Raw genomic sequence first — 554,437 nt, forward strand, 5'->3', positions numbered from 1 at the left:
ACAAACTCTGTCAATTCTAAGGTTTTACATATCAGGACATAACAAAAACAAATCTGGTCCTCAGCAGGTCTTAAAATTAAGTTACTATAACCTCAGATGAACAACAAAATATGACACATTACACTGTTAGTATGTGTTTAGGAGGAAGTAAGAACATCAGCCATGATTTTAGATAAGCAGTTGTTGTGCTGCGCATCAACCAGGGGAGAGCTATAAGGTTATTTCTGAATATTAAAGCCTACAGTGAGAAAGATTATTCAAAAGTGGAAAATGTCCAACATAGTTGCCAGTCGTTCCCAGGATTGGAAGTCCCAGAAAATTCTCCTAAAGGTTAGGTAATATGCAATGCTCAGAGAAAATGGAAAAGCCCAAGAGCTACATCTCTATAGGCCTCACTTAGCATGTTAATAATGAAAGTCCAATGAGAAAACAACAGGACATCTATGGCTTGTTTGGAAAGGTTGCATGGTGAAAGCCGCTTCTTTCTAAAATGAGCTTGGCAGCAGATTGGCAGCAAGAGAGTAAAGTGGAGATGTTTGGCCATAATGCACAAAGCCATATTTAGATAAAGCCAACTGTCAAACATGATGGTGGAGGGCCAATGATTTTGGGTTGTTTTGCAACCACAGAACCTGGGCACCTTGCAGTCACTGAGTCAAATACGAACTTCTTTGTATACCAAAGTATTCTAAAGTCAAATATGAAGCTATTTGTACGACAGCTAAAGCTTGGCTGAAACTGGGTGATGTAACAGGGCAACAATCCCAAGCACAGAAGTAAATCTATAACAGAATGACAAAAAAAAAAGAAAATAATCATGGTGTCGTAATGGTCCGGTCCAGTTTAAGAAGCACGCGAATAAACAAGTGCCCACAAACTTCAATGATCTGAAGCAACATTGTAAAGAAGAGTGAGAAAAAATTTGTCCACAATGACATGAGAAATATTGATAAAGTTCTAAACTGGTGCTAAGGGTGGTCCTACAAGCTATTAAATCATGGAGCGTACTATATTTACACACACTGCTTCTGCATTTTGGCTCAGTATTTGTTAAGCAAATAATGACACAGTGTAATATGTCATGTGTTCCGTTCATCAACGGTTACAATTACCTAATTCTAAGCCCTGAAAAGGACAACATTTTTTAATGTCCATACATGTATGATCGTAGAACAGACAGAGGGTGTACTTTTCTTTTTTTTTTTTCACCATGACTGTACATTCAAGCAGATCATTTTCACAGAAATTCAGTACCTTAGAGCTTCAGGCAAGCTTCATTCACTGACAAAGGGTTTTCTGAAACACACAATGCAACACTTCAACCACTTCCTTTTTTGTCATTTCTCTTTATGCCCCAGTAACCTAGTTTTATCTAACTTTGCTTCAAACACAGCGCTACCCCACTCCAGTCCGTTTTGCTTGTCCAACCTGTTTTTTCAACGTAATCTGGGTGCTGTTAGTTCTAGTTAAATGAGCCGCCATAAATCTGACGTTTAAAAAAACAATAATAATAATGATTGAAGTTATGCCAAAAGCATGAGCAATTTTGTTTGCATTTATAATAACACTCTTAAAATAACACTCTCACTCATTTTTTTTAATATTAGAATGACAACACTATTTTCATAGTCACCAGGAAATGTGATTGATTAAATTCCAGTTGGCTTATTCCACCCTTTGGCTATACTGACTCCACTACAACAACATTTCATATTATCCCCAAGTTTTACTGATAAAAGTGCAACGTTTCAGTGTTATCTTTCCTTCTATATGGTCTCTTTAAAATGCATTTCATTATTTTTCATCCTTAACGGGAGGTGCGGGCCGTGCTTTTCCGCAGTATGTGCTACAGCTTCTTTTTTGCGGAGCTTCTTACACCTCATAATGATACTAAAAGAGGTTTCTATGTGTTACAGTGCACGCTGTTAAAAACCATCTTACTCTGGCCCTGAAACTCACCCACTCAGCACATGCAGAAGCAAGCAAAAGAAGAAGCTGGAGACCAAAGCTGAACCAAGAATATGTAAAGAGGAAATATGCAGAGGGCTGCTGACATGGCAGTGCAAGTACATCAGTTACTGGTGGGTGAATCTTCATGCGATTTGAATGTATCTATATGTAAAACATAGTGCACAATAAACACAGTATGGGTTCTTGTGTCACGTGTTTGGTGATGTCAGAAAAAATCTGACCTTCCAAGCAAGTTCCAGCAGGCTGGGGAATTTGTCGAAACTTGGCTCAGGTAGTCAAAATAAGCCTGTATGTGTATCTTTCACTTAAATAAACACCAGGGTACATCTTCTTGGCAACCTGTCTTTGTCACTGCTGCATCTCTTGCATGGTAGATACACCAATTTTTATATACTCTTGCATTTTATGTTCCTCTTTAACTGTTGCATCATATATTACCGTAATTTGATCAATGTGTGAGGCCTGTGACCAATCAGATGCTGGTTGGCTGCTATGATTACTAACTAATGCTTCTCTGCACTTAAAAAAGAAAAGCTAGCATTTGACTAATTTCTTGCTATTCTAACTTTGCCTTCTGTGGGTGTGGAAACACTTAGACTTATTTAAACGACTAATTTCTGCATTTTGAGTGCACTGATCAAGGACTGGAGCAGAATTAACATAGGAAGAGAATAGCATGGTTAATGCTTTTAAGGTCCTTTCTTTCTTTCTTTTTCTGTTTTGCATCGAAACATTAGCTTACCCTAAACTTATTTGAATTACAGCTTCCAACGAAAGTGTGTGGGTGCTTCTGAGTGTCAAAGGATGTGCTTTAAAAGCTCTCATTTTGCAACACTGAACCTGTCACTTCCCTTCTCAGTTATACTGCATGCAGCTCGCACTTTCTTTCTCTCTTTCTTTCTGAGTGCCTTTATGTGTGTGTGTGTGTGTAGCTTTTAAAGAAAGCCTTGCACTGAGAAGGAAAAAAAAGGCTCAATGTCTGGATCTACTGTGCAATGTAGGCTAATGTTTGAGATAATTAACTAATTTAGTGGCGTGTACTTGCAGTCAAATGGAATTGAGGACTGAATAATTGTGCAATACATTTTATTACCAGGTAGTGACACTAAAGAGTCCAGTCTGTTATTGCCAAAGTTTGATTGCACTTTCACTCCATTCCATACATCTCCACACAGACTTGTTAGAAACCCATTACTCTGCTATATATATATATATATATATATATATATATATATATATATATATATATATATATATATATATAAGAGCCTTCATCAGGAACTCAATGGGGATGTGGCGTACAACACTAGAGGCCAACTCCAAGCCCATAGCACAAGTCACCATCAAGTGCGGGATCTACCAAGGAGATGCTCTGTCCCCACTGCTGTTCTGCATAGGCCTGAACCCCCTCAGTGAGATCATTAACAAGACTGGCTACGGATACCGACTACGGAACGGAGCAGTTGTCAGCCACCTCCTGTACATGGATGACATCAAGCTGTATGCCAAGAGTGAACGAGACATCGATTCACTGATCCACACTACCAGGCTATACAGCAATGACATTGGAATGTCGTTCGGACTGGAGAAGTGTAGTCGGATGGTAACAAAGAGAGGGAAGGTAGTCAGAACTGAGGGGATTGAACTACCAGAAGGCAACATTGCAGACATAGAGGACAGTTACAAGTACTTGGGGATCCCGCAGGCAAATGGGAACCATGAAGAGGCCGCTAGAAAGGCTGCAACCACCAAGTACCTGCAGAGGGTCAGGCAAGTCCTGAGGAGTCAGCTGAATGGTAAGAACAAGATCCGGGCCATCAACACGTACGCCCTGCCCGTGATCAGGTACCCTGCTGGGGTAATAGGCTGGCCAAAGGAGGAGATAGAAGCCACTGACATAAAGACAAGAAAGCTCCTTACCATGCATGGAGGGTTTCACCCCAAGTCCAGCACCCTGAGGCTGTACGCTAAGCGGAAGGAAGGGGGCCGGGGACTGGTGAGTGTCAGCACCACAGTCCAGGATGAGACAAGGAACATCCAAGAATACATTGGGAAGATGGCCCCAACTGACCGAGTGCTCAGTGAATACCTCAGGCAGCAGAAACCCAAGAAAGAGGAGGGAGACGAGGAACCATCATGGAAGGACAGGCCCCTGCACGGTATGTACCACCGGCAGATAGAGGAGGTGGCTGATATCCAGAAATCCTACCAGTGGCTGGACAAAGCTGGACTGAAAGACAGCACAGAGGCACTAATCATGGCAGCACAAGAACAAGCTCTGAGCACAAGATCCATAGAGGCTGGGGTCTATCACACCAGGCAAGACCCCAGGTGCAGGCTGTGTAAAGATGCCCCAGAGACAATCCAGCACATAACAGCAGGGTGCAAGATGCTAGCAGGCAAGGCATACATGGAACGCCATAACCAAGTGGCCGGCATAGTGTACAGGAACATCTGTGCCGAGTATAACCTAGAAGTCCCGAGGTCAAAATGGGAGATGCCCCCAAGGGTGGTGGAGAATGACCGAGCTAAGATCCTGTGGGACTTCCAGATACAGACGGACAAAATGGTGGTGGCTAACCAACCGGACATAGTGGTGGTAGACAAACAGAAGAAGACGGCCGTAGTGATCGATGTAGCGGTTCCGAATGACAGCAATATCAGGAAGAAGGAACACGAGAAGCTGGAGAAATACCAAGGGCTCAGAGAAGAGCTCGAGAGGATGTGGAGGGTGAAGGTAATGGTGGTCCCCGTGGTAATCGGAGCACTAGGTGCGGTGACTCCCAAGCTAGGCGAGTGGCTCCAGCAGATCCCGGGAACAACATCGGAGATCTCTGTCCAGAAGAGCGCAGTCCTGGGAACAGCTAAGATACTGCGCAGGACCCTCAAGCTCCCAGGCCTCTGGTAGAGGACCCGAGCTTGAAGGATAAACCGCCCGCAGGGGCGTGCTGGGTGTTTTTTTTTATATGATTACCTCTCATTTAGCTCTCCTTTTTTCTAATTTGCAGTTAAGAAAAAAACCCTACCATGTCATATTTAACCTGCTCATGTGCCCGCAAATGAGCACCTTTAATAGATGGCTGTGTGACAAACGACATCCAGTCACAATAATCCTCTGTATCTTTTTGCTTCCTGGTACCTCTTGGGTGTTAAATCTAAGCATTTACAAATACTTCATAGCTGAAAGGTTTCAATCGTAGAATTTGCTGGGATATTATTTAATGAAATCCAACTGCAAAATGCAGCTGAGAGAAGCCAGGACTCATAGCATGTGTGTGCTTGTTCACACCACTGTGTGCTCACATGTGCTGTAGTCTGCAGTCTGCCCTAAAGCCACATTGTAAAAATAACAGTGGCCATAAATGCCAAAGTGTTTTCATGAAATAAACTGTAAAGCCAATAACACAGGCTAAACCTTTCAGCTTTTTCCACTTACTAGGTTTGCTAAAGAGACAGCTCAAGGTTCAACTGTATCCTGTCAGAATAAATATAAAACGAGAGTGCAGAAGCTGTAAATGGGAGATGAACTGTGCCAGGGGCTCAACAACTGGCTGGACCAGACATGCAAGTGTTCATCAGAAAAGCAGTGTCACTGGATTAAAAAGGAGCGCGTAGCAGGTGAAATATTTTACATATTACCATTTTTAAGATTTGTAACAACAAAGCAATGAGTGGGTGCACCATTTTTAATTATCTGCAGCTTTGTTTTAAAATTTAATTTCCTGTTTCAAAGGGAAAGTTAACTGAAGCCACATGAAAATCAGATTTCACTTTCGGAGTGTGTGTTTTTGTGCAAATAGATGTCTGCAAAATGTGTCCACTTCCACTTTACGCTTCAAGTAGGGGTAATTTTAGACACAAGAAGAGGCATTATCAGCAATTCTACAATAGGAATATCAAAGCATTTGCTTTTCTAAATTGTTGAGGACCTTTTATTCATATGAGCATGTGATTCATTTTGTATGCAGTCTGCGAGACGGTCTCCCACATTCAGTGCTTTGCCAACCTCTTTTATCAAAGCCCCCTTGCTGTGTGTGAGTCATTCAAATTTACAGCACCTTTGGAAACATCTAGTCATCATTGGAAGAAGAGTCTGCATCTTATAATAGAGTATAATAGATGCTGCGGGAAACCAGGCCAGAGACACACTTAAATGAGTAACAATCAATTGTTGACCCATTTTTCTTTATAACTTTTCTAAAGCTGTCAAGCCTTGTCAGTGCTTTAACGTTCTGCTTGAATAGCAAAATAGTTGTGAAGGTAAAAGTAATAAAGAACAGAGCCGAATTTTATAAAAGGCTGACTGCACTCATAAACTATATTTAAACAGCTGTCATTAGAAGTGGAGGGTTATACTTTTAAGTTGCTGACAAGACCACAGCCAAGATTTTCAGTTAATAGATTAATGTATGTTAAACAAACAGGATGTTGAGGTTTTGCAGAGATGTGACCACTAACCATGTGAAGTTAACTTGTTAACATTTTGGACCTGTATTGATAATGGTGACAACGTTGGATCAAGTTAATAAGGCCCAGTCACACAAGCCTAGAGACAAATATACAGGCATTTGGCAACCTCCAGTTATGAGGTTTGGCAGGATGGGCTTTAGATTCTGTTTTTCTTTTTTTTGTGTGTTAACGTATCTGCTTTTAGCCTCAGGTGGAGTTACTGGATTGGCACTGTGCCTGTGAGTGGAAGTCTTCCCCCCCGGCTGTTCTCCCCCCACTTGTCTCCTACTGTTTAATCAAGCTGGGTATTTCCAGGCAGATGGGTGCCACAGTTCTCTGCCAGATCATCCTCGCTAACACTCAGGGCTCCAAAGTTTTCAGTAGTTTCTTGTGCTTACCCCTGTTTAACCTCCTTGCGATTACTTTGGTTCCAAGCAGACAGCCACAGAAACCTGTAATTTGCATGTATGACGTCAACTAGTCTATAAACTCTCACCAGCTACTCTCCGAGCAATTGCAAGACTGTAGAAAGTGAGGGACAAAACGTAATGTCTGCAGTTCTGAGGCACAATTTTCACTTTGATGGTGAAGGTTCTCTATTTCCAATTTGCGATGCACTTTTTCAAATTCTACTGCCGTTTGGAGAGTAGTTGGCAAGTGTTTGCAGACATTACAGGCAATTTGCCAGTGACCAGAGCAATCACAAGCAGGTTTTTTGCTGCAGCGCCCTCTTTGCAACTCATTTTACCTAGTAACAGTTAGCAACCTTCAGGAACCACTCACCACTCATTGTCTAATTGTTAGGTGATATTTATAGCTCAAAAAACATCATTCAAGCTTTCCATAGGTTTTAGGCAACATGATTGATATGTTTTTTTCATTACTTATACTTTCTTTAGCAGCAGAAAAACAAAAACAAACTTTAAACAGAGCAATTAGCCAAGACTATAAGTCGAACATTAAGCTGAAGTGACTGTAAAACAACTAATCACTCCCTAATAAAGAGTCTCCTCAGCTTATCCAATTTAACACCAGTTAGTGAATGCAGAAGAGGTTTAACAGTGTAGTTCCCACTCACTCTGACCTCTTTAACCCTTTAAAGCCGGTGGTGTTGTGCGCATGCGCTGCGTCTGCGCAGAAACATTGGGTAGGATGTTTTCTCAGATAGGAGGGATTCCCAGAACACCGGAACCACGTAAGGTAGCGCAATAATATTTTTTGCATATAAAACCAGAGGAGTTGTACTTACATCTTATGCCATCAGCTTGTCCTAAGTCACAGTTTCCTTCCACATATAGCTTTGCAAAAATTGCATAAAAAGCGCTTGCAGGAACAAAAACATAATTTTCCAGAGACACGCTTTGCCGATCCGATCAGCTGTTTGTAACACTTCCTAGTTGGAATAGACGTCAGCGCGAACTATCGCATGTCTGCCAGTACCTGCCTGAAACCGGAAGTGACGTCATTTTCGCGGAAAATGTAGTTTTTTACTTGTAGGCCGCATAAGCCTTTACTGGTGTTTTTAAAAGTCATGTTTGACATTATGCTTTTCTGAATAGTTTCTGGGATGCTTAGAACTCAAATTGCACTGCTTTAAATAGTTTATTTTGATGCACATGCTGTTTTCTTTGCAAATTTGCATTCTAGGATTGTTTTTAGTTTTTTCTGCAGTATATAAAAATTGGTGTATCTCAAAAATAAAAATATGAAGACACTCAAAATAAATTTCCTGTTGTTGTTGTAAACAATTTTGTGCAACTTTTTTGTATTTAAAGTTTTGAGGGATAAAGCTCTTAAATTTCTCTAAGTAGAAATATATGTAAAAGACAAAACAAAAACAATTTTCAATTTTTTTGTAGTTTATTGCACTTTTTTGCAATTTATGTAGTTACTATGGACTTAATGCATACATATTATTAAAATTTGGGCTATAACAGATGTATTGATGTATAGCAACTTGAAATGCTCCCAAAAATGGCACTACAGCATGTAAAAATATAAAGTAAGCTCTGGCGGACTTGGTTCTATGGTAGGTCTTAAAGGGTTAACTACTATAGGTCGAAGCATTGTTTTGTTCATTAATGCCAAAAACTTGTCACAGACCAAGCTTTAAAAACTCAGATGCACTATATGTATGTATGTATACTATATGCTTGTTTCATACAGAGATTAGTGTGCTTGTATGTGTATGAAAAGACTCAAGTAAAAATGGCAAACTACAACAAATGTCCTGAGCAGGTGGAAGATGAAAGTGTGCACCTGCTCATCTGTCAGTGAAAACAAACTAGCGCTTTGATCTGTTACACCGTCATCCCACAGTTCCCCGCTGCATCGGATGTGTATGTTTGTCTGCTAATGCGGGCATTACAGTGTGAGTTTTGTTCGGCCCAGCGATGCTTATGGTATCAGATCAAGTAACATGTTTAGATGTACAAATTCGCCTTATTAACTTTGAAATTGTGAAGTGTTTTATCCTTCCAGCCAGAGAGTGTGCGTATTATGGGTATTGTGGGGAAATTGTACTATTGGGTATCTGCATAATAAATCATAAATCAATGTAAAGGTTAAGACATTTAAGTTTAAGTAAAAGCTAGTGAAGCAGTATTTATGCTTTGGAGCACGTCATGGAATGTAAGTGGCTGTAATGGCTCCCGATGTGATGGAAACATGACTGTGTGCGCGCGTGTGTGTGTGCACGCATGCGCATTACTGCAGTGAAAACCTTTGGAGCATAAAGGCCCTTTTATCAGTGCTTGGATGAGAGACTGGTACTGTCTGCTTAGTGTGCATGTGTGTGTATGACAGCAATGTACAAAGCGAGAGGTCAGTACTGCCTGGTACTCAGCTGCTGAAGCCCTATCTTTGTGTGTGTGTGTGTGTGTGTGTGTGTGTGTGTGTGTGTGTGTGTGTGTGTGTGTGTGTGTGTGTGTGTGTGTGAGAGAGAGCGCGCAAGAGAGAGAGAAAGAGACAGACAGAGAGAGAAAAAGAGATGGGATGAGAGCATGAACAAATGACTAATGGCACAAAAACAATGCATAATGACAAAGTGTCACATCACAGCTGATTTTAGGTTTTTTGGAGTTTGAATCAAGTCTTAGGTCATTTAAGACAAGCCCAAGATAAGCTTCAAATGAGGTCTCAAGCATTGTCTCAATTAACTGTTTGCTGTGAGTGGAAGCAAACAGCCTGCTTTGTTATTGTTGCATTGTCTTTCACAGTTTCCATGCCCACATGGCTCACTTGCAGGCTCCTTGATTCCAGATAAGATTAAACAAAAGCAGCTTCCTGTGTCTTGCTGAGACTTGCCAACTAAAATGTCAGCTGTTGCTGACAAATTTTATGCACTGTAGCTTGCTGGAGATGAGCTTATATTAGCAATATACATTGGTTAATAAATTGCTAAAGTGTTTATAAGTACTGAGGTTAAAACCGATGTCGTATAAGGTGGTTGCCGTTGACATTACGTTGAGCCCACTTGTCTTTGTGCTCCTTTTTTGCGCAGGAGCACTTAGATGCATGAACAGAAGGAGCATTGCAAACCCCGAGTCAAAGATACATCCCATAATGCACCGGGACACATATTCAGTGTTGAATGTTTGGGGTCTTTCAACATCATGTAACCTCACTCAGCCAAGCCAGCCAGGGTTGATCAAGTCCTGGCTTGTGTTCCAGCAGCACTGGCCCACAGACCATTCCCCCTGATTCAAAGCCATCTGGAAGCCCTCCATGGCAGACTCGATTGCTTTCCTTTTTGTAGCCCTTGAGATCCCAAGTAGCTCATAGACCTTGCACAGAGGCTTACAAGAAAAGCCTCTGCACACCACTTCGATAGGCTCACACCATGCCTTCCAGATTCTCCTTCAATACAGGGAGAAGCCTCCTGTTATTAGTGGGCTGATACCCCTTAAACCACAGCCAGTCACTGGCATCACATCATAATTGGACAATCCCTATGTGGTTGAGATTTCACAGTATCCATAGTAGTCTGCAGTGAACATTTCTTGAGAATAAACAAAATATTATTTCAATTTTGCATTAGTATTGTTAACTATTAATTATCTATTAGTAAATGTTCAGATAAGATGTCCCATGCTTTTTTAGAGGGCACAATACCACCTGGACCCAAACCCAGACTTAAACCTTTAGTTTGTGGATCCCTGCTTTGAAGACTTTAGATTACATTTTAGCCATCTTGGGTTTTTTTGGAGGAAGAGACATGCCTACTTGGAAGACAGTGAAGTGTTAAATTATCAGTTAATATCAGTAAACTTGGTGAGAAAGGGCATCAATATGGATGCATTAGTGGTGAGGAACATTCAAATAAAATAGTGGAGTTTCACTCTCAAAAGTACAAAGTACAGAAGGACTGTTAGTGCAGTTAACTACACAGCATGCCGTAATGTTTGACCGATAGTTGCATGCTTCTCGAGGCACCAGCACTATAACCACAGTCAGGAGGTACAGTTCAATGATTTGAATTACCTTAAGTCATGCTCAGATGCCAGCATGATGATGAAAACCAATTCTTTCAAACTCCTTGCACCAGAAGTAATGAGGCATTTTTCTGTTGTTTATGTATGGCCTGTAAACTCATATCTTCTTGTAATTTTGTATCACATGTGCATTGCCTTTTTTTCTAATGGTTTGAACTATTTTTCCACCTAGCTTGAGTTAGTCAAATCAATCTCTCCCTAGGGTAACTTTGGTGTAGTTCAACTTTTTCCAGCTGGGTACATAGAGGTGTATTCAAAGTAGCCTCCCCAACACTGCTAAGACTGTAGATGGCATTAGTTGCCTCCATACATGTGTGTGTCCTCGTTCACGTACACAGGACGTCCCAAACAAGGACACTTTCATAGAAAAATTGCTTCAGAATGCTAAGTTTGCACCATGCTGCCATTTTAACATATTTACTTATGTTTTTCCTGCATTGCCTTAACCAAGATCTTGCAGGATAATTTTAGAAAGTGCACACTGCTTCTTTTTGTTTACAGCTTGCATATAAAAAGAAAGTCGGTAGTGCTCTCTAAAATGCCTCCCATTGCATTCCCAGTAAAGGGCTCACAGAAACAATTCATACCTTAACTCCTCATTATGAGTGTCATGCCTGCAGCTCTAAGTAGATTTAAAACACCACATGGTCCTTCAAGGGTTTCTGAGGGCGAACACTATTCACCCTGGTCCATGTGGTGTGTGTATCACTTTTACCTTGACAAGTAACATGACTCATTTTTCATCCAATTTAAATGGTTGCGTGCAAATCACAACAGAAATCTGCTTGGATGCTATAAATAAAATACATTCCATTAAAAGTATTCCAGTTCCGGGCACTGAAGTCTTTTAGCTCCCATTCAGTGTTTTGCACGGTATTGTAAGTGATTCACAACAAGTCAAGTCGAGTCAAGTCAGTCTTATCTATCTAATCCACTATCACATATCGCATTTGCCTTAAGGTGGTTTAGAATGTGTACAAAATTCAGCCCTCTTTTGTAATTCTATTATGAATTTGGAAAGGGAAGTAAATACCTCTAAAATTGTCATGGTCCTGGGTCGTGCGACCCAGTGTTTTGTGTTTTAGCCTATTTTGATGTTTATTCTTTGTTTAGGGTCACTAAGGCAGTCCAGCCATTTGTACATATTACCCGTGTATTAAGTCTCCCTTGCCCTTCGTGTGTTTATGTCTGCGTGTCTTATATTGTCAAGTCCATGCTGTCGGTTATGTCATCTCCCCTGTACTACGTCTCCCCGGTTCATGTGTCTTGTCTAATCTCCATGTTTCCTGTTTTACTTTGAAAGTCTGTATTCACGGTGTATTCAGTTTCACTCCTTCTGTCCTGTCGTTAAGTTCATGTGTGTCAGCTGTGTTCCCATGTGTGGCCACTTCCCCTGATCATCCCTCATGTGTATTTAGTCTCTGTGTTTCATACAGTCTGTCTCGCGTCGTCTGTGTTACCACCTCCTGTGTTCTGTACCTCCAGCCATAGTCTTTCCTTAGTTTTGTCCAGTTTAGGTTTTCTGTTGAGTACTACACGTATGCTGCCCTCATTCTGTTTTTGTTCTTTTCATCAGCCATAATAAAAGGCTCGTTTTGTTGGAATCCACTCCTGCATCCTCGTTTGTGTTCGCACCTGGGTCCACCACACACCTTTCCGCACGGTCTGCCTCCGCAGACCGTGACAGTACGACGCGAGCATGCCGGACCCAGCGACACATGACATGGAGATCGTCCGGACAGTGGAGTCGCTATGCGACCGATGGCTGCACTGCCCCAGAGAGGGGGAACGGGAAGAGTTAGCCCGCCAAGTAGGGGTGTGCGTGTCCGTGTTCCCCTGGTTATGGGAGACGCTGCACCCCCTCGTCAGCGACTTTCTCGTCTCCACTCTCCGACTCCGCCCGCAGCAGCAGCGGCCCGGCGAGCGTGAGTCGTCACCAGAGCCATGCTGTTGCGGTGTTACTTCAATTGTCTCATTCAAGAACATTAACAAAAGTACATGCTACCTCATGAACCAGTGGCGGTCAGAGTCGGAACGGTGAGGCTCACCACCGACACACACACTTCATCGGCTTCCGCATCTTCGCCACCGCCTGTCTGCACGGAGATGCCCGAGGCTATTTACTTCGGTGAGGAGGAGCGGCAGCAGGTGTTGCGGGCGTATCGGGAGGACGAGCTACGCTGGAAGCCCTGGCTTATCTCCGAGGAGGAGCTTCTGCCAGCCGCCCCGCCTCGGACCGGCCGCCCGTCCTCGCCGCCTCGATCGGACTACACTTCTCCCGCTTCTTATCTGGCGCGGATGTGGTCGGAAGACGAGGAGCCGCTCGCCACAGAAATCCAAGTTCCGTCCGCGTCCACTTCAAGACGGAAGCGACGTTCACGTCGCCGTCGCTCATCGCTACGGCATGTGTCGCCCTCCACTGAGCTACACGAGGAAGCTGTGGGGGGCATGGATTCCGACCTCGAGGGGCGGCAGCGCGCCGCATGCGCGCAACTGCAGGAGGAGCTACGGGAGGAGCCATGGCTCGCTCCTCACTACGGTGAGATCTTCCGCGGGACACGCCTAGCCCTTGGGGGCCCCCGGAGTTGCCTGGAGCTCCCGCCTGCCGCCCCGCCAACACTCGCCGCCTCAGCCTCTGCGACGCCGCAAGAGGCTCCACTTTCCACGTCAACGGGACCCACGGCCAAGAAGAAACGGCGTTCGCGTCGCCACCGCATCGCCCGACGCTCGGAGGTTAGTGACGATGTTTTGTGTCCACCTAATCGCTCTGGATGTACTGAGAGCGAGGGGCTCGGAGGGACAATAAATGTCTCAGAGATGAAGACCCCGTGTACCGGTACTGTTAACTCTGTCACCCCCCCAGGCACCGTGTCACAGTCTGTTTTCTCGGAGGCCAGTGAAGAAGCTGTCTTTCCCGTGCCTCTGGCTACTGATATTGAAGGTGTTACTCTCGTGCCTACGTTTTGTATTGACAATAAAGCTAAGTTTTCTGGTGTTGGGCATGCTGTTTTTGGGGACGCCACACTGCCCTCACAGTACTGTGAACCTGACACTGCCAAACCGGCCATAGGCACTTCGGTTTTGGGGATCAACCCGTGCGATGTTCTGTTAAACCCTGTTATTATGAGTGTGCAGGCTGAGGGGGAGGTTAGGGAGATAGAGGATAGAGAAGACGCTGCACACCCAGGACATGCGTCTTTCGCTAAGGAGGCTTCTTTTAAGACTGCATCTGGAGCCTTTTCGAAGACTGTCTCAGCACCTGCTATCCATTGACTATAAATCACGTGAGAAAACGTCTGATCTGACTAGTAATAAGACTGTATTCCCTTTGACTAGCACCCACCTTTTGGGGTCTTTTTTTTTCCCTGTTCCCAAGCCGAATAATGAATGTTCTGCTTATGTAACTAGCCCAGCGCAAGAAGGAACGTCTGGTGTTGATCGGGAAATTGTATGTTATGTTCCGGCGCTAATCGGGCCCCAGGTTCCTCACTCTGCTGATGATTTGACCAGAGTGAGTGCTTTGGGGTCCGACATCAGCAACCGCTCTTCTGCACCAGTCCGCCGGGGCTGGACGAGTATTAAGGGCCTGCCGGGTTTTCCTATGTCTGTGAATGGCATTGTGATTTCTGTTAATACTAAAGTGAAGGTCTGTTTATGTTGTGCTTTCCCCTTATCTAATGACAAGGCTGTATTTTGTGTTTCCAAGACTGTCGGGGGGGGGGGGGGTGCCACGCTAATCATCACAAACCAGCTAGCCCTTTAACCGCACCCCTGGGCCAGGGCCTTTTGACTGCAGTTAATGAACTGGCCGATCTAAGGACAATTCAGCCGGATTGCTCAGAGCCAGTCCACTATGTTTTCTATGCCACGCCAAGTCCATGTGCATCCCACTCACTAGCTTTCTACAGCCGCCTAGTGTGTGGGGCTGAACCCCTCCTTAACTCAGTCTCGCCAACAGGGCTCTTAGACTCCAGTAAGTGTAGTTGTCTCCCATGTGACTGCCAAATTATTGTGTTCAAATCATCTGCACCTAGTCCTGGTTGTGTTATGTGGGTTCATGCATCGAGTCTTGGCCTTAAGAGTCATGCTTCCTGGGACAACATAACTGTCACTTGTGTCACTGAGCCACCTTGCTTCTGGTCTGAAATATTGTTTGAATCATGCTCCAAGACAGAAGGAGTGTTTAGCTCCCCAAGAAGGGCAACTAAGGACAATTCGGACTGTGTTAAGGACTTAGAGACATCAAGGTCCTTGTCTGTCGTTGCTCCTCTGCTTACATCTGCCAAGGACAGTGTCCGGAGCTTCGTGCTCACTCCCAGGGTGGCTGTGGCGTTACCTGACCTCTCACCTGCGTCTGATCTCCAGGTAGAGGCAGTGGACACCCAGCCAGCACCTGAGCTAGCTCCCACCACCAGGGTCAGGGCAGCCGGAGGTCAGCCATATCCTGCGTTTACACCCCAGGCGGGAATGGCTGCCGTCCGGTTTGTTCCTACACCCAGGTGGGTTCCCAAAGTTATGCCAGTCAGTACACAGCTGAGCTCCGCACCCAGCCTCGGCGCTCAGGTGGGAGCGGTTGTCGCTCTGCAGGCCCCTGCACCGGCTCATGTTTCCATTGGAGGCTCAAGAGAGTCATCGCCACCACGACAGCCTCCTGCTCTGCTCCCTGTCCAGGTGGCAGCCCTGCTCCCGGTCCAGCCAGGGGCCTCCTTAACTGTTCACCCTGCGCCTGCTGCTGGATGCCCGGGTGTGCCTATCCGGCATCCTGCAGCATCCACACCACTTCACGTCATGCCAGCTGGAGGGCCCGAGGGGCCCGTTCGGCCTCATGTCTCGTCAGCTGGAGGGCCCGAGGGGCCCGTCCGGCACCATGCCACGTCTGCTGGGGGGCCCGAGGAGCCCGTCCAGCACCATGCCACGTTGGCTGGGGGGCCCGAGCCGCCCATCCAGCCACCTTCTGCGTCGTCGGCTGCAGCCTCAGAGTCGGCGTCTTCGTCTGGTCCGGCCTCATCGGAGTCGTCAGCCTCGTCTGGTCCTGTGTCCACCGGGCCTCGGCCAGTGCGCCTGACACTGCTCCGTCGCCGCTGCCTTCCGCGCGGCCGGCCCCCTGAACTGCTCCGTCTCCTTCGCCGCCGCAGTGATTACTCAAAGTGCTGTGATTTTGATCAAAGAATCATCCCTGTTTTCGATGTAGTGCTACCTGAGGACTGAAGATCACGGCTATGCAATATATATTTTTGCCTTTGAGCACAGAGATTTGGCCACATTATTTTGATGATATTAGGTACTGTAGATGCTGTGTTCAAACTCTTTTCATTATTTTACACTTAAAAATGTTCATCTTGTTCCACAAATTACAGAAAGTTCACAAGACTGCAAAAACCTAACTTCTATCTTTACTTCTGAGAAACCTGGATGCGTTTTTATATCCAATCATGTTAATAACCTGTAACCAATTAATCTAATTAGTTCAAAAGGTAGGCAGCACAGTGGCACGGTGGTTAGCACTGTTGCCGCACAGCAAGAAGGTCCTGAGTTCAATTCCAACATCAGGCCGGGGTCTTTCTGTGTGGAGTTTGAATGTTCTCCCCGTGTTTGCGTGGGTTCTCTCCGGGTACTCCGGCTTCCTCCCACCGTCCAAAGACATGCAGCTTGTGGGGATAGGTTAATTGGATAATCCAAATTGTCACTAGGTATGAATGTGAGTGCGAATGGTTGTCTGTCCCTGTGTGTTGGCCCTGCGACAGACTGGCGACCTGTCCAGGGTGTACCCCGCCTCTCGCCCTATGACAGCTGGGATAGGCTCCAGCGACCCTGAAAAGGACAAGCGGAAGCGAATGGATGGATGGATGGATAGTTCAAAAGGTTCCTACAGCTCTTTCTTTTTAGTAGCACTTACTTACCAGCCTTTTATTGTCTGGTCTCAACCTTTTTTTTTTTTTTTTTTTTTTTAGATCTGTTGTTCAAAATGATTGAAAATTTTCCATGAAACAGTAAAATATCTCAGTTTTTTTTTTTTTTTTGTATTGCTACATTGTTTCTGAATTTGCTGTGTGCTATGTTCTCTCACTTCACACAATGAAACTCTTCCCTTCTGAGATTTTTGAGGATTTGTGTTTAGAGCAGTTTATTTTGTTATTTTTGACCTTGAATGTTAATGTCTTTAAAAAAAAAAAAGAGAGAGAAGAAAACACTTGCTTTGTTGAGTTAAATACGTATGAGTGAGAAAGAAAGAAGTAAAATAACAACAGATCATAAGTTTGTGCCGTTGGTGTATTTGTTTATGGAGGGTTATTTTTGGTGCCTTTTTCAGTTCCTGTATTTCTCAGTCAAGCTCTAACAGAGGCCATTAAATTATGTACTATAATAAACCTGTGTTTTGTTTTTTTTTTTGTTTTTTTTTTTAACATAAAAGTTTTGTTGTTCTAGTCCTAAATGGTCGCCAGCTAGTGTATCTTTGGATCTGAACAGATACTAATGGGTAACATATCGAGAGTAATCTGTAAGCCAGCTGGGCTAAATTTAAAGTCAGAATTTTTCAGTGTAAGTTTTTCTTGACTAGAGTTTAAAATGGGCTGGGACTGTCACATTTTGAATGATTCTTTTATTTACAGTATGTTTTAGGTACTATATAGATGGATTTAGATTTAGCACAGATTAGAAAGCTGGCCTGTTTATTTGTTATTTATCTGGCAACAATATTTTAATGTCTGGGCTATTGGATGGAGTCACACCTAAATTTACACAAGTCTTTAATATTTAAATGATCATAAAAATTGTAGCTGCCTGTAAAAAAAAAAAAAAAAAAAAAAAAACCCAACAACCCCAAAACAAATTCTAACCAATAAAAAGTGTCAGGCTGGAGAATGATTAACAGAGAGCTAAGACGTAAGTTGCACCTGATAATCTTTTTAGGGTTGTCATTAGACTTGTCATTTGTTGTAACATAAAGCTGCTTTTAAAGCTTCACAGTTAACCAACAAAAAAAAATCACTGTCAATGTCAATAAATGACTCATTTGTATTCATTTAAATGAATAAAAATGCGATTTTTAAGTCAACTACAGTCAATCACCTGTTAGCTAACATAGCAGCTAGCTGGCTAAACTTAGCTTATTTTTTGCTAACATTGTCACCAGCAAGGTATTACCTCATGTCACATAATTATTAACTATGTGGAGTTTGTAATGTAATTTTTGTTGTATTTCTTTACTGACGTCACTAATTAGTAGACTCACTTTATCATTTTGCCAAGTCATTATAAGTCGTTGTTTATGTTTCTTACTTTAAGTGTTGTAGGTGGGGAGAGGAGGTGAATTATGTAAAGGGACTCTGATGTTATGTGGTAAAATAGGCTGAATGGAAATCAATACACAGGCTGTTAGAGGCAACCAAAACAGTTGTGGAAAGCCTAATATTTCTTAAGTGGTATGAAAAATGTTACAAAGTTAACCTTGAGAGTAGCAAAGCATTTCACTCATCAATAGTAGTCTGCAGCCAAGCAGATAGTTTTGGTATAACGTGTCCAGTTTTTGAGATAGCTGCATGTTGAAATTATATGGCCTGTGTCCACATAATATACACTCAACAAAAATATAAACGCAACACCTTTGTTACTGCTCCCATTCCCCATGGGATGGACGTAGAGACCTAAAATTCATTCCAGATACACAATATAACCATCCCTCCCAAACAGTGGTCACAAATCAGTCCAAATGTGTGGTAGTGGGCACATCTGCTATATTGAGATAATCCATCCCACCTCACAGGTGTGCCACATCAGGATGCTGATCTGACATCATGAGTAGTGCACAGGTGTACCTCAGACTGCCCACAACAAAAGGCCACCCTGGAATGTGCAGTTTTATCTCACAGCAAAATGCCACAGATGCAACAAGCAATGAGGGAGCGTGCAATTGGCATGCTGACAGCAGAAATGTCAACCAGATCTGTCGCCCGTGCATTGAATGTTCATTTCTCAACCATAAGCCGTCTCCACAGGCGTTCCAGAGAATATGGCAGCACATCCAACCGGCCTCACAACCGCAGACCTCGTGTAACCACACCAGCCCAGGACCTCCACATCCAGCAGGTTCACCTCCAAGATCGTCTGAGACCAGCCACCCAGACAGCTGCTGGAACAATTGGTTTGCACAACCAAACAATTTCTGCACAAACTGTCAGAAACCGTCTCAGGGACGCTCAACTGCATGCCCGTCGTCCTCATCGGGGTCTTGACCTGACTCCAGCTCGTCGCCGTAACAGACTTGTGTGGGCAAATGCTCACATTCGATGGCGTCTGGCACGTTGGAGAGGTGTGCGCTTCACGGATGAATCATGGTTCACATTGTTCAGGGCAGATGGCAGCTGAGAATGTCCCAGTTCTTGCATGGCCAGCATACTCACCGGACATGTCACTCATTGAGCATGTTCGGGATGTGCTTGACCGGCGTATACGACAGCGTGTACCAGTTCCCACGAATATCCAACAACCTCACACAGCCATTGAAGTGGAGTGGACCAACATTCCACAGGCCACAATTGACAATCTGATAGACTCCATGCGACGATGTGTTGCACTGCATGAGGCAAATGGTGGTCACACCAGATACTGACCGGTTCTGGGTCCCCAGACCCCCAATAGCGCAAAAAACTGCACATTCCAGGGTGGCCTTTTGTTGTGGGCAGTCTGAGGTACACCTGTGCACTACTCATGATGTCAGATCAGCATCCTGATGTGGCACACCTGTGAGGTGGGATGGATTATCTCAATATAGCAGATGTGCCCACTACCACACATTTGGACTGATTTGTGACCACTGTTTGGGAGGGATGGTTATATTGTGTATCTGGAATGAATTTTAGGTCTCTACGTCCATCCCATGGGGAATGGGAGCAGTAACAAAGGTGTTGCGTTTATATTTTTGTTGAGTGTAGTATGGAGCATAGTTTCACAGAGCCTGGGCTCCTTGAATTTAAAAAGCTGCAAACTCCCAACAATGAAGCCTCAGTGCTTTACTGGGAGCACACCTGACCTCAGTTAATTTGACAGAAATACAGCAATGCGTTTGTTGTGCAAACAGGCACAAATAGACACACAAAATATGTATTTGTTTTCGAGCCTTTTAGAATTTTTTAATAGATTAAAGGAGAGAATACTGGCAAAAAAAAAAAGACAGTGGGAAACTGAAAGAGTGCAAAGCGAGAGTCAGGCACAGGGAGAGAGACCAGGGTAGGCTGAATAAGCTGTTTGTTTGTCCCTCTGTTGTCCACCCTGGGCTTGCCTTGTGCCTGGCGTCCAGGGTGATTTCCCTTCACAACGACCACTGCCGCTCTTGCATTAGTATTTTCACTGCTGTGAGAGTAGCATTCAAGGGTGTACTGTGTTTAGTTGCTTGCTCCTCAACGGGCCTCATTATGCAGGGAATGGGAAAGACCGAGAGAGGAGAGCAGGGCCGAGACATCGACCTGACATCGCTGAGATCCACCATGCCAGCCAGCGGGCCCCTTCAGGTTAGTATACTTAAAAAGGCAGAAAAACTTATAAATAACTATAGATGAATTGCTTATTTTATTAAGCAAAAGCATTGCCTTCCTATCTGCCTTCCTTTTATTTCACCCTCTTCCTTAGTTCCTATTTCCCTCACTCTTTAATCTGACTTTTTTCTTAGTCCTGAGAGTTTGTTACTCTGAATCATTGCTTCTATCTTGGCTTTACCACAAAGCTGTGGTATGTTCTGCCTGTGTGAGAGCTGAGGATCAAAAGGCTGCCCTGTGGTTCTCTTGGTTAGGTTAAGTGCCTGTACTCGATCCCAAGACTAAGACACAACTACAGCATCCATCAAATATCAATTAGGGCCTGGGTGCAAAGGTTAATAATACCTTTTAAAGTAGCTGTGGGTCAAAGAAACAGGTATGCACGAATATAGAGATAGAAAAGGGGTCGTAGTATAATTGGAGTTTTTAGAGGTTGCATTTATTTTTTGATATTCCCATACTTTACACACGAATTTAAGCTACATTTAGTTTATTCACAAATATTTTGGATTTTATTCAAAAAGATTGAAGCTTCTTTTTTCAAATAATCATCTGACTCAATTTCACAGAAGTTATAGATATTTACATAACTGTTCCTGGTGTCTTCTGCTGGTCTGTAATAGAGGTAACAGGGTTCCTCCACATCAACCAGTAGAGCTATCAGTTACTGGCACAGTATTTTTAGCTACACAGTCTCCAGTGAACAAAGTGGGATTACTTAAGACAAGCTGTGTGTGTTTGTGTGCGTGAGTGTGTGTGAGACAGTGATAGATGTGGAAGACAGGGTATTCGCTCAGTTCATCAGCATATGTAAATGTCCATATTACATATAAATTTATTGTATATACATCATTTTGGTATGTAAATGATGTGTGTAAAATTCTCAATGAGATAAGCAGAATTCTGGATCTTAAATAAAGTGCTGTTTGCTTCTTTTTGTACATACATTTTTGGAAATGCATGCTTTTTCAACGCAGACAGTAAATGTCCTTTTCGGTGACCCCCTACTGTTATCACATTAGCGACAACTTTATTCTATCTCATAGGTTATCTGCCCGCTAACCACATCCAAATGTAGCATGAATGCTTGTACTGTTTATTCATAAAACTGAGATTCATAACACACTCTTTGACTTTTCACCAGTTCTGTTTTGATAAGTCGTAATCTGATAACAGTTAAACAGAGAACAATGTTACAGTTTATTGAAATGGTATTCAGCATATCTGTAGCACGGGTATGAATATGAATGAATGTGAATATATTAGCAGCAACTAATAAGACAGGAAGGCTTGAAGAGAGAGAAGAAAAAGACTTGTTTGGATAAGCTGAGAACCTGTACAGTACCATTTGGCCACGTTCTGCCACTATAGTGACTCCAGTGATAATAACATCACTTTAATGTATATCTGCAGATGTCAAGTCCTCCCCGGAACTATTCATTTGAACCATAGTGGCATAATTATATGATGACAGACACAAGGAGGGAAATGTGGGATCTTCAGTAAAGCAGAAACAAGTTTACCAAAGCATGCGTGCACATGAATGCGTGTTTAAGGAAGCGTGTGTTTAAGAACTCACTCTTTCAGCACAATATGCATCCCGTATGTTATGCCAGCTCAAACTTGTGGTCTGTGTGTATATGACTAATGCTAATGCCTTTATTCATGTCATATGTATTTGTTGTGTTGTGCCAACAGCCAGTTTAAAATCAAAACACTTGCATCAAGGTACTTTATACTTTACAGTATTCTAGTAAATACCCCAACAATCAGATTAAATTTTCTGTGCAAGCACTTTGTGACTGTGGGAAAGAAAAGCTCTCTTTTAACAGGGGAAAATAACCAGCGAAACCAGGCTCAGCGAGTTGCAGTCATCAGCAGCGACAAGAGCAAAAAATTGCATCATTGAATTGAATAATGAAAAATGTTGGCAAATAAGGGTTGTCAGATATACACACATTGCTTTTAGTGTTTACGGAGCAAACATCTGACCATCATCTGAATTTGTCTCAAGACACACTCAGAATATCTTTGTCATGTGATTAAAAAAATAGCTATAAATTGAGCTTGATATAGGCAGTAGGTGGTCATCCATGTAGTCACCTGTCCAGGCTTTACCTCACCTCCTGCTCAGTGTCATCTAGAATAATAATAATGTATACTTTATTGATCCCCGTGGGGAAAATACTTGTTTTTCTCTGCATTTGACCCATTCACTCAGTGAAGCAGTGGGCAGCCACTAAGCAAGCGCCCGGGGAGCAGTGAGTAGGGACGGTACCTTGCTCAGGGTAGCCGTTCAGTGGATTCGAACCCCCGACCTTCCAATCATGGAGAAACTACTCTACCTACTGACCTATCCCTGCTCCTAGAATAGGCTCCAGGCCTCCATAATGTTATCCACAATAAGGTAGTAGAGCTGAGGAATTGCTGGGATCTTTTTGGTTGAGATTTAGATTCATATATGCTACTGTGGAATAAAACAGGACTGTTGATACAGAATTATTACCCAGAAGGATTTCTTGGTCTTTGAGTTCATGACATCGTCACAATATCCTGATATAATGCAGTAGCATAGCTTCAGAGTGAGAGCTTCCCCAAAGAGAAGCATATTATTTTCTGAAATTAGATCTATGAGGCTTTCATTCAGTGTCTCTGTGAGCCTGTCATGATGAATCTATTTCCATGGTGTGAAAGCTTTACACCTCTAAGTCACTCTCTATGTATAGAGCACAGCAAGAGGGTGTGGAGCGCCAATACAGAATTAGGAGGAATCACACGGCCTCTCCAAGCTTGGCACTCATGTTTCAAAGAAAGAGAATGACCACACTGTTCGAGGAGGATGGTCACAGTATGTTTAGTGATTAGAAAAAACCCTCTTATTTTTAGTGTTTGATTGTGAACAAGCTCTTAAGATTACTTGGAGAAATCAATAAAGTGAAAATAACCTTAAAGCAGACATTAAAGACTAGAATTTGGTGTAAACACTTAAAATGTTGCTGTTCTTCCAACACCATGGATCTCCTTGGTTACCAACATTGCTAAATTTTACACTTATAGATTAAACCTTCCATGCTTTTTCAAGGATTTCTAGCTTATTCAGTGGTGACATTCAGCTTTCATAGTGTTTTTACAGACATAGAAATGGCATCAATATCTTAGTGTGAGGACATAATGCAAAAAGTGAAAATTGAAACACAGGCATAAGAATTATTTCAGAGAAGTGTAAAATCATGTGAGCAAGCCTGAGCTGGCCATCAACTGACTTTGGTAGATGTCAGGAAAGAAAGGTCACTTCAGAGCAAGTCTTGCACGCCAATCACAGAAAATAGTAGTAATATACATATTAGTTTACCAAAGATTAAATATAATAAGGGAGGTCTGCATGTGTCTTATATAGTACTATGAAAAATTCTTGAGTCACCCTAGTAGGTGCGACAGTTTATTAAAACGTGCAAACGTACATAAAATACATTATCTAAGGCAAAAACAGGTTTTACAACTAGCTTGAAAGTCAATATTTGGTATGATCACCTTTATTCTTCAACTCAGCCTTGCCTCTTCTAGGCAAGCCTCCTTTGATTTCTTGAAGTAGTCTTCAGAAGTGATTCTCCAGACTTCTTGAACATCTTTCAAAGGTCTTTTTTGGACGTTGGCTTCCTTTTGTTCCATTCTCTGCCGAGATGATCTGACACTGCTTACACAATGTCGAGGTCCAGGCTCAACATTATTCACATGGCTGATAGGATTCCCTTGTGTGTTCTTCTGTCCAGGTGCGACTTTACTGCCCTGGCAGTGTGCTTGGGGTCATTATCATGCTGAAAAAGGAACATCCTGCCAATCAGACACTTTCAGATACTTTCCATGATATTGCGTGGTGAATCGAATTCTGACCATATTCTTCTGCATTCAGTCCAGGTTTTGTAACTTGGCATACCTCAGCTTTTTCTCCCTGTTTCTTTTCCTTAAGAATGGCCTCTTGGCAACCACCCTTCTACTGAGACCTTTTCTGAGGCTGTGGTGAACAGTAGATGAATCATCTGAAGGGTCAGATGCATCTCTCAAGTCCTGTGTCAGGTCTTTGCTGGATTTTCCCCCCCTATTTCTTAAGGACATGACTTTCAGATACGGTTCATCTGCTGTAGATTTTTTTTTTTAGGCCTGTCACCTCTTCTTTTGTCCTCCACTTGACTAGTTTGCTTAAGTCCTAGACAATAACTCTTTGGGAAAACTCCTTGTTGACTCATAAATACTGTTTTACACCTGTCAGACTGTGTTATCTTGAGATTTTTAGATTCAACTAAAGAAAAAAAATTGTGACAGGCTATTAACAAAGTTCCTGAAGATAAAGTTCTTTGTTAGATAAGTTGCTTCATTAGGTTGTCTGTTACACTGGTTTAGTAAACACAAAATCATTCATCTGACAATGATCAGGTCCAAGAACTGGACTGAAAACGCGTGGAAAAGCAGCAAATATATATATAAAAAAGATGAGAGCTATTGCTCAAGACCACATTAAAAATTCCAGGAAAGTCTGGCTTCTTCAAAACAAAATATGCAGAGTGTACATTACTGTAGTGTCTATATAACAAGGACTATATCACAAAACTTTGTTTTTGATGCATGTTTATGCTTTGTCTTTCTTGTTTCTTGAGCTATGCATCACATCAGTTCAATTTTATTTATATAGTGCCAAATCACAGCAATAACTTATTGGGGAGATCTACATTTATTTGCACAAGTGTCTTCCTTATGGGCTCAAAAAGCAAGAACCCATCATAGTTGGGTTAAAGCTAGGTTAAATACTACGAGTACACAGTTGATTAGAAATGTAAATCAGTATAATGGCCTCTAAAGTTATGGAAACACAAGTCTGTGTGCATGTCTGTGATTGTGCGTGTAACCACCTCTTGGCCCCTACATGGCAAATGTTACATTCTGAGTGTAGGTGTGAAGTATGAGAGTGCATGCATGTCTCTGTAATTCTAGGAACCGTCATCTGACGCCCGGCCGAGCCTCATCTTTAACTGAAATGGAATGACTGTTGTTGTTTAATGACTCGTGTTGTGTAATAGGTGTAACCAAACTGTGGGTCACATTCTTTTCCATTGTATATGTGTGCAAGTAGAAAGAGTTGTGTAATTTACCAGATATGTACAATAGAGTGTGAGTAGCTTGTAATTACATGGTACAGCACAGAATATGTGACAACTTTGTCCAAAGCGACTTGTTTTTAAAAAGCTTATTACATGGTGCATCAGCAACGATTTGTCAGTTGCAATAGGGTAGATAACAGATAGAAGATAACAGATTAGGACATTTTTTTAGCAAGATAATTTTTATAAACCACATTTTTTGAAGTTTAAATGGCATTGTCATAGATGAAGGTTAGTCTATAAATGAACTATACCACCAGTTTCAGAGATGACACGCAATCATTGTTTTTGTCGTCATAACCTTGAATATCCAGGCCTCTCTTATCTCTTGCTACTTATTATCAGAGACCTTTTCTGGGAGACATAAAAAAATCTAAATTTAGTTATAAAACTGTAGAATTAAATGTGAACGTGAAAGCGTTTGTTAATCACAGACATCTAACCAAAAACCCAATTTAAAAACTCTCTTTAAAATAAGGGAACTAGAGGTGAAAAATTCTAATGTCTGGGTTCAAACATGGCCGTTTTGGTAGTTTGCTGGTTTGGGTGTCAGACTATGCAATGCTCAGAACATTTTTAAAATAAGATCTCAGATTTTACAGATCTTACTTAGCATGATAATTGTTAAAGTTCATGACCAAACAATTAGAAAAAACTGAACAAGTATGGCTTGTTTTAAAGGGTTACCAAGGGAATGCCTCTCCTCTCTTAAAAAGACAGGACTTTGCGAAGCTGCATCTGAGCAAATCACAAGACCTCAGTTACAGTATTCTTGGCCATAATGCACAGCATTACAAACACAGCATATCAGCAGAAACAACTCTTACCACCTGTCAGCATGGTGTGATGATTTGAGGGGTGATGATAGCCACAGGACCTGGGCTCCTTGCAGTCATTGAGTCAACCATGTGAGGACATTTGTTCAGCTGCTAAAGCAGTCAAATGATATCCTACAATAACAGGGAAAAATAACTCATTGTTTATTTACTTTACCAGAACAAGATCAAACCCAGTACAAAAAGAGACTCCTGTAGAAGCCAATGGTTTATTCAGTGTTTTCATGCAGGACCATTTCCAAAATTGCTTCTGTTACAAGGATATATTCCTTCTCCAAGGTCAAGGAAAAAACGTGCGGCTAAGCAGAGCTTCCGGTGCTGTTTGTCTATCTGTCAGCACGATTGTGCAACAACTATTAAGCCAAATTTTTATTAAATTTGGCAGTAATGGAACTTGGACAAAGAGAGAACTAATTAAATTCTGATGCAGATCTAGATTGCATTTGTATGTTCTTCTGTGTGGAGTTTGTATGTTCTCCCAGTGCTTGTGTGGGTTCTCTCTGGGTACTCCTGCTTCCCACAGTCCAAAGGCATTCTTGTTAACTGGTTATTCTAAATTAGCTGCAGGTGTGAATGTGGATGTGAATTGTTGTTGACATGTCCAGGGTTATCCCTCTTCTTAAAATATGACAGCTGGGAAAGACTCCAGCCGCTCCCCCTCCTGCATGGACCAGAATTGGAGAAGTGGTTAAGAAGATGGATGGATGGATGGATGGATTGACCTTGATAGAAGATATGAAGAAATGCAACAGACCAATTTTATATTTCACTGTAGTTTAACAGTAATAATAGTACACACTGAATCCTTGGTTATGGGTTTCAAACTAGTGTCGGAAAATCATAAAATAAATTAATCTAATTGGTCTTCATTTCCTCAGATACCAGGTGTACTAGAAAATGCTGGTGTTTGCTCTTGTCACATTTGGCTGAGACTAGATTAGCAGCATGGCCTGGACACAAAACAGTGAAGCAGCTGTATTATGCAAATGTCTTACATAGTTGGTAGCCTTCAGGGGTAACTAAACATGTAATCACTCGTATTGTATAAGCCCCGATTCCAATAAGTTGAGACATTGTGAAAATATAAAGAAAAAAGAATGCAATGATTTGCAGCTCTCATAGACCAATGCTTTAGTTTACACAGCAAGCCAACCCGATTTACTTTAGTTAAGACAAAGACTGTTATTAAGACACTTAAAATACAAAAAGTATATTTTAAACTTGAGTAAATTTTAACCACTTTTTATTACAGTCCTAGTACTTCTACTTTGGAAGCCAAACCATCTTGTGTCTCACCAATTTCTCATATGCAGGAAAAAGTGATGCAAATAAGCTGTTTATAAAATGGCATTGCAAACGATTCAGCAGCCGTGTTTTTTGTTCGTGAGAGTAATACCTTTGGCGTTGACATTAGCCTTTGTGACTTTGCTATATAAAACACTATAAGAAAGAGAAACAACCTGAAAGCAGGATATGGGCCCATTATCTGCATATCTGCTTTGGTCGTCTACCACTGAAAATATTATTTGAATTAGAAAATACATCATACTTGTCCTTGTCTGTGTGATTTACCACCATCCTTTTCTGTCTTTCCCTCATCTTTTTCTTCCATTTTTCCTTGTTACCCTATTCCTCCTTTCATTTCTCTCTATTCTTGTTCTTCCTCTCTTCTCTGTCCAGGGGGGATACTGTGTTTTCTTTTCATTTTGCAGGGGAAATGACAGATAACTCAGTTTGAATCTAAAACAGTTCTAAAAGGAGCCATGCCCAATTTTTGTGTGTGAGCGTGCATGTGTGCATGAGTTCGTTTGTGTGTGTGTGTGTGAGAAAAGGTTCTCTCAAAAGCGTTAAAGAGAGTATGTGTACAAAAAAAAGGGCAAGATGAGTGATACCAGATGAAACTTTAGATCCTACTGCATATAAACAATTAAATTATCACACAAGGACCAGTTGGTCTGTCTCCTGTTTTGTTCTATTCCCTAAACCCACAATTATAGTGTCACACTGAAAAAAGGCAGATGTACGGCACAAGTGTTCTCATGACACACACAAGTCCACCGTTTTACTTCCACTTCAGTGGGATTTAAAGTCTTTGTATATTAGGACTCGTCTGTTTTGACATATTTCATGAAGACATTGTTTGTCAAAGTAACCAACAAGCATCTTTAAAAATTTGAGCAGATTTTTACATGAGAAATAAATCATTAATAGGAGCTTTAAGGCCAAGAGTTTCGTGACAGACTTTTGTTCTTTCTTTTTTTTTTTTTTTTTTTTTTTTTTTTTTTTAAATGACATCAGAAACAGCAGTATGCGACATTACGTGATGGCAGAGCTTCAGTTCATCCTTTGTCATTTTTTTTTTTTTTTAATAAATAGGACAGGGGGAATGAATGAGAGAAAGAGGGGGAGAGAAAGAAAGAAAACCAAAGGGGAGAAGAGACGGTGAGAAGGGGGGGGAAGAGAGAGAAAAAAAAAAAAAGAACTCCTGGGTCACCTGTATGGAGAAAAAAAAAAACAAACAAACAAAAAAAACAAACAGAGGAGACAGCAAACAACAAAGAGCAACATAATAATAGAGAAAACAAAGCACCATCACAATAAACTAGCTAGTCATAGATATCAATATTTACTAAGTAATAAACGATATTGTGCAGCACGCAAGATAGACAGCGCACAGTGTGCTTTGAGGCAGCAGCCAAGAAAGCTTTAGTCCGCGTCTGTGAATACCCATGTGTGCATACCTGTGTGGATCAGCATGCTTGCATTCCAAAGGTTTCTCCATGTAATGATCTGCTAGGGAGTGTGGGGGGGCCACAGCCCCGTCCTCCAGGGTGTGAAGCGGGTATGGAGGAGATCAAAACTCCAGACATCCAGAGGCCCCCAGAACACAAGAGACCATGGAAGACCAACAGAGGGGCAGCCGCGCCACTGTTCCAGTAAGAGCTGAGGAGAGTCCCAGATGAGGGCTCGCCCAGCAGCCGCGGAGCAGAAGTCAGGGGGAGTTGCAGTGACGCGCCCGTGAGCTCCGCCGGCCCCCAGCTGTGCCTGAGTGACCGAGCCCCAGGCCGAGAGGCCGGGGGCACCCCACCTCCAAAGGGGCCCGAGCGAGCCCCAGGCCCCAGGCCCCGACAAGCGGCCGCCAAGGAGTGAGCCGGTGTGTACCCGGACGCCCACCCCCAGACACAAAGAACCACCAACACACCGACACCTGAGGGAGTCCGCCACCGGCAGGGGAAGTGGTGGTGGGTGGAGATAGGCCTCCAAACCTTGGAGGGCCTGAGGTGTCCCCAGAGAGGTGGCGTCTGATACCCAACCTGACATATAGACACAGACATACAGGCACACACAGACACAAACATCCATTCCCACCCTCATGCTCTCATATGCACTCACTCCACACTCAACCAACGTGGAGACAGACATAAAGAGACGCTGTACACACAATCACACTCCCCAAGCGTACTCTACAAACCGGGTCTAGGTACCCTTGCCCCTGGAGGGGGGAATTGCACCCAGACCCAGGTGGTGTTACCCTTTTCCCTGCGGTGGGGAGAGGCAGACCACCCCGACTCCGCAGCAGCAGGGAGGCCCCACACCCCAGACCGCAGTCGGACGGCCAACTCCTCCTACTAGCCCTCCCGCTCCAGCAGGCCGCAGAGAATGGGGGTGGGAGAAGACTCCAAACCTCCCTCCACCCGCTCATTGTAGTGTTGATGCATATGTGTTCTAAGGTGCAATTAAAACCCAGGAGGGCATGGAGCTACCTGCCAGAGAGCAGCAGGTAAGCGCATAGTCCCTCCTGCTAGCCCTCAATGACTAAGTGTATTTAAAATTGAGAGGTGGGCAACGACGTCAGGGGTGAGGTATACACCCTGATGGTGATTTGGACTCCGTGATTGTGCCCACCCCCAAGATCCTATATGTATGTGTAATGAGAGTGTGAATAATGTGAATGTCTAAGTTGTGGGATAAAATTGAGGCAGAGGCAGCCAGAAGGGGACGGGGGGGGGGGGGGGTAGCCTCCTCTGCACCCTGGTGACATACCCCCACTCCAAGGCCCTGCATGTGTGGGTGGTTGTGGAGGAGCGGGAAGAGGGAGGCAGCTGGAGATGGGGAGGGAAGGAAGGGAGGGGCAGGTAACCCCTCCCTGGGGCCAGCTCCCCCGCTGACCCCAGTAGGCACTCCCACCCTCCGCGACCCGCCAGGGAAGGGGGGCCCAGGCCCATCAGACCGGGGCCCAGTGCAGTAGCGCCCCCCGGCTCCACAGAGCCCTGGACAGTCCACCCAACCCCACCACAGAGAAAACTGCACCCACCCCACCATCCACACATCTTCCAGACTACATAAGACGGTAAACGCCCAGGCTGAGATCTTCCTCCACCTCTCCTGTATCTCCCCCTCCTGCAGAGAGTTCCTGAAGAGAAGAAAGCTCCTGCAAGATGTGACCATCCCCCCCACCAGTTGAAGAGCCCACAGACTTTTGTTCTTCATCCACTTGTTCCAGCCATAGTTGCCAAGAAAAAGCAGGAACCCCCCTCCCCCAATGCCGAGGGTTCCCTGCAGGGACAGTAACTCACAACACTTAAGTCATGCATGCACACACAGAGATGAACATAAATCAGAGATGAACACCAGGCTTATAAATCCGTACGCCAGTCTTCTCACAGGCTCTGTGTACACACCCTTCTCATAAAAACATTTTCGAGGAATTATGTATTGCTTCTCTGCAGCATTTACAACTATATTCAACTATATTTGAGCTGCCTGCAGCCTGCACGATGTGTACTGTGCTCAAATTGTTGCCACATAAATATAGAGATACCCACATATGCACAGATCTGTGAAAAAGCATTAACGTAAAAATAGGCATAAAAACAACATATGCAATACTTAAGAGGCTGCATGTGGTAGGGATTGTGATGAACAAAGCCTTTGTGTTTATTGATGCACAGTGAACCAGAACCTTTCATCTAATTCTCGCAGAAGATTGCGAATAAACATATTTCCCCAAAAGGCTGAGCTATTTCTTTAAGAGAGGGAAGTGATAGAAAACACATGAGAAAGCAAGAAGTAGGACTGAAGGGCGATGCAGCTTGGCATGTAGAGAAAAAGAAAAAGTAATTCGGGCCATGCAAACACACATAGAGAATCTGATTTCATCTTTGTTGATGAAATGCATGGCTGTGTGCCGGGCTGCTGGCCAGGGCGGCGCATGTGTCTGCGTGAGCATGTGTGTGTTTATGTTAATTGGGGGTTGAAGTAGAGGTAAATACAGACCTCTCTTTATCTGTGTTTTCCTTTCCTCCAGCATGAGTAGTAGGTCACTGGACTGGACAAAGTTTGTGTGGGAAAAACACCCAGTCCTGAATGTTTCTGGTCAAGCTTGTATGGCTGCCAGTTTGTTTGTGTTCATACGTGCTACTGTCAGAGGTGTGTGCAGAGTTAAGAGTCCCAGTGAGATAGGGTTCTTTGTCTGCACTTATTTGAATCAAAACAATGGAAAAATACAACTCTAAAGTGACTCTTCATAAACATTTCAATTGAGGATAGATCAGACGTTTAATAACTCTATACTTCACCTCCTCCTCTTCAGCTATATTAGGGTTTAGTTGTCTTCTAACCCACCTTTTAGATTAAAAATCCTGCAACTTTATTGTTATTCGTTTTCTCATTACTCACCTAGCATTGGCACTACCACGTCTTCAAATATGAAACTGGCATTTTTTTTTGGGCTTGTTTGTTTTTCTTTGTTAGAATTAGCTAATTTTGCAGCGTCCTTGGAAATGCGACTTGATAAATATCTTGGATATTCAAAGCGTGACAGAAACAATGAACCCATGGAATTCTATAATTGCACAGTATAGATACGAAAGATTCTTTTGAATCTATAGTACAAAAGTTTATTTTGCCTGATCTATTATTTACAAGAGGACACCACAGTTCATACAATTGATTTAACGCCAAAGGAATTTGTGTCTCCTCCAGGGACCGAATTGGGAATCTTGTCAGTCAATTGTAAACCATACATTAAGAAAAACAAAACATCTTTTAAGAAACTCACAAAAATAGTTGAAGCTGAGTTAAAAGGCTTGAGCACTGTGTAAAATTGTTAACCAACACAGGGCAATTAAAAATATCAATGAAAAAGAAAGATGTTGTATTAACAAAATTGATGGATAAACTTACACTCAGTCAACCAAGTGATTTCTTATACATGATAATCTGAAAATGCTGGTTGAGTCTATTCAACTTGCCTGTTTTCTTCAGCTGGACACAGCAGGACAATAATGTTTGATGGGAGACAAACATGAAAATCGACCTGTGCTACAGATTTTAGTGGAATCCAAGGCAAGCAAAGTTAAGTCTGCTTCCAGAGGTCAGAGCCAATTGTTGCCACAAGGTAGCTGTAATCTAGAGGATGTAACAAACAGGCAACGAAAGAAGCTTACGGAACAGAAAACTCATTAAGAATGAGGATGAGAGATCACTTTCATTGTATTTTTAAGTCATGTCTAGATTTCAATGGACAAGCACTGCTCATCTTGCTTGCCCCAGTGGAACACTGTCAGGGCAAAGCAAGGCAAACAATAGCAGTCATGCATTAATAGGCAACACACAAACCTCCACCTCTAGTATATTGTTCATTTATTTCTCAACTGTAGAGTGCTATGTACCCAGCACCAAATGACAGACAGACAGAGCTGCCACTTATTGGTGGACATACTGTAGTAGTTAGTTTCTAAAGGGTGAGCTACTTTTGCCAAGCATAGAGGTCAAAAACAGCATACATGTAGAGTTAAGGTTATTAAATGAATCAAAGCAAATAAGTTCTTATGTTGCTCTGCATCTTTGAATAGTTACATAGTCAACAATTTACCTGGATTAGCTAGTCCAGCGGTCTCAAACCCCCGGGCCACGGACTGGTGCCGGTCCATGAGTCATTTGGTACCGGGCCGCGAGAGTTGAGGCTCGGGTGTGACATGTATAGTTTTCAGGGTTTTTATCATTAACTCGGTTTCCCTGGGTCTTTTCCCGTGTTGTAGTTGTGTGTCTTATTTTGAAAGAAATATTTACACGTTACCATAGCGACCAGAGAGCATTAAGGGGCAAAGAGGAGGATGTTACTCTCAATGCTGTTGTCGTATTTCAGGAGGACGCTGCAAATAAAGTTACACAACTACACAGTGAATTCACGTTTATTATTATATTTACAAAATACCACCGTTTTTATCTTGGTCATATCATTTTATTTTGTTGTATTTATCCGCAATCCGGTCTGTGAAAATATTGTCTGACATTAAACTTGTCCATGGTACAAAAAAGTTCGGGGACTGCTGAGCTAGTTTACATTTCGTCCAAGTGGGAAAATGGTTCTGAGGACAGGAGGTGACTTCATTTTTTTTGTTTAGATTTGTTTATGTTTGGTTGATTTTTCAATTGTACACAAATTTGGTGATTTGATAGGATATTAGGACGACTTCAAGCTCTGTTTAAACAACTCTTGTTTTAGTTTGTAATGCAGTACATTGTTGTGAGGTCATATAATTATCTGTGCTTAAAGAAAAAAACTGGGGGCAGGAAAGCAGTGATTCAGGGAAAGAACGAAAGTGCAGGCGGCAGGCAAGGGTCAGTCTTACCTCATCCAGGCTCTGTCACTGATGCCCCTTGGTGTATGTGGTGCTCATGGGACTATTGTTGAGCTCAGCCCTATGAGATCATGCTAAGTGTGAAACAAAGGCACCCACTTAATAACTGTTGTCTGTGTAAAGCCACGAGTCAATGCAACCCATTTTTGTTTACACACAAACTGTTATGATATTCTCTTACCGCTAGGAAAACTGTTTTTTATTAAGCAGTTATGTAGTTTTCCCAAAAATATTCCACATTTAAATGTTTTAAAGCTGCAGACTTTAGGTTTTACTGTTAACAAATTAGTTATACACATGTTGATTTTATGCTCCTTTAAAGCATACAATGTAGGCATTTTCTTCCACTCTAAACTGTTTTAACAAGCACATTGCTGTGCTCCTATTTGTTTTATTAAAAAAAAAATATGCTCATAACCACACACATTAGATTTCCTGGGATATTTATTGTTTTTTTTCTCCACATAAGTTTACTCTGAACAAACATATATATCACATTTATGATCCTTAGAGGACCTAAATAAATTCCCAGACTGGTGTTTGGTCACTTGTGTGTGTGTGTGTGTGTGTGTGTGTGTGTGTGTGTGTGTGTGTGTGTGTGTGTGTGTGTGTGTGTGTGTGTGTGTTGCTTGTTCAGGAATATCCTTCAAAACCAACTGAAATTTTGACCTCTTCACTGACAGCAAACATCCATAACTTCTTGAACCCAGCCATAAATCCTCTTCACACACACACACACACACACACACACACACACACACACACACACACACACACACACACACACACACACACAGAGAGAGAGAGAGAGAGAGAGTTTAAAAAAAGGGCTACAGTTTAAAAAAATGTATAAAACATTCCAAGGAATAAAACTGTGAGATTTCTTTGTTCGCTTTTGATTAGGGGCCGGGATATTCAAACTGAAGGAGACAATAGAAAGTATGTTGTCTCACTGTGCATGAAACATTTAATAGGTAAAACAGAGTCCTGTTCTTTTTGTTGTGTTACAGCAATGCCAATCAGTGAAACCCTCTATCCCATTTATAATTCAAGAAAAACTCTCCAGTATTGTAATAAGGACTGGGCGGACACTCAACATTATCAGTATTGTAGTCTTTCCAAGAGCAAAGCACTTTATATCTTGGCTTGCCAAAGACGTTATAAAATTGAATGAAAACTAGTCACTTTGTTTCACTTTGTGTATTATGCTTCAAGTCTGTTTGCAAGTCAAGTCAAGTCAAAAGTTTGGCAGTGAAAGAGCAAAATGATGTCTATACATATTCATTTCCAGGAGTGGCAGTGGGACATCACATTCTTGTGGTTATGGGAAATTATACAAGTGCTTATTGAGAAAGCTTTAGTCAGAGAGTTCTTAAATGTATGATGATCATTCCCACATTGCAACTGCGATACAAACCCTTTTTGTAATGAGATAGCTAGACTTTCTTTCAGGCTGATAATGATTGCACATAAACTCTGTAAAAGTTGTTCTCCACTGTGGCTGGACTGGTATCAAAAGTTTCTTGACTTCTTTAAGTTGCTTGAAGACGTTTCACCTCTCATCCGAAAAACCTCTTCAGTTCTAGGGTCAAATGGTGGAGAGTCCCAGATTTAATCCCTGTGGGAGTGTCCCCCCAAGAGAACATGGACCCCCTAATGATCCTCTATCTAATCACACGAGCCCAGGTGTGAAAACGGGTGTAGGTCACAATCAGCCAAGGTTTCAGGTGAGCTCATTGTGAAACCTAGCCCCACCCTATCGTGATTTCATGTGTGGGTCCATTTGGCCTCTCGGGGGGTTACTCCCACGGGGATTAAATCTGGGACTCTCCACCATTTGACCCTAGAACTGAAGAAGCTTCTGGGATGAGAGGTTCAAGCAACTTAAAGAAGTCCTGACACTTTTCTTTCCAAGCTCCTTAAACTACGATGACCTGGATGACTGAGAACCTTCACAGATGTATCAAAAGTTATTGCGCTGAAGTGCACCTTAATGACTTAGCTGCAACAGGAAATCCATTCTTTCACTTAATGTGTGTAAAATGGCTGTTGTAGAGTAAACCAATGTATCCACACAGTCCTGGGGCATTTGTAACTGCTCCTGCAAGTTTTCTTTTATATTACCTACATCGCGTAATGCATGACTTAGTCACACTGTGCCTGTTGAATCTTGGCAATGTCAAATAAGGAAGTTTTTCATCATAATCTTATACTTCCACGTAGTAATTAGCCATTGTTGCTTTTCCTTACACACATGCCTAACTTGTGTTTTTAGCTCATCAAACATCCGGATAGAAAATAAAGTCAAGTGCAGGTTCAAGTGCTATGTATATACACAGAACCAAAGAGACCGTGACCGTGCCACGTGTTAAGTCATGTTTGACTGGTTGAGCAGGTATTAGGTTGCAAGCACCAACTGTATAACGTTCAGCTTCAGTAGATTTCCACTTGTCACATCTTGAGTAAAATGTTGACAGGGTTATAATTAACTCGCTAACTTAAAAGAAACCCAGTGGTGTTTACTGCCAGTCAGGTTGGAAAACAGAGGAAAAACACTTAATGCGTCAATAGCACGACTAGGTATGGACTTTTGCATGTTAGCACTGAAAAGGTGTTAAAGCAAAAGAGGTTGAACAATGACCCTTGTTGATTACTTAAAATGTCTAAGCCCAAGTCATTTGTGTATGAATATTAGTAGAGTAGAGCAGCTGGTTGTACACAGAGTGAAAACAGGGTTAAAGGTAAATACATGAAAATTAAGAGAAAGAATCATATTAATTAGGACAGGATGTGGGACTAGCGATTAACCCAAGAAGGGATCTGCTGATGAGAGATGTTTGAAAATATAACTAAACTTAAGTATAGCATGTTCTAAAACGGTATAATGAAAAAACTGGGTGTATTTTGGTTTTGTCCATGGTGATCTTCCTGTCTAGTCAGTCCATTTTCTCTCTCTTCACACTTCACACTGTTATTCTGGTACAGTTATGATTGCTCTAGTCAACAGCTTGCTGTACTTTCATGACTACATTGATATTATTGTGTAAAAAGTGCTCATTTAGACATATGTCCAATACTTAACTCTGCTTATAGTTTCTTACAAGGTATTTATTGTCTGTTATGTTGTCCCTTTATGACTAATGAAAGACCTTTACACAGTTTTAATATTATAGTGCCACAAAGTGTAAGTAATCTCTCCATAAAATCCTTTTCAGACACAGAATAAGTTATATTACTGGGTTTATCCAGCTCGTAAAGTGATGGCATTTTTTTCATTCAGACACGGCTCATTTTTAGCTCATTTCGGCAAGGAACTCAAATACTTACATTTGATGGTTCTGGGTATGACTGTACGTGAGCCTCCTTGGCTTCTCGGTACAATTTAATTGTCATTAGTTTATGCAATACAGCCAACCAATGACAAGAAAACATATTACTTTCTCTTGTTACATCACACATTACAGTAACTTGTAGTATGTGATGGATCGTGAGCCAGATGAGCTTTAATGTTAATGACATTCTGGTTTGTAGAGACCTACTTGTGATGGGGAGAGGCGTGGTATGTGTGCAGTTCTTGCCGTAAAAACAAGACATATTTATGGCAAAGTGAAGGCTGAATGTGCTTTCTAAATATTCTTTTTTCTCATTAAGAGAATGGTCTGTATCTATGCTGTGCTGGTGCTGCAGCGAGTAATATTCAAGCCCATTCCCTCACACATGGGCTCAGGATTGAGCATGCGCTCTATTAAATTGGGAATACTGAAAATGCACGATAGGCAAATATTTACTGGATATCGTAAATAGAGCTGAAAAAGATAAACCGTTATCACTGATGTTAATTGAATTCTACCAAAACATGTTTATCAGTTAACTCAGTAATGTGTGCGTCAGTCAACACACGCGGCCACATGGTTCACCTCAAGTAAGACTTTTAAAATGACCAGACAAGAAGTAACATTTTCAAAATGCTGTGAGATTAACAGAAAGCACTCCCTGTGTTTCAGTTATGTTTTGTTTTTTATGCATATATTTAATTTTCAACACCGTCTCTATCTGACTGCCTGTCTCTTTAAATGTGTCATGTAATGGGATGCAGTTTCAGTGCATAACAGCGGCATTCGTGGAACTCAGGAAGTAGGAATACCAACATACACGCATGCACAGAGGAAGGAAGTGTGTGTTGCGGACAGCGATGAAGGCCGGGTCATTAAATCCAGGAAGTTGCGATGAGGAATGTCCTGCGATGTCACACATGGCATGAAAGCTTGCAGGCCTGAGGGGGATTTAAAGACCAAACATCTGCGGAAAAAAACATCTCTTCAGAATAAGTGAAGAGAAAAAAAATTGTCTTCAAGTGTCACCTATTCACGTTAGGAGTTTTCTTTTTATTACACCTGTTCACATCACACCTTAGGCCCCGAGCCAACATTAACAATATACAGTATTGTACGCAATCACGCAGAAATGTATTAGTGAGCCTTTCCCGCAGTCCTCTCCCCATGTTTGTTTTGGATACAAGCAGTCTGGTGTGGTTTTAAGTCAAAATCAAATTGTGGAAAATTACCTGCTTGGGTCAATGAATTATAATTGCTCAAAACCACAACCACAGTTAGGACGCACTGTGTAACCGCAATATAGTCACTCTAAGGCTTATATGACTCATAAGTCTGATGTTTGGTGCTGTTTTTGATCGTTTAATGGTTTTTGTACTCGTGCCTACAATGTGCCAAGAGCACACAAGCACAAACTGCACACATGCAAGCACAGTGTGGATTTTGGAGGAAAATATTGCATTGCTCAATAGTTGTATAATATCAGGAGCAGTACGTGATTGAAGGTTTTCACTGCTAGATGAAACACTGTTTTTGTTCTCTGTGCATGCATGTCGTTGGAATTTCAAGATGATAGTTTTTCTTTCGAGACCAGGGCCACATTTTAGATCTTCCATTCTCAGATTAAGAAAGGTCGTAAATCTCAATGAGGGGATTGTATATTCTACTGCCATTATAGTCAGTGCACACCCATGGTTAACATTATAACTGCCATTACAAATAGTTTTATATATGAAAAGTTTTTATATATGAAAAGTGCATATGCCCCACACATCTACTGTACATACTTCTACCTTGCACATTACCTTTGGGAATTGGGACTGCTTTTTTTTTAGTCTAAATCTAAATTATGTATTTTGTAAGGAGCAACAATGTAGAAATGACAATTTTGGACTACTCTTTAATTATTAAGATTTATTTTATAAACTCAAAACTTTAGTGGTATTGGTGAGTAAAAAAAGGGTGACCTGCCTCTTTAAATGCCCCAGCATTGACCTTTACTATATCAACAGGAGATGCAATTAGTCTTTTATTGTGCATAGTGTCTTCCTTACATACTCTGACACTGATGGACTGTTGACACTGTTGCAGCTGTGCAAAACTGACTCAAGAAACTTCACATATGTGTAGTAGCTCAAAATGAAGGGTGAACTGGAAGATGGGTGGAAAAAAGGGGGCTGGAAGGACCAAGTGATTCTGTATTAAGTATTGTGTTCACTTTCTTAGTTTCTATTTCTCCCTCCTTCACTGTGTGTGTGTGTGTGTGTGTGTGTGTGTGTGTGTGTGTGTGTGTGTGTGTGTGTGTGTGTGTGTGTGTGTGTAAAATGATAAAATGTAGATCTGAACACATCCACTATAGCAGAATGCACCACAAACATGATAGCACTTCAACATTACAAGATCCATACGCAAAACAAAAAAATACATCCACTTGCCACTTTAGGTATTTAGGCCTGCAGACATGGTCACGTCAACCTGCTGAAGTTCAAACAAAGCATTTGAATGAATGAAGGAAACTAATTTAAGTGACTTTGAATGTGGTCTACTGGGATTTTCTCACACAGACATCTATAGGGTTTACTGAGAACTGTCCGAAAAAGAGAAAATATAGGATAATGGCCAGACTGCTTGAAACTCATAGGAAGGCAACAGTAACTCAAATAACTCATTATAATCAAGGAATACAGAAGAGCACCTCTGAATGCATAAAATGATAAAGCTTGAAGCAGATGGTCTACAGCAGCAGAAGACCTCACCAGACTTTCAGCCCCTTAGTACCAAATGAGCATAGTTTCAAGGTCACAGCTTAACTGAGTGTTGTTGCATCCATCCATGCACCCATCCACACCCACAGTATCTTCTGGTGCAGCAGGATAACCCACCATGTCACAATGTCCAATCATCTCAAAGTGGTTTCCACAGTTTCAGTATAATAGAGCACCTGTGGGATGTGGTGGAAAAGGAGATTCACTACATGGATGTCGAGAAGACAAATCAACATTAACTGCATGATGGGTGCCCAACACAGCACTAGCAAGGCACAACAACCCCCATTCTCTTGGACTGGTTCATTTGTGGGAGGAAATCAGACAGTGTGTATGTCAGGAATCGCTGTGCGGCAGGCAGGAGTTGGACCCAAAATGCAGGACTCACAGACTCGGGGAGGTGAACTCAAAACACAGCTTTATTTGCTGGGAGAACAAACATACAAACTAGACTAAACTGGGAAACCATAAACTAAGAACTCACAGGGAGACACAGGGAGATCCACACACAGCATGAGGGACGACGTCACGCCGAACAGAGGGAGACTCAGACAGAAATACACAGAGGGTAAACGAGGAAAGTGGGAACACACGGGGAACACAGGTGACACTGATAATCATAACGAGACAGGGCGGGGTGAACTGAACATGACATGTACGGGCGTGAGAGTCACAAAGTAAACAGGAAGTGCACAGAGGTTCAGACAGGAGGAGAGAGAGCACGGGGAAAACACAGACATAACGGGCTGGGGAAACATGAAACAACCACAAAGGGAGACGAGGGCTCATAAATACACAGGGCACACAGGGGGGAGAGAGAGAGCACGGGGAGAACTTGGACATAATGGGCAGGGGAAACATGGAATAAAACATAAGGAGAGACGAGGGCTCACAGATACACAGAGGGGCACACAGGGGTAAAAGCCATGAAGGGAAAACACTTAGGGAACAACACAACAGGGCAACTCAGAAAACATGGCCTAAATAAGGAACAAAATACAAACATACAAGAAAACTAAGAACACTGGGCCAACATGGCCCAGGACCATGACAGTGTAGGGAGAGCTCCATACAGAAAGGCCCCAGGAAGATCTGAATCCAACAGCTGTGGTGCTAAATATAGCGTACTATTCAGATCTGATTGCAAGATGTCCTCCAGTTTAGTTTTTAAATTCAGATTCTTTCTAGAGATAATTGAGCAGGTGCTGAGCATTGGTAGAGTCATGTCCCTAAGAATTTATGGCTGCAGCTCAGTCTTTCACACATACGCAAGAGAAGATTTTGCATGTTTGCAGCTTAAAATAACCTCTTGGTCATGACTGCAGAATGTCCTACAGTAGCACTGGTGTGAGAACTATTTGCAAATTTCAAGTTTAAAGGAAATGGAGGTATATTTGTTTTCTGAGAAATGTTTAAGTCTGTCACACGAACATTGTTTCATGGAGCATTTCCCTTTCAAATGACTGATGTGCTGCTGCTGCAGCAGTGGCGTGGCACGATGTTTACAGACAGCATTCCTCCAACAAAGGTCTTTAGCCTGCTCCCATAAGAGCAAACAATTTCACCATAAAGAGTCTTTGTCCAACTTGCTCTTTACCCCTAACCTCTTTGAAGGTGTTGACAACTCAAAAAGCAATTTAAAATGGTATAATCTACCAAGAAAAACAAATGGTATTTGCGATTCCCTGGTTAAGCGAGTGCATATATATATAACTGCAAAGCTCTTTTTATGACAGGTTAAACACTGCAGAGATGGACAAGGAATTCCAGCTATTGCTGCCATTGCTGTGCTCACAAAGACTCGCTGACATCAGGCTGACAACTTTCCAAACATGCCTTCCTTGTAATAGCAACTTCAAGCAAACTCTTAACAATGAGTAGGATACTTTTGCAACTCAACAAATCATGGTGGACGTTACTGTTACCAAGGTTCTTTTAACACGGCATTGTGTGAGGTACATGTGTATGATTTAGTGTATATGTGCGTTTACGTGCATTTAAAGACATAAATGTGTTTCCACAGCGTGTGGACCCGCCTGGAGACAAATGAATGTCACCATCATGCAAATCATGTGTGTTTGAGTGCGTGTGTGTTAATCCTCAAACACACAACCTGGTGGCACGCTATTTTAATGTCATCTTTTTAGCCTCTATTGCCTTTCCATCCATGCTTGAAGAGGAACAGTTCCTCCTGTATGCACGGGACACGTTTCATCAGTCAAACCAAAATCGTAACACACAAAATGAAAACTTGTCTGGAATTGATGATTCCTTTCGCCCTGTTGTTGATTCTTCTTGGATCAGAGCCTAAAAATTTGGAATTGGCTTCGCTTTTTCAAATCTGCTTTGCTTGACTTAACTTGGAGAAAATCTGACTGATTTTTTTTTAAAATCCCTCCCGCTGTTTGGAAAATAATGAATAAATGAGATGCCATATGTTACCTCTAATTTATGCGTAAAGCAGTTGCTGCTTGTCTGAACTGAGCTACGGTGCAAATTCTTTCTTCTGTAACGTGGAAAGCTGCACTATATGGTTATGTGAACCTCACATAAATCTTATGTAATTTTTATGGGCCCATAGGAGATCTCCTTGGTCCTAGTCCAACAGAGTTACCTCATTTTTTCATAACAAAGGTTAACTCTGCTGCTGCATGCTTGTCATTCACACTCTCCATCTCTGAACTTCACTGCAGAGAAAACACTTTGGAGACAATGAGAACATTTCTGTTTATTTGTGTGTTTGTTATGTTGCCATGCCAGCGTGTAATTTATCAGAACGCACCGATGGTGCACATACTCCTGGCATGTGATGCACTCCCATATCCATCTGACACACACACACACACACACACACACACACACACACACACACACACACACACACACACACACACATCTGCTGCACGCTTCTTCAAAGGTATGTAGCATTCCAGATGATCCTTTAATACTAAGAAAAACACACCTACCTCTTGTGAAACAATCTTATAGTGTGACTGCCCTCAGAGGAGAAACACTTATTTTTGGATTCGCACACACACACTTAAAAACATAGGTACAGACCAGCACCTTGAGCTATGATCAGAATGTGTCTTTGCATGCTTTAACGGGTTACCCTTTCTTCTTATATTGTGACTAACTGTAAATTGGGTCTAATTTTTGTAGTTTTTGTGGATATTAAAACATCAGATCTTGTCAGTCTGTATCAACGACTCCAAATCATCTGCAATGCATCTTTCCAATAGAGGATTCGACTCAGCTCGTTGCTAAATGGTTGTATTCTGGTTATAGTCCTGCATAAAAGCAAAGGAGCCAAGTGCCTATGTCAGCTGTTGGACTCTGAATGTAAGTAGATGATGTGAATTTCTGCATAAGTCAACAGCAACAGGTTTGTGATTGTCACCTGTTTGGCAGAGTTACTCATGAGATCATCACAAACAGATTGCATGTAATTGCCAACTTGTCCCCATTCAGTTGCAAACTGATAGCAGACTGATGACCATTTTATCACCAACTTGACACACTGTAAATGACTGCAAGTGGTTATAGACTTGGTCCCTGTCTTCAAGGCAACCGTTTTAAAGGCAATAAGATTACATACGATTGCAATAACGCTGCTTGGTCTCAAACCACTGTTTGTGAGATTGTAGCATTAGACACATGAATTAAATCAGACTGTTGGTCAGAGACAAAAAACTGTCTTTTCTCACAAAAATTGTGAATTCAGTTCAGATGAGCTGATATGTGTCTAACTTATTATTATTACTGCAACAAGACGATCCAGTTTTTATAAACTTTTATTCTTTAATGTTATTTTCCTGAATTAAATGAAACCTTAAATAAACAGCAATTAAATTCCCCAGGACCCAATAGGAGGTCACACCATGCCTCTGGTTAGGTTAAGGCAGGAACAGCACTTTGGCAGACTTAAGCCTAGATTAAGACTTAAGTGTGGTCACAAGAATAACTCTCGCGCTAAGCATCTGATGCCAAAATTTGCGTCATTTTTTAGGAATAGGTCGTTTAGTTGAGTGTAAATGAGTGACTGTTCGGATGCCCCCCTGCAGAGCTGGAGGGGCCAGCTAGCTGAGTCACTGATATGAGACACTCTGTCAGACCATGTGGTTATAGTGAGGAATGCTGAGAGTCAAATGATATTATATCACTGACACGCTTGTTCTCCTCCGTCCAGATGGCAAATGGAGGCTTAAAAGGTTAAAGGACTTTGAGTCATCAACAATGTTAAAAAAAAAAGAAAGAAAAGAAAGAAGGAGTAAAGAGCTCTGTCATAGCCGTTTTCAAAATGACATTATTACATACTGGATTTCTGGATTTTCATAACAGATGCAGAAACATTAAGTATTTTAACGATGTAGTTGGATGGAGATGGAGCTCATTTTAATGGCTTAATGCAATGTGTGGTTATAAAATAATCACAGTAGTACTTTGCTATACTTGTTGTTTAATAGCCACACTTTATATGACCAGGCAACATAAATAATCCCTAATGTGTGTCTACCTTAAAACTATTGGAGAACAGCACCTAAGAGAGTCTGTTTATTTCAATCAATTACTGTATTCTCTTGGTTAAATAACCAGTTGTTTCCCTCTATTAGTGATTTTTACAGCAAACAACATGATCAAAAATTGCTTTGAAACATGATTATGCTTCTATACTTGTGAGGACCACTCTCTGATACATTTTATTTGCTTTCCCCTCACCTTTACCTTCACACCCCTACTGATCCTAGCCCTAAAGTTCAGAGCTTTTTAAAGGGTAGGTTTTTTTGCGCTCAAGTTGTAAACTCACAAAGCACCTATATTCAGATGAACATCATGTTTAATTATAGAAGCAGCTATCCTCCTACTTGTTTTGCTACTAGGAAAATTGATTTTGATCACCACAAAGAGGCGGGGGAGGAGAAGGGGATCAGACAGCATCAGCTGGTGCTGACGTGAAAGGGTTTTATTTATGATCCATGAATGTTTGTAATAAATTAAGATTTCTGCTGGTTTGATACAAATATAATACTTTTCTGTCTGACTGTCAAAGAAAGTAGAGCTGGAAAGAAAGAGGTGATTTATGTGATAGATAATGAGGGTAGAATACAAGAAGAAGGAAAAGGTCAAATGGTCATATCTGGGGTATTAAATTGACTTGTGGGACTTTCCATAGATAGCAAAGTAGGGGATATCTTAATTAGGGAACATCTTTTGTTTTTGTTTTGGTGTCTGTGGGAACATGTGGTCCACTACATGTAAAGACCAGCCTCATGCTCATATTATGTGCTGTTGCTGACTATTTACACTGTTTTTCCGTGCACTTTTTTGTTAGCTAACTGGGGGAAAGGTCAAGGGTCACACTCTCTCAAGTTGCAAACCTACAGCATGTGTTGTGACTGAGAGATAAATGTTGTGTGTCTGTGTGTGCGTGTATAGATAACAGCCTATTTCCTGTCTTTTCAATGTCAAAGTTCAGTGGGTTGTGTGCACGTGTGCGAGTTTATCTTCTTTTTGTTTGCTTCTGGACTTGAGTCGTGTTCACTGGCAATATCCCCTGTCCAATTCTCACAAACACACAAACTAAACGACCTGAAATGAAGCATTTCATGTGTTTCGTATGCTAACCCGAGCCCCCAAAGGAAACAAGCCCAGAAAATGAGAAAAGGGCTCATTAACTGGCACTTAGCAGTCAGCTGACTTCTAAGAGTTTTTATGATTCAAAATTAGTTTTCAGTGTTTGCCCTGAAAATTGGTATTTTTTAAAGTAATTCTGTATTGAAGTTAAACACATTATATAAATTATGAACTGATAAAGTTGAGAAACAGATGAGCACATATAACTACTGAGAATAACTACTGTATTTACTTCCTCTTCTGCAACTTCTTAGCTCTTTCTCTGATATTTCATATCATTGTTATGCAGATGATATTCAGCTATATATCTCTTTGAGCCCACCTGATGTTTCTAAGCTCCAAATCTTGGAGTCCTGCTTAGATTCCGTTAGAGATTGGATGGCTGGTAATTACCTTCAACTAAATGCTGATAAAACGGAAGTCATTGTCTTTGCTCCTGAGAAATTTGTTCCCCTCGTGGTTAAAAATCTAGGCCCTCTTGCTTCTTACATTAAATCCTCCATCAGGAACCTTGGTGTTACATTTGATCCAGCTCTGATGCTGGACACACGTTAAATCTTTGGTTCGCTCTTGTTTTTACCATTTAAGAAATATCGCTGAGTCCCATTGTGTCACGTTCCGAATTGGAAATGATTATTCATGTTTTTGTTTCATCTCGCTTAGAGTATTGTAATTCCTTGTTTACTTGCTTAAGTAATGCCTCCCTGGAACAACTGCAGGGTGTTCAAAATGCTGCTGCTAGGCTTCTGATAAAGCATCACAAATACTCCCATGCCACTCCCCTGCTGATTCAACTGCATTAGTTCCCTGTCAAGTTCAGGGTCCATTTTAAGATCATAATCATGACTTATAGGGCCCTACATGGTGTAGCTCCAACTTACATAAGTGATCTTCTTCTTCCTTATCACTCCAGCAGGTCCCTGAGGTCTTGTGACCAGGGGTTGCTGGTTGTCCAGCAGACAAGGTTAAAAACAAAAGGTGACAGAGCGTTTGTATCAGTGGCTCCCAGACTCTGGAACTCGCTCCCTTTGAGTTTGAGATCTGTGGACTCAGTCATGTCTTTTAAAAAGCAGTTAAAAACGTATCTGTTTAAACTTGCTTTTGGTTGACTTTGTTTTGTTTGAGATTTTAATGTCTGTTTTCTGCCTTTGTAAAGCACTTTGTGATTTTATCTTGAAAGGTGCTATATAAATAAAATTTTACTTTACTTACTTTACTACATCCCATCATTACCTGTCATCTGGAGCAGATGGCAAATGTGGCAGCCTTCAAGTTAAAATCAAAATCCATAATGGATTTGAAGGGTGACAGGTGGGTACACCCTTGGCAGGTTACCAGTATAGGATAAAACGTCACATCTTACACCCTTAATCTGGAGTCATTTGTCTCATTTTTGTTTGGTTGTTACCACGCCTCAGATAAAGAAACGTCACTTTAGCTGCTAGATGCTCCTGTTTGGTTTACCAGACCATAGACTGTATATAACAGATGGAAATAGCCACTGTGACTCACTGATTTGTTGACTTCTATTTCAAACTCTTGAGACCCTGTGTCCTCATAAGGAGACATTACATTTGGACTTTTCTGCACCTTCATACAGTGTTTGATGCTTTGTGACTCAATAGTGCTTTTAATAGTTTTAAATTTACACCAAAACTTAATAGTTTTCCCAACCACTGTGGCCTGGCACAGAGGTGTGCTGTGAGAAATGATCAGGTGTGCCGTGGAAGATTATCTGGTTCCACCTAATTAGTACTCTAAGTGACCGGCATGAGTAACGGGTAGAGCAATTACATTCTCTTGCTCTAGAGGGCAGTAAAACTACCTGCTCTAATTAAATGGGTTGCCAACTGGCAGTAAAACAGAAGAAGTGAGACAATGCTGCAAGTAATAGCGATAGATAATTACTGAAATGAAAAAGTGGTCAATCTAACCTGGGTCTTGGAGAAAATTCTGACCCAGATGAAGGCCCTAGCATGAGTAGTGGTCAGAAAAAGGAAAAAAGGTATACTGGGGACTAACCAAACCAATTCCGCTATCCTTTCTTTAAGTGATGACGTGATGAATCCTGCTTCCGGGCCCAAAGTTGTCTGAATTTAATAAGGCTGTTGTGTTTTTAACATGTTTTAATGCTTTGTATCTTGTTCTATTTAATCTCAACAAGCCCCTAAAACAGTCAGTGATCACTTTAATAATAATAATAATAATGGATACTTTATTGATCCCCATGGGGAAATTACTTGTTTTTCTCTGCATTTGACCCATTCACTCAGTGAAGCAGTGGGCAGCCCACTAAGCAGGCGCCCGGGGAGCAGTGTGTAGGGACGGTACCTTGCTCAGGGGTACCTCAGGGTAGCCGTTAAGTGGATTCGAACCGCCGACCTTCCGATCATGGGGCGACCACTTTACCTACTGAGCTATCCCTGCCCATGTTTCTTTCAGGCCTCTCTCGGTTTTTATTACTGCTAATCACTTTAAAGCTCAGTTTTTAAACCCTTACAATGTAACTACAGCCCAGCCCATGCAGCAGTATATTAATGACTAACCTCGTATTTTGGATTGATTATCTCGGTGGTTCTCCTGACTGACGTTTGGTCTGTTTACAGCATCCTGCCATGCGATTGTATTTGCCCTTAACCATTAGGAACCCTCACGTTTGAAAAAAGTACTCCGTTCGTTAGCGTTCGTCCTACAGCTTTACTGTTTATATAATGCTAACATAGCTTTGTCGCGCTATCGATCACGTAGCATATCATTATATACCAGCTAACTAAACTTCAGTAACCCTACAAACGTCACTGCTGTTTACTTTCCTGTCTTCGTTTTTGTTGGAAGTGATAGCAGAGCTGTACGTTTTACCGTAATTGTCGGACTATAAGCCGCTACTTTTTGCACAAGCTTTGAACCCTGCGGCTTTTAGTCAGGTGCGGCTTTTCTATGGATTTTCCATGATTTTTGTGATATCGTAAGACGATTTGTTTTGTTTGTTCCGCTGTTGTACGGCACTACGTTGCCTGGCGGAAGGATCGGGGTTCAAGAGTGGTATGTTAGTCACATGTCCGTCCGCCAGGCAACGTAGTGCCGTACGAAGTAGCGCGAAAAACAAACTTCAAAGTAGCGCTACGCATTCAGCGGGAGGCGTGGATGACGAGCGGCGATAAACTTGCGAAAAGCAAGTTATGCTCAACTCCACCGGTGGATTCTGACAGCGTGGAAAAGTGCGAAAACATCCACGATCACCAACGGATTTTGAAGGGCTGGACTGCTGCATGATGGAGAGGAGGACACCGCCACGGCCCTTCTGAGGGTGTTCGACTCTGACACTGACAACGAGGATTTCTTTGGTTTTGAAAGTGACAACGAAGGAGAGAAGCGGAGAGTGGATGACGAAGCCATCCTGAGCCTGTTCGTTTCCGACATTGGAGAAGAGGACTTTGGTGGTTTTAGAGCGCAGGAAGAAGAGAAAGATGGTGAATGACTGACTTTTCTTCTTGTTAAAGCCGTGTCACTGCACCTGAGCCTAAAAGGTAGTCCGAATCTATTTTTCTGGTGTGCTGTAGGTTACTGTTATGTACTACATGTGCAAATATGTACCCATAACTTATTTTTCAAAATATTAATAAAAGGGGTGTGTCTCCAAACAGCCATCTCTTTCCTGACAATTCCCTTTGTGCATATCCGGTTGTTCAGTGATGACGCGACGAATCCTACTTCCGGGTCTAAAGTAGTCTGCGTTTAATATGGCTTTTGTGTTGTTAACATGTTTAATGTTATGTATTTTCTTCTATTTGATCTCAAAAAGCTCCTAAAACAGTCAGTGATCACTGTTGACCTCCCTCGGCTTTTATTACCGCTAATCATTTATTTAAGCTCAGTTTTTAAAACCTTAGGATGTAACTACAGCCCAGCCCATGCAGCAGTATATGAATGACTAACCTCGTATTGTGGATGGATTATCTCAGTTGTTCTCCTGGCTGAAGTTTGGTCCTTTTACAGCATCCTGCCATGCGATTACATTTGTTCCTGACCACCGAGAACACTCACGGTAACTTTTATTGAGTGGAAAAAAAAGTTAGCTTGTTTATATTATGCTAACGTAGCTGTGTCGCTAGCGGTCACGCAGCACATCATTATATACCAGCTAGCCCAACTTCAGTAACCCTACAAACGTTACTGCTGTTTAGTTTTCTGTCTTCATTTATGCTGGAAGTAATAACAGAGCTGTACGTTTTAATTTGTTTCCAAAACCCCGCAGTCAGGACATGCTATATTGTATTTAGATAGAAGCTAGCGAGCTAACTCCCTGCTAACTTCTAACTCCGTTAAATGTCATAAATTCCGTTTTCATGGATGCCTGGATGTTAAACTCAATTGTTACACCTGGTAGAGCAGAACGCTGATCATTTTATTAAAGATGAAAGACTTTAGACAGTTTTTCAACTCTCAGTAATGCCACAGTGATCGTTTGATATATGGACCTGCAGCGGAGTTTAGACCCAGACACGGCTAGTGACGTCAGACTGAACAACCGGATTCTCTTACATATGATAAGTCAACATTGAAACACCTGCGGCTTTTAGTCAGGTGCGGCTAATGTATGTACAAAACAGGATTTTCCCCTGATTTTAGCTTGTGCGGCTAATATTCAGGTGCGCTTTGTAGTCCGGGAAATACGGTAATTTGTTTCATAAATCCCTCAGTCAGAACATGGTATATTATATTTAAATGGAAGCTAGCGAGCTAACTCCCTGCTAACTTCCAACTCCGTTAAATATTATAAATTCTGTTTTCATGGATGCCTGGATGTTAAACTTAATTGTTACACCTGGTAGAGCAGCCACACTGATCATTTTATTACAGATGAAAGAATTTAGACAGTTTTTCAACTCTCAGTGATGCCGCAGTGATCATTCCACTTAAGGACTTGCAGCAGAATTTGGGCCCAGACACGGCTAATGACGTCAGACTTAAAGACCAGGTATCCGGTTCTTAAAAATGATTAATATGCTTTTTGTGGCATTTTTGTTTGGTGGTGTGCTGTGTGATTTTTCTAATGTGAAATAGCATATCGACGGTGATGCAAATTTGGACTAGCAATAAAAAAAAGTATAAAATGAGTCACTTTTAGCTGGAAAAGGGGGTCCAACTTGTTACACTCATGCCCCGAATAACCTAATAATTATAGAGTCTTACAAACCTTCCATCAAATGGGTGAGCCATGCTAAAAAATTCAGTTGTCATGAAGAACTTTTGTGTGTGTGTGTGTGTGTGTGTGTGTGTGTGTGGGGGGGGGGGGGGGTGTCAGTCCTTGCCTCTTTGGGGAAAGAAGCCATGGTCTAAGACCACTTAACATTGCGGTACTTTACTTATATGCTTAACACAGAGGAAAGATGGTCAACAACATTGTCGGACATTACTCATAACAGGTAATGTACACACACAAGCTTTTTCCTTCACATCACAAAGGTGCATATTGTTTCTTCCGAATTCTTGCATGTAAGCATTTTCTTAGACTATCATAGGTCTCATGACTTTATGCAGGTAATAGGTCTGATCAGAGATCAACAACCTGTGACTGTGTTTTGGAAATTCTTTGAAGAAAACTATACGTTTGACATGACACATCTTCTTCCAATCTCATGCTTTATTTCAGGGTGGGATACAACCTAATCTAGGTAAGTCTTAACTAGAGACAATACTCTGCTGCCACTCAGCCAGTGAAAGGAAACACATCTTATCTTACTGCCTTTCTGCCTCCATTTTTGATGACTATTTCTCTTTCTGTCTGTTTCTTTTCAGGTACTTTTCTGCTTTCTTCCAACTCCCTCACCCTAAATGGCAGTTTAAATAAACAGAAAGATGTTGCCTTTAGGCATTGAGAGCCTTGGAAGAAAGAAGAACAAGAAAGTCAAGCAAGTACATTTACACTGAGTCAGATACACCGGAGGTCCACTCCTAGTTGGGTTTCCCTTTTCATTGGCCCTCACAGTGACCAATAAGAGTACAGGGGTGGAGCACTTCCTTTGAAGATGAGGGGGGCCTCCCATGTGGTTTGGTGTGTATGTGCGTGTGCATTCACAGTGTAAAGATGTACAGTTTTGTAAGCATGTTTTTGCGTGTATTATTGGAACAAATGTGCTTGCCAATACACGTGGGGCAACATATTTTTGTATGTGCCTCATAGTATATGCATAAGGCAAGTATGCATTATTTGTCTTATAAAGGGTTTGTGTGTTTGTGTGTGGATTGTGTACACTATGTGATATGGCACAGTGCCTATGGTTAAGGTTCAGTGATGGGGGGGGAATGAGTTTTACAGGGGCTCTGTGGTTCTGGGAAAAGTTTACTATATAAATCCAATTTTCAAAACCACAAGAGGAAATAGATCTTCTGTGTGCAGAAATTTAAATTTTCTTCCCACCGTAGTGTCATGATAGGGAACCATTAACTTATATAAGAATATTATTTTACTCTACACTATTTCATAGTAAACATACTAAATTATGGTTACTTTGCATCTAGTAAATTCTTTTGGACATTATGTATAAGAATTTCTGGAGTGGGATCACGCCTCTGTCTAACCACGCTCCTTCCGGTTCTTATCTGTATAGGTTCCACTATTTCTGCAAGCTGTTCATTCTCGTTTACGTACCCCACCCTCCCTCCCCTTTTCAATTCTTTAACTTCTTCACTTCTATTTAGTACACGGGGATCTGCCAGGCCGGGGAGCCGTTGCCAGTCCCCTTCGAGGCCTTTCCCAAACCGCAGCTCAATTCATGTCCAAGTATCACCTTTACCTACTAAAACGCTGTCAAACCTAAAATGAGGACGTGGGCCCAGCTAGTGAAATTGTTATTTATGGCTCACAATGAATACAAGAATATTCTTCGAGATCCACAAAACAGCCAAAATTCTGTTTTTCATTAAAATGTCATAGGAAATGTTTGATGAAATAACTTGAATATTTTTATTGTAGTAACTCTGGTAAACTTCTTCTTCTGTATCATCATGCCAAGTTTTTACTCGGCCACATTATTAGGTAGGCAAATATCTAATCAAGCAATCACATGACAGCAAATCAGTGCATTTAGGCTTGGAGACAACTTTCTGAATTAAAACTGAACATAGACCATGGAGAAGAAAGATGTTTTCACCATCCATTTTATTACACTTATCCTTATTAGGGCAATGGGAGGGGGCTGGAGCTACCTTAGGGTGAGAGGCAGGGTAAATCTAGGTACACAGACAACCATTCACATTTACACTTATGAGCAATTTGGAATTACCAATTACCCAGCCCCGCTAACAGAAAGGTGCCAGCAGTGGAGTCGAACTCAGGACCTTCTTTCAAACACTGCTGATCTGCTGGGATATTCAATAGTAATTCAAATAGCCACTCACTACAACCAAAGTATGCAGAAGAGCAGTTTTGAGCACACACCATGTTGAAACTTGAAGCAGATGGGCAGCAGCAGAAGTCCACACTGAGTAACATTCTTGTCAGCTAACAGGAACCAAGGCTACGATTCGCATAGACCAGGCTTGGCCAATTCCAGACCTCAAGGGCTGGTGTCCTGCAGGTTTTAGATATCACCCTGGGTCTACACACCTAAATCAAATGATTAGTTTAAATCAGCTGTGATGGATCAAGGACAAATGGAAAACCTGCAGGACTCTCGAGGCCTGGGTTTGGACATCACTGGTATAGACAAACCACCCAAACTGTACAACAGAAGACTGGAATAAACTGACTCGTCTGATGAGCCTCAGTTTCTGTTAGTGTAAACAAAATTCAAGCTTGATCCTGCAACAGTTCAGGCTGGTAGTGGCAGTGTAATGGTGTTTTAGTATTTTTTCAATAATTCTGCATGAAAAAAAGAAAAAAAATCTTGGTTCTTCATGATGAAGCTTGTCTCAGATCAGCTTTACAGCCTAAATGTGTGCAACTGTCCTAACCTCATCGAACTGCTTCTCCTAAACCTTGCTGCAAATAAGGACTTCTCTCCGTGTGTGAAACAACAGTTAAAAGAACTGTCTATCATTCAGTGTTAATAAATAAAGATAACTGCAGATTAAGAATGATAAAAGTGCAGTCAGTACATTTAGAGAGACATTACACTAAATGAACACACATGGTAAGTAAATCTGTATAGCCCACTCCAATGTTTTGGTTGTGGTGTGCGTCTATGTGTGTGTGTGTTTGTGTGTGTGTGTGTGTGGGTGTGTGTGTTTTGGCAGCACTCCCAAGGCTGATGTTGATAAAGTGCGACCACGAGTCCCCAAAGGAGAAAAAAATGGAAAAATGCCAGTGTACAGGCATATTTTTTCCCCATCTCGCTCTTTCCAATGCTGCATATTTTTTCTCACTTCCTCACTACCCACCCTGTGCTTCTCTCTCTTTCTGTGCTCTCTCTCCTAACTCTTACCAAGTTTCTGTCTCTCTCTCTCTCTCTCTCTTACACACACACTTAAACACAGAAAAGCTGCGGTACATGTGCTCATGGTGTTTTGACAGTCTTACAGTTCTGGGAATTGCCGAGTAGTTTCTCGGAGATCTACGCAGTCTGGATGAAAATGTACCAGAGGATGAAATCAAGCTTTGAGCACTAAAGTACACCACAGGCACTATTTTGATGAAAATCACAACATTATGACAGATAAACTGCCAACCACAGAAACATTTCAAGACTTTATATCCTGGGATTGGTAAACATCTGGATAAAGTGCAATGTAAAGTATATTCAAAAATACCGAGTAAAAACAGAGCTACTTTTTCCTCATTGGTGAAAGGACAGTTTGTTTTGGTTTGCGGCACTTGAACCGAAATGTCAGCATCAACAGCTTGCTCAAGAAACTGCAGCAGCACAGTTATGAGAAGCCACAGACCTCATATGAACAGTGTCAGTGAAAGCTATTTGCTACCAAAGCGCACCTTGCAAATTGCCGTCTCCATGCAGAAGGAACACATCCAGAACTTGTGGAGTGAAAGGAAAGGAAGAGGATGTAAACACAATGGCTACGCTAGCAGCAGTTGTGGTCAGAATGCAAGGAAGACACCTAAACATGTGACCTTTAAGAACGCTGTGTTTACATCCTTCAGAGTGCACCTACTCTACAACTTCTGGAGCGTTTCCATATGTTCACTGAGCCAGCAAACTGGCAAAACAGCGTGATAGCGACTGCTGCCAGGCTTTTACGATCATCCAAACATTTCTGTGTTCTGACCACCTCATCAAAAGCGGACAAATCTGAAACCAGCTTCACTTATTTTAAAGGTGTGTTGAAAGAGAGAGTAAGCAATGTGAGCCCTGCTTACTTTTGCACGGCAGCACATCTGGCAAAGGCCTGTGTGGTGTGGGTGTGCTGGCTCTTGGCTTTTGCAGAGCTACAAACATTTCAGTTCAGAAGATTGCTTTGTTCAGATTCATTGTCGGGTTTAAGATAATAAACAAGTGGTTACGTTTATGGAATTATGTTTTAAAAAGGACAGGCTATTAACAGCTTTCTCTTGGGTTGAAGTCCAATGCTGCAGGGCATTCACCCCCCCCCCCCATCCCCGGGCCTAAATAATGCCATTACTTATAAAAATAGGAACAGGTTTTGCTATTGTTATGATTTCCACATGATTTATTATGTATTTTGTGGCATGGCAACAAAACACACCACATTTATTCAATAACAGATAATTTCCACTAGAGGGTGTCAAAACCACAGTGTTTATTACTGCATAGCATTACAGCACTGGGTTTGTGGCTTGACCGTGGCCATGTCATGCTTTACCATGATCTATGCAATAGTTTTTGCCTGTGATAGATTATAATAGTAATATCATCCTGAGAGGAAGAGATGAGCCTGATGAAGATGGTTTATATATATAACCAACAAAAGATCATCACATTGAAGACTAACTGCTTCCTAAAAGCATTCGCTCAACACATTGCTCAGAGGTTTTGGTCCATATTGACATGATGTTATCACACAGCTGCTACTACAGGTAGCATACATGATACAAGCCAGGATCAAGCACCGCTTGCATGTTGTTTACATCAGCAGAAATATATCAGCAGAAATTGACACTCATCCAACCACTTAATATTTTTCAAATCTTCTGCTGTCCCAGTTTTGGTGGATTGTCCTTGCACACTGTAGCCTCGGCTTCCTTTTTTTTAGTTCACTCTGTGTGGTCTTCTGCTGCTGTAGCCTATCTGCTAGAGTTGGTCTCTGTCTCGAGACCACTTTTACGTGGTCTTGGTCTTGTCTTGGTCTCGGATCCCTCGGTCTTGGTCTTGGTCTCGCTGTCTCGGTCTTGCTGTCTCAGAGCGACATAGTGGTCGGGAGATTTGGAGTCAACAGTATCCATGACACACAGCATAACGTTCGATAATGTGTCATGCGCAAAAGCATCAGCTCTAAGAGCCGTGCTTAGAGAGTGCTTTGTAGTGAATCAGAAGAGTCGACTCCCATTGAGCGAGAGCCGGCTCCTCACTTCATTTCCTTTCGCTGCTCAGCTCTCACACAGTGGCTCAGCTATGCTCCAATTCCTCCATATTGTGGCCAATCACATGCGAGGATATAGGATAATATCATTATGTCAAAAACAGAGAGGGTGAGAGACGCGACAGTCAAGTGGAGCGTGCGTCTGTCCTCTCAGTAAGTGAGTGACTCAGTAGACAGCGGTGAGGAGGGCTGTGCGAGTGCATCGCAAAAACACATAAATATGCCTGACACCCGTAAACAAAGCAGCATCTGGCTGCAGTGTAAAGACTTTTAAGTCTCTGTCTCAGTCTTGGTCTCATCTCGACTTTGTCTTGGTCTTGACTCCGACTGTCTTGGTCTTGGTTTAGGCAGTCTTGACTACTGTCTGCTTCAAGGTTCAACATTGTGTGAGTGTTCAGAGATGCTCTTCCGCATACCGTGGTTGTAACGAGTGGTTATTTGAGTTACTGTTGCCTTTCTGTAAGTCACTACCATGTAACTTGCTGGTTGCATTAAAGGCCATTTAAACCTAATGAAAGGCCTTGTGAGTGTGTCTATAAAGTCAGATACTTGCTATAACCCTTCTTAATGCACATGTATATGGAATATACATGGCTTAAAAGCTGAAATTAATATCAGTCGCAATTGGTTGGTGATTATAAAAACAGACGCGGCGCAAACAGAGGAGCTGAAGTGTTAACAATTGCTGCACATGTACAATGTCAGCGCTGTTTATTTTGGAGCAGCAAAGCACATTAAAGCACAGTGAGGTCATGAGGTGCAATGTGCCCTTAGTGTGAATATGACTGACTTCATTTATGTGATCTATGTCTTCCCTAAGTGCATTTCTCTTTCTATGCAGGCTGAAGAAAAACAGATTTATGGTACACATGCATACACACAGCCATCCATTTGCGAACAGAGCACTTTAGTATATAGATAAGTCTTATGTAATCCAATATGTGCATCTGCAGTCTGTGTTCTATAGCAGGACAATTAGATCTAGAAAATTTTAGCCCTTTATATGTGCTGTGAGTCATACAGTAACGTAATGATGCCTCATGTTTTCATTTCTTCTCGTCTCACTGCACACGTTCACTATTGCTACCTTTATAAAGATGGTAATGCACATTCTAAGCTCTCCAAATAGGGTAATAGTGTAATTAACCATACATCAACACACATGCACACAATTTCAATTTATGAAACATGAGCCACAAACTGCCTAATGCACTTCTTCTCTTGCAGTTCTCAAACAGTTAATTTGTCTGTTAATAGATTGCATAGAGGAGTATCAGATGAACTCAATATACCAACTTTCCCACTCATCATATCTCTGGTTTTCCTTTGGTTGCAAATATTGAATATGATAAATAATATAATAGATTATTCTGTAACCGTATCCTTGGTCTGTACTGCCCTCTTGTGGCCAGTTACTTGTTAGAGAAAATGATGTTCAGTACAGTATTTGTCTTAGCTCTTTATATTTGTTGATTAATTGTTTGGGGGTGAGATGAGTGTTTGAACGCTACTGAGTTATATTTTTAATAATTTCTGATAACTTTAAAAAAAGATCATTTTAAGGAATCCAATTCAGTGTTAAGATAAGATAAGATAACCTTTATTAGTCCCACACTTGGGAAATTTGTTTGTTTAAATAGTGTTGTTTAAATAGCACCAATTCATGACAACAGTTATCTGAAAACGTTTTGTATTACAAGGTAAGATCCCTGCTGCATTATAATGGATGGAATGAGTTTAAATGTAGTTTGTAAAAAGCATGGCTTGGTATTTAGTAACCAAATGACTGAATATTTGGGACTGCATTTTGCCATCAGTATCTTACACTCTTATACTTCTACTTACTTGAAAAGAAGTGTGTGGATACAATTGTAAGATAACCCACTTGAAATCTGTGTCTCTCTATTGCAGGGTGGTTCAGCCTCCAACCTGAACATGAACCTGTATGCTACTAAGAAAACAGCAGCTGAAGGCATGCTGGACATCGCCTTGTTCCTGGCTAACATTACACACATGAAGACAGTCATTGAACAGGGTGCAGGCTACAGGTACAATATATGTACATATGAAGAAGGCAAAACCGTAACTGTTTACCTGTGAGCTGTTTCTCAATGATCACATTTATGTTTGCCAAAAATATTATCTATTCATTATCCTTTTGTTTGCATTGCATTTCCTTTTCGTTTCTAGGTATTACGCCGCTGTTCTGACGCTCATTTCCTTTTCCCTGGCTCTTCAGATAGTGGCTGGAATCCTGATCATCATAATCGGTAGGCATTATAGATTTAGGCTGGACATCTTCTGACTCAGAAATCCATCTTCCATGTTTTTAACCCATCATATTAACACACTAATTTACTGACACTTGTTTGTAGTCAAATACAGCTAGTGCAGGTTTAAAGGTAGTGGCTTTAGGTATAAAATCCATAAGCAATCTAATGCATTTTATATGCAAGAACTACAGAAACACGATGGTTCCCTGCACTTTATGCTCTCGTTTTGTTGCTATTTTTGGTATGTGTTTGTATATGTGCATTGCAGCCCGGCGAGACCTCAATGAAGAAGCCAACCAGAAGCGCCTGGACAGCCTGAACAACACCCTAACCATCACCATCTTCCTCGTCTTTGTCACCAACATCTTCATCACTGTCTTCGGGATGGAACGCACTGGCCTCTTTGCCAGGATGCATTTCTGACTGTGTAACGTAGGCAATGGTTCTAGTATGTACACCTGTTTAGAAAGTAAGAACAGATTCTGACCCACATAACTAGGTTGTGGTCACACAAGCACACAATCATAACACATGCCAGTGTAACCTATTGTCCAACTCACTAACTAATCAACTATATTACTATTGTATTGTTTAGTTCAGTATGGATGGATTGGGCCAGCGGACCAACTAGATGTGTGTGTCTGTCTCTGTTTTTTCTGTCTGCATGGTTGTGTTCTGGTTATGTGTGTGTGCAATGTATGTATGCATTTTCCATTTGTGTGTATGTGTGAGTGCAGCTCGACTGGAGCTGACCCGCCTCCCTTCTTGTCAGCGGTGCTTGAACTTCTTGAACAATCTAATTACCGGCATCATCTGCCTCACTTTCATTATCAACATTATTAAATCGGCCTTTGGGACACAGCGCAGCTGCTTGCTGCGATGGTTATTTCAGCGCTTTATTCTATGAGACAGATTAAGCAGACAAATGTATGTACATTGATAAACATAAACATTTGATTAATGTTGCTGATGAAATGTTGAACTTTGCACACACCAAATTTGGCCACAAAGTAGTCCCCTTTAACATTCATTCATCCACAGCCACTGAACAAACAGCTATTACTGTAGCATAATAGCTGTTTGTTCAGTAGCTGTGGATGAATGAATGTTTTTAAAAGGTATACACACTTTACAGTCAAAGATTGCTTCAACATTCAGTCTTAGAGCTAAGTGGGAGCAAGCTCTCAGTCATGCCAGTAAAGTTAAGTTGATTTTTAAATATACTCATTAGCTTACTTGCTAGCAGTGAGCAGCTTCTGTTCGAAGGAGCAGGGCTAACTTTTCCCTCCTGCGCAATCTTTGAGCTCTATCCTTTGCGGTTTACCATTATAAAACACACAGATTTATGGTATATATATTAAAATAAGCTGCTTGCACAGACTATATATAAAAGGTGGGTGTAAAAAACCTAAGTGACTTATTTGTTAGACAAAAATAAGTTGAGAAAGTGGAGCACTAAGATGCTAGCCAATGTGAGCAAGTTTGGCTAGCTAGCTGGTTCTGTAAGCCCAGTCTTTTTTTTACATTTTTCCTGTGATCGATAATTTCCTGATAGTCACGGACTGCTCTCTAAGACTATGTGACTGAGAGCTTATTCATTCGACCCTACCTTGTCACACTTTCAAAATGGAGACAAATGACATCACATGGTTTGCTGTTAAGTTCAATGCAAAACCTCAGTAGAGCCCAAACATTATTTTGTTACCAGGACGTACATTGGGCATTTTAACAAGGAAGTCTTACAGGACTGGTGTACTTTTTGAGCTAGCGTCACAGTGCCAGTTTCTGCAATGGGCACAACACAGAGCTTGCTCATCAATCCAAACTTTGGTTTAATCCTGTTCAGTTTTTATGTTTTACAGTGAAATCTGAACCAGTCAAACTCACATAGACTACAAAGAGGATGGAGGGCAGCATGAGTGATGAGCCAACAATATTGCCGTTGTTTGGATTACTGAACGTTTGTATGTATGGGTTAACTGTGAGAGTGGTGGTTGTGTTTGAAATGTTTGAAATTGTGTGTTTGTGTGTCTGTCTGTGTGCATGTGTGTGCATGTTGCAGCCCGCAGGGACCTTAACGTGGTGTCCAATCAGAAACGACTCGACTACCTGAACAACGTTGCTACAGGCATCATCTTCGCCACCACAGTGATTAACTTCTTCATCAGCTTCTTCGGCTCCAAGAGGACCGGATTCTTCCGCTGGCTGTTGGCTCGACTCCACTTTTGAGACACACAAAACTATGAAAATATATCCAAGTCATGCACAGACCCACCAACATGCTTTGCAGCAGTATTTCATCTGTGCAGTAGCATGACACATTGGCCTAAGACAAAGTTGGAAAACAATCCCATGTGTTCAAACATTGCATCTTAATTCCTATTCAGACACTTGTCAAATTTCTCACACTGTAATCGAACTAAAATATTTTTAACTTTAACCAGCTGTCATTTAAACATGCATGGTTTTATTTGCTCCAATGACATGCTTGTGCAAATATTGTACTTTTTTATTGTAGATGTCTCTACTTTTTCTGTGCATTTTACATGTATTCTTCCCTTCTTTTATGTGCCTAATCGGTAAAAGTGTAAAGCTTGTTTTGATTTTAAATATACATCTTATTTTAAAACATCTTTGACATCAGAAAAATAGAAAAAAAAAAATGAAATGGATAAATATCTTTGTGAATAAAAAGCTAAATAAAACGAGTGATTATAAAGAAAGCTATACTTGGCTTATTGTATTTTTACTGAACATTGTTATTTTGGGCCTGCATCTATACTATTCTTTTGGCAGATTAAAAATATATATAAGGCATTTTGGTCAAAAGAAATGTGTCATCATCTGGTCTCATGCCTGTTTTTCCTCTATTGTGTTTGTGTGCGTGTGTGTGCGACACAGGCCGTCGGAACCTGAACAATTCCACTCTACAAAAGCGTCTGGACTACCTGAACAACATAACCACCATTATAGTCTTCATCACCTCAGGCATCAATTTGTTCATCAGTACCTTTGCCATGAAGAGCACTGGATACTTCCCGTGGCTTATGATGCGCATTCACTGATATACACATGCACATGTGTAAACTATTGCACTTTTAGAGTTGCGCCACCATAAAAGCATGCTTGCAACAGCTTAAAATGTACGTTTGTTCATACTAGAGAGTTTTTCATGCAGGTTTTGGGCATTTCATGGGTAACTGACTGCGCACACATCCATTTTAACAGATTTGTATGCATTCCTTACATGTAACATGTATAGTCCCCAGTTTGTTGAGCTCTAACTCTAGCAGAACACACAAGACTCATTCTTCTTTGTCATGTTTCTAAACAGTGAAATCAAAATATGTGAAAACAATTTCCCTCTCAGTGACTTACACTAAAGATCACACTTTATTTGAATGCAATAAAAGCTCTAATTTACTGTTTGGGCTCTTTTTTTCCACAATGCCTTCATCTAATGGGGCCAGCTAGTGACCAGACGGGGGAAATGGACAAGGGAATATATTTCCAGATGTTATCAGATATGTAAAACAGGTTTATGGAGCTTTCTTAAGAAGATAATAAAGTCTGATTATATGTGTGCAATACTAGCACGGCAGGTGTTTCTTGGTTTTAGTAACTTTTTCCAGGAAAAGGTGACCGGAAGCTATCTTCTTCTTGCCCTTATTCTTCTTGTTTCAGTTCTTCCCTTTAGGAGCAGATCATCTGCTTCCATATTACCCTATGCCTTGCACACTCCTCTCTCTATCAGCTTTTTGCATCCCTTTCACCACATCTATGAATTTTCTCTATGGTATTCCTTTTTCTCCTGCCTGGCAGCTCCATGTTAAAGATCCTTTGCCTAATATAGCAAAGATATCTCCTCTGCACATTTCCAAACCATCTCTACCTTTTGTCCAGACCGCTCAACTTGAGCTGTCCCTCTGATATACTCATGTCTAATTTTGTCAACCCTGGTCACTCCCAAAGTGGCCATGTATCTTCTACTCTGCTACCTCCAGCCCCACCTCCTGTCTTTTTGTAAATCCCGTTGTCTCTAAACAATAGTTACCTTTCACTCTTGCTGCTATCCTTCTGTCACAAATCACCCCAACAGTCATCACCATCCACTACACCCTAGTTGCTCTCATTTCTTCACCTCTTTTGTGCATTGTCCATTGCTTTGGTAGGTTGACCACAGGGTTTTAAACTCATCTATCATTCCCCAGAAATTTAATTATTTGCAAGACTCTCCAGAAGTTGGCTGCAGCTCAGCCGAGCTGGTAATGGACAGAAGATGAGATGAGAAAGTGAGACAGGAGGTGGTGGAAATGGGAGTACAGTACACAAAAAGGAGAACAACAGTAAGATGGTTCACTCTCAGAGAAGGCTGTTTAATTTACTGGCTATCAAAAGAAAATTGAAAGGGAGAATATGGACTGATTTTGAAATGGCCCAGATTCAGGGGAAGTCACAGGTGCTATTGGATCATTGTTATCTCCCTGTAAGGACTGTCCACCCTAATGGAGTCAACTTGCATGTAAGCCTGATTAATGATGTAAAAAGGTATCATCTCAGGAAAAAGCACAATGGTGCCAGCAACTCAAATGATTGAAAATGTTGTAGGAGTAATAAGGCAAAATGCCTCAAAGTCACCCCTGATGGTGAAAAATGACAATTGCTATCTAAAACTGCTTTCTAAAGTACCTGATATCTGAATTGCAAAACTTTGGGGGCACGTTTGCACTGTGCAAAGGCATCCAATGATGTCGTGGAGAACAGAAATATGGAAAATGTGACAGAAGCAAGGCTCAAGTTGCTGGAACCACTGAGGGCAGTGCTCCTCATCGAGGTAAGAGAGCAGCCAGTAGAACTGTCAACGATACTCTTTACTTTTTTAGAATAAATAAAAAACCTGAAATTAGTTTTTGGCACCATAAGTCTGTAGCCTATAGATTAACAACCAATCTCAAAATACTTGATGATCAGTCAGGCTGACAGTTTACACAGTGTGTGCAGTGTCTGATCATTTCAGTTTGTGATTTTCTACAGGAATTTTTTGCTGTATCACTGTTTTAGTCAGTTCAAGTGTGAATCTGCAGTGACACCATCTTATAAACAATTATGTTGGTCAGTTCAACAAGAATGCCTCTTTCATTTGACTGTACCCGTGCTAGGCATCCGGCATAAAATCTTTATCTTTGCCAAATAAAGCAGATGAAGGTGGTCAACTTGGCTCTGGCAATTTTGGCAGGTGCTACCGTTATTGAAATCTTCCCCTTCTGAATATCATTTTTTAATGCTGTTAGTTACAATGTAAATGTAGTCATGCTTTAAAATGTTTGTTTTTTAAAACCAAAATCATCCTGTGATTTATCTGTCTGCATGACTTCAACGATCCTGTCTATACTCCATATGGACACAACTACAAGATTTGTATCACAGAGTTCTGACACAGCAGTGATGTGACAAGTCTTCCCTCTGCAATTATCCCACTAGACAGGAAAGCCGGGCTTGAGAATGTAACATCAGAAAGAAAAGAATTAGAATAGACTAAATCCAGGGATGTGTAGGCACAGCACTGGTTTATCCCTGGAGTTCGGTTTATTTTTTATGCTTGAGTTACTCGTATGTCAGTGTTAGCTTAACAAAGAAAAACAAAACACACAAAACACACACACACACACACACACACACATACACACACACACACACACACACACGCACACACACAAAACCCTTCAACACAAGGACTGGACTGAAAAACATTTTAAAACTATTGCTCAAGACCACTTTTAAAAAATTCCTAAGAAAGTCTGTCTCTTTAGAAGTAAAATATAAAGAAATTAGGGGTTGTTATGCAAAAATAAATAAATAAACAATTTTCTTTTTAAAAAAAAACAACCCTATTTCCTTCGGAGACTGCGCATTAACTGATGGATGATGAAATGGGAAATGAAACTGCACGCCTAATGTGAAAAAGCTGCATTTTGTTTTAAACCTCAACGCTACATTTGGGCAGGTAAGCTTTGACATTTTTTTTATCTTGTGTAATTTCTTTTAAAACACTCCGCAAAGATAGTTGAAACGCCGACGTGATACGGTCAAAACTGGGCGAGGTACGACGGCAGAAATGTGAACCCATCCCCGGACTTTGACGTTGTTTCCGCGTAGAGCTGAGCTCTTAGACGGTCTCTGATAAAGTTAGAAATATAGATTTCTTTTATGCTCTTCTTCTTCTTTTTTTTTGGCAACTAGTATAGTTAGGTCATGGTTGTGAACAAACGTCCACACAACGTCGTCTTTTCGACGTACACAGCCTCGTGTTAGCGATGTGCCAAACGCTAATCCGCAAAGTCAGTCAACTTCAACAAATCTCAGGGTTTTGTGGTTGTGCTTTATGAATGTGTGTGTGTGTGTGCAGTAAGTCACAAGCAGAACACTTTGCTAAAGCTAGTACGATAGGCAAAGAGCAGCAAACTTATTTTTTAAAAACTGTTTGTCTTTTAATAACATGTAACTTTGACTTTCCGGATCTCCACCATGGGATAAGTTCCGTATTTTGCCAGCATAGACTAGAATAGGTTGCTACTTGCCTTGATTTTGTTCTTAAAGTTTCAGTGGAGAAATAATGAATGTGCATATAAGCATATCTTACAACTTACAACATCTTTGTTTACTGGCTTTGACCCTATTTCTATTTATGTCTTACACATCAAGCTCTTTTTTCTTCCATGAATAACCTGTTTTAAGCAGAGATAATTCTCAAATGAAATATCAAAACAAAACAAACCACATTTACAATCTGATAATACCAGAAGTATCACTTATACATGCACTGGCCAATACATTAGTTACACATTACTGGGCTGGGTTAGCAGCAATGCTCAGGTAGGCTGTGGCGTTTAAATGATGCTCAGTTGGCATTAAGGTGCCCGAAGTGTGACAAGAAAATATCCCCCACACCATTATCCAGCCATCATCAGCCTGAGCTTGATGCAAGACAGCATGGATCCATGCCTTCATGTTGTATATACCAAGACACATCTTCCAATCTTCTGTTGTTCAATTTTGATGAGCATATGTGAATGGCAGCCCAGTTTCCCATTCTTTGTAAATGGGAGTAACGCCTAGTATGGTCTTCTGCTGCTGTAGCCCATCTGCTACAGGGTTCAAGATGCTCTTCCAAGTGCCTTGGCTGTGTAGCCACTGTATAGCATCAACAAGGAATTATCACCCAGAAAACTGGCTTCCTCAGGATATTTCGTCTTTTTCAGACCATTCTCTGTAAACCCTAGAGATGGTCGTGCAGGAAAATCTCAGCAAATCAGCTGTTTGTAAAATACTCAAACCAACCCTTCTGGTACAAACAACCATACCACATTCAAAGTCACTTAAATCACCTTTAATTTTCATTCTGATGCTCAGTTTGAACTTCAGCAGCTCATCTTGACCATGTTGATATGCTTAAATGCACTGAGCTTCCTCCATGTGATTGTCTGATCAGATATTTGCATTAATGAGCAGTTTGAATGGGTGTCCCTAATGAAGTGGCTGGTGAGTGTATGTAGCATATTGTAGTAATTCAGTAAATGTCTTAATTAAATTTTTTGGTTTTGGTTTTATATAAGACGGTGCTATAATGTTTAAAGTTACTACTAAAGTGTAGAAGAGCTGACCTGTTGATTTTTGTTTTTACAAATAAGGAATTTAACAAAAAAACCCAAATAATTATATGATATCCAGAATGTTGTTTTCAGTTGTGTTTTCACTAAAGTAAAATATTAGGTCAAACAGATTAATCTCAGCGTTGCTAGCCATATATATGTATAAGTTTTACCTTGAAAGACACTTTTTTATATACAATTTAATGTTTTGTCTATTTGAAATTCTAAGTCGTCTTCATTCTTTGTTCGTTTGTTTTTTAGTCATGGCCTCAGCCAGCAGCTTGCTGTGTGAGGAACAGTTCCTCTGTTCAATCTGCCTTAACACATTTACTGATCCTGTCACTACTCCATGTGGACACAACTACTGCAAGACTTGTATCACAGAGTACTGGGACAGCAGTGATGTAACGCAATGTCCCCTCTGCAAGAAGAGGTTCCGCCGCAGACCTCAGCTTCAGGTCAACACAGAGTTCAGAGATATGATGGAGTGCTTCAACAGCATGAGAGTAAAGGATGGAGAGGTTCTTGCTAAACCGGGGGAGGTGCCCTGTGATGTCTGTATCGGACCAAAGCGAAAGGCCCACAAGACGTGCCTGGTGTGTTTGACCTCATATTGCCAGGCCGACCTGGAGCCTCATCAGAGAGTTGCAAGCCTAAAGAAGCACAAGCTGATCGACCCCGTATCAAACCTGAAGGGCAGGGTGTGTCAGAAGCATGACAAGATGTTGGAGCTCTTCTGCTGCACAGATCAGGTGTGTATTTGTTTCATGTGCTTGAAAGACGACCACGTGACACACGTAACCATCCCCTCCGAACGTGCTTTCAGAGAGGGGAAAGCCCGGCTTGAGAGCTTAACATCAGAAATGAAAGCAATGGAAAAGACCAAATCCAGTCATGTGAAGGAAGCCAAACGCTCGGCTCGGCAAAACAAGGACGAATCAGAACGAGAGGTAGCAGATATTGCTGTGGTTTTAGGAGCTCTGGTGGCCTCTCTGCTAAAAAACCAGGACGAGCTAATTAAGCTAATCCAAGAGAAGCACAAAGCAGTAGAAACACAAGCTGAAACCCACATAGCTCTGCTGGAAGAAGAAGTAGATGAGTTAAGAAGGGGGATAGCTGAACTGGAAGAGTTTTTACAGACAGAAGACCATCTCCATTTCCTGCACAGCTGCTCGTCCCTCCACTACGTTGCATTCAATAAGGACGTATTTAAACCTCTGTCCCACGGTGTGCCTCCTTTTACAGACAGCCTTTCTAAAATGAGTCAACAGATATATTTGGGGATGGTGAAGAAGTACAGTGCTCAGATAGAAAAGATACTCAGTAAAGAAGTGGGCATGCTTGTTTATGAGCTCAATTCGTCTGATGGCTGTGATGCTGCTGAACAGGCTGCTACAGCAGAACCACTAATGAGAGACAATTTTATTGAAGGAGAAGGGATATCAAGAGAATATGATTTTGAAGAGGAGTGGAGACCACCTCGGGACAAGCTAATGATGATCCAGCTGTGTAATTCGATGACTCTAACTTTTGATCCCCATGTAGCCCATCCAATACTCAAGGTGTACGAGGGTGGCAAAAAACTAACACTTAATATACGTTTACGGCCTTACTCTCCTCTTTTTGAGCGACCATTTTTAAATCAACCCTATGTCCTTGCGACTGAAGGATTCTCCTCAGGCAGATTCTACTATGAGGTTTGTGTCAGCAAGAGTAAAGTCTGGACTTTAGGAGTGGTCAAAGAGTCTGTGAACAAGCACATGGGTTTTCCTCCCACCCCCAAAGATGGAGCCTGGACATTAAGCGCACGGTACACTGGATGGGATGTGCAATATTTTGCCTGTGATTCCGAGATTCTTCTTTTGCATGTGAGACAGACACCCAAAACAGTTGGTGTGTTTGTCGATTACGAGAAAGGAGAGGTCTCGTTCTATGACGTGGATACCAGAACCCTGATGTACTCCTTCACAGGATGTACCTTCACTGAGAAACCATCAACATTAAAAGCTCTTCTGTATTATCTGCTTGGCTTTCCTTTAAGTAACAGGTGCAAGCTGTATCCTATTTTTGGAATCTTTCCGATAGGTAATAATTTTGCCAACCAAATATCCATCACAACTTAACTGTGGACCTCACAACTTAAAGTGCCACGTGTCATTAAGTTGTTATCACTGAGGAAGAGGCTACGTGCTTTTGAATACATAGTGCTAAACATGTTCTGCAGCCAAGACCTCATAACAATTTAGAAGCAGCAGACGTAGTAGTATGACATAGTAACGGAGGACGGATTCATGTACAAAGTAGTTATAAACATAAATGGTTGCATTACCTGTATTTAGCCAGTAGGTAGCACCATTGTTTAGCCATTGTGCTGATGTGCTGCCTTACAAATAAAGGGCCTTGAGGGTGGCATCATGGGAAATTAACTGCATTTATAGTCAAAAATGCTTATATACATATTTTATGCACATGTTAGTTTTGGACTCATTGTCTACAATTTTGCTTTTGACATCACTGACTGTCAACATTTTTACTGTCTTGTGTAATTCAGTCAACAATTTTACTTTTCTTTCAACTTATCATCAGTGCATCCAAAAGCAGAGCTGAAGGTTCTGAGTTTTCTGTACAGAGTTTACATGTTCTTCCAGTGAGTGTGTGGGTTTCCCGATGGACTGACGACCTCTCTGAAGTATAACCTCTCCCTTTACAGCTGAGAGCATTTATGAAAATGACTAGATGGATTTACAAAATGCCAAAAACCATCATCTGACGACAAGCTGGGTTTTTGGGGGGGGGGTTTTGTATCTTGTGTTATACTGCTATTAAAAATGTATATCTTAGAAATTTCTTCTGGACCTTTGTTTTCTGTAACTTCAGATTATATTCACCTATGCCTTGTTTATGAATGCCCAACACATGGAGAATGTTAAAAAAAAAACTTTAAAAATGCTCACAGTTGAAGTTTGCAAACACAGTTTACAAAACCGTGTTGGTCCACCTCTCTCAGGGGGAACTTTAGCCAGCAGACTATTTATACCTTAGTTGTCTGACTGACTGGCGCCGAGGGAACTGGGACACTGTAAATGTGTGTCTGTGTGCATGCGTACTTACTTAGCATCTAGTTGGAAATATTTCTTTAGGATCAGGTGTTAATAGTGCATTAGAGAGACAGATAATGCAATACACTGACTGGTCACCTTTTGCCTGCAGAACTGACTTAATTCTTGGTGGCATACATTCAAAAAGGCGCTGGAAACTTTAATCGGAGGTTTTGGTCCATATTCTGACCCTAACATGTGAGTGTCAGAGCAGAAATCAAGATGCCGAGCTGACAGTAGTGGCAAACAGTGTGGCCTTCTGCTGCCTTAGCCCATCTTCTTCAAGCATTCGGAGATGCTCTTCTGCACACCTTTTTTGTAATGTTAGCCTGAAGCAATCTGGCCATTGTCATTTGACCTCCAGCATTTACAAGGCATTTTTACCTAAATGACTTCTGCTCTCTTGATATTTTCTCCTTTTTGAACCAATCTCTGAAAACCTTAAAGATTGTTGTTTAAAAATTTCTAGTAGATCAACAGTTTGTGAAATACTTCCACAACCATGCCACATTCAAAGTCGCTTAAATCACTTGTCTTCCTGATTCTTAGTTTGAACTTTGTCTAAAAGCCTCAATGATTTGCTGCCAATGTGATTGACTGATTAGATATTTGAATTAGCAAGCAGTTGAACTGGTGCATCTAACGAAGTGGCCAGTGAATGTAGAGCAAGAAGATGAGGATAACCTTATGGGAAATCTGCAAACATACTGTATGCATGCTGTATTCCAGTCATTTACTCATCAAGCAGCTACCTCCAGGAGTGCCATAAATCTGAAGTATAACTTACGAGCATCACACTAAAAAGCTGACAGGCCCATTCAGTAAAAGCACAGAAATAAATTAGTAAAATTGATCTTACTACAAATCAAATGTGCTGACTGTCATATGGTATGGAATAAAGAATAACGCAAGACCGACGTAGCTACATTTTTTTGTTGAGAATTTTTGTCACGGCGTGGTGCGCCGGTGTGTTTTTTGAAACAGGACCCAAAAGCAGATGTGGACGAGGTGTTGCAGGTTTAAACAGAAAGCGATCCTTTATTTGGATGATTGCAGGGGTTAAACAAGGAACCCTAAGCAAACTAAATAACACTAAGAAACAAATACTATGAAGTTCTATGACTATGGTGGGGATAACAGACGCCCCGACAATGACATTCAGAAAACAGAGGACTTAAATACACACATGAGGTGATCAGGGGAAGTGGAGACACATGAGGAAACAGCTGACTAGGATAAACATAATGATGCACAGGCAAGAGTAAAACTAACCACATGAACACAGAACACAAGACCCTTTTCAAAATAAAACAGGAAACATGCAGACTTAGACACGACAACACAACTTAACAGGCCTAACACACATAACAGACTAGACAAGGAACCAAACATAACCACACATGACGCATGAACCAGGGAAACTTAGTACAGGGGAGATGACATAACTAAGAAACAGGACTACACAGTAATCTAGAAATTAACTAGGTGAACTAAGCTAAGGCACAAATAAATACAAAAGATACATAAACTCAAACACTGGGTCGCTCGACCCAGGACCATGACAATTTTGTTAAAACATAAAAATACTGTAGACTTTTATGATGAATCTGGCTATTACTGATCTAAAGAAACTAAGGTTTTCATCCAAACGGCCTTCTCACATTCAAGTTAAAATAGTACTCATCCTCAAATCCATCATCTGATAAAATCAATAAAGATCCATTAGTGTGGAGGAAGAAAATCACATAGCCAAAGGTTTACTTTATAAATCCTCTGTGACTGATAGGATAAAGGTTAACTTTACTGGTATTGCCTTCCTTCAGATAAATCCTTGTGCCGTCCTTTTAATGGCCGAGCTTTTTTTCTCATCTTAATATAGATTATTTATGTTTTGGGATGTTTTTTTACCTGCAGAAAAGAACATCAATACAGGGCAGCATCTAATAACATTAGTTACATTTGTGTTTTACAAGTCAGAGGGGCTATTTGTTCTGTCAACAAAAGAACAGGTGATCACCTTGAGTCAGTGTATTAGGTAGTTAACTAATCATACCACATTTATTTTTAAGTCACATTAAACACCTGTACGGACAAATAACATATAAAATTTTGCTTTACTGTTTTTTAAGAGTAAGTAAGTTCACATGGACAGAAGATAAATTAAAGGACAAGCCTGAACCCTTGACCACTACAACAACAGGATCCGGTGGCTCTGTTGGCATGGTTTGCGGCCATCGAGAGAAGAGTGAGTGTAAATTAACACTGCTGATTTGTTGAGGATGATTATGATATGACTCATGCGCTACGGCCTTCACAGTCACCAGATCTCACTCCAGTTGAACACTTATATGAGATTCTGGACTAACGTGTTAGACCGCACTTTCCACCAGCGTCATGAAAACATGAATCGGGGGAATATTTTTGGGAGAATCACATTTCCAAAAGGTTTGGACAGGGACATGTTTACCACTATGCAGCATCCCCCCTTTATTTTACAACAGTCTTTAAACATCTGGGAAAATCTGAGAGATCAGCTGCTGGACTGTTGGGAGAGCACCGTTGTCCCATTGTTGTCTGATATATGATTCTAAATGCTCAGCAGTCCTTCTTTGTCATATTTTTTTAATGTTTTGTTTCATGATATGTCAAATGTGTCCTACAGGCAGGCCAGCTCAGCACCCAAACTCTTCTAGCGTGAACTATTCAACCATCTATCACAAAATAGATGCAGTATGTGGTTTAGGTTTCATCACTGATGGTGTCTTTCCAAAAGTGCAAGCTGACAGTTCACCCTCCTACCATCATCCTTTTAAACGAGCTTTGGCCCGGGGAGATCCACACCACCGCTGGCTGAAAAGTGTCCCAGTCCATGATAGTAGGTCGTTTACAGGTTGCTGTAGACACTCACTGTTGCACTTCTCTCGTTACCTCCTCTGTATTTGTTGATTACAATTTGAACCAAAAAATTTAAGTTTGGATTCATCATCCCGTAATTTTCAGTCCATTTCTTGTGTATTTTGGCATACCTCATCCTTTTCTCCTTGTTTTTCCCTTTTTTAATATTTCTTAAGGAGAAATCTGCTGTAGAATTTTTATTAGGCCTGAAACTTCTTTTGTCTGCCACACAGTTTGCTTGATTTTTTTAAGGATCTCAAATTTTTGGGTAATAGCTTTTTGGGACTAGCCTTGTGGGCACAAAAATAAATAAATAAATTTTATGCAAGCTAAACAAGTGGTAGACATACCACTGGTTCATCCCTTGAGTTAGGTGGCTTTTTTTTTATGTTTTTATGCTTACCACTGACCTTATTAGGTCTAAAAAAGAAAGGAAAAGAAAACAAAATTCCTGTGACTATGATTAGGTAAAGGGATTGGACTAAAAATGAGTGAAAATGGAGCCAATGTCCAAAGAAAAACTTTGACCTTCAGAAGCCTGGAGTACTATTGCTCAAGGCCACTCTTTAAGAAATAATAAAAACAATAAGTCTGGCTCCTTGGAAACAGAATATATAGAAATGAGGGGTGGCTCAAGACTTTTGCACAGCAGTGTATGGATGACAGAACTAAAGGAAACCACAATAGGTTCATAGGATCAAACCCAATTTCTATTTGTCGGCAAATTCGGGAAATATAGTATTCTCAGGTATATTTAAATGAAAAAGCAGCGATTTAAAAAAAAAAGTGACACATCACCACGTGATAAATGGATAATAATCATGAGGTGTTTTGTCATTGCGACTTTTAATGAGGATGGTTTGACGTGCACGAGGGAGAGGGAGGGAGAGCGGGATGGAGAGGTGGAAAGGGGAGGGGGCGGGGTACGTGTCGGAGGCGCGCGCTCCACCGTCGTGACGTCACGGGAGCGCCCGAGCAGAGCGGTGGGGAAGCCACCAGTGGTAGAGCTGGCAAAGACGGAAAAGAGGGAAAGATAGAGGAGATAGACAAGAGACGGAGAGGAAACGGGAACACAGCCCGAGACAGAGCGTTTCACCTCGTTTCACCGTCACCACACGCCACTTTAACCCCTGACAGCAGCAGAATAACTGAAGAGTGTATGTGACTGGCCTTTTCCCCCCCTTCTCTTTTCTTATTTCACAACCGAGGGCAGGGACGTTAACACAGCCGCAGTGAGTACTGGAAGTTCCTTGCCACTCTTGAGTGTGTGCGTATGTACACACATGCATGCTTTATAACACAGGCCTTTGTGTATCTCTGTGTTTATTTGTTGTGTGTGTGTGTGTGTTGTAGTCATATTGGCCACTTATTGGGTCAACCCCACATGTGTGGTGTCTCTCTGCGTGTGTGTGTTTGTTTGGATTTGAGAAATAACAGGAACACGGGCACTAACATAATTAAATAATTAATATTTGATGGTCTCCTTTAAGCGAAGCAGCAGCAGAGGCGGCAGCAGTTTTGGGTCAGCTGTGATGGGGCTCTCCGTGCGTGCTTGACTGTCATTGTGGTACAACGACAGTGTGAGCTCCCCCCCCCCCCGCTTTTTTATTGTTCAGTAAAGCAGTTGTAGCTGTGCAGCCTGTAGACTTACAACACTACGTCTTGTATTGTACCTCCAAATGCGATTATCAGTCTGCTCGGCGTGTTGCAGGCGGCAGATGAAGCTGACAGCCCTTCTCAAATCCACGCTATGTGGCTATAATATTTCTGTAACATCACAGCGCCCATTTACTGACATTACTGTCTCGGGTTTATCTCATGTGGTATCGCTGATACGCCCTGGGGCACTTGAAGTGTAGGAAGTCGATCGCTTGAGTTAGTGTTTCGTCTCTTCCCCATAATAATCCCGTGGAGACTTTTTTTTTTAGTTGTGTTGCAATATTTCCAACAGGATGCTTCAGCTCTTTGTCAGCTGACAGATTGCACGCACTGATTTTGCAAAACCAGTGACAACAGCGTCTTTGCAAACTTTAGCAAAAACATAGATTTGATATGATCGTGTTGATAAAGACAGGACGGTGGGTGGTGGTGGGGAGTGGGGGACGCTCACAGCTCCATTTCTTTGCACCGCCCCTCCTCCGGGAACATCCACTCAGGGAACTGAGCTGCTTCCTTCCATTGAGTTTATTGTAAACAATGGACATTTTTAAAAGCCCAGGCTCCACACACCTTAGTCTGACGAGGCCTTGATGTCATTCTAGCACTCCCTTCTTAGAGTTAGGTTTAGTAGCAATACTAATATGTTTTCTTTTAGCTTAGCATGGCCTGGCTGCAAACTTTTGACACCGACTGAACAATTTCCACACCCCTTAACAGTGTCTCGGTCTCCCTACATCAAAGGTAAAAAAAAAAAAGGGTTTGTCTTGAGGGCCTGAGGCTTTGCAGCAACACCAGCATGTGACACAGAAAGCAGCTCTTCTTATCACAGACTTTGCTTTTACCTTAAGACCGTATAATCTTTGGTGGTTTGTTTGTTTTTTTAATCACTCTGGCAGGGTGAGGCTGTTCCTAGATGGGAAGATGGGTCACCCTCTCCTCTCGCTTTTACTCTTGTTTAGCCTGGCAAGCTGATGATCACATTCTTCTTTAAAGGAGAGCCTGGGGGAGTTGCACGCTCACTTTCTCTTCCATTACACACTCCCAAATTAGTTTTGTTCTTCCCTGGCTTGCGTTAATTGTCTCAACGGTACATTTTCCATATTTGTTATGTAGGCAGAAGCCAAGATTAGATAAGCGCGGTGTGTTGCTGCGTCCGTATGACATCAGTGTATATTTTTTGTGCATGATGTGGATGTGTGTGCTTGTGTACGAGTTATAGTGCATGTATGCATGTATGTTTGCCCAGCCCGCATCTTAGATTAATTTCCTGTGGTACACAATAGCCTGGAGCTGATTGTATCTGTCCCTTATCAGTTTTGGGCTTTCCAGTGACTAAGCCATATTATATGTGTTACAAATAGGACCAGTGGCACGGACCAAAGTTGCAAATTTTATATCTGTATCATGCCAAGATATCTACTGCCTAACACTGAATTCACTGTTTACATAAAGGCCTCTTTCAAGGCATTTCAGAAAATAATCTATAGCTGATCCTAAATAGACTGTCTGAAGTGATAAAGGTGGGCTTTTTTTTTTTTTACTAAAATCACACAGAAAAGTGTTACAGGTGTTAAAAATATGTTTAAATGCATTAATCAGTATGGATGATGGTTTCTTTTTGTGGCATCAAGTCAGATATCCCTAATAATGCATTGCTTAAATACAAACAGCATCATGGGATTAGCTATGAAGTGCACAGTTGTCATAAATGAACCCCAGGAATCTTAAATACATTGTGATGTAGTGAGCAACAATACTGGGAGTGACCTTTGGCCTAAATCTATCAAGCTGCTCAAATAGAAAATGGACTTGTGTGAAAGATAAAAGCTATTATCCTTCACCTGGGTTAGGGTTAGGGTTAACCCTTACCTGCAAACCATTTAAAAAAAGCTTTTAGTCTGACTTGCGTGAGTCCTAGGTGCCTTCTTGGTAAGGTGTTTCAAGTTTGTTCAACTGTGATGCACACCAGAGGGAAGACCCTCTGGTGTGCATAGACTGGCACTGTCATAACCTGGATGGACCCAGATAAGCAGCAGAAAATGTATGTATGGATGGATAAATTAGAGCTATAGTGTCATTACAGCACTTGTAGCTTAAAAATGAGAGTAACCACTAAGCCACAAAGGTTGGATAAATGTTGGATAAATGAAAATGTGAGTCAAAATGTGCGCAAACGTAACTACTCTTGAAAAAGAGCAGTCGGCTTTTCAAAGGAGTAATCCTGTTGCAGGTTTAAAAAAACCCTAGTGAACAGCCGGCATCTCTTTAAATCTTGCGTTCGGAAACGAGTACGTCTCTCCCCTTCAGCGGGGCTGTCGAGATGACTTTCAGTGTGATGTGTAACCCCGGACAGCACCAGTGAGTCCTTTCCAGCCACATCAAATCACAACGAGCCTGACAGGAACAGAGAGTAATGGAGAAATAGTAATATTCAACATGAACATAGTGTGTTTTATGAGCCCCAGTCCTCAGGCGGGAGTTGAACTTTGTCAAAATTGTCTCCCACACTGAAATACCAGCCGGCTAAGTATAGGTTGAGTGGTGTGTGTGTTTTTGTGTCGCACTGTGCGGTGTGACGGACGGATGTGTGGTTGCCACATAAATAGAACATGCTGAACACCTTCAGGAATGCTGATGGTAAAAGAGAGAGGCAGTGAGAGGAAGCGAAAGCATCAGGGAGACAAGGGAGAGTCAGAGAGGGAAAGGAGGCATTATAGGAATGAGTGTGATGAGAGAAAACAAGACATTCAAGTCTAGGTATTCTAACCAAGCACCATCTGCCGCTCATATTAGGTAACAAAATCAAAAAAGCCTTCTTTCTCGACCAGATTTTCTGTTTGAGCCATCTAGGATGTCTGCCTGGTCCTATCACAAACTCTGCATTTGTATCTGCATCATTAGAGCTAATTAAAACTACTATAATCAATAGTCTTTTTTTATCTTGGCTGAAGATTACATGACTGCTTCTATGTGTTTAAGATAATCAGCTGAGCTGCAGAGCTTTGTATCACATTATAGGTAGTTTTGATTTTACAGCATACATTTTTATCCACTCATAGCACTGTTTTCAGCTGCAGCAGGGAGCTGTTTATTAGCATAAAATCTCTAAAAACCCAGCTCAACACTACTTACCAGTCACTAACTGCTAGACAGCAATGCTAGTAATTATATGGTAAATACCCTGGAGCCTTTAGCATCTAAAAACCCTTCTGTTTCCATCAGAAACTGGTGTAAAACAGCCAGAAATAGTGAGGATTGGATATGTATTTATTAGCTAGGGAAAAGTAAAATTTTGATATGAAGTATAACATTGTTCTGTAGGTCCTACATATCTTGTTGTCTCCTAACAAGTTAACTTTAGTGAAGTGTAGTTATACTGTTATTGTATAGAAAGCTTCTTTTTTTTTTTTTTTTACTGAAAATGCCCAAAAGTTATTTATTTGTCTGGGATTAGATTTTGACTTACACATTGATCTGTGGTTATTTTGTAATACAAAAATAACTGGGGTTTTTCCACTCTCAATGTACATAATGGATGTCTACACTCAAAATTTAAGTGCTTGCCGTTCAACCATAAATACTTCTATGATTGTTATAGTTTCAGCATCTAAGGGTGCACGAAATTGTTACCGGATTATCAGGTCAGAGCAAATCTTTGGGGAGCCTTTCCATTTTTGTTAAAGGCCTGAAAATCTCTCAGTGAGCTCCTGACAACCAAGGTCACTGGTTGGCAAGTGGTCACCGGGAGCTGCTTTGGTTGCTATCAAATTGCCATACTCATTCGTAGTATCGTGTATGGAAGACATCTTTTTTGGATGTACAATTTTGGTCCACTGAAGGGGTTGTTTTGTTTCTTTTTTTCTACGTCTAATGAACGTCTAGTGTTGATGTCCGTAGGAACTCTAAGTACGGGTTATTTATAATCCAAATGCGCTCATTGTGGACGTCTTTTCAATGTCAAACCTAGACTCATTTTAGATGTAGTTTTTATGATGCTTCTATAGGCTCTGTTGTCCAATATTTCCAGAAGGTGGAGGACACGTTTTCTTTACAGAAACAGATATCTCAGTGGCGGCGCAGGCTCTTGACGCTAAAACAAAAGTGAGCAGCTGCACGGTGGATTTCGAGCAGAAATGTCCCCAGCTTCTCGTAGGTAGTTTGCATAATGTGCGTATCAACAAAGACCGTCGAGCAGATAGTCCCGTTCATACACACACACTTGCACAAACTTCTTGTACTTTCTGTCGCAACTTCTCTACGTCCTGCTGAAACACTGTTGAACCATGTGTGAAATAAATAAAGAAATGAAATGAATCACAACCACATTTACAACCGCATTAGCTGGGGAATACACAGATTGCTAGGAAGTCGCTAACTGGTGTTTAGACCTGCGTGACTGAAGCCTTAATCCCATTGTACTCAGATTGTCTATAATTCACTTAAAGGGCACTCACATAACAGCTAAATTGTCAAAATAGTTTTTTTTTAGACCTGTTATAGACAAAATGATCAGTTTTAATAGTCACAAAAACATTACTGATGATATGTATGGAATAATAATAACCTTTTCTCACAAAGAAGCTTGCCCATAAGACATCCTGGTAATCCATGTTGATTGGACAGTTGAAAATTTATGACATGGCATGCTCCAAACAATAGATGAAAGGTGCATAGTTACATCAAACTTCTTCTATCAAAAAAAGAAAAAGAAAAAAGAAAAGTGAAACTGGAAGTTCCAAGAGTGGGAGTTCTTAGAGACTGTCTCTTCTTGCACCTTCTGATTCGTTGCTATTATGTTACCAATCCTTGGTAGTTTAGTTGGGTATTTTAGAGGTTCAAGAAAACATTAACAAAGCAAGTGTTGCAACTTGCAGCCATCTTTGATGCCCGTATCTAATGAACAGACAGAATCAGTCACCTTATTTCAGTGATCACTGGTAAAGGTATAGTATAGTCAGATCCAGTAAAAGTTTCTAAAAGGTTTATCAGTTTTTCCCAAAAAAATAATGTTCAGAAAGCTTCCCCCCCCACGAGCCTTACTTCTATTACACTTGAGCACAGTGCACAACATTAGCGATCAGTGTGTCAAAGTTCCAACTTGAACAGCAGCTCCAGTTGAAATGGCCGTGAACCTCAGTTATATGGATGTGTCAGTAGAACAGCATAATAAGCTAAAATGTTTCCCGTGTTGCGTGTCATTGTTCTAGAATTCTCTGGATTTTCAAAAGACATTGTGGCTTTAGCAGAGCACCACAGAGAGCTACATCAGCACCAATACTGAAAACTGCTCAAACAATATTTCTAATCGAATAAGGCAAAAAAATAAAAATAAATTTACTGTTTAATCGTTCACACTGATTTTCCCAGTGTCTTCAAGTGCAGCAAACTCCAGCTGCTGATGAATACTGAAAGACGGAAAAGCTCTGATCTGATTTAAGCCAGTGAATAGACCTTAGGTGTAGTTTTACTGTTTCCAAGGTCAAGAATGACCTCATTGAACTTTCAGTGTAGCATTGTTTAATAGATGTTTCTTAAGGCTGAGCAATATTGCCCTTTTTACATTTGTGAGAAATGGCGTGAGGAAGGGCAAGCCTCTTGACAGATGGGTCTTTGAGAGTCATATGCTAGTGCTCATTTGATCTCATGATACCAGCTGCATCATAGGTGGGTTTGTGTGAGTTGTTGTTGGTGTTTTTGTTGTGTATTTTTGGACCTCTGGCTCTGGCTATCAAACCAACAGAAGCCTCAACCTGTGAGATACACTGGTGGTTTATTCATGTGACCCCCAGACTTGAACATCAGAAAACACAACACAGGCAGTGCCGTGTTTTCCATGAGGTCCTCAAGGAAATAAAAGTAAAGAGAGTCTGTGTGTGTGATAGATTCTGACTGTACGTTGTGCCTCTTGTCCAATATCTTATTGCCACACCCACTCAGTGCCCAATGTAGTTTGTCAGTCATAGCAATTTGAAAATCAGCCTTGTATGTGCCCACAAATGCTTAAATAAAACCTAAAAAAGACTTTGACTCTGTAGATTTTTCTATTAAAGCAAGAATTGGGACGTGAACACTTGGATTATCTACAGGTCATCAGATCTTTAGGGAAGGAGGAAGAAAGCCCCCAATCCACCCTTTCTGTCTCCATCTCCACAGACTCATGTTCAAATCAAGCGTTAGATGTATCTGTGTTTTTAATGACACGATCACTCACTGCGGAAACTTGAAATGTTTCTATTTGGATTTTTTTCTGTATGGATGGATTCAGCTCTCCGTATATATTCATTTTACTCAGTTTTGATCTGTGTGAATGTGCATGTCCATACTGTATGCCAGTGTGTGCATGCGTGGGTGTGTGCCTGTGCTAGAGGGAGGTCTTTGGCCTGTTTCTATCCAGGTGTGTGTTTTTGGCCCGTGGGGGGATAGAGCAGATGGTCCCTGTTTTTGTTTCAGAGTGTATGAGTGTGTGTGGCTGTAACTGACTGGCTGTCAGTAACGTTTCCCTGGCCAAAGATCTGTGCCTAGCAGAGCATCACTGGGGAGTATACGCCTGTTTAAAGCCAGGCTCGGGTGAAGGGAAATTCAGATTGTTTGACTGAGGGGCTGCACAACTCACATACTCAGGGAAACTAATTAAATAATAAAACTAAGGAATGGACTTTTTTTTGTTTACATCTAACTTTTATTGCTAATATTATTCTTTTTATTTTGAATTGATGCCCCAAAGTAAATGCAACAATTTAGATATGACCTTGCAGATAAACATCAGCTTCAAGATAAAACAGCTATATGTAAGTAGAGGGTAAATATTTCTGCATTTTCTGTAAGTATTATTGTTTAATAGTGAAAAGGCAAGGCGCAAGAAAAACAAGTTTCCATTCTTGTGTGCGCTGACTGTATCTGAAGCTGCACTTCTTGTAAGAGATATGGATCGGATGACCAGTGTGGGTGTCCATTGGGTCCACTGACCTGAAGATAACATCACTGGCTTAAAGAGTAGCCAAACAATGAGAAATTCTGAAATTCTATACCGACGAGTATACAGACCAAATTGTTTTAGAGTTTGAAATATACTCTGTATACTAAAGATGGGTGTCAGCACAGGAAAATAACTAAGTCGCTCTAAATAAAAGACTAATAAGATATGGAAACATCCTCCAGACTGAAGCACTGATTTGTTGGATGGTGTGAAAGAGAAAGTTTTCACAGGTCTCTGCAGAGTCCTGTGAAAAATCCACTCCATGATTCAGTAGCTTGTGGAATAACCTTTAGGAACAGTAACTTGAAGTAATCGTTTTCTGCATGACTTCATCATTCTCTGTTGTGGAGGAATTTCGGCCCGTTCTTTACACCAGAAACAGCGTTTCAGTTGCTTTTTGGGCGATTGCAACACCTTAATTCTTTTCTTTTTTTCATCTTCGGATCTCACATTTTTTTCTCTTTTCATCAGCCACAGTGTTGTAGATTCGCAGCTGTTTCTAGGATCGTCACCAACATCGCCAAAAAACATATTCGAGGGCTCTTTTGTAGTGAAACAAACTTATAGAAGCTGTGAACATGCTGTTAAGTTGGGAATTTTAACACAAGAGTCTGCATTTACTCACTTTTACCATTTTCCACCCCTAGACATTGGTGCTCAGTCTGTAACTTAGTCCACTCGATTCATAATTAGTGGGTTTCACATACTACATACAGTTTTGAAACCCTGGAAGCTTATAGCCTTCATGAAAGGAAGTTTGAAATTTCAGAAACCTGAAAGACATTTATCACAAACATGTGAGCCCAGGCTCATAAATCATGTTCAAAATATTTGGGATTACTCCTTTAAATTGATTACACAGGCGAGCGCAGCCGGGATGGCGTGTTTCATTTTTAGCACCACAATAAAAAAATTTAAAAGAACTGTTTGATGTGACTGACTGATCAATTTTAGTAAGTTATTTTTTATCCAACACACACTCGCACGCACAATTACCACTGTAACTGATCTCTTTATTGAGGCTTTAATAGAAATACAGACTGCTGGAAATTTATTCATGATCTTTTTTAAACACGATTTTTTTCTTGGCATCTTATTGCATAATTAAATTGAATTAAATGAAACAAACAAGCAAACAAACAAAAAAAATGTAACTGACTGAAATGAACAGAGGCAAAGCAAAGCTTGTTCCAAATATGAAGTCAGCTGATTGAATGTTATCTGATGCTGCACAGCTCTAGGACACAGTGTTTGATATGGTGCACGGTGTGAATAAGAACAAGGCATAACGGGTGGTGGAGAGACAAAGCAGCCTTTGTAGAAAAAGAAATCAGCCTTAATTTTTTTTTGCTGTGAGTGTGCATATACTGTAGCTCAGTGTAATACTCTTGCCACTAAGGTCGTCCTTTAACCTGCTGTTAATTTATGCTGACATCTGTGGCAGCTTTACGCCTGGCTGCTAAGTGTGCCTTAAGTGTCTTTGTGGACACAGTTTTGTGGCCACTGCTGCAGTGCAAATGCTGCAGCAATGACTGTCTGAAATAGTCAAGCTTCCATCTAGAAACTCAAGAGGCATTTTCAGTCACATTTTGTCTTGTTAGCAGATTAACATAAAAAAAAGTCATTCAAAATAAAAACAAGTAACGAAACCGTTGCTATGACCGGCAAATGTTGTGCAATTTATTTCACATCAGACCGCTTTTGTATTTGCTAGCTACACTCAGAGATGTGATTACCCAGCTACTGTGCTGAACCAAACCACAGCCTAGTAAAAATCGTATTCCTTTGTGCCTTAAGTGCAGCTTGTCTTTGTCCAGTAATCAAGTCTCTTCATCTCTTTTCTTTTTAGGTGATCCCATCATCCAAGCCCTTGTTGACTGCCTCGCTTGCTTTATCCAGAGGGATGCCCTATTGATTCCTACTTTCTAACAAAGCCCATGGATTACAGCAAGGGTGTTGAAAAGGCCTTGATCACAGCTGCATCACCACTATGACATATTTCAAGTCAAAAAGAGCCCAAGTTGAAGACTGACTGATTTTCTTTTTGTGGGGGACATCCATCTAACTTTTTTTTTTTTAAATTTTGAGCATGTTTTTCTTTGATTAAGTTGATTTACTTGTTCGATCACACACATCTCTGTAGTGCACGCCACTCTTCCTGTCACCATGTACGGCAGTTCCCGTTCCGTCTCAAAGCTGGATGTTGTTGGATCCAATGGGAACGGGTCAGCATCTGGGAGTCCCGGTCGCTCCCCACGCCTGTCTCGCTCCCCACGTTTAGGACACCGGCGAAACAGCAGCAGCAGCTCCACTGGAGGACTTACAGGCACTGGTAAAACCTTATCCATGGAGAATATTCAGTCTATTAATGCTGCCTATGCAACTGGTGCCATGTACTTCACTGACACAGCTGAAGACCCGGTCGGCGTTGGGAGTCTGAGCAGTGGGTTGAATCCCTCGCTGCCCAAAAGCACCATGACCCTGGGGAGGGCTGGGGCCAGGGTCCCCTATGGGGTCAGAGCGGCTGTAATGGGGAGTAGTCCTAATATAAACTCTGGAGGAGGAGGAGGTGGAAGTGGAGCGCTTGTACCCAGTGATGCAATAGCGTTTGGTGGGGAAATGCAAAACCAGTCTCCACAGGCGGCTACTGTGCCTCACTCTATGAGACAGGTAAAGTGCTGAATTTTCTTATTTTCAGGACAGAATTTTGTATATAGCATATATGACATACCTAAAGTGTGGTAGAAGGGAAAACATTTTCAAAAGGTGCTGTATTATGTAAATACCCAATGGTGATTTTTCTAGTTCAGCTTTTTGGTTTTGAGATGTCAAAATTCACTTTTCTCTCAATTTAAGCAAAATACAGAAATCTGAAACAAGCATTAAAAAAGAGAGAAGTGTCGGTGATAAATCTCAAACTCATTTTACATCATGAGCCACATGGGACCACTTTGGTCTTAACTGACCAGTTAGACTCCTTTTTCTGTCAGAGTAAAGAAGTATAGAAAAATTTTAATATCAAAAAGAAATTTCAGCAATAAATGTCAGTTTTTCTGCATAGAAAAGAAACGCTGCTTTGAGCTTAAATTGTAAAATTATAGAAAAAGTTGTGCTAACTCACTGTGCTGACTGTCCTGCAATTATAAAATGGATAATTTTTGTTAATTGATAGAATGCCCTCTTTTTTTTTTGCAATCCTACTGCAGTAATCATGGATTTCATTAGTAAATAGTGAATAAACAGGACCCTCCTGTCATTTAATTGTTTATCTGTTACTTATTTACTTTGGTGTAGTATGAAGTGCCATGAGGAAGGTCCGTATCAGTAAGAAAAGCTGTAAAACTAATGAAAATACAGTTAAAAAGTCTAAAATTTATGCGCTTCTTCAAAAGCATTTTCCAAAGCAATCCAGTTGGGCACTTTGGAGTTTTAGGCTGATCAATTATGGCCCTGTGCCTCATGTTTAACACCCGTGGTCTAGATGCAGCATGTGGGATTTTTGAGTTGAATGGTTAATTTTTCCTCTTAAGTCCGCCCTACACCAAATGAAACAACAAAAGTGTGGGCATTCACACAGTGTGTTTAAATAGACTAAGGTCTGCCGTCCTACTCCCTCTGCACTATTAGTCATAACCTGCTAGCTCATCTCTGAAGAGTTAGCTCGCCTCCTCCACTTGTTTCTTATTTCTTTAAAAAAGCAGCAAAAATAAAATTGATCTCTTCAGCTGTAATTACTGTTACAGGGTTTTCTATTCTGCATTTCACACGCATGTTTTCCTTAACCTGGTCTACTTTTGCACTTGCAAAACTGGCTCTGCGCACAGCCTAGAAACCTCAAATAAGTTTTTCAAAGCCAAAGCAGAGTCTGTTTGTTAAAAATGAATCTGAGTTCTGTTTAATTCTTAATAGAGTCGTTCTGGTGGTATCATGAATGAAACATTGATATTTTAAACATTTTCTCATTCCTGGTGAAATGTTTTATGTAGTATATGAAGGGAATTTAAGCAGTTATTCATGACCTGCTAAAATACACTCAGTGGCCTCTGTATTAGGTACACCTCGCCAGCACTAGGTATTTCCTTCATAATTGCCTTAACTCTTCATGGCATAGATTCAACGAAGTGCTAAAACTATTCTTCAGAAATTTTGGTCTATACTGATGTGATGGCATCACACAGTTGCTGCAGATCGATCAGGTGTACATCCACGATGCACCTGTTCTACCAGACTGTGCTATATTGAATTGAAATCTGGTGACTGTGGAAGCCATCTGAGTGCAGTGAACTAATTGTCATGTTCAAGAATCTGTTTGAAGTGATTTTAGCTTTGTAACATGGTGTGATATCCTGCTGGAAACAGTGTCCTCATCAGGAGATGGGTACACTTTGGTCATAAAGGGATGGATATCGTCAGCAACAGTGCTCAAATCGGCTGTGACAGTTAAGCAATGCACATTGTGAACTATGGGGCCCAACCCCTGGCAAGGAAATATGTTCCATACTATTACACCATCACCATCATCCTGAACCATTGATACAAAGCATGCCCACATACCTAAATGCAAAGTCGCTGCCATATGATTGGCTGATTAGATATACAAGCAGTTAAACACATGCACCTAATGAAGGGGCTGATGGGTGTATATCTCGAATACCCTGTTCTGATCTTCTAGCGATTAATTATTTGCCTTGTTAGACTTTAAAGGCAGTAACTCTCCCAAATGGCTGCGCATGTTTGTTTTTTCAGATTTGTGTGGAATTTCAGCGTCAGCTGTTGCTTTTGCACAGAGTGCTTCATGTTCAGTGTTGTCGTCCAAGATCACTTCACAAACTGCGAGCAGTGGCAGCTTCAAACAGAAAAAATGAAAATGATACGGATGAGCAGAAACTTTTAACATTAATGGTGAAAAACATAGTGGACTAATACTGTTTGTGTGTGTGTGTGTGTGTGTGTGTTCTCAGGTGAGAGAAGGTGCAATGTCAGACCTTCAGACTCAGTTGAGAGAAGTGCTGAGGGAGAACGAACTGCTGCGCAGAGACGTAAGAACACTTGTACTCGTACACCCACGGCTATGAAGATAAATTCATTTATAATGCAACATATGATATCTTCTGTTTGTTTCATTGTGACCTCCTGTGGGAATTGCTGTTGTAAGATTATAGCTATAAGGAGAATTTACTTATGCAAACAAATAAACACATTTATTAACATGAAGTCACTGTGCTTGATTTTGTATTCCAACAGCTAGAGGCCAAAGAGTCCAAGTTGAGTTCTTCTATGAACTCCATTAAGACGTTCTGGAGTCCAGAGCTGAAGAAAGAGAGAGCGCTGAGGAAGGATGAGGCCACAAAGATGGCTGTCTGGAAGGAACAGTACAGAGTCGTACAGGAAGAGACACAGGTAGGGAAATGATGTGTGCGTCTGTGTGTGCTTGTTTATGTCTCTGTGTGTTTCTGTGTTGCAAAATCTAATACAGTGATTCATTGTTTATATCCCTGGACTGTCTTAGCTCACTGCTCAGCTGAAGAACAAATTAAGACATGGACAGAGCAGTATGCCAACTTTAATATCCTGTTTAGACTTCAGTTATTTCCCCCATCATTTCAGCTCATCCTGGATTTGTAGAAAGTCTTTATAGCTGTTGCTTTAGACAGCTTTTAGCCTCAACTAGCTCTGGCATAGCTCTTCCTCTCAATTTAGCCCCATTTTTTAAATGCAAAAATGCTAAAGAAATGATATCCTGATAATTTTTCTGGACTGTTCTGGTGGATTTGTCTTGCTGCTGCAAGGCATCAGCAAAGATGAGTAAACAGATGAAATAGGCTGCTTGGTTGGGGACTCCCAGCTGTCTGTTGTTGCTGAAGCCATCTGGATAAGAAAGCGATGCAGCAGGCTGAAATATTACACAAGTGATGACACGCAGACATGTGCACTTGCAGTCACTCACACTAAGTAACACAGCATGGAAGATGCTAGCAGCAAAGGGCCAGCAGTTTAGAGGTACTTCACAACGTGACTAACTGAGAAGATACGAAGACGCAGTTTCCCCTGTTGCCTTCTCCCTTTCTCGCTCTCTCACTTTCTTAAGCTTTGGAAGCGTTTGTTGCACTTAAGGGAACACAATGTGTTGTTGTCAACTCACTTAATATTTTTACTTTACCTATCTCTGTCGGCTTTACTCCACAGGAAGAGGAGGTGAACTCAAAGGGAAAGGAGAAACTAGCACAAGCATAAATGACAACGCTAAGCAATGACTCTAAACTGAACTGAAAACAGAGTAGTGAAAATAAATAGGACAAATAATGCAAAATTGATTTTTTTTTCTTTTGTTGTTTATTTATCTTGATACTCTTGTCCAATTCAGTGCATTTATAGACTTGCATGTCCAAGCCCAGTGTAAAAAAAAGAAAAATATGTAAATAAAAAATAAAAACAGAATGCAATGATTTTCAAATCTTATAACAGAAGCTGTCAGCTGATTTTAATTCGATGGGAGCAACATGTGTCAAAGATATGAGAGATGGAACAAAAAAAAATATGGCAAAAGAAGCAGCGGTAAGAACATTTTGAAACTAATTATGTTAAATGGCAATAGATAGAATGCAATTATCTGGAATAAAATCCATCTGTAATTTCAGAATAATGTTCCTCATCTTAGAATTGCCACGACTATGAATAATTGAAAATCTAGAGAAATCTCTGTGCGCAGGGACGGAGGACAATACTTAATTTTGTATGCCTGTGGCATTCAGGCCCTCAGATAGCACTGGATGAAATAACAGCCATGATTCTGATGGGGAGACCACTGCACAGGGTCAGGAAGACTTTTAGAAATCACCGTAAGTGAACATAGTTCACCGTGCCATCTACAAATTGCCACGACTATGAATAATTGAAAATCTAGAGAAATCTCTGTGCGCAGGGACGGAGGACAATACTTAATTTTGTATGCCTGTGGCATTCAGGCCCTCAGATAGCACTGGATGAAATAACAGCCATGATTCTGATGGGGAGACCACTGCACAGGGTCAGGAAGACTTTTAGAAATCACCGTAAGTGAACATAGTTCACCGTGCCATCTACAAATATAGGTCATGCAAACAAAGTAGCAGCCAAGTGTGGATGTGACGGAAACACTGCTCTCTGGGTCAAAGCTCATTTAAAATGGACTGAGGCAAAGTAGTCAGACAAATAAAAATGTGAAATACATTTAGGAAAAAATGGACATTGCATCCTATGAGGTAAAAAGGAGCGACACCATCTGGCTTCTTATACGATACAATTTTATTTATATATCACGTTTAAAGCCAGGGGGTACACCAAAGTGCTTCACAGTAAAAATAACAGTAAATGATTACACTAAACAGTAAGTCATTAAAACAAGGTAAAATAGAGAAAGTAGAGAACACAAACAAACAGCATTAGTAAGTAGAGATAGGGAGAGATCATGATTATCCAGAGAAATGAGTAGCGATACAGCAATTAATGAGCGGTGAGAATTAGTTGGAAAAGCCAAGTTTTCAAGCTTTTCAAGGATTGAATGGAGTCAGAGGCACAAATGGTAGCAGGAAGACTATTCCAGAGGTTTGGTGCTATAGAGGCAAAAGCACGATCACTCCTAGTCTTCAGGCAGTGCCTGGGCTGGGCCAGAAGTAACTGACCGGAAGATCGTAAAGAACGGCTGGGAGTATAGAGACTGAGGAGGTCGGTGAGATAGTCAGAGGCAAGGTTGTTTAGGCATTTGAAAGTAAGCAACAGAACTTTAAAATCAATACGAAATGTAATAGGCAGCCAATGTAAGTCAGAGAGCACTGGAGTAATAGAGACAAACTTTCTAGTTCCGGTTAGGAGACGAGCTGCAGTATTCTGAACGAGCTGTAATCTTTGGAGGTGAGCAAGTTGGAGTCCAGAGTAGAGCGAGTTACAATAATCGAATCTGGAATTCACAAAGGCCTGTATCACTTTTTCAAGATCAGATATTAAGTGTTTGACCTTTGAAATTTGGCGCAATTGGAAGAAGCCAGATTTAACCACTGAGGAAACCTGTTTATCCAGCTTAAATGAACTATCCAGACAAACACTTAGATTACTTACAGTATCTGTAAGAAAGCCAGCAAAGGGACCAAATCGGGCAGCTAGCTGGTCTCGTGGAGTGTGACTATCAAACACCATAATCTCAGTTTTCTTCTCATTTAAAATGAGAGAAAGGGCTGACAGCCGCTCTGTAACCTCTTTCAAGCAGTCAGACAAATGATTCAATGAAGCTGGCAGGTCATTAGACAATTGGAAATAGATTTGAATGTTGTCAGCGTTATAGCACTCGTTTCTCTAATGGTATGGGGGACTATGGGTGCTGAAGTGAATATACACATTTTAGAGCAACATGTGCCATCCAGATGATGTCTTTTAACTGAAATCCTTGCAAATTTCAGTAAGACAACGCTAAACTGCGTACTGTATCCAATACAACGATATGGCTTTGTAGTAGAAGAGTCCGAGTGCTGAACTGGCCTGCCTTCATCCCAGACCTTTCACCAGCTGAAAACATTTGGCCTATCATGAAACGAAACACAGGTTAAAGAAGACGAAGGACTGTTGAGCAGCTAGACTCAAGAATAGGGCAACATTCCCAAATGTCCAGCAACTCTGTCCAGCACCTGGTCTCCTCAGTTTTCAGATGTTTGCAGACTGTTACGAACTTTTTGAGATGTGCTGCTTCAATAATGTTGCTTCAAGATGATCTTATTTGTTCCTTATAATGGTACATTTTCCAGGTTATATATGTTTTTGTGTTCAATTATGAATAGATTAAGGGGTTATGAGATTTATAAATTGTTGCATTCTGTTTTTTGTTTACATTTTATGTAGAATCCAATGTTTTGGAATTGGGGTTGTATTTGTTGGAAGAAGGTGATGGTATGTCTAGGTGGAGTTAAACGGTGTCTTATGATGTTTTTAAGTGTAAATGAGTCATTCCAGGATTTGGTGGTGGCAGCAGACACCTAAAGCTTCTAAAGATCGTTGCAGCCGTACTTAATGTGAAGACAAGGCTTTATGCTTGATTGGCGAGCTAACAGATGATGTCACATTTCTGTCAGAGTGGTGTCACCAGTTCCTATAACATTTTACACATAAACCTGAACTGATCGTGTCATCCACTTTTGCTGATACAACCATGTCACTGGCCCATGTACTAGTTTGTCACATTGGCAATTTAACACCTGCTCTGATCTCTGCATGCGTGTGTGTTTGTGTGTGTGTGTGTGACAGGCTTTGATGTTTAAATGCGGAAAAAAAGTGGGAAAGGATTTCAGGTTGTGAAATTACATCACCAAATATTAAATCAGTGTAAGAGAAATTGCAGCCAGTTTCACAGGTGTTGGAACATGCGCGGTGTCTGCGTGGCTCCTGATATGCTGAGTTCAGATGTGTGTTTTGCGTGTCCGCATTAATTCAAAGTGGTTCAGTGTGTGAGAATAGATCAAACAAAGGAGCACATGATAAGTTGATTAATCTATCATGTACCTGGCCAGCTGCCAGCCATACACTAATCCTCAGCTGCCTTCACACACACACACATGCACACACTGCTTTGTGCGTGTGCATGTGTGTGACTGTGCTGTGCCATAACAGTGAGTGAATGCACATGCCAAGGCATGATCTCTCTTATTGGAAAATATGTTCTGTACGCTCACCCCCCCTCTCCTTTCACTTTCATTCCCATTCTTTCCTCCAGATAAACCACACCCATTTAACACAATCCGTTTCACTGCCTGCTCTCGCCGTCCTGCCACTTTCTCTTTTTCTGTCTAATTGTTTCAGTGTTTTCTGGCTTTTTGTTTTCCTCCCACTCCCATTTTTCTCCCCTCTTAGTCATTCTCCTTCTCTTCTATTTCTGTCATCACATGCTAAGTCAGCTTTCACATTCTCTTTCCACCCTCCCTCCTGCCGCTCTCTGTCTTCGCCATCATCTTCGCGTTAGAAATCAAATTAAGTTACCTCCCAGTAATTTTGGGATATGTGAGTTCGGAGACGCACGCACACACATGCACAGTGGCTCACGCCCCTGCTGAGGAATGCTCATCTCTTCTCCACCCTCTGTCTTTCCTTTCCCTCCTTTCCTCCTTACTTATTCACCTCCTCCTACATGCTCAGCCTACTATCTTTACCTCTGTTCCACCAGTTTCTTTCTTTATCTTTTCCTCTTTTTTTCTCTCCGGACTTCCTTGTGTCTTTCCTTTCCTCACAAGTACATTCAGTGTCTCATTGTAAAAGCCAGGAAGACAGGCAGCCTTGATCTCATATGTATAGAGGCAAGATCCAATTAATAATATAGCTTGAACATATATATTTTGAACATGTGTACTTTATTTAGTCTTAAATCATGCAAAACTTCACATCTCATTTAATTCGATGAGTGTTTTTACTGCTTTCTTAAATTAAATTGACTTATGATTGGAAAAAAATAGAGCAAAAATACAAAAAAATAAGCAAAAATCTTTTTAATAGTCTTCACTGAGGCTTTTTGTGTGATGATGGACTTAAAGGGGTTCGTTTAGTGTGGCATTCTTAAAGATTGTTGAAGTTAGGATTTTATTAGTATAATATGAATACCGATGCTCTTGGTACTAGGGCTGTCGAGATGCCAATAACAGTAGAAATACACGATTCTTGGTAGTCAGTTCAATACCAGAACAAAATGCTTATCCTGTGTTCTTAAGCATAAACCCTGCTATTATGCCTAGCACCTGTGGCTAAGCTAGCAATGGCTACTCAGCAAAAAGTGCTTAAACCAGCATGACTCTCCTGTAATGAGGTAAATCTTTCAAAGACTGTTTTCCTGTCTAGCGATTGAGAAACACACAGCAATGTTAAACAAACTCGCCTAAAACCGGAAGTCAACGATGTTATAGGAGGGATAAAACTTTGTTTGTCCTGGCTTCTATCTGTACCTTGGTTCTGGTACAGGTACCAATTTAGTATGGGTTCTCAACACCAATCCCTAGTCGCTCCAGAGCTCTGACAAACTCACAGAGGTTTTATGTGTCTTTCAGATGAAAACAAAAACAAATAATTTGGGCAAATACAGGAAATTTGCCAGGTTCTCAGTTGAATCAAATGAGAGGCTTTTGTAAATGGCCTGTATTTATATAGCGCTTTACTAGTCCCTAAGGACCCCAAAGCGCTTTACATATCCAGTCATCCACCCATTCACACACACATTCACACACTGACATGACACATTTTGTGTCATGTCCATGCTGAGGTTTAGATTATTATTATCCTGCTGTACTCTCATTTGCTTTATATTGTTTAATTTTCTTCTACTTGTTATCAAGTTATTCCTCCGCCTGCTTATTGCCGACTCCCTCTCCATCTCTTCTTCGATAGCCTCACCATTTCACTCCTAGTATGGGACTCCTCTTCTCACTCTTCACCCGTGGAAAAGAATAGACACACCATAGTCTCACAAATCTATTGATCTGCATACACACGTCCACTCTGTTCAGTGTTGTCTGTCTTACTTCTCACGTTTAGTGCACGGCCTTGCTTCACTTTCTAAAATGTGTTTGAGTGTGCGTGTTTGAGTGCGCTCACCCGATTTGTTCCACCCCTTTGATCACAGTAGGTAAGTACAATGTTTCGTGCAGGAGGAGGGGAGGGTGGGGGAAAAAAATGATGAAGGAATGTTTGGAACGCACAAGGGAAGCATCACTTTCCCTACTTTCTCCCCATCCTTTCCCTCTCTTTGTTAATTTGTTTCATAAACAAAGCAGTTTTATCTTTTTGTATCTCCTCTCTCCGTCACGCTTCCTTCAGTTTCCTTTAAAAAATATGTGACTTCACACACTCACAATAGCAGTTAGTATTTATGGCGTCCAGCAACTCAGCATCATAGTTTCCATTTGTTGGTGTTCTCTCCCAAAAATAAATCCGTGCACGACAGAAGAAGTAAAAAAAAACAGAGCATGCTGCTATTTGGTCTGCAATCCAACCTAAATAATCAGATTAAAGTGTAATGCGATATGCAGGTTGTGCTACACGTTGTAATTGTTAACAGGTTTTCCTCATTTTAAGTATAGGAGTCTTACTGCCTGTTCTACGCAGTTTGTCCCAGCGTTGAATCACCCCGTCTGAACAATGACCGCTCTGTCTGCCCATTTCTGGAGCTGCTAGATGCAATCTGTCATGTACTGTACTCGCGGCGAGTCATGTGACGTCAGAAGCAACATGTGTGAGAATGTGTGTGAAAGACACTCAGAGAGAGAGAGCGACAGTGTGTCTGTATGAAATAGGAGTTTTCGACCTGCTTGTTTTCTGATAGCAGCCTCATGCATGTGTCAGGAGTGGTTGTGATTATGTAAATGTGTGCATGCATGTATGTGCTGTGCTCTCTATATTTATGCGGGGTGTGTTTGTGTGCATTGTCATTTGAATGTATGCATCTTTTGTTATGTTTGTTTGCTGGATGTGAAAGAGAGTACCATGAGGGAATCTGTGTCCTTGTTGGCAGGCTTATGTGCACGTCAGTACAATTGGGCTTTTGTGTGCACATGTGTGTGTGTGTCTGTATTTGTGTGTCTGCGGGGGCACAAAATGTGTATTGTTGTGTATTTGTATTTGCATATGGGTTAAGCGTGTATACAAATCACGCACATAGACACAGACTTGCAGGTGCATATCTTGCAGAGAACGTCTACGTACTCTGTACTTACTATTTTTATTTTGTGCATATGTCTCTACTTGCATGCAAAAATTTGTGGATTTTAAAGAATTGGAAGGCACATGTCAGTGTTGTGATGTTTGTGGGATTGTGGGAGTGTGCATGCACGCTCACCCATGCGTGTCCTTTTGTTTTGGCTGCCAATCGCTTTTGTACTGCTGCACTGTTTTCATTCTTTTCAGTTATTTAGCTTCATAGTTAAGGTGCTGATGGGAAATAAAACTCTGTGTGTGTGTGTGTGTGTGTGTGTGTGTGTGTGTGTGTGTGTGTGTGTGTGTGTGTGTGTGTGTGTGTGAGTGTGTGTGAGTGTCACTGTAGAGAGGCAGAAAGTGTTTTTCTCCCATCATAATATATGAATTTGTTGGCATTCCTCTTCCTTCAATTCATTTAAAGTTGTCTACGCATTGCATGTACTGCATATTGGTCTAACTTGAAGCCATAGGTGCTGTTTTCTGTTTATTTTTGGAGAAATGAATCTGTGAAAGTGTGAATGAGGCTGGATAAGTAAGAGGGTAATTCAAACAGGCAGTTGTGCACAGTTCCCGACACACCTGGGTGACATTTTCCCTTCAGGTGGAGGAATAGAGGAGATAAACACAGAGGAGAAACAGAGAAGATAGTCTTTCTTTCGTGTTTCTTCTGTCATTTTTCCTTTTCTCTTTTGCCCTGAGCAGCAAAGTTGGATAGATAGAAACACAAACTGGCACTTGAGTGTATTTTCCACTTCATGAACATGGCAGTAAATCAGGCCTTCAGGTTAATGTGTAAATGGATGGTGCCACCAGAGCCGAGGTCTCTTCCCTCACTGCAGTGGAAATGTTTTTCTGAATCATCAATAAAATACATTTATGAATTGAGAGATCACTAAATAGAGAACAAGGCACAGTTTGAATTAAAGGTAAAACATCAAACTAAGAGAAATCCTTTGGACTTTAGCTTCTGTGCTGACTGATTCAAAACTTATGTTGTAATCATTCCTCAGCACTTAATGTTATTACACCTAGATTTAAGTTTTAATTTCATTACGCCGAGCTGGCACTAAGATTGTCCTCATGAGCTCAAATGAGTTCAAATCCAATAGAATCTGACGTCGTCAATTGTTTCCTGTGTTAGATTTCCATTCACTGCACAGAAAAGAAAAATGTTTCCAGTAAGAGTTTCTGTGCCAGCTGGCTGTGAAAATGCTTCGCCTGGCAATCTGTATGCTGCCGTAGATTTAAAAAAAGACGGGGGTGGATAGTGAAGAATAGATCAGGAAGAGTGGATTGAGTAAAGATGTATAAAATGTAGCGAGTCAGAGAGAGGAAATCACGAGAATGGAGGATAGATCAGCGTGGAAGCAGGGGGGTGAGTGGTGAAAGGAGAGATGGATAGCACAGACAAATTGGGCTTAAGATTGCAGATGAAATGTAGAGAAAGACTGATGGGTGTCGATGTGACAGGAGAGAAAGAAAGACCGGACTTAAAAGTAGGTGATGAAAAAGAACGTCGGGATGTGGAAAAATGAAGGGAAATACATGTGCATGAATAAAAAGTAAAATAAGATGCTATAGAAATAGTTGCACTGTACTACTTTCCTGTCATTACTGGCCCTTGATAAATATTTCTCAATAAACTAGACACCTGAGTCTTAACCACATGTAGCTCTCTGAGATGGGGGGGCAGATAAAACAGAAGAAGAGGAGAAATTACGGAATTATGGAAAGAGTCAAAGAGAAAAAGCAGAGCTTGAAGACAGATTTACTCTGTAAAGATTTTGTCCAGGAGTCCCACCTGCAGCCCTTCAGCCCTGTAATCTCCGGTGTCTCTTTTTCTGTTCGCTGATTCAGTCAGTCAGCTGAGTACAATGGGTAATTCTGTTTGGTTAGAAATAAAAACAGAATTACTTGTTGATAAACCGATGAAATTTCTTCCTCCTATAATTAGCTTATGGGGCGATTGTGGCTCAAGAGTTGGCAGTTTATCTTGTAATCGGAAGGTTGCCGGTTCGAGCCCCGGCTCCGACAATTTTTGTCGTTGTATCCTTGGGCAAGACACTTCACCCATTGTCTACTGGTGGTGGTGAGAGGGTCTGGTGGCGCCAGTGTCCGGCAGCCTCGCCTCTGTCAGTGCGTCTCAGGGCAGCTGTGGCTACAATGTAGCTTGCTATTACCAGTGTGTGAATGTGTGTGTGAACGGGTAAATGACTGAATGTAGTGTAAAACTTTGGGGTCCATAGGGACTAAGTAAAGCGCTATACAAATACAGGCCATTTATTATTTGGTTACTTTTGGTTTCAGCTCTATTTGTTATGGTAACATTGAACTATAAAGGCAATTTCTGTGATCTGGAAATATCAATACAGCAAAATCGGATGATTGAAGAGGTTATAATGAAGCCAGGGCTTTAACCAGATTAAATCGAGCGTAGCGTTTGTTCAAGCATGACATCAGGTCAAGCTCAGTTGCAATCCCAGAAGATCATCTCAACTCAGTGCTAGCTGATTTCAGCGGATGGCTCAGCTGCTACCCTTCTACACATGCTATTGGTAAACCTCACATAAATCATGGTTTTGGTCATGTTGTGCCCAAATAATAATGTCACCCACGACTCACGCGCATTTATACTCGTATTCGCCTGCATAGTAGGTTTTGCCACTCGTCCAAAATCTCTGCAGTAGTGCTGGTAACGAAATTGAACCGTGATCTGGGAATCTTTGAGCTTCTGCACTGATATGTCATTGAAAAGCCAGTAAAAGCTGCCGGAGTCATATACCCCTGTCTTCAGCCATGCCACCCACATGAGGTTATAAAAATTTATAGGGACACAATCGGCCAAAATTACACCAAAGCATGATTTGTGCCTCTTATGAGGACATAGTATAAATGTCTCTTTAGCCTGCCAACAGATGTTGTGCATCTGTGAGCTGCTTTGCAACTCACCTCTAGCCCCACTTTTCCTTCCCTGCTGTCTCACAGTCAGTGGCATATCTGATTGGATCCAAAATGCCACAGGGAGAGTGCTACCATGAACTACAAAGAGAGATTATATTTCTACAGTATTAACTACTCTTCACTGGCACTCTATTAAATCCAGAATTAAATTTATAATCCTTCTCCTCACATACAAAGACTTGAATGATCAGACCCATCGTATCTTAAAGACCTTTTAGTACAGTCTAACTTGCAGTCCCTAGAGTTTCTAAAAGCACATTGTGTGGCAGAGCCTTGAGCTGTCAGGCCCGATCAGGCAACCCTGAACCATCCCATAATTATTCTGTTATTGGCTCACGCTGCGGGGGAGACTTCATATGATGCACTAAATTTTTCTTCTCCACTCCTCACTCCCCCATGTGTTTATTTGCCACTACTGCATGTCATTAACTTTTGTGTTCTCTCATCTATAGTTTGTGTTTTGTCCTCGTCTCTCTGCAATCTCCTTTTTTTTCTCTCTTCCCCCTCACCTCCCAACCGGTCATGGCAGAGGGCTGCCCCTCCTTGAGCCTTTTTCCTGTGTTTGGAGGGCTTTTCCTGTTAAAAGGGAATTCTTCCTTTTCATAATCTCCAGGAGAATGCTCAGAGTAGATTGTTGAACTTTTTTTTCTAACATTGCAAAATAAAGCTCCATAACTGTTGTTTTGATTTGGTGCTTTATGAATAAAACTGAATTGAACTGATCATCTGTTCTGCTCCGTTCTCACTGCCTTACGCTTGCCATTTATAGACATAGAAGGGGACATGTGTTGCAGATGGAAATATCAATCTCTTTTTCACTATAGTGGTTGATATTGAAAGCTGTTCATTTGGAAATAAGCACAGCTAGTGTAAATGCAGTAGAATTTCATAATAAAAGCAGTATGTTAAATTGGGTTTCATAGCTGATCTCATAGTTTTCCTTTGGTTTATATTCCAAATAGTTTTGTGCAGTTTAAGGGACTGCATTTAACCATATGTCTGATTTTTTGGGGCGATCGTGGCTCAAGAGTTGGGTGTTCGTCTTGTAATCGGAAGGTTGCCAGTTCGAGCTCCGACACTCTCGGTCGTTGTGTCCTTGGGCAAGATACTTCACCTGTTGCCCACTGGTGGTGGTCAGAGGGCCCGGTGGCGCCAGTGTCCGGCAGCCTCGTCTCTGTCAGTGCGCCCCAGGGTGGCTGTGGCTACACTGTAGCTTGCCATCACCAGTGTGTGGATGATTGTGTATAGTGTAAAGCGCTTTGGGGTCCTTAGGACCAAGTAAAGCGCTATACAAATACAGACCATTTACTATTTTTTGTGTCTTTAATTTAACAAGTACAATATACATTTTGCAGTTTCAAGAACATTATTACAGATGGTCAAAAACTAAGACGTTGCTTCTGGAAGATTTTCTTTAAACACAGTGGGGAGATTGATGCTTGACTGAGACTGAGAGGATCTGTGATACAGGGTCCTTGTGGAGAAGACAGCAGGCAGGGCCAGTAAAGTTTTAAAAAGTCACTTCTCCACATGCAGTGATGATGATATCTTTGTTCTCTATCCTCTCTCCTTCTGTTGTTTGCAGTCTGTGCCTTTTTCCATCCTCTGCATGTGGACTCATGACTCATTATTACTGTTTTTTTTTCTATGTGTGTGTGTGTCTGTGTATGCATGCTGTCATTTTGCATGTGCAGGTTTATGTACTTGTGTCAGACGGTCGCACCTTCTACCTTTTGAAGTCAAATAAATAAAACACTATTGCTGCAGTTATCCCAGCATTTGTGTGTCCTCCAATTATTGTGGTGGGAGAATTTTGTGTGTGTGTGTTTTCACACACAAATGCTCATCAGTAACAGATGGTCCCCAAACCTGTGTGTTTATTTAGTGAGGATGGAGAGATAGGTGAGAGAGAGGGATGAAAGGAAGAGGGAATAAAGTAAATACAGAGAGTGATAGCAGGGCACCAAAAAACAGATGGACAGAGAAGAGGACGACAAAGGTGACAAAGTGTGGGCTAGAAAGCACAAGAAGGGTTTATATGCATGTAGAGAGTAAACTGTAACTGAAAAGAGAGCAAGACAAGCGAGAGAGAAAAGGGAGGAGACTTGTACACGCAGGAGTGTTATAAAACTTTAACTTCAACGCAGAGACATGGTGAAACAGCACTCTTTCCCCATGGTTTTCTTTTCAGAAAGACCCAGTGTTCGTTTTACAGTGGAAAGACAGAACGATCTGAAACTGAAAAGAAGCACAGGGTCAGTTTTCGCTGCTTTCACACAAGGCTGTTATTTTGCGAATTTTCCCTCTCACTTACTCTCTCTGCGTTTTTGTGTATGTGTGTCCCTGCGGTAGCCATGGCTTTCCTTATAAGGAGTGAGTTTGGGAGAAGTTGATGGGGGAATGGACAGAATTACAGTACAGTCACTCCCCCCCATGTTTTCTTCTGCTGCTTGTCTTTTTTCCCTTCAGTCTGCCTCTAAAGTCCTATATGATTGAGCTTCTCTTCTCTTCTCTTCTCTTCTCTTCTCTTCTCTTCTCTTCTCTTCTCTTCTCTTCTCTTCTCAGAAGCTACTGATTAGGGTCAACATATAACACATATATATACTCCTGCCTTTTCTGTCTTTTCTGTCACATACACTTATTTCCGTCCTCATTTTTTCCTTTTTCTTTTTTTAATAGATGCATGTAATAATGCTGTTTTTGCATTCTCGTGTGTCTTCCAGCCATTCTTCTTCTTTGCATTTTATTTCATCCTATTCATTATGTTCCACCACCTTTATCCTCAGAGAAAGAAGAGAGGGAGTGTGTTAATCTGCCTGTTGTCTAATGCCTGAGTGGGCGATTCTTTCAAACTGCTCACGGTCATTACACACACACACGCATGCACACAAACACACACACATACACACAGCATGACCGCTGCCGCCAACATTATGTTGTCTCCTGCATATGTGTGTATCTCTGCGTGTGGGCATTATCATGCGTCCATCCTAATGTGTGTGTGTGTGTGTGTGTGTGTCGTGTATACATGTTTCTGTCACAGTGTGTCTTTTTGTTAAGGGGGAAGCATGACTCACCCAATGAGTGCAAAATAAGCGAGGGATGAGACGGAGGAGTAATAACGAAGGGATGGTTAATATTGAACGACAGATGAGCGGTGGCCGGAGGGAGGGATGACGTTGGATGGAAAAATTGTGACTATGCGCACAAATGGATTTTCTTTTCTCCTCTAACCATGAATAGGAATTATGTAGACTGCTCATTAGATTACAAGACATCGTTAATTTATTTGTCTATGATTTTTTTTAATCGACTCATTCATGTTCTGTTTTAAGCAATAAATGATATTTCAGTATGCAAACATACAGCAGCAGTGTATCCTACTAAATTTTACTTTCTTTTGCAAAAATTTGGTTCCAGTAATTTTTCTAGTGTTTGGAAATTTGGTCTCTACCTTGCTACAAGTGCCCTCTGTCATTTGTGTCATGGGAGGGGTCACCCTCACCAGTTATGCTAGTGGTCCCATGCAATCTTGAAGACCTCATATTACCATATCCCCCTCATAGAGTATTTGAAAGTAAAATGGGAAGCAGAGTCTTCAGCTTTCAGGACCAGCTCCCAGTTTGGATTCAGGAGACAGAAATCCTCTGCTTTTAAAATTGGGTTAAAACTTCCTTTTTAGACAAATCTTATAATTTGGGCTGGATCAGGTGACCCTGAACCACTCTAGCAGGCCTAGGTTGCTGGGGGCTTTGGACGATGAACTGAGTGTTTCTTCTTCACTTACCTCTTTTCAGTTCTCTATGCCTTTACACACCACTTTGCATTTAATCATTTTTCCTGTCTCTTTCTCCTCAACCCCAACTGGTCGCAGCAGATGGGTGGCACTCACCTAGTCTGGTGCTTTCTTCCTGTTAAAATGAATTTTTCTTTCCCACTGTTACCAAGTGCTTGCTCATAGGGGGGCTTGTCTGATATATGTTATTTTATGGTCTTTACCTTACAATATAAGGCACCTTGAGGCGACTGTTGTGATTTGGTGTTATACAAATAAATTCAAATAGAATAGAATTGAACATTTTGATATTTTTGCAAAAAAAAATACATAATCTGACATCCTTGGATCTGGTAAAAGAGCAAATGAAAATCACAGGTGATAGTCTATGTTCTGCTTAGAACATACCCTGTGTGTTTAATCTATGCCGTTATATTTTTTAGAGGTTGTGATTTTATGTAAATTTGGCTTTTTGAGTAACAGGTGCTGATGTGCATGTAAATGCAGTCATGACAGCCTCTATAGATAATATTTACAGTAATCATGACATTTAAGGAGTTGACTACTCTCACACTAAACATTTCAAACCACTGTCCTCCAATGTAGGGCTGTGCGATATGACCAAAATCTCATATCCCGATATAAGAATTCTATCGTAGATAACGATATAAATCACAAAAACGTAACATTTTCTGTAAAGTCTGTGAATCTCGGGCAGCTCGTCTTGCGGGAAGTGTTTCCAGCTGCGTCATGTAGCTGGAGTCGAGTGTTTTAACCGATGCATGAAACGATACATTTTTAGACACAAGTTGTAATGGCCGCCGTTTTCTTTGTGAGTATTTATTACACGGCGTGCTGCGGGGAAAAGCCTGTTCTAACGTTTGACTCTAAGGTTTATTTTTTAGCACCTGGCGGCTCTTTTTTTACTTCTCCGTAAATAATCTGCTCTTTCACGTGATTCTGTTTATTTTGAAAAGTCTCAACAGGATCTTGAGCTTTATTGTGAAAGGTTTATGTGGAACATAAACAAGCGGACACGCGATGCTGTTACCGTCATTGTTGCTAACGACAACGCATAAAAACAGGCGCTTGTCCGTCCATAGTGTGGTTATATTAAATATAAGAGAAAGCGAAAACTTTAAGAAATGAATATAGCCACTACAGTGACCATCAAAACGATGAAAAAATATTGTCGTAAACAGTTTACTTTGCGACACCACGAAACAAACGATAGCATAAAATGAAACGATAGACGTTTTTATATCGTCATCCGAGATATATCGTTATATCGAACAGCCCTACTCCAATGTGTTCACATAAGTGGATTCTATCTGATTCATACATTTCATATGCAGCTTCAGCTCCTCTGAGGTAGAGATTTATCATCTTGATTTGTCATCTCATGTTTTTTGTCCCCGTTTAGATTTTCTTCTTTTCTTCGCTCTTAGGTGAGGTGTTTTTGCAAAGAAGAAAGAAAGAAAACTGATGCAAAGTGAAAGTAAAAAATTTCCTTATTTTCAGTAGCCATGCCGTGTTGCTTTGAGTAAAGTTTCTTTTACTTCGTGATTCTGACCATACGCTCAAACCGAGTCGGTGTACATGTATGCATGTTTGGTGCATACGCCCCCATTCCCATGAGAAATCAGGAAATATTTGACAGGGTCAAAGGTGATAGCCACAGATGACTCAGCAGAAACTGAGAAGAAAAACAGAACTTTCTCTCTCTCCTCCTTCTGTTTCTAACACAGACAGTTAACACTGTTTTCTCCCTTTTCCCTTTCTCCTTATCTCCCACTCTGCTTGCTTTATTTTCTTCTTGCTTCCTATAATATTTTCCTCCTTTCTCCCTCCTTTTTTCCTGTTCTGGCATTTCTCAGCACTACATTCCAGCTGTGTGTGCGTTAGGGGGAAGGCAGTAACACAAACTCTGCGCGCATGTGTGTGAGTGTGTGCGCGCTCTGTTTCTGAATTGTTTGTGTGTAAACTTTGTGCTTCTGTATGTTCATGCTGCATATGGTTGACTTTGATGGAGAGGCACATGGATTCGCATTTGCGTGAGGATGACTGTTTCCATGACTCTGACATGCTTCTGGGTGCTTGATGTGAGGGTGTGTATGTGTGTGTACGTGTGTGTGAATGTGATGCATGGGTTCGTTTTATTAATGCGTGAATAGCACATGAAACACAGTACATACTATTCAGTATTATAATAATGAGCATAGTTATTTGTGTTTCTCTCTTTTATTCCTTTTGGCATGCCAGCTTTCCCCTGTATTCTTAATGTTGCCCCCAAGTAGTTATCCTGTCATAAGATACACTCAAATGGATTTCTGTCACTCTCTGTCTGGCTCTAAATCTTCAGGGGAGTCCTAGAAATGTCAGCCTCAGCCGTCAGATTTGTGTGCATGTGAGGAGCTTTTGTATGAGTCAGCAAACCGACCCACACATGGCGATACGATAAAGAGAGAAAATGATCAAGACAATAAAGATGTTCACCATCTTTAATTTGGTTCAATACAAATGCATAAATTTGAAACAAACCAGAAGAGATGCTGCGCTGGCTCTCGTGTGACATAAAGCAGAGTACAGACAGTTGCTACAGTATTATCTCATTACCTTTTATCCAATTTTTTGTGTCTGTTTATACGAGCATACACTATGTTTGTGATCACTATCAGCTCCTATTTCCTTTTCCTTTCTTCTTTCTCATCTTTTATATCTAAGGATTGTTTCTTTTTGTCTCCTCACTAATCATTTTTTCCTTTTTGCTTGAATCGTTTCCCTTTTCTTCGTCAGTGTTCAGCAATCATAGCTGCAGGGGAGCGATAGCATCTCATCTTTTCTTCTTTTTTAATAACCTCTCCTGTTTACTTCTGCTCTCACTCATGTGCATCTCTCTCAGCGCTTTGGTACCTGTATTATTTTTATCTCTGGAAATACTCCATGACTAGTGTTGCGATGACCTGGCCGCTGTTCAGGTTGTTTGTGACGCATTTTAAAACAGCCTGGGGACATCAGTGTGACATCACACACACACACACACACACACACACACACACACACACACACACACACACACACACACACACACACACACACTTTTATAATGTGCTGCTTTTGTGTGACTAAGAGGTAGCCATGTCACATCATCTCCTGTCATGATGGCTGTGATACTTACCTGACGGGAAACTTTTAGAACACATTACAGAGATGACACACATATGCTACCTCAGTTGGTCTGTCAGCTACTCACATGTTGGATAAGCTCGATCTTGACCTATTTTGTGCATGATTTTGAATAAAATCTAATGATTTACTTTGGGATTTCTTCATTTGACTCTCTGCAGTTTATTAATTACAGATACATTTTTGAAGATGTTAAAGGTCCACCCACACTTTTAGTATGAAGAACTTATTATTTCATTGATGCATTTCAGCCCATGGCCTCCATTAGAGACACTAATAAAGTCGATCCTTACACTACAAGTGCTGCTGACGTTTTAAGCTCGTCAGACTTTATGCTCTTCTCTTTGAAGAAGGTGAAGTGTTGCTAGAAGCCTCTTCTCTGTTTCTAAGATACACTTTTTCAAACCTTCTATGCTCCTCCGAAAACTGTAAACACACAATTTTCAGAGTACATCTGCAAAACATTGGACTCTTTTGGTAAAACTTAACAATCAAATTATAACTTGGTTGATTTATCCTCAAAGGATCACACACAGCCTGTAAAAGCAATAAACTACTGAGCATTCATTACACAAAATACCAGAAAAATGTAAAAACAGCACCACAGAAAAAACGCTCACACACACACATATCCATCCATCCATCCACCTATCCCTCTTGTTCTCCTTATCAGTTGGGTTGCTGTGACAGCAGGCTTAGCAGGTTATTCTACCTGCCCTTCTACCCAGCCACACTTTCCAGTTTCTCCTAGGGGATCCTGAATTATTTCCAGAGATAATCAGTATAATCTGCAGGTTGTGTCTTCTCCCAGCTAAGTGCACCTGGAAGACTACCAAAGGAAGGTGACCAGTAAACGTCCTTGTCAAGAGACCTGAATCACCTCAAATGCTCATTTTGACATGTAGGAGCAGTGGGCATTCAGACATCTCTCTGGATGTCCGAGCTCCACCTCATCGCATCTCTAAGGCTGAGCACAGCCATCCTACAGAGGAAGCTCTGCTGATATTCACAACCTGATTTTTTGCAGTCATTTTTAGATTTAATAACCACAAGACAGGCTTGGGACACATATGAACTGGTAAATTGAAAGCTTTCCCTCTCAGCTCAGTGCTCCCTTAGACGCGACAATCTTGCAATCTAATCTTGCAATTCTACAAAAATAACATACACATGCACGCAGGATACACAAAATATTCAAGACTGTGGTAAATCTGCTGAGACTGGGTTTTATTATTTGTCCTGCTTTACTCATACTCATGGAAAAATATAAAATGAAATAGTCCATATTCAGGTTTCACATGCATTTTAGGGCTCATAAGACCCATCCATGTCTATTATTGTGAATGAATGAATGTGTTTGTTTTGACATTTTTCTCACACAGCATAATTTTGCATAAAGAATTCAATGAATGCTGTAAACATTACAGAATGTTGCATGAGAAAGATGTGAAAGTAGCTTCTGCTATGAGTAAGAAGAAGCTACTTTCAGCTGCTCCTTTATTCACGAGGGGTTTTCACAGCCAGTAGCTCTGCATCTTTTATTTGGCAGATTTTTAAACCAGATGCCCTTCCTGACACAACCCCAAAGGGATTCATGTCTCCTCTCAGGGCTGTAAACCACTACACTATGGAGCCACACCACAATCACAATATGTCATCCATCGCCATTCCAAGAACAGGAACACAGCCTGTCACCGCGGCTCAAATGTTAGCTCCTCTGCTTCTCAGATTATTTCCAGCCATTCTTGTTATAGATTCTTATCTCACCTTGCTGACTGTGCACAGGCACATAATTGGTAAGTGACATCACAAGTAAGAAGGAATAGTGTGAGGTAGTTGTGTTTAAGAAATGAAATCACTGTGCAAAATCTTTTTAACTGAGTTTAGAGTTTTGCAGTAAGTGTGAAAATGATGTGATTATTTAATATATTTATTAAGTTATTTAACTGCACAAGGAATGGTGCATTTCAGTTCCAGTTCAGAGAATTATATTTTTGGGTTGTTTTATTAACAGTTTAGAAAACTTGTAATATGCCTTTAAAAATGAGCAATCCCATTAGGGATTCATTAATTCAGCTTTTCTTTACCTTTTAATTCCTAATCCCTCACTGATTACATTGAGTTAAACAAAACACGAAGCAACATTTTACTATAGGACTACTGCTTGTGCATTTCTGATTGGTGTATTCCTGCTGACGATCTTGACGCAAACAACTAAAAACTTTAGCAAACAGCAAAGGTCCACAGTCTGGTTAAAACTGCCTGCTCTGTTGCATTTTTTTTATCCTTATCAGACTTGCAATGACAACAGGATGAGCACAGCAGGCCAAAGGTCTTTGCTTTGCACTGGTGAGCCCCAAGAGCTCCTGGGTCACCCTGGAGATACTGTATAATCCCTTCCAGCATGTTTAAGGCATGAGGTCAGACTTCTTAAAAAGGAGGTGGAAAAACAACACTGAGCTGCTGATAAAAAAATCAGTGTTACAGCAGCAGATGTCCCAGTAACCTCAAATTACCACACACACCATTTGGCACACAGTGAACCAAGAGCCATTGGGAGATCTGGAGGAAAAGGACCTGCGTTGTTGTGGATTGTTTTACACTGTGTGGTGTTAAAGAAATCCCTGTTCCAAAGGTTACTGTATAGATGTGCTTATTGGTATTCTGGTGTACAGTGAGATTATAGAGACAGAGTGAGTTGGTGAAGTAAGCTGACCAAGACGTGTGACACTTACATACAAAGATGCACAAAAGGAAGGGACGGTATAGAAAATTTAGCAACTTGTAGCAATGACTTATAAAATTACCATTAGTGAAGCTAAGAAAGCAGGTACCAAGTTAAACTTATCTCAACTTTGGACTGAGCAAGCGAAGTGACTAGCAATAGGTGTAAAGGATTATAGGTGACATTAGACAGTTGCTATGATGGACATTGCACGGTCTGGAATATCCATTATAGTAATCGCTCACTCTTTCATTCGTAAGCTGAACATCCCTGTTTCCCTCCCACCAGCATCTTCAATGCACCATCCAGGCTTTGCAAGATGAGCTCAGAATCCAGCGCGATCTCAACCAGCTCTTCCAATCCGATTACTCCGGCCTCGGAAGCCAGCCTATTTCCCCTCAAGAAATGACAGAGGAGAACTTCTTGCGCCTCCATGCCGAGTATGAGAGGCAAGCCAAAGAGCTCTTCCTCCTGAGGAAGACTGTTGAAGAAATGGAGTTGAGGATAGACACACAGAAACACACACTAACTGCCAGGTAAAGATTAAAAAAAGACAGTTTAAATGTAATTTGTTAAGGTATGATTTCAGTGACCTTGTCTAAAGCATGCTATTAACTTCCTTGTTTTCTTGTTTACAGGGACGAGTCAATCAAGAAGTTACTGGAAATGTTGCAGAGTAAAGGCCTGTCATCTCGGGCAACCGAGGAGGATCATGAGCGAACGAGGCGACTCGCCGATGCTGAGATGACCATCCACCAATTGGAGGGTCTGCTTGAGCAAAAAGACAAGGAGATGCTACAACTCAGAGAGGTGCGTGTGTGTGTTTGTGTATGTGTATGTGTGTCACTGGCAAAGAAGAAACAATATGCAATCAAGTATTACCATGTGTGCAGGGGAGAGTCTTTGTGCATATCCAGATGTGAATGTGTTCACATCAGAGTGTATCATATCCAGGCAAAGCCCTTGGCTTCTTCCAGTCTTAAGTGTACACTTTATCCCAGTTTCTCCACTCACGTTTCTTTTTTCTCTCCTTCTGCTGGTTTAATGTTACATTCACTTTCTTAATACAAAAGCCCCCCCTAGTGGCAAAATGCTGTCAGTGTACTACATCCATCCTTCCAGCACATACTGCCAATTTCAGTGTGGCAAATAGTCAAAATATACTCTTGTGCATCTTTTAAGCTGCATTTTCAGGAATAATTCACAAATATTTTGACTGACCTATATGTCTTCTTGAAGATTAAGAGATCTGTGATCCACAAAATTCTGCTTTTTCTGACATTACAGATTTGCACTTGTTCATATCTGACAATAGTAATAATAATAGTTATATCAACTTGATTTATGTAGCACCTTTAAAGACAGAGATTGCACATGCTTCAACGGGTGAACAAAGGCAGAATGCTCATAAGGTAAATTAAAACAAAAAAACAGGAGAAACTTGCAAAAATGCAAACCACCAATTGTCAGTATAAATGATAACAATAAATAACAATAAAATTCTGTTTAGGTGATTCTAAATTGCACATAGGTGTGTGACTGTGAATGGCTGTCTGTCTCTCTGTTAGTCCTGCAACACAGAGGACTCAGATTGGTGACCCATCCAGGGTGTAACCTCCCTCTTGCCCTATGGTAGTTGGGATAGGCCATTCTCCCATGACTCTGATAAGGATTAGCTGAAGACAATGGTTGGATGGATAGAACAATAAAAGAAAATATAAACAGTAAAACAATAAAAAAACAACATATGAAAGGCAACATATAAGCAAACAGGTGGTAAAAACATGGAAACATACAAATAATCAAAATATAGAAGTCAGCTAAAACATGAACAAAAAAATGCACAACAAAAACATATCAGTATACTAATGCATTAGCCAGGGTGACAAATGCACAAATGCAGCATAATGTTAGAGGGGTGATATAAAGTCATACTTCAGTAAATGAATCACAGCAAATGATAAGACCATAAGAAAGAACAACTGGGAGTCTCTGCATATTTTCTGGCTGATTTTTCATCTCACTGCATCAGTACACTGGACAGAGTTTTTGTTTCGAAGATGTTAAATACAAAGCTGGAACCAACCGAGAGAATGAGAAAAACATTTTGCAGTATCTGAAGTAAAGATTCATTATAGAGTTTAGTGAATGTTACAGTGCTAAATAATGCAAATTTCTATTGAGCAAGTCTTGCTAACTTCCTGATTCTGTGCTGACACTTCCTTTCGGGATATTGTTCATTTTGCTAATTAACAAACTAGACTGTAATGTCCTGCAGCACAATTTTCATACCCTTCAACAATGTCCCTCATGGGGATGCTGCTGTGCAGTTATTAAATAATCCTCTGCTTAAAGTACATGCAGCCTTTTAATCTAATCTCCTGGATTCTTGATTGTAAAATGCCACTTAATCACATAAAGTAATTAATCAGCAAAATCACCAAATATAGAACCTAAAAATATTCCTCCCTTCCTTCCTTTTGTTCAGACTTTTGAAAACATGAACTAATTTTAAAGTGCTCTTTTTAGGACACAGAAAGATCTTCCCTTCATGGTTACTGAATGTCAAAGGGTTTAGGAATTTTTCTCAAAATTTGTTTATGCCATTTGCATATATCCATATTAAATGTGACGTAGTGTGCACTAGATTTTTGTTTATTGGCTCAACAGGTGTAGTGTTGGACTAGAACTGCTGGGGTCCAAGTCTGAGACACAAAAGTTGACCATTTTGTGCAAAATTTTCAGTGACTTTTTTCAGCAAACTAATGGCCATGGCTGTTTTACCAGGCTGGTTTTTTGAGTAAAAGGAAAAGGGAAAGAGATATCCATGTCTGGTACTTGGGGGGATATAACTGTGCAAAAGATAATGTGTTGTCATTATATATGCCATTTATTTATCTGTTTTTTGTTTTTAAATTAGTTTTAGCTATTGATAAAAATTACTGCTGTAGCCAGCACACTTTAAAAAGTGTAGCTTTAATGTAACCCTGGCAATTATTTCATGGTTCAGGCTTTAAGATGAGAAAAGATGGCATATAATTCAATAATTAGCTGATTGTTTGGTGTGATAAATTTAAGTTTCAGTTCAGTTCAGTTTCAGTTTTATTTGTCATATGCAGAGATGGGCAGTAACTGTAATGTGATTACTTTTTTCAGGTAACGAGTAAAGTAAGGGATTACTGTTGCAAAAACGGTAATTAGATTACCGTTACTTTCCCGTAGGAACGCTGCGTTACTGCGTTACTAAAACCGTGATTTTTTTTGCAAGAATGTCTCATGACAGTGACGTAAGCGAGTGCGACGTTCGTGACAACAGCTGTGTGCAGATCAACAGTGCATCATATATCGAGTGCGGGAGAGAGTATGAGCGTGCAGCGTTTAAAGCGTGGAAGTACTAACCTTACTTTGAGTTTGATTCCATAAAAAGTGACAAAAACATTAGTGTCCGTTGTGCGTGGGAAGAAAACTTCTTTTTAAAGCGAAACCCCCCTAAACACACCGAGTGCGCTATGACGTAATGGGAAACTCACAGAGAAACTCGCGGATTCTTCCACTGACCGCTGCGGCACACCTGCACCAGGGTAAACCTCCGCCTATGCCACTCCTGGTTTACAGGTGAAAATAGAGCAACAGAACCGCTAGTCTTTGATTTTATTTATTTTCTTCTGTGTTTTACTTGCATCTATTTGAAAGAGTGAGTGTAAACACACACAAAAAATATATTTTATGTGCTGGAATGTGCAGAAAATAGGTTTAAATGTTAAACAAATTTCTTCCAGTCAGAGAATGTTGCATATAATAAAATTTTTGCTTGATGCATAAAGTTAAAACTAATAAAACAAGTTTTAAAAAGAGACTTTTCCATTTGATTACATTTTGTATGATGGATTATGCAGAAAAGTAGAATTGGGCTGAAAGATCTATCGCTTTATCACCTATTCAGGTTGTAAATCGTGTTTTTAAAATGTAACTAGGTAACTAAGTAACTAAGTAATTAATTACTTTTGAAAATAAGTAATTAGTAAAGTAACGGGATTACTTTTTGGGGGGAGTAATCGGTAATTAGTTACTGATTACTTTTTTCAAGTAACTTGACCAACACTGGTCATATGCAAGTTACCATAGGGTCAACATTGCAATGAAATGTGTTTGACGAGCAGCAGTCACTCAGCAGCATGGTACAGTAGAAGAAAATATAATAAAATATAATAAAATAAAATAAAATAATAAAGAAATAGAAAAATAGTAAAGAGCAAAATATTAGAGAGACGTGGTAAAAGAGAAAAGATGACTAAATATATATGTATCTATAAATATAAATATATGTACACTAGTGATTAAATAAGAAAATCTTGAAAAGAAATATGACGGGAGGGCAGATGGGATATTGCACAGGAATGAGCAGCAGAAAATTTAATTGCAATGCCGTAATATGACAGGCAGTATTTAGGCAGCATTGGCTATTAAGAAACGAGTCCTCGTGTGCCAATGTACTTTTATATAATTAAAGCAACAAAAAATACCTTCGAAATGGAAAAAATAATTATATAACACGAGTGATGTCAGGTGACTTGTGCATGCAAAGACCTCGTACACAGGTTTGACAGTCAGTTAAGCTACAACTCCTCTAAATGACCCAGAAAAGAGGTGTTAGGTTAAGATGAGGGTGCTGTAATCTCTAAAGTAAATAACGATGGAGGCAATTTTTCAGCAGTGGTTAAATTTTACAGTTATGTTTTCTGACATTTCATAATTAAAGCTGTAATTACGTTCTTGTTTTTGCAATTGCTGTATCAGTACTTTTTCAGTGAATACCACAGTGTGTGTGTGTGAGTGTGTGTGTGTGTGGGCATCTGTACCATCCTTGTCATCGCCTCTAGCAATGGCCTCCTACTATCCCTTTCACTCACATGTTTTTATGCTTTCTGGCTTATGCATTAGCTCTCTTTGTGTGTGTCCTTCAAAGAAAAGCAGTGATGCATACACAGCCGTGTCCTCCCCTTTGCTTTCACTCCCTCCTTTGCTCTTTCTTTCTCTATTTGTGCCCTTCCAACTGCACTCCCCCTACTTTCGTCTCACTTCATTTGACTAGAAGTAACAGCTGCTAGACATTTTACTGCATTTTTCTTAGTAAATTGGAGTAGCGAGATAGCATGTTTTTGAGAATTTTGATGATTTTAGAGAAAAAACACTCTGGACTTTGGGTTAATTTGGACTTTTAAACCATTTTATATTTTTCTTAATCCATGGATACTGAAGCTTGAATTAACACAATTTCAGGCTGTCAGATTTGATCATTAAAATCTAAACACAGGCTAAACACAGTTAGCGTCGTTAGTGCTGTTTCAAGTAGTTCAAATGATGTGGGATGGCCGGATTGATCCAAGGAGGCTAAAAGCCAGTGCTTCTCCTAGAGGGAAACCTCTAGCTGAATCTCTCTCCTTTCCTGTTTCTCCCTCGATCCCTATTCCCCCTCCTTTCCATGTGTCACCCCCTTTCCAGCCCTCTCCTGCTTTCTCCCCATCACGGCATCACCTTTTGCGTTCGTCTCCCTCCTTCCCTGTCCCTTCCCCTCCTTCTCACCGGCACTACAACCATCCGGTTGCCACCCCCTCCTCTTGTCCTCCCCACTTTCCCTCTTTCTTTGTTGCCTCTTCTGTCCACCCTTCCGCTCATCCGTCCCTCCAGCACTCGCCATCCTTTCCTGCACCTGCTCCTCGTCCTACACCAACGGTTCAGCCTTCACTCCATCCCTTCCCATCAGTTGCTCTCGTCTCGCCTCCTGGCCCTCGACCTTCTCCTCTCTTGCCCCATCCCTCGCTCCATCCCGCTGTGTCTCCCTCTCTGTCATCTGCTGATCGTGCTGTTTGTGCCTCTCAGGAGCTGCACAGGAGATACGAAGCAGCTCCAGAATCAACAAAGACCAAGGCCCTGCAGACAGTCATCGAAATGAAGGTAAACAAATGCTAATGTAATTTAGAAATGTGTTTGTATATATCTATATACAGGGATTTAAATTTATGTCTACATTTATAGAGGATTATTTTGACCCCAACAATACAAATTGTTAAAAAAAATGATCTGAAATGCTGCTAATTCTGTAGTGCTGTATTTAATGTGCATATTATGTGGATATTATAGCTATTAATGACATAGGATTGCTAGAGCATGAATGAATTACACAGTCCAAATACTTGGGACTATCACTGGTCTTCATCAATGTCTAAATGCACTGAGTTGCTGCTGTATTATTTGCTGATTATTAATAGTGTTAATGAAAAGTTTAATGAGTGTACATGTGGTTGCTGGGTAAATATGATGGAAAATAAGGTAAAGAATAGACACAAATACACCATGAAGTGCAGTTTCACTAAACAAGACTTTAAATATCCCATATTAATATATTTGTTGCATTGGATAACATTTTAGACTCAAAAGAAGAAAACAAATAATTTTTCAGACTCTCAGTCGGAGGTTTATCCAACACACAGCATGAACTGGACATTAGTGTTTCTGACCTCTAAATGCGTTCTACTACCTGCTGGAAAAACATACCTAAAGCATCTTTTTTGTTACGTTCTGTTGAAAGTCTTTCTGTCTTTGCAGTTAATATTGACAAGATAAAGTTGGCCAACTGCTATGTCTGTTGGGCTTCACTGATTATTATTGAGATACAGATTCAAGTATTTTAAAAACATAATGGATTATTAGATAAAGTCTTTAAGCATTCAACAATAGTTACATTTACATTATTTTCACGTAGACTTCCTTTAATTGCATTTCCACCTGTGCTCCTATTTCACCCCATTTTATTATCACCGTATATTTGTTTATGGTCTGATTAGTTAGATGTGTTTGTCTCCTGTCAGGATGCAAAAATCAGCTCGTTGGAGCGTGGCATGAGAGAGCTGGAAGAGGAGGTGATGATGCTGAAATCCAATGGCGCTCTGAGCAGTGAAGAGAGGGAGGAGGAGATCAAACAGATGGAGGTCTACAGATCCCACTCCAAGTTCATGAAGAACAAGGTGATAAATGTACAAACACATACAGTCCAGACAGTAACTGAAACATAATAATAGATACAGCATTAAACTGATTAAGAGTTGAGAATAGTTGTTAAGTTTGAGGACAAATTGCCTGTAAATAGAGTAATGAGGCCACCGTGCAAGTCTGAAAGGTAGCAGTGGGGCTCAAACAGCTGATAAAGTCTCACAACACAGGAATTCCCTGGAAGTCATAGGAACTAAAAGAGCTTCACAAAGATTTATATAGACTGATATCTCAAACTAACAGCCAAACCTCGTACAGACATTCATTCAGTTCTTTACTGCCTCAAGTGAGATTAAATTACATTTAAATTGACACACTTTTCAAACGTAAGTCAGAAATATTCAAACTTTAAAATCTTTAAAAAATGATACAAACCTTATAATAATTTAGGGAAATACGAAACCGTTTCATCTCTCAAACATGGCAGTGGTTCTGTCAGCAACAAGGTTGCAGCAGTGAAGGCAAAGCATCAAATAAACATATAAACAATAATAAGAATATATCCTTATATCTATCAAAGGACTCTAAATAGAATAGTTAGCATGTAGGATTTGTTTGACCTTGTGTATTTACTTCCTTTTAAGTCCCAGTATGATTTAAAAGGGCTACACTGCTCTATCTTGTCAAATTTTAGTCAATGTGCTGGAGACTATAAAAAAAAGTGTTTTTGCTCCATTATTGCCTGTCTGGTTGTATTTGCTTGTCTCACCATTTTTTCCCTTTGTGTTTTGAACAATATCTGGATTTTCTTGCTTAGCTGAGAATAAATTTGCTTTTTCACACTCACTACCTTGACGGATACAACTTCACTGTCAGGAATAAAAAGTGTCTGGGAGCCGTGCTCATTAAAACGGAAACTCCGTATACGTCTGTCGTGTGGGGAGGCGATCCAGTTTGGAAATTCAGCAGACTTTTTGTGTGCGCGAGCTGATATATTCTTGTTTTTCTCTGTAGTGGATTTGTGTCTCAAAACTGGAAGGAAGTAATTTACATGGTGTACCTTTTTATAGTCGGATTTCATTGCTGTTGGCATGCATATCTGTGGTAATACACTAGATGCATTCTTGTTTTGGACATTATTAGCTTTAACGTGTATTTAATCGAAGGTGTAAAGCTCTCCTCAATCAGAGCTTTTAATAATAGCAACAAAGAGCCATTTCATTTGTTAATCAAAATAAAGATAATGCACGCTTCTTCACATGTTCAGAAATGCTCCAGTAAGAAGTCTTCAAAGGACACAGTACTGTAAAACAATGTAGGGGTTATATACATTATTTAAGCATGCCAGATGCAACTGTGGCAACATACTTGTTATGGCCCGGTGTGCTCTCCATTTTGCTAATTAGATGTTTGCCCTTCTTCAAAGCTCTGCCACTCACTCCAAAATTGATTCAAGAAACACCATTATCTGGAGTTTTTAATCCTTTTAATGCATTTTTTGGAATCTAAGCTGGAAGAGCAGATGCTCCCAGCAAAAGCTTTCGGTCAACATGTGCTTATCTAGTGGTCAGCTGATCTGATGGGGCAGTAAAAGGAGCAGGCAGGCTGTTGTGGAAACAGTTCAGTATAACACGGTATTATTTATAATACTGTAGGCAAAACGCACACAACAGGAACGGAGGTACCTGCAGAGGCTGTAAAGTTACTTATGTTAATACTAGTAATGATAAGATAAACTGCAGGCTGTTGCTGCCCTCACACCTCTGACTTATTGGAAGCAGGTTAGAGGCAAGGAAGAAACACAAGTAAGGGAAGCAAGAAGCAAAGCTTGGCTAATGGGAAGCACCCATGTTGATGCCCTCCTCTCCTGCCAGGTTGAGCAGCTGAAGGAAGAGCTAACTCACAGCGAGTCAGAGAAGGAGGAACTAAGGCAACGAGCCAATGAGCTTCAGCAGGAGGTGTCGGCAGTAAGAGACACACCTCTGTGTCTGTTTGCGCATCCTTTCTTTCTTTCTTTCTTTCTTTCTTTCTTTCTTTGACTGGCTAACGTAGTTCTAGTAGATTTCCAATAGATTCCCGGTAGCATGCTGTGTGTTCAGACAGCAGTAAGCAACTATAACATTCAAATGTCAAAACTATGCACACCAGCTGCATCGTGGACCGTTCACTCAATATCCACTCATGAGGTGTACTTATTTTTCTCATGTAGTTATTGCATCAAATTGCCATTAACATGGTCCATTTTGCATATATCTGCATCCTATAACTGTTTTGAACCAGTTCAAGACATGAGGAATTACAGAGGTTAAGTTTAAAGCCAGTCTAAAATGAATTGAGCCATTCTTCAAAACCTGGGTTAGCAAATGTGTTTTCTACACTTTGCTAAATACACCAGGAGAAAGCATTTTCTATTCTTTTGGTGAGCTGACAAAGTTAGTCTCTATAAACAGCTCAGGAATTTCAGTTCTCTTTGTGTGTGAGATCAGTGGCTTTTGATAGTAATAGTCGTACGCAGCAGTCTGATCGATACGGCTACAGAATTCCAGCAGAGTCCAGTTGTGCTGTGCTGCAGTGTCTGTATCACTAACACACTTCTCTTTGTCCTTGCATGAGGTTTCAGTCCATTTGTAGTTTAGACCACTTTGCTCCTGGGTTTGCTTTGCTTTTATATGACTGATTTACTGTATGGTTTGGGTCCATTCTTGTACTGTGTCATGTTAAATTCACCCCTAATCACAACACCTGCAAACTGAATTTCATGTTAAAAGGAGTGAAATTGTAATACGCAACTTCTCCAAATGTGGCAGTTTACTGTATTTGATTCCTGAGCTTTGGCCAGGTGAAAGAATTGACCCTGACCCATTAGTTGAAGTGTATAGCTAAGAGCAAAATAGATTAATACTGCACTGACTTCCATGTATGTCTAACTTTTGTTTACTTTTCAGGAGAAGAACTAAAATAAATGGCCGTTCTTTTCTTCTAAGGTCCTCATTGTGTCAAGATATATTTGATCATAGTCACAGCTTTAGGAGATAAACTGACACACTAACCTTTGTAAGAGGGATGAGTTTAAAACCACGGTCTGTTCTTGTTTTTCACTTTTTATGTGGATGAGGTAGCAGTCTTGTACCTCTCTCCATCACCGCAACCATCATCTCTTTTTACTCGTAAAGGGTAGACGTGTCTGCAGGCCTTAATAAAATATCTGCAATCTTCCGTAACAAGTTCTTTCCCCTCTGAATAAAGCAGTAAAGTTGTGCATTTAAAAAAAGATTTGTATCTTAAAAGCATTATCAGTCAGCTGCGAGCACTTCTTATTATTGTACCTGTTTCTTCTTTAACAGTTGGTCTTCTGCAGAGTAATGGCTAAAACTAACATTAGGACTGAGTGCTTACTTTGCAAAGCTTGTAGTACATTTTAATGCTTATATATGATATTAGAAAGCATATCGTCCTCTCCAGTACACACCTTTACACGCTCTTTTTTATCTGTCTGTCCCTTTTATATTTTGTGTTATTCAGATGGAACAGGCCAAGCAAGAGCTGAGCCGTAAGGACAGCGAGCTGCTGGCTCTCAGGACCAAACTGGACACTCTGAACAATCAGTTTTCTGACAGCAAACAACATGTGGATGTACTCAAAGAGTCACTAACCGCCAAGGAACAGAGAGCTGCCATACTACAGACTGAGGTTTAGCTACACCCTCATTACAACCTTTCTGCTTCTTCACCGTTGATATTTGGTGTGTGAATGTTTATTTGCACTTTTGCGTACCCACTTGTGGGTTCACAGGTGGATGCCTTGCGTCTCCGACTGGAGGAAAAGGAGTCGCTCCTCTCTAAAAAGAGTCAGCAGATCTCAGAGCTGACGGAGGAGAAAAGCACTCAGCAAGGAGAGATCACTGACCTCAAAGACATGATGGACGTCAAGGAACGCAAAGTTAATGTTCTACAGAAGAAGGTGAGAACACACAAAATGCACTCCATTAATATAGACACATAAAGCAAAGTTGAAGTCCTTGTGATCCCTGTTTTAGGTCTGAGCTAACCAGTAATTGTAGAGTCCTGGGTTAATGCACTGCATCTGTTATGGTTTAAAATGTTACAGGGTGAGCATTTATGGAGTGTTATCCTTAATTTAGTACACATTTAAAGTACACTGCCTCAATAGGCAGTGTACTTTTTTTCTTTTAGCTGATTCTGGTCATGTTGCCCTCATAGTACTAGCTTACTTCCAAATAAACCAGCATCACCATTACCTCTAATATCGTCAGTTTCATCTCTTTGTGTCCAGAGGAAAACTGCGATATTCAGACTTTTTGGATAATGGATAACATGCATTAGAGCTGAAGCAGACACACCTTTACTCCTTTTCATGCTGATAGAAATTGATGTTCTGAGAATATGCCAACATTTAATACTATGACCACTAGATGGGGCTCTAACACAGCATGTAGCATGCAAGCAGACGTTGACAGACAGTCAGACAGACAGGTGAGCAGAAAGACACAGCTGCACACAGACAGGCCGTTTAGGCAAAACTGAAGTCTCTGGTGTTTTCTGCATACTTTTTCCTGGTCTTCACTATGTAGTTTTTGTGAGTATCTCTGCGGTAATGCTGTCAGTTAGATGGATGGGCCAGAGTGACCCCTTGTCTTGGCTGTCTACACACACACATATACAGACACACACATTCACCCTGCTATCCTAAAAACTCTTGTGCTTGTCAGATATGTTGGTGGAACTTTTGGAATAAGACAATTTAAGCAAACTACCATAACAGCTATTGTAGTGGTTTTGAATGGGGATATCTAAAGGAGGATTCTTGCAGTCATCTAGGCCACTGCATCTAACACAGTAAGTGCAAAGCTTACAGAGAAGCCAGTGTGAGGTTGCATTCCTCCATCATCAGTCTTTTGTGTCTTTTCTGCGTCTTAATTTTCTCCCTCACCCAGTCGCAGCATTTGTGTCCTGTAGAAAAAAATGCAGAAATGGAGACTGTGTGCAGATAATTGATACAGACAATCAAGCAGACAGACATAAAGCAAGACAGGGAGGGGGAGGAGAGAGACAGAGTGTGTTTAAAATCATTAGATGCATACTAATGAGTTCCTCTTGATTAATAAATGATGACCTCTGCCATCTTCAAATGGAAAACAGTTCAGAGCCTGATAGGGAGGCAGAGATGCTGCTGATTCCTTCTTGATATCATCTGAAAAAAGTATGAATTTGGTCTCCTTTTTTCATGTGAAAACACAAAAAATACCTTCTTTCCGTTTTGTGGCCCTCCGCCTCGTGTTTTAATAGTACATAGATGATTTCTGCTGCGAGGAACATTGTGACATAGCTGATCATTGTTTTTGTATTGGGTCATTATCACAGATGACTTGGGAACTAAAATAGGACAAGAGAGAAGCAGTGAGTGAGTGTGTGTGTATGTCAGGTTCAGGAAATGCAGATCAAAGGCTCTCACTGCCTCTCAATGTCAAGTGTGTGTTCACATATGTGTGTATGTGCATGTGTGAGACAGGAGACAGAGAGGAGGAGGAGGTGGAGAACGTGTCAGTCAACCTGTCAGGTCAACAGTTGATTAATGAGGTGCTGGAAATGTTTTACTGTATGAACACACAAGCACACACACACATGCTCGCAATTTTTGTAGTGCTGCGTGTGTGTGTGTGTGTGTGTGTGTGTGTGTGTGTGTGTGTGTGTGTGTGTGTGTGTGTGTGTGTGTCACCTGCAGTGATGTCAATCTGACTCCAGTCTTTTTTTGTGAGAGTTTGCCAATCATTTGATTAACTTTCTCTCTGGCAAGGGGAAGGCAAGAGAAGCATAAAGAGGGGGAGATTGAAATTGTGCAATAATCCCACCCAAGTTCACTCATATGAAGACATTACATAAGCTTTCAAGCTCTATTTTCCTCCTGATTCTGTTATTTCTGTATGGTTCAACCTTTTGTTCCATCCATTTCTTAATGAAGACCACAAAGTTGACATAACTTCTTATCTTTGTCTGTGATCACTCTCTGTCCCGCCTTCCTTTTTCTCACACAGAGAGCTTCACATGTGCTGGCACTTCTAGCTTTGCGAGGACCCTCATTTACATAATGGTTTCCCTGTGTAGTCACATCTAAACTATCCCTAACCCCAGCCTACAGTAATTCTAACCTTCACCCTGCAGTTTAACCTGAACCCTCAAAGAGCCTCAGACTTGCCTGAAGCTCAAGTTGTTGCTTATGTAGATTGATACATGTGCACACACACATACACACACTTTGTCCACATGTTTAAGATGTGCTGCTATATTTGCATTTCTTCTGCAGAAGTTCAGTTTCTTGTGGACTTAAAAGCACCTGCTACAGTACTTCACTTTGGCTGAGTCTTAGAGCCAATAGAGCTGCCAACAAAATCTCACTGAGTGGTCAATGCGCAAATTATTCTTGAAAACCCCACAGAATTATTCTCTCCTTTTCTTTCTGCAGATAGAGAACCTCCAGGATCAACTGAGGGACAAAGAAAAACAGCTGAGTGGCTTGAAAGACAGAGTCAAGTCTCTGCAGACAGACACCTCAAACACAGACACTGCACTGGGAACGCTGGAGGAGGCTCTGGCTGAGAAGGTATACACACATGCACGTACACGCTCACCCGACCGTTTAACTCTTGAGCAAGGTTGCATTAATAAAATCTTGATGAGCAAAACTGCAGACCACCCACAGGATGACCAGATGGCTCTGGATAAATGGAAATCGACCAATAATCACACTGGCTGTTTCATTATTAAATCATCCAGAGCTTGTGTTCATAAAAGATTAGGAACTGTCCAATGTGCAGCCACATGGCTCAAAGTAGTTCATTGGTCACTCTTTGGGTTTGGACATTCAGGTACTTTAGCCACAGAGCCGACTGTTTTATGACTCTGCTCTCAGTGGGGATTTAACCCTGATTCTGGGAATCTAACCAGCGACATTTAGAGCGGCAGAACACTTTAAAGTGTTTGATGAGAATATATTTTTGCGGTGTTATGCACGATTATGTTACCAACTCAATCTCCTTTGCATTTGCACGCGCACAGGAAACAGGCCTATTAATTGTCCAGTGACTAATATTGAGGGTGTCAGTTAGACGTGTGAGTGTTGGCAGGATGATGTGGCCGACGACTCCTGCTTCACTTGCACGGCTTTCACAAGCTTTTTTCCTCTCATTTTCATTCTGCTGGCGCCTTTCATTTTTAGCTTTCTTCCTTTCTGCATCCATTTTTATCTCCTTGCCCTGCTTTCGTTTCTTCTTCTGCTTCTGAGATGAATTATGTTGCATTTTAACTTTCCAGTGCTTGAGTTTTATGCACAATATTACTCATGTTTGATGGTGTTTGCAGCTATATTCTGTATTTTTGTCTCTGTAAACGGTAGAAACAACCATGACTGAAATATTTGCATCCCTCATTCTGTTATCATAATTATTTTGAAGAATGTTGATGTTACAGTGGTATTCTTCACGAAAACCAATAAACCCAGAATTAATTAATTAATTAAAGTCTTGACTAAGGAAGACCCTCATTGGTTTGTCTTTACAAACTATTGAGTTTAACCATTAAAGTGCAAGGTGCAAAATATGAAAAAATAGAGGTGGTAGAGAATTAGATGGAAGAGAAATATAAGAGTGATGATATAGTAACTATTTAATTCTTTAATTGCTTAATTCTTCATAGCATTGCTACAATATGGCGAAAATAATATTCCAGGATCACAGAGATTTGTCAGCTGGATGTCCGTGATGTGACTCTGAAGGCTATTTGAGTACAGCGAACTCATTGTCATGTTCAGGAAACCATACGAATGTCGTGGCAGAAATTGCGACTCATCAGACCAGGCACTGTTTTTCCAATCTTCTTTTTTCTATGCAAACTATAGCCTCAGTTGCCCGTTAGCTGACAGGAGAGGCACCCACTGTGGTCTGCTGGTGCTGTAGCTTATCTGCTTCAAGGGTCGACGTGTTGCACATTTAGACATGCTGTTCTGCATACCTTGGTTGTAACAAGTGGTTTTATAAGTATCTGTTCCCTTCCCATAAGCTTGGGGTATTCTGGCCATTCTCCTCTGACCTCCAGGCATCAAAACGGCATTTTTATCCAGAGAAATGTCACTCTCTGGATATTTTCTCTTTTTCATACTATTTTCTATAACGATTGTGTGGCAAAATCCCAATAGATTAACAAGTGTTGAAACACACACTAGCCTGTCTGGCACCTACAACCATGCCACATTCAAAGTCACTTAGATCACATGTCTTCCCCATTCTAATGCTTGGCTTGAATTTCAACAGGTAATTGTTACCATGTCTGTATATCTAAATATATTGTGTTGCTGCCATGTGATTATCTGATTAAGTTTTTGTGTTAATGAGCAGTTGAGCAGGTGTATCTAAGATCCAAGTGGCTGCTTAGAAACCATGATAATATTCAAGCTTTTTAGGATTTCAATGAGATGCTGTTGTTGTGAAATTATAAAAATGCAATGCTTTTATAGTGTTACAGATGCATAAATGATAAAAAGGGTCATGTTATCTCATTCAACAGGTCAATGTTAGGCAATATGGTGAGATCATAGTATCTGATGTACGTAAGAACATTCAAGATGTATCTGTGTGCCAGGTTTGATAGCTCAACTCCTGATAATATAGGATGAGAGTTAGAGATTGAATTTATTGCAGTAAGATTTAACACTACTTCTAAAGTCAACCTTAAACTAACCTTTAGCCAAAGTGCCACCGCTTTTATTTTGTACAAGTCAAATGAGGACCCATAATAATAATATTTTAATAAAACACACTGCAGACCCAGTATACACTCTTTGCACTGCTTTTGCACGTGTGAACTTTTGTACTTTGACTTGAACGGGCCGCTATGTTCTTCTCAAGCTATAGAGATCGGTTATTGTATTTTAGTGGTTGTGAATTTTACATCTTCTGCCAAAACATATTATGGGCCTAAAATCGCTGTTGGCTGTTAGATCCTGTCAAAGCTGCCATGTACATAAAGTTTAATATGACTGTTATTAGTATAGAAACTTGATATTGAGTGACTGTGAATGACTGTTGGAGGGTATCAGGTGATTTTTTTTCCTCTCTTATTTTCCATCACTTCTTCTACCTCGACTACCTTCTTTCACTCCAATCTCCTTCCTTCTCTCTCCCTTTCTCTCTTTTCACTCCAGGAGCGAATCATCGAGCGGTTGAAGGAGCAGCGGGAAAGGGAGGAGCGGGAAAAGGGGGAGGAAGTGGAGACCATCAAGAAGGAGCTGAAAGAGCTGAGGGAGAAAGTCTCCCAGCTGCAGGCTGAACTGGCTGACCGTGAGGTAGAAGACACACTCAGGAATTTAAAAACACACGTCCATATTTGTGCTAAAAGTCAAAAAAACACATTCTCTCTCCTTCCTCACTGTGTTCCTGTCAAGAAAATGTGATTGATCTATCACTGTAGAGCAGACCTTGAATCCTCCCAGAGTTCTTTCGCTGAAGGACAACGATGAAACAGTCATGTTTCTCTGACAACAAAATCCAAGGCCCACAACCAAACGAAACAATGATCAGAGCTGAATTTTTCTGCCTGTGACCTTTGTGATTTGTACAAAACACCTCAGCAGAGGCAAAGACAGAGAGATGCAGAGAATGACAAAGCATTCTCAGACTCTGTTTTCTCTTTATTCACCCTGCAGCACAACAGAATAAAAGTTACTATTAGCCAATTCATGAAGTTGAGATTAGAAGGGGACCTGTTATGCCGATTTTGAGCTCTATAAACCCACCTAGATCATTTAAGCAAAACTATTCCAAGGTGATGTCAGCTTGACATGAGTCTGAAGCATAACATTTATACATATTTTATATTAAGCTTATACATCAGACATGCAAGATCTACTTTAAGGAAAATAAATATTTTAACATAGATTTTCTGTTATGAAAGCCTATCGCAGTGTAACTGACGGTCCTGCTTTAAAGCCAAAAGGCAAGAAAGCAAATTAAGAAGTAACACAACTATCAGAAGGGACACCGTCAAAACTAAACTATTGTTTACTGCAGGATTTGCAGTAAGAGCAAATTTAACTATGTGCCTTAGTTATTTCACTAAGGCATATAAGGCTCTAATCCAGTGAGCGACTGGGGCCTTTCTGGGTAGACTTTGCATGTTCTCCCTGTAACTTTCTGGGTTTTCTCTCGGTACTTCGGCTTCCTCCCACAGTCCAGAGAAATGAATGTCAAGTTAATTGTTGATTCTGAATTGAAATTTAGAGAGCAATACATGTAGAAATGCAGTTTTCTGTTGTAAAGGATTTTCTTCAATTTCAGTTCTGTTTTATTTAATGCAGAATCACAACAGGAGTCCCCTGAAGGCACTGTGTATTGTAACATAGCTACAATAATACAGAGAAAACCCCAACAATCAAATGACCCACTTTAAGCAAGCACTTGGCGACAGTAGGAAGGAAAAAAACCTTTAAAGGGAAGAAACCAATAGCAAAACAAGACTCAGGGAGGAGCAGCCATCTGCAATGATGGGTTGATGAGATTTCCTTATGCATATATGGAAAACACAAGGTGGGAATATTCCAGTACAAAAACAGTGAAGGGATCAGACATGGCATTGATAAAGTTAGATGCAGCATGAAAATGAGGAGCTGGGGTTGAGGTGGGTTGCAAAGCTGCTTGCAGAGGGAGCAAGAATTGTAAGCAGGGTAAAGCAATCACATTTGGATGTGTAGAATGATATCGGCTGTGTCACAATTAGGCTGTGTGCAGGCAGGAATTGGACCCAAACGCAAACTCACGGGAAACAGGACTGAACTCAAAATACTTTATTGCTGACAGAAGTTAAAGGCGATACAAAATAATATAAAACTAAACTGGGAGATCCTAAAGGAACTGACTCACGAGGAAACACACGGCAGGACACACAGTCATGTGGGACAACACAACACAGAACTGAGGGAGACGCGGACATAAATACGCAGATGGTTAATGAGGGAAGTGGGAGCACACGGGGAACACAGGTGACACTGATAATCGTAACGAGACACGGCAGGAGTAAACACAACAATGGCGTCCACAGACGGGAGACTATCAAAGTAAAACAGGAAGTACACAGAGACGCAGACCAGAGAGGAAGAGAACACAGACATAGCGGACCAGGGAAAGCGTGAAATAAAACACAAGGAGGAGAAACAAGGCATGGGGACTCAGACACGTGGAGGGGGACCCTGGGGGTAAAGACACGACGGCAAATCTAGTAAACTAAACTGAACAACCTAGGAACCATGGAATGAATAAAGAACAAAATACAAAAACATAAGAAACCTAAGAACACTGGGTCAAAATGACCCAGGACCATGACAGGCTGGCTAGCATAGAGGTACTGTATTCTTGATATGAAGACTCCTATTGATCTTTTTCAACAAGAAATTGATTAGGTAAAGTTACCAAACTCGGGCTGTTCCTTTAAAAGGGCAGTTTTCTACTTGTTACTGTAAAAAGTTCTCTGTACCCTGTCTGACTGTACTGTATTCCTTAAACTAATTTTAGTGATTGTGGGGTCATAAAACCTGTCACAGTCCTATAATATAATTTCAGAAATACATGGGAAACTCTCAGAGAAAACAAGCATTCCTCTCTCTGCTGCTGAAGGCAGATGTGGGGTTTGTCTGACAACAGGAGTATATATGCGTACCTAAATATAATCAGAGTAAGGTTTCTTTGACCAAAGCCCAGTCAAACATGATGATCCGGAGTCTAGAGTTGTTATTGTCAGTCATGGGTAAAATTACATGTCTGACAGTCTCTCCTTCTGGTCTCATTGGTTTCTGTTTCACTGCGCCTACCAAAAGAGGAAATCCCAAGAAAAGAAAGAAAAAGAGAGACTTCACAGACAGACGGATTGAGCCTGAGAGTGCGAAAAGAGACAGGTCACAGGAAATGCAATGACAAACAGAGTGCATGACCGAAGGGTTTAAGAAGGGCTTGCAGATTATTATCACTTTAAATCTGTTTGTCTAATATCACATATTATGAATAAGAATTTCTTTCTGTAATATAATCAGAAGCACACAAATGTTTTTTCCCTACCTCATAATAATTATTTTTGCTAAATATAACATTATTGTTATAGGTTGGAAAAAATAAAAAAATTTAATTAATCCATTGTTGTTTTCTAATGGGTGTGAAGAATAAGCTAAATAAGTAATAACTATTAAGGAGCTGTCTCTAATGTTTTTTCCTCCACCCAGACATCAGTGTTGGATCTCAAGGAGAAGGCTTCCTCTTTGGCCTCCTCGACTCTCAAGAAGGACAACAGGCTGAAAAGTTTGGAAATAAACCTGGAGCAGAAGAAAGAGGAGTGCATCAAGCTGGAGAACCAACTAAAGAAGGTTAGCTGAAAAGGCTGTAAATATAAAGTAAATGGCAAATTATTCATAGAGCTATGAAAGCAAAAACGCTGATGCCTTCAAAGAGAGAACGAGGGATTTTATGTCACCTGTTGTAGGCCGCATTTAGACAAAAGCAGGTGGAATTTTCTTGGCTCATTCCTGACGACTACAAGATTATCTACTGCATGAAACTCAGAGGTGAAAAGCTGTTTAGAGTAGCTACAGTTAAAGCATGGAAAATAGCAGAAAACTAAACCTAACCTCTCATTTCTTTTTGCGCCTTCCTAGGAAGGCAGAGAGTGTGTACGTGCACGTGTGTGTGTGCATATCACATACGTATTCTCTCCCACACAGCAGCCCAGAAAATGTTGTGTGTGTGACAGCTTGCTGACAGCCTTACAGTCACTTTCACAGACTGGTGAAGACAGCACACCATCACATGCCGAATGTGTATCCAGAGCTGTGTGTGTTTCTGGATGCATGTGTGTTGTTATATGTGTGTGAGAGAAAAGGGGGAATGTGTGGTGTTTTACTCATCAGACTTGATTTCAGTCTCTTTCTTTTACTGTAACGCGGATGGAAAAATTGTGAATGTGACATTGTGTGCGTGATGTTTCTTTCTTCCTTTATTTGTCTTTCTCTGTCTCTGCTCCACCCAGATCTTCTCAAACATTTCCTCTCCACATAAAGACTTATGAAAACTGTTGTACACTTCCAAAACTAATAGGGTTTATGTATTGTAGGAGCAAGGCATTCGCACATACACACACACATACTAAGTCCATCCCAAGAGCAACATTTACTTCTGGGAAATATACACAGCTGTTCTAACCTCTAAGCTGGTTATAACTTGTTGTATTTGTCTTTGTTTTTTTTCTTTCTTCTTCTCACATTTTCTGTGTCTTAAGTTTAGATGAACAGAGCAGAAGAAAGAAGAGAGCCACTAAAACTTAGATGCTTTTTAAATTTATTCACCTTTTCTCATCGTTCATACTAATATTTACCAGAAACTTAGCTTGTGGTTTTGTCTTTTTTTGTTAATGTTATATGTGTGCCAATTTGCGAGTGTGTGAAACACATATGCCTAATACTTTCATTTATATTATATTCTCCTCATCATCTCTTTCTCCTTACCATGGGGAAACAGATATTTCAGAGCAGTTAGGGCAGAGGGTGGTTTAAAAGTATCGTCTGACATGGGGGTAAAAATGAAGACACAATTCACCAAATCTAAGAAAGATGTCATCTAATAAACGTCTGTTTATTAGATGACATCTTTCTTAGATTTGGTGAATTGTGTCAAACGTGGCATTCTTAAAAGTCATTACTTTAAATATTAATTTGATACAAATATAAGCTTTTAGCATCGGAACCACACCTGTCTAGTCTTGAAAATCTTACAATTGAAAATCTAAAATCTATAAAAGTTTATAAGAGGCGATCATAGATTTGTTAGAGACATGTGGACCAAAAAAAAGAAAAAATACAGTAAGCTGACTGAGAAATTAAAGTCCCCCAAACAATCAGCTAAAACTAGAATGAAGCCATTGCAATACAAATGGTTAATGAAAATTTATATTATGCCACAAAACCTGTGTTGTTTGTCCCCTGGCATCCCAGACTCCTGTTGGAAATGTTCAGAAGAAAACAGTATTGTGTTTCGCTGAGTATGAGACTGCTCAGAACTGAAGAAATACTGTTGTTCAGACTTTATCTGCTAAATTAAGGTGAAGGATGTGCACATACATTCAGCACAGGTCTTCACATTTCTCGCTAGTAATAAACAGAAATTTTTTTTTTGAGTTTTTTGGAGTGGAAAACATGGAAAAAAACACTAGGAATATTTGGAAACAATTAGAGCCCTTTAAAAAAATGTGTAACATGCTTTGTACATAATTTCTACAATACTGGGGTGTCTATTTCAACAGTTTGCTTTATATGCTACTGTAAATGCAGTATCTAAAACCTGACATATACAAATCTTGTATCTTACCGCTAAAGCCTGATGTTTAGAGCTAAATGTCATTTTATTTAAGAGGAACACTTCCACTAAAAATTTTCTAAAAGCATGCATCTTTTTGAAATCCATCCAGCTCACCCTCCACACATGTTGTTACTGGCACGTCCTTTTTTGGTTTGAGCTTATCGTTTCAATCGCGTGATGGTCACCTCATTTTGAAAGCTAACACTTGGTTTATTTTTAATAATTAAATCCTGTTCCAGGCTCAGAGTGCAGCGGCAGAGTCTCAGGCCAACGCTGAACTCTCTGAGCGGATCTCCAGCCTTGAGCAGGAAGTGACCCGGTGCAAAGAGGAGGCTGGGAAGGCCCAATCTGAGGTGGAACGACTTCTCGAGATCCTCAGGGAGATGGAGAATGAAAAGAATGACAAGGAGAAAAAGATTCATGAACTAGAGAGGTAAGAAAGGATGATAAATATGGTAGATTAAACAATTATCGACACTGAGCAGTTTTCTTTTAATACTTGTGTATCTCTTTCCTTTAACCTAAATCAATGGATAAATTGTGTTTATTGGTGAAATGATTGTTTATCTAAGGCTCAGTCACACAGGCCTAGAGATCGGTCCCGATGGAAAAATTTGTATTCCTCCACTGGCTGTAAGGGGCTACTGGAGTTTGCTGGCTGTGACTGTGAAATCAGTTGCTAAAGCCTCATTCATTCATTCAGGGTGTCACTGACCTGTCTCTAGGTTGTGTGAAAGACTGTGTCTCAGATTCCACTTTACCACCCATTATTTTTATTTTCTGACTGAATCTGAAGCCGATTAGAGTCATTGGTGATCTTTCCTGTAAGACGAACTCATTAGTTGTTGCAGGCTCATTCCTCTCCCTCTTTTTCTTCCCATTTCCTCCTACCATTTTCTCCTTTATTTCTTGCACCCTAATTCATCTCTCCATCCATTCCCCTTCTTATTCCCATGTTTATACACAAATATGTGTATATTCACATTGGTTCGCATTGGTGTGAGTGCATTTATGGTTTTTTTTGTGTGTGTTTGCGCTCATAACATCCCGTAACATCCCAGAAATCCTGCTGCCTCTCATCTGTGGCGTTCTCAGCAGTCGCGAAAACAGGCCCCTGCCCCGGCTGCCTCTCAGCAGCCAATGGGGGGGCTAGTATGGGACTACCTGGGCACGTGAGTGGCTGACAGCTCTGTCAGTCAGTTATTTGTCTGACCACTGCACGAAAGAAACTCACTTTGCTTGTCAGAAGAGCACTGTGATAATAACCCCCACCCATGTGGAAAAGGCTATGAAGCATTAGCCACAGGGTAAGAAGTTTGGATTTTAGATGAAAAACATGCAAAACAAATTCATAAATCTGGATTATTAGATAAAAAATAATGACCGACAGCATCTTACACATATACTTCATTCATCATAGGTTGTGTATAACACTGAAAAAGATCTTCTCTCGTCAGGTTTTCTTGTATTTGCCAGCCCTTTCCACATGGGACAGAGCTGAGTATGTTCACTAATAATCACCATCAAAGAGTTGCGGCATTGGATCACTACTTGCTGAGTTTCTCTGTTATGGTGTACTTGTACTGTTCTCTCTCCCACGTCCAGAAATTGGAGCTAGTTGTACTCTTACATATCTAGGCATGAGCACAAAGTCTTAGTCGCCTGTTACTGCAGTATGACAAGCCAAACAGCTCCCCAAAGTTTGTAAAATGAGGGCACAGTTTGGCACCGAAGTTGCTGTACAGCACCGAAACTCTTTGAGCCTCTGTTCCTGTCAATGATGCAACTCTTTCATTTAGTGGCTCTGTTTTCTCGCTTCACTTTTGCTTCACTTTCAGCAGAGGATGCTTGACTTGCAGAGTTTACCACAATCGTTTTCTTTTTCAGACTCTTTTTCAGATGTTTCTATCCACTTTTCCACCTTGCTGTGCAATTTTGGATTAACCTTTCTCTCAACCTTTCTTGCCTGTGTACACCATGTCTACCTCATTAGCTATTCTTATTCTGCCTTTCCTTTCTGCTTATATCTGCTTATTTCTCTGCCTGTAGCTTCTGTCTGCCTGCATGCCTCCCTAACTCTGTGTTTACCTGAATACCTGTTTGATGTTGTGCCTCTGTGTCTGTTTAGCCCCAGTACGTAAAGAAATTATATTACGGACAGCAGTTCGATATTAGTGGTTTGAGTTTTTTAAGGGTGTGTTTGGTGCATTTTTAGTTGGTGCTGTTGAATAATGGAGAATGCATTGCTCTTGTGAAATTAGAGTTCATCTTCATTGGTTAAATGGGCCAGATGGTGTCTATAGCCCGCCTGTCTTCCTCTCTCTGTATGGCTTTTTATGCCTTTGATTTCTGAACTTTCTTATGCCATCTGTCAGCGCCTACTCGCTTGCTGTCTCTTGAATCTTTTACTTCAGTTTCTTTCTTGGACAGAATCTCCACCCATCCTAACTCTAGATTCGCCTCCTTTTCTCTGTCTGTGCATTTAGCAACGTGACTGCGAGATTTATGGTTGTTAATGATTTCAGGGAGATTCACTGCATCTCTCTTTGGCCAGTAGAAACACAGGACTATTAATAATTCAGCACCGAATAACTTCAAACATGTGTGTTTTAAGTGTGTCTGTGTGATGTTTAGTCTGCCAGTAGCCACAGATGCAGATTTACAGCAGTACTAAGTTTACAGACAACATTATACAGTAACTTTATAAGCAATTAAAATTGCAGATTGGTTTTATATGGAAAGATGTTTCATTATCCCAGTAGGGTACAATAAAATAAAAGCATCTTAAAAGTGAAATTTAATATCTGGAGTTTGAAAGCTGCTCTTTGGTAAGTGGAAAAGTGTTACATTTAGACTTAGAAAAGTGTCCTTTAATACAAAATTTTAGATTAAGTATGAGTAAATTTAACTTGCTCTTAAAGTAATTGCTGTGAAGTGAAGTGTTGTACAGCAGTCATATCAGAGGATATGCAGTTCTTTGTACATCTTATCATGTAGCAGATTCATTTAGCTGTTAGGGGTGTGATGAGGGAAACTATCCATGGCTAATTTCAGTGATTAAGCCATACAATCTCTTTGATAAGATGGTGCAACAGGCTTAGAGGTACATTTTCTGTAGGTTGGAGTGCACTGCTCCTTTACTGTGGCAGTGTTGTATATACAGGTTTCCGCAAATTACTAGACATAGCTCAAAAAGGTATGTCAGGATATCCTTTTTATTACTTTTGTTTCGATTAAATATCATGTGGATTGCAGTGATAGTGGTAGCGGATTTGCCTCTTAAAACGTTAATCCTTCGATTTCATATAAAATAGTTCCACTTGTCAATTCTAAAGTTGATTTTTTTCCGTCTTGGGACAGAGCTGCTTATGCTACCCTGCTCTGACGTCATCAAGTCAGATGGTGAATGCACCAACTGACTTGTTGCAGCGGTGCCATCCTATTATTGTACCACGCTCTAATTCAGCCAGCACTTTAGAATAACCAGTTCTTTTACAAATGTTTGTAAAAAGGAGACTGCATGGCTGAAAGAATAACATTTTTGTCTTTATAGTCTACTTTTCAAAATTTGACTGGAGAAGTCTGATAACTGCCATGTTAAGGATTATTATGATGTTTCTGGTTATGGCTGCTTATATCTGATAGGACATAAATCATTGAAGTTGAAGGATAGTATTGACCATATAGGTCAAGATACCAGTGAGCTGTTTTAGCATAGCTGCTGGTCTAAACAGATAGATGGTTAAAATTAGCTTGCAGTCCCTGCTTGAGATAGCAACCTTATATTCTGTAACAAGGCTTTTGTGAAACCTTATATGTACAAATGCTGATTTTATCCTCAAGCTGCCTAAGCCTGCTGTGAATTATACGACTTTGTCTGGAGCTAACAGGTATGTCAGAGGAGAATACATTTGCCACAGGCCAACTCTTAGCTTGGCACCGGGGCTAACCTTGGGCTACAAGTGAGCAGCGGGAGCATTACTAATGAAAAGATCAGATGTGGGTTAAACAAGGGTAAGAATCAAGCCTCTCTGTTTCCCCTGTAGTGTAAATCCAGCTGCAATGGCACCAGGTTATTTATTTCAGTAACAAGGACAGTAATTGGAGCAGACTGAGTGACTTCACACTGAGGGGAAATGGGGCTGAAAATCTGCCCTGATGGCCAAAATAAAGGATTTGGATGGAAGAGTGGAAAACGTAGAGAGGACAGAAAAAGGAAAGGGAAAGAAACGTGGTGGAAGAAGAAAAACAGCGAGAAAGAACAGAATAACGAGAGGAGACGTACAGAGAAGGGAGAGAACGGGCTGCGTCGCAGGGAGAGGGAAACAGAAAACAGAACTCACGGAAAAGACAGAAATGGGAAAAGGATAAGAGAGAAATATGAGAAAACGGGAGGAGGTTTGGCGAGAAGCAGAGTGTAGACCTGAGTAGTGAGAAATTAGAGAAGTTTATTGTTATATTCCTCAGTAATGGACAATTTGTCTCTGGCATGCTCAGTCAAAGTTCAGTTATGAGGAGTTATTGCATGGAAAACGTTTTGGGTATGCCAGTTTAGGAAATGAATTTTCTTTAAGATTTCATGTCTTAATGATTGCATGCTGGTTACCCTTTGCTTGAGATTTTGCAAATCCACAACCGGTGAACTGTTTAAGTGGCCCCAGTGGGAAGCAAAAGAAGTCATCCACAAAATCTGAACCATTGAAGAAATATTTCATAGAGAGCTTGCCCTCAGCTTCTGCTTTGATTGGCTAATTGCTCACTTTCCATGGTTTGTCATTGTGCCCTTAAATGTTTGTAGGGGTCATTTGAGTTGAGCGGGCCTCTCATAGCCCTCAGTGTTGTACTGAAAGGAGAAAAGCCTGAGTCTAACCTGTTTTTATGAGACTGTCTGCCTGCCTAACTGTTTGCTTGGTCATGCCTGTCTTCTTGTCTTAGTGTCCGCCTGCTGTCTCTCTTTGGGTAATTATGTCTCTCGGTCTGTTCTTTTGTCTCTTACGTCTTTCCTGTGCTTTGAAGATTGATCAAGCTGGCTAACCTAGCTCTCAACTCCTGTTTCCCCTCTCACCTTTCCCTCTCCTTCTCTCTCTTTCCCTTTCTTTTAACTTTCCAATGGAACGTTGTCTCCCGCTCTACTCAGTCTTGCCTCAAGGTTAGTACAGCATGCCTATTTTTCTTCCTTCGTCATTCTCCCTGTATTTCTCTCATCTCTCTCCTTTATTGTCATACTGCGTGTCCTTGCATCAAGACACTTACTTCACTCTGTCATAAACTCTGATTTTAATAATTCTCATCATATCTGTCTGTCTTTGAAGGAGGCACCTTGACTTTCACTTCACTCTTGCTGTCACATTGGTGCCGCTTTGAAGAGGAAACATTGTTTCTTCCTTTCACTTTCCATTATAACATCCTGCCAGAGTCTTCACCACACTAGCAGTTAAACTTTGATACCAGAGCTTCATTTAATAACTTCAGATTTGAGGCTACCACAGCAAACGAGCAAAATGTATCTCCATAATTAACTTGGACAGCTGTGAACTTTTGCTCAGAGGTCTTTTTATCTCTGTTGGATTTCTGTCTGTGTGGCTCTTCTAAAGAAATTACTCCACTTTTCACATGTTCTTGACACCACTACTGAAAGTCTTAAAACTTGCCTCTAATAAGTATCACACATATAATGATAAAGAACTTAAACACTGAAACGTATAAATGTTTAACTGAAACTAAAGATTTTAAACCGTAAAAAGTAAATAGAAGTAAGCAAGTGAAACACCTTGACTCTTTTTTTTAATCCATTCTGCTGGCGTGCTTGGGATCATTGTGCTTTTGCATGATCGAGTTTCAGCAAAGCTTTAGATAGATGTCCTCAAATTAGCCTCAAAACACTTTGGCATACAGAGGAGTTTATGTCTGGACTGGACAATGACTGGACAGTGTCATGAAATGCTTACCCTCTTAATTCCTATGCACACACTAAGGATGTACTTAGCTATTTACAGGAGAACAGAGGCCTTTGAAAACTTTCTTTTTTACGTGACTATTCATGGGGATTGTTTATCCAGCACTGGCATTAACTGGGTCAGAGAAATAGAGATTTCCACATTGGTGCTTTTTTCTCCAGAATCAAGCATAGACCATACAATAGTAGCTCTCCTAAATGCTACATTTGCTACTAGGACTGTGCGATATGACCAAAATCTCATATCCCAATATAAGAATTCTATCGTCCGATAACGATATAAATCACAAAAATGTAACATTTTCTGTAAAGTCTGTGAATCTCGGGCAGCTCGTCTTGCGGGAAGTGTTTCCAGCTGCGCGTCATGTAGCTGGAGTCGAGTGTTTTAACCGATGCATGAAACGATACATTTTTAGACATAAGTTGTAACAGCCGCCGTTTTCTCTGTGAGTATTTATTACACGGCGTGCTGCGGGGAAAAGCCTATTCTAACGTTTGAGTCCAAGGTTGTTGTTTTTTTTAGCACCTGGCGGCTCTTTTTTACTTCTCATCCGTAAATAATCTGCTCTTTCACGTGATTCAGTTTATTTTCAAAAGTCTCAACAGGATCTTGAGCTTTATTTTGAAAGGTTTATGTGGAACATAAACAAGCGGACACGCGATGCTGTTACCGTCGTTGTTGCAAACGACAACGCATAAAAACAGGCGCTTGTCCGTCAGTAGTGTGGTTATATTTGCTACCCATACATGATAAGAATGGTAATTGGACCACTATTTATATTGTGCTTTCCTGCTGTTACTTCACCTATTCGCACTCACATGCTTGAATTCGGTGTTTTAATCTATTCACTTTTAGTACATTTTTAACTGTTAAGAAAGCACTTCAATAGGATGCATTGTGAGCAGTTTAGGGAAACGTCAGGTGAACTGGAGGAGCAGAGACTGAACGACCTTTAAATGACAGAGAACCTGCTCTACCTTCCTTCCTCAGTGTCTGTGTACAACTCTCAATTCTCGTTCAACACAACAAAAAGAAGGAAGGCACCACCTTGTGGCACTATAACCGACTGAACTTTACGGAGGAGAGTCATCAAAGAGACAGTCCTTTGAAAAAGCAAAACAATAAAAAAAAAGTAATGCAAAAATTGGCCAATTAAAATCAACTGCTGAGGGATTTGACTGGCATATGCATCCAGTCCTACAAGCAATACTGGGGTTTGGCAGGTGACTGGCTTAAACAAATACATGGAAAATGACCCGGTCTAACACGCATCTTTTTGATTTTCCAAAACATTTAACTATCCAATTTAGAGTTTCATTGTCCAAACTTTCCAAACTTGTTTAACTTTTAAATATTCCTGTCCCCACTCAAGACGTCATAATGTAATGAGATTCCAGCATGCAGAAACCAAAATCCTGAATTCGCCTTTTTTTTTTGTAAACCGACATATCAAAGTCATATTGAGATTTGTCCGACATACGCATTGTGATCAACCACATAATAACCACTTCTTCCTTCTGTTTCCTGCATAAATCTGGTGGTCTGTTTTGTGTGCTCAGCTCTGCTGTTAAGGTCTCCCCAGTACCAGCACTTTCTTTGCTCTTTCTTTCTTTTTCAACTTCTAGAGCCACTGTTCCCCCTGCCGACTTGTCAGCTTTTTCATTGCTGTTATTTTGTTTTTTTGTGATCCAACTCTTCAGGGGGAGAAAAAAAACAAAAGAAAAGACAGTACTGCCTTGGTGTCTGGTAGACGACAGAAGACATCTTTTCGTCTTCTGTCCTTTTTTGTGCTTTTTTGTTTTGTTTTTTTCCACATATTGCCTTTTTTATTTTTTTTTCACGGGTTGTTTTCATGTGGAGCTAAGGAACTCCTCATCCACTGCCAAATGTCTGACATCAAGGTTTGTGGAGCTTAAAAAGGAATTTCTTTGGTCTGTGTGTTTGTGTGTGTATCTGTTTGAGGTCCTGAGCATTGAGGTGGTGCAGGGATTTGTCAGCTAATGGCTGACAACGCGCAGACACACACACGCACACTATCACAGACCATGCACATTTTCTTCTTTTGTTGCTGTTGTTGTTTTCTCTTTCACACACTTGCACATACGCATACACACACAAGTAGGAATTTGCCTGCTAATAGGTGACAGCGATACTGTAGGGATTGCTGCTGAGAGTTATCTAATTAAAAACCCTGCAGTCACATTGAAGCCCAATCTATAACAAAATCTGTGAATTAAAAAAAAAAAAAGAATTCACAGATCTGATTTTTAACTACCACTTAAATAATCCGAACTGGTCTAAGTGGCTAAAAAATATTTATTTTAATAGAATATATGGGGAGAGTAGCACATTCAGTAGCACATTGTGTTGCAAGTTTAGCCGTTTAGGAGGCAGATCTTTAAAAAAACCCTCTTCTTCAAAAATCCCCCATCTTAAAATTGCTATTCTGATTAAAATAGTAAAGAAAAAACGAGACCAAAGAATAGCTAAAATAGCCAAAAAGACAAAAAACTGTATAATGCAATGTGTCTACATGTCTCTCCACAGAACAGAGCAAACTGTGAAATCCTAGTAGAGAAGTAGGAGAACTCAGTGTGCAACTGTAAATACATCCTAGTGTCTAGTTTTAAAAAATACAGGTACTTGATCACATTACACCTTACCAGGAGCTGCTCAGTTATGGAAGTCCATGCCATGAAGTTCCCAGGGTGCAGTTTTCGTGCAGATGTTAATCCCCGAGGTGGTTTATTGTGTCAGCAGACCACTGGCAACTTTTAGACATGGTGCGCCTCACCAACCGTGCTCTGTGACTTTACGTGGTCTGCCACTTTGTGGCTGAGTTACTAAATGCTTCCACTTTTCAATAATACCGCTTACGGTTCAAACAGTTGGAATATCTAGGAGGAAAGACATTTTCCAGTCAGAATTTCCCATCCACTCATTCCGTCAGAAATGTTTGTAAAGGCAGACTGCTGTGGCCCGATATCTTTGTCCTATAGTGTAGCTCCTCTGGTGGATGTGAGGATAGTACCTGTCATTATAAGGTACTCATAAGATAAAGATTGTCCTACGTCATTCACAAGTATGTATAGTATAGTATGAAATCTTGCATTTTGGCTTTTTCTAAATGGAGGCACCATCACTCAACCCAAACCAAATCCTTCTCTAATCAACACAAAGGCTTTCGGCTGTGTTTTTCAGCTGGATCAATGAGCTTTTTCAATCACTTAGCTTATCAACACAACATTTAACAACAGAACAAATTTAGCTAAAAATGGCCGCTTTCATTGATGTTCCGCTTGTAATCAATCAATATTTATGAATAATTACATTGTTCAATTAATTGTTTATTGTCATTTAAATTTTGTTTAAGAGCTTGTTTGTTTAAGACTCACAAGCCTATAGTACAGTTAACAGTAGATACTCAGGTAGCACTTTATAATAATGTCATACTTTTAAGCAGTAGTAATGTAAAATATTGTCAACTATTTTATTCATCATTTATATATCATTACTCCTCCTTAGTATGCCATTTATAAATACTGATGTTTATCCACCCATCCATTACACCATGTACAGCTAACACTGCTACTACATCACAACTAATAGTAATTATAATCGTAGTCATAGTAAAATATCTCTATTTATAAATGGCATACTAAGGAGGCTTAATGTGACATAAATGATGAATTTGTCACTAGTGTGACATTATCATAAAGTGCTACCGATACTCAGTGTAATGTATGTTTTTCCTCATACTGTGCTTTGTAAGGTTGTTTTAGAAAAGGAATGCAACTCTGTTTCCCTTCCCTGTATGGTTATGTTTTATGCACCGAGTTAAAAGCACCGTTAAGATACAGAGCTAAATGCGAGTCGACTCATCTATAATAAAATCTCAGTTTGGATCAGTTAAGTTCATCAAAAGATGAATATGAGACTTAGAAACAGAGCGTCAGTATTTAATTCCGGGACCTCACGGTTCACCATGTTAAACAAAGACACTGCCAAGATCAACTCTGGCTCTCTGTCACATGCTTACACTGTTACTATTACCAAAAATTTTGGTTTAGATATACCCTTTAAATATGATTTATCTTCATAAGGACAGATGCGATTTCTTTCTGTTTGTATCACAGTGTTTTTACAGTTAGTTTCCAGTAACTCACACTGTGAAGGTTTGTAGACACATGCACACGGGTCTTAGCTGCCTTTACTCCTTATTTACTTCACAAATTTACTTACCCTCTACCTGAGGGATTTTCTAGAGTTGTTTCTCAAGTCATAAAATAACTACCTCCTTCTTTATTCCTCCAAAATGTTTTTCTACCACATCGACAGCAGGAAAGACTCAACTATTATGTTTTTGCTGGTTTTTTTTCTTCTTTTCTGTATTTTATAGTTTTTATGGGCTCAGTGAAGCAGACCAATGTTTCCTGTATTTTCAAAGGAAATACTGAATTCCAAATACTTAAAAGGAAATCCTTGATGTTAATGTTGGGCGAACTATGTGCAGTAAACATACATGAGGCCCGCGAGCATTTCTGATCAAATATTTATACAGGACTCCAAATGTAATATTAATACTACCTTAATGTGGGTCCCTGAATATCAGCAACATGCTAATGAGGGAGGTTGAAAAGTTTTTCTTTTTTTTAAGGGTTTGAGGTTTACTGAAGTTTGTGAGATTGTCTGTGTGCATGTGTGTTTTCCTTTTTCCTGCTAATTATCACCAATATTCAGTATATGATTTTTGTACAACTCTAAGGTTTAATGAAGGCTTGACTGCGTTGTACATTTGTGTTTATATGATTAGATGTGTGTGCGTGTGTATGGTCAGTGCTTGGGGATATTTTGGGTGGGGGTTGGAAGAATTAGGGAAGTTCAAAATCCTGTCAACAAGTATATCAGTGTGTGTGTATGAATGTTAACACATAATATCTATTTACCTTGTGTGTCATCGTGTTTGTTTACGTGCATTTATGTGGGAATGTTGTAAAATGGGTGCTTGTTGTTGTGTTACGCGATGCTGCGCTCACAGCTCTGTATGTACACAACTGCTTGTGGGTGCTTCAAATATTTGTGTGTGGTCCGAGCCGGAGATTTGATCTAATACAAAGCAGGTTGTGTTTGGAACACGACCCCGTGTATAACTGCGTATGTGCGTATTTTGTGTGTGTGCGGACGTGGTTTCACTGCACATTTGTATGTCGTGTTTACAGCGCTGTGGGTAGTGAGCTCTCCTGTGATTCCGCCTCCTCCTCCTTCAGCGGTTTGCAGCAGTTGTTGAAAATGATTTCAGAGGGAGGGAAAAGGAAGTATTTTACATATTAAAACAACTTGGAATGGCACTGAGCCTCCGCTGAGCCGAGGCAGAAAGTTCACCGAGCAACGAGTGAAGTGTTCTGCTTTTTACTTAAACGTGTGAAATGCAAACTACAGTTTTTTTAAACAGTACATTCATATTACCCCCGGTTTGTTATTCAATACAGAGAGAGGAGAAATATAAAGAAAGAAATGAACTGACACATTTTTGTTAGATATATATACACTGGCCACTTCATTAGATACACCTTGTTTGAACTGCCTTTTGCCGTCCTTGATTTTTCATGGCATAGATTCAATAAACTGCTGACAACATTCCCCAGAGATTTTGTTTTATACTAACGTGACAGCATCACACAGTTGCTGCACATTTGTCAGCAGCACATACATGATGGTAATCTCCCAATCCACCATATCCTAAAGGTCTTCTGTTAGATTGAGATCTGATGACGGTGGAAGCCATTTGATTCTATCAACTGTATTCCCGTTTATGGTGCCTTTACCTTTAACTAACCTACCAGATAAAAGATCTACTGTACTGTGTCTGTTTTGTTTTGTTTTGTTTTGTTTTGTTTTAATGAACTGCAGATTATTCAGTCAAGATTGACAGTAACTATTAGTTCCAGGCATAACTTATTTTGTTACTTTGTCTTGTCTGATAAAGAGGTTTTCAGCTGTACTCTTATTCACAAAGGGGTCACCACAGCAGGTAGCTCCACATGGTTGATTTGGCAGATTTTTATGCTCCTGACACAACCCCAAAGACATTTGATCTTTATAAATTACATCTAAAACCATTTAGAGGGACTATAACATACAGGTGCAGCATACTTGTGAGGATGAATTTCATATTAAGTATGATTTATATTCACATGATAATCATTATAGCATAAAAGCTTGTTTTGGCTCCTTCAAGGAGTTTGGAAAGAAAGGAAAGCACTAGATATGGAAATGACAAAAGAGGGAGATTCAAGAGCTAGGGAGAGGAAGAGAATATAGAAATGGTCTATGGTCTGATGAAAGCATTTTATCCAAAGGAAAAAGTTATGTTGCATTTGGAAAGGAACCCCGAAAGGAAAGAGAAGCGGTATATTTGTTCTCCAACATTGGCTCAGTGCAAATAAATAATTGCTTTGCATGCATGTAATTATAATGCGACATGCAAAATATTGGCATGTAAGTGGGAGGAAATGGATTTTGCAAGCAAGAAAATTTCAATGAGAGAGGAGAAGAGGAGGAGGAGGATGAAGTTGGTACGGTTTGATGTGAATGTGTGATAGTTACAAATGCAAATGACCTACATGCTAAAAAGCAAGCAAAGCAAATGTTTAGCATTAGAAAAAGTGAAAAGACAGGGGGACCGAGTGTTGAGTCATTAGGAAACGCCAAAAAATAAAAGTCTATTTCCACATGCGCGTACTCTCACATATGTACAGTAAATGCAGCATGAAGGTCAGAAACCTCAGAAAGCTTCCTGGAAATCCTCCAATAGGAACATTCCTGCCTGTTTATGACCTGTTACACACACATGGGCGTATAGCACAAAAAAATCATTCCCAAACATATTCATACAACTTTATCTCCCAATCATGGTGCAAAGTTAAAGGAAAAACATAGATAATGCATGCTTACTACATCTGCCTTCTGTTTAATATTTGAACCCCTAAACGCACATGAGGCACACATGCATGCTCTTTAACATACACGCACATCTTAGCACACTAATGGTTATTCAGTGAGTGCTAAACAGCCAGGTGCAGCAGCATAATGTTGGCTCTATCATTAGATTTAGTCTTTTTTATTACAACTTTACAAATTTCTCTGGACAGTTTGGAATCAGGCCTCCTGGACCTTTTAGCAAACACATAGAGGATTTTATAATACCTTCTACTGCCAATAACATTTCTCAGCCTTTCTGGCAATGATATTTGATGGATTACTCTCATTATTTTTAGCTAGTTTAAATTAGAATAGCAGCTAGTTTGTAGCTTAAAGAGACATGAAAGATGAGAACGATGAAGGAAAGGTTGCAATTGAATGCAGACTATAATGTGTGTACTACTCTATATGTAAACAAATAAACCTGAACTCATTAATTCAGACAGATGTTTCTAACTAAAGTAAACTGTGGGATCGCAGCAGTGCAGATGTGCAGAGTTAAGCTTGGAGATTTGTGATGCACAGACTAAGGTCAAAGGTCATGTGGACCTGTTTACACCTTCGGAAACAAAGTATGCAGTTTATGGCTGGTAAAAAGGATTTACAATGAGAGCAAACGCTCTGGATTCCCCTCACTGGAGGTCTTTTTTACTGGCAGCTGCAGCCACAGATATGACGATTTATCTACAAGCCTGTAAAAACTTAGAACAGGAACACACACATATGCATAAACATTTGTACAGTGAAGGCACGCCTACTGTGCAAAATGTAAACATAAAAATGAGTCAAGGACATATATAGTATGAGAACAATGACTTTTATTGAGTTTGATCACCTTCTTTTGTGCTGGTCAGCGCTTTAGTTTTGTCTTTGTTGGACGTGTGCTGGTTTCATGGAAATGTCAGTGTGTATGCGCTGGCAAATCTATGCTTACACATTCACCCTTCTTGTTTGACTTATCTTTCATCTATGTCATGATTCAGTAGACCTTGTTAAACCTTACTGGCATTAGCTTGAGTTACTCCACATCTGTGTATGTCTGCAGCATGAAAGGTATGAAAGGTCCAGATCAAGTCAAGCTGGTGTGATAGCCGATAGTTCTGTGACACAGTCACAAAGGCTTGCAGAAAGCTTAAACAGGGATTAAACTCTTCGAACCATTCTTCTCCCAGGAGGAATTACTCTCTGCTGTTTCTCCGTCTTTCACTATCGCTCTGTCTCCTTTCATTTCCCAGATGATGATTTAGACTCTGCTTCCCGACACACGGTAATCCCTCTGTGAAAAGACCCCCGTGCTTCCCACCGTGCAGAAATCAAAAATGTCATCTTGTCATTGATTCATAGCTTTTCATTGAATTTCTTTACTGATCTGATCTGTTATAGAAGCCCAAGGGAATTTTATTACTACATTGTACTGCAAAGAATCGCACAGTCTTACTGTATCACCCAGACTTCTTGCCTTTAACTGTAAACACCGGCATATTCAGGCTGTCTGTATACATGTGGGTATGATCTGGCTGAGAGAGTTTTTAAGATCTGTTAAAGTACAAAGCTGGAATTTCGTACTTTCGCCTATTTGCACCTGTTTTGAAATTACATAATTCTAAACAGCAATTTCTCAGTGTGATGCCATGAAGCTTTTCTAATTTGGGCTTTGGGTTTGTAACGACGTATGGTCAGTAATGCTACCCTTTTCAGCAAAGTATATTTTAGGTAGTCTTTATTTTAGGGGAATTAGTGCAAAAGGATGGTCTTGAACTTGTGGATCTTCAACTTACATTATCAGGATCTTAGAGACAGGTAAAGAAGTTCTTATGATTTACTACAGCCAAGCCACATTTCTGATTTTTTGTAATATCACTTAGATTTTACATTTTATTTGGACATGCTCTGGAAACTAAAGAAGCAAGCTAGCAGAACTACAGTTACACACTTGCATAAGGTTAGCTAGCTGCTATTACTAACTTTGATATGGGTGAGCACTCACTGTAGTGATCAACTGAAGCTAAGGTGGCAATAATCCTCTCTGCCTTAAGTCTTGTGACTCCCGTGTTCAGACATGTTTTTCTTAACCATGGAAATAATTGTGTCATCTCCCTCCACGGAGGAGGTTATTTGTTTTGGCAGTGTTTGCGTGCGTGTCATTTTGTCTAAAAATACGATAGTTTGCAAAGTTTTGAATGAATTCTGAGAGGACTGCTCTCACGTTAAAATTCCATCTGCCTTTCTTTCAAATTGACCCCACAATGTCAATCTTTAAAGAAAGAGAGAGAAATGGCTGCCTACTGTAGTCAGTTAGAGAACTGTTGTTGATAATATGATATAATAAGCTCAAGTTATTAATTACAAATAGATACTTATTATTCATTATCTATTTCTACATAATATTCCTGTAATCAAAATAAACTTGTCATGCAGCCCTTTGCTGGTTGTTACTACACTGCAAACATCTTAAAGGACATTTAAAAAGAATAAAGAAAACAAAGTGATATACAAATATACAAAATACAATACTACTCACTTAAAAGTAAATATGGAGTTTTGCGCTCTTGAAGAGCTTCTTGTTGATTTGTCATGAAATACCAAGAACAGGCCTCATCTGACCATGAAAAGCTTGTCAGTCAATTGTCCAATTATTTTAGAGCCTCTGAAAATGGGGCACTATGAATAAAAATGCCTCTATCCATCCATCCATCCATTCGCTTCCGCTTATCCTTTTCAGGGTCGTGGGGGGCGCTGGAGCCTATCCCAGCTGTCATAGGGCGAGAGGCGGGGTACACCCTGGACAGGTCGCCAGTCTGTCGCAGGGCCAACACACAGGGACAGACAACCATTCACAGTCACATTCATACCTAGTGACAATTTGGATTATCCAATTAACCTATCCCCACAAGCTGCATGTCTTTGGACGGTGGGAGGAAGCCGGAGTAGCCGGAGGGAACCCACGCAAACACGGGGAGAACATGCAAACTCCACACAGAAAGACCCCGGCCTGATGTTGGAATTGAACTCAGGACCTTCTTGCTGTGCGGCAACAGTGCTAACCACCGTGCCACCGAGCTGCAATAATGCCTCTAATTTCTAAAAATTTAATGCAGAACTTTTATAAAACCCCTTGAATTAAAGCTGAAGTTCTGTGCTTTCTGCATATTGATTGGTTGATTTAAAATCAACTGAGGTATTGTACAGAGCCCAAATTACAAATCTCATTTCTATTTTTAGCCTATTTTTTTTAGAGTGGTGACTGTGGGTTTATTTTGTATTTTTCTGTGTCTATACAGACAGATGAAGGACCAATCAAAGAAGGTGGCCAACCTGAAGCACAAGGAGCAGCTGGAAAAGAGCAGGAATGCCCAGATGATGGAAGAGGCCAAGAAGAGAGAGGACAATCTGAACGAAAGCTCGCTGCAGATAAAGGTATGCAGGGGGAGGATGAGGAAGCAGGAAGGAGGAGAAAGAGAGCTGTAGAAAGTTGGAGGGGTGAAATGAGAGGGTGAAAAAGTTTTCCCCCTTCTCGGTGTCCTTTGAATATTTTGTGCTATAACAACACTGTATCATCATAATGTGACAAGGAGCAGCCTAAGGCAATGTCAAACTTTTTCTCAAACACACACACACATGATGCAGCTTTCAGTCGGGAGTGTGTGAGAGGGATAACTGAAGAGGATAATTGACAGGGAGAGCAGATAGAAGATGGAGAGAGAAGAGGTGAGGAGATAACAAATGTGGGAAGAGGGGAAAAAGTTTGATAAAATAGGTGGAGAGGTGATTAGAGGAGGAAGAAGAGAGCTGCCAAATGAGTGCTGTGGGCTTTTAAAATGGTTCCCGGGATCTGGAAGCTACCCCACCCCCCAACTGTGCTGGGCGTGTCAGATGAACATATGTGGGGTGATTACTCTAACTTTGGTTTTCTTCATATATCTGCAGAATGTAATTTTTCTTTCAATTCACTTTTCTCTCTTTATAATTTCATCCTTTCTTCCTACCATTCCCACACTCCCCCCCCCCCCCCCTCCTGTCCATCTTCCTCCTCCTCCTCCACTTCCAGTAATTGTTTACCTCAGTGGCCTCTCTGATTATAGGCAGATGAAAATACTCAATGCATATGCGTATGCACCCTCTAGCTATGATTGATCTTTGGTTAAAGGAGTTCAAAAGTTGTCATTCATGTGTATGCGTGTGGTTAGGAGATGAGCTGATGGTTATGTGAGTCATTCAGACATATGAGACCACAGTGGTTACAACCATAACTGGTGTGTGTCAGTGCTAAGTCATTATGCACAGCTCAAACAGCACTGCAGACTGTAAATGGAATCTGAGAGTAATTCAGACAATAAATTTCATTTAATACAAATAAGAAGTTTTGAATTAAAGTCCATCTCAGTCTGCATAGTTAGACACCAAGTAATGTTGGAACACTGACGACTAAGATTTTCAGCACATGTGTTGGAGATGTTCTGGAGGTTTGTTCATGGCCACTGTAATGTCCCCTCCCTCTCACCCCGTTCCCACTAGTTATTCATTCAGCTTTAATTTAACCAGCAAAGTCAGTTGGCTGGCAAGAAGAAAAATAAATCTTATTTTTGGGGAATTGGTGGGAAGTTCATGTTGTCATTTTATAAGAAACAGCTTCATGTGTGATCACAATCGTCTGAGGGAGATGGAAATCAGACTTTCTTGTTTCTGAGTCTTTTATTCTGGTTCTGCAAACGTGAATGGGAGGGGGTGTCCAGGGTGTTTTAATCTAGGGGCATGCTAAGCAGCTGCTTTTACAGAAAATTCAGAGCACGTTGTAATTATATGATGGATGTCAAACAAAACCAGATGAGTTAGCCATGTCATTTACTCACACATACAAAATTACTAAAAGACATTTGTAGGTACGTTGTGATGCGAAGAAACTTCTGAGTTAAGAAAAGTTATGATGTATATTAATCGACAACCTGCCTAAAAGTGTGGTGCCCATGCAGCTCTGATCCACTGGAGAATGGATCTTTGGGTCCTGCTTGTTGTGGGGTCAGACCTCCACGGGTTCTGCTTGTTCCAATTATCCTAGGCCACATGAGCACTTCAGAGGCTTTTTTAAACCTCGCTCAAGCAATTTCTGAGCAGTTTTTGCATCATCTTTAGCCTCAGCCTCATCCCATGGGGACATGGCATTTTGACTTTTCTTGCACATCATTTAGTACGTAACAACTGCATGTTCAAAGATGAAGCTTAGCTTTTATACTTATTAGATCCAACTACTCCAAAATAGCTTGGAGAAATTAAAAACACAATCACACAGGCATCTTTGTGAGCCACAGAGATTGCTCTAAACACTCCATTTAATTTCTTTTTAATATGATTCAGTTGTTACTCTTGGCTCTGTGTGAAAGTGAGACTTTTATATGGTCATCTCGAGGCACAGTCAGAGCACTGATGCCTCATCTGCCTGCCTCTCAAATCTTGTGTTAGTGAGAAACAGCCGGTCAGAATGAAAATTAGCTTAAGGGACAGTGAAGTAGAAACAGCTTGATTTAGGCATAGGATGGCTAAAGGGTTGCACTAATTCCCAATATAAGACAAATACGATGTATTGTGAACTAATAATAATAACAAATGCAGAACATAGGTATGTGAAAATTGTGAAAATCTTAATTTTAAAGCACATATATCTGGTTTTATATATGCCCATCACTCACACATAGAATAGATTTCTATATATATATATATTCTGCATTTAACATTAAGGGTCCCCAGATGATGAATCCCACTAAGTTTAGTGACTTTATTCTCTATTCCCATCATAGCTACATTTGCAGTTTTGACTGAAAAGTTGCTGTAACTTTTTAATGGATTTGCACAAATTTGGTTCAGACGTTCACGTCTGAGACAAGATTATTTGTTCTAACTTTTGGGATCCCTTTTTTCATCTACTAATACTCTTTTCTTCCATACGTTTGCTTTGTAGGACTCTCTCCGTCAGAAGGAGGAGCGCATTGAGGAGCTGGAGGAAGCGCTGAGAGAAAGCGTTCAGATCACAGCCGAGAGGGAGGTGGTGCTCGCCCAGGAGGAGCAGGCACGCACACAGGCCGAGAAGCAAGTACGGTCTCTCTCAGTTGCTCACGCACGCATGAAACTGCATGTATAAGGACCCAAACCTTTCCTTAAACTCAACCCCTATCAGTTATTTTCTCAAACAGACACAGATGTCCTCACTTCTGAGGATTTTCCTCATTCATTCCTTTGCTTTGCGGCACATTTGGACATATGATGAAAAAACATATGGGCAAACATATTTAAAGCTACATAAAAACTCTTTTTGACATAGATAAACATCGCAGTGCCAAAAGTAGCTAATGGCAGTAGCTGTACACTTGCCAACTGAGCTCATTCAGGTGTGGCTCTGTGTGTGTGTGTGTGTGTGTGTGTGTGTGTGTGTGTGTGTGTGTGTGTGTGTGTGTGTGTGTGTGTGTGCGCGTGTTTGTCCAGTCACTCTTCATTTGCAGGGGAGGTAAATACATCTCTATTTAAAGAACAGCTTGCATTTTGTCCACTTTAGCCTGCAACACACAAACAGCTTTTTCAAATGAAGCGCAAGCTGACCACTCCAATTTGTAATGTGTTTTATCTATATTGAGGCACTAAGGAAAGCTCGTACCGGTGTTAAGGGAGGCTCAGAACGGAAGGGTTTTTGGTGAATTCAACCTCAGACCACAGGGAGTGTGCATATGTGTTGTTCCCCTGGGTACCAGTGACTTAACGAGGCCATAGAGATGGGAAATGTTCCTCAGTGCCTGGATGCGTTTTGACAAGTGGGAGAAAAAAAACTGTGTGGGCTGTACGGATGAAAACTGCCCTGAGAAAACACGGTCGGCTGTAGCTGTTGGCAATACGGCTGGACTCCATTGTTATTACTCCTGCTAAATGTTGGCTGCCTGTTCTGGCTTTTACTTACCGGACTACTTCTGGACCGACATGTAAAGACGGGCATGCAAACAGATGTTTTACTTTTGAGGTATTTTGCTGACATCCTTGCCCACAGTCAATGTTAATGAGCACCAGAGCCAAACAAGTAGCAGGCAGAGAGATGGAACAGAGCAAAGACAGATCATGGGCAAAGTCAAGCAGATAGACGACACCGGCCTGGGGGACACACGATAGGTTATTATCCGGAATAGTAATTACAGGTGAAATAAGACTTAGCTCTTTCAGATCCATGTGCAAACAAGAAGTGTTGTTTTTATGTTTCAGATTCTAGTCAGGATCGGGAAGTTTTCAAAGGTGCTTAGTGCAACAGGAAAATATGTTTAAGATGATCTGCACGACAGGTTGAATTTGCCTTTTGATGTAATGATGCAACCAAGAAGAAATAGCATTCTGCATTTAGATATTTAACTCTCTGGGATTTTGTTGCAAGAAACGAACATGTGTGAATATCTGATATTCTAATTAGGAAATGTAGTTTATTGAGTTTTATTCTAAAACCATTAGCTGGAGCATGGCTCAGGTAGTTGACATTTATTTGCTTTCCCAGCAGTGTAGATGCCTTTTGCGGTGTTTGAACATTAATAAATCTTCATTTTGTATTTTACCATCATGTTATCATACTTGCCAGTCAAATACTGGCTCTTCTGTGTGTTATCCGTAAGGTCTTTTCCATTCTTTGACACACTGGCCATGGCAACATTGAATGGTAATCAACTCATCACACAAAGTAAAGAAATCTGTATTTTGTGGAACACCAGCGTGAAGTTGCCCTATGCCACGGCCCCATCCGGATCACCCGCTGTAGCAGGGTGCTAGCAGCTGCTGCTAATCAGGTGCCAATCAGCCACCTGATTAGCAGCACCAGGGGTACCAGAAGCTCAAAACAAGAGTCAATAGCAGAATAAGATGTTTGGTTTGTTTGATGGAGAAGTTTTGGGAAGTTTTCCATGACCACAACCCACAAATACATTTTCCCCGTAGATATGGCACCAGTTAAGGGGAAATAAACAGGCTTTCCAATGGTATAAGACTTACTGCCAAGAAAATTGTTACAACAAATAAATAATCGACCAAAAACATTTCCTTAGTTTTCGTGATAAGTTTAGATACCAGCCTGCTTTTAAGGAATGTAAATGTCCACATTCAGGGGTTGGTTGGATGAATGGCGATGGGTTGAATCATCATATGTTAAAGTTTCATTGACTGCACTGATTTATTGATGTTTCTTCATTTTGGACTTGCTTTTTAGTTTTGCTTTCATTCCTTTAATCAAGATTTAAGCACTAAAAGCTGCATGGTTAGATTTAGCAAAAGATTGTGGGTTTATTATTATTATTATTATTGTTATTATTATTTTCAGGAGAGACCTAGCCTAGAGGGCGGTAGAAGTTACAGCACAAACAAAAATTAACTCTGCATGTTTAAAAAAAACTTATATGCTGTGTTTGAGTGCATGACAGGCGGGTCTCACTGGTGAGGAAAGCTTTTTAAAATGCCAAAACAGCAATATTTAATGGCTGTTTTTAACTGTAGGAATTTTTAAAGCCCTCAGGAACCTTACATTAGTTTTAAACAAAGCTAAGAAATTTTTTAAATTTAGCTCTTTTCAGTGCAGTCTTTTCACGAACCACAAGAAAAGCCCAAAGCAAAGTTCCTTGGCTAGATTTTGCAAAGCTAATCATCACTCATTGGTCAAACACAATCCTCGCTGCTGTTATTAGTTGGCTGGACTTCGTTCACACAGTGAGGAAGCACCGAAAGCCACAAGTATTAATATTCGGTCAATGGTTTGACGTTTCATCTAAGCAGAGAGCTACAGAGAGAGATGAAGATGGTGAACAAGAAAAGCAAACACATTTTTTCTTTTTTTACAGCAGCAGCATTGCTACGTGGGAGACAGGAGTTCTTTCTTTTTAATCTTGATGTGTTTCTTTTATGATTTAATAATTCTTTTATTTAAATTTGTCTTAAAATTGAGCCCCAAAGAAAGTCCCAGAGTCCTGAGTTTAATGGTTGCCTATTTCCTGGAGCAAAAAAAAAAATTGAAAAAAAAATTGCTGCTTAATGTCTTTACTGTAATTTTGCTAAGCTATCACAGTTCATTTGGCTGGAAAAACTTCAAAATGCTACAAGTGGCAGCTTTAATTAGATAGAACAGAGGCCATTTAGGCCAGGACAGGGTCCTGGAGAGTGTCCTCGTGTTAAAATGCTTCAGTCGAGAAGGAAGGAGCAAAAAGCGTCAGCGTGTGGTGAATGAGTGGAGATGGCAGCCAAACACTCCTGGCAGCCCTCTCCCAACAGCACTAACTCAACCTTTCAGCACAGACATACATGCACATGTGGATGTGGCACTCGCAGACAGTGCAAGTAATATGCAAGACGCCGGACCACATACATGCATACTTATTTCTTTAAATGCACACGCACAAACACGGCAGAAAGAAGTGCTAACTGCTATTTAAACAGTACGCCGGCGCTGCACAACGTTGCATTCAGCAGGAGCCAGATGGACCCAAGTTTGGTTTTGGAACTGGAAACTCGCCTCTGTCCCCACAAGTAAATTGTAAATAAATATTTTGGTGTTTCTGTTTTTTACAACTGCGTCACTGCAATTAATCTTTCACATAATAAATTATAAAATGATGACAGAGGCAGACAATTTCCTCCCTTAATGAGGCCGGCCTGTTCAAAGGCACACACACATCACTTATTATGGGGTTGGCACAAATGCGTACACACGCATATGCAAATGCAGCCAAACCAGGGACATTTATACTCGCATCTTGACTCCATATTGGGAGCCATACACACAACTTTTATGTCCAGCTATAGAGACAACACGTGTTTGCATAGTTGTAGGTGTGTGTGTGTGTGTGTGTGTGTGTGTGTGTGTGTGTGTGTGTGTGTGTGTGTGATGAACAGGGTTTTTCCGGCATAAACACCACATAAAAATATTGTTAACTTTTTCTGCAAGACATTAGTCACTACTGTATTTATGATCGCTGAAGGAAGCTGCGTTTTTGTGTGTGTGTTGTGTGTGTGTGTGGGTGACAGAGAAATGAGTCAACAGAATGACACACCATGTCCGTCTCTTCCGAAACCAAAGACAGACGTCCTCTTCTCCTGCTTCCCGTCTTTTATTAACCACACAATTTCAATTCTTGAACTCAGTGCACCTTCTTCTTTCATTCATACTTTCCTATGCTTAAAATAAAGGCTGAAATCATCCTTATTCACACACGGAAACACTCTCAGAACACTGAAGGGGTTGCTGTCCATTCCCAGCCAGACCTTGTCTCTCCTCGCCCCCTCCCACCATCCCCCCATCCACTAATCGTTTTTTAATGATGATCACGCTTCTCTCTCTTCCTCTCTCTTAACTCCAGGTTGGTATCATGTCCCATCTTTTCCTTCTTACCCCCAACAAACAACCCTCTTCTATTGTCCACTATCTTTCTGTCTTGTCTGAACTAGGGCTGTGCGATATGACCAAAATCTCATATCCCGATATAAGAATTCTATCGTCCTGATAACGATATAAATCACAAAAATGTAACATTTTCTGTAAATTCTTTGAGTTTGAGTCTAAGGTTTATTTTTTAGCACCTGGCGGCTCTTTTTTACTTCTCATCCGTAAATAATCTGCTCTTTCACGTGATTCAGATTATTTTAAAAACTCTCAACAGGATCTTGAGCTTTATTGTGAAAGGTTTATGTGGAACATAAACAAGCGGACACGCGATGGCGTTACCGTCGTTGTTGCTAACCACAACGCATAAAAACAGGCGCTTGTCCGTCAGTAGTGTGGTTATATTACATATAAGAGAAAGAGAGAACTTTAAGAAATGAATATAGCCACTACAGTGACCATCAAAACGATGAAAAAATATTGCCGTAAACAGTTTATTTTGCGACACCACGAAACAAACGATAGCGTAAAATGAAACGATAGATGTTTTTATATCGTCATCCGATATATATCGTTATATCGAACAGCCCTAGTCTGAACTGTATTTCATGTTGCTGCCTGTCAGTGTCTTCCTTCTTGTGCATTTTCCTCTGTCTGGTTGCTTCTCTTTCATCAGCTTAGCATTTGCTTATTTTGCATTTTTCCTCCCTTTCTTTTGACATCTCTCACCACAAACAATCACTTTTCTTTGCTTCCTTCTTTTTCTTCCTTCGGCTTCCTTGATTTGTCTTTGCGCCTATCTTTTCATTACCCTTTGTATTCTCCGCCTTTCCTCTAGCAATTCCTTTTACATCCTTATGTCCGTCTCCACCTCCTTCACTGTTGTCATTCCCGCTTCTCACATCTCTTTCTCTGTTATTTTGTATGCAGCTCTCTCACATTCCAATGCATGAGTTCATCACAAGCGGATTTAGGTGGTCAAAGGTAACAAACAATCATCCCATACCTTGCTCGTCTGCTTTTTACATTTGTTCATCTTTTAATTTTAATTTTTTTAATTATATTTCCTTAATTTTTTACAGTAAGTTGTAAATAATTAAAAAAAAAAAAAAAAGCCATTTAACAAAAGCTTTTATTGGATCTGTTCATTTTGATCAGTCAACAGATGCAACTTTGATGGAAAGTGAAAAAAGTAGAATTGTATTGATAAGACTTTGATTTGTTAATTGGTAGAAATGTTTTGGGGCATGCATACGGTACACTATGAATTAGTTTTCTTTTTTCAGTGGCCTTATATGGGTTTGGATATAAAGAGACATATTTCAGTCAGGGCCACTTCAGTCAAAAGAAGTTTGTCATTTCCTTCTAATGTGGGGGAATTATGTTGTACTGGCATACGTGGAAAGCCATTTAGGCATAATGCAGGGAATGGATTGGGAGGGAATCTTTAAGAGTGTCAGCTGAGCCTTCAGCTGCTGAAGGTGCGTCAGCTAATGTGCTGGGACTGCAGCTGAGCTTGACTTTGTGGCCTGCCTGAACTAACACTATGCCTTTTCTTTTTTCTCTGTTTTTCTGTTTTTTTGTCTCAGTTCCCGTCTTATTTTTCCGTTCTCATTCCATCACCAGTGTGTTCTTAATTGCAAATTAAATCTTAATGTACTTATGCAAAGCTTTTCACTACAAGTCCTTCATACTACAAACCAGAAACACTATCACAAACCTGCACATCGATGACACATACAGCCTTTAAGTCTGTATCTTTCCCAAGGACAGGAATAAAACCACAGACTTTGATTACCTTTGTTTCGATCTCCTGAGCCTGACACCGGTGTACATAAATGTATCACAATATTAATGAGAAAACAACAGAGAACAACTTTTTGAACTCTGCCTTTCTGCATCACCGTCAGTGCTCTGGAGAGAGACGAAAGGAGAGAATGAGCCAGAAATTAAGATCATAGTGGTGGTGGAGAAGATGCTGAATCCCATTATAAATATCAGTCATAACACGCATTTCTTTATGGTGACTTGTTTGCAGAAATGTTTGAGACATCTTTCTTTACAAGCTAATCTGACATTCAGAATCCATGTATGCAACCTAAACCATTCATACACATCTACAAATAAACATCTGTAGCCGAAACAGGCACGTTCATTCATCTTGTGAAAGCAACACTTTGTTTGGCTGTCTGTGTGTATGCGTGGCTCCATAGATTTAGCAAAGATATCCAAACATGTAAAGATCGGATGTGTATACATAACATGGTAATCCAAATAAAACTAAGGGGAAATAAGAAGAGAAGATCTCAATGTCTTTGTGGTTCAGGTCAGAAGAACTTCTTCCACATGGCATGTAATATTGTCTGAGCTCAGCAGTGTTTAAAGTACTACCCAGGGTGCCGTATCTGACTGTAAAGCTGTAAGTTGTGTTTTGCAAAATAAATAAATATGTTATTAAATTACAATCTCAGTATAAAGCAGGGACTGCACATTAATTTGGCTGTAAGGTCTCAGCGACAATGCTTCAAGTTCACCGTTTGTCTTTAAGCATTCAGAAAAACAGCGATGCAAGACGAATTTATGCTAATTTAAAACTTTAGAGGTGTGTAGTATATAACTAGGAAAGGAAAGAAAAAGGTTTCCAAAGAGAAAATGTGTGTGTGCTTGTGTGTGTGTAGTGGTTATGTCGTTGAGAGAAATCCACACTGACCTCACTCACATTAAACTGACAAACTGATATATGCCCAGTGAGAGAGTGGGACACAGAATATGTATCAGAGAAGAGCGGGAGAAAGAGAAACAACTGAGACAGGGGAAGGAAAACAAGGAGGAGGAAAATCAACATACAGTAGGTCATATATGCACCGTAATAGACGACACGCTCGCAGACATAAAGACTAATATGTGCAAAAAAAAAAAAAAAAAAAAAGGAAAGGCGAGGAAAAAAAAATGAGCCAAAATATTTACACTGTGTTAACTTGTATGTGTCAGGTGGAGGACCTGCTGGTTGCTATGGAGAAGGTGAAACAGGAACTGGAGGTGATGAAAGCCAAGCTGTCATCAACTCAACTCTCACTGGCTGAGAAGGAAGGTCACCTGACTTCGCTGCGGGCCGAGAGGCGGAAGCACCTGGAAGAGGTCCTGGAGATGAAGTAAGAAGAAGTCTTTCTCTCCATCTAACTGAAAAAAATTTAAGCTGTTACATTTGGTTACATTTCGTGTTTCTGTCCTTTCACGCGGCGTACGTAAACGTGCACAATGCCTCATAAAATCTATGTTCATTCAGTTTCATTCATTTACGTTTTCAGCCGTCTCATGTGGCTGCGTTATAGTTTCATCAAAACAGCAAAAAATAACAATATAATGGAAAAATAGTTAATTTCCCTCTAAAACTGTAAAAATGTGACCACAACATGAATGAATGGCGAAAATGATTGTGTGGATATTTCTCAGCTTGCACCACCTTATCACATTGTTAAAAATGTCTAAATACATTGTTGTCCCATTGAGCTTTTAAGGCATATTTTACAGTGTGCTCTCCAATCATGTCCCTGATCTTGAAAAGCGATGAAAGAGTTCGAAATATTGTCCATCCATCCATCTGCTTCCGCTTATCCTTTTCAGGAGAGAACCAATCGCACTTACATTCACTCCCACATTCACACCTATGGGCAATTTAGTGTTTCCAATTAACCTATCCCCACTAACTGCATGTCTTTGGACTGTGGGAGGAAGCCGGAGTACCTGGGGAGAACCCACGCGAACATGGGGAGAACATGGGGAGACCCCGGCCTGATGGTGGAATTGAACTCAGGACCTTCTTGCCACCGTGCTGCCCCCCATTGGGTTCATTTAAATTTATATTAATTCTTTTACATGAACATACTCTGCATGGCTTTAGTTTCTGTGCGGGTTAGTGCTCCTATCTACTTGGTGGTGTGCCGACTGCCATCCACTGTTGGCAACACACTGACCAGAACCTCATACAAACTCTGAGTATAAATCATTTACCCAGTGAAATGTAAAGTCTTAGTATGCTTTGTGGGAAGCCAGACTGGGAAACCTGCTGCTTTTAGACATATCTCAACATTTTAAAATATTTTTTGGACTACATCGTTATTTAATAAAAGCGTGGGTGATGTCTCAAATGTCCTAGAAAATATTGATTGCTGTATCATACGTCAATATCTGGTCTGAAAATACAATTCCTAGAGATGTGATTTGTGGTACATTTTGCACACAGCCGTGCTATGTTATTCTCTTTAATGCAGAGGTTAACGTAAAAAGGCTGCATTCAGTTTTAGTTTAACAGTATAAAGTTTCCAAAGTTTCTCATTTATTCTCACTGCTTAGAATTTAAATACAGAACAATCAACTCTTGATATCTCCAGGGGTCTCTTCTGCTGCTTCAGTTTCTATGACTGGTCACATTGACATGATCTTCACCCGGCACCTCATTAACTCTCTCCTCTTATTCCTCCCCCTCTTTCTCCTTTTATCTTCTCTCTCTTTCTCTCCACACTTTAAAATGATATACTTAAGTACTGTGATAATGCAATAACCATGTACCGCTATAAAGCTCTCGTAATATGATTGATTACATTAACAGACACCTACACAGTCTAACTCAAGGTACGGTTTAATAGATGGGTTTGTAGCTTAAATGCAGCAAAGAGGAGTCCCTTCTGCTATTTTATATCCTCACTGAGACCTTACAACAAGGTCCAGTTTAGTGGAACAGTGCACTGGGCTGAAAGAGATGCCAAAGAGACTGTCAGCATGCCCTGTCTATTTAAACAGATTGTGGGACAGTCAACTGTTGGATCATGGGAAATGAGGGCTTCCATTGTGATTTAGTTTTCCTGAACTCCAAGTTTGCATTTTTATTTTTGTTCTTTTTTAGGGAGACAGTGTGTGTGTGTAAGTCTGTGCATGTCCATTCACAGTCCAGGTGAGCAGAGTTACGGACCGTTTTATTGGTGTAGCAATGACTCGTGTGATTATTGCAGGCGTCAGTGAATCAGAATGTGTGGTGTTGTGTTTGCATGAAATTGCGTCTGTGTGTGCGCGCACGTGTGCAAGCGCACTCTTGATTGATTTACCGATGTCAAGCCCTGTCTAGCATTTCTTTTATACATACAATGACTTCATGATGAATATTTACGTAACAGGCACAGACGTGAATAGACACACACACACATGCTTCTTATATCCTGTACACAGAGTTACAAACAGAGAACACACAAACACATATTAACGTCATATAAACACACACATACACGCTGACCACCCCATAAGTATAGAGTACCAGGAGTTTTTCACGGTTCAGAATCGTACTTCTGGGCATGACTACACACAGCAGTAACAGCATGATGACTGACTGCTGAAAGTTAAAAAAATAAGTTTCCATTTTACTTGTTCAACGGTAAAAAACAAACAAACAAAAAGAATTTCCAAAAGTTTATTCTGTTCATCTGGACGTAGCGTTTTGTGGGAGAAATGTTTCGTCACTCATCCAAGTGACTTCTTCAGTCTCAGCTGACTGCAGGTTTCCCCAATCTCATAAACAGTACATTTCCATAATGACTGAAACCAGCCCAGTGAAGGAACAATGGGCTGGGAGGTCAATTCCTTAATCTTAATTATGCAAATTCTCATGACCATTGATCAACAACCACTGATCAATGGCCTTGAGTCCCATTCACAGAGAGTTGGGGAATGGCTGCAATCACAGCATTGTAAGATGGCGAAAGATGTACCCTTAGGCCCCCTCCTCGATTCAGAGATGGTCTTTCCCTTTTCACGTAAATGGCCTCCTTGACTCTGCGCTCAAACCAGCGTTCCTCCCTGTCCAAGATGTGTACATCCTCATCCTTGAAAGAGTGTCCACTGGCCTGTAGGTGTAAATAGACTGCAGAGCCTCGGTCTTAAAGGTGCACCCTGTTTATGTATTTTCGGTAAACCATACAGACTTGGTGTAGACTCCCCTGGGTATAGCCTGCGGTATGAGGTCCGGTCAATAGGCTTGTCTTGTTCTAACTGCTTCAGACAGTCTATCGCCCTCTTCCTGTAGCCACTTCCTGGGTCTCGTTTCAGGGGCTCATAAGTATTTTCATCACTGAGTAGTGACAAAATTTTCTCATGATAGTCTTTCTGGTTTAGCAATACTGTGCACCTCCCCTTGTCTGCCGGAAGGATGATAATGTTGTTGTCATCACTAAGTGATGTGAGTGCCTTCCTCTCCTCCATGGTGATGTTGGATGCTGGGGGCTTTGCATTGCTGAGACAGGCCGAAACTTTCGTCCGTAGTTGTTCTGCTTCCACTTCTGCAATATTGTTGTTACGAATTGCTGTTTCTGTGGCTGTGATCAGCTCCACCAAACGTCCAGATGAACAGAATCAACTTTTGGAGATTTACTTACCTGAATGACTGAGCATGCATCAAGACAACAAAAAGAATTACTGTTAATCAGAGGCTTTAAAGATAAAGATTCCTTTACTTTTGCTATAATATAGGGAAAATCCTTTCTTCCAAAATCCAATGCTCACTTTTGAAATTCACCAGGTTATTGAGACCAGGGATGTCCAACTCATTATACATCGTGAACCACATGCAACCCACTTTGATCTTAAGTGAGCCGGACCAAAGAAACTCGCCTTTCCATCACTATAAGGACGTTTAACTGCGCATTAATTACCTTTTGTGAAAAAACTGAAATTTCTATTGTAGAAAAACAGGAACTTTTCTGTCATGTTTTTTTTTTATTATTCGATTTTTATTAGTAGAAAAAGTTGGCACACATGTACCAGAAAAACATCACAGCTGAGGAGGGGGAACTTCAATACAAATTGCCAGCCAGATTTTAAAAGAAAGAGCTGGCAAGATCATAAGTAATGGCACCGTCACATTTCCCCTTTAACGTAAGTCTGACATATAACCTATGGATATATTTGTATTAAATACTGTCCAGTGTATCAGTATAGGAATTTTTTGCTGCAGCAGCCACAAGAATCCATTATCGGTCAGACTCTAATTAACAATCTCAAGCAGCCAGTTTAGTCTGTGCATCATTTAACATCCCTCTCCTACCAGCTGAATGTATGTGTGAATGCGTGTATAAATATAGCATGATTCCCATGATTAAGCTCCTGTCGCCATTTTGTTCCAGCTTGCAACCTGAACTGTGAGGTGACTGCGTGTTTCCATACACAGATCAAACCTACTCTACATTAAACCAAATATTTACTCTGCTGATAACCTCTGCTGTTTCTGGAGCAGATAAATAAAGTTCAGTGTGACGAATCAGTGAATTATACATTCATTATGTGTCTGCAAATAATGACTCCCCCCCCCCCCCCCCCCTTTTTTTTTTTTTCTCTCTTGCCCTTGGCCTCAATCTTTAACACATATTCTAACTCAGCAGTGTGTTTTACTATTAATGTTTCTTTGTGTTGTTTCCACACATAAGAAACGTCAAGACAAATTTATAATTATCATCAAACTCTTCTTTTTGGTGTAGAATTTTCCTAACAATGAAACATTATGTTTGTATAACATACTGATAGATCAAGTCCTACTTTAATTAATAAAACGTCAGACAGACGTCTTTACGTTTGTCTAACTAACTGTTTATCTCCTTCAAAAATACTGATTATAGTTGGCACAGTAGTATGCACTGGGCTGTAGTTTGTTTGTCTTTTGGCTGAGTCTACTGTTTTCAGTTGGTATCTGTTTTGGAGCAACCTTATCAAATCTCTAAAAACCCTCCATGAATTGCCTTCAGGGGCTTATGTAATTTATTTGAGTATCCAACAACGCTGGATTTTAGAGCTCTTATATTTTTCATGCCGTTGCAGGTCTCTCCACACATTTGGGATAATGCATATCTGTGTCTGTTCCTCCTTAGTGAAAAATTTAGACATTTCAGGTAGCTGGTACTTGCCTCTCAGTGAGTTATGCTCTGTCTTTCCCTCATTTCTATTCATATTTTTCACAAGACATTAGAGTACGGTCAGCAAACACGTCATTTGTTTCTAGCTTTCTCCCACACGTGAAACATGAGATGTTTAAGGTGGCGGCGTCCCTTTTGTTCATATATCTCAATGTATTGCACATGAAGCTGTCTCTGCGCACACAGGCCGCTCTAACTCTTGGGGGTTTGATGTCTGATTTGCTGCCCAGTTTTACATCGGTGTAAGGTTTAATGTTGCTGTAAGACATGATATATGATACAGCATGTTTCAGTGGTTTCTTGGGCAAACACACACAAACACTCACTCCCATGCGGCAACATATACCAAATACAGCTGAGCGAATGTACATACTGACGTTCTGTCTCGCTCTCTCACCTTCTCTTGTTTCCTCCCTCCACACACACACACACCGATGTGAAGTTGTGAGGCTTTAAGTCTATCTTTGTGCTGTAGTTCTCAGCAGCTGGTACTATATGTCTTTACAGACTTTAATGCACACACACACAAGTACAAATACACAAAAAGAGCCACGCACATCTGCCCTGCAGGGTTCCAACACGTGACTTATTTTCTTCGGGGTTTATGCACATGCTCATTTTCTTCCAGTCTCCTTTGGGTTGATGTGCATGCGCGCTGTCATGTGTTTCTATAGTTTGGCATATGCAGGTGTGTTTGTGCGACTGTGTGTCGCAGCCAGCTGCAGGAATGTGCTGACAGTGTGTGCGTAACAGCAGGGTGTCAGGTCTGAAATCTCAATCTAAATGAATTAAAACCTATTTTGCTTTCTGCTGTTCAGCTTAACTGACATTTAACACACATCCCTCGCTCTGTCTTTCCCTCATTTCTATTCATCAGTTTCATACAAAGTCAAACACACACATCCGTGTCCATCTTTTATGGTTGCTGTATGTGTTGGGACAGTTTCTAGCTCCCAGTAAGCTAGAAACCCAGTACATGTGATGTGTTTGGTAATGTTTCAGTTGATGCAGCTGTTTTCGTTGTCCAAGACGAAGAGACAGTAAATCCAGCAGAACCATAACTTTAACATCTCCATCAGGACTCGATGGATGGAAGTCATCTCAAAAAGAGGTTCTTTTCCTTAAAAGGCTTTACAGTATGGACAGCAACGCCCTTTATGCCTTTATTTTTCACAGGAAAAAGTCTGCCAAGAAAACCTTTAATGCGAGGCTGTAATTTTACGATTTTTACTGTGATGACGAGTTGCTACATATTTCACCCCTTAACTCATTCAGCATGATAAGACCAGATTCTGTCAACACAGAAACACCCAGATTACAGTTAAACATGCCAAAGCAGTTGAACTTCTCATTCATCCATGCATTTTCTTGACTGCTTATCCAATGGGAGTTGCGGTGGAGATGAAGCCTCTCTTTGTTGACACTGAGCAAGAAGCAGAATACAATGTGGACAGGTCGCAAGGGCTACCACAAAAAGATAGACAACCACATACTAACAACTGTGGTCAATTTAGAAGCAACAGTTTACCCAAGGCCCAGAGGAAGCCTACGCAGGCACAAGAAAAGCATGTAAACTCGTGCAGGTTTCAGTCATCCAGGTCATGGTAGTCCTGAGTGCTGAGAAAATAAAGCAGCTCGGCTTCTTTAAGTCCCCGAAGGTGTATTAGCCACATCCAAGAGGCTTTTTTGATGATGGAGATTGGATCATCTCTGATGGAGAATCACTGGGACTTCACCTCTTGTGGTTGTCCCCCTGGAGGTGGTCCTGAGCGTCAATGACCCACTATTAATCATATAATGAACAAAAATGTGGGTCATTACCATCACTGGGGCCAAGGTGTGATACCTCTAAGCCCCACACCACCATCATGTGAGTTCTCGTCACCATCAGTTGTTTTAGAGCTCAAGAAGCCTCTTGGATGAGACGCGAAACATCTTTACAAACCTCCAGTTGCTGTCTTTTGAAGGACTCGACAAAAAAATGGAAGCTGCTACAGCAAAGACTCGGCCAACCAACAGGCTCAGCCACAGAACCTTGTTGCTGTCATGTGACAGCGATAACCACCATGTTGTGCTGGAAATCTGACACGGTTTGTGTCAAATCCACTTTTTATCAGATTAAATATTCTCAAATTTAAAGATTTGGTTGACCTCAGAACTGCACAAACAATGTACAAAGCAGCAAATAAATCTTCACATCACAACATTCAGAACTTGTTCCAAAAAAGACCAAATACTCATGACCTGAGAGGAATCCTTATGTTCAGCAAGCCTCTAGTAAGGACAAATGTAAATATGACAGCATTACAGTCAGAGGAGTTAGTGTGTGGAACACCTGTACAGATGAAATCAAGAAAAGTACATCAATACAAAAATTCACACAATTGTTCAAAAAGAATAAATTGCATGAATATAGGAAATCTTCCTCTCAGTGACTGAGTTGTCTCATTGTGTCCTCATTTTTTATAGATCAAGGGCAGAGTAACCCAAGCTTAAGTGTTCATTAAGGTGTTTGTCACACAAATATAAAATAAGCTCAGAGATTAAGCGGGTGTTAAACACAGCGTGATTAGTTTATGTAAAAATGTAGTTTGTTGTTGTTCTGGTTTACGTGCTGAAAATGGTTTTATTTGTGTATGTTCAACGTGTTAGACTTGTACATAGTTAAACATATATTGATCAAATAATGTTGAATCCTGGATATGGATTTGTAAGCAATGAAATTTGAAATAAGGGGGTAGAAACAGGAAAACTTCATCCTACTCCTTTTCGAGCACACACATTCTGTAGACATAGATATATACACGAAAACTTAATGATTTTTAAGTTGTTTTTTTCTCTTGTTATTTCAATTATATTTGCATGTTCAAAATAAAATTCTGTCTGTCTGTCTGTCTGTCTGTCTGTCTGTCTGTCGTAGTGACCACATTTTCATATGACATTTCCATTCCAACAGAACTGGGTTTGTTGAGGTGTAAACTCTGGTTTCTTAATTCTGAGATTTTGGGTTCTAATTATGTTGCTCTCATAAAGGGCTAGAACACGATACATCATGGTATAATGATTAAAGCGTACACATGTCTCCATGATTGTTTTCTCCTCCTAGACGACTGGTATCTATAAATATCATTTCTTTTCTTGAAATCAAAAGCCTTGGTTTTTTATTTAAATTATTTTATAATGTGTCAAATGTTAATTTACCTAATTAAAAAGTGATAAGAGGAGAGGAGATGTGCAGGAGAGAACGAGGGGCTCACAGAGGAAGCAGCGGAAAAGACAGTAAAGAGGTCAGGGCAGGAAGTATAAGTCGCTTTAGGGGGGAAGGAGTAAGAGGATAAATTAAATGAAAGAAAGAAAAGCAGAAAATGTCTTTTTGGCAGAGAGAAAAGGAGAAAGACAGCTGTCCTACAACAACTTACAACATATCCAACAAAACTGCATGATATCCCAAAGAAATGATATTCCCTTCATCTCTGTCTGCCTTCCATCTTCCGTTCATCCATCAATCTTTGAGATGACACTTTATGGTTAATGTCCCCTCCTTTTACTTTCATGCCCTACCTTTATGCACAACTTTATGTCAACTAATTTATTGATCATATTTTTACCAGACAAGAAAAATTCACTTAACATTTTATGAACCTCAGAAATCATCTGTTGCACCAAATGTTGTAAACAGGTCATCAGAAAAAAAAACACTGAAGAAACTCAAAGAAGAGAAGAAATCAGGGCGACGATGCACGACGTCAAGGTTTTCAGCAACAGGCAAACAAAGTCACTGGCAGCACTGGCAGTTATTTCCTTTCTGCAGAGAAAGACGCAGAACATTTTAGTTATTTAATCTGTGTGTGGGATGCTGCCTCGGGTTGAGAAAGTAGTGATAATCTCGTATTAGGAGGTGATTCACTGAGAATTTTTTTCCTTCAAATTCCCAGCAACACCAAACTCCATCTGGATATGATAGACCTGGATCTCCTGTGCGCACAACAGACTGGACAGATTTTAACCCACTAAGATGAAGCTTTTTAGTAGATTGAGAGTCCGTTTGAGGAAAAAAAATATCACATTTGTCTTTTTCACTTGTGCACACAAAGACTAGATTTTGAGCCTCGTGTACAATTAGGCCATAAAGAAAGTCTGCAGACACACGAAGCGGCTTCGCTGTCTTCAGTCTCCTGCAGTGAGAACCTTGGCCGATGCCTCAAGGTGAATGCTATAAATTCAATTTATTTCTCCTTAGCTGCTCTGTTCTCTGTTTTATCTCCCTACCAGACTCCTTCTCCTTCCCCCTGCGCCCTTTCCGCCATCCCTCCCTTCATTCCTGTCGTCCCTCCTTTACTTCATCTTTCAACCTGAAATAACTTCTCTCAGTCCATTCCATCCTCCTTTTTTGTCTCCTCCCTTGCATCCTCCCTTCCACTTTTCTTCATCTCTTTCCATTCATCTCTCCATTGCCATCCCTTCTTTTAAGCCTACACCTGTCTGGCAAAGTCATTATTGCCTGATTTCTGTTTGGCAAGCTGTATATCTCCCACCGTCCGTGTCTTCACCGTTGTCACTACATACTGAAACTAATCGATGACGTGTCGGGCTCTCTTTTTGCGCTTTTGCGTGTGTGTGTAGTCGAAGATCTCATTTTCGAAGGCTCTGTCAATGGAATGACATCTCTGCTTTTTACAGCTGTCACTAACAATATGGCTGCATGTGTAAGACACACACACACACACACACACACACACACACACACACACACACACACACACACACACACACACACACACACACACACACACACACAGTCGTTTACAAAAAAAAAGAAACAGACAGCAAGACTGCTGAGAAGCTTTCCCTCCCAGAGGAATGCTTGGAGATGTATACAAACACATACACACAGACGCATAAAAATACATCCTCCCACATGAATGCATGTACACATGATGCTCGTGGCAGCACACCAAGCACAGAGATGCGCTTTGATCCCCTCAGACAGCAATGAGATTAATCCACAGTGTGCCAAAGCAAGTCTGTGTTTGTGTGTGTGTGTGTGTGTGTAACAGACATGTTCAGAGCTTAGTATGACAAAAAGGGGCACGCAGTTTTGACACTTAGTCTTACAAGCTCAAATCAGGGCGCCACGCTTTATGTCTCGCTCTCTTCTCTCCACTTTTTTGTGCGCTCTGTATTTCCCTTTTGTCTTTCGCTCTGGCTCTCTGCCTCTGTTCTGATGCTTTTTTACTTTTTGTAGGAATCTGAAACATTTGAATCGGTAAACTAGAGACAATAAAAGACACGCTTCACTCAGAAGTTGTGTTCTTTTGTTTTTGTTTTTATTTGATTTTCTAAAAACAAAAGAATCCTTGTAAACCAGTGAATGTTTACTTTCATGTCGCTGGCATCATGTACGCTTTGTTACTACATTTTTTCGGACATGTAGCCCAATTCTTTGAATTAAACTCAGTTGGGGGGGGGGGGGGGGGGGGTTATATTTATAACAGGGAGATTACAGCTAAAAGAAACAAGTGGAGAGGAAAAACAGATAAAGGAAAAAAGGATGCGGCAAAACCTAAAGTTGCCTCTTTTCCTCAGGCTGATTACAGGTTGCGTGTGCCAGGCCATCAAACAGATCATTAAACAGCAATTAGAGGGAGGGAGTGATGAAGAGAGAAAACGTATCGAAAAACAGAAAACAAAACGTGGATTCTTTCAAAGCCTCTGATTGTATGTTGGAAGTGCCAGACGATTTCATTTCTATTCTGGGAATAATAAAAGTGCAGTATAAGACCGGCAGAGGAGAACCGAACAAACCAGTGACAAACCAGTCAGCTTCAGATGAAGCTAAAAATTGACCAAAATAGTTTGATGATTCAACTTTGTAATCAGGGTTAAACTATAGGTATAATGAATATTTGTAATGTAATGATAACATTTTCTTTTCAGACTTTTCCCTCCTTTTTGGCAAAGCTGGCTCGCAGTAAAGTGATTGTTAACTGAAATAAAATGATGGAAATGGGAACAATGGGTTATATTTCAAAGTGAAATAGCTTTAATCATTGTTTGAGTTTTGCCTTTTCTTAGTTTTGTGAGCAAGATTCACATTGAAAGATGATTAAAAAAAATTTTAAATTTGATTCTAATGTAAAGAAATAGCAGCTGTGTTTAGTGTTGCGCCGCATAAATCTAAAAATAGCGTTTTTGCTTCTGTAGAAAGTAAAGTTCAGTCACAAATATGAAGTATTAGCCTCTACATGTTATATATACTGTTGTCAAACTAAATAGACACATTAATTCACTGTAGTTCACTGTAATGAGCACAGTTTTTTGTCTACTAAACCAAAACATCAGCAATGTTGTAGCTGAGAAACAAAGTGATGCATTCTTGTCACTGGCTGGCTTTTTTTGCACAAATTAATGAGAATTGAAATCCACTGAGAAATCATGGAGGCTCTTAAACAGTCATAACCAGGAAAACAGTCAGTCTCCTTTCACTAACCAATGCTCTAAAACAGGGGTCTGAAAATCGAATGAGCTGTGGGCCACTGCTGGCGCTGTCATCTCATTGGAGGGCCACTTTAGTGTTCAAGTAGTACAAAAAACAAACAAACAAGAAAACACCCACAAATATTTCTGAAAATGTAGTAGGTAGTAGTAGTTTTTGTATAATAAGAAAAAGCTGCAAATGTATAATTATAATTTTATATAGTGCTATCATTTTTTCGTATTTAACAAATTAAAGAATGCAGACATAAGTGTGCACATTTTTCACTGCTAGTTAAAATAGTTTTCTTTACAAAGAATTCTCACTGCATTAATTATCTTATGGCCCTGAGTGAGCTGTTTAGGAAAAGGGACTTCACTAAAACAGGGATGACAGTGTAGTAACCATCATGTGATGTTGATTAGGCAGCATGGATGCTATCTTTAGAAAATGAAGATCAATATCAAAATCAATAAAATTGCCCATAATCGTGCTGATGAATGAAGATAGGCACCATGAAATGAAGGGCAAAGGTTTGATGCAAAACAAAAAAAGAACAGCCATGTGTGTGTTTTTGTGCACGGTGCGCCACAAGAGAGTTTAATGTGCCACACGGCCGGCGTTCAAGCTCTACAGCCAGTGATGGAGTTTAACTGAATGCTTGTTACGCTCTAATTACAACATGGGTTGTCTGCTGAAGGGCAGGCTCCCTCTGTGTGCAGCAGGTGTCAGCTCAGTCGTCACTTGTCTGTAAATATCTATGAATGTCGGCGTGATTTGAAGATCAGGGTATTTTGGTTTTTAAGGTGTTATTAGAAGATGAGTATTCTAAGTGTGGTCTATTGGCCAATGACCACCTCTGATAGCACATTATGTTGCCCATAAAGTACTGTAATATATTTAGCCCAAGCATAGTTGATGTAGTGAAATGGCAAAGAAAAAGTACACAGACAATTACATCAAGGGTCAGGAAATGTATCAGTCTTCTCACTAACGATTCAAAATCTTCAAACCAGTCCAAAGAGGACAATTAGCAACATTAACCACCCGCCTCTGAACAATAAAGTGTTCGACATGCACATTTTTCCTGTAAAGCCCTCCATCACAAGCTAGCTTCCAGAAGTGGTAGTCATTCATCAAACCTTCGAGAGCCATGGATTAGAAGATGTGAAAGTTGCATCCAACCTCCGTCTACTTCCCCTTAATCCACTGACACGCAGTAGCGTTGTATGACGGCGATAAAGATCAGCCGAAAGATTTCAGTTACTCTTACGTAGTCATAAGATAAATTGCACTTCAGTGATCATGTGGGACTCACAGGTGTCCATTACTTTCACTGGTTAATATGGCAGGAGTGAGTTTGTGCTGACAGATTGTAAGCAGATGTCTTGGTCTCAGTAACTAAGCATAGAAATGGATTTACTGTAAAGAACCACAGTGAGCACAAAGCTGCAGCTTTGTCACACTTCTTTGTGTGTTTCTGTGTGTGTGTGTGTGTGCGTGTGTGTGTGTGTGTGTGTGTGTGTGTGTGTGTGTGTGTGTGTGTGTGTGTGTGTGCGTGTGTGTGTGTGTGTGTGTGTGGTCTCATGGGAAGAGCAAACTCCCGCACACCATAGATAATGCATTTTTACACTTTTCTTATTAGTCACAGTGTGTGTTTTTAAGTGTGTGTGTGCGAGCGTCTGAGCGACAGACAAAGAGAAAGAGAGGTGAGGGAGCAGGAGAAGTTTTTTTAGAGGGAAAAAAGGGAGCGAGAAAAAGGGGGGAATATGTCAAGAACAGATCCTCATTCTGTCATGCAGTAGTCCCACCTGCCCTTCTCTCCGTCTTGCTCTCTCTTCCCCTCTTACTTCCTTTGTCTCTCTACCTCCCTTTCCTGTGTCTGCTTCCCTGCCTCTCCTTCTTCACGTCTCTTTGATTTGTTTTCCCTCCAAATCCTCCAGTTATTTTATTCCCTTCCCTGTCAATGCTGTGTATGTGTGTGTGTGTGTGTGTGTGAGTGTGTTTGCCATCTTGCTGTCTTTTTTTTTAAGCCTCTCTGATGTACAACAGCTCCTTGAGGGGAGCTTTTCTCTCCCTCTCAAACACTCAAGCACACACACACACAGATATCCTATGCACCAGCTTTAACCTATTTCCCTAACACTTGCCTCAGATGGTCTCTCATCCCGTCTTCTCTCTCCATGCTAAATTATTCATGTCCAGCATCTCTGACCCACTTCCATTATAGTTTAAGACACAGACTCTGCTCTCAAAAAGTTCTTGCCCAAAAAATCCTGCTGTTCTCACTGTGTTGTTATACATTGGGCTACTTTAATCTAGGCAGCGTCAGTCAAACATAAAACAAAGTCTCTACCAAATCAGGCTCTGGCTGCTGTGCTGACGGCAAGCGGATCATTTTTTCACTCATTATTATTTTTCTCAGTTTTTATAGGCTTGATAAAAACGTATGTTTTCCAGATCAGTAAACAGGATTTGGATTTTGGCATTGAATTAAAGCTTCGAGGCCATTCTCAGCTGTAATTCCCGATAATCATTTTATCATTCTTCTGCCTTTTCAGCATAGCGTTATCCCTTTGATGTGTTTATTGCAGCCCTAGAGAACTGTTTCAAAGTTTTGATCGCACATTACCACGTCGGTAGGTGTCGATAATTTTCCCTAATAACCTCAGTTGTATAATGTGGTGAAGTGAAACTTTGTGTTGGCCCTTCTGCAGGAGAGCGCTACAGTAAATAGTTTACTATAAACCAGAGATTTATTGGCTTAACTTTGATGGTCCACACATGGCAGGCCAGTAGTAACAAATGTTTCATAAAACCTGCTCCGATGTGTGCGTTCGTTGCACTGTGTTTTCTCTTGTAGGGTTATAAAGCAGAGTGTTTGTGTTTGGGAGTTTGTGTAGTGTACTGCAGTGCAGTCTAAGAGCAGAGGGCAAAGTGGAGCAAAGGCTTGCGTTACAGGAACTATTAACTCCATGTCAGATATAAATCTGGCTGTATATATTTAGTGTGTGTGTGTGTGTGTGTGTGTGTGTGTGTGTGTGTGTGTGTGTGTGTGTGTGTGTGTGTGTGTGTGTGTGTGTGTGTGTGTGTGTGTGTGTGTGTAAGAGAGAGAAGCAGAGAAAGTGAGGGAGCTGGCCTTGAAGCAGATGAGTTGTCTACTTGCTGGTTGTCCGCCGCAGGACAGAAGTTGTCAGCTGGGAGAGAAATACTACCCACTCAGGAGACCCAGAAACTGTGTGTGTGTGTGTGTGTGTGTGTGTGTGTGTGTGTGTGTGTGTGAGAGAGACAGAGAGAGAGAGAGAAAGAGGAGAAATCTATTAATTTTACATCCTCACGGACAATTAGATTATGCACAGTCATGAGCAGCAGAACCAACCAAAGAGATGTGCTTATGCATGCGAGGATTGTCGGAAACAGAGCTAAAAGCGTATCAGCAAAGGTTTAAAAAACAAAAACGAGGAAGTCTTTTTTTTCCTTTCTCTATCGCAGATTTCTCCAATCAACATCTTAGCACTACCTCTGTTTCTGTGTGTCTGTTTGCACAATATGTGTGAGTTCACGTGTTGTTAGCCACAACTGACAGACAGCTTTATTCTTCTCATTTCTACTTTGCACTCTCCTCTTTGTAAAAAATTATCTTTTAGCTGACATTAAACAAAAATATCACAGCCAATCTTTTGCCCCTTCGCTGCTTCCCTGTTTCTTCCTCATGCACAAACAGCCCATTCTCACTCCCGAGGCGTAACATGCCGACGTTTTGTCACGTCCCGCGGTGTTCCTGAGGAACGCGAAAGGAGACCTTCGGCGTTGTATTCCAGCCCTAAACCTAACCTTATCCCTAGGCCTAACCATAACCTTTTTCCTGACCTTAACCAGGACTGTAATGATGTTAAATAGCGTGTTTCTAAGCGATTTGAAGAAAAAGAGCGAACATGTGTAGATTGAGTCCATACGGTTCTCATATTTCCTCATTTTTCCGAGGTCGTCATTTAGGAACGTGGTGGGTAGCCGAAAACGTAATATGTTGACGATTTGTCACCTAGCGTAAAATTTTACGCTTTGGGAGTGAGAACGTGTTGGCACAAAAGAGAAAAAGCAGGAAACTGGATTTTTTATCATTAGTTAATGGTATGCCTGTTCACACAATTTCCAAATTTCATGTGTCAATTTTTCTCTAAAGTCACCTTCAAGCTAAGTTGGTAAGGTCTGAAATTTTTTTAACCCTGGAGAACCAATGGGGTCGGCTCTGACCCCATTGGTTCTCCATGGTTAATTTATGTTCTTCAGTGTGATGTGTCTAAGTGTGATCTAAGCCTATCCAATTAGTACCTTATACGTGTCTGTTAAAAACAAAATATCCATAGCACTTGATTGTCTTAATTCCTTATCCAATACAGGATCACAGGGAAGCTGGAGCCTACCCCAGTAGGATATAGCCTGTTCACGTCAGCAGTCTATTACAGGGCTAAAACAGAGAGACAGGCTACCATTCACATCTACAGCAAGTTTATAATCACCAGTCAACCTAACATGTGTGTTGTTGGACTGCTGGAGTACCCAGGGACAACATACAAAACTACACACAGAAAGGCGCCCTAGTCTTTTTCAGTAGCCACTGTCACCTCATAGCAAGATGGTCCTGGGTTCAAACTACCTACAAGCAGGACCTTGCTGTGAAACTACACTGTTCACCACTGCAGTGCCCTCTTTTTACAGCAGGGCTCAAAATGAGCACATTTACACATTTTATGCCCTGACACATAGACCACAATAAGGAAAATTTGAGAAAAAGAACACCTGATAAAGGTTTGATCATATATTTCTTTTTCCCCAGACAAATTTGTATCGAAGCTGAAGTAAGAAGTTGAAGTTTTATAGCAATGCTGTCGACTTTAGTTTGCCAGCTTTTGCTCTAGTTTATCTGGAGCATCTAAATTGGTTCCTTTGGCCTGATCGACTCATCTTATTGGTTGGTTAGATAAAAAACCAAAAAAAGCTCCGTTCTATGCAATGCAGTTGGATATATTTTAAGGCATCTCTTCAGCCTATAAAACAGAAACCAGCTCACAAATTTGTAATTCTCTAACTTCTTTCATCTTCTGGTGAAGCAGCTCAGAAGTGGCATGGGCAGATCTACAGGGTTAATGGAGAGCAGACACAGTCCTTTAACTGCTACATAAATTCTATAAATAATAAGAATTATCTCAGTTTGTGGAGATTGGAATGAGTTTGATTTTCTTTGTTTCGCTGTTTTCAAAACTTTCCTGTCTGCTTTTGTTTAAAGAGAACCAAAGCACTGATGGTTAACGTGATTATAGAGTGTAATTAACATATTTTTCCGAATCCCCAGTCGCCAGCTAAGTGAATTTGCTGTTTTTGCTTACCTCGAAACTCACTTATTTGTCAACACTGGTCAAGTAGGGGTCGAGCTGGTTTTGCGGGGAGTACTATGCACCATTGGGAGAAAAAACTAAAAACTATATCAAAGTTTAAGTGCGATTAAAAAGTCTTAACAATTCATGAATATTGTTGTTTTTTTTTAAAGAAAACGTCCCATCACAGTGCTTGACACGCACCGCGTAATACAGGGGTTAACTCGGGCGTCCCGCAAGCAGCCTCGAGGGTAACCAGAGCAGACAGTGTCACAGAAAACAATGGAGAGCTTTTTTGTTCAGTCGGAAACAGAGAACAGAGAACGGGGATTATTTCTAAAATAGCTCTGTGTTTGTCTTTGAAAGAGACTGGCCAGTATCACACTGCACTGAATCTACTTTACAGACACAGGGGCACACACACATACACACACTTCAGTCATATAGACACTAATGCAAGGAATAAGGCTTTGAATACACACAGAGAGCCTGTGAGCATGCACATACACCCTTACACAAAATACCAATGCAGTAGTATAGGCACAAACACACATATACACATGGCAGATTGCATTAAAGGGCAACAGCATGAAGAGATAATGCAGCGTACATGGGAAGCTGCTTTAGTGTGTGTGTAGAAAAATGCGAGCGATCTAAGACCAGGCATTAGGGTTTGTGATAAAGTGAGGGGCCTTAAGTGGTTTTAGAAAGGAGAGAGCCCCTGTGTGTGTTTGTGTGTGTGTTGGGGCTGGGGTCAGGTGCCTGGTGCATTTGTGTATATCTGCTTACTGTCTGCCTTGTCGCCACAGCGATGACATCATGGCACACGACCGCCAAATGACGGAAAGAATTCCTCCAGTCTTCTTTACAGACAGAGAGATAGCACGAGTGGTGAAGGATGAGGGAAAGGAAATGATGGAAACGAGAGCTGCAGTGTGGGTGGGGAGTACTGATAGAGAATAAGTGAGAGAAATTTTAGATGGAAACTTGTTAATAACTTGTAAAAAGCTTAAATGAAAACATATGGACTGTTTGTAGGACTGGAATCTTTAGTCAGCATTTCCTGGCCAATGAATTACACCGATAGTTGACAATTCCCAACAGTTTACATCCCTTTATGATAAGAAGGCTGTCCAATATAGCGAGGTGGTGGATAAGGGTGGTGGTCATTGTCACAAGCAACCTCAATCTGGTTGCAAAGCCTGCATGCCATCACGCAGCTGCAGTTGTTGGAGTAATAAATATATTTTCCTACTCCAGCCTGTCTTGCATATATCATGTATTTAATTTTTTCCCATTGTTATATGTCTCTAACTTTAACCATGATTTATTTTCCATGACCATAAATTTACACATAAAATTATATTGAAGTGACCACTGGCAAATGTTTTTTGAGAAGACAGTAAATCAGTTCCTGGACTAGACCGAAGCTCTTTGGCACTGAAAGCTACTGTCGGGATTTACAGAGTGAAAAGGTAGTGATGGAAAGGTGTGGACAGAAGTTATTTTTGTGGCTTGTGTTTGTGAGAGTTTCAGGCTAAATCTGGGGAGAGGGGATTTAGGTGAATTATACGTCATCATCTGCAGTAAGAAATATTGATAAAGTGTGTAAGTGTATGTGTGTGTGTATACAATTCCTGATGGTGTAAAAGAAAAAACAATAAGAAAACATAGAAGTAGAGCAAATGTAGGCTACCAGTCAGATTCAGGTTTATGGTATTCTATAAATGTGACATCTACTTTGTGCATCTCCTTACTGTTCATGCTGTCTTATAAATTTCGTCAATGGAATACACGTTCCCCTGTAGACTCCATTTACCTTGCCCTCACTGACCTCAGTGAATTTCAGATATTCCTTCTGTGAGCAGAATGGACATTGCAATTATGAGGTTTTTTTGTTTTTTTTTAGCAGCAGTTGCTATTTACTTCCTCCACTGACACCTGCAATTTCTACCACAGAAAACATCTCATTCTTCTGCCTCTCTGTGGTCTGCGCTGTCATGTTTTTTTCCCCCAAGAAAACATAAATACAGCTCCTACGTTATATTTGTCCGAGTACAAGTTCCAAGCTGTGTCATCATTTTGCACATTAGTAGATGAGCCCCAGAACTTTCCATTGAAATCTGTGCTTTTTTTGTTTCCAGTTACAGTCTCACCCTCATTTTTTTCTGCTTAGTAAATCTGATCCCTTGTCTGGCGATAGGATGTGGGGGAAAAACGGGCAGGTGGACCAGTATGTGTGAATTTACGATGACAACTCAGTAAACTTATCATTGGAATAGTTTTTAGTGTTTTTCAGTGTTTCTCATGTCATGTGGAAAAGAAAGTAATCATGGGACCAGACTAACCAGACTTTACTGGTAGGAATTTAAGAATCTAAGTAACAGCCAGGTGCTCCTAATCAAATGCACTTCATTAATCAATTAACAGCAAATGCCAGCACCTCTATACAAGCATTCGTTTTGGCAATTTGCTGATCTGGAGCATTTAGGAGTATATTAATACAATTGCAGGAGTGGACGTCCCAGCAAATTCACCCCAAGGTCAGACCGTGCAATGCTCAGACGAACTGCAGAAAAAACCCAAAAGCTACATCTCAGACTTTACTGGCCTCAGTTAGCATGTTAAATGTTGAAGTTCATAACGGTACAATTAAAGAAAAGAATGAACAAATATGCTTAGAAAGTTTCCAAGAGATCTTCACTCTAAAACCCTTCACTCTAAAAAGTTTACACCAGAGAACTTCCGGAACAATGTTCTTTGGACAGATGTGACCAAAGTGCAGATGATTGGCCATAATGCACAGCATCACATTTAGCAAATACCAAACACAGTGTAACAGCACAAACACTTGATATTAAATGGGGGTGGACGGGTGATGATTTAGGCTTGTTTGGTCACCTTGCAGTCACTGAGTCAGCTATGAACTCCTCTGTATTTCAAAGTATCCTCAGTTGTGTCAAATGAGAGGCCAGCTGTCCAAAGCTTGGCCTGTTAAGGTGCTTCAGCAAGCTAATGAATTATGGGATGGAGCTTATTCCATCCAACAATAATCTTTCAGGAATCTAGCTGTGAGAATATTATTAAGTTGTCTCATCAGCATGTTATATATGATGTTATTTCAATGGCAAATCTTTTTTGGTTCACCCACTGCACCATCACAGCAGTGATATTGAAATAAATAACAAGGAATGTGTTTTTCTGATACAGTGCTTTTGTTGGCTTAACAGACAGAGAAAAGAGCTCATCAACACAAAATCCTATGACAGATACCGTGTGTATATATACACTACTGCCAACACAACGTCAAGTAGTCACTGAGACGTTTAGTGTAAAATTACCATAGGATTTAATCCAAAAGGTGTATTCCAAAATGGAAAACTTACAGTATTAAAGAACTAACCTCTTTAACAAGATATTATTCTTTGTTAGCAGACCTTCCTCCATCCTGTTGCTTCGGAAAGACTTGAAAGGGGAGTTACAGATCTAAGGCTGCACGTCCACTGGGACCCTTTCCTCCACAATGTGCTGGCTCCGTTGTCTTTGTTATTTTTAATGATAAGGACAGATTGCCAACAGTGGCAAGAGCGTACTATGTTTTAAGTGCCCCTTCACAGTAGAATCATCCAAAGATTCGGCAAAAGAGTGCTGCACTCGAAACAGTTGTCTTTAACAATTACATAGCAATAGCAGTAGCCACAACCATCAGTTGTCATAAGCATGTGCTTAGCTGGGAATGTCAAGCATAGAGAGTGTGTTTCTGTGTGTGTGTGTGTGTGTGTGTGTGGTGTGTGTGTGTGTGTGTGTGTGTGTGTGTGTGTGTGTGTGTGTGTGTGTGTGTGTGTGTGTGTGTGTGTGTGTCAGACGGAGAAGAAGGGAGAGCCACAGAGAGGCCCAGATTGAGACAAGTGCATCTGGAATAAATATCATTTTATCACCAGGGGTTTATAAGCGCCTTGTGCTGGCAGGTAACCCTCAGATATGGTATAAAACTAGACGCACTGTTAGCTTTAACAAGAGTAATGTTCCATTAGCCTCTCTGCATACATGTGAGTCAGAATCTGTGTACCGGTGTTTGTATAAAAGGAAAGGGGAAAGACTGTGAGACTGTTCCAGTGTCTCACAGTCTGGAATGAAAAAGTCCATGTGCTAATGTTTGTATAAAAAGTATTTAATTGATTGGCTCACAGACGAAGAAAAAGACCATTCTTAGTAATAGCAAGGAAAAGTATTTCATAGAGTTAAAGACGCTTATTTTTTTGATTGCATGATGCGTAGTGTGGTATAAAAACCTTAAACTCCTAGGACCTGGCATCCACATATGTGGATATCACATTTTGGGTTGTCTAGACCAAAATACTAAATATTGCTATACTTACGAGGACGTTATACTACCACTGTTCTATCGAAATTTAAAGCGAGTGTCCTCATATGTGCATCTAATTTTTCTCAGAAACAAAAATCAGGTTAAAAAAAACCAAAAAACATAATTCTTTGTTTTTACATTCATCAGGCCCCAATCAGCCCAAATAGCAAAGAGAAATTAAAAATACATGCCATGAAAGAGTGCGGGTCTTAGGAGGATAAAGAAAAGCAATACATTAATGTTTAACTGGCATAAATGGGACTAAATATCAATCTCATATAGTTCACTGATTGCTCTTTATTTTAAATTTCATATCATAATAAGAATTTTAGTTATTTCTAATATCAGCAGGTCTTCTCATGGCTCATAAGATAAAATGAAACACTAATACATGCAAATGACATTTTTACTTACTGAGTTATCAGTAAATATGCTGCAAATAATTAAGGCATCAAACATATCCAAATGATATTTGTCCCTAGTTTGTAGTGTTTGATCTTCACCTGTAGGTCTTTGATCTCCCTCCCTCCCTCTATCACTAAAAACAAAAAAAAAACCCAAAATATTCAAATAACTCATTTTATTATTAAACACTGGGATACCTGACAGCACCTAATTTGGCCAGGAAATTAATCTACCGACCCATGTCCCAGCTTCCCCTGTCAGTTTAGATGCATGATAGGACATTTGTACACTGACAGTTTGGTCCATGAGGTTGACCAAAGAATCTGTGGGTCTTCACACAGTCTAAACATGTAATCTGTCTTCATTTAGACACCCTCATCACTGCATTCCTTGTTGCACCGCTGTATCTCTCTGTGTGTATGTGACAGGGTGAGAGGGAGGGTTTAATTGCGTGTTGAGTAAAGAGAAAAAGCGCTCAGAAATGGAATCTAAAAAATGCTAATAAATTATACCTCTGTCTGCATCAGCGTGGATTTCTGTGCTTTGGCTCAAACATTATGAACACCTCTGCCAAATATGCTGTTACTTTTTCACGTGTTGCCAAAAAAGCTCTGAACTGCTAAACGATGGACTCTATAAGACCACTAAAGGTGCCCTGTGGAATCTGGAAAAAGCTGGAGCTGCCGTTTTCTAGCACATCCCTCAGAAAACCAATTACCAATTTCACTTCAAGTCTAATACAGGGAGTGCAGAATTATTAGGCAAATGAGTATTTTGTCCACTTCATCCTCTTCATGCATGTTGTCTTACTCCAAGCTGTATAGGCTCAAAAGCCTACTACCAATTAAGCATATTAGGTGATGTGCATCGCTGTAATGAGAAGGGGTGTGGTCTAATGACATCAACAGCCTATATCAGGTGTGCATAATTATTAGGCAACGTCCTTTCCTTTGGCAAAATGGGTCAAAAGAAGGACTTGACAGGCTCAGAAAAGTCAAAAATAGTGAGATATCTTGCAGAGGGATGCAGCAGTCTCAAAATTGCAAAGCTTCTGAAGCGTGATCATCGAACAATCAAGCGTTTCATTCAAAATAGTCAACAGGGTCGCAAGAAGCGTGTGGAAAAACCAAGGCGCAAAATAACTGCCCATGAACTGAGAAAAGTCAAGCGTGCAGCTGCCAAGATGCCACTTGCCACCAGTTTGGCCATATTTCAGAGCTGCAACATCACTGGAGTGCCCAAAAGCACAAGGTGTGCAATACTCAGAGACATGGCCAAGGTAAGAAAGGCTGAAAGACGACCACCACTGAACAAGACACACAAGCTGAAACGTCAAGACTGGGCCAAGAAATATCTCAAGACTGGTTTTTCTAAGGTTTTATGGACTGATGAAATGAGAGTGAGTCTTGATGGGCCAGATGGATGGGCCCGTGGCTGGATTGGTAAAGGGCAGAGAGCTCCAGTCCGACTCAGACGCCAGCAAGGTGGAGGTGGAGTACTGGTTTGGGCTGGTATCATCAAAGATGAGCTTGTGGGGCCTTTTCGGGTTGGGGATGGAGTCAAGCTCAACTCCCAGTCCTACTGCCAGTTCCTGGAAGACACCTTCTTCAAACAGTGGTACAGGAAGAAGTCTGCATCCTTCAAGAAAAACATGATTTTCATGCAGGACAATGCTCCATCACACGCGTCCAAGTACTCCACAGCGTGGCTGGCAAGAAAGGGTATAAAAGAAGAAAAACTAATGACATGGCCACCTTGTTCACCTGATCTGAACCCCATTGAGAACCTGTGGTCCATCATCAAATGTGAGATTTACAAGGAGGGAAAACAGTACACCTCTCTGAACAGTGTCTGGGAGGCTGTGGTTGCTGCTGCACGCAATGTTGATGGTGAACAGATCAAAACACTGACAGAATCCATGGATGGCAGGCTTTTGAGTGTCCTTGCAAAGAAAGGTGGCTATATTGGTCGCTGATTTGTTTTTGTTTTGTTTTTGAATGTCAGAAATGTATATTTGTGAATGTGGAGATGTTATATTGGTTTCACTGGTAAAAATAAATAATTGAAATGGGTATATATTTGTTTTTTGTTAAGTTGCCTAATAATTATGCACAGTAATAGTCACCTGCACACACAGATATCCCCCTAAAATAGCTAAAACTAAAAACTACTTCCAAAAACATTCAGCTTTGATATTAATGAGTTTTTGGGTTCATTGAGAACATGGTTGTTGTTCAATAATAAAATTATTCCTCAAAAATACAACTTGCCTAATAATTCCGCACTCCCTGTATATCCAAACCCTTGACATTTTTTGCCTAATTCGTGAGTTGTTGATGCATTCTGGGTTCTTCTTTTTGAGTTTACTTTAACATTTAAATGTCTTAAAACTGTATTTGCAAAAAGACACTTTTACAAAAAGTAAAGTGAAAAGTGAATGTGTTCCACTTTTTACATGTTTTTTTTTTTGCAACGTTGCATTTTTTTATGTGTTCATGTGCTTGTTTGATTGTGTGTGGCAAGTCTTTATAGGAGCATTATGGGATTGTGGAAAAAACAGCAGCGATTTAGACTGAAAACAGATATAATTTTGAGAATTCTTAACGTTGGGTGTCCTTGAATGTGGTTCTGTCCAATCTGTGGCTGATGGGATGAATGGGATGTGGCTTGGTGCTTCTCGACCACATGGAATGCTATCTATCTGTCAACCAGATCATCCAGGCAGGAGGGAAAGATAGACGGAGTCAAAATGGCTGGAAATGGAGACAGGGACTAGAGAATTGTATGGAAACGGAGGGAGAGAGAGGCATATAGAGACTTGAAAATACATTTTTACATAATTGCTAATTGCAGATAATATCAAATATGTGCTCTTAGCCCTTCTTGGAATACTGGGGACTTGGGAGTTTTGTGTTTACAACCAAGTTAGAAAATATGCACTTTCACGATTGTCCCTATTTTCTCCCTAGTTTTTCATCATTGTCATGTATCTTCTTATTTTAAAACTGTTTATGCAGGAAGAGCCAATCAAAAAGTGCAAAAAGTTAGATGAGTAAAATAAAGACATATCAGATAAGAACCAATGGGAAGTAGACTCACTTGGCACTTTGTAAGGAACATATTGTTTGTTAGGCACCCTTTTACCTCCACAAGTGCCTAAAATCTTTGTGGCATAGATTCAGCAAAGTGCTGGAAACACTGATGCATCTATGAGAGTATGAATGTGTATGAATGTTAGATAGAAAGCAGTTACGTTGAAAAAGCATAGAAAAAAAGTCCTTCTATGAATTTGTAAATGAAGCTGAATGAAGTTATCGCTATACAAGAACCAGACCATTTACCATTTCCAGCATCACACAGTTCTTCCAGGATGTAAATCTCCCATTGCACCACATCTCAAAGGTGCTCTATTGGACTATGACTTGGTGGCTGTGTGGGTCATTTGAAAACTCATTGTCATTTTTAAGAAACCAGTTTGAGATTATATGAGCTTTGTAATGTAGTTCATTATCCTGATGGAAGATGGGTACACTGTGGTCATAAAGGGATAGACATGGTAGACACTCAAGTAGGCTCCAGTGCCTAAATGATGCATTCAGTGTGTGGTCCCCTGCTGCTGTAGCCCATCTGCTTTAAGCTTTGATGTGTTGATGCTCTTCAACATACCTTGATTGCAACAAGTGGTTATTTGAGTTCCTGATTGATGCCATTCTCCCCTGGCATTTTTGTACAGAGAACCACTGCTCACTGAATATTTTATCTTTTCGTGAACATTCTTAAGTAAACCCTGTGCAGGAAAATCCCAGTAGGTAAGCAGTTTCTCATGTCAGCCCGTCTAGCACAAACAACCATACAAAGTCACTTCGATCACCTTCATTCCCCATTCTGATGGTTGGTTTGCACAGCAAGTCGTGTTGACTGTGTCTACATGCCTAAATGCACAGAGTTGCTGTCATATGATTGGTTGATTAGATATTTGCATTAATGAGCGTCTGGTATTTTGGTGAGTCTAAGCAACAATACTGTAAAACTCTTGTTTGCATGCTCTGCATCATAGTCACCATCAAGAGTCTTCCTGTTTTTTCATAATATATAGAGCTTAAGTGTGGTTAAGATGAGTGCGCTCTTCTGGTTGACACATCATGGGTTCGCCATAAAATTAAAGAGTTGCTTCACCCAAATTAGTCTACAACCACGCCGTTGGTTATAGTTGTACTGGTTCAGAGTTTAAGGTGATCTATTCCTGCAATTTCTACATTCAAACAGAAACAGGTGGAAAAGACTGGGCTTTAATCTGTGTTGACACAAAGAGGCATCTTGTGTCCAACGCTAGATTAACCACAGATAGTTTCAACTTTAAGTAATGTCATTGTAACTTTTCAGTGTCATTAACACCACAACTAGACCAGGAGCTGCACTACTGCTGAAACATTCTTAGTGAAAAATTATTTCATAATATTTTTTATGGCGAGGAGCGTTATTAAATGCTTTTAAGAATGTGTGTGAAGCAACAGTTTTCCTTTCTTTTGATGTAATTTTAATAAAAATGAATGCTTTACTAATCACAATTGGTCTCTGCGCAGGCAAGAGGCACTCCTGGCAGCGATAAGTGAGAAAGACGCCAATATCGCCCTGCTGGAGCTCTCCTCGTCCAAGAAGAAGAAAACCCAGGAAGAGGTCGCAGCTCTGAAGAGGGAGAAGGATAGTCTGGTTCAACAGCTCAAACAGCAGGTAAGACTCAAACACTGACATCCAAGGAAAAACCAGGAAAGCTTTTTGAGAGGAATGCAGGTTCCAAATCTGGAAAAAAATGTGAATAAAAGCAGGGGGAACACAGGTGAGGTGACAGTGACAAGAGTAGTAAAGAAAAACAAGACTGGCAGAGAGAAACTGAGTCCAGATGTAACCGCAGCACTCCAACCACAAAGGGTAAATTTAGGATTAACCTACCACTCCTACTCTCACCACATGCACACACAGAGTTCTGAACTTCAGCAGAGTTCTGGTGACAACATTTTCTTATGAACTGGTATTTATGTAAATGTTCTGTCCGCAGACACATGCACACTAACACACACAAAACCTTGCATGTCACCTTACTGGCACGGTTAGATGTTAATAAGTTCAAGCACACAAATGCTCACACCAATGTGTACACATTCCCTCAGGCCAAAAACAAGGATATAAACATGACCAAATGCCTCTGTGGTTCCACACAGAGGTCTATTCATACACACACACACTCCCACACACACACTCCATAACGCAGTTAAGGTTCTCGTGGGTCTTTTGAAATAACCAACTCCTTAGTGAATGAGCCTACTGGGAGTTTGGTGGATTTCTTCTTTACTGTTCTCTCCTCTGTATGTCTCATCATTTCTCTGGATGTGATATTACTTTTATTAACTTGCTTAACCAACGAAGTATACGATGAGGTGCTCTATACTTTTTAGTGGAGCTTAAGTTTAATGTCACAGTAGTAAATGTAGATAACTTTCAGTATTAAATTAATATACACCTTAACTTTTGTTTATGGTAGGCCATAAACCATAAGCCATCCTTCTACCAAGGAAGGTTGTGATAGACAGTGGCTAAGAAGCATATTTCTTATTCCACAAGGTCAGAAAACATATAAAGTCTCTTCAGGAAGTTCTGGATGTCCCCTCAGTTGGGTCTGCCTGTAAATCCTCCAAAGGTCGGTGCCCAGGAGGCACCCTAACCGGATCTCTGACGAGACAGCTGTGGCTTAGGGGTGTCTACTAATCCCCTGTGTCTACAAGATTCTTCATTTTGCCCTTGATACATTAATACATTAATTAAGAGTGTCAGAATATTAGATCAAAGTTCTGTAAAAAGCAATGTATGAATGAGTATATTTGGGTCGACAGACGGATTTGTGCTGCGGCTGCAGTGATACGGACGCTGTACTGGTCTGTTGTGGTGAAGAGAAAGCTGAGTGTAAAACCGCAGCTCTCAATTTACTTGGTCGATCTACGTCTCTACCCTGACCTATGGTCATGAGCTGTGGGTGGTGACCGAAAGAACGAGATCGCGGGTACAAGCGGCAGAAATGGGCTTCCTCCGAAGGGTGGCTAGCCTCTGCCTTAGAGATAGGGTGGAAGTTCGGCCATCTGGGAGGGGCTCAGAGTAGAGCCGCTGCTCCTCCACATTGAAAGGAGCCAGTTGAGGTGGTTCAGGCATCTGACAAGGATGCTCCCTGGGCGCCTCCTGGGTGAGCTGTTTCGGGCATTTCCCACTGGGAGGAGGCCCCGGGGCAGACCCAGGACGCGCTGGAGAGATTATATCTCTCAGCTGGCCTGGAAACGCCTTGGTATTCCCCCGGACAAGCTGGAGGAGGTGGCTGGGGAGAGGGAGGTCTGCTTGGGCTGCTGCCCCCGCGACCTGGCCCCGGATAAGCGGAAGAAGATGGATGGATGGATGGATGGATGGATGGATTTTGGCTTATCTCTTTATTACCAGTCCAGTCCAACGCCTGTGCTCCTTCTAATGCCACAACAATCCACCTCATGTTCCACTTCCTGATTAAGATTCTTGATGTTTGAAAGCATTTGCTTGGGACAGTTATTCCCTCAAACCAAAGGGAGCCAGAGCACTCCACCACTTCCTGGCAAAGAACCATGGCCTCAGACTTGGAGGTGCTGTCTTTCATTCAGGCTGTTTCACACTTAGATGCAAACCACTCCATTGCATGCTGAAGATTACGCGCCAGTGAAACCAACAGAACCACATCGTCTGCAAAAAGCAAGGATACTATTCTGAGGTTTCCATAATGGACACCCGATTCACTCTGGCTAGGTCATGAGATACTGTCCATGAATATCACAAATATGAGCAGAGACCAGGGGCAACAAAGTGTGGAGTCCAAATCGATAGAAAACATGCTTCACGTTGACAAAGGAACTTGTAGCAAATAACCCCAAACAGAGAGTTATGATGCTCAAGATGAGTCTACTTCTATCATAGCCAAAGCTTGATTTTTAGCAGCTAATAAAAGCAGAGACTGTCAGGCTTAACTGTCAGGCTTGTAGCATCATTCACAAGCCCGTTCATAATTACAGCCGAACAGATGTTTTCTGTCAAGTACATTTGGGATTAGTTTTCACCAACTTTGCTGTCAGCTTTGTGGAAGAACTCAAATACTAAAGGTGTTACGTTTCATACATTATTCATAATAACAACCCCAGGACTGATCTTAACAAAATTCAGCTGTTAAATTATACACGCAAGTGTGAAAAAACAGGAAAATTACTGTACAGGGAATCCCTTTCTAACTTTTCTCCTTCCCTTTCTTTTTGCACTGTTTTTCTACATTTTACTTTTTTTTTTTATTTGACCTTTGACCTTTGTTATCTGTTGCACTATCCAACCAGGTTTTCCATTTTATGTTTTGCTCAATTACTGCCAATACATCCCAGACAAAGGAACCCTACAGAAATACCATCCAAGTTTTTTTTTTTTAAATTTGATAGTTGCACGAAATGTAACTTTCACTGGTGGAACAGTCTGTTAAACTCGCTTAGATCATATAAAAATGTATTATCTAAGCATACTCTGTGTGTAATCAGCAATCTCGTAAGCACAGTGCACACCAGGCATACAGATATGATAACGACACATGGTAAATCATAACTAAGCAAAAATCGTAGAGCTTTACACTCACTTTAAAACCCCATGGTTCAGATTAACTTGTCATAAAGACCCCTAGAATACAAATGCTATCACAAGACTTTCGTGTTCAATGTTGCCAAAAGTTGACTTAATGTATGGAAGCTCCGAGGTTTCAAAAAGACAAGCATTGGCTATGCAAAAGAAAAGCAACATTTGCACGCCACAGTGTTTGAATAGATGTTTAAGAGAGAAGTGCAAGGTGTTAGAAAGTAGTGTCAAATGAAGTCAGAGTAACAGTCCTCACCCTCTCTCTTTTTTCCTTCCTCATCCCTCCATCTCGTCTCCGTGTTCTATTTGAAGTCATTTATGACACTTCAGGGTCTCGAAGGTGGTTACTGACAACACAGAGACTCAACTGTCTGCAGCTATGAGTGTGCGCATGCATGCAAGGGTGTGTAACGTTTTGCACAGCTCCAAGTCTCTCACTCTCTCTCTCGCTCCCATTCTCTCTGTAGAGCCATAATGTTCAGTCTCCAGTGATGGATCACAGCGGAGACTTCCTCAGTATTCCTGTGTGTACACATGCATCTGTTTGCAATGTTATCAAGTAAGCTGAGGCTTATGTAGCATTTTCTTGTGTCACGGATCGACTTTTAGATGCTTATAAATTAACTGACAAGTGGACAGAGGCAGAGTGATAGCATAAAATTAAAACTGAGTTTTTTGATGAAGAGTAAACTCTGTTTGTCGTAAGGCCTCATGTGGCAGGTAGTGTTTCAGTTAGCAAGCTAACTTTGGGTTAATACTCTGGGTTTGCAGTTTTATGAATGCTGTTCACTTATGCGTGTGTTAGAAAAGTTGTTTGAAAAGTTTTTGAAGTTTGTTTTTTGACGACGACCACTCTTCAGTGAGTCACAGGTCAGAGTTGGGGTGTTTTTTGATGGAGTGCTTAAATACTGTTTCCAGTCTGGTCTGAATTTGGGTTTCACACAGCACAGTAACCTATGCCGCAGAGCTGTCAGACCCCACTACAGAGCAGGTTAAATTCAGAGAATTACATTTCTCGTGCCATGGAGCTGTTTGTGTAGTAACAGGCATGTAGAATTGATCGTACCCTATCTATTATGAGATTTATTATGAATTGAAAATATTTCAGTTAATCCATTGCAAGGTATTAATGCTGTGTACTAATGATATGGCGATTGTAAGCACATTTAGTCAGAACAGACTAATAAACCAGTGAATACAAGCAAAGAAGATTTGTATTTGTTGCGCTTATGCTGCATACGTTAAAACGCACCTGTGTCCCTGAAAGCTTTTCCTGCATGTTAACCTTTGACCCCCAGCTGCAGGAGGCTGTAGATCAAGGTAACTTCAGCTCTCTTCACTCTCCTGTGTATCCCACAGTCTCCTTCCTCTTCCCTCTAAAGCAGTTTTCACACATCTGCTGAAGCCCTAAACATTTCTCAACATACCTGCCGTAAGTGCATGTGACAACCCAAATATATGATACAACTGGATTGGTCTTGCCTGCCTAGCACAAAATCCACCTGTGACAATGTGAGAAATCCAATGCAATGGTAAATTTCTGATGAATTTACAGCAAATCACTGGTATTCATGGATCCTGGACTGTGCAGTGTATTTCAAATATTAACAACTGATTTTTCCTGACACATATTATGTGTTAAATGCATAGAGTGTATATGAAAGATGCAGTCAGCCTTTGGTTTAACATCACATCTTTGGAGGCTCTACTTTGCATTTTACGGCTGTCACCATCTTGATTTTCCAAAGCCAGTAGTGACCACATTTATACCGTAGACTGAATCTAACATGTAAAAGTAAAAAGTTACCATGCTTCTCACCTCATTTTTGACCTCCATAGGCATTTTTCTAGCATACTTTTTTTTTTTTTATCTGGGATGGCTGTGGGTCAGAAGGTAAATCATTTCATCTGGTAATTGCAAGGTTGTTGATTTGATCCATGATTGCTCCAGTCCATGTCCCAAAGTATCCTTGGGCAAGATACAGAATCCCACAGTACAGGAAAAGGAAGTACACAAGAAAAAAGTGCTTGTGTGAAAGAGACATGTAGTATAAAATGCTTTGGGTGCTGGAGTAGAAAGCTGTTGTATAAGAATCAGTCCATTTATCATTTATGGCTTTAGTTGCTAGTTTGAGGTCTTATCCAACACACCATAGTGTTCATTTTGTAAATTATGGTCCAGCTTGTAACAAATTAAGGAAAAAGCAGTTGGTGTGGCTACCTTGACAAGTCACTGTCATATTATCTTGCAGTGTACTTGGTTTCTTTGTGAACTCCATCTGTGCCACGCACTCAATTTCAAAAGCAAAGAAAAAATAATATTTGTAATATTTTATGAAATGTTACAATAGAAAGAAGAGGGTGGAGGTGAGGAATTAGCAGGATCTCTCCTTTAGCAGACACATGTTTAACAGTTACAGGTCAGGGATGTATGTGTGGCTATGGTCCTCGGTCCTCGGACTTTTGGCTCTTCGTGTGATGATATTGTATTTCCAGCAGACCTGAATGAGATCTGTCCGCATCCATAATGTGGTCCATAAAGGGTCAAAACATATTTAAATAAATCTTTAATCTTTAAATCTTTACATAAATTATTTTTTACACAACAAATATTTGCATTCTTAGAACATATGTCCTGACATTCTAGATTTCCTATTTTGGTTTTGCAAATTAAATTATCTCCATTTTATTTGTGAACTAAAAACATCTTTAATACTATAACGCCCCTGTTCTTCTTTTCTGAATCACAGTTCATAGTGTTCATGCTTTGTTTTCCCACTAAACTCTTCATCACTTCTTGTTTGTAGTTATGATGACCTCCCGTGTTACTGGCAAGTGAAAAAATGTGGATCTAATCAAATTTATAACACCGCCGAGACTTACTGCAATGAAATAATCTCCACAGCACTCAGCTCAAACACGATTCATTATCATTTGTATTTTTCCACTTATTAACAATTTTCTTTTCTTGATATAAAATGGGTTAAGAGTAATCTAATTTCTTATCATGATGAAATAGTTCTTGTCAAACCATGACTCAGCAACTTTTCATTGTTGATAATTGCACAGATATCTACAAAGGCGCTTCTATTGCCACCGGAGAGAAAGGCAAAACAATAATCTCATGTAATGTTCCCCAGAGCGTTATCGTAATGAAATAATTTTCTTCCAAGCGTGGCTCAGCAGCCCCCCCACCCCCTCACTTCACCTCGTTTTCATTTGTTTCTCATTCTTTCGATTGTTAGCGAGTTACAGCCGAGCTGTATGAAGGATGTGTGGGGGAGAAGCGGAGGGGAGGGAAGAAGACGTAGAGAAGCTTGAGGGAGGAGGAGTGAAATAATGGTGTGATGATTAGATTAAGTGAGAAAGAGAGTTGGCACAAGAACAAATGAGCTGAAGTCAGCATTCCTGACAGTTAGCGAAAGAGGAGAAATGTAAAGAAAGGCCAAAGTGGAAAATGAGGACACTTCTTCAGCCATATTTTCTTCTTTGTCTTTCCACCTCACCGATTTGCATCAACTTCATTTTTAGGATTTTTTTTTTCCTCTTGCATGTTGCTCTCTAGATTTTCCATCATTTAAAGACAGATTTTTACTAAAGACTAATAAAAATCTTCTTTTTAGAATTTTGGCCATAGTCATTTTTAAAAGCTTTTAGAAACAAAATTACCACAATTGGACGAGACGGCAGAACTGCACTTTTAGATTAATTAGAAAAGCTGCTTCACATAGACATGAAGACTTGCTTATGAGTATCGATGTAAATAAGTAAGGTACGAATGTAATAGGATGGGGCTGATTGTTCAATTAACCACACTGTAACTCATACTATTTGTCATATTATTGCATTAATAATGTGCCAAAAGGCACAAATATTCTCAGGTGATCCACTTCATGCCTTAAATTGCGATTAAAAAAGAACAAAGACTTTTGCTTATCTTAAAAGACCAAATTCATTTTGTAGCAACCTGTAAACATGTTTATTTCTGCAGCATTTAATATCAGTATTTAAGGTGCCAAAGTCAATCTATTGGGATTGACTTGGTTTTGGAGCCAGCCTCAAGTGGCTCTTCAAGAAATAAACAATAAATAAATAAACAAAATGAACTCGAAATAGTGGACTAGACATGAAAACAAGAAGAGAGAAAGAGGACATGTTGCAAGCAGAAGGAAGGAAACAAACAGAAGCTGGAATTGGCCACAGATAAAATCAAGTTATGGAGCTCAAAATGAGAGAATGAAGCAGGGAAAAATGAAATACTATGTTTATAGATGGGAAGAAGACACTTAAAAAAGTGAGCTTCGATAACTACAGAAAGGAGTGCGTTAGGTATTTGGGTAAAAAGACTTAATCTTCAAAAGTATTATGTATGACAGAGGTGAGCAATGAAGACAGGAAGAGTGGGAGGAACTGGGGATTATTTTGATACAGAAAGCTCTAGGATGAGGAGAAAGAGGACAGGACACAGATAAAGTGTTTTTACAGAAAGGTAGGACAGAAGATACTAAAGAGATCAGAAATCAGGCACCCTCTTGACACAGCTTATCCTCTTCTTAACTGTCTTTCCTCCTTTTTGTTTCTTGCTTTCCAGATCCCAGAGCCTTTTTTGCAAGTGTTGGAGCAAATGTTTTTAATGTATGTTTACTTACGATCTCTTAACCTTTATGAAATAAACTTTCCTAAGGACAGAGGCACATCTGTCTGTTCAGCTTTATGTTCGTGTTCCATATGAACCTGGGGTTTTGGGTTATTATTATCTATTTTCATCTTTGAGGCAAACTCCTGGCATAAGTCATGTAGGCATATTTCTAGAAATTAACCGTAAGACTCCACACACGAGACCTCTTCCTCCATCTTTCAGTGTGACACAGTCCACTAAAGAGATGCTTACCTAAGATGGTCATTCAGAAGAACATAGAAACAAACAAAGACACCGGCTTTATTAATCCCACACTGGGGAAATTCACACGTTACAGCAACACAAGGGTCAGCAAGAAAAAGTGAATTAGAGATAATAATTGGAATAAATAAAAGAGAAAAACAATAGTGTACAAATAAAAAAATACACAATTTTACATATGTACATAAAGTGAAGTGGCAGTGATATATGTATTTATATATTTTTGCAGGCAACTATCACGTGTGTGTGTATTGTACAGTCTGGACCAAGTCTTACTTGCTCTTTTAATTTCATTAAATTTGCGTTTCCCAAGCCAGTGTCTGGTGCATATGAACTTTCCATATGTTACAACAACAGCATAAAGAAAAAAAAATCTGTGTAAGGACGGTTGCGGGGGAGGGCAGGTGGAAGTTGCGGTCAGATACTAATAAAGGTGACTTTACAGCTCTGCGCGTGTTTATCTTCAAACTTGTGTGGTGTGCAGATAAACTGTCTGCTCTGCGAGTTTGCTTTATAGGTGTTTTTAAGTGCGGCATGGGCTCGTTTGTGCAGGTCCAGATACTCACCAAGTGTAACACACTGTCAGACGCGTGATCGTTTTGCTCACATGCACACTCCTAAAAGTGCAGTCTTTCATTTAGCTTTCAAACAAATGCATATAAAAAAATTTTTTTTTACTTTTTGTCAAACACACACACACACACACACACACATATATATATATATATATATATATATATATATATATATATATATACATACACACACACACAAAACCTCAGTCTGTCCTGCTTAAGCTCCTGTTCCTTGCAGGGCTCAGTGTGAGGCTAAGGGGATTTAGAGTATACAAGACTTACAGATTTATACTGACTCCATCTCTTGCTTTTCATCTCTCACCCCTCACACTTTGCAGGCCTACTGTAAAACCTGAAGTATAACTATAACATGTGAAACAGATGGAGCAGCAAGACGAGGAGAGAAGACGAAAAGTGGGGGGGGGGAATGTGACAGTAATCCGAGGAGCAAAAAGATGGTTGCAGAGAAAAGACAGGAGAAATGAGAATGGAGAAAAGAAAGATACGGAGGAGGAGGAGATGAAAGTGTTTTGGAGGCCTTTGTATGTGTACAGTCTAATATTTGTCTAAGTCTTTATGGATCTCCCCTCAAGTGGCAACTTAACAAGCCTGTTATTTTTCTGCGCCGGTTAACAAGCTACACAACAGGTTGCATGATGGTTGTGTGTGTTTGCAGTCTGAAATGTGCAAGATGAACCAACCCAGTTCTTGAAACTCAAATACAAATGGACAGTTGGGAAGCCCTCTGTTACTGTTTTCCTCTTGCGCACAAAAACACACACATATGCACACTTTTTCAGGCAAAGCTCATGGCACTCACTCAAAAATCTACTTCTCTCCAAATTAACTTCACGCGCACACGTACACACACTGGTTTATGCTCCGTCTAAAACACGAATGTCATAATGATGATCGTGCTAAATTCCACCTAAAAACAAAAACGTGTTTCTAATGAGATATATTATTTTTGTCTCTGCAGACGCAGAACAGGATGAAGCTGATGGCGGACAACTATGAGGATGATCATTTGAAGGTTTCATCCCCAAACTCAGAGCAGCCCAACAATCACAAACCCTCCCCAGACCAGGTAAGATAACTGCCCCGGACGGTGTGCATTGGCCAAACCAGTGAAATCTTTATTTTCTTTAATAATATTTGAATGAAAGACTTTCCAGCAAGTCATATTGCCATTTCTGGGCTATTGGATGTTAGCTTATTTCTCTTCAAATTTACTAATTAAAGTTAACCATTTTTTAGCACTATTACTTGTTCTGCACTCTCTATATCTCTGTTAAGTTTCCCTTTTTTGCTAAACTAACTTCCTGTTTCTGAACTCACGCTGCGGCTGGACTGAACTAACCGATAGGACGATGAGGAGGGCATTTGGGCCTAGCCAATCACATGCCTTCTTCCTCACCCTCAGTCCATCATTGTGTACAGAAGGGTGAGCGTCTTCTCTGTCTGGATTTGATCATGGCCATCGTTTCATTCGTCTTCCTTTTCTTTAGTTTCATCCGTGACTTTGTGATCTCATTCTGGCATCATTGTCTGTCATTTCACTTTATTTGTGGCCTCATATCGTTTTTTATTTATTCAGTTTTCCTCCATTCTTTCTAACATTGAAATCCAATCTTGAAATGCATCTTTTATTCTGTGATTCATCTTTCCTTTCCTTTTCCCTTCAGCCATCAAATCTTGAATTGTGCTTCATTTGTTCAATTTCTCATCCTTAAATATAATTTCATCCTCTCATGATAAGGATTTCTTCCAGTTGGCATTCTCTGAACTCTTTTTTATGATTTATTTTTTTCCCTGTGCATTTTTATACCCATGATTTCATTATTTCAACCTTCATTAATCTTTTGGATGATTCCCTTGTTCCCCAAGTCTACTTGGGTCTTGCCTTTGGTTTGATATTGTAAGCTTCATGTGTCAATCATATGCCAACTGAGACCATATTCTTATTCAAATCAACTGAAATGTGTGATGTAGTGTTGGAAATGTGCACCTTTGCTAAACTGCTATGTAAAAAGTATATTTCTTCTGTCAGAAATGATGAAAAGAAGGTTTTTCCTTTGACCTTGCTCCTGTGTTGTTTTTTTAATCATACAATAGGGGCTTTCCAGTATTTCAAAAGCCCAAAGGTCATTAATTGTAGATGCGTAACAAGATTCAACTCAAGAAAGAACAAAAGACACCCAACCACAATACGTCTAATGTAGAGCAGTCTTTCTTAAGAAAAAAGAAAGAAACCTGAGCATTGAGTAGTGCAAGTGTTCAGGTTTCAACGCCAAACTGGCAAAGTCACTTGTTCCCATTAAACTCTTGAAACAAGTGAATTGGAAATTTTTACACATTTTAAGCAATTAATGGTGAAAAGGCTCTTCTAAGTTTAGTGGTTATTAAAAGGCATCCAAACGGTTGGATCTACTAAGACCACAGTGCAGAGACGGCACCACATATGAGCTGCACATGCTGCTTTTAGTGCAGCTCAGCTGCTCCAGATGGATTTCCCATTGGGATGCTAAAAGCCCAAAGGGTTCACCATTGGATCTAAGTTTGACCCTGGTTATTAATTAGCGGTAGCACCTCCCTGCTGAGAGAGGCAGCACACACACAGCTTATACTCTATCTCCTTTTCTTTCTGTTTCCACCTCTCTGTATTTACATAGCCACATGAAAACACACTCTCTTGGTGTGTAAGATTGGTAATTTGCCATAGCACATTTCATCCGCACAGTGAGTGATTGTGTGTATTCTGTGAGGGGATTTTGTGCTGCAGCTGGACAATGAAATGCTTCAGAGACAACTGCTGCTGCACAGAAACACAGGGGAGCACTCTTAAGACACATCAGGCATTGTCAAGGCCACTTCATGGTATTTTGCTTTTTCAAATAGCTTTCAGATTTATTAGATGCATAACTACACAAAAAATAGTAGAAAATGTACATTTTATAAATTAGCAAGTGTCTTTTTCAGAGTTTTTTAATGTGTTTTAAAATCTGTCACCATTTCTATGGAAGTGAAAGTGATATTACATTTACATTACTTATTCCTGAGATGTTTTTTTGTAAGGTGGATTAAACAGTTTGACAATACAGTCTAAACATGTAATTGGTTCAGCTTGTTTGGCTGTTGGTTAACAATCTAGCATCCACAGTTTTAAAGACATCATGTTCAGATTTTGTGTGATGGTAGATACCAGAACAGCCCGAGATGATTTCATTTTGGTGAAATGGTCACGCTCTTCGGAGAGAGTTGTGCTCTGTGAGTGTTCTTGTTTTCCTTATCAAACAAAACAGTTTTTCACACGTCTTGCCATTTTTTTCCCCCATCTCACAAGCCCAAAACCCTCAAATTAATCCAGTTACAACAGCGGTCCCCAACCGCTGGGCCACGGACTGGGCCACGACCCAGTCCGTGAGTCGTTTGGTACTGGGCCACGAGAGTTGAGGTTCGGGTGTGAAATTTATGGTTTTCAGGGTTTTTATTGGTTTTTAGCATTAACTCGGGTTACCTGGGTCTTTTCCCGTGTGTTATGAATAAATCTTATTTTTTTCTGGTACCGGTGCTGGTTTTATTTTGTTGTATTTATCCACAACACCTTAAAGGCCGGTCCGTGAAAATATTGTTGGAAATAAACCAGTGAAATACGAATACAGAAGATCCAAGCTCCACAATGAACACCCGCGGACGACCAGCGGATTCAAACCCAGAACCTTAATGTGAGGCAAACACTAATGCTGTGCAGCCTCTTGTATAGTGTTTGCGTATTCCCCCCTGTCTGAATGGGTTCTGTCTGGGTACTCTGGCTTCCCCCTACAGTCCAAAGACATGTAGGAGTGAATGGTTGTCGGTCTCTCTGTCTTAGCTCTGCAACAAACTGACGAGCAGTTTTACAACCGGATGATACATTTGCTTGGCAGTTTAAGAGATCATCTACTAGCCAAGACTTCATCGGTTGGGTCACTGAGATAGCACTTACAGAGCAGTGAAAGCCTACACCCACTACTGATGCTGATGCTGGACAAATATGTGCATTTTTGCTGGTGTGTATTTGTCTCAGAGGGTTCTGCGGAGGAAGAAAAGTCTTGATTTCACCATATAATGTGGCCATAGAGGTTTTTTTTTAATACATCCCATCAGTGAGGCTAGCTGAATGTCTCTCTATGGAGTTCTTTCATAGAACAGTAAGAATCTGGTAGGCAGGCAGGGGAGTCTAATAAAGAAGCACAAACACACACACACTGACTCACAGTGCTGTATAAAGTTATTTCTCCTTTGGGATTGTTTCATACTACAGTAAGATACTGAGAAGCCCTGCGGACCCATTAACCACACACACACACACATTGCATATGTTGGCTATTGGAGGCTGTGTAATACAAGAAAAACATGTATACCTTAATGAAAGTCTTGCGAATACTTTCAGTGGTCTGTGTTCCTGTTCGTATTTTATCCCATAATTCCTCCTCCATTTTTCTTATAATAGAACTTAAAGAAAAGGAAACAACTCGTGTTATTTCTCTCCTAATGTCTTCCTCATATCGCCGTCATTCCTTCCATTCTTCGTGTCTGTTTCTCATTCGTCTTGTATTTGATCCGCAGAGCTCCACTGCAGGTCTGGAAAGTGTGGACAGTGATTTTTTTTTTTAAGCTTTCTGACAGAATAGTATGAATTACAAAGTGTGAGAGGACAGCTGTTACAAATATGTTAAGTATGTTTGTAGAGCAGTAAAGCCAAATTTGGAGAATTTTCTTCAGATATTGCCATATTACACATTAGTCTGGGAGAGATAACGGCCTCACTGCACATCTGCCATCAGCAAATATAACTCAGAGCCAAAGAAAGAGGGCTTGAAATGCCGAATGTGTAGAATCTCTTCAGCCTTTTAACTCCAAATGTTGTCGTTCCCTCTCTTTCCTTCTCGGTCTACCTCCCTTTCTCCTCCAGAGGGAAATGTTCAGTAATGTATTTTGTAATGGACTGTAACCTACTGGCAGGTCCTCCCTGGAAAATACTGTAACTGGAGCCATTTACAAAGCTGATAACCACCATGAATGAGTGTGAGTGTGTGTATGTATGTTTTTCTGTGTCGGAACCTATTTGTGTCTGCATGTGTATGAGTGTGTTGCGCTGACTTGTGCTACCACACATTTAAAAGTGTATATTTTATGTGTTTGTGTGTGTTAGGGTTAGGTTTAGCTGCTGGTGAGTATTGGCGATTCACTGGAAAAACACAAAATTGCTGAGACTTTTTCTGTCAGTTGTTTGTGCAGCAAATCAGGGAAGACTCAAAATCACAAGTGACAGCTCCTCTGATGTACTGTCACTTTTCATTGTTGCGTCAATGCCACTAAAGAATGGAGTACAATTTTTTTTCACAAAATCCCTCCATCCAATCTACTTTTGATGAACTTAACCTCAAAAGGATTCTCAAATGCCAGAGCAATTAAATTATGTTTTTGTCAGTGTTTAAGTGATAACCAAGTAAGTATTTTATAGTTAGAAAACATGCTAAAAGTGACTAGGACAAGTAGGCAACAGGTAAGCGACTGCTTAAAGCTGTACTCCAATGCTGACGCAAAGGTGCTCGGTAGCTCAAGCTGGAAAACATGGAGAATTTATTCCTAATAATTTTCAAAGTTTGTATTCTCTGTACATTTATTGTACTCTGCTACAACCCAGAATGTGCATTTGGCACAAACTTACAATTTAGACCCAATAGCTGGGTCAGATCAAGGGCACATTCTCACCATAAACAAACTACTCTGGAGTTCATTTGGAACCAGGCCTCCTCCAAAGGGTCTTGGTGCAGTTGATTTGGTTTTGGCCCTAGTGCGATTATCATGTTCATATCTGCACAGATGAATTGCACCAAGAGGAAAAACAAACCAGAGTTAACGGACTAAACAGGGCAGGGGTTAAAGCAACCTTGGAGGTGAACAACAAAAGGCGGGAAAGGAAACAGATTATCAATTCTACAATCAAAACCAAGATAATCTTAACTCAGACAATAATGTTGACTACTACTGGGAGATATAACCAAATGGACAATGTAGCAGATGTACTGCCTGGTACAAGATGAAGCTTTAAATGGGTGGGGGTATAGCAGTTTGAGTATACTCAATTGTACATTGCTGTAACACCAGGGTGATGGACAACTTTTCAGCAATAAAAAATGGAACAAGACACAGAGACATGGAGCACAAGTAAAGTCTAGACTTGACTAAGCCTGCATGTTGCAGAGAAAATACAGGTTTTCCTTACAGCTTGCTGCCTGGGGAATCTACAAACAGTAAAGCAACGGCAAAAGAAAATGAAGAAACCAGAACAAGATTACACTGCAATGACTCTCGCTGTACCATTACAATTAAGGCCTCAGTAAAGTTGTGCATTCCTGCTGCTGCTGCCAACGTGTTTCAAAAGGCACAACTTTTATTTTAAAGATGAATGGTCTCTGCATTCAGTTTGTGTCACACATTTTCAACTTTCATTATCGCTCAACAACTAGTTGGGGAGCGTTTGGAGATAGGTGGGCATCGTCCATGAAAACTAAGGTCGACTTCAACAATTCACAAGTGACCCAAGCAGGCACAAGGAGGTTTTTGGCGTAGCACCATGTACCTCTTTGTGACCAGTTTCACCCTAGCCAGTGATGGCTGACACCGTGTTGCCAGTTGTTTTAAGAACTTTGAGTATCTGGGATAGACACACACACACACAGACAAGCAGAGAAAAATAAAAATAAATAATATGCAAAATAAAAATTAAGTGACACAAGATCAAATTGAGAAAAATATAAAAAAAATGTAAATGAAGTGTTTGGCAACACAAAAACAATTATTATTTTTCCTGCTATATTTATCTGATGATGTCATATCATTTATTTATTGATGTTCACCGACTTCACCAAATAACATTCTGTGTAAAATGAATGTATATAATCAAACCCCAAACCTGAGGCAAATTCACATCGATATTTGTAGTTCTTGTGTGTAAGAAGTGAAGACGTGACGAGGTTAAAAAGTGGAGGAAGAGTTTAGAGAGAAAGATGTTACTGCGCTGAGGATCCTGTCAATGAAACACATGGGTTGTGTTTGTGTGAGGGTATGCTGAGTGACGATGAGCACAGCTCGCAGAGTGTGGACAGACGCTGCTGGGATTAAATATACTTTACCCACACACACACTAACAGCCCTCTTAAAATGCTTCCTCTGCACTTAAATCGTAGTATTCCCCAAGGAGAACAGTGTGTGTCAGCACGCCTTATCTCTGTGTGTGTGTGTGTGTGTGTGTGTGTGTGTGCGCGCGCGTGTGTGTGTGTGCCCTGGGAGGTCTCATGTCATGCGCCCAGAATGCATGTATCTGTTTTGCTCATCTGCACTTATATAGTCAGACGTTCAACAAGAAATGATGCTTTTTAAAGAGAATCGTCTTTCTACTTCTGAGTTCATAATAGCCATTACCTGTGGATTGGTGGGGATTAATATGTTCTTCCAGTATTCTGTTTACTCGTGAGCATGACAGTCTACCAACAAAATATGTTTTTATATATATGTTCACCTCTTTCCTCTGTCTATTTTTCCATTAATTAATTCGTCTTTCATTAATCTAAATGTCTGAATTAGCCAAAACTAATTTTACTTTACACCGAGGTAAACTTTGCCCTAAACATACAGTCTGTGGTGTCTGAAATCATATTTTCAATTATATTATATTAAATTATATTTTCTTGTTTGCAATTTATTTGAACTCCTACTACTTCCAAGCACTTTGCAACTTGTGTGCCTTTGAGTTTTGGTATATATTTCTCCTGTTTGCTATTCATTCCTCCTGTCTACTATTTATATTTTATTCCGGCACAGTTGTACATGTACAGTGACAATAAAGGGCTATTCTAGTCTATTCTATGAAATCTGTTTGTTTTTTGACCCTGTAAAAACAATTTTCCGGTGTTAAAATTTCAGTTTTGTGAAAAAAAACAGCTACAAAAAATAAAAACAACTGATTTGTAGGGAAGTGATTTGAGAAGAGGTGTGCTATAAATCAAGTTCAACATAGCCAGGCTTTTTTGTGTTTTTGTGCCAGGCTCAAAAAAACCCTTAAAACTCTTGTCAGAAAAGAGCAGCTCTCTTTTTTTACCTGGCTAAATCACCATGGTAACTATGCTGAACATGTTTTAAGCGTATTATAGGTTCTCTGCTGGGGGATTGTGTCTTATATGTGCAAATTGTTAAGCTGTACTTTACTAGAAACTGCTGAAAGAAGCACCGCATCATCAGGGGAATGTGTGTGCATTAACTTTTTGAAAGCAGTCTCAATTACACATCCATCAGTGCCTCATCAGGCAAGCTGTAAGAAGACTTTTACCAAGCTAACAAATACTTAAACTATGCATATATCACTGGTATTTTTATTTGATTTGATTACTTTTTTCAATTCATGAGATTATTTCAGTTAATTGGATTTTTTTTATGTTTAGTTTTTAGTTTTGTTTCCATAAACTACAATAACCTTGGTGCTCACAGTGGATCAGCTGCTGTAGGTGCAGTGTTTGTGGAAACTGAGCACATTGTTTTTCTTTAAATGAACTACTTTAAATGGTTTTCTCGGCTGAAAACTGCCCATGAGGGTCTTCTTTCAGTCTCAGCTACAGCTGTGACAGTATGCAATTAAAAACAGTGCACTGATCCTCATTATTAGAAGCGCTTTCTCTGGCTTTCTCTCAGTGTGCCTCTGCTTCATTTTCTTTGTCTTACTCATCTTACATTTGCCCATCACTGCATGTCCATCTGGCCTAGTATTCTTGCAAAATCGTTATTATTATCGTTCTTGTTTTTTGTTTTGCTATTTTTCATACAGTAAACACATAAAAGAATACATTTTCTGTTTTCCTCCTTCAGATTCTTTCTCCTCTCCTGGATCTTAATCAGAATCGCAGTAAGCTGAAGCTGTACATCAGTCACCTGACCTCACTGTGTCAGGAGCGAGACCCAATCATATTGCAAGATTTTGCCCCGCCCCCCGCCTATCACCGCTCTGACTCCGCCTCCTGGCATACGCAGCTGCACAGCATGACGCAGGAACAGGTGAGGACTCCTGGGTGTGTTCTGAGTGAGAGATGAGAGGAAGGAAAAAATGAAATGCAACGACATCAGTCATTCCTGCGGTTCAAAAAAAGTGTTTGTGTGTGTAAGAAAAAGGGGGGAAAAAGAGCGAGAGCGTGTTCTATTTTTGAGAAGCGTGGAGGGAAAAAAAGCGATAATATTTAGTCGCTCCTCATTTATCAATTCTTTAAAACTCTCCACTGTGTGTGTTTGTGTGCTTGCCTTTACATGCTGTATGTGTTGACATGCACGAGGTTGCATGCTTGTTCTTGCTGTGAGTGTGCAGATGTGTGTGTGTGTGTGTGTTTGCATGTAGGAGTAGGGGCACACACTTGGGCTTGCCTGGCAGGTTTTTGGCGCTGCTTTTGACATTATTGAAAAGATTTACTCCAGCAGGTCACCTGACGACAAGCGCCTGGCTGCGGAACAAAAACCGTTTCAGACATTTTATTTTACTGGGAGTAAACTCCGTTTCAAGCTTTTGGCAGCAGGGAAAGGGTTGGTTCATATACAGTGCAGAGTAAGGAGGGTAGAGAAGTATATTTATTTCACTGTCAAAAGAGTTGTCATCTTTGAGAGGGAGGAGAGCAACGGGAAGGGAATCAAGGATAATGAAAGAAAAGGTGAGGCTTCGAGAAAGTTACAGAACCACTGGCCAACCTTGCTTGCTTAGATGTTGCTGCATTATCATGGCAACCAGCTGTGTTTTCAGATATTCAATATAAACAGTATATTATTAAATTTAAAAAATTGTGGCCCTCTGCGGCTTCCCCTGTCTCCCTCTCTGTCTTTTTCTCCATATTGAAAACGTATCAGGCAATGCATGGTCGCTACATGTGGTATGCATTGAAGAACGTAACTTTAGACACACTCGCAGAGCTACGTGACAGAGTGTGTGGTTGGGGTACAGCGGGACTAGTTTTCTACAGTCTGTATGAAAGCCCTTTTTGTGTCTTAATGCAAGGAAATGTCTCCGTTAAGCACAAAGTGTTTCAAAAACGCTGCTGCGTGGTGTCGATTTAAATAAACTTTCGATATGTAAAATTAAATTCTCATTTAATCACAGGTACATTAAATGAACAAAGAAATGGTCTGGAGGCCTTTCGTGGACATTTTTCACCATCAGCCTGCTTTCATAAAAAAAAGCAGACTGTTCTGTGGTCTAGTGGCTGAAGATCTACATTTTCAAAAGAAAAACATAGTCTATTAAAACTGATTATGTGGGCAGCTGTGAAAGCTTATCTAACGAGGCTGAATGTAGCCTGCAGTATTTTATTCCTAACTTATATTTATAAAAACATTTTCAGAATATTGAAAACATTTGTACCAAACTGCGCTCACGGCCACATCCAAGTCAAATCTACAACAGAGGAAAAAAGAGCTTAATAGACCAACCTACCCAATTCACCGCAAATGACTTTTTTCCTTTTTCGCATTAACCATTTTCATGGCAGGGTGCAATGTTTTGATTTTTGTTATTTTGCTGCAGGGGCAAAATGAACTCCTAGAATAGAGTTACAAAAAAAATCGCTGTGCCTGTCTTTACTGTAGTCAAACTTATCCTTGCATTATTATAAAGTAGCTGTATATGTGGTGATTATCACATATACACGTGAGGTTACCAATCGTCATGTAACATAAAGCTGAAGAAGAAATTTAATACCTGATGTAACTGCCCTTGAAGTGGAACTTTGGTACTTATCCCTTATTTTCTGTCATACATATGTTGATGCTCAACAATGTGGCCAAAGTTTCAAATAATGGGGTCAGTATATCTTCACATAATCCACGCGAGCCACAATTTAGACTTCACTCTGCTATAAACACTCTGTTTTACACTGCTGGATGTGTAGTTGGTAAAGAGAGAGCGGATATTCTTAATATAGTCATCTCGGGCACACAGCTCTGGTTTGGCACAGAGGGCCCACACACCTGCTGCTCAAACCTTCTGTTTATGTGGATCAGCCAACCAGAACGAAGCTAAAGGAGAGGTGGAGGAGCTATATTAACTTTTTTCAGAACTAATTTAGTAACTAATAAGCTCTCCTTTAACCTGTTTGGATTTTTCCATAAAAAAACAATAAAGCCTTTACATGAATGTCTTTTAATTCCTGCACTGGGAAGTGAGGCTGGAGTTCATGAAAAGCTGAGCTAAAGGGCCCTATAGATGTTAACTCAGAGGTGGCTTAGACTAGTGACAGAGTCCTCTGTACACCACCACTGGAGATCAGTGTGTTTAGAAGTGGGTCAGCTGTTATCGCGAACATGTTTACAACTCTTTCAGAAAATACTAATGGTGACTAATGTGTGAGGTACAGATCTGTTAGAGGGATGTGGTATTTAATGCTAAAGAGTGACAGTGTTACTGTGAGCTCCTTTGAGGGTGTTTTACTCATAAAGGTGGGAAGACTGTTTTACTGTGGATGGACAATAACTGCTGTGCTTCTCCTTTGAGCCTCTTGGACACATCATTAAATTCATAGAGAAAAAGCCCTGAGTGTTTCACTCTCCTCTGTGTGTCCAGCGTGGTGAACTGTTGTGTGGTAGAGTTCATATCTGCTGTGCTTTCCATGCAGCCCCACAGATTTTTTTTATTTTATATTGGATTAAATTGCGGTTCTCTTGCTTTCCTTAGAAGTTAATTAAGTTATTTTTATGCTGTAGACAAGCCCAAAGGGTATTTATTCCTAAAAGCCTGTCTTTCTTTGACATCCTTAGTGATGTGTGGCTAACTGTTGAATAAGCAATTACACCCACTCCCAACCCTGTTTGGTCACTGGAAGCTTTAAGTTATGAATGATGCTCTGGTGTGTACTGAGGAAAGTGTTTCCACACTGAGTACAGCAGAGACCAGGGCTGGGGTTCACTGGACTTTAGTCTATATGTGAGGGTTACATGTTCTGTACAGTGGTCATCCGCTAAATGGATAGGTATAAAATTATGCACAGACTTTCGACCTTTCTCCTAGCACTGACAGCAGATTGGCAGATTTGGTTTGTGCTGTTTTAAAATAAATATGGGGTTCAAATGATTCATAAATCAGAGTCCCACTTTTTTTTTTAGAAATGCAGTTGTACTCATTAGTTATTTTTTATACTATTTTTAGTGGGATGTTTCCATTAACAACATCACAGTTTGAATCTTTCTTCTTCTTCTTCCTCTCTTTTTCTGCAAACCCACCCATATTCAGGCACCACTTGGCGCCATGTGTTTTTTTTTTTATTGTTGTTTTTTTTTTTAAGACCCCAACCCTGCCTATGTACAATCGCACACACACACTGCCAGTCTTTCATTCAGACCCGTGTTTCTCGTTTTCCTTCATCATGTGTCAGCATCACCCTGGCTGACCCTCTTAATGCGCACACAGACTCCCTCCAGACCACCATGTTCCAGTGTGCCAGCCTCTCTTCTCTGTCTTGTGGTGAGTGTGTGTGCTTTACAAGCCTCTCCCTGGCTCTGTTAAAATGCCTGGCACTCTGTAAACCCATTAGGCTCACACTAAAATAGCATGTAAAACCCATAGATGCAGACAAAATCTCACAGGCGGAAACCTACATGTCTGGCACCCACATATGGATTAACATGAATGCACAGCAATCATGAATGACCATTGGAGGCTTGTCTATCTTGCTGTGTGCTTCTGTAATGCGGCACAAACTCAAAACTTTTACTAACACTCTGCTGTGCCGCTTATCCCCAAAAAATGCACAATACAAATATGGAAAGAACACAACGATTTATAAATCTATAAACACTATATTTAATTTAAAATTGTAAAAAAACACAAAAAAAAAACAGGTAAAATGAAGGAAGTGTTTCAGCAATCATCAGCGAGGTTTAAGACAAACAATCACAGCATATAAAAGCCAGGTGAGATCCCATTACCAATCAGAACATAATGAAAAACACCGGCAGAAAAAACGTGCCAAAGGTAGCAGACGCGTGCCAACAATCGTAATCATAATACACTCCTACAGTTCTACAAAAATAGTATCAACACACAACCAGCAAACACAACAGTATTAAAACCACTGGAATAGGAAACGTAAACAGAAAAATGTGTTTCCACTAAAGTTATCAGACATCAAAAAATACATAAACAATCTGAAGAAAAGCCCGTACATGAAATATCACAAGAAAAACCAAATCACTAAAACAGCTGCACAATAGCTCTTGATTCAAGCTTTTAGGGGGTTTCTGTGTGTAGTGGTTGAATCCAGTCTGCAACCCTTTGTATTAAATGTTTGTATACTTTCTATACCTTGGAATTTATGGGAACTCCAATATGTCCAGCTGCATTAAAATGCTTTCATCAACATACATCTTATATCGCTTTTGTGCTCAGAGATTCTGACTTTTAGGTCACGAGTAAATCACAAATTAGGTTCTCTAAGAAACTAGATTTTTGAGTTTCTTTTTCCTTCCAGTGTAAGTGGTGTAGAAAAGCATCCTCTTTGAACACAGCAGTGGATACAATTTAACATGGGATTCGTGATCAAGCTTTATACAGGGAGTGCAGAATTATTAGGCAAATGAGTATTTTGTCCACATCATCCTCTTCATGCATGTTGTCTTACTCCAAGCTGTATAGGCTCAAAAGCCTACTACCAATTAAGCATATTAGGTGATGTGCATCTCTGTAATGAGAAGGGGTGTGGTCTAATGACATCAACAGCCTATATCAGGTGTGCATAATTATTAGGCAACGTCCTTTCCTTTGGCAAAATGGGTCAAAAGAAGGACTTGACAGGCTCAGAAAAGTCAAAAATAGTGAGATATCTTGCAGAGGGATGCAGCAGTCTCAAAATTGCAAAGCTTCTGAAGCGTGATCATCGAACAATCAAGTGTTTCATTCAAAATAGTCAACAGGGTCGCAAGAAGCGTGTGGACAAACCAAGGCGCAAAATAACTGCCCATGAACTGAGAAAAGTCAAGCGTGCAGCTGCCAAGATGCCACTTGCCACCAGTTTGGCCATATTTCAGAGCTGCAACATCACTGGAGTGCCCAAAAGCACAAGGTGTGCAATACTCAGAGACATGGCCAAGGTAAGAAAGGCTGAAAGACGACCACCACTGAACAAGACACACAAGCTGAAACGTCAAGACTGGGCCAAGAAATATCTCAAGACTGGTTTTTCTAAGGTTTTATGGACTGATGAAATGAGAGTGAGTCTTGATGGGCCAGATGGATGGGCCCGTGGCTGGATTGGTAAAGGGCAGAGAGCTCCAGTCCGACTCAGACGCCAGCAAGGTGGAGGTGGAGTACTGGTTTGGGCTGGTATCATCAAAGATGAGCTTGTGGGGCCTTTTCGGGTTGAGGATGGAGTCAAGCTCAACTCCCAGTCCTACTGCCAGTTTCTGGAAGACACCTTCTTCAAGCAGTGGTACAGGAAGAAGTCTGCATCCTTCAAGAAAAACATGATTTTCATGCAGGACAATGCTCCATCACACGCGTCCAAGTCCTCCACAGCGTGGCTGGCAAGAAAGGGTATAAAAGAAGAAAAACTAATGACATGGCCACCTTGTTCACCTGATCTGAACCCCATTGAGAACCTGTGGTCCATCATCAAATGTGAGATTTACAAGGAGGGAAAACAGTACACCTCTCTGAACAGTGTCTGGGAGGCTGTGGTTGCTGCTGCACGCAATGTTGATGGTGAACAGATCAAAACACTGACAGAACCCATGGATGGCAGGCTTTTGAGTGTCCTTGCAAAGAAAGGTGGCTATATTGGTCGCTGATTTGTTTTTGTTTTGTTTTTGAATGTCAGAAATGTATATTTGTGAATGTGGAGATGTTATATTGGTTTCACTGGTAAAAAATAAATAATTGAAATGGGTATATATTTGTTTTTTGTTAAGTTGCCTAATAATTATGCACAGTAATAGTCACCTACACACACAGATATCCCCCTAAAATAGCTAAAACTAAAAACAAACTAAAAACTACTTCCAAAAACATTCAGCTTTGATATTAATGAGTTTTTTGGGTTCCTTGAGAACATGGTTGTTGTTCAATAATAAAATTATTCCTCAAAAATACAACTTGCCTAATAATTCTGCACTCCCTGTAGTGACCGTTACTACAATGTAGAAAATTGTTTCGGCTAATTAATTTATGCTAAAGCTGAAATGCTGGGGGAGACAACATATTCTTTTCAGTGGGCTTAGTTTCATACTTTACCAAATCCAACCAGTGGTGACAGACTTAGACATTCATAAGTCTTTCAGGCAGGATCAGTGAGTGGTAAAGCTAAAGAGCAATAAGGTCAGCATATGAGGTAAGCAGAGATGAAAGGATGAAGTGGGTAATCAAGTGTATATATTCACGCTTGTCTGGTGGAAGGAGAGAGTTGTAGAAAGAGGCTTCTTTTATTTCAAAATATGACATTTTGTGGGTTTTTTAATGTTCTGATTTTAGATGCATCTTGTGCGTTTCAGTGTGTCATCCTCTGGCATCACTGCTTTGATCAATCGACTGCATTTTTCAGATTTGACAAGTATGAAGGCTTTGTCAAAATCACTCCCTGTTTTCTACATAGTGGACTACATTTATTGTATTTATTTCAGCGTCTGTGTGAATTTTTCATTACACGGTGGCCAAAAATAATACACAGCAAGACTGAAACTTGTGTCCATGTCATAAATACTGCAGTTGCTGCCATTTAATGGACATGTAGTCGTTGGTGATGATGCAATTTCAAGATGAGAAGTGACAAACGTGTCTGAAATCTCAATTCACCTTCGAGACACAAGTTTTTATTTTGTGTCAAATAGCTCTTGTCTGACAGAAACTTACTGGACAAAAATACTTCTCAATATGTAAATACTTGATAAAAGTATTTGTCACTTTACACCTACAGGAGCTGCTTCCCTATGGAAAGAAGCTCTCAGTGCAGGCTTTATGTGCTGATGTTAATGACGGGGGACTCTTTTACCGGCGACTTTTACCCACTTAGCACCTCAGGATTCAGAGAAAATGGTCATCCACTTTGAGGCTGAGCTGCTGTGGCTCCTAAACACTTCCACTTTGCAATGATACCACTTAAAGTTGATCATCTAGGAGGAAAGAAGTTTCAAAAACTGTCTCATTGTGACAGAAGCATTTTATTACAGTACCACACTCGAATTCAGTGAGTAAGTCTTAATCTTTCACAAATCTTTGTAAAGGCAGACAGCATGGTTAGGTGCTTGATTTTATACACTCGTGGCAATGAATGAAAACACCTGAATTCAAAGTTTAAGAGGCGTAACCCCGTACTTTTCACCATAACCTAATTTATTAAGAAGCTCAGAACAGCGGGAGATGTATAGGGCATATAAATCTCATGCATGTGTTGAAGTAGTGTGGACTGATACATGTTATAAAATGAAAGAGCATTTGTTCCCTAAGATGTGCAAGTGATGTTTAAAATGGTTAAAAAATAACACACTTTAAGTTTTGTTTGTTCATTTTTAAAGCACAGCTGCTCTTTTTTACTTCAGTTGTGTTTTTGTGAGGTGTAAAAGCAGTAGAAGTAGATCTGTCCCTTAACTTTTAATACTTTATGTTTTAAAAAAAATAAATTTTAGTGTTTTTTCTTTCTTTTAAGTGCAGGATTATGTCTTTTTGTGGCAGTTGTGCATTGTTTTTTTGTGCTTTTATATTGTTCTTTTTGTGGGCGATTTCTTCAGAACCTGTCAGTAAACCAATTTTCCCAGCAGGGACAACAAAATGACTGAACTGAACTGAACCGAAGAGCTTTTGCAAATGAGGCCATTCGTTTGAATTTGACATTTGAGTGACTGGGCCCTCTCTCGTATCCACTGTTCTGACATTTACTCAGTGAAAGTGTTAGACTAATGAAACTTAACATTATCCAGGTCAGCCTTTTACGTGTCATCTTTCAGCTAAGCTAAGCACAGTAGTGAGCTTTTAGCAAAAGGCCAGTTTCAGTAATGATGATGGATCTTCCGGAGACATTTATTTTGCTCTTCTGTTTCTATGTGTTTGTTTCCATCTCTCTCTTTAACCTCGGCTGAACTACAAAAGTAACAATGATTCCAATAGAGAGGTTTTACTAAAAGGGCTGTTTTCTGTGCCATAGTCATAATAATAACCTTTATGACTCAATGACGTCTCTAACAAGCACTGAAGAGAACTGGCGTCATATTCTTCCACACACTCGCGCGTGCACACACAGGAAGGCTTTCTCTCACGCGCTTCTCTCTGGCCTACGTCTGGCTATAAGAGTGAAGGTATAAGGATCTCTTGGCTGTGTTTGTTTATGGCTGTTTGTCTAACTGTTCGAGTATTTGAAAGAGCCGTCAAGGTCAAGTTTGTTGTATATTTGTTGAAAACTATGAGATTGTGTAAGTGTACGAGTCTTTTTAAGCCCATACTGAAGACATTTGCGCGCGTTAGGTCCTGTAAAAAAAAATGTATTAAGTGTTATTGGCCGAGTTGGACATTTTATCACTGCTCTTATGAATCCTGCTTGAATTGTCAGCCCATGACACTCTATCTGCTAAAACTCAAACGGCTCCCAGTGAGTGGCTGCGACTGTTTCTTAGCCAACTCAAACTAGAGAAACACCACGAAAACCGAGTCCTCATATTTACGACTCTACAACTCATTGTAATGAAAGAAAACACCGCACAATTACACACTTCAAATGTCTTTGTTGTTACAGTGTGATCTCCAAATAATAAGCTTGTCAGAGAGAAATGAGCTTTCTCTTTGCTTGTTTTTTAAGTTATACAACAAGTAATCTGTGAGGTTTCCACAGCCTCACAGTTGTTAAATCTACTAAAGTGACTCATGGCTTTTTAACAAACTTCCACTGCAATGGAGATGTACCATTCTGCTCCTGCAGCCCGAGACATGTCGCTTTTGTAAAGAAGAGAAAACTAAAGACTCTGTAGCTGTTATGTGGAGATAAGAGCAGTGAAATTAGTAGTTCTAAATATAACTGACAGTGTTATCTCTCAAATTAGGATTAATTGGCCCTTCTAAATGACTCTAAAGCTGTGCTAGATAACTTGGCCCTCTAGTGATTCTGAATGGTATTGCAGCAGTTTTTGTCGGTAAGACGCAAGTGCTTGACTGTCTTGTTTTCGGTTAACAGCATAGCTAACTCTCAGGATTGCTACTGTGCAAAACAATACAAAATCAAAAAAAGAAGAATCTACTTTCAGAGACTCCCCTATTCACAAGGGGTTACCACAGCGAGTAGCTTCACATGTTTGTAAGCTGGATACCAACAGGGACTGATGTCTCTTCCTGCGATCAAACCAAGGTTTGCTTGTTAGGAGGAATTAGTGGTACAGAAATGCAATACTGAATCTGTGTAGCATGTACTGACATTGCTTGGGAAGTTCACGTCAGGTTTCGCGGTAGGTTTTCAGAGGGGTTTGCGGTTATGACATAGAAGATGTTCGCTGGAGCAAACATCTGGTAAGAACTTTTACATATTGCTTATACTATTAGACTCTTGTGGAGAAAGCCGTGTTCAGCACATTGTGATTTACAAGTATTTGACTCCTCGGATAACAAGAAAAGGTTTGAAACTACAGTTTTGAGGGGTGTGCAATCTCATAAATTAAGAAAATGTGAGAAAATTACTGTGGCATTGCCTTCTGAAGATATGCTAATAGACTTACAGCTAACCTGGGTTTGTTTGTGCAGTTGCTGACATACTTCCCCTTTAGCATGGGAAAATTCCAGCACGGTGGCAGCACTAAAAGAAAGATTTATAGGCAACCAATCTAAACACTGATATTTCAGTGGAGATTTCATAATAACAAGTTAAAGAAAAAATGCTCTTTAACTAAAACTTTGAAGTCTGTTCAGAGGTACAAATTAGGTTTCAAATGCACACTATCATGTTTTTTCAGCTCTACACCCTGATGCCCTGTAGCAAATTGATGCCCTCTTCACAGACCACATGTGTCTGCTTTAGGACCCATCGTGGTTTTAAGGTCACTGATTGGAAGACTTTTGATGGACAGGACATAGAAAAACAGGACAGGGTTGAGCTGGAACTTTAACATCACAACTGATAATGCAGAGCGTGACTACAGTACAACAATGGCAGTGATAGCCCAGTTGTGAGAATGTGTATCTGTTTATGCTGAATTTGAACATCCACTGTGAGTTTTTTTTAAAAGTGTACTTTGTAGACTGTAGGTGTGGTGATAGTTTTCCAGTGTAACTACTTTTCCTGTCTGCTTGTCGTTCTGTTTTGTGGCTTTGTCTTTCATAATAGTTTAGTGTGAATGTGCAGCCCCCAGCGAACAGTCACGGCTGGAGATTTTTTAAGCTGTTGTTTTCATGAATTCTCTTAAAAGCCCAGAGGTGGATTCTTTAAATTTTGCTCACTCAGCCTAAAGAATAAACCCGTTACTGTCACTGTAAACCTGGCCATTGTTTGTTTCAATCATATAAACTTTTACATACGCTATTATTCAAGTCTGGGTGGATAGGGTGTAAACTGCAACTTGATTCTATATATGGTGGAAGGATAGAAGCTGAACTTTGAGAGTTTCACAACTCAGAATTGTTATTTAGATTGCTGCAAGATTAGATTAGATTGAAGTAGATGGTTTAAATCTCCATTTACTTGGGAAGTTGTTTTGCTTGCGCCTTCATCTGAGCTTTTTGATTAATTAGCTATAAATCAAAGTGCATGTGTCTGTGTTTAAATGAAGTTGTAAGACGGGAGTTGAGTAGTAGATGAGAGAGAGGAGGAAGGGGTGGAGAGGAGACGTTTGGGAGCTGAGCAGACATTAAGGCTCATCTATTTGTGTTGCATTGTGGTCTGGGGTCTCTCTAAGCTTTCATTAGGCAGCTCTGCTTCCTGCTCGAGGATGATTGTTTTTTCTCTAAACACGACACTGAGGTCCTCAGCAATCATTACACACACACACACACACACACACACACACACACACACGAAGCTGTGTATGCATGACTTCAGAGGACAATGCATCACATTAACTTCATGCTAAATTACCATAACCATTACTTGACTTAAACCAAGTTTTCATACCAGGGAAGTTCCACAGTGTAACAGTATACACACTTTGATGTCCTCACAGTGTAAGTAAAGTGCACAGTATATACTTAGAAATACAGCTAAAAAGAGGCGCAGTGAGACATGCACATGTCCTCTGCACCTTTTTCACAGTCACACACACACATTGGCCTTCGTCGGTCATTACAGACAAGCTGCTGGTTTTTATGCAGATTTATTGAATGCAGTCTTAATGGCTTTACCAGTCGTTCTCTTTTTACATGCATTTGTCATTTCCTGTCTTTCACTTCTTTTACCCTTGATCTCCGCCTGTCTTTGGTTATCACTTTCTCCTCCCTCTTCTGTCTTTTTACTCTCCTCTCTTGCTTTTCACTGTTCTTTGAAATATTTTTTCCCACTCCACACTCTGCTATTGTCACTCACCCTTGCTGAGTCTCCACCACCTTTGTCTTTCTCTCTCTTACACCATTTTAGCTCTGCCTTCGATCTCTACCTCTTTTCCACTTTTATCTTTTTCTTTCTTCTCCCTTTTTCTTGATAAGAAGCAGCAGGTGAAGGTCAAAGATGTCAATTCAAACACAACAAGATATGCAAAGAAAACGCTTTCTACTCTAAGATTTTTTTATTTCTATTTTAAGCATTTTGGGTTTTTTTTATTTTTTTATTTACTTTTTTTTTTACAGTGGCTGCTATTGTCGAAGTGCAGCTTAATGTATTTGTGCTGCTATTCCTTCACCAGCTTCCTTTTGATGCTCTATAGCCATGCTGCAGGAATTTATTTAAGTACAGCCATAAAAACATTTTACACAGATTTCTGTGGAACAATTAATTTTGTGCAGATGTCATACTTTCACTGCTTTATGCAAGCAGAGAAATATGTGTGTTTGTGTGTGTGTGTGTGTGTTTTTTTAAGGAAGAATTGTAAATGAAGTCTTGTACAGTGGAATATGATTGATGATTTTCCGGCATGGCATTGAGTGCCAAGATAGAATTTGTTGATAAAATTCAAAACTGATAGCTATGCAGTTTTTTTTAATCATTCAAGACACACACCTCCTCTTACTTCAGTTCTTACTTGTTCTCATTCAAAATGATATGTGGCTTTATATTTTTCCTTGTGTATTACTACAGATACATGTTGACATCATAAATAAAAAAACTTGACTTCCTAGGAGTTTTTAAGTGTTTGATGTAAGTTTGATGAGTCAGTCAGTATGCCATGCTATGAGCTGTAACACTAATTTAAAACTAAAGTAATATATTTAAAAAATTGCGCACCTATAGGTTTAAAAACAGCGAGTGTGAGTACCACACAGGTTCTTCACGTCTTTTTCTCAGCTCTGTTTTAAGATTTTTGCCTGGCCGCAGTCCTAGTGAGGGAAACTGCTCAATATAAAGCTTTTAGATATATTAATATAAATTGCCCAGCTTTTGAAAAGTGCTTTGGACCCTCCTTAGCTTGCTTGGTGTCTTTCTTCTTTAAAAGCATATTCATTTTTTTTAAAACATCTAGGCTTATTTTTGTTGCACCTTTGCATTGCATGTAAAGTAGCACTTTCATTTTAACAAGAAAACTAAATCAAACCAAAGAATAAATAAATAAATAAATTCTTGTACAACCTTAGAACTGTGGATTATTTTATATTAAACTGCCATCTTTTCAGATTGGCCTTCTGGGAGGTTACACCTACAGTATATACAGTTAATGCTGCAGTCTGTTTCTGCTGCTTTTTTCTGCAGCCATTAGTGTTGTAAGTCCAGCCACATATAGTCACTCCTCTAGGGCCGATTAAGGTTTTAGGTCTCGCTCTGCAAGTTTGGTTCCCTTTAAAAGTATCCCACTGTTACAGTTACCACACATATATTCAAAAGCACCTTTAGCGGAAGGTTTGAGGGCTCCCAGATTTGAGTGTCCCTCCCAAGAAACTCCTCCCACACTCTGGGCTTGTAAATATGAATATGTTCCTGTAGTCAGTTTGGCTGATTATATAACCTAATAAAATAAAATTACCAAGTGATGCTGAATTGCCTGAAAAACACTTCCCATGATTTTTTTTCTTAAGAAAACTGCGATGCTTGAACGGTGCAGTGTTTTAGTCCTCAAGGAACAGTTTAAGGCACAAGTCCTCAAGCTCTATTCCCACTGCAGCTTGTTAGCTCGTGTTATTAGCTGAGCTGCCTGGGCAGGAAAGCACACACACACTTTGGTGCTTTTGGGCTTGGTGCAGTAAAGGCAGCCAACTTCTAAAGCAGTCTACATACAGTATAAGCCGGTTAGAGTATAATGGTTTAAATAGAGACGGGCAGAGCAACAGGGATTATGACCGTCTGTGTAGGCCTGTTATACTTTATCCCTTTGCTGTTCTTCATAAAGGAGTTTCTGTAGCACCACTCAGAGAAGCTCCATAAACCTTCTGTGATTGCATCTTTACTTCCTGCATTTATGCTCTTGCGGGATATCATTAGGCAAAAATTTGCTCACTAGCCTTTTTCTGTATCCCGACATCACCGATCACTCTCCAGTGTTGTTTCAAGCAGATTATATCATTAATGCAAAAACAACCGTTTCACCTTTTACCCTAAACATTTCCTGCTTTTTTGCAGCTGTACTTTTTTCTGTCAGTTTTAACATGTTAATGTTCTTGCAGTTTGTGTGTTTTATTGTTACACTTTATCAGCAAACTGTTAAGAATGAACTTTCTACTTTTGTTTTATAGCTCTAAATGTCCCGCCAGTCCTAGACATCCAATATCTGTAAAAAAAAGAAAGAAATATACAACACGATATAAAAACATAAAAAATATACAGAGGTTAACACATTTGTTAGATCAGCTGTTATAAAAACAAGAAAACTCAAATATTTTAGAAATCTGTCATAAACTAATTTAAAACTATAAAAATAATATTATTATTTATTATTTTAAAAAGCTACATTTATATTTTTATACCCAGATTTGAGCTGGCACACTGGATGTCTCTGAGAAGTCAGAAATTATTTAAATTAAATTAAATTAAATTAAATTAATCAAGCATAACAATCAACAGCTAAACCACAGAAAAAAATAAAATTTACAATTTTTTTCAGCTTTTTGTGTATAAAAATTAATGAAAATTGATGGAAAACAACAATAATTATATTTTAGCATTAAAATATGATGGATTAACCATTACAAAAACATTAAAAATTGGTTTTGGTAATCACCAATGCTGTTAATTTAAGACAGCTGTGGCATATGCCTTAGACTGTGTGGAGATCTAATAAATGTGTTAAGCACGGTATTTTTCTTTTTGTTTTAACTGCTCTGTTTGTTGTTGTTTTTTACTATATTAAGCACTAATTGGATTGTACATCGGCCTTTCTCTACCCTCGATTTTTCAACTGATTTTTATGTGAAGGATCTGTGTTGAATTTACCCAGAAATTCAATGAAAAGAAATTGAATAGTTTTTGCTTTCTCCATCTTAGCCCCTCTATTATGAAATTAAGACTGTTGATCACTAATGTCAGTAAACTACCAGTTCCTGACACAATAACGTCAAAAAAAGGCAACAAATAACAAAAACTGGCTCTAGATACGATTGTACTATATGTATAGTTCTTTTGAACTCCCCGGAATGAAGTGGAGTTCTTAATTGAGACGATCTAGTTAGAAGTTATCGGGTAACACCAAGTCGAGCTTAGTTAACAAGCTGCATCCATAGACTTCTGGCCTCATAATCATCTCTAACTTAAAAACTGTAGTAACAAAGCAGAAGATGCTGGTGTGTCTGCAGCAGGCAGTTGTTCTGCTTACAGATACTAATGCATTCTAGTTATATATTTGTTCTTCTGTCTTTTTGCCTTTTGCTGTTTGATTGTTTCTCTCTCTCCGTTAATCTCAGCACGCTATCTCTACGGTTCCTTTAGAAAATATAAGCATTCCTTTGCAGTGTGTGTCAAAGGGTCAGTGTGCACACACCGTACCTCACTCTGATTCTCATGCTGATAACCAGCGTCTGCGCTTCTGTGTGTGTGCGTGTGCATGATAGATAGTAATCCATCACCATAATGGAGCTTTAATGGCTGCAGTAAAAATCATCTTCGTCAAACTCTCTCTCTATTACACAAACACACAACTTACGTGTACCTCTGTCTACCTTGTCTACCTCTCTGTTTCCCACAATCCTCTCTGCCACTCCATAAATCCGACCTCAAGCTTACAGCGTTTGCTTTAGCCTCACGCTGTGCACTCACACACACACCTGGCATGTCAAAACCCAAACCACTGGATCACACACCAATTCACCAACACCTACACTTATAAACACACATACATGCATGTGCATACACACACTCACACACAAACACGCACGCAGTTACAAGAGTCATGAATCTGGCAAATTTTTCCCACTTTCATTATTTCGTCTGCATTTCTCTCTGACCACACACTGTGATTGCATGAGACACGATCCATGGGAGCTTACAACCAAAACATCCAAGCTAGTACCTCATACCTGGAAACTGTTTATATTTAATTTCTTTGGGTCATTAACAACTTTTGGATTATGTGTAGCAAGAGAGGAAGTCTATTGCTTGGCAACAAAGAGACTTTTTCTTCCCCTACCGAGTATTAAATTTTGATCATTTTCTAAAGAAAGCTGTGTTTTGTTTTTCTAGTTCTGGCCATCATTCATCATATCAGTCATGATATCAGTTATGAGAATATTTTTCTCCCTGGGTTAATTGTAACAATTTAAGAATGTTGCAACTCAGCTTTTTAATGGAGACCATTATACTTGCAGGCATGAAAAAAGGGGGGAAGCAAGAGGGGAATCAAGGTCATCACATTGGTTTTTGTTTTCATTACTGAAAAAGGGGATCATATTAGAGATTTCCTTACAGTCGGTCACGAAATAATTTCAGTCAGGGCCACTTTGGTCTAAAAGATGATTGTTATTCCATGTGCAGCAATTTACATTTGGCAGTACAGTTGTTTTGTTCTATGCAGAGAAAAGCGGTTAGACCTTTGGTACTGAACAGAGCAGACATCACAAAAATCTGAACATGATTGAGACACAATGAAAAGAAGAAACATGCAGACGTAGGTTGCAAAGCAGCTTGCGGAGGAAGCAGCAACTCTAGACAGGCTAAAGTGACTTAAATAACCTATCCTATATGACTTTTGCCAATAGGCACCGTGGGTTATCAATGACATCAACCCTATTAGCTAGTGTACGAGGGACCTTAATTATAAATCTGTTAATATAATTAAACTTAGTAGCTATATCCTCAATCATCCATCTCACGATAGTGCTTGACTCAAAGGCAACTGGATTTCTTTTAGGTTCTTTAAGATGACCTCTTAAAGAACCTCTTTAAGACCTCTTGAAAGCCTTCTATAGTTTTAAAAGCTGGCGAGGAGTCCCAGGTATTTAACCTCTAGTGGGACATGTCAGGACATCTTTGTGAATCATTGCCCACCCTATAGCCATGTAAGTTGTTAAAGTCAAATGGCTGAGGGTGGACTGGCAGTTGGAGGCTCTCTTGGTGTCGTAGGCCATCACCTCTCTCCAGTCATCTGTTTTCTCTGCTTCACGGCACAGCATGCACAACACTGCACAACTTGCAGTGAGGTTTGCCAGGACCTATAATAAGAGGACCAAACAATCACTCCACAGGTCTTATGGTATATCATAGGAGAAACTGCTCTTACATTGTAGATCACAGGTGTCGAACTCCAGGCGTCGAGGGTCGATGTCCTCCAGGTTTTAGATGTGTCCTTGATCCAACACCGCTGACTTAAATGGCTAAATTACCTCCTCAACATATCTTGAAGTTCTCCAGAGGCCTGGTAATGAACTACTCATGTGATTCAGGTGTGTTGACTCAGGGTGAGATCTAAAACCTGCAGGACACCGGCCCTCAAGGCCTGGAGTTTGACACCCCTGTTGTAGATGTTCACATCTTGGACAGGGAAGACAGATATTTTGACAGAGCTGTGCCTAACCGGATCAACCAATGTTGCGCAGAAGAGGTAGCCTCGTAGAGGTAGGTTGATCCGGTTAGGCACAGCTCTGTCAAAATATCTGTCTTCCCTGTCCAAGATGTGAACATCTACAACAGGGGTGTCAAACTCCAGGCCTTGAGGGCCGGTGTCCTGCAGGTTTTAGATCTCACCAAAAAATGTATGCCCTTGTAAAAATTGTGCATACAATTTCAGATAGAGTGTAAGAAGACGCTGGTTATTGTAATTAGTCACAAACCCAAAAATTAAGGAACAGCCGATTTTCTAAACTTAGGGGGAACAAATGTTGCAGCATTGTAATGTTTTCTGTTAAATCACCAGTCCAATAATGACAGACTAAATTTTAAAAACAAGCTCCAGACTGCACACATCAAAATTTTCCTAAAGCTGGTTTTAAATAAAAGCTGCCAATGACCACAGAGTCGACTGTTCTGCATGATGTGATATGTTCTTATGGACACAAGAGGCATTGAATTTATAAAACTAAATGTGCAAATTATTACAGCGGTTCTGGTGTTCGTTAAGTAAGATGATTGAGGTGGTAGCCAACATGCTTTTTTTATTTCCTCAAGACATTACTGATCAATTTTATGCCTAAAAACACATGAGGATTGTGCTATAACGTAATCTCATAATAGCATGGCTCTTGTTTTTTTTTTAATCGTCATCCTGTTTTTAAGTTGTGTTTAACACATTAATTTCAGATTTTTAGGCACTTTTTGAAGTCTTTTTCCTCCGGTGTAGGTCAAGGTTGCCTGAGTCAGAAAGCAGATGCAGCAGACAGATACTAAACTATTTATCTCTTCTCAGTTGTCTTACACTCTTATCTTTACTGCTGTGTTTTTCTAGGTGATTGCAACTAAAATGCAAGGCCGTTAAGCTAAATCACCTGCAAACACCACCAGTGTAGAAAAGTGTAGCGGGGCTTTCTGATTCTTCCAACACGAGTGTGCAAGGACATTGGCCAGAGTAAGAATGAGGACAGCAAATCAGTGGAAATGATAAAAAAAATCAAGGTGCAGATAATGAGGGCAGATAGAACAGAAAGAGAGATAAGTGATAAAAGTTGGACTATGTGCTCAAAAATCATCACTCTGTTTGACAGCTCATCACTTCCACGCAACCGTGATTCATCAGAGGCCTAAACGAACGTGTCAAAATTATTCCATAGACCTCCAAAGTTGTTGTTTTGCAAAGCATCTGTTTTCTGCTTACATCACCTGGAAAGACTGAATAAGTCATTAATTTTTTTGTTGTTGTTTTTGCTGTGGGGGGTTGTTCCCTGCTGTCTGAAACTAATGGGGCTTTCCGAATATGCCAATTTGAGCCAAACTTGCTCAGTCTCTCCAGTTCGGTCCCATTCTCTTCTTGCATATTACTTTGATTATCTTCTCCTATTATATTAATTCTTTGCCTGTCAGCATTTCTTTTTGGCTCTACAAAATCGTATGTTTTAGTTTAGGTAGCTTGGTTTCCTCTCAGCTTCTGGTTTCCGACTTGGAGTTTTGCATGTTCTCCTTGTGTCTGTGTGGTTTTTTTTCCCATTCACTGCAGTTAAGTGAAAGTAGATAAGATGCAGTGATAGTAGGGAACAGGTAGAAGACAGCCTGGACAAATGAGGAATGAAATTCAGTAGAAGCGAGAGAAGAATACATGTGTGTGAATGAAAGAGAGGCAGGTGCAACAGTAAAGATGCAAGGAGTAGAGGTAGTGAAGGCAGGTGAGTGTAAATATATGAAGTCAGCCATACAAAGTGTAAGGAAGAGGACTCCCTTACTGCATTTATTTATATTGTATTGTCTGTATAGCACTTTAGAGCACACCTTTCACTTTATTAAAAGCACCTTATCAAGCACTTTATGAGCATTGCACTTTAAGCATGGATTTGCACACAAGAAGTTTAAATATTTATTGTCTATTTATTGGGAATTTTAAAATCAGTTGGTAGCCTTATTTCAGATCCTGCACAGCTGCTCCTCGTCAAGGAATGTGGTGGTTGTCTGTCAGGAGAGAAGAATGGTGATTGAGATTGTGATTAAGGTTTACCAATAAGGAAAACTAATGCAAGTGTGTGTGTGAAATCTAGGGATAAAAGTGGTGCAAATAAGTGTTTGTAAGTTAATGATTACTCACCTTTCTTGCCTGTGTCCTCTTCAAGGTGTTTGGGCAAATGTTTCCCCGGGGGTCCAGACACCATTTAAAGGTTCCGGGAGAGACCATTGGTAAAGAGAGTGTGGTGAATCTTTTTGTGCTTGGGTTTCTGGGTTTTTATAATATTGGGTTTGGTGTAACATTAAAGTGTGAAGTATTTATTAATATGTAAATGTGAAAATGTATTTATGTATTTATTTATTCTTATTGATATATTGTATACTGTGGTGGAAGGTTGGGATTTAAGAATTTACCTGAGAGTGGAATAATGGTTAAGTCTGTGACAGCTGAACATATTTAAGGCTGCCAGTTGTCATTAGAGGATGGATTTTTGTGCTGTGAAGAAGCTCGACAAGTTAATTGTTGTAAGGAGAGCCGTATAGCGAATAAATACTTTGTTCCACTACACTTGCCTTGGTCTGTCTCACTGTGTTTCCAGCCGCTAAGGGCTGCCCTGTTACACAAAGCAACAGACCGTGCACAAAAGAGCTAAAGAAGAGAGTGCAGACAGAGTGGAGTGGGTGGAGACAAGTGTCAGGGGTGATTTGTGACAGATGGATAGCAGCAGGACTGAAAGGCAAGGTTTACAAGATGGTGGTGAGACCTGCTGTGATGTATGGTTTGAAGCAAAAAGCCAGGAGGCAGAGCTGGTGGCAGAGTTGAAGATACTAGGTTTTTTTATTGAGTGACAAAGAGGGACAGGATGAGAAATAAGCATATCAAAGGGACAACTCAGGTTGAGAGGCAAGGCTGAGATGGTTTGGACAACAGCAGAGGTGGGATAGTGGCTATATCGTATAAAGGATGTTAAAGCTGGGGTTGCCAGGCAAGAGGAAAACTACAGAGAGGGTTCGTGATTATAGCAAAGAAGCACATGCAGAGGAGGGTTGGTGTGACAAACAAGGATACTGGGGAAAGGATGTGATGATGACAGATTATCTTCTGTGGTGACCCCTAAAAACAGAAGCAAAGGAGTAAGATGATGAGCTATAGTTTCATTGCTGGCATGAATGGTTTTCTGTTTCTGTGACTGAGAAGTAACCACTAATATCATAGGCTCCACCAGGGAAAATGGATGGATCTACAGCTAATAAGATTCAATACAAACTTGGATTCATATTAAAAGAGGGTTGTTTTTTTTTTAACATCCTCGATGACATTTCAGCAGTTTACATTTTAACTTCCTGAAAGTTGGGGACTTGCATGCTAAACAAAAGGAGTTTCAAAACTGTGGTAAAGCGTTCAGCTCGTTGTCTTTCTGGTCCAAGTATTTAAACAAAATTCCCTGATGCACATCTTGCATTTTCCAAAATGCAACTTGATAGTGTCTTTGATTAGCACTTTCATTGTGCCTTTATACACAACTGTGGCCTATTTCCAATAATTAATATAACAGCATGATATATGGATAATGACTTCCTTTTCCAAGTAATTTATTAGATAGATTATCATTAATCATTAATAGTGTTATTACTTGCATCAGTTTTACACATAAAGAATAAAGCCACTGTGATATAAAATACCACTGAGATTTTCTGGATAACAGATGAGAGCAGAGGGAAGAGGTTAAGACTTAACAAGGGAATATTAGCCAATATTTGACCCAGGCCTCACACACACATATACTCACACACAGACAAACATAAATGTGGGCTTGTGTTACATGGCCGTTTCAGCGGCTCTCGTATTGATACAGATGTATTGGTCATTAAGTCAGTTAGGTTTGACGTCTCAGCCCAACTGCAGCCAAAGATAATAATATCAGCGCTCTCTCAGAGAAATTTTCCACTCTGTCCGAACAGAAAGAACTACAATTTGGTGTTTAAGATTGAAGTCTGATGCGTGTGTGTGTGTGTGTGTTTGTTTGTGTGTCCTAAACCCTGCTCAGTGATCATCCATTGGACTGTTTTTTTTCTTCTCATCAGTCAAAATACTAACAGAATAGTTGGTGTTCTTCTTAGACATAACCACCTGCTAGTTAGCTTAGCAAGATATAGGTGTAAACAGCTACCCTGATTCTTGTTCAGTTTAGTAGTTTATCAGCATATCACATTTGTGTTATCTCTGGAAATGTCAAATCATTATAACCAACAAAGAAGTCAGATGTTATTGATTGTTTAGAAATAATACATCTAATGGAAAATAAATTTGTTGCTCTCATTTAAAGCTAGCTGTTTGTTTTTGGTAAAAAGTAGATATAGCAAGCATAAAAACTTCACCCAGTGCTTTGTAATTCCCATTTTTATTCTTTTTTGTTTGTTTGTTTGTTTAGGGGGGGGGGCATTTTGACTGTCTGGGAGCTAATTTATTTATTTATTTACACGAGAAGGTGAAATGCTAAGCTAGCATTTTATGCTAGCAAGTTCTGTTTATAGGTTGTATAGTTGTGCACTTTAAGATGTTTTTTAGTGCTGAATTAGAAATAAAATATCACAATTTGACTCAAAAGCTCAACAGACTGTTAGGACAACTATCTACAGAGCCAGCTGTATTATTGGTCAGATAACAAGATACTAACTTCACACCTTTTCAGTTCAGTGAATAACATTAGCTGAGGTGAAGCTCAGCTAACAGATGCTAACAGATTGTCATGGACAAACCTTTAGCTATGTTCACATGACGTCAGTGTGTTTTGGACACAACTTCTAGTGGATATTTGTGGAACTGCAGTTTTTGGCACTTAGCCTTGTTTTGATTTTTCAATCCAGGAAGTGGCACCCTGTTAGTTTTTACTCTGAGCTAAACGAACTGGCTGCATATTTATCCTACAGACCTGAACACCATCAGAGAGAAAGTTAATATGAACGTTTTTTCATGAAAGTATTTCTTTTTTTGGCTTTTAAAAAAAAGTCTAAATTTTCTCTTCTCTCTTTCCGGCCTTTTTTTCCTCAGTTGGAGGCGGAGTTAGCACTGTGCGAGAGGGAGGGGGCGGAGCTCCAGGAGTACGCCAATCAAGTCCTGCAGCAGATCGCCGACCGATGCCCTGACATTTTAGAGCAAGTTGTCAACGCCTTGGAGGACAGCTGCTGACACACTAATGCACACACTGGCAGAAAATGATTTTTTTTTTTAAAAAGCTTACATTCAAACATTTAGTCGTATTTAAAGTCAGAAGGCAAACATTTAACACAGCTTGGCCCCATAATTCCCCGATGCACAAATAAAATTAGTGCTGCACATGAATAGGAATACGTTCCCAGCCTTCAAAGAAAAGGGGAACTAAGACAAAAAATCAAATTATTACTGAAAACTGGGCTTTAGTTGCTTTAATTTTCTGTTTAGAGCACTATATCAGCATGCAAGTCAGCTAGAAATAATTGATAATCTACATTTATTTACATTACTACCCCAACACAGAAAGAGCCCTTACTGCACTGGCCATACGCGACACCTTATAGTGAGCTTCCCATGTCCTGGGATTCAACGGGAGGATTTGTATTCGTGACTTGGGGCAAAAAGTATTTTCAAACCTTAACAAAAAGTTGAACATAAGCTGAGCTTGCCAGGTTCTTACACGCTGTTGCCACATTATTGTATTAGTTCAGATTCAAAAATATGTTTATTTCAACTGCCTTTGGCTCTTTACATCATTTGCTGCTATCTTTGTAATTTTTAGGTTCCTTTTTTTTCCACTTTCTTTGTTTTTGTCTGATGAAATGTCCTAACATGCAGTTTCTTTCAGCAGTATTCTCTAGATAGTTGTGTAAATTGTAAAGGGAGCGGTTTAATTAACACATACACAACTTTCGTCAGGGGTAACATGACACTTTAATCTATTGTTTCCCATTATTGATGAAAGGTACAAACTACAGTAAATAACTCGCAAAACTCCCTTTATGAAGACACACTGGCATGGATGGTCTGACTTTCTGTTTCACCACAGAAAATCACACGTCTCCTTCATTTATGGCGCCCATGCCAAAATTAGGTTCAGATAAGAAAACCCCTTTTATGACAATCCCTTTAGCGTTAACATGAGGTGTCAAGTCTGAACTTTACTCATTTACCTTTAGTCAAACGTCTTTTTTTCTTTGTTTTGGGAGGGGAGAAAATATAAAGTAAATGTTATATATATTTTTTTGCTTTTGGTAATATATATTAAACACTAATCTTGTTTAACTGAAAGTGTCGTCATCTGTTGGTTGGTATGCTAGCATATGGTAATGCGTCAAAGTCTTTTCTTTTTTTTCCTTGGACACTGTTATTGGGAACGTGTATTGCACCTACAGAAGGCTTTGTGTCCACCGGGAATGTTTTCTCAGACTCAGTTTCTTGTTCTTGTTGTCTACAGTGGAAATGACACTGCATGTCTCCCACAGCGCTGACAGCCTTAGCATGATTTAAACTTTTACGGCAGTGAGCACTAGAGGTTCAAATTGTTTCAGCTTGAAGCAAAATTTCCTTCTTTCCCCCCCCCCCATCCCTTATACTGTATTGAGTGATGAGGCCATGACGGGAACTGTTTAGCGCTGCTTCCTGGTAAGAAACACCTGGTGGACACAAAATCTAAAGACACAGATTCACATTACGCTCTCAAATCTGACTGGGGACGCTCATGAGAAAAAAGGAAAAAACAGCTTTTGTTTGTTGGCACCTGAGCAGCGTTTTAAAAAGCTTAAAGTCACAGGGGTGCAAACGAGAAGCTTCATTTCAAAGATACCTGAAATCTCACGCTGCTTTGGGTTGAAGGTTCCTCAGATGTCTTTTTTTTTTGTGGTTGTGTTTTAAGAGGGGACCCCAGCAGATCTGAGTGTGTTGTAAGTTCAGTATTTGTTGTCTGTTTTATACTGATAATGTTTGTCACTGGGGGTGATGATGACTGGGACTCACTTTAAATTTCTTGTGGATTAAAAATCAGATTGAGAGAGAATGTAATAAAATATGGATTTATCTTTATTTCTCATGTCATGCCTGTTATTTTCTCTGGTTTGTTCGCTGTCAGATTCTCTGGGATATGTGACAAGTGAAACGAAGAAAACGCTGCTTGATTGTGCCCCCTGATCAATTTTAATCAAATGTAAAAAGTATCCTGTGTTCTAGGGCTGTTCGATATAACGATATATATCGGATGACGATATAAAAACGTCTATCGTTTCATTTTACGCTATCGTTTGTTTCGTGGTGTCGCAAAATAAACCGTTTACGGCAATATTTTTCATCGTTTTGGTGGTCACTGTAGTGGCTATATTCATTTCTTAAAGTTCTCTCTTTCTCTTATATTTAATATAACCACACTACAGACAGACAAGCGCATGTTTTTATGCGTTGTCGTTTGCAACAACGACGGTAACAGCATCGGGTGTCCGCATGTTTATGTTCCACATAAACCTTTCACAATAAAGTTCAAGATCCTGTTGAGACTTTTCAAAATAAACTGGATCACGTGAAAGAGCAGATTATTTACGGACGAGAAGTAAAAAAGAGCCGCCAGGTGCTAAAAAATAAACCTTAGACTCAAACGTTAGAACAGGCTTTTCCCCGCAGCACGCCGTGTAATAAATACTCACAACTTATGTCTAAAAATGTATAGTTTCATGCATCAGTTAAAACACTCGACTCCAGCTACATGACGCGCAGCTGGAAACACTTCCCGCAAGTCGAGCTGCCTGAGATTCACAGAATTTACAGAAAATGTTACATTTTTGTGATTTATATCGTTATCAGGACGATAGAATTCTTATATCGGGATATGAGATTTTGGTCATATCACACAGCCCTACTGTGTTCCACTACTATAAAAAACTCATAAAAGCTAACTTTCTTTCACAGCAGCTAGCGAGCATACTTAGGTAGATCTGTCCTTTTTTTCTGACTTCAGCTTTCCATTCCCTTTGCCTCCTTCATTCTGCCGTGTTTTTCATGTGTACACTGAACTATTTCTCTTATCTTGTGAAATAAACTAAATTTTGATTTGATTTGTTTGAACTACATTTTCATACTAGAAGAGAATGGTTAGTCTGCTAATAGGAAGGCAACAGTAACTCAAATAACCACTTCTTAAAACCAAGGTATGCAGAGGAGCTTCTCTGACCACACAACACATTGAACGTTGAAGCAGATGGGCTACAGCAGCAGAAGACCACACTGGGTGTCAGAACAGGAAATTGAGGCTATAAATTTATACAGACTCACCAAAAGTTGGACAGTAGAAGATTAAAAATAACATTGACTCGCTTGATGAGTCTCCATTTCTGCTGCAACGTTTGGAAGGTGGGGGTCCGAATTTGGAATTCTGCCTTGTATCAACGGCTCAGGCTCGTGTTGATGGTGTATTAATCTGTAACTTTTGGCCTCTAAATAGCAACTGAGTACAGTATAAATGTCAAAGCTTACCTGAGTATTACTGCTGACCATGTCCGTCCCTTCGTGACCACGTTACATCCATCTTCTGATGGTTAATGCTACATATCACAAAGCTCAAATCATCAACTGGTTTCTTGAACTTGACAGTTCGTTGTACTCAAATGACCTCCACAGTCACCAGATTACCAAGAATATTTCCAGCACCTTGTTGAATCTGCGCCATAAAGAAACAAAGCAGTTCTGAATTAGGACTGTGCGATATGACCAAAATCTCATATCACGATATAGGACATTTCTCATCCCGATAATGATATATATCACAAAATAGTGCTTTTTCTGTAAATTCTGTGAATCTTGGGAAACTCTACTTGTGTGAGGTGTTTTCAGCTGGGCGTCATGTACCTAGAGTCCGATGCATGAAACTATATAACTCTTTCCATACTCTTTCACGTGATTCTTGCGTAGGTGGTAGAAGAGGTTTGTCATGTTTGAGTCTGTGGTGGGGACCGGTTTGCAGCATAATTTGCATAGTACAGTTTTCTGGTTTGTGTCACACTTTTTATAACCAAACCAAGTCCATGCTACAAAGGTAGCCCCTCGTTTAGGAATAAGGCCCTTGATTTGTTTTGACTGGTCCTTCTGTTTGCAGCTACCTGATTCTTCCTCATCTTCACTGGCTATGCTGGTATTCTCTGTGCCCTGATGCAAAAATATTGCTGTAAACAGTGTATTTTGCAACACCACGAAACAAACCATAGCGTATAATTTGAAACGATGTTTTCATTTTGTCATCGGATATATTTCGTCATATCGCACAGCCCTATTCTGAATGTAAAGGGAGATCCAACCTAGTACTACTAAGGTATACCTAATAAAGTGTCCGGTAAGTGTATATGAGTAATTGTAGCTAATTTTCTGAAAATGACACAGTAGTTAAATTTAAACTAACACAAAAAGATGACTCAGATGTTTAAAGGAGTTGTTAGACTCATTCGGCTGGAAAATTTGGTTTAACAGACCTGCCCAGCTCGCCTGACCTTGAACCTCGACCCTCACCTGACATTTGCCCTCACTTGTGAAGAATTTCTATTTAGGGATCAAAGCGCCATCCTGTTATTATGGCCATTCTGGTTTTCACACAACACTCAGAGAACCAACTCCTGGCAGTCTGTAAATGTAGCATACATGCTGGTGCTTAGCTTCACATAAGGCAACGCTTTGTACGTGTGTTAGTGTGTGTCGAGGATCTGCTCTGCTTTCTCTATCTACTGTCCCAATAAAAGCCAGTGAAGGGAGACAGGAGGGATGGACAGAGCGAGAAAGAGGAGGAGAAAGAGATACGCCTTTGTGACTCCCTGATTTATGTGATGGAGAAAAAGAGGAAGGGGGAGGGAGGTAGAAATGAGTGGAAACATGGCCCATTGAACACTTCATCCCATCTCTTCTACAGCTCTAACTTTGCACAATGTACTTCTACCTGCCCTGTGCACAAAAGTGCATGTCTAAACATCAGAAATATGCACTAAAGAAGGATATATTTTTATATTAAAGTTGTCTAAATGTTCACTTTTCAAATATAGATATTAAGATTATTTTCAAAAGGCTTGCATGTGATATTCCTCACTTGAGGAAAAAGAAAAGCTGCAATCATTATGATTCCACATCATTTTACTTTTAAGGAACAATTACAGCTACATTCACCTGCAAGTTCGCATAAGTCTAAATCTGTGCTCCAGTCCAACAAATCTGTGCTCTTTAAATATGCGCATGTGTGCATTCAGGCTGGAAAACTGAGGCTGTGCGCGACAGAAAGCACAAGCATCACAGGAAACACAATGCTCCAAGTACTTCAACACTAAATGCTAAATCCCCTTGATTCTTGACTGCTGCTCATGTGCAGTATTGTCCCACATCGCCACGGACAAAGGAATCTGGAGAGCTGTTAAAGCTGGCAAAGAAAGAAAAACAAACTGTGAAACAGCTCCAGAGAAGCAGAGCACAGGGCCAATCCCACACAACCAGGGGTGAACCCTTCAGAGGCCTAAAGACAAATCATAGAAATGGAGTTGCATTCATTAACTACAGTTACTCTGGCAGCATCATTCTCTACAGACCTCACAGTGTACTTTCACATGACAGGTATGCTTATGTGTGCAAGTGATAAGACCGACTAACCATAAACAGTTGATGATTTGTCCTTCAGCAATTTAAAAATGTTAACATTTTGTTTCTGTGCCACTGCAATGATGTTAATGGTCTCAGTCTGGCCAACTCTGTAACAAAACAGGTTTTGCCAGTCCATACGTCAAGTTATATAAGGAAAAAATAATAATCACAACATTCTAGTTCAAAATCTGTATAAAGTGGCGGTAAATTGTATTTGATATACAATCCTATGAAAAACTAAGTTCACTCTTACTGCTTCCATAGGACTTAAGATAGTAAGCAGCAGCCTGGTATCGTTTGCAAGTGTGAGCACCTCTATAAAAGCAGAAGTGTTGTTCTGGATCATTCACTCAACATAATGGCTCAATATTCGCCAGGAGTGGATATTCCAGCAAATTCATCCCAATGATCAGAGAAAGTACAAAAACCCTAAGAGCTACTTCTCAGACTCTACAGGCCTCAGTTAGCATGTTAGTTAAAAGTTAGAAAAAGGCTGGACAAGTTTTGCTTGTTTGGAGGGTTGCCAGAAAAAGCATCCTCTCTCTGAAAACTACATGTGGCACAGCTTAACTTTGCAAAGCGGCATTTGAAAAAGCCACAACACTTCTGGAACAATGTGGTTCATTTGTCAGAGACCAAAGTGGAGCTGTTTGGTTATGGTACACAGCTTCACATTTGGTGGAAACCAAACACAGCATACCAACTCATCACTTCATACCAACTGTTAAGCACGGTGGTGGAGGGGTGATGATTTGGGCTTGTTCTGCAGCCTCTGAGTCAGCCATCGGTGCACCTGTGAGGACATCTCTCTGACAGCTAAAGCTTGGCTGACACTGGGTCATGAAACAGGACATTGGCCCAAACTGTGCATATGGACTATGGTCTATATAGATTTGAGCAGATGAGGCTCAATGACCAACCACAAATTTTGTCACAAGGGTAACTCTGCATGTTTTACACCCGCTGCTTTTCCTGATGCAATCCTAAAGTTCTGTCCAGCTGGAATCAAACGACCGACCTTTCACCTCACCAAGCAAATGTTGTAACCATGGAAACACCAGCAGAACAAAAGGCTGAAAAAGAAAAGAATTAAGGTACTGTAATGGGCCAAAGTCAAGACCTCTGCCCAACTTGAAGTCCTGTGGTGGGACCCTAAGAGTGCTGTGCAATCGATTGCTTGCAAACCTCAATGAACTAAAGAAAACCTTGTAAAGAAGAGTGGACCAAAATTCCTCCGTGACCATGTGAGAGACTGATAAAGTCATACAGAAAATAAATACTGGAAGTTAATGCTGCTGAATGTGTTCTACAAGCTACTGAATCGTGGGGTGTGCTTGGTTTTTCACATGACTGCACAGAGTCCTGTGAAAACCTTCTTTTTCACATGACTGTAGAGAGTCAGCGGGACACAGAAGTTGTGTTTGTTTTATCCTGCTGGGAGCACCAGAGGGGAGGAGCTTGCCACACAAGAGTCCGACAGCTCAAAATTACTGTGCTTTGGAAACTTCTTTCTTCTTCTTCTTTTTTTTTTTATTGCTCTGATGCAGTTATAAAAACGGAGTAATCGGTTTGTGTTTGGGATTTGCAGCGATCCTTTATCTCTTCTCCTGTTTGGATTTGTTTCTCTATCTTTTGTCACTCTCACGCGCCGCACCTTTCTTTACAGAGCTTATGTGTGGATAAGATGCTGCTGATACTGGTGGTTCACAGCACCCCAAAAAAAACAACCCAGATGTCCTTGAGATAACACGCGAACACGTGTAATCCACGCAGCGCTCCCGCCTTTCCACATACGAGATAGACGAGGGAGGAAGGAGGCACACGAGGAAAGTAGGAGGAGAAATAAGAAGTGAGTGACTGCAGAGGAAATGAGGAGGGCTTGCACTGGCTTCGGGACAATGTGGTTTCAATCATCACACATCATATCGCACATGACTGAGAAGAAAATGATTGAAAGGGTGACTGAGAGAAGGAGAAAGCAGAGAGGAGAGAAAGGGTTGACACCAAAACAAACAGCAGCCCAACTTCAAACACACTCAGGATATATATTTTAGGTTTTCATGCTCAATAATTAATGTTCTCACTTGTGGTTTGCTTGTTGCTTCAGTCTTTTGTTCATTTTTTTTGTGCTCCTTGCAGATGTGGCATTGTTGTCTCTAATAAATGGTTTGTAAAGTAAATAAGCAGTAGGTGAAATGAATGGAGAAAAGAAGGAAGGGAGGAGTAGATGGAGAGAGCTGGCTCGGCATAAGGGACAGGAGGAGGTAGTGAGCGGTAGGAAAAACCTTGGAAAGGAAATAAAAACAATGTGAGCGGAGTGTAGCTCCTAAAATAAGCTGTTAGCCGCTGACAGCCCAAACATACTCCAACACCGATGACATTTTCCTTCTCTCCTCTTTTCCTTCCCTGCCTGTCCACTTGTGTTTCTTTTCATTTGTCCGGGTTCTTGGTTTCACGTGATTACCTCTGCCACCTCTTTAACAGAGCTCTGTTTCACTTTGTTCACCTTTAAACCATCTGCTGTCAGGCTGGCAACCTGTTCAAGATGTACTATGCCTCTCGCCCTACGACAGCTGGTTTAGGCTTCAGACCCCCACCCACCCACGAGCCCGAATTGGATAAGTGGACGAAAATGGACGGATGGTTGGATGGATGGATTTCTCTGTATTATTGTAGGCTCTTCGCATTTCAATATAAAGTGCTTTGAGGTGACTATTGATGTGACTTGGCGCCAAATAAATAAAATTAAATGGATGGATGGATCTTTTTTTAATCACACCCACAGAAACAATGAAGGGAAAATGTGATAATCTTAGATAACTGAAGCATTATACTGATTAAAATGCCCGGTTCATGCTGCGGTTTGATATACTGCATCTGTGTTCCATGCCTTTTTTATATGCTGAAGGTAAAAACACTTCTGTAAAGGATACATACAGTGCATCTGGAAAGTATTCACAGCGCTTCAGTTGTTCCACATTTCTTCACATTACAGCCTTATTCCAAAATGGATTAAATCACTGGGTCAAAGACCCAAAATGTTGAGTTTTGTTCTGGATTTATTTATGATTTATTTGTTATTTTTTCTTTGAAAGTATAAGATAAATTATGTTCTAGTTCCTGAGTATTCTATTTTCTACTTTTAGTTCCTTGTTCCAGTCTGTCTTAGTCTTGTCTCCATGTCTTATCTTCAGTGTTTCAGTATTTGTCATCCTTTCTATCTCCCTGGTCCTGTCCCATGTGTGTGTGTGGTCTCTCTGGTTCTGTCTAGTTCCCATGTTTGTCCTGCTCCCTATATTTATCCCTTCTTGTTTTTGTTTTTCATCCTTTTGTGTCCCCCTGTGGTCTGTCATGTCTCCATATTTTTGTCTTGGTCAGATTTGCGTCGTAGTCTGGATGTCAGTGTGTGTTTTAGTTTCTGTTTTATCTTAACAGTCCCTCATTTTGTGTTCTTAATGTTCAGCTTTGCTTCCACTGTCTCTTCAGTTAGATTTGGTTCAGCTGTGTCCCCCAGTTGTGTCCACCCTTCCCTGGTCTCGTCCTGTGCATATACCGTTCGTCTGTCCTTCTTGCCAGTGTAAATAAATCTGTGATTTTAAGTTTACTCTGCCTGCCACACGCCCGAACATGAAAAAATTCATTTTACGCACAGTCTCCCAAAACGATAAACTGAAAAAAGGTAAGTTGCCAGTTCATGGTCTTCCGTTTAATGACTGTTGATATGCACATGTACACCAATCACAATGACCATGATTATCACTCACAGAGAATTAAGCAATGGCTGCAACCACAAAGCAATAAAAGATGGTAAATTCACTCCCTTTTTACATAAATGGCCAGTAAAATGACCTTACAAACACTGTCTCATAATTACCATCTAACAATAAGAACCCTGGACTACAGTCTCACACAACAACAATTTCTCTTGTGGGATCAGTAAAGTATCTGTAAACAACCACTGTTGAACAGAGGTGGTGGCTTCAACACCAGCCATCAGTCACCCTTCTCAATCTCCACTCACATCTTATAGCTGGTGAATATGATAGGCTGGGGCAGGTTCCCCAGTGGCTTTACCAGAATACCCACACGCAGTAAACTGTTGTAATGCGGAAATGCTGTTATACAGTAAGAAGAGATGAGTAACGCTCTCGGATTGGCTACTTTCAAACCTTCCCCCTCTGAGTACAGGGCTATTTCACCATCCTCAAAAAAATGCGAGGAATATTTGCAACTTTGCGCGAACAATTATTTGTTAGGATCGAAGGAAAAACACGACTAAGGCCGCGATTTCGCGTGGGTACACTTTACATTTCTTAGTGACAACAACTAATTGTACAACGAGACAAAAACCAGCCAATCCCTTAAAGATCTTCTTCTTTTACGCTTTTGTGTCGCAACAACCAAAACAGAGTCAAAAAAAAAAGACGCTACTTGTGTCTTACTTCTCACCTTTGTATTCTCCAGGCTGACTCTGTAGCCTTCCCAGGTGTCCGTTGTCAGGATGGGCGAGCGGTCTAAGTTGCGGCCACTCAAGGTCCAACTCCCGGGTGGAGGCGTGGGTTCAAATCCCGCTCCTGACTTGACACTTTACATTTATTTATACTACAGGTCATGGTGGATAATAACACGATAGCCCGGCAAATATCTTGATTATAGTTGAAGAGTTCGAATAGGTTTTCCAAAGCCATGTTTTGTATATAAATCTGAAATGAAAAATACAAAACACAGAAATCCCAACATTTTTTTCCCGTCTTTCCTCCTTTTTTAGAGCGAAGTTTTCAGCCAATTCGCATTCACGCAGCACATAGCGTCATGGCTTCCGAGCTGCTTATTACCCAGCATACAGTTGGGCAGTGTCAGTGTGTGCATGTTTCACAGATTGTGGTGCAGGGTGTTTTGGTTCCACATAAAAATTTGGGTGATGGTGTCTGTCCTGTTGAAAACAGTTAGTTGTTGTTGATTATTGTCTTGACGGTGACTAGACTTTTGATTTGAACCGTGAGTGAGAATAGCATGTGTGTTTCTTTAGTGTAGTGGTTACCGCGCCGCGACGGCCAGTGGAATTAAGCTCATTCTTATTGTTAATTACAAACGCAAGGTCACGTGAAAGTTAATCTGAGGTTAACTCATTCACTGCCATTGACGTCTATAGCCGTCAATTGCAGTGAATGAGTCAATGGGTTTAACTCATTCACTGCCAATGGCTGGCAGTGAATGAGTTAAGTCATACGCAAATCTCTACACAAGTCTTGTAAGAAGGGGTTTAGTTGTGTGAATGCTTCATGTAGACCAGGGGTGCCCAATCCCGGTCCTCGAGAGCTACCGTCCTGCAGCTTTTAGATGCATCCTTGTTCCCACACACCCGAATCAAATGAATGGCTTGTTATCAGGCCTTTGCCAAACACGATGGCATGCTGAAGAGGTAATCAAACCATTTGATTCAGCTGTGTTGGAGTAGGGATGCATCTAAAAGCTGCAGGATAGTAGCTCTCGAGGACCGGGATTGGGCAGCCCTGATGTAGACCGTGTCCTCATGAAATGACACAAAGCAATCACTGTCATCTGCATAGAATCAAATAAAACCATACGCTAGATAAAGGTTGCTTGTAGGTATGTGTAATTTGCCTAACCAAAGGTTTCATGCCCAAGAATGGATTTATTCTTTATTCTTTTATTGTGTATATTTCCAGTTTTTGTGTTTTTATCTGTTGTACAGTGTCCTTGGGTGCTTTGAAAGGCGCTATTTTTAAATAAAATGTATTATTATTATTATTATTAAGAATGGATTTACTCAGTTAAATGCAGTGCATGTCTGGATACTATAAAGATTGTTTCTATTGTGAAGATTGGAACCAAAGGTGAATCCAGTGTTTTGATGGTGATTTGCAACATGTGTAATGCCTTTAAAGAAAACTTCAGAAAAAGTAAAAAGGCATAAAAATGAATTTGTTTACCGACGTTTGACTTCAAATGCATTGCACGGCCTGACATAGCTTTACCTGCCAGGTTGAATTTGGAAGAATTTTGCTTGCATGTTTGCAGGATGGGTGAGTAGATTAAGATGTGCTGCACAAATCCCAGTGACTAGGTGTGAGGTATTAGTCCAAAGCCTTCTCCTGACAGCAACTTTTACCTACAGCCCTTTAGGTAAGCAACAGTCACACACTCTGTCGGCGACTCTTATAATGTCTCGCCACATTATGTCAATTTTATTATTAGATGGCGACCATGAGGGTCTGTTCAAGTGTCTGCCTGTGCACCTTTTTTGTGAACATGGAAACTTGTCCCTGGAGAATTTACATTACAATGCACTAGCTGTGCAGGTGCCTTAGGCGATGGACTTCAAAGACGTATAAGAGGAGTGACTACTTGGCTGTCGGGTCTCCAGCCATCCATGTCTGTGTCACCAAGGGAGCATAATCAAGACCCAACTCCCTCTGTCTATCAGGCAAGTTTCCTCATCGCTTCCAAGCCACCATTGTTCAGCATGCTGTTGGGCAGTGTCATTTTCTTAATCACAAATAAATTATGATTAGATTATTAAAAAATATATATATATATTTCAACAAATACCTGGATAATGATGGAAGAGTTTGAATCAGTGGTATAAATTCTTGTATTACCTATGATGTGTGGGGTTTTTTAAAAAAAATATGTAATAGTAAAGGTTCTTAAAATATACTCTGACGTCTTGTTTTCAGAATTTTGAGTTTAATTTTAGTGTTTTATTGGTCTACCGGGGTTGTCGGTTAAATAAAATAATTTGTGCTCTCCTTGATCTAAAAGCTGGAGCTGGTGACCTCCTCTTAGGTCTTTACTACAAAGCAATATTTAACGGGTTAGGGAGCAATCATAAGCTTAAAGTCAGATATTTCTGTGTCGTGAAAATGTTTTGAATGATGTCCAGCTATAAAGTTACAGCAAACTCTGCTCAAATTGTCACTAAATTTGTGTTTCTTCAGCTGGTGATATGGAAAATGTCTAAGCATTTTCTTGTCTTTCTATGTTTTTAGTCATCCAGGTCAAGGTACTCGTAAGCTTGATGAAAATAGGCGACTTGACTTCTTTAAGTCTTTCAAGATGTTTCATAACACTCATACTTTACAAAGCACAGTTGGCACAGTACATGAAAGGCAAAGAAAGACAACTTTGGAAATTACAAACACTGCAAATAAAAACTAAAGACAGACAGGATCGAACGGACTTCACTAAACGTGGAAAGGACGTGCTCGCCAAAGAGCTAATATCTCCACAACAGCTGCCCATAATGGATCTCATCACAGTGATAAGAAATAATAAGCTAACACAAACGGAAGCAGAGCAAATCAGAATGAAAGTCCAATAAAAGTGCAAAAGTCCAACCTCACCATTCAAGAAAAGGAGCCTATTACATCCCCAAATAAAGACCAGAGCATCACCAGACTACCAGTCAGTGGGGAGGTGCACCATAGTTACTTGTGGGGTCTTCATATGGGAAGACCCCACAAGTAACTACAACTACAGCTACAACTTAAAAGGGAACAACCTTAGTACGGCTCTTACCCTGGCAATACCACACCCTGTATATATGGACTTCCGAAGACACATCATCCGCTGACTTCACCAACAAAGTCCACAAACTTATGCTGACTCCATACAAAGCCATAGTGTCCTTTGATGTTGCCTCACTTTTCACTTGTATACCTACAACCGAAGCAGTCAGAAAAACAACTACAGTAAGGCAGGTCCTTACACAGCAGAACCAGGTTCGAGTTAATACATTGTAATGTTGCTCTTTTATTCTAACATAACTGCTGCTCTGAATCATTAAACCTACTTACTTACTGTCTCATAGCCTAGTATAGGTCAGTAATCCATGCTAAAAAAAAATAGTTGATGCATTCATTACCACTAAGCTGCATTATTATAATTCATTATTGTCAGGTTGTTTTAAAATTCCCTGAAAAGTCTTCAGTTAATCCAAAATGCTGCAGTGGGCATACTAACAGGGACAAGAAATAGCTCATATTTCTCTTATACTGACCTCTCTTTATTGGACCCCTGCTAAATCTGTAATTCAATTTAAAATCTTTCTCCTGACATACAAGGTCCTAAATAATCAGTCCCATCATATCTTAAAGACCCCATAGTACTATATTACCCTAATAGAGCACTTCACTCTCACTTTCTTGCGATTCCTAGAGTTTCTAAAAGCAGAATGGGATGCGGAGCCTTCAGATATCAGGCCCCTCTGCTGTGGAACCAGCTTCCAGTTTGGATTTGTTACACAGACACCCTCTCTACTTTAAAGATTAGACTGTTTCCTCTTTGATAAACGATATAATTAACTCTCCTTTTGCTTTTCTTCAGAGAAAGTCACAGCAGATGGCCGGCCCTCCCTGAGCCCGACACTGCTGAAAGTTTCTTCCTGTTAAAAGGGAGTTTTTCCTTCCTGCCTTCAAAGTGAAATTAATTTGATTGACTGAATAGTTATATATGTGATATACATCCTGATCCAGTTTCTAATCTGTGCTCTACTATTCCAGCAGTATAAGAGACCCTTAGCAGCAGATTAGATCCAACATTTATATATTTATATATTTTTTTTATATATTTGTATAAAATTAACATTTTGTTAATAAACATTAATAAACCTTCCCCCAGTCGACAATGCACACTTAAAACAGGCTGTAAATAAAAGAATCAGTGAAAATGTGGCGCTCTAAACTGAAACATAACCTGCTCCCGAGCAGGTTGAGTATGAGTAACCATGGTGATTTACCTCAGTAATAAGAGAACCACTTTCCTGACACAGACAACTCTGACTTTAAGTTAAAGATTGCTCACTAACCCCTCTGGTTTCACACGTTGCTTTGGGCTATGAATCTGTTTCGAATGTTGATTAGAACCATGAGTTAGAGGGACACACACATCTTCTTGTAGCATGCTTTTTAGGTGGCGTATGTTAATGCACAGCTATATAATGGACTGTTGACCTGTCGAGGGGCTATCCTAGCTTTTGCTCTGTGACATTCTGTTATCTGCTAAAATAAAAGACCTGTTTTGTCTCTGGTACATTTGACCTTGGACGTCCTGGGCTCTGTACTGGGTAGCAAGTTCTTCTGTTAACTCGTTTTACTTACCCTAATGCTGGCAGTCAGGCCGACTGGTCACATGAACGTGGTTATTACCTGAATAAGTTAACCCAGGGTTTATCAGTTTAGTTGCAAGTCCATTCAGACGAATAGGGCAGTGTTGCAGCGGCTGACTAGTCACAGACATGGATAAGTCGACTGGCAGCAGAGCGGCTGATTTTACAAAAAAAGACTGAAGTTTATACTGTTTGAAGCAGGGAGACAAGGCCGCATGAAATGCTGACCGTGTGAGTTAAGGTTATATCTGGATGTGCATGATAAAGTTTGCATTCTTATTCTTTCATCTGCAACCCCAGTGGTGTTTAATGGTCTGAGAGCAAGTAAAGAATAAGTAGAACAAAATTAAAACATGGAATTATGCGCTTGAAAAATTTGATAGAAGGTCCACCGGCATAAGCCACGTTTTAGGATTATATATTGAGGCATATAGAATAATAGAGAGTTGTAAAATTGTTTGCAGGTACCAGGAGGAAAAATCAAGAAATAAAGCTGATATTCTAAGAATTTACCCTTACCCCTACTTACCCTCTTACTAGATGTCTGACTAATCTTCCAGTAATTACGATGCAATTTTCCAGAGAACTGATTGGTCATCTCCAGACTTAACCTTCTCCAGAGCAGATTAGGTCTGCAGTATAAATGGGATAATCGTGACAATGTATCCAGAGTGCCGTGCCAAAAAGTGTTTGCCTGTATTTAAACTGTTGTAAATGACTTGTTGGCCTATAATCTGTGAAGCATGTGTCAAACATATCTTTCATGATTGATATCGGGTCATTTTGAGCCACAAATAACATTCCTGTAGGAGCTGCCATCAGTTTGTTAAAAGCGACTTTTGTATAACCTTTATTTATCTTCTTCTTGGGCTTCCTCCGAAGGGTGGCTGGCCTCTCCCTTCTTCTCACCCAATTAGAGATGGGTGAGAAGTTCGGGCATTCAGGAGGGGCTCGGAGTAGAGCCGCTGCTCCTCCACAGTGCCTCTTGGGCACCTCATGGGTGAGGTTTTCCGGGCATGTCCCACTGGGAGGAGGCCCCGGGGCAGACCCAGGACATGCTGGAGAGATTATATCTCTCGGCTGGCCTGGGAACGCCTTGGTGTTCTCCTGGACAAGCTGGAGGAGGTGGCTGGGGAGAAGGAGGTCTGGGCTTCTCTGCTTGGGCTGCTGCCCCCCGCAACCCAGCCCCGGATAAGCGGAAGAAAATGGATGGATGGATTTATTTACCCAGGTAAAGAGTGTAATTGAAAGGTTAAAAATATCAAATTTTTAAAGAAAGATCTGACCAAGAGGGCAGCAGAAACAGTTCTAGAAAAATATTTCAAGTAGCCAAAAATTGACTTTTTAATTGTATTATAAAGCAGGTATAATAACTTTTATATATAGCTGTTTGTTGATAATAATCTATTTACCGTTATAAGCAGAGACATTACACAAAGAACACACAGATAAACATCGGCACAACACCTTTTATGCTATTAAATGTATTTTCCCGTAAGATAAAGCTGGATTTGGCGTGCTGCTATGTTTTCTACTTGTAGAAGTGCTTTCTTTATTCCTGCCTCTTAATAAATAAAAATTATTTAAGATCGAAAATTACCAGAGTCCTGTGCCATCAAAAAATGACTTCATTAACAACCTGCGGTACTGCAAAAACTCTTGAGTCCGCTGCACAGATCGGGAGCTGATTTTCACTCAACTCTGTCGGGAGTTTGAAAAGCCGGGTGTTTTACATTGATTGATCAATCATTTTTTATTTGAAGTGACGTTAATGTTGTGCACACAGTCTGATAAAACACAGTCCTTTAAAATTGAAACGCAATCAGATAGCTGACCCAACAACAGTTTTCGCCCTATAAACTCACTGCAGTGAAGTTTATTTGTAAGAATATAGCGAGAGGGGCCAGACTCAGGGGTAAAAGCCCTGTTTTAAAGGCTATGAGTTTAATGGACTCCAAATGGAGACCCATTGGTTAAAAACACTCTCAAAGAGGCGAATCTTTCCTTCTCATTCTGTGTAAAACGACCTCCTTTCCCTCTTTTACGCCTCTGTCTCCTTTTCTCCTCCGGTGGCCAGGCGGGCAGTTTTCACATAAGCGCAGTTGTTGAGGAGGGAGAGAGAGAGCGCGCTCTGGGCTCTATTGTTTCATTCCACTTCTCCTTCTGTTTCTCGACGCGTAAAAACTTTGCGGAGCACCCTCCCCTCTGCTTCCCTCCTCCCCACCACCACCTTCTCCTCCTCCTCCTCCTCCTCCCCCTTTCCCTGCGTGCGTAATTAGTTGGAGAGTGTTTGGAAACTTGTGATGGCCGTGAAAAAAATCTCACTTTATTTCTGACACCTGTTGCTGAGAGCACAGCTCACAGCGCAGCGAGTGCCACTCTTTTCTGTCGGGACTTCTGGATACTGTCAGTCGCAAACCTCTGTACATTCCCACAAATCAACTTTTTTCCTTTGTTCTTTTGCTCTTTCTTTACTCAAACAACGACTTTCGTGTGACATCGAGGAGTGAAAGTCAGACTGTGAAGCGTGCTGCTGTGGGATCTTCCCGAACGGGATATCTCCTTCCATTGAAAACAGCGATCTGTCTGCACTTTCCCAACCGGACAGAGAGTAACAATTTTCGGTCGTTAGCGCTTCTGATGGTGGGTGGAGAAAGTTTTCTTGGACAACCGATCAACGACGTTAATCCAGCACAACACACCAGGTAAGAGCATTCGTTTTAAATACTTTACGAGGTGATAACACAAAGTACACAATGGGAATGTTAGCGGTGGATTTCAGGTGTGTGATTTAACTTTTCAGTGATTGTGCCATGACTTCTGATAGTTTTACAGTGTCATGTTTCTTTTCTGACTTTGATCTTTGTCCCACAAGATGAGGAAACTTTAAAACTCAAACTTTGCAAGAGTGGATGTGGTTTTCAAATCATAGATCTGAACTTGAAATTTCGCCGTTCCTGCGCTCTCTGAACAGGACATCTGAAGTCAGTGTGAAAACATTTGGGACTTTGTTCCATTTGAACTTTTTGTCCCCTCGATGTTTCCGTTGTCACAGTCTACTTGCAGAATGGGCTTATTTCATTGAATTTGGCTTGCACATGACAGTGGTGAAATGCAGAGTGTGTCTGTTTCTGCGTTTGTGCGTGTGCCAACCCCATCGGCCCAAATGAAGGCAGCCCTCTCGCTTTGCGGTGCAGACCAGAACTATTTTGGTCGAAATGTTGCACAAATGTTTCTCTCAGTTTAGAGAAATTGCTCTGCCTTCATCTGGACCAGAGGACTGGATGGCATCTAAGTCCGACTGTAACTGTGAGGGAATGTTGGTTCACCATTTAATTTTGCTGCCCAGCGCAAAACTCATTGAACCAGGAGTCTCTCCCTATTTTGCGCGAAAGTCTTGGATATAGCAGCTGGAATGTTATTTTTTCTTTTTCTTTTTTGACTGAATATCTACCTTATGATACAGTTTGTGGCCTCTGAATTTAGTGTCACAGCTGTATTTTCGAGACCAGCTGTGCAATCAGCAGGTAAAAATGCATGGAAATGGGAAACCATAGCAGACTATCCAAGTTTTGAATAAAAAATTATCTTTTTTGTGTCTATAAAGGGTGGATTGTTCATTAGTGAGATCTAAATGTTCCGTAGCACTATGAAAGTGTATTTAAATGTCTTGATAATATAGATTATTGTGTCCTTATGTAGAAGTTTCTGTGTGTGTTCATGTTAATGAGACACTCACTGACCTATGCACTTTCAAGTTTTTATGGTGACTGTTGACCACTAACAGTGGGAAAAGTAAACCATTTAACATAAAGAATAGCATCTGGGTTAACCTTATTGTCTAGTTCTTCACATACACTTTCATCCCAAATTCATGGATAACTTTAATATCCATTAAGTGTTCTCTCATAATAAACTCCTTAAACTTTAGCTGTATAGTCTAGCAGTGTTATTGAGGCTGATGTGTCTTTTTCATTCCTTACAAAACAGAAATAAATTCATACTCATATTTCAGCAGAATCAATTGTGGCACATTTCTGTTTAAAGGAAAAAGAGAGAGGATAAATCCTCAAACTCTCACATGTCCACCTTTGGGGTTGTGTCACGAAGGACATCCAGCCTAAAAAAATCTGCCAAATCAGACACATCCATCCACTGTGGCGACCCCTTGTGAATAATGGAGCAGCCAAAAGCAGTTTATTATCATTTATAAAGACAAGTTAAATTAACTGGTGACAAATGCAGCTTGGTGTTGTAACCGAGACATGTTTGCAAGAAGGTGACCTAGCAGAGGATGATGAGGTTTTTTTTAACCGTCTGCCTGGGATCTGAAAGCGGGCTCAGATCAGATTCATGTTCGACGATGTTATGGCTGCAGACGAGCTGAGAGAATGTCGAGGTCGTCTCTGGCAGTGACGTCTCCGGCTCACTTTGTGTTTCTCATGGTTTTAAAATCTGAAACCCACATGAAATGTGGCCCGAGCCGACAGCCGGGCTGATAAACCTTGCAAGAGGAGAGGGTGTGTGTGTGTGTGTGTGTGTGTGTGTTTGTTTCAGGATAGATAGTAACATTAGATGTGTAGATAGGGGTGCTGAAAAGTGTTGCTGTCAACAAGTTAGCCATTAGAGAGAGATAATCTCTCTTCCTCCGCCCTCCCGTCTCAGTCAACTTCTGTTCTTTCTCTTCCATCCCCCTCACTGTTTCACTCAGGACCTTCATTTTTCACGTGCCTCATCTATTCTTACTTTTCTTCATGTTCTCCACTTGGGTTTGGTTTGGGTTTGGTGAGCAGTGAACCAGACTTTTAGACTCACCCGATTTTATGCAACAGTAACATGTGGAAACTGTGGAGCAGTTAAAATATACTTGGGTGCCAGCAAATCTGTATTCTGAACATCTTCTCATTCATTTACCTCTCTCCGCCTGTCTGCCCTCTAACTGGTGAGAAAGACCTTTTTTTTAACTGAAGCGCCTCTTGAGTGTCTCATCCCCTGGGACTCGGTAATTAGGGAAGGGGAGTAAGTGAGTATGTGTATTTGTCTCCGCACTAGACATTTGAGAAGATGGCTTGTCTGCAAGCACAAATGGGTCCTCAAGGTCATTCAAGAAGGTCTGTGTGTGTTTGTGTGTGTCCCACGTGCTCAGAAGCAGTAGATTTGGGAATGAGTAATAGGAATTGGGAATATTTCATTAAAGTGGCTGTTCAAACATGTGATTCATGTAAAGTGAAAATAATCAAATTTAAGTTTTTGAATGGATTGTCTGCACTCAGTGTGTTATGTGACACACGTGTGTGTATTTCAGCCTTCCAGGAGCCATAATGACTAAGTTGGACTCTCTCTCACACACAGATGGTGGTCAGTTTGAAGAGGATGGCCTCTTCGGCTCTCTAGCTGAAGAGCTGCTGTTTTAAACTCTTATTTCTGATTGGCTGTATTGAATCTTTGGAATTCTTCTCAGTGTGTAACCCTCCAGTCCTCCCCTGATGTATTTTTGATTTCAGTGAAGAGGTTTGCAACTTACTCTTTTAAAATTTAAAAACGAATTGTGTCGCGAACCGAGCGACACATTTTTTTTTAACAAAGTTGCTTTGTTTTGTAAAATAAATGCCCTATAAAATATTAGCAAAAACTATTTTGTCATCCCAAAATTCCTCATTTATGAGAGGTGTGAAATGCAGATTAGCATGATTTGCCACATTAGCTGTGTGCACATGATCTCACGGAAGTACATGTTTTTCCATTGACTTGAGAAAAATCTTACGCCCAACGTGGGGCTCGAACCCACGACCCTGAGATTAAGAGTCTCATGCTCTACCGACTGAGCTAGCCGGGCTGCATGGATGATGCACAGACATGCTGTGACTGATTGTAATATGACATTACAGTGCTATTATTCACGAGCACATCGCATGATATCGGTCATGCGATGTGCTCAGGTATGGTTAAAAAAAAATCAATAAGCATAAAAGACGCGCAACTTCTAGGTCTGTTTATTGGACACCAGGGGGCGACTCTTGTGCTTGCAAAAAGACCATTGAAAAACAGCCATTTATCTGTGACCTCAGTGAGTAATTTCCTGATGTATTTGCGCCCCCAGGCACTAGTTTCAGGTCATATCGTGCAGAAAATTCAAATGGTGACGGTGAGAAAACTTTAAAAACAGGACAGGAGGACCTTACCGTGGCTACATGCATCGTTTGCACTGCGGTACAGTGTTTTAAAAATTACTTATTAATGCTGTAGTTTTTAATAAGGCTGATGCTCCAAAAAGTTCTGTACTACAAGGTGAAGGCAGTGCGTGTGTGTGTGTGTGTGTGTGTGTGTGTGTGTGTTTGGCCCTTCTGAGTCGACGGTTCAGGATATGACATGATGTCATTCGGGGCAACAGGGTGGAGTGAGATGGGGTTAGAGCTTGGCTCAGATCCCGACTCCAGCAGCCCTAAAAATGTGTCTGACCAGCAAGTATGTGACTGGCCCCGCTTGTCTGTGCGCTCGTACGTGTGTGAGCATGTCAGCCTCAGTGTGTCAGCGTATGCGGATGTGTATGGTCAGTGGTCAGCAGCTGTATGCTAGCTGTGTCCTACACTAATAGTAAAAGTGGTTTATTGGGCACTTGACAGGGCCTGAAACCATTTTATAAATCCGGCGGCTGGTACAACGGAGAGAGACGCACACCATGCCGCCACAAGACACACAACACCAGAGGAGCTGCAGCTACTGAGCACTGTTGTGTCTTAACTAACTAGGAAAAGGAGAAAATGTCTCTCCTCACCATAGATTCACATGCTTTCAACCCATGACAATAGAATTTATGATGAGCCAACTATGAGTATAGACTATAACTCTTAGTATTAATTATCAGTTTATTTCACTTTTGAAGAGACTTCAACTTGCGGTCGAAAAATGAAAGCAACTCAGATGTGGCACAAACTGCAGTTCCTCTTATAGCCACTTGAGGCAGGCTCCAAAAGTGAACCAATGCCCATAAACTCAACAGTTAACATGAACACCTTGTGAAAATAGCATGTTTACAGCCTAGTACAAAGAATTAGCTAATTCCCCCCTTCATAATAACCGTGTGATTTGTTTAAAATTCACCTATTTTGATGATGCAGCTTAAAATCAGGGCGTGGGTGCTTTGATCGATTGATGTACTGTTACAAGCAGCTGTAGCGGACGGCTGTCTGCTAACTGTCACCTTTTGCTGGGTTGTGTGTAAATGTTTGCTTCAGTTTCGGTTGGTGAAACTAGTATTTACAAAACCAACAAGGCCAAAATGTTAACATGAAACCTTCAAAATGTAGAAACCATGGAGCCTCATCTCATTTAGAAGCCTTTCATTAAAATCCTCTATCATCAAAAGTATCATTTGTCAGTGTTGTGGTGCATAGTGTGTAAAAGTTGCCAACACTGTGCTGACTCAATAACTGCAGAGCTCCAAACCTCCTCTGACATTAACATCAGCGCAAAACAGTGCGCTCGTAACTTCATGATGTGGGTTTCTGTGGCTGAACACCTCCTGCAAGTGTAATGTACACGAGCACTTCTTTCTGTACGGCATTTCATCATATCGACAATATGTAATTATCTGGTAGGTGTTCATATTGTAATATTGTTCTTTGGGACACTCAAATGTCTAAGTCCGGTTGATGATGTTTAATGCCTGTGTATGGTTGTCGTGACTGGTTGCTGTACTGGAAACAGGAAACCAGAAGTTGTCTCCTTTATCTTCACTTTAAATTGACCAATTTCACCTTCATATATTTGTAGTTTTTTCATATGCAAATTAAATGCAAAAAAGTTTAAACTGACTGTGAAACTGTGTATTTTATAGTTCTGTGTAACTGAGAATTATCAGTGTTCGTTTACTTGAAAATACATCAAGACATCAGTGTTGGAAACATTACCCTGCCCTCAGTTTGGAACATGTGACCTGCAGTCTGCACACCTGAGAAAGTTTCTTGAAATAAAACTGTGTTACCGCACATACAGTAAATCTAAACAACACATTTTTCATTTTCCCTTCTCCTCAGTTGCCCTGATCCAGCACTGATAAAACTATCAGCAACACACCTGCACTGAGGTTGAAAGCCAGTCACACACATATGCGCAGGATATAGACAATACACAAACAAAAACTCAAACAAGCATTTTATTTAGCACATGCTCACTACAGTAGGTCTGTTCTCATTTCGTTTTAACTCTGTCCCGCTTTCCTAGTTTCCTCTTTGTTTGTTCTCTTCGTCTCCGTGTGCCTCGGTACTTCTTTGACTGAATAGTGATTCAGTACTATTTTGGCTGAAACCCTAATGAAGGCGTTTTCTATTTTTGTCAAAAAATGTACAACGAAGATTAAGACTGTCACACTCATGAGGCAGAGCAGTTTCCCTATTCCCATTTTTAATTAAAAAATATGTCAATGTACTGTTAAAAAAAATGTCCGTCAGCATGTGTGGATAGTGATAGGACTGAGCATTAACCATAGGACTCTATCCAAGACCAGTTTGACATAGTAATAGTTGTTTGAACTCTTTCACCTCTTAATTGATTTATATTAACTTTTGTTTATAAAAGGGCATTGCAGTTAGTTCTGCTCTTTATTATTATGGCAGTCTTCTACTGTAATACATCATTACTGCTGGACTCGGTGTACGGAGAGGTGCTCTGCATTCTTAGAACCAAATGTCTGTTGTGCGGACGGCCCATCATTCTCACTTAATACTGTTTTTCAATTATTTGAAGTCTACTCTAAAAAGATTCTCGCCCAACATGGGGCTCGAACCCACGACCCTGAGATTAAGAGTCTCACGCTCTACCGACTGAGCTAGCCGGGCTGTAGCACCAGCTAATAGTAGGGAGTAGGGAGTTTTTCCTTGCCGCTGTCACCAAAGTGCTTGCTCTTAGGGAGTCATCTGATTGTTGTCATTTTCTCTGTATTATTGTAGGGTCTTTACCTTACATAAAATGACCTTACATTACAATATAAAGCCCCCGGGGTGTGTTGTTTTTGTGATTTGGTGCTAGATCATCAAAACTGAATTGAATAGAAGGATAGCAGCAAGAGTGATAGTGAAGAAAATGCTTTGTCAAGAGACTGCATGCCACCGATTGGTTAGTCAGTGGCGTCACTCGATGAGTCATAAGAGATGCTCCTTCACAAAAGTCAAAACCACCATTTTTGAAGCACAGCAATGGCAAAATGGCCACATAAAAACAAGCACCATGGTCCCTAAGTCTGACAAAAAGCCGCAGGAATACCATCGTTGCGACGTCTTCCATTGTTGTGTGTCTGTGGCATACATATGACATCACTTTTGGCCACGGCGCTATAACCATGCACATCAGGTGGTACCCAATTGAATGGAAAACGTTTGAAACTGAGTGAAAGCACAAGTGGAAAAGGCCTATTAGTTAGAGGGTTAGATGGCGTGGACATGTGCAGGGGGTGTTGTGTTCTAAAATCTTGCGCCCAACTTGGGGCTCGAACCCACGACCCTTGTTGTTGTTGTTTAATGATAAGTTTTGTTTGACCAGTTTCTGAAAAGGTATAAATCGCCCTGTCCTTAATCGGCTTGGAACTTTTTATTCTGATGGAAGTGTTTAATAAACTCTCTTAGAAGAAACTTGCTTAGAGGTTTGATATGCCCCTTGTTGTGTCATTAAGATGTTTAAAAAAATCAAGTTTTTCACACTGATCTATTTTTTTTGGCCATGTTACCTTAGATGACCAGACACAGTTCGTGTGTGTGTCTGGTGGGTCGCTTGTTTGTTGACCCTTTTTGGTCATCTCACTCTGGCTGCTGTCAGCCTGTCAAAACACAGCAATGAATGCATCTGTTCACATCAGCAGGGTTTTCCTTTGCACACACACAAACACGCACACCCCCCAACTTGACTCCCATTTGGAGGATGCGAGCTGGTTTACAGCAAATGCAAAACATTTTCATAAAATTGATAATGAGCACTGTTTCTGATGGATGTAAAGGGAGATGGATGAAAGAAAGGGCAGAGGAAAGCACAAGTCCAGATGAAGAGAAAGAAAGAGTGATGGTAATGAGTGAGGTTTAGTCAGTCAGATGAGAGGAAACTCTGCCTCTTACTGGTGAAGATCTGCTACTGCAGCACATCAAAGGAAACATGAAGGGAATAAAAACGAGAACACAAGAGTGTTGTATGACTTAATAATTGCAGCGCTGTGTTTTATGCATCACGGATTTGGATCACTTTGCAGTCACTGCGGTTTTCTTTGTGCTTTGCAGAATTGTAAAAAATATATAAACCGCGTGGAATAAAGAAAGTCAGCTAGAGAAATGGCAACAGATGAATTCAAATGATCCCTTCACCATCGCCGGGTTTCGCTTGTTTGTGAGTCTTACCGCATAATAAAACGCCGGCGTATGATCCACAAAGTCTCACAACAGTGAGTTTCAAGCTCTTACAACTAGAAAGGCTCCTCACTCTCCGTGTATGTAGGTGTTTTTTGAATTCTTGCTATTTTTCATCATGTCTTTTGATTTTCTGTTTTATGCAAAAAATCATCCTTTATTTTTTGGTCTCTTTTCACTCTGTTGTGTATTTTCTTCCGTGTGTGTGTGTTGGAGGAGTGGTTACAATATAATGAGATTCCCAGTGCCCAGGTGTTCTTTCTAGATAATTACTGAGTGTGTTTTTCTGTAGCCAATCTCTGAACTGAGGCAATACCAAATCTGTCAACACACCCACACACACTCATGGGACGAGGGCGAGGGGCGGGGGATTAAATCAGAAATTTATTCCCACTACCTTGTTTCTGATGGCAAAACAAAAAAGAAAAAAAGAAAAAAGAAAGAAATGTCATTTTAGTCGTGAATCTTTGTTTTGTTCCCTCTTTCTACCTTTTTCTTCAAGAATTCCTTTATTTTCTTTTTTCCCAGTCTCTCTCCTCTGAGCATCCTCCTTGTGTTTATTGTACACTCTTGCCTGCAGTGTGTGTGTGTGTGTGTGTGTGCAGAAGGATCAACAAAACATTAGTGCATTGTCTGGTGGGAGGGGGAAAAATCACAGAGCGAGCACACGACATTAATTTACACACAAATACGTGCGCAATTTTTGTTTTTCAAAAACACATCCATCACTGATTGGCTGAAGTGATTTATTAGGAAGTGATTGTTGCTGAGGTTTTGTAGACTGGACAGACAGGAGCAGAGCACTGCATTGCGTTATAAAAAAAAAAAGAAAAAAGAAAGAGGACACTGACTCTTTGCCAAATGAGCTTTCTGGATAACGAGGAGACTGTTTCACCTATGTTTGTCCACTTTCTTTGAGGTTTTATGACTCCGGGCTGCTTTATACCCCGCACTGAACATCAACAGAGGCCAGGGCCTGCAGTTAATTGAGTAAATTGTTCACCAACATCATTTCACAATGCTAAAATTAAAACACTGTCACTGTTTAATCCATTTCTTTAATGAGATTGTTAATGAAAAGAGGAAAAAAAAAGAGTTTGAATTATCCTTTAAACGAAAATCAAGACAAAGCAATCTCTGCAAACGCTTTGTTAAAAAAGACAATTTAGTGACTGTACTTTGGAGTGCATTAACAAACTGCAGTGAAACAGTAACGATATCCTAGTACTGCTTCATAAAGCTGTTGGCAGTGGCTGTTTTGGGCAGCAGCTCACAAACCTTTTAAACCCTGCTAATCTTCGGGCATAAAGGGTTAAAACACTTAGCCCCTGAATTTTTTTATCCTGCATATTTTAACACATCCGGCAGCATATATTTCACATCAGTGTCTGCCACTGCTGAGCTGCCGCATTGTCTGTCAGGCGCACATGCTGCCTGAATCGAGATCAGAATTGTGTTTGTCATCACCTTCAGTTAATGTTCAGGGGTCTGTCGTGTCGTGGTGCAGTGACAGCAGGACCTCGGCTTAAAAAATGCCTTTATATGAAGCAGCCTCTTGCTAAACGGTCATTCATCACGTTTTACACTGTCACAAGTTGCTTTCTTGTCTGTAACATCTGAAGTTTATCACAATTTTATGGCGCTGTTTCGCTTTATAATTGTTTTTTATGTGGCTTTACGAGCCACAGCTGCCATAAATCACAACGCTCTAAAGCTACAGCACTCAAATGTTCACCGTCAGAGGACTTTCTGCTGGTTTACAGAGGCTGAAGTTTTCAAACGAGCTGCTGCTGCAGTAACGGTGAACGCAGACAGAGGGCACTGCATCACTGGGGCTCCTCTGTGATATACTGGACACCTAACAGAGCAGAAGAGAGGGAGGCTCGGGCAGGGGTGAGAGGTTAAAGGGGGAGATGAAAGGATACAGCAGGAGGGAAACTGAGGGAGATAGGAATGCGAGGACAGGAGATGGAGGAGATAATCAGTGCTACGAAGAGATGGCAGTTGAAGGCGGCATTTAAGCGCTGGTGTGAATCCTCCCCCACTCGCTTGCCCATCGTCCTCTGTGGATTTCCTTTTTGTCCTGGTCACTTTGATCAAATAAAAATCGCAAATCGCAGCTATTCTTCATACAACCTTTCTTTACTACATCTTCCTCTCTTTCACTACCACTGCCTGACCAGTATCCTCCTCCCCTTCTTCATTCCCATCATGCGTGGTTGGGTCCAGGCCATTTGCTTCCACTCCAGCAGGGCCGTACCATTAGTGACCAGCAGGGGAATTGCATTTCTCTGCATGCAGCTGGTTACAGGTGTGGTGATGCTCTCTCTGTCATTCAGTCTCTCTCCATTAGCATCAATTTAAGTGCAGTCGCCCGTACAGAATGCACATCAAACAGGAAATAAGATCAGTCAAGTTTAAGGAGCCCAAAACAAAGGTAGAAGGTGTTTCTGGCCGATGTTCAGCCTGTAAGTTTGGTTACTGTTTATCAAAGCCTTTCCTTATTATGTAATGTCACTATGGACATTTAAATCTGATGTAGTGTAGTCATCAGGAGCGCTACATTTACAATCAAACATCAAAACAATTAAATTATTGGTTATATCTGTAGAAGGGAGGTTAAACACAGAGGTCCAGAGCCCTTGGATGAAACAAAAAATTTCATTCTCTCATATGATTTCTTTTTTACTTCATCCACCTGCGGTCTGCCTGCCAGTTCCTCTGAATTGTCTTCAAATTTTCATGGTCCTGTTTTTTTAAATCTCATGAGTTATGGCTTGTTTTGATTTTGTTGTTGTTCTATTGAACTACAAACATTGGAAAAAACAAACAAACCACATATTCAGTACGAAAAGCGAAGACTGGCTGCAGTGAACCCTTTCTATTGTTTTTAACACTGAATTTCACTTCAGCTCTACTTAACTCTTCTCTGACAGAAAGGGCTCACAGACTGGTGGTGCCACACCTTTCTCTGCAGGTAGATTGGCCATCTTGGATGACAAAGGGCTTTTATGAGAATGTAAGGGAAAGAGGGATGACAGTGAGCTCTAACTTTTTTGGGCTTAAAATAGCTCCGCCCAACGTGGGGCTCGAACCCACGACCCTGAGATTAAGAGTCTCATGCTCTACCGACTGAGCTAGCCGGGCTGTGTGCTTGATCTGTGTCTGAACATGAACATAGACAACTAAACTGGAGCAGTTACAAATTCAATCGCCTTTTATCCCCAGTGTTTCTCTGTCTCTATCATTGCAGTTTTTTGCTCCTTGTCTTCCCTCCTGTTTTCGTCACAGTTTCCACCTTTGCATTGTTTTCCCCACCTACTCATAGCTCATCCCTAATCAGAGAGATCCCCTGCTGTGCTGTCCACTCTGTGAGTTTCTGTGTTTTTCCAGTGTGGATTCTTTGTTTTTCCCTCTTTCTTCCTTTATGTGTTTTGGGAAATTTCTTCAGCCACAATAAAGGTTTGCTTTTGTTCAGTATTCAGTCTCCCCTTGTCCTCCATTTGGGTCCTCCGCAGCACATCCTGACAGAATGCCCATTATCAGTTGTTATCAGTCCCATACACATTGTCAGCTCAGTTGGAACAGCAGTGCTTATGTAGGAGATGGTAAATGTTGTAAGCCTGCTTGCATGCTTCACGTGGTAAAGGCATTTATTTTAACACTAAAAGCCGCTATTTCTTCATCTTAATAGCATCTGAAAACAAAAGTAAACAACTTAATGTGATAAAATATAATGTGAATAAAATGGATCTTGAACCAATGTGTGATTGTCCAGCATCCAAAAATTAGAATTGTGTTGCTATTTTAACCTGGAAGTACCTATTTTATCCACAGAACAACCACCGCTGAGTGAGGTGATAACTACTTATTTGCAAGTGGAGGAGCCATCTACAGACTATATGAATGGGACTGATAGCAGCTGATAGCAACTGGTTATTCAGCACGCTGATAACATTCCAAATGTGTGCAATAGAAGTTAAATTAACAGCACTGCATGTTTCCCCCACTTTAATTTGGTAGCAGTTATTTCAGCCCACTCTCATTGCCAGAGCATGAAATACTGCAGTGTTGTCAGAGTTGCTGGAGTCTCACAAATACCTAAAAGGTGTTGGGATCCAAACTTAACAAGCAAGTAAAAGCAGAAGTAGAAGGTAAGTAAAAAAGTCAAACTTCATGTCTAGCAGGAGTTTGTTAAAGTAGAAAACCCAGAAATGGTAAATGCTGGATTGAAATTGACAGTCTGATGGGTTTAGGGCATGGCCTCAAGAGGATTTTTTTTTTTGTATATCTCAGGATGTTACATGTGTGTACCAAATGTCATATATCGGCATCAAACACAGCAGTTGGTTTCCTCCATAGCAATTTGCCCATTTTGCTCCCCCCCATGTATGAAATCCATAAAACCTGTACATTTTCTGTATATTTTCCTGATACGTGTGTAAAATCTCCTGACTTTTCCTTTTGTAAACAATATTAAATTGAGCAGTAATTGTTTTTGGTATCTGTACAATCGTTGCCTGGCTGTTGGAGGGTTCCAGGGCTACCCTTTGTCACCAATTCTGTTCATAATCTTTACATTTCTAGGCAAAGCCAAAGGTGGCAGAAACCTCAGGATTTTATCTCTGCTCTTTGCAGATGATGTGGTTCTGTTGGCTTCATCACAAACCCACACCTATGGTTACACGGTCGGGAGTGAGAGACAGAACAAAATCTCAGATGCAAGTGGCAGAAATGAGCTTTCCCCAAAGGGTGGCTGCCCTCTCCCTTAGAGACAGGGTGAGGACTAATCGGCCTCTATATCGCCACATCGATAGGAACCAACTGATGAAAGCGGTAGTGCCGCCCCCACAGCATCAAAATGAGAAGAGGCAAAGCTGAGATAGCTTGGACATGATTGGCTAGTGATATATTAGCAAAGGGCATTAATGCCAATGACAGGGGGTTGTTGTGAGGATACAAAGGATGGGGGGTGATAGTGGTGATATGGTCCAACTCAAATTAATTTTGTTCTAAAACAGATGCGCCCAACGTGGGGCTCGAACCCACGACCCTGAGATTAAGAGTCTCATGCTCTACCGACTGAGCTAGCCGGGCTGTACAAGGCGCAACTCTAGGTAGTTCAGGCCTCAGACCGGGATGTCTCCGGGGGCTTCTAGGGTAAGGTGTTCCTGGCATGCCCTTCTGGGGAGCAGGTCTTGGGGCAGACCCAGGACACGATGGTGAGATTATATCTCTAAGCTACTTTGGGAACCCCTTGGTGTTTCCCTGGACAAGCTGGAGGAGGTGGCTGGGGAGTGGGAGGTCTGGGCTTCTCTGCTTAGGCTGCTAGCCTCCCAGTATGGACTTCATATCTCTTTAAAAGTGGACCATCCTTTCTAGGTGTGCAATATTGCAGTAGCAAGTGAATCATGGCCGCATCTGACAGAACAGCAGCATGTGACTCCTTGGGATTGGAATATTTTGCTCATTTATGAGTTTTTTTCAAGTAATAGTCACTCCAAAAAATTTGACAATACCCACAAACTGTAATTGCAGCAGTTCTGAGACAGTTAACGGAATCGCCTCGCTTACATCACTAGATTTTCTTGGTGTTTGCTGAATTTGCTGCAGAAATCAAAGTATTTCTGACTAAATTAACCAATTAACAAAAAAAGACTGTAGATACAAATTTGAGATGTGTTGTAATAAATGCAGAGTGATTCTTTTGAAATATAGTTAAAACTTTTACTGTCGTTTGAAAAACACACACACACACACACTCACATTTTTCTGTTGAACACACGCCGAGTGCTGCACAGTAAACTCCAGCTAGCAAAGTGTGACTCATCAAAAATCATTTCTTCTTTCTCTGTCGTTGCCTCTTTTTTCTCTGCCTGTCAACAACTCCCCTCCTCCTTTCTTTTCAATCTTTCTTCCCTATCCACTTTCTCTGTCCCACCCCTCCCCCTATCCACATCATTCGATACATACAAACGCACACATGCGCACCCCTCCAGCTCTTCTTCAGTCCTGCCTAACTATTCTGTGGGCACGGTGCCCAGGAAGCAGCACGAGCAGGGCAGAGAGCTCCGGGCTGAGCCCCGCAGCCACACTGGCACCCTGTAAGCCTAGAAAGCAATAGGAGCAGAGAATGTGTAAAGCAGAAGCATTGCGAGAAAAGAGACGCAAGGAGCGGATTTTAAAGGAGGAGAGGGTGAAAAAGGGGTAGAAAAGTAGAAGTGCAGAATCGGGCTGAGAAAGGATAAAGAGATAAGAGGATGCAATAGCAGGGGAGACATGCAACAGAGGAGAGGATTAGAGATGGGGAAGACAAAAGGAGATTAGAAAAACAGATAGATCAATAGACAGAGAGACACAGAGAGAGGAGGAGGAAAGATGCAGGGAGGGAGAATGTGTGAAGCAAGAGAGAAAAAAGAGAGCCGGGCAGACAGCCAGCACTCCCAGGAGAGATAGGTCAGAGCAACGGACATGTCTCCAGAGACTATGTGTGTGTGTGTGTGTGTGTGAGTGTGTGTGTGGTTTGTGTGAAAGACAGTGGCAAGAGATGGAGGGAGGCGGAGAGAAGAATGCAGAAGAGGAGGAAGAGGAGAGCAGCGGAGCGTATAGAGAAAGAGTGGGGGACTTGTATAAGATACTGTCGTGAATGTCTGAAATGCGACCTTGGAAATCTATATCTTTGCATTTGTGTCTGTGAGTTACAACTCGTTGCTGGCACTAGATCTCTAGTTACTGCTGGGTATTATTAGACAAAGGAAGCTATCTGAAGCACAGATTTAGCATACATTAGTACATTTTAACACATGTGTTTATTGATTGATTGACCTGTCGTTTGCATATCACAGTGCATTTGAGTCTGATGCTAGACGCTGGGCTGTACCACCCTGTAGTTTGCCTGTGAACGAGAAAATAAAGCACCCTGATCCACGTCTGGGTCGAAGCACAATATTTGAGTTGCAATATGAGAGAAGCTTCAAAATTTTAATTCATGTGTGTGACACAGAGAGACGGTTAGGGATGCTCAAGCTCATCTTTCTCGACCAGTTTGGGGGGAAAAGGCAATAGTTATATGAAACTGTAGAAAAAGGGAACAGAGGAGAGAGGCTCAGTGCATCATGGGAGCGCCCACAGCAATCCTGGACAACTCAAATCTAATGGAAAAATAATAAATCAGTGACCACAGCCAAAGGGATTCAAACTGAATTTTGGCAAATGTGTTTGCTGCAAGCAGCCTGCTCAAATGTGATTGGTCAGTAGTTCTCTTAGTAGTAGGATTTATTAATAAGATAATAGGTTACTCAAAAAAAAAAGAAAAAAAGAAAGGAGGCATCCCACCTGATGTGCTGAGTTGCTAACGTTGCACCCAGGTACAGATACAGATGCAAAAGGACCCCTTCTGTGTGTCTGGTATGCCAGTGGCTTTAGCTTATTAATTACACAGGCAGGTTTTTAAATGTTTTAACTACCAATAAGCAGAATATCCAATATCACCAGATAAAGAATTATTGTGTATGTATAAGTTGTCAACTACGCACAAAGTATCAGTATGAATGTTTTTAATGTCTAAAGATTGTGTATGCATGCAAGGCCAGTCCAGGTCATAGAATGTGCTGTATGTGTCAATAACAGTGAAGGCCGTGGGATTACATGACCTTGAATTCCACATGTATCTTACACACACACACACACACACACACACACACACACACACACACACACACACACACACACACACACACACACACACAGTGTCAAACACAAAGCCCCATGAAATCCTCAAACTCCTAGGGGTCTTTATGAGGCTCTTGCTTTGGTCACGGAAGGACAGGAGGAAATAGGCTGATGGTCTGTGGTTTTAAAAAGAGCAAATATATCTTCAGCACAATACATTTACATGCTGCTATTATTGCTTGTTTCAAATAATATCCAAATTTCTGTCTGAATAACAGCCAAAGGGGAAGTGTGATTATTAAAAGTGTGTTTCCGGACACGTATCGAGAGAAAGTCTGCGTACATGAAAAGGAATAATAGAAGAAAGGTATTAATGAGTCTGAAAAAGCCTGGACATGTGTTTTGTAGACTCGCGTATTTACATTATCGTGCTTTTCCCCCCAGCAATTTTCAAAGCGAGATTCGGCCTTAGAGCGAGCTTCCCTTTGCTTCCTTTAGTTTCTGTAACTTTCAGGGGAAATGGGGTAAACACTGGCTCCTGCCACCCACCATGCTAATAGACCTTTTTTCCTAGCAGTCATTTTGACATGTAAACACAGGTGATACTAATGATGCTAACTGAGGCTCTGCACCTAACGAACAGAACCTTCATTAATGTCATTGGCAACACCTGTGTTTTCATGTTACTTTATGTCAAAGTCTAGATGAGCTTTCCTAATTACAGCAATGTCCAGTGTGGCTGCGTCAGACATTTGCATTTGCACCTGCACCTCTGTCGGGAAAGTCCTGGAAAGTTTAGGCCTGCAGTGCGCGCGTGTGTGTGTGAAATTAGCTTACGATTACGACTACTTAATATATGAAAATCATGAAGTTTTTGTAAAAATTTGTATATGTATTTTTAGAAGATCAGCCTAAGAGACGGGTGAGCAGTACAGAGATGTGAACCGGTAAAGAGGAGGGAAGAATTTAGGTGGTGGTTGGGCCCTGAGATCTCAGTTTCAACTGCTCCGTGTGTGTGTATGTGTGTGTGTGTTTGTGTGATATCCTGCATATCAGCTTGTTTTTTGGACACTGGAGTTTGTGCAAAAACTGTATGTTTGTGTCACATTAAAAAAGGAAGTGTTTGTGTGTGTGTATTTTTTATTGTAATCAGTATAGCCTATACACTTGCAGCGCATGTGTGTTATCTGCATAATACTGGTCTATATGTATATTCTTGCATTTGAGCTTGTGTATGTGTGGGCTGCTATCCCTTTTATGTGTGTGTGTTCGTGCGTGCATGTGTGTGTGCATGTGCCATGAGCCCCAGTGAGATGCAGCAAGCATGACGGAGAATGACAGCTTGATTTATGGCGAGGCTATAAGTAGAATGACTACTGGTAGAGGAAGAGAGTGTGAGTGTGTGAGGGGGGGAAACATGATAGAGAGAGGGGGAAAAGGGAAGATTGGAAAGGATAGATTGTGGATGGAAAGAAGGGGAGATGGGGGGGTGACAGGAGGCAAAGGGATGCAGGGACAGGGAGCGAGAGAAAGAGAGATGGTCTGAGCGACAAAGCTAAAAAGGCATTGGACGAGAGAGAAGATGAGTGATGGCGGGTTGCCTTTAAAAAAAAAAAAAGAAGGGAAAAACGGAAAAGGGTCAGAAAGGGACTGATTGGGATTTTGTGAGAGGCTCTGAGTTTCTATTTGCATATTGCTTAAGTATGGCAGAAAAAAAACTGAAAAAACATGACCCAATCTGCAAGCTGCATGAAAAGACACGTAGAAGAGAAGGAGAAACAGGAGGAGGGAAAGTTTAGCTCTTGTTTGCGAAGGGTTAGTACGTGTTGGTTTAATGACACAGTGCAGTTCACGCAGTGCAGCATGCTCGATAGCAAAAATACATTATCTTCACAATTACATTTACATCTTTAGACGTTTAGGGGATTTTGTTATGCAGAACGGCATATGCAGAGTGCAAATGAGCCTCAGTTCCCTGATCAATAACACTGCAAAGCGAACAATATCCAGGAGAATATTCAAGCGCGCCGATGATTACTGTGAATGTCATTGCAAGCTGTGAAATAAAAGATGTTATTATGTTACATTTTAGAGCTTTAATGCTTCATTATTAGTTTTGAAGATCCTCTGCTTGGCTGATGATTTTAAAAACCACGTTTTCTAATAGCATGGGAGTCGTTTCTGCAAGGGCTTTGAACGGATCTCATACAATTTAACCTATAAAATGTGTTCATTAAGCCACCGCAGGTTGGATAAGGGGGAAAAATGTGGCATGAAACTGAGTTGCATGAATGCCGGTGCCCTGATATTTGTATCACTCATAATTAACCTCTTAGCAACAACCAGGTGTCTGGTGACCCATCTAGAGTTGGGTTAAGGTTTGAGTGTGGTTCATGTCAAGATCTTTTTATAAAAATGTCACCTATTTAGAACTCCTAAATGTAAAGGTTTTTAACAAGAAAAAGGAAGGATGGAACTTCTTTTGAAATTAAACATCTTCTGGTGTCTGAAGATTAGCCAATTTTACACATGACTAAAACAAAACCCTAAAATTAGATGGGTCGTCAGTAAGATTATCTGCATCCTGATTTATTGTTAACGCTTGATAAAATTGTGGGAAAATATAAAGTGGGGCATGCCAGAAAAGGTTTGAAGACCCCTGTCCTAGCCATAATCCCTACAAACTAAGATGTTTTTATTTAAAAACTTTGGCACTCTCCACCCAGACAAGTATTCGGCACAGCTGCAAAAATATTCATGGTTGATGTAAACAAGATAGCACAGCATTAGTTGCACATAGAAAATGCTTGAGAAGACGAACATCAAGTACTGTGAGTAAGGAAAAGGTAACACCAGACATGTCTTTAAATGTAATTTCATTAAATCATTAGTTATTACATGACCAACCGGTCATGGCAGCTGGCCGCCCCTCCCTGAGCATGGTTCTTCTAGAGGATTCTTCCTGTTAAAAGGGAGTTTTTCCTTTCCACTGTTGCCAAGTTCTCGCTCATTGAGGGTTGATTCGATTCTGGGGGTTTTCTCTGTATTATCATAGGGTCTTTATCTTTTGTTTTGATTTGGCGCTATGCTTAGGCAGAAGATGAAGTTGGACTTTTACAAAAAACGAAAACACGTGTACGTGTCCCAACACTCTTTTGATCAAACTTTGATGACACTGCTACAGAGGAGGATTGGGGTCACTGACAAAAATCTCTTTATGGGTTGTCATTCAAAAAAAGTACTTGTAACATTTTATTATGTAATGGATTATGTTACTTTCTGAAGAAAGTCATTTGTTACACTATTTGTTACATTGCTTTCCCCTGGCGCCATATCAAGGGCTGGAACTGCGCCATGATTACTAGTTAGAAAACCTTAGGTTACCGTCCCACAAGCTGACACAAATCCCTACTCTAATGATGACACACGTTCGGTTAGTGTGAAAATAAAGCAATCCCCACTATGTGTCTACTGCAGAAACATGTTCAGGTCCAAATACAGGCTACAATGCTAAAAGCCTGACTGCTCATCACTGCCTTTGTTGCTACTTTAAAATCAGTATCTGGCCTCTGGGCTGGGGTCAGCATACACTCAGCTTTGCAATCAATCTGTGTTCGTGGCTAGCTGTTAGCATCTGTTTGTGCAGATGTTGTTTTTTGTGCAATAAAAAAATAATGTCTACACCTCCACTCCTCAAAAGTTTCAGACTGCTCCACCATTTACCTCCTCCCTGCACACAAACCGAATTCAAGTAAGGCCATAATTGTAACTGTAAGGTAATTACTGAATTTAGTACAGCAATGCACTGTATTACTACACTACTGAAAAATGGACAGTGTTGGGTGTAACGTTTTCCAAAGCAATCCTGTGCTAGATTTAACCTCAACAGAAGAAGCCATGGGAATCGTAAAGGAGTACATACACAAATAGGAGGACATCACTGTGTGAGCCTTGCCTTAATTTTTGTGGCTGCCAAGATCGAATCAGGGACTTTACAAGGGTGTCCCCGTAATTTCTTTCTAACAGCCTCAGCTTGTGCCCAAAGGCTAAAACCCAATCTGTGAGTTTTTTCAAACCAAAACTGGGTCAGCAGCATTTCTAGAAGTTTCTGTCTTATGTCTCCAAAAGATTTCTGGAGTAGTGCAGATGTTAGGTGTGAACAGAAGAAATTAGAAGAGCAGAAATTAAGACCTTAAAACAAAACAAAAAAAGTCAGTGTTAATGTGTTCAAACTTTTAACCCTTTGATAACCTCAACTCCAAAACCAGGTGAAAAAAGTGAGGATTTTTGTGCGATTTCCCTTTTCTTTCTTTGTCTTCACATTGCACTTTATTGCTTTGGTCTTTTCATTGCTGTACTTTCTTTTTCTCTTTTTCCAGAGGAAAAGTTGTAATTTTCTACCCTCTGGTATAAAATAGAGGAGTGTTTTCAGGGCACAGAGCAGGGACGGGGAAGAAACGACTGTGAGAAATATGAGCAGGAGAGACAGATAGAGACAGAAAGAAAGAGAGAGCGCAGTCTTTGATCTATCTCTTGGTAGGAGCTGGTCTTGGCATGCAGCCAGAAAACCCCACAGCGCACATATACAGACACACACACACATATATGCACACACATTTAGGGCTCCAGGGCTTTGCTGATTATTTCTACTGGGAGGATCAAACACGCCTGCCCCCCCCTCCCCTAACCACCCTCCCTTCTCCATCCTCCATCCATCTATCCATCCATCCTTCACCTATCTGTCTTTTTACGAGACCATCTGTCCAGGCATTCATCAGGCACCCCATCCATTCTTCTATCAGATGGAAAGATCTGATCTAAAAAAGCTAAAACACGTCACTTTCCTTACAGTGACTAATTATAACAGACTGCGAAACATATTAAGGGTCTCTGAGCTTTAAATCATCAGTGACTTTGCTGAGCCGTCAGCAGTGTGGGCGTCAGGATGGCCGAGTGGTCTAAGGCGCCAGATACAAGGATGCAGTCCTTCCTCACTCGTGAGATTTTTGGTCTCCAAATGGAGGCGTGGGTTCAAATCCTGCTCCTGACAGTATTTTTGGCACTGAAGTTTTTTAACACATGTTGTTTATTGGAAGAAAAAAAAAACTCATCCAACAAGTCTGCCACTCTGTTGCTTTGTATTCAGTTGATGACATATAAAGCTTATTTATTCTTGTGAACTTTAAAGGTAAGAAAGCCTAAGTGATAAGCAGAGCCGATACTTGGATTTTTAAAAAATCTTTATCTATTTGATTTTCCAGCAGTGCTACATTTTTTAAGGTTTTATAGGGAACATCTTCGCGATACTCAGTATTCATGACAAATTCATATGAAATCACAGTAATTTTAATCCAATTAAATTCTGTTCAGTTTTATTCAGTTTTATTTATACAGCACTAAATCTCAACAACACTCACCTCAAGGCGCTTTAAGGTAGACACTACAATAATACATACAGAGAAGTTGCTATAATCGTCGATTTTGGTTTGTGTGCAGGGAGGAGGTAAATGGTGGAGCAGTCTCAAACTTTTGAGGAGTGGAGATGTAGACATTTTTTTTTATTGCACAAAAAAACAACATCTGCACAAACAGATGCTAACAGCTAGCCACGAACACAGATTGATTGCAAAGCAGAGTGTATGCTGACCCCAGCCCAGAGGCCAGATACTGATTTTAAAGTAGCAACAAAGGCAGTGATGAGCAGTCAGGCTTTTAGCATTGTAGCCTGTATTTGGTGGGGGGGGGGGTTTGGTTTTTTTGGACCTGGAAGATACTTTATGTGACCTGTCCAGGTCGCCAGTCTGTCAAAGGGCTAACACATCGGAGTAAGGAGGAGTCAAACACAAATGTCGTACAAATGCAACAATGTGCAAAGCAAGCACGCAAGCCATGTAGCAGTCACGTATATTTGTGTAACCTATAAATCCCATCATAAAGACCATGAGCAGCAAAACGAAGAAAGCAGAGCAATATGCAGATTTGAAAGAAAGCGACAAAGGTGAAATTTTGGCTGTGTTCACTAAACATAATAATAGAAACATGCTTAAAAATGATAATTCAGTCAATAATTTGTTTTGATAAAAATGCCACCATAGTCTGTGTCACTATTCACGTTAGCTGTGAATGTGTGGGCTGAGTTTAAGAGTATGAGGCTCTTAACCTCATTGTGTTCAAGCCCCACGTTGGGTAAAATTACTTGACTTGAAGTTGGCAAAGTATGAACTAGCTAGAAAATCTGCAGTATGTGGAAACTTAGAGACATAAGGCCTTCTCAAATAGAGAATCATTTTAAAGATGTCTTCTGTGGATTATTGTGTGCACACACTGAGGGGGAATTTGTAGTTCTGGACTGTGCACGGAGAGTGCTGTCGACAGCTGCCATCAACAAGGTCAGGGCCCTGTGAGTGTGTGTTTGTACGAGAGACAGTCTGGAGACACAGTAACATCTTCAGCTGTTGCTTAAGTTGTAAAAGAGTTATTGTCAGTCTCTCAGTTCTTTCTGCCTTTCCTTCATTCCACTAAAGTACCAATTGCTTTGTGCCACCATCTGCCTTAAATTTTCATTTTGTTCCTCTAGAAATTATCTATATAACTGGAAGATTTCCTCTTGTTTGTCCCCTCTGGTCTACAATAATCACACCAGTCAGTTCCATGCTGAATCAGCTGCTATGAATTCTCTCCGTGTTTCTCTCTCTTGTTGAGCTGTGGAGCCTGAAGGTCTAACCTCCAGTTGAACTCACACACACGTTTACTTCAGTGTGTGTGTGTGTGTGTGTGTGTGTGCATTTGTTTGTCATGACTATGAACTCTCAACTCTGACCTTCAGTGCATATCTATCTATCTATGTATCTATCTAGCTGTTTTCTCTCATAGTGCCTACAGGCAGATGTAGGGGTCATTAAAACAGGAGCTGTGTGTGGTGCGCATGTGCATGAGTGAGGGCACTGGCCCTTCCTCCACTGTCTAAAAAGGAAATACCAAATTATGGAGGTTCTCTCTCTCTCTCTCTCTCTCTCTCTCTCTCTCTCTCTCTCACTCACACTCACACACACACACACACACACACACACACACACACACACACACACACACAATGGGTGCGCGCACTCACTCGCTCATTATCTGCTTCATCTTTGTAACACTTCTGTTCTGCCACACTCAAAGAACGAGTGAAAAGCGGGCATAGAAAGTGGGCAGATTTAATTGATTTAGCTTGTTTGCAAACACAAAATGGACCGCAATAGTCCACACTTGCTCACATCCACACATCTGGTCACTCATTACCAGAAATAGGACGTAACAAAGTACAGATACTTTGTTGCTGTACTCAAGTACAGTTTTTGGGTATATTTAACTCTCTATTTATCTCTACTTTCTGCTCCTTAGTTTTAACATTTTTTGGTGTGAGTAATTGGTTATTGTAAAATATGAAACCAATTGGGAGGTAACAGGAATACGTAAAAGAAAATCTTGTTGGTTTATCCATCTCTGGTGCAACTCATGGAAAAGATGAAGAGATAAAAGAGGCAAAAAAAAGTGCAAAGCAAAGACACGCCTGTAAAAGGCAACTTTGCACAAATATATATATATATATATATATATATATATATATATATATATATATATAAATATGTATGTATGTATGTATGTATGTATATATATATATATATATATATATATATATATATATATATATATATATATATATATATATATATATATATCCTCAGGCAGCAGAAACCCAAGAAAGAGGAGGGAGACGAGGAACCATCATGGAAGGACAGGCCCCTGCACGGTATGTACCACCGGCAGATAGAGGAGGTGGCTGATATCCAGAAATCCTACCAGTGGCTGGACAAAGCTGGACTGAAAGACAGCACAGAGGCACTAATCATGGCAGCACAAGAACAAGCTCTGAGTACAAGATCCATAGAGGCTGGGGTCTATCACACCAGGCAAGACCCCAGGTGCAGGCTGTGTAAAGATGCCCCAGAGACAATCCAGCACATAACAGCAGGGTGCAAGATGCTAGCAGGCAAGGCATACATGGAACGCCATAACCAAGTGGCCGGCATAGTGTACAGGAACATCTGTGCCGAGTATAACCTAGAAGTCCCGAGGTCAAAATGGGAGATGCCCCCAAGGGTGGTGGAGAATGACCGAGCTAAGATCCTGTGGGACTTCCAGATACAGACGGACAAAATGGTGGTGGCTAACCAACCGGACATAGTGGTGGTAGACAAACAGAAGAAGACGGCCGTAGTGATCGATGTAGCGGTTCCGAATGACAGCAATATCAGGAAGAAGGAACACGAGAAGCTGGAGAAATACCAAGGGCTCAGAGAAGAGCTCGAGAGGATGTGGAGGGTGAAGGTAACGGTGGTCCCCGTGGTAATCGGAGCACTAGGTGCGGTGACTCCCAAGCTAGGCGAGTGGCTCCAGCAGATCCCGGGAATAACATCGGAGATCTCTGTCCAGAAGAGCGCAGTCCTGGGAACAGCTAAGATACTGCGCAGGACCCTCAAGCTCCCAGGCCTCTGGTAGAGGACCCGAGCTTGAAGGATAAACCGCCCGCAGGGGCGTGCTGGGTGTTTTTTTATGTATATATATATATATGTGTGTGTGTGTGTATATATATAAGCAAAGTTCACTCTTCTCATATAAGAGACAAGAAAGCATGTAACTGTGCAAGTTCTCTTCTCTATCGATCTATCTAGTTACATTAATTATACTGGATAATATACTGTGCTGTATATGATGGAGCTTGGACAAGAAATCGATTAAAGATGCAGTGAATGTGTCATCTTTGTGGGCAGTCAGTGCTAAATAAGCCAGAGCACACATCACTAAGTGTAACCAGATAAAAGGAAAAAAGAAAAGTGATTAAAAAGGGAAGAATTCTAAAAAGAAAGACAGGCTGATAAACAGAAGACAGTAAGAAGAGAAAGAAAGAAGCTATGTGAGTGTGCGTGTGTTTTTGTGTGTGCTGGAAGTGTGCCAGGGAGCCTGCCAGCCAGCCAGGCTGAGCTGGAGGGCCCCTGCTGGGGGTGGAGGGTTCAGGCGAGCCCCCTGCCTTCACCGGCCTACTGGAGCATGCTGGTAAAGAAAGAGGGAGGAGGGAATGAAAGAGAAGGAGAGAAACAGAGACCCCAAGAGAAAGGAAAAAGAAGAAGGAAAAGAGGTGGAAACAGACAGACAGCCACAGGCAAGAGAGGAGGAGGAGGAGATGATGATGTTGCTGCAGAAAGAGAGGTGGAGAAGGTAAACCTAGAGCAGGAATGTGAGAGGAATGCAGGGCATGGAGGAGTTTTCCTTTGGCTGGAGAGAGAAAAGGAGAGAAGGGGAGTAGATGGGAGGGTGGGAGGTCCCGGAAACATAAGGCAGTGCAAAATACTCCTCTAATGTATTCCCTCTACCCTTAGTCTTCCCCTGCAGACAGTCCACAGGTCCAGATGTGTGAAGGCACTCCGATCTGTTACAGATATCGATTTGACTGATCTTTTTTCTTCTTTTTCTCTTGAGTCATTTACCCACCTCACACATCCACACAAATGTAAAACCCAAAGCAAATGAGAAGACATTCATTGAATATAAACAACCACAGTGAGTCGTGTTTTTATGCTTGCTTGCATTTACAGTCACAAAATTCATTTTAACTATGGAGACAGAGTGATTTGCAGTAAAATCAGTCTTGAAGGTTTTACTTTAATTTGTTCCACTGATCAAAAGCCACAAAAGGGCCAGTGCTGCAGCGTTGCTTCTTTAATGAAGAAAGCAACATGGGACTGAATCCCTATATAATACTAAAATAGTAGCTCTTTAAAGTTAAGCTTTAGTGTGAATGAGGTTAAGCTTTTTGAGTGAATACCTGCCTGCAGAGACAGACTGTGTGCCTTTTTCTCTCTCTCTGTGTGTGTGTGTGTGTGTGTGTGTGTGTGTGTGTGTGTGTGTGTGTGTGTGTGTGTGTGTGTGTGTGTGTGTCCCACACTGGGTTCACTTAAAAGACCCACTCTTTAAATATAAATAGCACCGTTACAGACAGGCAACTGTGTATTTGTGTGGGTGTACTTGTATTACTGACATTGTAGGGACATGAATCCCTTTAGTCGTTGTAGGGACGCACCTCCCTTCTGGGGACAAAAACCAAGTCTTCATAAAACATACCGTGTGTTAGGTTTCTTTCTTGTTCTTTGAATTTTTGTTCCTGTTTTTTGTAATCTAATAAACATTTGATAGCTTTTCCATCCTTTTAGCTCTTTGTCCCTCCGTCTGTTTGCATATGTGTTGGTTTCTTTATAATCAGTTTTTGTTTTATTTTGGTAATGACTTATTGTTTTCATCTGTGGTTGTTTTGCTTCCTTTTTGTTTTCACACTTTTGTATTTGTCTGCCCGTCCTTATTGCACTGTCTTGTCTGCATGCATTTGTGGCAGTGGTCTCTTAGCTTTAATTGAAGTCCTGTGTCAGCACCATAGTAACATAGCCTATGGGATGTTCAGTCAATGTGGTGTGACATACTTTCATCTCTCTAACACATCAGACATCTGCGTTTTTTTTTCTTTCTTTCACGGCTCATGTTTTTTTTTTTTGTGTGTTTTCCTTCCTTCTTCTGAAAAAAAGGAAGGATGGAAGAAGATGCCCATGAAACCCTAGTGTGTTTTGCTTTTTGATTAAAATTACCCTCTTGTTCCTTTTCAAATACGCATTTAATTGCAAAGAAGTGTCCTCCCTGTTTCATTTTGTTTCCAGCTAAACTTTTAACACATGAGGGAGATGCAGATGAATGAAGTGATGTGACACCTTTCACTCTAGCACCAATCCAAATAGACAAATTATAGTTATTGATTGATCCACATCAGCTTTGTTTGAGATATTTCTCTTTTGTTTCTTTTTGACATCTAATGCTGTTCTCAAACACACACTGTAGCCCTGAGTTTAACAGAGTTGCGGACAATGGCTAAAGTTTCTGGAATTCTCAAAACACTGTCCAGGGTTCATGTGTAACAATAGACGTAGAAGTAGAAAAAGATGTTCAAATCTAAGAATGATGAGCTTGTAGTAATATAAATCTGTTTTAATTCAGGAAAGAAAATCCAAATATTGCTTAGGTCACTGTTACACAGGCCTACAGACTGGTTGGTGTCCACTTGGCAACCACTGGTATAGGAAAAAATTTGTATTCCCCAAATGATTGCAAGTGGTTGCTGGACAAAAGTGTGATATTGATTGCTAAAGCCCCAGTCATGGAAAGCTGGTGAGTCAGGGAAATATTGGCAAGTGGCTGTGATTTCTTGGTTGTTAGCAGGTTGTCACAGTCACTTATAGTTTGTATAAGACTTCTCTGCAAAAACTCTGCAACTAGTCGCTGACTGCTAATGAAACGTTTAGAGTGGGACGTGCAGATGGGGTGACCACAGCAATTTTCTGGTGACATATACAATCACAAAAAGCTTTTGGTGCTGCACCTTTTTTGTGTCTGATTTTACCCAGCAACCGCTCACCAACCCCTCAAGGAATACACATTTTTCCTTAGTGACCAGAGGTTGCCAGGGGGTTTCCAGCCTGTCTGACTAGCTTTCTACTTCTGCTGAGAGGATTATGGGAATTAAACCAGTGTGGAGGTTACAGAGCTGCACTTTTGTGCAGTCCCTGAACAAGCCAGCAGTGCATTGCCTCTACACAATGACGCTATGCGTAGGTTGAATACTAACTGGCTGAACATCTCGCTTGAACTGGAATGCTAACTACTACAGCAGAAAGAGAAAGAAGCACAAAAGACAACAAAGACTGTAGTTTTAATTTTAAGTCTGAAAAGTGAAGCCACTTTTTTTAAGCATTTTAAACCGCTATCCTTTGTAATGACCATAGAAGCCCTATCGAAGCCTTGCTGTACAAACTAAACATTTTCCTGACTGGTGACTTTATGGGCATTTTATGATGCTAGCACAACGACCCAGGAAACAGATCAACACTGCAATCCAAATGAAGGAAAGAAGAGAAGAAACATGCAAATTTCCTCTTTGCCTGCCTTGCCTGCATTCACCTGTTTTTTGTTTGTTTTTTTACCCTGTTTTTTTGCATGTATGTTCAAAATCTTTGTTCAGCTAACCAAAAGGTACAAGTACTCGATATGTTACGTTTTTTTGAGTCATGCCTTCTCACTCTGCCTTGTTTCTTGTTTGTCAAGAGTGCGTTTTCAGAACACAGGGGATTAAACATTGATAGATTTCCTTCAGTGGGACACTTTCCTGTTGATGGAACTCATAAAATACACACAAGGACACAAATAAAGAAGAAACAGGTAAAAGGATTTCTCCTGCTTGTAGACAATAAAGAAGCAGTTGGTCACATGTGATGTGTATTCATGTGTGCATCAAACTGGTCTATTTGTCAGGAGAAACTCTGGGGAGATCTTTTCTGAAAAAGACAAAACAAAAAAAAGAGAAGAAAGAAAGAGGTTTTTTTATGTAACATTCATTCATAGCATCCGCAGTTCATATAACATTTATACAACAGTGAAGAAGCCTAAAACATAAACTGGAATAAGAAAGAGAAGAAGAACGGGCACTGGCTTTCCTTCCATCATAACACCCTTCCATCTTATCTCCTGCTTTCCCTTCACTTTCTCTTCAGCATTTTCTTTGCTCTCCTTTTCCTTTCTTCCTCCCTCGTCACCCTCCCTGCCATCCATCTCTCAGCTTCTCTTTCACTGTCTGACTCCCCCTCTCTTTTTCCTGCTCACCACACACACACACAGACACACACGAAGGCATGCTGACACTTAAACTAAATGCAATCACACACACCCTATTCCCTTACTCCCTCCTCTCACCACCCACACAGAATCGAGGACACACACAGGCCACAAAATACCATAGACACACTTTAGCTCACACACACTCGCTCACACACAGAGGATCCCCCACACAGAGTACTTTCAGCACTTTCTTCTTTACCATACTCAGCAAGATCAGATGTCAAGTCAACTGACAACACACACAGAGGCTGTATTTTTCTTTTCACCACGCTCTGTTTCCTCTTTCCTCTTATAGAATATATGCATTTTTAAAGCTTCCTTACACACAGACACGCACACACAATTCTGATAGCTATTTAGAGGAGTCAAAGAGTAGTAGTAGTAGAGGCGAGAATTTAGTGTAAAGAAATATATATATATATATATATATATATATATATATATATATATATATATATATATATATATATATATATATATATATTTCATTGCCAAGATATAAAAGGGAAAAGAGATGGAGAACATAAACACACCATTCAGTATTCAAAAATAAAGACATGATAGCCTAACCTTTAGCTTCGCATGTAAGCAAAGAGTAGCTATTAGAGCACGCTTGCAAGACAAAAATTGACTCTGTATTCAACACACACACACTGAAAGAGACACAGAGAGAGTGAAACATGAATAAATGATTTTCATGCACTTACAAAACCACCACGAGCCGAGACGCTCTCACACATATGCGCTCAATGTGTGTTTGCATATTGGCAGCAAACGCAGTATACAATACACGCACACATGCGCATACAATTAAATTACATGCATATTTTCCTGCAGGCAGCATATATTGACACAGACCTGGACACGCATGCAGAAACACATGCTTTCTCCATGCCTTATGAGAAGTGTTTTGACGCTTTGCGCATGCACAAGGAAAGTGCAAAGACAGTATCTGTATATTCAAGGAAGCTCTAATATTCCTCCACGCAGACCAGTGGTAATGCTTTGAAATTGTCAACCATTTGTATGCATAATTAAATACTTGATTGTAATCAGATTTGGGATTGTGTAAGAATAGTCATGTGTTTTTCTTGTGCAGGTGTCCATGCAGGTAGCATGGATTTTTGTCATGGATGTTCACAGAAATGTTCTAGTTTGTTATTGCCATTGCAATACAATTCAAGCTTGAAGACCCAAACTCAAACTGTCTGCAGTTTACAAAACAAGTCTAACCTTTATACCTGCCACTGCTTTCCTATGCACTGAGAGGTTATTATTAGTGATTAGTACCATTTAGATGGTGCGTTTTTAAAAAAATCTTTCCATTGTTTGTTTATAAATTTGTTCCCAACATCTCAGCTTTCATGATTAGAGTGCAATCAGTAACACAGAAAATATACGACTTTATTCTAAGCAATGAGAAATGCTAGTTAGCTTCTATTCACATTGCTGCTCTTATCCAGCAGTTAAGTGCCTTGTTCAGGGGCAGAGTGACAGTAGCTGGCGAGGGAATGGAGAGTGGTTTTCATTCGTTCGTTCGGCAGCCTTCCAGTGAAAACCACATAGCTTTCACCTTTAGGCAACCGCTGCCCCTGATATATATTTAAGTGCAGGCTGCCTTTAGCTAAACACACACACACACACACACACACACATATACACTCACACTCACAGGGCAACACGGCCACACACCATGTGTACAAGCCAGATTTGGCTTCGTCCTCATGCCTGCCATACGGTTGATTCCTCCCCACTGTGCACACGCTGCAGGCCAAACACACAGCACTTGCGTGTGGTGTGTGTATGTGTGTGTGTGTGTGTGTGTGTGTGTGTGGTAGCAGAGACTGAGAAAAGAAAAGGGAAGCAAATCAAACTAGGAGAGAGAGAGCAGGCATATATTTTACCAGGAAGAACTATTTCAGGGGGAAAAAAATTACCTGCCTTGCACACATGACTTGTTAACATCATGTTTTTTTGTGCAGTAAAATCATCTGTGTGCTCTGTACTAGATTTTACAGGTCACATGTGTGTTATGACCTTGATGTCTTATATATTTTGAGTACTACATTCATTTTTAATAAGCATGTAATGTGATGCCTGTAATGCAGAAAACAAGGTGGCTAAATTTAAAAGCACGCCTTTTTCCTCACAAATTATGCCTCCGAGTCACAATTTGTTACTACTTTTCAAATCCTTGGAGAGGCTAAAGAAAAAGATGTGCCCAGAAGGGCACCTTTCTGTTCACCTCTAGAGGTGAGCAGAAAGGAACCAACTGCCTCACCAGCAACTCATTTTGAATGCCGGGAGGCATCTCATCAACCCATATCAATGCCTGTGTGGTCAGTTTACTTTCCCTCTGCATAAAGCAGCGTTTGATTACCAGGCTAAGCAGAGGATTGTAATAAAATGGTAGCATTTGGAAGCTGCAGGATTTCATACATACAGAGATAACATTTTTAGTGAAACAAATCCAGGAGTGGAAAACAGGATGTCCAGGAGTGGACAGGTTTGAAAATTCAGCTGGAAATTAGTGACGTGAATGCACATTGTTTCCACATCTAAGCAGCATTTTCAGACTTAAATCATACTGGCATAAATGTCACGTAGAGGAACCGCTGATGCTCCTTTACATGAAACGAGGCTGACTGTGCATAGGTGAACCACATAGGCAGACAAGCAGCTGGTGTAGTGTAAACAGCACCCAGTGCACATCCACCATGAACCCTGCTGCCAACATCTGTGTCCATTATGGACTATGTCAGCAACTTAAGCCAGCATAGTGCAAACTGAGACTAAACAGAATAACCAGGTTGTGTCTGCACCACAGGTGGGCCGCAAAAGACCATATTTAAGAGTTCTAATGCCATTTAACCATTTCATTATTGGAAAAATTACACATTCACACGTAAACAGCACCTCGTCTGTTTTTCTGCCTCACTGTGGACACGACCTCCCAATGTATTTCAATGGGAAGAAGGATTTGTGTCTACATTGTCTATGTTTTTGAGGCTTCTCTAAGGGGGGCACATTACAGCTTTGAAGAACGTGACACTGTATCCAAAACCTCTGGTCTTAGTTCTGGTGCCTACACCTAACCGAACAGCAAGAAAAAGCACAACTCACATGTAAAAGCCCTTCCAAATAAAATCCAAAACTCACTGTGTTTCAAACTGTATTGTGAGTAATAATGTGTAAAAAATCTTCACACGCATGGATACAAACTGGAGGATAAAAGTTGGTGTCCATGTAAGCAAGAAAAGGGGGGGGGGAGGAAAACAAAACAATGGATTCAATTTTGTGACTGTTTCACATAATGCGGGAATGTGTTGTGAGCAAAGACCTTGACAAGTCAGTATAAACCTTTATGAACACTTAACGTTCCACCGAGACATTTGAATGATAGCCTAATACAATAAACAGGGACATACAATAAAGCATTATTTAAAATGTATGTGGGCAAGGGCTGAAAAGCTCGAGAAAGCAAAATCAAGATGCAAACTGCAGAGGAGAATGTGAGGAAAGAAAGAATGAGGGTGGATAGACAGCAGTCTCTGTGAACCTGCATAGACAAGCTCAGTCAAGCTGCTTTGGTGAGAGAGGGAGAGAAAGCAAGGGTGTTTTGACAGCTCGGAGCCATCACAGCAGCAGAAGGCAGTCTATGCGTGTGTGTGTGGTTGTGTATGTGTGTGTTTTAGTCTCTGTGGGTGCAGGTGGTTGCGTATCTGTGCACGTACTGTACTGGTGTGTCGGTGTATGTGTATGCGTACATGCACACGAAAGACTAAAGGCAGAGACAGACAGTGACGTTTCTTCTGATTCAGAGACAAAGAGGGGGAAAAGGAAAGTGTAGCACAGAGGCTGGATGAAGGACAAATACATTTTTTTTAAAAGATCTGGGGCTGTGTCTGTGTGTGGTGTGTATCATATTGAGTATACATATTGATATGTGTCAGGAAGCCTGCAAGCAGACCAAACCCTCTCATTAGAGGGTTGTTGATGAGCAGACTCTTGCTTCACCATTTTCTCACCTTTTTGACATTATTTCCTCTCCCTTCCATCTCCGTAGACGCAGACAGAGCAAGCATAAACTCTTTGTGAGCCTAGACCTACTTCACCTTCACACACCTCCACACAGTCACACTGGGATCTGGCCTGAACAAAAAACACTCTTCAGCAGCTGCCACTAAACGACTCAGGAGCGGCTGGAGGTGAGATGTTTTGCTCAAGGGCACCTTGTCTTGAAGTGAATGCCTTTTTCTTCTTCTTCTTGTGTTTGAAAACGGGAACCGCTGTTAAGCACCGGTGGCCCTACAGTTGCAAACCTGTGCTTTTTGCTACGATTGCAGTCGCAGTCGACTGTATTTGCATTTGCTTATTTGTATCATGATTAACTGTTTTGTCAGAGCATCAGGGTATTGTGAAAAAAAAAATACATTAAATCTGCAATGACTAATTTTGATGGCTACAACAGCAGATATGACATAAGCAACTAATGTGTATAAAGTATGTTAGCTACTGTGGCTGCGTTTTGTTCTATTCTCTCTTAAGACGATCCCACACTGCTTCAATAATGTTGAGGTACAAGCTCTGAAGTGGCCAATCCATGACCGGTAGTGTTTCACTGTGCGTTTTTATTTTGCCAGGGAGTTGCCAGCTGTAGCCAATCAGATGCTTTCCAGATGGTGGTTCAAAAGTTGACAGTACCTTTTTGCAGTCATAGTTCTGTCATTTCTAATGAGGCTTCACTGAACAGTGGATGGATCAACTGAAGGGCAAGACCTCAGGTTATGTGTCAGGTCAATGCTGGATTTTATTTCCTACATAACTTTCGTATGATACTGTTAATCTACTGTGGATAGTTTTTCAGGCCTGCCACTTTTTCTTTTGTCCTCCATTTGTTCGCCTTGCTCAAATTTTAAGGACACACGCCACACCATGCTGAGATGTGCCATGTTGGTGCAAAAATACTATTTTATGCTTGTCAAATGGTTTCAAACTTATTCACAGAACTGTGTTAAGTAGCTTAACAATCAAAATCATTCCTCTGAATATAGTCAGGTACAAGGACTAGACCGAAAATGAGTGAATACACTTTGAAAGATTTTCAGAATGCCTGGAGAACTATTCTTCAATACCACCTTAAAAATGAAAAGAAAGTCTGGCTCCATGGAATCAAAATATAAAGACATAAAGGGTGACTTTTGTACAGTACTTATCAGTTAAACTGCAAAGCAAGCCCTTATAAGGTCATTAATACTTAATGCTAAATAAGATGAAATGGCACTCCTATGCTCACACGCCTAAAAAATACATAAATGAAAGCCTTAAAATATAATTAAACACTGCTGTCAAAAAAGAGGCCACAAATATAATTAATCACATTTTTTGTTAAAAATATTTATTACAGTAGCTTTACAGTTAGGGTTAGCTGTGATATGATCTAAGCTACTATTGCATATCTGCAACATACAAAACATACAGTGCTACATATGGTGTTTGAAGAAGAGTCCAACAATTTTGAGGGAATAAAAACAGGCAAAAAGATTTATCAACAGTTTGCCTCATACAGTCTCATTGTTTCTCCTTCCTGTTTGCCAGACAACCAATGCACATGAGTAAACAGGGAGAGTGAATGTTTGCTGCTTGTCAAGCACGCACACGCACGTGCGCTCGTGTGTGTGTGCGTGTGTGTGTGTGTGTGTCAGAGAGAGAAGATGGTTGTCCTTTTAAGAGGGCCAAACGATGGAAGGATTCGGGGTTTTTGTGTGTGTGTGTGTGTGTGTGTGTGTGTGTGTGTGTGTGTGTGTGTGTGTGTGTATTAACAATGTACCCTCATGTCCCCTGTGTCAAAGCCTGGCTAAATCAAGTGAATCATGCTGTGTGTGTGTGTGTGTGTGTGTGTGTGTGTGTGTGTGTGTGTGTGTGTGTGTGTGTGTGTCAGGCCAGATCAATATGAACTAATCAATAGGAGAAGACAGCTAGAAGGACCTTGGGGACTGCAGATACGCACCTGGTGCACACACACATGCACGCACAGTCTCCTCTTTGTATTCCACGCTCAGTTTCTCTATTTATCTTCTCGCTCCCCTTCCCATATCTCTTTCTCACTCTTACATTAGTCTCTTTTTAGAATATCTATTTTCTCTTTCGCGTAGTTCGAGCTCTAATCATGTATACACCTGTATGTCGCTGCCTAATTTACTCTTTGTCCGGTAACAAACCTGGTAAGGCGGGTTTCTTTAAGTTTGATCATATCAGTTGAACCATATCAATTCATATGTTTCAACTGATATTTCAAAAGATATATATTATAAATCTGCCATCACTCACCTGCTGCCATGCATCTCAATCCATGCTTTATTGCAACGAGCTGCAATTATTCTGATCAAAATGTTTGTAATAAATTGCTATTATTTGGGGAAGAATTACACCCTTTGTCAGAGTGTCAGAATATTCATTTCCTCTGACGGTGTAACAGGGCAGCCCTTAGTGGCTGGAAACACAGTGAGACAGACCAAGGCAAGTGTAGTGGAATAAAGTATTTATTTGCTATATGGCTCTCCTTAAAACCATCAACTTGTCGAGCTTCTTCACAGCACAAAAATCCATCCTCTAATGACAACTGGCAGCCTTAAATATGTTCAGCTGTCACAGACTAAACCATTATTCCACTCTCAGGTAAATTCTTAAATCCCTACCTTCCACCACAGTATACAATATATCAATAAGAATAAATAAATACATAAATACATTTCACATTTACATATTAATAAATATTTCACACTTAATGTTACACCAAACCCAATATTATAAAAACCCAGAAACCCAAGCACAACAAGATTCACCACACTCTTTACCAATGGACTCTCCCGGAACCTTTAAATGGTGTCTGGACCCCCGGGGAAACATTTGCCCAAACACCTTGAAGAGGACACAGGCAAGAAAGGTGAGTAATCATTAACTTACAAACACTTATTTGCACCACTTTTATCCCTAGATTTCACACACACATTTGCATTAGTTTTCCTTATTGGTAAACCTTAATCACAATCTCAATCACCATTCTTCTCTCCTGACAGACAACCACCACATTCCTTGATGAGGAGCAGCTGTGCAGGATCTGAAACAAGGCCACCAACTGATTTTAAAATTCCCAATAAATAGACAATAAATATTTAAACTTCTTGTGTGCAAATCCATGCTTAAAGTGCAATGCTCATAAATTGCTTGATAAGGTGCTTTTAATAAAGTGAAAGGTGTGCTCTAAAGTGCTATACATATAATATAATATAAATGCAGTAAGGGAGTCCTCTTCCTTACAGACGGGTTTTAGGTTTTGTCCAGCCTGGTCTTGAATTTTGGTATCTATGGTACCAGTATTGATTTAAATTCTCAACACTGACCACATGTGGTACTTTTCTGAAAAAAGAAATAAGAGAAACTATCCATCTTCTTCTGCTTAGCCAACTCAGGGTCACAATTTGAGACTATACCAGCTGTCATATGGCAAGAGGAGGGGTATATCCTGGAGAGGTTGCCAATCTATGGCAACCATTCGTGCTCACATTCACACCTACGGCCAATTTAGAATCACCAATTAACCTAATATTGCATGCATGTCTTTGGACTGTGGGTGCATGCACGCAAACTCCGAACAGAAACGCCCCAGCTAGTTCATGGAGTCAAACCCTGTGAGGCGATGGTGCTAACCACCAAAGAAATACTAATATAAATATTATTATTATGCAAATAGAAATATATTCCATTTAAATAGACATTACTCAAACGTATTGTCAGAACTATTAAAAAATGGATGTCTTGAAAAACTTGGAAAAGAGTGACGTTCGTTCAGCTGTTTTTCAAAATAAAACATTCCAAGGACATAAATTATTTAAATAGCATTTTGTAATATTTAAAGCCTTACAGCTTTTCTTTTTTTTTTCCCCCACACAAAAAACCCAAAGGTCTAGCAATAAGGCTGGACAAGTGCAAACAGTCGGAAAGATTTCCAGTGTGAATCTCTTTTCCTCCCATAGGACTTCTTACAGATCCACACACGCACGCCTACACATAGAAACCAATCAAAACCCCCATATTTCTTATAAAGTGTGAATCAAGCGTTTACCAAATCCTCAGTTGACAGGCTGCTTATCAGCAGGGACATTACAGCTCTGGTGGACTCACTCTGGTGAGTCTGAGGCACTTTGAGTTAAATTCGCTCAGCATGCAAATTGGGAAACTATAATTCAAGGGAGATAAGAGCACTCCTCTGTCTCAATAATGCCTTTATATACTGAATATTAAATAACAGTTTGATGGAGATTTTCTTATGGTTTAAATGTCCACTTCCAGGGTTAATTGAAATGAACAGGGATAGACCAGTACTCTGAACCAGTTTACACCTTCGCAGGCTAATTTTTAAGAATTCCCTTGTGATTGGATCACTTCAGGGTCCCTTTTGCTTTTGATCATCCTGGTCTTTTTCTGTATCTTACTATTCACTATCCCCGCCTTTTTGTTTAACAACAGCATTCACTTGAGCTTTCCCCTCTGTGCACAACCAGATAACCCATGGTAAGAGCTTCCTGAAGGCTTGGCTTACCTTAGTCTTCACGTGCACCTATAAATGTGTTATAAGGCTGTGATGGCTTTGGAGGAACAACAGTGTCAACAGTGTCACAGAGTTCTTGCAAAGCTTGAAGAGTTTGGAATTGCTTTTCTTAGTGTGCATCATGCTCCCAAAGATGCAAACACGATTGCTGTGAAGGTGGGGAGTGGGAGCACAGTCCGGTCACTGTGGGTGTTCAGCTCCAGAGTAGCAAAACATACCCAGATTTTAGCATTCAGTCTGGGTTCAATAAACTGCTGTATTATTATCTCTCCTAACCCATCTGTTACTGGCTTTATTCCCGAAATAAACATGGATTTATCAGTCAGTAGCACTGTTTCTTTCCCCCAGTCAGTTGCTGTGAAATGCTGGTCTGAGCCCACCCCAAGCATTTGTCTTGTGTCCTCTTCAGAAAAGCGGTTTAGAGACTGCTGCTCATCCTCTGAGACCGCTGCTAGACGGGCTTCTTTTTGACAGGACTTTTGCACATAGCTTGCATTCTTTATTTAGTGGATTCTGTATATTTGATGCAGCTGTTTTTCTATCTCTCAGCGAACAAGGTTTGATGTATTGATCTTCCGAAGATGTGACTTGTGTGTGTATGTGTGTGTGCCTAATCATATAGTGGAACCAGTTTGTGTAAAGGGTTTTAGAGCGTCCTAACCTTGCCCTTTAGAAACCTTCAGTGTAGGTGAGCCAGCACCTCTTAAAACAAATACGCTTAATTCCCTTCTCAGTGAGAGCTAGTCAATCCCAACATTGCTGACTTCACTTTCACAAGAGCATTAACAGTCCATGCATACACCTGAGTCCAGCCCATATCACAGTGTGCTGCATTAAAGGGCTACTGCATGTATTTTGTATTTTTTTAAACTTCCTTTATAGAAGGAAAGCTCGTGATTACTATTCTAATACCAGTCACCTCTGACTGGAGTTGTAGGTTTTTATCAAGACCACTAATGCCAAAGAAAGCTGGTCTCCACACCTCTGATGTTAAAGTCTGAGGAGATTTGTTGTGTTTTTATTTTTCAGCCTTTAATTTTCGTAGCTATTGCATCAATATAGATTTTTGGATCTCAACATGTTTGCGCTCTCTGGTGAAAAACTGCCCATACTCCAAGAAACTTGCCTGAATCTTTTTTTTTCTCTCTTTCTTTTTCATAGCTATTGCACCTCTGCAGTTAGAACTGGCTTTTAAAACATAACGCATAACTTTTAGGGACATTTAAAGTGTCTAATATATGCATTTTAAGGTTAAAGCTCACCATTTTCTGCCATGCCGTTTCTACATTGTTAAATACATGTTTCACTGTCTGCAGTAACGCAGGTATCTGTGATGGCATCACTTTCAGCATCTTCCTCCTGCCCTCTGTTGCCCTCTAAAGACTCCCACCCCCCAAAAAACATCTCTGAAAAGTCATTTTAATGGAGGGAAATCTGCTCCATTGCGCAGTGCTCCCTGTCAAACACGTGTTCAACCCCATCGACTGCTGCTGCAGTTCTCTGTCTCCCTTTCTGCCCGCTTCCCGCGTTTGAGAAAAGCATGACAAATTTTTTTAACAAAATAAAGAGAAAGAAAAAGTTTTCACTTTATTGATGCTTGAATGACAAGTTCAACTGACAGGAAGGTACGGAGAGCTGGCAGAGAGGAACACACACACAAAGCGAGTGTCTACGCACATGCATTATGCACGCGGGCCTTCAATCATACGTATGCGGGAAGACAAGCACACACAAGCACACCACACCACCCACGCTCCCAACACACTGTCTCACCTGACAAATTAGAATGAGTGCGAGCCTGTTGGTTTTTGACTTTGCAGGTATCTGTCACATTTCTGTCAGAGCTTCACGTGGTTTCACATCAAGACAAAGAAAGGCTCTCTCTCGCTCTCTCCCTCTTTCTCTTCCTCTCTCCGTCCTTCGCCTCCTTCCTGCCGTTCTCCGTGTGGAGCAGAAATAGGGAGCAGAAGTCAGCATCACATGCTGCATAATTCTCAGTCTTCCGATTGTAATTGCCAAGGCTTTCATAAAACATTCAGCGACGACGTCCATGTTTTGATTTTGAATAAAGCAACATCTTATGTTTAAAATGAAAGATTTAGTGTGTTGTTTTCCTTATCCAATCTGTCGGAAAACAGCACAGAATGGCTTGTCTGGCAAATGTAACGACGCTGATCATTTTCTTAACATAGCTCTTGCTTAAATATCTTTATAAAAACTCTATACTATATAGCCATAATGGTGATGACGGACTGAAAATTCAAAGAGCCCACAGCGGTATATGACCTGATAACAGCATGTGGGAGATTAATAAAAAGTTGAACACCCAGAGGATCTAAGATTGAAGAGTGATTTATTGCTTTAGTCACTGTGAAATGATTATCAAATATTCAAAAAGTCCTCTTTTATTTTAATCATATGTTGAATATGTCCGGGTTTTGACAGCTGGGGAGCCAATAACACGCCATCTTGGGTGTCACTGAGTGCTTGCATAACTTGAACTGATTCTTTACGCCACACTACCAGAATATGGCAATGTAGCTCTTTTGTTTAGTCACCCAATTTGTGCACAGTGAAATATCTCAAATGCAACAAGTGTGCAGTGGCATAAAACAGTGGAAGCACTTATTGTCCCAAGAGGATTCACTACAAAGTAGCAGTGTGTTACAGTACTGTGCAAAAGTTTTGAGTTACATTTCATTTCTTTATATTTTGCAAGAAAATTTGGAAAGTAAGTGCACAGATTTATTGAAGCATGTGTGAACATACCCAGAAGTACAATATAGAAGGCGAAAACAGAGTTTGTACAACCCTAATGAGCTTGAAGGTCAATGTTTGCAATTGTTTGACCACCTTTATTCTCCAACACACCCTAAACCCTCTTAGACAAACTTTGACCTTTCGTTAAATAGTCTTCAGGAATAATTCTTCAGGTTTCTCAAAGGACATTCAAAGCTCTTCTTTGGATGTTGGCTGCCCTCTGTTTTGTTGTGTCTCAAGATGATCCCACACTGCTTCAGTCATGTTGAGGTCCAGCTACGGGAGGACAATTGATTACTAATTATTTTCTTTTTTTCACACATTTGGGATCATTGCTTTCTGAAAGATGAAGCTGTTATCAATCCAGATGGTATTGGAACATCAAAATTTGATGTTTTTTCTGCATCCATAATTCTGTCAATTCTGACGACATCGCTGCACTCACTGTTGTACCTTTCTCCTGACCTCCGTGCATATTGTGATAATTTGAGGTGAAATGTTCAGATTTAGATTCTACCTCTTGTCCCTGAAAAGTATTCTTCTTAATAAAACTTAAGAAGTTTTGCCTAATAATAAATACTAAGATTTTTATCAGTGAGTTTCTCCAGTTTGTTTGTTTTCCTCAAAGGAATAATGGGATCCTGTCTGGTGATCCCACTATTTTACCTTTAGCACCTCTAGGAAATTATACCTTAATCAGCTGATTGGCTCGTAATAAAAGCAGACATTTGCTGCAGTCGAAAACCAAATTTAAAAAAAAAAGTAAAAACTAAGATGAAGACATGAAAATGTTAGATGTGTGTCTTTAGAGCAGTTAGAACCACAGACTCGCCTCTGTCTAGCAGGCAAAAATAATCAAATTCATTTGTTAGGAAGGATAATGTCAGTGTTCCTTCTTTTCCTGTAAAAGTTAGATTTTCAGAAGTGGGAAAAAACTCTTTTGACTTATCCCTAACGTCTTACCTTTGTAGAAAAGCAGCTCATTCCTTTGATAGGAATGTGCAGCAGAGGTGTGTGTGTGTGCCTCGTGTGCAACTGAAAATAATTAGCTGGTCTACTGGGCAAAAAAAGCACAACTGTTTTTTTATTTTATTCTTTTACATAGGTCATTTTAATATGTGTGTGCACACGTGTGTGTTGAGCCAGATATTGTTGGAGCGTGTGTGTTTGTGTGCGCACAGACGGTATTTTAACATGGCTAGCCGACTTCTTGCAGCCCACAGTTAAACAGTGACTCACAGATTCCTCTCTCCCTCTCATTCTCTTTCTCACCAACCTCAACTTTTTCTCATCTGTTTCTTTCCCCGTTCCCCTCCTCAATTTTTACCACTTCTCTACTTTTCTATCTTCCTCTCTCTGCTTTACTGCCTTGCTGCTGTTCCTATCTACAGGTTGGGTGCTGACTACAGCAGACTGTCGGACAGAGGTGCTTTTTCTTCCGCTTCTCTGCCTCTTCCCTGACTATGCCAGCTTTAAAACCAGTAAGTTACAGTAAAACCACACCATCCCCCCTCTGCTCTTTTAATGCTATTTTTGACCAACACTGGTTCTGAAAAGTGTGTACAGTATGTGCATGGATGCCTAAATCAGAAGCAGCAGTACATGTTCTTGACTGGAGCTGCTGGTTTAAAAAAAACGTTTCCTGAAGCACATAGACACACTGAGCCCCCGAGGGCCCCGGGGACAGCTCTACAGCAGACGGTAGAGCAGTCCACTGTACCTCAGCAACACCTCAACACCAGGTGCCACAAAGAGGAGGAAGGAGGCAGGGATGATGGGGAAAGAAATGGGAATTGTAAGGGGGGGGGGGCTGAAGAATGAGAAAGATAAGAAAGGAGCACTAAAGGAAAAAGAGAAATAAAGTTGGTGGTGAAAAGAGAATGACAAAGGTAAGATAAGAATGGGAAGTAGAGAGGTGAGAAGACAGGAAGGAAATAAGGCTTCAAAATAAGTTGACAAGAAGAATAAGAAAAAAAGGCGAGGATGAAAGCTGACCAGCAGACAGGCAGAGATCTAAAAACAGGCCAGAAAGACAGACAGACAACACAGCAGACGGGAGAGACAGAAGCTGTTGCAGCCAAAGGCATGTGGGGGAGGGCAGTAGCACTCCGCTGCTAATATCCCTGCTGCTTTGTTGTGAAAAACCCCAGTTCGCCTTTTAATGGCAAACTATTCCTTTAATGATAGCAGTAAAACACTCTCGCACACATACATAACACCGTTCCTCTCCACCTGACAGGAAATGTGGTTCAGAGCGCAACGTGACAAGTCACAGTTCAACTTTTACAACTTGCAGGCCAAACACAGACACACACACACACACACACACACACACACACACACACACACACACACACACACACACACACACACACAAAACAGATTTCAAAAGCAAAAACAGCACTATGAATAGTATGAAAAGGTTTTCTCAGTGACCTATATGCAGCAGAAATGTTGGTTTTGTCTGATTTAAGTGCCTGTAAGTTTTTGAAGTAACTTTGTTTGGGAGCTGTCAGTCATGCAGGCAGGCAGGCAGGATCTGTGAGGGGGAAGAGACAATCTCACTGAGAGGAAGCTACAACATGTTCTTTACATGAAGTCCTTTTCATCCGAGCTTCCTACAGTGCACACGCTGCTTTGCCCGAGCGCAATGCTGAACCTTTAGGATCCACGACAAAGTGAAAACCTGAGGAGAGTGGTGGTAGTCAGGTGATCAGCCTTTTGTGATATTCATCAACAAGGATAAGTAGAGCTTAAAAGCATAGCAGTGGCTCTCAATGTTATTCTGAAGCTGTAAATTCCTCTTTGTTAGCCATGTGGATCAATCATGTCTGGACATTTGGTTTTGCTGGCTAAAGAGAGATTATATCATTAAGCAACCATAGAAGATAGGACCTTGGATTGGATGTGGAAATTACAACTATTTTAATTTGTAAGCTAGCATGCAGTTTTAATTGACTTTAACTGAAGCAGACAAGCTTCTTCTCCCAAAAGCTAACATTCTTGTGACCCTATATGTCCTATAGTATAGGATCAGGCAGGAGCCAAACTGTTCACTGCTTTTTAAGATGGATTATAAATGATGCACGTGTCATGTGCAAAAAACGAACCAAAACTGCAGGAAGAGGGACGGCTTTTCCTGCTGTGCATTTGTACAGTTATTACCAAAGAGAAGTGCAACTGTCCTAAAGGAGAGTGTGCACTCAGAACATTCAGTGCAAATGAGCTCACGTGTTTAGTTTTTACACAAATCACGATATCTTCATGCAAGTTACTTTACTGTATAACCTGTTTTTTGTACTTGCAGTCTATGCACAGAGTGATATATCATGCCTTCTAAGCACATAATGCTGAACACCCAGCATTAAACTCACTCAGCTCTCTCTCTATTTGTTCAAAATGCAAATTGAGTCATTCTGTACAATAACATTCATGTTTGTATTCTCCTAAATTATTGATGAGATTTTGTTTTTAATTGAGAAGAAAACCTTCAATATTTTAAAGTAGGAAGGGCCGATGCCTCTTAGTTCTTCCGGACAACCTCCAGGGACTTACAGCAAAACAGTGAGGAGCAAGCAGATATAATGTTAAAACATGAGAGCTCTTCACTGTGTTCGTGTGTCCCCCAGTAGCACCCAGCAGCGGGGGGCTCAGGAGCAGAGTCTGACCTTTGACCTCCCTATGGAGTGTAGTGGACAAAAAGGGATTTTCCCTGTAGGGATTACTAAAGTATTGCATTATCATTTGAATGTAGCTGATTGCACCTTCGTCAGTCTACACTTCAGCCTGCCGACCTTTCTGTAGAAACCCACGATATGACCTTCTCTTCCGTATCTGCTCGGTAAAGGTCTGCATGCACAAATGTCAAATGATAAAGAAACAATTAGTTGTGTTGTACGTCTCCCACTTCTATTCATTAAACAGCATCCAAGCTACATTTTATCTCAGTGTCACACCTCTTTTACTTTACTCCTATGGCTTCATGTCGCCTTGCTGCAGCATGTAGGAACTCCTAATCTAACTCAGGCATTTAGCACATAAACACACATTTTCTGGTAGATTTAAAGCAACACTAATGCAGGGTCAAATTACATCAGCAACAGTAGCTCATAGCATTCTGTGGCTGACAAACAGGTTTGAGATGCTTCTGGGACAAAGCTGCTCAAAATGTCACAGACTGTGTCTCTCTTTTTTCTTTCTTTTTTCCACATCTCAGTGTGCACTGGTTGCAGCGTTATTGCACAAGACCAAAGGCCAGCTAAAGCAAACTTAAGAAACAGCAAACACTGGCATTCTGTGAGTGTGTGTGTGTGTCTTTCTTTCTGTCTTTCTCTGTCCCTGTGGTCAACAATCCCTCTGCTGGCCTTTATCCCCAAATCCCCATGGACAGAGAGTCAGGGGAGAGGGAATGCTTAAATGCTTTGAATGATGGTGTGGAATGCTAAAAAGCAGTCTGTGTGTGTGTGCGTGTGTGCATGGTGGTAAGTAGGGGGGGGGGCAAAGTAAGGGGGAGAGGGGTCTCTTGCCTGGTCTAGGATCTGGTATGCGTGACTGAACAAGAGGAGGAGAAAGAGAGGAAGAGAAGAAAAAAAAAAGCACCCAAACCTGCCTTTCTAACTTCTAAAGGGAGACAATGGCTACTGACTGGCCTGGCAACCCCCTATGTGTGCGTGTGTGTGTGGTGTCACTTCACACACAGGACACGTCCTGATGGAAAGCAGAGAAGAGGGAGATCTGCTCTAACCAACTTTTAGATCTCATTACGCCGCACATGCAGCTGCACAGACGCAGCTCTGCCACATGTGAAGTAAAACACTGCGAAAAGGATCCAGACTAAATGCCCCAAACCCTTCATTTAAACCAGGAAATCCACCAAATACACCCCCCCCCCCAAAAAAAAAAAAAAAACAAAAACCCTGAGAGTTGCATCTGGAACTCAGTTAAGCTAAACACCTTTTGGTAGCGTTGTAGAGGACAAAAAAGAAAACAAAACAGACGTTTATGATTAGAAAAAATCAGCAGGGTAGAACAGTTTCCTGCAATAAACGCCTTGGTGATAATTAATTACACAGGCCCTGGCAGCCAAATCAAGACGGCAAGCATCCATTTTGAATCTGCTCATAAATAATAAAACAACACAAGAGAAATTTTTTCAGCCCTTTTGAGAAGCAAGACAGAACTGATGAGGGACAATGCTCAGAGATGCGTGGGCGATTATTGGGAGTAATGTATGAAAATAAGAGAGCTTATTGTCTTAAATGCGCCTGAATATGGAATATATCTTTGTAGGACAAGAGCAGAGCAGTTGTGATTGTCTTTATGGGAAACAAGATTAAAATACCTTGTGGGTATTTTTTTATATTCCCCCTCCAAAAAAAACAAAACAGAAAACAATGGAGCGCTACACCTACACAAAAGTAATCCACACCGCTCTCGTTCGTTCATTATATAAATATCTTTAATTGTTTTAACCGTAAGAATATAAAACAATTTAATTTTGGGATTCTGCATTTTTTCTCTCTTTACAAACACATAATATACAGTACATCTTTTTATTGTCAAACACACGCACGCACACTCACTCACACACAGCTTTTTCAGCAGGACGCACATCCGTAGATTAATTTTCTAGCAGGTCATTGCATTACATTAAAACGCGCACACACTGGCGGCGGTGTGCGTGCGCGCGTGTGCATGTGTGTACAGCCTAAATGCGTGTGTGTGTGAGAGAGAGAGAGAGTGAGATGGGGAATAGCGAGGTGGAGAGAGGGTGAGTGAGTGAGTGAGTGAGTGAGAGAGACGCAGTCTGCTTGTAACCAGAGATGGGAAGGGAGAGAAAGAAAAATAATCGATTACTCCTTATTCTAAGCATGTCTCAAAATGGATTTGGGGTATTTTTATTCAGGGGGAGAAGGGTGAGAGATGGTAGGAAAAAGAAGAGGGTATAAAAAAAATAAAAAAAACTCCTCCTCCTCTCTCTATATACCGGTGAGAGCAACGTGAATATGAATGTGTCGGTATAAACGTGGGAAAAGAAAAGCCACGAACCCTGATTTGTTTCCACGAATAAAGGCTAAGATATAGAAATCACTTCAATTTGAAGTACGACGCTCTGAGCAACATTCACTTGACATTTATCTCCACCAGCATCCCTTTCACAACAAAAATACCTACAGCCTAATAATCCTGTAAGGACATACACTGGGTTTTTAATGACGGTCTGATCATACCTTTAACATGCATCTATCGTTATAGAATCACTACAGGTATAGGCTTGCAATCGCATCTCCTTTATATTGATCAAAGCTTGAATGCAATGCATCTCTAAAAGGGTGTAAAGTTGGACTTTATCCCTTAAAAAAAAAAAAAAAATAGGAAAATTTTAACAATATAAAAAGCTCTTGCACTCAAGCAGGTTTTTAATGTATTTTGCATAAAGCGACGTCCTCTCACTCTCTGACTGGATCTGACAGCCCGCCTTCCCCTTTCCCCCTCTCGTGGCTCTCTCTGGGAAATTGCTCTTGTTTATGGGGGTAAATTAACAAAGGTAGTTAGATTGTGTCCTGGTCTCCTTTCTCTAGCTCTGCTCAGGGAAGAGGGAGGGAGGGTAGAGAGAGGCGATGGAGGGATGGGGGAGGGGGCAGACACAAGTCCCTTTAGGCACATTTTCTCCCAGTCTCTCTTTCCTTCTTAACAGTATACACCCTTTGAAAATAACCACATACGAGGTAGCCAAATGTTTTTTGTGTGTCTGTGTTGGGGTTTTTTTGTTGGTTTTTTTTTTTTTAGGCGTGATGGCTGTAGCGGAGATTAGTCGTAAATGCCTCAGACTCACTGCAAAAATAAAAGTCCCACATTAAAGTTTTAAAACCTCTGTTTTTGACTTTTAAGGATGGATGCAAGTTTTCGCATCCAGAATTTTCTGGAAGCAAGTGTCAGGAAGAGAAGCCGATTCTTCCATTAGGGAAAACGACACCTGATTGGAAACAAAATCTGGCAAACAAGCTGAAGTTATTCTAGTCCCAAGTCCAGTTTTTGTGAGGTCTTAAAACTCGATTTGAGACCAAAACATTGCGTTTAACACGGATTTTCGTGAGCTCATGACAGAAGTTTTGAATTGCTTTCTGCCAGGCTGAATATTGGAGTCAAACACTGATTTCAGTCCTGCAAGGCCAACAGAAAGAAAAATAAAACATTTTGAGCATACATCCTGGTCACATGGGAGAAGCACACTTTACACAGAAGGGGGAAAAAAAAGGAAGGATTTCTCTCTTTTTAAATAAGAAAAGAAACTCCTCTGCCCACACATCCCTCCCTTTTCCCACTCTGTCTCCATCCAAAAAAGAAAAATAACACACACTCCCAAAACAAAAACAAAAAACCAAGCATTTCCAATCACCTCACTTTCTCACTCTCTGTCATCTGCCAGAGTCCCAGGTTCAACACTTTAAGGCAGGGGAGCTGTGTGATCCTCTCCAGTCCCCTCTTGGTGATCTTGGTACATCCATACAGGTCGATGCCCACCAGCTGGGTGAGGTGGTCCGCTATGAGCTCCAGCCCTTTGTCCGTGATGCGCACACACTGTCCAATGTTAAGGGTCCTCAGCTCGTGCATCTGCCTCACCATCCGGTTTATCCCGTCGTCGGAGATGTGACACGAGCACAGAGACAGGGACTTGAGCTGGTACAACCCCTGAGCGATGTACGCCAGAGTCTGGTCTCCTATCTTGTCACAGAACGAAACATCAAGCCCAGAGAGTCTTAGGGTGCCCATAGCAAGGTGCATTGTCCCCGTGTCGCTTATGTTGTCACAGGAGCGTAGGTTGAGGCTCCACAGGGAAGTCATATGTGAGAGGTGGATCATCCCTGCGTCTGAGATCCCCCCACAGAAGCTCAGGTTCAGTACCCGGAGCTTGGTCAGCCCCTTGGAAATGTGTTTGAGTGACAGGTCTGTCAGTTTCTGACAGTCTTGGAGGGTCAGGTACTCCAAGTTCAAGCAGCCCTCTGCTGCACTACGGGTCATGCCCGCCAAATGTCCAATCCCCACATCTGAGACATGTCTGCAGGACCTCAGATTGAGGCTCTTGAGTCTGTGGAGGCCCCAGGCTATCAACAGAAGCCCAGTGTTGGTAATGTTGCTGCAGCCACCAAGCTCCAGCACCTCCAGGTTCTTCAGATACTGAGCAATCCTCCCTAGACTAGAGTCTGTTATCTGCTTGCACAGACTTAGGTTCAAAACCCGAAGTGATGGGATCTCCTGCACGAACGCATGGCCCAGCCCGTTATCCGTGAGGTTGTAGCAGCCGGACAGATTGAGGGACTCGATGTTTGGCATTCCCTGGATGACATAGCTCAGGCTGCGGCGCAGAGACAGGATCTGGACCCTCCGGATGCCCCTGGCCTGGAGGCTGGGGAATAAGGAGGGATTCGCCCTGCGGAGGTGCAGCTTGGCTTCCACCCCCCTCCACACTGACTTGTGGTAGGATGCGTCCCTCCAAGCGATGCACACTTGGGCTACCCTGCCTTTGTCCCTCACGTCCAGATAACTGAAAATCATTGCCAAAATTTCTGGGAAGAGGCACGAAATGTGCGTCTCCATTGTTTTTCAAAACCCAGGCATATAAAAATTAATACTCCACACCTCCAAGGCTTAAAAGAAAAACAGAAGACTTAACTCAATCACACCCTCCTCTCGCACAAAATGCAAAAGTATCAACAGTCCCAGCTATCCACAGAAGTAAAAAAAGAAGAAGAAATTGGAGTTGTGTGTTTCTCTCTTTTTCTCACACTGAACTGTGCAAAATCGATCAAACTCCCTCCAGTGCCACGTGATCCGGTCTGGTTGCGCAGTAGGATTCAAATGTATTAAAAAAGAAAAAAGGGGGAAAAAAACAACAAAAAAGAGCGTTTATTCCTGCCTCAACCCCTCTCTCCGCCAAAAAGAGGAGGAGAGGGGGCGAAAGGAAGAAGGAGGAGGAGAGGAGGAAAAGCGTCAATCCTTCCCCCTCTCGCTCCCTCTCTCAGACGACGCTTCCTTGTATTATACCTACAAAAAGCCTTCCTCTCTCCGCCGTGCGAGGATCCAGACGGTCATACATTTCAGATTAAGAAAGTAAAAACAAAACCAACTCGCTTACCGACACGTATTAAGAAGCGACCCCATGGTAGAAAAGCAAAAAAGATAGAGTTGGAGCGGCTTTATAGGCAGAGCGAGAGAGAGAGAGAGGGGCGTCCTGGGCTCAAAGCCTTTGTCTGCTCTTTTCAAACCGACTTGGCAGGGACCCCAGCACTCTAGCTGTACCGAAGGGGTGGAGGGAAGTAATAATATCACCCTCGTCTCTTTAAAATGTATTTAACGACAACCACCGTTACTACGGGCGTTTTAATAGCACGTCGTTACACCGAAACGTTCTTACAATGATTTAATAGCAGATGTAGCTTGAAATTAATTCGCTATTTTATCGACCCACCCCTACCCCCTCCGTGTCACACAGTTGGTTTGTCCCGCCTCAGCTGGAACGGTGCGAACAGTTTCCCTTGGAAACCAACTTCTTACAATTCAGTTCACTTTGGGCTTTAACCCTTTGAGCGGACCACACGGGAAACACAGGGAAGCCAAGTGGAGAAGCTCCTTTCAGTCCGCTTACTTGGCATGAACGTTTAGTATTTTTGTTCTGAATTTGTTGTTATTGTTGTTGGTGTTGTAACTAGAGCGCTTCTACAGCTGCCAGCCGCGTTCATTGTCTTTTTTTGTAAACAGCCCCTCTCCGTCCACTCTCCTCCAACACTTTACTTTATTGCAAAACCAGAAAATAAACGCACTTTTCCAGAGACGATCAATCAACATGTCATCAGTCAAATACTGGGAAGAATAACTGTGGCTCCAATAAAACAAAACTGAGTTTAAAGAATAGTTTAAATAACGCTGAAAACAATGTACAACCCGTGAGTAAAATCCCTTTTAATTAATTTGAACATGCTTTATTGGCTTGGTATTTGGCAGAAAGTTGCCAAAGCCTTAAGACCACATCAGAGGTTGTGTCAGTGTGTGTGGGTCACTCCCTTCACTACACAGGCACACACACACACACACACACACACACACACACACACACACACACACACACACACACACACACACACACACACACACACACACACACACATATAAGGTTGCTGTTCTACAGCCACTTTTTACAACTAATAGGCTCATGATATACAAATGTACAAGATACATACATTAAAGTTGGAGCATAGATTACTATGGTAATAAAATATTCTATAAAGTGTAAAGCAAATAAAATGTCAAAGGCTTTCTTTCTCTCATGTGTCTCTCATAAAGAAGCAAACTTTGAAGCTGTTGTCTCACATCTGGCATTGGTTATGTTTTGATAGTTGAATAATCAAAGACTTATTTTAGTCTCAGCTGATGGCACTGAGAATATATCAATCAGTGTGTGTGAGTTTCAGTAATAGATTGCTATATATAGATGTTTTCTAATGTTGCTTATTCAGTGTATCAAACCATAATAATGACCAATTATAGCAATAAAGGTACATTTTAAAATTTACCTTTGTTGCCTAAGTCAAGAAACCATCACCTGCACTAGTCTAATTTAGTTAGATTTAGGATGTTTCATAAACCAAGAATGCATCTGAAACCTATGTAGACAAGTCGATAAGGATAGGGAATGATTATTAGGGGAAAAATGGATATTTCAGTATAGAAATATATTGTGTAGCCCATATGACATCTTAAAAAAAGATTTCTGTAAATGAAATAGCCAACGAACAAATTCAAACATGATTTGGATAAGTGAACCTTCCTGAACAGTCTTAAATCTGAGAGTCAGTCCTCATGAGGGCATCTTCAAAATCTACTAACTGCAACAAAGTGCTAACAATTTGGATGAATCAAAAAGCCGTAGGGAATTGCAAGAAAGTTTCAGAGTGTTCATCTGAAACTTTTACTCTTTCTGCATGCACACAGCACGAAAGAGAAAGGCAAGCCGTTGTGCTGCAGCCGCTCACTTGGAGCGGCGTGCATGTGAATATATTACAGTGTGATAGATTTGTGGATATTTCTTGCTTTGTACATGATTTGTCTGGCATCTGTTGGGCTGTCCGTCCATGCGCTGTCAGTATTTTCCAGAGCGTTATTGGTTATGAATTTGCTTAACTGCTCAGTTGGGGAATCTGTGTGTAGTTTGTAGTTTCTGTGGTTTCATGCATGTTAACTTAACTGGTAATTCTAAATTAGTGTGCATGGTTCTCTGTCTCTCTGTATTAGCCCTGTGCTGGACTGTTGACCTGATCACAGTATACCCTGCCTCTCACCAAGTGTTATAGCTTCCATCCCCCATGACCCTGGCAGGTTTAGTGGTTAAGACTAAGGGGACTAGTGGATGATTGCAGGGACTGTGTAATGATGATAAGATATGGCTGGCAAAACTATAACTTTTATTGCCTTAGTTTAGTAGCAGGAATGCTAGTGTTCCATATCCTCCACTGCTAAGGCAGCTGTGTCTATATGTGTATGTGTAGACTGAAATTAAAAGATGTGACATTTTCTGGATGCATCTCAAAGCAGCAGTGTAATTTTGTTGCTGCAAAGTGACCATCGTGGGTGTAGTGCTAAATTATCAACTAATGTTTGCAAACTTTTTCTTACAGAGGGTTGAAAGTGATGAGACATACCATGAAGATATGGGAAAGAGTTTTTGAAGCTAGGTTAAGAAGAGAGGTTATGATCAGTGAGCAGCATGGCTTCATGCCGAGAAAGAACACTATTGATGTGATGTGGTGCAGGACATGTATGAGGATGGTGAGACAGTGGTGGCATCTGTTGGGCTATCCGTCCATGCGCTGTCAGTATTTTCCAACAACATGCCAACAACATGCTGACAGATGAGGTTAGGCAGCAGTCACTGTGAACTATGATGTTTGCAGGTGATCTGTGATCTGTAGTGAGAGCAGGGAGCAGGTGCAAGAGAGCCTGGAGAGGTGAAGGCATGCTCTGGAGTGAAAGTCAGTAGAAGCAAGACAGAATACATCTGTGTGAATGAGAGGGACAGAGGTGTAACAGTGAAACTTCAAGGAGCAAAGGTAGTAAAAGTAGATAAGTTTAAATACCTGGGTTCAACCATCCGTAGCAAGAGGCAATGCTCAAGGGAGGAGGAGAAGAGAGTGGAGATGAGATTTGATTTGTAAGAGAAGGAGAGCAGCAAGAGTGAAAGGGAAGGTTTATACGATGGTAGAGAGACCTACTTTGATATGATTTGGAGATGGTAGCACTGACAAAGAGACAGGAGGTGGAGCTGAACATTGTAAAATGTTTATTGGGAGTGACCAGGATTGAAAGGATAAGAAATTAGTACATCAGAGGGGCAGCTCAAATCGAGTAGTTTGAAGACAAAGTTAGGGGGTGAGATGATTGGGAGATATCCAGATGGTGGATTTACTAGGCAAAGGATGTCGAAGATGGAGCTGCCAGGTCAGAAAAAAGAGGAAGACTTAGATTCAAGATGTAGTGAAGGAGGACATGCAAAGGGTTGGTGTGACTGAGATGTGACAGGACGATGTTAGGGATAGGGTAAAATGAAGGCAGATAGACAGTTGTAACAACCTCTAAAGTGATAAGCTGGAAGAAGAAAAAGCTAGGAAATTTTGTTAGCAAGCCGTCTTCATAAACTGCACGGCACAGATACAGATATCTTTTATTAGTGCAACACTAATAAAATACTTGAAGTTTGTGCTCAGAAGTTTGGAGCACAAACCTCTCAGATGGACTATACCTCACAGCAAGTCATATTATTTGCCATTATTCAATTAAATTAGAGAGCAGACTGATGCTGACTACAGCTAAGCCTTTTACTTTAAGTCTTAATCAAATTGAAAAGGGTTAGTTATAAACAAGACCACTCGTCTCAGTTATTATTATTGATTTCTAAATTATCTAATGAAACTAAAACTTTTTTGTAGGCAGTCTTATAAGAAACTCTATTTTTTTGCATGGCTTAATTTTTTCAGCAGCAGAGGTTGTCAGTTGCTATATGCATACACATTACAGGATATCTATGTGATTCTGTAGCCTTCGTCATGTAAACACGATTGTTTTTAAATGTTCGCATCTTCTCAAGCACACACACATGCACGCACGAGCTTCTTTGTGTGCGCGTTTGTGTGCATGCGTGCGTGTATGTGCGATAAAACGACAGGGGAGCCGTTTGCTGTAGCCCGTGGAGTGTGGCAGAGTGGCTACGAGATAGCAAAGAGAGAGGAAGAGCTGATGAGAAACATAGAGGCAAAGCGATAGGAGAGAGGCAACAGTGATCAGGTGCAGATAAGACAGAGGGAGAGGGGCTGCAGAAAACGCCGCTTTTACGTGGAAAAAAAAAAAGCAGCCATGCACAACTGACGGCAACTCTCCTTTCTCCCACTTCTCCCTCTTATTCTCTTGTTCTCCTTCCTCATGATGGATGTTCAGATTCGTCTTAATGCAAAGCCCAAATGTTACTGAAAGGGCTGTTGATCTCTTTAATAATTTTGCATGACCATGTTCCCCATATCCTTTTATATGCATCTGCACTGAAAGACATAGAAAATAAAATTCACTGTCTTTGTTCCATGTAAAACTCTCAAATGACTTATATTAGTCTCAGCTCAGCTGAGCTGGGACTAATATGCCCTACTCTACGTTAACAACATCAAACAAATGTTTTCCAGTACGCAGTCTAATTTGTGTTACTGTCTGTTCTGTCTCTCTGAAATTGTACTGTATGCACACATTGTTTCACTACTTTCTCTTTCTGCTTCTCTTCACAATTCTTCCAAATTATTGCCATGAATTATAGCGTTAAAACATTACCAACATGAATTAGAATGAGCACGTATACAAGATGTGTTATAACAGTGTTTATAATTTAGCACGAAGAATTGCTCATACTAGCCCGACAGTTTAAACCCAATCCACAACAAGGTGCTCTCTGTGAGTTTTGCTTGTAACTGTGTGTGCCTCATAAAGTATAAACATTCATCAAAATATCTATCTCAGGCTGGAAAACACTCGTGCCTCCAGTGTGAACACAGAAGTATTATGGGGATCCAGCCAATACAGAGTCATGCTTGCCTGCAACAACTCAACTGCAAGTCACCTTTGGGCAATGATACTATGTGTAGGTTAAATACTGATTGCTGGCTTTAAGAGTAAAGGGAACAACCACTGGGAAATTCACTCAGCAGAGGAAGAAACACAAAATACATGAAAGAAGTGTTGATGAGAAGCACAGTGGACAGTTTTAATTGTTTTTATCCCTTGGTTGCTACAAATAAGTTCTTTGTCATCTATTAATTCTGCCTTTTCCCAGAGGCAAAGCTAAAAAAAAACAAAAACAAAAATTAGCAGATCCACAAATGTTCATCTGCAAAGTTCTGGTTAGGAACAGTGCAGAGTCATAAACTGCGTAAAAAAAAAAAAGTGTGGGACTAACAGGGGATTTAGGTTTCTGTTTTGCTCTTTTGGTACACTGTAACTGCAAAACCGTCTGAAACTCTATGCTGGAACCTGATGCGCACATCACATCAGCGCAGATCACAGCTATCGTGATTGGCCTGATTCCTCCTATGCATTGACGGCTACTTTTTCACAGTGAAAGAAAAACGATTATCACCTCAAAACAAGGAATAATAATTATAGAGGCATAGGACTGACAGATGTGAGAGATTGACAAAATTAGCTAAACAAAAAAACCAAGAAAAACACGTGATCACAATGAAGAGTGGGGAGGCAGGAGAGAAAAACAACAAAGTCCCAGGATTTCTTTTCTATTGTGGTTAGCAGTGCACAAGGTAATTAACACCATGCACAGGCATGAATAATGGCTACGGCCCCTCAGATAGGTTACATCATAACCGGTGTGGGTAAAAGTCTAAATCAGCAGTATGAGGTGCAGCCAATGTCAAAAAGGCTTTAATATGTAGTCCTTCTAATGGGCTGCAGGGGGAGACTCCTCTGTAAAAAAAAAAAAAAAAAAAAAAAAAAAAAAAAAAAAGATAATAATTAAAAAAGAAAAGAAAAAAAAGAAAAAGAAAAGCAAAAATTAAAAGGACTTCTTTAATTTTGTCTTACTACACCATGACTGCGACACCATGGCTTATATTGAAGACCGCTTCTAGGCTTTAAAATATACAGTGTGAATATTATTACTACTATTTGCAAGTAGCCAAGTATAGATAACATAGTAGTATTTGGTTCAAACATCGATTTGAGCTTTTTAAAACACATCAAAGAAACATAAAGGCTGTATTTATAAATGCAAAGCACCTAGTATGTCCCACTCTGCTTTTAGCTTATATTCTGTAACTTCATCAAGGGCAAAAACAAAGCAGTTAACTGCACTGTCCCCTGTGGCTGCCAACACCTACGTCCTTGGTATCCGGGCACAGAGTGTGTCATGCATTTTCAAAATAGCAAACCTGACATGAATACCAAGCCATATAATGATACAGCAAACACCTTGAGATCTAAACATGGTGGGAGATTAACACCAGCTCTCAGTTAAATGTGGCTAAACTGTGGCCAGCTCTGGTCTGCTGGACAAACCTCCCGGAAATCAACAGGGGTGAAAGAAGAAAGCCATAATCTGTTTAGTTAAACCAAACCGTACATGGATTTTGAACTTGTTTCTGTGTATTCATACCAAAAATTGACCTTAAGACTGTAGCCAGACTGGCTTGTTCAAAAAACTTTATATGCATCACCAAAAGTGTCTTTGGTTTGTCGCTCTCGTCATCTGTAGCATGAAAGAAAGAGCGATGAGGTAAAAGATGCGTAAATAAATAGTCTAGAAATGACATAAAAACTGAGAGGCAGGTCTATATGCCACAGGCTTTCTCCTCAGCAGCAGTAGCTGAGTCTGTCTCTGCATGACCTGCCTGTGTGTCTGTGTGTGTGTCTGTGTGTGTGTGTGGTGTGCACACTGCATTTTTTTTTCTCCTGTTTTCCTGTCTCCCTCTGTCTGCCTCACATCACAGCTCTGTGTGCTTGTGTGTGTGTGTGTGTGTGTGTGTGTGTGTGTGTGTGTGTGTGTGTGTGTGTGTGTGTGTGTGTGTGTGTGTGTGTGTGTGTGCGTCGTCTTGCTGCTGTGGTGTGTCATACCCCTCTTAGAAAACCCGCTGGGCCCAAGCTAGCACTCACACTGAGTGAGAGAGCAGCGGAAGAGGGATAGATGGATAAGAGAAGGAAGACGAAAAGTGAGATGTGGGGGGGGAGGAATGACTACGGAAAAAGGAAGTGGAAGAAAAGAGTGTCAGTATGTTAAAATAGAGGTTGAAAAAATCAGTGTGTGTGTGTGTGTGTGAGAGAGAGAGAGAGAGAGAGAGAGAAAGAGAGAGTGTGCTTTCAAAGTGTTCTATAACACAAGACTCTACTCGTCATGTGACCAGACGTGTGTGTGTGTCTGTCTTTTTGTGTATGTGTTTGTGTGTAACTTTATGTGTCTGTATTTGATGATTCAGGGGAGGACTCTAACTGGATAATTGCTCTCCTCCACAATGTGATTCTGCACCCACAGCGATTGCTGGTTGCCAAGGTTACATGGGCGTGTGTCAACACATATCCCTGAATGGCAACACCTTCCTGAAAGGATATTACCATGACTCGGTAGATTATATTTCTTTTTAGCACACAAACAAAACATAAAGAATGCGTGTGCGCACACACACACACACACACACACACACACACACACACACACACACACACACACACACACACGCATGCATGCATGCACACAGCATATGAAAGAAAACAGTAACAACACCTCAATGGCCCTAAGATGCATGTGGGTGTGTACACATATGCACGCTGTACACTGTACACCTTAAATCTTTTATGTTCCTTCAGGTCTTTCCTCGCTTCAACTGTACAGTACTTAAACATGGTTGTGTGTGTGTGTGTGTGTGTGTGTGTGTGTGTGTGTGTGTGTGTGTGTGTGTGTGTGTGTGTGTGTGTGTGTGTGTGTGTTTTACACCTGCCTTCAAAGCTTCTCTGCTCTTCTCTTCCCTCTTTCCCTCCCAGCTCCCTTCTTGCATCTCTCTTTCTCTCTCCCTCTCTAATAATCTCCCTCTCACATGGGGGCTGGTGTGTCTTCTTTAAGCTCACGTTCTCTACAAGAGGCCAGTGAGCTTCAGAGCAGGGACCCCCACTAGGGGGTGGGGCACTGGCCAACCCCCAAAATTTGCTGGTCCCCAAGTGGGCCCCCTGGCAAGATTGTCCTATGTTGGTAATAATTTAAAAAAAACAACAAAAAAAAATGATCACAAGAGAGAGGATGACATCCTACAATGAGTTGAAACATTAACTTGTTATTTGTTCCTGCAATATACAGTTTTTGCCCTTCGTATTACGTCACTTTGTATGTCCCTCCAGATTTCCTGTCGTCAACCCCTCCCCTCTACTGAACCCCTGCACTGTTCTGTTTTTGGTGTGCCACCTAAATATTTTTAGTGGCCCCCATATGGCCACCCCTATGAAAAAATTCTGGAGGCAAACTTGTTTCAGGGTTCTGCACAGTATCTTAGCTGTCCCTAGGACTGCACTCTAATGGACAGAGACCTCTGATGTTGTGGATGGAATGCTGCTGGAGCCACTCTTCCATTGTGGTGATCACTTTAGGCTTCCTTCAGCCCCAGGTACTTCTTAATCTTCTTGTGCTCATTTTTTCTGATGTTATACTGTCAGATGGGATTTCCACATCTATCACAACTGCTCTCTTTTGCTTCTGATCAGCCACCGCTATATCTGGTTGGTTAACCAGCAGCTGCTTGTCTTGAACTTGAAGTCCCACAGGGTCTTAGCCCCGTTATTCTCAGCTGCTTTTAGTGCCGTGCTCCAGCGGGACTTGAAGACGTATAATCCGCATGAGGCACAGATGTTTTTGTACATTATCCCGGTCACTTGGTTGAGCTTTTCAGTCTACGCTGGCCCCAGCTTGCATCTTACATCCTGCTGTGTACCGGAGTGTCTCAGGGGCATCGTCATGCAGCCTGAACCTTGGGTCCTGTCAACTGTGATAGACATCTGCCTTCATGGATATGGTACTTGGGACCTGTTCATTCCCTGTCATGGTCAGAGTCTCTGTGTGCCCCTTGTCCTTTTTAAGCCTCCGGTACTACCTCTTGATATCAGCCACTTCCTTCCACCTCTGGTCTTTCAAAGTATTTGCTTTTCCTCATCTTTATCACCATATGTCTTCTGCCTGAAGCACTTTCAGACCAGGTTATCCTAAGGGCCATCTTCCTGATGTAGTTAGGGTTAGATGTTCCTTATTTCATCCCAGGTTTTGGTTTTAACACTCCTTATTCTGCTTCATCGCATTGCTCATAGAGCCTTGAGGTGTTGGACTTAGGGTTAAACCCTCTGTGTGTTGTGAGAAGTTTTCCTGTCTTGACATCATTATGATGTATTTCTTTCTGTGTCCAGCTTACTATTCTAGCTGATTATCTAATGATTTTCAAGGCTGAGGTCTTCTTCTTACCACTACCACACTATTTAACTGTTGTAGACCGTTGTGGTGTGTACTATACTCAGGTACATGTAGGTGTCCTGTAAGTGTCCTGATGACATTTGCTACACTCATCCAGCTTTGGCACTGACAGTGAGTTGATGTCATCCATGCGTAGGAGGTGGCTGATGGTCACTCCATTTTTGAGTGTGCTTCCATATTCACTCTTTAAGCTGGCTGAGGGGAGTTTGGGACACAGCAAAACAGCAGCATCACCTTTGTACGTGCGACACTTGGTGGTGAGTTGTGCAATGGCCTTTGAGTTAACTTCCAGTGTTGTTTTCCTCAGCTGCTTGAGTTCTTGAAGGTTATCAGTGAGGGTTAAAGTGTCAAGAACTCTAGGATCCGCGAGGGCATTGAGGCTTTGTTGCAGTCAATCCAGGGGGTGCTCAGATTAGTCTGGCTAGAGTCTTGGATGACTGCTCTGTCGTATAGTGCTGGTGGATTTGTCCTCTGCTTTTCCTTCTGATGCCCTTCTGAGCATTATTCCTGTGCTGTTATGATGCCTGAGAGGCAGGTTATCAACTAGGTGTTTGAAGGAGTTGTACCCCTGTGGGGACCTGCCTGCTCCTAGGTAATCATATAATCAGATCAGATCTTTATGCTGTCCAGCTGTCCAGCTGTTCACGCCTTGCTGTCTGACTTAGTGATGTTACTTTTTTCTGCTTTGGATCTGAGGGATTGCTGCTGCTTTCTGGTCCAGCAGCCATTTGGCATTTGTGTTTTAGGGATGCCTCCTTCCCACAGATGTTCTTTCATTATTGCACAGTCACAGCTCTACTCCTTCTGTTATGGCACAATATACATGGCCATTAAGAGCAAAAAGACAAAAAGGGTGATGCACAAAAGGGTGGAGACACCAGGAGGTCAATGCCAGGAGTTGCAAGCCTATTTTCTGTGTATCTGAGTCGCTCTTTTTTACATCCATCTCTATCTATCTATCTTTACCTCAATTTCTTTTTATTTGTTCATTTTTGTGCACTTTCTCCTACCTCTCTCTCCCTCTCTGGCAGCTCTTCTGTGCTTCCATCTCACCACAATGCCTCAAAGATTGCATGTGTGCATGCATGTCTATGAGTGTGTGTCTATGTTATGCACTGCCGCTTTGCTCCAATTTTTTGCACCACACAGGCTGCCTAGGTGTGTGTGTGTCCCTTCAACAATGCTTTTCTTTTCTGCCAGCTCTGCAGTCTGACATAGGAGATTTTTCAGTCCGTGTGCTCTCTCTCCCTCAGTAGTCAGCATTTTGGCATTTTCTCAATGCACTCTGTCATCTTTTGGCATGAATAGTCTGCATATTGTTGTGTGTGTTTATGTGTGTGCTTGTGTCTGTGGATGTGTGTGTGCATGCATTAGCCTGACAGGATCTCTCCATGTCTCTGTGTTTGTACCGGGACCCATGAAAGTGTAAAACAGTTCATTTTCAATCCTAGAAATTACTCTCGGTGGTGTGGATATACAGTGCGTATACCAATGCCAGAGCAATGAGCAAATACGAGACTGAGCACAATCACCTGAGTCCTCCCGCAAGACAAGAGCTATTCAAACAATTTAACCAGAATTTGTTCAAATGTTTTTACCTGTTAAGACTTGTGTTAAATTGGTGTGAAACTCACTCTGGAAAACACGGGACTTCTTTAAGAAAAGCAAAAGTCACTCAAGCAAGCTGTAGTCTTAAAAAAACTCTAACTGGACTTAGTCAAAATCTAAAACCAAACATAAGACCAAAATAAATCTTAAAATACTTGAGCTTTCATACCGAGACGTGTCTTTGAAATATCAACGCTTGAATGAGAAAAATAAAAAATATTCAGGACACAGATGACTCGCCAACAGTTGATAAATGTGCTGCCAAACAGATTTTTACTCACCAGCTGGCTCCCACATCAAAGATATTTTAAATAACGAAAAAGATTTAATTCCAAATTTAGGTTGCGTTCATTTTATTAATCTCACATTATTTTGGTCGCTTGCCACTCGTACACAGAACAGCTTAGATTTGAATCCTCTGAACAATCCTTTTCAAATAAAATTTAGCAAAGTACGTCTTCCCAAGTAAAAATAAGATAATAATAAAATTTTCTATAAACTGCAGGGACTCCTGCACAATTCATCTTTGAGAGAATATGAACATCACAATGCTGATGTTCTATTGTAGAAGGCCAAGGTGAGATCAAGACAAGGGAGAAAAATGGATGAATGGATGGTTGCACCTAAGCTTTTGTATGTCTTACGTCTCTCAGTGCTACTTGAAATACTTGTAACTAAGTGAGTTTACTGGAAATGATTAGAAAATGCACATAGCTGTCTACACAGTGTACATCAAAGTAGAAACCAAGGCATGAAATAATTACATGGAGGCCCACAAAACTGGATGCTGTCAACGAACGATAAACTGAAGGTGTCCAGCTCCATCTCAAGGTCTTATTAATGAATGCAATGAATGATCCTGGGCCAACAGGTAACCAGGATCCCAATGGGTACTAGCAATGAGAGCCAAGGGCAACCATCAGTGCTACACTTCAACGACTGGGCCTTCATCAAAGTAGCCAACTGGAGGCCATCCCTCAATAAAAAGTCACATGACAGCCAGCTGTTAGCCTCCCAGAGGTTTTTGATTATGCCTTAATCAAACAAAGATTGAACATATTAGCCAAAAATCAAAACAGATTATGTGGGAACAGCCAGCACTGAGCATCCCCATTAATATCGCCGCTAAAGTTAAGCATGGTGGTGGTAGGATCATTCATGTGGGGAGGAGCATATTGCCACAAAAACACTACAACACACAAAAATCTAATGATACTGGACCTGATTTAGAGTCTGGTCCTGAAGCTAAGGCATGATCTGTGACGCTTGTCGAATCACTCCTGGGTTGACTTGAGGCTCTCATAACTGCAAAAGATACCTTGAGTAATATATAAAAGGATTATATCAGACTGTTATTATCAGTAAATTAACAAAACGCCCCAAAATTGTTTTATGCAGATTAGTAACACAAAAAATTAAAAATAAAACATGAATTGAATCTATTTTAAGATGATTCTGAAGCATAAAAAAATGTTGAAAGAGTTGAAATTGGAAGGCTGTCAACTTTGTGAGAGTATACTAGGTTTATTTTAAGGCGAGGGTACAACTTCTGCTAAGCATATAGAAATTATGGTTTGGGTCAAAGTACAGCCCTGAGAAATGAATGTAAGTCAACTGAATGTCCTCCCAAGTGATGGCAACAGGACTGCGTGTGTTCTGACCTGACACAGAAGAAGGCTTCCCAGGGATTTACAGGCCATATGAATCAATTCGGAGACGAGCATTAAATCAGGCCAGACCAGCCGAGACTTCCGCTGTTTCATCCCCTGATGAGCATGTGAAAGTTGTTCTGACCCACACCGTGTCTGTGTGTCTTACTATAACTTTCTATGGGCCAATTTCTTATTGGTGTTACTCTGATATGTGTGAGTGCATATAGAGCTCTTCCGTGTCACAAAGACATTCAGTTCTCCGTCCCAGAGGGTGGAGAAGTTGCTTTTGACATTCATTTGAAGCATGTGTATAAGGGTGAGTGAGGCAGAGAGCAAAAATGTGTTTGTGTCAGAGTGTTTGTTTTTCTCTACATGACCATGCTCATGAATTTCTGTATGTGTGCACATCTGCTGTGTGTGCGTATTTGTTTGTGTGTTAATTTCTCCAGGGAGGGGATTAGGAGACCAGTGTAGTTTTGAACTCCAGGGCACAGGGAATCTGGAGATCTGGCCCAGCCTCAGTGGCTTCTCCCTGGGCTTTCTGATCAGGGATTCAGCCTCTCCCAGGTTTCCTGTCCAACAAGAATTTTCTCAGTTGCGCCACTTGCACTCACACTCCAAGAAAACACAATGCCATTTTACTCTTAACAGAGTTGATTTAAATCCGAGCAACAAATTAACCTTTTTTCTTTGTGACATAGATTCGATCGTGGGACGATCATGGCTCAAGAGTTGGCAGTTTGTCTTATAATCGGAAGGTTGCCGGTTTGAGCCCTGGCTCCGACAGTCTTAGTCGTTGTGTTCTTGGGCAAGACATTTCACCCGTTGCCTACTGGTGGTGGTCAGAGGGCCCGGTGGCGCCAGTGTCTGGCAGCCTCGCCTCTGTCAGTGCGCCCCAGGGTGGCTGTGGCTACAATGTAGCTTGCCATCACCAGTGGGTGGATGACTGAATGTAGTGTAAAGCGCTATACAGACACAGGCCATTTACCATAAATTTGACAAGGTATGTAAACATTTCTCAGAGAGCTTTTGACTTCAGATTGACATGACAGCATCACACAGTTTCTGCTGATTTGTTAATTGCACATTGGATTGAGATTTCCTCCATACCATTACACTACCAGCAACACCATAAATTGCTGATACAAGGCAGGATGAAGCCATGCTTTCATGTTGTTTACACCAAGTTATGACCCCATCATCATTCAGATGGTGGGGTCATAAGGTGTTTTGTGTTCAAAGATGCTTCTGGTTGAAGTGGTTCAAAGCTCTGGTCTGGCCATTCTCCTCTGACCTCTGACATCAACAACGCACTTTTGCTCAGAGAACTGCTGCACACTGGATATTTTCTCTTCTTCCGACCATTCTCTGTAAACCGAAGACATGTTTGTGTGGGGAAAACCCCAAAAGATCAGCAAATCTAAAAAAGTCAGACCAGCCTGTTTGGCACCAACAGCCATGTCACGTTCAAAGTCACATAAATCACCTTTCTTCCCCTTTTTCATGCTCGGTTTGAACTTCCCAAAGTTGTCTTGACCATGTCTACATGCCTAAAAGCATTGAGTTGCTGACATGTGTTTGGCTGATTAAATATTTGCGTTAACAAGCAGCTGCTTTAGAAGATGAATTTAATCATCCTGATGTCACCCCTTGTTTGCGGAGTACAGCTTTGAAGGACTGAGTTTGACTAAAGTGTCTGTTTGTGTCGTTTGAATCAGATCGAAGTGTTTATCACGTATTGCTTGCTAATATGATAAGCAAGGTGAATCCATAAGCTGTATGCATCACACAGACACAAAACAGAGCAGAAAATAACAGCAAATCATAGCATTTGTGTCATACTCTCATTAAAAATGGTTGTTTGTGGTCACCATTGGCACAAACATGAATGAAGTCCAGTTCACTTAGGTGGTACCTAACAGACAGCTAATCAACCTGGAACAGGATTATTGGTAGGTTGCCTATGCATATGTGCTTCTGTGCAAAGAAAAGCACATAGTTGGACGGAGATGACACTGCAGTTAGGTTAAATGCTGACTGGCTACAAAATGGGCTTGAACAGGAAAAGGAGCGACAGCAGAGTCCACCACATAAAGAGAAGTGCGAAAAAACAGTAGCGATTTCTTTTTTTTAAAACTGCATGAAAAACACGATAGCAGCTGCAGTTGCCACTTCCTATTTATTTTAATTCTGGGTAGCTGTTGATGACAGCTAGCAAGTACAATGTGTAGACCAACCACCAAAGTCCCTTTAGTCTGCACCCATTTGTCAGTCCAAGCTGCCACACGTTATGCCTTAATACAATTTAATTGGGTGAATGGCATAAAAATTGACCCCCGTAAAGAGGCACATCAGCTGTAAAGACTTTCATAGACAGCTGGTTATGCAAATTGTAAATTTGGGCATTTGAAATGGGGCGATACAAGTATTGACCCACATTTGGAGCCATTCACAATTAGCCATTTTAGGCAACTGTGGTTTTTGGTACTTCCTCTGTCGGCTTTAATTCTCAGACCCAGTTATTGTGCACTTGTTTGCAATATTTTAAATGGCTTTGTTTTTGGCAAAGTAATACAAAACCATATACTTTAACTTGATTTGCCTTTAGCTGAACCAACTCTACTGTCCAAGTATGTTGACATACAAGAAATAGTTGTCCTATATATATATTTATAGAAATAGATATGCAATCAAGGCTAACAAAAATTGCTCATGTGGTAACACAGAGCAGCAGATATACAGTACCGAGACACACTTTATGGACATGTTAAATGAAGAACAGTAAAGAGTAAAAAGAAAGTGTTGGTGTTCGTGACATTAAAGAAAAGGGAACGTGAGAGCGACTTCTTATGGACGCCTTTCTGCACATCTGATTGGAGAGAGGGACAGATAAGAACAAAGACGGCAATCTGACTTTCAGACTGAGAGAGAGAAACAGAAACGCGTGAGAGATATTGAGAGATGAAGGAGGCACGGGCTTCGTAGTGGAGTAACAGAACAAAGCAGAAGGATGCAGAGAAACAGATGGTGATACAGGGCAGAGAGATGTGTGAGAACGAGGGAAAAGGAGACAGAAAGACTGCGATGGAGAAGTGTAGAGAAGATATATTTAGAGAAAGAGGGAGAGAGAGTTTTAGCCTCCCAGCTAGAGGCATGACTCATCTTCTGCCAGCTGACAGAAGGATGGATGGAGACAAGGAAAGGGGGTGGGGGTGGTGGCGGGGTGGACAGAGCTGGGAAGAGGAGGGATGGAGCAGATGAAGGAAGAGAGGGGAGCGCAAGTGTGACGGAGGAGGGCGACAGACAGGGAAAGGGGGACAGCACACAGAGAGAGAGGGGTGATGAAGGGTGGAAAACAGAATAGAAGAGAATGAGTTTCCACAGGCCATTTTACATGCAACCACACATGTACACTGAAAAAACAAAGAGACAGATATAAAGCCCAGGGCCCATCTCAGCTGCTTCCAAGTCCCGCTGAACTTCCCCCAGGGGTGTATGTGTGTGTGAGAGTGAGAGAGGATGATATAAGCAGCAGATTTCCCCGCAGCAGTCTGTTGCCGCACACGTGTGTGATTGTGTACGTGCACATGTGTGTGTTTTGGAAAGGGAACAGAGACATGAAGAGCACTCGGGATGACAGAAAGAAGGCGAGAGCGGCGCTGGTATAGTAAGCGAAGCAGGTAGTTTCGTCATCACGTGCGGCTGTGGCTGAATTTCAGTTCTTTCTCTTGCTGCTTTCTTTGTTGAGCGTCTGCACAAAAGTTGGTAAATATTATATATTTGTTCCAGCTTGTTCTTCTTGTTGTTTTCCAAAGAAAACAGCGGGGGCTTAAAGCTGTGCGTGGAATAGGAGAGGCTTCATTTGAAAATACAGTTTCTGTCATGGCACAGTAGACAGAGTAGGTGTGCTAGGTGATAAATCACTGCAAACCCTTCATTAAACACATTCAGTAAAATCTAATCTGGCTGTGTGTTTATTGTGGAAATGGATTAATTATATAGTGCGTAGAATATTAGTTGTTAGTTGGCAGCATTGTTTATAAAGAAGACTATTCCTCAACTGTTCAACTGGTGTTTGAACTCGCTGTATATCCAGACATCTGCATTGCAAAAGCCTCATTGAGAAAACCCTTGAATCCCTGCGGGCATCTACAGGCTCAATGTTCTGCAGCTCTGCAGGACTTCTGACCTTCAGATAGAAGTAGCAGAAAAATCACAGTCTTTTTTGCCTATTGAATGCAATAAACTTGTTTATGCTCATACTATATCTTTATTGTGAACAAATTACATAAACACCTCTTGCATTTAGAGGGCAGCAACCAAAGAGAATTTCAGGCATTTGTGCTTTACGTGTTCATAAAACATGTAAATCTTTAATCGTACTTGACGTTTTTCCAATAGCTGTAGTTACTATGAGTTTGACCCATGGATGGTAAAATTCTCATGTCATATCTGCAGATTTTTCTCTTCTGGCTTCAGTCGTAAGTCATTAGAAGGCATGGGAAATCACTTGTGATATTAAGTCGGCCTTGAATAATTAAAATGCAGTTAAATGTTGCGCCAAATCACAAAAACTCTTTATATTGTAAGACAAAGACCCTACAATAATACAAAGTTAAATGTGAATGCATTAGTGATAATCATAAACAAAACAATAACGGTCACTGTTGGGTCCAGTTTTTGATACGTTGTAATTATAATATATGAAATTGTGTATCGGAAATTCCCGCATACTCATCATAGGTATGAATGTGATTTTTCTGTGGTGGAATAATTGTACAGCGTACAGCATTAATGAATTTCAAAAACAAGAATTGGATGCACAAGTTTTGGACAATTAATTTTCGATTTTCTCTAAACCACAAAGGGTCAAAATTACCATAAAATGAGTCAAATCTTTTAATAAGTGGTGCTGAAACCTCTACAATGTCTTTTAATTTGACAAGGCCAAGGCCTATTAACCTCTCATTAATGATTATGATTGACTGCAACTGGTAGTTTCTCTTTGCCAGCATAAAAATGATTTGTTTGACAGCAAGTCCAAGGACCTCGGTGAAGATTGATGGAGGAGTACTGTAGATTTCATAACGCGGGACGCCATTTCTAAATAACTGCAGATTCCAAGTTCTTCAGATGTGTCACCACGTTGCACAAGTCTGGAAAAAGACCCGAACTGTCAGCCTCATTTGAAAGAAAACTGGTTAGGATGTTCAGGAACAGTCCAGGAACCACCAAAGCTTAAGCCTGCCATGAACTGGAAAATGCTGAACCACCAGCATCATTGTCCATAGTGAAACCAGTTTTACATTGTCATGGACTGAGAGGATCCCGACCAAGAAAGATAAAAAAAAATCAACACCTTCAGGCACCACTGAAATTCACAGCTACCCACATGGACGAGCCAAATGCCCTCTGAGGAAAGGTTTTACGGTCAGACCTGACAAAGTTTTTCAAGGTGAGGCTTTCAAACCTAACAACACTGCACCATACGCCATGTATGGTGGTTGTAGCATCATGATCTGGGGCTGTTTTGCTGCCAGTGGTACATTGCAAAAAGCGGATGAAAAAATAAAAGAGGACTCGCCCCAAATTCTCCAACTTCACCCCAAGTCAACAGCTAGACTGTTGAAACTTCGACACAGCTGGGTGCTCCCACAGAACAATGACCCCAAACACAAATCGAAACTGGTTTTGGAATGGATAAAGCGGGCTAATATTAAGATGCTTTGCCAAAGCCCCCAACCTCAACACTATTGAAGAAATTGTTTGCCAAAACGAGTGGTCAAATATCCAGCCACAAATATGCCAGATGCTTGTTGATGGCTACCAAAAGCATCTGATCGTGGTGCAACAACCTAAGGGATATTTATATCCCTTAGGTTGTTGCACCACGATTTGTGAATTACAGAAAATCTCAAATAAATGCAAACTCGTACACCCAATTCTTCTTTTTTAAAGCCATCAAAGATGTATGCTGTACAATCACTTCACCCTGGAAAAAGATGGGTTCAAAGAAGTTAACAAAAGCCTGAAATTACCATGAAATTCATGCTTATGATGAGTGAATACAAACTTCTGACCACAGCATTAGTATTTAGTTACCTTTTAAATAAAATGTTGTAATTGGTTTTACTTTAATTTAATAATAGACTATTTTAAATCAAATTTTACTATAAACTGCCTAAATGGACTGTGTTAGTACTGATGCAGTAGCCCAGACAGGAAACACCATCTGATTTTGATGTAAGCTCAGGTGGTCTCCTTGACTCAAACACAAGGCCAAGGTTTTCCTGCTTCCTACAAAAATAAAAGCAGGTACATTAAAAAAAAAAAGTGCCCAACATGATTAGACAAAGTCTCGATTGTCTTTCAGTTGCTGAGTCTACTTTAAATATTTCCCTCTAAATACAACCAGTTCGCAGCAGTGACAGTGATTTAAAAATAATAATATTTAGCATTTTGTCCCGAGCAGCTTCCAGGCAATCAGCTCAGGCTCCGTCAGCTGCCGCTTCCCCTGCAGGAGAGAACGGGCTGGTTGTTTTGCTGAATTCTGGCACTGTAGGCAATAAGAAGTGAGGCTGTTGTTAATCCAGCGAGGAGCTGCCGACTTTCTCAGGCATTGCTCCCTGTTGCATGGCTATTGCTCATATCCTCTAGGGACAAGTCCCCCCCTCTCTTCTCTCTCCACTCCCCTCTCTCTCTCTCTCTCTGTATCCATTACTTGGGCACTCCCTCTCTCTTTCACCCTCTCTATTTTCCCTCCTTCATCTCACTTTGTCCAACTTTTCTGTGCCTCTCACCCACCCCACCCTTCGTCTTTTTTACCCTTTCCTTTGACTGTGTCGAGCGCTACGGATAAACTGCGCCTCCTTGTGTTTCTACACGAGCATCACAAGTTGGCAGTAAACCAGTCTCAGCTGACACACATCATGCTTGCGCCGCTCCTGTAGTTCTGAAGCTGTAGGTCATGTCCCAGAATAGGTGGTTGACCTGTTTTTCTCTTTAGTGCCGAAATCAATCTGATTATTTTTAATTACACGGATTCTCATGAGGAGAGTCCTCTTTATATTTGTAGACATTTCTCCAAAATGCAGATTCAGCTTCAGGAAAGGGGTTAGAAAAAAACAGTGCGCGGAAGACTTGAAGTGACTGAAAGTGACTTGTTTCTTATTTGATTTGACTTTTAAAATTAAAGTTAAAGGTTAAAGGTAACCTTTACTGACAAATGCTGTGCAGCAAGGCATCAGTAGATGGAGCTGCAGTGTCGTTCAAACTGCGTGCTGTGTCCCAGCCTCTCATTATGTTCACTTACAGTACCATATACATAATGGCGTGTATGGCACTGAGAATGAGATTAAATAAATGTGCTTACTTTACATCTATAAAATAGCAACATCCTGCAGCACATGCTGTCTCCGTGTAGTCATAAACCGATAGAGTGGAAATGTATTCTTGAAGTATTCAGTTCACTTTAATCCTAATAGCTTTACTGGCATGACTACATGAGTACTACCAGAGCGCTGTATGAAGGCATGGATGCAGACTGACTGAAAAAGAAAATCTGAACGCATGTATTTGGGTCACTGTGTGAGGAGGAGTAGATGTGTGTATCCCAAATGAAGACACAGTTGTCATACAGGGAGTGCAGAATTATTAGGCAAGTTCTATTTTTGAGGAATAATTTTATTATTGAACAACAACCATGTTCTCAATGAACCCAAAAAACTCATTAATATCAAAGCTGAATGTTTTTGGAAGTAGTTTTTAGTTTTAGCTATTTTAGGGGGATATCTGTGTGTGCAGGTGACTATTACTGTGCATAATTATTAGGCAACTTAACAAAAAACAAATATACCCATTTCAATTATTTATTTTTACCAGTGAAAACAATATAACATCTCCGCATTCACAAATATACATTTCTGACATTCAAAAACAAAAACAAATCAGCGACCAATATAGCACCTTTCTTTGCAAGGACACTCAAAAGCCTGCCATCCATGGATTCTGTCAGTGTTTTGATCTGTTCACCATCAACATTGCGTGCAGCAGCAACCACAGCCTCCCAGACACTGTTCAGAGAGGTGTACTGTTTTCCCTCCTTGTAAATCTCACATTTGATGATGGACCACAGGTTCTCAATGGGGTTCAGATCAGGTGAACAAGGAGGCCATGTCATTAGTTTTTCTTCTTTTATACCCTTTCTTGCCAGCCACGCTGTGGAGTACTTGGACGCGTGTGATGGAGCATTGTCCTGCATGAAAATCATGTTTTTCTTGAAGGATGCAGACTTCTTCCTGTACCACTGCTTGAAGAAGGTGTCTTCCAGAAACTGGCAGTAGGACTGGGAGTTGAGCTTGACTCCATCCTCAACCCGAAAAGGCCCCACAAGCTCATCTTTGATGATACCAGCCCAAACCAGTACTCCACCTCCACCTTGCTGGCGTCTGAGTCGGCCTGGAGCTCTCTGCCCTTTACCAATCCAGCCACGGGCCCATCCATCTGGCCCATCAAGACTCACTCTCATTTCATCAGTCCATAAAACCTTAGAAAAACCAGTCTTTGAGATATTTCTTGGCCCAGTCTTGACGTTTCAGCTTGTGTGTCTTGTTCAGTGGTGGTCGTCTTTCAGCCTTTCTTACCTTGGCCATGTCTCTGAGTATTGCACACCTTGTGCTTTTGGGCACTCCAGTGATGTTGCAGCTCTGAAATATGGCCAAACTGGTGGCAAGTGGCATCTTGGCAGCTGCACGCTTGACTTTTCTCAGTTCATGGGCAGTTATTTTGCGCCTTGGTTTTTCCACACGCTTCCTGCGACCCTGTTGACTATTTTGAATGAAACGCTTGATTGTTCGATGATCACGCTTCAGAAGCTTTGCAATTTTGAGACTGCTGCATCCCTCTGCAAGATATCTCACTATTTTTGACTTTTCTGAGCCTGTCAAGTCCTTCTTTTGACCCATTTTGCCAAAGGAAAGGACGTTGCCTAATAATTATGCACACCTGATATAGGGTGTTGATGTCATTAGACCACACCCCTTCTCATTACAGAGATGCACATCACCTAATATGCTTAATTGGTAGTAGGCTTTTGAGCCTATACAGCTTGGAGTAAGACAACATGCATGAAGAGGATGAAGTGGACAAAATACTCATTTGCCTAATAATTCTGCACTCCCTGTAGAGACCTCGGAGTGAAATGTCACTGGCGAAAGTCAAAATAAAGAAGTTTTCATCTACAACTTTGTGCAGTTTTGGTTTTGTTGGGCTCGAAGAGTCCGTTTATTCCGCTGTCAGACTTTAACCCGCTCACATAAAACACTGCAGAATGTCAGTCACATGTGACTGCCACATAGATCACTTAAAAACAAAATGTGTGTATGCGTGTGCGTGTTGGGGAAGTTTATTGCAGGTCTATTATTATGCAGAGACGAGAGACACCCCACTCTCTGTTAGTGCGCTCCACTTTGACACCGACAGAAACTCCATGTTTAGTGAACGGGGAAATACACATCCCCGTTCACTAAACCTCTCTCAGTGAATTGTTTAAAAAGAGAAATTCGATATTTTTGATCCTCATAGGTTTTTACGCACCCGGGATACACCTTAAGTTGTTAATTAGATATTTTTTTGTCTTATTTTACACAATTAACGTATATATAGGCAGCAAAGGATTTTCACCATCATTTTGTGTGTTAAATTATGCTACTATAAAGTTTCGTTACGTAGCCTATAGCCACTATAACCTGTGGGCAGTGTGTCGTAATATTCTCGTATCCCGTCGTTGTTTCTGAACTTGGTGAACCTTATGGTGGTTTTAAAAGTGGTCAATGCTCTAACGAAGCCCAGTATATACCTGCTTGATTAATGTTCTGAGTAGTTTCTCTGGACTTCAGGAACTCCAGTCTTTTCCTTTTTCTTCCCTCCGGTTGTGGACGCGCTCTTTTGAGAGGCATTGAACCACATTAAACAGCCTATTCCTCCGCAGGTTCACCGCCCACCGACCCATCGTAGTTTGCTTTTGACCGGGTTATGAATTGAGGAGAACTCGCTTCAACACGCCTTCTCTTTACTTCTAGACTTTTCATTACTCCTGAACGCGCTCGCGTGTGTGTGTCCAGCTACAAATGTGAAATGTTTGTGTGTAAGACGTGGTAGCATCGCCTTTTATATTTGCTGACCAAAAGAGAGAGGATTAGGCGATTTTGAAGCACTCACCTTTTATTCAAACAAATTATTCACTTCAGCTAGTCAAAGGAATCTGACCCACGTGAACTTTTTTTGTAGGGTTGATTGAGGTTTTTCCAAAACGTTCGACCCCCATCACGTCTTTCAACTTTGTTCGCTTATTGCGTTTAAACGCCCCAGAGTAATCCCTCTACTAAAATATATTTTATATATACAGTTTAAACACTGAAACACTGTCCTGATTACATTTCACCCAGACATAAACGTAAATAAATAAACACTTTTCATTTTTAATTTAACTTAGTAAAATGTCCCAACTTGATGGACCGTTTATTAAACGCTGATCAGAGAGGGGGAAAGGGATTAGAAAAGGTATTAGCTGTGTTATTCTGGAGGTGATGCTTAAAATGGTCACCAGAGATAATCTCTGTCTATCTAACAAGTTTTTGCTCATGTCAAATCCCAGTGAACAACAACCTCATAGTCCTCACAGGTGTTAGAAGTGGTTTGGCGTTGAAAGTTCACAGTGTTAAATAGTCATCTGATTTTCTTGCACACAATCACCGGTGCATAATGTATAGAGGACTGAGGAGGGGAGGGCAGAAGAGGGTTCTGAGGTGAAGTGGGGGTGAGAGAAGGAGGAGGAGTGTATACGAGAGAGTGTGTGTGTGCGTGAGAAAGAGATAGTGGTGGTAGTAGTAGAGTGGCCGTAAGGGGACAGGAAGGGCAAGGAACAGTCGCTTTGCTGCTCAATTAGTTTTTTAATATCCTTGTTAATCTTTTCTTGAGGCAAAAACGGGATCGCACTTTTTACTTTTGTACTTTTGTTTTATTTATTTTATCCTAAGGCCCTGGATTTCTCCAGGGAGAATTCATATCGCTCTGTGCGTAAAATCCAAACTCATACCAAAGTATTTTACGCACGACTTAGACCTGGGATTTCAGCGAATAAACTGGATTATTTGACCTTTAGGAAAACGTTAATGTGATTTCAGATTACCCAACGACAGTAAGGTCACCTGAAAATTACAATCTCCGTCTTTTTATTGGATTTTTAAAAATTGCTTTTTGTAAATATAGTTGATCAAACTAGAGACGAGAGGATACAGCAGGCAGAAACAAGTGGTCGGTAGGAGCAGATTTCGTCGTACTCAAACCCGCCGCTTTGCCTCCCGTCAGGCCTCTAAAAAGACTGAGCAGGACGACTCCTCATTCACTGCTCATGTCTCCTCAGCAGAGCACTTTCCCGGCGTTGAAGCGGCGGACCATGGACAACAGGCCTGTCCGGACAAAACGAACCGGTGCCGTCCGACATCTGCTGTTGGCTGCCGCCTTCCTTGTCTGCAGCTCGCAACTGCTGATGGTGGACGCGAACTCGTGGTGGTAAGTAAATGATTGCGCACTGGTTTGCACTGGTTTCTGAAAGTTATGGTTAGTAGAGTAACGGCGACTAAAACGTGGGTGAGTGACCCTCCCCAAATTTTGTGCCGTCAAGAGAGCAAATAAGAAAAACATCAGATTCGCACAATAGACCAATTTTTGTTGATTTCTGTCATGCTGAAGCATAATGAATGGAATTTCTTTGAGCCATGGCTTCACTTTGTGCTGCTTCTTGCATCTGTGCTTGTGTGTGTGTTTTGGGGGTTAGTTTTGCGTGGTGCGCTAGTGGTGGGACACTAACAGTGAATGGAACAAATGTGAAGGCTCTGTCACAATATTTACTCTGGCTGAGCCCCAAATGGCATTGCATGGCGGGCTGCTGCTGTGCCTACAGGATCGCAAATTAGCCACACTTGTTCTTGACTTACAAAAACTTACTGCGGTGGCCCAGTTCAGGGTGGCTCTGTGGAATGATACTCCTAGAGGTCAGAATGAAATTACAGGACCAGATGTCCATCTTAGAAGTCTAGCCGTTAAAACAGCCTGAGATACTCAGTAGTTTGCACTCATGTTCAAGACTAAAAGGGAAACTTTCATAGCCCAGGTGATCTGAATAGATTATTACATGATTTTTCTGTGTTAGGCAGTCAGATTTGAAAGGAAAGGAAGTGGCTGCAGAGATGTTCACCAGAAGACTCTTATCTATATTTTATTGGCCACTTGTACCAATAAACCCAGCATGTGTCTGAATTTTTGCCCTCTGCTGTGCTGACCTCTACTCACAAAGGAGTCACAGATTCCATAAACTCAGTTTGAGGCATTTCTGTTTAAATTTCAACATCTACGGTTTTTTAGTTGAAATGACCTCTGTCTCTCAGGTCACTCGGTCTGACCCCGATGCAGCGGCCAGAGATGTACATTATTGGAGCTCAGCCTCTCTGCAGTCAGCTGTCTGGTCTCTCCCAGGTAAGTTAGTATCTGTGTGCTTTGGAAACGATTCTCCTCTAAGTCAACAAGGCTTTTATTTTGTTAGAATAAAAGCATATCTCAGTTTTGCACCTCTGATTCTTCTGCATGATTTTTTTTTTAAGAATAAGCCTTGATCTTCTTGTCACTTCCTTTTCTGTACCCTTTTGCAACCTAACTGGGGAGCTGGTCGAATAAAAGCGCAATTTCCCTGCAGGTACCACTGAAATATAAAACTGTTAACCAGCTAATGTCTGCTAATCTTATCTCTGCTGCTGCAGGGTCAGAGGAAGCTGTGCCAGCTGTACCAAGACCACATGACCTATATTGGAGATGGAGCCAAGACAGGCATCAAGGAATGTCAGTACCAGTTCAGACAGAGGAGATGGAACTGCAGCACAGTGGACAACACTTCAGTGTTTGGGCGGGTCATGCAGATTGGTGAGTTTACTGTAACTGAGGAGGAAAAAAATGTGATTAAAAGGGCATGACACAGCCTTTAAAAGCTCTCAGACAATATGAGACTAACAGCAAATTACAATCTTGTGTTTTCAGTTCTTTTTCTGGGATTTTATCTTTTCAAAATCTTATCACCAACTATTCTATAAATGCTTACATGTGCTTGTTTTGTATGTCAGCTCTGTTTCTGTTGCTTCTTAAACACAAGATATTTCAAACTGAGCTCCTACCATCCTAGAAAATTCAGATTACATGTGTGTGGGTTTTATGGCCCTCAGTCAAAGCAGACAGATAAAGAAATGTCAGCGGCACCACAGCTAATGTGTGATGGCCTGTTTCAAAACACCATATAAGCAACAGATAACAGAGGCTCAGCATCCAGCCAAAGGCTCGTTTTCAACTACAGCTCTTACTTCATTGTGGCAGCATATGTCTCCTCTCTCTTATAGTTTTATTCTGGTGATTTTTTTTTTTTAAGATTATCAGTTTTAAAAAGAAGATTTATTCCACTTTTTGGTCACATTATATAAAATAGGTAGCTACAGGTTTTGATTACATTTTTTTAGCCTGTAATTGTATCCAATAAAATATGGCATATATAGATATGAGTTATGTGGTAAAAAGACGGGTAACTTGAGGTGAAATAGCACAGTAGAAGTGGAAAGATTGTTGTTTGTTAGTGCAGTGGCATTAAGATTAGCATAAAAGACATATCACATAAATAGTGTTAAGCCAGATGCTACATATAACATATAAATACACATAAAACACACACATATATATATATAAGGACAGTGTAAAATTATTTTTAGAGATATTAAGATGTCAAATTTTTCTCATTATAAAAAGTGGTGTCATTAGAATATAATATGTGTGTAAAATAAATGTCCTTCAAAATGTTCCTATTTCCGCATTTTAGGCATGATAATGCCAAGCGCATGCTGTTCTATTTAAAGAAATCGACCATTAACAATCCCAAGAAATTATAAAATAAAGAGAAACAGAACTCAAATTCAGACTGAAAAACCTCATTAAAAATCCAACATATGACAACATCTGAAATATTCACTTCGACCCAACTATTACCGTGAAAAAAGCCGGTATACTTTACGCAGGCGCACTAAAACGAAAAATGTAGTCCTTCGATCAAAAAGACGGGGAAAAGAAGCAGTCACAAAGGAAGACTTCAGTAGGCATAAAACAGGAAAGGCATGTACGCTTTATGCATATCTCCAGTATTTTAATAAACAGATACCCGGAGCGCAGATTTTCGGATCGATAACTTTCGCGTCTAATTCCCAGCAGGCGATGTGGGAATCGCCTCATCAACAAGTATGTGCCAAATCCGCTGCGGGCTCTCTCACTCTGCTTCCATGCCTGTCTTTCTGTTGACAGTCTAGCTCCAGGTTTATATGGAGGTGTTAGTCGGTCCATTGTCCTGCGGCTCTTCTTTTGAAATGCACTGATGAGCTGACACCGAGCCGGCAGATCCGGACCTGCTATTTGAAGTCTAGGCTCCGCAGTCTCATAAAACCACTCGCTCTCTATCTCCCTGTCTTGTCTGGCTTTCTTTATCCTGCTGCATAACATGAACGGATATTTGCATGCATACCTTCCTGTCTTGACTGGCTGCTGTTGTTTCGGGGCCACAGAAATTGTCTAATATAGAGACCATTGTGCGCTATTTAAATAAGGAAAAAAAAGGAAAGTGAAAGTTTTGCGTTCTGTATATTAGAGTAGGGCATAAATACTAATAAATGGTTTGTATGTGTATAAGAATAATGTGAAGTAGGGTAATATTTAAAAAAAAAAAAAGCTGCAATATTGTAGCTGTAGAGACCATGACAGTAAGGTGATGGTGAGAAAGACAAAAAGCACATTTTGTTTAAATCTTTATTTAAATTGAACTTGAAGGTAAGCGCTGTGTAAGGTTACTCTTTAAATAAGCACTGTTGTAGCAGCTTTATGCTGGAAGCAAGGACAGAGGGTGTAGAGATCACTCAGTAAGGTCGTGCATATGGTATATTTTAAATACAGATATTTTGCCCTTTTCAAACACTCATATTGAAGCTAATCATCTCAGTGAATGCTGCCTCTACCAGGAAAAGCACTTCAAAGCTCCTTGTTATTCTCATGTAAATCATGGTGTTTCAGAGCACTTAGTCTCCACCTGTCAGGCCGTTGTCCTTGTCCTTGTCACTTCTTTGTGCGCTGAAGTGTGTATTAATGCAGAGAATAGGACAAGCAGGCTGTCTTGTGTATTCCACGTTGGTGTTAGTGAATGGAAATCATTAATATGGACCAGTCTGTGAAATGTATTGCACCCAGGCCACTTCAAAGAGCGACCAAGACTGTAAAAATACAGTTGTTTATTAGAAGCTAGTCGCATTTAAGCAAACTCCTTCAAAGTGCATTACTCTGGCTGGAAATTATGTAAATTGTTGTGAGATGACCATCTACAGTAAATGCACAGTGTGACAAACATTCCCAGAAGTTTCTTCCATGGATTTTTGCCCAGCTCCTTTCTTCTTATTCCTACATGTTATCTCCTTTAAGGGTCAGTTCACCCAAATTACACAAACAGATTATCTCTGGAGCCATCGAGTCATGCAGACAGTTCGGTTTTATTTGCTTTTAGGATATCCATCACTCAGATTTCTGCTTTTAGCCCCATACAATGGTGAGGATACAGCAGTACAATTCTTCTGAAAGTTCTTTATTTGTTTATTTTTTCAACTAATCTCTCTTCTTTAAAGTAAAAAACTGTGGGAAGGAATGTTTCAGATGCATTTCCTTTTGGCTCTGAGCTCCACGAGTTCAGTTTTTATCGCATGAGTGCTGCAATGATGATTTATAATCTGGTAGAAGTAACTCTTTAACGTTATGGTTGAGTAGCCAGGACTTGGACAGATATACCCAGAGGCCAACCACATGAGGAAAACTGATATGCTGGAGAAACCGATATGTTTACATCATCAAATGCTGCACGTGCATGATCTGGCATTTAAAGTTGTGGAGTTAACCAGGTATGAGGTCAGGGCCTCAAATCACTTCTATTGTCTATTGTTAGTTCAAGTGGGGTGTGGGGCTGTTAGCTGTGTGTTTGTGTGTGCGTATGTGTGTGTGTGTGCGTGAGAGAGAGAGAGAGAGAGAGAGAGAGAGAGAGAGAGAGAGAGAGAGAGAGAGAGAGGTTATTTAGCTGTGCAGCTACCTGTGTTTCCTGTCAGTGATGTGACAGCAAAACTGCAGCTTTACTGTGTGTCAGAATTCACATGCTTAACTCCTGTTTTCCTTCCTCCATCAGGCTCCAGGGAAACAGCCTTCACCTACGCCATCAGCGCAGCCGGTGTGGTCAATGCCGTCAGCCGTGCGTGCCGCGAGGGCGAGCTCTCCACCTGCGGCTGCAGCCGCTCCGCTCGCCCCAGAGACCTGCCGCGTGACTGGCTGTGGGGTGGCTGCGGTGATAATGTGCATTACGGCTACAGGTTTGCTCGGGAGTTTGTCGACGCCAGGGAGAGGGAGAAGAATTACCCCCGAGGGTCACCCGAGCATGCCCGGATGCTGATGAACTTGCATAATAATGAAGCAGGGAGACAGGTATGGGACAACGAAAAAAAGCTTTATCTCTCAACAAAACCATCGCTGTGTTAACTTTCCCAAGGTTACTGTTGTCTTCTTCATATGTTTCCCTGTCAGGAATGTGTGTAAGCTGAGTGGGCCTCTGATTGCCTGACCGGGCAGTATTTATATGCCTGTGTATGTGGGTTATTTATTGGGAGGGTCCAAATGGTATACTGGTAACGCCCTTGGAGTCTGGCGGGGCTGACAGGTCAGAGCACATTCCTCCGGTGTAACACACAGGCACATACACAGACATACAAAAATCCAACACTGAGAGGGGCTTTAAAGGAAATTTTACAAGACATTAAAAACAAGAGAGACAGACTCAAAGCTGGGGTGGTATGATGGTCATTAAGCTTCCTTTCCACTCCAGTTACTGAACAATGGCAATGATGGTGATTCAACAAATGGTCTAGTAACTGAAGTTGTCTGGAAGGTTCTCAGGTAGGGAGAGAAAGAAACCTCTTGCCTTTCTCTCTCTCTCTCTCTCTCACACACACACACACACACACACACACACACACACACACACACCTACACCTTTCTCGTAAACTCTCCATTTGCCCATTCTGGTGTTCCCTGGAACAGGAGAACACGTTTATCTTCACTTAGAGAAGCTTTGTTTAAGCTGTTTACAAGACAGAGACGCTGCCTGTGCGTGTGTGTGTGTGTGCTCACCTCAGCTTCATTTGATTTGTGTATGAGACGGTGAGCCTAGTTTTGTGCATGTGTGCGTCAGAGGTCAAAGGTGAGGGTCTGGAGAGGTTGTGTTTCTGCTGAGAGTCCCTTTGGGGCTCTACGAGAGTATATGAGGGAAAGATCTACTGCTGCAGCAACCTTTCACACGCACAGTTCAGTGACATACGCATGCTTTTTTGAATGACTTTTCCTCCTGTCTCCCGTTTGATCCTTTGCTTTCATTGTTGTCTGTCCATCGAAACGGAAGAGAGGCAAAGGGAGAGATGAAAAGGAGGAGAGCCACAGACAGGAAGACAGTTTCTCTCCTTCTCTCTATCCCCCCGGCCCCACCCTGCTTTCTGTCTTTCTATCGTGGACACGCTGGTTTGTCCTAAGCAGGATTTGTCTTGCTTGGTTGAACAAGGCAAACCACAGGGCTTTTGTGGAGGTGACAGCGGTGTCCGTGTGTGTGTGTGTGTGTCCATGTGTGTGTGTGTCCCCGTGTGTGTGTGTGTGTGTGTGTGTGTGTGTGTGTGTGTGTGTGTGTGTGTGTGTGTGTGTGTGTGTGTGTGTTTGCAGCCTCATTTGATTTGTGTGAGCGGTGGACAACGTGGTCGTCCGTGTGCACAAACGTCTGGAGACAGAGACACAGGGTGAGGGATGGACCTCCGTCACACTTCTGCGACTCTCAAAGACTTTCGCACACTTACACACACACAGACACACACACACAAATACACACGCAGAGAGCTACTAACTTCCACTGTCTCCACATAAATCAAATGAGGCAGCGCTCGTTACACAGACCCAAAAAACAGCCAGACATACATTCCCGGCCTTTTTTGAGATGCCTCTGCTCTGAACACACAAGATCATTTTCAATCACTATGTCAGCCCCCGGGTCCTTTTGTTAAAGGGGGGGGGGGGGATACACACACACACCACACACACACCACACACACACACACACACAGACACAGCTCCTAAACCCCTAACCCTGTCTGAGTAAAAACCTATTGTGCCTGACACAGAGACTGTGTCTCCACCACGGATCACTGAGCGTGTGTGTGTGTGTGTGTGTGTGTGTGTGTGTGTGTGTGTGTGTGTGTGTGTGTGTGTGTGTGTGTGTGTGTGTGTGTGTGTGTTCATCAGGTCCAGTGTCACTGTGCCTAGCAGGCATGACCTACCAAATAGCTCAGTGTGATGCTGGACACACACATGCATGGTTTGGTTTGAGCAACATGAGGCTATTGGCAGGTAGTAGTATGTAATGAAAAGCTCTATACATCAAACAATGATGTTCAGAGTAATGAAGGAAATGAAACAAAGTCACAAAATTAAGCACTGGCTGTGAAGAAATGTTAATTGGGAAGATTAGCACAGAAAAACATAGTAATGGCCTCCCCATCCTTGTTACGTGAAATGTTACTGTCGCTGTAAACATGTCATAAACCACACAGTCGGGAGTCTCAGTGAAAACAAAGGCTCGTAAAATTGGCAAGGAGTCATAAAACATGAGAATTTCCTCCTTTAAACTTATATCTGAAAGTTTTTCTTAATTCTCAGAGTCCCATTCTTCTGAAGCTACAACACATTTCTGAAAGGTTGTATTATATGGCCTTTCTATTTCTTCTGTTCTTTCAGTTTAAGTTAAACTTAAGAACGTATCAAAGAGAGAATCACCAAAAATCATTTTACCCTTCCACAAAATGACACTGTCCCCTGTTCCCCGACTGACGGGGGGTCACTGAGGTCGGTTCATGGGATTGGAGGGTGCCGAGTGCTATGCCTGCTGGGCAGTAAAGTAGAGGAGAGGGAACAGGGGTGGAAGGTGGGGGTCGCTGGGGAGGCTGTTTGGGACGCCGGGGTTAACAGAGGTGAGAAGGTAATTGAGATCAGGCAGTGTGAGGAGACAGAGTGATGGGTTTCGTTTGTCTGAGGGTGAATCGGGGGAAATCGGGAGTCAGAAGAACTCGATTCGGCAAGAATTGCGTGGAGATGCGCTGGAGTTTGTTTAAGTGGTTGTAGGTGCTTGCACAATACCAAGAACAATTTGTACTTGTTTGTGTGTCTATGCTTGGGGTGTGGGTGTGGGTTGTTTGGTTTGTTTATATTGCAGTTTAATTGACCTGGTAAAGCTGCAGGGGTGAAGGGCTCCCCCTAAAGCCCACTGCTGTGAGGACAATAAATCTTAGATTTCCTGTTCCTGTTTTTCTAACAAGGCCAAACGCTGTAAAGTAGGAGCTGTTTTATCTTAAGGAGGAAAAAAAAGCTTGTTCATGTGTTTAAATCAATAATTGTCATGTTCCAATTATTTTCAAGGGATAGTTTTTTATATGGGAACTATGTGGGAAAGACTACTTACAATAGAGGAACATTTCCTCCAGTTAGCGGGCCTTTTATTCCAAGTCAGCTGTTTGTTTTACTTTGGTGGGGTCATGTTGACAGCAGCGTCGAAGAACAGCACATATGGAGAAAAAAAATCATTTTCTTTGCTTTCCATTTTCCCTCCTGTTTATCTGTTTCACTCTGCGTTCATTGTATAGCCCACCTAACAGAGGTTTCTTAAATAAACAGATAATTTTGCCTCCACAAAGCCAGTTTTGGAGAAAATGTTGCAGTGTGTGTGTGTGTGTGCAGCAACGTTTGTGCAGCAACGTTTGCACAACTCATCTCTTCTTTATGTTTTGGGGTCTTTTAATTGGCCGTTCCAACAGTGTAGCAGCTCCATGATGCTTTTTTATGTTCCCCTCTCACTATGTGCTCGCTGTAATGATGAGAGCTGAGCAGTTACAGATTTTTACCACTAGATGGCAGCAGCTTAGCAGCAAATCGATTGTAAATCTGCACCACAGAGCTGGAGCTAAAGCTGCTGACCTGGAGGTGAGACTGAAGCATCACAATGACAGGTATTAGGAGGAAAGAGAAACATGGGTTATTTTGCTTCAGCTTGTGCATAGTAATCCCTCCCACTGCACTTATCTTAGTGTATTTTACTGTATATAGTAACCTTTAGTAGTATAGTATGTAGACTATTTTTCTTTTTACTAATATCTCTTTATTCACTTTTTCTTCCTGTGCTTTGTGAATTTCCCCCATGTGGTAGTGTAGTAGTAGTGAAAATTTATTGTGTAAAAACTAATGTGGAGTTTTGGGGGGTTTTGATCTCTGTATACATTTTGATTATTTAACATTTATATCTTTTTTCTATTACTCCAACAGGCGGTTTACAACCTGGCTAATGTGGCCTGTAAGTGTCATGGAGTTTCGGGTTCCTGCAGTTTGAAGACCTGTTGGCTCCAGCTGGCCGACTTCAGACATGTTGGAGAGTTCCTGAAAGAGAAATACGACAGCGCAGCAGCCATGCGGGTTGGACGCAAGGTACTAAATCCATTCATGTCTCTGTCTCCTCCCTCAGGAGCCATTTGAAGTATTGCCTCTGCTAATTCTGTCCTTGATCCACCAGGGAAAGCTGGAGCTTCTAGACAAGCGCTTCAACCCACCCACCACTCAGGACATGGTCTACATCGACCCCAGCCCGGATTATTGCCTCCGCAATGAGACCACAGGATCGCTGGGCACCCAGGGCCGACTGTGCAACAAAACCTCGGAGGGCATGGACGGCTGCGAGCTGATGTGCTGCGGCAGAGGTTACGACCAGTTTAAGACCTACAAGCACGAGCGCTGCCACTGCAAGTTCCACTGGTGCTGCTACGTCAAGTGCAAACGCTGCACGACGCTCGTGGATCAGTTTGTGTGTAAATAGCGCACTTCAGGATTTGGAGGAGGCGGCGGTGACGACTAAGGGCGCCGGAGGTGACGGGACGGTGATGTTTCGAGAGTTTTGTTCAGGATTAGACGCACAAAAATCAGATTTCTGACAAATGTCCTCATCTCCCACCATTTCACATCAAGCCAAGCAAAAAGCAATAAATAAATAAATAAAAACTGCATAGCACCTGTGCAGCATATTTTTTGGAAGTAGATAACACATCAATGGATGGAAAGGTAGGGCAAAAGACACCTCGGATTTTTATTTCCCCCCACCCTCTGTCATCGCTTTCTGCTGTCGTCCTGATCACAATCATAAAGGAAACAAGCAAAGCTGATGGACAATGAATGATACTGAGGATGATCTGTGAGAGGAGATGTGACTGGTGTGAGATAAAAAAAATAAATATATAATTAAATAATAAATAAATACACAACTCTTGATTGCTATTTAAAGAGACTCAAATAAACCCAGGACACAGTTTGGACCCCACCCTTCAGAGAAATCTATTGATGCTTTGGGAAAAGTGATCACTTGTGTCACCATTGTTTGTTGTCTGACCTTTTAACCCTGCGAGAGAGATTCTGAGATTTAAGAGATGTGTTATCATGCACGGCAGAAATGCAGAAAAGTTCCGATTGGTGGTGTAAATAAGGTAGGAAATTAATCAAAAAGATGAATAAATGAAAAGTAGGAATACACAAATGCGCGCACAAGCTGCATCTGTTTCTGTTTCACAACACAGTGAGGTTCAGGGAAAAAAACTCTTCAAAAGACTAAATGCACCACCTGTTTTGTACAAGTAGCAGCAGAGGGTGTAGTTGCTGCTGTTCCTTGTATCATCAAAGCAGTAATCCTGCACCCGTGACCTGACAAGTGTGACTATGCAGGTTAATGAGGCTTGGTGGTTGAAGCCATCGTGACACCACGGCTGTTTAAACAAGCAGCTCACATCGGCCGTCCGGCTCCGTGACCTTCACGTGACAGCAAAGTGAGCGAAACCTCCATTAGTGAGATTAATGTGCTGTACCTGCCTTAATGAAGCCACACTGAGAGACACGTTCGCTGTGAGTGGACATCTTCATCTTGCGTTGTAGCGCAACTCGATAAGAGCAGCAAACAGCCCCCGTGGTGTCGACTTAGCAGTCCTGTCGTAGCGTGATTTTTAGCCTGTTTCTATTGGCTCGGTTGTGATACAGATGTTAGATGCAGTTGGCACGAAGAGGACAGAGTGAGCAGGCGAGGATGGAGCGCGCCGTGGAAACTCATGAACGTGCAAAAACAGAGAGGACTTAAGGTTTATTACTTTTAACAAAAAGAACAAATAGTAGATGAGAACAGAAAGTATATTTTATTATTGTTTTTGATTCTCCTGTTTTCTATGTTTTTATACATGAGCATTACTGTGTATTCTTTTGATAAACTACTCTTTGGAAAAATGAGGTTTTCTGTGTTTTAAGTCTGCTGCAGTTCTTCCAGGAAAGTTTTTATCCAGGCCCTGTCTTCCCCATCAACATAATAAGCACAGACACGTCTTTGTCATCGGGGTGGCTGTTTTCTCAGGTACAGGCAGAACTTTATTAGGGACAACAAGACATTTAATCTCGACTTAATCTGCACATTTACATTTAAATGAACCTTAAATTACTCTTTCTTGATCATATCAGTGTTACAGTAGCCTAAAGACATGAATGTTCTCACGTCCATTGTTTTTATGTGGATGTATTGGTTTTTTCCAATATAAAAATATAAAATATGATGTATATTCATAAATGACCTTAAGGATCTGATTTATTAGTAGCTTACACTTATTAATCATTCAGTTTTCTTAACTTTCTCACGCCTCCTTGAGACCTTTGATCCCATCAGATGGCCAAACAGCTTGTCCAGTCCTGGACTCTTCTTCTGCTCTTTTATATCTAAATCATCAAGGCTGGATTCTCCCACAGCCTCTTTATGGAACCAGCAGGATGGCTTCATCATGTATCTGCAACTGTAAAATATCCCAGCAGAATTTGCCCAAAGCTGAATGTCAAGTGCACAGTCACGGTTAAGCAGGTCTGTACGGTGACCTTACTAGCAATCCCATTACTTTTAGCTTCTCACGAGTAATTGGATTAGACTACTGACCAGAGCACCATGACCGACCTACAGCGCTGTCCCTCTGTAATCCTCCTCACCTACTTTTGTAGGCAATCTGCACTTGCTGGTTAGGTAGTATGATCATTTCAGTGTGCACGTGTTGGTTGTGTATCTACAAATGCATACCTATCAGCCACAATATTAAAACAAGCTCCATGGCAGAATTGGCCTTCTTCAGCCAGACAAAACTACAAAACGAGGCAGCACCAAAGCTCTGCAGATCCTAATCACATAAAAAAATCATTGGTGTGTAATTAAACAAGGAAAATCCTTAGGGGACCACAGGAAGAAGCAGGGCTGCTCTCAGTATCTCAGCACTGGACACAAGGGGACATCCGAACCCACCGTTTTAGGCAGGTGGTTTTAATGTTGTGGCACATCGGCATATGTGTGCATTTAATGGAGATTAGAAGAGTGAAAGTGTAACCTGATGGTTGGTCTAATCCTTTTTACCTGACAGCCATCTGCTGTTGTGATGCTGCTAAGTTGAGCTCTCTGAAACAAACAACCAACAGTGAGTAATTCTTCCTTTCTTTGATGAGGCCTTCTCATCCCGTGAGAATATTACTGGTTATGTTTACAAAAATAGTTCAGAAGAGTATGGATGCCAAACTGTCTGACTTAAAGATGACCAGAAAATGTTTGCAAACCGGTCAGGAACACCATTAATGAGACCCGGCTCCAGGAAGACCTCTTGGCGTCTGACTGCCAGCTTGTTAGTTGTTTAGCCTAACCAGTTTAACGGCATATTTTCTTCCTTATGCACTTGGACTACATTACTGTGACAATGACTCACACAATTTATCATAACATCATAACATTTGTTTCCTTTCTCAGAGGTGTTCTGACATTGAGCAATGAGCTCATTTCCTGTACAACCTGTCCTCCCCACATGTTGGAGAAGGAGTTGGAAGCTCTGGTTGCTTGTCCCATGTCCAGCAAAAAGCAACCTAAGAGGCTGAAATCCTCCATTATGGGAGAAAAAATAACAGCAAATAGCTGTGAACTACAACAAATCTGATGTGTTTTACTATGCAGAACATGTTGTTCTTTGTACAAACCATAGTGAGTCACGGTGATAAAGTGTTATAATGTCATTGGTATTCAACTGCATTTTATTTTAGTTACTGTATTTAGCATCAACAAAAAGCTGCTTTTCATCATTTTACTGAGGCTGTACATTATGCCAGAAGCAAACTACACATGGGGATGTCACACGTGGTGTTTATAGATTATCCAGCAGCTGTTGTGGTTAAAGAGATCTATATGCAAACTCTCTGATCTGGATTAGCTGAACTGAAGGAGAGACACAACCCCACTTTTTCAGACACACACACATGCGCACAGTAACTCAAAAGCCTGATTCTGAGTCGGCTGCTCTGTTTGTGTCTTTTTCGTAGCTCAAAGACCAAGTTAACCAAAGATGCTCAGACACTTATCCATAAGCTCATTCAACCATATGCTTTCTGTAAGATTTGGCCGCAGCAGAATGGATCACTGAGTCCCAATGAACCAGAACATCTAATCTTCTGTAGATATGGAAAAACCATGTATGGTCAGTTCCCACATCAATACAGCAACAACTTCTTTCATCCTTATTGACGTTTATCGCATGGTTTGTAATTGCACAAAATGCCTATTCAGGTTAAAAAAAACACTGCACAATGAGGAAAGATGTAAGAAACCAACATGTTTATTAATGAAGAGTGACGCCAAACATAAAGCAACCAGGCGTCACGAGAATATACTAACATCAAGTTAAGCCAGTCTTGTTAATTATTCAGGGCCTTTTCAAGTGTTATGCCAAAACAGACTCAGTATTCAGATCTAGCAAGCTACACCTAAGGAACAAAACAATTAGCAATGCATAGTCTTCTTGTCTGGCTTGGCAACTTTGCTTAACTGAAAGCTACGTTAGTTAGTAATTAAAACTTGCCCTGGCCTGTGAAGGAGAGAATGAGAGGTGCAGTAACCTTAACAGGTTTGGTGGGTGTTACATCAGGTGTTCTATTCTTCTGTAAACCCTGCGAGGACACGTGCAAGTGACCATGGGGGGGAAGCTTGCTAAAATAAAACTTTCTATTGCTTTATTTGAACCTGTGGAGATGAGTTTATTCTTAATTACAGATAAACTTTTCTATCACTAACAGTCACCCAATTTGCAATTTTAATATGCTGTTCTCTTCAAGATAATTTTTAACCATTTTAACCGTAGTTGGCAGTGTGATCCAAAAGAAAATGACTCTGAGTGACACTTACCTTAGCAAAGAAGAAAACACAGGTGTGAATCTGGTTTAGGTGTGTACAGGTGTGTTGTGTCATGTTGTGGATACCTGGATCCCAGCAACAGTTGAAGAAACACTGTAACGCACGCCTATTAAATTCTGCACTGATAACTAATGGAAAGTTACTTATAATGTGAGGTAAACAATGACTTATTTGAGAGAAATCAAGTCAGTTTCTCCCCGGCATTTCTTAATTTTCTACTTTTACACAATCAAGTTTACTGTGCACAGATTAGACTTGTAAATGCTCAAATGTTCATGAAACATTTAATCATTATGATTTCATTATTTAGCCAAATAAAACCATCTTCCTGACTTTAATAAAGCAGGCAAGTCTTCTGTGTTTCTCCACTTGTTACAGAACCAACAGATCATTCAAATGGCCACAAACTCCAAAATAACACAGAGCAACAAAAAAAAAAGCTTTAAATCAGTAATCAAGGTTATGCAAACCTGCATGACCACACGACTGTGAGTTCATTAGAGAGCTGTGGAGCTGGAAAGGTGTTTTATAAGCAAATGTTTAGATCATTTCCTAATCAAGCATTTGGAAGAAAAATGTCAGTTCCCAAGCTTTATTTTTGCACGTAAACATTTAAAGTGCGACGCTGAAAACTAATTCCATTGTGTAGTTTGTCTGCTGTATTTCCCAGCAGAGAAACTGAGCACACTTTGTCATGTGCTTTTAAAAAGAGAAAAATTATCAGTTTTGGTATCAGTACACAAGGTTAAAATCACATTATGTACTCATGCGCTCTAAGTCCTTGACATTTGAAGAAACATCAGTTACACCGCAAAGTAAACAAGAAACCTTTGTGAAAAGATATGAAATCTGTGATGGTCGCTGAGATAAACTGATTTGCTTGAAAACATTTTTTATCAACAGCAAAAGTTCTAAAACCTCGGTAAAGATATATAAAATTATAATTTACAAGTTATATGAGATCCTGTCAATATTACCAACTTCTTTGTTTTGCAAATGAATCCAATTCTTTTCTCAAATTTTTTTTTTATTTAACTGTACTTATTTTTGTAACACGCAGCATCCTTGTTTTATCTGTCTCTTTGTAATCTATATAGAGTCAATCCAATGCACTGATTCAAAGAAGATAAAACTTTAGTGATAAGATATCCCAATTGCAACAGAAGAACACAGATATAATCAGGTCAAAGTTCTGAGGTAACGTCATCATGCATTGCCTGCCACAGAGATTATCTGTTTCAGCGCAGCAGTGGATATAAGATTTTAGTGTTTTCAGAGTCAAGTCACTCCTTCCAAATACTATTTCTTAAAAGTAAGACAATATCTGTTGTTAAACACGTGGTTCCAGCAGAACCTCTGAGCCTGGTTCTGCTTTAGGTTTTTTCCTGTTAAATGCTAGCTTTGTGAAGTGCTTGCTCTCAGGAGGTTGTTGGATTGTTGTGGGGTCTTTACCTAATCGTAAAAAGCGCCTTGAGGTGACTGCTGTTGTGATTCAGCGCAATTTAAATAAACCTGAACTAAACTGAATTGAAATGGTACTGTGAACTTGCTTAAGCAGTTCAATGTTCAATTTCAATTTTCATCGCACGTGACCAGGAAGGACAAGGTTAGAAAAGAGTATACCAGAGGAACAGCTTGGGTTGAGCATTTTGGAGGCATAGTTAGAGGGGCATGGCTTAGATGGTTTGGAGATGTGCAGAGGAGGATAGTGGATATACTGGACAAAGGATGTTGAATATGAAGCTTACAGGCAAAAAAAGAAAGAAAAAGAGCACAGAGAAGATTCATGGATGCTGGAGATGCAGAGAGTTGGTGTAACAGAAGAGACAACCAATAACTGAATAGTTTATTGGTATATCAACATAACAATTTGCCTGTAGTTAGCAACTGTGATCAGTAATACACTGTTTAAGTCCTATGATCTGCAAAAGCAAACCAAAGAAACTCGCATGTAAACATGTTTTTGTTTGATTTGATTTATTGATTTATTGATTAGCATTCAAATATCTCAGTGAATACAGAATAAAGATTACCACAAAGCAAGAAAGCACGAGACAAGGCTAATCAAAAGGTATTGGCTGAAGCATTTGCTTATTACGCCAACCCTTTTAACAAAAGATCTTTTGCATGCAGCTCCTGTACACAGGGCTCGAAGCAAAGAATAAAGCAAAGCAAAGCAAAAACAAACAAACAAACAAAAGAAAAGAAAAAAACTTTCCACCTTAGATAAGTAACTACATCAAAGCAAAACCATCAAGAGTTTCAGTATTATTATTTTTGCTCTTTTCATTCTTGATTTATATATTTCTCTATTTTTAAACATGTTTTTAAACAAGGAAAATGAACTACACCTTTTAAAATCACTGTCATAACTATTCCACAGGTTAACTCCTCTAACAGAAACACATCTCTGCTTTATATATATATATTTGTCCTTATCTTGTTTTTTTTTTTAAAAAGAAATCTGTTCCCCTTAAGTCATATTGACTCTCTCTGACTTTAAACAGCTTCTGAGTACTTGTTTTAGATCAGAGACTGACACTTTCATAAAATAAACAAAATGATGTCTCAAAAATACTTGATAGCTTAATCAATATTTTAATTAATGATTAGTTGCAGACCAAATACACGAACACTGGATTGTTTAGCTAATGTGGTTTGGCAGGTGATTGCTCAATTTCCACATACACTGAAAAAAATATGTTGTTGGATTTACTTAATTCAATGGTGGACATTTGTTGCACACAGATGTTTTGCTTTGGCAGCAACTTAAACAATTGAGTTAAATTAACACAATTTATTCATGTTCAATAAACTTGTGCAATTTGTGTTGATAAAATGTGACTTAAACATGTTTTGATGAAGTAATTTGAGCTCTTGGAATATTTTAATCCTTCACAATTTTCTCACGTTATCCCAACACGATTCAATAACTTTTACCCAATACTACTTGGTCACTTAAATACTACATGTTATCTTCAAATTACATTTTGCTATTATATTCTAGTATCAAATACACAATTTTCAAATGGAGGCCTTATAACAGATTGTATTGTTCTCTTCCAAGATGGTTGCTGGCATCCACCAGTAACCTTTCAAAACAAAATGTCTAATTTCACTGCATTGACAGTAGGTAAAGAATTAAACTGACATTACTCCTCTACTGAATCTATATAAATCAACAGTTAAATAATGTCAGTTCTTCCGTGTTCTCTGGAATCAATCACAGCAAAGAAATTGGACTGTTTCTTTTGAAAAATGTTGGGAAAGAACAATACAAAACATTCTATTTAAGGCCTCTAACGTCAAGATTCAGTTAAACAACAATTATGACTAAACAATTTGAGGTAATGTTAGTTTCCATTAACATTAAATTAGGTTACTGAATTGGCAAACACCTTCCTATTAACACTACCCATTTTACCCCAATAACTAAAGAAATTAGCACTTGCAGGTCAAAACCTTTATTCAAGAGACGCAAAAATAACATTGATACAGTGACTGTCAAAAATTACAGCACTGATCATACTGTGACATCTTGGTTCAAAACAGCACACTTAGAAATATTCAACGTTCTTTACTTCAACTGAATGAAACTGAAAATACCATTTCACACGACCCATATGGGATATTTAGACTGCATAACTGTTCACGCTACATCTCTTCACTAGTAAAAGAAAGAAAAAAATACAAAGAGAAATTTAAAAATGCTGCCAAACAGACAAACAGAACTTGTACAGAGCAAAAGGAAAAACAAACAACAACAAAAAACGGCTCGTCCTCATGGCAGTTGCAGAGTATATAAAAATGAACCCTGCGATCCGTTCCTGGAATTGAGCTTCAAAAATGCAGCAGAACAAGTGTGAGATTTAAATGTCCTCTCACCTAGAGCTGGTCACCTCACATGCATAACAGTGAGCTTCGTTGCAGGAGCAGTTTTGTCTTAGTTGTGAGCTTTTCTTGAGAGCTGAGTTGCATCCAACTCCATTACCACCCATTGAATCACCTCAAAAGTGTAGCAGAGTTGTGATGGGTAACTCATGTTGAAGGAATAAAAAAGGTCCAAACAGCATGGCTACTGCAAAGGTCACGTTATCCAGATCTTGAAGAACAACATCAGAAAAGTCATTGCCTGCCGCATCCTCTGGAGACAGATGTTCATTGTGGTTTTCTCAATCTGTGCAGTGGCCTCAGTCAAGTCCTGGTTAAACACAAAACATTTCTTTAAGATTCCTTTTTAAACTCATCTCTTTTGAATCTACCAGTTCTAATGTTAGAGTAATTTAAACCAATGCAAGCAACATAGTAAATAGCTATAGCCAAAGAGTGGCCTGCCATGCTGCCATTCATGGTCTAACAGAGTTTCTAAGAGAGGGTGAAAAACATAATAATTTCAAATGCTTTACATTAGTTTTTGTTAGAAAGACACCGGCCCATCAGAAATCCAGGTTATGTCACTCAGAAGATGTTAGAATTTAGACTTTCAGCCCCACAATTTGGTTAGCTGTTGGTCAGTTGGTCATTTTTTCAAACAAAAGCTAATATAAATATTGGTGGGATTTTCCTTTGTTCATTAGAATGACAAATTTAAAGTTTTTTCACACTGATGTGACCCCTAATACAGGGGTGGGGATGGGGCCTCAAGGGCCGGCGGCCGAGTTCACTACCAGGCCTCATGTGAACTTCAAATTATTAAAGAGGACTACTGGTCCTAACCAGTCCAATGAGGATCAAGTGGATAACTAAATGCATTTTTAAATGTTGCAAAGCCACAATCTACTCATAAAACACTCACCATGAACTCCTGCACCAAGATGTTGCAATTGTCTTTCACACAGATGCGGAGCACTTTGATGAGGGACTCCGAGCATTAATGTCATCCTTGACTATTATAACAAAGAAAACAGAGATTTGTGAACTTTTCAGTAGCACAGAAGAAAATGATCCCAGACAAAAACTCTTGACTTTTTAAACCAGTCAACATGCAACACCAGCATCTACAAAGCAATATCAAAAGTTCCTGTTTGACATCAACTTTATGGCTATATAGTTTCCAGAACATTTATTTTTAAAAAAAAGATAATTTTTTCTCAGTGGGCCAGTAAATGCATGACGAAAATTATGGCATCCTTTTAGTGGAATCATTACTCACAGGTAATAGTTGACTGTTTCAATGGATGTAGCATAAAAATCTTTTACTGACCTAATGCAATACATATACACTTTGTAGTTAAAGAATTTTAAAGTTCTTACTGTCATTATGGCAGCTACATCCTTTAGCTTTGTGCCCTGTTCCCCCGATCACTTTGCAAACACTTTCAGCAGACTGTCAGAGAAAAACTCAGCTCCGTCAGAAACCTTGACTGTAAAGGCATGGTTGGGATGCACTGGAATGCTGCATTTTATCTGAAATGACATAAAATTATTTTGAAATAACAGCAGGCACTGTGCTTGGTTAATCAGTAATGTTTTGTTGAATAAAAACTGTGTTTCCAGATCTTATGGGATTAAAAAAAATCCAAAGATGTTTGTTTCTGATTTGCAACCCAACAACCCACAAGTTACAACCTCATTTCAGTTCAAGTGTGCATTAATGCGAGTCCAGTAATCACCTTTCTGGCAATACATACAGGTATAAGTTAAACCTATGGCAGATTTTGGATCTCTCAGTTGTATTAATAGGGTGAGTATGCATGCACCTAATAATTATAAAAAACCTATTATAATTAAGTTACAGAAACGAAAATAGAATATACTTTCTTACCATAACACCTTGAACCCACAATCCATCAGCTGACTCCTGGTGAAATGCAGAATAGAGGTCATCTCTCAATGTGCAGCAAAAAAAACAAAAACAAAAGGACAGCAGGTGAGGGCAGGAGGGGTAGGGATGTAAGCTAGCATAATGCCGCTGATGATATTAGCTCAAGCTGTTCAATGTCCAAAATCTCACTAACACCACGGTGCAGTAAATACACAATGTAACTGAAGAGTCAGTTGACAAATCTATTCACACAGAAAACCAAATTATGTTATGAGTGCCTCGTAATTAGGTTTAATGTGATATTACGGCTCTTGTGCCAAAGACAAATTCAAATGAAAAAGCGCCAATTCTTTGACAACAGATAAAACAGCAAATAAGCTAACGGCTCTTTTTTAGCATGTTACATGGCGACACTCTAGACGTTTAACTACATTTGGCTGAATTATGGTAAAAATGAATTCAAAAAATCAAGACATACCAAAAACGTAGAGTTGGCTGCTCGACTTGACTGAGATGGATGCCTTTTTTAAACCACGATCCAAAGCCCGCGAGATGAAATCACGCGTGGTTTCACGAGATTTAACGTTGCTATCTTATTGACTTACGTCACCTGAACATGATATGAACAATTTAATACACCCTTTCTGCATATCATGTAGTTTTTACACTATATAGTTACATTTAACTTTAAAACATGAGGCAATTGTGTTAAATGCATGCAAGATGCTTACATAAATCCAAGAGATGGCCAGTCCCTTTTTTTCAGTGTAGCAGCTGCTTGCCAAACAAGTTTTGGCAAAGATGAACTGCTGGTTTAGGGCATTGAAGAACACTGTAGTGCACAGATACCTAGCTCACATTATATAAATCTAACTATAACATATATTCGTCTCAAGTGCGGAATATGGTTATAATGTGATTTAATTCTTGATCATTTACGATTATAAACTCGGCCTATGAATAAAAACTACAAAAACGCTTCTTCGTTTATGGAATGTACCTTTCTGTTCCTGATAGTCTCTGATTGGTGAGTTTTCATAAAGTGCGATGTGATTGGCTCATGCAAGCTCATGCGAGCGGCGTCACTCAGTGAATGCCTGCCTCCCGTCGTTTCTGGGTCCAGTCTAGTCCAGAGACTGTGAGAAGCTGCTTATAGTGGAGAGAGCAGAGCAGAGTACCCACCACAACTCTCCCTCAGCTGTAGTATCTATAGCCAGACTACGGACAGACCAGGTCATCCGGAGCAGGTGAGTACTACAATTCTCATTTGTTTCTGTTAATTCTTATTGTTGTTGTTCTGTCTTGTTTAGAGCTGTTTTATTTCTTGTCGGACTTTCCTGGCGTAACGTTAGCGCCACCCTGAATGTAACCTGCCAGCTAGCAGCTTTGCTATTCAGCTAATTCTGGGCTGTCAAAACAACGGCATAGTCTGCTAGCCAGCTAGAAAGCACAGCTTTGCTTTCTTTTTCCAAGTCATTTTTATTCTTGTGAGAGCATATTTGGCATATTTGGAGGTAGATAGGTGGCTCTGGGAGGCTGTCAAAAGAAAAAGAAGCTTTCTTAAAGAGTTATCTGGGTTCTTTCGGAGGTGTCAGCTCTTGTTAGCGGACTAGCCAGCCCGCTAGCTCGGTGTAAACAAACCATCATCGCTGCCTGTCGCTGAGCAGCAGTCTGCTTCTTATTACAGCTCGTGTCAAACGTAAGAAATATTTTTTCGTCAACGTAATGTTATACAAATAAAAACGCCCCTTGGTGTATGTCTTGTAGTAAAAGTAAACGAATTGTCGCTGTCAACAAAAACGTAGTGCAGCTAGAGTTTTAGGTTTCTTTGTCTTGCTTGCTCCCGTGTTGTGTTGACTCCGGGTACTGTGAGTTTACTCTGAGTGGCTCTTCAGTGTATTCGAGGCTTGTCATCTAAAATAAAAGAAGCGGGAAGCTGCTGTTTAGGCTGATTCATTTAATCACTTGACAGTCTTTTGTAGAGTCAGTTTTGTTCATCTTAAATGCATACTGTGCTTTCCACCTTCTTCCTTTGTTAGTCATTGATGACTTGTTAAATCTGTGTTCCTATTTTTTTTTTTATTATTTTTTTTAAAAAGGTGTAAGCTGAGCTCCTGTTAACAATCCTAAAAGAGGTGATTTTGTGTAAGTCAGTGTGACCTGTAACTTTTTTTTTTTCAGAAAGCTATAGTCATTTCTTTCATGTGTGAGGAATAGTTGATTCATCTTATCTTCTAACATTCATTAAAAAATACTTAACTTTATGGAAATATGATTGTTACATTATGACACTCATCACCAGGAGACAACACTGAAGGCCGGTTCAAAATGGTCACTGTACTTCCTCAGCTAAATTTTCTGTACATTTACAACTGTAAGTAAATTATGATATTTGATAATAATAGTCTTGAATGCCTACAAGTTATTGTAGTAACAACCAAGCCTGTGTTAATTATTGGGTTAATATTAGTTAAGAGCATTTGCACCAATCAGAGATGAGGTAAATGCTGATTTTGGAGCACATTGGCCCATGATGCCTTATGTATACCTCTTTGGAACTAAAAAAGCCCATCATCAGCTTGTGAGATTGTTTTTAAAGAATGATCTCACTTAAAACTTCCAAAAAAAAATTGAGCATACCAGTACCCCGTGTTAAAGTTTGTTGCCCACTCAATCCATCAGTCCTGGTGCTGACCCTGATTAGCAAACTGTAAGTCAGGAGATCTCAATCTCAATAAAACCTGTGGGAGATCTTGGACTTTGCATCTTGTACAACACACTCTATAGAAGAATATCTTCTGGACATCCCTTTAGAAGTTGTCTGGAAACTTGTAGAAATAGCACAAAGACACTTTTTTTTTTTTTTTTTTTTTTTTTCCACTGAACACCCTATGAGGGCACTTAGTTGTGTTCTTTCACTAATTTCCCACCCTTGTGTATGTACTCTTTGGATTGTTATGCTACCTAATATTTCCTTTTAGCTGAATATTATATGAATGCCCATCCCATTTCAGTATTTTAACAGTTCGGTTTGCCACAAAACATGAAGTCATCTCATACATTTTTTATTGGCCGGGGTAGCTTATAACACATTTGTCCTGAATCCAAACTTTATATGCACAGAAACACTTCCAGCTCTGCCCTAAATTGAGATTAGCTTATGGATATTTCATGGAGCATCTTTTTTTTTTTAATTGGATATTTTATGCATTTCTTTATGTTTGAATTTCTTTTATTCTTGTCTTTCCAGTAGGGCCCTGCCCTTACTTTGCTCTGTCATTATTTCCAAGTTCAAGTTTAGCTTTTGTTGACCTTAACAGCACCAGAAAGAACCTTAAAACCGTTGCCTGTAAACAGAATTACATACACCCACACTACCTACTTCAATTCTCAAGTACCTGTATGTGTCTTCTATTTGAAAATCCACACAAGGATGCAAAGCAGATGCATGCATTGGGTTTTACATAAAGTCCATGCCCTGTAGAAAAGTCAAGTTGTGCATAGAGCAGGGTTCTCACAGGACCACGCCATAAGTTTTTGTAGTAATTTCTTGTTGGAGGATATTGATTTGTTGTTATAGAAAAACTGAATCTGTTGCGTAGGTTATGTTTGTACCACACCAGCTAGACATGGTTATTGAGCAATACGTCATATTTCTCCAGGAAGTTCAACTCTCTGGAGAACTTAATGTATAATGAAGTCAGCCTTTGACAGCGTGCCAGGCAGGAGAGCAGCTAAACATAGCTTCTAAGAATAGTAGAGATCTGTCATTGCTAAGTTGATTGATCATAACACAGAGTAGCTGCTCTCTCTTTCTCTTATATTTCCCTTCTCTTTAGTCCTTTTTTTCTTTTTCATGCACAACAGGGGTGTGTGTGTGTTTGTCTCTGTTTGTGTTGTTGTGTGCCAAACAAAACAAAAAAACTCAGGCCTTTGTTTAAAATGGTTTGTTCAAATGCTGTTGCCTAAATAGGCCTGGAGAGACACACAATACTCCCAGCTTGTACTCTAAACAGTGTAAACTATGTTAAAATGTGTCTGCATGTGTGTGAGTTTGTACTTTGAAGACTAGCAGATGAGTCACTAGATTTGCAGTAAAACTAATTTCAGTCGTAAAGTTCAATTGTGTATAACCAAAACAATTAATTGATTAGTAGATCAACAGAAAGTAAATTAGCAAAGAATCAGTTGATTAGCAGTGCTAAAAGTGTACTCCTTCTAGTCTCTCATATCTGTATTTGTGGTATTGTCTGTGAGTCACAAAACCCCCCAAAAAACAAGTTTTTCTGACATTTCACTGGATAACATGGCAAGTGGTCTGAAAGAAATCAGCAGTGGTAATTTTAACTGTTTAACTATTATTTTTAAAACCTTTAGTTATCTTCATGCACATGCCTTGTGTAAAGAACACGTGTTGCAGAATCTGAAAAAGATTTTTAATTACAAAAAAACATAACCTGAGCTAATCAGTCAACTTTATTGCTTGACTCCCCATTAAAATATCTTACTGTAATCCTTAGAAAACAAAAAGTAAACTTGTGTTTTATCCAGTCTGCTCCACATGACACAGAATAACAAGTTTGTGTTTAGTGGCTTTAGGTTCCCTCTTTCATTTTCAGGTCTCATTTCTGTTCATTTGACCTACTTTTAGATTACCACCTAGTGTCTGAAAACATTTGGTTGTGCTGTTTCTCCAGCAGAGCCAGCAGCACAGTGACCTTGATGTGGTCACGTGGTTGATGGGTTATGGGCTTTTTTCTTTGGTTCCAGTTAGAGACTAAAAGCTTCATCTTCTAATATTTTCCCTCCACTAGTAATTTGCTCAGGATGTGGTCTCAGTATTGTTTACTTCGGGCCTTGAGATGTTTATGTAATTTCAAGGACAGTTTGTTAAGTGATTTTTCTGTATCATGTTCGATATTTTAGCCTTCATCACCAGTCTGCGACTCAAAGTAACAGGCAGAACCATGTGGCTGTTTCATGTTATTTTCTCCATCTGGAGCACGTGCTCCAAACCCTTTCAGCGTATTGAATTACTTCCACACAAATCACAGGTGATGAGCTCTTCAGCTATAGAGAAGATTTCCCCTTTAGACTGCATCATTTGAAGGATATTAAGAGTATTACAATAAAACCAGCATGGCGTCTGGTGCCTGGACCCACCAGTTTATAGCACAACTCTGTGTTTACTGGTCTGACCACAGGGTTCTCCTTTGGTAATCAGGTCAATGCATTATTGGTTAGTGAAAATGTTTTTGTACATGCTGTCCTCAGTAAATGTCATTTTACAATATCTTTAATATATAATATCTTTTTGGGGGGAGGTCACTATTTGAGCAAAAACTGTGGCGCGGCATATTCACCTACAACCATGTCTGTCAAGCATGGGGGGGAACTGTACTGTGTGTGTGCTGCAAAGCTGAGAACAAAAGTGTGTGTGTGTGTGTGTGTGTGTGTAGATTACATCACACTGGTTGCCTTTGTTTAGCTTTCCATCATAAGACTCCAGCATCAGAAAGTCACTGTTTCATCAGGACTTATCAGGTCACCAGTAGAGACACGCTCAGCAACTGTTTTAGAACAAAAGCTCTAAAACTGGGATTGTGTTTGATGTAGAAAAACATGCTAAACTGGCTGTCAAGTAGTCTGACGTGTGCTAATTTACTCCAGAAGCTGACCCCACCCGTGTGAAGCTGCAAGTAGGTAAAAGCAAACACTTATTCACTCTATCCAATCTCTTAACTTTAGGTGTGTGGATAAAGAGTGTAGGAGGGTGTGTATAGGTTTGTTAAATTTAAAGGATGTCTCAGGGGAGCCATATAGTCCCCGAGAACAGTAAAGGCAGCCATGTGGTCTCTAAACATCAGGTTTAAATCACTACGAGGCAGCTACACATACAAAGAGTGGCTTGTTCGATGCGTGTAGGAACATGCACATGTTATAAAGCACAATTAGGTAAATGCAGTTTTGAGGACAGCGTAGGACCTTACCTAAGTTTAACTTTCTCAAACATAGCTGATAAATGCACACGAATAATTGCTTTGTAGGAACAGAACCAAAGGTGCACAGAAAGCAAAAAATAGATGTAAGGTATTGACGTCAAAACCATTTTTCTCAGTGTCTGCATAAACAAGGTCAGGGGCTTAAGATATTGACAGTTTAATGAGACAAGAGTCTTCACCAACAATGGAAAATTCCTGCACTAATTAAAATACTCCCACATAAACCTAACTGCATTCACTGTTATCTCACAATTCCCTGCCTTTCCGAGGCAAAGATTTTTTTGTTTTTGTTTGTTTTGACTGGTACTAATATATGCATAGTGAAAGGAGATAGCCAAAATCTGACAAAACATGACAGCAGGTCTGTAGTAAAGTTTATGACGTTGTTGAAATGTCACTGAACAAAGTGTGTTGTTGCGCAGTTTTTATCTTATGCAACAAGTTTGTGGCTCTTAAATTTATGTCAATTTAAAAAGAGCTTACACATATCAGAGGCCAGTGTCTGTTTTAATCTCCATTTAAATCAGTTGGTTTTTTGTTTTTTGTTTATAAAAAAAAAGCTGACATAGAAGATCTAAATGGCGGTATTAAATAACAGTCCTTATGTAAACATACTGCGACCTACTTTCTGTTCATTGGCTATTTTTACATTAAGAAAGTCTGCTAATGTACTTTGATATAGACTTAGCAAGTTTAGATGCTCAATAAGTGGACTTATTTGTTTCACCTTTATTTTGTGTTAAAACTTCTATATTATGTGTATATTTACAAGAAGGGAGAAAATTCAGATCTGTGTAAACCTGTTCTGCTTGACATAAGACAGACAAACTTGTGCAACCTGTTTGGTCATGAAAAAATTGATTGTCATGCCCAGGCTGGATATTAAGCAACATTGGGTAGATTATTTTACTTCGATGATCCCTGCTTTGGGCCTGTGTCATGCTAAATGTGTGTTATTGCTTTGGTTAAAAAATGCGTTATGTTGATTAAGTAGCAGTCCAGAAGGTGACTAAAAAGTGACTCGAGCAGCTTGACTTTTGTTCCTTTAACATGTACTTCCTTCTGACAACATTAACAACTTAACAGTCAGTACCTGTAGAGATAAAGCAGGGACGCAGTTATTAAAGTTTTCCGGTTGCAATACAACACCATTAAACTAGGTTTGAGTGTCTTCTTTTACAGAACACTCTGAGAATCAGACTTCAGACATTATCCCATCTCAACTTAGAAGGAAAAAGAATAGTAAATAGGAAAAACAGTGCAAAAATATGTTCGACATAGGCTTGACTTAAAGATTGCCAAGTTAAAAAATATATATATATTTACCACAATTATTTGCTCTAGTTTTTGCAAGCCATTGTATTGCTGTCCCTCCCAGTCAAGCTGGTTCCTCCTTTTCCTCTCAGTTTCACTGTGAGTCACACACAAGAGACACACACAAGTAAAATAATATTAATCGATTTGATGAAAACACCTTATGTTACAGTAGGTGCAATAAAAGATTCACAACAGCTGCTGTACCACGGTGACAAAGGCTACGTTCACACTGCAGGCGAAAGCGCATCAAATCTGACTTTTTTGACCCTATGCGACCCAATCCGATCATGGTCTGACAGTGTGACTGGCACAAATCCGATATTTTCAAATCCGATCTGGGTCACTTTCGTATGATGTTTTAGAAAGCGACTGCTGTTTGAATGGTCATGTCGCATTAAATCCGTCTTTTACATCACTGACACAAGACAGACGCCAATTATCAGCGCCGGAGAAGCGCCTGAGAATGCATCGCGAACGCTTCCTGGCCATCCAGCGTAGATGTTAGTGAAACTTTTGGGAAGACAGCATTGGAGAAACGTGAACATTTTATTTGTACTGTATAATCTGCAGATTCTGACAGAAATCTGCAACTATTCTTTGAAGCACTGCTCCGCTCTAAAAAAGCAATAAGGATAATTATTAGGCCATATGTAAATAACAAAATAACTTTATAACTTAAAGCAAAATTGGGAAACGTAAAGTCCGAAACAAGTCTTTATATTAAGGGCCGTCAGTCAAACATTGTTTGGTCTGGGTCTAAACAGAGCGCGTTGTGTGTGACGTCTTTTTTTGTGCATACAGGCCGCTTTGAGGGTTCACACTAGAGCGTGTTTGCTGTTACATTTTATTTGTAGTGTGAACAAGCAGACAAAAAAAATCAGATTTGATCAAAAAATCAGAATTGAGCATTAAGACCTGTAGTGTGAACGTAGCCAAAGTGAAGGAGGCCAATGGAGGATGCGTCATGCATTAGAGCTCTTCAGTCATGTCAACTGGTAGAAAAACCTTTAGACTGCTTACCTTTTGCTGCTATTATCCTCCGTCCTACAGTATGTTACCCACTGACACCCAACCCAGGCAGTGGTTAGATATTGGTTTATCATGATTTTTAGATTTTAGTTGGTTACATTTATTTTTATTTTTTTTTTTTTTTTTTTTTTTTACAGCATCTTAAGTGAATATGTATTATCTCCCCCAAAATTTGCAAGGTAAAGCACTACTAAGTACCAGTAACACAAGAGTACCGCAGACACACAAATGTTGAATCTGTAAATTATTTTAATAATAACAGAACCAATAATAATATATAAACTCATAATCAGTCAATACAAGAGAACATTTTTGCACCAAAGGGGGAGCAGGAAAAAAGACATCTTTTCCTGGTCTCTCTCTGGAATTTGAAACGGTTATCCGTCTCTATGTTTGAACACAGTTTTTTTTTTTTTTTTTTTTTTTTATTTCTGCAGCAGGAAGAGCAACACTACTTGTACTATGCTGACCTTTGTCCTACATTTGCTTTTCACTAAATCAAAGTAAAGCAAACTCTGTTTAATTTGCACTAGTCTATGACCTACAACTGTGTGTCATTACACAAACACCCACACACTGATGCAGTCCACAGGCATAGTTGCCTGTCTGCCAAGCAGATGATGCTGCAAAGGATGAGTTTAATGAGTCATACTTTCTGCCCTTCATTCACATTTATTTCTTGCATCTCTCTATTCTCTCTGTCTGCTTTATTTTGCAGAAGTGAGGTTTTCACCTGCTTCTGTCCACTGCTTTCACCTATAATGAAGGTCCTCACATTTTTTTCCCCTCGGCTATCTGGAGAGACATTAAGGCACCCACCACACCTATGTCCTCTATTACAGGTCATTTGTACATATTGCTTGGCAATAAAATGATAACGGTCATTATTGTGAAACTATCTTTCCGTGATGGAAATATAAGACATGGTTAATATAACCTCAGTAGAACTATTTGGATTCATGTGTTTAAATGAAATTTAACAGCACAGCTCCATATAGGAGTAAAAAACAGAAATTTTAAGCATGAGCCATTTGATCTGTTTTGTATCTATTTATCATGATGAGATATTATTTTTATAATATTTTCCAGCTTTATTTTTACATATCGTTAGCTTGATAGCATAATTGCCTAAGTCATTTTTGGCCAATGACATAGGCAGACGGACAGGATGATGCAGCAGTGGTAGGGGAGTAAAGTTAGGCAAAAATCTCAATTTGACCAAAAAATGACTTAGGCACTTATGCTATGAAGCTAACGATATGATAATTGTGGCAGCTGTGATTTAGAGCAAAAATGGTCACAGCCATCATGAGCGATCGTCCTGTCGACCTAAAATCGTTGTCAGTGCACGTTTTAAGAAGCAGAAATGGGTAATTCTGCTTTTTGGCTTTTTCCCCCCGCTATACTTCCACTTTCTGCAGCTGCCAGATGTTCACCACTCCTAGTTTTCCTTCAGGAGGAATAAAGAAATCGAGAGCAAATCAATCCGCATTGATGTTTCCGCTCAGCCTTCAGTTGTTCTTATTGTCTTTCTTTCCTCGGTGGCTTTCTTTCCCCACTTTTATCCGAGTTTGCTGTTAGTGTCCTGGATTGATTTCTTGGGTTTTTGAAGCCTCTTCTATACTCCTGACGGACTACTGCTTGTGGCTTCATACCCCTGACACACACGTCTTATCAGTCTTTATATTTATTGCCAAAAATATCCAGCTATTGTTCTAAAATATTATCTATAAGATGGAGAAGAGTAAATATGTGTTTGTCGTCCATGTGCCTTTGATTTTGAGGGTTTAGTGAGCGAATGCAATGACTTGGAAAACTGCACAATGTGAAGCAAGAGATACTGATTTGGATGGCACAGTGAACTCTGTGTGACAATCTGAACACTTTACTTCTGGATAAAAGCAAACCAACCAGCCTTCTGTCTGCTGTTTTGTAAAGTGATTTTAAATTGGTGCCTTTGGATTTAGTACATCAGACAGAACATGCAGCGGGAGGCGGTGCAGATAAGATGTGCTCGGTGATGATATACTAAAAATAAACACTCTTAAGCAGTAAGTCAGAGCTGTGGAGGTTTTTTTTTTTTTTTTTTTTTTTTTTTTTCCATCTTCGATGTAGTGGTTTTAACAAAAATATGTGCACCTCGTCCTTTCACCGCAACTTGTTTTCTTTCATTTTCAAGGCTGGTAAGCACTTTTAAACTTGTTTTCATTCTTTCAAACTGAAGACCGGAGCTGAGTGACATCAGTAATGTAATCTTTAAACATGCGTGCTCATAGCATGCTATCACAGCCTGCATGAAGTGGATACATGCACTCATTATACTGTGGATACTGACCTTTGAGTCGGATCAATAGCATCAATGTTAAAAGCTCAATAGTGTCCATCATTAAAGTAATGTGTAATAATGTGACCTCAAGGTTGTTGTGATATCAATACATTTTTAGTGATTTTTTTTTTTTTAAACTGATATTAAGGTTTAGTGAGGTGGGTTTTTTTTGTTTGTTTGTTTTTCTTTCCATATATGGTGCAAAATACTGTGCAACTTCCTAAAATGAAAACTAAACAGTCCCCCAGAAAATTTCAATAAAGGTTAAGCTCATGCACATGAAAGGAGGTGCACCCAATATTTCAAAATATGGATTGCTTTCTATTTTAAAATATTGCTGACAGCATGCATTCTGGATTGCTTGCGCTGTTGTATTTTTTTTTCAATTCTTTTTAGGACATAGTTGAAAAGCACTAGAGGAGTTTATTTTCAGTAAAGGGAAGCATTACTCAGGGGCTCTCCAGGAGAGATTTTGAGTGGGAGCGTCAGTTAATTCCAGTTAGTTCCAGCGGGTCATCCACCTGGCTCCTTTTTGTCCAGCCCTCTGTCTCTCCCCGAGTACCACTCAGGGTCAGGTAGATGGCATTTAGTGAGTGGCTATAATTAGCAGAAGAACAGAGCAGATGGTAAAGTTGTCTGTGTTATTGGTTTGTTCCATAGGTGATGAGTGTGGAAAATTATTGGACGTCACAGCAGGACGTTAATAGGGAACAATAAGCGTGTACATGACATTCACAAGCCTTTTATGAGCCAAGAAAATTGTGATCATAGATTTACCCAGCATGAAGCATCTTGATGGTGAGTCATTTCACATCCTGTCGACAGACATTGTGTGTCAGCTGGTCTCTCAGAAATGAAACCTCTTTGGGCTTTGGCTCAGACCCTGGGAAGCCCCATTTGGTTTGGTGTCTAAAAATGATAATTTTTTTTCTCTCTTTTTATCTCATGTTCCCTGATAGCGTGCCTTTTTATCTCAGTATGGGGTCAGAACTGTGGCGCTTGTGTCTTTCCCTTTAAGTAGTGCCAATCATTGTGTTTTGACTTTGACTTCCCAGGCAGCTGGACACAGACAAGTGAAAAGACTCAACTTTGTAAAGCTTTTTAGTGAGTCTGTTCTCAAACCTGCAAATTTATTGTTTTGCTTTACAGAGTTGAAGCTTTCTGTTGTTTCTTCTTCTTCTTCTTCTTCTTCTTCTTCTTCCTTCTTCCTTCTTCCTTCCTTCTTCCTTCTTCCTTCCTTCTCTCTTCCTTCTTCCTTCCTTCTCTCTTCCTTCTTCCTTCCTTCTCTCTTCCTTCTTCCTTCTCTCTTCCTTCTTCCTTCTCTCTTTCTTCTTCTTCCTTCTCTCTTCCTTCTTCTTCCTTCTCTCTTTCTTTCTTCTTCTTCTCTCTTTCTTCTTCTTCTTCCTTCCTCTTATTTTTCTTATTGGTTTTTATTTCATTTTATGATTTTTTTATTTTTTATTTATTTTATTTTTTCCAGTTCAGTTTCAGTTAGTTTCTGGAGTGGGTTTGCACATCTCAGTTTTGTTTCTATTAGCTCATCTGGCTGAAGGACCGATGAGCTCATGCCGTGGCCAGACGTCCATCGTCTGTCTGTCCACAGGTCATAAGAATCTCTACTCCTCCCAGAGTATTTGTCAGATTTCAGTGGAACTTGGACACAATGATCACCTAATGGGAATGTGGGACTTCACCCAAACTGTGGTCAAGGTCAAGTTCATATTTATCATTCTCGGTGATTTTAATTCACATTAGTTTGTGCAATATAGCCAGTCAGCTTGTTTCTGACCTGACATATATCGTGACACATGTTTTATAATGTTTACTTCGAGTTGTTTTAATAGCATGTGTGGTGTTTGTCAGGGGTAATTTACTAGTTGTTTAAGTTATTTGACTAACCAGGGGAAAGATTAAAGACTTTCTGAGCATAAATCACAATATATTTGACTTACAATCATGTAAACATCCCAGTCTCAAAAAACAAACGCACCAAAACTTCCTCATAATTATTGTATTTGATCAGCATAAGGCTAAAGACCTTTCCTTCCTATTTTCTATTTTGTTACACTGTAATGCTTTTTCACATCTATTTTTTGGTGTTATTTACATGTATAACTTTGTGGTTATTCTCATAATATTGTTGTTTTTGTCACAACCACACAGAACAAAACTTGTCTGCGACTTGAATCATCTGGAGAGCTGTTTGCGCCTGTGTAGCAATCAGACCACAAGACTATTGTCCTGGGAATCCACTATTATAGCTGCCAAAATACCCTTCAAGAATACTTTATTCCCCTTTTTTTCTAGTTAATAGGGACCCTCCATGAAATCTAACTTTTCATCATGACGGAAAATAACAGCGCAACTAGAGTGGGAAAGAGTGTAATTTTCGTAAATGGTCGATTGGGGAGAAGCTGAAAGGAAAGGGGGAGAGATTGATTGGACAGTCTTTAGATGTAGAAGTGCTTCGATTTGGGAACTTGCCCACTGGCCAGTCATCTCAGTTCAGCTCAAATAGTCGCCATCATCTTCTCTGCGTATAATAGAGCGTGCTGGTCAATGTCACAGGGTTTGACGCTCAGCATTTTTCCTGCGGCTCTAAGGATTTTCTTTGTTCTTAGCTTTGGATAGTTTTTTTCCTTTCTTGTTTACTTTCTTTTTACCCTTCGCCGCCACACTTATGGGAGTATGTAACAATTGCTTTACATACATACTTGCATCACCCTAATACAAATGGTACGTTAAGTGGTTCGTGTTTGTACGCACATGCTTTGTGTTCCTCTTTTACCCTTGAGTGTACAGAATCCCCTAATGCTTGTTTGGTAGCACAGAGAGATGGTTTAAATGAAGTGGTCCAATGCTCGAGGGCGTACTCACATCAACTTGGCCTCTCTGGAGCAAATGTGTGTGTGCTGGAGAGGCACAGTGAATAAACAGTATGCCGATATGTGTGTGTAGGTGTATTTCTCATTATGTACAGAGCATTAAAGCTTCAGTGAATGTTTAAAAACATGCTGCAGACAGTATAAACATACAAATATGAGCATGCTGTACTGCTGTTGATATTGTGAGGCTACCTTATGAATTTTGTTCATTAGCTACATTATGAATGTCTCTTTGCATTGCGATTGAATTGTTCAACCATGCTGCCCACACTGTTTATCTAACTTAAACAACGTGATATATTTGCCTGTAAAATCCAACGAAGAACTGTTCTGAGAAATAGTGACGTATTTTGTGAACGATAAAGGAAATTGATTGTAAGTTCTGAACCTCCGTGTCTTTTTCCTGTGTGTGTGAAACACTTGTCTCTGTCCTTGACACTTCTTGTCGCTAAGCAACTCAACATGACAGCAATTTGGCAGCGCCTAGCTGGCTTTGAGTGTTTGTAGGTGCAGTAGTTTAAGGCCTCGATGCCATGAGCAACTTTTTTTGAAGTGACAGAGAATGCAGTAATCAATGGTAGCTGTTTGGCTGTGGTGATATTTCTGCAGGACACTTTGTGTGTCAGGAGAACACAAACGTGTGACCTTTTCAGGCCATGCTGCCACTAAATTTATTTTTAGTCTGGGCGGCCAAGCCACAAACCAAACACGAAGCCTCACTAATGCACTGGCTGTTACGGGTGTGTGCAGGATCATGTATTTATTTTATAATATATATTTTGTTTCTTATTGCATTCTGTTTTTCAGTTACTTGGAGACTGTTATTGTGAATGATTGTATTAGGTTAATGTTATAAACTTGTGGTTTCAGGGTTTTTTCTGCTTAAAATGGTCCTTTGGAGTTTGTCACATAATCATTGGTCCAGATTTAGTTTGCCAAAGAATCTGTGGTACTCTTTGTAGCACAAGTTCATATATTTTGCTGTTATTTCTGGCCTTCTAATACACCAAAATGTATTTTATGTTTGAATAAATGAAACCCCACTTAGAAAAAAATTGTTTCTTTTGAAAGATCCTGGACATTTTAACAGTTGTGAAGTAGATTTGTTTTGATCACATGTTATGACTATGTATTTAAATTTGAGAATAAACAAATAACTTTGGTTTTTCCTGTTTGTTTCTTTGTCTTCCTCAAAAAATGTAGTCTCCTTCAAGTCAAGTGGCAGTCCTGCCCGCCTTCTCAGTGGATTCCTGGTTGGTCACCCATCTCACCAACCAGATTTCATCAACATCTGCGAGTCTGTCCGCTGCCCGCTGAGTTCACCTCAGTCTTCGTTGGAGGCCAGTCCAGCACTTCAAGCTGGACGGAGGAGAGAAGAGTGGGGCCGAGGGCCCAACATTTGTGTTGCGACATAGAACTTCAAATCTCATAGCACAACACACCACAGAGTCTACGCCTACAGGTCCCATGAGTCCACGGGAGAAAGCAGACTTGCCCACCTCAGGTTCTTCAACCAGTCACCTCAGCACCGCAGAGTGCCCCTCGCACAGTGGGGTAAGTATCACACGCACACACACACAATTTGCTGTGGTTGGTTCAGAGCAGTGAGGCGTGATGTGGGTCAGCTGGTTACACTGTAAAAGTATCCCACCAAAACACACACCCTCAAGTTCATAAATAAACAGGTGTTGTTAACAGGAAAGTATAATATAGTGTAACTGATGCTGACCAGTCTGTTGACCTAATAATAAAATAAAAAAACATGAGCTGGAGGATTTTTTTTTAAGTTTAATTAAGGAAATGAATGTCAATTTTCTTTTATATTTTATATCAGTTTATTAGCAAAGTGCAAACTCGCTGGGGGCTCTTGTGTACATAAATACAAAGTAGATTTGAAGCACACACACCACACACATCGATTAAAAACAGTAATTGGCACTGAGGGTTAATCACTTGGTCATAGTCTGGCCTCAGTTTGTGTCCTTTGGAGTTTATTGAACGGCATATTTAATTTAACATAAAAAGGCTGCGAGGCTTTTCTTTATTAATGAGCATTATAAAGTTAGAAATGCCAATAACTGTTTAGGAACATTTTGGACCTACTTTGTTGTTAGTTCTGCGAGTGAGCTTTTGTTAGGGAATTATCCTTTAATCATTTAACATTAAACCATTAAAAATAAAACAAATAAAGCACAGTACATAAAACATGAGTTGAAGTAACACATTAACACTCTTCTCAGTGGGAAGTTTCCTGGAGACAGAAAAGTTGTGAAGTATTTTACATAAAGCATATCCAGTACAAAAAGCACAATCTATGCCATTAGCAGTTTGACAAAGCTGTGCGTATAAAACTTCAAATGCAGTCTGCTGCTATACCTGAGCAGCTTAGAAAGAGTTGCTGGAGAATTAAATTTTGCACGTTTTCATCACGAACCTCCTCCTCAGCTTTTCCAACCTCAACTTATTATTGACACCCTCACCACCTTCTAGGCTGCTCAGACTCAATGATGAGTCATTCTGGGGTGTAGTAATTAGCAGTGCATTTTGATGAGGTTGCCTCAAGGACTGCCTGATGTTCACTTTTGGTTCCTCTCTAAAATCTCAAGCAATGTGGATAGTAGGGCTGGGCCATATTATACCGTTCACGGTAATACCGGTATAATGTTAGGCAACGATAGGAAAATGAAATATCGCGATAGAATGGGAGTAAAACGCGCATGCGCAGTGCCTTTGTTTTCATACGCACATGGCCGATTGTTGAGTGAAACAGATGATCCAGAATTGGTTTGTAAAAATGGTGCAACTTCCGTGATGTGGAACTGGTTTGGTGTTTGTCCGTCAGATACACAACAAAGCACATTTTTTTGCAGAACATGCAAGCGGCCGTTGTTATTGTCGTATTTGTCGGACTAAGATGCTCTTAAATCTGGGAGTAATCTGGGTCCTAAACTCCGTATGCTTCAGGTCAAACAACACTGCAGCATCACTTAGAGTTAAAAACTGTCTAAATTCTTTCATCTTTAATAAAACGATCAGCATTGCTGCTTTACCAGGTGTAACTATGAAGTTTAACTTCCAGGCATCCATGAAAACAAAAGTTATTACATTTAACGGAGTTAGAAGTTAGCAGGAAGCTAGCGGAAGTTAGCTCGCTAGTTTCGCTAGTTACCTAAGCATGATATTGCATGTTCTGACTGAGAGATTTCTGAAAAAAATCAAACGTACAGCTCTGCTATCACTTGCAACATAAATGAAGACAGGAAACTAAACAGCAGTGACGTTTGTAGGGTTACTGAAGTTGGGCTAGCTGGTATATAATGATGTGCTACGTGATCGCTAGCGACACAGCTATGTTAGCATAACATAAACAGTGAAGCTGGAGGACGAACACTAACACTTTTCCACTTATAAAAGTTAACGTGAAGGTTCTTCATGGTTAGAGACAAATGCAATCGCATGGCAGGATGCTGTAAACGGACCAAACTTCAGTCAGGAGAACAACTGAGATAATCCATCCACAATACGAGGTTAGTCATTAATATACTGCAACAACATGGGAATAGAGCAGCTGCCAGAGAATTCAACATTAAGGAATCAATGGTACAGAAATGGAGGAAGCAAGAAGAATGAGTTTAATAAAGTTTGATTTATCTGACTGCTTTGTTTCGCTTAATGTACCTTATAATCCCGTGCACCTTATGGTCCGAAAAATGCGTACTGCACACTGCAGTTTAATGTTGCAAAGCACCTCTTTTTAACTTCAGTGGATATTATACATGGTTATGCTCAGGACATGTCAGCCCATTTCTAGTGGAAATGCCTTTTGGTTAAACTTTCAGCAAGGAATTTGCATTTGTACTGTTACATTTTTATAAAGCTTTAATGTACATAAAAACCAGCTTCTTGTTTAAGTGAATATAAATGGAAGGTTGTCTTTTTGCGCTAGTAATGTTGTGGAGTTGTATTTTGTCTCGCATCAATTATATCGTCGGTTATATCGTTATCGCAAATTTTCAAATATATATCGTGATAAATATTTTTGGCCATATCGCCCTGCTCTAGTGGATAGTGAATAAGGCCAAAACTCACAGCTCCTGAAATAAGCCTGTTAGTACTATATAGAGTTGTCTTCGTGGAAGGAAAGCAAATGTTACCAAAAATCAGTGTGTTTAGCACCATATGAAGGTAACCTATCACACAAATGTGCCAGACACTCACCCTCAGAGGCACCATTTGTCCTTTTTCAGACTGAACGTGTGTGTGTATACAGTCGGAGCTGCTGTTCTATTGTTCGCTGTGAAAGACGATCAGCAGTGGGACACTGAGCTGAAACACAATAGTATTTGTGTGTCTGCTTGTGTTTGGCCTTTTTACCCGCTGTAACAGAACACAGACACCTGAGACAGCATCGGGGCTCCCTGCCCCAGTCAGCAGGGACACGCTGTGTTAACACCCCACAGGCCACATTTGAATTTTTAAGTGTTTTGCTCAGGTGTTAGCTTCTCTCAGATGTGTTGTTTGTGCTTGTGCGGTTTGGTTTTGGGGGTGGTATTACACTTCCTGTTTTCCGTGAAACTGGAACTTTTTTTTTTTTCTTTGTCAGTGTGACCTATATATTTCATATGTTTGATTTACATTTGATTTTATGGTAGGGAGATGATCTCCTGTTCAGAAAAATGTACACGTGTCTGTTTTTCTGATAGTTTTGAACTTGTCCCTGTGGGATTCTGGCATTTGAGTGCTTTCCTGGTCACACCCCTCTGTTGCAGAGCCGAATTTTGAAACAATAGTTTCACATCCCAAAGTCATCAGCCTGCTATCTTTGCATGAACTATGTGTTATAGGGAATTTGGTGCTCATAACTGTTTTAGAAATAGCATAAAAGTTAGAGATTGTCATGAAAGATGCCTGTAAGGGCTAAAAACACAACATCATTAAAGTCAAATTATGGGTCTTTTTACAGGTCATTTAATTTACTGAAAGTAATTAAGATGTTGAAGAATTTAAGGTGGTAATATCTGTTACATGAGTCCAGTCCAGTTTAAAGTTTTTCATAATGGAGATAATGGAAAATAATTTGAGTAGGAATAAGAAAATATCCCACATAGGAACAAAAATATCCGCAGAACCCAATAAACTCAGTCAACATTATGTCCTCTGTTTTGTTTTTTTTGTTTGTTTTTTTTTTAAAAAAAAGCTGTTTATCCTAAGATAACAAATAATGACAAACTCTCATAACACATGTAGTACACACAGCGCTGAATGAGACACAGCTAAGGAATTTGTTTTCAGTCACGTACACACAACAACGTAAAAGGAAAATGCCAACAGACGAATGACGTCTTCAAACATCCTCACTTCGTCAGGGTGTTTTTTTTAATTTTTTTTTTATTAAACTTTTATCCATCTCAGGTTAATGTAACATCACTTTTTACTTCCTTTTCTTGTACCTGTCATCCACAATCACAGTCATTAAGTAATTCTAGCATCCTTCTTAGTCATTATTCATTAAACCCTCAAACATTGTGGGGAACAAATTAGCACTTACAGTCACCAGTTAGTATATTGGTTATACCTTGCCGGTGCCAGGTTGGGCCTCCTTTTTCCTTCAGATCCACTTTAACTCTTTGTTACACAGATTCAACCAGATGCTGGAAACATTGCTCAGAGATTTTGGTCCATGTTGACACGAAAGCATCACAGTGGCTGCACATCCATGATGTGAATCTTTTCTTCTGCATACTTTGGTTGTAGCCATTTTTCTCTGACCTGTGACATCAATAAGGCATTTTGTCACAGAAACTTCAGTTCACTGGATGTTTTTATCTATTTTAGACCATTTCTGTAAAGCTTAGAGATAATAAATCCCAGTTGATCAGCAGTTTCTGAAATGCCAACAATGTAATTTCGAAGTTTCCCTAAATGTTTCCCTAAATGCCTTAAGTTGCTGCCATTTGATTGGCTGATTGAGTATTTGAACAAAGTGGCCAGTGAGGGTTTTCTATTTTGAAGTAACCCACCAGCATTGTTTGTGAAAATATCAGCAAGAAGGCAAATAAAATCCCCTGCTTTTAAAAATCTCCCAGCTTGGTAAGGCTTTCAGAGCTTCCATTCTTTATCCAGTGAAGCAAGGAAGGAAAAAAACTTGCTTCAAGGTCTTTAACTGTGAACAGCTTGATAAAAATCTAGGACTTTGTTGCTGGACTTGCAAATTCATGCCTACTTGCGTTCATTTGCACAAACAGTTTGTCTTGTGACCACTGTGTGTGTGTGTGTGTGTGTGTTTACCCTTACTGCCCCAAGAGAGCAGCTGTACATGTGTGAGTCACATGTCTGTTGTGCTGTGCAAGGGTTAGCGTGTATAAGTGTGAGCACTTCCCTCCAACACCAGTTCAAGTTCCAACTCTTGTGTCATTGGTCCTCAGAGTTGGACCATGTAGTTTAAAGTTCACTGGAGGATGTTGAACCTCTTTTGCTCACCCCTGACCAAGCTAGAGAAGCTAATCATTCATTACAAACAAAGTATGTGTATGTAGGTGTGTGTAAGTGCATGTGCGCCATCATTAGTCAGGAGAAAGTCATTAGCCAGGTATACATATAGGGTAGTTAATGAGCCTGAGGGGAGCTGGATATATGTTTCTTTTTGTGTGTGTGTGTGTGTGTGTGTGTGTGTGTGTGTGTGTGTGTGTGTGTGTGTGTGTGTGTGTGTGTGTGTGTGTGTGTGGCATTGGGCAATATTGCTGTTTTGGGACTTTTGAGAAAAAGTGCCTCATTTAATCTAGAGCAGACCGATACCTTGAGGGATTTCCTCTTCTTGTGTCTATATATCATCCAAGACCAACTTTTTAGCTCATGCTCAGAGGAAAAGTGTTGCGAGTCTTTCTGCTGTCATGCTCTGACATTCATTTTTCTTTCTTTCTTTTTTTAGGTTTTATTCAGTATCTTAAGAGATCCCAGATACAGCACATTTTGATTCATTTTCACAAACGTTCTTGCAATAAATAACTGTGCAATCCCTTCATCTCTTTGTTTAGTCTTTAAAAAATGTAACACATCCAAAATGAACAACCACTCCCACTTTAATCATGCCATATTATAACAGACTGATAAATTGAAATCACAACAGAATATATAACCTTTTTATTTCACTCTTAAACTACTGCCACGTTAAAAAAAGAATAATTAAAATGGCTTAAGGCAGAACTTCCCAAAGTGTGGGGCTCGCCAAACCAACTTCATTCTAAGCCAAAGACTAGAAAATATGGTGAAGCATATCTTCCCTTTGGTTTCACCTGCACAAGTGCCAAGGTAGGTCTCGCCTGCATAATTGATTTTCCCTGTGTCGGGAGCAGCGCTGGGCTCTCCAAGTCACGACAAACAGTATCCCACAGCTGTTTATGTTGTCAAACCCATTTTGCACAGAGAGGCATTTTTTGAAAAATGTATTGATAGCAATGTTGAATATTATTACACAGGAAAAAAACAACTACAGTAAAATAATCACACCGTGACGCCTCTGCCTTTCTAAATGGAGGGACAGTAACTGCGTGTGTATCTGCAAGCATTTAAAAACTGAAGGTAGAGACAAAATACTGTTAATCTGACTATCTGCCATTCTGCAATTCATCTCATGTAAACAATAACGTGGCGCACAGCATGACGTGAAAAAAGGCACATACCTTTGACGTTGCGTGACCAACTCTGTATTCCTCGTCCACGCGTAAACGGAAAAAAGGAGTTTTAAAAAATCTCAGTTTTCGGTGATTCAAAACGCCGTTTACGTGTGGACGAAACAGCTGCGTTTTCAGAAATGCCCGTGTAGGTGCGGACGTAGCGTAAAAGAGTTAGTAGAGTATTTTATTACTACCTGTAATTTATTGCAGATTACTTGTATTTGCTTAATTGTTTACTAAATGTTTGAGGTGTGAAAGTTCAGTTCAGTTCAGTTCATTTTTATTTCAAACATTTCAAACATGTGCCTTCACAATCATTACAAAATATCATTCCATTATTTGTTTGAAAAGGAGTAGGCTGAAGTATTTACTTATTTGTCCCTACCCCCTCAAGTTTTACCTCTCATTCATTTAATTTTTTTTTTTGTCTTAAATTAAACAAACAACATATGAAACATATAAACATATGAAGTAAAACAAAACATAACATACATAAATCAAAAACAAGAAATTAGCAAGCCCCACCACAGTATAGTTTCTTTCATATGAAAAATACAGAATGTGTATATTTGCAGATACACAAGTTATGGAAAAACAACAAACCAAAACAAAACAAAAAAACAAAAAAACAACCAAGAAAGAACCGCAACACCATTACCAGCAACATTACCATCCTGGGTTAACCCCGTTTTCTTCATTCTTATACTTATTTAAAATTAGGTTTTTATATTTTACTTTAAACTGTTTTATGTTTTGACTGTCTTTTATTTCTTCTGTTAGACTGTTCCATAATTTAACTCCTGCAATTGAGATTGACATAGTTCTTAAAGTTGTTCTAGCACTTTGTATTTTTAAATTCCATTTCCCTCTTAAGTTATACCCACCTTCTCTTTCTATGAACAATTTACAGATTTCTTTGGGAAGCAATTTATTTCTGACTTTATACATTATTTGCGCTGTTTTAAGCTTCACCAAGTCTTGGAATTTAATAGCTTGCATTTTGACAAAGAGTGCATTTGTATGGTCCCTGTACCCTACATTATTTATTAATCTAATGGCCCTTTTCTGTATTATAGTTATTGTTTGTGTGTTACTTTTGTATGTGTTTCCCCAGACCTCTACACAGTAGCTCATATATGGCAGTAGTAAAGCACAGTATAAAATGTGCAGTGCTTTCTGATCCAACATATGCTTTGCTTTTCCCAGGACGGCAATGCCCCGTGCCAATTTCCCCCGAACATAAGTAATGTGTGGCTTCCAACAGAGCTTGTGGTCAATGATCACCCCAAGAAATTTTATTTCATTTACTCTTTCTAAATATACATTGTCAACACATATTTCTACTTTGATGTTTTTCTTTTGGTTTCCAAACAACATAAATTTGGTTTTATCGAGATTCAATGATAATTTATTTATATCAAACCACTTCTTTAATATCGTTAATTCCTGTGTGATCATTTCCAAAACCTGTGGCAATTCCCCACCTGCACACAGTATATTTGTGTCATCTGCAAATATTACAAACTTTAAAATCTCCGATACTCTGCAGATATCATTTAAGTACATAATAAACATTTTTGGACCCAGTACTGAACCTTGAGGTACTCCACAAGCTATATCCATCAAATTAGATTTATATTCATTTATTTGTACATATTGTTGCCTATTCCCTACATAGCTTTTTAACCATTCCAAAACCACTCCCCTAAACCCGTACTTTTCCAGTTTTTTTAATAGAATTTCATGATTAACAGTATCAAACGCCTTCTTTAGATCTAAGAAAACTCCGAGCACATACCTCTTATTATCCATACATTCCGTTATCTTTTCCATTAGATCTATCAGTGCCAAAGCTGTTGATCTGTTGTTTCTGAACCCATACTGACTATCTGTCATTAATTCATATTTTTCCACAAAACTGTCAAATCTTTTTATGAAGAGTTTTTCCAGTATCTTAGAGAACTGGGAGAAGGAAAGAAACCGCAATGGAGCAAAATATGGGTGTGTGTGGCTGGAGGATGTGTTTGCATGCATGCATCAGAAGGGGGGTGGGGCGCGAACATTTTTCTTATAAAACAAAGGGGGGCCTAGCAAAAAAAGTTTGGGAACCACTGACTTAAGGCATTAAAACATCCCATCACTTAACAAAGCTGGTGAAAGTCAGCGTGCCTGCACTGCACTGATAAGGTTATTTACCTTGTGTGTCAGACACAGATGCATTTTGCTACAATATGAGATTTAAAAAAAATTTAAAAAAATGTATATTTGTGGTATTTCTATTTTCAGTAAACACATGTACCAGGCTTAGCTTTGCAAATGTGAACACTGTGTTTGCTGTTTCCGGCTAATCTTTGAGTTTTGGACTGTTGGGCAGGAAGAATGAGCCATATGAATAAGTCCGTTTCAGCTTTGGGCTGCAAGTTGAACATGCTATCAATTCTTTTTAATTCAGTGTTTGGGAAGAGGCTCCCAACTGTCCTTCGGGAATTTGTTTTCCACCCCCCAAAAAATGGAGAGGAGAAGTGTTCAGCTTATACATGACACCAACTGTGACACGTTTACACAAAATACACGTGACTGTGCCAGACGAGCAACGATCTGGGCCTCGCTGACCTCCGGACTGCGTTGTTACTCATACACGATGAGCTGGTGCATGGTGACCTCACCGAGATAAGAATGAATGGTTTTTGGATAGATGGGATCATATCAGTAGACATGCACTCTCTCCTATACAGAGCGAAATCTGACTCTGTAAACTCTGCCATAATACCTTGTTGACAACCATGCAGCTGAGTCACATGTTCAGGCTTTTTCACAGGCGTGTTTATCTCTGAATGTAAGCACAAGTGTGTGAGGGGTAGCCCAGAGTTCCAGGAAAATTGTCCTGCTTCGCTGTGACAGACCTCCTCCTGTCCTCTCAGTTTTTAGGTCTGATTACAGCAGCTTCAGCTGAGCAGCTGGCAGCTCGGCTATTTGCGTCGCCTGCTGCTAAACCTCAGCACTGTGGCTGATTTCAAATGAACTGATGTTTCACAAGAAAAGCAAAAAAAAGTTTCTGTGCCTGCATCACTGGCAGTCGGTCATTTTCAGTTTCTCTGTATTTTTCTTCCTGAGAATATGCGCAGACACCCATAGCTTCCTCTTTGCAATCAGCCTCTTTCATCAGCTTTTACGTGGCAGAGAAAGACGAAAGCTGCTAACTACCAGCTACAGAATACCCATATTAAACCCGCTTCTCACGATCAGAGCAGGAAAGCACTCTGGCAGGATTTAACAGCTGTTTTTGCAGATTTTAATAACAACATCTCTACGGTCGTGTGAAAACAGCCTCCAAAATGTCAGCTTCACACCAGGTAACAGAAACGGCCTTTTCAGTCATTTATTATTTGTAATCAAACCTTTTGTGTAGGGGGAAAAAAGTTTACTAAGCTAGCATACTGTAGCTCAGAGCAGGAGAGCAGGTTGTCTACTAATCGGAAGGTTCATGGTTTGATCTCTGGCTGCTCCAGTCTGTATGCAGAATATCCTTGGGCAAGATAGTAACCCAAGTTGCTCTCTAATGCATCCATCGAAGTGTGAATGTGTGGATGTTGGATAGAAAGCACTAGAGCATAGAAAAAGTGCTTGTATTAATGGGTGTGACTAGGAGAACAAGGCATGTTTTATAAAGCAAGTATGTGACTGTGACTTGTCACAGTGCATGTCCTATTATTTTTAGCTGGTGGCCATATACTTGAATACTATTCCACTCATGCACATCATAGAACTTTTTACCTGCTATTGTCTTAACATACTTGGTCTGCAACTTGCAGTTTTCATTTCTGATTATTTTTCAAGAGGCTAATTTTGGTTTATTTAAAAAAAAAAAAAAGTGTTAAAAATGAGGTCAATTGTACTAAATCACTATTTTTCTGAAAAACACACTAACAGATTATGTCCCACGGTGTTATGTGCGGGCGTTACTTCAGGGCTTCAGCGTTGTCGTACATATAGATTGTTTGGTGAAGTTTTGTTGATAAAACTCAGTCACAAGATTCAGTCTTGTTTTCACATGATGTTAGCATAATTTTATTCTGATATTCACATGGATTCAAATTACAGCAAGACAGGTTAGGCGAGTAGCTTGTTGCTAGGATAAATTATAAATAAACTGTGCGCTTTGCATCCAAAACTAATCGGGGATTTTAGTCTGGTCGTGAGATGACAGTAGTTGTATTGATAACTGCAGTAGATGCTGTGCTGCTTATGTGTCATACACTTTCTACATCAGCGAAGAGCACCACACGTGTCTCAAAAGCCGACGAGGATATAATATCGCAAGAACAGCTACTCGTCCGTCTGTGCATCTGCAACCGAGCATAATCCTGACCTTAGAGGACATGCTGTTGTTCCTGCTGTGCACAGACACGTGTGCACACACAGAGTTACTCAAGAATCTCACAATCCACAACCAGACTGGCAGCACCTGAAGTTAAGGCCACACCTGTATTACTTGCATGCATGGACACACATGAGAGGTTATCCATGAGAGATGCAAAGACCGGAGGGCACACGTGATTGTTTGGCAGTCACCCAGATACCCTCTGCTGACATAGTGCACTAGGTCCTTTGCACATAAGTACACCGAGAATCAACGTTAGGTGAAACAGCAGATTCATGAAAATATTGCCCTCAAGTGTGATGGAAGCTTTTGTCCCTTCCTTGCATTTTTGCGGCCTCTGATTTGTTCTCATGTGTGGTTAAACACTGTGTGCACACAGATTCAAGGAAAAATAAACTTCGGAGACGTTCACTTTCAGTTCCTAAACGGCATGTCATGGTCAGTAGGCACACGTGCACGAGCAGAGACCTTGCTGTTGCAGTGTATTTTGCTGGTGGGTCTTTAAAAATGGGGTTAGTCATGCATTATATATAAAACAGGACTCTCATTCTCCCTCTTTCTGCAACCCACTTGTTCTCGTGTCCCTCTCTGTCTTGCCACTTTTCCCCTAATTTCCTCACTTGGCCTTTTCCTGCTCCTCTGGAGTATTAAAAAGAACAAGAGGGATGCCATTTCTAATCATCTCCTATTAAACATAAATAAATCTGTGGCTTGTTAAGAGGAATAAAAAATAACAATAATCATCAGTGTATGTGTTTTGATGCATGTGTGGCCTTAATACTTATCAGCTTTCCCACCTGAAACCGCACACATCATCGGTGTGTCGGCGAGCGCTTAACTGTGTGCGACTGTTTGTTTGCGTGTCAGTAATGATGAATGACTGTGTATTTATCACAAAGCGCTAGCCATATTAATTCTGCCACAGACTACCCAGCGGTGACAGCTATTGTGTTGGATTGAATTCACACTGTCTGTTTAAGCCTCTATTTATAAATGATAGCTCAGACAAACGGGGACTGCAGCGATTTAATAATAAAATGGCTTTGTTTTCTTTACACAATAGCTTTAATTTTCTTCCTTTTACAGTTTTGTTAATCTGATTTGTTTGTGTATGCAGTCAGATAGGGATGATAAAATGTGTATTTTTACATGCGCGTATTCTCTTATAGTTTTTGTGCACCACATGCTGGGATATGGGACAGTTTAAAAGCTTTGCACGGACTGTCTGAGGAGTTGTCAGTAACAGCGTTAAAGGTAGAACGAAAAGAAAAACGATGGAGCTAAATTCTCGAGTTGTAAATTTATGAATGTAAATAAGTTGTTATGTTTCCTGGTTTGAATAGTGAAGTAGATTAAAGGGAGGTCAGTTTATTTTACATTTTGGCTTATTTTTAAACACTTCATCGTCTTGCTTCAGTAGACTTGTCTCGCGTGCTGACAGCGTATGAATCAGCGCGGCGCCTCAGCTGCACGGGCACAAATCTGCAAGGAGGCTTTCAGCTGTTTGAGTCTGACAGCAGCTGGAAGTGTCGAAACCCTGTTTTTATTTACTTTGTTTGAACTAATATTATTTTATTGCTGGTTTATTCATCTGGATTTTTACTTACCACTACAATATTTTATTATATATTAATAATTATATACCTTGAACTGCAATACTTGCACAAAAGGTGCTATATAAAAAAAATAGTTTTTTTTTTTTTTTAACATAGCACATTTAAACACAGTTATGAGTTTGACATTGACTGAAGTGTTGCACATGAAGCCACTCATGTATATAAGATTTGAACAAGTTACAACTTTTAGAAAATAAGAAACTTAAAATATTTAATTAAAAAGCTGTTCACTGGTAAAAAAAACAAAAAAACAAACACTCTAATTTGCTACAGTTAGCTTCAGATGAAAGTGGTCTTAAATATCCTCAGTGTATGATCACATTGTACAGTGTGTGCTCTTCCAGTCACTGGTCAGCAGTAGGTTTAAGAAAGGATCTATGATGAGTCTTGTCACTCATGTTGAATGTAATTTGCATGTGAGAGGAGGATTGCACAAGCTTAGATCGATGATAGCTCCCACATGTTTGAACTGGGTAGCATGCAGCCAGAGCAGGTTCATGGTAAAGGTGTCAGAAAAGAGCTGGTCCTCTTCGACTAAGTGTGTGTGTGTGTGTGTGTGTGTGTGTGTGTGTGTGTGTGTGTGTGTGTGTGTGTTTCTTTGCAGAGCGTCCCAGAGTGCGACGACAAGAAAAGGGTAAGCGAAGAGGATGACAGAGGAAGAAAAGAAGAGGAAACGGAGGAGGAGGAGGAGGATGAGAGGAACGGTGATGAAGGCTTCATGGGAATGACTCCACTCCTGCAAGCACACCACGCCATGGAGAGGATGGAGGAGTTTGTACACAAGGTGCAAAAAACAAAACAAAAAAAAACAACCCAACCCCCCCACACTCACAAACACACTTCAGACCTTCGTCTTAACTTATCTGAAAAGATTGTTGGGGAGCGCTCCACCTTTTAATTCCACCGCCCACTAAATTAGGTACTCCTCCCTTGGGGTATGTTTGCTTTACTGAGGAGGTTTTATAACAACACTCAATAAAGCCACATAGTAAACGACAGCAATAAACCCATAAAAACAGCTACGGTAGAGTTCTGTGTTTGCTTAGTTTTTTTTATTTTTTTTATCGCTTATACAGAATGTGTTTCAAAAGACAGAGAGTTAAAAAAAAAGAGTTCAGTAATTTAGTGCAGTTTAAGAGCATAAAGCTAAAAAAGGCCAGCACTGTTACGCCGCAGGAAGCTCTTCAGATGTGGTTCTTGATACATACAGATGCAAACAGTTATGACACTGTGATGTAAAGACGCGTCACTGTGTCGAAATAAAAATAATCACGCGACTATAAGAATTAGAGTGTGTGCTTTTGAAACAGCACAGCCTGGACGAGTGTCCTGTAGCTAAAAATAGCTGTATGTAAATTGGTGGAGTCAGTATATTTATTTACATAATAGTTGTCATTTGACACTCCTGATCTGCACTCCAGTCCAGTAAACTGCAGCAGTTTTCCATTCATACCAGATCATGATGTAGATGTTTCCTCTTTTTCCCTTATTAACCAATCAGATGTGGGAGGGTCGGTGGCGCGTCATTCCTCACGATGTACTCCCCGATTGGCTGAAGGACAACGACTTCCTGCTTCACGGCCACAGGCCTCCCATGCCTTCGTTTCGCGCCTGCTTCAAGAGCATCTTTAGAATCCACACAGAGACGGGAAACATCTGGACACACCTGCTAGGTAAGACACACACACACACACACGCGCACACACTGAGAGAGTTTTCTAAAACTCAATACTTTTGTGCATCTTTAACTTTCTGTATTCTTCATTTTAACCTTTTTATCCTAATCTTAAATTGTCTCTGCAAAAATGTTGAGGCATGATGAGATGGCAGATGTACTGGAGCACACATGCACACACGCACACATGCACACACACCACGAGAACAGGATTAGGGTTAACGGCTGGAAATAACAGGAGTGGGATTGTTTTTTCCTGTGTGTATTTCTGAAATGTATTACTCCACTCCTTATTTTATTCTTCAGCTAATCTGCATATTTATCCAGACTTCATTAGGTAACAGAGAACCTTGTGCAAACCTGCTAACTTGTTACGTTGCATAAAAACGTGTGTGTCGAAAGCCAAGCGACTGCCGTCAGTAGATGGGTCCAGGAAATCCAGTGTGTTATTTTTCTGCTTGAGTGGAAGAGTTGTAGTTGATCCCAGGTTTTTAAAACTCTTTATTTATCCTTCCTTCTACACCTCTATAAACAAGTTTTGTTCTTCTCTCTGCTGCCACCTTGTGGCGTGTGAGAGTGTGCACCTCGGCGTCATTGTAGTGGAGAAATTGTGAGTCCTGATACTTTTTCATTTTAATATCACTGATATCCATCTTACCCTGTCATCTCATCTCTCTGCAGGCTGTTTGTTTTTCCTCTGTCTGGGCCTGATGTACATGTTCAGACCCAACATGTCTTTTGTGGCTCCGGTCCAAGAGAAGGTGGTGATCGGGATGTTTTTCCTGGGAGCCATCCTCTGCCTTTCATTCTCCTGGCTCTTCCACACAGTCTACTGCCACTCTGAGGGCGTGTCCAGAGTCTTCTCCAAGTAAGAAATGTCTCGGTCTTCATGCTGTATTGGGGACGTCTTTTCTTCAGCAGTAAGCTCACGATGTTGTTGTGTCTCCAGGTTGGACTACAGTGGGATCGCCTTCCTGATCATGGGCTCCTTCGTCCCCTGGTTGTATTATTCCTTCTACTGCTCCCCTCAGCCCTGCTTCATCTACCTGATAGTGGTCTGTGTACTAGGACTGGCTGCCATCACCGTATCACAGTGCGACTTCTTTGCCACTCCGCAGTACAGAGGAGTCAGAGCAGGTAGATTGGGATAAGTGAGGATGGGTTGGGTTTGTGGTCATGTGGCTTCAGGCCTGTTATTTACAATAGAGGACACCATATTTGGTCCATAAACTGCATATTTCGCTGCTAAGGTGTGGCACTAAGTTTTGCCTCAACGTAACCCTGATTGATTTGGTGTAAAAATATTTAAAAATATATAAAAGCATTTTAATTTAAAATAAGGGGCAGCTGGAGTCTATGGCAGCTGTTGTAGCTAAGGAAGCTGGATTACCCATAGAGATCAAACTCAACACCGGTTAAAATCTTTTCAGTAAAAAAATTAAGATTGGTGTTACTTGCTTGGTTGTCTAATCTAATAATCCATGAGTCAAAAAATCTGTTATTACAGGTTTAAGTTGGTTGACAGTCGATGTTCTTAAAGCGGCCCTTGCTATATCTGCTCACTCGTGTATTCACTTTGTGTCCATTCTTTGTTCAGGCGTGTTTGTGGGCCTTGGTCTGAGTGGCGTGGTTCCCACCCTGCACTTTGTCATCAGTGAGGGTCTGATCAAGGCGACCACCATTGGCCAGATGGGCTGGCTGTTCCTCATGGCCACGCTCTACATCACCGGAGCCTGTCTGTACGCCGCCCGAATCCCCGAGAGGTTCTTCCCCGGCAAGTGTGACATCTGGGTGAGTGTCTGTCGCCGGTAAGGAAACATGCTTGGATTAGAAACTCTTCACCGTGATTCTTATGTCCTGCTGTTCCCTCCGCAGTTTCACTCCCATCAGTTGTTCCACATCTTGGTGGTCGCCGGGGCTTTCGTTCACTTCCACGGCGTCTCCAACCTGCAGGAGTTTCGCTTCACGGCAGGAGGAGGCTGCACTGAGGATGGCAATCTCTAACACACATACAAACATACACTGACCCTTTCATCATTTACTGACACAGTGAAAACTGTGTCAGGCACTGGTTCTTACATCCACAGATATACACGAACAGACACATACACACTCACTTCACCCCCAAACTGAAGACCGAAGTGGCTTGTCCTTCTCATAGGACGCGATTAAATCCAACTCTGTCTGCCTGTCTGTCCCCATTTCCTCTGGCTCCGTTTGCTTTGACTATAAAACCACTTCTGTGACAGCGTGTTTTATAAAAGCAGTTTCTGAGACTCTTTCCAGGAAGTAATCCTTTTGTCCGGGAGGATACCAGACATTCAAACCTCCCTACGTTCTCTTCTTGGATTAATGGTTTGGTTTCCAGCAGAAGCGTGATTCATGCTTTAAAAAGGAAAAAAAACCAAACATTTTTTTTTTTGTTTTGGTTTTTTTTTTTACTACTTTTTTTTCTTTTTTGCTGAATGCTGTTTTCCAAGTTGCCTCTTTAGAGGATGCAAACAAATGAAAGTATGGGGGGGGGAAAAAGAATTGAGTGCAAAATTGATTCTTTCTCTCATTGTGAAGCTTTGCAAATGTGGACAAAAGGGTTAATAGTCACTTTTAAAATTTAAAAAACAACAAAAACCAAACAAAAATAACAACTTTTCCATGTAAATAAGATTTCTAAACTTTGGGTTATAGATTTGTAAGAAATATATATTTAAAAAATGACAAAAAATGATTGCAAGAATAAATATGATAGATGGTAAACCAATTAGAGCCGAGGGGGAGAGGTGTCAATTCTACACTTGTTCCAGTGTTCGGTGGGAGGCGCTTCAAGTAACTTTTTTTTTTGTGTAAGGACACGAGGTGGGGGAGGTTTTAGAGAAAATTTATTGACACAACATCCAAATCCTATCAAAACATAGTACACCGTCTCCAGTGGCGACACGGGAGTCACTTACAGGCGTGAAAACCTTACAAACGGCGAGCAACACAGATTTCGTCTTAACATCAAAAACTATGATTATATATTTATGAGTTATCTAAATATGTAGCATCTTCTTTCTCTGATTGAATTCAACCTAAAGCTTATTTTTGCTCCACCACTATATGTTTATTTTTTCTAATATTTCCTTAAATGATTTATTGAAACGCATAAATGATACTTTTCACAATATTTTTGTAAACACGGCCCCAGAATTAGATAAACTGGAATCATTAGTTTCTGCTCCTCCTACATGATTCTTGATGAGATTCATGTCCACAGACCACAAATATTTAAAACTAAAATTAAAACAATTTTCTTTCTTTCTTTTCTTTTTTTTGGATTGCATTTTCATTTGTTCACTGCTGTTATTGCATTTCAAGCTTTAATTTTACGTGTTTCTTTTCTTTCGTTTGCTTCGTTGTTTCGTTTCGTTTGGCGAGGGCCAAAACGTTCCTCCCTCCAAACGTTCCGACTTAAAGGGCTCATGATTAATTAACACGAGATGAACTTTCAAGTTTATACCAAAATCTTACAACTTGCACAATAAAACACTTCTGAGCTTGTGTTTCTGGGGATGTGTAAACTTTTTAGGTGTGCAAGTAAAATGAAAGTTGATCGATCGTCTTTGCATCGCAAGAAGAATTTTTTGTTTTCATCTCCATTTTTTTTCTGTTTCTTTTTCTTTTCTCTAGTTTATATTAAATTATTTCTCTCGGGGAGGGCATACTGTCTGAAGCACACAGTTCGCTCTGGTGGTGTTTGATTGCAATAGACCTTTATATCTGCTGTATTGTTCTAATAAAAAGGTTTTTGAAGCAGTCACTTTGTTTTGGAAGTGTTATTATATACACAACACTGAGATTGCATCACATAATCTCCTTGTTTTCTGTGTTAGTTAACACTTTACTTAAGCTGCAGCTGAGTTCCAAGTTTTAAAATATTAGGTTGTAGATGATTTACAATCCTTCTTCTACCCACACTTGGGTGTTGGGTATGAAAGATTCCATACATGTCAATACAAAGTAACTGCTCATGTAACCCTCTGCTCTGGGGTTCCTTGTCTAGTGGCATTCAACAACGTCCTATCACCTGATGCAGGCTTTGCTGACACCTTACTGGATAGAGATGCCAGCATGTGGGAATTGAACTTGAGACACCGTCTCCAGAGGTGTGTAGTCGTACCACTATGCTATCCAGCTTGCTCAGACAGAAAACCTGCAGTTTTCTGTGATTTCTGTGATTTCTTGAAATGTGCACACATACATGGCAACATTAAGGCAAAAATGGAATTGACAAGCTTGAAGGTGAATATTTGGTATGAGCACCTTTATTCTTCAACACCGTCTGAACTCTTAGGCAGTTTTTTTTCCTTGTAATTTCTTTAAGAGTCTGGAAACATTCAGAGATGACTGATCTGTTTGATTAGATATTTTTGCTGTAAGAAGCAGTTGATCAAGTGCAACTAAATATTTAAACAACTGAAGGAAAAGGATAACACAAACAGTTAACAAAAGAATAAAGGATTTAACATCCATTTTTTTTTAATTATTCATATAAAAACAGATCTTATTGAAAGACCAGTTCACAAGAAAAAACAGTAAATATTTAGACTTTTGGAAAACAGCATCATAACACAGTCCTTTCCTCAGATTCACTCTCATATACGTGATTCAAAAGTCTCGTTGCTAAAAAACAAAAACAGTCGAGCATGCCTTTTCTAAAGAGGTGAGGAACAAACATCCTGTACAAATAAATGATGAAAGAACAAAAAGGAAATATTCTTAAAACCAGAACGCTATAAATACATTCTTTAACCAGAAGAGACAAACAAATACAGTTAAATTAAAAGCACTTTGGTCTTCCTCCTCAAACACACTGAAGATGATTATGCTCGCATTTTTATGAATGAAGCTTGTTCCAGTGAACCGAGGCAACCATTTGTTTCTTTTCCGTGGGCATCATTACTTCACGTACCGTTTCGGATTTAATTCACACAAATCATCAGTACACACGCTGAACTAGCATTCGCTATAACACCAGACACACACAAACTGTATCACACAGAGTGATGTAAAAAATATTGTTGATACAAAGTAACTTTTCTTCCATTGAGAACGTGTTTTTAAAGTGCATGTCTTTGTTCACACACAAGAAAGACTTCACTGAAGTGTCGTGTACACCAACGTCTAAAGGAGCTCCGAGCGTTCAACAGCATTTTATGTGAAGTCCTGTCAGTTTATAAAATATCTGAGTTGATTGTGATTGCCTTTATTTAGGGTTCAGTTTTATTATTTGAATGAACTTCTAATTGAGATTTGACCTGGTGGAGTGAAGGGAGAGGCAGAGATCTCCAGTACGAGTTTCCGTTTCATTTATCCAACATTTTGCTTTTTGGGGATTGTCTTCTTCATGCTAGGACAGCTGAAACTGTTTGATCTGGGACTGGGAGTCGATAATGAAACCATCTGCTATGCAGGTGCGCTGCTTAACAAGCTGTTGGACACATTACATTTTGGCAACCTATTTTTATGCTGTTATATGACGTATCCAGAGAAGTTGCAGTTATCAATTCACATTTTAACATTAAAACTTCAGTTTGAGATTTACCAAAAATCTTTGTCGGTCCAGTCATCTGTGTATTTAAAGGGCATCCACACAGGAAGCAGCTAGTGGTGGGGCCCAAGGTAAGCTTTCCTCAACTTAGAGATGAATTGATACTGGCTGTTGTTAATCGACACGTTAGCGGGTTGAAGATACATTAGAGCAGATGTGGGCATTATCTGACCATTGGTGGCCCATGATAATTAAAAAATTTTTTACTCATGTGTGTGCAACTAAATACAGTGGCAATAAAATTATGTTTTATGAGATGTGGCTATTTATCATTGTCTAAATATGAACTTAAGTCCGAGGTAAAGCTGTGTGGTCATTTGGTATGTTTGAATCGCTATTACAAGACTAATCATAAAGAGAAATACAAGAACTTGACTTTTTACAAATCGACACATCCAGGGAGAGAGCAGTCAAGACCAGCGTTGCGATTTTGTGAGATATCGCCAAAAAAAAAAGTAAACAATAAGAGTCAATGTTTGGTGGAGAATGTGCCCCTCTCTAGCTGAACCGTAATAAGATTGACTGAGGACACTGCAGGAAGTCTAGAGCTTCAGTTGGAAAAACAAAGTGGACAGATTTGACTTTTCCTCTTTGCCCCTGGATGAGACGTGTCGTCTCATAGTCTAGTTACTAATTTTTGTCTGTAAAAGAACGGAAGGAAAACATATTAGAAAACGGGGCAGCAACGCATGCTTGGATAGGCTCGAGATGATGGGGTCTACAACTGCTGTCGTACTGTAAAAGCACACGCAACGTTAAATGACTGAAATGAACCCAGACCTGAAAGTGGTATTTCTGTCAGTTATTTTTTGTTGATGTTGCAACTAAAATGGTTTGTTCTACTTTCAGAGGAGCGTGAGACTGAAGATGGTGACATAGCTACCACACAGCTGCCAGGTGGCTCAGTCTGGGCAAAGTGTTAAAATAAATATCAGATACTGAATCTGACTTTAATGCACTTGTTTAGGCCCAAAACCGACTGGATCTCTCTCACTGAACAAGAAACAAGAACTGAAAAGCTCCATTAAACTACCAGCAAAGTAGCAGTAGCACTTTGTATAACTTTAGACTTATTTTCAGTTTTGGGGAATGTTGAAATCAAACAACAATAAAATGTTGGCCTACTATCCCCAGTTCACATTTTTATTGCCTAATTGTAACATCTACTCTTATCAGTTGCAGCTTAAAGAGAGAAAATACTGAGCAGACTTGAGTTCAGCTTATTGGTGCAGCCCTCCACGACAGTGTTTCTCATGTGGCCCTTTGGGAAATAAAGCACACGTGGCTTTGCGTGTGTTCTGAACAAAGAAAGCTGACGGGTGACACCGTTTACCTGCAAATTTCATGGACACAGTAGATGCTGTGTCAGCTCTCTGAGGGAAGTGTTACCATCTACTCGCGTATTGCTGGAAATGCTCCTGAAACCACTGATGGGGCTCATAATATTAAACTGGAGCAAAAATTGAAAGGTCTTGCTTCAGGTCACGCCGTCTAATAGTGAAGAATAACTGTAGACATGTTCAGTCTTCTTTCTGTTCACACGTGTCGCTTTTCTCCCTTTTGGTTTTGGTAAATGTCATCTGCTCTCTAGTTTTGTTTTGCTTTTAAATACCTGGAGAATGGAACTGTTAACTTCCTTTAAGAGATATTTGCATGTGGCCTGAGTGTGACACCAGCAATGTTTTTAACCAAACCAGTTAGCAGCTTGATCTAAAGGTGTCCGTGTGGAGCATTTATCTATCTTAAAGAACATGTTACACCTTCAGTATTTGTTTGTAATAAAATTAAAAAATGTTTGACGAACTCAGTTTGTTTGAATAAAACCACTGGACTAACGTTTGCTTTTTTAAAATCTGTTTTGTTTTGAAACTCAACATATAAATAACATTCAGTTTAAGCAAAAAAAAAAAAAAAAAAAAAGGGAAAAAATACAATAAAATATTTTTGCCTGCAAATGAGTTAAAATGAAAAGCTGCAGATCGAGCTGAGAACCTCAACCATCACTTAATAATAATTTATGTTCACACAGTGTTCCCCCTACCAATAACTCAGGGGGGGCGAGAGGGAAAAAAAGCACACTACTGTGTTTTTGTTTGTGAAGTGAAGATAACGTTACTCCTGTTGAAGCCAACTTCATGTGTGTAAATGCAAAAAGCATCCCAACAAGTCTTGATCCGTCTAAAACGACAGGGGAGATTTGCTTTAGAGCAGGGGGGAGGAAAAAACAAACAAGCGAGAAGTCTCCCCTCCAAAGCGGTAACCTAGGGGAAACACTCATAACACTTTTGTTGACAGGTAAAAACCGAACTTTGTGTCACAAAACACAAAAACATGAAAGAAACTAGAATTCAAATAAAGCCTAGGTATAAACACTGAATGGGTAAATAAATAGTCTGTGAATTGCACAAAGTGGAAACGTTGAAGGTCAAAGCACTCTGATATGTCGAGGCTGAGGCTCGGTCTCTCGGTGGGTCGGGCCAGTCGGACGAGCGTTCAGCCAGTCAGTGAGAGTGAAGTGTTGACGCCGTTTCTCAGTCCACTGTCATGATTTGATCTTCCACAGCTGTGAACGGGAACAAACGAACACACGTCAGACACTCGAATCGGAGAATTCAGCCAATGAGCAGCTACAGTTTAACAACAAAACGCAGGAAAGGTATCAAAGGTAAGATCAACAGTGCTGCAGGAGGAGCCAGATTAGGTGTCAGCTTATTAGACATTTGGTCTACTTCGTTTATATCTCTGCTAAATACTGGAAACTGTACCCAATAGTATGAAGCCAGGTAAATCCATTTTATTTAAATCTGCCTCGATCACCACGGTAACTTACAGTAGTGTGCAAAAGTCTTCATTTTTTATAGTTTGCTGGGGAAATGGGTGGAACAGTTTATTGAAATGTGCAAACATACATGGAAATACGGAAAACAGGCAAAGGCAAAAACAGAGTTTCTATAATTCTAATGAGCTTGAAAGTCTACATTTGCACACATTTATTCCTCAACACAACCTGAACTCTCTTAGGCAGCTTTCTTCTAATTTCTTTAAGCGGTGTCCAGGAATAGTTCTCCATGTTTCTCGAAGGACATTCGAAGCTCTTCTTTGGATGTTGACAGCATTTTGTTTTGTTCTCTGTCAAGTTGGGTTCATATCAAACTGTGTTATCTTTATCATTTTTGTAGATTCAGCTAAAGTGTTTTTCCAACATGGCGAAACACTTTTGCACAGTACTGTACGCCCTGCTAATACTGAGCTGGACCTTTTCTGTTGAAGGAAAACATTTTGCAAAAGAAACCTGGATCAGCTGTGTCTCACGAGTATCACAGGAAGCTGTGAAGTTACAGCAGTGAAAAATGCAAAAATGCATGATCACAGGAACTTTTCGAGCATTCAGCTGGCCATGCACATGTTTTCATGCCTAATCGTAATCTGCAACCACAGCTAATATATAACACAGAATAGAAAAGAGTAATTTTGCTTTAATTTGGGTAGAAACTAACATGATTTCAACATCTGTCATTAGGTTTAGAGACACGGTCAGTCCTGAATGCACCAGTGTTTAAATCCATCAGCTCTAATATGCTAGAATATGTGACAGACAAATGGCAGCACTAAGAGCCACTGAAAAAACAAATATTAAGTTATGAATTCACATTTTCTACAACACAGATCTCTTATTTGCAGCATCATTGGCTTTTACAATTAGAATTTTTATAGCCTGTCTTTTGTGAATATCTGTCACCTGTTTCCGTGATAATATCTCTAAAGTAGGCAGCAATTAATCCATTTTTGTGAGGAAGACGAGTGAAATCACACGCCAAGCACCCCCTGTTACACGAGCTCGTCCTGAGCTGCCTCAATCAGAAACGCTGCTGTGACACCCGTCATCTCTGCCTGGATTTCAGGTTTTTGTTGAACCAGCTAATGCAAAGAAAGCCTGTCTACGACTGCCTTTGATTTTAAATTAGTGCTCATCTGCTCCCTCATAGGTCAGAATTCAGCACACGTACTTCTCCATCACAAACTCATCTTCCAGGGATTTGATTTACACTGCAAGATTATGACGTGTTTTAACCCAACAAATCTTGAAAATTCATTTTTGGTGCTAAAAAAGGATTTTCAGTCCACATTGTCTGTTTTGCACCTTTACTGTTTTACTTCCTCAAAGGACAGAGGTTTTTTTTTGGGGGGGGGGGGGGGGGTTTCCACCACAGGACAGACGTGAACAGATACATGTGACTAAAGAGCGTTCACGCATAAAATTACCTTCAGGTTAAATCCTAACAGGTCAGATATGACTCCCGACACAGCAGACAGGATGACCACCTGGGTGATGTTGTAGAGCAGAGGGTTCATCGTCAAACCGTACAACCTGAACGGAGTATCCAACTCCTGGAGAAAAGGAAAAGAAAAAAAAAAAAGAGTCAGATTGTAAAAGCAGGGGCAGTTGGTGCCAGATGACCAACAAGAAAGGATATTGAGACAGTGTGTGTACCTTGAGTAGTTTGGTTGCCAGTTTTAAAACATTGTTGACCAGTGTCAGCTCCTCCTTCTTGTTTGGCTTCTTCTCCATCTTCAGATACAGGTTAATCTGTGAGAAACGCAGTGGATCAGGGTCAGAGTTTGGACACGACACTGATCATACTTGTATATTGTGTGTGTGTGTACCTGTTCAGTGAGCAGGATGGAGGTGTTGCTATACTTCTTGCTGGTCTCCGAGCCCAGAGTGACGAACCGGAGCAGGAACAGAGTCAGACTGGAGCACCAGATCACCAGCTCCCAGTTATAGTGACAGTCCAGGAACGTTTCATGGACATGGAGCAACTGGAGGAAGAGAGATAAACACACTGTTCAGTTTCTAAAACCAAAAATAAAACAGACTTGCTGATACTGTAATTACATTTTTTTTAATGTATATGAAACACCACATTTGTAACAAGCTGCAGTGTCTTTCAACTCATTTTCCCTTTTTTTTACAGCACAAGTACTGTAAATGTCCCAAAATAATTATTCTGAAGGTCGATGCATTCACATATTTGCTCTTTATCAGTTTTACAGATCAGTTTTACTTGAGCTGACTGTTCTGCTAATTGTATGACTGACCCCTGGTGGCAGAAACTGTGCAACACATGTAAGACTCGTCTGCATCATGTGCAGGTTTAGGCTCTGCAGCCAATACAAACTTGTTTTACTGGCTAATGTGGAAAAAGCTGTTATGTAACATCTTGAGGCCTCACAGCTTTTCAGGTAAAGATAAAATCTTTTTGATTACAACATCTTTAAAGTGACTATAACGGGCACAGCCGGATTACCCTGCAGTGCTATCTGCTTGATCACTTTTATAAACAGAGCTGATGATGTCAAACACTCCTTCAGTTCCTAAGTGCAAACGAGCATGGCGGCGCCACTGAAAGTTAAAACACTAATTCTTTCAGTGCCAAAAAACAAACAAACAGTGAAAAGTAAAATAGCAGCAAAGTTTAGTGGGTTAGTGAAACTGGGCTACATGATATATACTGATGAGCTACCTGGTGGGTAGCTATAGTGTGATTAGGCTTATGCAGGCTGTTTTTTCCCCGGAAGTTCACATGAGGGTCCAGACTTCCCATGGACGAGAGGATTCTACACTTTGAATAGCAAGAATTGATGGTGCATAGTAGTTGCAAGCTGCTTTGATGAGACATATAGTCTCAGTCTCAGGAAGTGTGCTTCAGGTTACGCTGCAGAGCTGCAGGGGGGTTTGTGATTACGACGTAGCTACAGCGCAGGTGTCCTGCTGAAGCATAAATTCCTAGTTAGAAGGGATTTTTTTTCCCTTGAAGTGTTGAAATAATTAGTACCCAGGTCACTGTGAGTCCATGAGCTGTAGTTTAGAGTTTTTTAAAAAAAAAAAAAGTAGATTAAAGACAACTAACCGAAGAATGACAATTTAATATACTCTGAGAACCGTGTAGAGGAATCTTCCCATTGAACTTTTTGTGATTTCCTGCCTCTTTGGAGCAAAAAGAGCCCATACAAACACATGAGATATCAGTGAAAAACCCACGATGTTCTCTATTTAGTACATCAGGACTTGGTCAAAAGATAGACAGGGGTGCACATAAGTGGTCTGCAGGTGCGCATTCGCTGTCAAAATAAAAGACGTGCACCAGATAAGAAGTTGCAACGTGCGTTTGCGTACATACGATTTTCTGAAGGAGGACAGACATTTGTTTAGAACTCTTAAAGATGTCGAAGAAGCAAGCTCCTTTAAGCAATTACTTTGGTGTTCCTCCACCTCCAAAGAAATGTCAGAAGGAGTCCAAACCTGAAAAGAAGCGCGTATTCTCAGAAAAGTGGTTTCAGGAGGTGAGCTGGCTGCAAACAAATGATGAACGCACAGAGATGTGGTGCAGAATGTGCCGTGAAAATCCCACTCTAGCTGACAAAAACAGTGCCTTTTATATGTACGCAAACGCGCGTTGCAACTTCTTATCTGGTGCGCGTCTTTTATTTTGACAGCGAATGCACACCTGTGGACCACTTATGTGCACCCCTGGATATAGACCAAAAACAAATGTCCATCACAGAGGACATAAATGAATCGGCTGGTTCTCATTTTAGGGGACTTGAGTATTTAAAAAAACATAAACAAAAGAAAAAAACCTGCAGAAAGTTGAAAGGGCAAGAGCAATACTTTTTGTAACATTTCTCTCCATGATTTATCCACTTTGTAACTTAAAACAAAAACTTGTATATTTTGCTGATTTGACACCTTCAGAAGTTACCTGAGCACAACAGATGAAGACGACTGACAACGTGAGCAGGAAAGCAGACGATACAATGACATCCACCGAACGCTGAGGACCCCGTCTCTGCAAATGCAACAGTTTCTCCATTTGTGTCTTTACTTAACATTTAATTTTTTCCAGTTGTACATTTAAGACTTTTACTTTTGTACCTTGAGGTAGGAGCGTAGCGACAGCCACATCTTGATGTTCTGAACTTTCTTCAGCCTAAAATGTGGGACCTCAGACTTCCTCGCTCTGCGGGCCGAAGTCAGGTGACCAAAAAGTTTGGCAAACAGAAGTCTCTGAAACATCGACGTGATTGTAAGTACAGGGACCGTTTATCCGACTTGCAAACGATCAGCAGACAACAGTTTTTATCTGTGCACCTGTTTGTATGTCCTCTCTGCTACGCTGAGCAGGAAGAAGAAGAGCCAGATAAGGCAAACGCGCACCAGGAAGCTGAGCGTTACCATGGTGATTACCAGGACATCTGAACCAGACCCACACCCCAGCGCCACAGACAGAAGCTCATTGGCTGAGAGAGTGGTCAACTGATCCAAGTCACGGTACTGAGCCAGTCTGCATAGGAAAGAAGGATATAGGTCGGAAAATAATAAATCCACACATTTAAATTCTTAAGTTACTATATTTTTTTAAAAATGACACCTTGCCAAACTGTTTCAGATACATGTAACAATATTAAACACACAGGCATTAACATGATCATTCAAACTGAATTTTAACTTCAAAAAACACAGTTTAAAAAAAATGAAAACTGCTATTATGACGAGTAAACATTACAGTTTTGCATAATCATGGTTAGAATTCCTACCAGTAACAATGCTGCTGTGGAAACTAGGGCTGCTCAATTAATCGAATTTTAATCACGATTACGATCTGGGCTTTCAACGATCATTAAAAATGACTAAGCCGATTATTAGCCCCTCCCTCGTGCTTTACTCTCGCGCTGCTCCGTGTGGCAAATCGAGCGCACCTCTCTGCATTTCGAACATGTGTCACAACAATTAAGAGGACCCGAGGGAAGCTCAGAAAGCTAAGTAGAAGTTATTTGGAGAGGAGAGTGACTGCCGTTGGTTGAAAAGAGAGGTAAAAAAACTTCAGTGGTGTGGAAACATTATGGGTTCGCGGAGTCAGACGTGGATCAAGTAGACACAGTGTGTAAACTTTGCTACAGTGTCGTAGCTGCACCACAGAGCAACACTGCAAAGTTCACTAAACATAGATGTTTACATTTTTCATTTATTTTTTATATTGCAAACATTTGCACTGTTATCAGTATTTGCACACTATTTTATATTATTTTTTGACAATCTTTAAAGTCATTTTCAATACATTGTTATTGTTAAATAAATATCGTCAAATAATCGAGATCTCAATTTCAGTGAAAATAATCGTGATTATCATTTTTGCCATAATCGAGCAGCCCTAGTGGAAACCACCACATAGGTAGGCGAGTTGGCGTTCTCAAATAAAATTATTCACAGATATGTTCTGGATATTTACTTTTGTCCTGGTCAAAACCATTCTTAACATTCATAACAGCTGATTGTCACTGTTCAAAAGACTTCAGTTGGATCACTATTCAAATACTGACCACACGTGTAGTATGGATTACCTGTAAGCAAAGGGTGTGAGCCCAAGCGCTACTGAAACTAGGTTCCCAAAGACCTGGTAACCGATTCCAGGAGTGTAAAGATTCACCTGTGAAAACATACAAACTACATGAGTATGGTGCCCTCGTTAGTGTTTTTTGCTTGTATGGAAAGCGTCACTCACTCTGTTCATAATCATGCCGCTGATCTCCAGGACAGACATGTCTGCTTTCTTGCACTCGTTTCCCTCCCACACGATGGCGCTCACCCTTTCCAGGCCTGGGTTGGAGCTGTGCAGCCAGGGAAGGTGACCCTGCAGGGAAACCAAACACCATTAAATACTGACACCTCTCCTCACGGCAACTACTACTACTACTTCAGATCATCCCACCCCATCCCCATTATCCTCCTCTGTATGTCCTCTTCCACTATGTCCACAAAGCTTCTCTTTCTCTATCCCTTCTGTGTGACAGCTCCATATTCGACATCCTTTCTCCAATATATCCACCCTCTCTCCTCTTCGCATCTCTCTCATATAATCCTGTATAATCGTACTCAGGTCTCACTACCACCTTGTAAACCTTCCCCTTCACTCTTGCTGCCATCCTTTTGTCAGAAATCACCCCTGACACTCGTCTCCACCCATCGTCTTCTCTTTTGTGCACCGTCTGATGTTTTGGATTATTGACTCTAGTTGTTTCTACCTTCACCTTCTCTACTCTATTTAGTGAAACTACTCTGCTTTATTACTGCTAAAAGTGGAGGTAAAAGTAGGGTGACCAAAATTCCTGTTAAACTTCAAGTCATCCTAGTGACATATGTGACGTTTCCTCCCATGAATTTGTCATAACTGTTATGCACGTCGTGGCTCACTGTTTTCTTCTAATTGTGATATTGTAACGATTTGGTCTAAAGAATAGCAAACAGACAGAGTAGCAAGATTCCTCTATTCCCGTGTGAAATACAATAGAGTATGAATAACCTCCCTCAGTCATTGAAAAAGTTTGGTTACTCAAGTTTTAAGTACTTTAATCCACAAATCCTCAAACTCCAAGTGTGAGAGCATTTACAGACCTGATGGAAAGGGTCGTCTCTGTATTCCTTCTTGGCCGGACACACAGGCGTTCCTCCTCCTTCTCCCTCTGTGAGGAAGAGCAGCGATAGTGCTTATTTACATGCAGTCATCGGAAGGTATGCCAGGGTTCATATGCATTTTTCAGAGTCAACTTCAAGCACTCTTTAAGCACTTTCAAGCTTTTCCAGCACATTACCAAAAAAATCCCAAAACTATCGCCTCAGTAAGACCATGTAAAAATTAAAACAAATCATCTCAGGTCGACCTAAATGTCCTTTGTTCCCCTATTGTTAAAACAGAGAAAAATGCACCACACAAAAACACTGAAAAAGGAAATGGTTGCCATATATGCATATAGTGTACAAACTCAAAAAACACATTTCTCTTAAAATTTAAGATGCGCAAATGTAAACAAACCAACTTGTTAGAGACATTCCTCTCCACTTGAAAAAAACCAACAACCCCACAAAACAAGAAAACTTCACCAAACGCCACAATAATACACAGCAAGGCCAAATTAAGTTTTTTCATCAGATATTGATGATTCTTTCCTGTGTGACACAAAAATAGGAGACAGATGTTTGTTTGTTTTTAACTAGTTAAACACCCACGCCCGGTTCCTAAATATAAGTGCCGACATGAGTAGTGTCACAGGTAATATCCATATTTTGTTATATGATTTAAATATGAACCAAAGCATATTTTATGCTATAAAATACTTTAAAAAAATTAGGTGAAGGAAATAAAAAAATCAAATGTTTCTATGTTTGAGTCACAGTAACTTTGACATAGTAACATCTGCAGTAATATTTACACCTCTGATGACATCTCACAAGTGTTAGCTGTATTTTGTTACCAAGACTGTTTACACACAGTTTGTAGTGGGAGAGAAATGCTCCATTTATTTTGGTCAGAAAGCTCAGAAAACGCCCGCCTGAGGATCTAACAGCTTAAAGTTAATATTAAAACTCAAGATTTTTCAAGGATGTCAAGCACCCGTATGAACCCTGGTATGCGTCTGAGTTTAAATGACTTTAGCACCCAGCAGATGATTTCTACATCTTCCTCTCACCTGTCTCTGACGTGCAGGACGATCGGCACTCAGTGCAGTGCAGGAAGTCCTCCCACATCAGGTCCTCGGTCTCAGACTCATGTCGAGTACTCTCTGAATCCTGAGTCCTCAGACTTGAACATCTGGAGCTGCAGCTGGTACCAGACTTGGGGACATCCTGACAGAAAGGAGAAAATGACTGTCATTTGTTTGAATTTGTCCAGTATAAATGAATGAATGAGCTTCCTGCGAAGGAGTTAATGTGTCCATGCTAACCTCCACAGTGTAGTGTTTCTTATAGTGGTGCGTATTCTTGCGATTTCGGAGTGCACAGTCACTGTTCATTCTTTCCACTCCCCTGCGGAGGGCGCTGTAGGACGCTTCAGGGTCCTCCTCACTGGAAGCCTCATCTGACGCCGGCTCCTTAAAAACAAAGTGACATGAGAGTCAAATCCAGGACAATATTAGGGTTAAAATATTGAAATAATGAACACTGATAGGTTACCTTATTACCACCGGCCAGCAGCAGTCCATTGTTGCGGGCAGCGTGACCGTGTGCAGGCTGTGTGTGCGGGTTCCAGCACACCTCGTCAGCCCTATTTAACAAATCGCATCGCTGCTCGTGGAGCTGGAGCCCCTCCTCGCTACTGCGATTGGTCACGCGGCCATCCAGCGACACGTAGCCGTTGTCCGTTTCTGTGGATTTATCGATGGAAAGCTTGGACTTCTTGGACCTTTGGTAGGAAGCAAAGGAGAGGAAGAACAGAAAGAAAACCAGACCGGAGGTCGATGGGGGGGGGGGGGGAAAGTGCAGAAACAGACATATTTAGATAAGCAGAGAAGTGGCAGGGCTGTGATTATCTTAAACTAGTAAATAATTACAGTTAGAAAATTAGACATGCAATAGCAAACTCACAACAGGATGCATTCAACACAGTAATGTGGAACATTCACACAAAATAAACGCTTGTAATGGCAGCTAAGTCGACATCGAGTAAGATACCTGCATTTTAAAATACAGTGTTTTATCTGTAGTACAATTGGTGATACTGCTTTCTGATACTTTCTAAAACTATTTTTGGAATAAAAGAGCCTGAATCAGATAGAAGAAAGTGTTTTGGAGCTAAAGTGAGTGTGGCAGATAATCAGTGGATGGATTTCCCAAATAAAGAGCTACTTGGATCTCAAAAAGGTTCCACACTGTTGCGGTCTGCTGAAAGCTTGTTCAAGTAGAAGCATGGGGGTTAGGGCTTTACTCACCACAGACATGCACGCCTCTTGCCCCAGTGCTTCTTTTAAACATAGCTTTATCAGCAAATTACTGGCATAAAATTTAGCTGCAAAATCCACCTGCACCTCATTAATGAGGGAAAGATTTGGCACTACAGGAAGCAGAATTTACGCAGGCGTTAAACTGCAGAACTGACTTTACATTTCAGCACCAAGCTTGCCTGTTTAGTTGACCAATGAGGGGGACGGTGTTCTCCATCCCTTCCTAAATAAACGTTAGGTTATGATGTTGCAGCTAAAGAAGCCCAGGTTAGGCTCTGAGGCAAGGCTGGGTTTTTGTTTTCAAAAAACCCAACGTTTGAAATTCAGAGATCTCTTTGCAAATTAATGGATTCAAACTGTAGCCCAGCCCTGCCTATGTTCATCATCTCATTGTAGGAAGATGGAAAATGAAAATACACACCCAGCTTTACAGATATCATGCCAGAAATCTTGGAAGAAAGCGCCCAGGCTGTATGTGGTGCTGGCTGAGTGGGAGTGTGGCGCCCCCTCCTGTGTGTTATCGGTAGTGCTAGACCCGTCGCCTTCCCTATGCACCTCCATCTGAGATGCCTTCCTCAACTTCCTTCGGTTTGGAAAAAAGTGGAGAGACACTTAGAGCGGACCTGGAGACTCCTGACACCACAGCCGTGTGTCCACCGGGAGTCTGGCTGCACCTTCATCGTAACACTGATGATACGGTTCAACTAACACAGGAAGCTAAACTCAAAAAAGGTGCTGTGACTCAGCCGGCACCTGCTGGACACACAGGCTGAAACAGATCAAAGGCAAATTCTCCCAAAATCATCATCTAGGCTGTTACTCTGCAAAAGTAGATTCATGAAATAATACAACCTAAAATTTAACTATAATAGCATCAAAACAAAAAAATGATAAAATAGGGATTTAGGATGCTTCCAGTTTCACTGGTGTTCTTTGGGTTGTGAATGTGATAAACTGAAATTCTGTGTTTATTTTTGCAGGACATTAACATAAAAAATTATTATCAAGAACTTGATTATCATTATTTTAATATAGGACACACAGGAGAGGTGCAGGACAGAGCTTCTTAAAATTTAAAAGCAAAGAGTTCATTATGATGATCACTGGGTTAAAAAAAAAAAAAGTTAATTTAAATATTTTGCTGCTGTCAATTGATATGACGACATGTCTCCAAAGGTAGGATAAAGAAAAGAGAGAAAGGTCACAACAAACTCCTCTTTGATCAAATGTGATTGTTTTCTGTCGCCTGAAAATCACAAGAAGTACAAAGATTGATTCAGTATTGAGGCACACTATTTCTGTATCCCCAGAAAACCTTTCCAAAACAGTGGCATGGTCCAATTTTCTTCCCAGGAGTTTGAAAATTGTCTTTACGTTACTGTGAGCCAGAAAAGCAGCCACACACCAAAAAGCCTTGAACCAAAAAAAAAAAACACAAAATAAAACACAAAGGGAAACTCACAGACTGCAAATCTAAACACTACAAAACACAGCAGCAATAAGCAAACTACTCTACTTTCTCACACACACACAGAGCTCATTTCATCTTTAAGAAGTGACAGCACATTCATCCAGGGTGTGTTTTAGTACAGATTTGAGTGTTTTACGCTTTACATTAACTGAGGTCAGATACACCCCAGCAACAAAAGAGGTTTTCATTCATTTTTCTTTCCATCACTCTTTTGGTATCTCGTGGTTTGTATATCAACTAAATACTGCCTTTGTTATTTCACATCTTCCTCTTTATCTCTTCCTGACTCTCTCTTTTGTCCCTGAAGGGCTTTATCTCATGTGATGCCTTCACCTCCTCCCCATCTAGTCTTCCTAAAAGCTTTCACTCAGCAATACTTCTCAGCCCTTCTCCCTTCCTCACCTGCGTCTCTTCCCCCCACTGCTGGAGGCAGGTTTCGGGGTCCTGGTGGAGACAATCTGACAGTGGACGGTGCCCAGCAGCAACATGAGCAAGATGGCTTCAAACACCTCGGTGGCCGGTATCCCATGAGGCTGCGGGATGGTCACATACAGGAATGCTGCAGCGACTGTGAGAAATATGAACAAACAGGATTCGTTAGAGCAGAAACAGACATTAAATTAAAGTAACAGTAGCAGCTTGAAGACAAAACTGCAGGTCTACACATTACATACAGCTTGTTTTAATCTACAAGTTTAACAAATGAGTAGAAAAGTCTGAATGTGACTCAAGTGAGTAAAAGCTCCTCTAATGTTAATGTTTTGCAACAGAAAAACACACCAACTCAAATATGCAAAAAGAACTGATGAGTTTTAATATCTTCCCCTGGATTGGCCAACTGCTCTCCATCCCATTCCTCCATGTTACTATTTTATTTGTTGCTTCTCTGCTTGTTTCTTCTTTTTTTTTCTCCAGTGTATGCTCAACAATTTAAAAAAAAAAAAAAAAAAAAAAAAAAAAGCTTGACACTTCAAGTTATTTTCATTGTAGTGTCAGCAAGAAGGCGTGTGGTGTTTTATGTGGTCTGTAGACGAGGTCGGCAGGAAGGGTGGAGGGAGAGATGAAAAACAACAGTGTTTTCTTCAGGGCAGAAAAGGTCAACGTGATGTAGGTGGTGGAAAATACCGTTCAGTGCTCGTGAAAGTGTTTGTGCAGAGAGCGCGAGTGAGCGTGTGCATCTGTGGGTGCAACCTGGAGGTGCTTCTTATAGAAGTCTGTGCATTTTAGGAAAAACATTATTTTACAAGCGCTTTGGCAGCTGTTCAAGCAGTTTGTGAACCTCGTTTTAAACTGAAGACTAAAGAAGAGGAATAAATTACCCTTATAGTCAGCTCCATGTTTTTATTCTGGGAGTCTGCTGGAGTACCTTTGCATGATTCACAGTTCAGAACATTTGCGTCTTATAAGAGGCCTTGGTTTATCCTCCAGACTGTTGTAGCTCCTACCACTTTAAAACCACTTTCTTCTGATTGGCAACCCTTCAAAGGTTTTCAATAACAGAGAGCTGGGGCTTCTCTGTAGAAATGTGTGTGCCTATTCTCCTGAACCATAGGTGTCACCACTCAGACAAAACTAGAGGCAAAGACTTTGAAAACATGAGACTTGTGGAAAAACGCTCTGCAAACTATCGCAACTTCTCCCTCTCTATATCTGCATATCTCTGAGCCTCTGTCCCAGAATCTCTTTCAAATGGCAGTAAAAACCAATACAATCATACACGCGTGGCTTCAACCCAGCTGCGACATCAATGTTGCAACACGGCAGATCAGGAGCCGCAGAACCGATCAAAGCGGAACAATCTGCTAGACCAAAGTAATCATGAGGTTCTTGTGCAGCACCCTTTGTGACTGACAGCTGGCAACCACTTGCAAACCAATTGGAGAATACATTTTCTCTAGTAACAGCAGGGAGTCGTCTAAGTCTGTGCGACTGATACATAAGATGACCATATAAGGAGACTTCTCCTCTGATGTTGTGCATATCCAAGAATAAAATAAAAAAATAAAAAAAAAAAATAAAAAAAATCAGGATTATTGTACATACACTAACCTCATTCTTTGAAAGTCTGGTCATGTTTAATATGATCAAATCTAAATGTAAAGAGCAAATATATGACAGGAGATAAAGACAAAGCAATAGGTCACTCACTCAACAAATAATCAGGATTTATTTATTTGTACACCCACTACAGATGTTGAGAGTGTTCACCCTGACATCTTACTAAACAAACAACTCGTCCCACAGTTTACTTAGGAGTTGCATTTCCACTCCACTGAGAGCACCAAGATTGTGGGTTGTGAGAAAAGAAAAAAGAAACGCACTCTCACACCAACCTTGCAGCAGATAGAGTGCCAGCAGTAAGAGGAAAATGGCCCTGGAGGTGACTTGGATCCACCATCTGTAAAAAAACGGGAAGAAGACGACTCGAACGATGCCCTTCCGGGTCAGTGACGTCCATGGACTCTCAGGTTTGGCCTTGGCAAACGCAGACCCTGAGGATAAGAAAACAGAAACAAACACACACACATTCTCAAGTTTAATGAGAGCTAATTAAAGCAAATGACTCTGCTGTGAGCAGAAAAGCACATCAGTTAATACATCCAGGAGTCACATTAGAGCTCAGCTAATCTTTTAATCTTCGCTTCTTCCTTTTTAGGCTCCCTCTCCCTCCTCATCTATCTTTTTTATCTCACCAGATCCCTCCCCCCTCCCCCCGACTCAGTTTATCTTTTCCCTGCCTGCGTTTCTGCCTTGATTATGTCCCTAACCAAGGGGGATTAAACTGACTCTTCTGATGAATAATTGAAAATGTGATGAATATGAGACGGATGGATCGAGGCAGAAAGAAAGAGCGGGCATTAACAGCGACGGGAGGTTGGCACGGCCATGCTGCCCGTCTCATGTTCACATGTGTATCTTTTATGCACATGTGGAAATGTTGCAGTCGGTCTATTGGATTTTCCTTAAGCAGAAAGCCCCCATTTTTTTACCCCCTCACCTCTAACCAAGTCCACATCGATGAGATCTGGTTTAACGTGTCCCGTCTTCTTTGGCTTGTTCCTCAAGCCCTGCAGGGGGAGAGAGACGCAGAGTGAGTGCAACACAAAGAGACATCATTAATATGCAAATACTCACAGGGATACACGCTGCTCGTGCACTTTATGCCTTCATAAACACACGTGTGGTCAGTGTCTGATGAGGCACACCGTGCACTCACACAGCTACGGCTTCTACTCTAAGAGTTTATGCATCTACACACATCAAGCAGATTTACATGTACAAGAATCCATTAATTCGTGGAGAACTGCATCTACACTTTAATGTTTATTTTGATTCTTGTGCTGTGGTGCAGCTTTTTTTGATGAATATACCCTCTCAGACCCTGAAGCCAGCCCTGTCATTACAAACTGTGTAATAGCGCTTACTCATTTTGACTGCTGTAGTTAAATACGGTGCTTTGTTCAGTTTATGACCCTGGGAATAACGCTCCCCTGTGGCATGCCAACTTCCTGTGCCAGCCTGTCACATCCTCCTATGATGCATACGCTCCATTTGTGTGTGTGTGTGTCTGTTTTTGTGTGTTATCTGTTAGCTCAGATAACAAACTGTACCGAAACATTATGAGCGACTATAAATTATAAAATTCACATGAATCTCTTGTTTGACCTTTCTGTCACAGAGGCAGCAAATTAACACAGCTCAAAGCTCCCTGTGTGTGTGCGTGTGTGTGTGTGCGTGCGAGCGAGAGAGAAAGAGATTAAGTACAATGCCTGAATTAGTGTGTAAGCAGCCCGACAATAGTTTGGATTAAATTATTATGATCTATAAACACAGCCGAGGTCACAGTGCTGTGTACACATGTGTGCACCTCTGTGTGCACGGCCTTTTTCTTGGCTCACCGTTGGGCTCCTTATGGCTTTACTGCAGCAGTTCTGACTAATTTCATGGAAAGCCACTCATCTCACAGGACCAATAATTGCATTTCTGTCATGGTCTTTAGGAAAGTTGAGGCTTGTAGTTTTTCAAACTTAGGACTCCACAAGTTTATGAAATATCCTCAGGCCTGTCTGAGGTGACACTGAGGCTCCGATTTCCTGGGAAGAACCAGCCTGTTCACAGAAAAGGTGTCTGGAAACATGTTTGGAAACAGGTTCTTCAGCTCTTGAATACTCTTGCACGTTTCCACTTAACACTAGAGTTAAGTGGAAACGTGCAAGAGTATCTAGATTTACTGTATCCTTTTACATCTTTCCTGGCAAGCACTCGTCCGTTTGGTTTTTCAGGGCTAGATTGTGCACATCGCAAAATCTCTGGAAACATTTTTAGGAAGACGGCCGCAGAAGCTCCGATTACTCTACATCATAATTACTGCTGAAACATTAAACTTATTTTTAGTCAGTCACCAGATTCCTGCATCTTTTTCCACTTTTGTGGAGTCTCAGTTTTCTGGCAGCTCCTTTCCAAACGTAGCCATAATCCAGACATGCTGCTAGAAAAAGCCCATAAGTTTAAAAATAAGGGAGGTATGGTGTTGGTCTTTATATAACTATGTTCATGCAGTTCAGAAATCACAGGTAATCACTTCATACTGAATGTATTCCTCGTCTATACTTGCAGCTGGATCTAAGTTTGGGCTTTCTGAGAGTACAATTTTTAGTCTTGGTATCACCTGAAACCTGGTTTTCTATCAACACTAGTACTGTCCTTAAGTCCTTAAGTAAGTCCATTCAAATTCTGCACATTTCAATGTGAGACATATCCAAGAGTACTGTGAAATACCACAAAGCGGTGCACCTGAATCTGCTCAGCTCATGCTAATATTTACATAGCAGCCAATCAAGTTCTGTTATCAGCGAATGGTCTGATATGGAGCCTCGGTGAAGGTTCTTATCTTTAAATAGCACTATTTACATGCTAATATAGTGTGTGTGTGCGCGCGCATGTGTGTAAGAGAGTAAAGTAGATGCAGGTAGAGTCTTTACTGCAGCAGTAAAGTCCTTCACGAGCATCTCGCCTGGCCTCAGCTCACTTATCTCCATGCTGTGAAAAGCCTTTTATCTTCACAAGCTAAACATTGCTTCTGTGACTGACTGTGAAATATGTACAAAACAAAAGTTTATTTAAATCTAACATTTACAAACACTCTTTGCATTCAGTAATCACCACTTCTCTCACTGCTTTTCATCTGTTCTTTTGTTGCTGATGCTTGGCTGCATTTCAAGTTGTTTTTAGCCCTCAAACAGTAGTAACAGTAGTTTGCTGCCTGCACAGCAGGGGGCAGCTTGGGTTCTTCTCCAGACATTTCTACTATTAACAAACTCACGCTAGGTTTGGTTAAGTTTAATAACCAACCCCAACTGAGACGTAAAGTCTTTCTAATCCTAATTTTATTTTGTTAATAAGAGTTTACATTGTTTAAAAAAACAAAAACAAAAAACAAAACAATTTCAGCTCCTGTATCTGATGTTTTATTGTGTATGAACAGATTGTGCTCATGAGTGACAAATGGCATTTATTGTTTGTGTTGTAACAATAAGGCTTAACACCAATTAAATAAAATGGCATTGGTCTTTAAATCATTAAGTAATCCAAAAATACACTTTCTTTCCAGTTTGTAAATAAACTGCAGCTATGATCATCAGGGTTGTGATAAGAATAAAAGCAGTTCTCCTCTCTAGTGAGATAAGCTGTCGTCTTCTGCTAAAAATAGAATGAAGAGACTAGTTTCTCTAGATTTATGATGCCGATTGGTTGAGTTTATATGAGCCAATAAACGGTATAATTAACACTTAGCAGGAGTTAGAGCATCTTGTGTCAGTACCACACTAAGATGCGCTCTGTACTTCCTGCTGCAGCTGCAGACTCTGGGAAACCATTGCTTAACAGACATAAACCAAGGTCAGTGGTGTGCATGTGTGCGCGTGCGTGCGTATGTGCGCGTACTGAGCTGATTAAAAAGTCTATTTCTCTAAGAAGTACTATATGAGGGATGGAGGGTGATAGAAGCACAGATCTGTCAGATAGCAAAACTCTCATCTGAGGCCGATTCAATGCATATGAAATTTTAATAACTCCTTCAATAAAAAAAAAATAAAACTACAGGAAGTTTAAATGCAAGAAAACTTTTCTGATTTAAAAAAGGTCAAAAGATCAGAGGTTGAACTTCCTATGTTGGTATAGTAATTTCTGCACTAAGGTGTCATCTTTTGGTTGTTACGGTAACTGAGGTCACATGTGCACATTGCTACTGTGAACTAGATGTTGAGGATGCACATTGTTAGGTCTGTGATGAGAGAAACACACCACACTGACTGGTCACAGGAATGCAGCTGTGACCCTGAAAACTACGTGATAACAAACCAGTAACCAATAAGAGTCTATTTTGTCTACAGCGTACGATGAACAGACATGCACTGTGGGAAAACAGGAGGAACATCCTCCCTGCTGTGTACTCACCAGAGAAATAAACTGAAGAGAGGAAGAGAAAAAGATGATAGGAGGAGGAGGATGGAGGTGAAGTGAGGACAAATGGGCAGATGACACACAGCCAGGAGGACAGAAAAGAAAGAGTGAAAAGAAAACATAGGAAAAGTGACGGCAGAATAAAAACTGAAGCGATAATGCAAAAGGAACCACAAGACATGAAGGATGAATAAGCAGAGACCAGAAGGAGAAAAACAGGAAAATGAAAATGGCAAAAAGCAAAAAACCAAACCAAAACATGGAAGTGTGGAGGAAACAGACCTTTATTTCTCTCTGCTCCACTGATTTCTCCCATATCTGTTGGTCATAGGCGCCAATCTGGAAAAATAAAAACAAACAAGGTATTAATTATGAAATCCAGTGAAGAAACCAGCAGTAAACACAAACCTAGTACAAGCTTTAATCTTACAAGATGCTCTGCAGACTTTACAGAAAAAAAGTAGTAATGATTGAAAACCACAACAGGTTTCTTTTACACACAACAAAGTTTCTGTTCTGATAAAGACTGCAGAGCAAATAAAAGGTTAGTGTCAGACCATCTGCCTCTGAACAATCAAACTTATGAATAAAGCTTGATCTACTTTCATTCTCTGCATGAAATCCGCCCTTCATCTGCTAGCTGCATCATCCCCATTACCTACAGCCTCATTATATCTCATAACAACAGGAAGCCTGCAGAGACACACGATTATGGTTAGAGCTTTGTTTTGTTTTGTGTGGGAGTTCAAGATTTCAGGCTCTTGCTTCACAACTGGAACTGTCACGGTCTCATAAAACTAGCTGGAATTTATTGAAAATACAACAGATATGGACGGATCTGAAAGTGAGCCATTAAAACACAGTAAATCAGACCCATAAGGAGAAATCCACTCCAGTAACGGGATTGTAAAGATGTCTGAACCTGGTGAATCGATGTTTTCTCCTCTAATGCTTTAAGAACTTTTGGTTTCAGCTGGTTGTATTTTAGTTATACTCCGATATAAAAGCAAGGTTGCCGAGCGCCTGTGTCATTTTGTGGTTAAATCTCCATCTTTCACAAATAGTAACTATGTCACTCAGTTGTTAATGTGAATTTCTGTTTAATATGGATTTCTGGGCATGTAGAGAAGAATAGATTTGCCATTTATAGCAATTTATCAGTTAATATTTGCAGTATAACAAACGTTTCCTTGGTATCTGAATGCACTGAAGTCACGTTCAAGACACCAAGTGACTGAATGGTCACAGAACTAGTCTCCATCTTTATAGCAACCACTTCAGTTTTCTTGGTGTTGCTGTAGCATAGAGTCCCAAACAGAGGAGCAGTTCAGCCATTATGTTGGAGGATAAATTATTGCACTCTGAGCAATCTACTTTAATAAAGTGCTGCTGTGCCCCGACTCTCAGTCTGCAGACTTTTTGGATGTTTTAATAACAGATAGAACTACAGCAAGTTAACAGGGATGTAAACACTTAATGCACTGAAATGTACAGATCACATAAAACCAGCAACAAGAACACATTACACCTACAGTACGTCCTGTCTGTTCTTTTCCTTGATTACCTCTTAACTGGAGTACAGCTAACAAAAACCCCTGATAGGATAATATGCACCAGCAGCTAGTATTTACCAATATTACACACAGGAGGAAGGGCAGGGCGAAATGAAGGGTGCACCACTTGTTACTGTCACAGGGATCAGAGGGATCAATAGACCTGCAGAGTGTTGGTGCGTGTCGAGGACTAATCGTGTTTATCAGGGTGTGCGTGAGGTCAGAGGAGTGGATAAGCCATTATATGCTATTATGTGCCAAGCAATGTGGTCTGTATGAGCCAAGCACAGCAGACACCAGAAAGAAAATATATCAGACAATGATAGAGAGTGCTGTTACTGTAAGAACAAGATATATTTGTATCTGATCTGGGAACACAGATCAAAACAAACGCACTCCAAGGTCAGACTGCACCAATTTCACAGGGTTGCTGGTTTCTTATGTCACCTGCTTTTAGATTTCACAATTAGAAGATACAATTCTACTAGAGTTGCACTATTAAGCAGCTTCTTTAAAAAAACAAAAACAAAAAAAAACCCATCTCCTGGTAGAGGTGTCAGCAGATCAGGTTTTTCTTGCGAGCTTATATGCCTCCATGGCATCGAGTCTGGGTCACCCCATGAGCACGCCAGTGGAAACTATGCATATTTAATGCAGTTTCATTAATGATGAATGGAGAGAGAGAGAGAAAGAGGTCAAAGACGACGAAGGAAGAGCACCAAGAGAGACTGAAACAGAGAGGAATCAAATTTAGGAACTCAAGAAGAGAAAGTGTGTGCCATGTAGTTACAAAAAAACCAAAAACAAACCCTGTCTTATTACTAATATCACTTTACAAGTCCTCTAAAGTTAATTTTATTAACAAAACAACGATCACATTAGTGAAATGATTTGTTCTTTTATGTGGTGCAGACAGCACCTCAGTCTGGTGACATCTCCATGTCAACGATCACATATAGCAGTAAAAGATGTGGGTCAGGCAAGGTGTCACATTGTGGCCGTCCCACATAACAGGCACACTTTGACACCAGCTTCAGCACGTGCCTGTTGTGACACCGCCCTCCCGCAGGTCACACTATGGTACAACTATTGAGTACACATCAATCCCAAATTCTAATCAATTGGTTTTGTCTGGAGGTAGCTGGGTACTGTGAGGTTAATCATGCGGTTTCATGGACAGTTTTCAAATTATATTGTCCGGAACTAGCAGTCAGATTGTGATGCACTTGTTTCCTCTTTATGAAGAAGCAACATTTGATAATATTCTCTCTGTGTATAGTGATACCAATCTTTAGAACCAGGGTGCTGCTCTGATCGCATCTATTCCAGAGGTTCCAGATGTGTTTAATGCTGTAAAGACTTGTTCAAATACAAACAAACTAATTCTTCTATCAAGAAGTCTGCTGTTTTGATTATTTCAATATAAAATTTGTCAGTAAAAGGTCATTTATTCGCTTTTCCAACCTTTGCTAATGAATAACCTTATAAAATGAATAAATCCTAATTACAAATGACAAATGTTTATTGATAATAAAGCAACAAGCCGGGCCAGACAACGCAGTCTCTGGAAAGGCCTCATTGAGGAGCAGTGGTTGTGAGCGTATTTTGAACAAAGTTTGTTGTTAATTTCTGATGTTTTCTTCGCCTTTACAACATCAGAGAGCTCATAACAGGTAGAAACAGCTAAGTGTGGAGGGAGGATGACAGTACACGACCGTACAGTGTTTTTATTTACCGGAGTAGCTCGGAATGGGAACTAAACAAATTTGGAAATGCATGCTGAAGCTGGAATGAAAGGAATTGTCTGCCTAGGTTCCAAGTCTTAAAGTTAAGATAAACAGTCTCCAAAATATCAGTTTATTGATATTTATAATGACCTGGCCTTCTGTTATTGTGCTAAAAGTAGACCATAGCAAAGCAAGTTCAGTATTTCTAGTTTTATGGGCTAGAGATACTGAACTTGAGCTGACAAGACACCAGGACTAACTGTAAACAGATACATTTTACAAGCAAGTTTAATGCATTACAAATAAGTATGGACAATAATAATAGAAAAACTTGAGAAATCTTTGGCTATGCAGCTATAATTATGTATTAACATACAAGTATGCAGATGTGAGAAGGGAAAAAGTCTTTAATTGCGTGTTTTAAAGGGTTTGGCTGCACGCGAGCAAAACACAAAAGAATGACTTTATTTGGTGAATTACAAACAATTCAGCTTTTTATAATTAAACTGCATTCATGAACAACAGCTGGCAGGCAAAAGGAAATCTTGACCTTGGCATTTTCTTTTTAAGCTGAAAGTCCAGGAAAACTGGCAGCTACCCACCGAGGCCAAATCGGTAAACATGGTGACAGATTAACAGACTGTACAGTGAGTGTCAAAATCTACCTGCTGCTGAAGATCATGCAATTAAAGCACCTCCAACAGCACTAAGTTATAAACAGAGATAAAGGCAGACTTAAGGCCACCTTAATTTTTTCCTTCCCTGTCTCATTATAAATCTAACTAACTATAGGAAGGGGAAAAAAAAAAAGACCATTTTTTCAACGGGTGCAACTTGAGACCTCCGTCTAATTTTAAACTCCTATTTAAACATTTATGACTTGGCAGACTCTTTGTCCGAGGCGACGTACAAATAAGGAAAGAATCCACGCTGGAGTGGACTGAGAAGCCTTTTAAGCAGGTGAATAAACACTCATCTCAGTGTTCAGCTTCATAAGCATATAACGAAGAACTTATACTTGAAGCTAGAATTGAATATTACCTTTTACCACTGCTTTAAAACATTATAGATGCTTTTCAAAATAAATCCTTCATGTGTTATATAGTAAAAGGGTTGTAACTTATCGACTAGGGACAGATGAGGATCTCGAGGCTCCACCAGTAAGGTAAAACCAGCCGAGTTCTGGACGTCTGACTGACTGCATGACATTTAGACTGACAGCTAATTTTCCACTCCACTCGGCCCATTAAAACACACACACTCACACGCGAGGATGTTTGACTGTCCTCCACATATGCTCCAGAGGACAAACATGACCAGACTACTAAGTAGGAAGATAAAAGTGGAAGGGGGATAGATAAGAGTGAAAGTTGGTATGGAAAGTGGAGGCACACGCACACACGCTCATCTGTTGTTACATCATAGAGTCGCGAGGTAACTGTGATTTGACAAAGAGGCATTTACAGCACTGTAAATCCTCTTATCACCACACTCACACACCGTTACATCACTATCTATTTACCTCATCAACCACTCATGATCAGCCAGCTGGTTTTGACCATTTTGCAAAAAACTGCTTTAATAAATCTCAAATACTTAAATTCTCAGTTTTAATGTAAGGATTTGGACCAGGGAAGAACAAAAAAAAAAAATTCAAAGTTCAGCAATTTTACAAGCAAATCAAGAGCTGAGAGCGAAGAGGCCGAGTGTGCCGCTGCAGCAATGCTGGAGTCGTCATGACAACAGAGAGGGACGATGCACCGAGGGGAGTCGGAGGAGGAGAGCGGAGTTACATAACTGCCTCTGCAATTGAGGGGGTATCAGAGACAAAGACAGATGCTGACTTTCAGAGGAATGTTGTTGACGTGAAGTTTAACATATTAACAGAAACGTCAGCCGCGAATGATTTACACTCTTCAGTGCGCGATGTCGTCATTCATCCGTCGTCTGCTTGGGGTTTAGTCGGCTTAAAAATAACGAGTACTCAAATGTCAATCCTGGTCACAGACTTTACTGCATTGACTTTAAATCTGCTGTAATCAATATTTCTGCATTAACCATGCCTTCGAGGACTATCTCACATGATTTATCCCCTCATACCTATGAATCCTATAAAGGCCTTAATTACTGTTCAACCGTAAACTTCAACTCTAGCGTCCAGAAACCACAACATTTCCCTTGGGAATTAGTGTACACCAAAAACAGAACAACAAAAGAGCAAACACGATTCCACATAAATGGTAATGTTGCTCTATTTGTTGTGGGTTGCATGTGTAAACTGTTAACACGTTTGTCATATAAACTTTACAGGGGGACAACCTGTCAGTGGACATTATGTAACAATCCTGAACAGTGCAGCTTCAAACGAAATGGGCCGCTGAGGTTTAAGAGGGTTGGGTGAGTCCGCTACTAATGACAGGGCCGAGAGTTCAATTCCCTACTCAACTGCAGGTTTTGCAGAAGCCAGGTAAACAGTACTGTGCAAAAGACTTTAGCCTACCGCGTTTTCTTCATATTTTACCAGGAAAATGCAAAAATAGGTGCAGTGATTTATTGAATGGCAATGCAAAAACAGTTTGCACTATTCTAACGAGTTTCATTCAAGTGGTTTTCATAGAGTCAGCAAAAGGGCATTCAAAGCTCTTTTTTTTTGGTTCTCCATCAAGATGATCAAACACTGCTTCAATAATGTTAAAGTCTGGGCTCTGGGGAGGCCAATCCATGGTGTGGTATGGTATGCTTTTACTGTATTGGCACTTTGCTTGAGATCAAATACAGGTGAATCAAAATCTGACATTACTTCTCTCTGGTCATACTTCCAGCATATTTGAAGATTTTCAACACCAATGGCTAAACCCCCCCCCCCAAAAAAAACCCAAAACCCCTCAAAACCATGGCCAAGCCTTCACCTCCACTGTTTACAGATAGCTTTATATACACTCACTGTTTAACCTCTCTGTATATACCGACAAGATCAATCAAATCTCAAATTTGGATTCATCACTCCACCAGACCTGTGGCCACTGAATTTCAGTCCAGTTGTGTAAACTGGCATCCCTCAGCTTTTTCTCCCCATTTCCTTTCCCCAAGAATGGCCTCTTGACAGCGAACTTTCTACTCAGACCATTTCTAAAGAGGCTTGCGTCAACAGTAGATTGATCACCTGAAGGCCTAGATGCATCTTTCAGTTCCTGTGCCAGGTTTTTACTGATTCCCCCCCCCCCCAGTTTCTTAAGGATATGACTTTCAGATACTGTTGATCTGCTGCAGACTACCCCCCCCCCCCCCTTTCTTTTAGGCCCCCACTACTTGTTTTATGCTCCACTTGTTCCAGTTTTCTCAAACTTCAAAGACATGCTTAAACACCATGCTGAGATATGCCAAGTTTTCAGTCAATTGCTCTTTATTTTATCAACAAGGTGATTCCCAAACAAACACTTATGCCTGTCAAACTGTTATACTGTTTTGGTTTGTTTTGTTTTTTTCCACAAGCAAAAGAAATGCATATACTACCAGGTTATCACAAAAACACATATGCAACATAGTACCTAATGATACAATGTAAAACGGGTTCTTTGCTAATGTGCCTGTTATGTGTAAACAACACTGGGTCATCCTTTGAGTTGGGTCTATTTTTATGCTTGAATGATTCATAGGTCAGTACTAAGAGGCTCAAAAACATTCCTCTGAACATTTGTCAAAAAGTCACCATCCTGGAAAACCATAAAAAAAAAAACTTCTCTGAATAACCTACTATTATTAAGCACCCGATTGCCTGAGCTGTTGAGGGAAAATGATTTTATTTATTGTTTTTTGTTTTGTTTTTTTAAAATCAAGATTTGCACCAAGATTAGACAAAACAAGCAACAATGAGGACGTCACCTTTCCAGCAGTAGCTTCACAGACTAAACTATTAACACTGCAAAAAATAAATAAAAAATAAATATAATTGGCAAAGATTTAGTGATTACAATGTGTAGCAGTCAAATTTATACCAGGATTTTAACAATGTGTGAAGCTGCTGACAGTGTAGTTTGTCAGATGTTTGTGTCAACTTTTCATCCAGTTTTTCCTCGTTCCTTCCAGTTTGAAAACATCTCTTCTCTCTGAGCCAGACTTTGGTGGTTAATCAGCGCGTGAGAGCTAACCACACCCAGCGTCCCACAAAGAGGGGAGGGATTTTTCCATCAGTGTGTCTCTAGGGCATCACTACTGTGTAAATATAGGAATACATTCAACCCAGGTTCAAACACACAAAAGACTGCAGCTACCACTAATAATTATCAACTTAAAATTAGTCTAAATAAATAGTGAAATCCTACAATGCCACAGTCATAATAAAGTCTTAAAATTGTTCTGTGTATATTTAAGCTACAGTGATAAAAACATGAAGCTTCCACCTTCTAATAACCTCCAAGAATCTCTTATTAAATAAGTGACTTTGTACAAGAAGAAGAAATCCGTAAAGGGGCAAAAACAAAAGAAACAAACTAAAGAAAAGAATCAGCAAAAATAAAAAAATTAAAAAAAAAAAAAAACATTTAAAAAGAAGTTTTTCGTGGTGTCCACGAACCCCTGAGATGTGAGACTACAGCGACTCAGACTACAACAACAGCTCTCCCTGTAGTCTGTGTGTAAGGTTTATTTTCTGCTCAGACAGGTGTGTACGTGCATGCGTGTGTCAGATAAGAAAACTTTAATTTGGCTGCCAGAAACACATGAAGGACATCTCAAAAGAACAATATGCTTGTTAGATTTGTATAGTTGGATTGCCATTTATGCCTAGAAATATATATTTATATATGCTTAGAAGTATATAACCATTTGTAGATTGAAAGAATGTCTCATCCTAGGAGGTCTGTAACAACTCTGTAGCATGAAGAGGGGAGTGCGTTCACTCCTCTTCAGAGGGTTCTGGCATAGATCACACACCTAGGAGAGGTCGTGTCTTCTCTTGCTGATATATGGTATAGCAAACACACGTATATCTGTCTAAGTGTAAGAGCCTTTTGTTCAGATGGACCGCTAGACTCCTGGCACCAGCTTTGGGGAGTCTTCACACCCACACCCACACACACTATTCATTGTCCACATGTATACCTATACGAAACGTCATATGTTAATGAACCTATGCATATTCATGTAACCACAATAAAAGGAGTGCTATGGGGAACCTGGCTGAGAGTCTGACGGAGGTCAAGTGGGTGGAACGACACTTGGCTCCAGGCAGGTCTCCCTCATGCATGAGTAACACAAAGAACTTTGCCTACTTGTGTCTTGCTTTTTGCTGTGTAGTAAATTGTCTTGAACGTTCCAGCGAATAGGTTTATGCTACAAACCTATCAATGCTTCTTTTTTTTCTTTTTTTTTTGCTTTGGGGCAAATGAAGGAAAAGAAATGAAGATTATCATTACTTAAGCCAACCCAAAATAACAAATGCCGTTATTTATTTAGCAAAAACTAAGCCCAGAAGCAGTATGTGGAAAAACTAAGTACAATCTATGATGCATGATAACTTGAAGTCAATCTTTTCTGTATGACTTTTGATGAATTTTGGCCCGCTCTTCTTCACAGTCCGAACTTTAACTGAGTCATTGCGTTACCTTGCTTCTTTTCTCTTTCAGCTGTTCTTGGGATCATCGTCCTGTTGCAGGACCCAATTCTGACCCAAGCTTGTTAGACAGACGAATACTTTGGTATACAGAGGAGTTCATGGTCAACTCAAAGAGCAGCTGGTATGAGGTGTTTGTGCTGAAATGCTGGGTTTGGTTTTCCCCAAACATAGTGCTGTACATTATGGGCTCATCTGTTCAAAGGACATTGTTTCAGAAGTCTCATGATTTTTTCAGATGAAACTTTGCAAACCTAAGCTGTGCTATCATGTTCTTTTTACAGAGAACAAGCTTTTTTGCAGTAGCTGCCATTCCAAACTCAGTGACTTGTTCTTTTTTAAAATATTGTACTGTCATGAACTTCAACATTTAACCTCCTAACCGAGGCCTGCAGAGTCCAAGATGGAGCTCTTGGGTTTTAAACATTGCACAGTGTGACCTCAGGGTGAATCTGCTGGAACAAGCTAGAGTCTCGGATGTTTTCCACTTGTGAATAATCTTTCTCAATGCACAGTGATGGGCTTGGAATTGTTTTGGAAATGGCCTTATAACCACAGCAACAATCACTTTTGAGATCATTGCTGATGTCCTCCTCTGTGTTATGTTAACAGACAGCAGACAAACAATTAAAACTGCTTCTGCTTTTACAGATTTGCTGATGATAACTTAATCGGGTGTATTTGACTTAGCATAATAACGGCTACTTATCCTCTTAATTCCTACGCAAACAGTGAGGGTGAACTTAGTTTTTCACACACTTTCTGCATTTTGGCTCAATACACCATGCCATTATTTGTCAAGTCATGCCTCGTTTCAGAACCCAGTAAAGGTCAGATGATTTTTATTATATTCTGAGATGTAAACGTCCAAGGAGTTGCACCAAGAAACTACAACAGGGAAGCGACAAGATAATCCACAAAAATTCTCATCTCCTAAATATAGACCTGTGACTGCTAAGTGTGGTCACAGTGAATCTTCACACGAGACTTTCTGATCTCGAGAAGTCAACAACAAACACCCTCCGAAAATACACACTGCGTCACATCTCAAAATACACACACGCAAGCTACAATTAAATTTGTTACAGTTAAACATTTTCAGCTCAAACATAAACCAACATGCATGGCACATTTAAAATGTTCAAGACATTAAAAGCTGAATAATTTCTACATGGAACCGCTTTCTATCTGGTAACAACAAACAAACTGTCAGAGAGAAAAAGTAAGTATGGCTGGCGCTGTGGCCGATATAGCCTGCTCCGGTGCATGTGCCTTCACTGTGATATGGGCTTGGCATGGCACGGCAGTGAGGAAAAAGAACAGACTCGACACAAACAAGGCACCGAATCTATTTACAGCTGGTCTCCCAGCACAGCAGTCAGAAATACACTGCGACTCTGACATAAGCCTGAAGGGCTTAGAGGCCGAAGAGCCCGAGTTGTGAAACACACCTTAACAGACCGGTTTGACAATCTCGAACTTTCTCTGCAACATAAAATGTAACTTCATGTGAATACACTGAATAAGCTTTGTGAGACTCAACAGTTACTGGACCCTGTCTTTTATTGCATTGTGAACCATTTTTTGCAGTTTTACACATTTAAAAGTAGGCAAAAATATAGCACAAAAAACTAAACCAAATAAAACAAAACACACCTGGAAAGCATAAATGTGCACTTTTATATCATCTCGGCTGAATTTAATCAGATTTATGGAGCTCACAGCATTAAAAAAGGAAACATTTAAAGAATTTAACACCAATGCAGGCTGAATACTAAATATCTCTCAGCGATTTCTTTAGAAGTAGCTCTACTGAAAACAGCCCAAACCTAAATCTGTGACTTGTTTGTTGACATTTTAACTATACTGTGACGGATCAGAAATGTCAAACATTTATAATGAAACTGCAGAATCTGCAGTGCTAAAAGCCATCAGAGGCAAGTGAACAAATACATTTTCTTTTCACTTGGAAACAACAAATTATTCAACTGTGTGAAGCTGGATCTGAGAAGTATGAATCTTCCCTGAGGGCAGAGAAGATATGATTAGCAAGATTTCAGGTGGTTACATAATGCTGCTGATATCAAACCCTTTCCTGACAAGCTAGACATTATAATAAGGTGCAGTGGACCCTTCTATGCCTCTCAAGACTCATCTATCTGGTGTGCTGTTGTCCAATTTTACAGAACACTTAAGAGATTTAACCCTCTCAGGCTCAAATTAAACTTTTTGTTGCTAATGTACAACCAAGTCCTGCAGTGGTACTTCTGAGTAAAAAGAACTCACAAAATATGTATGCGGAGTAATCAGGTTGTTAGTTTGCAAATGGGCAACGCCTGCCTTGAGAGGGTTAATGCAGACGAATGAAACTGTCTCTTGTGAGACACTGAAATCCTGGTCACGGCTTGCAGAAAAGTTCAACCTAATCTATTGTTTATTTTCTCAACTGAGTGAGAAAACGCACAACCACTTAACTTGTCTAAATGAGACACGCTAGATAAAGAAGTCCCCTGAGGACAGGTGTGAGGGCACTAAAAAAAAAAAAAAAAAAAAAAAAAAAAGTTTAGTCATTCGTGACTCAGCGGCTGTCGTCACTGGTGTGCCTTTGCCCAGACAAGCTTTGCTAGACACACAAAACACAGACGTATGATGAACAAATACCCAAGAAATGCATTGAGCTTAATGCTTTTTTGAAGAAAACATTCTGCGTTTAACTCAGATTAATCAGCTAAAGCCAAGACAACGGTTTGAAAACAACCCAAGTAGGGTTTGTGCAAGCTTTACCGTTTCCTATATTTACGACACAAAAGAATTTAACTTAAAGTAATAAAACAACATTTTTAAAAATGCAGTTTTGATTGAAAATGTATATATTTTTACACATGCAAGTGTTTTCAATGTTGTTCTTTCATTAAAGTTACTTCTGATGGGTCATATTCTGTGAGCTCTCATTCCAGCTTCTGATCTCTACATCTGGAAGGGGTGAGCAGAAAGAGAAAAAGGCAAAAGAAAAAAAGGCCAGCAGTGAGGGCAGAGAAAAGAAAAACAGGCAGTCAGGTTTGTGAGAGCAGATGAGTGTGTAAGCTGAGAGCTGCAGGGGGACCGGGGCTGGAGTCCAACAGAGGATCTGATATCTGAGACTATGGAACAACAGGACACACAACACCAGCCGGGCTGAAGGCAGTGCTGAACGGCTCGACCCCAATGTCGCTGCTGACAGCAGCAAGGAAGTCATTATCAAAATGGTTTACTGAAGGAGTCTGCTCGCTTCAGTGTCAGAAGTCTTGTAAAACTATCTTTCTTTTTAAAAAAAAGAAATTAAATGATTTAGCGACTTCTCCCTCAGTGTGCCACAGAGCAAGAACAATGTATGATCACCTATTGAGTATATACATATACTGCAGTCTGTATATAAAGTAAGAAATCACTGCAGCAAAAGGAGCAAATATGTCTTAATTAACACTGTTACTGGGTCAGAGTCAGGATGACTGCAAATACAAGCAAAACTGGTCAGCGTTACCAGATCTCTGTGCATTTCTCTGTAAAAGATGATCAGTTTGCTCTTCTGTACTTGCTAAACTCAGAAAATAATGGACAAGATGCATCATTATCAATAAAAGCAAGTAAAGAAATAAAAAGGAGGGAACTACACTCATTTTTTGTGTTATTAACATTTACATTACTAATTCTAAACTACAAAATTTAGAATAGATGTCAAGTGATGAGAGTAGAATTAGAGGAAAGTGAATGAAACTGCATTTCCCAAGTGCAGTAAAAGCATGTAAGAGAAAAAAGAAAAAAGATGAAACCATGTGTAGGAGATTATTCAAAGTATAGAATAAAGCAAAGACTTTATAAAGAGTCTTACAGAAAAGGAGGTCCACCCGACAGATCATAATATTGAGCATTATAATCAGCTATGCCTCAGCTATGGTTTAAAGACCATAGCTGAGGCACACAAGTATAAAATATCAATACAATTTAATATGCACAGACGATGCCTTAATCAGACACTTCTACAATGCAAAGGGAAAGCATGATTGATGTCTATAAAATGCAAATTGCAACATAGTCCCCAATCATTACAATAATAGTAATCAAACTGGGCAAAAATTAGTCTTCTGTATAAGCTACAAAGTAGTGCAAAGATAATAGGAATCTTTAAAAAGTGTCATTTAGAGAAATAAAAGGAAAAAAATTAAATGTAATGGGCTTATAAAAGGTCAAAGCCTTTTTCTTCTCTTTTTTTTTTTTTTTATAAATAAGACGCTATGAAAAGCAGACTTGTAAAACTAGTATTAGTAAGAGTGCATAAAAAGGTTAATGGTAGTCAAAATATCATATTAAATACACGTTTTCATTTTAATATTATAGTTAAATACTTAAAAACAAAAGCACAGCAATAGTGTGAAACCCACACAAATTTTTTTTTTTAATTTTATAAAAGATTTTAAAATGCAGCGCCTTACCTTTTTCTGGTACCACACCACAGCATCTTTTACTTTGGAAGCCATTTACATTTCCTTCCTCACCGCCTAGGGCATCTTAGACTGAAAACACACAGCGAGAGAGAGAAGAGCGCAGCGTGAGTGACTGAGTACTGGGGACAGGGAGAGGAGGACTGGGGTCTATACCTGGTAGGCAGGTGTGTTGTGACAAATAAAAGAGGGAGGGGACTAAACACACCCCTCCCACAATCAATTTTTAAAGCAAATCTCACTGACACGTCTAATAGAACCAGGTCACTCTTAAAAAGCAGTGTTTTAATCTCAGTGAGGCTTTTAAGAGGATAAATAAGGGATGGACAGTGATGTGATGGATTCTCCTTGTACACAAATCTGAACATGAAGTCTAACCTGTACTAATCAATGTGAAACGTGTCCAAACATAAGACATGTACGCACTGAACAACACACCTTAGTAATAAGCCTAGTCACTTTTATTTTTTTAATGTTGTTTCCCTTGACACCCATCTTACAATACAAACAAGCACTCGTTTAGAGCTGGTTATTCCTTTTGAATCCTCACCTGAACCCCCCCCCCCCACACACACACACACACAAAAAACAAGACTTCTGTGGAAGCGGTTTGGTTATGGCTGTCTGATTTCTTGCAGTGGTTTGGGTGTGTATGAATGGAAAAATAGGTGCAAACACCCATTACACACACCCATATGCACAGGCATGCAATCCAATGGACACTTATGTCACCTTAACGCAATGCACGCACACATGAATACACACTGATGGTTACAAAATGTCAACATGTCATTAAGTTGGATTTATGAATGTGTTTGTCATTAATGTGCGTGTGAGTATTTGGACAAAGACACATCTTTGGTGTGGTTAACTTTGCCTGAACACAGCACCACACTGAATTTGAAATGAGTTTAAACTCTTACTGGATACAGTGTGATGATTATTCTGTGCGCAGTAGAGTCAAAGCAAGTTGATAAAGCTTTACCCTTATGCGTCAGGGTGTTCCCTTCAGTTTCTCCTTCACTTGTCATGTCCAGTTTAAAACAAAAACAAAAAACACAACAACACAGATGGGAAACTGTGTTGAGGCTTTAATACAAGACTTCACAAACAATGGGTTACTATGTTCATCTTTTAACTACATCCATCCATCTTCTACTATCTCTCTGGTATGGATCACAGGGGAAAGCATCTCAGCAGAGATGCCCAGACTGTTCTCTCCCCAGCCACCTCCTTCTGCTCTTCCATGCGGAAACCATGTTCTAGGTCTTCACTGGGGTCTCCAACCCCCCCCCCCCAGTAGGAAATGCCCAAAACACTTAGGAGGCGCCTGGGAGGGCTCCTAGTCAGATGCAAGAATCATCACAGCTGGTTCTGATTTTTGATACAGAGTGGCAGTTCTACTTTGAGCTCCTCACCTCATCCCTAAGGGACACTGCATACGCTCTTCAGATGACTCATTTCCACCACTTTTATCTATGATGTCATTTTCTCGGATTGTACCCAAAGCTCATGGGCGGAGACCAAAATACAAACTATGGAACTGGACATTTTTCCTGCACAGCCCACCACTTTCAGAGGCACAAAGGAAACCTGACATCATGCCTTGTTATTTTTCTGACACGTTTGCACCCACAATCTTAATTAGCCGATGCAAAATGTGAAAGAAATCGCAAATCAGAAATCAGAGAAGGAACCGACAGCTCTGTTTTCAATAACACAATCCAATAAGCAACAAACTTTATCCTTGTGGAGGCAATGGAGAATTTTGGGGGGGCGGTTGCTGACAATTTATCCAGATAGGAAATTATGGATGTGTGATTTAAGTCCTCCTGTTCTGGGCTCCAGCCATTTTTTGTCTGAATAAATAAAGGGACAAAAAGAATGACATCAAAGTTTTAGCATTTAGTTGACTTTTTAAAATCAAGGTCCAAAGAAATTATATTATTATAGCCTGACGTTACTGTTTTTGTGATTTGGTGCTTTATGAAACTGCATTGACTGCTCTATTCAAGACACTCTACCTCAGCAACAAACCATTCATTTTACAACTCTGAGTTGATCATCAGTATTTGAGTCACTGATGGGAAGAGCATACAACCATGACAGTTTCCTGGCTGTAGTTTCACTGTGCACTCTGCCAATATTACAGGAAGCCGTCACTGAAACACGCTCCACAGATGGGTGGAGGTGATGAGAACATGCTAGCTGTGGTTAAAGCAGAGTAGTACTGGATCTGCTTCAATAAGCCTGAGCTTCAGAGTCATTTGACACTTGATATAACAAAAAGATGTAATTGCACATGCCGATGCATGCTGCACAAGATTACAGACACATTTTCATTAAAAGTTATTCCATTTTAAATCAGCTTACTGTGGGTTTCTGACTTCTCTCTATAAAGATTTGTTAATCAAATTTTCATGACGATTTTATTAATATGACAAGTGCAAGTGCTTTAATAATAAGTAAATAACTCATGGAGATGAAGGGGAAGACTAGGACAAAATGTGGTTAATGCAAAGCTGTCAAGCGGAAAACATGGAGGCATGCGGTTAGCCGCTCTCCTCTCTTTCTTGCCCTCTCTCTTTTAGCCTCTCTTCCTTCCTCTATCTTAAGTCTCCTTGTATCCCTTTTCTACTTCTCTGTTACATAAGCACAGCGTTGTCCTGCTGTGTGAGTGGGAGGGACAGAGGGCATCGGCTGCAGGCCAGGCTGACTCACAGGGTAGCAGTTGCTCTCAGCTTTTCTTAAGTCGTGGATTATATCATAATTCAATCAAACATGGCTGCAGACATATGCTTTTCAGCTTTTTGAGAAAGCTAACTAAGGGCTGCCATTTCTCCCGTTTTTCTAGCAAAAGCTTTTCTCACTCGTCTCAAGATTCGCACATGAGACGGAACGTTTAATTTCAACGCAGCCAAGTGAAAACATCCTGCTTTGCATGTGAAGGGTTGTCTGTGCTGTCAGCCTCAGTCAGCAGGGTAATCAATTCCTGACATTTTCCAGTGAGTGTTTTGGTCATCGTTTCCAGTGTGGTTATGTTCCGCGCATGTTCTGATGTGCACCTGCTTTTTAGAGATATAATGACAATTATAATACATGGAACTAATGATTCAATTTTGTGAGACATGCATGTTGGAGACCATAGTACATAGTGTTTGATAGCGCCATAGCCTATCTGTCATCTGCGAAACCACAACACAAATGCTGAATGCATGATAAAAGTGCCACTTTAAAGAGAAGAGTATTGGCTTGACTGTGTGCGTCAAAGTCTATGCCGTTCAAGCAGCCATTGCTAGGTGAACCCAGACTTGTGTGTGAAAATGTAAGCGTCCAAAGTTCAAAAGCAAGAAGGTGAGAAAATGTTATACTTGAGCCAACTGTGAAAGGTTTCAAGCTCACACAGAAATACTGCAAAACCACCAGCTGACTAATACTCAAAGCTAAACAAACAAGTTCCTGCACCACAACTGCTGCATGCACACTGCTTATACTGTTGGAAAGATATGCGCGCATGTGTGTGTGCGTGCGTGCAGCAGAGGGCTGAAGACATTTTTAGACACAGGAAGAAAGGTTTCTGTTTTTGCAATGTCTATACTTACAATCTAGACTCCTCCCTCTTACTGCTGCACCAGACTGTATTTGATATAAATTGCATTTAATAAATAAATAAATGCATGCTTTGCCTTTAACTTAAGCAGCAACAAAGCATGCTCTATGCTCATTTATCTGTTTTATTCCCTGTGGTTACACATGTAGTGTGTCAGTAAAGACATTTCGATTAAAACTTAAATTAAAAGCAGAGAGATCGCGATAGAAGTGGTAAAAGGACAAATGAAACTAAGGATTTAAACAGAAGAGTAAGCTTGAAATTCGCACGTGCACATTTTAAAGTGAGCGTGAGGATTAAACAGAAAAAGCATCATGTCCAGTTTGGGAAAACTGCAGATCATTTTTGTATAAGTGAAATGACATTCAAAGGTTTAGCTAATAATAAATTAATTAATCAGAAGCAGAGATTTCCATTAGCAGCATTATAACTCTATCAACTGCATCAAAAATCACAACGTAAAATGAGATCTACAATAATAATACTGTATGTTGTTGGAATGTCTGTCTGTTGATTCTTTGGAACATCAAAGGTCTTCACACTTTAAATATTCTAGTTACACCAACATAAAAACAGACAAAACAGGAAATCCTTGCAGAAGCAGCAAATGTTTTTCAGTTTCTGCATGATAGGTGACTCAAACTATCGTCACAACTTGGAGTGAAAAACAAACAGGCTATACAGTAAAAAAAAAAACCAATAAGGTTCTTCTGCATGCAGAAGCTTCTTGGACGAGAGGTGAAATGTCTTCAAGCAACTTAAAGAAGTCCAGACTCTTTTCTTTCCAAGCTCCTTAGACCAGCGGTCCTCAACCTTTTTTGAGCCACGGACCGGTTTATGCCCGACAATATTTTCACGGACCGGCCTTTAAGGTGTCGCGGATAAATACAACAAAATAAAACTAATACCGGTACCGAAAAAAAGAAGATTTATTCATAACACACTTGAAAAGACCCAGGGACACCGAGTTAACGATAAAAACGATAACAAAATAACGCTGAAAACCGATAAAAACCATACATTTCACACCTGAGCCTCAACTCTCGCGGCCTGGTACCAAACGACTCACGAACCGGTCCGAGGCCCGGGGGTTGGGGACCCCTGCCTTAGACTACGATGACTTGGTTGACTGAGAACCTTCACAGTCAATAAGTTTGGGTTTCTGAAATCGAGCATGTCAGCTGTATATTCTGTTTAATTTTACCAGGAATACACTCAATTCAACTTTGCTCATACCAGGTTGACCTCCTTCTGCTTTTAAAAATGGCTTTATGCTTTGTGACAGAGATTCAACAAAGTGTTGGAAACAGTCCTTGGAGATTTGGTCCATATTAACATGACAGCATCACACAGGTGCTTGTTTGGCTACACATTCATGATATGAAACTCCCGTGTTCACTAGATGGAAAATAGCGAGCAAACCGTACACTGTAGCCATAAAGGGATGGACATTGTCAGCAATAATTAGACCACCACCACCAGCAGCCTGAATTGTCGATACAAGGACTTGGGAGTGCCCATTTTTCTGTTGATGTAGAGCAATGGGCACTGAAGGTTATTCAACTGATTTTTGCAGCACTACTTTTAAATGCACAAGCAAACTTCTGCAATTTGATGTTACATAATAAACGAATTTCTGAGACCACATCACTCAAGTATGCTATTAAAAAAACAAAACAAAAAATGCCTTGTTGCTGTGGTCTGGGTCAACAAGAACCACTAACAATTTCTGCGATGAGAAACTTTCAAAATGCACAACATAAAATGACGATGGTAAGCATGAGCAGAGAGACAAAAACAGACTAACCTAACGGGCAGACACCTGTCATTACTGGAGCTGGGCACAAACAGCGGTGTGACGGCTTTAACGCCACAAATCCTCCCCATGTTGAGGCAGCGATAAGAAAAGCAGGCACTTGAGGCCAGCACCAATCCACAAACAGCATCAGACAAAAAACACCAGCAGAGACGCATATTATTGCCTAACACAGCTTCATACAGAGGATTGTGTGTGAGCTGCATGGTTGTTATTCTGGCTGGAAAACACAGCAAGAAGAAACAGTTCTTTCCTAACACGCTTTTTTCCAAACTACACATTAGCAGCGTTCCCAAAATACACTGTGGTTTCCTGAAGGGTATTTAGGGAACAGAGCCCAGACAACAGAAACACATGCAATCATTACACATATATGGTCACAAGAGGCTGCATTTGTAGATGTTCAAAAAAACCCAAAAACAAACAAAGAAACAAACAGGGTTTCGTTGGGTCGGGTAAACATCTTAGATATTTCAGGGTTTTAATTTTTCCTGATTGGAAATTTTAACAGTAAAGACACACAGTGCATGCAGCAGTGACTCTTGCGAAATCTGTCTGGGCACCAGTCTGTCTGAACTGACCCATTTAGAAAAAGAAAGAGGGAGAGTGCAGTCAAGTTAGAAAGAGTGCATTATGTAGGCCACGGTTTACAGGAGGCTCTTGTGCTGAGGACACGGCTGTGTGTGTGTTTGTGCATCTCTTTGTGAGCAGGAAATGGTTGAATGCAGTTTGATGTATGTTAAAGCGGAGCATCAGTGCCAGAGTGTGCATCTGTGTGCGTTTGTTTTGTTTGTTTGTGGTAGTATAACTGACCAACAAGGAAGTGACACCAGCTACTGTAATTTCACAGCGAGGTTAGGACCTCAAATATTTCTCAATAATGTTAAAACAGAGTATTTTCATTATCAAAACCAGTGACTGTGTCTGTATATTTGGGTGTGATTTGGATTATGTTTGCCCTGCAAAGTTTCTACTTTTAATATTAACAACAGACAGTAATAGATAGTTAAATCATAAAGTTGATTTGTGGTCAGTAAGTCTCCATCCACACATCTGCTGCTTATCTGGGGCTGGGTCATGAAGGCAGCCATTTAAGCGAAGCCTAATCTTTCCTCTCTGCCGCCACATCCACTCCAGTGTGTTCTGACCTCCTCCTATTTGATCTCAGGAGGTATCATAGTCAGATCCCCAACTCACCTCTTTTTGAAGCAGAGGACTAGCAGCTCTACCTAGAATCCCTCCCAAATGACCAAACTCTTCACCCCCATCTCTAAGGGAGAGCTCAGACACCCTTCGGAGGAAGGTCATTTCCACTATTTGTATCCATGATCTCATTTTCTGTCACTACCCAGAACTTGTGAGGATGGGAATACAGATCTACCAGTAAATCAACAGCTTTGCTTTTACACTCAATTAAAACAATCAACGATTAATGCAAGCTGGCCAGATCAAAAATATGCAGACTTAAAAACGGGATGCAACCTACTAGTAAGCACAAACATAGTAGGCAATTGATTTAACTGTGTATAACTGTAGTTATAACATGGCAGAACCAGCAGATGACTCCACCTGCTACTAGCCCTACTACACGGCAGCACCCCGCTCTCTTTCTGTGATGGAAACTTGCAAACATGCAAGGTAAAAAAAGTAAGACAAGACTGCTGCACCATGCAGTACTCTTTGATGTAGAAGTGAGCAGGTGTATGTGTTCAGCGAACACTGGTATATAGCCACAAAAGCAAATGTGTAACCACGTTGTGCACAAGGCTGAGGACACTGGCCTGACAGGAAGGAAGGCTGCGGGTGATAGCGCTTCTAATGTTAGCCACACTGGGCAAAGTATGACATCATTTGTACGTATCAGCACAGTGCAAAGGGAAGCATTTCTCACAGACATTTAAAACATCATTTGGTTTTTAAATAATGGTAATCTTAAATACACAAGCACTATTTGTATGGCAAATGTTTAACCCTGACCATTGGTTGTTTAAATACTCATAAAACATTCAAAACCAATGTTAACTAGTCACCACTTGCAACAGAGAGCAGCGTCTCCAGTAACGTGCCTGTCGAAATGTGAAACAAAGTCACAATTTCTACTTCTAAGACCATGAAGTCACAATGAAAGTTGACCTTTGAGACAAAATGTTATGCATTCATCCAGTTAGCATGTGTGTTAAATTCCGTCCTAGCTGCTAATGGGGTTGCTAAATTATGGCCGAACATGTGTTTTATGGTGCAGACCTTTTATTACCAACTTGTAATCATGACATGGAAATATCATGACGTAAACCTAGATAATCTAATCAGTTCATTCTTGAGTCCAAGTTATATCTGAAATACTTAAAAGAAACTTCCTCAAGGTTTATATGATCAGGGTCAAAAAACAAACCCACCACCCACAGCTGTCTTTGACCCAGAGGCATAAAAACATCTCTCTCAAAAAAATTTGTTTTTTGGCATTTTCCAAGAAAACATGAGCTCCATAAGTTCTGAGTGAGGGTGAGGGTGAGGGTGAGGTGACTACAAGTGGTGTGAGGCAGATTTTTTTTAAATAATAGTTCTCATTACATTTTACATAATTGGTTACACAACCTGCCACCCTCTGACTTTTTAATCTGGCACCTCACAGTTACACTCATTTGCTCTGCAAGACACAGAGACAACCACACACAGAAAATTTCACATTATTGGAAGTAACTTATAATGTTCAAATTAAAAACAAAACATTATTCATCACATTTTTCTCAGTTAATAATTTAGCTAGAAATTTAGGTTCTTTCAATGCAACCCATTCATCTCATTTGTTGGGCAGCTCAGTGGAGCTGACGCTTACTGCAAATAATAATGCAAGTTGCGGGCTTTGGTTTGTGTAGGTAACCCTTTAATGTCTAATGTATCAGTCCAACAGATGTAAGTAAACGTAGAGTGAGAGAGTGCACATAAAAAGCAGGTTGTGAAAGGATCAAACACGAAACCTTCACCTACAAGAGTGTGGTTTGTGTCTCGTGTAAGTAAATGTGGTCCAGCAACTCTGTTACTGTCTATCACTGCCTATTACAGTAAATCAGCACTATTTAAGTCTGTTATTTTTAGACCGACTACACTATTTTCACATTTAAAAACACTGGTTAGGCTGAGGCAAAAAAACAAAACAACAAACAAGGCCCAGTCTTGCCTGAATTTTAGAGCACATCCTTTTATTTTTAAAGACATATACGATAAGCTTATGCCAAAAGAAGCAGTGACACTACAAGACTGAAAATAGAGGACTATTAACTCGTTTGAACTTTGAGCTCACAGCTTTATTTGAAACAGGATGCAACAGTGCAGCAGGTGCCTGGCAGCAATGACGCACACATGCACTTTTCTTATTCACAGTATTTGAAAGTGTTTAAACCAATGAAAGACACTTTTCAACACTGGGGGGGAAATAGCAAAGTAAAACTTTACCAACAGGCAATGGAAGCCAGATTCAAGAGTCCAATATTGGGCAAAACTGACATGCTGTTTAATGTTTTGTTCCCTAAATTTCCTCTAGAAAAAAAAACAAAAAAAACAAAAAAACAAAACAAAACACAGCTACGGTCAGTAAGTGCAGTGTATGCTTGCCTAATCCTTGTCATATACAAGTGTATACATTGTTTCACTTCCTCATCAAACCAAATTAACATCGGAGGTTTTGGATGCTGGCTAAAATGAGTCACTTTAGGTTTTACATTTGTAGCAGTAAGAGTTCACGAAACAGGTTTTATCTGCATATAAGGAAAGCTTACATAGCTAAAATGATGAGCTTAAAACGATGGGCTGTTAGACTAAACAGGTTAGAGGCCTTCAATGCTGTTCAAACTTCAAAAAGAGATGGAAAAGACAAGAAATTCCGCTTCTTTTTCCCAATTTTGCTACTTGAAAACAAACCTACACATGACTGAAAGGGTCAGGTAGGGTTAGAAGAAGGTGCCTCATCATGGTCCGATCTTTAGCAAAGCAGTTCCCAGAGCTTGTTTTACAATATCATAACTAGACATGTCTTCAGTCAAGACAGAAAACTGCATTATAAAACAAACTTCTTCATTTTTCCATCCTACTCACTTCTAATACAAACTGACAGTCGGATCATGTGTCTTTGGGATCTCTAATGAAAACATGAGCACAGGAGGAGACCTCCTTCACAAGTCTCGTATCTTGTGATGTGTAACACTAGCTGCTCTCCTCCTATCTGGGTGCTTCATGTTTCATGATGGGAGTAGGTTACCTCTCTGGGCTGGGTGAGAGGGCACATGTGTGCATGCCTGCAGGAAACATGAGGCTGCACGGACGGCAATAGAGAGTCAAAGGTGTTCTAGGGTGATTTCCTGACTATCTCAAGTCACACCAAACAACCTTACAGTTGATCTACCGTAAACCCTTATAAACAGACAGCAAATTGGACATTTAACTGTGATGTTTGTTTAAGCTGAACAGTTTGTTAGACAAGACAAATCAAATGAGCAAGACTTTCCAAAAAAACAAAAAAAAAAAAACAAAAAACACAACAGCTTCTTGGTTGTCTGTAGCAGTTTCACTTAAATACAGGCTTTAAATGAAGTTATATTTACAACTCTAAACATAGAAAAAGGCCTTTGTGGTTGGAGGACGCAGCCAGTGTCATCTGTTTTTAAGTTTTACAACTAGGCTTCAACAACATGCAAAACACAAGTTAATTTTATCAAAACAACCACACGCTAAACTTCAGTCCCTTCATGTGAGAAAAACTCAAAACTGCAAGCCAGTCAATTCAGAAATCCATCCATCTGTCAAGCCTCACATCTCATTATTTGGACAAATAATTGAGTGTAATGATGCCCATTAAACTGATCAGAGCAATCAGGAATGCATTCAGATACTAAAAGCCATGAAGTTAAAATCTGGCTTAAACTGTGTCTGCCAAATTTGAGATCTGCCACAAAATATTCCATGTTTATGACACATCCATCTAGAGTAACTCATAAGCAGGAGTCAGGTTAATTTTCAGTAGTGGAAAGCCTTCAGTGCTGCTCTACATCCCAGTAAGTATTGAGGTATAAACTACAAATACCTCAATGAGAGACCAAAGCGAGCAATAATCATAAAACACACCTGTCTTCCATCTCATAGGCCTGATTCTACAGCCACAGGAAGAATGTAACGTGTGCATGTAGATCATTCGTGTGTTCATAATTTAGGACCAAGCATCTGCACGTTTCCCTTGTACAATTTTCACTGAGCATTATTATTACTACGCTTCAATAAATAAATATATTCATACAAAATGCCTCAGGTAAGCAGCTTTTCTGCCTTAGGCACAACTTGAAAGCAAACTCGAATCATCTCATATGCATGTCCAACATTTGGATGCTTCATCAAATTTGCACTGAAACAAACAAAAACAGAATATAACAATGCATACATACATCTACTACTACTAATAATAATAATAATAAATTCATAATGCTTATAAACAAAACAAAAATTGTAATGTTATTAGTTCACTTTGCCTTTTACGTGTCTTTTTGTGGACAGCGGGTTTCATTAAAATACAAGTGCAAAGAGCTGGAGAAACTATTCAAAGAAAGATTATGTCCGTTGACTTAACTTTGTACAGCAGTTGTAGCTACACTAGATAATTAGTTATTACTGCAGCTTGTTTTGATTGTATGATTGGTGGCTACTGGCATAGTTACTATACTGCACATAAAAAGGAAAAGTGTAGCCACTGTGATTTCATGCCTCTCTGTTGAGGCAGATGATGTTTCACTGTCAGCTGACACCATGTTTTGGACCCAGAGGAGACCATATTTGTACATGTGAGTGGAGACTGTACAGCTGAAATGCAGACCTGCATGTGTGGTACTTTTTGCTAACAGGTTAACGTGTGTTTTATGGCATCATGTTTGTGTATTTGCAACCAATGCAAACGTACTAGCGTGCATTCTTCCAACAACTCAGCAGCATGTAGTTCGACATTTAAGCTGTAAAGTAAGCTTAAACAAGGAAGGGAGAGGCAGGGGAGTTTACCACAAAAGTGACAGGGGCTAAAAAACATCAAAGACTAGAAATAAAAACAAATAAAAATAAAATAAAACAGCATGAGAAGCACAGATACATTGCTCAAGTTCATCAGAAAGCAGACATGTCTGTGCAAACGATGCTCCGCCCCCTCCTCCCCCACTAACATGTAGCAGGTGAGAAAGACGACCATGTGTAGAGCTACTTTACAGCTGTAAATGAAAACACTGCTAACACTGACACGGGTTGGAAGGAGACTCTCTACCGTGGCAACAACACCAACTTAAATAAAGACATGAAAGACCACAAAAAAGAAAAACCCTTTATCCCAGAACAAACAGAAAAAGAAACGAAGCGAGGAGGAAGGAAATTAATCACACAGACCCAGACCCCAGCACAGACACAGCTCACCGTTACACTTCTTTCAGAGAGGCAATGAGTAACCAGGTACATAAGATCTTCAGCATTAGTTAATGTTAGTTTAGACTGATTACTACAGACTATATTCAGACATTAAAATAATAACAGTATGACAATATGTAAATTATTCGATTTTAAACAAAAAATGTATATATATTTTTACCTGAAACCTGATTTATGAAGAATGTCTGATTATAATAACCTTTAACTGTAACCTACAAGTCTTTAGGCACTACTGTCCTGTATTTACTTTTGGTATCGGATTGATACCGAAAGACTCAGACGGACTGCAAGTCACAGACACCAACATCCTTTGTCAGATAATTACAGTGAAAATATTTGAAATGGCACTGAAACAAACAAACATTGCTCACAGGTCCAGTTCAGTGCGTCGAATTAATAAAGGTGAGGCCTCGCAAGTAACTAAGGTTACAGCTCCTTTGTCACGGTAGCTGCCAATCAAAACAGGCACATCCCTAAATTTAAGCCTTCAGATGAGTGTTGCACAGGGTAGTATTCTAGAGAAAAATACTTTTGTTTAATTTGGGGTCTTACTCACTTTTGGAACCTGTGGCCATTAGAGGAACTGGAATTTTTGACACTACCATGATGGCTTTAATTTCATTTTTTTAAGTTGCTGATGGATATGAAAGCCCGTTTCCGCCACACAAAGAAAAAAATTTCGAGAAAATAACTCAAAATTTCAAGTTATTAACTACACATTTCGAGAAAAGTAGCTCGAAATTTTGACTTTTCTCCAAATTTTTAGTTAATGACTCGAAATTTCGAGTTAGCGCTGCCAATCAGTAATCTACGTGAATGACGTCATTTCCTTGTTACCCGGAAACTGAAGCCCTCAGCTACAAATGCTACAGCTAAGCTACCAATATTACAGCCAGTCACGAATGCACAAATTGCTGATTATTTTCAGCATGGCTTCACAAATGATGAAATCCTTGTGTTATTAGCTGAACAACATGGCGTTACTATCAGCAAACGTACTCTCAAAAGCGCCAATTTGTTGCGATCCAGTTTTGAGGGTGCATACCACGTAGATTACTGATTGGCAGAGCCAACTCGAAATTGCCCCAAAAATGTGTATTTTTTGGGCAATTTTCTGTCACCCCTAGTCAGTGGCAACTTGTTGGACTGGAAAACACAGTCCAACAAACACACACACCACGAATACCAACCACAGACTTTGTTCACTTGACGTGCGCACACACAAACACCAAGTGTTTGCTACTTGTCTGACCTTCTCAAAAGGGAAGTATTGCTTTTTTCACAGTCTCATTTTTCCATCTGTCTCTCTTTTTCAGACACAGTGAACAGAACTCATGAACTGCTGTTGCCATCTGAGCAGAGCAGCTCTGTGTGTAAGCTTGACTGAAGACACCCTCATAACCGTCTGTGTGAGGTTTCAAGAATCTCCTCCATTTCATTCAGAGGGCACTCAGACACAGGACTCACCTCTGTTTGGGCCGTGTAGCTTGACTGGAGACTGTTGAAACCAGACGACTGTAAAACAGAAAGAGTGTCGTTTCAGACTACTTGCAATGAAACGATCGCATTTGAGGTTCAAAGCAACAGCAGGTGTTTGTGTGCATCTCAGGCTCTCACGTACTATACTGGCTTTCTGGTGGTCACTCACTAAAATGGGGCTCTAATGCATGTGCAAGTGCCTCCTGAGCACTGTGTAATTGGACTTTGGCATGGGTCCATGTCACGAGACTCCACAGGGGGGGTTAAAAAGCAGCGTGTATCATTTGCTGAACTTCAAATGAACACAAACACAGAAAGTCTGCCTGCAGACAGTATGAATTCTCAGAAACTGTAATGATTAACAACAGGCAGCAAGGGACCCAAATATTCAACCTAACAGGGCAGCTCTTGTTTAAAGTCAAGAGAAGGGGGTTGGCAAGATGGCGTCGTAGCGCGAACACCCGTCTCGCTGTGCTCCGGTGAGGTCCCCCGATTATCAGTCTAAAATACGTGTTCACCTGGTGAAACGTTACAAATGTGCGTGGGAGTAACTCTATAATGAGTCTGGACGACTATTTTTCTAAAATGCCTAACGTCAGGTCTAAGAAAAAGACAGCTCCGGTTGTGCAAGCTAGCGACATTGTGGGTCCTATGGCGGCTGAGCCTGAAGAAGCTAACGCCAGCGACACAGAAATCTCCGCTGACGCTGAGGAAACTGGGAGTGATATCGACCCGAATATCCTTGCGGCTCTGAGTAAGATAACTGACAGCATTACAACTTTATTGGATGTTAAAGTTGATACTGTGCTGGCCGCAATCCGTGAACAGACGTCTCGGATCCAGGCTCTGGCGACACGGGTGGGAGACGCCGAGATACGGATTTCAGGCGTGGAAGACACGGCAGGTGTATTGCAGGCGAAAGTGGCTCGACTCGAAAAACAAGTAACTGACATGGCAGACCACATGGACGATTTAGAGAACCGCAGCCGCAGATGTAACCTTCGCCTGGTCGGGCTTCCCGAGGGCACGGAGGGAAATGATGTTGTCGCCTTCATGGAGTCATGGCTCCCCTCCTATCTCGAGCTCACAACTAAAAATGGGAAGATCAAACTAGACCGCGCTCACCGCTCTCTAGCACCGAGGCCGGGCCCCAGCCAGCGCGCCAGACCCATCATTATGAAGCTTCACAACTTTGCTGATAAACAACGTGTGATGGCCGCAGCTCGGCGCCTGGCTACGCAGCCGAACCAACCAACAAGTCGGATCAAAGTCTCCTTCTTTAATGATTATTCAGCGGCGGTAGCCAAGAAACGCAAGGCTTTCGACGAGGTGAAAAGCTGCCTGAGGAAGAAGAATGTGGATTATGCGCTTCTCTACCCCGCCACACTGAGGCTGTTTGCCAACGGCAAGGAGAAGAGATTTAACACACCGGAGGCAGCTGCGTCCTACGCGGACTCGCTGCCCTGAATCCCCGTAACCACCGGAGTACTCCTTTTCTTCACACTATGCCTTAATTAACCGGTGTGAGTACTTGCCGAATCTAGGCGTATATGACTCTTTTTTTTCGTCCTCGCTGCTTATAAGCGACCAGGTGAAATCTTCCACCCCATCGGGCACCGGACGGACTGTGTTTTCGTCTATGGGTAGGCGTGAGTTACGCGCGTGCAATGCCCTTCGGCTTTCCCGACGGGCAGGAGGAGATTGGTTTTTCCCTACATGTTTAGTAGGGCTGTTGCCAAATCACTGTTCTTTGAATGTTCCGTCACACAGCTCTTTCATGCCTTTTTTATTTTTATTTTATTTATTTATTTTTTCAACCAGGGTGTGGTGAACCCTTTGGCTCAATATGCTTTGTGTGATACATGAATAAGTCTAATAATGAGTAGGCTGCGAATATGCACCTGGAATGTACGAGGGGTTCACAGCCCTATTAAGAGGAGGAAGATATTTACTTGTCTAAGAAAGGACGGTGTAGATGTTGCTATGTTACAAGAGACACATCTTGATAATAATGAACACTTGAAGTTGCAACAAGGATTATATGGACAAGTGTTTTTTTCATCCTTCACTACAAGAAGTAGAGGAGTGGCAGTGTTGATTAGGAAAAATGTACCTTTTGTAGTAACTGATTGCGTTAAGGATCTGAAGGGCCGCTACGTGATAGTCAAAGGGATTTTGCAAGGCCAAAATATCTTATTACTGAATGTTTATTTTCCACCTGCCCACCCAACTACCTTTCTTACCAAAATGTTTCTGGAATTAGCCCCATTTCTTCCTAACTCTACCGTTATTATTGGTGGTGATTTCAACTTAATGTTAAATCCGCTTATGGACAGATTTCCACACAGCATTGCAACTCCTTCTCCTCAGGCCAAAGCGCTTCATGCTCTATGCGACGAGTTTGGACTTGTGGATGCTTGGAGATATACTCACCCCTCCGATAAGCAATACACATTTTTTTCGGCTCCGCATAGGTCCCAAACTAGAATTGATTACTTTTTTCTCCCGAAAACTGACTTAGGTTCAGTAGTATCGTGCGACATAACAAGTATAATCATCTCAGATCACGCTAGGGTAATCATGGATCTCGATCTTAAAGCTGCGCTTCATAGGTCCCGCCACTGGAGGCTTAATACCATTATTCTTAAGGATGAGGAATTTACCTCTCACTTCTCTGCAGAATTTAAAGCGTTTTTGGATATCAACACCCCCTCAGCTACTACTGCCTCTGTTTTGTGGGAAACATGCAAAGCTTATGCGAGGGGCCTAATTATTTCGTATTCTGCGACAAAGAAGCGACAACGGATGGAGGAACAAAAATCTTTAGAGAGCGAATTGATGGATAAGGAGAAAACATATATTGCCTCCCCATCACCACCATTATGGCAAGAAATAACCGCACTCAGGTCAGCGCTGAATTGCCTTCTTACCAGAGATGCAGAGAAGAAACTTAAATACACCAGACAGAGGTTCTACGAGCATGGAGATAAGGCCGGTAAATGTCTGGCGTACTATGTTAAGAAGCGCGCAGAATCGAATACCATTGCAGCGATATCTGATGAAGGTGGCCACAAGATATATGAAAACAAACTGATAAATGACTGTGTTAAGAAGTTCTACGAAGCCTTGTACTCTTCTCAACAAGTCCCGGAGGGGGTGCAGCTGATGCATAATTTCTTCACCCAATTCGACTTACCAAATTTGTCAGAGGAACAGAAGACTGCCCTTAACAGCCCTATAACTAAGACCGAAGTGTTTAAGGCTATTAAATCACTGCGAAGTGGAAAGTCGCCAGGGCCTGATGGCTTCTGTTGTGAATTTTATAAACAGTTTCGGGATATTATTGTGGAACCGCTTCTTGATATGTTCAACCACTCCTTCATTACGGGTGAATTCCCGCAGACACTGAAGGAAGCCAACATTTCCCTAATTCTAAAGAAAGGGAAGTGTCCTGATTTGTGCGGATCCTATAGACCTATAGCCCTCTTGAATGTAGATAGGAAACTGCTTTCTAAAATTCTGGCCACCCGCTTAGAAAATTTTTTACCTGTGCTGATAAGGGAGGACCAGACAGGCTTTATAAAGGGTCGAAACTCAGCCACCAATGTTAGACGCTTACTGAACGCTATTGTAGCTTTCAAGCAAAAATCTATTGACGGCCTGGTGCTTTCTCTCGATGCGGAGAAAGCATTTGACAGAATTGAGTGGTCTTATTTGTTGTATACTCTGGGCAAATTCGGCTTAGGGGAGAACTTTATAAAATGGGTCAAAGTTATCTACAATAATCCACAGGCAGCAGTCCTGACTAATGGACTTAGGTCTCATTACTTCAACACTCATAGGGGAGTTATGCAGGGCTGCCCCTTATCGCCCCTTCTATTCGCTCTGGCCATAGAGCCTCTTGCTGAGGCCATAAGGGCGACGCCCACAATACGTAGTTTAGAGATTGGACAGCTGTGTCATAAAATAACCTTATACGCGGACGACATCTTGATTCTTTTGACTAACCCTGTAACATCCGTACCCAGTCTCATTGAGGTGATTGACAGGTTTAGCCATTTCTCTGGCTATAGAATCAATTTGGCTAAGTCAGAGGCCATGCCTCTCGGTACTCTTTTCACAATGCCGGCTACTGTTCCTTCCTTTCCTTTTAAATGGTCTCCTAATGGATTTGTGTATTTGGGGATCTTTATTACCCCGTCTCTCGACCAATTGTACAAAGCCAACTTCACACCCTTATTTGGCAAACTCAAACAGGACCTAGAGCGGTGGGCGTCACTTCCTGTCTCCTGGCTAGGACGCATTGCCCTGATCAAAATGAATGTGCTGCCCAGGCTATTGTATCCTATCCAAATGATCCCCGTCTTGTTCTCTAAGAGAGTACTGAAGGACATAAATGGTTGGCTCACCTCTTTCATCTGGAACAAGCGCAGACCCAGACTCAAGATGGCAGTGTTGCATCTGCCAAGCTCCAGGGGCGGCTTGGATCTACCTAATATTAGATTGTATCAGCTTTCTGCCCATTTAAGATTTGTGAGCGACTGGGTTAGGGGTAAAACCTCAATCTGGTCGGATATTGAGACAGCTCTGTCACAATGCAAACTGAGCGATCTATTATTTTGTAATGATTTTAACGGAATTAAGGCCCTTTGTACAAATCCTGTAACAATCAACACCCTAAAAGCGTGGCGAATTGTCCGCCGTCTTGAGGGAAGATCGAGAATAACATCAACCTTTACCCCTATAATGAATAACCCTGCTTTCCCTCCGGGTTCTTTGGACCCCGGCTTTCAACGATGGTCTGATAAGAATATTAAGTCTCTTGGTGACCTTTTCTCAGGTGGTGAACTCATGTCGTTTGAACAGCTTACCAACAGTTACGGCTTGCCTAGACAGGATTTCTTTCGTTTTTTGCAAATACGACACTATATCACTCACAATACAACCCTTGCTGAGCACCCTGAAGTATCTGATGTTGAGAGGGTTTTGTTTGGGCAACAGCTGATGGTGTCTCTGAGTTCATTTTACCATGTGCTTAATGCTTTGACTACCACTGATGCGCAGGGGATTAGAGGTGTGTGGGAGAGGGAACTGTCGGTAACCATAGATGAAGATAAGTGGGATACCGTTTGGTCTCTCGCAAAAAGGATTTCAATTTGTACTCGGACAAGAGCAATCCAATTTAAGATTTTACACAGATTACACGTATCCCCTCACCGCAGACACCTCTTCAGCCGCTCTCTTTCCCCTGTGTGTCTTAAGTGCAAAACTGATGTAGGGACTTTAACTCACTGTTTTTGGTCCTGTTATAAGCTTCAAGAATACTGGGCTGACATTACAGGTGAACTGGGGAAAATCTTCCACGTTGATATAGAGATGGACCCTTTGTCCCTGATTCTAGGTCTTCCAAGTGACCGCCTAAAAGCGGCGGCCAACAAAAGATTGTATAACACTCTAACATTTGCAGCCAGGAAAAATATCCTCTTACAATGGATCAACGATAGGACTCCCACTGTCTGTGGCTGGCGCAAAATAGTTTTTGAACTGATTCCTCTGGAATACCTCACACACGTTATACACCACAGTGTGGGTCAGTTCTATGGGATGTGGCACCCCTTTTTGGACTATATTGGACCGGACCTTTCCGCTATCTTATTCAAAGGACTACTACACACGTGATCACCACCCGGGCGCTGTAAGACTGACTCACCACCTCTTGTATGTTATATTTTGTATTTTGTATCTTGTATTATGCCTTATTTAAGAGCTGTTGTGTACGTTTTGTGTTTGTACTGTTTTGTTGTTCTGTGTCTACTGTCGAGACACTGTCGTGTTAAAGGAAAATCTGCAATAAAAACAATGATGAAAAAAAAAAAAAGTCAAGAGAAGGATTGGAATAATCACAATCATCCTCACAATTCTTCCTTCATCATCGACATGCTGTCGTTATTGCCATCAATTTACCCTCAACAATAACCTTCCAGGTAATAACAGGGCAGGCAGTCCCAGCATGTCCTGAAGTAATTCCTAAAACGCCACACTTTCCCCCTAGAATCAGAGTTTTACGACTCAGAAAATTATGAGAAAATTGCATTTACATTTAAACCAATCAGACTCAGATAAAAATAAACAAACAAACAAACTCAGGTAATTTGTGCTAGTAAATGATCAGATATGATTAGCATTATTACATTATTGTAATGTCATACTGAAGTGATGGACAACAGTAAAAACCCTTCGCAATTACCCAAGTTAAAGAATGACTTGTAACCTCAGGGAGTCATGAAATGATCTCCTTATCGCATTAAGAGAGATAAGACAGGATGCTTATTTAAAAAAAAAAAGTTTGCAACACAGCTGAGACCTTATGACTTTAGATATGAGGCTTTGTGGTAAGTTTCACTTATAGTCCAGTATTTTGTTTCACAGTGATGAAGATGTATCCCAAATGGGGGAAGAAGAAACACGAAACAATCACGCTGGTTGGTTACAGTAGCTTAGATGTGTAAAAGAGGGGAACCTGCCCTTTGCTGCCAAAAAGCCAATCTAAGATCTCAATCACTTTGAATTGCAAAACCTTGCAAGAGGCGTCCGGATGCTCCTGTCAGTTTGGCTGCACTTCCTGTTCACAATAATATTCTTATCAGCTCGTGATGTGTGACCAGTTTGCAGAACTTTCATACAGAGAGCTCTTTTCTGAGAAAAATTATTAAAAGCACCTGTGTGTGTACATCAGCTGGCACCAGTAGGATAATGCTGTATCAATCCAAGCAGAACTACAGCGTTTAGCACGGATCCTCATCGGGTCCAGAGTCAAAATGCTCCCACTGGTAAAACCTGATGTACTGAAATGCCTACCAGCTCTCAGGACATAACCTCTTGATCCACCACTAAATATTAAACATTTGATTTTATTTCTTTTATGTAGGTGGATTTTCTTCCATTTAACATGTGCTCATTAGAGACCTCCAGCTGTCAAGAGGAGACTATATTGAGCTTTAATTACACACAGTTCTCATAAACTTTATAGAGTCTTTGACAAGTGGCATTTATAACCAGAGCATTAATGAGATCTAGCTCACAATTCACAAGCTACTGCCTGTAAAAACAGCAAATGTAACCTTGACCTTGAGTACAACTTGGGTAAAGATCCGTTTGATAAGGTCACTGGTCCTTCACTCAATTGAGGACAAGTCCTCAGACCCCATTAAGTCTTGGGGGAGATGGTTTTGCAGTGATTTGAGTTTGTGCCACACAGCAAGGAGCTGCTGGGCTCAAACACCTTTTCTGAGGAGTCTGGCTGCTCTGTTTGGCTTTCCTGTCCAACTACTGCTTAAACAGGTGAGTCTAAACTGGTTGACGGTCTATTAGCAGTCTGATGGACTGTTGACCTGTCCATGATGTAACCCACCTTTCACCCTATATCTAAAACTGCCCATTTTTCTTCTTTAATGTTGCTGTGCATTTTGACTGCTGATTTAGTATATCACAAAAAAAGTTATCTTTTTACCCAGACTATTTTGTCCTCATAATCACTGAAAGCTATAATCGCCACTGAGATTAAGCTCAGAATAAATGGCCCAGTCCTAGTGGATTCGGGACGTTTATAGAACAAGAATTTCCAGAGGCATTACTAAATGTTTCCTTGTTCTTATTTTGTATTAAAGCAGCATTCAGACTTAACAGGATGCGTGCATTTCTGTGACTTCCTGTGTAAACTGTTGGAGTCCCAACTGCAGCTTCTGGTCACTGCCACCTTGTTACTGACTGCTCTTTTAGCTGCAGTACAGCTAAGGTGATAACAAAGAAATGGTTAAGTGATTATGAGGTCAACTGACCTTTCTGCTCACAATCACCACTGCAGTGACTTTATTTCTACGCATGATATCACTTCCATGCAGGCCAAGCTGCAGCCGTAGCATAAAATAATATAGCAGATGAGTGTGTGATATAACCATGTTGCAGCTGATGATATAACAAGCTCTGCAGGCAGATTCACGCTCCACAAAACAAAATGCAATCCATCGTCTCAGAGCTCCTCAAAGAGACAAATAAATGAAGGGGGAATGCAACAAGGAGACAACTAAGGCGACTAGGTGAGGATGAGATTGAGATGCAGAGAATGCACTCTCACGTGTGCAAAAGTAGAAACTATTTACAGAAACACTGCTTTTATTTTAAATTACTTTAATTACTAAAGCTAGAAATAACAGCCCAGAGAACATATGCAAGAAGTGGGATCTCTCTCTAGCCAGCCTTGGGCATGCCTTCATCCACACTTTGTCAGGTGAAGACAAATGACAATTAAGGCCTTGCAGGACCAAGAGACTCTTGCAATGTCCAAAGGGTGTAAAAATATACAGAAGGCCACTCAACGAGGGAGTCACTCTCTACAAGTCACATTTGTGTGTGCACACAACGATGCGGTGCAGATACATGGTCTGACTTGTAGTAGTGGACCAGCAGATGATTAATCAGTGTTTTAAAGGCACACGAGCTGCCGAGTCCTACCCTGTTTGTGTGTCTGGGCATTAACAGGAATCCCATGTGTGTGCAACACCACAGTGAATATGCAACATAATACAAAAGTGAGCTATTTTCTGTCAGGAAGAAAACAAACAAACTGCACTTCTGAACCACAGCTTCCTGCAGCGAGGCAGGAAAACGAGCACTGATCTGCCTTGCTCAAAGGCACTTCATAATGGATTTAAGTGAGATCTCTGATATCATTCCCAGTTTTTTTCTTGTTAAACAGGTAGTTCCTAGTAGCTCCTTTTGGGGAAAACCCATTCCTGTTGATGATCATATGACTAACACAACCCTACTGAGTCTAAGAAAACTATATTTCTCTACCCCGAATATGAGGCCCTACAGTATAAGCTGTACATGGGGTTCACAGCAAGCGAGATTAAAGGTTTGCTTAGCTGTTGCACAAGTCACATACTTGCAGTTTGATTAAAAAAATAAAAAAATAAATAAAAATGTTCCACTCCTGGCTGAATTGCAAACACAGTCAGGTATAACTGCTCCAACAGCGGAAAAAACTCAGCAGCTGATCATTTTTACTGCTGTTGTCACCGTGTTTGTAAGGATAATCAGGATAATCTGATCTGCTTCTTCAGCGTGTATGGCTTAATAGGAAAAAGTGATTTTTAGGCTTAAAAGCAACTCAACCGGTGCGACACAGCGGACTAATTTAGAGGTCGAATTATGACTGCAGATAGAAATCTGGGTGAGCGATGACTTTGTTGGTCAGACTTTGGAGCAGACAGACAGGCTCAACGATAAACTTGTTGGATAATCAGTAGGCCTGCCAAACTGAGAGCCTGACCCCCTGCAGAAGCCTGCAGCAGTTTCACTTCTCTGACACAGTCACTAACAGGTTTTAAAGCAGAGTAAAATAGAGTAGAAGAGACAGATAAAGATTTGAATAATGTAGATGAGCACGAGGCGAACTGCTGTTACTGGCCTATCACATATATTGGCACATCTGTTAGTCGAGATACACAGATATGAAGGACATGCACGGACATTTGTATTGTTTTTTGTTTTTTTTTTTTTGTTTTTTTTTTAAATAGAGTGGCTGTAGCCCTCAGCAATATCTGCAGCACATGCAGCAGAGTACATCACAGCTTAGCAGACTATGGGCACCCTGATGGCTTCCGATTACCTGTATGCCTGCAAGCAGTTGGCTGGTTAAAAGAAATGCAATGTTTATGGACAGCCACAAAAAACAGACAAAATTATAGCTGCTTAGATGCATGTTTTAATTGATTTAAAAGACTGTGTAGGAGGGCACTAATATTTTTTGTGCCATTTTATGTCCTATACGCTACCTTTCACTGTATTTGCTGCTTTTTTAAATATTGTGTTTGTATAGCTTGAACCAGATTTGATATAAATGGGTCTTCGTAGTTAAATAAAGTGAAAAAGCATTTGCCTCCCTCTAGACTTCTTCCTGTTTTTGCTTGATACGTGTGCATGTTTCAGCTCAAATACATTTTACATATCAGGCAAAGATAAACCTAGTAAAGAAAAATCTGATTTTAAATCATTTGTTATGCGTTTCACGTTACTGTGGAGGAATTTTGGCTCATTCTTCTTTGCAGAGTTGTTTTAAATCAACCACACTGGAGAGTTTTCCCAAGTATGAACAGCCTGTTTAAGGTCAAAGCATCTCAATCAGATTCAAGTCTATTTGGAGGTGGACTTGGTGTGTTTTGGAAAATTTGCATAACCAAAGCGAGCTTGAGTTTCAGGACACAAACTGATGGCCGGACATTCTCCTTCAGGATTTTCCAGTATAGAGCAGAATCCATAATTACATCAATCACGGGACGCTGTCCAGGTCCTGAAGAAGCAAAGCAGCCCCAGACCATCACAGTACCATGTTTGAATGTTGATCATGTTTACACAGGAAGTCACAGAAACACACATCATGACGTTCATTTTGTGAAATGCTGTGTTAGTTTTATGCTGGATGTAACAGGACTCAGACATTTTAAAGCGTTCAGCTGGTGTTCAACTGGTGCACTCTTGGAGTATTTTTTTTATTTTTTTTTTTAAAATAGGCTGGCCACTCCTGGGAAGGGTCAACACCATTTCAGGTTCTCTCCATTTTTGGATAATGGTTCTCACTGTCCTTCGCTGAAGTCTCAAATCCTTAGAAATAACCTTTTCCAGACTGAAGATGTCAACAACTTTGCTTCGCATCAGTTCTTCAGTTTCACTTTAGATTGTGAGACGAAGAGTTTCTTTTTGAGATCTTTTAGCCTTCTTCATGTTGTCAGACAGGTTCTAGAGAAGCGATTTCACGAGTCAACAGACCTGGCAGTAGGGCTGGGCCATATTATACCGTTCACGGTAATACCGGTATAATGTTAGGCAACGATAGGAAAATGAAATATCGCGATAGAATGGGAGTAAAACGCGCATGCGCAGTGCCTTTGTTTTCATACGCACATGGCCGATTGTTGAGTGAAACAGATGAACCAGAATTGGTTTGTAAAAATGGTGCAACTTCCGTGATGTGGAACTGGTTTGGTTGTTGTCCGTCAGATACACGACAAAGCACATTTTTTTGCAGAACATGCAAGCGGCCGTCGGACTAAGATGCTCTTATATGTGGGAGTAATCTGGGTCCTAAACTCCGTATGTTTCAGGTCAAACAACACTGCAGCATCACTGAGAGTTAAAAACTGTCTAAATTCTTTCATCTTTAATAAAACGATCAACATTGCTGCTTTACCAGGTGTAACTATAAAGTTTAACTTCCAGGCATCCATGAAAACAAGTTATTACATTTAACGGAGTTAGAAGTTAGCAGGAAGCTAGCGGAAGTTAGCTCGCTAGTTTCGCTAGTTACCTAAACATGATATAGCATGTTCTGACTGAGAGATTTCTGAAAAAATTCAAACGTACAGCTCTGCTATCACTTCCAACACAAATGAAGACAGGAAACTAAACAGCAGTGACGTTTGTAGGGTTACTGAAGTTGGGCTAGCTGCTATATAATGATGTGCTACGTGATCGCTAGCGACACAGCTATGTTAGCATAACATAAACAGTGAAGCTGGAGGACGAACACTAACACTTTTCCACTTATAAAAGTTAACGTGAAGGTTCCTCATGGTTAGAGACAAATGCAATCGCATGGCAGGATGCTGTACACGGACCAAACTTCAGTCAGGAGAACAACTGAGATAATCCATCCACAATACGAGGTTAGTCATTAATATACTGCAACAACATGGGAATAGAGCAGCTGCCAGAGAATTCAACATTAATGAATCAATGGTACAGAAGTGGAGGAAGCAAGAAGAATGAGTTTAATAAAGTTTGATTTATCTGACTGCTTTGTTTCGCTTAATGTGCCTTATAATCCCGTGCACCTTATGGTCCGAAAAATGCGTACTGCACACTGCAGTTTAATGTTGCAAAGCACCTCTTTTTAACTTCAGTGGATATTATACATGGTTATGCTCAGGATATGTCAGCCTATTTCTACTGGAAATGTCTTTTGGTTAAACTTTCAGCAAGGAATTTGCATTTGCACTGTTACATTTTTATAAAGCTTTAATGTACATAAAAACCAGCTTCTTGTTTAAGTGAAAATAAATGGAAGGTTGTCTTTTTGCGCTAGTAATGTTGTGGAGTTGTATTTTGTCTCGCATCAATTATATCGTCAGTTATATCGTTATCGCAAATTTTCAAATATATATCGTGATAAATATTTTTGGCCATATCGCCCTGCTCTACCTGGCAGTAATTAGGCCTGGGTGTGGCTAGTTAAATTGAACTCAGCTGGCCAAAAAAAAAGTGGTTAATCACATGGGGGCAATTATTTTTTTACGTAACTTCAGGTAGATTTGGATAGCTTTTTCTCTTAATAAATGATATCATGACTTAAAAACTGTATTTTGTTTCACTCAGCTTATCACTGTCTAATATAAAAATTTGTTGACCTGAAACATGCAAGTGTGACAAATGTGCAAATAAATTAAAAAAAAAAAAAGCAGGCAAATACTTTCACACAGCAGTTTAGCTTGAATAGTAAATCAGTCAGAGCCTAACAAAATGCCATGCAATAAACGGTATTACTATAAAGGTGATAGTTAAGAGCAACCCTACTTGCCTATTTTATTTTTTATACAAGTTTGATTGCTTTCTCAGTTGATTTTTTATCTTTTTACTTGCTATAGAAATACTGTTAGAAAAGATTGTACTAAAAATCTTATTCTTAATAACATTGATGTGGAAGATTTAAAAATAGCAAAGAGGTAGAGGAAGTAAAACACAGGCTAAAAATGTCAACGTTTGCATTACTGTGAAGTAAAGCTCGGTCCACTATAAGTGGGGAAACACATGCAGCTAATTTTGATGCTAGCTGGCATGTAGCTGGAAGCAGCCACTGTGCTTTCGGGCAGTCTTCGTGGTTATCTTGGTTCATATACAGACAGTCCTCCTCCCTTCTGCCAGGCTATATGTTAGCTGAGCCACCGGCAGGCATAACAGCCCACACAGCTGTCTTTAACCCCGAAACCCTGATTACTGCCGTCTAAACGCGCCGTGCAGTCGCTCAGTCTTACCTCTTTGACTGCGAAGGCGGCTCCAAGTCCACAGACAGAGCTCAGGCGCGCTTTCTAAGCGTAGTTTATAATGAACTTGAGCTAGCCAGCCTTGTCCATTGTCTGGAGGAGATGCTGAGTATCTGCTCGCCAGTGTTTCAAGCATTAGCCTTTCCCTTTCTGTCTCTCACTGTAAAAATACTACTTCGGCCCCCTTACCGTAAACCGCCGCATAAAGGCGCAGTTATATTTTCAGCAAATAATCGCCATCGATGGTTGGCAAATAGGAAAGAAGACTAGGGTCACACATGAATACAATAAGTATTTCGAAAGTCAAAAAACGAGAAAATACAGGGTTAAAATTTTAAATACCATCACGACGAATAGGATATAATCAGAAACGCCGGGGGGGGGGAATAAAAAGAACTTTACTTACCTCTAGTGGACGTGAAAACTCACTACAGGAAAACCCAACAACTGCTTTGCGCATTCGTGAACACTTTACGGTTACAACGCAGCGTGACGGACATTAAAACAAACGTGAGGAGCACCAATCGGCTCCCAGGAGAGGCGGGACCCGTATGGATAACAGACCTAAAAAAATCTCCCAGTCTATTTTTATTAACGGACACGTTTGCTGATAATTACATGACTGGCTATAAGAAACGATATGAGAATGTGAATGCGTAGGACACATTGGAAGGAAGATGCTGTCTGCCGAGCTGGAAACACACTAAAGTAAGTCACAGCCAGCGATTAGCACAATGCTATTAGGCTGTAACAGCTAGCTCTAATTGCAGTGTTTTTAATCTGACAATGAATACAATTATGGCATTAAATTATTATTTCAAAGCGGCCATCAGCGAAATGTTGTTTGATGCTGCAACGGAGAGCATAGCTGACACCAAATAATCCAGTTAGTTCTGATTCCTGCCTTGCTGTCAGTTTTTAAATCCACGTTTTATGCTACAAAAGCATGCATTTATCATTATTTAACATATTTTCTGATTATAACACGTGCACATGTGGTCTGTCTGTGTGCAGCTTCTGTCTGTCTCCTCCTCTGGTCTCCACTGAGTGAGATGTCTCTGGCTCAGAGGGTTTTGTTGACCTGGGTCTTCACCCTGGTTTTCCTCATTATGCTGGTGCTCAAATTGGATGGAAAGGTAACAGTTTTCATAGCTTCATCAGCAATCTCCACCCAGTCTCCATCCAGTGACACATTCCTCCCAACAACCTCAACTATTAGCATCTTCTCCCTTTCCTCTCTACAGGTGCAGTGGAACTGGTTCCTCATCTTTCTCCCTGTCTGGGTTTTTGATGGCATCCTCATCCTCATGCTCGCCATCAAGATGGCAGGCCGCTGCAAGCCGGGATACGACCCGCGCAACGGCTCTCCAGACCTGCGCCTGCGTAGCTGGTACCTGACAGCCATGCTGCTGAAGCTCGGCTTCTGCCTGACGCTGTGCGCCAAGCTGGAAAGGCTGGCCGACGTGAAGCTGACGTTTGTGTGCATACCACTGTGGACCATGTTAATGGGGGCGCTGGTGGAACTGGGGTTGAATATCTTTCCTGAAAGGAGAGAGGCTTAGTAGCCGCCTAAGATCTCAGCGTGATTTGCATCACCCTCGACAAACCTGTGTAAAAACACGAAGGCAGACATTGGGAGGAGATTTGTGTTTATCTGGTCTCGGCTTTGTGAAATAGGAGCTTAGCCTGATTATGTTTCCAGAGAAGAATCAAATCTCCACATCAGCTATCAGTATTACTGTTAAGAACAAGAGACTTTGTGTAGGCAGATCACACAGTTGGAAGTGCACAGATTTCGTCATAACTTACTCGGAAAATGTGGCCTGACCTTCATCACACTCACAACTGCAGAGAAACACAATCTGGCTAAACTAATGAAGCACAAACTGGATTTTGCATGATGTTATAAAAGATGAAATAACTCCCATGCCCAGGCTGGAGAATGGACGTGAATCTGAAAAAGCACCTCAATGAGATCAGAGAGCAAACAAAGCCTGGTTCTTTATAAAAATCTGCCTTTTTAAAGAAAACCTGGAAGGGGTGAACCACGCTTTCGTTTCGGTGACTTTCCCAGGAACTTAGAAGCATTTGCAGGTTCACAAAACTGGAAAAATGTTTTTCGAGTCACACTAAGAAGAACTCTCAGAGGATATTCAGGAAAGCTGCCACCTTGCCAGGGAGGTGAAAAAGAAACCAAGGGTAATGACAAAAACACCTCCAAACAGCTGAATAAAGTTTACCATAAGAAAAACACTTAAGAATGATGTTATTGGAAGAACTTGAGGAAGAAAAGCACACTACAATACATGCCATATTTGGAAAAGACTATATCTGAGCACTCAGTCTTTTGGACAACAGTAAATAAAAGCTCACCCCAACAGCGAAGCACGGTGGAGGTACCATCATGGTTTGGAGCTGCTTTGCTACCTCACAGCCTGGACACCTGTCAGAATTTATCACCTTAACCCGAGTGGACATTGTTGGTGCTAAAGGAAGTGCAATGGGCCTGGACTGTGAGCGATCACGCTGTGTTTTTTATACAAATATATACATGCTAGTTTAGTCATATTATAATCTTAAACCTTTCTTGCAGCTGTGGGTGTTCAGGCCTCATCAGTGTTCATCAGTAGAGCTGGGACTCTACTGAGCTGCTACTAAGTCATGTAAACATGGCAAAAATAGCTGAAAGAGGGCCATATGGGAACAGCTGTATCTGTAAAACTACTGTGAAGCCAACACTGGAAGCAAAAAGCCCAAAACATCCTCTGATGCTTTGTGTTTTTATGGATTGAAAATGTCCAGTATTGTTTTCTAAAGTTTCTTTTTGCTGAATGTAAATGACGGCAGCTGCACAGGCAGGAACTGAATCTACTTCCTGTGTAACTATCACGCTCGCTACAAACTACGGTGTAAATTTTTGACTTGTTTTCCAGGTTTATTTTTTAAAACCTTTAAAAGACAGCAGCGAGCTTAGCTGCAAACACAGAAGTGGGGGATTTAAGAAGCATCTGATGTGCCATTTTCCACAGGCTGCCCTCTCTGCCTTATACAAGTTCTCTTTTGTACTTTCATCATCATGTGTTCTCTTTAACTCAGTCTCTGCACTCAAGTCCAAAACTCTGATCACAAATAAACCTTTGTGTGGTTAAAAAAAAATTACAGTTTTAGCCACGAGAGCACCGAGCTGATTCCAGTTTCATAGTTTCATAGTCGGTTGACTCTGTGCATGGGTGAAAATGTATTTAGCGCCATCGGTTGTTTCCTTGTGTTATTTTGCATTGAAATTTCGAAATTGCATGCATGTGTTATAATAATAAACTAGTGATTTACACTACACTGTGTGTCTCAAAACGATGCTTAAAAAGTGGTTCCAAATTGAAGGTTGGCATCAGTTAGAGCTTGTTGAAAACAAAGTATTGTGGTTGGGAAAATCCCTCTGGGACGTAACCTGAAATGAACCGTGAGGCAGCCAATCAGCTAACAGCAGGGTGTGCGTGCACGCTCTTACACATTAGCTCCTCTGAAACGCGCGCACGAGTTTATCTGGCGTTACGTAACACTCTAATTTAATGGTTTATGACAGGATTTTAAAGTTTAGATGTATTTGTATTGTGAAAAAAAACTAACTATGAGAAACTATCCAAAAACACCTTTAAAGAAGATGGAAAAGGCAAGTATCTCATTTTATTTTATGCGACTAAATGTTATAGCACCTTTTTTTTTGCTTCACTTAATGAGCAGCTATGTTTGCAGGTTAATTTAGCTCTTGAATGCTTTATCTTCACAGCAGTTAAGCTCTGATTAAATAAAAGGTTATCTAAGAAACAAATGTATCCTAATGTATTTTGTTTGACATTAATCAGCACACAACTTCTCATCTTTATCTTGTAGGAGGGGAGCGCACATCAAAGCACTTGCTGCTGCGTGAGAAAGAACATTTTCACATGGCTCTCTGAAGTTCTCTGAAAAACTAAATACGCCCAGTAATAACTTGAAGTCATCATTTCCTGTATGACTTTATCAGTGTCTCACATCATTGTGGAGGAATTTCGGTCCAGTCTTCTTCAATCTCGCTGCAGTATTTTAGTTCGGTTGAGTTCTGGACTTTGACTTGCTCCGGTCCTGTGGATGCAAAAGGAGCTCAAATCAACATCCCTCCATCGCCGTGCTTCACAGTCGGGAAGAGGTGTGTGTTTTTCACCGAACATCTCCATTTTGTTCTCGTCTGTCCATGAACATTGTTACAGACGTCTTTTGGACTGTCCAGATGTCCAAAGAGACTCCAAATAAGCCATATGTGTTCAGCCCTTTTCTAGTTGCACTGTCATTCATTTAAATATTTCACATCCTAACAGTCCTGTTGTGTGTCTGTTTTATAGAGGTGCTCACACTTGCTGATGATCAGTTAATCAAGAGCATTTAATTAGCAGCACCTGCCTGCTAACTACCCCTTAATTCCAGTGGAAGATGTAAGCATGTACTTTGAGTTTCACACACTGCTTCTGCATTTTGGCTCAGTTTATGTTAAGTAATAATTGTACCTGTTTGTAAAACTAGCTCCAGTTTACTTTTTAATGAGTAGCTCATGTAGGACAGGCAGCATTATAAGGAGCAGGTTTTTACCTGTTCTAAGACATTTTCTGCAGGTTCTTACTGTTAATAAATTAACTTATTGCATTGGTTTTGGTTTGTACAGTTTCCCAACGTGCAAAAACGTTTCTCTTACTGGAGTAATTAGAGTAGCATTTAGTTAAATATGGGGAAGCAATAGTGCATCTTTATTAGCAATCTTGTGGTGTAATATGTAACAATATCACTCTTTAATGCCATTTGGCAGTTTTTGCTTTACTAGTTTTGTTGTTTTCACTTGTATTTGTGTATTATATTCAGCATTCTACATGCAGTTCTATTGAATTAAATCTATTTCTTGACTTATTGAGCTCCTTTAATGTATTTTTCCTATTGAATTAACTCATTTTAGTATCATTTGTGTTTTAACTGTTCCACTTTATTCTAATAAACCATTTATTTAGTTTATGTTTAATATTTTGGCTGTTACAACACAGGAAATTCCCAACTTTTGCAATAAATATAGTACATCTTATCCTATCTGCAGAGTACATAAGGATTATTTCACATTTCATGCTACATAAAAAAGCAATGAACAGAATAAAATTAATAGCACCCGCAGTAATTTACTAAATGAAAGAATACCATGTGCTCACTGACTGAGTGCATTCACAGTTGAGTGAGTTGGTTTATCATGAATGATCCAAAACTAATTTCACTGTCTCTGCAACAACTTCCTGCCTCGATCCTGCACTTTAAAGGTCAGCTGAGCTCCTCTGGCAGGAAAGGATGAAGAGAGGAGGGAGGAAAGGCTCTTCTTAGCTGGATTTGACCCGACACACAGCAGCCTTGAATCACAGAGCTACTGCATTGTGTATGTGTCGTCTACTCAAATCTGGACCGTTAAAAACTGCTGAGCTCACTGCCGTAGACTGCAGTGAGGGGGCGGCTTGCATAACAGGGAAACAGAAGCCGAAAACACAGGCAGGTGTATGCTGGACAGAGGTGGAGGAATGGCTTTGAAAATAAGAAAGATGCTTTCAGTAAATTTCAAAGTCAGATGAGTGTCTGTAGGTTTTAAGCACATTCACAAAGCCTTATAAAGGACTCGCATGGCTAAAGTGTAAAGTTACACTTAACACATGAGTGATGCTTTAAGTAGTATTTTTTTTCTTTACAGTGGCTGCTACTATTTGAAAAGAGTTGCAGATATTCTAAGGATGTGACTTCACTTCTAAGGAGCTTTAAAGTGTCTTTTGGGCCCGTTGAATTGATTATTTTTTAGCATCAGGCCTCCCACTGCAAACACTTTTAACATATCATCTTCAGAGTATGTCAGGGTAGTGTTGACGGTTTTATATTTCTGCCCCCAAGTGGACAAAAAAAAAAATTCAGTTATTGCAGGAAGTTTTGTGGAAGCTTACTAAAAAATGCAATTATTGACATAAACTGTATATAAAAGATGGTTGCACCTATAGTGAACACTCATTTAAAAGCTAAATTACAGATTCATAATATTTCACTCAAAACTGAAGAACAAATGGCTGTTAGTGAAATCATCCACACAGAAAGACATTAACTGTTAAAAATTCTTCAATACTGTCGGCGCACACCTGACGATTAAAGCGGCAACCTTTAATGGCTCGACTCCCACCTGCACTAAAGTCTTGCAAGAGTGTCATGCACGGTGGAGAAAACACAACCAGACCAACGAGAATCAAGTCAAACATTGAACCTTTTATTAGCTAGGCTCATATTTAAAGTAGAAACCACACTACAAGTATTTCTTTCCCCTTTACAAAACTCATTATGTACACTACAGTGCTGACAGTTAAAAAGAACAGAAAACAAACAAACAAAGAAAAACTGGAGATAAATGAACTCTGTGAAAACAATTCTAGCCCCTGAAGACTTTTTGTTTTCAGCCATAACTTTTTTGTCACATTTCTACAAAAAAATAGAGAAGTTCCTGTCGTGTTTCTGTAACATCCAAAAGCCAAAAAGCGTATAAAGAGCGGCATAGCGCCTCACAACTGTTATCAAGTGCTTAATTATCACCTCGCTCTCCCCCAGAGCCATACAGTGAAGAGTTCTCACTGTGAACGTTGAGGCAAACTGACGACAAAAAGCTAAGGCGTTATCTGTCATTTTCCAAAATTTTTCAGGCTTGTGGTGAAACGAATCATTAAGGAAAAGAAACCCAAAAAACCTTCTGAACACTGCTGAACCCTCCGACCTCAGATGTTTGGAGAGCTTCCAGCGGCTTTAGACACCAATTTAAGGCTTTGCTCTGATTTTCCAGTTAAAACTAAGACCCCTTCACTGTATGTCTCTGGACCATCTAGTATTTCACAGTTAAGGACAGGCACTGGGGAAATGTGGGCTACATTAGCAATATCGATAGTAAAAAACAAAAAAGACAAAACAAAATCAAGACACCAACAAAGATACACAACTCTGTGACATGCACCGAGACAGACGAGTTTGACTCTCATGATCAGATATTTGGAGAAACATATATTCTTCATAGGCGCTGCTAAAAATTCCACATAAAATAATTTACTGTACTTTTAAACACTTCAGTCTGTGGTTCATAAATAAAACATTTCATAGACTCCACACTGTAGAGAAAGCAGACTTCAGGTAAATAGATAAATAGTGCTTTGGAAACGAGCTCTTGACAGCGTACCGTCTGTTTTCGAAGTGTAAATAAAAAAAAAATAAATAAAAAGTGAGCCTGAATGCACTGAAGTTACAGTCTTGGAAGAACCTGAAATTGCCCTGTGGATAATCTAATGGAATCTGCAAGTCTCGACTCAAAGTTTCCACAATAATACCAACTGCATTTTCACACGCACTAAAACTGCTGTGATGAGTCACGTTTGGGATGTCTTGGCTATGCTGCATCTGTATGATATTGCTCTTTGAATCCTAGCTCACAGTGAGCTGTCATCGTAGCTGCTTGTTAATAAAACACAGATCCGGTTAAGGGGATAAAAATCGAGGTTCAGGATGTGCCCTGAATGCGTTTTCCTGAGACTTCTGGAGGCCCTGGGTCGAGTTTGTTCACAAAACTTGTTCTCAAAATTAAGAAACCCTGGCACACATCCAGGAGACGGGCGAAAAACAAAAAGAAAAGCAGCAAAATTACACAAAGAGCCCACTGTGGCGTTAAGGGCAGCCAGCACAGGACAACCTCAGTACTTTGAAAAATGTGACTCTTAGTGGCCTGACTGAATGCAGTTCTACTGCATGCTGGAGCTCAGATAATGTTGAGTAGCATTAAAAAACTACAGCAACATTATAGCATTATAGCTCTAAATACAATATTAGGGAAAAGTACTGTGATAGACTGTATAGTGCAGTACAGTAATGAAGTGTAGGAACATTAAATCAATACACCAGCGGTGATCCATCATTATTTCAGAAACAGTCTTGGGCACGGAGAACATACGAGAAAAAAAAAGCCACAAAAATGGAAGCATTAGCTGCAAGTTTCACAAAAAGGCCACACTTACAACCTTTATTCTATATTTATATAAATATCTGACACAAGTCTGGAGAAATCTTCACTTCCTACATCTGACAGGCTCACAGATAATCTGATGTTTGAAAGGACTTATGCTCACTTCACTTAAAAACAAAACAAAAAAAACAGAGCCAGACAGCAGTTTGGCAGACGACAGGGCTCATTTGAGCCTGAATAATCTCTCCTTCAGAGTTCAGATGGCTAAAGGCCAAAGCTACCTGTAAATGAAAGGAATTCTCCATCACACTTTTTAACCTGTGCACGACCAAAGCATCTGTACAATCTAAGCCAGTTCAGTCCAGAGGTCTGGGTTATATCGAGTCCAACGCTGCTTGATAAACTATGATACTGTGTCTGCTTTCTCCCTCTTTAGTTATTTATTTTACATTGTTTTACAACAGCACAACCAAAATGAAACCTTATACGTATACAGTCATTTAAAAAGAGTTTCATTACGTACAAAAAACTACTATAAAATCTGCTTCGGCTCCTCTTCATGGTTTGGGGGTGGGGGGAAAACAGCAGGGCGAGGTTGAGGTGGTGGGTGAGGAGGAAGAGGGGGGGGAGGGGGGTGTGGGGAGGAGGATGGCGGTGGAGGAGGAGGTGGGTAAGGGAAAGACTGTGACAGGGAGAGCTGAACCTGCATGGATGCTGAGGTCTGGTATTGCGGTTGTAGGGGGTAAGCACCCGGCGGCTGCGAGAGGAAAGGCTGAGGGGGGAGGAAGGGGTGGGAGGTGAAGCCGGGATGCTGGGTGGGGAAGAAGGTTTTGGCGAACTGGTGTGGATGGGAAAGGTGAGGGGAGAGAGACTGGGTGTTAGTGAGGGGAGAGCTTAGAGGAGGGGAGGCCATTAGTGGGGGCTGGAAGTACGGCTGGGACTGTGTGGTGATATTTGGTTGGTGATGCAGGTGAAGCGGGCTCAGGTGGACCGAATGTGGCGGTGCTTTCTGGGTGAGAAAAGAGTTTAGCGTTTGAGGCTGTGTGGGAAGGGAAGGACTGGAGAGGGTGTTTTGGGGGAGCCCTGGAGGTCTGTGAGGGATGTGGGAATGCGGCAGGAGAGGGGAGAAAGAGAGGGGAAGCATCTGAGGGAGGGGAGGAGGTGGGAGATGCTGGGGTGTGTATTGCTGCATGTAGTTTCCTTGCCTCGAGGCGTCCTGTGGTGGATGTACTGGCAAATCCACGGATGTCCTGGAGTCTGAGTCTAAAGTGTGAGTCTGTGCCTCTGGGCGTGTTTGTGTCCGCATGTCGATCCCTGTGTAAGTCCATGTGTTGATTTCGGAGGGGTGTGTTTTTACATCCACAGTGGGCGACCCCTGTGACCACCCCTGTGTCTGTGTGTCTGTGACCGGGAGCGAGTCTTTGTCCTTCGGTTGATCTGACTCCGAGGAAGGAAGAGGCTGAGAAGAAGGAGGAAGCGTGGAGAGAAGAGATTCCACTGCAGGCTTGAGACTAGTCAGGGATGAAGAGGAAGCTGGCAGAGGGGAAGATGTGGACACCACAGCAGAGGAGGAGGAAGAAGAAGAGGTAGAAGATGGATGGGAAGCTGCAAAAGTCGAATGCAAGCTTGCGACAGGTGAAGGTGAAAACGCTGACGAGGTGGAAGACTTTGGGGATGATTTCGGAGAAGCTGAAGAGGAGGAACTTCTACTGGAAGACGTTGTTCTGCTGTCTAAGAGATGGTGGTGGTGGTGATGAGGTTTAGATAATATTTTGGGTTCTGTGTCCCGATCAAGAGGAAGGAAAGCAGGAGGGGACATAGTGCGAGGTGGAGGAGATTTATTCTTGCAGGCAGGGGCTGGAGATTCTGCCTTCACCTTTGCAGGAGGTGAATCCTGCCGTTTAGGCCCTCTTTCTTCAGCTGCCCTCTCCATCACCTCCTGTTTGTCTGAGTGTGCTGAGAGAGCAGGCTGGGATGGGGGAGGTGGATGCTGAAGGCAATCACTGTCCTCCTCCTTTCTGCCAGTTGGCAATGTCCTGCTTTCTGCCACCTCAACCTCAACATCCTCATCCTTTATCCTCTTCTTCTCATCCTCCTTTTCCCCCTCAAAAACCGATTCAGTCTCTTCCACTTTCAGCTCAACCTTCTCCTTCTGCTCCTCCTCCCCCCCTTCTCCCTTGTGGTACTGCAGGAGGCGGACATGCCATGCCAGGCTGCAGACAGCAGAAACTGTCTTGAACTGGTGGACCACATTGCGGGGGATGAAGTAGATGTCATCGTGGCACAGGCGGATGCGAGCATAACGAATGCCTTCCCGCCGCAGCTGGTTTAGTTTGGCGTCGTCCACCCACTGCACACACTGTACAGAGAGAGGGCGGGAAGACGGTTAAAAACGGAGGAGAGGAAGAAAATAGATGTCATAATACCATGAGAATAAGAATTTGAGCAGCAGAGGGCCATGCTGACTTAGATAAAGTAAACAAAAGGACATGCATCGCAAAACTGATTGAAAACACATTTACACGTCAGAATGAAAGTATTACTAACATTAGAAAACAAATTTATTTAAATTCTTTATTAAGATTTAAATTAGCCTACATCCTTCCAGTTGTCTGATATGCACTGCTTCACAGGACACTGAGAAAACCGGCTGCATGAAGTTAAAAGGCAGCAGCCTCTTGCTAACAATTCGAGAGTTGTTTTGGTTTCCTTTAAGGATGCCGAGCTGCATTGAAATGGTCTGCAGGCTTGTTCCAATCCCCGGGGGGGACATTTTGCTGACGCACGATTCAAAACTCACAGATTAAATAAATTCAAAATAGAATTCCTTTGCATAACGAGTCAGAACAGCAGCAGCAAGACAAAATCTTGTTCTCTGAAGTTGCTTTTGATCTCCTTGAGTGCAGGTTGTACTTATGCAGTCTGCACAAGGGGAGCTGGAGTCTCTTTATCTCAAAAAGGAAAAGAAGCTACACAGACTGCAAAATCAAAGCTGGCAGAAAGGACTAGAGGAACTTTAATGTGTTTTTTTAAATAATTTGTATTTTTGTCATTTTTTTAAAAATAGGTAAAAAAAAAAAGAGCAGTGTGTTTGTTGTTTTTGGTGAAGTTAGATTGTTTTGGCAGTAATTCATTAACTATACTGCTCAAATATTTATTTCACTTTAAATAAACATTTATCTTATGGGGGATTTTTCTGAAATTTAAATAAAATTCACATGATACATAAATAAATATGAAAAAACAGTTGGTGATCACAGAGGACGTCTGGCAGGGACCTGGATCGAGACTAGTGATATTTAACATTTAATTCTTCCTCCACGGAAAGATGTCTGCGGGTGCAGATGGACACAACAAGAAGCCTGGTTATTAATCACTTGGTGTGAGTTTCCTTCATTGATTTTGAGAAAAACAAATACCAGCAGCCAAAAAACAATCTGCATTTACAAGCAGCTAACTGTGAGGTGCAAAAGATCAGCATGGAAACAAACTAATCGAAAACTTCAAATGGCATCTGTGAACAGACTGACTATTAAAGCTTGTTGCTCGTTACTCGTTACTTAATAATCTACGTAACAAGGATTGCTAAGCAGATTAACCCGGAGAAATAAACTAAACTACATAAGCAAAAAATAAATACAGAAGAACTATAACTATAATTATTTACTATAGTAACACTTGTCTTTTCTTGTCTTAAGACAAACCTCTAGCTGAGGTTAAAATTGTCCACCGGGTGGCAGCATCCATCATCAGGTTTACACTCAGTTGATATTTTGGTAACACTTTATCCAATATGAGTTATTATAAAGGTCAATTTACTGGGAGTAATAGGAGTGAGTGAGCACAGGTGTGTGTGTGTGTGTGTGTGTGTGTGTGTGTGTGTGTGTGTGTGTGTGTGTGTGTAATGTAACACCTGAGACAGCGGGGGTTCATGTAAGTCCAACTGCAGCCTCTGAACTACATAAGGGAAATCACCAGCGTGGAAACACACAACATCTTTGGTTACACGAGGAGGCTCCAAGCTGAAAACGAGCAAGGGGGGAGGGAAGAGAGAAGGATTATATGATATCCGTCAGTGACTAAGCTGTGTAAATACAGAGCGTGTGTCACTTCCACACAGACGGCTGCTTACCAAACTGTCTGACATTTACAGCGTGCGCTACTGTCGCTTCAACGCCTACCTTTCTACGGAGCATACGGCCTTCAGCACCCCCACGGCCGCCGTGGTTTGGCGCTCGAAACCCTGTCCGATGTGATCGGCGTGGGCTCGCGTCCGATCCTCGAACAGCATCTCTCTGGGCTCGCTGGTCCTGGGTAGGGACTGAAGCAGGTTCTTCACCTCATTTGCGGAGCTAAGAGAAAAAGCAGAGTGAAAAAGTAGAAAAACACAGCGTGCCCACACAGTTTGTGTTTCTCACCCGTCTGCTTCCCTGCTGTCTAAATAAAGAAGGAAATGACTAAAGGTGAGTGGGATGCTCACTCTCCTAGGCTCTTTCTTTCCCGTCTGCTTTATAACAGCACAAAGAGACCTGCTGCTGTTGCTGTTGTATTATCAGCATCAGCTAAGACAGAGACAGAAGCATCTACAATAACAAATCAATCAGCCATAGGGATACACAGAGCGATACTGCCTTTAAATGATTTGTAAATAAGATGGATTTTACCACAATCAGCAACCAGTATTTATCTCGTCTAGTCTAAATTTTAAATGTTCAAATCCTGCCTGTCAAAGCGTTTACAACATATAATAAAGTAATAAAGACTGCTTTGTTTTTGGCTTTAAGGGGAAATAAATACAACAAAAATAATGAAATAAATAGATAAACGATTCAAACATTGACATTGAACCACAATTTTGCAATTGCCGCCTCTGTAACAGCCAGCGCTGATGTCATGTTATACTTTGTTCCTTATTAGTTGGCAAAGCTATGACTTGGCCTAGATGCTTGCAGGTCAAATTTAAGACCTTTTTAATAACACTTAGAACAAAATTTTACACCAAGCTTCACATCAGAAGTGAAAAATATGTTCTCTCCAAGTAAACACATTAATGTCAGTTCAAACAATTGTTATTCGTGAGCCATTTGTCATGAAAGTCACATCTTCCCTTTTCTAATGAGCACGCTGGCTAACAAAGCCGTCATCATAGTCGTCCCCAGTGTTTCCATCAGTGTGTGCAAGACGGGCAGCAGGCCAGGCCTAAGCACTGGGGGAATTTTTGTTTATTTTGGTTTGCATTTATTTTCTGGGGAAAATCTTTAATTGGCATCAGCACAAACTGTCCGTACACATATAAAAATATTCTGAAAGCTTTAGGTGAACAGGTGATCAATTACATTATGCTATCTAATTCTTTAGAGACCAAATAAATACATAAATAAATAAATAAAAGTGAAATATTTAAGATCCAATCAAATTTAAGATATTTTAAGGACCCATAGACATCTTGTCTTTACTTTTCCCTCATCTTATCCAGTGTAGCTGGATCTAATCTAAAAATCCTTATCCTTGATCCACATGCTGGAATTTTTGTCATAAATGAAAAGGTCATTTGTGTACGAGTATGGACACTTTTGCACTCGGCTTATTATTTTTCATATTGTTTCCTGTTAGAGATTTGTTTGTTTTTCAATTGAACTATACAGGTTACAGGTCACATTAAATGTGGGACACATTTTGAAATGATTTATTGTAGTCTCATTTTTAATAATCACAAAAATCTGGCATTTTAACAGGGTTGTCTACACTTTTCACATCCACTGTATACCTCAACTATTAAGCCAGAACGTGGAAACTTCACAGCCTGAGGGTAAGCCGATGTAAACTTAACGAACAAGCAGGCATGTTTGTTTTAAAAAGACTTACAAGAACAAACAGATCCCTAAAAACTGCGCGTTATTTAATGAAAGTGTCAGCGCTCACAGTTAAGTAGTCGATACGTTTAATGTTTGATAGAAGCAGGATGAAAAAGGCGTGTTTCAGCCTGTGGCTTCAGTGAGAGTTTCTGAAACATTTGTGGGTGTAACCCTCATCAAAGCACCATTCATGCTCAGTCTGGTTTCCACACCACACAGAATTTACCCATGTATTAATAACTCCTCCACTTTGATACATAACACACATATTAACAGTATAAAATACTGCAGATAATTTACATATTTGAGGTCATTTTATAAATGTAAGAATTTATTGCACTTCTCTGATTCACATGCAAGATGTAGTATGAACCAAAAGATGAAAGATAAAACAACAAACCCACAATGCGTCTACACAATTACTGCAGGCCTTCAACAGATATGTCAGATTTTCTAGCTCCGGATGCCCCCCCCACTCCCAAATCTAATCATTTTATTCAATTCAGTTTTATTTATATAGCGCCAGATCACAACAATAGTTGCCTCATGGTGCTTTATGGTTCCGTGTTTGCTGCCGGCATAATGCGTGTTTACAAATAAGTGTGAAAAATTGTAGATCTACAACATTCTCTCGCATAGAGCCCAAAAAACACAAGCTGCGTTTCAAGCAGTGTAACGGCAAAAGCTAGACGATGTACACATACGAAGTCTGCGCTTGGCTTCATGTGTGCAGACTGAAGAGCTGTGAAGGAAAAGCATAGGAATGAGCCGTGCTGCCAAACAATAGAAGTACTGCAGTCAGCTCACTGCTGGATCAGTGACTCACACTGGAGCTGCAGTCAAATTCAAACAAGAGTATAAACACACGCACAGAGTTTGCGAGAGAGTCCTTCGAGAGAGTAACACACACACACAGACAAGCTTCGAAACTACCCGTGCTGAATGCTGAATTGTGCGTTCATTCATTCAGAGATAAGAAGAGAGAGGCATGAGCTGGTGGAAGAGGAAGAAAGAAGCAGGGGAAAATAGTGCAGAGAGTGGATGGGGGTAGATGAAAAACACACACACACACACACACACACACACACACACACACACACACACACACACACACACACACACACAGAGCTCAGTGTGTCTGAGCTGACTGCAGGCTGACAGTAATAAATGTAAAACCAGGAAAGCTGGTAAGTGAAATTGTGAAAAGGGAGAGCGTAAAGGGAAGAGTGCTGAATGTGCACATCTTTGAAGCCTACCATCCGCTGCAAATCTTTAACTACATGTGAGGTCGTGTTATTCTCCCACCGTGTCTGCTGGTAGTGTGCACCAAAATGTCAGGAGAGATTCCTGCGCCTTTATTGCCAGTTAAAGCAGGACTGAGGGGTAGATGAGTAGAAGAGGGCGCAAGGAGATAATAGGGCTGGTGGGATAAAGAAGGAGGGAGGTGGGGAGTATGTGGATATAAAGGGAGAAAGCAATGGAGGAAAGCAATGCTCTCTGAACATACAAAAGCTGTTTTTTGTGTGTGTTAATTATATTGATTTTTGGCCAGGTTCTGCATTTAAAACTCAATTTAGCCCCAAAGTAATATGTGCCAAATGAAATTCATCAACAAAAGCACACAAATGTTGTTAATGGTTGTGTAACTCTATTCCGTAATATTTTGAAAAATGTAGATAATACCAGAATATATGATATATTAATAATTGGGATACCATTAGGGCTGAACGATATATCGCATTTGCGATAATATCGCGACATGATCAAGTGCAATTTTCTAACCGCAAAGGCTGCGATTATACTCTGGACATGTCCAAATTCATGGGCTGCATCCTCCTGAGGCCGCATTTGTAGACCGATTACGTCACAGCGACGCGCCGAAGGCTGTCCAAATTACTACCATATCCCAGAATTCATAGCGCGGCCCAGCCAAACTCCAGTTTCCAGCAATGGCGGCCGCTACTAAGTTTTAAAATTACTCATACTAATCTTTCTGGGTCACAAAATAAACTTTTAACATATTTTCAGGCGAGAAAGTAGTTGTGTAAACATCAAATATCTGCTCGGTTTATCAAGATATCCCATATTTGCAAAAGTGCTTCGACGTTTTCAGAGGCGTCTGCTACCCACCAGCTCGACAGCTAGCCGGGAGCTCGAGGGTTACTGATGAGGCCGAGAACGGCACAACTCCCGGCACATCATTTTCAGATCACCGCGGAGTTTCGCTGCTCGGGTTAAACGTAATATATAAGTCACTTAGACAACCTAAAAATGTTATTGTTGGGCTTTTTTCAGTGTTTTGTTTGTTCGTGAGTAAATCGGTTTGGCTGAGATTAAAGTTATTAGATTAGATAAAATAAAACTTTATTAATCCCCCGGGTGGGTTCCTCCTTGGTTTTCACACAGCTGACTAAACGTCAAACAGAAAACTTATTAAACAGAAGTATGAGACAGTCGAGAATTTACACCAGTGTCTGGTTATATTTTAGATAGCAAGAAGCAGACGGCCGAGTTTATTAAACTCCACCGAGACAGCGGTGACGCTAATCAGAACTAGACCGTCCAATTTCACGCCTTTAAATTTTAAAGGCGTGTTTGTGTGTGTGTTTATACAATTGCTATTATGTTTGCACTTTATGTGTAATGTTACTGACTGCAGAGATCAGTAAGATGTGTGTATTTTTTATTTATTAGTTTTATTTATTTTATATTATTTTTTAATTGAATGACTGTCTAGTAGTTCACAGATGTCGAAAAACTGAGTGTGGTAAAGCCACTGATTTTTTTTATGTATATTTCTGCAATCTGCACATTGTACTGACTTTCATTTTAATGTTTACACCAGGGTTCCTTGTCAGCACTTTATGCTCAGATGTTTGTAAGCTAAAAATAAACTATTGTGTATGTTCAAATATACTGTTGTGATTGAAGAAGTTAAATAAAAATGTCAGTCATCAATTCATGCATCACCTCATGTCATCATAACAGAGGTCTGTCTTCCAGGAAAGAACAGTTTAAAATTAATGTAATATAGTATTGGCCATACTATATGATGTATTGCTTGTCTTTGTTTAATAATACAGAAGACAAAGACCTTAAAAAATAATCGCATATCGCATCGCAATCGCAATATTGGGGCAAAAAATCGCAATTAGATTATTTTCCATAATCGTTCAGCCCTAGATACCATGTTTGAAAACTGATCATTTGTTATATTCTCTAGTGGTTTATTTATTTGGAGCATTTTAAGCCTTTATTTGACAGGAAAGTGAAGGGAAATGAAGGGACTGGTGGGTTGCCTTGTCAACCAGGTGAGGTTGACAAAGCAAAACCGATCAGGAACATGTATACAAAATCTAATAAAATATGAAAAAACAAAGGTAAAAGTTAATCTGGAGTAAAATGCAATTAAAAAAAAACTAATAAAACAATTTCAACTACACAACAAAAGCACAAATACAGATCAAAATGCAGTAAATGTGGTACTAAATGTAGTAAAAACAGCTCAGTAAATATCAGTGTAAGTATAGTAGACAGTGCAGAGCACATAAAGTGTGAAGTGCTTGAAATAAAAGGTTAACGTCACGTTAACATCCTTTTTTCTTTCAGAAGCGTTCTACCTCTGTCTCTTCGTTGCTAAGCTTTGCGGGTTTGATCAGCTCACGCTGGCTGTCACGCTCACATCACATTCTTCGTCAATCCTCTGTCTTTCTTCAAAATGGTGCTGGCCCCGGCTGCTGCTGCCGCTTCTACTATGCAATTACAGTAAATCTGTGTGAGCGTGGCGCCCTTTCACCAAGAGCTGAAATATTTTGGTTTATTTTCATCATCTGACCACTATAATCAAGCTGAATTCTCAGACTGAGAGTCTCAGCGCTGTCAGAAAGGCACAACAGTTTGACCTTTCCACTGAAACTACTGAGAAATAAAAAGCAGCGCCGCAAAGAGACAAGGACTCGCTGCAAACATCACGTCCTCCTCTCCTCCTCACTACTTCTCCATATTTCTTTTGACATGCTTTCTTTTTTGATGTCTCTTTTCTTATTCACACACTGACAGACATGAAAAACACCTGAGCTCCTGAGAACAGCAGCATGTGAAGTCCTCAATAAATCAACTTCAAGCAGAAAACAGAAGTCAAGAAGAAGCGGAAAACAGACTGTAATAGAAACTATCTGTGGAGGTAGCAAGGACAGAGAAATGAGGCCGGAGCTGCAAGGCGGGTGAAAGATTGAGAAATTTCCTACATGCAAGTCTGGTTTTATTTTTTATTTCCGTTAATTGAAAGGTTTCATTTGCCCCCCTCCAACATGTACTTTTAGTTTTACTAACTTTGGTCTAAACCCAGTGGACCATGAAAAGACAAAACACATTAATGTGTACCATAATATAGGAAATTTGGTGCACACAAATTGAAAAGCAGGCACACTTAACCTAATAATTAAAAATAGGACATCTCCTATGAACTAAAGGACTAAAGCTGCTAATAAAAGTGTGCTTAGTTGAAATCGGCGTGAAATCACAGACTTCTTCCAATAAAGAATCATCATCTTATCAACTGACTCATCTCTTAAGCTAAAAATCAACCAACCAACCGATGCCACCACTAATGACCTGAGACATGAGAGAGAAATAAATGAAGCGAGGCAGGAATGTGTGTGATGTGCATTGTCCCACGTTTGGCTGGCTGCCATGTGAAGTGGTGTCTGATGTAACGATGATCTCATCCTAGCGGTGAGCCACATACCGCTCCCATTCACACACACACACACACACACACACACACACGTTCTCTCTCATGGTCTCGCTCGCAGACATCATGCATTATGAGGCAGAGGCCGTGTTTGAGCAGCAGCGGCACAGGCAAGCAGAGAGGAGGGTAATCGTCTCATCTGGAGCAGCTCGGCTTCAACAAAGCTGCACGCTGCTTCAGATTGGAACGCTTTTTTAGCCTATAATCAGTCCTCATGGGCAGAACGGAGGGTACAGAGGCAAGCTGGCTCAATAAGTTACACAAACACACACCACCGAGGCTTGTAAACAACATTCATAAAGAGCGAAATCCCTCCTAATTCCATCTGTCTCACTGAACTGGAAACGTGAGTTGGCCTTATTTGTGCGCATCTGCAGTCTGCCGTTCACCGTTGGACTCACCGTTTTCTTTTAAAAGGAGACTTTGGTATATCAGCTACAGGTATCATCTGCTCTCCTGGTCTGACCCACATTATAGGACCGTCGTCGCTCTCTGTGGGACTCATCAGCCTCAGACTGGAAAACGTTCCCCATGGAAGAGTCCTCTGGAGCCAGACAGACAAGGAGGAAAAGAAGGAGGAGGGAAAGTGAAGACACAAGGGAATAAAAATCAAAGCATCGCCTTTTTAGTCGGCAACCAATTCATCAAGTGTTTTATTTAGCTCGTGTGCAAAAACTGCTCCCCTGGCAAAACTTGTCACTGGCACCCAGGATGATTCGGAGGGTGCTGAATCTGAGCCAAAGCCGTTCATAGACAGGAAACGCCAGAGGATGTGCGTCTTTTGATATTCAGCGTGCGACGCCACTCCTCCGCAGCGCGAGCAGGAGATTTGAAGTCTCAACATAGAACAGCAAACAGAAGACGAGCCTGTCACTCATGCATTTAAGGGACAGCAGTGAGTAAACGCAGCGTTTCGTGGTCTGCTCCTGCAGACAGAAACAACTTCCTGGACTAAAACAGGGAGCTGCGTCAATCGCTTGACATGCCTCTCATTTGCCAGCCACTGCTGAGAGTCTTAGGTGTTTTGTCTTGCAGTATTCTCCATCTGCTCGGTTTGGTGTTTCCAAATGATCAGCGGTGCAAATGCGTCAAAATAGTCTAGTTATTGAATGCAATATGAGACCATACATGTGGTACTAGGAAGTAAATAAGTAGAGTAAATAAATCCTACTTTAGAGTTCAGGGATGACACTATGTCAGCCAGCTGAACATCGTCACACAACAGCTTGACTAAGCGTGCACAATTTTACTAGAACAGATGATGTTTTCTTGGAACAAATAGTAGCACATTATGAAAATGAATGCTTTTAGAGCATGAGGCAATGAGCGATTAATAAGGATGTCTCAAGAGGATACTAAGGATGAGTATCTGGGCCGACCCAGCAAAGTTTTAATGGCTCTCTTCTGGCTAAAACAAAGAAGATTAAAATCCAGTTCCTAAAGTATTATTATTTTCTGTCGGCTACTTTTTTCTAAAAGGCATTTCACTGCATTCAGTTCAGGTCGGAGACAAACATTTTGCGGACTCACTTCCATATCCAGTTCAAGCTCAAATCTTATCTGTTTGTTTGAATCCTTCTGTCACGTTTTCCATTCAGTCATTCTGTCTTTGTCAGGATTACTGCCACGCTGCTGTCCCACCCAGACTCACCTTGAGGAAAGGTGACTCTTCCAGCATGCTGAGGAATTCTGGGAAATAATTGCCGACCTCCTCGTCCACAGCTCCCACCAGGCTAATCTGTCTCATGGCCCCAGCTCTGTATGTGCCATGACTGTAGGTTTTCTTCACCTGCAGCGGGAATATAACAAACACACGCACATACTCTGTGTTATGGTGAAGTGAGGTTGATTCCTGCTGCATAATTAATCATAAAGTGGGAGTTCAGTTCAGTGTTTAGCTAGAAGCATGCAAACGCTAATATTTAACATTCTCTTTCGTGTTGTGCACAGACACAGAGGTATTATAACGATAATCGAATTTTAAAACAAGTTTCCCTGGCAAACTGTAAATCACAGCTTTATTATTTCTCATCCAAAGGAGTGCAGTTCAAACAAACCATTTTCAATGTGATACACACCCACTGTTTATCATTTCACTCTCAAATCCAACTCAGAAGAAAACACATTCTCTCACTCTAACAATAAACATATCATGCAAAGTGATAAATGGAAACTAATAGTCAATAATCATCATCTGGGAAAGTTGTAGCACCTTCAACAAGCTCATTAAAGACCTCCCACTGTTGTAACAGGGGCTAGAGCAGCGTTCCCCAACCCCCGGATCACAGACCGGTACCGGTCCATGAGTTGTTTGGTACTGGGGCACGAGAGTTGAGGCTCCTGTGTGAAATTTATGGTTTTTAGGGTTTTTTTTTTATCAGTTTTTATCTTTTTTTTTATCATTTTTATTATTAAATCTGTTTCCCTGCATCGTTTCCCGTGTGCTATTATTAAGTCCTTTTATTTTTGGTACAGGTTTGTCAGACATAAACCGGTCCATGGTGCAAAAAAGGTTGGGGACCGCTGGTCTAGAGGATCTGAGTTCCTTTTTAACATACAACAGTTACCTGGTGACCAGTCCTACTAAAGAGCATTTCACCCACTTGTTTTGTTTTAATACCTTTTTTTAACACCTAAAATCATCTAACAATTTTTATGGAGGGAATTAATTGTGGTTATTTCCAGCTTAGTATAGTTGCCTGCTGGACTCTACTAGAGTAACTCTGTATAGTCTATAGTTAAAACAAACATGAATGGGTGCCAGTTTAGCTCACAGGTGGAGCAGGTGACCATATGCCACAAGCCTAAATGCTTCAAATCCAAGGCCCTGTGCTACGTGTCTTCCCCCAGTCATCCTCTCTCCCTACTTTCCAGTCTGCTCTCCACTGCACTCTGATAAAAGCATAAAGCTCCAAAAACTACTTGTTCATCATAAACTGGGTATTAGTTCATCCACTACGTGAAATAAACAATTTAATTTCCTTTAAGCCAGCTTTTCCCTGATTGGTTGCCCCTTGCAAACAGAAGGTGTGAAGAACAGGTGGGTGGGATTTATGTGCTCAAAGACAGACCATTTGCCAGACACTATATTAGGCATTTAGTGTCTGGCAAAGACATCATAAACAGCTAAAAGTGATAAACAAATGACAGGAAGCAAAATAATATAATGGTCCCTTTCTCCCTCCTACAGCAAGTGTTATATGATGATATTATTTATATTAAATATAATATTATTCATGCCAATTTGGAAACACACGAAAATCTGAATTGGAGGCAGAGATCCGCATAGAAGCTGTGCATCATTACTGGGTGTCAAAATAGACACTGTGTGTGTGTTGGTGCCTTCTTTTGATGTTTCTGCTCCAGTGATGTGACTCAACGCTGTTTGCTGCTTTTCACTTGGCTGACAGAGCATCGCGCCTGTGTGACTGTGTGTCTCTAACCCGCCTCTCATACCCTTGGCCCTCAGCAGTGCCTTTTGTGTGTGCATGTGCGCGCAGTACGTGCAGCATGTGGCCTGCATGCGGTACTCTTGGCTGATCGCGATGCATGTGTGTCTGTGCGCACGCCAAATCCTTGGCTGCACGCCTCCAGTGAGTCACCACTTGACAACGAGGCAGAGATAAAGGGAGAGAGAAGGGAAGAGAGGCAGACCAGAGGGAGGAAAGAGACCGAGAGAGAGCGAGAGAGGATACACAAGAGAGAAAGGATGAGGGGAAGAGAGACAGATGGAGAGAAAAATGTGTAAAGAAGAGGAAGAGAAAGTTTGGGAAGACAAGCTGTGAAATGCAAGCGAGACAAAAATGAGAAAAATATCTAACTGTGACTCAGATGAAGATCAGAGCACATTGTAGGATTAATAAATGCAGAAATCCTCGTAATTCCAAAGGGTCGAAGAAAAAAAAAAAAAAAGGAGGGAGGGGTGTTGATGAGGAGAGATGAGTGAAGGTTTGAAAAGATGGGAGGAGGGAAGTGAAGGGGAAGTAATGAAGATGTAAACACTAAATTGTAAAAGGACTGAAGGGGAGGGTGTTTAGCAGCTCCCAGGTGCCTTTTTATATGTAAGGTACCAGATCCCCAACAGTAGCTTAGAAGACTGTGAATGCTGGCAGCTTCAGTATGTAGAACATGTTTTTTACTCAGTAAAGGAAACAACATGTCTACCTTAATAATTCCTTGTAAATTGGTCCAAACACTTGTGATGAACAGATGTTTACAGCTTTTAATTCTATATTAAACTAGCAAAAATAAATCAGTGTATCATCCATAGTCATGCCGAGCCACGTGGCTGTTTGTTCACGGTTTAATATCCTCATAAGATGACACTGGCTAAAAGCTTGACATACTGACTCCATAAAGACATATAAAGACAACTTTAAATAGTCTCACTGAGTCAGTGACCTAGTTACACAGAAGGGGATGTGTTGATTCCAACACCATCGGGCTTACAAGTAATTCCTGGCTTCCACAATGTTTCTTAGCCACAGTGTGTGCATGTATTTTTGTAGTGTGTGTGTGTTCTTTTTTTTCTACATGATTATAAGTGTTTGCGCTTATGAGTCTCTATTTTTGTGCGCGTGTGTTTACACGTGCGTAACTTAACACCTGACTAAACCCCCATGTTGTTTGCAAAGACAATATTCTCTCACTATCACAAGAGGATTATTAGGAAACGCGACCTGTGACTCAAATGAACGGATAAATTTAACACCCACTGGTACTGACACACACACACACACACACACACACACACACACACACACACACACACACACACACACACACACACACACACACACACACACACACACACACACACACACACACACACCTTTTCTATTTCAAGTGAAGGCAAACAGAAGGAAACAGGAAATTTGACAGACTTCCTCTGAGCTACAGTGTTCAAGATGCTCCATTCCTTTCTCTTCTCTGCGTACGTGCTTGTAAACACTGACTTCACTTGGTGTTTTACTCGCCTTACCCATTTTTTTCCCCCCTCTCATCTCCGTCAGCCTCTCCATCTCCTCCTCTGCCTCCTTCCTTCATAATGCTAACATCCCTGGTGGGAAGCCTATTAGATCAATCCTCTCTCCTTCCTGCTCTCCTTTCCGCCTCTGGCTCCCTCACTTGTTAATTCTGTAACAAGCTTCTCTTTCCTTCATCAACTCATCTTTGACCTTCTCCTGCTGAGTTCATGTCATACCATCATCTCACTAATCTGTCCAACCTCTCCCTCACCCCCGCATATCTCTTAAATTCTTTTCTCCCTCTCATCCAATTCTCTCGCTGATCATTATGTCCAGCCAGACTGCAGAGTGCTAGGTTTATTAGTCTATTTCCGTACATGCGTCACAACAAAGCTTCTGGCTGCTGACTGGTGCCTCAAACACAATTGGACATGCTTCTCTTTAACAATCTCCCACTTGGCTCGGCTACAAAGAGAGAGACGTGAATGAATGCACATCCACACTTCAATTAAAAATAATGTAATGGTCCCTTTCCGCCTCCTTTGTTATTGCTGATGAATTCTTGTAAGTTAAAGCGACACCACACTGATGCTAAGCCAACTTCTAGGTACACTGTGGAGGCTGAGCGTGGCAGCGTTTCCTTCAGGTCAGTGAGCGTCAAAAGCCTGGAGCAAGGTGCCTACACAGGATGAGGCTTTAGCTAGAATCAGATGAGCTACACATGCCGATAACCGGCATTCGATGTAGCTATAGGATTCTCAATTTAGAGATTTGAATAATCAGGGGTTTTTTGTTTTGTTTGTTTGTTATTTTTAATATGAGAAAAATTAACCATCTTAGCCTAGGGGCACAACATCTCTCAAAAAGAAAGCACCTAGAGAAATATCTATGTTAGTCTAAGCACAGCAGCTGGACTCAAAATTATAGGCAAAAATAACAAACAAAAAAATTTGTTTGTGGTGTTTTTTACGAGACTAAATGATCTCAGCTCGTTTGTTTACCATCCTTCTCACTCACAGCAGTTCTTATCGTGCTTCACCTATTTATTGCAGGTTTAGCAAATTTGTCACAACTTTTCATACTAAATTGTCACCTAATTTATTCACGCCAGTCTCAATTTCGCCTACTGTGGAGGTCAGAGGACTTCAGCAAATAGAGAGAAGAAAACGCACTGTCATCCTGTCTTTTCAGTTACGATGACTCATTTTACTGAAGTCTGTGGCTAAGTCAAGAAGCTATTGAAATATAGTAAAAAGCTGATGGTGTAGTCAATGTGAAATACCTACAAACTGCTGTTAACCTCCTCTATGCAATATTGGGTCCCAGGCAGGTCCAGAGAGTCACATGGGAAAAATGTGCATTACCCAACTAGTTGGGAGCTACTGGCAGAGTGGTAGTAAAACTTCAAAAAGTGTGACATAAACCAGAAACAACTAAAAGTTGTGCCTTGACTCTACTCCCAGCACATATCAAAAGGAGCAATGTTTACTTTGAAAACAAACAGTTTCTGGTTTCTGTCATACTTTTCAGTTTTACTACAGCTCGGAGAGTACCTGGTGAGTAATAGCGGTAGAACAGAGACTACCAGCAGCCTCCTGCAACTACTCACCAGCGGGTTGGGGAATACGTCTTAGAGAGCCAGCTAAATGGTAGTATTGTCCTGAAAGACTGGGCTCGCCACTCAGACAAACCCTCAGCACTGATATAGGATTTTTGACCCCCCCACCACAAAGTCTCATCTTTTCAAACTGTTGCAACATCTTCCTCTGTATAATCGGAATTTCTGAGCTCTTGACCAGTATTTGCTTTGAACTATACAGTATTTGTTTGCATTAAGTTGTAAGCTGCCCTTACTTACTTACTGTACAGTCTCTTATTTTATATGTTCTTTACTTTTGTGTGAATCTGCAAGCTCCATCTGCCTGTCACTTTGATGCTGAATTTCCCTAATGAAGGACAATAAAGGATATTTCTATTCTAGTCAATGATTTTACACATTTATAAAGTACTGGGCTTCTTTTTCCCCCACTCTGACCCATAAACCTGCTGGCTTTTACTTCATTTACATATGAGGCATTGCTGTGAATGTTTTTCTGCAGTGATAAAGCATTAACACAAGCACATTATGAGCACAGATTAATAAAATATTAAAAAGCTGCATTGTGCTGTTTCGCCTCGTTTTAATCTTTTGACGACGTACCGACATCATTGCTCTCAGTGACTAAAAGGAGAAAGACCAAATTACCTCAGCGTCCTAGCACACCACGTATTGACTGTTGGACTGTACTTGCCCTGAGAAAATGGAGAGCTGTAATCTTCCATAATTCTTACCGGTACTGAAAATGGCTTTAGACAGGTGCTGAATACAAAATACAGGCACGCAGCCTGAGCAGCAGCAAAGCAACTTCGGTGCCTGCGGTCACATTGTGAGCATAACAAACATCCTCTCTTACACGCTATTCATTATCAATTGCTATAGGTACGCAAGTAACTTCGTGGAGAAGTGTATGGGTGATTGTGTCTCATACTGTGGGAGATAAATTTGAGCACAAACAAAGAAGAAAAGATTGCAAGCGGCGGCAATTTGCTTTGCTCTCCTTTCTGCACACACCAAACAAAAAGCAGCGGTCCAGTCATTTATGGCTCGATAACAGAAACATGGAGGAGAGAGATAAAAGAGAGACAGACTAACACAGCGGGAGGGAGAGAAATGGGGATGATACAACATTAATCTCTGTATATATATATGTGTGTGTGTGTGTGTGTGTACTTGTTCCTGTGTATTTACTATCAGTATGCATGCTCACATCTGTCTGTCTGTGTGTGTGTGTGTGTGTGTGTGTGTGTGTGTGTGTGTGTGTGTGTGTGTGTGTACACTTGTTCCTGTGTATTTACTATCAGTATGCGTGCTCACATCTGTCTGTGTGTGTGTGTGTGTGTGTGTGTGTGTGTGTGTGTGTGTGTGTGTGGACTGTAAGTGTACTTCCCAAGGTCACTGCCGAGAGCTTGGAGGGAGGGGAAAAAAAATTAACAAGACCAGTGGACAATGACGTTAGCCCTGCAAGGAACATTACTCTTAAAGGGACAGCACGGGACACAGGTTTGCAGGGAAATTTAGACAAAAATTACACATTAAGGATGTTTCATGCTTTCATTTCAACTGGATTTAATTGATTCACAGTCATGCTGAGATCAAGGTGTTCCTGTGGAGGCAAAACTGTCCAAAAACAGAAGGAAATACAGGGAGAAAACATTATGAATATTCCACACAAAAGAAGAAAACAGCCAGAAGGAGAGCATTAGAACGCACAAACTGATCTACCCCCTGTAGTACACCACACACACTCTTTACAAGAGTATGGTAACCAATCCTGGCTGTACTCACATTGAAAAAGAGCAGGCGGTATCTCAGTACAAAGCCACTCAGGAGGTTTGAGGCAACAAAAAGCTTTTCATTAGTGAACTATAGACATGGGACAACTTGAAATGAAAAGGTCTAGCTTTGTCACTGTGCCCAGAGGAGACAATCCATCCCAGCAACACACCTACATAAACAGTTCTAGTTTTTCCCGCTGTCCTCAAAAGTGTTGTGGGTCGAAAAGTGGTCAGGAGGTTTGAGAAGAAAAGCACCTTTTTGTTGATGGAGGTGAGTCTCCAACCTGCTTTACCGTGAAGCCACCACCTGGCTGACAGCAGTCATTTCTCAGAGTCTTTAACTCGACTTCTTCCCTCTCATCCCTTCGCTGCCATTTCTGTCACATTTCTTATATAAAATTCTCTCTTTCTCATCTATTTTAGACTATGCTTCATGCAGCCTCTTGTGTTATATGCTTTTAATAGTCTCTTCCCTCTCTAACAAGTATGTCCACTTGCTTTGAACGTTGATATCTCAAGATTAAGAAGCGTCAGAGTAACAGCCACGTCCAAACGTGTGCTGCACACAACGCTGATGTCGTTGATAATGTTGTCATTAAGTCTGCGAAATCAGACATCAGTTTAATGCCAAAAGCCGTTTTAATTCTGAACAGATGGAAGCAGATGACTCGACCAGATGGTTAAAGCCACAACAATACAACTTTTTCATGTTCACAGCAGCCATCCAGTCTTTTCATTTAATCATTACGTTTCCCTCCCCATCATCACATCACCTTCTTCCCTTACTTTCTATATTTACCACCAGGGAGAACTGGAACAAGTTGACGACAAATATCTGAAAACTTGGCAGTTTTTTGTTTTTTTTAAATAGTTTGTTTTTTTTAAAGGTACTGGGAAACAATATGTGGAATAATAGCAGCAAGTGTAGTGGCATAATACTTAAAGACAATTAAAGCCAGCATTTTTTAAAAACAGATGCAATACTTCAAGCTTTTCTAAGCACCTCAAATCCAGTCAACTTACTCTTTACACTAAACTCAAGATGAATGAATTTCACTTGTCAACTCTGCATTGAAAATGTCTTCAGAATGTTAATTCTGAGCCTGAAAAGTTATCTTTGCAAATTGTGACAGCTGCCAACTGCTCTAGCAAAGCTAATCACCCAAGATCCACAAACGCTGACGCGTTCATCTTTAGGCTAGCATTAGGGATTGTTGATAAAAAAAAGAGCTGGGAGCTACTTGTTGCCTTAGTAGGCCATATTCTAAATGGGTGAAATGGTTAGCATCGTCATCCTGGTCGCAAGAAGGCTCTGGGTTCAGTCCACCTGGCACGCAATGGCCTTTCTGTGTGGAGTCACGTGTTTTCCAGGTACTCCAGCTCCCTTTCACAGTAAAGACATGCACGATAGGTTAATATCTGGTGATTCTAAACTGGCAGCAGGTTTGGATGTGTCTGTGTGTTTTTCCCAGTGACATCTGGGAGAGGCTCCAGTCCCCCGACCCATGACACCAAGGTGGATAAGGAGTTAGGAAAAATCAGTGGAATGTAAATAAATTTAATATTCATCTGAGGGGAAAAGAAAAGAGGAACTCTGCGCAGTTGATGCGTACAGCTGGGTTTCCACTAAGAAGGTTTTTAGTGCAGAGGGGTAGTGGATGTTAATAGAGAACTATGCATCTATAACTGTGCTGCCTGACTGATAAAAGCTTCATGCACCACAGGTCTCTGACAGTCTGATAATTCCCCATTTAAAGCTGAATAAGAGAGAAGTGTTGTTCCATTCTTTTCAAAGCAGCGCCCACTCAGTGTTAAATGTCCATTTTATACATCTCAACCTTAATATTTTATTTAAAAATTAAGGTGTACTGTGATTAAAGTGCAGACTTTCAGCTTTAATTAAAGGGGTTTAACAAAAATGTTCACATTAACAGCTTAAGGAATTACATTCATTTTTAAACACAGTATCCCATTTTCAAGAGAAGCTTCATGGCAAAGCAGGGCCAGTTCCTGTTCCCTTGTTATCATAAGCTGAATGCATAAAAGCTCTGGAGCTGATTCCAAGTGTTGAACTTGCATTCATGTCAGAAGGAGCCCATCATTGAGTTGCGGGGGGAAAAAAACCCCAAACTTGAGCAGCTGCCAAATCAACAATATGGTGCACTCTTAAAAAAAAATAAAACAAAACACTGCACCGGTCAGCTCAGCAACACCAAAGGCCTGAACATACTGCACACCACAAGTGCTATCTGTCAACCTAGTAGACACACCGATGGTATCACTTTCAAAATCTTCCATTAGCTTGTTCTTGAGTTATCACAGTCAAGTTTTCATTTCAGTTTTCAATTTAAAAATCCCAGGTGATTTCCTTCTTGAATTATTGTATTCACAAGATTATAAATCTCTAAGTTTTGATCTCCCGAGATTTTAGTTGACACCCTTACTAACTGAACTTAGGTGCCCTAGCAGGGTGACAACAATACCCCATCAGCCTTTTTACAGCAAAGAAAAAAAATCAAGAGACAAAAAAGAATATGTTCTTTTTTCCCTGCTGTGGATGTGATATAACAGTAAAATGCTTTGGATCTGTGTTTTGTTTTGTTTTTCTTCAGGGTTTTTTTTGTTTTGTTTTTTTTCCAAAAATAATTTAATAATTTCCTTTTTTTTTCAGTTTTCAGAGTCTAAGTTGGTTCAGAAATTTCTGGTATCATAACTTCTCTAATTCCTGTCTTCAAATCTTTAGATCAATAGAGGTACCTGTATAAAAAACCCCAACAACAACAACAACAACAAAAAACTGCTGCATTTGAGGACTGTAACACCAACTTGGTCCATTTCAGTTTCCTGAAGTTGGTATAAAGTGAACTAATGAATAATTCAGACTGAACTGCACACGGCATTACTTCTGAAAGCCATCTCGCTTAACTTTTAAGTGTAAAACTTCACACACTACCGTATATCTGTTAAAGACATTATACTAAAAATAATTCCTACAATTCTTATTGAATTTTACTCGCACTCGTGAAACAAAAAAGGTTGAGCCTTCATAAACAGCCCTTGTATTTACTTCTACAGTGACAGAAAAATTGCTATTACTGCTAAGAAAATGTTTTATGCAAACCTTGAGGAAAACAATATTTATACAAAAGTCACTTCAAGATTAACTCCGATTAAGAAAAGCAAAGCACTGAAGTGTAGAGGAAACACAGAGCTGTAGCTTCTCAGGTCAAACGCCATTTGTTAAAAACAACTGTTTTTCATGCATCGCACCACAGAAAGCAACATAATGCATTTAAGCCAGAAACAAAAGTGTGTGTATGTTTATACATTTGCATATACAACATGACAAAAGGCCTCCACCTCTTCTTGCAACTGTTGCATGGACAGTCCTAGCATGACATCATCTATCCTGGCCTTCACATTGCATCCTCAATTTACCCTGCATCACACAACCTTCTAAGTGTATACTACATATCCCTTATTTCCTGTCTTCATAGACGGTTGTAACACCCAGACTGATGCAAACGACAGACAGTAACATGGAAGCATGTGGCCTTTTCCATTTGATGCTTTTGAGCTTTTATTTTTCATGTTTGAAAGCTTGACATTTGTTTTTTGCTCTCTGGGGAAACTGCTTCAAAACTGCACAAGCAGCAGCAAAAACGGTGTAAATCAGAAAAGCAACTAGTCAGCATGGTTGCAGAACTGTCTGTATCAGTTCCAATAATATCCAAGCCACAGCACACATACAGCACCACATCTATTACACCACTCTTCCCCTTTATGTGCCTGTGTTCGACTGACCTGAGAGTAGAAATTAGCCATAGTCGTGGTTTCTATGTCTTTCTTTCCAATTATTTCCATTTTCACCGGAGCCGACGGAAACTTGGTTGAGAAGTAGTCCAAAAAGTCCGGCAGGTACTTGGCTTCTCCGTGGACGATTCCCATGACATAACGAGCAGCCTGCAAAACAGTCAGCAGTTTTAATTTAGATCAAGATGATGGTTTAGGAAAAGGATTTTAAATTACTAGTCTAAGAGTTTAAGTATAAATGAGGGATGCACCAATCCAATTCATTTGATCACAGATATGCTACAAATACCCACAGTACTGATCTGATACCATTATGAAATTAATAATGTTGAGTCGTCACTATAGGAAAAGATTGCAATTTATTCTTTTATGGTTAAAGATATGGGAGTAGTTGGCAACCCCCTGGCAACTAAAAATCCTATAACAACCACTAAATGACTGAAAGTGGTATCAAGGATAACAGATTTTTCCCTAGCAACCAGTGGCTGTCAGGAGATAACTGACTGGTCTCTGAGCATCTGTGACGGTTTTAGGCAACAAGTCTAAACTACAAACTCACGAAAAAATAAATATATAAATTAATAAATCCAAGACTATATATTAACTGAACTGCTATTTATTAGTGAAATAACAGCTTTTCTGTCATGTGAAATCCCTTGACAAAGTTCAGTTTGTAGTCAAGTACAAAAACTTTTGCAATCAAAGAAGAGAAAAGCTGTAAACACACAAAAAGGTCAAGCTTCAAGCTCTCACTTTTCATTCACATTATGAAAATATCTGACTGAATCCTGCCTAACCCATCTGAATAGCAGATCAGTGCATCCCCCGTCTACATAACTTAAAGGGTAAAGAAAAACAGTGTTTTTAATGAAACATAGTCAGCAGCAGGTGCTACACTGCAGCTGCAAACAACACTGCACTGAACTCAACATTCAAAGATCAATCTGATCAATACACATGCTGCACCTGGGACGCGTCCTCACTGAACACCAACGTGACAAACTCCTGAGCAAACCTTTCCCTCTGGTCCACTGAGAGAGAGGAGAGCTGCGACGTGTAGGCGTGAGCCACTAAGGCGCCTCCGTTAGGCTGGTTTTCTATGTGAATGTACGAGGCAAACTCCAGATCCGCCATACCGGGATACGAGCATTGCGGTTGGTGTTTGGTTGGGGAGGAAAGAGGTGACGTGGTGGACGACAACGGAGAGTTAAGTGAGTTGTGAAGAGAGTTCAGGTGAGATTTCGAAGGAGAGGAGGGCGGGAGATGGGAGCTTTTGTTGTTAGGTGGAGGATAAACAGGTAGAGGGGACTTAAATAAAGATAGGGAGGAGTCGTGTTTTATTTCAGAGGGGGAGGAAGACGAGGTGGGGGACGTGGAGGAGGGAGGGAGGAGAAGCAGGCCAGCACAGATGGTTTGGCAGGACCGGTGGTACATCTTCACATGCTTGTGCTTCTCCCCTTCTTTGTGTTTCTTCTTCTTTTTCTTCTTCACTTTTTTGATTTGCAGCTCCTCTGAGTTGATCTTGGCTTTCTCTTTGTCATCTGGACAGAGCAACAGAAAGAGAGAGAGAGAGAGGGGAGAAAGGCACTATTGAAGGATTTTTGTGCAATACCACAAAATAAGAAGAAACCCAGCTCTGAAGAGGCTTTCATGACAGATTTGTTAGAATCCATCATGTGTTATTTGATGCACAGTGGATCAACAAACTCTCTCAGCTCCCTGCTGTGAGAATAGATTTCTCCAAAGTCCTTCTAGAAGCAAGTCTTGCAAGTTAGCAGCAATCTTAAAATGCCAGGAGGCACGTTTATTGATGCATCATCTGAATTAACTTTAATTTCAGTGGTCACTGAGAAATAAATGCGCGAGTTATCAGTCAAACGTGATAAAACCCACATCAAAACTTGGCTGACTTTGCCCCAAAACCCCTTTCTCCTGAAGTTATACTTCTATTGCCATCTGCGCCATTGCAGAGTCCTCCTATAGTTTTCCTATCCAAGCTTTGAGTGCCGTGTGTCTCTTATGTCACTAAATAAGTGAAATCAGTCTTCTTGCAATAACTGCAGCTCTGAAAATGCAAGTAAAATAAAGTGAAGGGGTGGAAAAATGGAGGCTAGAAGGAGTGAGCTTCTGAAAACAGGTTAAAAAAAGAAAGACAGTAAAATTAAAAGCTTTACTCAGATTTTTGTTATTATTGATTTTAAAGTGTCTAATAATAAACACATTCAGGTACACATTTAATGCCCTACAAACAAAACAACTGAGAATAATGAGTACTAACTGTTTTAAGCAGATGACTCACTGCAAGTTTTCCCCCAGTTGGCATATCTCCTGAGGTGTATGCATAAAATAAAGTGAAGAACATTGAAACTAAATCCCTTGAGAAAAGCAGATATGACTAAGCCAGGAAGCACACTCTCCAGTGGCATATTTGCAAAGACATAATACCGTACATGGCAGTCCATCTCTTCAACGCCTCAGGCAGGACAACATGGAACATGCAAATTTATGCAAAGTGCTACTGTATCTGTTTGTCTATGTGTGTGTGTGTGTGTGTGTGTGTGTGTGTGTGTGTGTGTGTGTGTGTGTGTGTGTGTGTGTGTGTGTGTGTGTGTGTCAAAGCATGACAATTTGGATACATGTTGCTTTCTAGTTTCTGATTCCACAGTTATTGTGTAAACACATGGACACGTATGCATTTACAGTAAATATATACGTGCACTTCAGTCATGATGACAGTGGTGCTGCTGCCCTCACCTCACTAACGCACATGCACAAATACACAGCTTTAGTCTAGTGTGTACCCCACACAAGTTCAATGCCACACAAGAAAGGAGGGAGACAGAAGAAAGCACAGTGGGGGTGGGGGTATTTGCAGTACAATAGCTGAGCTACTAATCCAAAAGCGCTTTAACCCATAGTCACCCTCCCCCAATTCCCTGTACACCCAAACAGACGTTTATTCCTTCAACCTCCATCAAATCACAGATGAAGCAAGTTCAACATACCCAGGATCTCTTTCTGTGATCTGGCTTCACTTACCCCGATGTCAGGCTAAGCAGTCACACAAAGGCGGTTATCAACTGGATAACTGAACCCAGGGTTTCCCAATCTAGCTACACATGAACGAGGCGGTGTTGGCAGCGTGTGACCAATCACAAACATGGAGAGGCCAACCGGCAGCACAGCGGAATATTTTACCTATAACATTAAAACAAGTGTGAAGTGATTGCTGAAGGCAGCAAAGCTGCTATTACCTAAACAGCAGTGTGATTGATAGAAAAAGCACTGTACAGTAAGTGTAGTACTACAAAGCTCTGTCTGAATGTGTGCACTCTAAAAGCTTTAGTCAACAAGACTTAAAGTGCTATGCCAGCTATGTAAGTTTACCAGTTTCACTGGGTCTATCTTTAATACGCCGGAGAATGTGACAGTTATGATCATGTCATAACACTGTATACAAGGTTACAGTAATATGAAACCATTTTAAAATTGCTTACAGCCAATAGTAAGAAAAAAAGCAAAACTATATTAATGCTCTTTAGTGAGACACAAAAACGTCCACGGTCAAAAGGTCCCAGAGATCATCCAGGAAATAGCCTAATATTTTCCAGACAACTGATTGGTCATTAGGTGGTGATTTTGTACCTTTCAGTCTTTTATCTGGAATATAGCCTGCTTTGAAGCACATTCAGTGTGCTTCATTGTTTATCGTACCAACGCTGAAAGTGTCTATTAATGAATATAACCTATTTTTCTGAAAAATTATAATATATACTTGATTTAAATAAATAAATAAATAAAATAAGGCCTTAAAAAAATGAAAATCATAATAGACAAATGGAGTTGCTGCAACATGTTGCCACTTGAAAACATGTTTTGTCTGGTTTTAAATCTTCTCTGGATTATAAAACTCAATTCAATACTGTTTTATTTTACAACAGTTGCCTCAAGGTCCTCTGTATAGCAAGGAAAGAGCCTACAAATTTTCCAAAGAAAAAAGCCCAACAATCACATTGGAGTAAACACTTGGCAATAATGGGAAGGAAAAAACTCCCTTTTAACAGGAAGAGCAACAAATACCTTGTTAAAGGAATATAGTTCACAGCATTTCTATTTGTGATCTGTAAAGGGGAACAAGGATCTACACTTCTATCAGAAACCAATAAAAAACTGTTTCAACTGTATAATGTTTACTTGATGGTACAAACAGTTGATGGCCTAACTGTCTTTTGTTCATTTTATGTGTACCCTGATGAAGGCTACAGGTCAAACACATTGGTAAAGTAATAAAGTTGTTCTTCAAACTACAAGTGTTGTTCGACCTTCAACCCAGAAAGTTGGAAGCAGGTGAATTTATGCCATAAACATCTACTCTACACAACAGTCTATGTTACCAAGTCAGCCGCCTATTTCTGCAAATTTTACAAAGAACAAGTTATTGTGCTCCTTCTTTCTATTTGGCTTAAAACCAACATGCTCCCACTGGTGATGTTTTGGCTTAACAGCTAAATCCATGCTGTTAATTCTCAACAGCTGCTTATTGCAGTGCAGCCGGCGCAATAGTTTAACTTGATCACCTTGAAGTGCCATTAATAGAAGAGGGCAAAACTGGTGAAAAACAACATGAAAATAGTGATGTCATTTCATCCAGCTGTGTTTAAAGAGGTACAATTAGTCAGCTGAAATTATTATGATCAGGTGATTGTGAAGTAAATGTGACAGGCTTATTATTACGTGCCAAACATAAAAAAAAAATCTTGTATCAGTCAGGCTTGTTGCATTCATTACTGTAGAAAATCACATTATATCTAGGGTAAAATACATTTTCCTAAAATAACCAATGAACTAAATCATTAGACTTAATTTGATCTGCTAACAACCAGTTTTAATTATCCGTTATAATAGGTCTACTTGCTCAGCCATTGGCAGCTGCTCTAAAAAAATTAAAATTGTAACTTAATATTGCATATACATGTTCACTCTGCTGATGACTTTTCCTGGGCAAAAACTGCAACTTCCCTTTTGTTTATACACAAACAAATGCATAGTTGGACCATTTGGCTGGATGGTCATGATCAGTTTATGGTCAGATAAATTCCCACTCAAATAAACACACACACAGACCCACTATCAAACAGCCTCACTGGCAGTAAAGCAGACTTACTGTCAGAATGGTCATTTGCTGCTTATTGATTTCCTATACACGTTTCCACTGGCTGCCCCTCTCTCTCCTGGTCGTCCTTTTCAATTGTAAACTTAACACTCTCTCACTGATTAAATTTCTAACTTTCACTCCCGGTCTCTCTGTCACTGTAATACCCTCTGATTAAATGCCACACTCACTATTACAGAAAACCTTCTCTCTGGTGGGGAGAGCCCCCCCTGCCCCGCCTCAAAAATCTAATCGCAGGTTTCAGTGCGTCCCTTAAACAAGTGATTAAATAGCGGACTCTCTCACACGACGGCTGCAGGATTAACACATGCCTCTTGCTCTCAGTCCAGTCTTTTCTTAACTCTACCCTCATAATGAGGGAATGAACCAGCATTACTAGGAAGTGTGGCCTTTTGACAGAAAATGGGAAGATTGAAATAGTGCACCAATTTATCCGTCTGTAATTTCCATCTGCAGCCACTGGTCACACTATCTGCCCAAAGCACAGCTGACTCCTTGAAATGTCACAGCGGGGTCGTGACATACCATAACAAACTCCCCCAGAGCTCTCCAGCAAATCAAATCAATTGAAGTAAAATTGGCATTCACACGTGTCAATAAGTGGTTTGTGCGTATGAGCCTGTGTCACTCTTTATTAAAAAAAAAAAAAAAAAGAGTGGGATGGGGTGGATCTTAAAAAGCAAAACATCCCTGTTGATAAACGGCTGAACTCAGATTACTCGCGCACAGTTAGGTGGAGATTATGATCACAGCGCTCTGCAAATAATTCACTACTGTCAAAAGGTTAACAATGAAAGTCGCCGCTGCACCGCATTGATAAGGTGTGCACGCACACGCACACAGGTGAGCCTGACTTCATCACCAGCAGGGTTGCATCAATAATGGATGCAGACAAGTGTTCAAAGAAAACCGCCATCTTAACGTATACAAAACTGAACAACAAAAGAAATGTGTTTAAGGGCAAAAATATATTTTTCTCATCATTCTAAGAAGATCTGTGACAAGAATATTTAAAAGTTTGATCTAGATAATCACCCATCAGTCACACTCTAATAAACAGGAAGTTAAAACCATGCCTGACAACAGAAACAAGCACAGAAAGGCAATTACATGAGAGAGTAACAAAGCTAAACATATTTAGGGTTGCAACTATTAATCATATTAAAATGAGTTGGGGGTTTTGTCAATTGTTTTAATTAACTATAATATAAAAAGACAACCACTTTAAGTTTTCTATTTCTGGGACAAGAAAACGGATTTTGAAGAGGGCCAATCACACTCAAGTTTTGCTTGAGCTGCTTATAATTTTTGCTTTGATCTTATACCAGGCCTGTGTGAGACCAATCAGTTCATCTACTGTCAGAAACTAACCATTTTGGCTCCCTTTCTTCCCCCTTTAAGCCATCTTTCTTTTCATTGGCTGCCTATCCCAAACTGAAATTTATATTGGCTATATATAATAATGATAATAGATTACATTTATATAGCGCTTTTCTAGACACTCAAAGCGCTATATATACACATCAAAATATGTTTACAGGAGATGGGATTTAATATAATCTGGTATTTAGCTGTGCTGATGCATCTAATCAAACAACTGTGTGACATGCGTATAGTAACGAATAGGTCATACACTCGCCTTCGTGATCACCATCTAATCCTTTATGACCATCTCCCTGAAGATGATCATCTTCAGACCATCTGCTGCTCAACACAGAAGCTACCATTAATGTGCTGCTCTTATTTCTTTGGTGTTTGTATTTTTTTTTTTAATTCAATATAAAATAAGGTCAATACAGCATGTAAGCTGCTGGCTTTGGGAACGTGGAAAAGCATTAAAAGTAGCATGAACACAGTCAGGTAATTGCATATTTAAAAAAAAACAACAACAAAGTGATTTTGGCCTTCCACCAAAGAACCAACATTTTTTTCAATATTTAATAAAGTTTAATCAAACTTGATATACATTTTTGTTTATCAAATGGGTAGTTAACAGGAAAATGTATGCAAAACTACATGAGGACTTGTGTTTACACACAGCCTTCCCCTCAAAGGCTCATTTAACCCAGGAAAAGCCCTGATCAATGACATTAAAAAAAAGAGGATTTTCAAACTGAAATTACAGTCAGGACCTTTATATGGAACAATATTTGGAGCATTTTTATTCTGTTTGGACTTTTAAAAACACAAAAATAAGACTGCACATAAACAGAGCTACTGTAAAACATGTACTCTAATGGTCAAACATTAAAGAATCCCATCAGAAATACTTATTTAAACCAACCTGAGAACAAGAGCAGGCAGAAATAAACACCAATAAAGCTACAAAGATTATAAAAGACGACGAACTAGCAGAGACAAAGGGAGCAAGAAATGGGAACAGGAGGGGATGACAGACTGTGAAGACTCTCAGCTTCTCCTATTACAACCACTGCTGCCTTAATTCAATAAACCATAAGGGCTAAATAAACCATAGGCACCAACTCTACATGTGAGGAGCAGCAAAGTGCAAAGGTCAACCTAACACCAGGGATCAAGTTCTCAGTGAAAATAAAAGGTTGTAACTCTGGTCACACTTGAAGAGTTCAGCCATGACAGCTAAAGTGCTAAACTGGACCTTTTCTAGCACACTGGTAGAATTCTTTTTCTGTTTTTACCCTAACACCCACTGGGATGCTGAGCAGTTGTGTATGCAGCTTGTACATTGGAAACATAATGATGATTTACTGTACAGCGCACTGTGGAAGTGGGTCATGTTTGGTTACCTTAGCAGCAGAGCTGAGCTCCATTTGTATATGGAAAAAAACAGTATTTATGACTCAATGCTATGCTACTGCAACATGTGTGATGTGTTTTATTTGCATGGTTTTTGTTTCATTTATTGCACACAACACACTTACGTTTGTAGTTGTAGTTTACTTTTATTTTAGTAGTTATATTTTCTGCCAGCAGCAGCAAATTAAACGCTGATCCATTTTAATGTGCAACTTTCTCTAATAATAGAAAGAATCATTTAATTCATCTCTATAAAAGTCACTTAGTATGCATGTGTGCAAGTTTCCACCAACCTTTAATCGGCTGCTTGACTTCTCCATTCTCCCTCTTGATCTCATTCATCACTTTGTGCTTCTTCTTCTCCTTTTCTTTCTCTCGCTCTTTGACCTTCTTCTTCTCCCTCTCCTCTCGCTCCCTCTCCTTCGCCTTGTCCTTGGTGGAGTGATCTGTGGAAGCAGTGAGCAACGTTTCATGTCTCGATGGTGAAAGCACATTAGCATAAGATCTCAGATGTACCCCCACGCAAGCATGTACACAGATGTTTGAGTGCACTTTGCTCGCTCCGATTTGCTTCTCTAACAGCTCACCTGTTCTCTTGCCAAGCCCTTCACCTCTGCTATCACTCTTGACTTTTAATTTTGTTGATCTTTCCTCTACAAATGTTTTTTCCCTACTGCGAAAGGAAAAAAAAAAATCATCCCATCGCCAAACCCATACTTTTATCTAAGCCCTGCAATGACCTTCCCTTTGAGAATGCAGCAGCCGCTCTGCAACTTCACTCAAAACAGCACAGTTTCATCAAGACACACCTCATCCCCAAAAAACGTAACCCTCTACTATCATTAATATGTTCCCATTTAATTTTAAAAGTCCTAAAATCCTCTCTTTGCTTTTCAGCTTATTTTCTTTTCCTTTTCCTGCACGTCTCCATCCAAGTGTTGAGCAAGTGTAGCACATTGAGGAATTGGAGTGCGCTCTAATGCAACACTCAGTGCAAATCGCTGCGGATGAGAGCATCAGTTTTAAAATGTCAGTATCACATGCACACACCTTTTCAGCTGGATTGTTGGAAAGCTTTCGGAAAGGTGTGTTTAAGTGTGAGGCACCCCGGCAAACAGACATTTATTCTTTAAATCTGCACGTCTCCCCTCCAGCTGAGCTAAAAACCCTTACCCATCTTCAAATAACCCTCGTTTTATACATTTTTGTATTCCTTGATTTGCTTTATATTTTTTAATTTCCTCATGAAAAAAAAATCCTTTGTGTTTTCCATAGTGTTATTTTGTCCATTCCTTCTTTTCCTTCCCAGAGAACTTTTTTCCCCCCTTTGAACTCAGTCGGATCCATCTTTGAAAGGAAGCCGTGTTTTCAGACTGTTCACTCTTCTGTGGATGTAGGGAGTGGGAAAGTGAACACAGTGTGGTTGCACTCCCTGTTTGTGGGATAAAAGGAGAAAAAAAGCTTTCAAAGTAAAAAGGCTTATAGGAGCATTAGGAGAATTAGATGTACATTGATACATTTTTCCATCATAGTACTTAAATACACTTCAGCAGACTGTTTTGCTTTTACTACTTAAGACGCAGGTGATCGTGCTCCTCATAGCTTGTGGTGAATAGTGGAATGCCAAGGATGTCAACGTTCCCTATGCAAAAGAAATGCTGCTAAATTACTAGACAGTGTAAGCTGCCTAGTGGAAAAAAACAGCACGTCTCAAAACGACAATTTAGCTCCATAGGAAACAGCCTACAAAGGAGCGCTCACTCAGATCTGTTGCCAGATTTATAAAAACATGTAAGGCCATGCCAGAGCAGTAACATTCATAAGCCTTAACTTTAGAGGAAATGGCAGTAAATTAGTCCAGGTGGCTGATGTGAACTGAAAATATACAGTGAAGCATGTTGATTTCTCTCACCTCGAGAGAAGGGGCTTTCCCGTGAAATAAAGAAAATAACAGGGTGAAACCAGGGTTTTAACTGATGACACGATCCAAGAAAAGATGTCAAGGCTTCGATGGTCACAAGTTCTAAAGCTAAGTTCATATTTCCAGGGCAAAACAGCACAAAACTAGAGATCTGAATGAATTTGAAATGAACGGTATCCATGTGACTGAAGCATGTTTTCTTCCCCCTCTTCATTCCGTTTTCTGATTTTCTAGCAGCAGCCAGTTAGGAAGGGAAACACAGCAGGTAGTTTTCACGGTTTGGATGATCACAGGAGAGATAAAACTTTGAAAGACAGAGAGCCAGAGGCCGGCAGTTAGTAAACTTCAACGACGCAACCACTCATCTATATCTCATTTCTTCTTATCAAGAAAAATTACGCCAAAATAAAAATTATCAGAAAATATAAAAAATGTGCATTCTGACATTTTAAAGTTGTTACATTTCAAAGGGAACCCCAGATCCCTCCAATTGTCTGCCATTAAAAATTAAGTAGCAATAACAAAGCATAATTTATAGTTTCAACATCAAAAGTGCACCAGCTTAATGCCCATATTTACCCGCTAGCTGCTAATTCACATGATAAAAAGTGCATTTTGGGTAAATTTTAAACAGTCATATCACCATTAGTGATAGGTGGCTTATTATGTTAAAGGTCTGCTTTATACTGCCATTATGATACCAGGCTTATCCTCTAGCCAAGGTTTCTCTTGTGGCAAAATCATTTTCGAATACAGGCCAAAGTTTCATTTGAGGTTCTATTTACTTGGGAAAGGTGTCACAGTGGTCCAGTGGTAAGTAATGTCACTTCACAGCAAGAAGGTTCCACCCAGCTGCAGACTTTCCACGCATGCATGTTTTTTGCTCATTTGTCGGCTCGTCTCCCTGTGCCTGTGTGGGCTCCCTAAGGATACCCCAGCTTCCTTTCAGAGTCCAAAGACATGCTTGTTAGGTTAACTGGTGATTCTGGGATTGGATATCAGTGTAACAGTGAGGCTGCGTCCACACAAGAAACTATCGGCAGCAACCTGGCAACCCCAAGAAGTCAATGACTTCAACAACATATGGGAGGGGAAAAAAGAAAAAGAAAAAAAGAAGATCATTCTAGATATAAAACTTTTCTCAACAGAAACTACCAGTGAGACTGCAGGATACTGCTGATTGACATATGACATGGTAGTAAATACATTAGAGGCTTACCTAGGCAACGAGTGGCCATTGCCCAAGGATACGCTACCATTGGTGTCACTATCTAAAGCCTGGAATGTCTACATATCTACCAGCCGGTAACTTAGAGGGATGGGCTTCTTCTTCATCTGTTCATTGTGCTTTTTTCTTTGTTGGGGGGGATGGGGGTGGTAATTAACAAGACCATGCAAATCTTGTTTTTTCTGGAAGAATCTGAGGCCTTCAAAGATTAGACACACTGAGCTCTCCACTGTGAACAACACAGTTTGAGCAGAATTTTCATGTGAAAATGTGCTGGATACTTGCAAGCTCACATTTTCAGCAGTAAACATGCTCTCTGTGAGATGCTGAGCATAATGGGAAGAAGAAAAAAAACTTGCCCAAGGCCAAGCATGTGTTCATATTTTAAGGAGAAAAAAAAATCAAAATGCAAAACACTGTAACAGGGAGCTCAGCATTTTATCAGTTTCCCATCAGTATATACATGTACTGCAACTGTAAATACGGTTGCAGTACATGTTAAAATGAAGGCGATTTTAATAGAAAAAATACATGATATGTGTGAAACTAGCTGTTAAATCTAAGCATGATCAAAAAACATTAAAGAAAAAAAAATCACTGCAGGGCTGCAGGTACACTTGTCTCTCAGGAAAATCCTGCTACTCCAGATGGTCAGTCCACCCCTGCTGGTGTGGCAAATCCATGCTTCACCAACCAAAACGATTTAGCAATAGGACTCATACAGTGTTTGTCATTGTATTGGCAATGCACACGCTGTGCTAAGGATCTTGCCATTTTTTTCAGAGGAAAAAATACAAATTAAAAAAAAAATAGCCAAGAGAAACTTAATTGGGCAATGATGGTAGTTAAGCTTCATTTTCTCCTCAGTGTAATTCAGATGTGCAGCTCCAGACATATTTGGTGGTTCTTTAAGCATGGTAAATTTACATCCACACAATAAACTAATTATGGGCTTTTAACAGTAGATAGAAATGCAGAGAAGTCAAAGCTACAACACAAAACAACCGTAACACTTGCCAAAAACAGAACTGGTTACATGAATTTTAATCTCTGCATTATGCAGCACAAGTGTCTGAATGGGCATAATATTAGGCTTTTGCACAAACAGCTACACTTAAGGACTTGATAATATTCTTGCTTCTGCATATTAAAAATGGAAACAGACCGGAATTATGCTTTTAATATCACTATAAAATTGCAAAAGGTAATGACGAATTAATATCTACAGAATCTGCTCTCAAATTTGTTGACTGTAAGCATTGATGGTCTAAAGCTCCCACTAAATGAAGCTTCAATTATTCAATCAATAGAAAGAGAACAGCACTTTTGCTTTTTCCGTTAACAATGGTTAGTATTAACAAAGGCAAGTTTGGAGACTCTAGCTGGTAAAAAAAACAAAAAAAAAAACCGAGTAAACAGCAACTACATGATCTGAGATAAGCAGCAAGCAAAGCCTGTCTGGTTATAAGCCCAATAAAACCAAGGTAAAACATCAGCTACTGCTACTTGAGAGAGGCTCGCTGACAAATCATGGCCGGTGGTAACATTTTGTGCAGCACTACAGTAAACTTCATTTATCAACAGTTCATGTCATCCTGTGATATAGCAGTGCAGAACAAGAATTTCAATTCAGTTAGTGGCGGGCAATGTACTCGATGATTAAATAACATACAAGTACCAGCTAATATACCTACTATAGCTTCTCAAAGGCTTCTTAATGTACAGTTTGTTTGGCTGCAAATACCTCCTGGCATAAAGTGCTGGAAAGATGAAGCCTTTCAACTTCTTATCCTCGTTGCTTGTGGTATTAATTATGTGACACAACAATTAATGAAAGTAACCCTCTATAGTAGGTCTTGGAACTGAGCAGAGAGACTGAGAATGAAGAGAGGAGACTGGAAGCACATCTGAAGAGGAGAGCTACGTCTGCTGTTTGGAGGTTTTTAAAAATAAAAATTGGTATTGACGTCATTTTTGTGCAACATTTTCTTTGTATACTGGAATGCTTTCACTGGAACTTGGTCTGAGAACCTCTGATTATGGCTAAATGTATTCGACAAACTGCATTTGCAATATCAAACTGTGTGTAAATATAACAACAGCTCAGAAGGCTGCATAAATACTTTACACAAGGTCAAACTTGATTTGCAACTAGCTCAACTTCCCAATTATACCTACAGCTTAAAAATTCCCTTTTCTTGGTCTACTGCTCACTGCACTTTGTCTGACTCATGTATCCTATTTCAGCATCAAATGTAACTGGCAGTCACAGCTCCCTGGCACTTGCTTTTGCCACTAATAATATTACCATGATGATGTGATACTCTTTGGATCCCTGTAGGAAAGATTCTTTCCTTGCAGGAAGGTCAGAGCATAAATTTGCCTCAAATACATGTCCTTCCGCAGAACAGCAATCTTGTCAATTTTCTCATTTTGTTTAGAATTAATGTACATTTTGAGCTCCACATTCACATTCACACACTTCCTCATCTTCGACTTAATATAATTACAGTCTCCTACTGCTGGCCATTGAGCAACTCACTAAAGCAATTAGAGGTTCAGTGCTTTACTGAAGAGCACCTCAGTGAAACTGTTGCAGGAGCGGTTTTAGTTATCACTACTAAAGGCTGCATCTATATTTAGCCAGTCAGGTCCAGAAATGAAAATCATAAGCTGCACTAAGTGACTTTAAGTGTTATAACTGCCTAATGGAAAATATTCATTACAGAGTTTGGGGTGAAAATGACACATTATCTGCAAAGCAAATCATGTGATGTTTTGTGGGTAATCGTTAAAGCCACATCTATGTGTTTTAAATAAAACGCTGCCACCAGCCACATATTTACATGAACATATTAAAGTTGCACTCAGCGCAGCCTGTTTACAAGACTGCGTGTCTCAAAGTGTTTAGGGCTACAGGCCAACAACACGTTTCCTTCTGGTACCCTAATTGTTTGCGGTGACTGTTCAGAGTATGTCATGATCTCTTAAACTACCCAACTGGAAAAGGGTGACATCATGCAATCACATGTGCCCACCCTTTCTAGTGTCTAAACATTTAACAAGTGAATACATGTCCACACATTGGCAAGCACAAATGTGCATATGCATGGGTTTTGGCATGATGCTTTGGTGTGACAAAAGGACGCTGATAATAAGTATTTGCATCCTTACTGACTTCTTGGTGTTTTTTGCATATTTGTCAAACTTATGTTTGAGATCATTAAACAAATTTTAAATGTTAGACAATGATAACCTGAGAAAATACAAAATTAAGTTTTATAATAATTTCACTGATTAGAGGAAACCAACAACAATAAAAAAAATAAATTAAAAAGAAACAATCAAACACAAAAAAATGCCCAAAAAGCTAACAACTCTCCAAACCTACCTGTGGAAGAAAATAATGCCTTGTGAACTTAATAACGGGTTATGTCACCTGCCGCAGCAAGAACTGCGATCAAGTATTTACAATAACCAGCAATGAGTGTTTTACATCGCTGTGGGGAAATTTTGGCTCACTCTTTGCAGAATTTTTCTTTTTTTAATTCAGCCACAATGGAGGGGTTTTTTGTTTTGTTTTTTTTATTTTTACCATGAACGACCTGTTTAAGGTCATTCCAAAGATTCTTAAACTGATTTTCTTTACAACTGAATGAGCTTATCACCGATCAATTATGGGATGTCACCCAGGTCCTGAAGCAACAAAGCAGCTCCAGACCATCACCATCATTTAAGTGATTTCTTGTTTTCAAAGCTCTGGAAGTGATCGAGCCTGCTTTTAATTATGATTTAACAAGGAGAGGCAGTTACTTTTTCACACGGGGCCGGGTAGATTTAGAAAGCTATTCTCCTTTAATACATTAAACCATCATTTAAAAATCTGTTTTTGTATTTACTCAGGTTAACTTTGTGTAATAGCAAATGTGTGTGATGAACCGAAACAAATGTGCAAAAAAGAAATGAGAAATCAGGAAAGGGGAAAATACTTTCACAACACCATGCACCATATTAAAGGACGCAATCGAGAAAATAAGACTATTTATCTCCCTCTCCCACCCAACCATCTAAATGGCATTTAACAAGTGCAGTGGCCACGCTCAAAACAAAATATTCTCATTAAAGTCCAAGTGTAATTACAACATTGTAGCAATAAAGATGTCTGTGTAGAAATGAATGCTTTGGGGGTGTGAAGGTTGAATTTCTGCATGTACAACTGTAGATGATGCAGTATCAACAAGCCACGGAGCTCTGTGTCTGTTTCCCCTTACAGCCTGGGGTTACAGAGGGGGGCGTGGTGCTCTACCAAAACAACACTTACCCTATAATGGCGGGCGGTTTTTATATTATTATGACAGCACACATGTAACGCCAGGACATACACAGTTCCCAAGGAAAATAAATACTTGCACGCGCAGGGATGTCATTGATTAACGAGTCTCAACTATAACACTGGTGTGACAAATGACAGCTCGTTTTTATAAACGTTTTTAAGATGCCGTTATTTATTAATTTGTTTATCTTTTAACTGTACTGGGTCAGTGGTTAACGTAGACAAACAAGGGTGGATATGTTTAGTCAATGCGACGTTAATATGTTTAAAAAAAAATTACCGCAGGACGAGCGCGGCTGGTTGCGATAACGGCCAGGTCGCGCGACTATACTGCTCTGGAACGCGGCTCCAGTAGAGCTCGAGGGTTCACAAGCGGGTGAACAAGCGACGGAAAGCTGGCAGCCATACTCCGCAGAGACTCCATCGATTAAAACTGCTGCGCTTTCACACGCTCCAAACTCGACGCGAACACGTTCCCGAGCGACCAAATATCAATTAATGCAACGCTCGAGGATTTTTTTCGGGCATCTTGCACGACGTTAAGGGGCGCCCTTTTCAACAGCAGCCATTCCGAAAAACGGGACCGTTTACAGGCAGATGAGAAAGCAGAGAAACTGTACACTCCGGGGCACATGTTCGTATCCCGAGCGGCTAGCCAAGTCACTATAAAAGGGCAGAACTCTAGCCTGCTTATAATAAACACAAAGTTTATTAATGCCACTAACTAACTCACAAAATAGATGAAAACATAATGGCTTACCTTTTGGTGGCAACGTGACATCTCCATTTTCTTTCTTCGCCGTAGAAATGTTATTAAATTTACCGACGTCGTTATTAACAGTAGTCCCAGATCCGGAGGTCAACAACAGTTTATGTTTCTTTTTCTCCTCTCCGCCTCCTTTCCCTTTTCCCCTCTCTTTCTCTCGCTGTTTATCCTTACTTAGTTTCTTGGATTTGGAGGAAGAAGGTGCCTTATGGAGGAAGAAATCGCTCTGTTTAAAGACTTTGTGATGGGTTATCGGTGTCTGGGACCCACCAGTAGCACCCACCGGAGACCGGTTGTTGTTGCTGCTGCTGGTGGCCGTCTTAACCGGACTACAGCTCCACAAGCCCGAGCTGCTGCCATAACTCTGCAGCTTCGTGTGCTGCTGGAGTTTCTCTTTACCGCTACCGTTGCCTCCCACTCCTCCGTCCCTGTTGAGTTTCTTGGGTTTAACGCTCCTCTCTTCGACTCGGACCTTCTTGGGCGGCGGCGGCTGGTTGAAATCACGGGAAGACTGGGAGTCGTTACCAAGGGTTCCTTTCGCCTCGGTCGGCTTGCCGAGCGCGCTTTGAACGGAGGCTACAGTAGGAGTAGTAGCAAGGGAGGCAGCTCCAGAGAGGTGAATACTGCCCTGCGAGTCAGCCATCTTGAGGCTTCTCTCTCTATTTACTCTCTTCCCCCAACGGCAGCCGATGCTGCTTTTTTTCCGCGACGTTCAGACAGGCGATGAAGGGGCGGGGCCGAACTTGAATTGACAGCCAGGCAGCGAGGAGGCGGGACTCAGGCTCGACTGACAGGTAGCGAGGGGAAAAAATAGAGGCGGGGCTTAAGTATCTGTGCCTTAGCAGCATGTGTTGTATTTTACGTACGATCTATGGCATTTTGTGTTTATGAAACAAGGAAAGGTGTAGATTTTAACTATGAGGAGCCAAATATTTCTAAAGCTCAACAACTTTTTGAGTACTGAAATGCAGCCCTTAGATTTTTAAGATTAAATTTAAATCATATGCCAACTTTCATTGCTCCAAATCGCAACAAAGTTATATTTTTAAAGGTAGAGATCCTACAGCATTATGGACCAAAACCATAAAATCCAACAGTTTTCTCTTGCATAATATTTGGGGACAGTCCCAAAGCAAAACTTACAAATAGGTTCAAATAAGACGTATGTTTGCATGCTTAATGTCTGTGGCTGACCTGATCATTTGAACACTACCGCTAAACCTCAGGTATGAGGGTGTTTTAAACAGTGGACCTTGTTTCTGCTGAAAAACAAAAACAAAAAGAATCAGTAATAAAAAAAAAAACTTGCCATCCCTAAGTAAAAATTAAATTTTCAGTGATATTAAATCACTTTGAAGTTTTCAGACATGTCATTAAAAAGACTGCATTAATCCAACATCTTAAAAGGTCCTGCACAGACGTCACTGTAGTCTATGTGCTTATATTTTGGAAGAATGTCCATAAGCTGACTGGCAGAACTTGTGGACTCCCATTAAAGAGATAAATATGCCCTCTTTAATCTTTACAACTGAATGCGCTTATCACTCTCCCTCGCACAACACATCATTAGACCGTGTCATGAATCCTCTGGCGTTGTTTACACTTTGATTTACTGAGATGAAAACATTTTCTTCAATCAGACTGGCAGAGTTCTCAGTACAAGGCCTGTCAGCGTGTGACAATCAACCATGAATGGCAAACATGATTAGCAGCTGCACGAGGGGAATTGTAAAGTTACAGCTGGTTATAAATATTGTGACAAGATTATTGCATGATGCAAGTCACGAGCAGAGATTTGATGTCTGTGCATGCAGTGACAGAAGAGATGTGTGTAAGCATGTGCTGAGTCCAGCATCGACTTTATGTGACTCATATAGCTACAGTAAATCTGTATTTTAATATTACAGGCTTTAAAAGAGAGCTGACACAGTTTCTTCTGTGCAGCCTGCTGCTCACATATCCAACACTGACTGGCTATATTTATAAGCCATTACATAACATGTTAAACTGCTCATTGGGAAAACTGAGGTGACCCAGTTAAGACAGCAACCTGGCTTAATATTAATACTCAGAGAAACAGAGAGAGAAAGAAGGGTGCATGGTGCATTCATACTGTGTTAGTGTGCAGCCGAGAGGAAAACTTTGCACAGATAATCAGGTGGTAGTAGAAAGTGTGCATAAAGTAAATAAGCACTGGGGGTGAGAGGCATGTGCACTTTATTATGCTGTGTATACAAATATCGTGCACGTGAGCCACAAACATTTAAAAAGGGTGAAGGACGTACTTGTATGCTGTGCTGTGTAATCTTTTCAAAGTAACTTTTTAAATATGTGAATGGAAGTCAAGGTGGAACCGAAAGCTACTTGTTTATTTACATTTCTATTCTATGAAAATATACAGGAAACATCCTCATTCTTCCGGACTGAAGAACTCAGAACTGAAGAAGCTTCTCGGATGAGAGGTGAAACGTCTTCAAGCAACTTAAAGAAGTCCAGACGCTTTTCTTTGCAAGCTCCTTTGACTATCAATGTAAAGTGTTTTTAACCCTAACCCAGGATAACTTTAAAAACCCATCAGTGCCTGAACCACGGTAGTTGTACTGTCCATGATTGCATAATTAATTTGAAATGAGCATTGACTACCTGTGAGCACCAGCGAATAATTATAGTACGAGTGCCCTCCTGCTGTGCTTCTCTGTGTGTAAAGTGAATACAAATGCAAAGCCCTCAAGGTCTCTGAGAAAGCCAGTGTGTGTTTATGACCCCTGCTGTGATTAATTGTCATATTAGTCTGTGTGCGTGCTTGAGTGAATACAGTCGTCTTGGCAGCTCCACAAGGTGTGTGAGCATTTCCTGGTGTGACAGCGTACACACAGACACACAAAACTCACACTGACTGAAAGTTCACGAGTTCATTTTGAAGTCAGTCACGTCTGAAAACATCAGATTACAAGTCAGCAGGCGACTAAGTCAAAGTGATGCATTAGCCATTTGACTGGTCTATAGTATAAAATAATGCTTCCTGCTGAGACGCACACATTCAAACTCACAATTATTCAGGAATATTTACATGAATGAAGGCGAAAGAGGCACATCTTTACTTAAGGTCATTTTTACTGATTGATTTCTGCAACATACAAACGTGTGTGTGTGACAGGATGGGGCTGAGGGGGCGTGGCTGAATGAGAGTCCCACAGGAGGCGATGAGCAAGCAGCAGCGAATCACATCGCTTATGGTCATGCCGCTAATGATGATTGGAGGGCAGAGGGAAAGGGTGAGTGCGGGCAGGCAGGCTCTCTCTTAAAGGCACAGGTGGGCTCTTTACTGAGATCGAGGCGTGTGCATGAGTGTGTGTGTGTGTGTGTGTGTGTGTGTGTGTGTGTGTGCGTTTGTTTTTCTATCCTCCTGGGGTCCATGACCTGAGATATCAGTCACGCCATGGGGACCAATTTTTCCCGTGGGGACCGAGCCCTGGTCCCCACGGGCACAACCATTGCATTCAATAGAAAACAGGCTGCTGATATGCCTGGTTAAGTTTTTTTCAAAAAAAAAAAATGGTCCCCACAGATTCAATTTTCACAACTTTGTGTATGCCCTGGTGACCATGGGTGGTATTGCAGTGTGTGAATTTGCATCCGTGGGGACATTTTCCTGACAGTGTGTATAAGTGTGTATCCCAGTGGTCTGAGATGGTATTGCAGTGTGTAAACTTGCATCTATTGGATCCCTTTTCTGACAAAGTGTGAAAGTATTTATAAGATACCACTTTGTTCCTTTATTAATAGTATTAGAACCTGCTCACTTTAATGTGACCAGACTTCTATTTTATTTAATTATTTGTACCACAGTTACTAAGGAAGCTCATTTATTTATTATACTTCATTTTCTTACGATTTTTTACACAACTGATATCATTTAAGGAGACAAAATATCAAATCATTAAAGTATATAATACTTATTATTTTTAAATGAATAAATGGTCAACTTATGAAACAATAAAACTGGGATAAATAAGCATTTTCAGCCAAAATACTGATGACAAATTACAAAGAAATTCAGGAAATGCATCACTGTATTATGCAAAGTCAACCCACATTATTCAAATTGTTTACTGCAGTTTGAATAATGCCAACCATTTTGAGATTCAAGCACAAAAGCAACTACATCCTCTAAATTAGAGTATAAGCAAATAAACAAGTGATATAAAAGTTAAATCCACTCACCATTGACATCAAAAAATCTTTAACTTTTCAATTAAACTCCAACAACAACAGTCCACTTGTATTCCCAAAATTTTAGATGATCCAGTTTTGTAAAATAAATAAAATAAAATATTTTGAACACAGATTGCCGTAGCACCTAGCAATATGCTAGCTTTGCATATTTTCAAATTTGATCTCTGTAATACAAAACAGAGACGTGTGGGTGACCCAGCCATTTCAGCAATGAGTGCCCCACTTATGGAGGTTGGCCAGGTGGTCTGGGTCACTGGTACTCTGACACATTTTCCGGTCCTGGAGCGACATGCAACATTATGGTCAGAATACAAGGGGATCCAGCCTGAGCAATGGTAGATTACAGCTGCAGGCAGTCCCTAATTCACCAGAACCTGTGTCTGTTACTGTCCTGGGCCTGTGACCCAATGTTTTGATTTTGTATTATGCTTTATTAGTCTGTTTTCCTTTTGGTTCATGGTTCATGACTATTGGGGTTTTGGTTTCTGTTCTCTTGTTCTTCTGGGATTGTGAATTCTAGCTTTTAGGTTTAGTTCCACCCTTGTGTTTATTCTCTTGTTCCCCAGTCATGTCTCATGTCTCTCAGGTCCCTTTATTCTGTGTTCCCTCTGTTCTCTGTCGGTGTTGTACTTCTGAGTTCTGTCCATGGATTTCCTGCTTTATTTTGAAGGTCCATGACTTATGTCAGTGTTTTTAGTTTTGCTTCCTCCATCTCGTTAAGTCTAATTTCTCCCGGCTGTGTTCCCACATGTTCGAGGCTCTATTTTGAACTGTTTTGCATGGGCAGCCCAGGCAAGGAGGACTCAGTCACACTTCTAGAAACCCTCACTGCTTGGTCTGTTCAGTCACCAGCTCAGTCAGTCACTCAACCACCTGATCCGCTTCTACCACAACTACCACTTCGGCCTGTTGCCCAGTTAGCCGCCCGGCCTGTAGCTCCATTTTCACCTCAACCATTACTTCAGTCATTATCACAGTCTCCTGCTCAGTCACTCTCAGTTCAGTCTCCTGCTCACTCGTCTTTAGCTCAGTCTGTTATTCAGCCTCCTTTGTTGCTGCTAGCTCAGTCTCCTGTGTTGCCGCTAGCTCCACTTAGCACGGCCTGTACCTCTGGCATTAGCACAGCCTGCACCTCAGCCATTTATTTTATCATCAGTCCAGTCTGCAGACCAGCCTTTAGTTTAACTGCCTGTTCAGTCTGTCGCTCAGCCCCTAGCTCACTCACCTTTAGCTCAGCTGTTAGTCCACTCATTGGTTCAATGACTCATCCTACGCAGGGAAAACACGTCATGAAAACATTTGCTGGTTCTCAAAAGGTGGCCATGTTAGAGACAGTAACTCAGTCCAGGGCCTCCCCAGAGGCTGAGTGTCAGCCACCAGCCGACTCTAGATTCCTGGAGGCTAAGGCGCCAGTGCCAGCTACCTCACCGGGGAACTCCACTGAGCAGTCTCAGCCGTCATCACCCGCTGAGAGCTCCAGCGAGTTCACCCATCCGCCTCCATCCTCTGCTGGGTGTATTAGTGAACACTTTCAGCGCTCTCAGGACTGCATCCCACTGTCGCTGCCTTAGCCAAGCCAATGTGCTGCTCAGCTCCAGCCAGTGTCAACACTGCCAGAGGTCCCCTCTGCCTGCTGATTCTGTATCTGTTCCTGCTGGAGGGTCCGAGGGATCCATCCAGCCTGCAGCGCCACCTACTCCATCATTTGCGGCTGCCACGCTGTCATCTGGTCCTGCCTCGTCTGGTCCTGGTCCTGCCACACCGCTACCTCGTCCACGTCCGGCTCAGCCTGCTCGACCTTGTCCGTGTGTGGTTTGGTGTCAGCGGCCACCTTCCAGGTCGCTGACTGGACTCCGTCGCCGACGCGGTCGGCATCCTGAAATGCTCCGACGCTGCCGCTGCCTTCCACGCGGTTGGCCTTCGGATCGCCTACATTGCCACCGCTGCCTTCTGCACGGCCGGCCTCCAGAACTACTTGGTTTCTGTTGCTGGCCTCCTGAACTTGTGTACCTTGGACCCTGGTGCCATTGACCTCTGGGTTGGCCCCCAGAGTTACCGTCTTGTATTATTGAGCCACTGGCCTCCGGGTCGGCCCACTGAGCTGTGTTTTTGGACTCTGTGTTTTTGGTTTTCTCAGCTCATCTGTTTAGTTTTGGACTCCTGTTGCCGGGATTTTGCTTTGTTGGACTCCGAAGCTTCTGCTGGTTTTCTGGTTTCTGTATTGGAGAGGAGTGTCACCCAGGATCAGATTTGCTGACAGAGGGATCGAACTTCTGGGAATCCTGTTCGCAGCCGGTCACCATGCTGTCACTGGAAAACTACTGAAGACTCTGATGTGGTCCCCCAGCCACCAAGGTTTATCCCAAAAAGAACCCCTGGTGTACAGCCACCTCTAAATTCTGGAAATCCATCAGCAGGTGAAATGTGCTCATCTCCTTGTTGTTTCTCTGAAATCGGGATGCCCACCAGCACCGAGCTCCAACCATTTTGCTGTCCCCACAAGCAGCAGGGAAAGACAGTCAAAAGCAAGCATGGCCACCCAAGGAAGGCGAAAGTGCACTCTGTGCAAAAGAAAAATTCCCTGGCTGGGTGTGCAGTGCAATGTGGGTCTCTGTCTCCAGGTGGGTAGGAACTGCTTCAGGGTCTATCACACAGGCCCAAAAACGCCTGGACGCTTGTAATATAAAAAGGCCAATAAATTAAAAACTGAGTGAGCGAGGATTAAAAAAAAAAACATTTTTGTACATATTTATTATAGTTAATATTGCAAGTTGATGTTGTGTTGTATTTTGTTATTGCTGAATATCAGTTTCCACTATAAATCTCAAGTTCTTTTTTTTCACTTTAAACTGTTGTTCCACTTTCATAACAATAAAATAATATAAAATGGCTGCCAGGTATTGAAAGCTGAGATTATTCTAAAAAATGGGACAAAAGCATTCAGTTATAGTATGTTTTTTGACCCTTTTACAGCCAAAATTACCAAAAAAGTCCAGGTGGCCTAAATTGGTCAATAAAAGTTTAATTAATAATTTTGGATGTTAAAACCATATTAAACTAGTTTTTCTTGGATACATTAATATTTTGTTAAAATACAAGTTCAGCAATCTAATGCTGACATTTTGGTGCTGAAGGGAAGGGATGAGGGAAAACACACTTTTCCTGACTTTTGCGGTCCCCACTTTACCTATTCCCATCCCCCACCCGCTGCAGTCACAGGCTTGCAGGTGTTGCTAATTAGTCGCGTGCTCGGTGCAGCCAGACACGCGGGGCGTAACTCGGAGGCGAGAGGAGACGGCTGGGAGTATGAAGAAGCGTGACAGAGAGAAAGTGGAGATGTCCGACAGTCAGAGAATAGAGGATGAAGGGATGAATGTGGTAAGTACATTAAACAAACTGTTTTAGTGTTTACTTAATAATTAGGCAAAGTGAAGTGTTTGCAGCCGACAGTTTGCTCTGTAGTTAGCATGCTTTGCTAATGCTTGCATGACTTAGCTTAATGGGGTGTTCGACGACATTCTCCTAAACTGTACAGTTTTTAGCTGATATCTTAACATTCATGCAGTCATGAATGTCTGTTTTGGACACTTTTATTAGTTACTGTCGTAATTTTCGGGCGTATGTGGGACTGAAAATGAACGCTTAATGAGCAATCAATGAGCTTAATGAGTAGCTAGCAATAGTGTTAGCTCTAAAAAGTGAGTAAATTTCTAGAATAACTTCGTTCAACTATAGGCCTGAAGTATTCACAACAAGAAACAAGCTAAGCAGCTACAGAGTCATTTCTTTTCAAAGCGTCAAGTTTTTGTCGTGGCGGGGAGGGTGGCAGTCGGAGCAGCGAGACAGACCCGCCGAAGCTAATCCAGGAGTCTGGATTAGCTTCGGCTGTCGAGGACCCAAGTTCATAATGCAATTATTGTCGTGACGAGCTAAGAAATGGCTAAAGTGTAATGTTGTGTCGTGGTATGCAAAACGAAGCGTGAGGTCGCGGGGGCAGCGACAGTACCAGAGCAGCAGGCGAACCGACTTTTCCCTCAGTTAAATATTCAGCCGTGGAAAGTAATTTAGTGGTGTTTTAAGTTTTGTTGTGATTGTTTATGATAGACAAAAAAAATACGTTTTACTTCTGCAGTGGCTTGATTGCTGTTAATCACAAACGATGAAGTACTAAAAATATTAAATAATAAAATTACTATCATAGTAAATTAAGATAAATAAACCTAACAATATTAAGCATGTGAACAGACTATTGCACAGCTTCATTTAAACTATGACTTATATTCAAAAGATTGATTTTTATAAAACCGTATTCATATTTGCACCATGTCTTTATAGTGACTAACATATGTGATTAGACCTATTGATGTCACCTTAAATACTATCCCGTTATCACTAAGTGTGTATTTCTTACTTGTTGATGTATAAAACTATTGTACTTCAGGTATGGACATGTTATGTTAGCTGTTTTGTGTTTGACCTCATCCAGAGTAAACAATCCACCAGACTGAAGGCACGTTTGCAACGCCTGAGAGACCATCATGATAAATGCTTGTCAAGAGCCATGGACTCCTTAAAACACCAAACACAGGTAATCATAATAGGGTTTTGACTTTTCCCATATTACAATATTAATAAATACAGTGGTGCTTCTGACTTAGATTTGTGACAGTATGAATGCATGTGCCAAAACATTCTGTAGGGGTGTGTTGGTTTGATTACGCAGGTGTACTGAAAAGATAATTTTTTTTTTTTCACCAAAGCCAGGTGCTGAAGTTTTTTTTTTTTTTTTTTTGTGTGTGTGTGTGTGTCTCTAAAGCCTGATTTTCACCCAAGCGACTTTAGCATCATGTCAGCTCTTTAGTTAACTAATTTGAAATGGCTTTTGTCATGTGTGGGAGGAGCGGGGAATAGTGTACAAACCTAGGACTGACATTTAAGCAAGACATATTAGCCTTTTATAAAGAAGTAGAAGCTGTACCCAAATGTCATTCTAAACTAAAATGTAAATATTTGTAGAAAACTAGTACTTTGGTAAAAAAGAACATTAAGTTCTCAAATATCTGATATATTTATCTAAGTATCATAAATGTTACCTGGCAAATAATGTACTTCAATGTCAAATGTATACATAAAAGCAAAGTGTGTACACAGTTACATGTATTTCAGGGGGTGTTATCAGCCTGGCTGATCTGAAATTCAGCTTTTCATTTTTTTTTTTTGTACTTCTGTACAGTACTTGAAAAAATGTTTGGTACATCCCATCACTCAGTGCTAGCTGAAATTGTTTACAACAGTACTGAGGGCCACTTTTTAAGATGGAGCCATGTTTAGTCAACTATAGGCTAATAGAAAGGGTTTTGGGTGTTTTTCTTTTGGTTGTGCTGTAATTAAAGCCTTCTGAATTTAGACATCAAAACCAAAGTATGTGTAGTAATGCTGTGTTTTCTTACACAGCATTAGGTTTAAATAAAACAGAGGATGCATTTAGGAGTGTATTGGTCTTGTTCATCACCTTTTTGTGAACCTTATCAAAAGAAATTTTTGTCTCTGTAATGTTTAGCCATCGGAGAGAACAAACCAAGAGGGTGAGACTTCATCACAGCCCCAGCTCTCACCTAAGCAACTTGCAGCTTCCAAGACTTTGGTAAGTAACAAATTAACTTGTGGTATATAACAGGCTCAGTACTCTATAAGTTTAACAGTTTACCATGTAGATATAGATGAAAAATTAGCTGTGGTGCTGGTATCGATAAATAAATAAATAAATGTGACAGCTGCCAGTCATTATGTGGCTTTTCTGCCTTTCTTTCACTGCATGTTAGCCTAATTTGTATAAAAGATGGGTTATGTTCACACACACGTAGGTGACAGAAGCAGAACTTGACACACAAGCGCAAGAGCACAGCCCACAGTAGTGATAATGAAATGGACTTCAGGATATACCTCATGATTGAGAATCCATAACTCATTACCCCCCTTAAACCACACTATATTAATTTTCCACAGTTATATCTAATGCTAAAGTGACTTTGTTATCCTCCACAGCTCATGAAACTTAATAAAAATTTGCATTCTTTAGAAATTGGTTGTATATTAAGATGGTGTGCAAAGTATGTTGACACTCAAGCTGTGTCCCAAAACCTAGGCTGCATCCTTCGAAGACCGAAAAGGCCGGAAGTGCGAGGCTTGTAAAACGGGACGGTCTAGCATTAGATTTGCGTCACCAGCTGTCTCGTTGGCGTTTAATAAACTCAGCCGTCTCACCTGCTCGAGTGACCATTGAACCCTCCGGTCAGCTATCGAGTGGCTGGGTAACAGAAATCTCTGAAAACGTCTGAACACTTTTGCAAATATGCGATCTCTTGATAAACTGAGCAGATATCTGAAGTTTACACAGCTACAGTCTCACCTGAAAATGTTAAAAATTTATTTTGTGACCCAGAAAGAGTAAAAAGGTTAATATTAAAAGTTAGTAGCGGCCGCCATTGTTGGAAACTGGAATCGGCTCGGCCGCGCTATGAATTCTGGGATATGGTGGGGCACAAAGGATACACCCGACCCATCCTTCAAATCTGGGGAAAAGGAGGACGCATTTGTCGGCCAGATTCGGAGGAGTCTACGAATTGGGACAGCCTTCGTGGCGTCGCTGTGATGTAATCGGTCTACAAATGCGGCCTCAGGAGGATGCAGCTGACGTTTTGGGTGCCAGCTTTAGTGCCAGTCAGGACAAGAAACCAAACGCATCTCTCATTTACCTGAAAATGTACTAGTCCAGTGACCCTGAAGAGCATTTTAATAAGTTTAAAGGCAAGCTCTGTTGTATTGTTTTAAGGCAGATATTTCCATGATTTTAAGTGTTTACATTTGGCTTAGATATGTTATATGTTCGGTTATCATATCGATATGTGGAACAAAGACTTGACATGGTTAAACAACATACAGGAGTGATTCTGTAACTTTTTTCATAACTAAGATATAATTATTGTGGTCATGAGCTACGTACTTCTGCGCTGTACTGCTTCTTAATTATAGAATGCTTATTTTTCAGTTCAGGATTGTTAGGAATTTTAAAAATCCACATTCAACATTTAGGATTGAGTAAACAAATAATAAAAGCCAATGGCAGTACTTCAATACCAGTTCTTGTTACCCATCCTGTGTGAGAGGTGAAGGAGAGCCAGAATTGTCTGCACTGTTTCTGATGTGGATTAGATGTCATTCATATTTAGTGTTTTCAAGGTGCAAATTGCTGAATTGACTTGCATGACTTTCAAAATTGCAAGTATGCTTTACCACACATCTTATCTAACATGTTCCTCATTAACATTATGTATGTAGACATGGTAATACATGTGTCCTTTTAATTTTATTTTAAAGCCCTCAGCAAGTCTTAATCAAGAGGGGGAGACCTCATCGTCAGATCTTTCATTTGAGCTACCAACATCATCTGAGAGCATGGTATGTGTCAAATAAGCACTTTTAGCTTATCCCATATGGCCATAAGTAGCTCTGAAACTTTTTCATAACTTGCAGGTTTTTGCTAGAGTGAGTTAAGCTGTCAGTTTTAAAGAGAACCAGCAAACACAGCCCTGACCATGCATTCACTTTTGTTAGCATGTACTGTCTTTATGTCACATACTGTCACACGTGGCCCGGCAGAGAAGTGAACAACAGGAGGTTCAATCTGGCCTATGGGTGGCTTTGCTTCAGCTTTCATGCTTTGCAATCTTGGAGTTGAATTTTTCATAAAATTAACTGTTTTCCTGGTGTGGTGAAGTCAGCATAAGTCTACACAGGATTGCAAATGTATGGGAAGTTAAAATTTCTAGATATGTTATTCAAATCAAACTCATGAGGTTGTTAGTTTACTTGCAGAACTGAAAATGTAAAAATTTCTTTCTTAATTCGCTTGAGAAGGGTTGAGAAGTTAAAAATCAGGTTTGATATCTTTCTCGATGTATTACAGTCATTGCTGTCAATGTCTTACATCTCCCCTCTCTCCATAGGAAATAATTGTTGATGTTGATGCTGATACTGACATCGATATAATCACTCCTGAAAGTTCATACTCTGATGCTGCTGACCCAGATGTGCCATCACTCAAACGAACTGACAGCATATTTGTAAGTTTGCATAATTCTGGTCATTTCCACACTTTTATTAGGGCTGTAACTTACTGTAGAAGACTGGCATTGCAGCATTGCAATTTTTGAACTATATGTACTTAAGAAAAATCTTGGGCCACTCTTCATTCTTTGTATTTTACTAGCTATATGGGTATAGTTCTCCAGGCTTCTTGAAGGACATTTAAAGGTCCTCTTTGGCTGTTTCTGCATTTTGTTCTGTTCAGTCAGATGACTCCACACTGCTTCAATAATGTTAAGTCAAGTGATGTTTTAGTGACAGTCTGCTAGAAAGAAATTACCTACAGATAACATTTAAAAAATTTTTTGTTTTCTAAGTTGTCTATGTGGGGACACAACACTGGTTCATCTCTCAAGTTAGGAGACTTTTTTTTCTTTTCTTTGAATGATTCATAGGTCATTGTTAAGTAGCTTAACAAACAAAAACATTCCTCTGAAAATGGTCAGGTACAAGGACTGGACTCAAATGAGTGAAAAAGTAGCCAATGTCCAAAGAAAAACTTCGAAAGACCTTCCGAATGTCTGGAGAACTATTGCTCAAGAGCACTTTAGAAATTACAAGTCTGCCTCCTTGGAGTAAAAATGTAAAGTAATGAGAGAGAGGAAAAAATACAGGAGTTTTCATCCAATTATTTGAACAGCTCTGTTCAACAATTATTTTACAGGTTGTTTTTTGAGGGGTTTTTTGTATCTTGTTTGACACAAACATTTGACATTTGGTTGTCAGCTGTGAATTCTTATGGTAGTGCTGAAATGGTATCATCCAGCCCTAATTTTTACTTGTTAATTTTATGGTTGGGTTGAAACTATCGGTAAACAAGTCTTTCTGTATACAAAGCTAAAGTTGTTGATGAAAATGACTAAATCCTATAACCCTTTAACCTGGTAACAGTTCTAACAAATTAAAGTTCACTTTAATGAAGCTGTTAAAGGGGTCTCACAGACGGTGTAAGATTTTCACACCTGGGTAATTATTCTTGCAAATTTAGCTATAAATGTCTCTATCTGGTTTTTCAGCTTACCAGTGAATACCTGCAGTCAATCTCCAAGGTGGCTGACACCTCAGAAGCTTCTGGAAGTTGTATTGAAAGCACTGATGAATATATTCCATCAAAAGACTCACGGAATGAAAGCAGTTCAGAGGGATCTGACAGTCCTGCAAACAGGGTCCCATTGTTGAAAATTAAGAAAACAAAGAAGTCACAAAAGACTTCCAGAAGAAAAGCACTTCCAAGTACATCTTCGGGTAAGGACCATGAGACAGTAGAAAGTGAAAGCTCTCAACCTAACCAGGGAAATATTTTTGTGATGAAGCTGCAAAAAAAGAAAAATGGGGCTAGAGTATACAGTAAAAAGCATCACTGCTTATACTGTCCACAGGAGTGCCATAAAATGGCAAGGCACTTAATACGCAAGCACAGCAGTGAACTGGCTGTAGCAGAAGCAATCAGTTTTCCTTTGAAATCAAAGGAGCGCAAACTACATTTTGACCTCATTAGAAACAAGGGGAACCGTGCACATAATATTGAGGTTCTGAAAGCGGGCTGTGGAACACTAATCCCAAGTCAGCAAACTAAAAAACCAGTGAAGCCAAATGACTACATGCACTGTGTTAACTGCCAGGCACTGCTGAAAAGACATTCATTATGGAGACACATGTCAAGATGCAAGCTTTCACAGAAGTGCAGCACAGCAAAACCAGGCAAAAGTCGGATCCAGTCACTTTGTGCCTTTGCACAGCCTGTCCCAGATGGTGTCAGCAGAAAGGTTTGGGAACTGGTGAATGCTATGCATCAGGATGAAGTCAGAAACATCATCAGAGAGGAGAAAAGTATCTTGCGACTAGGAGAACACTTGTATTCAAAACATGGACATGACAAGACCAAACATAAGTACATCAGACAAAAAATGCGAGAAATGGGACGGTTACTTCTGCGCTCACGGGAAGCAGGGACACTGAAAAAAATGGAGGATTTCTATGTACCTTCAAATTTCAAGTTTGTGGTTCAAGCAGTAAAGGATGTGGCTGGCTTTGATGAAGACAAAAACATCTACAGAGCTCCATCATTGGCTCTGAAACTGGGCCATAGTCTCAAGAAGATTGCAGATATTCTTGAGTGTGAAGCAAAGATGGCAGATTTTCATGATGAGGAATTTCTTAAGAATCTGAAGAGAAGCCGGGATCTTTATGAGAAGAAATGGGATGTGTGTGTTTCATCTCGTGCCCTGCAAACTCTAAAAGAAGGAAAATGGAACACTCCTCAACTCCTCCCTTTCACCGAGGATGTAAAAACCATGCACATGTATCTTGATAGGTACAGAAAAGAATACCAAACCAGACTTGCCAGTGATCCCAATAAGAAGAACTGGTCAATGCTGGCCAATTTGACTCTTTGCGAAGTGATACTGTTTAACCGGAGGAGAGAGGGTGAGGTATCAAAAATGCCACTAACTGCATTCACCCTGCGAGACACTTCAGGAGTCCATTCGGATTTGGCAGTAGGACTTTCAGAGTTGGAACAAAAACTTTGTCGCCATTTCCAGCGCATTGAAATAAGAGGGAAAAGGAACAGAAAAGTTCCTATCCTCTTAACACCAGACATGCTGTCCTCAATGGAAGCCTTGGTTTCACATCGGCGGGCCTGTGGTGTGTCTGATGAAAATCCCTTTTTCTTCTCTAGACCTGAAGCAGACACTCACTTTAGGGGATCAGATGCCATCAGACAGATTGCAAAGGAATGTGGAGCGAAGCATCCAGAAACACTGTCCTCAACTAAGTTGAGAAAGCATGTGTCCACACTGTCCACAGTCCTAAACCTGAGAGACAATGAGATGGACATCCTCGCAAATTTTCTAGGCCATGATATCAGAGTCCATAGGGAGTACTATAGACTGCCTGAAGGAACACTTGAGTTGGCTAAAGTCAGCAAAGTGCTCATTGCTCTAGAACAAGGCCGACTGTCAGACTTCAAGGGAATGAGCCTCGATCAAATCCAAATTAATCCCAATGGTAAACAAAATGTTCTTATATTTTTTTATTTCAGAGTAAATGTCTTTTGTGCTACATGGTTTTCTTATCACTGCTTTACAGAAGAAATGCAGGAAGATGTGGAAAGTGATCTTTCAGAGACAGATTCATCAAAGGAGTCATCGTTCAGTTCCTCAACATCGAGTAGGTGACAGGTTTAACTGTTTTTAGCATCCAGCCATTTACTGCATATAAAAATAGATGACATGATGGTTTTTAAATTTGTAGCAAAAACGTGGAATCTTATAGTGGCAGACTGTTAACAGAGGGGACAAACTAAAACCTCAAAGTACATGTCAAATTGTTCCGAAAGAGTTTCTCTCATTTTACTTAGTTATCACATGAATGTATGTTCAATTGTTAAATTTTCTGATCAGTTTGGTTTGAAGTGTACTTAAATGTTATAAAAAGGCTGTGATCTGTCAGTATTGACAGCTGATTTCAGTTAGTTGCTGGCAGGCAGATGGACAAGAACTGTATCCCTTGCTGCACTGCCCCATCACTATTGTGCAGACACTTGATCCAAATGACAAGCAACAGATGTCTGCGCTTGTTGTTATGGCTTAATATTTGAATAGTGCAAAGATGTGGAGACATGCCATTCATCTTTACATACAGTTAATAACTCTAACAAAAAATACATTGCATAGTGTGAAGGCTGAATGGGCACAGAGTTCAACCATATACCATTACTGACAAATTTGACTTTTGACTTTTTTTGTCAAAGGATCCCAAAGATCGAGAAGTCAGCCAACCACTGAGTTTGATGAAACACCCACAGGTATCCAGCAGAATAACCAGATGGTACCTTTTTAAATTATTTTGTGGGTTTTATAAACACAGAAATTTAAAATTTTTTAACAGGATCCTCAACACCTAAGAGAAGAAAGAAGACAGGATCTGACATTGATGACCCTAAAGAGGGTACAGCTCACACCCACCGCACACCCTGTTTTGCCTCAGGTACCTGTCTTAATTTAGCCTCTAAGCAAGCTTCACAAAAACCTAAAAAACAATTACAGAATTTTGATTGTGCGCTATCTCAATTTGTTAACAGGAACTTCAGAAAAGGAGTCTGACACTGATGCCACTAAAATGGGTAATTTGCACACAAACTACAGGACTTTAAGTCTCCCCCCCCCCCCCCCCTTCCTTTTTTTGAAAGCTGCTTTTACAAATTGGTAGAATTAAACCAAACAGGAGCACAGAGAGTATAGATGTTCTTCTTTTGGGTATATTTCAGTTGTGCAAACCTGAAAACCTTTTGATTGGTATGACTGTCTAGAGCAGATTTCACATAATCCACAAGAAAAACACAATTTCTGTAATTGTAACTGGATGTACTGAATGTACTTTAAAAAGTAGGTTAGAAGTTTTTTAGACTGATCATTTTCAGTATCCCCTACCAAAGAGCCTGATAGCACTATTGTTGCCTGTATTGTGTAACCTTCTTTGTACCCTTGCGTGCTTATTACTGTTAGCTTTTTCTATTGCTGCTAGCTGCTTGCCCACCATTTTATTTTCAAGCCACGTCAGTTCAGTTGGCATTAATTCTGTATATAGAGAACCATGAATGGGTAAAATCGTTTGTTTCAACCTTTGTGATTGTTTTCCTTCAAGAGCTCTGCCAAAAAAAAGCACATTCTTTAACTGAAGGAGACTGGACTAGGTATTTGACTGACAGTGTAATATTGAAACTTTTCAAATATTTTAAATTTTAGCACAGATGAGTTATGTAGCAGGGTGATAAGACTGTACTGCATTGCAGTCACAATTTTGCATGTTTTTCAGTATTTGTCTTCTCTGTTCCAGGCTCACAAGGTACATATTTTTTCTACTTACACAGTTTACTCTTCTTCTCATAGGACCACCAGGATTCAAGCAAGGACAGTGGACCACAGATGAGCCTGATGGTGACCACCCTACTGCAGGTATCCCACAGACTCTGAGGCTTGGCATTTGCCCACATTTCTTCTTTACCCATTCCCTTTTCCACACAACAGCTAAAAAGGCTATACTAAAATAAGCACTGATTTGCTTTCTCACCCTAATAATTCTTTTATTTCAAAGTTGTACAAATGTTCTTAGTACAACCTATCTAGACTTGATGATGACATGATGATGAATTAGTAATGATTAATGTAACAAGGCAGTAAGAAAAAACGGAGGTATTTCAGTTCAAGGCTTTCATCAGCGTTACAGCAGGTGAAATGTGTGCCAAATTTATTAAGGCTGACTACTTATGGGTGATTAGCTGGTTATTACTCTTGTCCAAAATGACTGTTACTGGTCAAAGAATTTACTGTTGTTACTTAACAGAAAAACACTTCTTCCTCTGTCAGCTCTTTTTTGAGAGCTCCAGTAGGTGAATACTTTTACCTGAAGCAACCAAATTCATACAAAAGTCTTTATGTCATGTTAATTCTGGACAAGATCATTCCAGGAATCAGGGCTCTGTGCCAGAAAACATGTTTGGCTAAAACTAGGTAATCCAGGTTTTCCATTTCAGAGTGAGGGTGGATGCTGAGTCAGACCCTGTAAACCTAACCTGCAGGATTTCTTTGACTCCTCTCCTTGTCCTGGTGTATCTGAACTGGCTGACTTGCATTTTTTTTTCTTTTTCTCATCCATAAAGTTGCCATCAAAGGTCATAGTTGAGTGGTTTATTTTGCAGAAATGTACATTTTTACAGTCATTGGGAGACGTAGTGAGATAATAGTTTGTACTTAACAAGACCGCATTTTATAATGATTTACCAATGTAAGAATGGAAACAGAAATGACATCAGATTTACTATCAGTTAAAGATGAAATTTATAGCCCATTTTCTAACTCTGGATGGTAGTACAGCTGTTAGGCTGGTAGTTCCCATGTATTCAAACATTTCCTGTGCGTTACTGTTTAAAAATATCTTTTTAATACCATGTAGTGAGTGTCATCAGATATGACACGCCACAATATGTCATTTTTGATGACAAAGATCTCATACTGATGCAAATAAATACACTGGGTGCATCCTAATTCACTAATTTTCTTCTTTTTTTAAATTGAAAGTTGGTTTGATTCTAACTCTTGCAGGCCATCTCAAAGCTCGTATTTGATGAGTGAGGCAACATTCACAGAAGCAGGCTTCACAAAAGTAGTTTTCCATCTGACAAGCCACCCTATTTATATATTACTGATATTTTTATTTATTTATTTTTTTGAAGTGGCTGAGCAAACTGGTCTAATCCATCACATAATCACTGAATTTCATACAAATGATGGGGTGTTGGATAAAGTCAGTCTGTCAGCAAGAAACACTGATAACTAAGTTATTTGTTATTTCTACTAACAGGCAGATCGTTTCTAAGCATCTGATTTGATCTTTGAAATTTCATTTTTGTCAACCATTTAAATTAAATGGTTTCTAGTATTATGAATATACTAGAATATTTTGTATTATTTAAAAAAAATTAAGTTCACAATTAGAACTTAAGTACATACTGACACTAATTCTGTAAGTGGATTCTGTCTCTGAGCAGGATGCAGTATGAATCCAGATGGCAGCTTGTTACTTATCTACAGGTGCTAAAGTGATAGCAGGCTACAGGGAGAAAACAATGCTGCTTTCAAGTGTTTCTATTGTTATTCTCAACTGTTAAAGCTGACTGACAACTGAACTGTGGTTAGCTACCTCACTTGTTAGAAGTGGATGTTGCCTTAGATTTTCTTGTATCTATCCTCCATCCTTCTTAGGAGGTACTAAGAAGCAAGGAAAAAATGCAAATGATAGAAAAGTGTAGGCAGTTTCAGGGACCTAGGATGTATCCACATATAACTGTGATAAAGAACCTAATGTGTAATTTGCCTGTTCACTGACAGATTTATTTTATTAATATTCTGAAAATTAATGATTTAACTGGACCCTCAACAGCTAAGAGGAAACAGTGCAAAATTTAAAAGTGATTACTCTAAAACTGAAGCGTCTACCCTTTTTAGTTTTGCCTTAATTTATCTTAAATTAATTATTACAACTGTATTAAGTCACTTTCTTTTCTATTTTAGGAACATCAAAGAAGAGGACTTGGACATCAGCTGAGGTCCATGCTGTGGAAAAGACACTAATGTCCTTCATTGAGTCTGGTAAAGTACCAGGAAAGTCGGAGTGCGTTGCCTGTATTGAGGCTTCACCGAAAGCACTTAAAAACAGAACCTGGACAGGGGTAAAGTTCTATGTAAAAAATCGAATCGCTGCAATGCAGCGTAAAACTGCAAAAAGAGTTTAACAGCCTGTTCTTAATTGTTCATTTGTGCCTTGTTTGCCCCTTTGCAATGTTTTTACGTTCTGTGCTAGACCAATGTTTTTGGACGTCAAAAAAAAAAAACGTTTGGAAAGATTCATGTTCCATTTGAATTAGTTTTAATTATGTTTTGAAAAGGAAAAGGCATTCCTGTTCGGACATGTCTAAAAATGCCACCTTGCTTATCAGGGAGTACTGTCTTATATATACTTATATTTATACTTGTATATAATATGATATATAGAGATAGATATATGTATGTGTGCGTATATAGATAAACACATACACTGTTTGTTGGATGTAAGGGGCTGAAGGTCTGACTTTAAAAGGCTGAAATAAATGTTATGTGAAGGCATAAACTCAGATTGTCTGCCCATTTCGTACAGTAGGTGACTTCTTTTAACCGTCAAATGTGGTTTGGTAAAAATATTGGGGTTTTTTTCTGTTAAAGCAGATCTGATGCTTAATATCTGATGAAAATCAACTGACAAACTGAATTGATTTAAAATTATTTTATTTGCATATGTTCAGTCATACCAAGTAAAACACTATAGAAAATGTTACCTTTTGCTCAACTTTTACAACATTCTTAAATTTCATAAGTAGTGTTTGTGTAATTTCATAACTTCCTAACTAATATTTTAGAATCAGATTTAAAAAAAATAAATTAATAAAATAAGTATCTGGCAGTCAGGATGAGATTAATAAAACAATCCATCCATTTTCTTCCACTAAACCAATTCAGGGTCTCAGTCATTATGTAATATGATGGTAAGGTTTCATGGATCAGTGTTGTTGACTGTATGCTCATAGACACATGACTGGTCCCCAGTATCAGTAGACGGGTCATGTCTGGTCCCCAGTAAAACAAAAATTCAGGTTTAAAATTTATTTGAGAGTGTTTGACTTTTCAAGTCATTTTTAAGTTTAGATGAATTTATTATGAATTTAGGAGTGAAAATCATGTCTTTACACCCTTTGGAAAGGGTGGATCCCATCAGGCACCTGTCACTCATTGGACCCCACGATGTAGGAAAAACAGGTATGTGTGTGTGTGTGTGTGTGTGTGTGTGTGGGGGGGGAGTGGAAGTAAACAGAAAAATGAGGATAACGAATTATAAGAGAATCAATAAAGTTAAAGACAGTCTCTTCTGTTGTGCGTGGGCATACAGATGTGTTGGAAATGACAGCCTTTCTCAAAAAAAAATGGGAAAAGGCAGAAAGGAGGGCAGGAGTGGGCGAAGATTAAAGAAGCAAAAACAAAATGGGAAGTAAGTAGGAAACGACAGATGCTCCTTGTAGAGGACAGGACATTCATCTCAGTTGCGCCTTTTAAAAAAAAGAAAAAAAAAGTTCAAAAAGAATAAGAAATGATGGAGAGGAGAGTGAGTGAGAAACGTTGATGTTTGGGTGGGGAGGGGGGGGCAGTGGACTTGTGTCACAACAAACAACTGCATATACAAAAATAACTTTTCAAATACCATTTACAAAAACAAACAACCAATATTATCATCATTATTAATATTATTATTACAATCTTGTTCAGAGCCCGTTGTAGTTATCTCAAAGAGGGCTGGGCTGGCAACCTCTGCTTTTCCTCTGCCAACCAATTAAAAACTTTGTTTTTAATCTAAGCATATAATTCCAAAAAAACAAAGAAAAAAAACAAAAACCAAACCCCTGAAATATTTGCCAGAAGCAAAAACAAAAGGGTAGCAGAATAATTTACAGTTTAAAGAAAAACATTGTGTAGAGGGAGGATTCATCATCATGCACTGATTTTCTTACATCTTCTGTTAATAGGAACATTTAGGAGATAGAAAAAAAGGAAATCTGAAGTATTTTATACCTAAACTGTCCTGTACAGCTCTTTATAAAACAATGCATATACTGTATAGTTATGGCAGCTAATGAAAGAGAACAAAAAAAGAAGGAAAAAAAAAGAAGAGAAAAAAAAAAAGGAGTAAACAGTAGTAGTCCTGGGTCCCTGGCTGCTGTTGTCCTATTGGATCATTGTCTCAGAAGCAGGTAAAGAACAACACGCCGTCAGATGAGAAACCAAACAAGTCTGACTTATAGAGAAGGCTTGGAGGTTTAATTTCAATCTGTCGAGTCAAAGGTTCAAGCGTTTCAGGCGATGTGTAACATTCAGACTCCGAAACACCGGGGTTTGTCGTGAGCAAACTGGCAGCTGAAAGGAAAGAAACTTTCATGGTCGATCAGCTGAGGTTTGGCAGAAGGAAAGAAACCCGACAGAAGAACAGCAAATAAACGGAAGAAATATGAGTCCCGAGCAGACGAGCCAGAAACACCGAAAGAAGAAAAGAGCAAATAAAGGAGGGCTGCCATCAGCTGTCTTCTCTGAAAGGTGGACTAAGGCAGGCTCATGGTCCCAGTTGTGAGAGTCAGAGTCACAGAGCTAACAAGTTCGGCTTTTTCTGTGTTTAATGTCATTTTATCTCAAACGTGGGTAGCTTAGAAAAAAAAATTCTCCAATTCATTAATTTAAGGTGGGACTGTACTCTTTGGTTCAGCTGCTTGGAGCTCACACATATATACTACACTTTACACAAATTCATTGGCTTTAATCTTACCGTTTTTGCTTTCAGACTATAGACTGTATATAGAAGATGTAACCACCATCTGTTTTTGATTTCCGTTTTTAAAACCTCAACTTTTCTTTTTCTTTTTTTTGACAGGTCATATGATCCGTAAGTGCTTAGTATTAGATTAATAAAATGCTAGAATTTCACTCACTGACACTGAAGCACAAACTTCTTTGATATGTCTGTGCAACAAGTCAGATACAAAAATGCCCCATAAATCACCAGCATCGCAAAAATGCTTCCTGTTTGGGTAAACCTGTCAATCAAAACAACGCCCCCCCACCCCAGCTTTAAGCCTCACCAGTACCCATGTGAATAAGTAATGTAAAAATCCACCCACCATATTCTTTATATAAAGAGGCAAATAAGTTATAGAGCCCAAAAAAATGCTGGAAATTCAGAGATTTTAATATGGGACTATGGACTCTATGAAGCCTCAAGTGGCCACTACAGAAACTGCAGTTTTTGCTAGTTCGTTCTCATTTTTTTTATTTTTTTTTATTTTTTAAAGCTCAGTTAGTTGCCACTGAGACATTGACACAACTATTACTGCCCGCTGCCATAAAATCACCAGCTGCACTTTAATGAACACCAAAATGGCCAAACTTTGTTAACCTGTCACTCTGGCAGAGAAGCATGGACGTGTAAAATAGCAGAGCTAACAACAGCAGTGAGAAACTGGTAACAGTGAGCTCTAGCGCTTTCGTTTCCGTGACGATCCTTTGTAATGTAGCACCAGCACTTTGAAACAGGGAGAGAGAGACAAAGAGAGAGCACCCTGGCAACCTGTGCATACCCAACAGAAATGGGTAACAGATTATCGAAGTTCGCTTTCAAGATTGTTGTTCGTTCAGTAGGAGGCAACAGACAACTTCTGGGAGTTCAGCCTCCCACAGTAGTTTTTCTAATTTAAGGTAATTCCTGATATAGGAGGAAAAAAAATTCTCATTTGGCTTTAAACAAAGCGCTCAGCCTGAACACTTATTATTTATATTTGACATGTAACAGCCTTAAAAGTGAGGTGTCTACAGCTCATGGAGGAAAAACATGCCCGCTCTTAGTCTTCTCTCCAGTCACCCCCCCCCCCCAAAAAAAAAACAAAGGTGAGAAAACCCCCCCACAGGAATTATCCTTTATTAAAACCGGGAAATAACTGATCCCAGGTCAGCATCTAGAGTAGTCAAACCTGCCAACATCAGCAAGCTGAGGAGGAGAACATTCTAGCCTCTTGACTGTCCCTGCTCGGCACAGTGGCACTTTGCAGGGAGGACTGAGGAGGAGGAGGAGGAGGAAGAGGAGGGTACTGGCAAACAGTCACTCAGAAGGTTTTTCTATGAAATGCGTAGCATCTATCATCTTGGTTTTTGGACCAGCCAGGTGAGGTTGGTAGACCCCATCTCCTGACAAGGGAGGACAGTGGTGGTGGACGGGCAGCTGGACTGTTCCATCATGTCCACTCCAGGGGGGGTCGTCGAGGACCTTTGGGCTGAATGCAGCGGTTACCGAACCCTGGAAGGAGAAAATGTCTTAGCTCAGTTTGTTTTACCTCAACACCAGAGGGAAAACCTGCCTGTTCTCAAGAACCATCAAACGTTTTCTGCACATGTAGGCCAAAGCGAGCTTTCTGATCAGCAAAATCAGTGGCACAAATCAAAAAATGATGACCTTAATAGAAACCGTGTTTGTCAGCAATATTTCCTGCACAGATTCACCATTGATGTTCCTTCAAAGGCTCAACTAGTAGAGACTTGAACAACAACAGTATCCAATCACAATTACAAAATAAAAGCCGTCTACAACAAATGAGACAGTAGACTTACCCACCCAGCTCTGGCTTGCTGTTGTTGCTTGTTGTGGTGTCAGCAGATGGAAGGTCGGCTGGAGAGGTCGTCACACAGTCAGACGCATCTACACATAATCAAATGCAACAAGAAAGATAGATTAATGGGGTGGAAGTATTCTTGAAATAACAGTGGTGTATATGCTACTCATAATTCAAGTCAATTACATTATAAAGCAGATTTTAAAATGAGTTCGTTAGAGTGATATAGGATCATGTGAGAAAATATAAAAAAAACATGAAGTCAAGAAGACAGAAAACATGCTTAACAAGACAGTACAGGATAAACATACAAGACTCTTAAAATAACTGAAAACAAAATGAATTACAGTGAAACCTTAAATGTTAAAATAGTGTAATCATTAAAAACTACCAACAGCTGTAGAAAGCGTATGTAACAAGTAGATATATGATAGCTTACAGCATTTATTGCTCAAGTCAAAAGTATACTAGTCAAAATAAAGAAACTCAAGTTTTGTGTTTTAAATAGATTTTAGTTAAAAAAATTTTTTTTTTTTTTTTTTTGGGAGATATGGCCTCTGGACGTGATTCAAGCAGTCACTTGTCTGCTCACGGACCACACAAGTATTTTGATTTGCTGTTGAGGAGCTGCTTTCCATTCCTGAATGAGTGCAGCCACCTGCTGTGCAAAGATCATTGATTGTGGATGCCTCTCATGAACACATTAACCCAGCATCCAAACACTTGTATTGTATGTTCTGAGACCACCGGCTTGAGAATACAGAAAATTTAACAAACACTACAAGAGAGGTTATTTGTATCTGGTAAACGATCATGACCAACAAAAGTAAATGCAGTAAGAAGATGTTGTGTTCTGGTCTAGTGGAGAATCTACATTATTGTTACAGCTAGCTGCTAGCCCATTATAACCGTTTGTGCACTTTGCACATCTGTGGTACCCAGCTGTATCCCAGAATGCAAAGCACACCTGACCACATGAAGGACTTAGCTCAAACCTGCAGCATACACGTAGATGCAGTTTGCTCGGATTGCGTTCACACCACAAACAAAGTGCTCTGGCGTTCTGAGACCACCTCAGGGTCTCGGTGGGGTTGCTTTGGTATGCACCCGAGTCTGAATACTGCGTTCACACCTGCACACCAAGAGGGGGAGGGACCGAACCAGAGAATAATTTAAACACACCAAATACCACAGGTGCAAAAAACAGCCTACCAGGTTAAAATGTTGTAGAGAGAAATAGATTTAAGACAAAGACGAACACACAAAATGTGTGTTTTTTGGGTTTTTTTGACGAGGGCTTTAAATGTTTATGTATCAACACGTCCCATGAGACAACATCTGGTTCACTAGGTAGTGTTACTGTGCAAAAATTCAAACATTTCTCTCCCATGAAAGTTTGATGCTAAAAGCCCGGCTTGCAAAGCAGCCTTTTTATACTTAAGAAATGCTCCTAGTGAGTTATACTCATAAAAAGGTAAAAAAAAATATCCCCACTGAATTAAAGTCAAATAAGCTGTCATAGCCACAGTAAAACTACTGAAGCAATAAATTGGCATTAACCATCATCACACAATCCTCATAGCACAGATAAGCATATGCACTCATTATAATTGCAGCTCTCTCTAGACATGTTTTATCTTTTTCACTCCCTTTTCCCCCTCCTCCTGTATCTCTGTTACTCTCTCATCCTCGCAGCGGTTTTTCTGACCAACGCTGTCAGTGTTATCATCGGCAGGCTAATTTGTAAATCACCAAAGGTCCCTTTCCTGCTCCGCTCTGCTGGCCAACTACTGTGAGCACAAAAAAAATATCGGGGAACATGCAGAGAGGCAGGGACGGAGAGTTCAAACAGAGGTGAGAGATGAAGAGAATTAGTGGACTAATGATTTGTGCGTTCGCACCTTTATGTGAACTCCACTCGGCTGAAGCTGATGTTTTCGCTTCCAAAGGGTCTGGCGGAGAGGAAGACAATCGGTGAATTTAACACAGGATGGGCGTTTGAGGACAAATGATCAAAAGACACACAATACAGCACAAATGCACACACATTCCCACATTCAGACACGCTTAAAAAATCACAGTCAATCCTCAAAAAGGTGCTCCCAAGTTGTGCCTGCATTTATGTAAAACATTTGAAATAATTAATTGAACCATAATGATCCGGGCGCACACAGCAGACAGCCTCTTAAACTGCTTTCTTTAAATTAACCTCATCTTTCTGCCCTCTTGTATCCATGTTTCTATTTGTAACTCGCTTCCCAAAGCTGTAACTATGACCGTCTCCATCTCTGCATGGCTGAAATAAGCAATGCTGACCTCTAGTGTTTCAAAACTGCCAAAGTACCTCTCAGCAGTGGTTTAATTCTTAACACAAACACCTCCTTTTCATCTCATGTGCTCCCTCGTGGCGGAATATTTTTAATACTGTTTTCTTCCACTATCAGAGGAGCTGTGCAGGGAGGAAGGAAAAAAAGAAGAAGAACAGCAGAAGGCAGCAGGATGGTCGCGCTAATGGCGAGTCAATCCTGTGAACGAGAGGCCTCCTACCTGCAATATGCGAGTCCATCTGGTTGTTTGAAGTGAGGATGACAGAGACTGAGGCCCCTACCTGTTCATACGCTGTACTAGGCAAGAGAAGCAGAACACAGAAAACCAGTTTCCTCCTGTTTCAGCTCACATCAGAGGCTGCCGACTGCATCAAACAACCACTGCTGCCTGGCTTTACTCTCACTACCAAGTTCGCGAAAATATGGCTAAACCACACAGCAGCACATGAATCTTTGATCCAACTGCCTCTTTCCCTCCCCCCCTTTTGTTAAAAGAAGGACAACACAATAACGTGGCCGCCCAGTCAATCCACACCACTGGGTACACACCTGTGGAACTTGACCAATGCAAACGCACCTGTGGCCAGTATGAAGGACTCAGGGGTTCGCTCGGGGAGAGGGGGAGGGGAGTCGTCGCTGTCCCAGCAGTCTGGGTTAAAAAGGTCAGAGGTCAAATGAGAAGCAAGGTTAACTACTGGCCGAGAAGAAGGGCAAAAAGATCGGCAGTCATATGGAGACAAAAAGGCAAGAATGTTAAATGTTATATAATTTGTCTGCATATTGTTACTTTTTTATACAGATATTCACTGGTTCTATTTGGTGTATATCGTGTTATCATTACTTCATTTTAGGGATCAGAGAAATGTCCGTATAGTCTCATGTTTGCCATGCTGGCTGCCACTGGACTACTGGCAGATAAGATGACATTGACCCTTAGTAGTGTCGCTTAGTGATCTGCTCATTTTGTCCTTAAAAGATCTGGGATCCAGTTTTTGTTCAGCAAAGTTCCATTTGTGCTTAAAGATTTTAAAACCGTTAATAATCTCGAGCTTCCTCCCAGAGTCCAAAGACATGCAATTAGTGTGATTAGGTTAACTGGTGATTCTAAATTGCCTATAGGTAGGGCTGTTCGATATAACGATATATATCGGATGACGATATAAAAACGTCTATCGTTTCATTTTACGCTATCGTTTGTTTCGTGGTGTCGTAAAATAAACCGTTTACAGCAATATTTTTTCATCGTTTTGATGGTCACTGTAGTGGCTATATTCATTTCTTAAAGTTCTCTCTTTCTCTTATATTTAATATAACCACACTACTGACGGACAAGCGGCTGTTTTTATGCGTTGTCGTTAGCAACAACAACAACGGTAACACCATCGCGTGTCCGCTTGTTTATTTTCCACACAAACCTTTCACAATAAAGCTCAAGATCCTGTTGAGACTTTTCAAAATAAACTGAATCACGTGAAAGAGCAGATTATTTACGGATGAGAAGTAAAAAAGAGCCGCCAGGTGCTAAAAAATAAACCTTAGACTCAAACGTTAAAGCAGGCTTTTCCCCGCAGCACGCCGTGTAATAAATACTCAAAGAAAACGGCGGCCGTTACAACTTATGTCTAAAAATGTATCGTTTCATGCATCGGTTAAAATACTCGACTCCAGGTACACGATGCGCAGGTGTAAACACTTCACGCAAGTCGAGCTGCCTGAGATTCACAGAATTTACATAAAATGTTACAATTTTGTGATTTATATGTTATCAGATGATAGATGTATTATATCGGGATATGAGATTTTGGTCATATCGCACAGCCCTACCTATAGGTGTGAATGTGAGTGCAAATGGTTTGTCTCTCTGTGTTAACCCTGCATTCCTGCAGGTGACCTGTCTAAATTTTAAAAAAATCCCAAATGTTGTCTGAAAGTTTTTAGGTGTAGATGGGACACAACACCACCTCAGCATAAACTGTATGCTCTGGTAAATGTCATCTTGTTTGCAGACAGTCCAATCACAATCAAAAACGCAAAAGCTTAAGAAATGTATTAGACCACCTGTGTTAAAAACAAGAAAAACATTTTGTATTAGAAATGGATCAAAAACTGATTTTTTCTGTAAACTGTACATATAAAAACTCATGAATAATGTGATAATTATATTTCAGAATTAAAAACACTGTTTTGATTATTTTTATAATTATAAACTAAAACATTAGCTGTATATATTTGATCCCTCCATAATTTCCTGCTCATTTTGCTTAATTCTTCTTTGTTTGTTACAGGCTTGTAAAGCACTGTGAGCTGCACTAATCTCTCTAAAATGGGCAATTACAAAAGGTGTGAGTGATTCATTGGCAATGCAGTCAGCAAAACAGGCAGCCACCAGCTTTCTATTGACCAACCACAAAGCAGCAATTTGCTCAGTGCAACTCCTCAACAAAGCAGCCATTAGATGCTTGCAACCAATCAAACAGCAGCTGTTAGCTTTTCATAACTGAAGCACTGCTGCAGCCCAGACAGAGTGTGAGAGAAAGCCAAGCAGACTGAAACAGTCGACGTCAAAACAGACACATTTTCACATCCGATTTTAAATATTGGAAATACTCGAGGAGAGCGTGACATCAGGTATAATGCCAGAGATTCAATGGCATGTCAGTATATTTTGAATTTAAACTGCACAGACGATTTAAGCCCAGTCCACTCAATTTCACGTGAGCTCAGATCAAAGAAAGAAGAGCAGCAGAAGTCTCAGTCCTCACACCCCACCAGGAGATTAAAACCCACTTCTTGTCACAATCACATCAATCCCAAACAGCGTGACACTGTCTATTTGACCCAACGTGCACCAAAGTGGCGTAAGTGCATTCATCAGTATCATGCAGTGTTGATCTTTCCCCATCCAACATGCACACAGTTTTCTGCTCGCAAACACACAAAACAATTTCATTCATCCTTTCTCCCATTCACAAATTCCCTCACTTAGACAAACACACATAAACAAGCTGAAGGAGGAAGAGTTGTTTCCACACATGTCCATATTTGCAGCATTCCTCCCAAACCAACCAATTAGTCAAACAGTCATGCTTTGTGTGAGACTCACTGGAAACTATCTCTCTCCGATTTTCTTGTCATTTCCTCTTATTCCTTTCTTCCATTCCTCCTGTTTTGCCCTCTCCTGGCCTCTAACTCCTCAGCAGTGAGAACACAGTGTGTGTGTTGACAGATATAGCTTGTCATTAGATTGTTGTTTGAGACCTCTGGCTCCTTACCGACCCAGAAAATTACTCTACAGTGTGATTTTTTTTATTTCCTGAGTGTACAGTAGTTGAGTGCAAGCTTACTTGGTGCCTTCATGTGCATTTCAGGGAGATTGTTCTTGACTATTTGCCTGCTAAACCTCATTGTTTAGTGTTTAGTTTTCATAATTTCTTAATTAATTTCACATATTTTAAAGAATTGAGAAGGAAAGCAGTTCAAGCAACTGATCGACCTACTTGCTAAGGATGGAGAGACCGTTGGTGTGATCTGCCCTGCAATTGACATCGGCGACACCTTTCTGACCGGCTGCTGGTCTCCATGTTGAGAGGATGCCGTTACGGTGGCAGTCGCTGTGGATACGCTTGTACGAAAAGCTTCCTTTCCTCCTCCGGACATCTCCTCGGACACCTTCCCCTCCTCGTCCGAGTTGTCAGAGTGCAGGGGGTTGGTGAAACTCAGGGCAGTCCTAACAGGTGTGGAGGAGGAGGAGGAGGAGGAAGAGGAGAGGTGGGAGGAGGAGGATGAGGATGGAGCCACACGGTCTGAGGAGGAAGAAGAGGAGGTGGTCTTGGGGTACTGTTTGTCCGGGCTGTTGCTGTGTTGAGTCCACGCTGCATGGCCGGCTTTCAAATCCCCTCCCTGCTTCTCCACCTTCTCTCCACTCTTCACAGGAAGGTGGTTCGGCCTGGCGAGGCTGCCTCCATCTGCTTGACTCTCTCCACATCCACAAGCTCCTCCCTCTGTGCCAGAGTCCTCTGACAGAGAGGAGCTGGATGTCAGAAGGGACTGACCAGTGCGAGCTTTAAATGCGTGACTTCTTTGCAGTGCGCAGCTGTTGTTACTAGAACTGGAGCCTTGTCCGCCGGCTACTCCCATCGACGAGGAGGTGTCAAAGCTGCGAGGTCCTTCTTGCAGTGGCACCTTTTTAATCTCAATGCTGAGCTTCCTCTCGATTCGAGGAGCACCAGAACAATCAACAGCTGGGGAGAGGGGCGAGGATGGGGTCTGAGTCTGGCTTTGGCCTGATTCTGACTTTGAAGACATTTTGTTGTTGTAGTTGTCATTGAGATCCAGACTTGAGACCTGACTCTGCTGTTTTCGGCTTAGTTGCTCTTGATCTTTCTGCTCTGAGGGACTGGTCTGTTTGTTTGGACTGGGCTCTAGCTGATTCTGCTGCTGGTCAGTGTTCTTATCCTGAAATAAACGTAAAGTAGAACAAATGAGACATGTAATCTCCCCCCCTTCACAAAAAGCAAAACATTCACACGCCACCAGAAATCTTTGATGTTTAAGTTAGAGTTCAGAAAAAGCTGATTAAGCAGGCCCCACACACAAAAAACAAACATGAGCTGTAGGAGAACAAAACAACCTTATTTATATTCATGCATTTTCATACTTCTGCTGTTATTATAGACTGTGAGCCGGTTGTTTTCCCTTCTAGACTGAAACTTAATTCTTCTGAAATAATAATTTACTACATTTTACTTGCACAAAAACAAAAGAAATCATCATAACAGACACATAGATCATGGAATCAGCTGCAGTTCTTTAGTGATGTTACGGTTTGTTTAGAACATAAATAATGTCAAAAGACAAAAATGCAACTTTTTCCACTGCTAAAAGATAAAGATTTCCTTTTTACAGCATCTCATTTTGATACTTCCTGTAAAGTTACACCTATACCTACATGATGGGAACTTTTCATTGGAACAAAAACAACTTAAACAACTCAACTTGGTAATGAACTTAATTTTCCACTTAAATGTGTAATTACGTGCTCCTAAACCAGGACCACTGTAATAACAGGGAGTACCCATGTCAGAGGGCTAACTCCTACTTTATGGTCTACGTACTGGCTGCGTCCTGCCCCATCTGTGATATCTTCACAACTATGTAACTGATGCCCCGTGAGCATGAACGAGTGGCACAACACACACACACACACAAAAAACCCCAAAGCAAACAAAAGCGATGGATCAACGACAGAAAAAGCTCGAGTAGCCCACAGACAGGATGTACCACATATTTTTAACACTGCCCCTCTATCAGCCGTCCCTGCAAGTATATGGACATCTATAGCTGCCAACAGACTGCCCACGCACTATCGTTGCTAAATCACAGCTTCCCCATCATTCAGTCTAGGAAATTCCATAACCATTAGCTGACTTAATATATAACAGGTTTTACCAGACCAATTACTATTCTTATATCCGTGCAACTTCCCATGTACAATAAAAACCCTTTAGATACATACCATGTAGTTCTATACACAATAGTATCCTATAAGTTGCCAATTTTTAGTTTATGTCCAGCTCACCTCTGTCACGTTGTGCTGCGCAGTAGCGAGGACATGGATGACGGGTTTGGGATGGTAGCGGTCATTGTCCTGTCGCACGTTCGTGACAGTCGGGAAGGCTGACGGAGGAGATGGGGTCAGAATGGGTGGTACGGGGTGAGCCTCTGGGGGTTGGAGGATCTCTTCCTTTACGTCGCCTTCTACCTGCGTACTAGACCGAGAGAAAGAGAGGGAGAGGAAAAAAAGAAAAGCCCACAAGAGTTTGTTACTGAATAAATATTACAGTTGACAGTGAGAGTGACAGGCTTTTGATGATCTTTAATGAGACATTCCTACAGAGGCCAAAATTCATAAAAATTATTTTTTTACTGTTAAACTAAACCCTGGATTTTCTAGCCTGGATAAAAAGTTATAAAGTTTTGTGCTGCGGGTAAGAAAATCAAAATGATGCAATGGCAAGAAATTCATCCTGCTGATCAGGAAACGCCCAGAAATTCTGACATCCTAAGAAGGGCGAATTACAAGACTTATATGACGAAATTAACTTTTAATCTCATGTACGTATAAAACTAAAAGTAGGTCTGTGCTATGTTTTGTTCACCACTAGATGGCAGAATTTGAAAAAAAAGTCTATACTTTTAGCCCTGTAGAGACAAATTCCATTTCTTATGTGATATTTTAAGACTTCTGCTCTCACCCATATTATGTGGCTTTAACAGTGACATAACCTGCCAATGTGACAAAGTGAAAACGGATCAGTGCTAAAGAGTTTCATTTCTCAAAATATAAATGGTGCTGTAACCAACAGTCTAAGACAGCTTTCTTCTTAAAGTATCGAAAGTATTTTATTCTCTTCCGTGCAGCTTCCTCAGAGCACAGAAGCAGAAAAAGACAAGTGTCAGTAACATGACAGCATCTATGGCTATTCAAGATAAGTTGTGAATGATTACTTCACCGTCCCACATAACTTTACCACATGTACAGTATTTTAGTAATGTAGCCTACTAATAAATAGTTCTGTAAAGCTCGCAGTGTAGGTGTGTGAGTTGCATACAGGATACAGTGGTTATGACAAAGCTAGCCACAGAGAGATGGAAAGTGACACAAGCAAATATTGTTCAATACATTTATATGCTGTACGCATGCAAAAATATAGATACAGAAAAGCAGTCAAAGGAAGTGGTGGTGTACCAATTTAGGAGCACATGACCAAGACAAGAGCCAGCATACAGGCTGACAGCACATGATGCTGTGTGTGGATCAGAGGCAGGCAGACACAAAGTCAGACACTGAAGTCGCAAGCTAGAAGCTCGGGGGATTTCCTTTCATTGAGCAACTTTGGAGTTGCAGTCAAACCATAAAAGCCTTCCTCATTAAGCCTCAGAATTGCAGCACAGAAGACGTTCTTCTTTCACAGAGGCTTAGATCTGCCGTGTGTATTCTTGTTTACTTGCTCTTCCAGACAAACATTTGTTCACATTTTTTAATAACAACAGGCTAGGATGCACACTAGATTAAAGAGCCCAGCTGATAATGGATTCTTAAGGCCGGTGCAGTTTTGATGTTCTCCAGAAATGTACACTTCCCAACCCAAAGAGTCTCACACACTAGTATTTCAGTGGACTGCCTTTAGCTGTGATGTGGCACTGTTTCAACAAACTTAGGGAGTGTTAGAGGATTTGGACCACTGTGTAAAGTCTTTTGCAGCACATCCCAAAGGATTCTCAGACGGGTTCAGTTCTGAACTCTGATGATCGATTCATGTGCAAAAATTATGTCTCATGCTCCCATGTGAACCCAATGAATCCTGGCATTGTCATCTTGGCCTATGCCCGTACTACCAAAACAAGACAAGAAAACAAACAAACAAAAAAAAAACACTGATGCAAAATGTAAGCAGTGTATTCAAATAATCAGCTGACCAATAGAAGCAACCCAAGAATCATAAAACTGACCTCACAACCTCAGTAGGCACTAGGCACGCCCGTGATGTGCGTCTAGAATCCATGCTTTACATTGCCAAGCAAACTGACAGCTACACAGCTGTTTAGTCCCAATCTCTTGGGTTCTCTTCATATTTTGCATTTAGAAATGATCTTATTTTCACTAATAAACATAGTAATACTAAACACAGTAATCTCAAACCACTTTCCTTATAGATTTATTCCTGACCACACCTGACACTTTAATTGAACACTTCATAACGTAGCATCAGTAGTTTCTGCTTCTTTTGCTTGATGCAAAATAATGTAACCTTTCTGAAACATCTTTTCCACGATCCCGGGACATGTCTTCTGACATGTTTTAAGCAATTATCCATTGGAAGACTGTTTGCATTTGCTTCCTTAAATTAAGTAGCCTTTTTGGCTAAATTGTGTATTTCACAAACTAGTTAGAAACTTGGGCTCGTGTCAAAATGACCACATCCACAAAAATATGACTACTTGACATTTCCTAACAAGAAGGCTATGGACATACAAACCTCCAGTATCCCAATATGACGGGCTAATATCAGCTAATAATATAGGCCACTGAATAAAGCCAAACTAAGTTGATTGTATTGTAAAACTAGAACTCGTGTGCATAACTTTTCCTCCAATTCTTGGAAGGGTGGGCTGTTCCAGAACAACAGCATATTTAGCTTTCAGGCTCAACATAACTTAAACTAGACACCACTATCTCTTTGTTTTCTTTAATGAAAACTTTAATTACCCATGAGAATTTCTTCTTCTATGTCATCTTTGTTGCCTGAGCAAGCATGAGATATTTAACAACACAGATTCCCAACTGGATCCGGTTATTTCCACGGGGGATTATAGACATTCGGATGCCACAAAGATTTTTTTTTTGGGCCCTATAAGATGAGATGAGATTAAATTTTAATGATTCCTAAGGGGAGGTTGAGCTGTTACAGGAGCAAACACTAATAAGTCACTGAAAAACAAACAAGGCGTAAAGAGAGGAGAATAAAGAAAAAATGAAGCTGCAGGCAACTCAGTGACAACTGCAGCATGTGTGACGAAATGTAAACATGTATTACAAAAATATAAGAGTTTAAATCAAATGCAGAAAGTACTAGTACTGCTGCTTTCCTGAGGGATCTAATGATTAAATAAAAAAGCCCAAATTATTCTGTTTAATGATAAAAGATGAAAAAGATCCAAGATTTCTCTCGTTTTGTTCAACAGAAGCAACAACACTTCAATTCAGCTCACTCTAACTTTTGCTAAAAACTGCTAAAACTATCCTGCAACAATGTCAGTATACAAAAAAATGTATTAGTGTCATGTTGTCAACCAGCACAATGTCAAAAATCAGTCCTATCATGTTAGGACACTGGTGACACAATCCAGAAGAGTTCATTGTGACTATACCAGGATCTGCCCACAGTGTTCTTCATATTGTGTAGGTAGTAGGGGTGGGGGGGGAAATCGATACTGTGTAGTATCGTGATATTTTGTTTGCTAATAATGTATCGATACAGGGACAGCAGAAATCGATATTTTGTTACAAAAAAAAGTTTGTGGAATGGAACATGCTCTGACTTCAGAGCATTTTGATCCTTTTTCTGAGCAAGAATCCTGACATTCCTTCACTGTCCAAATGTGTTTAACTTTTTTTTTTTGGCAGCAATAAACATGACAGTTTACTTATTTTAATTTAAGACATGTTTTATTTTAATTAAGTTTAAAACTTTTTTATTTAATGTAAAATTATATTTTGTTTTAATTTACTTTCAAATTCTTCAGTTGCTGAAGGGGCTGCATAGTTTTCATAAATTTCAAAGTTCAGAATAGCTATAATTGTACCAGATGGTTGCATTCAGTTAAGTTGGACTAGACTATAATACAAACCGTTCAGTTTGTCAACAATAAAACTGACTGAAATGAGAGACTGAGTGTGAGACTTTGATATTAGATAAAATGAATATTGATAAAGTTTACCTTTATGGACAGAATCTGAAGATCGCAAAATATTTTTAAAAAATTGCAATAATATCGTATCGTGCGTTAAGTATTGTGATAATATCGTATCGTGGGATGTATGGTGATTCCCACCTCTAGTAGGTAGCTCCCTTTTCGCCTGCTAAACAACCGCTTCCCCATTGTGTCCTTTAAAGATGTCCTATAGTGACTGGCACCGACACATGAGCAGCAGATCCAGTCGTGCAGGGTGTAAAGTGGGAGGGTCAATGGATCAGACTTGTTTTTCCAGCACATCCCAGGGATGCTTGATCAGAATGAGATCTGGGGAATTTGAAGGCCATTTCAACACCCTGAACTCTTTGTCATGGATCTCAAACATTCCTGCTGAAGACTAAGGATTGTATGTAGCATGTTTGCAAGTTTAGGTAGGTGTAACAGTCACATCAGTGCCACAGCTGCTTCCACTGGCTTGTGTTCTATTATCTTTTGCCATCTTTCCCCCAACATGCACCTAGCCACAGAGACAAGGTAAAAGCGGAAGTCTGATGTGTTTTAGCAACCAGCAGTAGAGTTTTCAGAACTTTGGTTTAGACTCCCTTCAGGTCTTGTGGCATCATTGAGTCATGCTCAGTTCTCCTGTTTTGGTAAGTACTAATCATTGCTTACTGGGAACACATGACATAATGTGTTGGAGATGCTCTAATCTAGTTGTCTTGTCACTACCTTGACAAAGTCACTCACTTTAGTTTCCAAGTTCAGCACATCAACTTCAAGAACTCTTCACTTGTTGGTTAATAGTGATTATCGTGGCCAGTGTTGGGAAGGTTACTTTTAAAATGTATTCCATTACAGATTACATGCCCCAAAATGTATTCTGTAACGTATTCCGTTTCTACTTTGGCAGCTTCTTACTCGATGAGAGTAACGTATTCTGAATACTTTGGATTACTTAATATATTATCATGCTGTTTACAACTACGTGAATGTACTATTGCTGTGATTTATTACCGTTACCGAACCATAGTAAAGGGACCTCTGGCTAATACGTGGGGTTCGTGTCGGGCTCGTAGCCGAAAAAAAGCTTTACTTTGTTGTCTGGGTCAACTTTTCTTGCAAGAGACAGAGAGAGGCGTTGAAAGGCTGCTCCAACGGAACTTATTGTTTCGGAGGAAAACACAAACACAGCGTACAGTCTTAATAGCTTACTTACACCTGGGCTCGTCAGGCACTCTTCTTGGCTGCAGTGGTTATTATTATATTTACATGCTTCCAGCTCCTGTTTTTGCTCGATGACAACTCGTACTTTTCCTTTTTCTCCCTCCCTCGCTCACAGACACATAACGGGTATGACAGTCCATTCTCCCTGCAGCACGGACTACACTGCCTATGATGCTACATTCTTTAGAGCATTCTTTAGAACATCTGCGGTACATGTATTCCGTTACTCCCCAACACTGATCGTGGCTCATAGGTGCACACACAAGATTATTCGCTAATGCATACATTTCTCCTGTAAACCTTAAAATCCTTCATTTTCACTCATAAATCAATCCACAGACACGCAAAAACAAGTTTGGAGCAGCAGGTGGTTGCGGCTTTGGTGGTCACAGCCAGAGCTCTGTGCCTGCCTCACCTTCCTCAGCAGAAAATAGAAGGTAGAGGATGCTTTGTAAAATTAAAAGCAATTAGAGGAGTCACTATACAGCATCACCCATCTTTTGTTCCACTGGGACAACTAAAAATGTGTATGATATAATGTTTAACACTTGAGTATCATACTATTGCTCACATTTTACTACCTCAAAAACACAGATGTCAGTTTTGTTACGTCATAGGTTACATCACCAAGATGCTACTGACACATTTTAGCCAGAAGCCCAGAAGTATTGAGGTTTTAAACCCATCCCTAATGGCAGAGCATGAGTAAAAGCCATGACTCCCTCGAGTTCCTGCAGCATCTCCCCTCCACCCTTCTCTCTCTCCCTCTCTCACAACCAAAGATTCTTCTACACATTTACACCACTGCAGGACCCACTGGGAGTGTGGCCGGCAGAGTGTGGTTTATGTCTGTAAAAATAGCTCTCGCCATCAATAGAACACTCTCAGGCTTAAACTAGGCCTTGACATCATTTCTTTATAAACACAGGGATGATGCAGAGAAAGAAAGGAACATACTGATAAGAGAGAGAGAGGGAGACAGCATACACTCCTCACAGGGTGTCCTGCTTCAAGGAAGTGTTTCTACTTTGGCAGCTTCTGCAAGTTCCCATTTGTATGTTTTACTAAGAACAGGAAAGAAACCGTCCAGTAAACAGATAACTTGTAGGTACACACTAAGATTAGAATGAGCTAAAAATGTCTGCTCTCTCATAAAACTGCCTTGTGCAGGAGACGAATTAAAGAAAATGAGAAATTTAGTGCAGTAAAAAGGATACATTGGCTCTTAAAAAAAATGTAATAACCCCAAATGAGTACTTTCCTCGAGGTGCAGCTCAATCTGCATAATGTCTAGAGGGGCTTTGGTGGATCCTTTTTCATGTGCTTTAGCTCAGGTATTTTGTTAGGCTGTCTAGAGGATACTCTGCAGGCATAGCAGCTCTTCTTTGGGCTTGTTCTGTGCCCTTCAAATGGCATATTTTCTTTATCTAAAATCATCCTGTAGTAGATCTGCTTTAATGTTTACTTACAGTCATAGTTCTGCTCCATCACCCCTAAAGAAAACTTAACTTGGGAAATTATGTCACTATCAGTGAGAGAGCAGATGTCCATAAACATCATCAAGATTCACTTTGATGATATCTCCACTATGCATCAGGCTTGAATACGCCTATTTAATGACATGGTAACACAGATGGAGACCAGTTCATTTATGCTGGGGGACTTTAACATATCCCTACTGATTACTGGAGAAGGGAAATTCCTTCTCTCCAACCCTACCCATTCTAAGGAGACATGGGTAGCCACTGTGTGGTGCCCAGGGATTAATTCCAGCTGTAAGCCAGTGCGCTTCAATCAAGGACACTGTGACAGGAGAATTATCCTAGCATGTCATTTCTTTAGAAAGAGCGAGAGCACTAAATCATCTTCACATGCATTAAGGCTTACGTACCTACTAACTGATGCATGATTTGAGAACCCACTTCAGCTTTATGCAAATTATGTGTTCACAAAGACAACCCTTTGAGGTTTGATTTTTATCATCTTTAGCAAAATATTTGTGTGTTTTGAAAAAGATAGCTCAACCAGTTCCTCAGTGTAATAAAATGCCTGATAAATTGTTGATATCATTAGCCTATGGGTAGGTACACTTTCCCCCCCCCCAATCTTTGCTGTGAATGTTTAAATTATATATTGTCCGCAGAAAAGAACAGTAGCATCAGCCGTGTTATTAAAGTGGAGTTTGTCAGCTGATAATTATTTATTCAGGACAAAGAGTAGCAGATCACTTTACATCTTCTTGCCACTATAAATGTAATCACGCTGATAATCACAGAGCCATTGTTTCTTACATTAGCACAAAAAATATGCTGTCAAAACAGCAAATCTTTAGAAAATGCTTCCATCCATCCATTCGCTTCCGCTTATCCTTTTCAGGGTTGCGGGGGGCGCTGGAACCTATCCCAGCTGTCATAGGGCGAGACAGGGGTACACCCTGGACAGGTCGCCAGTCTGTCGCAGGGCTAACACACAGGGACAGACATCCATTCGCGCTCACATTAATTAGACGGTGGGAGGAAGCCGGAGTACCCGGAGGGAACCCACGCAAACACGGGGAGAACATACAAAGTCCACACAGGCAGACCCCGGCCTGATGGTGGAATTGAACTCAGGACCTTCTTGCTGTGCAGCAACAGTGCTAACCACTGTGCCACCGTGCTGCTATAAAGTGCAGTTATAAAGTGTTTTGCTGTGTTAACGGGGAGAGGATATTTTCAGGTGTGGATACATCATGAGTAGAAAGAAAGAGGGCTGTAAGAAAAGTGTACACCCCTGCAGGCCCGAAAGGAAGAGACAAAAGACAGCAGAGAGAAGCAAGATTTAAAATAATAATAATAAAATAATTGAGTAATAAGATGGAGGAAAAATGTATAAGACTGAATGACAAAGAATAAGAGAAAAGAAATCTGTATTTATGAATGCGGCAGATAAAGTGTGTGTATGTGTTTGAAATAAATTCCCTGCATTTGCATAAAGGACTGTTTGTTCTCAAAGAGAAGGAGATGAAAAATGTAACAGTTCTACTTTAACTAGCCTTGGGTTGTGGTGTGTTCAATGCCATGTCGTGTTGCAGAGCATTGCAAAGTGTTGCAAAATGATCTATAAATACAGCTCCTCCTCCAGTAGGAGCAGCAGCCAAACAGAAGTTAACTTTGGTAAAGTGGAGGCTGTTTGTAACTTTGGGCTGATGGGGAGCTACACTGTAACAAAATACTGGGATATTATTTCTTTTTTTTCTTTTTTTAAATATGTTTTCTGTGTGTTTTGTGTGTTCACAGTGTTCTCCAACAAGCCACCTCTCGCCTGGCGTGAACGCCTGTGTGGGCTTGTTAACTAATCTGTGTTGAGGACGAGGTAAAGCAGGTGAAAACTAAAACGCAGAGTCGACCAGTTGCAAACATCCTTAATGAAAAACAGGCCGGAACGATTTAACGATATAAGGAGATAAACTGAAAAAAAAAAAAATAAATGTCAGACAAATGTCCTACCTGCGAATGCGGGGAGGTTTTGGAGGTGGAGTGTCCCATGTATCATCCGATAATTGGTTGCTTGCTTTGTCAGGACTGCTTTCATCCTGGACACACACACAAGAGTAACAAAATAGTTGGACACGACATTTGTGAAAAGTGGAAAATAAGGGAAACCCTCTTATTTTTCCTTCCTGTCATATTTAGATGCTGGAAAGCAACTACAATCATCCCTACTTTTAGTTAATCAATATATTTAATTTTTTGTATACCTGTTTGCATATTTACATGAAAGATGAAGCTTATTTTTCATCAAGGCCTCTGGACTAACCCTCTTTCTTCTCACCTAAATGTTCCTGAAGCAGAGGTAACAAGTTGCTACAAAGTTGCTTCACCAAACGATGAAAGACTTATTCTGAAAGAAGCCCTCCCCCAAACAACAATTTTTCTCTCTCTTCCTCTCAGCTCTCATCTTTCCTCTTCTCCCCTGTGACTCATTAGTTTGACTCCCTCCCCACTCTGATAATGAGAAGATGACAGGCCAACTTCAGTTGTCAAACTCATGACATAGGGGCAAACCGGGCCATTTGAACGCTCTAGTCTGCCGAGGAACTAAATTCTGATCTAAGAAAAGAGGGCAGGAACACAGCTTCTTTAGCTCCGTATGTCCACGTATGTTGTGAGAACCGATCTAGTGGGACGGTTTCCTGTGAACAAAGGCGGGCGTGAGCGTGCGGAGAAACATGTGGGATGCGTGTATGTGGAGGCTTATTGTTCCCAATGCCACAGAGATCACCTATGTGGGTGTTTTAGTCACCAACAATGGCTGACTGGACATGAGTCAATGCATGTATGGACTGAGTCAGTACAGCACAGCAATACTGATGTGCTGTTTGTGCGTGCAGCGTTCTTCTTGGACTTGCAACTAAGTGAGATAACAACAGGGTCACGATCAGCAGCTATAGACTTGTGCTGCAGTTTATGTCACGCTTGGTGCAAACCACACCTTATCCTTAAATGATTAATAGCATAAATTTTAAAACAAGGGAAGTAGTGATACAGTTTGTCCACATTTTAGAGCCGCTCAAAGATATATTGAGCTCCACTTTACAAAGTATGTCAGCAGATTCTTTTCTAATGTCAAAAACAGTTGTGTCCGTCTGTGTGACCGTGTCTTGCGAGGGTCGCCCTTTCCCAACGGATGTGTTTTTCTATTCTCAGACTCAGAGTGCATTATGGGAGAGAAGTGATGTCACCAAAGCTTCCTAAGCAGGAAGTGAGCTTCTGGATTACTGCCAGCACACTGGCTCTGTATCCCCCCCTCCCCCCACACCTCCCACAGTCTTAAGATTTGCCAGTCTTAAAAGCTCTCTCATTGATTCCCATTTCCACCATGTCTATGTTTTCACAGGTCAGGTGGAGCACTCATTTCTTGATGTTACCTCACCTGATGCTGCTTTGCATCATTTTAATTTCTCTTTAGGATTAAAAGGCTGTGAAATGGCACCACCTCAACACAGCTAGCACCTAAAGCTTCCCATCTTCTTCAGGCAGAAACGTTTGACACAGAAACTGGTTGCATTACTTCAGAGGCCACTGGTGTAAAATGCCGATGGGTATTTGTATAGCATGTTGCATATGCTGCACTTAAACTTGCATTTGTGAGCTTGTTTCTCTTAAAAAGCAACTGAAGCAAACATGCCTCAGAAAGAGGCAGCAGATTTATGGTCTGGTATTTTATCTGCTCACAATACATTTATTATTACTTGCAATTATTCTTCACTTACAGTAACAGCAGTTTCTGTTTATATCACTTAATGTGCTCTACTGATTTCAGCCTCTTACAGTGAAGCTTGTGCAGTCCTTCTATGGTCTAGCTCTCTAAATATAGAGCAGCTTGTAGTCTCTTTAAGGCTGCTTGATGGGATGACAGGAAGAATCTATAGTTAAATGATAATTTGTGTTCCAAAACGAGATTAGAGCGTGAATATTTAAAAACACAAAGTTTTGGTGTCTTTCAAGTTTGGGAAATAATATTTGTCCCTCTTTTTTTGTGTTGTTTTGTTCTTTAGGCTGGGTATATGCTGTGCACTGTCCTAAATGAAAGGTCATTGTGAAAAAAACTGGTGGCATCGGGTCATATCAAAGTGTCCATATCTATGAGCCATCCATTCCCAGTTGTAGCAGCCCTATTCAAACTTGAGGACGAAACACAGAAGAAGAAATTCTCATACAGTCTACATACATCAAGCTTTAGTTTCATTTTATTAGACCTACGTTGTACAGTGTCATTTGCAACAAACTTTGATCATATGAGAAAAATTTTTTTGGCCATGGGAGGAGGACCAGAGACAATTCAGGACACTTTGTATAGAGCGCTTGTGTATTTGGGGGCAATAGAGGATAATGTAAAGCAATTTAAAATGAGGTCAGTGGTAAGTGACAGAGCAAAGCGCTTCCAGTTGTTTTTAAATAGCTGAAATTGTCTGCAGTCCTCAGAGTACTCTGTACAGAGATATCTCTCGTTTTAAGCACAATCACAATGACTCTTCTTTTTCTGTCTGTAAACAAAAGTTTTCTTTAGACCTCTCCACACCATCTTCTCCCCTGTGACTAATTATCTGTATTTTTTTCCCCTCCACTCCCAGTAAGTTACTCAGCGACATCCTGTCTTGCTTTAACACTACAGAGCATGCACAGTGTGTGTGTGTGTGTGTCATACCATGCCATCATGGATCTGTGTGCTGGTGGGACTCTCCAGCTGCTGTAGCTGTTTCTCAAACAGTTGAGCGATGGCTCTATGAACCAGCTCATACTGCTCCTATAGATAGAAAGAAAACAGACACATGATGAGGCAGGAGGGAGAGAAAAAAAAACTGGTGCATGAAGAAAGAGATAAGGGTTAAATGCACAAGATGTGAGAGGAAAGAGAGAAGTAGAGGAGGGGGAAAAAACAAGTTTCAGCAAATCAATATCAAATCAAATATACTTTCCACTCTATCAAAACAGATTTCATTAGTTACAAGCTTCCTACAGGATGGCGGTCTGAGACTTTGAACTCAAACCTGTGTCAGCGTTTGGCAAATCAATTCTGTAATTCAATTAACCGAGCTCATTTTCACTCCTGGGAGAGAAAAAGAAACAGCTCGGACTAAAGGTACAAATTTGACTCTATGTCAAAGTGCAAAATGCCTCCTGGCGAAAATCACACATTAACTACAGGAAGTAAACATGAAAACACACCCATGTTAAAAATTGTGGCAAAACAACCTCAACCAGTTACACGCAGCGATGGGAACGCGAGACAATGAAAGAACCTTTTCAACCAGGTATGTAGCAAAACGAGATGAGAATGAAGGGGCGACCTTTAGCAGGAAATAAGCTTATTATTACAGCTGTGCATTCGAACATTATACCCTTAAAAGAACAGAAGGTTAACAATATCTCTTTTCCAAATCTTGCAGAAATACAGTTTAACACTTCAGTTATATGATAACATGCCTTTTTTTTTTTTTAATTACAATGAAGGAAATGAAAATCTACTTGGCAGCCATTACCACACATACATTACAGCCAGGCGATCAAGGTTCACATCAACATTAAACAAACTTTATCCTGCAGACACAGAACAAACTGTGTGGTGTCTGTCTGATTGAACCCATGTGACAACGGAGCAGAAGACTGTCCAAAGAATTCCCACTGAGGGAGTGTTCGTGCTGATTTTAATTACCTCCTGCCTGCGGCACTCTACCTAAGTGCCACTTCTCATCTAAACCGAACAGATTATTTCCCACGACCGAGTATTAGGGCCACATTAAGAAAAATATTTAAAAATTGTGTGCATTTTGAGAAAAAAGTCAAAATGTGGAGATTACAGTTGCCAATGCCACGGCTCATATACATTCTACAAAACGCCTTGTGTAGACGAGTCAGTGAAACTAACTGATCAGCTGTCCTATTGCCTCTTGTGATTCCACTAGTATCCTTTCACCTGCCCATTTCATTTTGGACAAATCTGGCCAAGTCCTCCAACTTTGTGTTTGCTTTTTTTTTTCTTCAGTGTTCTTTTACTTATCACACCACTGTGTTTATGTGCTAAAAGAGAAATTACTTCCTTTTAAATGAAACCAAGTACGATCTCGCTAACTCAGCGACACAAGGCATTTTGTAGAGGGTATAGCAGCCGTGGCAGTTTGTCTTGAAACACCTGTAATCTCCATATTTTGACTTTATTTTCAAAATGTAAATGTTTTTCTTTAAGTGGCTCTAATACTCCTACATAATTTCCAGTAACGAGAACACATCTAATACAGAAAAACCCTATATATAAAAAGGGTGTTATATATGACGACGTCTCAAGTTCGTGACCTCAGGGCCATGGTTGTGCGTGGCAGCAGTAAAGCTTCTGAGGACTGATTAGCATTTCTGTGCTGGTATGGAACAAGTAAATAAATGATCGCTCTGCATAAACATCCGTTTCATTAATTTACATCTGTAATGAAAGCTAAGGCAACAAACCTTGGTTTGAACAGCCGAGTGTCGCTGTGTCCTCATCTCTTGGATCAACCGGAATACATTAAAATCTTCTGGAATTTTCTTTACAACGTTAAAGAGAATTAAAAGAAATGTTAAAATCGATCTAATGTGTACATTTGCACAGGTAAGTGTGTGTTGACATACCCCGGCTTTGAGGAGGTTCCATGTGTAGTCAATAGCACAGATAGCTCCTGTCCTCCCACAGCCTGCACTGTGATTAGTGGAAACACACACATATACACAAATAAGCTTTTGTTGTATCGGTGTACTAGATAACTAGATTTCTATTACTGAGAAGCATCTGCTCTTTTTGTATGTTGTTTGCATGTGTGTAATAACACCTCATCCAGACAGGAAGGAGACAGGAGCCTCACAGAAGCACACACACACACACACACACACACACACACACACAAAAAAAAAATCATAAAAAGTGATCTCACGCTGTCAGCAAGCATTCTGCTACTATAAAGAGTACCGTTTCTCCACACAAACAGCGCACATCAACCCACACAAAGCATCTTAACAGATGCAGAGATGCAGCTTTAAGTCCTGCTGTGTAACAGAGGAACCAGGAAATGTCCTCAGGCTGCTCATTATAGCTCATTACACACACATGGAGACGAGTGTGTGCATTGTGTGTACACCCATGCATGTGCGCAGCAGAAAGCTAGAAACTGTGGGCTTGTAATTATTCTGCTTTTGTTTACACTCAAGTTGATAACTTTACCATTTAAGCTTCTTACTGTACTATACTGATAATATTTACATTTGTAGCCTAGAACTTTCTGTCAAGTCTCCAGCTTCAGTAAATTGGGTAAAACCTGCTTTGTTTAAGGCAATTAAGCATTTTACATGAATCCATTTTTAGAAATTTCATATATTTCACATATTAGCTGAATTTCACCAAAACAACAAAAACATTAAAACTCAATTTCAGCTAAGAGTAGATGCATGCATAACTACCTGCAGTGTACACATATTGGGACATCATTGTTCTCTTGGTATTCTCTCATCAGCCCAATCATATCCAAAATGGAATCAAATGATGAGGGGACGTCATGATCTGGCCAGTTCATATAATGGAACTGCGTTATCCTACGGGATTCCTGCAGGAAAACAAACGTTGATAACTGAGTGGAGAGTCAGATGAAAGCTGGTTCAGTGGTGAAGGAGTGAAACTATGATATGCCATGAACAATGTTGCCAAACTGAATCTTTAAAAAAAAAAAAAAAAACTTTATTGACACACAGTTTAAGTATAATCCCACCCCATGGACCTCCAACTTGTACACAAAGGAAATCGTTTTTCACACTAACCCAAACAGCTCTCTCCAGATGCATCTGTAGTCTGCAGTATTCAAGCCTGAAGACGGTGCATCAGATCTGGAGCATGACCAGTTGTTTTATTTTTGTTTGGATGTTTTTAAAAAAAAAAAAAAAAAATCCCTCACACACACAAAAAAAACCCTAAACAAACAAATAGAAAAAAAAACAAGAGTGCAGCGTGACTGTCTGACTGTCTATGCAGACCTGTCAGGATATTGCACTGCAACAGCCTGAGACGTCTGAAGGATGTTTGTGGTCATTCAGCACAAACGGGAATTTTTTAATGCACCAATCGTCCTGCGTGCAACATTTGGCTCCTGGTCAAATGGCTCCTTTTTCCTCAAACTCAAATTTAAAGGTTGGCGTTTAGATGCATGCAAGCAGTTGAAGGGGGACTTTGGGTTTATGGCTGCAAAAAGAAAGCCTAATTGTATTTGTTGGAAAACATGTGGATATGAAGTTTATTTGTAGGCAATCTTGTCGCTATTGTGATAGGCTGTAGCGTTATCTGAAAGTTAACACTTACTTTAGACTGGTTTCTTGATAAACTACATTAGGTATTAATGAAGAGGTCTCGAGAGAAAGCACTTACATTTTCATACTGTGCTGTCAAAGTCCTGATGAAGTAGTCTGTTCTGGCCTGCTCCGATTCCTAGAAAACAAAAACATGTGAGAAAAGAGGCAGTCCCAAAACGCAGACCTGCTACGTGCACTCGTCTCACACTCACTCACACACACACACACACACACACACACACACACACACACACACACACACACACACAGAGCTGTATCATCACAGATTTGTCTACTTACATAGGAGATTCTGAAAGGGCCAAAGCTCATAGGCTGCTCCCCCTGCATCGGGAAATACCGCTCACACTTTTTCTAACCAGAGAAGAAAAGTTAGCTTTGGCTGAGAACAAAATACGAGACAGACACCACAGCTTCCTGTGAACACACACTTTCAGATTCAAAATAAACAATTAATGTGACATGTAGAACATAGATGGTGACAAATATAAGTGACTAATTATGTGCTTACTATAGCCATACGTGCAAGCAATATAGAGCTCAAAATAAGTGATCAGTGTGAATTCACATCGTCTCTTTCCACAAACATTTTTTTTTATTAGAAAAAAGAAAAGCAGTTGTGATTTTACATGTGCAAAAATGTGCACACTTACTCTTCCCATCTCAAACTCTCGACAAGCCATCACAATAACCTGCGAAGACACAAAAAGGAAGGATTACAATATAAACATTTAAGCTCTCAAAACTAAAAACGCAGATTTTTATTCATTCCTGCGTGCTTAGATTTAAAAGAGTTAGAGAAACTAAGCAGAGCATCCTTCACGTTTGATCGCACATTTCCATGCAGCTGCATTTCAGGTCATTCCCTTTGATCCTACAGGAGTAATTATCAAAGCTGCAGACTCATCCCTCTTCATAGCACTAGTTAAACCTAATCATAGCCCTCCTCCCTCTTCTCATCTTTGTCCATCTGGTTACAGCATAAGCACTCTCCATCTGCCTCTTAATTCCTGACGACACAATTAAATATTTATTTTGAGTATCTTCATTATTACAGTCTTACTTCGTACACTTTATTTAACCGCCACTAATGTCAACATTTTTTCTCCAATTTGTGTGATGACGCAAACCTTTTGTTCTTCCAAATCTGCACTCTTGGAAAGAGTAAGCGCTCATTTAAAAGAAAACAAATAAACAAAAAAAGGAGAATTACATTTTACATTAAAAAAAAGAAAAAAAAAAGTCTTCTGTTAGCTGCGGCTAGTTCTTGCAGCATTTTGCAAAAACACATTAGGTAATAAACCCTCTCTTCCTCTTCAGCCACCCTGCTAACAAAAGATCCCCCGGCAGCACAGCAGTTTTTATGCTTTTTGTGGCTAGCTTGCCAAATACTTGCACTGTTAAGGTGCCATTTCCAGCTCTTGCAGCACCACCTCTCCCTTGCTATTGTGCTCTTCTAGTGGTCACTCGCAGTACTGCAACAAAACAGTCAACGCAACACCCCGAAGCGTTTTTCCCCCCCTCATAGAGCTCGATTACTAAAAAGACATCTTTAAACTATTGAACTGAACTGCTTTACCATTCCCGTTATAGAATATAACCTAACCTTAACCTTATATATTGTAACCCTTACAGAGCCTAGAAAGGTTTGTTTCGAGCAAGCCGACTCGCTCAGAGACTAGTATAGCATCATAATCGACAGTACTATTTACTGATTTAAGAATCCAACATTCTGATATATCAGCTGATATTTTGTATTTATGTGTGACATGTGTAGTTATTTTTTTGCTTGTTTATGCTCTGCTCAGACAACTTCGCCCTCTGGTGGACAAACTTCAACAAGAAGGTTGAAGGGTGTTTCTTTGATCTCTTCATCACTTTTTAAAATATTTTATTTATTATATATTATAAATACCATTATTTATAAATTGGCAAATAACCAGGTTCTAGTTTTAAAGACTTTTTAATTCCATTTAAATCCTCAGTAGATAAAAGTTTACATTGCTGAAATTGGATCAAATCACTGCAAAGAAGCCAATAATCAGATATCCAGTCTATTAATGAAGACGGGAAGAAAAACCCCCCATCAAGTGCATCCAAACTGTACATCAGACTTTTCCTGCTCTCTTTACCTTCAACGTTTTAGCTCAAAAACAGCACTTAGATACACGATTCAATTGTTCACAATGAGAAAAACAAAAAAAATATCCCCATCCATTGACTTCCAGTCTTCTAGTAAGGAAAACTCACAGCAACATTGTATTCCCAGATCATCCTCCAGAAGTCGATGACAGTGTTCGGCAGTGGACCCTGAGTTGCAATATAGGCCTCTGGGCCATCCATACCCTGAAAGCAGAGAAAACATGTTCACCGATCAATTATATTAACACATTCAGCGAGGATTAATCACATGACTCAGTACACTATAAGAACTTTTCCACTAAACTGTAAACAACATGCCAGAGAACATGGTAAAGTAACCTGACATTTACCTTAATGAAGTTAGCATTGATGTAATCTGTGTCCTGATTGGTTGTTTTTAGCTTCAGCTTCACTCTACTGTGATCAACTGGGGAGGAAATGGAAAGAAATATTTTCTCTATTAAAACATTTTCTTCTTATTGAAACAAAAATAAACAAAAAATGAATGAGGATATAAGTGGGAACAAGTAAAATATGTGATATAATGGACACAGTATTATCCTCCATTTTTATGTACAGTGCGTGTGTGTGCATACACATCTGTCACAGATGAACCAGTTTTTCCTTTGCCTTGTCAGCAACCCATTCACTAAAAGCCTTAATGAATGAATGGACAGAGGAGAAAAGCAGGATAAAGGTATAAAAAGTAGGACAGATGTTGGATCACGTAAGCTTCCCCCGAGGTTATTATTAAGTACCGCAAGACCTCTGTGTAGGAAACCATTGCATGACCTACGGCAGCTGTAGCTGCTATAAATGGATCTCTAAATATACTTTATTTCCTAAATTTCATTCATTTAACCAAGTAGTTAGAATAAAACCCTCAAAGTAAACACGAGCAGGTGACAATATCTAAAAAGATATTTGACATTTGTTGGGGCTGTTACCAGCTTTAACTGAACACCGTTTTCTCTGGTGTACAGTGACCTTTAAAGCTGAGCTGATATGTGCATGACGCTTATAAGCTGCTCGTCATGCAGGGAGCAAAGTTTCATATAGATTATATTGTCAGGCAACACTTCTGATCAAAACGCCAAGTGAAAGCAGGTGCGTTTATTGCTGTGAATCAACTACAGTCATGAAAAAGATGCAGAATGATAAGCTAGTGCAGCACATTTGGCCTTGATCTATGCATATATGTGCGCATACATAAAGGCCAGATGTGCATTTTGATAAACAAGATGCCAACCGGAAGGAGTAAAGCAAAAATCGTCCACAGATATTTTTACCTACTCATAGGCAGCACACAACCACCAAAACCTACAACAATGCTAAACATTATGCTCCATTTAAATCCTTGTTTATAGCAGCATTGTAGCGTAGCAAGGAGGCACATTAATGCAAAGGCCAGGTGTGACCAAAAAGTTCCCATAAAAATCAAAAGTTAATTTCTTGTGCACCTCCAATTCTCCTCCCACTTTTCAGAGTTAACTAGGTAAGTAGCATCTGAAGGTTTGGGCATACCAAATTAACAGAATTTGCCCATTTTGTCCCCTTTGTCCTCCCCATGTCTTCTTAGTATGAAGAAGCCTTGTCTATTAATTTTTGATTGAATACATTGAAAGTTGAAAAAAAAAAAAAAAACAAGAGAAATTTGAACTAACTAAATCACGTGGAAGCTATGAGATAAATTATGCCACTCTAAGCTAAAGAAAAAAAGTTGGCATCTTTACATACCAACCCCAACTTTTATCCTGTTTTCTTAAAAGAAAGTGGATAAATCAGCAGTGGCTCCATTCACCGAGTTGCCAGTATAACATACAAGAAAGGTACATCGAAAAGTAACATGGTCATAAATTTTTATTAGTTTCACCTGTTTCTGATAAGTTCAAATGTGTCCTGTGGGAAAGAATCTTTCATCTGTGGAACATGACTTACATGGCAGTATATCTTTATATCTGTTCTTCTTCACATTCTCCTCTCTCTCCCCTATGTTGGTCGGGTAGATCTTCTCTGTCCGGTATTTGGTAGATAACCGTCGTAACCGCTAAAAACAAACAAGAGAACAGGACATAGACTGTAAAACACTGCTTTTCTCTTTAGCAGTTAGACATTTACCATGTGAAGTGGTTAAAAGTATAAACTGGTCTTCAAATAGAAGAACTCAAACATTGATTATTGTATTATTATATGATAAGACAGCAGGGTCAATCAGTGATACAAGTCAGACACAAATCAGCCTATCAACATCAGTATCACTCAAGAGAGAAAACTGGTGAGCTCGAATGAGAAAGCAAGCACTAGACAACAGCGCTAAAACCCCCAACACAAAACAAAAAAATAGAACTTACAGATGATGGTTAATAGACAGTGTTCAGTGCTCCCAACATACTCTTTCTTTAGACTGTCAACCGGGGTATATACCCGGCAACTCATTTCAGCATTTTCATTTTTAGTTTTTATCTGTCTGAGAGAAGACCACCCACAATTCACATATTCGTGGGAAATAACCTCGCTCTTGTTGTGAAAGTTTAATTGTTGATAACCAGCCCACATTCCAGATCAAGGCACCAAAAACTGGTTTGCTAGCACGTTGCCTGTAGATCGTATGGAAGATGCTGAACTGTCTGCCAATGCTTGCCTTCTACCTGCCTACTAATACTAACCAGGCCTTCAAAGTAAAAAAGTCTCGATTTAACGCTGCAATCAACACATTTCATTCTTATTCTGAAGGCCACCCGTCACGTGTCACACTTTTCACATTCTCACCACCACTTGACGAGTAGTTGCCAAGTCACTGAGGACAAGTCTGCATTTTTCATGCAAACTACAGGCAACGGCAGCAACCACAGCAATTGCAAAGAGGTTCTCAGTGTACCAGCATTTCTCTTTGTGACCAATTTTACATAGTGACTGCGAGTTCCCCAGGTGTTCACCAGTAATGATCAAGGCACATACTTTTCCAAAGAAGGGATTCGTGAGATTCCCGTGGTTGCCGGTAGGTAGCATAACAACAGCAGTGGCTGCAATGACTTTAGACATGCTCGCAAAAGTATGGGTCGACTATCGTACGACATATACCATGCGTCCAGAGGGGTACACATCAAGCACTTGTAAACACTGCAATATATTCAGCCACATATTTTAACCTTTACTGCAAGCTTTTAGGTTCACAACTTGTTTCCGTCAGCTCCACTCCAAGCCCGAGTGCGTGCAAGGAGCTGAAAAGGTTGGATCCGTGCATCCTTGTTCATTTAAGAAAGCATGTTTGCCTCCTTTCGTTGCATCCACTCGCGCCAGACGGAAACTAAATCGGTGGGAAACATGTTTCACTTCAGTGTTTGTCTTAGCTTAGATACAAGCAGGTTATTCCCATTTATAAACACAGAAATGCTATTTTATCAGTCCTTCTATGCTGACATCACTATTAATACCATTACACCACAGTCTAACACACGAACTCCCAGTCCTCTCTGTGTGACAGTGCATAAAGTTAAGTGTGTCCAAATCTAATAGTGGCTGACACTGATGAAGACACACTCAGTTAATGGGAAATGGGAAGAGCACAAGTACGTGGGTCTCTTGTGTGACAGCAGGCCAGAGCTTAGCTAGCTGTCCTTGAACACTGCAGGCAAGGATGAGGATATCTTTACAAAAGGAGAACACTATATTTTCTTCTGTTTACTCGTGTAACTACAGTCATTATGTGTTGGGCTTCGGGCGTTTACAAAATGAAGGTGACCTACACTCAACACCGAAAGCGCCATTTGTGGCCACAGAAGACTGAGCTAAAAAAAAAAAAAAAAAAAAAAAAAAAAAAGCAGCTTAATACACTATAAAATGACTTTTCAATGAGTCTCTTTATTGTCAAGACAACTGCTACTGTGATAGAAAATGACATCAGGAAGAGGAAAAAATTTTAATTTAAAGAACCACATTTTATTAAGCCTATTCTGAATCCTTTGTTTTTTTTTAATCTTCATTCTGGTCTTGAGTTTAACAGTGAAAGTCTAAAGAAACTTCAAAAGCACAGCAAAACTTTTGTACCATTATAAAACTCTTGCTGCTGAAGTTAGATAGCATTCGCATGGTGTCACTCTCAAGGGCCTTAAAAAAAAGAAGATATTTCTGAAGTCTGTTTAATCTCTTTCCTCTTGGTTATTCAGACATTGAGGAAATTAGGAATCTCTCTCTCTCTAAGTCTGAGAAAGTCGGCGTGGGCGTTCAGGCTTCTGGAGCCTCGTGTGAAAAATGGTCCCACCTCTTCTCTCTGGCTTTCCTCCTGTTACTGTAGCACGGCACTGCACACCCCAACTCCTTGTGTTTCTTCCTCGTTTCACTTTTGTAACAACTACAGTGCTAGTGGACATATTAGCATTGAATAAATGTGACATTTCAACAAAAAAAAAAAAAAAAAAAAAAAAAAAAAAAAGACTATACTTGATTTTTCAAAATCTACAATGCTTACAGAAGTATTAGATAGTGGTTTCTGTGCATCAGTTTTTTCTTCACTCGTAAATAATTAAAGCATTTCTGACTTCCAGAAAGTTGTCTTTTGAATCTTTTTATATTTTCTGAGCACAGCACACAAGAATCCCCCCAATGACATGATCAGTTTTTCAAAATTTAATTTTACGAACTGACGGAGAGAAAAGGAGCGCGAAACAGAGACCGTGGGCGGCAACACAGCTGTGCATGTGTGTGAGAGTGTGTGTGTGTGTGTGTGTGTGGTAATAGCGTTAGAGCTCCTCTGGCCTCATGTGAATTACATTTGCAACAGAGGTCTGCTTCTGTGTTGGGCCACAGCCCGGGCAGACATGCACACAAACACACTCTCACATAGACACATACACAAAACGAGTAGAGAAGTCAGGCAGTAATGATGATAAGTGGCTTCCCTTTGTAGCCCCTTTTGTTTCATTTACAGGAAACCCGGGGAATCAAATTCATTTTCCCCATTAAATCCTGTGGATTTAGACATTCGGTGGCACCTGGGCGTACAGATTTTTGCCCCCTTAATCACCCATTTTAATCTTGAATGACAGAATATATTATCTGCCAGTTAGGACAAACCAAGCAGTAACAGCAGCTACACTCAAAATTTCTGCAAAATTAACTCTAGGGCAGGGGTGTGCAGCATAAGGCCTAAGGGCCAGAATCAGCCTGACACAGACTCAATATCGGCCCACTGTATGACTTTGGAAAATGTATTTTTTAGGTGGATAGTTCTGGTATCTTCTGTTTTACAGTTACAAGACAGTCTGGGCAATGAGCTACTTACTCTATAAGCCCAGGGAGACAAGCTGATAGATTTTTTTAATTTACTACAGCAGTATTTCTTTATCATGTAGAAAAACTGAGATGTAATGTTGAAATTACAAGTCTTCTTTTTCTTTAAATATATCTGAGGGATAGAATGTGTAGTTAAACTTTGAGTTTTTACTCCAGTGAATAGCTTTGCATCGTTCACAGTTCGATGTAACTCAATCTTATTCTGTGAGATGATAAAAGGTCCTTAGTTCACTCACTGTCTACCATGCTGCTATAAGGCAACCCTATCGTTAAGCAATCTTCTTATGATAGACACAAAAAAGGTGTTTTTTGGACAGCAAGTGGGCGGGGCTTCTTGATTAGATTTTAAGGATACCTGTTCAATGACATAACGCAGAGCCAAAAGTAGTAAAACCTGCCTGAAACTAAGTGTCAAGAGCAATCTGAAACTTGAGCTTTTAGCTAACAAGGATTAGCAACACACAAATGTACTATAATAACAATCATAAACATTTGTAACTGATACGTTTTAGTATCCCAGGTTTCACACAGTCACTGATAACAAATCTGTAAATTATACTGATGTTCTTAAATATAATTAAAAGCATGTATGCAAAACCAGTAGTTCTAAGTCATGAATTCACCATAGAGCGCTATCTTCAGCATCACTGACAGCGCCTTTATTTATCACTTGTTAATCTGCTGATAGAGCAGGGCTGACTTGTCTGTGGAGTGTCACTTACAACAATTACAGGAATGGCAACTAGGAACTGCTTCCAAATTGTCTACTCCATCAAAATATATGCCTTTAAATGTATCAGTTCCTTTAATCAACGCTAGCATATTTTCTGAGAAGTTGTGCAACAATGGATGTAAACTCAGCATGGCCTTTTTTTTTTTCCTGTCTTGACCACAGAGACAACTGAAAAGGAATTAATGAAACAACCAACAAAAGATCAACCCTATAAAGGCACTTGTTTCAATATCAGTCCTTAGTTATAATTACTAATATTATTACCAGTTAAAACCACTTGTTTAATTGAAAGCCTATGTGATTTAAGGTAGAGTAAAAAGATACCTCTATAATATTAGAAGATTAGATGAAGAAAATGTTAACAGTACTCCAATCAGTCCTGTGAAAAGCTGAGCTCACACCCGCACGGCTTCCATAGTAATTAAGAGGTTAAGTAGCAGCTATGTGTTGCTAATCAAATATACCTGATTAATTGACAAACTTGTCAATTAAGGCAAAAGTTTCATTTGCAGTTTGTAGGTCTGGGGCATTCTGGTGGGTTAACATCTTGCCACAATCTTCTTAGGAGGAGATGTTCCAGAAAATTCCCCACAAGATTAGACAATGCTCAGAGAAATTGGAAAAAACAAAACAAACAAACAAAAAGCCCCAAGTGCTACATCTCACACTCACACTCTGCAGGCCTCGATTAGCTTGTTAAATGTTGAAGTTCACCCCAGTATAATTAAAAACAGCTTGAACAAGAATAGCTTGTTCGGAAGGGTTGAAAAGGGGAAGTCTCTTCTTATTATAAAAACAAAACGAAACATAGCAACACAGTTTAGGTTTGCAAAGTTGCATCTGAACAAACCACAAGACTCCTGGAACAATGACCTTTTACAGACCAGACCAAAGTGGAGATGTTTGGTCATACTGCGCAGCACCATGTTTGGTAAAAACCAAACAGCATATCTGCACAAACAACTCATACCAACTATAGAGCACGGCGGTGGAGGGGAGATGATTTGGGCTTATTTTTCCAGCCACAGGACGTGCGCACCTCGCAGTCACACTGTCGACCGTGAACTCCTCTGTAAACTATTCTAGAGTCTAGACTGAGAACACCAGTTCAAAAGCTAAAGCTTAAATCAAGATTGTATCATGCCACAGGACAACGTTCTCAAGCACATCAACAAATCTACAACAGAACGGCTGACGAAGAAAAGAATCAGGATGTTTCAATGGTCCAGTCAAAGTCAAGACTTCAACCTGACTGAAATGCTGTGGTGGGACCTTAAGAGAGCTGTGCATAAATAAATGGCTGTAAACCTCAATGAACTACAACACAGTAAAAAAGCGTGAGCCAAACTTCTTCCACCAATGATGTGAGACACTCATAAAATCATATGATTATTGTTTCAATCAATTTCAATCAAAAGGCAATTTGTGCAAAATATTTAAGCTCAGAAAACGGAGTAAGCTGAAAAAAACAAAAACAAAACAACTCTTGAGCTTTTTGTTTCTTTTACACATAAACTACAGATGTGGCAGTTTAGGAAATTTCAAAACAGCCATAACTCTCCATGATTTATGTTTACTGTGAGAGATATGTGTTTGCACCGTTTACATATTTCTTTTGTCGTTCAAACTAAGCATGTTTCTTTCACTGTCATTTATCACTCAGTATCATTACAGATTAACAAAAAAAATACTGCTTTACCTTTACTTGTCCTAAATTTTATTTCCAATTATTCTTACATAAAACACAGAGATACACCAAAGCATGTGTGTCCTCTCACAAATAATTTCAATGTCTGAAGAATTGAAGAGTGTGACGTTTATAAAACAAACTAACAAGAGAAGTGAAGTGTAAGAAAATTCGAGTGGAAAAAAGAGGAGATCAGAGCTTGCGTATTTCAGATAAAGGAGAAAAAGTGATCTGAGGTCAAATATAAAAAGAAAGCGGAGGCAGCAGGAAAAGATGGGGGGAGAAAGGGGAAGCAAAGGACAAGGAGAGAGTCGAGGCTTTCAAGAGGCTCATGATAACTAAGCTAATGGGTTCTTTTATTGTTGTGTCCGACGTTTATTCACAAGCTCCCGTTGTACTCCGTCGCTTCATACTAGCGTCTGTTCTGAATGGAGAAGGTGGGGGCGAAGAAAAGTAAATATCCCTGTTTCTATTGGGATTCAAGTGCACTCCTCTATTCAAGTCTTGTTTGTTATCTAGCAGACGGTGGATGTATCGTTTCTGCCAAAGAGCACCTCTGGGTGGGAGAAATTAAGCAGGAAAAAATAAATAAAGAGAATTTTGATTTATTGTAACAGTAATAAATATAAATTCAACAGAGAATAATCCATTTACTACCACATTTAAAGAAATGAGAACCAGGATTCAGCGCTATTTGATATATCCCTTAAAATGAATCAGCTGTTAAATAAACTTCATGCAAACTTAAGAGTTTCAGCAGTTCTGTACTGATTTCATCCCAGCTGATCACAACAATGACTGGTGGCAATTTTAAACCAAGAAATACAACTGCCTATAACTCTTCTACCCTCAGGAAAGATGTCAGCACAATGAAAAACACAGGTACCCAACACCACAGGAAACTGCTGTGTTCTCGGAAAAACTTGTGACAGGTCCTGTGGTTTTCACACCCTTAAAGTCATCACATCATTCTCGTGTACAAAGTTGAAATTTTAAAATCACGTAATGCTTTCAATACATTTCTGTTTTAGCTTCTGCCTTTTTCTTAAAAAAAAAAAAAAAATTAAAATAAATTGATCACCTACTATGACATTTACGTGCTCTGATTGTTTAGGCGCCACTCACCAAGAGGTGCCAGCTAGCAAAACCTTCACCTGCAGATGTTCGAAGAACAGTAATTTTATAGCAATCTACTTTAGTGGGATTGCCATGAAAAATAACAGTAGTAGACTTCTCAAAAGCTCGAGATGCATGGAAACGTGTGTTTCCTCTTGCAGCCAACAACAGAACATCTGATGTACTTTGGTTTACAGTTAGAAAAGCACCTCTGGCCTTGAAGTGCCACATTGTTGTTTGTTAAACTAATTGGGGATGAAGCATATCTGTTAAGAAATGATGTAGATCAGTCACATGAGAAAAGAGCACTGCAAATGGGGCAATTCAGCTGCATTTCAAAGTAATTAAACAGTAATTGCACCTCTTGAATCGAAGTTATTAGTTTGCACTCTAATCACATGTTTATTGTTTCATTTTAAATTTACTGTGGTGGTGTACAGAGGCAAAAATTGCGTCAGTGTCCACACACTTATGGCCCTAACCACCAAAAAATAAATTATCCCCCCCAAACCACTTATACAGGAAAGAAAACCACAGGCAGAATACATGTGAGTAATATGAACAATTTCTAGGCAAGACCACATTGAAACCACTGGATGGTTGTGGCTCTGACTGCAAATGGATGTATCTTGAAACCTTACCTAACAAAAGCTCATTAGCATTTATTTGAAGACAACTGTCGAATTGCTCCAATATCTACAGGGCTCCAATTTCCTCCATTTTATCATGTTCTTTTGGTGCAATAAAATAAACTTCAGAGCAATAAATGTTTTTTTTTCTTTTTTTGCACATTTATCATTGTTACCATACTACTCATTATTTTTCTAGTTTTCCCAGCATTCACATGTCTCCCGTTGCTCAGTTTCCTTACGTACTCTGTTTCTACCTTCTGTTACCGGTAATGTCCGTTTCTATCACTTTCTTATTTCCCATCAGTCTGAGAAGTTAAACAGTGTGAATGAGCTGGCCAATTTCCTGTGAACGCTTGACTTCCACTGCCATGCACACGCAGGGCGGTGCCCCCAGCAGCCCAGGGCTGACTTCACAGACCCTCTTGAGGGTGTGACTGAATCACATGTGCTCAGAGACACATTTCTTCACAATGACTTGGCCTAAATGGCTTAAAGATGCCAGGGCAGTTACTGGGATGAGAAGCAGACTGAGGAAGTATAAATATTAAGAAAATGATTAGGGCTGAACGATTATGGAAAATAATCTAATTGTGATTTTTTGCCCCAATATTGCGATATGCGATTATTTTTTAAGGTATTTGTCTTCTGTATTATTAAACAAAGACAAGCAATACATCATATAGTATGGCCAATACTATATTACATTAATTTTAAACTGTTCTTTCCTGGAAGACAGACCTCTGTTATGATGACATGAGGTGATGCATGAATTGATGACTGACATTTTTATTTAACTTCTTCAATCACAACAGTATATTTGAACATACACAATAGTTTATTTTTAGCTTACAAACATCTGAGCATAAAGTGCTGACAAGGAACCCTGGTGTAAACATTAAAATGAAAGTCAGTACAATGTGCAGATTGCAGAAATATACATAAAAAAAATCAGTGGCTTTACCACACTCAGTTTTTCGACATCTGTGAACTACTAGACAGTCATTCAATTAAAAAATAATATAAAATAAATAAAACTAATAAATAAAAAATACACACATCTTACTGATCTCTGCAGTCAGTAACATTACACATAAAGTGCAAACATAATAGCAATTGTATAAACACACACACAAACACGCCTTTAAAGTTTAAAAGGCGTGAAATTGGACGGTCTAGTTCTGATTAGCGTCACCGCTGTCTCGGTGGAGTTTAATAAACTCGGCCGTCTGCTTCTTGCTATCTAAAATATAACCAGACACTGGTGTAAATTCTCGACTGTCTCATACTTCTGTTTAATAAGTTTTCTGTTTGACGTTTAGTCAGCTGTGTGAAAACCAAGGAGGAACCCACCCGGGGGATTAATAAAGTTTTATTTTATCTAATCTAATAACTTTAATCTCAGCCAAACCGATTTACTCACGAACAAACAAAACACTGAAAAAAGCCCAACAATAACATTTTTAGGTTGTCTAAGTGACTTATATATTACGTTTAACCCGAGCAGCGAAACTCCGCGGTGATCTGAAAATGATGTGCCGGGAGTTGTGCCGTTCTCGGCCGCATCAGTAACCCTCGAGCTCCCGGCTAGCTGTCGAGCTGGTGGGTAGCAGACGCCTCTGAAAACGTCGAAGCACTTTTGCAAATATGGGATATCTTGATAAACCGAGCAGATATTTGATGTTTACACAACTACTTTCTCGCCTGAAAATATGTTAAAAGTTTATTTTGTGACCCAGAAAGATTAGTATGAGTAATTTTAAAACTTAGCAGCGGCCGCCATTGCTGGAAACTGGAGTTTGGCTGGGCCGCGCTATGAATTCTGGGATATGGTAGTAATTTGGACAGCCTTCGGCGCGTCGCTGTGACGTAATCGGTCTACAAATGCGGCCTCAGGAGGATGCAGCCCATGAATTGTATAATATAATCGCAGTATAATCGCAGCCTTTGCGGTTAGAAAATTGCACTTGATCATGTCGCGATATTATCGCAAATGCGATATATCGTTCAGCCCTAAAAATGATGTTTTTAAAAAAAATGCCAACAGAGATCATGATGGAGACGGAAAGAGTGCTTTAGATGTAGTTGTTAGTGGATCTAACCTACTTTCTGTTTCCTGGCTGAACAAGTCAGCATCAATGTACTTCCCTGGTACACTGAATAATTCACACACATACATAGAGGCAAGCACATTCTGTTTCTTCAACTCTTCTTCAGCTGATTGGCAGAAAATAAGCTCTTCCTGCTACAGCAAAGGGGAGAAGGTTTTTGAATGTGTGTGGCCAGGAAATGCGGTTATTGAGCGCTACTGGCAGAGAGGCAGCACTGACGGTCACCTTCCATGCAAACACACATACACACACGCCAAAATAGGTCACTCCTCACAATGTTCTCAGAAAAATCCATCTCCCGCGTTGCGAGCATGCAGGGAAAAGATGCACTGCTACAGCATGGAGACTAAAAGGGTCTGTGTGAGTTTGTTGCTGTGCTTCCCTCACTCAGACAATTCAATCAGCCTGATCTGTGTGCTCTGCCTTTCTTTCACTGTGGCATTAATGTCCCCGATCAGTAAAAGGCTGCACAAGTGCAAAGTCATATTCAGTTATAAAGAAAGATGTGGCTAAGACAAAGCAACAACCGCAGAAATATTAAAGGAACAGCTTGACATTTTGTGAAAATATACCGTCTCCGTCTCACTGACTTTCTTACCAAGAAGATCATTACTAAGCTAATGGCTTTAGCCGAAGCTAAAAGCCAACCCCTAATATAAAACAGCATGTTGATGTTTTATATACAAGCTTTTATATTCAAGTTTTTCTTTGAATAAAAAAAAAAAAATGAATAGAAAACACTTTGTGAGTTTTGCCCCAACTTTTTTTCATGTTAATAATAGTGCTGTCAAAATTAACACTTTAACGCGGATTAAGCCGTCATCACGATTAACTCGATACAAAAAACTTTTCACGGTATTGGCGCATCTTGGGTGCAGAATGACTCAAAATTCCTGAAATGTTTCTGTCAACGCATTTCGGGCAGTTTGTCCAAGTAGAGTTACCTTTCCACATGCGCAAATGGGCAGTTGATCTAGTAGTGACGGGCAGCTGAACCAATCAACTCAATTTGAAGGAGGATAAACGCAGATTGGCCCTCCAGGGCTCTAGAGTGCGACCAATTTGGTCGCAAATGCGACCAAATTTTTCAGTGGTGCGACTAAAAAAAAATAAAAAATATTTGGTTGCACCTGTGCGACCAACTGTTTGGGTAGCAAAAAAAAAAAAAAAAAAAAAAAAAAAAAAAAAAATCTGCAACATTCCCTGTGGTCAACAACAGACACACATTATGCCCCTATCGTGGACTAAACCAATCTGAGATAGTCAGGGGCGGGACCTCTCTGATTGGCCTTGGTCCAATTGAAAGTGCAGGTGGAAGTGGGAGGTGAGTAGCTTGAATAAAGCGATATCAATTCATTAAATCCTGAATCGACTTTTAAACATAACTGTGTTTTGCCAGAAACGCCAGATTCTCAGATTAAAGCTCACAAAACCATTTCAACAACAACCAAACAGCAAATGAGAGCAGGTACACGGATTCCACACAAAGACGTAAACACAGAGGACCGACGCATCAGAATCAGCTTTGTCTTTCTCGGCTTTCTCAACCGACGGCCCGTAGACGGACACGCTGTCGGAGCTTAGCGATCCTGATGCGTCCGGTCCACGCTGTGATTACGTCTTTTTGCGCTGATTCTGAGCTGCAGGTTTTGTCTCTCTCCAACCAAAATCCACCGAGCCAGCAGCAAAAGAAGCAGCAAACTGCGCTTCACATTTGATCAATGTCGTCATGAATTTTGCTGTTTTGCTTCCACGACTATTAAAATCACACTTCATGCACAGCTAGCTCTCTCTCTCTCTCTCTCTGTACTTCAAGAACAGTTTTCCGTCTCCAATCTCCATCTCCGTCCATTCTGGCCCGTCTCCGTCTCCGGGACTTTGAAAACCAGAATCGAATGGATTATAGAAATCAGTGATGATACCCAGCCCTAGTGAGCAGCCTAGGCACGACAGAAGTGGATGTAGCTGTAATAGGAAAAGAACTATTGCTAACTTTTCTGTTAAGTTAAGGCCTGATCCTTCTGAAATTCATAGCCAGTGCTCTGACACGGTGTCATCAATCTTTGAATGCTGAAAAAGCACAGTGTATCCAGAAAAACACATTATATTATATAAATTATTATAAAATTTGTGTACGCCTAACTTTTGTGCCGTACCGGTACGCCCATGGCAAAAAGTTAGTCTAGAGCCCTGCCCTCTCTATGGGAAATTTGAGCATTAAAAAAAAAAAATAACAAGACGGAACAGTTGACCGACAAAGTATTATGCACATTGTGCAGGAAGGAATTTTCTTTTCACCGAAGCACTTCCAGCTTAAAATATCACATTGACACGATGTATAGGTTAGCCGGGGATGCTGCTAGCACTTTGGCTAACGCGTCACCCAGCTTGCAACCAGCCACTCACGGAGCATCAGTAAGTCTACCTCGGACATATTGACTGACACAGTGCCAAGTGGATTGCAACAACCTGCGACCTATTAATATTGTTGAGAACACGCGCTTTACATAGCTTTGGTTCCTCATTTCAAGGACTTGAAGTGCCCATTATTCTGTTAACACTACATTAATAAAAAAGCAGCAGTAATTATAATGTTTGCTACTCATGTCCAACATGAACATTATCAATCATTATTAGCCACAGCTGCTAGCTGCTACCTTAATGACAACTTAACAAAAAGGCTAATGTGGCTATCAGGTTGCTGTTAACTGTTAAATGGCTGGTTAACGTTTATTTCACTGTTGTTGAGATAAGACCTTTGCTGGCTTCTCAAAATATCTCACATTGAGATGTTTAGTGTTGAAAATGACAACTTCAGCTGGAAGTGAGGGGAGTGGCTGCCTATCTGCAGTGCTACTATGTGTTGTGCATCTACTGTGGGAGGCAAAGACGGCACTGTTGACACAGTTACAAATGAGTGTCTAATCCTTTATTAATTTGTTAGTATTGATTAGTATAAGAGTATTGATTTTTTTTTTTTTTTTAAAACAAACCTTGTCAAGATAAGTATTTTTGCCGTTGCCATTTTCAAACCAGATGAATGGCTGAGAAGCTGCAAGCTCACTGTCTAAAGATTTGTGACTGACAAGTCATTAGCCAACAAGCATACTCTGGACAGCCCCCCTTATTCCTTGAGTGACTATAATTTACACAGTGGCCATTATGTTGTATTCAGCATTACTTGAAATTAGTGAATGAGCGCATCAAGTAATCAGCAGTCTTTTTCCAAGCACAGGAGTCACCATTAAAAGGATGACTTCAGTGCTGGTTTCACTTTTCAGACCCAGAACCAATTTCTGTTTGTTATGCTACTATGAGATGAGCTCATTTCAAAACTGCAACAATTAAATTATTAACTGTGTGGTTGATCAGATATAACAATTTCTTCATTTCAAAGGCAAAAACATCTATTATTCCCTGGTTTCATTGTCTTAAAATTGACAATATACAGCTTTTGTTTTAAAAAGCTCAAATAGGCTTATTCAACCACCACCTTTATCTCAGAAACTATCTATTGGTATTTTTTAACATTTTATACTCTAGGCCAGGGGTCGGCAACCTGCGACTCCGGAGCCGCATGCGGCTCTTTAGTCCTTATAGTGCGGCTCCACGTGGTTTGGGAAAATAAATTAGAAGTATTTAGCTGAAGTGTATTTTACTTATGTTAGTTCTTTTTTAACTTGAAAAAAAATATTATATTCTATTATTTTTTTCATCGCTCAAAATAAGCGCCACACTCGCGGAAGCCAGTGTACCACAACGGCTCACAACAGTTTTTGTTTGCTACATGGATCATTTTAGTTCTGCTGGGTGTCTTTCCTTTTGTTATATTTCTTAAAGAGTTCAAAATGTGTTAATTACATAAATAAAATTTAATTTTCTCTGTAGCACTTCATGGATTTCATAAGCAACACACCTTAGTTGTTCACACAAAGCATAAAGGTAAAAAAAACAATATATACAGTGTTATCTTCATTTTAGATGTCAAAAAGTATTTGTGGCTCCAGTGTTTTCTTTTGCGTGGAAACTGGGTCCAAATGGCTCTTTGGGTGTTAAAGGTTGCTGACCCCTGCTCTAGGCAATTCACAGAGGAAAATAAGTAGATTAAAACAACATTTCAAAAGCCAAAATACTAGTTGTCACCATTTCCCATATTAATAATGGGGAATGGCAGCAAAAACCACATCACTGTTGGGGCAGGGATAGCTCAGTAGGTAAAGTGGTCGCCCCATGATCGGAAGGTCGGCGGTTCGAATCCACTTAACGGCTACCCCGAGGTACCCCTGAGCAAGGTACCGTCCCTACACACTGCTCCCCGGGCGCCTGCTTAGTGGGCTGCCCACTGCTTCACTGAGTGAATGGGTCAAATGCAGAGAAAAACAAGTAATTTCCCCATGGGGATCAATAAAGTATCCATTATTATTATTATTATTATTATTATTATTATTACATCATCATACAGTGGTCCCTCGCTATAACGCGGTTCACCTTTCGTGGGGGTTTACACAATTTTTTTTTAGACCATTATCAATCAATCAATCTTGTTCCGTGTCTCCTGTACAGTACAGAATGCGTTAGGCTTGTCAAATTTACATAAATCTTTGATCGCAGTGTGACTCTGAAGTGCTGTACTGTATGTTTGTAAGTTTTCTCCCCAACAAACACAACAATGTCAATGAACCGTTTTGCACAGTCAGAAGGCACCTGCGGGTGCCTTTGGTTTGATTATACAAGAGAGAAAAGTGTGAAAATGTTCATGCCTGTCTGAGAAAAGCATATAAAGTGTGTAGTGAGGGGCTTTACAGTCTTAAAACATCTATAATAATTGTAAAAAATAAAGTTGGCTACTTTGCGGATTTCACATATCGTGGGTTAGTTTTAGAACGCAACTCCCGCGATAAACAAGGGACCACTGTAACTGAATTTCTGTGGATGTTTTGCAGTCAAAGTAATAAAAACTCAGCTTTCAGAGAATAAGTGAGCATGTCAGGTCCCTGCTATTAGTTGTATAGTTAAACAGAGCTTATAAATCATGCTCATTAACAGAGGAAATAACATCAAACCACACCCTGAGCACTGGAATGAGTCAGGGGTTCGGACCTCAATGTCAAAGATCTCAACAAAAATAACGTCAAACAACTTAGCATGAGAAACCAAGTTCAACATACGCGCTCATATGCACAGTGCACTCATTTACACTTGAAGGCAACTGGCCAATATAGGTCAGTGGAGCACTGACAGAATCAGTGCATAAACAATCACACAATGAAAAACAGTGGTGCGACAAGAGTGACTTTTAGTGACACAAAGCAGAATGATTTTTTTCAGTTGCCATTGGGCCTTCCTTTTTTCCTGTCACACTTTCATTTTCAGTTCTAATGTATCTGACTGAATAAGTGGGGTATACCGTGCTTTTGCAAAGGTCCATCATGACGATGCACAAGCATCATGTAATGTTAAAGGAATCTCAAGTAAATATTTTGTAACCATATATGCGATTCTAACTTGTACATGCAGTTAAAATGATTGAAATGGACTGCGGGAAGCACCTGTGCTGAACTGAGCACACATTTAAAACCACCATTACTCCTGAGTGCCCACTTCCTTTGGGACCGCGAATGCCACCCATGCATGTACAGTACAGAGATCATTGTAGACAGACATGCACCAAAACCTACTCACACTTCTTCCTCCAATTTAATGAGTCACCGTGTTAGTGGCTTTGTGATGTCAAAAGACAAAACAAAAGTGACCAAACAAAATAAAAGCAGAAGCGGAAGGAAAAGAGACTGGAATACAGTTGGACAACCCAATGAAGGAAGTGGAAAATTAAATAGTCGAAAGACAACTTTTGAATGTAGAAAGATTTCCTGAACAAGTGTTTAGATGTTTAGCTGGTTCATGCACATTTTAATGGCAAAAAAAACCCCTGGGAGACAAACCTTCAATAAATATGTAATTAAAGGAAAAAACAGAATGAACAGAATGGTTAAATTACAACTTTCAGCTCTTGGTTAAGTGTATTCAAAATGAACACTTAATGGCCCCCTCAGCTCATATTCTGTCCTGAACAGGGTCTTTTAGCTCCTCCATCCTTTCTTCTTATTGGCTGCCCCTCACAAACAAGATTTGAACAGGAGATGGGTGGGGCTTTGTGCTCACAGCCACAGTTTTGTGCCTGACATATATGACCATATTAGGGTCTGAAGCTGAGTGAGAGTGAACTTAATTATCAGCATGACCTCTCCTCTGCCTTTAATCTATTCTGTTTCTCTAAAAGTAATCTGAAATTTAACCAAATTCTTAAGATTATTAGATAATAAAAAATTAAAAGAAAAAAAAAACCCACATCATTGTGAAGGAAAGTGATAATGAAATAATTCACACCAAAAAGCAATGAGATCAGGTACATTTGTAGAGTCCAAACACAACCACATGCACGCATAAATGGTTTGCATTTACCGGTATCGGCTTGTTGGTAGTTTCCCACCCTGGATCAAAGCTTACAGCAGGAAGCAGATGTGAACAGACCTCATAATCCCAATCATCTGGGACAGGGGCTCATTGTGTGTTTCGTGTGTGCTTGGTGCCTATGTGCACGTATTAATCAGCTCCCTGCTCAGATACTGTATTCACTCTCTATATTAAAGGTCAAGCTGCTGACCAAATCTGCACTTTGCTGTGCGATTCTGTGGATTAAGATGACATTTTGGATATGATATTAATAACGATAATGAAATGCAGGATTATTTTCTTCCATAACACACTATACATCAGCAGGGCAGAAGCAGGATAGGTGTGAGTGCAGGTAAACGAATGTGGGTGAGGTGCTATGAACGATATGACTCGTCCCCATTTCCTTTCACGTTAGTCACACATTGCACACACAGGTCATCATTTCCTGAGTATTTCACTGTGTTGGTCCCTTATCTTGATCATTTAAGATGTTCTGGGTTGTTGGTGGGTAAACTAGCTTTTATATACACACACACACACACACACACACACACACACAGCAAAAATATTGCGTTACATCTTCTGAGAAACACCCAGCTTAGAGGCAAAAGGCTCTTTTTTGGGTTAAGCCACGGAAAAAGGGCGGTTGAGAACGAAGGAGGCTTGTGACACGACAAGAAATTGGGAAGTCTTGTTTCTTGTTGTAGTAACATAAGGCGGGCTGATGGCGATTGCCACACAGACAAAAACAGCAGCAGACCCCTGCTGTGTAACCCTCTTTGACCCATTCGCACAAACAGGCTTATAAAAGTTAATTTACAGCAGCCATTTGAAAACTTCTTACCAAGAAAGTGCAAACAAATCAATTTAAATGTGTTAATTACCTTTTTTACAATATTGTTAAATGATTACTTAAATATTTGAGATTTTTGTGACATTTCTCTCCAAGTACCTGTAACTTTTAATTATTCAATATTTTCAACTATTTGTTCATTAAAAATAAACACCAGTGTGCAGTTGTAGATTTGCAGTAGCCAGTTGTGGACTTAAAATATTATGCATGTTCTGTCATTCAGTGCTGTGCTATAATTATTATGTTTACAGCTCAGTTGCTCCAGTGGCATTTTATTTATATTCAAGTTAAAATAGCACAGCTGTAACACTATAAGCGACACAGGACAGTTGGGTTAGCGATCTTGGTGGAGAATTTGCATGGCTGATGCTCAAGCCCAAGTAATCACTCACTTGTATTTCTAATGCAAGAGTAATGTTTTAACCTTCAGCATTGTGTGTGGACTTCACTAGTGCCTACTATGCCTGGTGTATTATTGGTTAGTTATGTCACCCGCCTGTTAGTATATTTTATTTGCATTTTGTGCTTTATATTTGTATTTATTATTGCTCTTAACTCATTCTGTGAAGCACTTTGGCATACCTGTGGTTTTTTAAATGTGCTATATAAATAAAATTTTATTGTAATGAATGATTGTTTCAGTATTAACATTAAGATTGTAAAATTTAAAATAATCAGCTTCCTTAATTTCTGAGTTCTCTAAACTTGGGATTTACAGTGTACATGCACTCTGTGGATTAAAAGAAAATTGCCTTGGCTTTGGCAGAGAATATGTGTACTGGATTGTGTAGACATATAAGGTAATCAAGTCAGGTTATCAGTTAATGGTGAGACAACATTGGCAAAAAAATGCCTTTTGACAATATAATCAAAGCAAAAAACAGACCACATGTCAAATAACAAAGAAGCTCTTTTACGCAAGTTTAAGAAACCACTGCTAAACAGCCGTCGTAAACAACAGCATCGGAAAGTAGCACCTGATAAGATAAACCAGTTGTATCACTCATTCTTTTCTGCTATAAATGGTAGAAAGACCATTTAAAATTATCTGTACCTACATGATGGAGCCCAGCAGACTCTACATTGAACCGGCAGTAGACTGGTACAAAAAGGAGACTGGTTAATGGCCTCACTTCCAAAAGTTTTCCAGGAGAAAAATAATATATTTTGGTATTCAACAAATTTTTAAAAAAGGAAGAAAAGCATTTTATCACACAGGGTTGAGTAGGCAACCCACATGCCATAAAGTTGAGGCCTGGCTTTGATTCGGCCCCATAGCCATTTACTGCATGTCTGCCCCCAGGGCTTTCTCCCAGATTTCCCATCTTCTCTACATCATCTGATCAAACAAAAGCTGCAAATAACCCCCAAAATGTATATATAAATATTTAAAATATTGACACCAGTCTTAAACCTTGGGTTAAGGCCACAGACGACATAAAAGATGGACATAGACATTGTGATGTCACCTGCCAGTGTTTCCACCACAATCACCAATGATCACTTTCTAGAAGCCAGATGTTACCTTAAATGGATAAAATGGAGTGCTAATTTATCAGCTAACACTAGTTAGCTTGGTGTATTCATACATAACCCAGGTGCAACAGAGAGACATGCATATTGACTAAATAGTGCTACGTAACAGACTAATAAAATACCTGAATTTCACTCAATAAAATTAAAGCAAATTTCTTGGATGTTCTGTACCACACAACAACCCATAATAATGAGATACTCCATTAAAAATGCTTCCAAAGGCTTCAACAAAACACACTTAGTGAAATGTTTAATGTCTAATAGTTGTGGATGAGGTCTTGCAGACTGAGCAGGACACCTGGCAATCAGCATAGCCATACTCCTAACACAATTATCCAGGTGGATTAGCTTTAAAAAATTAATTTTAAAAAAATCCACCCCACTTGGATATTGGATCCAGTTGGATATTTTATTAATAGGAGAGTCTGTGGAGACTGAATAAGTGTTGCCAGTCTCAGGATGGCACCTTAAGGAAACAGAGTTTCTGCCATTTTCACCGAGGTAACCCCTTTGTTAAGACTGATGGGCCATTTGTTGTTAACATTTATATAACTTATCAGGCCAGTGTTTTCTCTTTCTCTCTCAAAAAGAAGTCACACTGTGCAAATACCTGCTGAAGAATTTGTGTGGTTGTGTGTGGGGGTTATACATAAGCAAAAAAGGCTTTCAGATTCTACACTTAATATGCGAACACACACAAACAGACATATACACACTTCACATAAGGGAAAGCCCCCTCGGTGACACTGGAAATTGTTGCCACACACAATCATAAACCCACACAAACACACACGCATTGTCACATCTCCTTTTTTTCGTCTCCTTGCTGAGCGTTTAATGTCTGTGGCCTGATGAGCACTATAGAGAAGCATGCGTGTCTGCACTTTTTCACTTTCTTTGATGTGCTCCTTCAGAGTAATCTGCTTGCAGGAAAGAAAACACACACAGAGAGAGGCTGAACTCCAATTTCTAAACCCCGTCTAGACTACAAAATTAAGTCCAGTGTTCCCAAAACAGGTACATGTGTTTTTATGAGAGTGTATTTAGAAATAATATCACCCCAACACAGTCCATAACTCACACTTCAACTTTTTCCTTGTACTGAGAGGAGACTAACAGACTTCCAGTAGTGTAAGAAGCTCTGGTTTAATTCTGCACAACTGATGTCTGACAGCATTTGGAGACGCAATGTTACCGAGGACAGCTCTGCAAAAATCCATGCATATGACCCCATGAGGCATTTGGATCAAACTGTTCACTAAATGTTTTATCAGGCTGCATGGTGGCCCAGTGCCCTATAACACGGAGGTCACAAGCTAAACCCCTGTAGCTTCTATGACAATCAACCTGCCTTGAGCTAAACTCTATATTCTATAATCAGACTTTCTCACCAAGTGTAGTCAAAGTGCAACTGTTGTCTGTACAGAGGTCACGTAATGGGTAAATGCGCTTGGAAAAAAAAAAAAAAAAAAAAAAAGCTACTCACAGCAAAGCCCATTCAAATGTCTTCCTTTCCCTTTAAACCCAAATGAAAAATACTTTCAATTAGAATTTTTGATTGGCTGATTAAAAAGGAAGTAAAGTGGAGGCACTACTTTAAATAGGATCCTTCCTCTGCCCACAGGAAGTTACATATAAAAACTAAATCGTCTCCAGGAAGCCAGTGAGAGCTTACCATGTAGAAGTTGAGCTCATTTCACCACGCCAGATTGTGAGTCAGTGATGCAACTTTAGTCACAGCATTATTTATGACACAGCTATTTCCAGGTAACTGACTGATTATTACAATCTAAGGATCAAGTCATAGCAGCAAAACAGAAGCGATCTGATTTTAAATGTGAATACTAAAACATTGACCTTGTCAAGGGGGCGGTCATGGTGTAAAATAAATAACTAAGTAAATAAATAAATAAATATTAAATTAATTAAATTAAATTAAGGTGCTCTTCAATTCACTTTTAGTTCAACAGATGAGCAGCTTGCTAGCATTGTGTGATATTAAGCCTTGAGTTAAAGCAAGGCCAAAGCAGGTCTGTGATCTTCTCCAGCCTATGCAGCCAAAACATTTTGCCATATGTTTAACATATATGCAACATATTCGTTGCAATAATTTGTTAATTTTAAGGTACAAGGTGATGGGTAACATAGGTGCTGCCAAACATAGATTGTATAAAGAAGATGGTAGTAGGTCTGAAAAGTGAAAGCAATAATAACTGCTTTTTAATAGTCAGCAGAGGGAGATCTGCTGGTTTCAAAAATACTTCCAAAATTACAGACGTTTATGGGAAAGTGGTCCATGCTTCCTTGCTTTTTGACCTCTAAGCTGTAAGCACTTTCCTGATGACTTTATGGGCTTAATCTCAAGTTCTGGGTCATACTGACTAAAACACGAGGCACCATCATGGGTCATGGGACTTCACTAACCAATTGGTAACATTATTTTAATCTTTTATTTACAGTCTATGTCATCAGCGTGTGAATGGGTTGTGAAATTAAGTTAGACATGTTAAAGGGATTTTTTCCCATTTCTCTTTCAAAGCCTTTTCTGCATTGTAGTTAAAATGAATTTTATTCCTGGGAAAATCCAAAGTACTGCTTCCCACACAGAAACTTTACTTAGGCACACTACGCAATAATAATAATACCTGCTCAAAGAAATCTGAAGACTCATTGTGGCATTTTACATTTTGCAATCTGTATGAGAGAACTATGCCACTCCATGATCACTTTACATCCCTGCTTTCTTATTTTGAATGGTCACTGCTAACCAGCTAGGCTGCCTGATGATTGTGCTGATCGATACTGATCGCCGGACTCCCCAGAGACATGCGTCCATGGCTGAACGTACCCATTCACCCATCTTTGATTGTAGCTGGCAACTGCAGTCTCTGTTACTCTGAAGATCAGGTCTGGTCCGTAACTCTAAGGAGAAGCAGGTGGAAAACGACTTTGTGTTCCCAAACAGAGCTCACAAGAACTGCCAATTTCAGTAGAAAAGGGTGGAGCTGAAGAGCACCGGTGAGCTGGTACAGGTGGCTTTTAAAAATATTTAGTCATTTATATGGCACAAAAGGTTTGTAATGATATATTATATATATATATATTTTTTAATTTAGAGCTGTGAATCACGCAAAGCTTTTTAAGTAGATGCCAAGGGAAAAAAATATTGAGCTGCAATTGATGAGAACAGGTCAACTTTAACAACAAGGCTTTTCAGAAATTTGCACAGAGAAACTTTAAATCATAATTTATGCCCACATAAAGCCTATACTTTAAAAATAAATGAATTTCAATATTTTTTCTCTTTTTTTAAGTAAACTCGATGGTTCATCTTAATTCCTCCCCTTCGTGTCTGGTTGACCAGGCTATTAAAAAAGTAAATAAATAAATAAATCTGGCTCTCTTACATAAGCACTAATAGCTGGTTTGAAAAGTCGTGGGTTGAGAGAAACAGCTGATAACCCCCCTTTTTCTGAAACAATTACAATTGCCATTGTTGCATCTGCACAGATGGTCCAAATAACAGCACATATTTGACCTTTTTTGCATGTGTACTTTTTGGATTAAGTCACCATTACAAAGCAAGAGTGTTTACAGTAAAAATGCATCTACCTTTTACTGATGACATTGCTTAACCTTAAAATGGACCAATCATGCTCATTTCCACCTCCATATTTTTTTTTCCCTTGGGCTCTAGTAGAGTAGCTTTCCATGACTCAAAAGAACCCCAAACTTGTTTATCCTATACTTGGTCTCAGCTTATTACCTGGCTCCTCTCCCTTTAAGCCAACAGTCTTCTGATTGGCTACCTCAGCAAACAGATGGTTTGAACACCAGATAGGTGGAGCTTCTGTGCTACTTCTTTCACATCATACAAAGCCAAAAGTAGGGTATTCACCATTGCAATAGTTTATATATGACAGATGGAAGGTGAATCACTTCAGAGCTGACATAAAATGCTCTTCAAGAGCTCAGTCATATCTATAAATAATGTAGGTCCTTGGAGCAAACATTCAATTCTCAATGTACATCTTTATCCTCCACTTCATAAGTATGCAGACATACATCCCATGTAATCTGCCTCTATATGACTGCCACTGAAACAGCTCACTGTCAAGTTTTCTAATAAGGTCAAACATGGCCAGATACCCCACGATACTTTCCAATTAGCGTCCCAGGTGGAAGAAAAACCTGAAGTTTCCCCACTGCATCAAACAGCAAAACAACTACTGAAATAAACGTATAATCTCTGACTCTTTGGCCCACTAGAGCCTGTAATTATGTCAATAAAACACATTCTATATATAAACAACAATAGGCAGTTAAAGTGGGTGTTATGTCAGGGTGTTCTGGTGACTCACTTCATAGTGAAGCACACCCCATGTGCTTGTGGTATTGCGAGCTTGACTCCAGCAATTGAAAGCCTCACACAAGACTTGAAATCAACGCCACAGGCTAGCAGCAACTGGCTAAGACACTTACTTACATGTTTGCTGCGGCTTGTGAGCGTCAACAATGCTCTGTACACTGGCACACAAGCCACATGTGCTCAATCAGGACAAATTTTCTTGACAGCTAGCTGGTGCGTTTGCTAAATAATTTAGCTGAATCTCAACATTCACAAGCTGCTGCCAGCTGTTAAGAAAATTTAGCTTGAAGCCCAATTTTTATAAGCCTCATTCAGTAACTTTGCATGTACAAAAATAACCCCGATTACCATGACTAACGAGATAAAGGATAATTGATTTAATGGAAGCACTTGAATGCCCCAGCGATTAAGTTTATATGAGCTGCATGATTGTCAAGGGACTGTCTAGAGACATGTGCGATAGCCTAAGGCTAACAGGAAATATATTGTATTTCATGCCAATGAAGTTCATTTGAAAGGAAACCACAGACATCACACAAATAATCAAGAGTTAAAGCCTGACAAGCAGTCAGTAGTGTCCTACAACTTCTTAAAAACACCACATTTAATAGCCTAAAAACGCTTGGTGGGGTGTTTTGCTGGAAAAACTGACAGGAAGAAACACTTTCCGCTTTAAAAGCTTTAAAATTGTTCTCTTCCCATACAACGTGTGGTTGTTGTAGGCAGTTTGACAAGGCGTGGACGTGTGTAATCTATGAATGGCAAGTATAGTGGTGCTAAAAGAAGAACCTGCATTTAACCAGTTGAGTCTAGAAACAGAATTTAAGGGCGAGAGAAAACGGGCAGGCAATAAAATCACAAACATATGGACACTGTACTGAGTCTACCGCGTAAAAATTCATCTAAAGAGGGCATGCATGGTGAAATGAATCTTCTGTAAATAAGCCAAAAGCAGACTAGTTCCAGCTCCGTAGCTCTCGTCCACCATGCACTTCCTTAATGCCTCTCACATAGCTGAGAACTAATTTTTTTTTTTTTGACGAACATCTCCCAGCTCCTTGTTTTCTGCAACTCTCACTCAAAAGACAAGACAGAAGGCTAAGTCATGAGCACAAAATTAGACACAGATTCGCTTATTATAGAAACTGTTATGTACTTAATCTGAACGAGAAAGAGAGCCCTCGATCCAAAGTGTGCCAAAGAGTTGCATTTTTATAGCCAGGACAAAATGTTATGAAATGGGCCAAGAAAGAATGTTGCAAGCTCCAGCAAGCAGCTTGCATGAAGTAGGGAAGTGAGGAGAGTCTGTGTGTGGGGGAAAAAGTTAACCATTCTGGTGCTGAGGAGCTTAATTCCCACATAATCAAACTGCAACATGATTAACATGAAACTAGGCTGGATGATAAGGCTGCTCATGAAGGAAAGTCTAAACCTGTTAAACTGTAAACTTGCTGTAAATTAAGATAGTAAATCAATTTCCACCGAACATTTCTAAACATATCTAAATTAAAGTGGACTCAACGACAGAAATGTTTTTATAGGAGTGACATTCCTGTTGTGGCATTTTAAACCATTTCACAAGCCTTGGTCCTATTTTGAGTCCAGACTTTCAACACAGTGACATCCAGTTATGTAGTGAAGGCAAACTAATGGACTGTGGGTCAGCAGTCACCGCAAAATATGTAATCAAAATCACTTCAACAGCAAGCATCTCTAATCTCAAAAGATCCTCTCCACATGTAAGAAAGTTGCCAGATTAAAACTAATGCTGTTGTAAGGTTTAGTTTAAATCAGGGATGTCAAACTCATTTTAACATTGGGGGCCAGATACAGCCCACTTTGACCTAACTACATGTTTGAACTGAATGATAGAAAAATAGTTTTGTCTGTCAGCGTGACTCTTAAATTGTAAGAAAAAAACCTGTAAAATTACATGCTACAATTAGGTGTATCCATTGCACACATAAATGACCTAAAAATAATCAAATATAGCAACCATACATTTCTATAATAGACAAAAAACTGGAACCTTTCAAACATTTAATTTTTAAAATCTTTGGTGTAGCTTGAATCTCCATGTGGGTGCCTTTAGAAGTAAAGATAAAGCTGTAAAACATTTGAAAATACTGTTAAAAGTCCAAAATTTATACCCTCAATCATGTCTTCCAAACTTTGTAGTAGGGTCTGATTGGAGTCTTTGCCTGGCCTCCAAGCCTTAGGTTTGACAACCCTTGTTTAAACGGTCTTTTTTTTTTTTTTTTTTTTTAAATATATGGCTCCAGTGTATGGGGAGCTCTTTGCAATTTGCTTTCCTTAAACTGGAAATGTAAATAAAAGTTTGCAAGTGGCCAGATTTATCAATGACCACAATAGATACCTGCTAAAACTTCTACTAAAATTGAAGTCATTTTATAAATAGTTGACAGGATTTTTTTTATTACTGGAACACAGAGAAAACCACAGGAAATAAAGCATGCAATCAAGCTTAGGTTTGTGGATATTTAGTGCTTATGAGGACAATGAATCACTGCACTGTCTCAATCAAGCATATAGCCACAATAAAAGATATACCTACAAGCTGCTCCAGCAACGTCATTAAAATAAATAAATAAATAAATAAATAAATATATAACCAAGAGCTAGAGAGACAATAATATATCTTGTCTTTATCATTTGCCCTTTTTAAAATTTTTTTAAAGAAACCGGAATCGGCTGTATTTCTGTGGCATGGGAGACAATGCTAGGCCGCCATGTAAAGCCTGGAAATGGGAGGAAAAAGGAAGAGGGCAGTGTGGCCACCCCTGCCTCACCTCCTGGGGGATACACAGAGAACCAGGAGACGGGGGGGAGGCTGGGTATGATATGAAGGGTCAGTATGGAGGAAAAGGTGGAGGTTATAAAGGGAAGAGGGTACATGTGAGACAGATATAGGATACAAGAGGCTAGGTGGAGGCGCCTGTTAATTTTGACCCACCATAAAGTCGCTGCCGAAGTTATCCTCTCCCCTCTCATCGTTCCCTTCGCTCATGGCCTTCACCCCCTGGATAAACTTTCTCAGGATGCCGGCTTGGTCCATTTCTTCAATCTTCTTGTTGCCTTTTCCTTTAAAAAATCTCCCAAACTGGCAGGGGGGTAGGGGAAATGTTACAAAATAATAAAACAAAAGCGGACACAGGGAAAGAGGGAAGAAGGAAGGGAGGGGAATAAATAAAAATAAATAAGCTTCACGGGTCCTCCCAGAGAGTCATCGTCCGCTCACAACACAACACCTTTTTTTTTTTAATTATCGCCCCATGTTGTTTCTCCCTTTCCTTCTTTCTTTCTTCTGGACTGTTTTCACAACGACAGCGGTTAGTCCCAGAGAAAAGCAGCAGCGGCCGGATTTTCTGCCCCGTAAACAACTTCACAACCGCGGCGGTGCACGAACTGTAAACACTTGGCTATGCGAGAAAAGAAAAATAAAGGAAAAAAGACAAGAGCCTGGGTCTGGCCAGCTTATGTACCCCTCCCTGTCTACCTCGGTTGCCACATTCACACACTGCTGCTCGTTATTCGCTACTGGGGAACATCCGGACTGGGTAAAGCCAAGGAACAATTAGGCCCGCCCCTTCCAGGATATACTTATATCTGATTGACTAACGCTGACCAGGAATTAAAATCCAAGTGGCTAAACTGGGTGTCGCTCCACCCAATAGCGTGTTCTCATTGGATAGAATCTGTGCCTGTCGTTTTGACGCTATTCGTCATTGGTGAGCTAAATTACGATCCAAAAACGTAAGGTTTAAATAAACGGCGTTACTGTTTTGCTGTAATTTTTATCGATACTTTAAAAAATTATTTGTTTTTATTCGATAATATGCTGCTTCACATAAAAAATGTTTTTTCTTACAGTCTGATAATTATATATCTAAATAGGTCATCAGTATTATTACATTTAAGATAAGATAAGATAAGATAACCTTTATTAGTCCCACACGTGGGAAATTTGTTTTGTCACAGCAGGAAGTGGACAGTGCAAGAGTTATGAGGCAAAAATTAGAATACAATAAGAATAAATACAGTACACAACTGTACAGAATAGAATAAAATAAAATACTATATACAGTAGAATAAAATAAAATAAATATACAATAAGATAAAAATAGAATACAAATACAAATACTATATACAACTGAGTAAAAATACAACGATGGCAGAAAGGATTATTGCACTTAGTATTATTGCATATGTATGGATGTGTGTGCTTGATCAGTTAAAGTCTTTATTATGGAGTCTGACAGCAGTGGGGAGGAAAGACCTGCGAAATCTCTCCGTTAATTTAATTGGGAAAACAAACACATTTATATCTTCGTGAACGATATAGTCCTACTCTACTGTACATTTTACATAATTTCATTTGTCTAAAACTTTAGTAACCAAATTATTTCTCAATCCTATCTTAGTATTGTAATACTTCGCACTTTACGAGTATAGGTATATATTGCAATTCACTCTGCGTGTCAGCGCTACTTAACAAATACTAATTTAATGGGAACTGTTTATCAGAATGTACAGATACACCTTTCTAGATCTGTCCTGGTAATTTGAATTACTATAACCTTCTCTATAACCTGCTCTCAGAAAATGCCACTCACTGAATATTTTTCTTTCTTTTAGACCATTCTCCATAAACCCCATTTAAAAAACTCAGTAGATCATCAGTTTCTGAAATACTCAAACCAGCTCATGTGACACCAGCAACAATTCAGAGTCACTGGAATCAAACTTCCTCCCAATTCTAATGCACAGTTTGAACTTTTGCAGGTCGTCCTGACTATGTCTATATGTCTATGTCATGCGTTAAGTTGATGCCAAATGAGTGGCTAATTAGATATTTGTATTATAACAGGTGTACCTAATAAAGTGGAGGTGAGTGTGTATATATGCATGCATTTCTGTTTCTTCACATCGGTGGAAAAACATTGTTGGATGATTTTTTTATTTGTCACTTTCTTAAATCAGTGATCACATTCATTATTAGAAAAATAGAGGACATCAGTAAACGTTTGCATACATTTGCATACATGTATTGTAATGAAATCTATTGGCCTTCAATATCTAACTATCCGTGGTCTAAAATCAGAAAGAATAACTATAACAAATAATCCTAAAACTAAGATAGATAGATAGATAGATAGATAGATAGATAGATAGATAGATAGATAGATAGATAGATAGATAGATAGATAGATAGATAGATAGATAGATAGATAGATAGATAGATAGATAGATAGATAGATAGATAGATAGATAGATAGATAGATAGATAGATAGATAGATAGATAGATAGATAGGAAGAAGCAACTAACAGCTAAGAGATTAATGGGTCAGATATATAATCTGGATTAAAATGTGACAGAAATAGAGACAAAGAAACGTATCATGTATCACGCACATATTTAATTCTCCAGTGTGACTGAGTGTGTGTGTGTTTAGGTGATGTGTTTTGTCACATACTCACTTTTGCAGTGATAATGCTGATCTTAATTTTGTTGTAAGTTTTTTTTTCAAAGACAATAAAGGCCTTCTAATTCTAATTAGGCATGCAGACAGTGTAAAATTGTCACTATTGTGGTAGCAAAAGTAATAGCAGTTATTAGTACTATAGCAGAAAATGTATTAGCATTGAAAGTACATGGTATATAGCAGAAGATTGGTATTATGTATGTGTTATGTAATAATGCTAAGAGGTTCTAATTTGAACATCCAGTTCATTTAAATTTGATGTAACTGACAAACTGAGGAGAAAGTGCGAATGACAAACGGAGAAAAAAAGAGAGGAACCAAATTGGTATTCAGGATAAAGCTGTCTGGGGACGAGAACTCAATAGACACTTATGCACGACGAACTGTCTTCCAATAAACACAGAGGGGAATCAAGTCACTTTGTTTTCCTTTAGTTCTAGCACTGACAACAAACAAACCCATCTATTCAGCTAGAGTAAGAGGGAGAAGGAGAGGGGACGCTGTCACAGAGCCAACAAGCCTTTCCTCACACAAACTGCTTTTTGTTCCTCTTGTCTTTAAACTTATTTGCTTGTTATCCCAGTAAATATTCACTGTTTTCTTTGCTGTCCCAGTTTCATGTCCTTCTCTCTTTCCTACATTTTCTCTCTCGTTGTTTAATTTTATTTCTGAGCTGAGTCAAACTTTCTTGCCCTTAGCTGTGCCCTGAATGGAATCTATAGTTGTTACTGTATTTAAGAGATGCATTATCTACTAATCCAATAACTGAATTCTGAACATTTTTGGGGGATTAAAGAGCCTAAGAAAGTAGAACCCAAAGATATTCAGCCAAAAAAAAAAAAAAAAGACTCTCATACACACTGGTGAGGGTTAACTATATAAATGAAGACAGATTGCTAACACGCTGCAGTCAAGCTAAGTCAGTTTGCACTTTTCAGTGCAACTTGTCTACGATGCACCTCTTTGACTCAGCTGGTCGGGTTGCTAACTGGTTGTACTCTGGTTATATTCCTATATAAAAGCATTTTGGAGTTAAATTGCTGCCCTGCACCGACTACATCAGAGGTTGTGGAAGAATTTCTCTTACAAATCTGCTAGGTTCTCTCTGGACTCTGAATGTAAGTAGTCAATGTTAATTTCTGTGTATGTAGATGGCAACAGTTTCCCCAGTTTTTCACAGATAACTGCTGTAATATCACAAACAGATTGCATGTAATTGCCAACTTGACCCCATTTAATTATAAATTATTGCAGACTGACTCCAGCTTTTCACCATCTTAACCCAACAAGGTTTCTTTAAAGAGAGCACCTGACCCCGCCTTCGAAAAGACTACTTCGAAGACAATAAGACTGCAAGTTCATTGCACAAAGTTACCACAACTGGTACCCAACCACTGCTTTCCCTAATGTGACTGTAGCATACGGTAGCTTTTTCCTTCTTTATAAAAAAAATTCTTACTCATTATCATGTATCAGCTTGTTTCCCTCTAAGACCACTTCCTTTAACCCATGTTTCTTCTGATTGGCTGCCCCTCTCAAGCACAAGGTGTGAATACAGGTGGGATGGAGAGCAGGAAAAGCATACTGTGTCAGTTTTAAGGTACATAAATAATGATTTCTTTGTGAGTCTGCGCAGAAGGATGTAATTGTGTAGCTGGATTATTCTGTTTCCTCCCAGCATAGTTCATTAGAAACAGGTCAAGCAGACTGAGGAGATAAACACACATCAAAGAGCACTGTGGTCTACTGTACTCTGTGTGTGTGCGCGCATGTGCATGACTTCTCTCATGGCTGTATGATGAGGAATATTTTAGGAAAGAGCTTGTGGCCTTCTCTCTTTTCTCAGCACTGGCTCTGGTTGCACTGCATCTGACCCTGACCTCTGATCTCCATGCAGAGAAGATGGGAGTCAAAATTTCACAAGAGAGGGGGGGAGGATCAGTTACACATGATATTTTTATGACCCTTTTCCCTTCCTTTACCAATTTCCTCTGCCAGTGCATCTCCACTCTCTTTACCCCTCCTTCTCCACAGATACGTCTACAGCTCTCAAACATATACACACTCCCCCCCCCCCCTCCTTTTTTCACTGACTCTTCATTTCCAGTCCTTCCTCATTCTATACTCTCTTCTTTTTCCTTCCTCCCTCTCTTTGTGGAATGTGCTGTTCAGAAGCAGCTGAGTGGAGGAATGTTGCTGTAACAAGCCCATACAACAACCCCAAGGTAGGGAGGTTCCCCCCTCCCACACACACAGTCATGTATTTACACCTTAATTTTCTGCATGTCACATACTTGCCTGCAGTAGAAGAAGAGCATTAAGATGCACAGTTGCGGGCGTGATAGGATGACTGTGACAGTATCTAGTCTGGACACACACATGCACATAGAAAAAGGCGTAGAGAGAGAGACAGAGAGACAGAACGTGAGCCTGCCTGTTGGAGCAAGGTGAAAATGTCTGCCCTCCGGGTAGAGGAATGACTCAGTGGCATGTTACAAAACTACACCATGCCCCCTTCTGTTATGTGCTTCGAAAACACTGGTATACATGCGGTAGCATGCAGATGCTTCCCTGCATGTGACATTAATATCATGCTCTGTGACATGATCTGCCCCATGATCACAGTGTCACAGCCAAAAGACATGAGGCGTTACTAAAGAGCATGAAAACAATGCCAACCATAAGCCATAAGGCCTTCACAGCCAGGATATCTCAGCTTAATTGAATACCCATAAATCAAAGCATCAAGCCCCAGCAGCAGCATCCAAATATCTAATGATGAAATCTCTCCCGGGTGAGTAATGTTGGGGACCCACAGAGCGAGTGTCATAGTCTTTTGGTTGTAACACTTCATTCTTGTTCTCTTATTTCACGTGCCTCCTGCGTTTTCTCATTCTCTGCGTGTCATTGCTATCTGTGAGTTTATTCCTGCTCCCTCTTTTGCTTTGGTTCCTGCTTTTATTTTGACAGTTAGTTCCTTGTGTAGTTTTCTGTATTTTTAGCTCCCTCCATTGTTCTTTTTGGTCTCGACTTAGTTCACCCGGGCCTTACTGCCTCTCTTCGTGTTGTGTGTCTTTAGTCTTTAGTCGAGCAACCAGGCGTGTGCCCTCGAGCACCCCTCCAGTTTTGTTCCAGGGTTGGGCCAGGGCAGAATAAAGTCGTCCTTTGATCTCCTCTGCATCAGGATTTACTGAGAGTTAAGAAAGTTGAGAACTTCTGCTATGCAGAGGAGATCAAACTGACATGGGTGGATGACATAACAAGAGCATTATAACCTGAAACAGCCAGACATCATTGTCTTTCAGTTCCTCATAAACTGGTCATCTGTTCCTGCAGTCATGAGGGGCTGGCTAGTTGTGGTTCTTGGCTTTGCCTCTGAACAAGAGAAATACAGTGAAGGGAATCTTCAAGCACAAAAAAACTATTGTCGCGAGCCCATGTACAGTGCTTCTGGCATTAACAGAGATGTTAATGTCACACCGTGAGAGAAGCGCCACTATACTTTTTATTTCCTTGATGAAGGGTTTCCAGCTGAAGCCTGAGATCTATGAGAAATATGAAAGTAAAGAGTTTAGACAAATGGAGGGGATCCACATGGGCAAACCGCTGCCATCCAACAGCCAGATCAAAGCGGGTTAGAAGAAGGGGGGTGGACCCAGTTAGCATCTTGGTATTTAAGATTTACTCAAATGGTTGCTTTTTAAATCTCCCTCTTGTTCCTTTATCATTTCTGTGTCTACATGCATTTCTTATGTTCTTGTTGTTGTTTTGGTTTTTGTCCATCTTCTTTTTGGTTTTATGACACTTGAGTCTATCACATGAAATAGCAGGGCCACACTAAAAGGGCTCAATGTTCTCTGAGATCATGGTGAGGGAAACTGAAGTGTTTTACAATGTATCCAATTGTTATGGAGCTATTTCAGATTTAACCCCACCCCCCACCCCCAAATGTGACACATTAATGACATCAGCGAAAACAAAAGTCATCAAAATTTCAGTTACAGTCAGAATAATATGAAACAGGTTCAGTGAACCTGGAAACGAGGGTGTAAGTGACATGTGTGTTAGTGTGTGCAAAGTGGACATAGCAATGTGGTGGGTGATGTGGCACTGCTCAGCACTTGTGTGTATATATAAATGTGTTCTTGAATGCAGTGACACCCTCAGCATAGGTCCTCCCTCAGCAGATTCCAGCCAGCCTGTCTCTGTCTCTACCAAAGACGGGGACACACAC

General features: G+C 40.4%; 10 protein-coding genes, 1 long non-coding RNA gene and 4 other non-coding genes across 38 annotated transcripts; 6 read left to right on the forward strand and 9 right to left on the reverse strand.

Moving 5' to 3' along the window:
- The first annotated feature begins 20,326 nt into the window (after positions 1–20,326).
- On the forward strand, positions 20,327–61,922 carry LOC146649998 (ninjurin-2-like). 4 transcript variants are annotated; one of them, XM_085387444.1, is made up of 4 exons: positions 20,327–20,422; positions 58,221–58,357; positions 58,500–58,579; positions 61,484–61,922. In XM_085387444.1, the coding sequence occupies exons 1-4, from the start codon at positions 20,327–20,329 to the stop codon at positions 61,645–61,647; spliced, it is 477 nt and encodes a 158-aa protein (XP_085243570.1). In that variant the 3' UTR covers positions 61,648–61,922. The 4 variants fall into 4 exon arrangements, with proteins under 4 accessions (XP_085243570.1, XP_085243569.1, XP_085243573.1 ...); XM_085387443.1 differs by lacking the exon at positions 61,484–61,922 and adding an exon at positions 60,645–61,247; XM_085387447.1 differs by lacking the exon at positions 61,484–61,922 and adding an exon at positions 59,320–59,566.
- A 2,481-nt stretch (positions 61,923–64,403) lies between these two features.
- LOC146649999 (E3 ubiquitin-protein ligase TRIM39-like) lies at positions 64,404–69,020 on the forward strand. Its single transcript, XM_085387659.1, has 2 exons — positions 64,404–64,586; positions 66,493–69,020. The coding sequence occupies exon 2, from the start codon at positions 66,495–66,497 to the stop codon at positions 68,352–68,354; it is 1,860 nt and encodes a 619-aa protein (XP_085243785.1). The 5' UTR covers positions 64,404–64,586; positions 66,493–66,494; the 3' UTR covers positions 68,355–69,020.
- Positions 69,021–73,192: 4,172 nt separating this feature from the next.
- Positions 73,193–221,814, forward strand: LOC146650000 (ELKS/Rab6-interacting/CAST family member 1-like). Of its 5 annotated transcripts, none has more exons than XM_085387895.1 (22): positions 73,193–73,456; positions 82,709–83,529; positions 85,821–85,898; positions 86,104–86,259; positions 106,491–106,738; positions 106,841–107,012; positions 112,083–112,157; positions 113,072–113,227; positions 115,067–115,159; positions 116,715–116,882; positions 116,985–117,152; positions 119,673–119,810; positions 122,406–122,546; positions 125,469–125,609; positions 127,833–128,026; positions 143,813–143,948; positions 146,485–146,616; positions 153,904–154,064; positions 180,069–180,216; positions 189,617–189,724; positions 197,545–197,730; positions 219,811–221,814. In XM_085387895.1, the coding sequence occupies exons 2-22, from the start codon at positions 83,026–83,028 to the stop codon at positions 219,946–219,948; spliced, it is 3,441 nt and encodes a 1,146-aa protein (XP_085244021.1). In that variant the 5' UTR covers positions 73,193–73,456; positions 82,709–83,025; the 3' UTR covers positions 219,949–221,814. The 5 variants fall into 5 exon arrangements, with proteins under 5 accessions (XP_085244021.1, XP_085244022.1, XP_085244023.1 ...); XM_085387896.1 differs by having other exon boundaries at positions 115,067–115,150; XM_085387897.1 differs by lacking the exon at positions 115,067–115,159.
- A 15,030-nt stretch (positions 221,815–236,844) lies between these two features.
- Positions 236,845–321,014, forward strand: wnt5b (wingless-type MMTV integration site family, member 5b). Of its 7 annotated transcripts, none has more exons than XM_085387261.1 (9): positions 236,845–237,222; positions 269,399–269,540; positions 278,095–278,184; positions 309,930–310,078; positions 310,954–311,041; positions 311,323–311,482; positions 314,805–315,097; positions 319,022–319,180; positions 319,266–321,014. In XM_085387261.1, the coding sequence occupies exons 3-9, from the start codon at positions 278,167–278,169 to the stop codon at positions 319,563–319,565; spliced, it is 1,167 nt and encodes a 388-aa protein (XP_085243387.1). In that variant the 5' UTR covers positions 236,845–237,222; positions 269,399–269,540; positions 278,095–278,166; the 3' UTR covers positions 319,566–321,014. The 7 variants fall into 7 exon arrangements, with proteins under 7 accessions (XP_085243387.1, XP_085243389.1, XP_085243388.1 ...); XM_085387263.1 differs by having other exon boundaries at positions 309,933–310,078; XM_085387262.1 differs by lacking the exon at positions 269,399–269,540.
- trnak-cuu (transfer RNA lysine (anticodon CUU)) lies at positions 240,281–240,353 on the reverse strand. The gene has a single exon. It is a non-coding gene; the product is annotated as a tRNA-Lys (tRNA).
- trnak-cuu (transfer RNA lysine (anticodon CUU)) lies at positions 243,282–243,354 on the reverse strand. Its single transcript has one exon. It is a non-coding gene; the product is annotated as a tRNA-Lys (tRNA).
- On the reverse strand, positions 247,980–248,052 carry trnak-cuu (transfer RNA lysine (anticodon CUU)). The gene has a single exon. It is a non-coding gene; the product is annotated as a tRNA-Lys (tRNA).
- On the reverse strand, positions 249,930–250,002 carry trnak-cuu (transfer RNA lysine (anticodon CUU)). Its single transcript has one exon. It is a non-coding gene; the product is annotated as a tRNA-Lys (tRNA).
- On the reverse strand, positions 282,144–285,959 carry fbxl14b (F-box and leucine-rich repeat protein 14b). The gene has a single exon (XM_085387260.1). It carries the CDS (start codon positions 285,299–285,301, stop codon positions 284,099–284,101), a length of 1,203 nt encoding a protein of 400 aa, XP_085243386.1. The 5' UTR covers positions 285,302–285,959; the 3' UTR covers positions 282,144–284,098.
- Positions 321,015–327,799: 6,785 nt separating the features above from the next.
- LOC146650007 (uncharacterized) lies at positions 327,800–330,509 on the reverse strand. 2 transcript variants are annotated; one of them, XR_014908343.1, is made up of 6 exons: positions 330,477–330,509; positions 330,224–330,355; positions 329,746–329,781; positions 329,235–329,387; positions 328,777–328,867; positions 327,800–328,182 (listed from the first exon to the last, which is right to left on the reverse strand). It is a non-coding gene; the product is annotated as an uncharacterized LOC146650007 (long non-coding RNA). The 2 variants fall into 2 exon arrangements; XR_014908342.1 differs by having other exon boundaries at positions 329,746–329,809.
- Positions 330,510–330,841: 332 nt separating this feature from the next.
- adipor2 (adiponectin receptor 2) lies at positions 330,842–362,442 on the forward strand. The gene is made up of 8 exons (XM_085385892.1): positions 330,842–330,992; positions 344,508–344,858; positions 357,579–357,758; positions 358,476–358,647; positions 359,331–359,517; positions 359,599–359,786; positions 360,247–360,440; positions 360,525–362,442. Exons 2-8 carry the CDS (start codon positions 344,772–344,774, stop codon positions 360,651–360,653), a joined length of 1,137 nt encoding a protein of 378 aa, XP_085242018.1. The 5' UTR covers positions 330,842–330,992; positions 344,508–344,771; the 3' UTR covers positions 360,654–362,442.
- A 685-nt stretch (positions 362,443–363,127) lies between these two features.
- Positions 363,128–423,939, reverse strand: LOC146650009 (protein PHTF2). 3 transcript variants are annotated; one of them, XM_085385710.1, is made up of 21 exons: positions 423,760–423,939; positions 410,660–410,707; positions 397,308–397,388; positions 384,230–384,286; positions 380,484–380,553; positions 379,819–379,977; positions 377,888–378,053; positions 376,436–376,597; positions 375,248–375,476; positions 375,019–375,165; positions 374,764–374,920; positions 373,691–373,758; positions 372,801–372,929; positions 372,640–372,725; positions 371,390–371,582; positions 371,174–371,305; positions 371,001–371,087; positions 368,902–369,057; positions 368,729–368,824; positions 368,500–368,625; positions 363,128–366,799 (listed from the first exon to the last, which is right to left on the reverse strand). In XM_085385710.1, the coding sequence occupies exons 3-21, from the start codon at positions 397,350–397,352 to the stop codon at positions 366,779–366,781; spliced, it is 2,286 nt and encodes a 761-aa protein (XP_085241836.1). In that variant the 5' UTR covers positions 397,353–397,388; positions 410,660–410,707; positions 423,760–423,939; the 3' UTR covers positions 363,128–366,778. The 3 variants fall into 3 exon arrangements, with proteins under 3 accessions (XP_085241836.1, XP_085241837.1, XP_085241838.1); XM_085385711.1 differs by lacking the exon at positions 410,660–410,707; XM_085385712.1 differs by lacking the exon at positions 376,436–376,597.
- A 369-nt stretch (positions 423,940–424,308) lies between these two features.
- On the forward strand, positions 424,309–427,099 carry LOC146650010 (transmembrane protein 60-like). 2 transcript variants are annotated; one of them, XM_085387562.1, is made up of 3 exons: positions 424,309–424,476; positions 424,783–424,904; positions 425,013–427,099. In XM_085387562.1, the coding sequence occupies exons 2-3, from the start codon at positions 424,821–424,823 to the stop codon at positions 425,328–425,330; spliced, it is 402 nt and encodes a 133-aa protein (XP_085243688.1). In that variant the 5' UTR covers positions 424,309–424,476; positions 424,783–424,820; the 3' UTR covers positions 425,331–427,099. The 2 variants fall into 2 exon arrangements, with proteins under 2 accessions (XP_085243688.1, XP_085243689.1); XM_085387563.1 differs by having other exon boundaries at positions 424,464–424,476; positions 424,988–427,099.
- Positions 427,100–430,066: 2,967 nt separating this feature from the next.
- On the reverse strand, positions 430,067–471,560 carry LOC146650011 (uncharacterized). Its single transcript, XM_085386042.1, has 9 exons — positions 470,757–471,560; positions 462,808–462,960; positions 455,533–456,107; positions 454,558–454,716; positions 444,063–444,200; positions 442,813–442,955; positions 435,985–436,155; positions 435,717–435,825; positions 430,067–434,162 (listed from the first exon to the last, which is right to left on the reverse strand). The coding sequence occupies exons 1-9, from the start codon at positions 471,403–471,405 to the stop codon at positions 432,336–432,338; spliced, it is 3,924 nt and encodes a 1,307-aa protein (XP_085242168.1). The 5' UTR covers positions 471,406–471,560; the 3' UTR covers positions 430,067–432,335.
- A 20,073-nt stretch (positions 471,561–491,633) lies between these two features.
- On the reverse strand, positions 491,634–548,250 carry LOC146650012 (tyrosine-protein phosphatase non-receptor type 12-like). 7 transcript variants are annotated; one of them, XM_085385971.1, is made up of 18 exons: positions 547,673–548,250; positions 521,855–521,963; positions 520,267–520,343; positions 520,025–520,120; positions 518,428–518,466; positions 518,057–518,128; positions 517,833–517,892; positions 516,878–517,020; positions 516,056–516,122; positions 515,894–515,971; positions 514,098–514,196; positions 511,397–511,482; positions 502,786–502,975; positions 500,705–501,662; positions 497,785–497,856; positions 496,782–496,832; positions 494,883–494,966; positions 491,634–494,567 (listed from the first exon to the last, which is right to left on the reverse strand). In XM_085385971.1, exons 1-18 carry the CDS (start codon positions 547,772–547,774, stop codon positions 494,506–494,508), a joined length of 2,445 nt encoding a protein of 814 aa, XP_085242097.1. In that variant the 5' UTR covers positions 547,775–548,250; the 3' UTR covers positions 491,634–494,505. The 7 variants fall into 7 exon arrangements, 5 of the variants coding, with proteins under 5 accessions (XP_085242097.1, XP_085242099.1, XP_085242100.1 ...); XM_085385972.1 differs by having other exon boundaries at positions 494,429–494,567; positions 494,879–494,966; XR_014908083.1 differs by having other exon boundaries at positions 494,514–494,567; positions 497,757–497,856.
- Between the last annotated feature and the right edge of the window lie 6,187 nt (positions 548,251–554,437).

Source organism: Rhamphochromis longiceps, linkage group LG17 (genome assembly GCF_057381845.1).
Source record: "Rhamphochromis longiceps isolate RC_006_pf linkage group LG17, R_longiceps_female_GT1.1, whole genome shotgun sequence".
In the NCBI taxonomy this organism is placed as follows: Eukaryota; Metazoa; Chordata; class Actinopteri; order Cichliformes; family Cichlidae; genus Rhamphochromis; species Rhamphochromis longiceps.

Coding starts and splice junctions, on each gene's coding strand:
- LOC146649998 (XM_085387447.1), top strand. CDS start 20,327: ATGCAGGGAATGGGAAAGACCGAGAGAGGAGAGCAGGGCCGAGACATC. Junction 58,358..58,499: donor GAACAGGGTGCAGGCTACAG/GTACAATATATG, acceptor TTTCGTTTCTAG/GTATTACGCCGCTGTTCTGA. Junction 58,580..59,319: donor AATCCTGATCATCATAATCG/GTAGGCATTATA, acceptor GTGTGAGTGCAG/CTCGACTGGAGCTGACCCGC.
- LOC146649999 (XM_085387659.1), top strand. CDS start 66,495: ATGGCCTCAGCCAGCAGCTTGCTGTGTGAGGAACAGTTCCTCTGTTCA.
- LOC146650000 (XM_085387895.1), top strand. CDS start 83,026: ATGTACGGCAGTTCCCGTTCCGTCTCAAAGCTGGATGTTGTTGGATCC. Junction 83,530..85,820: donor TGCCTCACTCTATGAGACAG/GTAAAGTGCTGA, acceptor GTGTGTTCTCAG/GTGAGAGAAGGTGCAATGTC. Junction 119,811..122,405: donor AGGAGGCTCTGGCTGAGAAG/GTATACACACAT, acceptor TTTTCACTCCAG/GAGCGAATCATCGAGCGGTT.
- wnt5b (XM_085387261.1), top strand. Junction 311,042..311,322: donor AGCTGTCTGGTCTCTCCCAG/GTAAGTTAGTAT, acceptor CTGCTGCTGCAG/GGTCAGAGGAAGCTGTGCCA. Junction 319,181..319,265: donor CCATGCGGGTTGGACGCAAG/GTACTAAATCCA, acceptor TTGATCCACCAG/GGAAAGCTGGAGCTTCTAGA.
- fbxl14b (XM_085387260.1), bottom strand. CDS start 285,301: ATGGAGACGCACATTTCGTGCCTCTTCCCAGAAATTTTGGCAATGATT.
- adipor2 (XM_085385892.1), top strand. CDS start 344,772: ATGAGTCCACGGGAGAAAGCAGACTTGCCCACCTCAGGTTCTTCAACC. Junction 359,518..359,598: donor GTGTCCAGAGTCTTCTCCAA/GTAAGAAATGTC, acceptor TTGTGTCTCCAG/GTTGGACTACAGTGGGATCG. Junction 360,441..360,524: donor CCGGCAAGTGTGACATCTGG/GTGAGTGTCTGT, acceptor TTCCCTCCGCAG/TTTCACTCCCATCAGTTGTT.
- LOC146650009 (XM_085385711.1), bottom strand. CDS start 397,352: ATGGCTTCCAAAGTAAAAGATGCTGTGGTGTGGTACCAGAAAAAG. Junction 380,554..384,229: donor TGGAGCAGAGAGAAATAAAG/GTCTGTTTCCTC, acceptor CTCCCCCTGCAG/GGCTTGAGGAACAAGCCAAA. Junction 375,477..376,435: donor CATGATATCTGTAAAGCTGG/GTGTGTATTTTC, acceptor TTCCTACCAAAG/GTCCAAGAAGTCCAAGCTTT.
- LOC146650010 (XM_085387562.1), top strand. CDS start 424,821: ATGTCTCTGGCTCAGAGGGTTTTGTTGACCTGGGTCTTCACCCTGGTT. Junction 424,905..425,012: donor TGCTCAAATTGGATGGAAAG/GTAACAGTTTTC, acceptor TCCTCTCTACAG/GTGCAGTGGAACTGGTTCCT.
- LOC146650011 (XM_085386042.1), bottom strand. CDS start 471,405: ATGGCTGACTCGCAGGGCAGTATTCACCTCTCTGGAGCTGCCTCCCTT. Junction 462,961..470,756: donor TGTCACGTTGCCACCAAAAG/GTAAGCCATTAT, acceptor CTGCTTCCACAG/ATCACTCCACCAAGGACAAG. Junction 435,826..435,984: donor GCCGTATGCTCCGTAGAAAG/GTAGGCGTTGAA, acceptor GCTCGTTTTCAG/CTTGGAGCCTCCTCGTGTAA.
- LOC146650012 (XM_085385971.1), bottom strand. CDS start 547,774: ATGGACCAAGCCGGCATCCTGAGAAAGTTTATCCAGGGGGTGAAGGCC. Junction 517,893..518,056: donor GCCCTTTCAGAATCTCCTAT/GTAAGTAGACAA, acceptor TTTGTTTTCTAG/GAATCGGAGCAGGCCAGAAC. Junction 501,663..502,785: donor CGCAGCACAACGTGACAGAG/GTGAGCTGGACA, acceptor CGTTTATTTCAG/GATAAGAACACTGACCAGCA.